Source organism: Rhineura floridana, chromosome 4 (genome assembly GCF_030035675.1).
Source record: "Rhineura floridana isolate rRhiFlo1 chromosome 4, rRhiFlo1.hap2, whole genome shotgun sequence".
Taxonomy (NCBI): Eukaryota; Metazoa; Chordata; class Lepidosauria; order Squamata; family Rhineuridae; genus Rhineura; species Rhineura floridana.
The window spans coordinates 92,848,988-93,345,987 of NC_084483.1; the positions used below are offsets into that span (position 1 = coordinate 92,848,988).

The 497,000-nt window shown below is 41.7% G+C and overlaps 6 protein-coding genes across 6 annotated transcripts; 5 read left to right on the forward strand and 1 right to left on the reverse strand.

Moving 5' to 3' along the window:
* The first annotated feature begins 387 nt into the window (after positions 1-387).
* LOC133384159 (nephrocan-like) lies at positions 388-13,128 on the forward strand. The gene is made up of 4 exons (XM_061626080.1): positions 388-449; positions 1,456-1,600; positions 11,089-11,990; positions 12,681-13,128. The coding sequence occupies exons 1-4, from the start codon at positions 388-390 to the stop codon at positions 13,126-13,128; spliced, it is 1,557 nt and encodes a 518-aa protein (XP_061482064.1).
* Positions 13,129-16,027: 2,899 nt separating this feature from the next.
* LOC133384160 (nephrocan-like) lies at positions 16,028-19,654 on the forward strand. The gene is made up of 3 exons (XM_061626081.1): positions 16,028-16,090; positions 17,615-18,516; positions 19,207-19,654. The coding sequence occupies exons 1-3, from the start codon at positions 16,028-16,030 to the stop codon at positions 19,652-19,654; spliced, it is 1,413 nt and encodes a 470-aa protein (XP_061482065.1).
* A 2,899-nt stretch (positions 19,655-22,553) lies between these two features.
* LOC133384161 (nephrocan-like) lies at positions 22,554-26,180 on the forward strand. The gene is made up of 3 exons (XM_061626082.1): positions 22,554-22,616; positions 24,141-25,042; positions 25,733-26,180. Exons 1-3 carry the CDS (start codon positions 22,554-22,556, stop codon positions 26,178-26,180), a joined length of 1,413 nt encoding a protein of 470 aa, XP_061482066.1.
* A 1,219-nt stretch (positions 26,181-27,399) lies between these two features.
* NUS1 (NUS1 dehydrodolichyl diphosphate synthase subunit) lies at positions 27,400-53,305 on the forward strand. The gene is made up of 5 exons (XM_061623696.1): positions 27,400-28,078; positions 44,894-45,016; positions 45,489-45,641; positions 48,230-48,329; positions 50,967-53,305. The coding sequence occupies exons 1-5, from the start codon at positions 27,679-27,681 to the stop codon at positions 51,055-51,057; spliced, it is 867 nt and encodes a 288-aa protein (XP_061479680.1). The 5' UTR covers positions 27,400-27,678; the 3' UTR covers positions 51,058-53,305.
* Positions 53,306-127,032: 73,727 nt separating this feature from the next.
* Positions 127,033-468,781, forward strand: SLC35F1 (solute carrier family 35 member F1). The gene is made up of 8 exons (XM_061623697.1): positions 127,033-127,813; positions 290,840-291,015; positions 381,636-381,763; positions 434,567-434,726; positions 437,639-437,795; positions 447,416-447,468; positions 451,053-451,207; positions 466,651-468,781. The coding sequence occupies exons 1-8, from the start codon at positions 127,656-127,658 to the stop codon at positions 466,873-466,875; spliced, it is 1,212 nt and encodes a 403-aa protein (XP_061479681.1). The 5' UTR covers positions 127,033-127,655; the 3' UTR covers positions 466,876-468,781.
* Positions 386,196-387,760, reverse strand: LOC133384390 (uncharacterized). Its single transcript, XM_061626308.1, has 2 exons — positions 386,949-387,760; positions 386,196-386,918 (listed from the first exon to the last, which is right to left on the reverse strand). The coding sequence occupies exons 1-2, from the start codon at positions 387,144-387,146 to the stop codon at positions 386,310-386,312; spliced, it is 807 nt and encodes a 268-aa protein (XP_061482292.1). The 5' UTR covers positions 387,147-387,760; the 3' UTR covers positions 386,196-386,309.
* Positions 468,782-497,000: the final 28,219 nt, after the last annotated feature.

Here is a 497,000-nt window from a genome sequence, read left to right on the forward strand (position 1 = left end):
TCCCAGGCTTTGGTGGAGATCACACTCTGCAAATTCAAGTGCAATAAAGTTAATCCTAATGTTATGTGTGATCTTTAAATAACATATTAATGATTAGAAACTTTAATTCTTTAATTCCAATTAAATAATTAAATAAAAACATAAGTGCCTGCTGATTCAGGCCAATGGCCCATTTAGTCCAGCACCCTGTTCTGACAGTGGCCAACCAGATGCCTATGGGAAGACCACAAGCAGGACCCAAAAGCACTCTCTCCCTCCTGTGGTTTCCAGTAAGTGGCATTCAGAGACATACTGCCTCCAACTGTGAAGGCAGAGCATAGCTGTCATGGATAGTAGCCATTGATAGCCTTATCCTCTATGAAAATAATTAATTACAGATTAAAGTCCATGCTCTTGATTAATCAGCGGGCTGCCAACAAGGATATGCAGCCCAATCATATGCATCAGAAGTAAATCCTACTGGACTCAGTTGGAATTATTCCAAATTAAGGGTGCACCTGTAGGTATTTTGTGTTTGTTTGTTTGCTTGCTTACTTGCTTGCAGAACTGGTATGCTCTGAGTATTTTATCCCTGTATCTGATTTATAATACGAAATACTTACATATTCATAAATATGTAGATATGTTCATGAGGAAAGATTCACCAGCTGATTTTTTACCTAAAGCAGCTGCAAGGGGGGGGGGGAAGAATGGCAACTCAATTCACAGATTAAGACCAGAGGACAGCAAATCAGCCTTCTAGCGTTACCGATTTTCAGTTCTTATGTCCTATGAAACCAAAATGTACACAACTTCTTCAAGTGACTGATTTTTGCACAGAACAATGCTATGCATCAACCCTCAAAACACCTTTAGTCAATACAAAGCATTACTTAACTATGTACAATATAGTAGTCTATGTGAAATATAGTGTCTTTTTAACAAAATAACCTGGCTTGTTTCTTCTGGATTATGCAATGGGGTGGTAGTGTAGGGATGAAAGAGAAGCTTCAGAGTCTTTTTCCTGACATTTTTAATCCAGGGTTATTGAAAATCCAAATATTTTATAGCCTACTATAAAACAGCTCTTTATCTTTTCTCCCAACTCATTTAACCAAACTAGGAAACTGCAGATAACAGAAGTGCTTGCGGATTAGACATTGGGCAATAAATAAGATCAATTTTGCATGCCAGCCAAAATAAAGATTCCTTATCATTGTTCAAACCTTTTACTCTTTGTGATGCCTATGAATATTTTAACCCAAGGAAGTTAAGAGTATTTTTAAAAACTTTTTTGTAACGAAAGTAAAACACACATCTGTATCTTTTTATCAGGCGTTAATGGTATAAAAGAGCACATGGTGTCTAAATTCATTTTGTGGGCTTGTGGCTCACAATTAGTGTACTGTTCAGGAAGATGCTATTTAGGAAAATGCAGCTGTTTTACATTTTACTCATTTTGTTTCATCTTTGCAGAGCTGTAACCTCCATATGCCCACGGAAATGCAGCTGTGACCTGGCAGGGAGAGTGCATTGCTATAGAGTTGGAGAAATGCCTAAAGAGATCGCTCCTACTACCAGGAGAATTTATATCAGCCACAGTAAGATCAAACAGCTCCAGGTAGGGTGGTTTCTTTATTCTTCATCATCAACTAACCAATATTTTCAAATTAGAGGAGCCAGATGCAAAAGAGGACAGAGCTATTATATATTTAATCACTGCATAGAAAAGAGATTTTTGGCAGGGGAGGCTTTATTTGTGGGTAGGGGGAGAAGTGCTTATTAATAGATGTTCCCTCTTCCACACAGCTGTTAAAAGATCAGGACCCCTTTCCTCCTATGTATCCTCACAACAGCAAGTCCCATGGATGGAACTCAATACAGGCTTACTTCTTCCAAGTACATAGGACTGGATCACAATGTTCAGTTTAACAAATTGAAACAAGGATATACTAGCTTTTATTTGATCTAACTAAAAATCACCATGCAGTGTTAGCTTTTCAGTTTTACAGAACACTTCTTCACGCTCTATGTTCAACTCACACACTCAGAGGGAGGAAAAGTGGGGGAGGGATGCATACTTCTGGCAGAACAGAAGGCATGGTAGAAGCTTAGTTTGAAAACAGGAGAACCATTTGTGTAGTCCAGTACTATACATGCTTATGTAGATGTAATTTTCATTGCCTTCAGTGAAACACTGCATGTGTGTATTGCTTTTGCTTTCAAATATGGGAGTTGTGGGCAAAAATTTTCTATGGATACTTTTCAGCTTGTAAAGCCTGAGGATGTGGACAGGATTCTGGGAGAATCGAGGGCCACTACTTGCTCCCTTGACCCTTGCCCATCCTGGTTAATCAAATCTGCCAGAGGGGGAGTGGCTGACTGGTTGGCATATTTAATTAACACCTCCCTAAGGGAAGGTTCTATGCTAACATTGTTGAAGGAGGCTGTGATAAGACCTTTTTTTAAAAAGTCTTCATTAGATCCTGCAGATCTTAACCACTTCCATCCAGTTTCTAATCTCCCCTTTCTGGGCAAGGTGATAGAAAGGGTAGTGGCTGCTCAGCTCCAAGTTTTCCTGGATGAATCGGACTATCTAGACCCTTTTCAATCAGGCTTCAGGCCTGGTCATGGGACAGAGACTGCCTTGGTCGCCCTGCATGATGACCTATGCCGTGCATCAGACGGGGGAGTGCATCCCTGTTGGTGCTGCTGGACCTCTTTGCAGCCTTCGATATGATCAACCATGGTATCCTTCTGGGCCATCTAGCTGGGATGGGATTGGGATTGGGAGGCACTGTTTTATGGTGGCTCCAGTCCTCCCTGACGGACATGACCCAGAAAATGGTGCTGCCATTGGCCTGTGGTGTACCGCAAGGTTCCATTTTTGTCTCCCATGCTCTTCAACATTTATATGAAACCGCTGGGAGAGGTCATCAGGAGAATTGGACTACAATGTCATCAGTATGCTGATGACACTCAGCTCTATCTCTCCCTACCACCTGATTGCAGGGAGGGAGTGCTCATCCTAAACCAGTGCCTGGAGGCTGTGAAGGGCTGGATGTGGGCTAACAAACTGAAGCTTAATCCAGGCAAGATGGACGTGCTGCTGGTCAAGGGAAAAACTGCACCAGGGACAGGGTTGCAACCTGTTCTGGATGGGGTTGCACTCCCCTTGAAGGAGCAGGTCCGCAGTTTGGGAGTCCTCCTGGATCCTGCCCTGAAGTCTGAATATCAGCGGTAGCCAAGAGTGCTTTTCGCCAACTCAAACTGGTCTACCAGCTGCGCCCGTTTCTGGAGGCAATTGACTTGGCCACAGTGACAAATGTATTGGTGACATCGAGGCTTGATTATTGTAATGCACTCTATGTGGGGCTCCCTTTGAAAACGGTTGGGAAATTACAGTTGGTTCAAAATGCAGCAGCCACAATGTTAACTGGAGCACGGTGCAGGGAGCATATCACCCCTGTGCTTTATCGACTCCACTGGCTCCCAATTTGTTTCCAGGCCCAATTCAAAGTGCTGGTTCTGACCTTTAAAGCCCTAAATGGCCTTGGACCAATGTATCTGAGGGACCGCTTATGCCCATATGTAACTGCCCGGGATTTAAGATCATCTGCCTCTGGTCTCCCCTGTGTGCCTAGAGTGAAAGATGTTAGACTGACAGGCACACGGGAGAGAGCTTTTTTAGCTGTGGCCCCCAAGCTTTGGAACACCCTACCCCAAGAAGTCCACTCTGCTCCCTCCCTGATGGTTTTCCGGAGACTTCTGAAAACGATCTTGTTCCGGAGAGCCTTTGGGAGAGACTGAAGGTAGAGCCTGACAATGATTTTATGATTTTATGCCTTCTATGTTAAATTTTACCCTTGTAGTCCCCATTAGTACCACTCCCTGTATATATATAGGAGAGAGGGAGAGAGAGTATTTTATGTATTTAATTGTATTTTATATATTTTAATGTTTTTGTGATTTTATTGTTTACAATTTTATTATGTATGTGTTTGATTTTATTTTTGTAAGCCGCCCTGAGTGCCCTATTATAGGGTAGAAGGGCGGGATATAAATATTTTAAATAATAAATAAATAAATAAATAAAATTCACAGGGAGGTAATCAGGCAAATCTTTTGTCATGCTTGCTAACCCTCAATTTTCTTATGAGCTAGATTCTACATCTGTTGCAGGTTTATTTTATATAATGTGTATATGTGTGATGAAATGTGTTCATTACATTTATATCCTGCCTTCCCACTCAGGAGTTCAAGATGGAGTATATGTCCCCCTCCCATTTTATACTCACAACAACCCTGTGACTTAGGTTAGTCTTAGAGTTGGTAACTGAGCTATGGTCACTCAGGGAACTTCATGGCTGAATGGAGATTTGGGGGGAAAAAAAGGAGGGGTGTAAACCCAGAATGCCAAACAAGGGAGTTTCAAAATGTTTATTATATATCTTTTTGTGTGAATTGGCCGACATAGCCATGTGCAAAAATTATTTTAGATTCGATCATTCATACTATTGGCAGATAAAGGGGGTGGCCATGGGGTGCCCCATGGCTCCAGAAGTAGCCAACCCGTAAATGTCTTTTTCAAATGTCTTTTTCAAAAAGCTCCATAAAGAGGTTGGCTACTTCTGGAGCCATGTGTAGGAGGATGAGTGATGTGACGTCTGTCGAGGGTGGAATGGATAATTTCGAGGTCTTCCAATGAATTTGCACAGTATTTGCTATGTTGGTGGAGGTACATTGATGATATTTTCTGCATTTGGAGGGGTCCACTTGAATTACTAGAAGAATTTGTGGGATGGGTGAACAGTAAGGATACTAACATCCAGTTAGATCACCAGTACGATAAGACAGAGATTAATTTCCTAGATCTAATGATCGGGAAAGAAGGCAACCATCTTTATACCACTATTTATAAAAAACCGACAGACAGAAATACTTATCTCTGTTTTGATAGTTCTCATCCCTTACCACTCACACGTAACTTACCTCATGGACAATTCCTGAGGATTAAAAGGAACTGTACCCTGGAAAAAGATTTTCTTTTTCATTCAGAGGCTCTGAAGCAGCAACTCATCCACAGAGGATACCCCCCCCAAGTTATAGAATATAATTTTGAGAGGTCTTTACACAGACAACGGTCAGATTTATTACAAAAAACCACAAGAGCATCATCTCCTAGAATACATTGTAATTTAACCTACAACCATGTGTCCAATAAACTACAGAATAGTATTAAGAGAAACTGACACATAGTACAACACATTCCAGGTTGTCAGAACTTGCCACTTTTTTCATACAAAAGAACTAGGAACTTGAAGGATATTCTAGTCAGCAGTGATTTTAGAGAACATACACCTCCTCCCACTCGCATCTTTCTGGGCACATGCCCACCAGTGGGTCATCATCCCTGTGGACATTGTACACTGTCTTCAATGTTCCCAATATGCTAATGTGGGGCTGAAGTTCTGGGTTTTGCAGAAGATACAAGGATCAGGTTCAAATTTTCTTCTCCATAAAAAAGAAATAGGTTGGATTTTGAGGCTTAAGACAGTGACACCCAGTGGATTGAATGAAGATTATTCGTTTCTTCCTCTTTTATAATAGTTTTTTTAGATTATATCAGAGTTTTTTGCAAGAATTTTTTCTACCCCTACAAAAAAGTTTTTTCCAGGTGTACTCAATTTTACATCTAAAGGTCAAATCAATTATCCTCCTGGTTTTCGTGATTGGTGTAAATAGTCCAGCATAAGGCTACATATATGTTTCCTTTTGCCTGTAAAAATCATTCAAGAATTTATTTGTGGTTTGGGACAGATCAGCGTGTAAACAGCAGAGATGCCATTTGTTTCAGTCTGGTGGCCTGATTTCTAAAAACAGGCACTAGGACTCATGCCTCCAGGGAAACCATTCATTCTAATCCACCCTGTTCCAAATAGGAATCCTAATGAGCCCTTGCTCAAATTACACCCTAGTCTAGTTTATGTGCAAGAAATCAGCTTCAAATCACTGTTCTATTATCAAGCTGAGTGGGTGGCCATTGAGTAAGTCACTATTTCTCATCTTAATGACAGGCTTCTTGTGAGGCTAAAGGCGATAGGTATTGTAAAATATTTGTCATGTGTAAAGATGCTATAGGAAACATAAAACAATATGATTTGTTTTACTTCAGACTCCCACATACCCTAGCCAGATTGGATCTGAAAGGAAACAGCATAAAAAGAATTAAAGAGGAAGAACTGACTAATTTAAGGCTCCTACAGGTTTTAAATCTACGGAACAACAAGGTCTCCACCCTAGATCATAGTCTCTTCAAATATTTGCCTCGTCTCAGATACCTGTATCTAGATGGCAACCCATGGAACTGTACATGTGAATTCCTCCAAACCAGAAAGGTGCTCATGGCCAAAGGCATAGATGTTAAAGGGGGACAGTGTACAGCACCAGCAGAAAGCCAGGGGGAAAGCTGGATGTCTTCAAAAAGGATCCTGCATTTGTGTGTACACAACCATCTGTATTCGACAGAAGTGGGGAAAGAAACAGGAAAGAACATAAATGTTGATGATCCCTCAAGTCTCAGAGTAAACATGGATGATTATTATGATTATGAAATATATTGAGCACAAGTCTCTGCTAAATTTCTATGAGTGCTTTTCCATGTACCCCAGATTAATTCAATCCTCTCCAAAGAAATCTGAGATATTTCCACTTTAGCTAAAAATCATATGTATTCAGCTGCTTCTAAACCTGCTACAATCAATAGGCTTTGGTGCATCTAGGATTTACCTGATAAGCTTAGGTATATAATAAAATTGGACTGTTGCGGTCTTTCTTCCTTCATCCAAATGTTTTTTGGGGGGAGGAAGGGACAAACCTTGTGCAGTACTAATGTTATTGAGTCAACAATACTATAGGCTCCTCCATACGTACTTTTTTATTGTGCATTGATGATTTGTGTGCATGGTGGTACTGGGGCAGTTCCACAGTGTTTGCACCTAGAAAGGTATTGGGGCAAACACACTGTTTCGTTTCCAATAAGTGCATGTCCTGTAGCCCCCACTGAAATAAGGTGTACTCAATTTTACATCTAAAGGTCAAATCAATTATCCTCCTGGTTTTCGTGATTGGTGTAAATAGTCCAGCATAAGGCTATATATATGTTTCCTTTTGCCTGTAAAAATCATTCAAGAATTTATTTGATTGCTGCAGCATTGAAATTTTACACTTTTGGCGCATATAGAGTTTTTAGCAACTATAATGTGAGTAATTCTGCTGTTTTGCAGCTTTTAGATGATTTTCATAGAATCACATGTATTATGTGGGTTTATATTTATATTTATACATCCATGTATCTACATTTTTATTGCTGTGTATATATGGGTCAATTGCATGTGTATTTCCTAACAGGATTTTTTATTAAAAAAGCATGAGTTCCAACAATATAATGTAAGGGATTTTAATAGTTATTATGAACCTAATATACGTCTGTCCTAAGATATGTTTGTCCTGATGATGTTTTTCTGTTGGATTGTAGCCCCTGATGAAAGCCCTTGATGGGCTGAAACGCCTTGGGCATTTTATACTACAAGCCATTTCTTCATAGAAGATATATAATAAACATTTTGAAACTCCCTTCTTTGGCATTCTGGGTTTACACCCCTCCTTTTTTTTGTATTTCATTGTATGCCTTCCACCTTTTTTTCTATTTGAATGGAGATTTGAACCTGGATCTCCTCAACATTAAACAAGATAAGTAAATGCACATGAACAAACAGAGAGGTAAAACACAAACAATAACCACAATACCCAGACAATCTCTCAAGGTTTGTCATCAGTAACCCACAAATACCTGGGCAAATAAGGAATTAAAAATAATGCATTCAACTCATAACACTTCAGTTCTAGCATCAGAAAGTCATATACTATCATTCATAATATTATGAAATGTATGATGACATCACAGTTTTCCATTACCATTGAGAGAAACAAATCCAGTTTATCTGAGCATGTGTAAAGAAAACCTTTTTTTTGTACAAGGTCAATGAATGGTATTGGTGGTTTGCTGTGACATTGTTGCCAAATTCCCAGGAAAAAGAACTGCTTGGCCTACTCTTGTGTCTTTAACAGTTTTGATATGCAGATCTAGCTTTTACAGAGTGAAAGCTCTGCTATGACTTTCTTCTTCCGACAAGGCTTTTAGGTTGAGACCTATCCCAGTCTGCGTCTGTGTTAGAATTGCTTAATATGTTTTTTAATAAAGTTTTTAACCCTTTTTAAAAGTTGTTTTTTAAAACGTTTTTAACACTGTTTTGTTTTAATTTATTTTAAGATACGTTTTTATGATGTTTTAATGTGTTTTTAGCATTTTGTTTGCCGCCCTGGGCTCCTGCTGGGAGGAAGGGCGGGATACAAATTAAATAATAAATAAATATCACCAACAGCTACTTGCTGTAGTTTGCAGATCAAACCATTGTTGAAGGGACCGCTGTAAGAACAACCTTATTGTATGGTCAATTGCCCTTACTTTTATGCAGCCCTCTGTGTGTTGAGTCTAGTATTGTCTTTATCTTATTGGGACTACACCTGAGTAGGCAGTTTCTTGATGCCAGTATTTCTTATTTATACAGCCTGGTTATAAATATATTTGTTCAGAGGTGAAACCCATTGAGATCAGTGTAATTTGAGCCCTAGTAAATGTGTTTAGGATTGCAGTTTGAACTATGCCATTGAATTATCCAGCTTAGACAGAATGGTTTGGAGCAATATACATGGTCCCTGCAATAATATGTACTATTTTGGAAGTATAATATCTTTTTTGTGGGGGATGTTACCATATTGAGCCAGAGTTTGTAAGAGCTAGTGATGGGAAAATGTAAGGTAACAATCAAACCAATACTACCTTTAACATGCACAGATTTCCCTTCTTCCATCACAACTGGCATCTAAGGATATAGGCTTAACAGAACAGAGCTTATGATAATTTGGCAGGTCTGAGCCTCTAGGATTGCTCAAAATTATCTAGAGCTTCAGTTTCTTTTTTAAAATACCTCCAGACAGCAGATAATATGCTGTCACTATACCACCCACTGAAGAGTTGTGCTGCCCAGAGTAAATCTGGAATATGAAGCACTGATTAGCTTTGCCTTGTCAGCCATCCTCTTTGGGCCCATGCAGGCTAAAAAATAAAATAAAATAAAAATTAGCTCAGTAATTGCTGTTGCTTGGTAGTTCCCAGTATTAACCATTACTGCATGTGTGTTGTATGTGCTCATTCATACAGAACATTAGCCACAATTAAGGCTTATTACATAGCAACAAACCTTGGGTTTGCCACCAAATGTACCCTTGATAGGAAGCCATGACTGACTCCAGGTGTCTGACAAGTGTAGTTCTGGTATGTCTAGACAGATTTGTTGATTGCAGCCAAAATTTACTTGTAGTTCTTGTACATTAGACAGACCAATAAATGTTCTTGTACAAATAGATCTGCTCATCAGTATAAAATATAACCACAATAACATGGGCAAGAAAATAGTGTTTGCATGTCATGACCAGAAAAGAAAACTGAAGGTTCTTGTCAGTGTAATTGACTATTTTGCCAAATACTCACCTGATAGCCACTAGACAACACAAACGTGGAGAGTGCCTTTACATAAAAAGAGAAAGAAGCTCCTTTGATCTGTCTGCTTAAAAATCTGTTAATATAATGAGATGGTGCTAACATTTTATTGTGTGCTCTAAAAAACAGAAACTATCTCTGAAATAACTTATGAAGGTACTTCAAATAAAGCACACAATCTAGCCAAAATTAAGTAAAGTAATTTTAAAAAGAATGGTTTTACAACTCAAAACAGGTCACTACTATCAACAGAACAGTATTGTCATATATTAGATATCATCCACAATATTATAAAAGCATCAGTAATTCCATTTTTAGTGATTCAGTTCAGTAATTTCTTACTGCTAGATCATGAATAGACGTTTCTAAGTTCAACAGAGACACTCATTGCTAACTAAAGACACACAGTAATTTTAATTTTCATAACATATCCTAGTCTTTACCATGCAATCTTATACTCAGAAGTAAGTCCCATTTACTCCCAGGTAAATGGACATGGGATTGCAGCCGTATTGATGGTTCCGTACCATCTTACTAGATGGGAAGCTTAACCATATAGGAAGTGTGCCAAGGTCTTTTTAACTGGTAGTCTAAGCAAGGACCAGCTCCATCATTCCACTTGCCAACCAATGCAATTCTTTGTTGCTGTTAACCTGATAACCATTACATTTATAATTCATTATTACCTTTCTGCACCAAGTCCTCTGCTTAAAAAAATCACAACCACACTGAAACATAGATACTAGAAGTGGGATCTGTGAGAACTGTCCTTTTTTCATTCACCAATTCTTTGTCACAGCTGTAACTTCATTTAGTTTTTAGTCTGAGTTTTTTCTCTTCCAAATATTTCTTTTTTAAAAAGTTGTATTACAAATACCATCTTCAGTACAAATCAAATAGGTACAAATATATGAAATAGACAAATACAGGACTGCCATCTTGCCCACTTATTCCTTACTAATATTTACTTCACAGTAAACATTATTATATAATTGTGCTGTCCCACTAATGTCACCAATGTAATCATATGCGTGTTTACTAAGAAGTAAATTTAATTGAGTTCAATGATTCTTACTCTCAGGTGTGCCCAGGACTGCATTAAAAGTGTTGTGTTTGTTTCAGGCCAAACCTCTAGAGCAGCCTTTCTCAACCAGTGTGCCTCCAGATGTTGTTGGACCACAACTCCCATCAGCCTCAGCCAGCATTGCCAAAGGCTGAGGCTGATGTGAGTTGTGGTCCAACAACATCTGGAGGCACACCGGTTGGGAAAGGCTGCTGTAGAGAGCTCCAGCTTGCCATGGAACATGTGCAAAATCCAGTTTGGCAGGATTGTGCTTACATATATTGTTGCTCTTGCATGATTCCTATTCATTAAATGAGATTTCAATATATGATATTCCTGATAATGTGTGACCATTCTATGGAACTAGATGCATTATTGAATTAGTTTTGCCAGAAATAATTTTGGTGTGGCTTTCGTCCCTTAGATCACTGATATCAGCAGAATGTCTGCCCTTGAAGAATTTGTCCTGACCTGCAGTAGGACAGAATCAGTGGAGAATAACACTTTCAAAACCCTGGGTGCCTTGAGGACCCTGGAACTTTGGAAAAATAAACTAAGCCACATACCTACCTCGCTCCCAGCAAGCCTTGAAGTACTGAAGCTTGGTGACAATTTAATAAGTGTTGTCCATGAATCTGATTTTGAAGGTTTACAAAAATTAAGGGTACTTGAAATACAAAGCAATTTGATATTGGCTCTTTCTTTTAGTACTCTTTCCTCTCTTAGCAACTTGCAAAGTTTGACTTTGGATGGAAATAATATGGAATCCGCATCCGGAGCCCCCTCCCTTCCCAACCTAAAATATCTTAGCATGGAGAATAATAAGCTGCACTCTTTCTCAGGAAGCTTTTTTACATCTCTTCACAATTTGCTGTTTCTCAATTTAAATGGCAATTTCCTGACAAGCACCCCCTCAGATCTGCCGAAATCTTTGCTGTCACTGAAGTTAGAGAGAAACCAGCTTACAATGCTAACATTTGGAGATATGACACAATTGGCAAACTTGTCAGAGCTTTTCCTGTCTGAAAATCAGCTTTCATCACTTGATGGTGCACAGTTTCTTTTGAGTTTAACTAGGCTGGAGCTGTCTGGGAACAAACTCCGAACAATACCTCTCAGATTACCAGCCACACTACAGAAAGTTGACTGCAGCAATAACCTGATTGAGATGATAAAAGCACAAGAATTCCAGGCTCTACAGGACCTCAAGCATTTGTTCCTTGACAATAATATTGTTACTACATTTGAAGAAGGGGCACTTCAGAACTGCAGGCTACTGTCTAATCTAGCACTTGAACAAAATCTACTTAGTTCTATACCATTAAGGTAAGTGATTGTAGTAGACTCCCCTTCTCCATACCTGCAACAATCATAAGACAACTCTAGTTGGGCCACTGCAAAATACTGAAATGGCTGGGATAAGTGAAAGAGAGTGTGGTATAACAGGTAGAGGGTCAGCATAAGACTGTAGAAACCCAAGTTCAGATCCCCACTCAGCCATGACGTTCACTGGCATTCTGAAATTCTCAGATTCACCTGCCTCCCAGGCCTGTTGCAAGAATAACATTGTAGGTGGGGAAAGGACTAATGAGCTCAGTGATGGAATGGTGGGATATGAATCCAGTAAGGAATGAATAGTAATTTATAGTGGTTTGGGACAGATCAGCGTGTAAACAGCAGAGATGCCATTTGTTTCAGTCTGGTGGCCTGATTTCTAAAAACAGGCACTAGGACTCATGCCTCCAGGGAAACCATTCATTCTAATCCACCCTGTTCCAAATAGGAATCCTAATGAGCCCTTGCTCAAATTACACCCTAGTCTAGTTTATGTGCAAGAAATCAGCTTCAAATCACTGTTCTATTATCAAGCTGAGTGGGTGGCCATTGAGTAAGTCACTATTTCTCATCTTAATGACAGGCTTCTTGTGAGGCTAAAGGCGATAGGTATTGTAAAATATTTGTCATGTGTAAAGATGCTATAGGAAACATAAAACAATATGATTTGTTTTACTTCAGACTCCCACATACCCTAGCCAGATTGGATCTGAAAGGAAACAGCATAAAAAGAATTAAAGAGGAAGAACTGACTAATTTAAGGCTCCTACAGGTTTTAAATCTACGGAACAACAAGGTCTCCACCCTAGATCATAGTCTCTTCAAATATTTGCCTCGTCTCAGATACCTGTATCTAGATGGCAACCCATGGAACTGTACATGTGAATTCCTCCAAACCAGAAAGGTGCTCATGGCCAAAGGCATAGATGTTAAAGGGGGACAGTGTACAGCACCAGCAGAAAGCCAGGGGGAAAGCTGGATGTCTTCAAAAAGGATCCTGCATTTGTGTGTACACAACCATCTGTATTCGACAGAAGTGGGGAAAGAAACAGGAAAGAACATAAATGTTGATGATCCCTCAAGTCTCAGAGTAAACATGGATGATTATTATGATTATGAAATATATTGAGCACAAGTCTCTGCTAAATTTCTATGAGTGCTTTTCCATGTACCCCAGATTAATTCAATCCTCTCCAAAGAAATCTGAGATATTTCCACTTTAGCTAAAAATCATATGTATTCAGCTGCTTCTAAACCTGCTACAATCAATAGGCTTTGGTGCATCTAGGATTGACCTGATAAGCTTAGGTATATAATAAAATTGGACTGTTGCGGTCTTTCTTCCTTCATCCAAATGTTTTTTGGGGGGAGGAAGGGACAAACCTTGTGCAGTACTAATGTTATTGAGTCAACAATACTATAGGCTCCTCCATACGTACTTTTTTATTGTGCATTGATGATTTGTGTGCATGGTGGTACTGGGGCAGTTCCACAGTGTTTGCACCTAGAAAGGTATTGGGGCAAACACACTGTTTCGTTTCCAATAAGTGCATGTCCTGTAGCCCCCACTGAAATAAGGTGTACTCAATTTTACATCTAAAGGTCAAATCAATTATCCTCCTGGTTTTCGTGATTGGTGTAAATAGTCCAGCATAAGGCTATATATATGTTTCCTTTTGCCTGTAAAAATCATTCAAGAATTTATTTGATTGCTGCAGCATTGAAATTTTACACTTTTGGCGCATATAGAGTTTTTAGCAACTATAATGTGAGTAATTCTGCTGTTTTGCAGCTTTTAGATGATTTTCATAGAATCACATGTATTATGTGGGTTTATATTTATATTTATACATCCATGTATCTACATTTTTATTGCTGTGTATATATGGGTCAATTGCATGTGTATTTCCTAACAGGATTTTTTATTAAAAAAGCATGAGTTCCAACAATATAATGTAAGGGATTTTAACAGTTATTATGAACCTAATATACGTCTGTCCTAAGATATGTTTGTCCTGATGATGTTTTTCTGTTGGATTGTAGCCCCTGATGAAAGCCCTTGATGGGCTGAAACGCCTTGGGCATTTTATACTACAAGCCATTTCTTCATAGAAGATATATAATAAACATTTTGAAACTCCCTTCTTTGGCATTCTGGGTTTACACCCCTCCTTTTTTTTGTATTTCATTGTATGCCTTCCACCTTTTTTTCTATTTGAATGGAGATTTGAACCTGGATCTCCTCAACATTAAACAAGATAAGTAAATGCACATGAACAAACAGAGAGGTAAAACACAAACAATAACTGCAATACCCAGACAATCTCTCAAGGTTTGTCATCAGTAACCCACAAATACCTGGGCAAATAAGGAATTAAAAATAATGCATTCAACTCATAACACTTCAGTTCTAGCATCAGAAAGTCATATACTATCATTCATAATATTATGAAATGTATGATGACATCACAGTTTTCCATTACCATTGAGAGAAACAAATCCAGTTTATCTGAGCATGTGTAAAGAAAACCTTTTTTTTGTACAAGGTCAATGAATGGTATTGGTGGTTTGCTGTGACATTGTTGCCAAATTCCCAGGAAAAAGAACTGCTTGGCCTACTCTTGTGTCTTTAACAGTTTTGATATGCAGATCTAGCTTTTACAGAGTGAAAGCTCTGCTATGACTTTCTTCTTCCGACAAGGCTTTTAGGTTGAGACCTATCCCAGTCTGCGTCTGTGTTAGAATTGCTTAATATGTTTTTTAATAAAGTTTTTAACCCTTTTTAAAAGTTGTTTTTTAAAACGTTTTTAACACTGTTTTGTTTTAATTTATTTTAAGATACGTTTTTATGATGTTTTAATGTGTTTTTAGCATTTTGTTTGCCGCCCTGGGCTCCTGCTGGGAGGAAGGGCGGGATACAAATTAAATAATAAATAAATATCACCAACAGCTACTTGCTGTAGTTTGCAGATCAAACCATTGTTGAAGGGACCGCTGTAAGAACAACCTTATTGTATGGTCAATTGCCCTTACTTTTATGCAGCCCTCTGTGTGTTGAGTCTAGTATTGTCTTTATCTTATTGGGACTACACCTGAGTAGGCAGTTTCTTGATGCCAGTATTTCTTATTTATACAGCCTGGTTATAAATATATTTGTTCAGAGGTGAAACCCATTGAGATCAGTGTAATTTGAGCCCTAGTAAATGTGTTTAGGATTGCAGTTTGAACTATGCCATTGAATTATCCAGCTTAGACAGAATGCTTTGGAGCAATATACATGGTCCCTGCAATAATATCTACTATTTTGGAAGTATAATATCTTTTTTGTGGGGGATGTTACCATATTGAGCCAGAGTTTGTAAGAGCTAGTGATGGGAAAATGTAAGGTAACAATCAAACCAATACTACCTTTAACATGCACAGATTTCCCTTCTTCCATCACAACCGGCATCTAAGGATATAGGCTTAACAGAACAGAGCTTATGATAATTTGGCAGGTCTGAGCCTCTAGGATTGCTCAAAATTATCTAGAGCTTCAGTTTCTTTTTTAAAATACCTTCAGACAGCAGATAATATGCTGTCACTATACCACCCACTGAAGAGTTGTGCTGCCCAGAGTAAATCTGGAATATGAAGCACTGATTAGCTTTGCCTTGTCAGCCATCCTCTTTGGGCCCATGCAGGCTAAAAAATAAAATAAAATAAAAATTAGCTCAGTAATTGCTGTTGCTTGGTAGTTCCCAGTATTAACCATTACTGCATGTGTGTTGTATGTGCTCATTCATACAGAACATTAGCCACAATTAAGGCTTATTACATAGCAACAAACCTTGGGTTTGCCACCAAATGTACCCTTGATAGGAAGCCATGACTGACTCCAGGTGTCTGACAAGTGTAGTTCTGGTATGTCTAGACAGATTTGTTGATTGCAGCCAAAATTTACTTGTAGTTCTTGTACATTAGACAGACCAATAAATGTTCTTGTACAAATAGATCTGCTCATCAGTATAAAATATAACCACAATAACATGGGCAAGAAAATAGTGTTTGCATGTCATGACCAGAAAAGAAAACTGAAGGTTCTTGTCAGTGTAATTAACTATTTTGCCAAATACTCACCTGATAGCCACTAGACAACACAAACGTGGAGAGTGCCTTTACATAAAAAGAGAAAGAAGCTCCTTTGATCTGTCTGCTTAAAAATCTGTTAATATAATGAGATGGTGCTAACATTTTATTGTGTGCTCTAAAAAACAGAAACTATCTCTGAAATAACTTATGAAGGTACTTCAAATAAAGCACACAATCTAGCCAAAATTAAGTAAAGTAATTTTAAAAAGAATGGTTTTACAACTCAAAACAGGTCACTACTATCAACAGAACAGTATTGTCATATATTAGATATCATCCACAATATTATAAAAGCATCAGTAATTCCATTTTTAGTGATTCAGTTCAGTAATTTCTTACTGCTAGATCATGAATAGACGTTTCTAAGTTCAACAGAGACATTCATTGCTAACTAAAGACACACAGTAATTTTAATTTTCATAACATATCCTAGTCTTTACCATGCAATCTTATACTCAGAAGTAAGTCCCATTTACTCCCAGGTAAATGGACATGGGATTGCAGCCGTATTGATGGTTCCATACCATCTTACTAGATGGGAAGCTTAACCATATAGGAAGTGTGCCAAGGTCTTTTTAACTGGTAGTCTAAGCAAGGACCAGCTCCATCTTTCCACTTGCCAACCAATGCAATTCTTTGTTGCTGTTAACCTGATAACCATTACATTTATAATTCATTATTACCTTTCTGCACCAAGTCCTCTGCATAAAAAAATCACAACCACACTGAAACATAGATACTAGAAGTGGGATCTGTGAGAACTGTCCTTTTTTCATTCACCAATTCTTTGTCACAGCTGTAACTTCATTTAGTTTTTAGTCTGAGTTTTTTCTCTTCCAAATATTTCTTTTTTAAAAAGTTGTATTACAAATACCATCTTCAGTACAAATCAAATAGGTACAAATATATGAAATAGACAAATACAGGACTGCCATCTTGCCCACTTATTCCTTACTAATATTTACTTCACAGTAAACATTATTATATAATTGTGCTGTCCCACTAATGTCACCAATGTAATCATATGCGTGTTTACTAAGAAGTAAATTTAATTGAGTTCAATGATTCTTACTCTCAGGTGTGCCCAGGACTGCATTAAAAGTGTTGTGTTTGTTTCAGGCCAAACCTCTAGAGCAGCCTTTCTCAACCAGTGTGCCTCCAGATGTTGTTGGACCACAACTCCCATCAGCCTCAGCCAGCATTGCCAAAGGCTGAGGCTGATGTGAGTTGTGGTCCAACAACATCTGGAGGCACACCGGTTGGGAAAGGCTGCTGTAGAGAGCTCCAGCTTGCCATGGAACATGTGCAAAATCCAGTTTGGCAGGATTGTGCTTACATATATTGTTGCTCTTGCATGATTCCTATTCATTAAATGAGATTTCAATATATGATATTCCTGATAATGTGTGACCATTCTATGGAACTAGATGCATTATTGAATTAGTTTTGCCAGAAATAATTTTGGTGTGGCTTTCGTCCCTTAGATCACTGATATCAGCAGAATGTCTGCCCTTGAAGAATTTGTCCTGACCTGCAGTAGGACAGAATCAGTGGAGAATAACACTTTCAAAACCCTGGGTGCCTTGAGGACCCTGGAACTTTGGAAAAATAAACTAAGCCACATACCTACCTCGCTCCCAGCAAGCCTTGAAGTACTGAAGCTTGGTGACAATTTAATAAGTGTTGTCCATGAATCTGATTTTGAAGGTTTACAAAAATTAAGGGTACTTGAAATACAAAGCAATTTGATTTTGGCTCTTTCTTTTAGTACTCTTTCCTCTCTTAGCAACTTGCAAAGTTTGACTTTGGATGGAAATAATATGGAATCCGCATCCGGAGCCCCCTCCCTTTCCAACCTAAAATATCTTAGCATGGAGAATAATAAGCTGCACTCTTTCTCAGGAAGCTTTTTTACATCTCTTCACAATTTGCTGTTTCTCAATTTAAATGGCAATTTCCTGACAAGCACCCCCTCAGATCTGCCGAAATCTTTGCTGTCACTGAAGTTAGAGAGAAACCAGCTTACAATGCTAACATTTGGAGATATGACACAATTGGCAAACTTGTCAGAGCTTTTCCTGTCTGAAAATCAGCTTTCATCACTTGATGGTGCACAGTTTCTTTTGAGTTTAACTAGGCTGGAGCTGTCTGGGAACAAACTCCGAACAATACCTCTCAGATTACCAGCCACACTACAGAAAGTTGACTGCAGCAATAACCTGATTGAGATGATAAAAGCACAAGAATTCCAGGCTCTACAGGACCTCAAGCATTTGTTCCTTGACAATAATATTGTTACTACATTTGAAGAAGGGGCACTTCAGAACTGCAGGCTACTGTCTAATCTAGCACTTGAACAAAATCTACTTAGTTCTATACCATTAAGGTAAGTGATTGTAGTAGACTCCCCTTCTCCATACCTGCAACAATCATAAGACAACTCTAGTTGGGCCACTGCAAAATACTGAAATGGCTGGGATAAGTGAAAGAGAGTGTGGTATAACAGGTAGAGGGTCAGCATAAGACTGTAGAAACCCAAGTTCAGATCCCCACTCAGCCATGACGTTCACTGGCATTCTGAAACTCTCAGATTCACCTGCCTCCCAGGCCTGTTGCAAGAATAACATTGTAGGTGGGGAAAGGACTAATGAGCTCAGTGATGGAATGGTGGGATATGAATCCAGTAAGGAATGAATAGTAATTTATAGTGGTTTGGGACAGATCAGCGTGTAAACAGCAGAGATGCCATTTGTTTCAGTCTGGTGGCCTGATTTCTAAAAACAGGCACTAGAACTCATGCCTCCAGGGAAACCATTCATTCTAATCCACCCTGTTCCAAATAGGAATCCTAATGAGCCCTTGCTCAAATTACACCCTAGTCTAGTTTATGTGCAAGAAATCAGCTTCAAATCACTGTTCTATTATCAAGCTGAGTGGGTGGCCATTGAGTAAGTCACTATTTCTCATCTTAATGACAGGCTTCTTGTGAGGCTAAAGGCGATAGGTATTGTAAAATATTTGTCATGTGTAAAGATGCTATAGGAAACATAAAACAATATGATTTGTTTTACTTCAGACTCCCACATACCCTAGCCAGATTGGATCTGAAAGGAAACAGCATAAAAAGAATTAAAGAGGAAGAACTGACTAATTTAAGGCTCCTACAGGTTTTAAATCTACGGAACAACAAGGTCTCCACCCTAGATCATAGTCTCTTCAAATATTTGCCTCGTCTCAGATACCTGTATCTGGATGGCAACCTATGGAACTGTACATGTGAATTCCTCCAAACCAGAAAGGTGCTCATGGCCAAAGGCATAGATGTTAAAGGGGGACAGTGTACAGCACCAGCAGAAAGTCAGGGGGAAAGCTGGATGTCTTCAAAAAGGATCCTGCATTTGTGTGTACACAACCATCTGTATTCGACAGAAGTGGGGAAAGAAACAGGAAAGAACATAAATGTTGATGATCCCTCAAGTCTCAGAGTAAACATGGATGATTATTATGATTATGAAATATATTGAGCACAAGTCTCTGCTAAATTTCTATGAGTGCTTTTCCATGTACCCCAGATTAATTCAATCCTCTCCAAAGAAATCTGAGATATTTCCACTTTAGCTAAAAATCATATGTATTCAGCTGCTTCTAAACCTGCTACAATCAATAGGCTTTGGTGCATCTAGGATTGACCTGATAAGCTTAGGTATATAATAAAATTGGACTGTTGCGGTCTTTCTTCCTTCATCCAAATGTTTTTTGGGGGGAGGAAGGGACAAACCTTGTGCAGTACTAATGTTATTGAGTCAACAATACTATAGGCTCCTCCATACGTACTTTTTTATTGTGCATTGATGATTTGTGTGCATGGTGGTACTGGGGCAGTTCCACAGTGTTTGCACCTAGAAAGGTATTGGGGCAAACACACTGTTTCGTTTCCAATAAGTGCATGTCCTGTAGCCCCCACTGAAATAAGGTGTACTCAATTTTACATCTAAAGGTCAAATCAATTATCCTCCTGGTTTTCGTGATTGGTGTAAATAGTCCAGCATAAGGCTATATATATGTTTCCTTTTGCCTGTAAAAATCATTCAAGAATTTATTTGATTGCTGCAGCATTGAAATTTTACACTTTTGGCGCATATAGAGTTTTTAGCAACTATAATGTGAGTAATTCTGCTGTTTTGCAGCTTTTAGATGATTTTCATAGAATCACATGTATTATGTGGGTTTATATTTATATTTATACATCCATGTATCTACATTTTTATTGCTGTGTATATATGGGTCAATTGCATGTGTATTTCCTAACAGGATTTTTTATTAAAAAAGCATGAGTTCCAACAATATAATGTAAGGGATTTTAATAGTTATTATGAACCTAATATACGTCTGTCCTAAGATATGTTTGTCCTGATGATGTTTTTCTGTTGGATTGTAGCCCCTGATGAAAGCCCTTGATGGGCTGAAACGCCTTGGGCATTTTATACTACAAGCCATTTCTTCATAGAAGATATATAATAAACATTTTGAAACTCCCTTCTTTGGCATTCTGGGTTTACACCCCTCCTTTTTTTTGTATTTCATTGTATGCCTTCCACCTTTTTTTCTATTTGAATGGAGATTTGAACCTGGATCTCCTCAACATTAAACAAGATAAGTAAATGCACATGAACAAACAGAGAGGTAAAACACAAACAATAACCACAATACCCAGACAATCTCTCAAGGTTTGTCATCAGTAACCCACAAATACCTGGGCAAATAAGGAATTAAAAATAATGCATTCAACTCATAACACTTCAGTTCTAGCATCAGAAAGTCATATACTATCATTCATAATATTATGAAATGTATGATGACATCACAGTTTTCCATTACCATTGAGAGAAACAAATCCAGTTTATCTGAGCATGTGTAAAGAAAACCTTTTTTTTGTACAAGGTCAATGAATGGTATTGGTGGTTTGCTGTGACATTGTTGCCAAATTCCCAGGAAAAAGAACTGCTTGGCCTACTCTTGTGTCTTTAACAGTTTTGATATGCAGATCTAGCTTTTACAGAGTGAAAGCTCTGCTATGACTTTCTTCTTCCGACAAGGCTTTTAGGTTGAGACCTATCCCAGTCTGCGTCTGTGTTAGAATTGCTTAATATGTTTTTTAATAAAGTTTTTAACCCTTTTTAAAAGTTGTTTTTTAAAACGTTTTTAACACTGTTTTGTTTTAATTTATTTTAAGATACGTTTTTATGATGTTTTAATGTGTTTTTAGCATTTTGTTTGCCGCCCTGGGCTCCTGCTGGGAGGAAGGGCGGGATACAAATTAAATAATAAATAAATATCACCAACAGCTACTTGCTGTAGTTTGCAGATCAAACCATTGTTGAAGGGACCACTGTAAGAACAACCTTATTGTATGGTCAATTGCCCTTACTTTTATGCAGCCCTCTGTGTGTTGAGTCTAGTATTGTCTTTATCTTATTGGGACTACACCTGAGTAGGCAGTTTCTTGATGCCAGTATTTCTTATTTATACAGCCTGGTTATAAATATATTTGTTCAGAGGTGAAACCCATTGAGATCAGTGTAATTTGAGCCCTAGTAAATGTGTTTAGGATTGCAGTTTGAACTATGCCATTGAATTATCCAGCTTAGACAGAATGCTTTGGAGCAATATACATGGTCCCTGCAATAATATGTACTATTTTGGAAGTATAATATCTTTTTTGTGGGGGATGTTACCATATTGAGCCAGAGTTTGTAAGAGCTAGTGATGGGAAAATGTAAGGTAACAATCAAACCAATACTACCTTTAACATGCACAGATTTCCCTTCTTCCATCACAACCGGCATCTAAGGATATAGGCTTAACAGAACAGAGCTTATGATAATTTGGCAGGTCTGAGCCTCTAGGATTGCTCAAAATTATCTAGAGCTTCAGTTTCTTTTTTAAAATACCTCCAGACAGCAGATAATATGCTGTCACTATACCTCCCACTGAAGAGTTGTGCTGCCCAGAGTAAATCTGGAATATGAAGCACTGATTAGCTTTGCCTTGTCAGCCATCCTCTTTGGGCCCATGCAGGCTAAAAAATAAAATAAAATAAAAATTAGCTCAGTAATTGCTGTTGCTTGGTAGTTCCCAGTATTAACCATTACTGCATGTGTGTTGTATGTGCTCATTCATACAGAACATTAGCCACAATTAAGGCTTATTACATAGCAACAAACCTTGGGTTTGCCACCAAATGTACCCTTGATAGGAAGCCATAACTGACTCCAGGTGTCTGACAAGTGTAGTTCTGGTATGTCTAGACAGATTTGTTGATTGCAGCCAAAATTTACTTGTAGTTCTTGTACATTAGACAGACCAATAAATGTTCTTGTACAAATAGATCTGCTCATCAGTATAAAATATAACCACAATAACATGGGCAAGAAAATAGTGTTTGCATGTCATGACCAGAAAAGAAAACTGAAGGTTCTTGTCAGTGTAATTGACTATTTTGCCAAATACTCACCTGATAGCCACTAGACAACACAAACGTGGAGAGTGCCTTTACATAAAAAGAGAAAGAAGCTCCTTTGATCTGTCTGCTTAAAAATCTGTTAATATAATGAGATGGTGCTAACATTTTATTGTGTGCTCTAAAAAACAGAAACTATCTCTGAAATAACTTATGAAGGTACTTCAAATAAAGCACACAATCTAGCCAAAATTAAGTAAAGTAATTTTAAAAAGAATGGTTTTACAACTCAAAACAGGTCACTACTATCAACAGAACAGTATTGTCATATATTAGATATCATCCACAATATTATAAAAGCATCAGTAATTCCATTTTTAGTGATTCAGTTCAGTAATTTCTTACTGCTAGATCATGAATAGACGTTTCTAAGTTCAACAGAGACACTCATTGCTAACTAAAGACACACAGTAATTTTAATTTTCATAACATATCCTAGCCTTTACCATGCAATCTTATACTCAGAAGTAAGTCCCATTTACTCCCAGGTAAATGGACATGGGATTGCAGCCGTATTGATGGTTCCGTACCATCTTACTAGATGGGAAGCTTAACCATATAGGAAGTGTGCCAAGGTCTTTTTAACTGGTAGTCTAAGCAAGGACCAGCTCCATCTTTCCACTTGCCAACCAATGCAATTCTTTGTTGCTGTTAACCTGATAACCATTACATTTATAATTCATTATTACCTTTCTGCACCAAGTCCTCTGCATAAAAAAATCACAACCACACTGAAACATAGATACTAGAAGTGGGATCTGTGAGAACTGTCCTTTTTTCATTCACCAATTCTTTGTCACAGCTGTAACTTCATTTAGTTTTTAGTCTGAGTTTTTTCTCTTCCAAATATTTCTTTTTTAAAAAGTTGTATTACAAATACCATCTTCAGTACAAATCAAATAGGTACAAATATATGAAATAGACAAATACAGGACTGCCATCTTGCCCACTTATTCTTTACTAATATTTACTTCACAGTAAACATTATTATATAATTGTGCTGTCCCACTAATGTCACCAATGTAATCATATGCGTGTTTACTAAGAAGTAAATTTAATTGAGTTCAATGATTCTTACTCTCAGGTGTGCCCAGGACTGCATTAAAAGTGTTGTGTTTGTTTCAGGCCAAACCTCTAGAGCAGCCTTTCTCAACCAGTGTGCCTCCAGATGTTGTTGGACCACAACTCCCATCAGCCTCAGCCAGCATTGCCAAAGGCTGAGGCTGATGGGAGTTGTGGTCCAACAACATCTGGAGGCACACCGGTTGGGAAAGGCTGCTGTAGAGAGCTCCAGCTTGCCATGGAACATGTGCAAAATCCAGTTTGGCAGGATTGTGCTTACATATATTGTTGCTCTTGCATGATTCCTATTCATTAAATGAGATTTCAATATATGATATTCCTGATAATGTGTGACCATTCTATGGAACTAGATGCATTATTGAATTAGTTTTGCCAGAAATAATTTTGGTGTGGCTTTCGTCCCTTAGATCACTGATATCAGCAGAATGTCTGCCCTTGAAGAATTTGTCCTGACCTGCAGTAGGACAGAATCAGTGGAGAATAACACTTTCAAAACCCTGGGTGCCTTGAGGACCCTGGAACTTTGGAAAAATAAACTAAGCCACATACCTACCTCGCTCCCAGCAAGCCTTGAAGTACTGAAGCTTGGTGACAATTTAGTAAGTGTTGTCCATGAATCTGATTTTGAAGGTTTACAAAAATTAAGGGTACTTGAAATACAAAGCAATTTGATTTTGGCTCTTTCTTTTAGTACTCTTTCCTCTCTTAGCAACTTGCAAAGATTGACTTTGGATGGAAATAATATGGAATCCGCGTCCGGAGCCCCCTCCCTTCCCAACCTAAAATATCTTAGCATGGAGAATAATAAGCTGCACTCTTTCTCAGGAAGCTTTTTTACATCTCTTCACAATTTGCTGTTTCTCAATTTAAATGGCAATTTCCTGACAAGCACCCCCTCAGATCTGCCGAAATCTTTGCTGTCACTGAAGTTAGAGAGAAACCAGCTTACAATGCTAACATTTGGAGATATGACACAATTGGCAAACTTGTCAGAGCTTTTCCTGTCTGAAAATCAGCTTTCATCACTTGATGGTGCACAGTTTCTTTTGAGTTTAACTAGGCTGGAGCTGTCTGGGAACAAACTCCGAACAATACCTCTCAGATTACCAGCCACACTACAGAAAGTTGACTGCAGCAATAACCTGATTGAGATGATAAAAGCACAAGAATTCCAGGCTCTACAGGACCTCAAGCATTTGTTCCTTGACAATAATATTGTTACTACATTTGAAGAAGGGGCACTTCAGAACTGCAGGCTACTGTCTAATCTAGCACTTGAACAAAATCTACTTAGTTCTATACCATTAAGGTAAGTGATTGTAGTAGACTCCCCTTCTCCATACCTGCAACAATCATAAGACAACTCTAGTTGGGCCACTGCAAAATACTGAAATGGCTGGGATAAGTGAAAGAGAGTGTGGTATAACAGGTAGAGGGTCAGCATAAGACTGTAGAAACCCAAGTTCAGATCCCCACTCAGCCATGACGTTCACTGGCATTCTGAAATTCTCAGATTCACCTGCCTCCCAGGCCTGTTGCAAGAATAACATTGTAGGTGGGGAAAGGACTAATGAGCTCAGTGATGGAATGGTGGGATATGAATCCAGTAAGGAATGAATAGTAATTTATAGTGGTTTGGGACAGATCAGCGTGTAAACAGCAGAGATGCCATTTGTTTCAGTCTGGTGGCCTGATTTCTAAAAACAGGCACTAGGACTCATGCCTCCAGGGAAACCATTCATTCTAATCCACCCTGTTCCAAATAGGAATCCTAATGAGCCCTTGCTCAAATTACACCCTAGTCTAGTTTATGTGCAAGAAATCAGCTTCAAATCACTGTTCTATTATCAAGCTGAGTGGGTGGCCATTGAGTAAGTCACTATTTCTCATCTTAATGACAGGCTTCTTGTGAGGCTAAAGGCGATAGGTATTGTAAAATATTTGTCATGTGTAAAGATGCTATAGGAAACATAAAACAATATGATTTGTTTTACTTCAGACTCCCACATACCCTAGTCAGATTGGATCTGAAAGGAAACAGCATAAAAAGAATTAAAGAGGAAGAACTGACTAATTTAAGGCTCCTACAGGTTTTAAATCTACAGAACAACAAGGTCTCCACCCTAGATCATAGTCTCTTCAAATATTTGCCTCGTCTCAGATACCTGTATCTAGATGGCAACCCATGGAACTGTACATGTGAATTCCTCCAAACCAGAAAGGTGCTCATGGCCAAAGGCATAGATGTTAAAGGGGGACAGTGTACAGCACCAGCAGAAAGCCAGGGGGAAAGCTGGATGTCTTCAAAAAGGATCCTGCATTTGTGTGTACACAACCATCTGTATTCGACAGAAGTGGGGAAAGAAACAGGAAAGAACATAAATGTTGATGATCCCTCAAGTCTCAGAGTAAACATGGATGATTATTATGATTATGAAATATATTGAGCACAAGTCTCTGCTAAATTTCTATGAGTGCTTTTCCATGTACCCCAGATTAATTCAATCCTCTCCAAAGAAATCTGAGATATTTCCACTTTAGCTAAAAATCATATGTATTCAGCTGCTTCTAAACCTACTACAATCAATAGGCTTTGGTGCATCTAGGATTGACCTGATAAGCTTAGGTATATAATAAAATTGGACTGTTGCGGTCTTTCTTCCTTCATCCAAATGTTTTTTGGGGGGAGGAAGGGACAAACCTTGTGCAGTACTAATGTTATTGAGTCAACAATACTATAGGCTCCTCCATACGTACTTTTTTATTGTGCATTGATGATTTGTGTGCATGGTGGTACTGGGGCAGTTCCACAGTGTTTGCACCTAGAAAGGTATTGGGGCAAACACACTGTTTCGTTTCCAATAAGTGCATGTCCTGTAGCCCCCACTGAAATCCTGTAACTTTTCATATGTTCCGGCGTGTTTTATTCCTGCACTCTGGCACAAGAGTGCCACATGCCAATAGCATGGTAACATTGGGGTAGCACTGTAGAATAACTGATAAAACAGAATAATATGTGGAGGTCCATTATAAATCCATGAATAATGCTCTATTATTGTGTCAACAGCATGTTGCTGAGTGCACCCGCAAAAAACAAAACAAACAAAAAGACATTAGTCTGTGGGGCCCTATAGAGGGTCACAATGTGGATAGATATTACAATTTACTACCTATACCAATAAATTGTATATAAACAAGATATTAATATTTGAGAGTGTGGGTAGGTGGCGGTATAGTGCTTTGAAATCACACTTTCATATGTATTTGATATGAGATGCCATTGGATAAACAAGAATGCAAAAACCTAGAAATTAATGAAGTACCAATGAAATTGACTGCACTAAATCTATGGTCATTTCCGCAGTGCATGTTTGTTCGCTCATAGTGAAAATACATAGTTATAGAATTTTTGTGTATGATGATCCACTAACCAAAGTTTACACCTCAGTGACTGGAAAAGAGAAGATAAGGCATGTAGGTTTGATCAGTGAATACGTATGCCAAGTTAATCCAAGCCAACATGACGTTCAGCGTCTGACTCACACTCCCATCGCTAGATGTCACTGTGCCTATTAGTAAAACACGTGCTAAATCTGAAAGCCACTGGCAAAGAGCTTCACTTCCCTTTTTTCCTAGGCATTTAGCTAGAGACACCACCCTTTTCTTCAGGGGGCCACGTCATTTGCTCCATCAACCCGGAAATGACTCTTATTGCCGGCGCCTCGGCCAATGGGCGGCTCGTGAGTAGGGAAGAGGGAAAAGGTCAAGACAGGTATGGAGATGGCGGAGCTAACGGAGGTTGCCGGGCAAATAAAACCGTCTCCGTGAGGGGAAGGAAGGCGAGATGGTGTGCGCCTCGCGCTATAGCTGAGCCTTCCTCGAGACCATCTCAGTAGTCGCTGCACGCCTCCTCTATTTCCGTCGCGCCGTCCTCCGTCCAGACCAATGAGCGTCGCGTACGAGCTGCTGTGGCGTCTGCTGCACCTCATCCTAAGTGTCCAGCGCGCGCTCTTCGCCTGGTTCCGAGGGTGGTTCCGAGGACGCGGCTCGTGGCTCAGCCGTTGGCGGTGGCGCGCGGCTTCAACCGCTGCCGCCGCCTCGCGGGCTCTTTTGGCCCCAGCGGCGGCCACGGGGGCTTTCGCCTTCCATAGGCCGGCGGCGGCGGGACGGAAGGTAGCCGGTGGCGGCGGCCGGTGGCGGCGGGACGGGAAGTCTCTCCAAAAGCTGCCGGGCCATGTGGGGCTGGTGGTGGTTGAGGAGGAGCAGAGCTATGCGGACATGGCCAGCCTGGTGGTGTGGTGCATGGCGGTGGGCATCTCTTATGTCACCGTCTACGACCACGATGGTGAGTTGCCTTCGGAGCGCCTCTTCTTCGCCCGCCTGTAACACGTTTCGTGTCGTCCTCTTGCCTTTCCCTGCCCGCTTCGCCTCTCCCCCCCCTCCGCCCCGCCTGTGGAGTACATGACCTTGTACTAGCTAATCCGTTGTTTATAGTCAATAAATGCTACGCACTTTTCTTAGATGACAAATTCTGTTGAATTCTGAGAAGAGTAAGATGGAGCTGAAAGAGCCTCATGGCACTTGAAAGATTTAATAGAGATGCAGTTAAATATGGTGCCTGGATTTATTTTTAAAGGCTGCAAAGACCCCTGTTTTACGAGGGGCTTACTACCAGGTAACTTTGTGCATAGGATCGTACCCTTGTCGTAGCAAAAGGTTTGAGATACACAGACCACTTCCTCAGATGCATTGCCGTAAAAATTAAAGGGCAACAAACAAGTCTCCGTGGGTTGCATCTGACTAAGTCGTACTCAAAGTAGATCCATTGAAATGAATGGAGATAAGTTACTCATGATAAGTCCCTTGATTTCAATGGGTATACTGTGTCTATTAGTCAAGTACAACACCTTATTTTTCTGCAACTGACTAAAACACTGCTGTCACTCAGGAATTGCACTGGGTTAGCATCCATTGAATGTAGGAAGAAAAAAGATTGCTCTTGCACTTAAGTCTTGCTTGCAGGCTTCCCATAGGCATCTGGTTGGCCACTGTGAAAATAGGCTTCTGGAATAAATGGGTTATTGGCCTGATCCAGCTGGCTGTCATTTTGCTCCCTGTTTTCCTTTACTGTACTCTTGCAAGTGTAACAGGAGAGTAATAAGATGTGAAGTAGTTAAAGGTGCAGAAGCACTTGCATAAGTACAACATGGTAGCTACTATATCCAGGCTCCCAGTTCCATCTCGTTATTTACTGATGCACAATCTCTGCTTTTAATATACATTGTGGTCTATAAAAGGATGTAGTTGGGCAAATCTAAAAATGGGGATGGGGAAAGCTGTCTCTCAGTTATACCTAGTACTTAGAGTATCACAGTATGAATGGTCTTTAGGGGAGAGTCATCTTAAAAATGTGAACTGTCACAAACTAAGGTTGGAAGGTAAAAGTTGGAACATAATTTTAAATGGTGCCTATCTAGCTTGAAACTTATTTTGATTTGTATACCTTATCTCGTAGTGTCTAACCACAGATTTATTAATAGTATCTTTAGTATGTATCAGTGTTCCTAAAAGAGGTTGTCTTTCTCAGCTACCTTCTTGGACACTCTTAACTCACACTGACCATCTGTTTGGCAAGTAAATATGCATAATTATTATGTGTAAAGCAGCATACATCCTTTTGTCTACAGATTGGGGCAAATGGAAGATTATTTTAGCAAGAATGAGATTCCCTCCTCATATGCAAACCCCCCTGTACTTGGGAATAGGTATTTACTGCTTACTCTAGATATTAACCCAAAGGGCCAGAACTGAGCAATTCTTTCCAGAGCCAAAGGATCACTGCCAAAATCTCAGAGGTTGTGCCTCATCGCATTCTTAAATTAATTGGTGTTTCCATTAGAAACAGGTTTATCAATATACAGAGCTCTCATTCTGTCAGGACTGGGTCCTGACTTCTGGAATATGAGACGTTCCCTTATCAGTTGATAAATTCCAAACTAGAAACCTGTTTGTGTGTCATGCACATACATGGTTCAGAAGTACTACAACCTGGAGTGAAAGATCCTCCTACATTAAACTTACAACATTTTAGAGTTGTGACCCATGTATGATGCAGATGTGATTACAGTAGGTGGTTGCTCAACCTATCTTCTATTGGTCTGGACTCTTTGCCACCCTTCTTTCCATCCTGTTCCATCTCATCTGGCATCCTTCTCAGTCACAGTCCCATCCATACATGATATGCTGATACTGAGGTAGTTGGGCTGTTTTAGCCACGGAGCTGCTCTTGTTCCCACTATACAGTGCCTTCTCCCTCTGGAAATCATGAAGGTCCAGGAGAACTCTGGTTCTGTGAAGCTTTTCATACCTCCAATAATAAATTGAGAGATTTGGAATATTGCAGAATGTTTCTATAAAACACTAAACTCAGGATTATGTTACATAATTGAGTTATTTTGAATGTTTTGTATCTCTGATTGATTATATATATTTGAACAGACCAAACATCCAGATTATATATATTTGAACAGACCCAACATCCACATTAGGATGTTTTCTAATCTTGGTAGCCAAGCCAAATTTGCTGTTTGCCAGGAATTTGCCCCCCCATTGCAATTCTGTGCACATCTACTATGAAGTAATCCATACTGTATTTGGGAGTAAACTTCTTCTGAACACAGTAGGACGTGCTTTTGAATAGACATGCATAGGCTTGGGCTGTTGCTCTCTAGACTTGCACTGCATTGCTTTCTGAGGTCAGAGACACTCCCTTACTGTCCTCTTCCAGCCCCAAGTTTGGAGATGGGGAAGAGATGGATGGTTCCCAGCAATTGTGCCAGTCATCAGAGGGCCTCAGACGCCCAGTGTAATTGCTTGGACTCTGTGAGCACTCTTTCTAGTTTCAGTACTAGGCTACCGCATCAGCACCCCTGCCACCCAAAAAAGTTCTAGCCTTTCTCTCTAGAGCAGTGGTTCTTAACCTGGGGTGCACGCACCCCCGGGGGTGCGAGATACTTTTTCTAGGGGTGCAAGGCCCAACCAAAGATTTTGGAAAATTGTCATTTATCTTAGCTAAGTTAGGCTAAAACACACATTAAAATAAAATAAAATAATTTTAAAATAAAAAATGAACGGTATTTTTTCAGGGGGTGCGAGAGCATGTATTGGAAATCCAAGTAGTGCTGGCAGTGGAAAAGATTAAGAACCACTGCTCTAGAGAGAAAGCTGGAGCTTATCTGCGCAGTGGATGGAAGTACACCATGGTGCCACCACCTTTCACTGTGAACACTAGCCAAGGCTGGGACTTGATTGGATAGAGGCTACTGGAGACACACCTCAGAGTGCCGCAGCTTGTCAGCCACCCAGCTCCAACCTTACACAGCTGGAGGGAAAAGCTGAGGCTCATTTTTGCAGTGGGGTAATAGACACTTCTTGGAACACCTCTGCCACCCACTGTGCAAATAGCCAGCTCCCAACTTGGTGCTGGAGAAGTGGGGAAGGATCTTTCCCATAGCTCTGTTGAGCTTCAGAAAGTTCCAGAGCTCAACACAAAAGAGGGATGTTTCTGCCCCTCTCAACTCTAAACAGGAAAGAAGCAGATGGAGCTCTGCTTGCATTGCTTACCATGGCAAAGGTAAAATTTATTAAATGCTGATCAGTATACACATATCAAAGTCATCTCATGGAAAACCAGTGTTGGTTTCATACTCCTCCCTATTTCTGGTATCACAGCACTGAATCTATCTGAATCTCATCCCTGGCTAGTAATGAAGAATACAAATCCAGATCCTATTATGCAAACTGTCTTCATGTGTAGTGGTGTGATGTAACGGTGTTGTAGGGAAATGGAAAGTAGTGGTAGTAGTTAGGATTTGAACCAAAATGATTAAACTGTACCCCAATTGCTTAAGAGATAATCTGACATTGTGAGCATTTTATTTTGGATTTTAAAAAACATTTTTTCTGTCTTGAAGAAACAAGCCTTAGGCACCTGCAAATGATGCAATTCTGTGTAGGTTTAATTTAATTTGTTAATAAATACAAGCATGTTATTTGAAATTCATATGATCACTTAGTGCCAAGTTAACAAGGTAATGCTTGTCATATTTTAAAGTAAGTCACTTCAGGCGCTTTTTTCCATGTTGAATACATTAGATAATACACAGAGGCAAACTGTTGTTGGAACTGGTTATGGGGGAAAAACAAATTAAAAGGGCAAAATCAAAATACAGCTCAATCCTATATACAGTGTTTTGCAAAAGTATTCAGACCCCTGACCCATGCTCTCATATTACTGAATTACAAATAGTACATTGTAATTTCATTTTATAAGATATTTTATTTTGAAACACTGAAACTCAAAATCAATTATTTAAGGTGACATTGGTTTTATGTTGGGGAATCTTTGTAAGAAATATAAAAAACTGAAACATGTTGCTTGCATAAGTATTTAACCCCCCAAAATTAATATTTGGTAGAGCCACCTTTCGCTGCAGTAACAGCTTTAAGTCTTTTGGGGTAGTATGTCCGAGCTTTGGACACAGTTTCAGAGGATTTGGCCCATTCTTCTTGGCAGATTCACTCCAGGTCATTCAGGTTGCTTGGACATTTCTTGTGGACCACAATTTTCAAAGAGCGCCACAGATTCTCAATGGGATTGAGATCAGGACTTTGAGTGGGCCACTGTAGGACATTCACCTTTTTGTTCTTGAAACACTCCAACGTTGCTTTGGCCTTGTGCTTGGGATCATTGTCCTGCTGAAAAGTGAATTTCCTCCCAAGCTTCAGTTTTTTAGTAGACTGAAGCAGGTTCTCTTACAGTATTTTGCTCCATCCATTCTTCCTTCAATTTTAACAAGACAACCAGTCCCTGCTGATGAGAAACATCCCCACAGCATGAAGCTGCCACCACCATACTTCACTGTAGGGATGGTGTGTCTTGAGGCAAGGGCAGTGTTAGGTTTGTGCCATGCATTGCGCTTTGAGTTTTGGCCAAAAAGCTCTATCTTGGTCTCATCTGACCACAAAACCTTTTCCCACATCACAGCTGGGGCACTCTCATGCTTTCTTGCAAACTCCAGATGGGCTTTCAGATGGTACTTTTTAAGTAACTGCTTCTTTCTTGCCACCCTCCCATACAGGCCAGTGTTATGCAGAGCTCTTGATATGGTTGACAGGTCCACCATTACTCAACTCCCAGCCACTGAACTCTGTAGCTCCTTCAGAGTGATTGTTGGTCTCTCTATGGCTTCTCTCACAAGTCTCCTTCTTGTTTGAGTGCTGAGTTTTGAGGGACGGCCTTTTCTTGGCAGTGCCTGGGTGGTGTGATGCAGCTTCCACTTCCTGATTATTGATCCAACTGTGCTCACTGGGATATCAAAACATTTGGATATTATTTTGTATCCTTTTCCTAATCTATGCATTTGTATTACATTATCTTTCACTTCTGCAGAATGCTCTTTGGTCTTCATTTTCCTTCAGATCCACAGCCTCACCAATGATCCTTCAACAGTTGGGTTTTTATCCTGACAATGTGATAGTAACTTTAATGGTTCACAGGTGGAGGCCAATGTCATGGTAACTGTGTCCTCCATAGGGCAATTTCTTTCATCTGTGTAAACTGGGAGCTTCCACAGCACAGGGGTTGATTACTTATGCAAGCAACATGTTTCAGTCTTTTATGTTTCTTATAAACACTTCCCAACATGAAACCGATGTCACCTTAAATAATTGGTTTTGAGTTTCAGTGTTTCAAAATAAAATATCATACAGAACGAAATTACAATGTACCATTTGTAATTCAGTAATATGACAGTGTTGGCAAGGGGTCTGATTACTTTCACAAGACACTGTATTCATATTCTGTTTACAGTTCTTTGTATGAGAACCAAGGAGGGGTTGGCTGGCTATGTTGCAGACCCTTCCTTCCTTTCTGGAATGTTTTGAATAGGAATTCCATCTAATTGGATGAGGGCTGATAAACTGAGTCTGAATCCTAGCAAGACGGAGCCACTATGGGTTGGTGGTTCTTGAGTTCGGATAATTAGTCAGTTGCCTGCTTTGGATGGGGTTGTACTTCCTCTGAAAGAGCAGGTCCGTAGTCTGGGGGTGTTCCTGGATCCATCGTTGTCGCTAGAGGCCCAGGTGACCTCTGTGGCTAGGAGTGCCTTTTACCAGCTTCGGCATGTAAGACAGCTGCGGCCGTTTCTGGATCGGGATAGCCTGACCACTGTTGTCCATGCACTGGTAACCTCCAGGCTGGATTACTGTAATGTGCTCTGTGTGGGGCTGCCCTTGAGGTTGGTCCGGAAGCTGCAGCTGGTGTAAAATGCGGTGGCGAGACTGCTCACTGGGGCAGGGTATCACCAACATGTCACCCCACTTCTAAAAGAATTGCACTGGCTGCCCATTTGCTACCGGGCCAAGTTCAAGGTTCTAGTTTTGGTATACAAAGCCCTATACAACTTAGGACCGGGATACCTGAAAGACCATCTTACCCCTTATATACCCAGTCGATCACTGCGCTCTGCAGGTGAGGGCCTCCTGCAGATACCATCTTATCAGGAGGTCCTTTCTGCACAACATAGGAAACTGACCTTTAGTGTGGCAGCACCTACCCTGTGGAATTCTCTCCCCTTAAATATTAGACAGGCACCATCTCTGTTATCTGTTCGGTGCCTTTTGAAGACTTTACTCTTTCAACAAGCCTTTTAAGTTGAGACCTATCCCAGTCTGTGCCTGTGTTGGAATTGCTTTTCAGTATTTTTTTTTAAACAATATGTTTTTAACCCTTTTTTAAAAGATGTTTTTAAAGCTGTCTTTAAAAATGTTTTTAAAGTTGTTTTGTTTTAATGTATTTTAAGGTCTGTTTTTATGATGTTCTGATGTGTTTTTAGCGCTTTTGTTTGCCACCCTGGACTCCTGCTGGGAGGAAGGGCGGCATATAAATCAAATAATAAATAAATAGATAATTTCTATGGGGTTGAAAATCCTTCGGAGGTCAAGTTGTAAAGTTGTCAGCACTTTGGTCTCTTTGCTCCAATGTGGCATAAGTGCCTTTCTTAAGATTTTATGCAATTTTAGACTGCTAATGGGTAGTTGTACTCCAGCTACCCATTAGCCCCAGCCGGCATGGATAATAGTTAGGAATGTTGGGTAATCTAATCCAAAATGTCAGGAGGGCATCATCTTAGGGAAGGCTGAGTTATAGCATTGATTCATGGACACCTATTGCTGTTCTGGATCATAGAGCAAACATATTAATCTCTTGTATTTGTTGAAATCTAATTTTAAGAGGAACTATATTATACAGCCACGGATTTTTTGCATTCCACAATGTTAAAATGAAAATACCCCCATGCCATTCTGATGCTTCCCATAAGCTCATTTCAAAACAAAACCTTACAAAACGTATAGTCCTGAACTCAGAAACGCTTGCTTAACAACCCTGTCAATTTTCACGGCAATACACAAAACAATCAGAGAGAATCGAGAGTTCAAAGTGTAAAAAGAAAGAAAAAACCAGACCCCTTTTGGACTTTTTTCTGTCAGAGTTCTCATAATTTGTTGAAATTCATTAAAAATCAGCCATGTTCACAGAGTACCTATTACACACCTTGCCCCATACTCTGCAGGTTAAAAGTAAAAAAAATAATAATGCCTGGCTGATTTTTAATTAATTTAAGAAATTTTGGCTTGAACCCAATTATAATGTTGGGCATGCTCAGTAAGAACCAACTGTCAGTGGTCTAAAAGCCAGACTCACAGCTGCAGGGCTTGGCTAATCGGGGCCACACCTACACCAGACAGATTTCACTTTAGACAGTCATGGCTTTCCCCAGAGAATCCTGGGAAGTGCAGTTTGTGAAGGGTGCTGAGAGGAGACTCCTATTCCCCTGACAGAGCTCCAGTGGCCAGAGTGGTTTAACAGTCAGCTGCTCTGATTGAAGCTCTGTGAGGGGAACAGGGCCTCTCCTAGCAACTCTCAGCACCCTTCACTAACTACACTTCCCAGGATTCTTTGGGGGAAGCCATGACTGTTAAAGTGAAATAAATGTCTGGTGTGGATGTGGCCAGTGACAGCTTTGGTTTAAATTTGGATGGGAGACTACATGTGCCTGCTATAGAATAAAAAGGTGGAGGAAATGCTGAAAAACAATGATAGTGCTCACAATTTTTTACTTTTGAAAAGGAAAGGGGCTTCCCCTCTGTCCAGTGCCCACCCAATCTCCTCTCCTCCCCCGTCCCCTCCTCCTGTACCTCCCTCTTCCCCCCTCCCTGCCCCTCTCCTGGGTCAATTTCACCTATCCTAAGCATATTGCAGGGGAGTAAATCTCATTGAACTCAATAAGCATGCAAATGATCAAACAATTCTCAGCAAACTTGAACAGGATCCCATTTCTTACCTCCCAGATTAAAAAGCAGAGAAATTCACTAAGAGGCTAAAAAACCTCTTGAGGTCTAAGAATGTACCTATAGCCAACAGGTATTTCAATCAAACTCGAAAATGCAGGGAAATTAGGCAGCTATAGTGAATGTACCAAGGGAGCAGGAGACCTGACCTCTCTGAGATATTGTACTGCCCTACAAATTTGCCAAAAATGCAATCACAATTTGGGTTGGTCTTTCACAGTCCAATCTCTTCCTGTGCAGCTTGGAAGAATTTGGTAACATGTCCCTCTGAGTATTTGGTGAGTGGTGGCAACACCTGCAATCAGCCCAAATAACAGAAACAAGACGTGTGCTATATTGATCTTGGTTTAGCAGGGAGGAAGCAACAATATTAAGACATTTGATATAGTTCAGACAGTCACTTTAAAACAGGGCTGTGGAGTCGGTATGTCAAACCTTCAACTCCGACTCATCTATTTTTCTGCTGTCCAACTCCTTCATAAATGGCAAATGTATATTATTTTTTCTACTGTCTGACTCCAACTCTTGACTCCTTCATAAATGGCTAATGTATTAATATTAATATTAAAATATTGATTTTATTTTGAAGTCGGAGTCGGTACATTTCTACCGACTCCAACTCCACCCAAAATTGCTTCCAACTCCACCCAAAATTGCTTCCGACTCCACCCAAAATTGCTTCCGACTCCACGACTCCAACTCCACAGCCCTGCTTTAAATATGTTTGATTTACTTTGCAATTTTAGGGAAGTTTCCTACAGTGAATAATTTTATTTTGCTTCTGTTTCTGTGAATATGTGAAGTACAGCAACACTTTGCAACACTAAAAAAACTCCAGAAACAATTGTGGAATAATGGCACTGACTCCAATGGACACAAGGAGTGTCTCAGTTTGCACAAGATAAAACAGTTGGAGGTGAAACATATTCTAGCAAAATTCTAGGTGTGCTCTCTGTTTTTAATTAACCATGCCCACCTTTTCTTAAGTGGAGTTGTTTAAGCATAGGAGGCTGAAAATAGGCATCTTGGGCAGGCCGAGTTTGTTTTTTCCAACAGCTAGAGTCATTACTTAAGTAGCAACATATTGGAATCAGTCTGATTTTACATCAAACTGCAGTTTCAGATTCAACTGTTAATGCACCCAAAACAGAAATAGAATATAACCTCCAGTTTAAAAGGCTGTCTCACCATCATATGACATTGACCAATAAAAAGTCTTTGAAATTAATAAAAATAAATGTGACTCAGATTTCTAGGATGAATAATGAGAGAAATATAATTTTCTAAGTTAGATTCTCTGTAGAAACAGTAGTAACACAGGAAAGAAGCAAAGTAAGAACAACACCAACATACAAAAATATAATTCTCCATCTTTGGAGATGGCAGGTGTTGCCACCACTCACCATATGCTCAGAGGCACATGTTACCAAATTCTTCCAAGCTACTGTGAAAGACCAACCCAAATTTGTATGGCAGTACAATATCTCACAGAGGAGGTCAGGTCTCCTGCTCCCCTGGTGCATTCACTATAACTGCTCAATTTCCCTGCTTTTTAAAAGTTTGATAGAAATATCTGTTGGCTATAGGTACGTTCATAAACCGCAAGGTTTGTTTGCCTATTAGTGAATAATATATATAATCATGTTGTCTGGTATTGGATAGGAGATGTTGGAAGCATTAGTTGGGTCAGCTGATTGCTCCATTTTTCAGCTGTTAGGGCTAAAACTAGAGTACAATGTGGGAAGAAATCAAAATGTCTCCTTTCATATAAAGCGGTGATTCCCAACGTGGGCGGTAGTGCCCCCTTGGGGGGCGTTACAGCCTTTCAGGGGGGCATTGGTGTGACTACAAACTTTAGGGGGGTGTTTGGGTTCATTGGGGGTGTTGACATTTGACGATCTGATGTGACAGTTGAAGCATTTAAGTTTAATTTTATTTAATACACAAATCATTAATTTTTAAACTGTTTTGTCTCCAGTTAGAATGTGTTTAATAGTCTCAATTCATGGAAATAACACTATAAATAGTGTATGCTCTTTAATAAAGAAATTCTGAATAGCGGCCAGTGTCATATCAAGGAATGGGGATATTAGCCACGCCCTGGCACTAGGTAATGTTCCGATGCTATCTTGAGGGATGTTGGAACCAGTCACGAGAGAGTGTTTGATAAGCTGGGTGTATTGGTGGAGGGCGCATTCTTCCAATGGATGAGTGCTGTGTGCAAACGGGTGACGCAGACAGTCAGTTATTTGCTGGTTTTCTTCAGAAATGGGACACACTCGCTACCCGTTGTTTCTGTGGTGTTTAAATGAACTTGTTTAATGAAACAATGCTGGTAAACTGAATGAGTTTGTTGTTAAGGAACTCAGTGTATTCTGTTGGTTCATACTCTGTGGACTTAATTAGTTTTTGCTTATGTTTTTAGGATTTGTGAAATAAGAAACAACTCCTATATCTGCAATTTGTTTCTTGCATGTAACTATGTATGTATAATAATAAATCATACTAAGAATTCAATGTGTAATCTAAGTGCAATAAAAAGGCATGATAAAAACTATCAGTAATAATCATTGAGAATACCTTTTATGCATTTCTCATATTTTAAGGGAAGAATAGGAAGCATTGACATATACTTAATCTGAGGGGGGCGTTTGGCACAAAAAGATTTTGCAAAGGGGCGTTGGGTTGAAAAAGGTTAGGTAACACTGATATAAAGGGTGCAGCCCAACTGACACTGCGCTTCTGCCATTGCACCACATGCATTTGTCAAATGTCCTCTTTAAGAATGGCCTTTTTAGAAAGCACCGAGGAGGTTTGCTTTGTGTTTTCTAATCAGTCAGAAAGTAAATTAGGTGTTAAGATCTGAACTGCAGAAAACTAAAGTAATGAATTGAACAACTGTGGTGAGTCCACCCCCAGCCCCAACATTCCCAATGAGTCATCTTACAAATTAGCTAGTTTTTCTGAGCAGCAATTTCTAAGTATTTTCTTCTTGGGTGTTTTATACATATGAGCATAGGAAGCTGGATAAAGGCAAGACACATCAACTATATAAAAAAAGTTCAACTCATTGCAATTTTTTTGAACACGACATTACCACTTTGTATTTGCACCATTTTGTAGGATCTCCCTACCCCACCTTGCCAACACTCTCACAACTGAACAGCTGCCATTAACACAGTAATGGGGAATCTTTTTGGTTCCATGGGCCAGATTCTTATCAGGATCAGCCTTGTGGGCCAAATTTGAGAGTTGGACATCACAATAACGTCAGGTGCTTTGAAGTTCTGTAAGGCGTTACTAAAATGAATTGTTTTTATTCTGTTTTAGTAGGGGATTCTATGCAAATCCCTGTCCTGAATCAGAAAGGGTTTTGCATGGAATCCTGTTGAACTAAGTAGGATTTAACCCCATTCTCATCAGCATGGGATGAGTATGGGATTCAATCACGTTGCTTTGCTTTTATGCCCCATTTCTTGCTGAGAACGAGACATGTGAAGTCAACATCAGTTTCAACTTCACTGTCCAGGCCATCAGATGACTCCCTGGCAGGGCAAGATTGGCATGCAGGCTAGCAATTCCCCATTTCTACTCTAACAAAGGAAGGAATGGGGTGGGACTGAGAATAAATAATTCGCCTTACTTCCCCCCCCCTAAGATTGCTTGTTCTAGTGTCATTTGAAATAAGACTCCTAATCTTACTTTCACACAATTTTAAAATAGTTCCTAGATTGACGATATTAAGTAGAAGTTTTAGAATGCAAAAATATTCTATTCATTGTTTGGAAGCACAATTATGAGTTTCATAATACATTGCTAAGGTGCAAAGGAGAGTGCAGTATTTATTGAACTATGATGATTTCAGCTGGTTGTACAGTTCTTGACGCCTTGTTCAACACTGAATTGCCTATTTGAGCAGATTTTTTGATAACATCTTAATGGGAGCAGCATACTGGGTAAAGATGATGGGAAGTAGGAAGAACCTTGAGTTATACTTGAACTCTAATGATACAGGCATGCATGCTGATTAAGAAAATCCTGACTTCAGGGCAGGTGGTCTAGATATGTCCAGTTTTTTAAAAAAATTGTATCTCTATAAACTGTTGTCTTTTTTAGGTGGAGTTAAATTCCATACAGAGAAACTCACTAAAATAGCAAATACAGTACATATGGGAATTCCCCATTTTCAAGTATCTTTAAGATATAACTGGAAAGTTTGACTACTGGAAGCAAGGAGGAAACTGAGAACATCAGACAGATCCTGAAAATATCCTAGTAGAAGTGGAAAATGGAAGCCTCACAGAATAGTTTAAATATGGAAAAAATGTTAAATTATAGGATGATATATGCATAATGATACTAGTCTATATTGTGATTTTTTTCTTAAATATTGATGAACCAATAGAGTTCAAAACTCTAAACACTGAATATTAAGAAGACTGCTTAATTTTAAAAAGTTGTAATTAATTTTCTGACTGAAATACATCTTAAAATGAAGCATGATGATATTGAACAGGTCTACAATTGAACCAGATACTTTAATCTTGTGCTCAATCTAAGCCTAAACATGTCACATTATGGAGTGGAGAATAAGAATAGATCTGATGGATGAAGCATAATTAAGTGAATGGTATCTTCTTTGAAAGTAACTTTAGCTTGCATGTATGAGTTGAACCAAAGTTCTGTGGCATTTTTACTCCATCTTCTTGAATAGTACACATTTTTTGAACTAGGTGAGCAAAATAAAAAGATGGGAAGGTTTTAATGGATAACAATACCCACATACAACAAGGTTTCTATAAAATAATCTACCGTTGAAAAACTGTTGGGCAGTTCTCTGCCTAATGTAGAAATGGCAGTTAGTTTATTCTGCTGAAAGCAAGATAAAGTTTTATTTCAGGACAAAGATGTGGTACAAAAATAAACAATACCATTTTCATATTAACTTTATGTCTTAGGCCTCATAGTGTTCAAAGGAAAACTTTTGTAAGGGTAACTCTAAGGATAAGTAGGAATTGATTGAATAAAGTAATTTGAGTATTAAAAATTTAAAAGAAATTCTATAGAAATAGCTGGAATCAGTAAATATTGAGGAAGAAGCATGAATCATAAACTTTTTATTAGGGGTCATGAAGTTGGCCAACTGATACAAATGAAGAAATCTTGACTCCTCCTGTTTTCAGATAGCTGAGGAACAGTAACCCTAATAGCAATGAATAGCTCATCAGGTGCTCAAACTAGAAAACCTGCACCTGCTCTTGCCTTACTTGGGCCCATTTTTCTCACGCAGCAGCAGTTGGCATTTGTTGAAATATTGTGCCATGCCTGTCTAGGCACATACTTACAGCTATGCTTAGTGTTGGGAACTATTTATGTTTGACAGGATGTTGGAATATTTGGGACAGAGAAAAGGAGGTACGTCAAACAGAATATAGTTAAACTATGCTATCAAGACATCGTGGTAGCCACCAACTTGGATCACTTTAAAAGACTGTCAGTCACTACTAGCCATGGTGGCTATGTACTGCCTTCCATGTTAGAGGCAGTATGCCTCTGAATACCAGTTACTGGGAATTGCAAGAGGTGAGAATGCTGTTCCGTTCAGGTCTTGCTTTCATGTGAAATCTGTGAGCAAAGGATGCTGGACTGGATGAGCCTTTGATCTGATCCAGTAGGGCTGTTCTTACAACAAGGACTTGAAATGTGTTTGCCAAGTTTAGCTGAAAGATTTATGGGAATCATAACACTTTGTTTTGCAAAGTCACCTTTGCAGCTACCACTACTGGTTCAGACAGGCATAGTTTGGGAAACTGTAATTCTGGCCTGTGCCCAAAAGCATGTGTCTGTTCTTTGTTTTCCTTTAAAACAAAGGTCAAGACTTAGCTAGCCTTATTACCCCTTGGCTTAATTTATATGGCAACTCAATCCGATTTAAGGTAGACAAAATAACCTGTAGCTTCCTATGCTGCAAAGTTAGACCCTGGGAAATCATTCAGATTAAAAGTGTTGCAGCTATTGGCCAGACTCCAAAGAACCATGCAACTCTGTGCACTCATGGAAGCTTCAGGCTTGTATGTATCAAGCAGCATCTCTGCTGTCTGACATGCTCCTTGTGAAGCTGAGGAGCTTCAGTAGTAGTTTAATATAGCTTGAGGCTTTGTCTTTTGGGGAGCAGAGGGAGAAGAGTCAAAAACTGTGCCAAAAGCCTTAGGGGTTCCCTTCAGTAGACTTTGAGGCTCATGGGACCCTCCTGAACAGCTAGGGGTTGCAGTGAGAGGGGGCAGCTGCTCCAAATCAAGTTGAGACAACTTGTGCAAGGAGACTGTTCCAGATGCCTCTACCCAGCCTTTAGAGAGGTTTCTCTGGGGCTAAAGGGGAGAGAAGCCCACAGTGGCCTTGTGCTTGTCCCACATTTGGCTCCAATACCAAGTTTGGATTGACTTTGCTTGGAGTACTTATTCATACCACTACTACTCTGTGGCCTTAACCCAGAGAACATGGAACAAAATCCATATTTTCAGTAGTCTGTTATTAAAAAATGTAACCCAACTGAGGCACATAAGCTACTTTTGAACCAGAGTTTCAGAAGTACTTTGCAGCATCATAGTGGGGTGTTGCTATTATTCAAGGAAGCACTTGCTGTATATATAATTTTTGAGTGCATTTAAATAAGCTCGCTGTATTATGACTGGTACTATCTACAAGATATTCTGTTTCTTGTGTCTTATCCACCATATTTAGATTTCTCATATTTTTTATTTTGGAAGCCTAGTGTGGTATAAAGTTTACGTTAAAAGCTTTATGGGATGCAAAAAGATTGAAATAACAGCATTGTAAAACATACTGCACTAGGAATATGTCAGCCATAGAAATCTTCCGTTCAAACTATATGCATTTTAGAGGACATACTTCTCAGTGCTGTTTCATGTTATGTTTCTCCTAACAAAATGACTCGTAAAGAAAAGTACAGCTACTACATATTCATAGCTACACATACAAGGCTATAAGATAGTGATCTGTGGGGTTCACACACCACATATGGTGTTATTATGATGTCTGATATTCAGCAATTTCTAAGTTAAACCTGGAAGACCAAAAGTTATAGACAGAGAAGTCCAATCAGGTCAGAAGAGAGAGGTAGTGGGGTGGCCAAACTTCCAAAGCGAATGCTGTGCTGTGCTCATACTAGTAGGGCAGAAGCAGGGGCAAAGAACATAATTTTCCCCTCCCCTTCCTTTTTAAGTCTGTTTTTTAGAAAGAGATTTTTCCCGTTGATCCCACTGAGAGAGAAAATTAATACAGCAGTTCCAGTGCTGTGTAATTCTCCTTGCGCCCAATTGCAGGGGCATGCCAAGGGTGTAGAGAAGTGCTGATCCACCCTTGGTATGCCTCTCTTTTTTGCCATTGGAGTTCTAATAGCAGGAGAGCACCAACAATGGGAGGGCCACGTGGAAATTCACCTCAGTGTTGGTGGCGGTTTGGTAAATCTCCAAAATGTCACCCATCTGCCACTTTTAGCACAAGGGGTGGTATTCAACTAAATAGTTGTGATAGCACAAGGATTCATGCTAGCACAATGAGACTTCCCCCCCTCTTGTCCCTACACTGTCCCCAAATCAGCTCTGGAAGATAGGGGGAACCCCAGTAACAGATTGTGGGGTTGTCTGGGGGAGGGGAAGAAGAATGTTTCATTACACAAGGAGAAATCCTTGTGCTGACAGAAATAGCAACTTACTGCTAAATTGAATACAACCCAATGTATTTTGCAAACTGGGCAAATTATGAACTTAACATGCGTTAGTGATGCATTCAGATTCTTCTGTCTACCGTTAATATTAAAGATGGCCGACAATCAAGTAGCTATACCAAATAAATGCAGAATAAAATAACAAATGAAAGTAAAACTGCAAGACTAGGGATATATATTAAGTAAAGTGGCAAATAGTAGGTAATACTCCCACTTTGGACCTTTTATCTCATTTCTTACTTCTGTTAATTTTTTATTCTGTCCCTCCTTCAAAGAGCTCAGGGTAGCAAGTTCTCTTAGAACTTCTGTTAGAATTAGGCTGTACCATCTGATCACTGGTTAAAAGATGAGCTGTTTTTAATCTTTAAATCAATTAAGGTAGAGTAATTGAACATGATTAGTACTGTTGAAATCAGCTGGACATTGTGGTTGAGTTCAGAAGGATTAATAATTTCAAATCAGTTTTCTGATTTGTTCAAAAGGCTAGTTGGTGTGCCAGACAAAGATCAGTGGTATCTGATGCCAAACTGTAGATGGCTTTTCTCAAATTTGGATTGCTGGAAACAATGGTTAAGGAATCTTAACTATTGTTTGGCATGATACCTGAATTAACAATCCATAATTGCAGGGGCTGCTGCACCCTGAAGACAGGAAGTCAGAAAACAAAAGTAGGCAAGCAGCTATAAACCATGGCATGCCTTAAGTGTATATTGAAGCACAAATCATGGTTTGTGAGATCTGAACTTCAACCTTAGTATTAGATCTGAAACTGCAAATTTGTACAAGTTTCCTTAAGATGGCTGATCTCTGCATTCTGCTTTTCTTCAAGGAATGAATGAAGCCCAGAGTGCCTTGGATTGTTTTTTAAGAAAAGTAATTACATTGGTTGCCATCAAGCCATTTATTTAATTCCAGAAGTATATAAAAACATTTGCATAGGTTTCCTGAGAAAGGGTTATGAATTAACCAGTATATCTTTCTTTTGTCTCCTCCCTCTGCAAGGTATTTTCAAGAGGAATAATTCAAGGCTGATGGATGAAATCCTAAAGCAGCAGCAGGAATTGTTAAACCTTGACTGTTTCAAATATACAGTGAAATTTGCAGATCAAGAGAAAACCAATCAAGGTAAAATTGCTTCTTTTAAAAATAGAGGGCTTGAAAATTCTTGGACACCCAAACCTGATTCACAAATATTAACTCCCTTCATGGGAATTAATGGAAATCTCCATGAGTACATGAAATCCCATGAACATCTGGGCACATGCAGATAGCCAGAATGGGGTGTGAATACATGAATTTACAGAAATGAGAGGGCAGAGTTTTAGATAAATGTTTGACTTTTGATATTAAACTTGTACTGAGCTATTAACAGTTTAGCAAACATACTTTTAAATTCTTTACAGAACATTTACTTTCGTAAGTTGCATTTAAAATTACCTTGCTGCCGAGAGCCTTCTGTGTAAGGGATTTCCTTGGCTTTGAGAGTAGAGAATGATGTTCTTTATTATTTGAGATTGCAAAAGAGGTGGACTTTAAGTACTGGGACTTTTTTTTCATCTACAGTTCAGTTGCTTTGAGTTGTTGTTTTTTATTGCAGTTTTAAATTGCCAATCTACACTGAACGTGCTATCTTCAGAGGATGGAAAGACAGATATAGTAAAAGCAGCTCAGAAATTTTGCCACTTAGTAGCACAAAAGCAAAAAAAAAGCACAGATATGGACATGAATGTCTTGGAGAACTTACTAAGTAGTAAGTATGATGGATGAAGTTGTTTACCTCATATGAAGAGCAGGTGAAGGGGGGATGATTAACCCAGTGGCAGTAATATTTCCAAACCAAATACACTGGTGTCTAGATTTCATACCTATTGTTAAATCCACAATCTTAATCTTGGCAAAATCTAAGGGCTGCTTCACAGAAGACTTGTTTCCCACATATGTTTTGGTGTATCATTCATGTCTATTACCCTTCTGGCAAAATAGGCTTATGTGCACTTCATGTGATTTATTATGTGCAAAGTACACAAACTCTCCTACATATGATTGCTTAAACTGGCTTGCATCTCACATGTAACGATAGTAAAAATAAATATATCCTCCTGCTGCCAGGAAACAAGTCATAGTCTGGCTTCTCATGTTATCTGAACCCAGGCTCATGCGTGTTTCTCTCCAAATCAACGAAGAATGGAAGTCAGACAACACATCAAGACAGACCATGGCTTTTCCCAGCAGAAGTCGGGGAGGAACAAATCTGCAATTTCAGCAGTGTGCACCAGCATGTTCTTGTTTACATTAACTCATAGCCTTCCATCGCAAGTAGCATGCTTGTGCACAGTGTTGAAATTGCAGGAGAGCTGCTAACCTTGGTTTAATGTGATGTGTAAATCAGTTCATGGTGTAGAAAATTCATTTCCTGTGGCTTGTGGTATTACCATATTTGCCTAGAAGCTTATATGTAATGTTCATTGAAGTCATTCTGGGATCACTGAGCCCTAGTGCTGTATATTTCAAAGAAACAGTTGTTTGTGGGACTTGAGTAATTCTGTAATTGTTATATTTATTTATTTATTTATTACATTTATATACCGCCCCATAGCCAAAGCTCTCTGGGCGGTTTACAGCAATTAAGAACATTAAAAACAAATATACAAATTTTAAAACACAAAAAACAATTTAAAAACACAATTTAAATTTTTTAAAAACAATTTAAAAACACAAGCTAAAAATATAGCTACAGTTTTTTTTGTAAAAATAAAATAAAATGAGGTGCCAGTTCTTATATCTTGATAAAAGTGCTGAGTGCCAGCACAAAATGGTTATCATGGGTAGCAAAAAAAGGTACTCTGTGCCAGTGAGTTGAGTCACACAAAAAAAGCACTGGCTATAGCACACACAGTAACTTGGAGACTTTAATCAGTCTGAATTAAAATTTATTCATTGCGCATATATATATATATATATATATATATATGCGCCTTCAAGTCGATTATGACATGAATCAGCAACCTCCAGTAGCATCTGTTATAAACCACCCCTTTCAGATCTTGTAAGTTCAATTCTGTGGCTTCCTTTATGGAATCGATCCATCTCTTCTTTGGTCTTCCTCTTTTTCTACTCCCTTCTGTTTTTCCCAGCATTATTGTCTTTTCTAATGAATCATGTATAAAGTCTAGCTATATCTTAGGGCTTGAAGAGGAAAGGTTCAAGTTCACTGTGGATATGTGCACAGATTTCTACAAATTTGTGTTTCTGGTTTCTATTAACTACTTTGTCAGGTTAAAAGATAAACTCCTGCTATATCACAGAGTGAAATATAGGTAGGGGCTAACATTGGTCCTTACTGGGCTTTGGAGGCAGCAAGACTTCTTACTGCTCTGAAGGGCTTCTGAAGTTCATTTTGATGACAGAGAAAAGATCCCCACTTCCTCAGTTGAAGGGGGGGGGGGCAAGGTCCATGGCAATAACAAATTCTGGCTGTTTTGGATGCCTCTCTATTCAGGTTAGTCTGAAGGGACATGTTAATTATGGCTTCCAGTACAATCGCACCCTTTTTAAATCTCTAGAGCTGCAATCCAATACATGTCTACTCAGAAGTAAGCTCCATTGGGTTTAATGGAACTCCCAGGTAAGTGTGTATTGGATTGCAGCCTAAGGCTGTGGTTGTGATTGAAAGAAGGCATGTGTGTAATGTGAAAAAGAACTGAGTAAAAGCTAAACAATTCCTTGATGTTTTTGAAGCAGTTCTTCCTTGCCGCTGAAGTGACATGCCTTCTTCTTTAAACTGAAATTGGTTCTTGCTTGCTTTAGCCATGGGCAGTACTTGAAAAAAAAATTAATTGCACTTTCTTATATGTGTTTGGCTCTCAAAGCAGCTTTAATGTGTGCACTTTGAAATACAGCCACTGAATAGTGGGTCTGAAAATACAACTGTTTAATCAGTTCTTAAACTTCCAATCTTTTACTTTAAAGTATGTGCAAGAAATATTTCCTTGCCTCACTTAAACTGTAGTAGTAAACATACTTGCTTAGACTAAGTCGCTTTCAGTAGGCACAGCAGGGTCAGTATAACAACCATAAAGAGCAAAATAACTAACGTTCTTAGCACTATGTTGGAACTAGACAAATGTTACCATCATAGCTTTGATTACCTTTATACCAGCTAATTGGAACAGAGCAGTTAGCTGTGAAATTGCTTGGTATCTTGGGGACTGTATTTGGTATTGCTTTATTGAAAATAATCTGCAAGAAATGCATACTGCATGTGATAGTGAAGATGTGCTAAACCTCTAATTATCAAATGGTCTTGATTCTACAAACTCAGACTATTGTTCTCTCTAGGTACTAATGGCTTTCCTGACCCAGACTTGATATTAAAGTTTGGTCCTGTGGACAGCATTTTAGGATTTCTTCCCTGGCAGATCAGATTGACAGAGATCGTGTAAGTTGAATGTACATAATAGTGTGCACCTTGAACATTCTATTTGCTTTACCAGCAGCTTTGACCCAACCTTTGTGTCTGTGTGAATTTCAGTAGTTAAGCAAAAAATACTACCCTTGCCATCATGCCCCAGACAATAAAAATTCTCAAAAGCCTCCATTAAAAATGTGTTGACAAGTTTCTTTTCCCTCAGCTCAAGTTGAAGGGGAAATTTCCCACATTTTTTCATAAATGTGCAAAAAACATTTAATTTTTGAAAGGAAAAAATTAATGGAATAATTTTATTAAGAGTATATATTGGTATTAAGAGAAAGAAATTATCATTTTGTTACTTCGTAAGAAGACAATTGAAATATGTTAAGGGGCATTGTGGCCCTAAATATAAGCCCTATTACACATAAATATTACATCCTTGTCTTCCATCTTAATAGATATAGAATAATTATCCTCACATGCATTTGAAATTGCTTACAAAGATTGGTATCCCTACATTCACCCTTAAGCATGAATTTAAATAGGTGGAAAATCTAGATTCTTAGTCCGTGGTAAGGGAATTGAAGCCTGTTGCCACTGCAAAAATGGGGTCAGCAGCAGGATTAGCTATACCAAGTATCTCTACCAAGTATCCTTTCTATAGCATTCCAGTGTGGAAAAAATTAAATACAGCACTTTAGGCCTGGCTGTGTGGTGGTGATGGTGGAAGGAGCAGAGTGCCCCTGCCCAGGGGTCACTTGGCTATATGGACTCTCTCTGCACTCCGTATCTATCATAATGATAGGTATTTTGCTACTAGATATTGAAAAACAGAGGGAACTTAAGACCTTTATTATATACCACAAGACAGATCCCCGTTCAACAAAGTAGAATAGACTGCATCTAAAGCAAAAACCTCTCTATTATATGGTCTGTTGTATTAAAAGCTGCAGAAAGGTCTATGACAGGAGAAGGGAATGCTTTTTTTTCCCAGCCCAAGTGCCACATTATCTCTTGGCCAACCTTTCAGAGGCTGCATTCCAGCAGTGGACATGGCCAAGACAAAACTGGGTGTAGCACCACATGTGCATTGGAGACTCATTCCCCCTAAAAGCATTTTAACTTTTCTCAAGATTAATTGCCATAGGGGACGATCTTCCTTCCCCAGACTTGATCTGTCCGAAAAACATGTGTTCTTCATGCCACAATTAGGCTTGAACAAAGGCTTCCTTTTTTAGTCTAAGAGTTGAGAAGGGGAAGCTGTGGGCCAGTCTGTGGATTCCCTACCCCTAGAAAGACATTATCTGTGGCCATCTTTAGATGTTGCCTTCCAGAGCAACTAAACCTATTCATTTAATTTGTTTCTATATAAGTGTGACTTAACCTGAAGAAATAACACTTAGCATTTTTATTTCCAGATCTAATGTCTCTGGGCATATACAGGTAGTTACCTAGCAAATTCCCTCAGTCATGCATGTGCTTATTCATCAGAGTTTAGGCTCTGGGGTTTTCTGGCAGGCTTCAGTGCCAACTACATTCTGTAAACTTAACACTACATATGTTGTGCTTTGTAAATATCCTTGAAATCTACCCTGTTGGTGTGCTTCTGAAAGGGTCAAGTTGATAAACGCACAGCACTGCTGTCCTGGAAAGGCCAAGTAGAAAATGTATTGCTTCGTGTGGAATGCACAACAAACTTACTGTACAAGTGTTCCTCAGTGACTAATTCTGTGATACTAGAAAGCTTCCTGTGTAAGTTAAATCACGTCTTCATCTAGTTTGAAGACCTGGGCTCCTACTGGAAGGAAGGGCAGGATATAAATCAAATAATAAATAAATAAATAGTATCGTGTGACTGCAGTCTGTACAATCCACGATTGCCTCTCCCTGAAGAATCTCAAGTATCTTAAATGTTAGTCTAATAGACAGAGATTGGAAGCCAGTCTGTTGCCATAGAAATCTTTAGAATTAAGGTCAATGGTTGAAACTGCAGTGTGTCTTGGAAATGAAGACGTGTAGATTGGATTTTTGAATTGCTCTAATAATGGAGTTTGGATTTCTGCTCTGGATATGGAATTATACTGTAACTATCTTTGAAGATAGAAATTAGTTGGAGCTATTAATGTACTCAGACAGTACCAATATCAAGGTAGCATTTATTAGCTTAAGTCAAGCTATCCAGTAAAGGATTACAAAAGCTTGACCAGGGAAGCTGTGATAGTATTTGCGGACTGTTGTACTTGACTGTCATATCAACAGAAAAACTATATTAAAGTGAACCTGTGAAGACTGCCAACTTGGATAGCATTAAACCTGTTGCTGGAGCAGTAATGTCCCCTGTCACTTCTTCACCTTTTCTTGTCTGTTGAGTAATCACAGCAGTGTGCAAACCTGGTCACATATAGGTCATCTTCTCTAATGTTCATAGTCATTTAAGTTAGCAGACCCACTCAGTAACCATCAGTAACATTTTAATTGATTTCAGTTAGATTGCTCTGACTTCATGGTTTGGTCAAAGTTATATGTGTAATATGCTGTGCATCAACTTTTGAATAAACCAGTGAAATTGTTGAAAGACGGGTTAGGATGATGGTACCAGGATTTATCTAGTGCACACATTATCTGTGATATTTAGTTGTCCTCTTTCCAATTATGTTTTTCCAGTTCTTTGCCTTCACATGTGAACATCAGCTATGAAGAATTCTTCTCTGCCCTCCGTCACTATTCAGACTGTGAACAGCGTGTGGGAAAATAACTTCTTGATGAACATTATCAGGATTTCCATGGAAAGGACCCAGTGTCTCTGTTTACAAGTTCCTGTGATACATAAAAGTCCAGTACATAGTCTCTTAATTTATCAAATTCAATAAAGTGTCTTACCTTTTTAGAATTTGTATGCGTGTGCACTCATAGTCTGTGAAGGTGTGGGAAAGCAGTGGGTCACTGCTGTGGCATATGTCATACCATAAATGTTGTAAACAGCTGTTTAAAAGCTTCAGGCCTCTCTTCCTTCCAGTGACCAAATCCTTAATACAAGGAATACTAACTATGAGGGAACAATTCAAGGTAGCACTGGACTTTATAAAATCCTTCCTAGAATTTTCTGCTGTCACAATCTTGTTGTCTCATTTTCATCAGACTTCAGTAACTCACTCAACATCTAGGAGCTTAGTTATCCTCAAAGGCTTCCTGAAAAGCATAGTAGGCTTTTTTTTAAAGGAGGGGGATGTTTAAAATGGAACTGAAGTTGTAGTTGGAAAAGATTATAAGCATAAAAAGATCACAGGGTTTCTCGAACGTGCTTTTACATCACATGTTTTAAATACATTATGAAATAACCATGTGAAATACTGACAGCTGCAAAACTTATAGCCACAGTCTTCTCTTTCTCTGTTGGGAAGATGAAGGTTTACACCACTCGTCAAGCACCAATTAAAGATTTCAGTAGAAATCAATAGATGTTTGGTTGGATCATCCTCATATAATCCTATAAGCTGAATTTTTCCAAATATAATATGAACTATAAGACTTATGTGGCAGTGTTTGTTTTAAAGTGGTAGATTTTCAAATTCTAAGGTAAGTGAAGAAATAAGACTTGTACTTCCTTTTTTTAAAAAAATGGCTTGATTCCATTTTGATAATTATATGCTTATGTTCATGCTGTCTGCATTTTAAAATAAGCAAATTTGTCAGTTTACATTCTTGGGGAAATGTAAAAGGATTGTGTTTGGCTGTGTATAGCAGCACAGGGAGGGCAAGTATTAAATATGCACTGATGAATTTTTAAAATTTTGAGATCGTCTATTAACTATGACATAACTGCATAAATGACTGTGACAATTGTATGGCAGTATGATAATACAATCCAATTACAATCTTGATCCTGCATCTATTTAGGTGCTGCTTAATGTATACAGTGTACTGTTTCTTCAACTTCTCCTAATTTTGACCCTAAACTTTGATTGGCAAACCATCTTTAAGTGACCAGGTGTTCCTTTTCCAAAGTGTATTTTCTTAAGGATGGAAAAGCCAGTTTATTGTGCCTTTGGTTTAAAATGGCACCAAACTTAAGATATATTTGCAAATGGCTTTTTATAATGCCATAAATTAGTGGAATAACTATTCAGATCATGCTGCTATTAAACAGTATTTTTCTCCTTTTTTACATCAAATGTGTAGTGGGTTCAAAAAGCCTGTAACAAGAGTGTAAACTAATTGATTTCATATTGCGTGTTTCTGAGAAAAGGATGCTCTCTCCTATGAGCTGAAGAAGTAAAAGGACATCAAGATTATACTCGCATTAATTGGAATGCCAGAAGCCTTTTTCTGCTGGGATTGTGTCCTTCAGTTTCTACCATGAAGATCACGAACGTGTGCAGTATATTTGAGGAATGCTATTGACTAGCACTCATAGTCCCAAAAAGTCATTTGGACGTTTCTCCTAGAGGATATAGAGCATAGCCTGAAAGAGATCCCAAGTACTAAACTTATGTGTGATTGGAAGCATCTAGAGAGCTGTCAAATGAAATTCAGAACCATGAGCTTACCGAAGCAAATCTGGTACAGTAAATGACAATTTTATTAGTAAGGGTGAGGGATTATGTTCCGTTTTTTGACTTAATTACTTTCCCTGCTTATATCAGTCTGCTGCAGATTGCCAAAGAATATTTATACTGTCCACCCTGGTTCTGGTCAACCCTTGTGACATGACACAAGTTCTTTTTCTAATTAGGGGCAGAATTTAACATTGAATTAGCTGTGCCAAAAACACTGTGCATATCCACAATTTACTTTTTTTGAATGTATGTCATTGCAGCAAGTTTCCCCTTTCCTGTGTTGTCTTGTGACAGGTGTAGTCTTCAGCAGTGACATTCTGTATATCTTTGGATACCTGTAAATAATATGTAAAGCAAGTTTTTATGATGAAGAAATTGACTTCTTGGATTTCTTTACTGAGAGTAAAATCAACCTGTGAAACAAATAAATTTATCTTTTTACAGGCAGTGATGGTGTATGGATATATGTATTGGTTCTTCATACAAAGTGCTCCCTATTGTTTATGCTTGCTTATTAGTATACAGTAGGGCCCCGCTTTACAGCGTTCTGCTAATACAGCGGTTGTGAATTGTAGAAAGGCCCCGCTTTACAGCGTTTGTTCCGCTTTTACGGCGTTTTTTTGCCGCCGGGCACCATTTTGGTCAATGTAGGTCAATGGGATCCGCTTTACAGCGGTTTTTGCTTTACAGCAGGGGTCCGGAACGTAACCCACTGTATGAGCGGGGCCCTACTGTATAAGGCAAAGGGGAAAAGGTGTTGGCCTGTTCAAATAAGCCTTCAGAAATAGTCTTTTAGATGGATGGTGAGTCTGAAAAATCTTGGCTCAAAACTTCTGGAATGTATATGTATCGCAGTGTGCATAGTTTGTGTGAGAGAAATAGAGAATCAGGATTCTCTCTGGGAGAGCATTGGCTGAAAGTTAGTGAGTGCATACATGCTTAATATCAGGATGTATTAACTTTGGGTAGATTCTTCAGTTTTTGATTGATGTAGTACCTCAGTCCCACTTTGCTGCTGTCAGCTCAGATGTAAACCGATGTCCTGTAGAATTGAGATAGGATTCCCGTCAGTGCCATAAGGCTGCTGGTTTTGGTCTCCAACCAGGCTTCTGGTTTTGTCTGACTGTCATGTTTGCTTCTTGGAATTCTTTGTCTGAATTGCTTAGAACAGGGGTTCCCAAACTGGTCCATGGACCATAAGTGGTCTGAAAGCTTCATTCCAGTGGTCCATGGCATATTTGTGAAGAACACAAATTGTGGAATTCAAATTGTAATACAGTAAAAAAATAAAATAAACAATAAAAATACAATTAGAAATCATACAGCATCTAGCACAGCACACTTCAATTGCATTCATAGGGTCGCCATAAGTCGTAATCGACTTGAAGGCACATAACAACAGAAAAATCATTAAGTGGTCCACTAAGACCCTCAGCAATTTTCAAATGGTGTGTGTGGAGATTGGGAACCACTGGCTTAGAATGCGTCCCTTCTTGTTTGGCTTCCTCAAAACCTGGAAATGTTGCTCTTGGGTAACTAATCTGGGGCTACTCTTGCATAACGTGTACAGTGCCTTGTTATTGAGCCCTAATCTTCCTGTCTATATCCATTGCCTATCAGCCTCTAGTACATTTTTTTGCTTTCCTTCAATGTACTACTTTGAAGTACAAATTATTTCATAGTTTTAATCTTGTTGCAGAAGTACAGACAATATTTTTTAAAAAAATCAGAACCAACCTCTGACCTTGTTGAGTCAGGAATGGAGGGTTTCTGATGTGAGCTGAATTGTGAATCTTCTTCTGTGTCCAAATTCAACACCTCATCCAGTGATCCTTCTGAACATTCAAGTGGTTCTGTTTAGTTAATTTTATCCGAATGATATATTTCCATATTTACTATTTAAGGGGCCTTTTTTTTTTTGTAAAATTCAGCTCACATTTTAATTGGGATCTGATACAAGCTTACTATGTACTATAGTATTGACAGTTTCCAACCTCTGTTTCTTTTGGGTATAAAGTGCTTGAGCAGGGTGGTGGCAATACTGTACAACTCCAAATGATCTTGGATGAGACTGATTACCTAGATCTGTTTGAGTCAGCATTTGGGCTCAGTTTTAGGAATTAAGCTGTTCTGATAGACTACCTATGCGTGTGTGTGTGTGCGCGCGCCCCCATAATTTCTAACGTTTATATGAAACTGCTGGGAATTGTAAATGTGGAGTGTGGTATTGTCAATATGTGAATGGCGCCTGGATAGATTAGGAAGTGAAAACCCTTAACCACTGTCTAGAGGCTGTGATGAGCTAAATGTGTTGTAACAAACAGACAAGCCAGAGAGCCTCTTTTTCAGTAGAGAAACAGATTTAAGGAGGGGTGAATTACCTGTTTTGGATGGGGTGGCACTGTCCCTGAAGGATTAAATGCACACTTTGAGGTTGGGTTGAACACTGTCTTTGCTCAATCAGAATAGATTTCTCTCAGTGTCACTTCTCAATTTCTAGAATGAAAAGAGTGTCCTAGATTCCAGGCTGATGGTTAGGGCAAGCCATAAAATAGAAGCAATTTGCAAATTTTAAAATTATACACAGTAAGTTTTAATCCTGCAATTAAAGCAACTATCAGGTGGCGGCTTGGGTCCCGACCCTCAGGGAGCTAATGCGAGTGAGGGAGAGAGGGTAACTCCATTTACCGCTATGCCGCTGCTTGGGGCCCCGGTAAACAACTTCCATGGACCTGTCTCAATCACTGCTGAAATTAATATTCCATCTCTGAATACAGCTGAAATTCAGAGCCCTTTAAATATGGGAAACCCTTTCTTTGGGTCTATGAGAAAGCAAGTGAATGTACCTCAGAAAGCTCCTTTTTCTAATGCACAATCTATCCCCCCTTCTAGGCCTCACATATCTAATGTTAGTCGAATGGACCCAAATTTAGATTTAATAGACACCTTATGGACTGAATGCCCTCCTTCCGCTGATACTCATAAAAATCGAAATCCTTTAGTTATAGGCCAGCCCTCCTCCAACCCTTGACTAGAATCTTTAGGTGGGATATCTCAGTTGAGATTCCTTTCCTGGAACATTGCTGGTTGGAGAGCAAAGGAATCAGACCCTTCATTTAAGAAGTATTTGAACAATTACAATATTATTCTCCTCCAGGAAACCTGGAGTCGGGATAATTTGGAATTAGACGGATTTTCAGCCCATTCGATGGCCGCTATCCCAAGTGCTAAAGGGGGGCACCCTAAGGGCGGCCTGGCGATAATGATTGCTCTAAACCTAGGAATTTGTACCACTGCTTTGGCCATTCTTCCTGGTCTAGCCATGTCCCTCGCCCTTAAGTTCCCGAGATTTTCTATGATACTAATAAATGTGTATCTCCCCCCTCTACGACAAAAAAAAAAGCTCATAGGCAAAATGTTTGGCGAGCTAGAGGAATACATAGACAAACAAACCCTGCTATACCCTGAGGCAAAAGTTGTTATAGCAGGGGATTTTAATGCAAGACTTAGATCAAATGATAATGCCCTATATGCCCATTTTCATGAAGCTCCTCCTCTCTTAGAAGCATCTAGATTTTCCCTCCCGCTGCTCTAAAGATACAGGTATTAATTTTGCTGGTTTATGCCTTATGCAATCCCTTTTTAAATTGAATCTTATTTTACTGAATGGTTCTGCTAATGGAGATCTTAAAGGTGAATATACTTATCTCTCTGGGATGGGTGCATCCACAATAGATTTCTTTATCATCTCTCCTGACCAAATTAGCAACCTTGTTTCCTGTTCAGTAGATCATCGCCTTGATAGCGACCATTTGGCGCTGCTACTTCTTCTGAATTGTGACCACTCTTTTTATCTGGAACGTCCTGTTTTAGTGCAACTAGATCCTGGCTCCAGTAGTACTTGTACTAGGTGGTCACTTAAATTAGAAACGGATTTGAAGATATCTCTCTGTTCCAAACGGCTTCTTAGCCGTCGTGATCTCCTTTTAGAGTCGGTAGAGGGTGAACCTATGTTGGTAGCTTTTCAAAATCTGATCTATGAAGTCCAGTCATGCCTAGTGTCCCATCTACCGGTAAAGCAATTTGCCCGACCGAATTTATCAAAAACTTGGTATGACAAGGAGTGTGTCACCTTAAAAAAACAGCTAATTCAGAAATACAAGGAATATAGAGATCTACCAGCTGTGCTTTCCGAATGCCTCACATTAAAAAGAAATTACAAGCAACTGATTAAAAAAAAAAAAAAAGAATTGCTCAGACCCAACTCTGGCACGCATTGATAGTTGCCTCTAAGTCGACTTCCGGGAAGGGTGACTTCGCTTGTGCCTGCTTTTGAGACGGGCTCCCGCCTCAAAAGAAGCTTATTCAGATATAAATCAGTCAGAACATTTTTTTTTTTGACTGATGAAATTTCTCCCGGGCAGGGAGAAACGTAGAGATCAACCTCAAAAGCCTGTTTTTGTTGGGAGGACTGGATTTCATTAATTTATGAGAAAAGGTCCAGCCAGCAATGCCGGACGGACTTCCGAACAAGCTCTATCTGATTAATGCGATACGTTTATCTTTTCTTCAAAGAGAAAACGGACTAACAGGCAAGCACCCTTTCTATTATTTTTTTTACTTGGTTTAAATTGTTGCAGCAAAAAGAGAGTTGTCAAATGAATCAGCTTTAAAGAACTTCTGGGTGAGCTATAACTCCTCTCTGTTATTCACGAAATTAACAGCTTATCTCTGTTTCTATTGCAAAAAGCTGTCCTGGAAGTGCATTCTAAAGATATAAACAGAAGAGGGATTTCTATTCCGAGGAACATTATATTGTCTGGGACTATTCTCTTTTTGGTCTATTTTATTTTGACGAATCTGCTTCTTCACGATGCCACTAACTGTTTTGATGCTGGGAACTAAATTTGTTTTGTGTTCTTGAACATAGAGAGATAAGGCAGGCTGCTCTGTTTATACTGTGATGTCATCAAGCCTGGAATATTAACCCAATTGTTGCTGAAATAAGAAGTGGTTCTTTATTTTTGTTTTGTTTTGTTTTTGTGGTTTTAAAAATGGCAATCAAGAAAGTGGCTGAGAATCTGGAAGTAATTATGTTTCAGAAAATAATGGATGAGATTGAGATAACGAAACAAACCCTGCGACAGGGCAGTAAGGAGCTGAAAATTGAACTGAGCAAAATGACGCAGGAGCTTAAAGAAATAGGGGATCCTGTGAGAGAGGAGAATGAGATCAGAGATGAGAAAAGAAAAAATAAAGGGAAGATACAAGCCCTGGAGATTGGAACAAATGTGGAATTGGAAAAAGATCTGGAGTTTATGGATATTAGAAATAAAATCTACTGTTTGGAATTTAACGTTATCTCTGAAGAAATTAATGAAGATATTAGAGATAAAGTTATCAATGGCTTGGATAATCTTCTGGACTGGAATGACATGATGGAGCTTGATATAGAGAAAATCTATGGAATTAACTGCAGCCATGTGACAATGGAAAAACTCAAGAGATGAGCCAGTGCATTTTGTAAAAAAGAACACAGATATGACTTTACAACAATATTTCAGCAACTTATTCAGAATTGATGGCAAGAAAATATTTGGGATAGAGGAAATTCCCATCAGACTCTTATTATATGAGTATGGCTATGACAGCAAGATTATTATGGAATACTGATAATGGAAGATTGGACACTGAAATGACTGGACTTAACAGGACTATTGAAGATGGAAGATGGAATTAATATGGATAATGGAATAATGGCTATTGAAATTATTGGACCTAACAGATTTTGATGAGATGGATTAATCGATATGTTTATTTGGACTATGGTTATGACAATAAGATTATTATTATTATTAACGAGATGGATTAATCGACATGTTTATTTGGAGAAAAATTGATAGATATATTTCTTAAAGAATTGAAACCTCTCTTTGACTTTTTGTGGAAAGAATAAAGTAATGTTTATGAGATTTGATGATTAATTAAGATTACTGGAGGAAAGTGATTTTATAATATAATTTAAGAGACAGGATTGTTATATATTGTAGACCTACAACTGATTTGATCTGCGACAAATGGGAAGTCAACATTTTATTTTTTTGTTTAATCATTTTTGTTTTGTTTTGTTTTTTGTCTTTGAATGTTTTATGATTTTGTTTTGTATGTTTTATGAAAATTTGAATAAAAATTATTGTAAAAAAAAAAAGATAGTTGCCTCTAAGTCAAATGACGTATCTGCCTTTTGGAAGCTTGTGGCCGGGGGTTGGCCAGCTACTCCAAATGTAGTGGATCATCATATTCCGGTCCATACATGGGAAACCTATTTCCATAATATCTTTAATTTAGGGCAAACCAATTTAATTAGGATTCACCCTCCTATAGAAAACCTCCCTCCTTGGCCGCCCGTACCTGTAAAGGAGATGAAATCCCTTATAGCTGGATTAAAACCGCATAAAGCACCCGGGCTGGATAACATTCCCGAAGTTCTTAAAGCTAATCCAGAATGGTGGGCCCCGGTCCTGGCTGCTTTATTTACTAGTATAGATCAATCCCTGTGTATCCCAGAAGATTTGGGTTGTGCCATCATTATTCCAATCTTTAAAAAGGGCTCGCGAAAGGATTCCGCTAATTATAGGCCTATTTCTCTTTTAAACATTATAAGCAAATTATATGCAGGGCCCTTATTGTCCAGGCTACAAGATTGGATGGAACAGGAGTCTATCCTAGAAGAGGAACAGGCTGGATTTAGGGCATTGCGCTCCTCCTTGGATCATATTGTTGTACTTCAACATCTAGTAGATAAATACATGGTTAGGCCGGGCGGTGCTCTTTTTGCCGCCTTCATTGATTTCAAGGCGGCTTTTGATTCAATCTCAAGAGATATCCTTTGGTCTAAGTTGGAGGCTTCCACTATTGATAGATGTCTGCTTGCCCTGATCCGTGGGTTGCACCATAACACATACATTCAAATTAGATGCAACCGCGAGGGGATCCTTACCAAACCCATCCCCACGTATAAGGGAGTCAAACAGGGTTGTATATTGGCCCCATCCCTATTTAACCTATATATCAACTCCTTGACTCAGAAGTTGAGACAATGCCCTGCTCACCCTCCTACCTTAGCTAATAAACCTATATCAGTATTATTATACGCCGATGATGTGGTCTTGCTATAGCTATCGCTCGTTGGATTGAAACGTCTGTTAAGAGTCCTTGCTTGCAACTGTATAGAAGACCAGCTAGTGATTAACCATAGCAAATCTAAGGTTATAGTGTTTTCTAGAAAGAGAAGGAAATATCGTTGGCAAGTTAATGGCATCTCCATCGACCAAGTTCCATCCTACCGATACTTGGGAATACTATTTCATAAGTCAGGTCTCTGGCACTCGGAGCGATTGCCTTAAGATCATCAAAAGCCCTTTTATCCTTTTTTTGCTCAAAAGGTGGCCACTATGTACCGTCTGCGATTAGGGTTTTCACAGCCAAGGTAATCTCAAAATTATTGTATGGTGCCCAAGTGAGTAACTACAATTCACACTTACCCTTTGAGATTATTCAAACTAAATTTCTTAGAAGTATTTTAGCCTTCCACCCCTTGCATTTCAAATGCCAAACTGAGATATATAACAGCTATGCCATCCATAGAATCGCAGATCTGGATTCTTAAATTTCGCTACTGGATGAAACTGATTTTTGAGCCAGTTGGTCTTTCCCCCCTTATATTAATTGACAACTTTCAATCCAAATGGAAAAAATCCCTTTCCTTGCAGCTTACTTCTCTTGGATTTTCTATCCCTTATGTTATATCATTGGGATGCTCGAAAGCGCTGTTAGCCATCACCCAGAGGATTCTGGATGTGGATTTCCAAAATGTACTATCCTGTCTCGGCCCTAGGTTCGCAAGCTCGCCATCCCTAAAACCATTCACTTCTGCTCAATTTCTTTGTCACCTATCTATTCCTAGGTTAAGGAAGGCCTTTACGATGGCCAAATTTGACGTTTTGCCCTCAGCTCTACTAGAGGGAAGGTTTAATAGAATCCTTCGGACCGAACGTTACTGTCCTTGCGACAGTGGTGCCATTGAGACAGTGGAACACGTATTACTGGAGTGCAGGTTTTATACAAGCCTTCGCAGCCATTTTATTATTCCTCTCTTCCAGAAATTTCCAGGCAGAGATAAATTTTTTTTGCACAATATCTATTAGTGGATATTAATTCCCCCATAACCCATAAAGTCGCGAATTTTTTTGCAGCAGCCATTGATACACGTAGAGACCTGATGAGTAAGGAACCTTTGACCTAATCGATCCATTGCCTCATGAAATAATTAACTTACCTGTACTATTTTGTACTGTTTTTGAACATGTTTTCGTGTATTTTTTGTACTGAATTTCTCTGGCTGGTCAATTGACTGTAATAAATCTAATGAATACACAGTAAGTTACCACATAATACAAGCTGTTCCTGGTCTTGTTAAGCTCCCTTTTTGCCAAATTTCATTGACTGTAATAGCGTTGAGTTACACAGTTACATTGTATCTGGAGCTGGCAGCTGTTGCCACAGGACTGATGATAACACAACTTGCAAAGTTAATGCACCATATCTTCCAATATCTTCTCACCAAATCAGGTTACTACTTATTATAATGCTCCCCTTATTTATTATTATCTTTTCACTCTCCTAAATTTAATTACTAGATATTAAGTTTTGTTGGATGTTCATGTGCAGTGCTGCAATACAAATGATAACATGCATTTTTTGTGGTTTATATGACTTCTCAGGCTTGATATGGGATTTTTAGTGCTAACTTTGCCGATGCTTGCAATTCAAGGGGAAAATACCAATTTTCTAAAAGCATACAAACATTCCAATTGTGCTGAAAGGTGAACCAACTTCTGGTTCTAAACTTAGGCTAAACATGATTTGCAGAATCAAAGCCAACACCCTTTTGCTGCAAAGCACAAGAGTATCAAAATTAAAAGGATGAAAAGTCGCACAAGAACCATTTCTATGTATTGTTGCCCTTAGGGATCCGTAGGTATGTAGTAACAAAGAACAAAAGATCAAAGAATTGTGAGTGTTGCTAAGACTGGAAGTCAGGCAGAACAGAGCCAAGTGTGTATCCTCATCCTCTGTGGATCCATGCTACAGATTCCAGTGAATGACCACTATACTAGCAAATGATTTTTCAAAACATGAAAGTGAGCTAATACAATTTAAAAAAAATATTTCCATTCTTTAAAAAAGATAATGGGGTTCCGATGCAAGAACCTTTTAAAAATCCTATCCCTCCAATTTTCATTTTTTAAAGCCAAGCATGCATCAAAATAAGTTAGGTGCTGTATCCATCTACCCTAATATTCATAGCGTAGACCCACTGAAATCAGTGGAGCTACTCTAGTATGACTAAGGTGGATACAACCTAGGATGCCTGACACTCATGCATGAAACATTTTCTGAAATAAAGGCACAGGGTTAGTAGAAATTAGGTAGTAAAATGACAGGTGTCCTTTACTTATCAAGTCAGATATAATTGAAATGACAGCTAAAGGAAAGATAACTGATGTTGCCTTGTCTCCTGTAAAGAAAGACTTACTGGTTATCTTTCTGCTCCTTCTGTTGTGTTGGAGGCAGCAAGACTACTGTTAGGTGACTAGTGGAATCTTCGTATGTATACATTCTCTCCCCCCCCCCAGTTATATAATCAAGGGAAATGTAATTCATGAACAAATGAAGGGTACAGATTTTCAGTCATTCATCAGTTGTTGCCTTTAATACAAGGTTTGCTTTTTATGATTAATGGAAATGGACTGCCCTCAAGTTGATCCTGACTTATGGCTACCCTATGAATAGGATTTTAATGGTAAGTGGTATTCAGAGGGGGTTTACCATTGCCTCCCTCTAAGGCTAGTCCTCCCCAGCTGGCTAGGGCCTGCTCAGCTTGCCACAGCTGCACAAGCCAGCTCCTTCCTTGTCCGCAACTGCCAGCTGGGGGGCAACTGGGCTCCTTGGGACTATGCAGCTTGCCCACAGCTTCACAGGTGGCAGGGCACGTAACCCCTGAGCCACTTACTGTGGGGGTGATCTTTTAGCTGGCCCTTTACACCCAGGAGACACAAGCAGGAATTTGAACTCACAGACTTTGGACTCCCAACCAGGCTCTCCTCCTCACTGTGTTATACCAGCTATTTCATGATTAATAGCAACACACACAATTGCAGACTTAAAGGGATAAGAGTAGGACTTTCTTCATTTTTGGTAATTGAAGGATTTGATACAGAATTGTTCTGTTCGTTATGAACTGGCCAGGTTAAGCACTTGAGTCCTACTGACTTCAATAGATGAAAATTAATTGTGTGCTTAAATGTCCTATTTGAAAACAATGGCACTAAAGTGCTTTAGTTTGACCAGACCATGTCCCATCATATGAGCAACTTTTCAGAAAGAAATATATGAGTAATCAATGCAATATACCAAGCATTTATATCCATTTTTATTATAGTTTTATATATTTTTTGCAAAGCAGCTCTCCAACAAGCACAAGAAAAAAATTCAATAGAAACAAGAATTGCATACTTAAAGCTAGATGAAATTGAAACATATTTACAGCTTGCCTAAAAGAAATGGAGTCAATCGAAATTCCCTAGGGGAAAGTTTTACATGACCAGTGTGCTGCAATGGAAAGGCCCCATCTTACATCCAAACCAGCCATATGTCTGAATGAGCAAGGGGTTTGATGCTAAACATGGTGGGTGAGATTGTATGTAAGGAGGCAATTTTTCAAATAAACTAGGGCTCACTCTTATATTTAGGATGCCACCAATCTCTGCCCCCTTAATTCATATTTAATTTCTTAATATGCCAACATTGATGTTATTGCAACAAAAACAGACCTTGTTTTTGCAAGGATATGTCTGGGCTCAGCCCTGAAAATACAAAGTAAGAATAGATGAAGGCTAGCCTAAGCCACTGTGTTACAATGATGGAAATAATTTTTTAAACCTGTACCCAGTTTCACCAGGGCTAACCTACCTTTTCTATATGTTCATACATATAAATGAAGCACAGGTATGGGGAATCCTTATAACCAATTTGTTTGTGTTTTATTGTTTTATATATATATATATGCGTAGGTCAGTTGCAGTTTTTCCCTGCATACTGGATATGACATCCTGGTCCTTTGCATTCAATGACATAAATTATATTGCAGGCCCTGCAGGTGATGTTCTGTTTGATGTAATATGTTCTGCCTGTCCTGGTGCTTTTGAAAGTGGCTGTCTCCCTGAGATACACACAGGTGATACAGTATTGCTGATAGGTGGCTTAAGCACAGCTCTCACTAACAGTCTGCGCAAATTAGGAGGCTGGTGAAATGCTACAACAGGAAGCTTGTTGATGGCTCTAGCAAGATGTTCAGAGTTTGCTAGCAATGGGCTCTCCGATTGCTTGGTGATAGGAGATGCTAGATGGAAATCTACCACAAATGGAATCCTTTGTTCTTTGACACCTTATTATGATGGAGGAGGTTTTCTCTGGACAGAATGGAGGCTTGGTGGATGTTGCAATCAATAATATGTGCGGGATAGCCTGTCAGAAGAAGGTGTTCTTTAAGTTCACTGATCCTTCTCTGGTATTTACCCTCATTGTTGCAAATAAGTTTGATTCTCAGAGCTAAGCTATACACAATTGTTTTTCTTTATATGCTTTATATGTTTACACACACACACACACACACTGAACATGAAAACATACAAATACACAAAACCAAATACAAAAGAACAAGCTATAGGGATACTGTCATGACCCCCAGACCCTCAAGGTACTGGGTTCATGCATCAGACTCAGACCCCCACCCTTAGGGAAATGAGACTGGAACCAAAAAGCTATTACTTCACCCTTGCCAAGGCTGTGTACGCTCACAACAACCCTGCAAGGTAGAAGGTAGGCTGCCACCACCCCTGTATACTGGTCCACTCAGAGCCAGGGGATCTCTGAGCCCAGAAGATATATAAAACCAAGGTCCTAAAAGGCAAGAGTCACAGTTACACTCCTTGCCAGGCACCTCTGGTTTAACACTTAAAATCCAAGCCTTTAACTTCTTAACCCTCTTTGGTAGTTAGTGACTGAGATTGGTCAAGGTACGGAATCCAGAACCACCCCTTCTCTCAATTGAACACACCAGGTTAAATAGAAGTAGCTTTATTAAGATATATAAGTGCACATAACATATAGCAGCAAGTAATCCTTTAAGACCATTCACCCAACAGGGGTTTAGGTTCTTACAAGAGAATTCATACACACAACAAGAAAATAACAAACTAACTCACCTAACTACTTACACACGAGGTAGTTGGTTGCGTGGCACCTCTCCTAAGAGAGATGGATGTTCAACATAAAGCAATGGAACCAGACATAGGTTGCCTTCCCATAAGCAACCCCTGGAACCATAAGGCAGAAAGGTTTGGAACTCTGGTGCCAGTCAGCATAGGCAGAGAACAGAGAACAAAGGCTATGGGTCTCTAGCCCTATACTTAAGGGAAAAGGATCCTAACGGTCCAAGATTAATTGACCAATCAGGAATTGGCTGATGTAACTTTCTTCTCGATGTTTCTCACATTTTCGCGCCTTCAGGCCCCCCTCCCAACTGTGTTTTCCAACTGTACAAGCCAAGGATGACCTTGGGTACCAGGCACTTGCTAATCAGCAAAGATAAACAGGCGCAGCTTGTTAAGGCTTCTCTAACCATCTTCAGCTGGGAAGTGAAACTCAGATTTGCAAATTGGCAAAGGCTTGTCTTTTCCAACTGTAACCGTCTCCCAGAGTCCCTTACTGGAGCCAAAGTATTGCTATTAGATTTTTAATAACTCATGACCATTACAGGTTCATGACAGGTACAATAACAGATTACAGACAAAATGTGAATAGGGAAACCTCTTGTCCCCAACCAAAATCAAACCATCCAAAGCTCATGCATTGGTGCTGGGAGTGAGCTGAGAATATTGGTCATAGTAACAGAAGATATAAAGTCTCACCAAACAGCATAGAAACCTTTAGGGTCTGCCTTACTCTTGGAAACCTTCAAATCATAAGTTATTTTGTCAGAAATAGCCAGGTTCCACAAATTCTTATACTGAAGTTCTGTATTTAGATCTTGTAGACTCTTCCACTTTTGCACTATAGAAATCCTGGCAGCCACCAGCATGCATGCGAGAAGTTCTTTAGAGTGAAATTGTTCCACATGCACATCCCAAAGATTCAAAAAAGAGAATTGAGGTGATATTACAATATTATAATAAATAATTCTCAGAATTTCTGCAAAAACCTTCAACCAAAAATAATATACAACAGGGCATTACCACAATAAATGAAAAAAGTTCCTTTACCCCGAATGCACACCAGCAATTTGGGCTTGAGGATGACGTATGTGAAAGTTGTACAGGTGCATGATACAAACAACCCATTTCTGAAACCCTTTGTCATGCAATCCTGCAGAGAGGCACTGATTATTTATTATTAAATTTATATCCCACCCTTCCTCCTAGAAGGAGCCCTGATGCCTAAGGAGTATATGTAGTCTTCATGGCTCATGTGTGTACAGGGGGAAAGTTGACTAGTTCTTACATGCTGTGAGGGCTGGTGGGAGAGGCGCACTACTGAGGCTTAATTTCTACCAAGGATAACCTATCTCGGTCCCACAGTTACTCTGGCATCAACCCTGTAACTTACAAAGAGAATGAAAGTACTCCTAATGTTGCTTTGTCCAGTACTTAAGCCATTTTGATTTCCTTAGGAATAGTTGGGCTTGGTAATTATGCTTTTGGGATTTCTAAGATGAAGGCAGTCATGTGTGTCAGGCAGCTGGCTGAGAAATGACCTTCAGTGCACTTCCAGAAGACCAAACCATGTACCCGCAAAGGAAGTCGTCATTTTGGATATTGAAATTGATACTTCAACAATGCTGGTGGAACACTAGGTTGTAGGTAGGAAAGGGGTGGTTTGGGTGTGTGAGATGACAAAGTGCCAATTATGCAGGCTGGATTATGTTTGTGGTGCAAGTTGATTTTGCAAGTTCAAACTAATAAACAAGTTTTGGGGAAGCCAGGTGTGTACACTACTCTTTACTCACGGGGATTCCAGTTTTGCTTTCCTATGGTTCATAACACCAAGGCACAAAAGAGCATAAAAGTTGCCAAGTGACTGAAAAGTGTACACCTTGCATTTATTAATCCACAGATTACTCTTTTTCTTAAGTAATAATCTGGGAGATAAAGATTCCAGTAGATATCTAATAGTAGCCTTGCCTCAGTAGGACTCAGAAAGTCAGACTGAGCTGAGGCAAGTGCTAAGTCTTTCTTTTCATAAGACAAGGCAGCATCAACTTTCTCTGTGTTAAAAGGTGAGTGCCAACACCTTAAATTGGACTTGAAAGCAAACAGGCAGCCAGTGTTGACCTTTCACAATGTAATACTGTCTTCTTTCCAGCAAAGCATGGCATTTTTTTTCAGTTAAGATGTTATGCTTTCTCGTATGAGGAAGCTGCCTTACATTGAGTCGGACCAGTGGTCCATCTTGCTCAGTATCATCTGCACTGACTGGTAGCAGCTCTCCAGCATTTCAGGCAGGAGGGTCTCCCAGCCCTCCCTGAAGATGCTGGGTCCTACTGAAAGGCAGAGGCTCTACCACTAAGCTACAGCCCTGCCACATAATATCTTACAGTCAAGTTATGCTTTGATGTACGCTTGATTTTAAAACCAGGCTGGGGAACCCTTTCCTCCCTGAAGGCCAAATTCCCTTGGGTGAAAGAGCTAGAGGAGACACATAGCAGGGGCTCATGCACACATAACATGACAAACATAACACAACAAACAGGTTGCTTGCTAAGGGGCTCTTTTCCTGCATCGCTAGCTCACTTGGCTTTCTTGCTGTGCATTGAGAAATGGGATCTCCTTTCTCAGCATACAATGAGGAAGGTGTGACGCTAAGTGCTGAATCAATGTAATACTAAAGGTTGATACAATGTAATACTAAAGGTTGATACAATCAGAGATGGCGATGCAATCATAGGTGCTGATACAATCATAAGTGTTGCAACAAGGACACAGCCCTTGAACAAATATGCAGTGTTAATTACTTACCTTAAGCAATCTCCATGCCTGAAATGGAACAGATAAGCCCTCATCCGAAAGAAAAACAAATAAACATGTATCATACAAACCTTTAAAAGCATGACATGTAAAGAGAAACGTCAGAGTTAGCCCGTGCTTGCTGCTCTCCGTTTGCAAACGTGCAATAAATCTATTGGCATATTTTCTATCCTCGTCTCGTCTCCAAGTTTATTGACTCGAACTTGGGGAGCACGAACCTAGCCCCTCGTTGGGCGTAACAATTGGCGAGCCAGCCAGGAGCCGCTTAGCGACCCCTCGCTCCCCCTTGGGGGAATCCGCAGAGAGTCGGGAAGAGCGCTCCGGACCAGATTTGTCCGCCCCGAGGCCGCAAGGATTCGGAAGCAGGAGAGAGGGTATCGCAACAGTGGCTCCGTAAGAGAGACGACAAAGGGTGGGGAGGCCGGTGTCCACCCGGTAAGTATAGTCCTTCCTGGCATGTGCGAAAGAACGAGTGCAACTGGAGTGGATGAGACGGGACTTGTCCCGAAGTGAGTGTGGAGCTGCAGTACCGCGTTTCCCTACTCCCGCAAGGGACTGGGCCGGGAACCCAGCGAAGCGTGTGGCTTTGACCCTTATCCGTGTCCAAAGAAGCAGACCCTACCATCCGCATAGACAAGGAACCCTGTGCAGGGATGGGGAAGGGGGCTTCAAAGGAGAGAAGGAGAAGCAATGGGGAAAAGCTGGGGAAAAAGCACGCTGGGAAAGACACTCCTCTCCAGTGCGCGCTCAGGGTCTTTCTGACCATCCAGGACAAACCACTTACCCCCTCGAACAAGGGAAACTGATTTTTTATTGTGAAAAGCTGTGGCCTTCCCTGGAGGTGGGATGCCCCCCCCCAGGGGACGTTTGAATTAGCCAAAATTGAGACAGTACTTAGAGTATTGCGGGATCAATACTAATGGGACTCTATCCAATATGCCCTGATGTGGAGGGAATTGGACAAAAAAACCCAGAATGTGCGCTGGCCATGGCCTTGTAACATACACCAATCAAGGAGCACATTCTTCCATGGTACCTACTACTAATTGTGGAGTGCCCAGCAGAAGAAATTACCAGCCATTGGGGAATAGTGGTCCCAACTGGGGTAATTTCACACCAATGGGAAATGCCAGAGGAGCACCTGGCAACTTTGGGAATAGAACTGGAAGAACTGGTGCCCCACGGGCTGCTTTTAATCAAAGTACAGCTAATCCTAGGGAGGACAGAATAGATTTTAGTGACCCAGTAAGGATTCAGATTTGGCAAGCACTTAGAGACACGGGAGAGGATATGAATGTACTGCACCTCCAACCTACATTAGCCCCTTTGGCTATACTAATAGGAAAGGTGAAGGTTCAATAGCAGATGTTCACAGAGGGGGATATTTGTCTAGAATAAGTTTTGCTTTTCATTTCTTGTCAGTTATTTCTTATCTTGTAAATGTTAAATTTCTTTTTGACGTGGTTCTGGTTTTTGTTACTGCATGTTGAGCCAGAATTGCAGAAAAGGGAAAGAGATTGGTTCCCCCCCCTTGTTCTCTAGATCTAGCACAAACGTATTAAGCATACATCTTGAAATCAGGAGAAGATACTAGAGTTCCTTTTGTTTAGATTAGACCTGAACCTTTGGCTGTTGCTTGTAGATAAAAGCCTGGCACAGTTAGTTTTTCTGTCAGTGGCCAAAGGGGCAAAATAAACAAAATTACTTTTGGAACTACTCTACCCATTTACTTGTATATAAAGGGAGGCAATTGTAAGTGCCAACTAAATTTGTATGTAGTGCCTTGTGGGTAGAAATGTTTTCCTCCCCCCTCCATACACTTTGATAGGGAAAAGATACCCATGAATTAGAAAGGTTGTAAATAAAATGAAGGACTGAAAAGTTGTAGGAAAGCAAAGGTAGGAATGCAATATGAAGGATTCTAGGAAATAAGTTATTTTCATGGTAGAGGAAGGATAGTTTGAGAAATATTGATTGATGGTAATAAGAAAGGGGAAAAATGACAGGAAATAACAAAATGTTGTATGTGGTTCCTTTTTTTCATCATTGTTGCCAGGTTGTGGATTAGAACCTATACCTGTTTAAACTTTTGAACTTGGGTAAGAGAGGGAAAAATATTTGGAAGTCAACAACAAAACTTCTTGAAGGTTCTTTCTTTCATAAGGAGAATAAAACCTCTTCTTCAGGTGCTCCATCCCAGGTAATTGTTTTAAATTTGTCTGTGAAATGTATGATTTGCCCATTTTCTAGATAGGCAAAACTGAGGCCACCTTGCTGTTTAAACCTAATGTGATGCCCTCTTGTGACTAGGTAAAGTCGTTATCAAAAAGGGGACCAAAATGCAGAGCTTCCAGCCACAATAATTGTCTACCTCATATTAGAATTCACATTGGGAATTAATATTACTTTGCTTCCAAAACAGAAACTCATCCCCAGTTGCTCTTTGAATGAAGATGGACAAGGACTTCCAACAGGGAAATGCTTTCCTCATTGTCATACCTTGTGCATATAAATCACACTATTACTAATGAACTTTTTTCTTTTAAAATGATGTTCATAATTCTAACACATGTTAGCGCATTTATTCCTTGACAGGCACTTACAGCAACTGCTCTACATACAGGATGAGCACCATTGGAACTCCCTGCTGATTTGGAACAGAACTTAATCTATTTGTGCCACTAACATTTCTTTGTTTTGCATTCATAGCAAGAGGTATAAATCCTTTTTCTCCAAGCACAGCACTAACAAAAGTCTTTGTTCAGACAGGAGAGCCCAATGGTTATAGGCATTGGACCAGTGGTAAAGACTCAGGAAACATGCATTCATAGAGTGCACATAGAAAAGGAAAAGGCTAAGACAACCCTCCCCTTTTGAAGTTTGTTGTCTCAGGAAGATTCAGGAACAACAAATCAGCACTCTTAGGATAGCATAGTGAACTTTAGCCCTGGAAAACAAAGGGGAAAGCTTCAAAGGTCTCTGTGGTTTGATTTAAGAGCACATATGCCCCCCACCTGAAAGCAATCCAACCAAATTGCAAGTATGTTGGAATTGGGTGGGTTTCTTTTTGTGGTAGGTTCATGGGCCATCTTATTATGAAGGGGGGGTGTCCATAATGTAAGACACCCTGCTTTGCTTCCTCAAGATGGGTTGGAAGTCTGATCAGGTTCTGGGGGAAACAATGCCCAAACAGATTGATCCAAGGTTTAAGTTCAATGGTGGTGTAAAAGTGCAAAAGCAGTGCAGGGCTACTTTTCTTTTTAAATGAAAACGAAGCAAATGAGGATGCTGGAATTCTGGTGTCTCAGCATTAAACTGCTCAACTGTTGGGAAGTCAGAGTGGATTCAGATGCCTGATGGCAGTTCTAAATTGGGGGCTTTTTGGAGGCATTTGTAAGATGCAGAACTCTACATATGGCCAACAACGAAGTAGAAAGTTTTCCAATTCCTAAATTGCCATCCAAACCAAAGTATAGATCACAGCAAAACCAAACTACTGTGTTCTTGGATCAACAGAACAACCTGCATTTTTGTTATGTTCCTGTCTACTTGGTACCATGATATCCTGTGCTCCTGATTCAACTTTCTGCTTGATGTGTTTAACAGCTTTAGATATGAGGCAAGATGAAGCTTGCAGTGCTTCAATGTCACACGGGGGTTGATTTTTTGTTGTTGCTGCATTTCCAACATTCTCAACTACTAAACAATCTACAGACTTAAGTCAGTGTTCACCTAACAGAAGCATTCAACTTTCTGAGGATGAACTTTGTGTTAAAAGGCAACTTCATTCCAAGCTCGAAAGGACTGCTCTTGTCATAATCAATGTATAATGTAAACATTGAAGAAAGCAGATTTGTATAAGTTTGTGTTGGGTCTTATAATGTTTAATGTTCTGACTATTCAACCTTTCCTATTAATTGTGAATGCTATGATGAAGGGTAATTTACTGTTTATCTCTACTGCTTTCTCTAAAATACCAAGGAATGGTTTGCTCTGGTCTGTGTGGAGAAAGAATGTGTGTGTGTGAGACAACCGGTTGTCCAGTTAATGTGTGTCAAGCCAATGGATGTATGAGAATGTGTGTAATAATGAGCAATAGTATTTGTGCATCTTCATCAATTCTTCTTTAATTGATGTATTTGCAATGTTTTAATTAGGAAGTGACTTTTCTTTTCAAGTCCCTCTTTGGACACTTCAAAAGATCCAATTCTGCCCAGAGTTTCATAATAGAATCATTCCAGTATCTCTAGGATATGGCCTCAAAGATTTACAGGGGTTGTTTTCACACACTACATTTCAGACACAATTGGGAACAGCTAAAAAGATGGAGGAACAAGCTGCTTTACAGGTAAAGTATGAAAATCAAGCTATTACTGGAATTGCAGCCAAAATTAAAGATATAGGAGTACACATGGTAGGATGCATTGTTTGGATGGAGCCAAGATTCTTCTGGGGCTTTTGACTATTATGATGCATCCAATTGGGGTCATATTAATTGGACAGTGTATGGCAATAATTGGAAAGCAAGTTTTGATCAAATGGATGATATCCCAGGCTTGAAATCTGAGGAAGTTGGAGGAATGCATCAAGTTCCGGAACAACTTAAGGAAGCGTTAATTACGCGTGATTGCTCACGCTAATCAACAAGGAGGGAGGACTGTTATGAGGTATCAAATATTGGGAATTTTTAATATTTGATTCATCTCAGTGAACCAGAGTTTGAAAAGGCCTGCAACAGCAAAGATTCCTGGGCAACAGCCCCTCTGTGACCTCTGAGTACATATATTGCAATGCCTGAAGGTATAGACTTCCTGACTCATGGAAATTTGGTATTTGTCACCCAGTAAGAATAGGCGCTCCTTTCAAACAAAGGAAATGTTTATGATAATCTAGGCCATCACAAGGAAACAGAATAGCTCCTTTCAAACCAGGAGGTGTGCATTTCTAAGCCTTTGGAGAAGACAGGATAAACTCCTGTCAAACAAAGAAACAAGATCACATTTACTTTGGGTTTACTTTGGGGTCAGTTTAGTTAGGAAAAGGTATAAAACATGAAGAAATGAATAACAGAAGGGGGTTGGATATCGTCTTTCTACATATAGGGGGGCTCTGCGCGGCCCTAAATGCGACCCCCGGGACTTGCTGTATGCAGATAGATGATAGCAGTAATGTCATTCATCAATTAGTGGAAGAGGCAGAGAAAGTGGCACATGTACAGGTACAGGAATGGAAAGGTTTGAATTGGGACTGGCTCACAGATTGGCTACCCAATTGGACATGGTTAAGACACTTATTCATCGTAGGCTGTATCTTTTTGCTCACTCTACCCACCATGCCATGCATTATTCCGTGTGTAATGAAGATATTCTCCCAAATATTGATAAAACAACAAATCAGGTATGAAAGGATCCTGTACCAACATATTATACAAAATGCCGAACCATATGAAAGAGTGTAGAAGACCTCAGAAAGGACCAAAAGTCTTTCTGAGGCTTCTGAGAGGGTATTGTGACGCTAAGTGCTGAATCAATGTAATATTAACGGTTGATACAATGTAATACTAAAGGTTGATACAATGTAATATTAAAGGTTGATACAATGTAATACTAAAGGTTGATACAATGTAATACTAAGGGCTAATACAATCAGAGATGGCGATGCAATCATAGGTGCTGATACAATCATAAGTGTTACAACAAGGACACAGCCCTTGAACAAATATGCAGTGTTAATTACTTACCTTAAGCAATCTCCATGCCCGAAATGGAACAGATAAGCCCTCATCCGAAAGAAAAACAAATAAACATGTATCATACAAACCTTTAAAAGCATGACATGTAAAGAGAAACGTCAGAGTTAGCCCGTGCTTGCTGCTCTCCGTTTGCAAACGTGCAATAAATCTATTGGCATATTTTCTATCCTCGTCTCGTCTCCAAGTTTATTGACTCGAACTTGGGGAGCACGAACCTAGCCCCTCGTTGGGCGTAACAAAGGCAAGCTGAGAAAGGGGAACACAGCAAGCTTGTGCAGGCAAGATGTCAGACTGGCAAAGTAGAGATTAGCTTCCATACTGATGGACAAAGTGTCTTCAGTCCCTCTGCAGTCAACAAGGAAGTCTATCAGGCTGGTGAAGCAGGGATACTGCACTCCGCTTTGTCAGCTAGCCCTGGAGGAAGAGATCACTCTCTTTCTCCACAGCCAACTTGCTGAAATCATGGAGGGAGTAGAACTGGACAGGTGAGAGAGACAGTGACAGTGTGGACACTAGGAAGTGGGCCACACTTGGCCCATTATATAGACATTGGTGTTCTTTTGTGGCTTTGTCCTCTAATTTTGATGCTTGCGTGGTTTGCAGCGGAAAAAGGTTCGCTTTCTTGGACGTGCAATTCTACATTAAAAAGATTTTTCTGCATGTTCAATGGCAATTTGATAACCAGCAGAAATTTGCCCATCTTTTCATCCACAAGAGAACACCCAAGGCAGCCAGCAATAATAAATGCGTTGAAATAAACTCAAAATGAAGGGAACAATAAAATAGCACAAGCAGCCGAAAACAAACATTAATAAAAGTAGTTTATAATAGGAAGGTTCAGTGGACATCCTGTCCAAATACATACCAAAATGGCAGTATTATAGCCAGGGATTGAAGTAAACAAACCTCCTAGGGCAGGGAATTTAAAAACGTAGATACCACCAAGAAGGCCCTGCTGTCTATAATCCATTTGCTGTGTCAGCAAAGAGATGGCTTCCTTTTCAGCCCTTTCAAGTAACAACCAAAAACAACAATACCCACATTTGCATAGAGAGACAAACATTGCTACTTTTACTATGCTGTTTCTTAAGGTAATCTGATTCTCCTACGGGGAGGAAGGGCGGGATATAAATCTAATTAATTAATTAAAATAGATTCTTTCACAATTGTTTTAAAGTTCAACCTTTATTTTAACTAGACTAATATAATCTAAAATCAGGCTCCTTGTGCACTACTGATATCGCATAGGAAAGATCATGCAATGATGAGTTCAGACACACCTGAGCTAATGGGGAAGGCATCTTTACAGGCATTGTTGGAGAAAGGAACAAATTACTCGGCGGCAGCCACTTGCATGTCATGACATCTACTTCTAGTCTCAGGCTTGCAACAGTTACTGGGGAGGAGCAACTGGAAGCAAGGACTGAAAAGTTGTTGGCGATATTAATAGCAACGCTGATTCATTGTATTCTGCATGCAAACATGCTCACACACTTGACATGTTCCAAATTAAAGAGATTAATGGATTTCAGTTAGCTATGACTAATACTGTAAGTCTATTAATTTAATTGGGTCTCCTCTAAGTATGATTTTGGAGCTACAACCCAATTGTGGAGGTTTAGTGAGATTAACCAAATATTAACTCACATGTGGCTCAAGACACCCAAGTAAAAGTTATTTGATACTGTTATATCTCTGCTTCCATTTGGGTTTAAGAGGCTTTCTTCCCCATTTCTGTTCTTTTTTGAAATTAGCTTTTAAAACACTTAATAGGGTCATTTCTGGTATCAGCACAGTCATGAAAAACAAAGCCTCTAATGCTCCTGAAGTGAACTGTGTAAATTTCCTTTCTTGTATATCATTGTCAAGCTTGACACGTCTAATAGCCAATGTGGGCAGAATTTGATAAGGAATAGCACCTCATAATAAGCTTTGGGTGACCCTAAATGCTTGACAAGGTCTTTCTCCCAAAACAAGTGGTGAACAAGATAACAATTCTCTACTGTCTTGTGGAACACCGTCTTCCTGGAAGTGATTTGATTGTCCCAAAGTTAACCCCGATTTTCTGTTAACTTCCATATACTTTGGCTTTTATTAGCAGGAGGACATCATGCTTGACCATGTCTTGTGCTATCAGCAGATCACTTCCCATTGGGTTGTAGCCTGGGAAGAGGCCTCACCCATCACATGGGGCCTTTGAAGGATCCCACAACAGCATGGTCTGCCATCCCACATCAGATTTTAAGCCAGATTTCCAAGGCTCAAGGATGCATTTGCAGAATCCCAGTTAAACTGAGGGGTAAACTTTGCTTGATTTTTTTAAATGAGTAATGAAAATGGAACAATTGTACAGTATTCTAATAAAATCAGTGCTAAGCACGATAGAGGAAGTGTTGAATTTGGGTATGAAAGAGGAAACCTTCCCGCTCCCATAAGAAATTATCTGTCCCTGACTCAGCATCAATACAAAGATAATAAACAGTGAAACAATGCATACTCCAATGCAATATTGAAAAGCCAAGCTGAATTTACTGCTGGAGGCCGGATAGGCAGGAAACTGTAGTCTGACATTTCTCATATTATGCGAAAGCAACCTAGATTTGCCACCCGCTAGCAACATACCCAGCTTTCAAGGAAGTCCAAACCAACAGGGAAGCATTCTGCGCAAACTAGACAAAATTTCAAGAAGCAAGCATAATAGTTAAATGATATTCCTGGCTGGAGATCAAAACCAGCACCTTTATGGCACTAGCATCATGCACTACTGATGGGAATCTTGCCTGGATTTCACAGGGCATTAATGACAGCTAACCTATCTGGTTGACAATAATAGCAAACAGGGCTGAGCTACTCAACCAGTCAGGAAAGAAGAATCAAGTCCAAGTAGTCAATTCTGATATTTCACATGAATGCATTCACTTCTGTCATAGTAGTTGACACTGATAAGCATAGTTCTGTGCGCTAAAGGATCATTTGGTTCTCTAATAGCAGCCCTGTACGCCACATGGCAAACCCCTTTGGGGAGACTTTCCAGCACAATTTTCAACATGGCTTAGGGTTCTGCTCTTCTAATAAAAAGTGGAAGAAAAACATCACAGATCATGCCTGATGACTGAACTAACTCTTTGGATCCTAGCCATCCTTAGTCTCTCTAGTTTGGAAAGATTGTGATTTCCTAACAGTGCTTGCAGATCTCGTTCCTGAGTAGAAATGGATCTATTCTGCCAGAAATGGCTGGCCCAAGCCAAGACATTTTGCTGCCTGAGGTGAAGGCCAAAATGATGCCTCCCCCATTTTTTGTATGGAATCTTATTCCAATGTTGGAAATAGCATAGCACCCTCTGCACTACTTAGTGCAATAAACTAGTTGAGAGTGGGCTGGAGAGGCTGTATGGTACACATAGCTCTGTTCTCCAACAGAGGGGAGTGGCCGGGGTCTCAGGAGAAACAGCCAACGGGCTGCCACCACTGTCCCCCAGCATGTGGTGCCTGAGGCAGTTGCCTCACCTTGCTCAGTGGTAGGGCTGACACTGCCATAGCACATTCATTCTCAGTTCTTACATTTTTTAGTCACTTGTTACCCAAAGGTCTGCAAGCAACTTACAACACTGTTAAAAACAAACATAAATATACCATACCATAAAAACAACATAATAAAACAGCCATCCCCATACAGCCATAGAAAGCTTTGGCAACACACAAATATAAACAACAATCTATCGAATGCCACTGCAAAAAGATAATTCTTTACCTGGCGCCAAAAAGATGTCAATGAAGGTGTCAGCCAGACCTCACTTGGGAGTGCATTCCATAGATAGGGATCACAAGTGAAAAGGCCCTCTCTCTCTCACCAGCAGACACCCAGTGTGGACAGCCTAATAATATGTAACACTGTGTGCTCTCCAATTATTTCTGAACAAGATCAACTTTCAGACTTGTCATCTATCTTCAAAAGCCAATTCCTAGAGGATTCTTTGATGCAGCCAACATTCCTCCTTCTCATCTGTACTAATAGCACAAATAATACTCAGAGTGCCAGTGCTCGTGTATCCTAAATGGCACCATCCACCTATAAGAGGGAGATATCAGGAGACTTAGGGACCTCCAAGTTTTGCAGAATTAAAAAAGAAAAAACCTTAAAAGGGAGGGGGTGGCTCAAAACATTCCAAAGAGCATGCTCAGGGGCCATGGAATGCTTACAGACTGTTGCATGGGGAAACAGAAGGCTGAGAAGGATGGTAGAACACAACAGGAATAGATTATCATCATCAATTGAATGTATATCCTGCCCTTCCTTCTGAAGAAGCCCAGGGCAGCTGCAAATATAGTGTTCTCCGGAGGTTGTTGGACTACAACTCCTATCATCCCTGACCATTATCCATGCTGGTTGGGGCTAATGGATGTTGTAGTCCAACAACCTCTTGAGGGTATCCTGAACTGCTCTGTACTGCAACATTTTGTTGCAAGTCCCCCTTGTTATATGCTAATAAGCAAGCATGAACAACCTTTGTATACAGAACAAATACACATGCCCATACATGGACCATAGAAAGATATATTTGTTATACAGACTCAGAAGTTACTCTCACTAACGAAATACAAGGCGTCCATTTCTTCATCATAAAAACATGTTTTCCATATCATCTACAGCTATCCAAAATTTGGGGATGGGGGAGAAATTTGATTCAGTTCACATTTAAAGGTGAACCTACCTAAGTCACACTTTTCAAAACAATATGTGAACTGAAATGCAGCCATGCTTTGAAATTCACATGCCTCTGACTTTTGCAATGCAGTTCTCCAGTCTGTAACGTGTACCAAAATATGTATATTAGGAGACATTTGCAATTTGCAAACTGATGTGGAAATGTGGAGAACCAAAGTGGAAAAACGAGAACCTGAAACTGACAGCTAAACCCATCCCCAAACGATATCCAGAATATTTAGAATTTAGCATCCTCTTTGAAGATATACTCCAACTCTCCCCACCCCCCAAATTCCAATTGTGAGAGCACCTGCTAAGTCAAGAGCATTCCTGAAATAGACAAAAGTCCTGATTTTGTCCAAAAGCACAAACCAGGGCTGGAAATGAGGGAGAAATTCATCTGCAGATTGAACCTAAGGCTGTAGTCCTCTATATGCCTATGAAATAAATTGCATCAGGTGAAAAAGAGGGCAAGGTTTCTGCACACAGAAGACGGAATTTCAGCAGCTTGCATTAAATTCCCTCTTCTACACAATTATTCAAGATGCAGGAGGAGCCCTGTCCCCTCTTTTTCATACATGGCCACCCTACCTATTGAGTCTTACTTTTCAAGAAATTACATACAGAATAGGGTTGCAAAGAGTCTTAACAGCTGACAGCCTGTCGATCTCTAGGCAGTGTTCAATTTGATTCCTCAAGTTAGGCACAAAACAGCAAGCTTCCCTGGGCTTTTTTAATTTGGGTGTCTCAGGTTTGCCACCTAGTTTCTCTGACATTTCATCCTTCTTGCTGTCACTAACACAAAAGCACAAAGGGAATACCTAGTCTGTTTAACAAGGCTCCTTGTGAAGCATCTGGGAGCTGTCAGTAGCTCCTTCCCCAGCTGGAGCAGCTGCTTCCCTCATTAGCCAGAAGCTGCTCTTGATCAAGCAACAAGAGAAGCAACATTACCGAAGCAACATGGGGAGTTGATTTATTGTAGCATTATATGGGACTTTATTTATAATCCAACTTTTAAAAAATACATAAGACTTACAACGTGGGTGGTGAGAATAGGGCTTGAGTATGGGATGTTCTCCTTCACAAACACACATACACATGGTTTATGTGCATTGTGGCAATGGTTCCCAAACCGTTGTCCCCCCCAAGGACCTCTTGAAAATTATAATTGTACATGCTATGCTCGATGATTTTTAATTGTGTTTTTACAGACATGCTCTGGACCACCTGAAGGAAGTTCACAGGCCACTGGTGGTCCATGGACCACAGTTCAGGAACCTCTGCATTATGGATTTAAGCATGTGAAGATTCTTTGCACACAGTTTCTGGATCCAAAGGGCCTCGTGCATAAGCTTTAAATGCTTCCATAGAATGTCCGGTTCCCTTTCTGGCTGCACCTTCTTGCATTGGATTGAATGCTGCATCAAAGGGTTCTCCAACCTCCAGAATCAACAAGGAACTACAGTGGTTCAAGACTGCCCCAGAAAAGCTCATGCACAGCCAAAACATTGCATGCAGCCTTTGGGATCTCAGCAAATATTAATATGTTTATGTATGGCAAGGATAGGAAACTTGATGGACTGCAACTCCCATCATCCCTGACTATTGGCCTTGCTGCCTGGGATGGATGGGAGTCCCGCAGCACCTGGAGGACTACAGGTTCCCCTTCTTTGACCTATGGGGATTTCCCAGTGTTAAAAGTAACAGAAGCAGGTTGGGATGACAATCCAAAATAAAATAGCCCATTTGTTCAGTGCTAATAAAAGGTTCAAATCTATGACATCTAGAGTCAATCTGTGGTTTTAGGGAAGACCCTCTTTGCCATATGCTACAATCCTATGTGGATTTACATGGAAGTAAACTGCATTGGACATAGCGAGACTCATGCAACAGAGGCTGGTTCAAGTCTACCAGAGCACAGCCCTGCTAAGGAAAAATGTAAGCAGAAATGAAAAGTTATCCCAAAAAATCTCAAAGCCACATTCTTTCCTGTCTCACAGACACTCACCTCTTTCCACTAGAACTTAGAGAGACTCCTGGAGACAATTCTGGCCATCTCTTATGCTCTGGCCAATAGCTCTCTGCACCGCTCAGCCAATCCCAATCCAAAACTATTGCTATGGCCAGGAGGTCCCTCCCACCTGTCTCCAGGCAGAAATTTAAAATGCTGTTTAAACAAGTAGGGTGGTGTAGGGCAGCCTTTCCCAACTAGTGGGCCTCCAGATGTTGTTGGACCACAATTCCCATCTTTCCTGACCATTGGCAATGCTGGCTGAGGCTGATGGGAGTTGTGGTCCAACAACATCTGGTGGCCCACTAGTTGGGAAAGGCTGGTGTAGGGAATAGTTCAAATGAAATCTCAGCATGCAGAGCCTCTGTGTAACATGGCAGCATGGATTGCATCCTGCCTGCACACCCTATCCAGGCAAGCCTGTCCCACTAGTCAGCTACAAACTAGATTTCAACCACACATTGGATTTCAAACTTCATCTGTGGAGAGAGAGCCAGTTGCCATCGATAGCCTTATCCTCCATGAATTTGTCTAGTCCTTCTTTAAAGCTGTCCAAGTTGATGGCCATCACTGCCTTCTGTGGGAGTGAATTCCATAGTTCAATTACACGTTGTGTGAAGAAGTAAAATGCATTATTTGTAAGCCACCCTGAGTTCTAGTTTGGAAAAAGGGTGGGGTAAAAATAAAGTTTCATTCATTCATTCATTCATTCTGACCACCAATGAACATAATTCAAAACCTATGATGTGCTATCGTAACTCAAAGGCAATGCACCCAAATCCTAATTTTACTGGAAACATGAAGCAATACCAAAATTGATGTAAGTGTGCCTCATACAGTAGGGCCCCACTCATATGGCGGGTTACATTCCAGACCCCTGCTGAAAAGCGAAACCTGCTGAAAAGCATAACTCCTTCAATAAAATGGTGCCCAATGCCCAAAAAATGCTGTAAAAGCAGAACAAGCGCTGTATGAGTGGGGCCTTACTCTAACTTAGCTGACATATTAGCGGAATGCCCAAAAGCAGGCCGCCGAAAAGCAGGGCCCTACTGTATTGCACCTATGCAGAACTGTAGGTTGCAATTACATTACAAAATGTTAAGTGTGAAAGCTACTCGCATCTTTTCATTACGAGCGTTTGATGTAAAAGATTTGCAGTGCTGAGGGATCCTAGAAAATGCAAAACATGGGTGGTATCCAATGCCAGTCCTACTCAGAGTAGATCCATTGAAGTTAATAGACCACCCAGGAAGCATTGTGGTTGAGTGGACATTTAAGCATGGGTCTCCCCCAACCCTAGTCTAGGATGCTAACCACTACATCACACTGGCTCCGTTCAGTTTGGTGTTTATTTTTCCCTGCATGGTGATTTCCCCCAGAACTCTGTTCAGGTGTTCCAAATCCCTCATGTGATGAGGAAAAGCAGGGACAAGTGTGCTCGCTCCATGGCCATCCCCATTATCTTTATTGTGTACAATTTTATTATGTATGTGTTCAATTTTACTGTAAGCCACCCTGAGTGCCCTATTATAGGGTAGAAGGACGGGATAGAAAGAAAGAAAGAAAGAAAGAAAGAAAGAAAGAAAGAAAGAAAGAAAGAAAGAAAGAAAGAAAGAAAGAAAGAAAGAAAGAAAGAAAGAAAGAAAGAAAGAAAGAAAGAAAGAAAGAAAGAAAGAAAGAACGCATCATGAGTTGGAGGGATAACATCTGCAGTAGGGAGCTGCTCTACACATGTAGGTTCTCCATGCGTTTTAGAATTCTGACCCTTCATGGTTCTAAATAGCACAGGGAAATGACCCATGGAGGGTGAAAAGGATGGTGATAAGGATGGTGATAGGGGTAGAGCTAGTATGCTTCTTCCCTTTTCCCTCCAGCGATTCTAATTGTACTGGAGATTAGAACACCCACAGGATTCAGGGTTAGTGTTCAATCTGACGTTTCATTGACACCTGAAATCCAACATTGATATCGGTGGAGCTTATCCATGCCCAAATCATCTTCAATTGGTGGTGGCAGGGTGCATGTGTCACCTATCGCCCTTCAGATCTGGCTGGACACCAACTCCCATCCACCCCAGCCAATGATCAGGGATGATGGGGAGCTGTAGTCCGCAAAGACCTGGAGGGAGACACATTCTCCGTGCCTATTCTACTAGTATCTGCATAAGGGAGAACCAAGTTTATAACCCAGGGCAGAAGTCATTATGTTCTTTAGTTTCTTTTATTCTAGCCAAAAGCAGTTTTGAAGAGACAATACAGAGGAGAAGAAGGAGTGGTTGTCTTGTGTCCTTGGTTTTAAAGGACAAAATGGTTGCTGTGATTCAAACTCGATAGATGATCGTGTATTTTTATTTTACAGTTCACCTGTACAACAATTTAAACATTGCAACCATCAGTTTTGACCTGAAAACCTGAAGCAAGAAAGGAATACATATAAACAGGTTAATTGCATAGTGTGGAAGTGGCAACATATCATATCCCATCAATTATCCAATTATCTGATGAATACTCCCTTCCCAAACAGGGACATCACCTGCTGTTTGTCACAAGGCAGTAGCACTTAATTCAACGTGGAAAAGTAATTGCAATGCAGCTTAACTCTGATGCATTCTGAGTGTTTTACATACCATTATTAAAAATTATATCTACAAGTATATAAAATATATAATGTAAAATTTCCAAAAAAAGATTTTATCTTTGTCACGAAGTAATGTTGGTAAAAATGTTTTTAAAATGTTATTATAGGATAGACACCTTTTTACCTGGCCCTGTTCCTGTGCCATTTTCATTCTGACACAGAAATTAAGCCAGTGTAGCTCTTCTCACTACCTTCTCTCATTGACAAGAATCTTTTTTTCCCCAGCATTTGCATACCGTGGGGGGGGGCAAACTGTGACCCTCCAGATGTTGGACTACAGCTCCCATCATTCTTGACCATTGAACATGCTGGCTGGATCTCCTACAATATCTGGAGGGCCCTGGGTTCCTCATCCCTGCCATATATGATCATGGGTGGGGGACTGAACAACACAGAAACCACATTCATATACTAATATCTCAGTTTAATAAACCAATATGAATGGGCCTTCTGGTCAGAATGACAGATCAGGAAGTCTTCCATCAACTACAGTTCTGCGTTTATTCCTAGGAAATTGTGGTTAATAGCTTCAGAATGAGCCAGGATATTAAACCATGGTTTGAAGTTGGCTTAATACCTTGGCTTCATCTGAAGCAGTTAACCATAGTTTCCTCGTTTTGACAAAATGGGAAACTACAGTTAATGGAAGCCTTCCTGATGTGTTTGTCAGTTCATGTGAAGGAAGGAGAGAAGCCTTAGTGTGCACAGCCTAAGGGTTATTTATATCTGAGCTTATTAACCTGAGACCTGATTATCTAAAATCTCCCAATGTCTAGTTATTGGACTCCAGTTCCCATCAGCCCCAACCAGCATGGTCAATGATCACGGCTGATAGGAAATGGAGTCCAGCAACATTTGGAGGACCACAGGTTGCACCTGGTCTACAGACATCTTAGAGCTGAAAAGGTTTGCTTGTTTATCTTAGAAAAGAATTTCTATACTACTCTTCAACTGAAAAAAAAAAACCCACCTTGGTGGTTTACAGCATTTCAAAAACCATCTCAAGGCACTCTAATTTAACTAGTGACTCAGGGTTCATATATGAAGCTTCCATACACCCTTAATATATATGCAAAAAGGGGAAGGGAGGGACAAACTATGTAAGAGTGAAATGTGTCTCATTTCCAGGCGGAGTACAAATGAAAATGGGACTGGGGCAAAAGAATGAGAGATCCATTCCCAACGGATGACAAATTGGCTAAGCAAGATAAGCAGGATGCCAATAAACACCGGAAGAGTGAGCATTACTTTCTCGAGTGAGCTAGCCACTCCCAGTTTCTGCTGAGCCCAAATCTGAGTTAGAGTTACAAATTCATTCAGTAGCTCCATGAGAGAGGGCTCATCCAGATGACTGTATAATGTGTGTTGGGTTCAAATTTAAACCCCCTCCCCTCCCAGGAAGAGTGAGCTAGCGCACACCTCGGCCCTGAATAGGAGCGCACGCTTAGCAATTCAATTTACCTGTTAATGGTCCAGCCAGATACCAAACATAAAGAGACACACACACAATTTTACTTCTTGATCAAGAGGGGGTCCCTGCTCTGACCAGACAGAAGTCTTGTCAGGGCAAAGAGCAACGTTTATTAATTAAAGCATCCTTTATATAGGGTTTCATAAAGCAAACAAGATACAATATTATTAAAATCATAAGGCGGGAATACAATATTACAGAGATAAGTAAGCGCATTTGTTCATTGTTGTATTTCTTTTGATTCTAAGAAAGCGAGAGTTTTGATACACTTGTCAGTCTAAAGAAAACTTGTCAGAGATAAGGGCTGAGAAAATGCGAGGAAAAGGAGCAGATTGACACCACTCAGCAATATGACGTAGAGCTTATGGATACAATTGTAGCTAGATATTTTGGGAACTTCATGTTTGTGCTGAGTTAGCTACCATGTTACAGGATGTGTTACAGTGATTCTAAGACAGAGAGAAATATCAACATCTAGAGTTGATACATTTTATCTCATTTTTACAGAGATGTTTGCAGTCTGAGAGGCACCTTAAGCATTTGGTTCTCACAAAGAAAAACTAGGCTTAGAGTTGTTGTCCTTCCCATTCTTTCCAAATCCCATAATTCACTGTAACACTGGTTCTGACAATAATGTAGGTTTTTGACAACTCTTGGGGTCTAGGGAATGACTTTTACCTAACATGTGCAATATGATTACTTTGTGTATTCATTAATTTTCAGTGGGCCATATGACGTTGTCCGTTTTTGCATATTTTTGCGCAGTTAAAGCCGCTTTTGCAGTACCACAAAAAATGCGATATGCTTTTTAAAATCGGGAATATCCGCTGTACCTTAAGGCGCTTGGATGCAATACCGCAGACTTTAGAGCTGTGGGCGGTCCATGGGCATTTCCCCATACCCCTTCCCTCGTTCCCAGCCAATCATGTATTTCCACTTTTGCGCATGTGTGTGAATGTCTGGGGAAAGCCCAGGAAAAGTGAACCAATCAGAGCAATGGTGTGGTGTGTGTGGGGGGGCTCTGCAACTTCTATTGTGCAGCTACAGCCATTTATTTTTAGCCAGCCTCCGAACTGGGTGGCCGCTCCAGATGAGATCTGCAATAGTGGTTGTTTGTAAAGCCCCCCCTTTTCCTGGCTGGTCGGTGCAGGGAGCTCACTTTGCTCTTTTCTCCTCGTTTGGAGGCAGACAGACACGCACAGGCACACACAGCGGAGAAAAGCGAGAGCCTGGAGCTTTGCCAACGGCCATGGAAAGGAAAGGGAGAAGGAGGGGGGTGAAGGCAACGGAGCATCAAGTTTCGCCCGAAGTGGTTGGGAAGCTGCTGGGAAGCCTCTCTCAGTGGCTCTTCCCTGATGCCGACGCTGCCTCCACCTACCTAGAGAGCGAGAGGCAGGCAGAGCAAGAGCAAGAGAATGGAGAGGAGCTGGGAGCCGCCACCAAGCGCTGCACTCTAGAAAAGCTTGGGGGTCAGGAACCTTGCAGTGGAGCCAGAGGTCCCAGCTGGCATTCCTGCGTGGTATTTTAGTTATTGGACATTTGGGGGGGAAGGAAAGGTACAAGGACAACTTGAATCGAGAACATGCCTGGGCAGGTGTGCACAAATATGCAGAGTCACAAAGCTGCCATGCCACCCCTGGAAAAGTTGGTTCTGTAAGAAGGGGGGTGCTCCCCATTAAACGCTCAGCTTTCCTGCCATTCTTTACAAAAGAAGCAAGTAGTAGCAGCTCCTCAGTGCGCCAATACCTCCCCTTTCTAGGGTTGCCAGGTCAGAAGCATCCCAAAACCTGAGATTTGAGGGGCGGGCCCGAGTGATGTCACAGGGCGGGCCCGAGTGATGTCATTAAGCATGATACATTAAGCATCATTCACAGTTGCTTGGAGCATACAATTAAAAAAAATATCTGATTGGAAATTAAGATAGAAATCTTAGCTAAAAGGTGGAGCCTGGGTAGGAAACATTTAATCTAGCCTACTTGCTTTCAGCAAGAAGGGTTAAGTGCCTTCAGGCTAGGCCAGTCACCAGAAGGTCACTGTAGGAAGAAAGGAGCCTAGTGTTGTGGAGATGTTAGATGGGAGCTTTGGGGAGTAAAGATGGAGGCTCCTGAAGGCTGCAATTCTGAACACACTTACTAAGGGATTAAGCCCCATAGAACTCAACAGGACTGACTTCTAAGTAGATATAGTTTGGACTGTGCTGTTGGTAAACCTTGACTAGGGTTCTTCTGCAAAGACATCCATATCCAAGCAGGGTTGGCAACCCCCTGCCTGGAATACCCTGCCCTTATCTTTTAACGTGGCTGCTCCAAATGTTTTTACAGATTTGACCCTTTACTTCAGAAAGAGGTCTGAAAAATGAGTAAGAGTAAGAAGTATCTTTTAAAATTGTTCTTTTCAATTCACTCTTGAATGAACATCATACCTAGGGCAAATTCACACCATTCATTTAAAGCACATTCAACACCCATTTGAAGCACATGAATCCCACCACAGAATCATGGGAACTGCAGTTTGTTAAGAGTGGTGAGAACTATAACTGTGAGGGGGAAACGACACTTCCCAGGATTCTTTAGGGGAAGTCATGCGCTTTAAATACGAGTTGGATGTGCTTTACACATATTGTGTGAATCCACTTAATAAATTTTGCCTGCATGTAAATTGTTTTAATTAATTTTTCAAAATGGAAATAAGCTATAAAGTGTAGTGGGTGACCATGGGCTACTCACCATTTCTCAGCCTATCTGCCCCTCAGGATGAAAACAATGGAGAACCATGACTACCCCAAGGCATACTTAAAATGTAAAGGAAGTATTGTACAACCATAGTATGAAATTGGATACTTATAGGGACACAGCATGACAAAACTGGGTGGAAGTAACGAGTGGGGTACCACAGGGCTCGGTCCTGGGCCCAGTGCTCTTCAACATTTTTATTAACTACTTGGATGAGGAGGTACAGAGCATGCTTATCAAATTTGCAGATGATACAAAATTGGGGGGCATAGCTAATATCGTGGAAGACAGAAAGAAAATTCAAAGGGACCTTGATAGACTGGAGCATTGGGCTGAAAACAACAGAATGAAATTCAACAGGGATAAATGCAAAGTTCTACACTTAGGAAAAAGAAACCAAATGCACAGTTATAAGATGGGGAATACTTGGCTCAGCAGTATGACATGCGAGAAGGATCTTGGAATTGTTGTTGATCACAAGCTGAATATGAGCCAACAGTGTGATGTGGCTGCAAAAAAGGCAAATGCTATATCAGGCTGCATTAACAGAAGTATAGTTTCCAAATCATGTGAAGTATTAGTTCCCCTCTATTCAGCACTGGTTAGGCCTCATCTTGAGTGCTGTGTCCAGTTCTGGTCTCTGCACTTCAAGAAGGATGCAGACAAACTGGAACAGGTTCAGAAGAGGGCAACAAGGATGATCAGGGGACTGGAAACAACGCCCTATGAGGAGAGACTGAAGGAACTGGGCATATTTAACCTGGAGAAGAGAAGACTGAGGGGAGATATGATAGCACTCTTCCAGTACTTGAAAGGTTGCCACACAGAGGAGGGCCGGGATCTCTTCTCAGTGATCCCAGAGTGCAGGACACAGAATAATGGGCTCAAGTTGCAAGAACCCAGATTTCGACTGGACATCAGGAAAAGCTTCCTCACTGTTAGAGCCATACAACAATGGAACCAATTACTAGAGAGGTAGTGGGCTCTCCGACACTGGAGGCATTCAAGAGGCAGCTGGACAGCCATCTGTCGGGAATGCTTTGATTTGGATTCCTGCATTGAGCAGGGGGTTGGACTTGATGGCCTTATAGGCCCCTTCCAACTCTACTATTCTATGATTCTATGAAAATATTTATATAAGCATGACTATCAAATATGTTTATTTATATAACCTGTAAAGATATTTATAGTGCAATCCTATGTTTGTTTACTCAGAAGCAAGTCCCAATGTATTCAATGGGGCTTACTCAACCAGGGAAAACTGCAGCCTCAAGTGATAAGGAACTTGTTCTTTTAACAAGTCCTTTAAGTTGAGACCTTATCCCAGTCAGTGTCTGTGTTGGAATTGCTTTTTAATATGTTTTTAAACCTTTTCTTTTAAAAAAAATGTTTTGTTTTAATATATTTTAAAATCTGTTTTTATGATTTTTAAAGTGTTTTTAGTGCTTTTGTTTGCCGCCCTGGACTCCTACTGGGAGGAAGGGCGGGATATAAATCAAATAATAAATAAATAAAAATAAATAAATAAACTTCATTCATTTTTTAAAAAAAACACAAGTATGCGCTATGTTTACTCACAAGTCCCATTAATTTACAGCACAATCCTAACCATGTCTACTCAAAAGTAAGTCCTAATGGAGTTCAATGGGGTTTACTCCAGGTACATGCTTTACTCCCAGAAATTGCTTTACTCCCAGAAAAGCAGATATTGGATTAAATACTTTCATATTTCATAGCCCAGGGTCTGACTCTTGGACAGAAGAGAGGGGGGGGGAAATTAAGCCATATTACTTACGCAAACTGCAAAAATCTCAAAGCCACCATTTTCTGACGTTCAGCCTAGGCATGCCTGGATCAACAAGTCACAACTCTGGCGTCATTGGCTACAATCATGAAAGGACGGGGTTACAGCCAGAGCTTTGAAAAGTTACTTTTTTAAACTACAACTCCCATCAGCCCCAGCCAGCATGGCCACTGGATTGGGCTGATGGGAGTTGTAGCTAGAGCATGGATCTGTTAAAAAAAAGTCACGCAGGGGGGGCGGTTGACGTTTTGGTGTATATCTCGGGAATTAGACCACCTAGAAACTTACTTTTTTTAAAATTGAAGCTGAGACTCCGGAGAGTAAGGGGTGCTAGCCAGAGAGCCGGAGCCCCCCCCCAAAACCGGAGACTCCAGTCAAAAACCAGAGATTATTTAACATGGAAGCAATTCTGGCTGGAGGTGAGAAAGGCAAGGGCAGGGCTGGAGTCTCGGCTGTTTGCCGGAGATCTGGCAACCCTACCCCTTTCCGTTCTGGACAAATAAGTGGAATTGCCAGCTGTGTGTATCTCCAGAAATGGCAATATGCATAAAGGCAGAAAAGCATACAGTCGGTTTTGCGAAATATTGCAAACACAAGCAAACAAAAACACAGGAATTATTGGCATATAAGTGGTTTGCTAGAGCATCCCGGATGACTGCAACCATAGAGACTGGTGGTCTACCTTCCTAGACATGACATGTCGTTACTTGCTTGCAGTTCCATGAGAAATAAGTGGAATTGCCAGGCGTGTTTACCCCCAGAAAATTTAATATGCAAAAAGGCAAAACCATTCGGTTTAGCGATATATCGCAAATACAAGCAAACAACAATACTGTACTGGAAGTAATATCATATAAGTGGTTTGCTAGAGTGTCCCTGCCACCCACAACCATAGTGACTGGTGGTCTAGGTTCCTAGACATGACACCTCTTTACTTGCAGTTCTGGAGAAATAAGTGGAATTGCCAGCAGTGTGTATCTCCAGAAAGTTTAATATGCAAAAAGGCAAAAATACATACATTTGGTTTAGCGAAATATTGCAAATGCAAGCAAACAACAATACAGCAATTATTGTCAGATAAGTGGTTTGCAGTTCTCTTTTATCAGAGGGAACACTTCAAAGCGGAGAAAGAGGAAAGGATGTTTAGCAGCTCTAACCTCATTCCCCTGCATGCCTTCCTATTACAAATTGTTCCTGGAGAATATGTCCAGCGTGCGCGTGTGTGTGCAAAAGGGGGGAGGGGAGGCCCTGGACTCAGCACCACCACCAGCAGCCCCCAAGAATTGAGGGATCCAGCAGCTGCGTGGGGTTTCTTAGCTAGGAAAGGCAGCTGGGGGCTGGGTGGGAGGGGGTGCAAGGGGGGGAGATGGAGATCCCCCTCCCCCAAGCCCTGGCTTGTGAGCAACATTGCCAGAAGGAAGGAAAATGTAGCCTCTGCCACCTCCCGCCACACTGAGCTCGCTACATCGCGGCGCTTTAGGGTTGCCAGGTCTCCGGTTTTCTGCCGGAGTCTCCGGCAAAAGGGGACCGTCTCCAGCCTCCGGCCATAGTTGCGTTGAAGACGTTGATCTCCGGCTTTTTAGTGTCTGTCTGAGGCACACATGCGTGATTGACACACGCATGCGAGACGGCGGCCGCTCCTCCCACCTAGAGGCAGTCTGTGCTTGCGGTGTGCATCGTTGCCGCTAGAGGGCCTTGTTTGGAATGAATTTGGAATGAGTTTGCCATTGGGAGGGAGGAGCTCGTCATGTTGAATGAGACGGCTGTGGAGGCAGGAGCAGGTTGGCTGGGGCAGGCATAGATTGAATGAGACAGCTGTGGAGCGTGGAGGAGGTTGCAGGCTGGCTGGGGCAGAGAGAGAGAGAGAGAGAGGCATTGACAACGCACATATTGCATTTTAATTTAATATCTTTGTATGCTACCTTAAAAGAAATAATCAGGGCAGTTCACAAGATATTAAAACTACACTAAAACCAACAAAAATATATAAAAACAGCAGCATAACAAAAGGCAAATATAAAAGCCTGGGATGAATTAAAAAAAAAAAACTTTACCTGGCACTGGCAAAACTTTTAATGTAGGCACCAAGTCAGCCCTAAGAATAGTGGAAGAGCCTTGCTGGATCAGGCCAAAGAGCCATGTAGTCAGCATCCTGTTTAAGCAGTGGTCAACCAGGCTGCTTGGATGTGTTGTGTGTGTATTTTTGATATATCTTAAAGCCAACAATGGCATACATACACATTGCTGCCAGGGAAAGAAAATGGCTTCAATGACACTTATTAAATGAGCCATTGAAGCAATTCCCTTTTACTGGCAACAAGGCAAGGCATGCTGTGTCTGTTATACTTCCTGAAACTGTTTCCTGTTAAGGCCTACATTCAATAGAAGTTTTGGTAGAAAGGGGGTAGTTTTACTCTTCATTTTTCCTGCATATTGTTAAGTTTTTTAAATCAAAACACCAACTTTTTAAAAGAAAATACCAACTTGTAACTATCATAATTATAGTTATTAAAATATTGCATGTTTCACTGCCTGTTATTAGAATATGTATGGTTTTTGATGTAGGCTTTCATGGAACAATCCTATACATGTCTATACAGCCCTATAGAGATCAATAGGCCTTATAGATAAATCTGTGAAAGTTCAGACCTAAATATATTGAATATTAATATATGAAGGATGGGCTGAGGAACCCCAGGGAGAGGGCTGAATAACCTTAGAGGGGGGGGCAGAGAGAGCAATGGGCTGCATAACCTCAGAGAGAGGGGGCAGAGAGAGCGATGGGCTGCATATCCTCAGAGAGAGGGGGCGGTGGCTGTGGGCTGAACAATTCTCAGAGCTGATGTGCCTGTCCCTCCACCTTTATCTTGCTGTAGATAGCTGGGATGAGGTCCAGAACATCCAAGAAGCACGCACAGCAGGATCTTGGTAGGCATGCCTTTATGGAATTATATGGCTTCCTTTATGGAATCAATCCATGTCTTGTTTTGCCTTCCTCTTTTTCTACTCCCTGCTATTTTCCCAAGCATTATTATCTTTTATAAAAGATTATTCTTATGTTGGATAATCTTTTATAAGACGTTTCATCTTGATGCAATTAAAAAACATTCAATTGCTTCAGCAGGCAAAAAAGTCATTAAGTGGTCTGCCAAGACCCTCAGTAATGTTCAAGTAGTGGTGGTGGTGAGTTTGCAAATCCCTGGTCTATCGCCTTGCTGTCTGGTTGTGAACTTACAGGATGCATTTGACTGGCCAGGGTTGGATGCTGGGTTTGAAGAACATAAGGACAGCCCTGCTGGATCAGCCAAAGGCCCATTTAGTCCAGCGTCTTGTTTGCACAGTGACCACCTAGATGCCTGTGGGAAGCCCACAAGCAGGACCCGAGTGCAGCAGCGCTGTCCCCACTTGTGATTCCCAGCAAATGGTACACAGAGCCATATAGCTTGTCATATGAAGAGCCTTTACTCTGATCCAACAGGGCTGCTCCAGCAGCATTGTGGCATACTTGTGTGCAGGGCTGGATTTCCCACTAGGCCCCTGCATTAGTGCCTATGAAACTCCTACAGGTCTACAAGAAAGTTTGGGTTCTACAAAATAAGTTAATTAATGCAAATTATTGTGTGATGTAGCAGTTTAATAGTGAATTAAATGTGTGGTGTGAATGTGGCATAGTGTGCACTCTGCTGTCCTGATTTTAAACAACAAACACTGTCCTTAATTTGCCTGTGAGGAACATGTTGAGGAATACTGCCTTATTTTTTTTTTTGTTAGTGTGCAGACAGGTGCTAAAATGTTCTATTTTGCAGCCTATTTTGCATACTTAGCTATTAAACCTCCCGAGAGGGTTGTGTGGCTGCATCGTGATGTAAATTTGCACACAGAGACAAAAAAAAACACCACACCTCCAGACACGGCTTTCATCACTGTATCTCCTTTGCCAGGTTGTAAATGTGCTTGGCTGTGCATCAGTTCTGTAATAACTACAGTCAGCTCACAACTCTCATCAGGCCTACAGATAATTGAGGGCGATGGGAGTTTGGGGTCCAGCAACATCTGGAGAAACACAGGTTCCCCCATCCTCACCGTAGAGCCAATCTGAGCCCAAGGGCCGCATTCCTTTCTGGGCAGTCTTCTGAGGGCCATGTCCCAGTAGTGAATGTGGCCACTGGCCAGAGGCAATGAATTTTACCTTCTATGTTGTTGTTATGTGCCTTCGAGTCGATTACGACTTATGGCGACCCTATCAATCAGCGACCTCCAAGAGCATCTCCCATGAACCACCCTGTTCAGATCTTGTAAGTTCAGGGTTGTGGCTTCCTTTATGGAATCAATCCATCTCTTCTTTGGACTTTCTCTTTTTCTACTCCCTTCTGTTTTTCCCAGCATTACTGTCTTTTCTAGTGAATCATGTCTTCTCATTACATGCCCAAAGTATGGTAACCTCAGTTTCATCATTTTAGCTTCTAGTGATAGTTCTGGTTTAATTTGTTTAACATGGCTGCAACCGTATCTACTCAGAAGTAAGTCCTATTGAGTTCTATGGGGCTTAGTTCCTTAATAAGCATGTTTACAGTTGCTGCCTTCAGGGGCATCCATCTGTGCTCCCATCTAACATCTCTGCAACACTAAGCTCCTTTCTTCCAATAATGGCCTGGCCTGAGGACACGTAAACCCTTCTTGCCAGAAGCAAGTAAGCTAGATTAAATGTTCCCTAAAGGTGTTGGACTACGACCTGGGAGACCAGGGTTCGAATCCCCACACAGCCATGAAGCTCACTGGGTGACCTTGGGCCAGTCACTGCCTCTCAGACTCAGAGGAAGGCAATAGGAAACCACCTCTGTCTGAATACTGCTTACCATGAAGACCCTATCTGGGATCAACTTGAAGGCAGTCCATTTCCATTTTGCATCACCCTAAGCTTGTAAGAATGACCTTGTCACTTCAGATGGACCTAGGAACACCCTATTTTAGGTAAGATTTCTATTTTAATCTCCAGAGAATTTTTTTTTGAATGGTATGCTCCAAGCAACTGTGGTTGATACAATGTATCATGTTTAATGATGTCACTAGGGCCTGCCCCATGATGTCACTAGGGCCCGCCCCGTGACATCACTAGGGCCCGCCCCGTGACGTCACTAGGGCCCACCCCCATTTTCTCAGGTTTTTGGATGGTTCCGACCTGGCAACCCTATGGCGCTTCCTATCCCGAAGCTTCGCCGGTGCAGCTGCTGTGAAGTAGCCTCCTCCACCCCCACCCCCGCATGAGCCGAGGAAACTCAGTTTCGGTGCTGCTGGGGCTCCTGCTGTTCCTGGGCTCTGGGGTGGCACACGACCCTGTCCAGGCGCCCGTTGGTCTCCGGCTGCCCTCAACTACACAAGGCAGACATTTAATAGCTGTAAGTGGAGCTGTACAAGAGCCAGAAACTCGGTCAACTCCATTACAGCCACTACTTCCAAACCAACAGGAAATTCAAACTTTTGCGCTCTTACGTTCAAGCACATGCGTGTTATTGTGCTTCGGTGCAAAGGGGGAGAGGAGCATACGTCATATTTTGTGGACCAATTGGCTGATAGGGGGTGGTGTTACAGGCGGAGCTAGGAAAAAGCGAAAAGAATGTATGGGTCTTCCCGCTGCATGTGTGGGCGCAAAAAAAGCATATTTTTCAGATCGGAAAAGAGCGAATTTCAGGCAAAGTGGGGACTGTCAGATGACAAAGCAAATATGGAAAACGTGGATTATCTGGGTCAGTTTGGACAAGCCCAGAGTTTCCTTTGAACCTTGCTGCTGCTGCTACTGCTCTTGAAATATAATTTTCAGGTCTATGGCAGAATGTCAGGCAGACTGAAATGCTCTCCTGTTGGTGCCCGAGTGCTATCATTTTTAGTAATGTGGTAATCCATGCAGCAGCCCTGCAAATTAGGTCAGTCCAATTGTCTGCAGATTACAGATTGGGGAGGGGAGGGATGTAGGACAGGCTGCCTAAAGCCACTTAATAAACTTTGCTCATTCATTTTCTCTTTAGGAAGGAACAGTCAAGGGTAGAGTGTTTAAGATGGAACTCCTTACAGAGGTGCCAGCAGTTGCTCATGCTTACCCATTTCCAGGAGTAGTCAAATTGCTTTTTTAAAAAAGACTGTAGCAGCAGATCATAATTCTTTAAAGTTAGTAACATGTACAGTATATTAAAAAAGAGTAAAATTAATCACATTTGCCAGCAGGTGGTGCTCAAATATTTCAAATATATTATTAGTCTGCTCCCACCCTCGCCCTCCCAACAAAGTTTGCTAGCAAGCAATTTGGTCGTTCAGGAAATGGTCCCTTCTGTGTATCTGCTCACAAGGGTAAGGTTTAACCATTTTTAAAAAAATGATTTGGCTACTATTTAGCAGCCGAATGCAAGAAAATATATGATCAAAATAATCAAACAAAACAGAAACCAGAAGGGTACGATTTTTCCTAATTGCAAGTGACAGGTGCATCAAATGAATAAATTGCTGGTTTCCACAATGTTGAAAGCACAGAAAAGGCAAAACAAAAACAGACAGCAAATTTTCTATGTAAATGCATTATGGGCTTAAGAAGGTTGCCATGCATCTAGTTTTAACTGATCTAACTTCTTTAAAAAGAAAAGAAAATCGATACCACCTACTCGGTAATAAAGGCTGTGAGCACACTAGTCACCTATAGCCAAGTGTTTCCATTGGCCACACCTGGAGGAGGAATGAGTTGATCTGCCAATCAGTTGTGAAATCTCTTTGAAGCAATTTTTTTAAAAATGCACTCAAGCTATCCCAGCAGGTTTTACAGTAAAAAGGGGTGAGTTTGACTACCATCGCATGCCCCCATTTTCAGAAATGAGAGGTGGAGATGCTCTGGAACTGGCAGAACACTAAGTGTGTCTTTACCCATATATGCTGAATGCATCCCACTAAAGAGAGATTCCATTGTGTGGGTCATTACAGACAGTCCTCATCTCCGTGCAAGATGGGATATGGAACAGATTTCTCCTGCACAGATCTAAGTGTGGTGCAGTAGACAGACTGTTGGATTAGAACCTGAGAGACCAGGGTTCAAATCCCTATCCATCCATAAAGCTCATGGGTGACCTTGGTCTGGTGACTGTCTCTCAGACTAACCTACCTCACAAGGTTGTTGTGAGAACAAAATGAGGGGCACTATGTACTGTACATAACTACCTTGAGCTCCTTGGAGAAAAGGTAGAGTATCAATGGGTTCATGTTAATGAATTAACCAATTGGCTGTCTATTTGCTTCCAGGCCAAGTTTAAGGTGCAGCCAGAAGCAACAGCTGGCAGAGCAACACATTTGACTTAAAAAAAAGCCTGTGTGACTGTAGACTACATTCCAGCCACATAAAAGCCAGACGTTTCTCCCCGCTACTCCCTGCCCAATCTCCCCCACATCTCTCTATCCAGGCAAGCAACAGGCATTATCAAAGTTTTACCAGGACACATTCAGACTGGCCAAAGCACTCAAAGAGGGCACAGAGCAGAGGAGGTGCAGAGTGTGGCCTGGAAAGAGGAGTTGTGGCAGGGGAGAGGAGTGTGGCTTGGGGCAGGTCCCAAGAGCTAGACAGTAGTAGCAAGTGGAGGCTGGTGGCTCTGATGTCAGCGGGGCAGTGAATCCACTCTGGATTTTAGTCTGACATTTGAAGAAGCTGAGCAAGGGGCTGCTCCTTGAAAGGAGACTAAAACCCGGAGGACATTAACTGCCCCGCTGACATCAGAGCCACCAGCCTCCACTGGTGGTAGCACATCCCGTCAAACTGCCTTGTCTCTGTTATCTATCTGGCAATGGTTAACAGGTTAACAAAATTTGTGGAGCCAAGGCTTCGATTCTCTGTTTACTAGGTTGTAGACCAGGGATAGCCAACATGGTGCCCTCCAGAAGTTTTGGACTAGAACTTCCATCAACCCCAGCCAGCATGGTAATGGCCAGGGATGATGGGACGTGTAGTCCAAAACATCTGAAAGGCACCACATTGGCCAGGGATGCCAACAGGATTTCCTGGGCCTGGTACACTGTATGTGGATTGGGTTCCCTAAGCCCACTATCCATTGGCAAGAAGTGCTACTTATGTACGTATATTAATGTAGCATAGACTACCTCACAGGGCAGTTGCAAAGATAAGAGAGGGAGGGCAGATTAATGTACACAACCTTGAGCTGCTGGGTGGAAAAGCAAGATATAAATATATAATGTCATTCACATATCATGTAAAGAAAGCCAGAAAAACATCCTCCTTGCTTTCACTGCAACATTCACAGTCCTGATATTTACAGCAAAATACAAAAAAATGAAAGTTTGCCAGCCCTGATAAATAACAAGGAAAAAAAAGTATGTGCAGTTTCACAACTATAGTATCTGAACTACCACTTCTCAGTCTTGCCTACCCCATAGGGCTGGTGTGAAGATAAAAATGGGGAAGGAGAAGACAACGTACACAGCCTTGATCTCCTGGGACAAAAATCAAGATACAACAACAAGCAACAATTACGTGCAGTTTCAGAATTCTCAGCAAAACACACACACGCTATTTTGCCAAATTTGATTAACCAAAAATTATCCTTGTGTTAAAGTACAGTCTATAGGCATTTTCACTTGCCACAGCTGTAAGGTGTTTATGTTTACATTAGAGTTGCTGATTCATTTTGTATTTTTGTTTTTGTGGTCATTGTATATGAATAAATAACAGTCCAGTGATGATAAGCAGGCCAATAGTGGCTGTGTGGAGGACATGGAAAATGAGGATGATAACACTACAATATCAACATCTTTTCTCAGTAAGAAGGAAACCTTATTTATTTCAAAGCAGGTACTTCCAGGTCAAACATACCAAAGACAGTCCATTGGATTTTATTCTGTAAAGGCAGTACACTTGCAGAGTGAATGAAATACTATGGACACAGAGGGATTTTACCAGCACTACTGGTTGTTTCCCTATCAACGTTTCCTCTAATTTCCCTGGGGACCACAGACATTGTTTTTGCCCCGGTGTTCCCCCTTGAACCCCAGGCTGGATAGTTTAACTGTTTGTTGCCCTGCCGTGCCATATGTCATGCCTGTTTACATCACCTACAAATGGGTTGCCCATCTTCATCCCATTCATAATCAGATGGAAACCTTTCTTCCAAAACCTGCCCTATATTCACCTCCTCTTTGCTGTTGGATCTCCTCCTGTAGCTTTACTGCCATTTCCTTGAATTTCTTTTCAACTAACTCCATCACATCTGAAATCCTCATTTCAGTCTTTTCTCTCCTTTCTCTACTCTGAGTCTGAGCACAAGTCCCCAATGATGGACCTCCAATTTCCCAACCTGCTATACTGTGCCTGGATTCTTGGTTCCATAGCCGTAAAGCCAACAGCCTCAGCTCCCAAAAGCTTTCCTTGGATGTTGATTCCGATGGAACCATAATTCCCTGCTAAGAGTACTAGCTCTCATTTCTTCGATGACCATGTCTTTTAATTTTTCCTCTACATTCCTTCCATTGCCAGGTTCCAGTTTTTCAATGGCTTGAGCTTGCCCCGCCAGCCTATGAGTGGTGATGCAGAGATGCATCCAATTCCTGCTTAGAAGAGAAAAACTGGCTTTGCTATTGAATGAGAGTTTTATGAGCAAACAGATTTCTCACATTTTTAAAAATCAGTGCTGCTGTTGTCTTCTGCTCTGGTGTCCAAACCCTTGCCTCTATTTTGGCTGATCCCTCTAGTGGCCCCAAGACAATTTCCATTTTATGTTCTTCTGCTATTTGATAGAGTGTTAGCATCTTGTCCATTTTCTTCTGAAAATCCTCCAAAGTGTTGGGTTCTGCAATGGCTGTAGACTAATTAGAGATTTAGTAAATTAGCAGAGTTTATCTTAGTGCTCAGCGCTCTGTGCTGCATGGGTGTGATTTTTATCTGAGAGAAAGCGAGCTTTTACCTTGCTTTAAATCACTCAGACTTGTTGACCATTGAGCAGTACTGTCTGTAGTTTTTCCATCAAGACTATGGCAGAGCAAAGCAGAGCACGGGTTAATCTGCTTACAGAGGCTTGCCAGGCTGCCAAGGCCAACACTTGGTGTTGGCAAGGGCAACCATCTCGATAAAGGCTGGAAAGCGAAACCAGCAAGTGTTGGGGGAAAAGTCTATGGAGAGGAATGTGAAGCTGGATTGTCTGTGTCTGAGGCTTGTGCCTATACCAAGTAAAGGACTCTTAAAACTTTCAGAAGTCTGCACTTGTTTCTGTTCTCTGGTTCCTCACTGCCGGGTAACACCGGAACCGGGCACTCGCTTTTTCACACGACCACAGGGGTTATGGGCCCAGATTGCCCAGTGAAAACCAGTGAAAACCAGTAGAACCAGTGCAGTTGTGAAGGCTGCAGCCCAGGCTTAGGGGCTGAAAGATGAAAGCAAGCTAGAAGCAGAAGAACGTGGCCGAGTGTTGGAGAGGTGAGCAGACGTGCTGAACATGGCTGCAATGTTGACAGCAGGCATGCCTCTTGAGCAGCTCACGGAAAAGAATTATTCCAGCTGGAGACTTCACATGCAGGCTCTCCTAATAAAAGGAGACCTCTGGGAGGTAATTGAGAGGACCCCACCAGCAGCTCCGCAACTGGCATGGACGCGGAGAGATGAGAAGGCAAGAGCATTGATTATTCTTGCGTTATCTGACTCACAGTTATTGTATGCAAAGGACCAGCCTACAGCGAAAGACGTGTGGGAGACTTTGAACAGAATTCATATACGCCAGACAGCGAGCAGTAAAATATATCTGGCGTGCCAATTATACCAGATGAGACTAGTTGAAGGCAGAACTATGTCTGAGCACCTCATGGAATTTAAGAGGCTGTTTGCAGAATTGGAAGAGAGAGAAATCATTCATACTCAACTACAAAAGGTATACATCATCCTGTCATCTCTAGACGACACCTGGAATCCTCTCGTGACTTCAATGGAAGCTATGCCTGACACGGGTTTGTCAGAGGAATATATTGGCGGCAAGCTGCTTCAGGAATATGAGAGACTCCAAGAAAGCAGAGAAAAGAACAGGACGGAGCACAGAGAAAGCAAACAGAAGTTGTTCAAAAGAGCGAATGGACTAAAAGCGTGTTTCTATTGCAACTCTAAAGAACACTTACTAAGAGACTGTGCAGCCAAGCAGCGAGATAAGGGCTGGAGGAAGTCAAGTGTGAAAATGGTGAGTGTGGACACTCATAAATCAAAGGACTGTGTTAAAGGTGAAGATTGGGTCCTTGATTCGGGGGCGTCCCACAGCATGATCACAGACCCTAAACTATTTCACACTTCGAAAGCTGTGCAAGAGACTGTGATTTTGGCTGATGGCTCCAGAAGAAACATTTTGGGGCGTGGCTCCGTTAAGATAAGTATGTTAAATACAATTATGACAGACGTTTTGTTAGTGCCGGAGTTAGAGAGCAACATTCTGTCAGTTAAGAAACTTAATGAAATGAATTACACTGTAATATTTGAAAAAGGGAGATGTAACATTGTAAAGGGACGTGAGGTCTGTATGCAAGGGTTTCTGAAAGACTCTCTTTTCTATGTACAATGCAGACACGCAGGGTGTGCTACACTGAAAGCTAATAGCAAGCCACATGAGAACTGCGTACATGACTGGCACAGAAAGCTAGGGCACGTTCATTACGATACAACAGAGAAAACCCCAAAGCATAGTGAAGACATGAAACTAAAGGAATGTGGAGAATATTATGAATGTAATGCATGTAGCCAGGCAAAAGCCACAATAGCAAACATTAACAAAGAAGCAGAAAGCACTACAGATGCACCATATCAATTGATTCATGTAGACCTGGCAGGACCATTTGAAAAGTCACAAGGGGGTGCTAAGTATTTTATGGTCATTGTAGACGATTACTCCAGGTTTTGCCATGTGTATCTGCTTAAAAGGAAAAATGAAGCAGAAGGGAAACTAAAGATGTTCATCAAGAAGATAGAGACGCAACACGGTGTTACAATTAAGCACATACGGTCTGATCAGGGGGGAGAATTTACAAGCAAAGCCTTGAGAGATTTCTTGGAAGGTAAAGGCATAGAACAAAACTTTACTGCCCCGTTTTCCCCATGCCAGAATGGGACAGGTGAACAAATAAACCAGACAATGCAGAAGGCCACGAAAGCCATGCTGACAGATTCTGTGTTGCCAAATGCATTTTGGGGAGAATGCATAATGTATGCAGCATATATTCAAAATAGGATGCTGCATAGAGTCATTGGTATGTCACCGTATGAAAAGTTGACAGGCAGAAAGCCAAGGCTGAATCACATAGTGAGATTTGGAGCTAGGTGCTGGGTGCACATTCCAAAAAGTAAAAGACGAGGGAAGTTGGCTCCAAATGCCCAAAAGGGAAATGTGATTGGATTTCAGAATGCATATTATAGAGTGTGGGTTCCCAATCAAGGACAGGTGGTCTTGAGTCAGAATATAACTGTGTCAGAACAAGAGTGGGAACAGGATACATATGTGGAACTGAACGGTTCCCCAAACGCACTCACATCACATGAAATAGCACAGGAGGTAAAAATGGAAGAAGCACATCCTGGTACTAGTCAAACAAATGAAACTATACCATTAAAAGACGCTCTGAATGAGCTAATCTGGGGAAAAAGCAAGCAGAAAAGCAAGAAAAGAAAGGTGATTGACTAATGATGATGGTATAAGTGTTTGTAAAACCTCTGTGAAATAAAGAAAAAAAATTTAACTGTACACTGAACTGAATAATGTAACTGAAAATGTATTGATGCATTGTTGAAAGTGTAACATGTAGTTACTGTTTGTAACATGTTTGTAAAAATGGAGACAGATGTGTAAAATTGATAGTCTTTATGGAAAAAGGTGGGGGCTGTTGACCATTGAGCAGTACTGTCTGTAGTTTTTCCATCAAGACTATGGCAGAGCAAAGCAGAGCACGGGTTAATCTGCTTACAGAGGCTTGCCAGGCTGCCAAGGCCAACACTTGGTGTTGGCAAGGGCAACCATCTCGATAAAGGCTGGAAAGTGAAACCAGCAAGTGTTGGGGGAAAAGTCTATGGAGAGGAATGTGAAGCTGGATTGTCTGTGTCTGAGGCTTGTGTCTATACCAAGTAAAGGACTCTTAAAACTTTCAGAAATCTGCACTTGTCTCTGTTCTCTGGTTCCTCACTGCCGGGTAACACCGGAACTGGGCACTCGCTTTTTCACACGACCACAAGACTTAGACTTGGTTTCAAAATAAGTGAAGACTGCTTTATTAATAGAAATGCATGCTGGATAGGAAAGGTGCTACTTCTATCTAGCTAAATAAGTTGGAGGCTGCAATCGCCATGCCTGGACATTGCCCCTCATGCTAGAGTCAGCAGAGAAGAGAGAAACAGGAAGGTGAGTCAGAAGTGTGAATACTTCCCTGAGACATATCAGTTTACATGGGAGGAAAGCAGGCAGAAAAGAAGAGCACGGGGCAGTGGCAGGTTAACCTAGCCAACTCTGAGGACTATTGCTCACTCGCTCTCTCCCCATAACACAGTGTACCACCTTGTCCTGGCTCTCCTGAATATGAAAGAAACCAGGGAGTCCCAGCAGAATAAGGTGGCATGGGAAATGCCATGTAATTCTGCCTTGGGGGGGTGTTGTGTGTCCCCTGTTTCCATGCTGGATCCTATCCAGCCTCTCTCAGATCCTGTTCGTGAAGCCAGAAAAAAATACAGATGTAGAAGATTTTAAGGACAATCTGAGATGGATAATTGAGGGATTCCAGCACACAATCGGAAGAAATAACCAAATTTATGTATATTAACATAGAAGCAAACAAAAACAACCCACAACCCAATGTCCCATGTCAGCACTCATCAGGATAACACCGTATGCATATTCAAGTGATTGTTCTCAGTTAGTATTAACTTGCAATATTTTCTAGGCAGCTGCTGTTCAGTGCCTTGGCTTCTCTGATGCAGGTCTCCCAATTTACCTGCTCCTGATTGCCATTCTGTCCAGTACAGGCCACCCTCCTATACTGTCCTTTTACTCTCTCCTTAGGCGACTGTTGCATAGCAACTCCTACCCCAACATTCCAAGTTCCCAGCGTTCCATTAACTTGGTACTGGCTACGTTAGCAATGGTGCTGCCTGCCAAGTGCTGAAGCCATGGAGCTGCCTCCCATTTGTTTTTTTTTAACATTCTTCAGAAATGTCCAATTAACTTAGTTTTAAAAATAATGAAAGCTAAGAGTTTGGGACCCCTGCTGACTCAGGGCCAGGTACATGTGTAGCCCCTGTACCTAGCCCTGTACCCAGCCTTCCTTGTTAGGTGGGCAGCCACATTTCTAGGTGGGACATTTGGGGGAGAGAGGCCTAACCAATCTCCCCACCAGTAGTGGAGAGGAAGTGAGGGCCAGGTCAGGGGAAGGGAAAGGCAGTGACCTTCCCCATCACTACTCCTCTATCCAAAGAGTGTGTTGACTCACATGAATGAAGTTTAATCTGTTGAATTGTCTTATCCTTTTTTGAGAGATCCCCAGGAATACCAGACTCAAAAGCTTTACTTTGCCTATAGCTACAGTCCCCTTTACCTATGGTCTGTCCCTGTGTTCTGATTCTTCAAGAACTGAACTACTTTGGTAAAGACAGTGAGCTCCTGAGCTGTGATGCTGCATTAGGTATCTCAGTTTAGATTCTACCTGAAAAACAAACTTGTACGTACTCCAAGTTTAGGGAAGGGCACAGAATATATACTATCAGGTGTGTTTGTTAACTCCTCCTTGAGAGTCCCTCCTCCTAGTCTTGTTCCTGATTTTTAGATTTTTCTTCCTGTTAGACAATGAAGGGAATTTTTAAAAATTGGTTGCTATATAAAAGACTAGCTAAGAAATTGGAACTAATTGTGGAAAGCAATTGGAATTTTTTTTTTTACTGTTGCTGTGTTGATTTTTTTTTTTTTTGTCCAGAAACCGAGACTCATGCTGAGCTGCACATATTGGGAAAATCAGAAATTAGGCCTGAGTTACAGGTGTCCAACCAACCAGCTAACTGTACTTGTACACAGCAATATTTCTATTCCTCTAGGGTTGTTTTTGTATTGCCATAAAGTAATCAAGAAAAAGAAGAAAAAAATAGCCACTGGTGATTGTGAGTATAGTGACTGCTTTAAAAGAGTCAAGGGTACCTGTTTTTCCATATCACGTTGTTATTTCTTTATCTTACGATTAAGCAACAAGCACCCAATCCTGCTCTAATTATAATAACTGCAAAATAAACAAACTCTTACATCTTACTGCAGGCAAGCAACCATGCTTCTTTATTTCTGGCTAGGTAGAGAACATAGCGGAAAATGAAAAGCAGAGCAAAGGAAAGTCCAAGGGGTGCAGTCTAACTCTAGCCCATAATACAATGTTCTCATATTTAACTCTTTAAGGGACATGTTACTATACAGGCTGTTACTATACAGGATCACTTGAGTAATTATAGGGTGATTGTGATCATAAAAAATCCACCCTCAGTCAGGGAAAGTCTTGAGTGAGCAGACTTTTGTTGGCACTTCCAGGTGAGTCTTTTGTTGTGCACGCACCCTGCCTTATTCACTGAATTTTTCAGAGGGTCCTATTCTTAAATTGCTCCTGTTCTTAAAACAAGCTCTCATTCTTTAAATGGAGGCTGTCATTGTCTGTCATATCACAAATTGAAAAGAAGACAATTGCCAAAAAAATGCCAGGGGGGTAGCACCCTCATCCCCCTGGCTACAAGCCTGCCTGTACCCCTGTTGGTGGCCCTGACATTGGCTACCCGCTTTAGACAGCGAGTGGACTATGTAAGGTCAGGTAAATCATGGTTCTGATCCAGTTCTGGCTCCTCACAACAGCTAAGGGTGTCCCCATCCACATCAACAAGATTTACAGCAACTTGATTCACACAGATGATAATCCCTGATGTCCTTTTATACTTGACCAGTGTTTGGCACTAGAAACAAAGGGTGGCATTCAATCCGTTGAAGTTAGTAGACATTGCTAACTTCGGTTCATTAATTCTACTCTACTCTACTCTGAGTAGTGCTTAGCTGATAACAACCTGAAATATTCCCTTCAAACATCTTTCTACAGTATAATAAAACCTAAGCCATAAAGCAAAAAATGTGGAAAATGACACACCAAACAAGGGTTTCAGTAGAATGTCAGAAAATGGGTATGTTTCTAGAACTTTGGTTTCCTTTGATCATGCATAAGAAAAGATGACCAGGTGGTTCTGAGCCTCAACAATAAAATAATCCTACGCTATGATATTAAATGGCCCCCATAGTGCCAGTGGTAGTGTTAGAAATGGTTTAATGAATATTGTTTTATCTGTTCCTGTTGGGATAAGTAAATCCTGTACAATAAAAAAAGTATGATGAACAGTCTATGGAAGTCATTAGAAGGAAGGGGAATGTGGCATCTTTGTGGTAGGAAGTGCTGTTAAGTACACTCTGACATTTACTTGTTTGTTTTGAAATCCAAATGCCGCAAACGTATGCAGAATTTTTGCGGGCACTTAATGTCTTATTAGTGATCGTGCTGATAAGCTGCATACATTCTTGAAAAGATGTTGCTAAGCAATACAACTTCAGGCATGTAATGAGGCTTTATAGAGAACTGAAGATGAAGGAAATTATCTCAGCTTCACAGGTTGTCTGATCATCAGCCACGGTATAATGCTTGTGTGATAAAAAAATGTTTTCAGCTAGTACCCTCTCTCTTTACAAATAATTTTGTTGTTGCTCAGCAATTGTGTATGAGTTGCATGGACATCGGAAGGAAAGCTGTTTGTTTTTTAGTATGTAAGAACTTTATTTTAAAATGTCTATATACTGCCTCATTAAAATAATACCCAAGCTGTGTGCAGTAAAACAATTCAGTACAAAACAATAATTCAATATACAACAAAAAAACAACAGAGTATTTCCTCTACTGTGCTTTCTGCAGCTGCAGAGGGGGCCTCCATGGTGGTGGAGGTATCCCTGAGGTGGACGCCAGTGAACAGGAACATCCACTCAATCCTAACTGGGGATGGAGGAAAAAATTGATTCAATTTGCACTTAAGGTGAATCTACCTAATTTGCTCTTTCCCAAACAATATGAGAACCAAAACACAGCCATCCTTCAAAATTCACACTTTTCCTAATTCTGCAGTGCAGTTCTCCAGGCAGGTAATGTGTACAAAAATGCATACAATGGGGTAAAGTGGGCATAAAATGTATAAGTGAAAATAACACACACAAGTGCACTATATTAGGAAAAATTGCTTTGCAAAAATGTGTCAATTAGGCAAAATTCGCATAAAGACACTGATGAATTTTCATGAGGACTTTTTTTTAAATCACAATATGATGTGGAAAAGAAGAGAACCAAACTTCAGGTTGGAAAATGAAGAAATTGAAAGAAACCTAACCCTAAACTGACACATTCACCCATCCCTAATTCTAACCCTCTTTAGCAACACAGATCAGGGGTTAGAACTGCAGTTTTAGTCCTACTTAGAGTAGTTGCATATACCCTCCCTGTCAACTTCCCCATCCACAACATAATATCACAGAGGAAATTACATTAGCCAGTCTGGTTTTAAGCAGCATTTCCCAACCACACTCTCCTGTCTTTATTTTACATAAATAATCTTTCTCCAGTGGGCATCAGGATACCCCCAAGTGGGTATTGTCTTCCTTGCTAGTGCTTGAGGCATGATTAAAGTCTGGACTATCTTGTTTCCATTGGTTTCAATCAAACTTATTCAAAATCACCTTTAGCTGAGTTTAACTATAGACTAAAAAAAAGTGCCGATTCTACACTATTGCACGTGGTCCACACACTTTATCCTGAAGTTGCAGTTCTGTTCTGGGAATGTCACATTTTATTGAAACAGGATGCACCATATTCAGTGTGGAGGATATGCAATATCTGTGCATCCTCTGAATATGTGTGCATGCTCTGAAATGTCTCCACATTACTGGAAGCTTCTCAATTAATTAGGTGGCCACTTGTGCATAGCCCAAAGACAGTAAATGTACCACCAAAACAGAGGAAAAAAGAGGACACAGATTTGCATACAATTTGCAACTGCTTATTCATTTATGTATGACATTTATATACCACTTAATCATTAGCATTTCTAAGTGATGTACATAAAAATAAACCATACAGAAGATAAAACAATATAACAATATAAATTTATCATAAAACTGAGTACTACCTTAAAACACCTCCTGGAACAAGAAAGTCTTAGTCATGGACCTGAAGTTCAGCAATGACGGTGCCTATGTAATGTCAGTTGAGACGGAGTTCCATGGGCTTGGGCCCACAGCACTGAATGGATGGCTTCTAGTAGTTACAAGCTGTGCGTCTGAGCCATGGGGCACCACCAACGAAGACTCCCCCAAAGATATCAGTGATGTGACCAGGCAGTCCTTATAATATCCTGGACCAAAGTCATTAAGGTAAAATAATAAACAAACCTTGAACCGGACCTGGTATCATAATACACATGTATAGATGCACATTTAAAAATTATTACTGTATTTTAGAAAAAAATACACTTGCATATATGCCCGAGAAATATTCTGTCATTTTCTTAAGATTTTAAGTGCACTTCAAACATTATTGTAATAATACCGAGTGTCTAAATAGAGGGTTTCATCCACACACCACGAACGATCTTACAAAATATTATTATTTTCTAGTTTTGTTGAATATTAGAATAAAATTGCTAAGAGTGCCTCTTAACTCTGTCATGGGGAAATGTAACTTTGGAAAATGAAAAGAAAGCAACAGTTAAGGCTCCCATGAATGAAAAGGCTGCACTGAGATTGGTGTTGCACGGCACAAGTTAGCTGGTTCAGAGGAAAACACAAATATACAAACATTAAGAATCCTATTCTCAATGTACACCTAAAAATAAACCTCTTGCCAAATACATAATAAATTACATATATGATTTTTTTTTTGCATTCAAAGCTGTTTCACATAGTGTTTTTAAGTAATCTTTATAACAATCCCCCAAGGTAGGTTGGCGTTATTCCTTTCATATTGCAGATGGGTGCGAGACCGGCTTCAGCTTATATATTTATGGCAGAGGTAACATTTGAACTAGGAACCTCCTCATGCACAGTGCTGTCTACGCATCCTTACACAAAAGTGTTCAGTGGGGTGTACACATAGGTAAGCATCTTTAGGGTTGCAGCTTTCACTGTGTATTCTACACCACAGGAGCAGCAGTGTAGTGGCAAATTCAGAAGTGTAGGGTTCCTCATGATAGTCACAGTCATGCTCCCTTCTAAGATTATACAACCTTCTAAGATTATAGAATAATCTGGCCAGGCTTGATTACTGCTTTCTGCTTCTCTGTCACTGCCACCATTTGATTGTCTTTTCTCATGGACAGCGATATTTCTTGAATTACTGGTTACAGAGTCTCCTGCTGCTACCAAACTGCTTAATGATGTAAGATGGGGTGCTATCAGCAGGATTTCAGGGTCTCTTCTTTTGCACTTTTCAGAAATCTCACTCTCCACAACTTGGCTTTTTGAAATAGGAACTAATAGCAACTCCTTTCACTCTGATTGGCTCCAATCAGCAGGAAACAACAAGGAAACAAGTTAGCGAGTGGCTAACACACTCCTCTTTCATGCTGATTGGATCATAGGATGCTGGAGGCATAGGGACCCTGCTAGGACCTGGGTCCCAAAAGTTTATGGAGTCTAAGACCTCCTGGGAGCCTGGATGATTAAACCCTTGCACAGGAGTGTTGTAGTTAAGGGCTCTTTCACACATTCCACAGCACAAATGCAAGAGCTACAACAGAATTGTTCGGATGTTGTACTACAGAAAGAAACAGAGATTCTGCTCATTGGACCCACCCTTTCCTGTTCTTTGTGATCTCACTTCTCTAGCTGTGCCCGCTCAGAATGTCTGAATATTCTTAATCCATGATTCCAACTTGGGTACATATTGGATTCACGATATGCTCTTAAGTGTACGCCAAAAAACATGGTGTGTGAAGTGGCCCTTAAGGAGCTTTTGCCCCAGACCCTCAGATCAGGTATCACCCTTCCTCCTAGTGATACCCCCAAGAGTATACCTTTACCATCTCCCATGCAGTGAATGGCCGCTGCTAATTTATACAGGGAAGAACAAAGCACAGCGGTTGAGGACAGTATGGCAGTTGGGCAAAACTTGCACATTCACCCTAGACCAGGGGTTGGGCACCTCAGGCCCACTCCAGGCCTCTGGTGTCTGGCGCTTGGAACTCTCCCCTCCCTCCCACTGCTTCGCATCCTGGTTTTTCCCAGGATGGAATGTGGCCTTGAACCAGAGCTTGGAAATAACTAGTTACAAGTAACGAATTACTTGTAATTTATTACTTTTTTGAGTAATGAGTGGGTAACTTCATTACATTTTGCTGGTAACAGATATTGTAGTAACTTCATTACTTTTGAGGAGTAATTGTAATGTTTCCAGCATTACTTTTGTGCATTACTTGGGGGGGAGCAGGGGAAGTCTTCTGCTCCTCTGATTTGTGAATAAAAACCATGTGCTTCAAATTGGGCTTCTGTGCAGCATTGTTCTTCCTTCATGCTCTATGGGTGCTTAAGAGGCAACGAGGGAGGAGGTGGAGAGCAAGACAGGGTGGAGAAAACAATTGTTCAAAAATTGACAGGAGTGGAAGGAGAAAAGAGCTGGAGGCAATATATATATATATACAAAAATATGTGTGTTGGGGTATCATCATTGCTGGGGGTGGGGTGATGTGAGATTCTGTTATGCCATTCTGTTAATCTTATGGATAAAAAATTATTCTACTACCCTTTCTCTGTGTGTGCTTATTTTTAATGTTGTTTTAGGCTACTTAGATGTGCAGCAGCCAAGGGCAGCACCTTGTAGGCAATTTTTTAAAAAAAAGTAACTAAAATGTAATTGTAGCAATTACTTTTGAGTAAAAGTAAAGTAATCAGTTACTTTCAGAGCAATTGCAATTGTAATGGTAATTACTACTTTTTTGGGGCCATGTAGCTGTAACTGTAATTTATTACTTTTTAAAAGTAATATTCCAAGCTCTGCCTTGAACTGTGATAATGCCTCTTCCTCATCTGGATGGAGCACAGCATGGGGGTGTGAGTGGGTGTAGAAACTAGCCTATTTAACAAAGGTATACATTTGTTGCTTCTGGCCCTGCCCACTTCTGGCATGTGGCCTTCTTCAGAGGGTTGCCCAGAAGGAATGTAGTCCTGGGGCTGAAAATGATTCCCCACCCCTGCCCTAGACAGTGAATGGCTTCTACCAATACAGGGTAAAACTTGTTTCTTTGTGCACAGCCTGGGCACAGAAATACATTGCATGCACACGCACACACACAGGGCCAAAGCACAGTGGAGTCTGGTCCTTTAGGGTGAATGAGGCACTGTCCCACCAACCTCAGCTTGCCTCAGTCAGCCCCCACCTGCCTGCCTCCATATTTAAAACCAGGCCAAGGAGTGGCACTGGCAGCCAGCCTCCTCTTCCTTAGTTCTCAGTTTTGCCCTTGTAGAACCCAGCAGGGAAGAGGAAGGGAGCAAAACTAGAATTAGTTGGCTCCATCTGACGTTGGGCCTGGCTCTACCTAGGGTTGGTCTCTCTGTCTTCTGCCCTACCAGTCCCACTGGGCACCAGCCACCACTGCCATGACGTATGCAAGTCCTCCCTCCATACACATCTTGTTGGTGATAAAAGATAGAAGAGGGAGCATAGCTCTGTACTAGGGCACACACTGTCTGTGCAGAAGGTCCCAGCTTCATTCCTTGACATCTTCAATTAGAAGGATCAGGTAATGCAAAATTGTCCTCTGCTGGAGACCATGAAGAGCCACTGTGAGTCTGAGTAGGTGACACTGTGGTGGATGGAACAATGGTCTGATTTAGCCTAATGCAGCTTCCTCATAATGCACACTTCTCTAGTAGAGGATACAATTCTAACAAATATGAATTCAAAGGAAGGAATTAAAACAGACCTGTAGTAAGATCAAGCATTGTAATCCTTTTTAGCTATACATACACAGTTATCGTGAGTCATAAAATAAAATGCCAACTGTAGGAAATGTTTTCAGACACTTTGAGAAGAATAGTCACACCAACATATATTGCTTGTCTTCTGAAAGTAAATGCTTTGAAAGAATTGCTGTATTACTATAAATACTTGTAGTGGTGCTTACATTGCATTTTCATTTTCTTCTCCAGACAGCATGAAAGCCGCTTAGTCAATGTTTTTGTTGTAGATACACAGCGTCAGATGCAAGTTTATAGTCCTTCTCTCCATGGCTCTCCAAAGCGTTATTATTAATGTTATATGTCAAGGAAATACTCAGCCAGTGCAACAATGCCCTCTAGAAACAACTTGCTGAAATAAAGTATAATCAAGGGAATTATTATTTATAGAAAGGATGACTGGTGTTTAATTGTTGATAATGTCTATAGAACAGGAATAATAAACCTTTGGCTCCCCGGTGGTTGATGGACTGCAACTCCCATTATCCCAGAACATTGCCCACACTGGCTGGGGCTGATGGGAATTGCAGTCCAACAACATCTTGTTTGCTGGTTTGTGCCATTTGTATGGTTAAAGTGTTGGACTAGGACCTGGGAGACCCAAGGTTCAAATCCTCACTCAGCCATGAAGCTCCTTGGGTAACCTCAGATCAGTCACTATCTCTTAGCTTGTTGTTGTAAGGATGAAACGGGGAGGCACAAACCCATGTATGCCACCTTGAGCTCCTTGGAGGAAAAGTGGGTTATAAATCAATCAGTCAAACAAACAAATAAAAAGTGTGCTAGGCAGCTTACAGTAAACATGTAAAAAAACAACTACTGAAACACAAAGCAAAACAGATCAGTTGGTGGGGAATTGGTGGCAACACAAATATGAAAAACAGATTTGAGAAACAGAGGTCCAGATTACTTACATTATATAAAAGGTCTGGTGAACAGAGAGGTCTTTACCTAGCACTGAAATGACTACAGAGATAGTGCCAGGTGAGCCTCCCTGGGAAGGCTATTCCATAACCAGATTGCAGCCACTGCAAAGTCTTTCTCTCTGGTGATTGCCCACCTCACTTCATTTGGCGGGAGTAGCCAAAGCATGGCCTCTGCAGAGAGATACAAGAGAAGACAATCTTTCGGGTAGACTGCTTCCAAGCCATTTGGGGTTTCAAAAGTTAAAAGCATTACTTTAAAATGGGCCCGGAAACAGTGCAGCTATTTTACACACAGGAACACCAGAAGTTGCCTTATACCAAGCTAGGCCTTTGGTGCATCTTGCTCAGTATTGTCTGTACTGACTCGCTGTGGCTCTCCAAAGTTTTAGACAGGGTTTTCTCACAGCCCTACCTGGAGATGCCAGGGATTGAACCTCGAACCTTCCACATGCAATGGAGATGCTCTACTTCTGAGCTATGGCCTATCTCCAGCAAAGCATATGTGCTGACAAAGCATAGGGATAATATGGCTAAACTGCCCAGTCCTAGATAAGAATTTTGCAGCACGATATCTGGGCCCCACACACAGTGCCTTGCAATAGTAAAACAGGAAGTTACCAGAGTGTGAGCAACTGTGGTCAAGCTAGTTCATCCAATGATACGCAGCTGACATATCCGTCAAAGCTGATAAAAGGCACTTTGAGCCGGAGTCACTGAAGAACAGAAGAGCCCTGCTGCATCAGGTCAAAAGCCCATCTAGCATCCTGTTCTAGCAGTGGCCAAGCAGATACCTATATAGCAAGCCTGCCAGCAGGACCTGAGGGCAAGAGCACGCTCCCCAGCAACTGGTATTTGGAGGCATACTGCCTCCAACAATGGAGGTAGAAACATGGCCATTGTGGCTGGTAGCCATCAATAGCCTCATTGCCATGAATTTATCTAATCATCTTTTAAAGCCATCTAAGTTGGTGGCCAATGCTACCTCTCGCAGGGGTGAATTCCATAGATCAGCTATGTGCTGCATGAAGAAAGACTTTCTTTTGTCTACCCTGAATCTTCCTAACATTCAGCTTCATTGGATGGCCCTGAGTTCTAATATTCTGAGAGACAGAGAAAAAAAATCTCTCTCTACTTTCCCCACACCATACATCTTATGTACTTCTATCCCTTCCCCCTTTGCTCTCCTTTTCTCTAAGCTAAAATGCCCCAGTTGTTGCAGCCTTTCTTTATAGGGGAGTTGCTCCAACCCCTTAATTTACCTGCCCTGTTCTGAACCCTGGGTTCTCAAGATTGCACCCTATGGGTATCATGAATATCATGTTGAACCAATAAAATCTCCCCAGCATGAGTTTCTGCTGTTATAACACTGGGTGCAGGCAGAAGTGAGAAGGATCAGTGCATCCACTCAGTAAGAAGAATTCCTGAATAAACATACTGACTGAAAGCAGCAATATTGTTCATGCTGCTGCTTTCAGTGTGGAAGAAATCACAGAAGGTTATGTCGGGAGTGACCATAGAAAGGGCTGGCACTCAGCTAGGGCCAAGGTCCTAGTAACTTCCTTAGAAAGCATACATAGGATAAAAGTAATTCATATATTTCATCTGTTGTGTGAACCAATGTGGAAGTCCCCTTCTGACCTGAGGAATTTAAAGCAATTAATAGGGTTATTATCAGAGCTACTCCCAGACCCAATATTGTATGCATTCAGACATGGGATTTATATTATTTTTCCTGATTATAATGTAGTGCTTCTGTCCCAATTTCTAATGCTCCTTTCACACTGCAACAGCTGTTGTGTTACAGAACTGTGGGTTTTTCATCAATATACTACTATGGCATGCTAAATTTCAGTCACACCAGGGGCGTGGTGTGACACAATAACAGTGGACATAACCAGACAAGTCACCTCCCCTTTATTTATTTATTTATTTATTTTATTTATTTAAACATTTTATATCCCGCCCTAGTTCTTAGAATTCAGAGCGGCGAACAAATAAGACAATGTCTAATACAAAACAATATACAATTAAAAGATAAAATTAAGAAAATCAATAATACAATAGTTATAACAATTTAAATGTTAACATTAAAAGCTTGAAGAAACAAAAATGTTTTTAACTAACGGCGAAAGACCGTGAGTGAGGAGGAACATCGGATCTCTGGTGGCAGGTTATTCCATAAGATGGGAGCTATGCATGAAAAAGCTTTGTTCCTAGTATTGGAGCGGCGGATTATAAAGGTAGATGGAATGATAAGAGAATGTTCGAAGGGTACTCTTGTCGGTCGTTGAGATTTAAATTCCAGAATACGATTTGATAGATATATTGGTGCTAATCCATGTAGGGCCTTGAAAGCTAATACCAAAATTTTAAACTGGTGTCGAAATAAAATCGGTAGCCAATGAAGTTGATAAAGAAGAGGTGTAGTATGCATTTGTGGACCAGCTCCGGTCAGCATTCTGGCCGCCGCTCTCTGAACCAACTTAAGCGGACGAAGCGATCTAGCAGATAGTCCTATATAAAGAGCGTTACAATAGTCCAATCTTGAGGTCACAAGAGCCTGTGTCACTTGCCTCAAGTCCGACGTTCCTAAAAACGGACGAAGTTGGCGGACTAGCTTTAATTGGGTGAAAGCACTTCTGGATACTGTTGCAATTTGGGGTTCAAGGGTCAAAGCAGAATCTAAAAGAATACCCAAACTCCGAACTTGGGACTTCAGAGGGAGTGGAACCCCATCTAAAATAAGTACGTTTTTAAATTCATGAGAGGGTTTATGTCCAATTAGTAGAACCTCCATCTTCTCTGGGTTAAGTTTCAGTTTGTTCTTGTTAGTCCATTGCTGTATTGCAGCCAAGCATTGGTTTAAGGGACGAACCGCATCTGAAACATCTGGCGGGAAAGAATAATAAAGTTGGGTATCATCTGCATATTGATGGTAGTGTATTCCGAATTCATGGATGATCCTTCCTAAGGGCTCCATATAAATATTGAATAACATTGGAGATAATACGGAGCCTTGGGGAACACCACATCGTAATGGCCAAACCTTAGATGAAAAGTTCTCAAGGACAACTCTCTGGAGTCTGCCCTCCAAAAAGGAGCGAAGCCATTGTAGTACCGTTCCACGGAATCCCAAATTAGAGAGGCGGTGCAGAAGGATGGTATGGTCGATAGTGTCGAATGCGGCTGACAAGTCTAACAACACTAAATAAGTTAGATTTCCTCTATCTAATTCAAGTCGCAGATCATCCACCAGTGCTGTTAACACTGTTTCGGTCCCATGTTTGGGCCTAAAGCCAGATTGAAAGGGATCATAACAGTTATTTGAATCTATAAATGTTTGAAGTTGTGTGACTACAGCTCGTTCGATGACCTTACTGATGAAGGATAAGTTAGATACTGGACGAAAGTTACTGAGAAGTGTAGGGTCAAGATAGGGCTTCTTCAATAATGGAATTACAATTGCTTCTTTCAGAGTTTCGGGAACATGACCTTGTTGGAGTGAAGCATTGATTATCACAGTGAGCCAATTCGCAAGTTCAGCTTTAGACATTTTTATGAGCCATGAAGGGCAGGGATCAAGTAAGCAGTTAGTAGGTTTCATTCTAGAGAGAAGTTGAAGAATGTCATCTGGTTGGATAGGTTGAAAAAACGAAAATTGGGATAACAGGCTGATTTCTGATAGAGTGTCTTTAGATTCTGGTGATTTAGCTACATCAAAATCTGATGGACTATCATTATATTCTACCGTTTTAGCAGAGTCAAAGGAGGAGCGAATCTGATCCACCTTACCTTCAAAGAATGCAGCAAATTCTTGGCAGCGGGTTTGAGAATATACTGTATCTGAATCCGGGTGTTTGGGACGGAGGAGACTGTTAACTATCTGAAAGAGTTGTTTAGGTTGATTTCCGGCTGAAGTAATTGCAGCAGAATAATATGCTTTTTGGGCAGCATGTCTAGCCAAGGAATAGACTTTCACAGATTTCTTGGTTTGAGCGCGGTCAAATGGGCTCCTAGTTTTTTGCCATTGGCGTTCCAGCTTACGATAGGTACGCTTCATTTCTAGCAGTTCTTTAGAGAACCAGGGGGCAGATTTGAGTCTTGTAATTTTTAACGGACGAAGGGGGGCCATTGAATCCATAATTTCGGCCATGGTGTTATTCCAAGAGGAGATCAGAGTATCAATTGGAGTTCCGGTAGGGGGGCATGGGTATTCCTTAAACTTTGATAGGAATACGTCAGGGTCTAATAATCTCTTAGGACGGTATAACTTAATGGGGGTTCTAATTTTGAGAGGTACAGAAGACACAAGGAGGTTAAAACTAATTAAATAATGATCCGACCAAGATAATGGGGTAGAAGTTATATTCTCTATTCGAAGGTCTGAGGTATCTGCTTCTGGTTGGAAGACAAGATCTAGGGTATGGCCTGCAGTGTGAGTTGGGACTGAGATTAACTGTTGTAGCCCTAAGGTGGACATTAAAGATAAAAAATCAAGAGCATCATTTGAGGTGGGGGATTCTATATGAATATTGAAATCTCCCAACACTAAAAGTCTAGGAGAATCCAAAAGTAAACCTGCAATTAGGTTAGACAGGTCGGACAAGGAACGGCTTAGTGGATTGGGGGGGCGATAGATGACAAGAAACACAATGCAATTTTGGTGACCAAGCTTCAGGCAGAGAGATTCAAAACCAGGGGAAGATTGAAGGAAAATTCTAGATAAGGGAATAGATTTACGGTATACTAGAGCTACTCCACCACCACGATGGTCCAATCTAGGTTGGTGGTAGACAGCGTAACTAGGGGGGCAGATCCCAATCAAATTGGCTCCACCTAAATTGGTAAGCCAGGTTTCCGTTATACAGACAATATCAGCCTGTTCATCTAGAATAAGATCATAGATTATTGTCGTCTTATTATTGACTGATCTGGCGTTAAAAAGTAATATTAAATAGTCAATACGTGTCTTTCCTTCTGGGGTAAATTGTCCCTTGTGCTGGTTAACTCGAGTGGGGGTTACTAGGTAACGTGCACATGCCCACTTCTGTATGCCAAAACACCACCCCAAATTTGGTTATGCAAGTGGCAGTGGCATGATCCCTGCTCCATGGGCTCCTGCTGGGAGGAAGGGTGGGATATAAATCAAATAATAAATAAATAAATGATCCCAAGAAAACCGTGGGAAAAATCAAAACATCAAACTCCTGTGATTTTCTGGGTTAATGGGGCTGTAAATGTTGTTTTTTTCTGGAAGCAATTAATACTGAAATGAGCACTTCCTCTTGATTCCTCTAGATTTCCAGAAGTGGTTTTTATGTCGTGTGAAAGATCACCTAAATGCAAAAATTAACAGGTAAGGAAATATCAGGAAAACAGAAGAAAGGCTGTCTGAATGCAGCCTAGAGGATGGGTAGGGACCTCAGTTCCAGGGGCCAAAGGTGGCCCTTCAAGCCTCTCTATGTGGCCCTCAAGACTTTCCAGACATCACACCCTCTCCCCAGACCTTCTTGTGTATTTTGCCCGGCTGAAGTGCATCCTTGACCTCTGATGCTGCCTCTTGCTTGCTCGATGGAGAATAGAGAGGGTGTGTGACTATGTGTAGAAGCAATCCTTTTGTATAAAGGTACATTTTACATTTGTTGCTCTGCCCACTTTTACCTCTTGCTTCACTCACCATTGGCAAGTGGCCCCTAGAAAGTTGCCCCAAAAGGCATGCAGCCCTGGGCTGAAAGGGGTTCCACATCCTTGGACTAAAATAACATTAAATAGACTTAGACTACACTTCATTCTGTTTTCCAGACATTTCCTTACCTGTCAGCGTTTGTGTTTTATGTGATCTTTTGGTGATGTGATATTTGATTTCCTTTGGAGGAGGAAGCACAGGAGACTGATGATGCTTTTGTAATGTTTATTTATAAGTGTACAGGTGGAGCATGAGCGGAAGCACACAGTGCGCACAAGCCATCACTGCTCAGTGCTAGAGCATTTGCTGAAGGTCCCTCCTTCAGTCCCCAGCATCTCCAGGTAGGGCTAGGGAGATTCGCTGCCTAAAACCCTGGAGAGCTGCTGCCAGTCAGTGTAGACAATACTGACCTTGATAGACCAAAAGTTTGGCTCAATGTAAGGCAGCTTCCTATGCTTGTACCAGAGAGCAGATGGGCTGTCCCACATGAGATTTCAAGAAAGAGGCATCCAGCCTTGACGTCTCTGCCTCTGTCTATAGCCCCTTGACACATTATGCACGTTACTGGCCCTGCCTCTGACATCCACATGTTGACCATGGACATCTGAGCAGGGGAGGAGGCATGTGTAAATATACATAGGCTCCCCCAACTAAGACATTCATGCTCAATGAATGCATAGATGTTGTGGGGCAGGGCCAGCAGTGCAGTTTCACTTCACCTGTCAATGCATGGACCTTTCAATGCCTGTTTTTCAACTGATTATTTTGTTCCTTCATTTCACACTGACACACAAATGTCATATCAGCCGCCTCCCCTTAACTAGAGATGGATATAGGACATTATTATTATTTATTATTGTTTTACAGATTTATAAACCGCTTCACAGTGGGAAGCTTTCAAAGTAGTGCGCAATAAAGTAAAATGGGATAAAATACCAAAGATATGAACTCTAAAAGCAATAAATCCATTTCTACAATTACAATTAATATTCTGGAAAATGACTGGGTCATACCAGGGAAAGGTTTCTTAAACAAAACAAAGCAACATATTCAGTGCTGCCTAAACATCAAGATGCTAGATGTGTGTCTAATTTCAGTTGGTAATTGATTCCAGAGGGCTGGAGCTACAACACTAAAAGCCCAGTTCTAGTAGAAACTCAGTGCAACTTTGGGGCATGCAGTAGCCTTACCAGGTAGGGCTATAGGGGGTGAGACGGTCCCTTAGGTAACTTGGTCCCAACTTCTTGTCATCTTTCAAACACTAATTGATTTCCCATTCAAAACATGCAGAGGAATTGTCAACTGGCTCCTAATAATCAGTTCCCATTTCCATCAAGACACATCAGCTGACTATCCTTGGCTATTAAGAAACAACTTCTGTTGCTGGAGTACCAGACATTGATGATGCAATCCTGTCAGGCAAATCCATAGTGTTGGCCCTGTTTTCACAGGACTCCAGCAGCAAACCAACATATAAAGTCCTGACATCCCAGAAGACCTAAGGAGTTTACAGCAGTGATGTTTCTTCACGAAATTCTTTTCCATTCTCTTGAAATATTTGCACCTTTGGCCAATATCTGGTGGGAAAAGCCTTTTACCTTCTCCAGTGATGAATCTCAGCTGGTATAATTGCTGCTGAAGAACACAAATAGTTATACTCCAGCCTGAAATGACTCAAGGCCTTTTGCTGCAAAGATTAATCCACATTATCAACGTGGGACAAAGTGCCAAGGTAATTTATAATATTGTCCTGGGCTAGATTTCTGCAATTAGATAAACTCAGACAAAGCTTTGCATACCTTCTGACCATGGTCTCTGCATGCATGCAAATGCTGGTGGTTTCTTCCAAGGCACAAAGCTAACTAACCCTTATTTCCAGCTTTTAAAGAGAGCCACAACCACTGAGAGAGATCCCTTGCTGACAATAAATAAGCACAGCTCCAGAGAAGTTGTCATTCATTTGTACCGGCTGAAAGCCCAGCCAAATATTTTTATGCTGTGAGTTAACACAAACACTGAAGCTGGTTTTGTGGCCAAAACTCTGACTGGATCGTAGAAACAGATGACCCACAGAAAACATGCTATGCTGCTCCTGTCCTTTAGCAATGTATACATTCTCTATGCAATGGGCTGAAGGCTTTTGCAGTGCAACCAACAAGACCAGGAAGGCAATCTACCAACATTAAGCTCAGAAAATGTATGGTTATGCTGCTAAGGGAGAATCATTTGAGCCTTCAAGTGAGGCAGAAATTGCCGTTCACTGCTGTGTGTGGTCAGCTTAGAGTGGCCACTTGTTTATTGCCAAAACAGAGGGCAAATTGTCTATAATCATTTATATGTATCGATGGAAGCTTAAAATAATTACAATAATTTAAATGGAAGGAAACGATACATGTCACCATAGCGGGGAAAACGGTAACAAATAGCATAACTCTCTTGAGAGGGGAGTGCCTCTGATTCTCCCTACCACAGGCTCTGCCCCTGCCCACTGCCCACTCTGGCATATACTCCCTCCCTGACAAATTCCCTCCAAGACAACGTGGCCCTCAAGGGGGAGAAGCTACCAACTCTATCTCTTTCTCTCCCTCCCCAGTGGTGACCTATCCATTAGGGCAAATGGGGTACCGCTCACCAACTTCACTCTGTACTCAGCCAGCCTGCCTTTGCCTGCCTTCTTCTTTCCAACCAGTCCAGAGGGTGACACTGGCTCCAGCTGCTCTGCTCTAGTTCCATGTATTGTTGACTTCCCTGCCTTCCACCCCACCAGTCCCAGTGGGCACCAGCCTCCACAGACATATAGGTTCTCTAGATAGATGGATGGTTCCCCACTCCTGAACTAAGCTATGGCTGTGCCTAGTACTGCCAAATGGCCATGAAAAGCCAGCTTGGTCTGCTCTTGTGCTCTTAATAGCTGTTGCTATACGGAAATCAGCAGGTGAAGCTTTTCATGCCATGGAGTCATCTTCTAATTGCTGTGGGTCAGCTGGCATTGAAAGCAGAGCTATGGGGCCAACCGAAAAGATCCATCGCCAGTTCCAAGAAAGTGCTCTTGCACCCAAGCCAACATCACTCTGTTGACATCAATGGGACCAAATTGGCTTTCAGTACAAGTAGTCTAGCTTCAGTGGCTTGAGGGTTACACTGCAGGCCCAAATGAGTGTTAATTTGGAAGGCTCTCTTCTTATCAGAGTTGTCCTGTTTGTTGCAAAGCAGCCAGAGACCTGTGACAGAATCTGAACATGGGGGGTTGCTTTTGGTGAGCTGGGAAAAAAAGATTTTCGAGCTCAGCGTGAAGAAAAAACCGCAATGTCTGAGCAGGTTCACTGCATGACAGCAGGTGGTGGTGTATACATAATTAATACATCACAGCTGGTAAGAATCAGGCTAACATTGTAGTCTGTACAATGAAACGTTGAGCATGTGCAGGCTGTTACTGCTCCACTCTCTCAAGCAACCTTTGGAGTCCTGATTCTGAGCACTGAAGTATTGAGAGCATGTAGAATCCTACCCCCAGTAATAAAGAGCTGAAGACCAAACTTATTCTGCAAGCATGGGTCCTTGTGGGACCAAAATGACACTATCCACACACAAGAGGGGAGTACCAGCAGGTTTTTGAGAACTCCAAGATTTACAGAAGTACACAAAAATCTTTATAAAAAAAACCTTAGGTGGGTAGGGAGGGTACCCAAAATCAACTCACTGACAGCTGAATATGTGCAATACAAACAGAATGCTGACTGACTGTTGATGGAAAAAAACAGAAAAGGGGGAAATGGAACAGTCTTCTGGAACAGAACACAGGATGGCTGGTTGGCTGCCACCCTAAAAAGGAGCTCTCCACATTGCAACATTTAATTACAGGTCTCACTTGTCACACTTCTGACATTGCTGGTAAAGTCAACCAAATTAGGAAGCAGAGAAATTGAGCATTGAGATAAGGTGTCCAAGAAAGAGCCAAAATGGTGCATGGTTTCCCCCCCCTCCCATGCAGCAGCACCACCAAAATAGGTTGATTGATAGTGCCATTTTGATGGCAGTTCAGAATTGTAGTCAGTCAGTCGGGAAAAATAAAGTGTTCAGGCTGTTGGAAGGGTGTGTTGACATCCTCAGTTACTACTGAGTGCTAAAGTCTATGGTCCTTGTAGTCTTAATCTGAAGTTGCCACATTTTTGCTCAGAGGGATGCTTGTAGCATTAAATGATCCAGGGCATTTAGGACCAAACTGGACATCACGTGAAATATTTCATGGTCTCCTCATGGGTTTTTTTTTAAAATGTGAAGCAGCTGTGGATTTATGGGCAAAAGCAGGGAAATCTGTTTAACCCTTTCTTCTACTAGAAGGGTAGCTCTTTTATAAAAAAAGGTTGGTAATCAGGATAAATGCTAAGATGATCTCTGAGTGAGTTATGGATGAGTGTATATCTTGTTTGTGTTATGTCTCACACTATAGCTAACATTCCATGTTATTTAGGGTCTGATATTCCAATTGTATTTTATAATGGGGTCTATGACTGTATATTCAACTCATATGAAATGTGGTGTTGGAGGAGAGCTTTGCGCATAGCATGGACTGCGAAAAAAATAAATAATTGGGTGTTAGAACAAATTAAACCAGAACTGTCACTAGAAGCTAAAATGATGAAACTGAAGTTATCGTACTTCGGACGCATAATGAGAAGACATGATTCACTAGAAAATACAATAATGCTGGGAAAACAGAAGGAAGTAGAAAAAGAAGAAGGCCAAACAAGAGATGGATTGATTCCATAAAGGAAGCCACAGACCTGAACTTACAAGATCTGAACAGGGTGTGCTCTTGGAGGTCACTGATTCATAGGGTCGCCATAAGTTGTAATTGACTTGAAGGCACATAACGACAACAAAATGATTGTATAAAGAAATGCAAAACTTTTTCCCTCTAGCTGTTTTCCCACTCAACTTCCCCTCCTCTCCTATATTTGATTTATATCCCAGCAGGAGCCCAGAGCAGCTTTTTTATTTTTATTTATATTATTTATTTTTATTTTTGTTATATAATGTCTCATTTGACCATTGGCCGAAATTGCACTGAGGAGGGAAAATGTACAGAAATCCCTAATGCCGCAGTCCTATAACCGATTGGGAGTAAACCCTATTGTACTCAATTGGACTCTTTTTTGAATAGATATGCCCATGATGGCTATGTTTTACCTTCACTGTCAGAGGTAGTGTGACTCTGAATAGTGGATCGCCTTTTCAGTTGAGACCTTATCCCAGTCTGCATCTGTGTTGGAATTGCTTTTTAATGTTTTTAAACCTTCTTTTTTAAAAAGATTTTTAAAGCTTTAAAAAATGTTTTTAAAGATGTTTTGTTTTAATATATTTTAAAGTCTGTTTTTAGGATGTTTTAAAGTGTTTTAGTGCTTTTGTTTGCCGCCCTGGGCTCCTACTGGGAGGAAGGGCAGGATATAAATCAAATAATAAATTCATAAATAAATACCAGTAGCTGGGAATCACAAGTGGGGTGCATGCTGTTGCACTCAGGTCCTGCTTGCGAGCTTCCTATAAGCATCTGGTTGACCACTGTGGACTAGATGGACCTATGGCCTGATCCAGCAGGGCCTTCTTATGTTCCCATAGCTGGATTTGCCTGTGTCACTTTCTTATTCCAATTAAACAATCATAATGCCATTGGGGGAATGGGTTGGAGGGGACAATGTGGCCCTATCTAAATTAGATTAATTTATGTATTTATTGCAATCATCTATATATTTCCCAATATATTTCCAGGTAACATCATAATACAATTTAAAAGCCACAATAAATAATATCAACATATAAAAAGTAATCAGGATCCTTCCCATAGGATAGATATATGCAGTTACCATCTGATGAATGTAATACATGAACCCACCCTTACCGTCTAAATACCATATGGACTTAGAGATGTGCCTTATGCTTCCTTGGTATAGTTTGAAAGAGAAACTCTATTTTCTCTTCCTGATTTGCTTCCAGAATGATTTATTGTGCAGCTTGAATCTTACCAGCATAGCTTAGCTTTTAATCGACTTGCTGCTGCATTAACTAATTTCTGATTTTGTTATCTTGAGAGATGTGACTGGAATAGTATCAGCCTAACAAGATAAGGTCCGTTTCCCCATTATTTTCTTTTTTGTCTCTGAACATCTAATCTTGGGGAAGAGTGTTGTGTGACTCAAAAGTTTGCATCTTGCTTTTAAAATGCTAGATAGTAAAAATAAAACTATTGTATAATTCACTCTGTTACTTGTGTGTGTGTGCAACCAAAAGAACTGCCACAGGGAATTTAAACATGCAGACTATTCATCCAGTGACTGCAACATCAAGTGTTTAACTTGCAGGTGTGAAGCAGACATCGTTGATCAAACATTCTAGACAGGAATGTTTTAGATTGCATTATCTCAAGCTGCAGTGAGGAGGCAATGAGTGATGGAAATACGATGTGATGTGATGCCAAGTCAGTGTGAACCAGCTTTTCAGCAGGGATCTACAATGGTACACATGCAGGAATATAGGAAGCTGCCGTATACTGAGTCATCTAGCCTACTATTGTCTACACTGAGAGGCAGCAGCTCTCCACGGTTTCAGGCAGGAGTCTCTCCCAGCCCTACCTGAAGATGTCGAGGGTTGAATTTGGGACCTTCTGCATGCAAGACAAGATGCTCTACCACTGAGCTATGATCCTTCCCCTTATGCAGCACAATCCTATACACCAGATGTGGGGAACCATTGGCTCTCCAGATGTGCTGAACTACAACTCCCCTCATCCCTGGTCCTTGGCTGCACTTGCTGGGGCTGACGGGAGTTGTAGTCAAAGGGCCAAATTTCCCCACACCTGCCATACATGTTTACTCAGAAGTAAGTTCTATTGAGTCCTATAAGGCTTAGTTCTGGGTGTGTTCAGGATTCCTTAGTTGGTCTAATTGTGCATGGAAGAGGTGCAGTGTGGACATTAGCATAAGAATGTATACTTTTTGTTTATTTAGCATTAAATTCTAAAGAATTAAAAAATAATATCCTCTGTATGTATTTCTTTAATTCCTCACTGGCATGTTTTAGGATTGTTCCCATTTGTCTGTGATTGCCGAACACTGATAAACTGAGAAGAGTTAGTACTGCCTGATTATTTTTGTTAAAAAATAACAACCCACCTTACTATTACTGAGCCAAGTACAGACAAAATCATGATTAACTCAAGAGGTACTTCAGACTGACATTTAATTACGTGATGAAGGAAGATAAAGAGATGTGGGGTATAATACAGCTATTACCTCATTGTGGCTTGCTGGAGAGGAGACAGTGGCCAAGGTCAGAACACAAAAATCTTGCTCACTTAAGTAGACTTACTTTTGGGTCTTGGGCTGTAGGTCAAGGCCCTGTGGCTGCTTTTGCGAGGTGTAGTATGGCACTGGCCTTTGTGTGTGTGTATTACTGCAAAAGACATCCTCACATGTGTGTGGTATATAGAACACATATGCTTGCTTTCAGGGATGACACCAAGGAGTAGTGGGCGCTACCCTCCCCCTATCCACCAGTATATACAGGAAGGGACATAGCTCAGTGGCAGAGCACCTGCTTGGTATGCAGAAGGTCCCAGTTTCATTCCCTGGTTATCTCCAGGCAGGGCTGGAAAATACTCTCATCTGAAATGCTGGAGAGCCACTGCCAGTCAGTGTAAACCAGGGGAAGGGCGGACTTCAACCTTGTGGGATCTGCTTTGTGTTTTACTAGGTCCCCCTGAAGGCAGATGCATACAAGACAAGAGCATGATCATAAGGCCATGGTGCTTCGGAGCAGGTGCGGAGGGAGCACAGGGATCAGTTTTGAATACCAATGGAGCCTAGCTCACGGGCCTTCCACATAAAACTTCATTCCTGGTTACCCCAGACTTTCTTGATTTCCGCAGTCTAATTCAGGCAGGGGAGAAGACATCTTCCTGTTCTGCAGAACAGCATTGCTGTTGTGATATCTGCACTTTCTGGAAATGACTGAAGACATCCTTGTTCCCATCAGCTTTCCCAGCTGCCATGGGGGTTCATTTGGTATTGCTTTGAAATTTATCTTTTTAAAATTGTTTTAAATTTTTTAAACTGTTTTAAATTGTTTTTAAAAGATATGTTTTAAATTTGTATGTTTGTTTTTGATCTTTTTAGTTGCTGTAAACCGCCCAGAGAGCTTCGGCTATGGGGGGGTATACAAATACAATAAATAAATAAATAAATCTTCCATTCCGTTGCTGTGGTGGTGCAGTTCTTATTACATTTTGTACATCACCTTGAGATACGTGTGGAAGATTAAATACTGCTACTACTCATTGTTACCATTATCTTTGCTATTGTTAAACAACTGGGAGACAGAAATTCTTTCTGATCTACTGAGAAAATTGCCCTGAAATCTACCAGTAAATCCCTTTTGCTTGTCCCTGCTGTTGATACTAATCCTCTGACAGTATAAGGCAGTTTCTTAAAATCACTCTCCTCCAGCTTTCAGTCACAGCATATTTAAACTGTTGCTCCTTTAATAATGGTCTTTGCCATGCCTTTGCTTCCTCCAGCTAGTTGTCCTGGTAGCTTTTAAAATCAGCATTTGAGTAATGTGGCTGCTTGTTGTGCCAGATGGTGTGGGGGTGCCAGTGTGGTGCAGTTTTGGTCTAGGAAACGAGTGGGGAACATTTAGCCTTCCAGCTAGTGCTGAACTACAATTCCCATCAGTCGAGGAAGTATAGCCAATGGTGAGGAATGATGGGAGTTGTAGTTCAGCAACATCTAGTGAGTCAAAAGTTCCCCATACCTAGTCTAGGACCTGGGAGACCAGGGCTCCAGTCCCTATTCAGCTATGAAGCTCACTAGGTGACCTTGGGCCAGTCACTGTTTCTCAGCCTAACCCACTTCATAGGGTTGTTTGGGGGATAAAATGGGGAGAGGGAGAGCCATGCATGCCACCTTGATATCCCTGGAGGAAAGGTAGGATGGATATAAATGTGATAAATAAAATGTGAGTGTAGACCACTTGATGCATCTGACTGAACAGACACTGAGTCCATAAAAGCTTATGCCAAAATCAACTCTTTAAGGTACAGCAACAATATATAATTTAAAAAGAAAAAATGGCACAAGTCATTGTGTCTGCCCAACCTGATCTGCAAGCTAGTCTTGGGTGCTTGCCTCTGTCCAAGGTCGGGTGGTTCTGAAGCTAATCAGGCTTCTGAATGGAAACACCTGAGAGACGGAGAACTACAACTCCCGGCAGACAATTCAGAGAGTGAAGCGAAAACGGGGTGAGTGGGATGGATAGACCGGGGAGGATTACCACCACGTGCTCCCTCTGGGGGGCGCAATTAGAGCTGGAGGCCGGGACTGGCTGTGGGCGTGTGATCGCTTCGGCTCGCTCGCTCCTGTACTCCTGCGTTGATCACCGTGCGTAGAGACAGCTCCCCTCGCCAGGACTGTGCGGCCCGCTCTGCACCTGAGCGCAGCACTGAGGAGGGACGTCAGGCTGGGCTGCGGAGAGACAAAAGAAGAGCAAGGACACCTCCGCGAGGGAGCGGCTTCTTGTGGCTGCCTCAGACGGACGCTCAGCCGCCACCCGCTGTTTGGGAACGCTTGCTGCTGCCGGAGGAGAAGGAGAGGGAGAGGAGGAGAGGAGGAGTCCGCCCCTCGCTCCATGGCTGAGCAGCACTGAGGCGTGCGGCGGCGGCGGCGGCGGCTGTGGAGCTGGAGCCCCGAGAAGCAGCGCTCGAGCCCCCGCAGCCTCTTTCGCGGGTGCCTCCTCTGGACCTTCCGCGGGATTCTTGCTTAAGCAGCCGGGCGGCGCACGATGCGCCCTGCTGCTCGCTTCTGATCGCCAGCCCCACCGCGATGATTTCCCCGGAGCAGCAGCAGCAGCAGCCCAACCATGTTGTGGCGACCATCGAGAACCTGCCGCCCGAGGGCAGCGGTGTTGGCGGCGGCAGGAGCAGCATCTCCGCCCCCTCTTCTGCCAGCGTGCGCCAGAGGCTCAGGAAAGTGTTTAACAGGTGAGCTGGGTTGGGAGGCGCTGCCCACGCCCGTCCTTGCCTCCTCTTCCCCAAGTCGCCTGGCATTGAAGAGAGTAGAGCTAGCCCTATAGACCAGGATTATCTCTCTACTAGGAGAGAAAATACAAACGCAAACATCTTCTGGCTTAAAATTCCTTCTCTTGACCTAGAAGTGGAGGGCGAGGCTGAATACTGTATACCGTGGCAGTAGGAAGACCCTCTGCACATGCTCCGCGTGGCTCGTTTTAGTCTAAGGTTAACCTCTGACCTGAGAGAGAGAAAAATGGGATTCAGGCAGGGCTTTTCAGTCCTGGCCCTGCGTTGTATTAAGACCTCTAATACACCCCTCCCCGGTCGTTTTCACCCTGGAAAAGACGGGCTCTATGTGCTGTCGGCCAGAGTTTCTGCGGGGCGGGGAGGGTAGGAAGAAAGGGTCATCCATTTTGTTCAATGGAGTCGTTTTGGAGAAGGGGGATCCTCTCCATATATGGAGCGCTGGTTTCTCAGGGGGGGGGGAGGACTTCTGAAAATCTGGCGGAAAGGGGCGAAATGGAAACCTTATGCTTGTAGCAGCGGCAGCAGCAGGTAGATTAATGTGGTGGGTAGATGATCATTGCCCCCAAATGAGAGAGGACTGCAGCCTCGTGTGTGTGAGAGAAAGGAGAGACAGAAAATCCTGATTGGGGGATCTCTGGCATTTCTCATCTTTCCGACACTTCACCCAAGTAAACCGAGGGGAGAGGTGCAAAAGGCCGGGCTATGTGAAGTGCATCTTCCAAAAACTAAACTATTGTCTCTTCTTGCCATCAGCTACTGCCCCCCCCCCATCCGGGGGAGCTCAGTCATTCTGTTAAGGGGCTGGGGCAGAAGGGAATGTCACTGTGCCGATCCAGGGAGCAGGACAGCAAACCGCCCCTTGGAGTTGATATCCAAGTGGACCCATCCTTATGGAGTGGAAGGAAAAGGAGAGGAGTGAGGAAGGCAGGCAAAGGCAGCCTTTACATCAAAGGACCACACTTGCGCTGCAATCCAACGCAAGTCTGCTCAGAAGTAAGCTCCATTGGGCTCAATGGGACTTACTCCCACACACTTGCCTGGGAGTAAGTCCCATTGAGCCCAGTGAAGCTTACTTCTGAGTAGGTGTGTGTTGGATTGCACGGTTAGCATCTGAATACTGTTGTGAGGTTTGATTGAAGAAAGATGGTGTTTGTGTATAAGAAAGGTTCTTTTAAGCAGAGCTTTGTATAGAGCCATGAGTCTTTCCTGCTGCTCTTGCCCAGCGGATCACGAATAATCTAGTTTGGTTTACATCTTTTCCTATGGAAATCATCAGCAAAGAGAAATCATTTTTATTGTGCCATTTCCAGTCTTAATGGTGAATTCTCCAAGGGGCTCATGCCCACTTTGGATTTCTTGAATGATGGGTATGAAGTGGGGAGGATTTAGAAATGCAACTGAGGAGATTAATCTGTTCTTTATTTGCATGAGGATGTATTTTGTGTGTGTGTGTACTTGGAATATTCCAAACAAACAAAGCCCAATGTTTCCTGAGGCTTTTGTTTGCTTTGGATTAGCTAAAGCCTGCCTGATGGTGATAGGGAAACTTCTCATTGTAAAGATGCTATGGCTTCTTAACACAAGGGGTTGAATTACCTTGGTGGAGCAAAACTAGCATTGCCTTTACAGGAGGTCTATGATAAAAAGATTCAGAAATGATAAGTTGAAGCTTGTAGGAAAATCCTGTGCCTCGAGATCAGTTTATTTCAGAACTGTATTCCTTTTAAAGGGCAAATCCCTTGTTTCTTTTTTTCCAGATTTGATTAGCTGGAATGCTCCCCTAAATGTGTTGGTGAACCAGCCTCCTGTTGTGTGAGAAGTTAACGTCCATGTGGGTTTCTTCATGAAAGACCAACTGTAACATATTGCTATTGAGCACGTCTACAACCTTGCCTATCTAATACAGAGTAGTTGCAGCATTTCTCACACCTGAAACAAAAAGAGAAGGATCTACCTATAAGTGTTCCTAGACCAGAGTGTAACTGTGCCCGTTGAGGCTAAGAGTGGTCTGTGAAGAGAGATGCAAGCTGTAGTTCAGTGGTTAATTTAGAAAAGTTCTGGAACTCAGGTTTGTCTGGGAATTACACCTTTTGGCCTAAATCCATGCTGCTTAATCCTTGGTGCTGTGGGGATATTCTTGCCCAGGAGTCACCAGCATGGCAACTGTGGTCACACATGTGCCCACACAGGCCTTTCTTGGCATCTACAGCCCCCTGCATTGAAATTAGGCTTGAAAGAAGTGTTCTGTTGTAGCCAGTAGAACAGGTTGTAATGTGTGCTTTGTTAAGGGGTGTGTATGGTAGGGCTCACAACAGTTTTCCAGTTTGCAAATGTTCTCATGGGCTCCAAAAAGGTTGATGATCCCTGTGCATAGTTTGGCTGTTGGAAACTTACTGTGGGCCTGTGAGTTATGTCAATCTCCTCCCCTCATGTGCATCAATTCCTTCGCAATTCTTGACTTGTACTAACCGTAGTTTGCTTTGCTGTCTGAAATAGGTGGGCCTGTGGTTACCACTAACCATGGCTTGTTTCCATTAGAAATCATGGTTTGAAACGTTTTTTAAAAAACTGGTTTGGAGACAAGGGGCTCATCCAAACGGAGTGGGATAATCCAGGTTTTCCATATCCGCTTTGTCATCCGAGAGTCCTCACTTGCCCCTTTTCCCGCTCCTTTCCCGCTCTTTCCCATATGCAAAAATAATCGCATCTTCCGCGGTTCTGCCAAAGTGGATTTAACCGCACAAAAACGCGCTTTTGCGCGCGACGTCATCAGGACGACCGAAAAATAATGAGATCACAAAGCGGTCATGTCACACATTATACAGTCATCTGGATGAGCCCAAGGTATGGCTAATAGTACTCATGGGATGCACAACTTGGATGTTGTGGTTAGTGATGGTTGCCATATTACAAGGAAGAGGAAGGAGTAGGCATAGGAGGATGCCCATAAGCCTGCAGTGGAATCCCAGTAGCCAAGCCTCTCCGTGGGAAGGGGAAGGATGCTCTTACAGATGCTTTTCTTGATGATTTCTTTGCACATTCCAAACCTCATCCGTGGAATTGATTTCAAGGTAGAGCCCCAATTAAGCTCTGCTTCTAGATGAAAGGTGATGAGATATGGGAGCAAGTGTTAATTTTTTTAAACCTTTCAGAATTTGGGACCGATGATTGTAACCACCAACCCTGATCATGTTTTCTGTAATTCCTCGAGCAATGTCACTGCCGTTCCTTGAGTGATATTGCTGCCTTAATTTTAATGAGCTCTTTTCACTTCAGGAACAACTTGAAAGCCTGTCAAAAGTGAAGAATAAATTTTACTTAATTGGACACAGATACAGATAACCTTGAAACAAATATAACATTATGTGAGCTAACAATGGAACTCTTGTTTGTGCATTGTTTGAAGGTGGTGTTATGCTGAATGCTGTCCAGGATCTTGGCCCCCAGAGGGACCTTTTCCCTTCTTTGTCTTGGTAGATTTGGGGGTTGGATCTACTCTGAGTGGCATCCAGTGTTATGGATTGCTTTCTGATTCCGGTCCATCACCTCTCTTTAAGTTTTGGAACACCATAAGCTGCTCCCATCTCAGAGAGAGAAACACTATAGAGGGACAGCATGAAGGACCTGACTAGAGAAATGGTCAATGAGCATGGAGCCAGCTTCAGTGCAAGGGCACTGATTGATGGAGGGGTGTGTGTTGGGTGTGTGGAGAGAGTCGGAAAGGAGCTTCCAGGATGATGTTGCCTGTTGGTTCTTGGGTGTGATGCTAGCCTTCCAAAGGAGATGTGGACTTTGGCTGCAGCAAGTTCAGGTTCCAGGAGACTGAGTGCCATATGTATTTTGTCTTTGATAAATCAGTGAAAAACAGGAAACTAGATGTTCACCTCTTGCACATTCTTAACTTTGGATCAATGCAGGTTAAGGCAGCTGAACTGAACCTCCATATCCAGAGGTTGTACAAATGGAATCAACAAGACACATTACACTGTGGAGTGCTTCTGCTTCAGGGTTCCAGCCAGTACATTCCATCCCCCCCTCACACTGGGTATTCAGCTTCCCCCCTCTCATCAGTCAGTCACCATTCTGTGGAAACTTGCGCTCTCAGTCTTCGTTGGGCTGTTTTTTGGGGGGTTCCCCCACCCTTTACTTGTTTATTTAAAAATTGTATTTTCCCTCAAACCTCAGGGTTCTCCTGAGTCTGCTGATACCTCTCTCTGTGCATCCCTACTTCCTCAAGTTTGCTTAGCAAGACATTTAAGTTAGTGCCACTGAGATGCTGAAGATGAACGCAGAGAAATCCCTTCCCCCTTTATTAACTTAAATCTTGAATGCCCAGAATCCAACACACTATCTTGCATTTAAACAACTGATGAATCAATGTTTTTGGCTCCAAAAGCTCTCTGTTTCCTTGTTGGGGCCATCATTTAAAAACCAAAACTAATGACAAATAATTTAAGGATGCAACCCAAACGTCTCCCTTCTGTCTTTGCAGAAGACTTTGCAGAGCAAAGGGGCCACCGTAACATCCACAGATTTGCTGCTCACATGGGCCTGCAGAAGGGGTGTGTGTGTGTGTGTGGACAGGACAATTGGCCCCGGATTGGGACCAATGCCATCACATGATGGCAGTGAGACTGGCTCGGGATCCAGCAGATCCTGGGCCAGTTCAGTCCCATCCCTTCCCACCCCCAAACATCCGTTTTGGGGCTTTCTGACGGCTGCCACCAGTGGAGATTCAGCCAGCTGGCCTCCTGCCTGCCCACATTTTCAGTGGGAGGAAAGGCGAGGTTGACACTGATGGTGGGGAGCTAGTTTAGCCAGGACTGCTGGGCAGGACACCTTTGCCTGTTCCAACCCCCTTCCTGCCTGGTATAAAGGGGTGGGGTTGGATTGCTCCATGAATAGGTTTGTAGAAGAACATATACTGTGAGTCTTCTACACATGAAACTTCCCAAATCTCTCCCGTAATTTTATTACATTTCATATGTTTGCTAGCTATTTTTCAAAATACATTATTTTCCTAAGGCAACATATGGTGTCTGGTAAAATCCAGTTTAAGACATATATACTGTTCAAATAATAAATATGATAACAATAAGCAGAAAAGAATAATGTTGTGCCATCTCTTTTAGCCAGCAATACTAATCCAGGCCAGTTAAGAAAACTTAATCTACCCCTCAGTAATCTAAAATAGAGTCATTTTTAGGCCCTGCCTAAAAGACAGCAAGGAGGGAGCTGATTGTATTTCCCTAAGGAATAAGTTCCATCATTGTGAGGCCACCACTAAAAAGGCCCTATATCCTGCCATCAACCCCTAACCTCCCTTCTTGGTAGGCATACAAGCAGGGCCTCTCTAGCTGATCTTAATGTTCTGGAATACTTGTATGAGGATAAGTGGTCCTTTAAGTAACATGGTTTAAAATCATTAAGTCACTAAAGGTCACTACTAGCCCTTTGAATTGGGGCCAGAAATGAATAGGTACCGAATGCTGCTGTTGCAGAACTGACATAACGTGGTCTGAGTGTTTATTCCCTATCAGCACCTGGGCTGTTGCATTAACATTAGCTGAAGCTTCTAAATTATCTTTAAAGGCAGCCACACACAGAGTTCATTGCAATAGTCCAGTTCAGGGTGTTAACGTATTAAATCCCACCACAACTCTCAAGATTATAAATGGAATAAATATGGGATAAGAGAGCCCCAAAATGGGGGGGGGGAGGGGAGAGGAGGGCTAGTGGATGCAAACGCAAAGCAGTCCTGTCAAGATCTGCGAGCTCCTCATTAAGTGCACTCAAAGAAACAGTTTGAATAAGATCATAATGGAACTAGAAGATTTTCACAACTATTATAAGAATAAGTCAAGTGTTATTCTTAAGGGAGCATTTTTATGATGCATTTTATTGTATACCTAGGTCTGATAATGGACTGGTTTTTTTAAGGCATTTTGTAAATATGAGTTACCTTCAAAAACGGTATTCTGTCTTTGTAAACAGACAAAAACAGTCATGGGGCTGCAGTTCCTTCAAGGTGGGAGAAATATAAGATGGTATATATAGTTTCCATGTCCCATTGTCCTTCACTTTGGTTAGCCTTAATGTTGGTGTCAATGATCTAATCAGCCATGGTTAATAGGGAGTTTGCTAGGAGGTGATGGTTTGAGGGTGAGGAATGCATTATCCAGTGGCTGACTCTGATCTTGCTAAGCGTAGTTATCAAAAAGCCACCATTACGTCTGTACCAGGCCTCATACACATTGCAGTTTCCCGGTCCTTGCTGAAATAATAGAGAAAATACACAATCTGCTCTCAGAAAAAACACTGCCTCAGAAGACACAAAGCAAAACCAACCACTTTTTTAATGGCTGTGAGTGCATCTTCACTGAGGTCAAGGGTTCTCATATAATTAGTCCCAGCATGGCCAATTTCATATCTGGATTGTGTGCCAGAAATATGACTTCAAAACAAGTCATCAATTTTAGGGCTCTAAAATTTTGTATTTGAAACCATCAAATGATGCAACCTTGTTTTTTTAAAAAAAAATAAATGTGGATCATTTTGCAGTAAGGCCAATTAATTAATAATGATAATAATTAAAATTAAAAATGGAACAGGAGTCGTACAGCCTTGGAAATATCCTCCTAGCCCAAATCAGCAAGATCATCTGAATTGCATGATTACTGAGCAAACAATCTGAATTAATTATGGCATTTCTTCTGTTAATTAAAAGAAACCTGAAGATCAAATGTTTTTGTCTTGGGAAGGCCTACAGAATGAATACTCATAACCTTGAACACTTGAGCTTTTTTGTGCTGAACAAAAGAATTATCTTCCTGTGGGATTTTGTATAAAGAGAGAACAAAGGACTATTTAATTTCTCTTAGCATAAGGGCAGTGGGAAAAGGATGAATTTGAAGGTTCTTTTTCATTGCATTACCTCCCCTTCTCCTTTGGGAAGAAAAAGGTTATGTTTATACTTAAAATTATTCCATACAGGATCATTGAGACTTAGTGATGGGTAAAGGGTTGTGCCCACAATAGCTGCATTGGTGAGTTGTGGAGAGCCATAGTGCATGCTGGACGAGTGAGCCATAATTCCTGACTTAGCTTTACATCTGAACAGGAGATCATGGTTTGTTTCCCTCCAAACAAACCATGATGTGAAGCTAAAGTTTGTCCTTGGCTCCCTGATCATGGATTGTTTGAGTGGAACAAACCACAATCTTCAGTTAAGACATAAAGCTAAGACAGGGATTGTGGTTTGTCATTTCTTCTCATGCTAGGGGATGAGCAAAGCAGGAACCATCTGCATGTTCACAATAAACATTACCACAGGTTTACTGAGGTTCACCTCAAGGGTGGGGAACCTCAGGCATAAGGGCCACATGTTGTCCTCTAGGCCTTTCTGTCAGGATCCCAGGACTCTATTTAGGATGCCCCCCTCTCCCCAGGAAACACCTCTCCCCAGTCTTGCCCTGCACCCTCTGAAGACTTTTTCCTGCCTCAGATGTGTCCTTGAACTGCGACAATGCCTTTTTATGTGCCTGGAGATATGTGGGTGCAGAACTTCTGACTTTTGTGTAGCTAGGATATAGGTAAAAAGTACATCCATTACTCTGCCCACTTTTGCCTCTGGCTCTGCCAATAACTGGAATGTGCTGGTTGAGAGAATGTGGCCCTGAGCTGAAAAAGATTCTCCACCGCTGGTTTACCTTGTGAATGCCCGGTTAGTTGTCTGTGACCTGAACTCAGCAAATGGAGAACTTCCTTGTAGCTTGATTCCCACCGCCTCTAGAGATGTCAGGTGTGATGACAGGTAAGTTTGGGTTGTATGTAAGTTAATATAGAATTAATTAGCTATGGTTACAGTCTTAATAGATTAATGTTAAGATATTTAAAATCCTGGTAATTGGTTCATGGGCGTTCAGTGTAATCCATCTTCCTAGTTACTATTATTAAAATGTATATCCTGCTGGTCCTCCCAAAGGGAGCCCAGGAAGGGGAAACAGACAATAAAACATCTTAACAACATCTTTAAAAAAACAATTCCAATGCAGACTGGGATAAGGTATCTGCTTAAAAGGTTTGCTGAAAGAGGAAAGTCTTCAGTAGGCACCAGAGCACAGAGATGATGTAACTACTTAGCTCTGGTATTGTTTACTGAGTTACCAATATCAAGGTTTAACCTAAAGTTTTGGGGTTTACTCTGAAGTCAGTCCCACTACATTTATTTATTTATTACATTTATATACCGCCCCATAGCCAAAGCTCTCTGGGCGGTTTACCGCAATTACAAACAATAAAGACAAATATACAAATTTTAAAACACAAAAAACAATTTCAATGGGATGCACTCCCAGTGGAGTGAGCATTATGATTACAGCCCTAGCCACCTTCTCATGGCCAAGGACCAGAATCAAGCATGCTGGAGAACCTCAGCTGTTTGTTGCTGTTTTTCTGTTGCTCTTTGTTTTTTCTGCCCTTGTTTTTATATTTTGATGAAATTGTGTTTGTTACAAAATAGTTTATTCTACTATTCCGCCAGCCTGGGATCGCTTGGTGGTGATGAAGGGCAGGCTAAAAATATTTTGACTGGCCTGGTGCTGCCCTCTGGCCTTTCCAGGCATCAATAGGCTCTGCCCCATACCACAAGTCTCCGCTTTCTGACATGCCAGACATTCCCACTTACGTACGTCCACTGTCAGAGGCAGTATGCATAGCAGTGAGCATGCAACACAGCTTTCGTGATGCTGCTGTGGCAAAGAGAGAAAGGTCTGACATATTTTGTCCAGGTTGCTTCAAACATTTTAGAGCGCCCCTCCCGTAGTTGGTGTGTGAAAGACAGAAATGTAGTTCTTAATTATGCATATGTTGGGTATTTAATTTGATTAGCTATGTATGGAGGTGCATGAATAATTTGCATTCTGGCCTTCTCTCTGTTATTGAGAACAGATGCATTCTGTTGCAGTGTTCCTTAACCTTGGGTCCCTAGATGCTGTTGGACTACAACTCCTATTATCCCTGACCATTGGCTAAGCTGGCTGGGGATGATGGGAGCTGTAATCGAACAATCTCCGGAGACCCAAGTTATTTACCTTTAGGCTTCTCATTACATTTGAATCCCTATAGCAGCCTTTCCCAACCAGTGTGCCTCCAGATGTTGTTGGACCACAACTCCCATCAGCCTCAGCCAGCATTGCCAATGGCTGAGGCTGATGGGAGTTGTGGTCCAACAACATCTGGAGGCACACTGGTTGGGAAAGGCTGCCCTATAGGAACACAGGATGCTGCTTGATACTGAGTCAGTCCCTTGGTGCATGCCCACTGGCCATGCTCTCCAGAACTTTACAGGCTTCTCTCCCAGTCCTACCTGGGATTGCCATTGGGGACTGAACCAGGGACCTTTTGCATGCAAAGCGGATGCTCTGCCCCCGAGCTGCACCCCATCCTCTATCTTGCCTGCTTCCAGTATACTTTGATGAGCTGCTTCTCCTCTATAAATTTCACCCCACCTCCCCAAGTACATTTGAGAAAGGCCTTGCTCCAGGTGCCATCGGTTCTTTGAGAATTGGGGATGGGGGGGGGAAGAGATCCTAAGAACATAAGCTCTGTTGGATCAAGCCTTTTCAGCGCCAGGTCAAGACTTTCCTCTTCTCCCAGGCATTTTAGCATGTGTTTTTAAATTGCTTTTTAAAAAAATTGTTTTTAAATTTGTATATTTGTTTTTAATGTTTTTAATTGTAAACTGCCCAGAGAGCTTTAGCTGTGGGGTGCTATACAAATGCAATCAATCAATCAATCAGGCTATATAGTTCTGTCCAGGTACCATAGCTCCTGCATGATAGCTGGGAGTTGGGGTGCGCAGAGTAGCCTTGCCCCTGGCTGGCATTGATACAAAGAGCATGAACTTCTGCAGTGACAGAGCCTCTGTGTGTTCAGCTGCATGCGTGTCTGAAGTATATTTTAGTTCTCTACCGCTTTTCCCCATAGCATTATACACATCTGTTCACTGTTACCGGGTACCTGCCGCAGATGAGTAAGAATTGCCATTAGCTACCCTTCTCATCAGTGTGCTAGATTTCTGTGTACTGATATATCGGTATGGAGGATCTTTTAGTCATGTGAACCCCCATTACACACACACATTGCAGTCTGAAGTGGTACAGCCCAGGGAAAAAAGTTTACCTTCTCAGTAAGAACTAGACCTTTTCTTGCCTTTTTAAGCTTCCATACTTCACAGGAATCGGTAGCAGAGGTAAGATATCAACCCCCTGGCTGTGGATGCTGTTTGAGGTAAGCAGTCTTTCTCAATTAAAAGCAAAGAACTCTTCCCCCTCTGAAACACACTCTAGTTCTTTTTCTGCTACTGCTCCCCCCCCTTCAGAATGCCTTGTATGCATACCAACACTGCACACACATGGGCAGGGCCGGTGCCAGGCACGACTGGGCCCTTAGGCACCAGCCTACCCTGGGCCCGGGACACTGTACAGTCCAATAGACTCTCCTGGTACAGGCAGTGCAGGGCTAATAAGCCTGCCTGTGTGCCCCACCTACCTTTTGCGTCAGTGTGCACAACCCCTTTAGAGACACCGCGGCTTCTTTCTTGGGTGATGGCAGCCATGGGCACACAGCGCATGGTAGCTTCTTATTGAAGCCCACGCTGCCTATATGGGGGGGTGCCTGGGAGCTCCTCCAGTGATTGAATCAATAATGCAGAAGTCCTGAAATTTTTTTGAAAAAGAACACAACAGAAACTAATCCTGAACTGTAGTGTCTGCTTCCTGAGAGCTGCTCCCTTCTCCTCCCAGTATTAGCTGTGATGATGGTTCAGAAGCAGTATTCCTCTGAATGCCAGTTGCTGGGGTAATAACAGGAAAAGGCAATTATCTTCATATCCTTCTTATGGGCTTCCCATAGGCATCTGGGTTGTCACTGTGGGGAACAGGATGTTGGACAAGATCAGCTTTCTCCAATCAGGTGCCCCCCAGATGTTGTTGGATTCCAGCTCCCATGGCCAGTGATCAGAGATGAAGGGAGGTGTGGTGTAAAACAACTTGAGGGCATCAGGTGGGGGAAAGCTGGATTAGATGGACCTTTGGTTTCTTCTGACTTTTTTTTAATGAAATGTGCTTCACTGTGAGCTGTCGTGGAAGATCCAGTCAGTGGGTGTAACAGGTAGATGAAGAAAAAGGGTTAAAAGTGCAAAAAAGACTTTCCCTAGTCAGTGTCCCACCCAACAGAAGGCAAAAATGGAGCAGAAATCCATGCATGTTTAAATTGCTCCACTTCCTTGAAGGATTCTAAAGGGATGTTATGGGATTGCATCCAACTCTAGTCACAGGATAGGATGGACCAGCATCTGGGATAGGGAAATGGAAAAGTTTTTTTCCCACACTTGTTGGAGTGGATGAGGTGACATTTTAAAGTGTGTGTGTGGGGAGGGAGCAAAAGAATAATTTCTGAGTTGTGATGATGAACATCAAGTGGAGGAAGATTTGTGGGTGATCATTAAAGCACTTTAAAATGCACCTGCACTTTTGGCCATAGACTTAATTCACTAAACCAGTGGTTTCCAACCTGGGGGCTGTGAAGTAATCCAGAGAGGGCAGCGAACAGTAAATAAATTAATTATTAATTTTTTTTTAAAAAAAGTCTTCACTTCCTGGATGCTGTTCCCCATTGCTGCTGCAGATGACCCCTCCCCCTTGCTCCAAATGAGAGGGGAGGACTTTGCCACAGCATCTTTCGGGCGCGCCAAGGGCAGGCATCTGCCTATACCACATATGGCAGATGCCAAAGGAGGCTGAGGGAGGTGCTACCAGGAAGAAGAGATGATTACTATCCCATCTCCCATCTCCTCGCGCTGCTGCTGATGACACCCTTGCTCGGAATAAGAGGAGACGGCTTTTTGTGAAGCAAAAAGAAGTGAGGCTGCAAAGAAAAGCTGCTTTCCCCCTTCGTTCCTGGTAGGCAGGCAGCTTTGCTGCCACCTCCTTTTAAAAATTACTCTTATTTGCGAGGCCGCCCAGATCTCGCCTTTGGCCCAGACAGAACCAAGGAGCAGTGAGGAAGCTCAGGACTTGCTCACACCTATTTCTGAGGCTATGTGTGCCAGTGCCCCCCTTTCTTCCACCTACATTCTGCCCCCCAACCTTTCTCTCCAAGATGCATTTGAGAGCTTCCCCCATCCCATGTGCCCAAATGTATACCTGCCTGCAGATGCTTGCAGGAGGGACAGGTGTGTTTGTGTGTGTGCATGCACTGATCTGCTCCACTCATTCCCCAAGTACATGCTAACGAAGTCATCAGTTCTGATGGCCATCCCAAGGCCTAAAAACACTAACCCTCCTCCTCAATCTATTTACCCTTTTGTCTTCACAATCTAGCATCCCCCACCACTACCACATTGCCGCTTCTTGATGATGATGATGATTTTTAAAAAGCTCAATACGTTGGCTGAAGCTGGGGTCCATGTACTGCAGCTGAAATGTATTTATTTATTTATTACTGCATTCCCCCCACCTTTCCTCCAAATTGCTCAAGGTGGTGCACATGGTTTCCCCCCTTTCCATTTTATCCTTACACCAACCATGTGAGGTCAGGCTGAGAGACTGTGTGTGGCTCAAGGTCACCCAGTGGGCTTCATGGTTGGGTGGGGATTTGAACCTGGATCTTAGTCCAACACTGTCACCCACTGGTATTTGGAGGCAGGACTGTACATCTTCAGCCTGGGGGGAGTGGGATCCCAATTTGATTGGACCTTTGCATTAAGAAAAGAAAGCAACAGCTCCCTGTCTGCAGGGAGCTTGTTATGGGAAGGGATATTTGGAGATGTGATTTTGCCACAACATTTTTTCAATTAACAGAGACTAAAATTACAATTCACGTGGGGGGTGTGTGTCATGACTTTTTTTGAGCTTACAGAGGGGGTCCCATACTCATAAAGGTTGGGAACCACTGCTCTAAACCTCAGATGCTCTTTCCTCCCTGCTGCTTAACAGTATACTTAGTATGCACTTTACTGAGCTTGTGTGGAAAGGGACTTTTCCTTACAGCACAGCAATTTTATAATGCAAGAGACTATGTAATGTACTGCATTCTAAATATGAAAAATCTCACATAGTGAAATGGGTGAAGGAGAAGTCAAGGGGGTTTCTCATGAAGTATCATTTGGCCAGACATCCCATGTCCATGTATACTGCTTAAACTCTGACATTTGAAGATCTGAGCTTACTGGGTACCTGTTGAACGCAGCAGATTTTTTAAAATGACTCACACGCACAGATTGTAACTTCGGCTTGGGAAAGGGGTTAGTTAGTGCCTCTTGAACTGAGGAGGTTTCCAAAGAGCAAAAGCATAAATGGCTCCATAGACGACTCTGGAGAATGGACAGAGTAGCTCTGATAGAATGGACAGAGCAGCTTTAATGTGCTAATGAGGGGAAGACCAGATGCCACAAGTGATCAGAGGAGCTCTTTGTGATTCTGTCTCTTTTGAGATGGCTGAAGCCTCTGTCCTTATTGCTGCCGCTGCTGCTGCTCACAGGCAAGGGAGAGACAGTGAGGCTCTCAGGGAGGTGTTCCTTTCTTTTAGATCGGCAAATAACCTTAAAAAATCAACACCCGAATGCTGATTAGGGTGAATCGCCCAGAGAGATTAGGGGAGAAAAAGGCCTGGCCAGGACACTCTTTTCTTTTTCGGTTTGCGAGTTCATCTCTAGTGTTGAATTTGCTAGGTTCCTGGGTGTGGCTGCCTAGGCCTCATAAACCTCCTAGGATGATTAATATGGGAAATGATGTGTTTGCGGGCAGTATAATCCTTGGATTCTTAAATGTCATATTGAGCTCCCCAAAATAAAGAGGAAGTATTGGGGTGAGGAAGAAAATTATAATGTTGATTTATTACCCGCCCTTCACGCAGAGGTCCCAGGGTGGGTTACAGCTTTAAATTGCATAATTAAAACAGTGAAAATCAACCTAAACAAATAGAGTTGATCTTTCCCAGCTCTCCTAACCCAGAAGCTCCATCTGTCCCCTTCAGTAAGGGAGGCTTTCAGAAGCCGACAGTTGCCCACATGTTTGTTTAATTGAGACAGGCAAGCTGCTTTATAACCCTTTGGCAAGATACTCTGCAAAATTGTGTTGGAAAGGCCAGGGAGGAGGTTACACTTCCCTTAGCAGCAGCATTCCATGCTTTATCCAGGAAGCTTGCCTTGGGTTTTTAAATCCAAGCTTTCATGAGCCTTTGGGGCCAATTCTCATGTTTGTTAGTGGTGGTACTCTTTTCTTTTTTCTTGTCTTGGTTTAGATTACTTGTGATTAGTGTTGTGAGGAGAGATTGAGGGCTTATCCACGCGGGAGCATTACTTTGTACTAAAGACACTGTTCTTACCTCCGTTTTCACTGTCCACAGTAAGGACTCAATGCCAGCTGCAAACATGTTGTTTTCTATTCACACTGAGGGGGAGGATTAATCATGCAGTTTCCTAATGACCACGCCCTCTAATTTAACATTTCCACTCCCTCTGGTTACCTGGCAACCGAGTATGCTCAGTTCTACCAGTAGTTTCATTTACAAAAACAACCCAGAAGTGTGATTATTTGTATTTTCATTGGTACAATACAGCTGAAATACAGATATTTGTTTGAGAGGTGTTATGCTTTTGCGCACAAGGTAGGGGGTAAAGAAAAATAATGGCACCATTTGCAGCAACATAAAAAAGGCTTGCAGAATGGGGGAGAGCAGCTGGAAGTTGTTTGTCAGCCCACAGGAAATGAAATGAAAGAAGGGAAGAGGAGGGACTAGGCGTGGGGAACAATTAACACACCCACCTGAAAGCATTGAAGCAAAGCATCTGCAAGCACTAGAGATAAGGAGTGGAGATGTTTTTTCCTTCTCTTTTCGTATTATCAGAGGATTGGGTTGCTACGAATTTACAGGGGAAAACCAGCGTGATAGCTTCTGTTTGCCAGTAACATCATGTGAACCATGCGAATTAAAAGGGGATGCGAGTAGCACCAAACACACTAAATCACCATATAGATGAGCCCTGTAAGAACTGGACATGTTTAGCCTTGAGACGGGGAAATATGATTGTACTCTTCAGGTTCTTGAAAGGTTGCCACACGGAGAAGGGCCAGGATCTCCTCTCAATCATCCCAGAGAGCAGGACACGGAATAATGGGCTCAATATACAGCAAGCTAGATTTCAGCTGAAAAATTACCTAGGGAGGTGGTGGGCTGTCCCTCATTGGAGGCATTCAGGAGGCACCTGGACAACTGCTTGTTGGGTATGCTTTAAGTTGGATTCTTGCATTGAGCAGGGGGTTGGACTTGATGGCCTTATAGGCCTCTTCCAACTCTACTATTCTATGATTCTGTGAGACATTTCCTATTGTGGGCTCAGTTTGTCTGTGGTAGATCTTTAGAGCCTTTCAAAAAGTGGTGCAGACAATGGCACCTGTCCTTTATGGTTTTGGACAGAGTGTGCCTTATTTTTGTGTGTGGGTGCTGTATTACCTCCAGTATCAGGCAGTGAATACCAGTTGCTGAGGATCATAACTAGGAGAGGGCTATTGCCCTCATATCCTGCTTGTGGGCTTCTATAGACATTTGTCTGGCCTCTGTGAGAACAGAATGCTGGACTATGATGTCCTCAGAGATTCATTTTGCAGCCACGTGGAGGAGAGCTTTCATGGTGGTGGCATCCACCATGTGGAATGGCTTCTCTCTGAAATAAGGCATGCATCAAAATATTATCTTTTTGGCAGATGCTTTACATGTACTCTTTCACATAGGCATTTTCTAGCCACTAAATTTGGTTGCACAGGCTGTCGATTACTTTGGCTGCTGTTCTATTGCTTTGGGACTTTCTAAAATGTAACAGTGTTTTTAACAAATAAATAAATAGATGAGTCTGTGGTCTGATCCAGCATGGCTGCTCTTACATTATGATGAGCCCAATGGCATCATCTCCTGCAAACCAATTAAACAGCACATAGCTACTTAAAACCACACTTAGTTATTCTGAAAGCAACAGTGTATTTTAAGTGGTTTATCAGTCATTGCCTCATCCGGCATCTTAAATATTATTAAATATGTATTAGAGGGGAGGGGAAAACAAATTGATGGTATTAGAACTTTCTCGATTTACTCCTTGGACTGAGATCATGATAGCACCTTGATTTAAATGGACATTTTTCTCTTTGTCATCTTTTGTCTCCCAAATGTGTATCAAGTCAGGGACGTTCACCGACCAGACACTCCTGAGCAGCTTTTAGTTGTGTCCTCTTTTTCACTTCTAATATGCTTTTTCCTTTCTTCATCTGATATAGGTGCGACCATTTTCTTTGACACTGTCTACTGGAAAAGCCAAGCATAGGTTTTAATTTTGGAGCCTGAACTAATTTTGTGTGTATGTGGACTTCCTAAAGTCTATAAACCCATCCGAATACTACTAAAGCATGATCACAGTCTTGGTGACATTCTTCACGTTGCTAGATATGTTCACACATCCAGAAGAGGACATACAGAATTCTTTTTATTGGCTTGGTTTAGCAGCCACATGGAGGGGAGCTTTCATAGTGGTGGCACCCACTATGTGAAATGGATTCCCCTCTGAAATAAGGCATACACCAAAGATATTATCTTTTTGGCAGATGCTTAAGATGTTCTTGTTCTTGGCTAAGAACCACCTTTCCTACAGATTGTGATTAAGGAGGATAGAACTTAACCATGATTCCACGTTCAGGCTATATGCTAATCCAAACCTTGGCTTAGGTGCCATGCCACCCTTAACTAATAGGACTGGGAGAACATCGTGGCTGTGATCTCCTCCCTGGGAGCCAGTACATTTATGATAAGCCATGGTTTGGCTTAGTTTTATGTGTGAACGTGATCAGAGGGTTCTAACATGATCTGGTTTGCAGGAATAAGACTGCCATCACTGGAATATTTCCAGAGATAACTGTGGAGACATCTTGTGGACATTTTATTTGTTAATTGTATCTCTATCCCACCTTTCCTCTAAGGGGCTCCAAGTGGCATGCATAGTTCTCCCTCTCTCCATTTTATTCTCACAACAACCCTGTGAGAAGTAGGTTAGGCTGAGAGACAGTGACTGGCCCACAATCATCCGGTGAACTTCATAGCTAAATGGGGATTTGAACTCCCATCTCCTAGATCATAGACTCCAACCACTGCACCAGTTTTCATATTCTCATGTAGTAGGCAAGAGAACAGAGTGTTAAGACCTGCCTTAATTAAGCAGTGCTAGTTATATGTATGGGTTGTAATCCAAAAAGTTTCGTGTATGAAAGTAAAGCACCTCCACATATGCCATCCAGCCTCCCATGATGCCTCATTGTGCGCAGCTGTGGGAGGCCCCCAAACACCAGGGTAGCTTTTGGGGGGCTGCAATACGAACGGGGGGGTTAGGATGTGTGCCTTGGTATGTGTGCAGACCCTCAGGATCCTGGCTGTAGTATGTATATGTTCCTTTGCCACCAATGTGTGTGCATTTTCATAATGAAAACAATCTTAAAATTTACTATATAGCCTCAGACATAGCACTAGTTCTCTGGGTTATTGTAAAGATAAGAACAGCCTTCTGGATCAGGCCAAAGGTCCATCTAGTCCAGCATCCTGTTCTCATAGCAACCAATCAGATGCCTATCAGAAGCCCACAAGTAGAAGCTGAGTGCAATAGCATTCTCCCCATCTGCAATTCCCAGCAACTGGTTTAAAGAGGCATACCACCTCCAATGGGTCGATAATCCCATATATACCATTCTGGGTGGATTATAGCTATGATAAAATACATACTACACAACATTTATCGAAAAGACAGGATACTTTCTACACTCCTCATCCACCCATTCATGTCCAGAAATGTACCCATTTGGACCTTGTCTCTTCGGTATCCAGCAACATTCAGTCTGCAAGCAGGTTACTCTGGAGTTATTTGACAATGTTCCACTGAAGTTATGGTCCTATTCCAGGTCTGCTTAATGGTCACGTTGAACTCAACATAAAGCATCAACCTTGGTGAGTGAGTGCCAATAGGTTTGCAAGGCATGTCAGGGTTTAAGGATTTCATTTACAAAACTGCTCTAATATGGCAACCAGATAGCTGCAGCTTTAATGCTGATAAATAGGCTCATTTGTGTCCAATACCAAGACCCTAATTATTGCCTCCCCAGCATCCATATTAATTGCAATCTGTAAGCCAATATTAGCCGGTGACAGAAGGAAAGCATATTTCAAGCCATTTATACCAGTGGTCATTAGACAGCACAGCCAAGATGTTCATATGTCAATGGAAGCTGTGCATTCAGCTGATCTGAAAACCTGCTCAGTCATGTTTTATATCATACTGCAAGGATTTTCTTTTTAAAAAGATAATCTAATTGGAATCAAATTTTGCATTACTTTCCTGAACCTTCAGCAAAGTGACTCTCATGAAGACCCCCATGGTATGGAAAAACATATAATCACAGTAACTTTTCTCTGAAGTGACATGAAGTTGAGCGCACAGTCAGGGGTGAGGATACTGAGAACTACATGAGCTGGTTGCCAGAATATTGCAGCATTTTGCCACTTCCTGTATGATTTGAAACATGCGAAGTGTGTGTGTTTGTAGGGGGTTTCTTTGCATATAAAAATAATAAACCCTGAAGCTCTGGAAGGGGTTCATGGCATCAGTAGCATCTGTATGGAAGAAACCATACAGTTTATTTAGAATGTTATTACCATACAGTTACGGCAATACATTAACTCCTTTTTATGACTTATGCAGGCAGACATATGCGTGTTTCCCCACCACCTGAGATTGGAGAGTGCTCAACAGTTTGTTGAGACAATGTTGCACAAAGGGATATTCCAAAAGGTGGAACTATGAGGTAACAAAACTGCAATGATAATTTGCCAGATTTCACAAGGAGACTGTTTTTATGCCAACTTGACTAAACTGGGAATGAAAATGATGCTGAAAGTACAAGCAGTGATATCCTCTGTGGCTTATAGGCTCCTGGTATGAGAGGCCCAAATCCCTTTGGGATGTGTGGCTTGTGATGATTTGGTGTCTGTGGACAGTGAATGTTGTATGAAGAGAAGGTATATGACGGTTGAATCATGTCCTTCTTCCCTCCCTCCCTCTCTGCACAAAAGTCGCACAAATTCCTTTTCAAGAGGGCAGGAACTCTTTCCCTTTTCGGAGAAAAGCCTTGTGTGTCTGTGTATTTCCCCTTCTCTCCTCGCCCCCCCCCTAGAAACCCCTACTATTTTGTGTTATTCTTTTGAACCTTGGCTCCATCTGTTGGCACGGCAACACTTCTGCATGGATCTGCGAAATCTTGTGAATAAGCCAGTCATCAGCAGTTCATTAACACAACTTCTGGATAGTTTTTTTTTAAAAACAACAACACATGGGCACATTAAAGGATCATGCAATTCAGATTAAGGTTCCCTGTGGCGTTTCCCATAGTACGTTCTGCATCAGCTTTTGATTGGAATTGCAGCACACAGAGCCTCCTTGCAAACTATTCCGGACAATTCAACTCCTGCCTATAGAACCTAAAAGATAATTGGCCTTTGAAAATACTTAGATGTGCAAAATCTGTATGCCACTCTTCTGTATTGTCTGCTATACCTATTCAACAGAGATGTGTACTCTCATACTTTGTGTACCAGCTGATGTGTACTTTATTTGTATTGAGTACTGCGGCATATCTTTAAATGCTACCTGTTTGACTGCTGCCTGTTCTAACAAATGTTGCAGGTGTGCACTAAGTGTGTAATGTAAAAACTGCAATACCTAAGAGCCACATTTGTTTGACAGCAGTGCAATTTTTTATGTGATAAGAAAATACAGAGTGCTTTTTTTTGTATTTTCACAATGGTGGCCGTAAGTATGCTTACATATATGGATATTTGAAAATCTGATGTTCTAATCTGCAAAAAGCCACAATCACATAATGATGTCACAGTCATGGAGTACTAAATCTAGTCCTAAGTAACTTGTGTTTAGATCACAGCTTTAGCTTGCAATTTATTGGGAAACCAAAGAAAAGTAATATGGGGATCAAAGTCAAGCCTAATATCGTTGAAGTGCACCACTGCACCAAAATTCATAGTTAAGAACCATACATAAAATAAAGTGTACTAGTGTAATACAGATATGGGGAATGTTTTTTCTATTGAGTGGCACATGGGGGTAATCCATCAGGAGTGCCAGTGGTGCGTGGGGCTGAAGCCAATAATGGGGTCAGAGCCGGAAGTGGACACGCTCCTTTTCTCTCTTTGCCAGGTGTCCATTTCCCCAGGGGAGGAAGGCTGGAACGTAGAAGAGATTTGTTATTTCAGAAGTAAAGCAATGCTGACGGGAAGCTTACATTGGAGCTGGAGGCTCCATCCTTTCCTGGTTCTCATCCAGGCCCCAATCTGGGCTAGTGCTTCCCCCTCCTCCTCAGTAACCTCATGAGCAGCTAGTGGGGCTCTCGGGCAGTGGCCCTGAAGCTCCTGCTTGGCTTGCCACCTTCTCTGTTCCCAGTGGTGGCTGCTGCCTCTTGAATAGTGTGAAAGGCTGGGTGACTAAGAGTAGGCAGAGCCTTAGCGTAGACAGGCAAAGCCAACTAATTCTAGTTTTGGCCCCTCCCTCCTCCAGGTTCTTCAAAGGCAGCACTAAGACTAAGGAGCTGGTAGCCAGTGCTCTGGACTGGTTAGAAGTAAGAAGGCGGGCAGGTGGGGGCTGGTGGGGCAGTGCCCTAATGGACCAGCCTCCAATGAGTGCTCCTCTGGTCCTGAGCGAGATGAGGGAGGGTCTGGGAGGCAGCCAGCAACTCAGGCAGCTGGTGTTGGGCCCTGGGATAGGCATGTCCAGATGCAACCTGTCTTCAGGGTCACTAATGGCGTGGTGATCTTCTGGAGGGGTGTCCTGTTCCCCCTGCTTCTCCTCTAAGGAGACTTCAGGCCCAAGGTTCTGGGTAGGGATAAACCCTGACATTGGGGGAGGAATAGGCTTGTAGAGGTCCCCCCTGCCCCTTTCCTTTTCTCTGTTTGTTTTTGGCTCTTCTCCCCAACCCCCACTTTTTTCACCTCTCATGTCTTTTTTTTCCTCCTAGCTCCTCCCTCCATATGAAATTAATCCAGTGTTCACAGGTTTCCCAACTCTGCTATAAGAAGGCAGAAACATACGTCTTCTATAATAAATATTCTTCAGTGCTCTAAGTAGTGAAACAATTGTATAACATGGGCTCCTATTGGGAGGTAGGGCAGAATAGAAATCTAATAAACAAATAACGTAAGTATTTTAGACCTGGCAGTCAATTCTGTTTTTCCAGACCAAAGGGTATTGCAGTGCAATGTCAGAAGTAACTAATATAACTGACGGTCCAAACCACAACCACCACACGGACATCCAGCAACAAAGTCAGATCCTGCTTCTTGAAGAGTAGTGTGATGCTGTTCAGAGTAAATTGACCTGAACCTTGGGTGTGGCTGACTGGGGCTCCTTTTGTCTTGCCTAGATTTAATTTTTCTCTGTTAATTCTGCCCAGCCTGTAATAGTGTCTAGGCACATGTTCCAGGATTTTACTGGAGCTGCATATCTTTCTCAAAAACCCATCAGGATACCTTCCAGATCCAGGCTGTCTCTACCAGTGGCTACATGTGCATAGTATGTTGGGGTCAAGATATTCAACAAACTAAGTCTAGGAAGCCACCCAGTACCACTTTTTGAGTAGCTGACTCCCAGTTCCTCACAAATACTGTAAGGATTGGTTTGATGGTTCTCTATGGATGGCTGTGAAAGCATAACTGATGTTCCCAGGGTCCCTCACAAGAGCCTACCCCTGAGTGATCATTTAAGGTCAGTTCTTCAGTTACTCTGCTGAGTCAAGGTTTCCCTTAAAATATCTGCTGCTATCATCTATTGATATAGAGAAAGCTGTAGGACATAATAGTTTTTATAACAGCTATAAATATATACTTTAATATCTCATGTTTTTCCCCTCTGTCCCTCACAGCTACAGTCTCCACTCTGTCATTCCCTAACCAATGCTCTCTACAAGTCACATACTCTATCTCCATCCAAAACTCCATTCCACTCCCCTGCTGTCTCATACCACAGAGAGGCTTAGAAGGTCATAGAACTTAATAAATTAAAAGTCTTGCATGATTTATTTAGTCACAGAGTCAATCCTCTTCTAATTATATAATTGTTTTTAAGAGGTTATAAGTAGGCTAATCCTTGCAAATGTCTCTCTCTCATTTGTATTGTAGTCACAAGAACAAAATACCTGAATGCATTAGATCTTCATTTAAGATTTGTTGGAATCTACAATGACCTTAGGAAAAGGATGGGAGCAAATTAACCTTAGAACTGCTTTTAAATCGGCCAATGAAAGAGCACACTGTGGATTTTCTGAAGGGAGTCTGGAGAGGCAAAAAAGTGCCAGGAGGATAGACCTTTATTCTGTGGGCCTTTTGAGGAAAGATGAAAATGCTTTTATCCTTCCTTCTCTTCTCCTCACCTCTTCTACCTTTTGCTATATTTCTTTTCTTTTCCTTTTCTAGTGAAAGTTGTATCTATTCAGCACAGGGCACTACAAGCCCAAGTAAAGTGCAATTTGTGCAATTGTTATACTAATTGTAGTTGCTGCTTGGGGTTGGAAGTACCACATTTTTATAATTGATTTTGTTCTTAGCTAGACTTCTATATATCCTCAGAAATCTTGAGTAGAAAATATGTTGATGCAATAAAACATAACTTGATTGCCTCAATATATGTAGCAACAAGGAATTCAAGGATCTAGGAAGTCCTGGTTTGGTTTCCTTGGACAAAGCCAAACCCCTTCTTTTGTCTTGGTAGTATGCAAAATGTGTCAGTCATACTGGTACAGTTTCTGATTGGATGTTTTGAAATGAATGAAATTCAAGCAAGCCTAACTGGGTTCAGCAGGGGTGGCTGGCCCATGGTATGTGGGTCACATGTGGTGCCCCCAAGTCTCCCCTACCTCCACCACCAAAGTTGTCATTTTAAAAAAAATTAAAAATGTTTTGACTGCACTACGGCATTCATAGGGTAGCCCACTTGGATGCCAAAATATTTTTGTGTGTCCTCTCCCCCCGTATTTTCCATTTAAAAATATAAACATACAAAGACCACAAAGACCTCTCAGGTTCTCTAAGTGCAAAGGGGAAGGACCATAGGTCAGTGGTAGAGGATCTGCTTTACATGCAGAAGGTCTCCAGCTCGGTCTCCAGCAGCGTCAGGTAAGGCTGAGAATGTCCCGTCTGGAATTCTGGAGACTCCCTGCAAGTCAGTGATGGCAGTACTGAACTAGATGGACCAATGGTCTGACTTGGTATAAGGCAGCTTCCTATCTTCCTCAGCTGAATTGGAGAAAGAAATTCTGAATTTTCAACTGTGATGGAAAGGTGGTGCCCCCTCCAAGGCCAACCTGGTAGTGAAGTGTATCCTGTCCTGTTTCTGTCTCTCTGCTGTCACTACCCACTTTAATGTTGCAGGATTCACACTGCCTTGTGGTGGTGGTGTGCTCAGGAGTAAGGAAACCGCCTCAAGTGGTCTTAGCCAGTCGTCTTCAACTGGTCCAGACCCGAGATCTACCTCTGATTGGGGGTGTAGTCGTCCAGGGACTCAGGGGGTCTTAGACCCCTTACCTTTTTGGGAGCAGGGTCCCAGTAGGGTCCCTGTGTTTCCAGCATCCTATGACCCAATCAGCATGAAAGGAGAGTGGGTTAACCACTGAGAATAGTCTTCTAGCATGCTGCCTTGTACTTTCCTGCTGATTTGGAGCCAGTCGGAATGAAAGGAGGCAAGTTAGCCACTGAGAAGACTCTTCTCGGCAGCCAACACTCCTTTCATGCTTATTGGCTGCTAGGGATGTCTGCATTAACAAGAATCTCATTCTCAACCCAGCAACAACAACAGGATGGGAGAGGGCATGGCCGTGACTATCATGAAGGGACCCTTCACTGCTGAATTTGCCACTACACTACTGCCTCTGACCTCTAACCTGCAAGATGGGATCCACTTTCACATTTTCACTTTTGATTGATACTTAATATGATGATGATGATGAACATTTATTACCTGCCCTTCACCCAAAGGTCCCAGCGCAGGTACAACATCTTTAAAATTCAGCACTAAAAACAACATACAAGCACAAAATTGGGTGGGTCCTAAAAATATATGCCTCAGGTGTTAAAGGTCAGGGTAAAGAGGTGCATCTTCAGCATTCATCTAAAACTGTACAGGGAAGTTGCTAGATGCACCTCTGTGGGGAGGGAGCTCCACAACTTAGGGGACGCCTCAGAAAATACCCTCTCCCAGGCCTAAAATTATTAATCATAAAATGGCAGTTCAAAGGAATATGCATAGTGCTACTGTGACATTACTACTATATTTGAAAAAGTGAAATTTGAAAAAGATCCACTCACAATTTCAGTGGGACACCTTGGCATATTTCTTCTTCCAGATTTCATTCCAGTGAGGGATGATGTTAGAAAGGCTCGCTCACAAATCATTTCCTACAACGAATCTGTTTCTCTCTTTTTGCTTTGTTTTGAAGGTCACCATTATTGAGAAGCCTTGCTCACAAAGATAGTTGGTACAAAATGGAAGGAGACGGATGATAGATTGATTTGCCTGATTGGATTTAGTGGGACTAGTTTCCATGTCTGTTGGGTACATCTAGAGAGAGAAAGCCCAGTCCTATGCAGGTTTACCTAAGCCTGAATTGCTCTATATTCAGTGGGGCTTACTCCCTAGCAAATGTATGTATCATTGCAGTCATTTACTCATGTCCAAGGAGGATTCAAGTCCCAAGTGAGCACGCAAAGGGTTGCAGCTATCCATGCGCACTTACTACTTCGTATTATTTATTACATTTGTATACTGCCCCATAGCCGAAGCTCTCTGGGCGGTTTACAACAATTAAAAATATTAAAAACAAATATACACATTTAAAAACACTTTTTAACAAATAATTTAAAACACATGCTAAAATGCCTGGGAGGAAAGTCTTGACCTGGCGCCGAAAAGATAACAGTGTTGGCGCCAGGTGTACCTTGTCAGGGAGATCATTCCATAATTTGGGGGCCACTACTGAGAAGGCCCTTTCCCTTGTGATCACACTCCCAGCTTCCCTCAGAGTAGGCACCCGGAGGAGGACCTTGGATGTTGAGCGTAGTGTTTGGGTGGGTTCGTGTCAGGAGAGGCGTTCCATCAGGCATTGTGGTCCCAAGCTGTGTAAGGCTTTATAGGTTAAAACCAACACTTTGGATCAAGCTCTGAAACATACAGGCATACTTGGGGGGAATGAAGAGTTCCATTCAATTCTAGTGGGATTTTACTTCCAAGTATACATGCATAGGACTTGCACCACAGCACACCTGTGTGGAAGCCTGTACACTTACCCAGGAGTAAGTCCCATCAAACTCAATGGGCCTTGCTTCTGAGTAGACATGCCTAGCAGTAGGAGGCATTGCACTGCAAGGTTGCAAAAAGTGAGGCTTGGGCATCCTCAGAGTAACCCCGGGTGGGCAGGCAGCAATTGTGGGCAGGCAGCAATTGTAGGCATGCAGGAGGTGAACCCTTTAGGCTACTTGGGAGTAAGATAGGATAGCTATCTAGGATTTGAGATAGATAGGATTTTTTCATATGGGCGTTCCTCATAACAAGACATTGAAGTAGGAGGGTATAGGTGCCTCACTGGGTAGGTAGGAAGGCAAGCAGTCAGTGGTGCCAGCAGCATCAGGACCGGTGATTAATAATGGGGCAAATAGGGGGGCTGGGATCTGCCAATTTGCCATTGCCCCACACCCACCACCTAAGACAGTTGTTGTCTTCTGCTTCTTGATTGGACCAGCCCTGGGAAAGCTACACTAGATAAAAGGGGCATGCAGATTGTATTTGCTGGGAAGATGCTGATTTGAATTTTAGCTCAAGCTATTACTGCCCTAGCAGTGCCAAAGCTGTCCTACCTTACCAGGCTGTTGCAAGGATTCCTGGCATAATCTGTGTGGAGCATCAGTGAAAAAACTGGGATAGCAAGACTCTGTTCTGCTAGGATATAAGGAAAGGCTGATGGATAGTTGTAATGTGATCCTTGTTGTAACCTAATCTTCTTGGAGCAAGGAAATTGCATAGCTAATTGCATAGCTGGATCACCAGCCATGGTGTATGTTACAAAGAGGATCTTTAAAAAAAAGTAAGATAGACAACTGAAGCATGCACATTTTGTTCTTCCCATCTGCTCATGTGGAGCCATGGTTATCTTACTGTCTGGGTCCTTCACCTGCTGTTCAAAAAAGCAGATAGATTGTCTTTAGGCAGAAGGATTGCAACAACTAATGTTCATAGCTATGTAGCTATCACTGGGTTTTCCTTACCCCCCCCCTTGCTCTTCCTCTCCCCACTCCCCAGCAGTGCTTCACAGTTGCATAACTCTTTACAGATGACGATGAAACAAGCTTGATGAGTTGTGCTGTATTTGCCATGCGCCTCTCAGCCAAACTGTAAATACTCTGTATTGATCAGTTCATCCTTGCATAACAAGTTGTTCCATATTGCTGTAGACGGAAGCTGTACAAATTTTCTGTGGTTCTCTTTGTTGCTTGTTTGTGGATATGATGCAACATCCCACCCTAACTGGCTGGGGGGGAGTTATCTACACAAAACAACCATTAATTTCACAGTTTTATGTAATATTGCGAGCATCCAACCGAAGTTCAGCATTTTATGAAAACCCATTGATTTCTATATTAATGTTGCAATCCTAAACCCATTTACCTGGGAGTAAGACCCATTGAATTCAGTAGGACTTCTGATCAGACATAGTTAGGATTGCAGTGTGTGTGTTTAATTCTTCAGTTGAAGTCAATGAGACTTCGCTGGCTTGTATCATAACTAAATAGATTTGGATAAACAGATGAAAAGTAATTCCAGGGGATTTCTTACCACATCCATGAGGCCAAACAGCACTGTATGTGTCACTATCTTAACTGGTAATAAGGATAATGTGTATGGCCATCATCCATCTCAAATCTTGTTCTTGCACAAGTCGTCTGAAGGCTGCAAAGACAATTATTTCCATTCTTGTCTCTCAGTTCTTGTTATGGTGGGAAGTCACAATACATAAAAGTAAGAAGCTAAAATATCATCTTACAATTTTATGGCAGGTTTTAGCCATTCCTAGCAGACATTATGCCATTTCAAAGTGAGATGCGTTATTTACTGAATGTGTGAAGTCATATTCATAAAATGACTGTGATTGATAGTTAGGGAAAGGTGCAAGACTTGGTTGCCAAAACTGGGCTACAATGTGGCTGGTCAATTAGAGTGAGTGGAGCACTGCCCCACCAATGTAAAGTGTGTTCCAGCCAGCTCTCACCTGCCTACCTTCTTGCTGACATCCAGTTCAGGGAGTGGCACTGGCTGTTAGCTTCCTTCTCAATCTGAAGTGTTGCTCTTGTCCAACTCAGCAGGGAAGTGGATCTATAATGAGTTGTCCCTGCCTGTCATAGTCTCTGGCTCCACTTCCTGTTGGCCTCCCTGCCTTCTGCCTCCCTGTCCCAATGGTCCCTCCTAACTGCCCAGATAGTAAGCTGTACTTCTTCCCATAGTGCCATGATAATGTTTGGAATTACATAGGCAGGGCCTTCCCACCTGACCGTTGCCTTCCTACAATCTGGCAGGAAGGGTCTATATGAAAGGCGCCACCCACCGGTTCAAGGCTTCCCAATATTACAACATGGGAAGAAGCGATAAGGAAGCAAAGGGGCCCTGGGAAATGGCAGTTAGATGATAAATATGTTGAAGGAAAACCAATGATTATGATCATGTGTTTGAAGTTGTTCATTTGTTCAGTGGCTTGATATCTCTAGCTGTTGGGTTCATTTTTTTAAGTCATAGACCATAAAGACTAGTTTTCCTTTTTTTAAAAAAAAAAGCTAACAGATGAGCATCCAGTTTCTTAAAGCACTTTGAATAAGAGTTCTGGAGGTGGACTCCGCTTCACTTAGGTGAACACAAGGAAGCCACATACTCGGAGTTCCACCAGCATGTCACTGTGCAATTATATACCCCTGCAATTTCTTTCAATCTGTTCCATTTCAGTCACAGTAATCCTGCAGTTTTTGTAACTGGCTCCACAGTTCTATGTGTCAGTTTATACAGCCCTGTGCTGCCACGTGCATAAGCTTGACCAGGCTTGTAAACACCTCTGGGAGCATACAAAGTTCCCCGGAGCCCAGCCTTCTGTTTGGGATGTACAGAGACTCCTTTCCTCATTCCATTTGAATGTAGAAAATCTATAGAAAAGCTTTGTGGGAGGGAATATGGTCATGTTTCTCCTGCTATTACCCTCCCCACACACACACCAAGGAGCTTCCTTTCTGTTAAAGATAGAGGTGGTGATAGTGGGATGACTTGCCGAATGGACCGTCCCTAAATTGGTCCATTAAATGTGAGGGGGATCCCCTGCTAAGTGGCGCTTTTCAGGAATGTGGGCAGATTGAATGGAACAGTAAAAGTGCAGCTGCGACTGAATGCTGCCTGTGCGGTTGCTGCCAGCTGGTGGCCCTGCGTCATGCTGCTCCCTGTCTGCCACGCGGCCATCTGCTGTTGCTCTAATGAATGAATCCTTCCCTTCTCTTTTTTTGGGCCAAACAATGGCTTTGGAATTGTGATCTGCATTCCAATGGGCATGTGCGCGTGTGCGCGCACACACACACAGTCTCAGGGCAGGGTGATGGGGGTTGGGTTGGAGTTTAGGACCAACTTTTCTTCTAATGCCCCATTTTGTTAAGTAATGGTAAGCTACCCTTTTCTCTCTGTTTGTCATAAATGGAGAAGGCTGCCATTCCTTTCTGCCCTTTAGGTGGTATTTTGATGGGTTTTGTTTATTAAATCCTCTCCTTTGATAGGTCACTCTTCGTCCCCCCCCCCCTTTCAAAATGAGCACTACCCTCCCAAGGAACAATGTGTGTAAACCTCTTTAGTAAAGCTGTTCATGTCTTTGTCAAAAACCACCCAACTGCTATTTGGTTTTGGCTGTTCTGGGAGATCTCGGCTGTCCCACATAATCAATGCTGAAGCATCTTTGCCTGCTGTAGATGCAAAGCAGGGATTATGGCGTGCCAAGTTGAGGGACCTTTAGGGAAAATTTTCCAGAAAGTGTTGCTTTCTGGTGGGATTTTCAACACTTTTGTTTGTTTTATTGACAGATCTCATTCAAGAGAAATAATTGACAAAAGTAATCCAATCTATTTTAAGGTAATGTTAGCATGATTCTGCTGGGGAGCAAACTTAATGGTTATATGCTTTCCTGGTGCCTTGTTCTCTGTCAGCATGCAGTGTTTTGCTCTAATTCTTGTGGTTTTTTTCCCTTTCATAATTGGGGTGAGATGGAGCCATATGCAGCACAGCACTGGATTTCAAAATTTCTTTTGGTTTAATTAAATACCCTTCCTGATGAGCTACATTGAGAGGCTTCCAAAAAAAGTTAGTTTGTTATAAAAAGTGCATAGCGATGTTACACAGTTAAAGCGAAAGCAGGCCCCAACCCTGCAGACTGTAAGCATCTCTGAGCTTCCCAAAGGAAGAGCAGGATATTAGTGTAATTGAAGGGTTTATTCACCAATAGGCACAAACTGTTTATAGCTTGCTTACACCTGTGTGACACCTTGGTACTTTTAAATTGTATTTTTAGGTGGGAGAGTCCATCTTTATATTATCTCAAAATAGGATCCCCACCGCTTAACACCATATATATGTGTGTGTGTATATCTATTTTGAAGGTACCTGCATTTTGTGTTCCTTTTCATTTCCACTGGCACCGTTTTAATTCTAAACATTCTCTTATGTGCTTTGAGAACACAGTAGATGGGATGAGACTAGTATGGGACAAGCAGACCAGGAGATGTAAATTTAGAAATCAATCCATTCATTCATTGTCCTATCATAGGATTATTTGAAAGTGAGATGTTAAGTGATATTTGCTTTCAAATGTTAGTTACTTTTTATTTCTTTGCCTTCGTGTTCTGCCCTTTCCTTACCCCTGATCTTCTGTCCTGAGCCCTGATCATCTCCTCCCCAGTTAACGCACAGGCTCTATAGACAACTTAACCTGAAGTGTTCCATCTGGCCAGGGACTCACTGGCTCTTTTGTACAGCTGCTAATAGCTGACAGTGTGGCCTCAGGTGTTCTGGAAGTCTGCTGCTAGGGTCTTCCTCTCCATGCAGACCTTCTCAGCTTCAGCCTTCTGTGATTTCCATCATAGTGCTGCCATCTGCTGCCACTAGGGCCCTTCAGCCCTGCTGTTGCTTCAGCTTCCTCATCTGGAAGACTCCACACTTTTCCTTTCCAATGTTGTCTTTGCCTTTTTATTCTCTTCAGTCAGAACCCTTTAACCAATCAAAAATTGCACTCTCGTTGTTTTTAAGGACCAACAAGTTCAAATGGAATGCCTGTTAAAGGACCTGTTGCAGTCTGATCTTTTTTATTCTCCTGTCCCCTGTTAAAAAAAAAAGATCTCTAATATCTGCATCAGCCTTTCCCAACTTTTGGGTCTCCAGATGTTGCTGGACTACAACACCCAATAGCCACAGCCAGCATGGCCAATGGTCTGGGATTCTGGGAACTCTGGTCCAGCAACATCTGGAGACCCAAAGGTTGGGAAAGGCTGATATGAAGCCATTGGGAGTGGCCATTAGGTGTTTGGGAGAAGGTGCCATCAGTATGGTGATGTCATTCAGCTTTATTTTTTCCATATCATATGAATTGGGAGAGGCTGTGCAGATTCTAGACCAATGCCTGAATGCAGTGGTGGTCTGGATGAAGGCAAACTAACTGAGCTTAAATCCCGCCAAGAGGGAGGCTCTGTGGGTGAGTGGTTCTCATGTCTCAGAAACTGGCCAGTTGCCTGCCCTAGATTTGGAGTTGCACTCCCTCTGAAGGAGCTGATACAGAGTTTGAGGGTGCTCCTGGATTGAGCTTTGTTACTAGACCCCTAGTTGTGACCCCTCAACTACCATTGTCTTCTTACTGCTCCCAGCGCACAGATTTATATCCTGTTTGGTGTGTGTAGTGTAGCGGTAAGAGTATTTGACCTGGGAGACCAGGGTTCAAATTCCCACTCAGCCATGAAGCTTGCAGTTGTCCTTGGGCCAATCACAGTCTCTTAGCATAACCTACTTCATGGGATTGTTGTGAGGATAAAATGGAGATGGAGGGAGAGAACCATGTATGCTACCTTGAGCTCTTTGGAGGAAATGTGAGATCTAAATCTAATAATTAAGAAGAATTGTAATTATATTTATAAATATTTATTTGTTATGTTCTTATGTACAGGTGACTTACACTTTTGGGACATTATCTGTCCTGAAATACATGTAGTTGCTTACATGAAGTTTTCATGCACTCAGTTTTTATGCATTAAAATAATGGCAGTGGGAGAGAAAATACAGGTGTCAAGGAACAGCATCAATCTGTCCAAATATCAACACTTCGACACCCCCCCCAAAGGATATTTGGCTGTGGGGATCTGATAATCTGAATCAGACTAATGTGAGCTTTTATGAAGTAACACAGATCCTCTTGATTCTCATTCATTCTCTCCCTCTTTCTCTTTCTCTGACAATTTAGATTTTAGAGGAAAGAAAGATAGCAGATCACACAGAAATCCCACTTCTTCATCCCTTACTGTATCTTTAAGCGAAACTCACAGAATGTTAATCACATGTAATTTACTCATGAAAAACAATGAGTCATGTGGACTCATTGGTAAATTGTGGAATACAAGATTGTAAAGTTGCTGCAGGGTCACAGTTAGATTTGAAATACATTAAATAAGCTTTTTATTGGCTTTCAGAATACTTTCAGAATACCAAAGGCTAATTTGGTTCATGCTGGTCTTCAAGCCTAAATAATTGAAAACAGCCCACAAAACAAATGTCTTATCAGCCTACACTTTTCAATAGGTGAACAAATTAAACTTTGTGCCAAAATAGCTGTCTTTAGTTCCTTGTGGATGTCAATTTGACTTAATGTATCTGATATTTGCCGTAATGCAATGGGAAATAATAGAAGCAGCATGGAAAATAAGGTGACCTTTTTGTAGTAGATAATAGAAGGCTGTCTCCCAAACCCTTGATATCTGGGGCATAGTGCTCTGTTGGATTAAAACTCGCAGAGCGTGTCTCTCTCTACTTTCCAAAAGAGATGAACGTTCTTGATTAGCTGCCTGATTTATGACAAGGATATTTCTTGCTGCTGCAGGGATAGCCCATTTATATTGGCTTCTACTTTCTCATTCTCCTCTTTGACCTGTCAGTCAAGGCTCTTGGATGGGGAAAGTGCATCGTCGGGGGTGAGGAACCTGTGGCTCCTCAGATGTGGCTGGACTACAACTTCCATTGTCTCTGACCATTGGCAATGCAACCAACAGCCATCTCTGGAGGGCCACAGGTTACCCAATCCTGTGCTCAGTGGTACTTGCTTCATGCGTTACCCTGTGCCTGATAACTGTACTCACAGGCTGTATTGGGGAATATGGTATTCCCCTTTCTGCCTTGCTGTGAACATATTGGCAAGAGACAGAAGGGGACTTGGTTTTGCACACAACGCCCCTTTGCTGAGGGCCATAGTGTGCACAGTGCACATTTGCTTGGGGATCACAGTAGTTGAGACTATGGGCAAGACATGGAATGGAAATGGACTGCCTTCAAGTCGATTCTGACTCATGGCGACCCTAGGAATAGGGTTTTCATGGTAAGTGGTATTCAGAGGTGGTTTACCATTGCCTCCCTCTGGGGCTGAGAGGCAGTGACTGGTCCAAGGTCACCCAGTGAGCTTCATGGCTGTGTGGGGATTTGAACCCTGGTCTCCCAGGTCGTAGTCCAACACTCTAACCAGTACACCACACTGGCCCTCAAGACATGGAATATAAGTGGTGAAATAACGTAGTGCAAAACTGCAAACGGGTATTTAAAAAAAAAAACACAAGAGAAAAGTTGTCACCTGTCAATGACCTTTGTGAAAGAGAGAAATGAGAGAGAGGTGTAAACCTTTCCCCACTTTGAATTCTACAGTTTTAATAAATCCTCTATCAAAAGGGTTTCTTGGCTATTAAAGCTGTGGCTGAAGCATTTAAAATCGGGCTCCTGGCTTGTTAACATCATTACACCACGCTACTTTCTAATTGTTTTATTCAATAAAGAGCCATAATTTATCCCATCCTTCATCCTTCTTCACAAATGAGGTATTAGATTATGAACTGCCTGGGGTTCAGTATGGGTCAAGGCAACCCCCTCCCTCCAGCTCTTTATTTCCAATCAATGACTGGAATGAGCACTAGAATGCCTGCTAGTTGTGTCCATGAGTGGGGAGGATCTGGATTTCCCATGAGGAGAGCTGCTCTGATAGTTCAAGAAAATGAACAGATATGAATTCTGGGCCTTGTTTTCTTTGATGTGATGCTAAGTTGCACTGTGCAGGGAAGCATTCCAGCACCTTCCTTTGTAATGTGCTTGCTGTGATTAAATCCTCAGGGAGTGCTCGTTTACTAGGCAACGGGGACAGAGCCTGGAATCTGGTCGCTTCATTGATAAAAACATGAGGATGAAAGCACAGCTATTCCTTTGTGTTTGAGCAAACCCAGCCCCTTTTTAATGGGCACTACAGCCAGTCTCTGGCCATCTGAGTCTGGTGTTACCTAATCAGAAGCTTTGGAGGCTTGCCTTTGAAAGCCCGCTATTTATTTATTTATTTATTTAAGTGCATTAGCCACCATGCAGTCCAGTGGAAGGAAACTTGGACTTGGGAGATCGGAGATCAGATTCCACCTATGCTACAGGCTCATTATGCGATCTTAAGCAAGAAATGTTCTCCCACCCATTGTGACCACAGTGGCCTGCCTCACAGGACTGTTGTGAGATTAATCATAGTACATACTGTAAATGTTGCAAATTAAGAGTGCAGTATTATAGAACCACAAGAGTGGCTGTATACTATAGACAACATGGATTTTTCACATTCCGCCATGTTAAATTGAAAATACCGTTTCCATGCCATTCTGCTGCTTCCCATAAGGTCACTTCAAAATAAAGTCTTACAAAACTTATAGACTGAACTCAGAAATGCTTGCTTAACAACCTTTACGTTTTCATGGCGATACACAAAACACTCAGAGATAATTTAGAATTCAAAGTGTAAAACAAGAGGAAAAATCCAGACCCCTGTTGGACTTTTTCTGTCAGTGGTCTTGTAATTTGTTGAAATTAATTAAAAATCAGCCATGTTCACAGAGTACCTGTAATCCTATTACTGACCCTGCCCCATACTCTGATCTTCATCTTCTGCAGTTTAAAAGTTTAAAAATACATGCCTTATTTTTAATTAATTTAAGAAATTTAACATTGGAGTCTATGATAGCGCAGGCATGCTCAGTAAGAACCAATTGCCAGTGTTCTAAAAGCCAGACTCACAGATGTCTGGCTTGGCTAATCAGGGGGCTACATCCACACCAGACATTTATTTCACTTTAGACAGTCATGGCTTCCCCCAAAGTATCCTGGAAAGTGTAGTTTGTGAAGGGTGCTGAGAATTGCTAAGAGACGCCCTATTCACCTCACAGAGCTACAAGCACCAGAAGAGAGGCTGACTGTTAAACCACTCTGGCCACTGGGGCTCTGTTAGCTTTGGTTTAAATTTGGGTGTGAGGCTACATGTGTCTGCTGTAGAATAAAAAGGTGGGGAAACTCCTGAAAAATAATGATACTGTTTTCCTTTTGGAAAGGAAAGGGACTTTCCCTCTGCCCAGTGCCCACCCATCCAATCTCCCCATCCCCTTCCAATCCCCTCCACCCACCCTCCACCCTCCCCCGCATTCCCCCATGGTCAGTTTACCTATCCTAAGCATGATTGCACAGCAGGGCCTGCCAGACATGCCGGGGCCCTTGGGCACCAGCTTGCCCCAGGCCCTGGTGTGCTGCATGTGTGCTCTCCCACACGTGCATGCTCAGACGCTTACACATGCACACACACCCCTACCTGTCTCTCACAGGGAGGGAGCTTCTTCTGCCTGCCCGTTGGCTGGCTCTGTCTCTCCTGTCTTTTGCGGCAGTGTGGGTTGCTATGCGTGCACAGCGCTGCCATCAATCAAGATGGCACCAGAGGCTTCAGCCCCTTGGGGAAACCTCAGCTGCCATCTTGGTTAATGGCATTCCTGCATGTGCAGCCCATGCAGCCTCAAAAGATAGGAGAGATGGGTGGGTGGAAGAAGCTCCCTCTCTGCGATCCATGCAGCTACTCTGCTGTGGATTGTGGAAAAGGAGCACTACTCCCCCATCCTATTGAGAGGCCCTCAGGGCCCTCAGCAAGGGCCCAACCTGGCCGCCCTTTGGGACCAGCCCTGTTGCACAGGAATAAATTCCACGGAACTCAAAAAGCATGCAAATGATCAAACCTACCCTATCCTCCTGCTGCTTCCTATTCTCTCTCTCTCCTTCCCCTTTCCACTCCCTCTCCCCTCCCTTCCTCTCTCCGCACCTCTCCTCCCTTCCTCCACCTCCTCCTCTCCTGTGGTCAACTTTACCTATCCTAAGCATGATTGCATGGGAGTAAATCCCATTGAACTCAGTAAACATACAAATAATAAAATCTGCCTGTTCCCCCTCTCTCCTCCCCTCCCCTCTTCTTCCTCCCCTCCCCTCTTCCTTCTTCCCCTCCCCTCTTCCTTCTTCCCACTCCATCCTTCCGTTCCCCTTCTTCTCCTCCCCCTAGTCAGTTTCACTTATTCTAATCATGATTGCAAGTGAATAAATCCCTCTGAACTCAATGAGCATGCAAATGATGAAATCTGCCCCCTCCTCTCCTCCCCCTCTCCCCCCTCCCATGCTCAGTTGCGCTGTTCTAAGCATGATTGAGGGGAGTAAATCCTATTGCACTCAACAAGCATGCAAATGATCAATTCATTCTCAGCAAACCTGCACAGGATCCCATTTCTTACCTCCCAGATTAAAAAGCACAAAAATTCTCTATTAGACAAAAAACCTTTGTGGTTTAAGACTGTACCTGTAGCTAACAGATATTTCTATCTAAAAAGCAGGGAAATTGGGCAGCTATAGTGAATGCACCGGGGAGCAGGAGACCTGACCATTCTCTGAGATATTATTCTGCCATACAAATTTGTAAAAATGCAACCACAATTTGGGTTGGTCTTTCACAGTCCAATCTACTTCCTGTGTAGCTTGAAAGAATTTGGTAACATGCCTCTGAGCATATGGTGAGTGCTGGCAATACCTGCAATTTGCCCAAATAACAGAAATAAGACACGTGCTGTGTTGATTTTTTTTTAGCAGGGAGGAAGCAATAATATTAAGACAGTTGATATAGTTCAGATAGTCACTTTAAATATGTTTGATTTACTTTGCAATTTTAGGAAAGTTTCCTATAGTAAATTATTTTCTTTTGCTTTCTTAAGGTACTTGCTTTGTCTTGTTGATGCCAGCAACTGAATTCAGGAAATAATTTTCTAAATGCTGTAAATTTGTGTTGTACATTTTCCTGAAGTGTTTGATCTTGACCCCATTATGATAGAATTATCTCCTAGAATTAGTTGCACTGTCAATTTGATCCCTAAATGTGTGATCTGCTAACACCTATGCAGCCAATTGGCTGAAGAACAAGAAGAAGATTGGTGCTTTTGTATATGACTATTAGCTGCCTTGAATATGTTGTTTTAAATCTGCTTTTTAGAGCCTCCTAATTATCACTTTGCTGCTAGCAATTATATGAAAGAGACAGCTGTTCAAAAAGGCTTTTAAATAGCAGCGATGCATGTTATGGCTATATTGGATACATGGGATGTGTGTGTTTTAAATAGTTGTCAGTTTTCCTCCTGGCCTTAATTCCCTCTTACTACAAGTACATTCTTGCCAATTTCTGGTAACTTGTTTATCCTTGCTGAGTTAAACATTACAAAATGCAGCTAAGGCAGAACCAAAGACAGAGCTCAGGTCATAGCTATCGTAAAACCTGGCAAAATGTGACAGGCCACAAATATTGTCTGGCAAAATATGGAGTGTCATTAGCAGAAACTGGCAAATAGCAAAACAGCAACAGCCCCTTTGTTAAGCAAGCTCTTAAGTTTACTAACTTTTCAGATTTCAAGGCAGTTGGTATCCCTAAATATAGGAGGCCTCCATGCATATGCTAAACTGTGAGGAAGTGTTGAATGAGCGTCTGACCTGCCCCAACATCTGTGCACTGACTTAGAAAATGTGGAAAGGAGCACCTAAGCATACATACTATACTTATACAGGTGCAATGCAATTGGGATCCCTGCATGATTAGATATTATGCAGGTGTCCATGTGCATGCAACTATACGCATGTGTATACTCCTTTTAAAACATCCTGCTCAATATCAATATCTGGGTTAGGCAAGAGAGCCTGCAAGGCCCATTGCTTACCCTCTCACGTATTTAGTTGTGTGTGTTGTGGAGTTTCATTTCAACAGTAGAAGGTTCTTCTCTGTTCAGTTATTCTATGATGACATCATAGAGTGATGTAGAAAAATAAGCACAGCCTACAACAGTCTTTCATTGTTAAATGTGCTTCATGGTCTCCTTTGTGCGTGATTTTTTTGAGGGAAATAAAATTGATAATAATTTCTTGGCGCTTGTTTAATATTTTCTGTTCTTTGGTCCAATCCTGTTACTAATTGGTAACATTTTTATTTCCTGCCTTCCTTCTTGTCCTTTCTTTAAACTTCTTCAAATGCCTTCATATTCTTGCTCCTCTCCCCTCCCCCGCTTTCTCTTCTTTCTCTTTTTTGCTCCTCCCAGGACCCTTTGTTCTATAGCAGGGCTGGGGAACTTGTGGCCCTCCATATGTTGTTGGACTACAGCTCACATCATCCCTGAACACTTTCCATGCTGATGGGGGCTAATGGGAGTTGGAGGCCAACAACACCTGGAGATCCACAGGTTCATCATTGCTGCTCTGCAGGAACAAAGTTTTGTGGTCTTCAGCCTTTTCAGACCTACCGTTAACCAAACATGCATTTGGAGACCTATTTCTTTCTTTCTTTTGTTACCATATATGTACATGGTGATAGAGCAGCTATTGTGAACCAGGTTAGATCAGACCATGGCCTGGTAGCGGGTTCCAGCCCACAGTTGAAGGCCAGTTGTCTCTTCTCTGCCTTCATCCCTTTCCCCTTGCAATTCCCTGTGAATAGAATGTTCCGCCATCTGACTTTCTTCCTGTTTCTGCAGTCAAGTGCTTCATTAAAACATGAGTTCACCCTGGTTTAACCTGAGTTGACCTCTGTTCTTCTTACTTTACTTTCCCTTCCTCCCTAATGTGTCTCATCTCTATCTCTGTAGACTGTCAGCCTTCAAGCAGGGCCTAGGTTTTTAATTTATATTCACTAATTGGCAAAAAACCTTGTGGTTTAAGAATGTACCTATAGCCCACAGCTATTTCTATCAAACATTAAAAAGCATGGAAATTGGGCAGCTATAGTGAATGCACCAGGAGAGCAGGAGACCTGAACTCCTCTCTGAGATATTGGACTGCCCTACAAATTGGACAAAATGCAAACACCATTTGGGTTGGTCTTTCACAGTCCAATCCACTTCCTGTGTAGCTTGGAAGAATTTGGTAACATGTTCCTCTGAGCGTATGGTGAGTGGTGGCAACACCTGCAATCTCCAAAGATAGAGAATTATATTTTTGTATGTTGGTGTTCTTCTTACTTTGCTTCTTTTCTGTGTTACTACTGTTTCTACAGAGAATCTAAACTAGAACATTTTATTTTCCTCATTATTCATCCCAGAAATCTGTGTCAAATTTATTTTTATTAATTTCAAAGCCTTTTTAGTGGTCAGTGTCATATGATGGTGAAGACAGCCTTTGGTGTTTCAAATTGGAGATTATGTTCTATTTCTATTTTGGGTGCTTTAACAGTTGAATCTGAAACTGTAGTTTGATGTAAAATCAGGCTGATTCCAATATGTTGCTACTTCAGCAGTGACTCTAGCTGTTGGGAAAAAGAGGATGCATGTTTTCAGCCTGCTATGTTTAAACCACTTCATTTAAGGCAAGGTAGGCACGGTCAATTAAAAATATAGAGCACACCTAGCATTTTGTTAGAATATATTTCACCTCCCACTGTTTTATCTTGTGCAAATTGACACACTCCTGAGGTCCACTGGAGACTATTCTGCAGAAGTCAGTGCCATTATTCCACAATTATGTTTGGAGTTTTTTTAGTGTAAATTTTGCAAAGTGTTGCTGTACTACACATATTCGCAGAAATAGAAACAAAAGAAAATGATTTCCTATAGGAAACTTCACTAAAATTGCAAAGGAAATCAGACATATTCAAAGTGCCCATCTCAACGATATCAACTGTCTGAATAATGTTGCTTCCTCCCTGCTAAAACAAGATCAGCACAGCACGTCTTGTTTCTGTTATTTGGGCTGATTGCAGGTGTTGCCACCACTCACCATATGCTCAGAGGCACATGTTACCAAATTCTTCCAAGCTACACAGGAAGTGGATTGGACTGTGAAAGACCAACCCAAATGGTGTTTGCATTTTGACCAATTTGTAGGGCAGTCCAATATCTCAGAGGAGTTCAGGTCTCCTGCTCCCCTGGTGCATTCACTATAGCTGCCCAATTTCCCTGCTTTTTAAAGTTTGATAGAAATAGCTGTGGGCTATAGGTACATTCTTAAACCGCAAGGTATTTTGCCAATTAGTGAATTTCCCTGCTTTTTAATCCGGGAGGTAAGAGATGGGATCCTGTGCAAATTAGCACCAGCAGTAACAGAAATAGTTCAGCAGTGTATTTTAAATGTTATATTACCATCAAGAATGCCTCTATCTTTACAAGAGGGTCATGGCTTAGTGGCAGAGAACATGCTTTGCATGCAAAAGTCCCCACATTCAATACCCAGCATCTCCAATTAGGGCTGGGAGAGATCCTTATCTGAAATTTTGTCAGTCGATACTGAGCTAGTGATGTCTATTGTTATAGGAGAAGGCATTAAAAAGGATCTTATTCTCAACTCAGCAGCAAAAAAAAGGAGGGGCATGGCTGTGACTATCATGAAGAGACCCTGCACTTTTCAATTTGCTACTGCACTGCTGGTCACAAACAGAAAAACCACTTGGCCACCTCATTAGTGTAATATGGTATTACACTAACTGCAAATATTTGATGCCCCTGCATCATCAATGGGTTTAAGGGGGTTGTCCTGAGCACATGGAACCACTGCTGTTGCTTCTATGGCTGTAACAGAGTGAGGTTAAAGATAAGTGAAATGAAAATAGAAAAAACAACACAAAAGCCAGTAACACTTTCCTAAATGCAATACCATACCAACCACAACAAGATTCCTATGAATAAGGCAGAAAACTCCGCATCCCACAACCAGTCAGGATTCATAACCAAAAACCCAAACTAAAAAAATCCTAGCAGCCAGTAAGCCAAGGTCACAGAAATCCCCATGCAGCACAACCTGACCTGGGGACTGCAGTTAACGCAGAATGCTGCAGCACAATTGCTGACATGAGTGAGATCCTAACAGCACATTACACCTCTGCTCTGAAATCGGCATTGGTTGCTGATTTGCTACCAGGCCAAGTTCAAGCTGTGCTTTCCATGTTATGGGTGCCACATAGTACTTGTTCTGCCCTTGTAAGAAATCATTTCTGTAAAGTGGCAGCACCTATGCTTTGGAACTCCTTGGCTATTGACATTAGGCAGATGCCTCTTTTCAGCACCTGCTAAAATCAGTTTTCTTGAGGCAAGCCTCTCCAGGCATGTAGAAGCTATTGTGTTTTTAAAACTGTTTTTAACTCATTGTTGGTTTTATTATTTTGAACTTTTTAAAATATCTGTCCTTAACGCTTTTGCCAATAATTGTATTGTTTTAAGTCTTTCTGTAAACACCTTTGAGATTTATTACACTAAAGCGGTATATAAATGTTGTAAATAAAAATACATCAATAAATGTTGGAGTCACTGTGGCCCTTGAGTCTCTTCCAAATGTTAGGAACCAAGGAATCTGCCTTATACTGACTCAGGCCACTTTGTACCATCTAACTCAGTACTCATGACATGGACTAGCATTGGCTGTCCAGGATTCCAGGCAATAGTCTTTTCCAGGAATTGAATTTTGGACCTTGTATGCAAAGCATATGCCCTAACTATGAGCTACAACCCTCCCCGTTTAAAAAAGTATATTTTAAAATTTTTCTTTGCAATTCACTCTTGAATGCACATCATACCTACAACATTTAGACTATAGTATACAGCCACTCTCGTGGCTGTATAATTTATAGCACATTCAACACCCATTTGAAGCACATGAATCCCACCACAGAATCATGGGAATTTTCATTTGTTAGGGGTGGTGAGAACTATAACTGTGAGGGGGAAACTACACTTCCCAGGATTCTTTAGGCGAAGTCATGGGCTTTAAATGTGAGTTGGATGTGCTTTAAATGTGTTGATCTACTTAATCAACTTTGCCTGCATGTAAATCGTTTTGATTAATTTTTCAAAATGGAAATGAGCTATAAAGTATACTGGGTGGCCATGTGCTACTCACCATCTCTCAGCCTGACCTCCCGTCAAGATGAAAACAACAGAGTACCATGACCACCCCAAGGAAGAAGGGCACACTTAAAATGTAGAGAAAAAATCATCTACAACCATAGTGTGAAATCAAATACTCATTGGGACGCAGTATGAAGAAATATTTATATAAACATGACTATCAAATATGTTTATTAATTACACAGTCTGTAATTGATATTTATAGTGCAATCCAATGTTTGTTTACTCAGAAGCAAGTCCCAATGTATTCAATGGGGCTTACTAAACTGGGAAGTGTGCAGAGAACTACAGCCTCAAGTGATAAGGAACTTGTTCTTTCAACAAGCCTTTTAAGCTGAGACCTTATCCCAGTCTGAGTCTGTGTTGGAATTGCTTTTTAATATGTTTTAAGCCTTTTCTTTTTAAAAAAAAATGTTTTCTAAAGCTTTAAAAAATGTTTTCAAAGATGTTTTAATAGATTTTAAAGTCTGTTTTTTATGATGTTTTAAAGTGCTTTTAGTACTTTTGTTTCCTGTCCTGAGCTCCTACTGGGAGGAAGGGCAGGATATAAATCAATAAATAAACTTCATTCACCCAACCCAAAATTCAGAATCATGCCTCTTTAGGCTGTTTTCCAACTGTTTATTCTTGCTTTATGGTTACTGGATTTTAAGGGGATTTATTTCTTGTTGTGAGTTGCCTTGGTTTCCAATCACCAACCCAATCACAGAGTTGTTGGAAAGACTCCATACACACACTGCAGATGTATAAATACATACAGCCCATATAATACTTTATTGTCAAACCAGTTGGTCATTGCAGAAAAATCAGTATTAGTTTTTAAAAAATCAGTATTTGTTTCCTACAGAATAAAAACTGTAATACCTAAGTAAGCCCTGCCTAATTGCTTTAAAACAGGACTGGAGAAGAACAGAAATAAAGTCTCCCCCCCCATTTTTTAACTCTGTTCCACTCACCTCCCATCTGCTGCTGCTTTCTCCCTCCATTTGCAGCCATTTTCTCTCTCTCTCGGTTCCTCACACAGATTCAAGCTCAGCAGAAGGCCAGTATGAGTCACATGTCTGTTGCCCACCAATCACAGGAGCAGACTTCCTCTGTCTCTCTCTCTCTCTCTCTCTCTCTTGGTTCCTCACACAGATTCAAGCTCAGCAGAAGGCCAGTGTGAGTCACATGCCTGTTGCCCACCAATCACAGGAGCAGACTTCCCCTGCTTCTTCCAAGTAACTGGAAGGGGAGGGGGAGAAAGAGTGAAACGAAAGAAGTCTTTCTTCTGCGCATGCGGTACGTTATAACCCACTATAAGGCATTTTTAATCACTTAATTAAAAATAAACCATGCCCTTTTTTAAATTTAAACCTACTTCAGATGAAGTACTGTGTTTGGGGCAAGCTCGGGCAATTGATTAGGGATACCTTAGAGTCATCTCTGAGTTGTAATCAAGGACAACAGATTATGTCAATTTCAAGAAAAAAAAGTCCAAACGGCTTCTAGTTTTTTTTCCTCCCGTTTTTCACTTTAACCTGTGGATTCTCCGTGGGTGGTGGTGGTTGTGTATCGCCAAGAAAACTTCCAGAGTTGTAGAGCAAGTGATTCTGAATCCAACAGTATAAGCCTTGTAAGTTTTTGTTTTGAATTGGAACTACAGAAAGCACCAGAAAGGGGTGGGGGGGGTATTTTCATTTAACATGCTAGAACGTGAAAAATCCCTACTGACTATAGTATACAGCCACTCTCGTGGCTGTATAATTACTAAGTAAATACATTTCTACACTACATAAATAAATAATAGATAGATACTTGTATAGGAAAGTTGCCATGTGCAAAGCCATTCAAATAATTTCATCAAATCTGGGAATGATTGGTTGGGTCACATTGTCTAAAACAGGGGTAGCCAATGTGGTGGCCTCTGGATGTTGCTGGACTCCAACCCATCAGCCAACTAGTGATCAAGGATTTTTATTTTATTTATTTATTATTTTATTTATATCCTGTCCTTCCTTCCAGTAGGACCCCAGGGCGGCAGGATGATGGGAGTTGTAGTCCAATGACATCTGGAGGGCATCATGTTGGCTATCTTTGATCTAACGTTGCCACTCTGCATGGCAGATTTTTTTTCTTGGGTAAACGATGTGCATAAATCTCTGGAGTAATGCAGTATTCGGAAGCTGACTGGAAGAGCTGGGTAAATAGTATGAGGCCTGCAAGAAGCAGCTGAAATACACCTTCAAAACATTGAATTAAATTCTGCTATAGAGTAGTTTTTGTATCTGGGTTCTCACCTGGAATCTTTCACATTTTGGGTCCCAAATTTGTTAGTTTATCAAAACAATTACTTTGTTCATATGAGTAATTTAAAGGAGCCAAGGGAGCTTTCTGGACATCACAGTAGTAAAAGAGAAATCTGTTCTATGCTCATTTTCCATCTGTTACTTTGGGGTATGATACAGATGAAGCAAATCGCTTGCTGGGTAACAGTTACCTTAAAACGAGTAAGCACTTCTGTAGCTATCAGGGTGCGTATCTTTACACTCCAGTAGCTTTGCTGGCTGTGTCTTGGATAAATCTTAATGTAACCAATTATAAGGCTATACCTTGAGGTGCACACGTATTCTCCTTAGCCAGTCATAATACAGCTAATTCTTGTCAGGGGTTGTGAACTTCCCTAATCCATTTAGCAAAGAATTTCCACAGCATATTAAATTTCCTCAATCTAATTAACTATAGTCATCAATTTGAGAGTAAGATGGTTGGATGGTTTAGCGTGATGAAAATGAGCCTAGTCTCTCTGTACTCCCTCTTCCCTTTCTCCTGCATGCCTGTGAGGGAGTTTGGAGGCTTTTGCTTCTCTTATTTACTAACTACAGCTTGCTGTGTTGTCTGGACTGGCACACATTGTGGTTTAATCTTAACAGTTGACCGTGGAAACAAACTAACTTCAAATTATGAAACTGACTTGCTTCCACTAACCATAAATGAAGATTAACAACAGTTTAGAATTTGGATGACAAGCTAAACTGTGGTTAATCTAAATGGCAGGAGAAGCTTCTGATCTCATCCTTAAGGCCACACTAGAGAAGGGAAAAGGATGGAGGAAGCCTTGGGGAGGCCAGGTTCATTTTCATAATGCCCAGACATGGATTAGCATTGTGTCCAAAAACTGGCAATATTTTTCTGTTGTCATCTGCTTTTCTGCTTGAACAACTTTAAATCTTCCAGACAAGAATTGTTGTTCCCCGACCTGATAGAAAACAAAAATAGATGGTGCAAATATATACAAAGAGAAAATATACACAAAGGTGGGGGCAAATTATGTATATAAAATCTGCTTCAGATATATTTACAATGTATTCACTAGAGTGCAAAGATTTCTATATTGTATGCAGCATGTGGTTCTACACTGTTAACATTTGCATTTATGGAGCCATTAGCCCAAAGTTTTTGAGGCACAGTTCACATTCTCTGCATTTGTGTTTATAGTCTCTTTGAGGGAAAAGAATATCCTTGCTGTGGCCAATGTTGTGAGAGTAAAAACAGAAGAAGCTTCCTTATATTCAGCTGGATTATATGTCTCCAGTATTGTCTACTCCACTCTTGACAGGCAAGGGATCTCCAGGGTATCAGAAAGGGGTCTTCCCTGGTTCTACGTGGAGATGCCTACGACTGAAACTTCCACCTGAAAGCACTGGAGCAGCAGGTGTTTGTTTGTTTGTGTGTGTGTGTAGAATAATGGCTTCTAACATTTTTCCTTTGTGCTGTTGTTCTTGGCTGTTATGCTATCCAGCAACTTTTACCCACTACAAGATTATCGGTACTCATCTCCAGGAGTGGCTCACCTGGTGGGGCGGAGCCACAACAATATCCTCCCACCAGTAGTGTCACTGCTGCTTACTAGGAGGGGGTGAGGTCAGGGCTGGGTGGCACAGTGAATTCACCAGTCTTGTCCCTTCCCCCTCTTGGTAAGCAGCAGCAATGCTGTTTCTGGGAGACTATTGCTATGTCTTGACCCCACTGGGTGAGCTGCTCCTGGTATTTTCCCTGCCAGGTGTAAAAGGGGCTTGGGATGGATAAGAACATAAGAAGAGCCCTGCTGGATCAGCCCAGTGGCCCATCTAGTCCAACATCTTGTTTACACAGTGGCCAGCCAGATGCCTGTGGGAAGCTGGCAAGCAGGACCTCAGCACAACAGCACTGTCCCCTCTTGTGCTTTCTAGCAGCTGGTATTCAGAAGCATATACTGTCTGTGACAGTGGAACATATCCATCAGGGTTGGTAGCCATCGATAGCCTTGTCTTCCATGAATTTGTCTAATCCTCTTTTAAAGCCATCCAATGATCTTCAGCTGAAAAATAGTACAAGAGGGAAAGGTTAAGAAGCACCTATTTCTTTCCCCTACCCTCTCCCCACTGGTCTCACATTTCAAAGTTCCTTCTCAGGACCAAACTCTGCATGACATGGAGATCCATGATCTGATCATGGACATTTAAAAAGAATTTGTCAGGCTCTAACTATGGAGGGGGACAAACATGCTGAGAGTGCACTCTCCACCCCAACCTTCCTTTGTTGAGTGGGAAGGTCTTATAGGAGGTTTGTACCAGCGAAGGCTGGGAGTGGATGTGCACCCCCGGCATGCACACAGACATTTGGGATGGGGCCACTGGGCACATGCACTCCTCGCAGTTTGAACCCTTGCATGTTCTACTTGAATGCCTAAAGCGGGCTTTTTTCTTTGCTTGAAAGCAGCTGGGGGTGTGGTGAATGGGCATGACTCAGATCAGCAACAGTTGTTCAATTTTAACTCTCTCTCCCTCTCTCACTCTCTGCCTCTGCCTCCCTCTGCCTCTGCCTCCCTCTGCCTCTGCCTCCCTCCCTCTCTGCTGCTACACACTGAAGGGGGGAGGAAATCAGGTACATAGCAATCAGGATGAGAAGAATTGAATTGGGGAGATGATGATGATGATGATAATGATTATTAATGTGCTGTATTCAACTAAAAAGTTGCACTACCACAAGGATGAGCACTAGAACAACAGAATCTCCCCCTCCTCCCCCTGCGCCATCCCCAAATCAGCTCTGGAGGGTTGGGAAAAAACCCAGAACAGATTTAGGGGGTGCACAGGGGGAGAAGAGAGGGAATTTGTTCTGTTGCAGAGGGAGAAATTCTTGTGCTCTGCTGAATGCTACATGGAATATAACCTATTATTGTTATTAATTTTGTGTGCTCCCATTTATTATCAAATTCCGGGGCAGTTTACAAAATGTATTAAAACAGTGTCTTCTCAGCAACAGAGCCCTGACCAAATCCAGCCTCAGATCATGGATCTCCAACATGGTATACATACATCTTCCAAATCCTGAGAAGCTACAGCCTCCACAAATGCACAGGTAGTACCTAAAAATCATGGGCTCCTACTGGGAGGAAGGGCAGGATATAAATTTAATTAATTAATTAATTAATTAATTAATTATAATAATTGTCAAAGACTTGTGCCCCTGGGGTCCCTTGTCCTTGGTTCTCCAAGGGGTGTGTGTCTTTGCTTCTGAGAACAGTCCCACTCCTTTGGGCCGCTGCTTTCCAGGCAAACTCTCCCTCTTCCAGGAGTAATTACTTCCGTAGTAACTGCCACCACCCTTCTGGCTAGGTTCCTTTCTCTGAGGGAAGGGACCTCAGAGCCCAATGTGAATTCCAAGGGATTAACCCTAATTAACTAACAGTAATGGTAGCATTCAGTAGCCAAGGACTAGATTTAGAATCCGCAGTTCAAGCCAACACACAACACTTATAAAAGGATATTTTATTTAAACGTAAATGAGTTGGTATTTACAAAAGAGAGCAGTGGTTTGTTTCCTTAAAGATAATCACCCACAGATGGGTTACACGAGGCACATTGGCATGACAAAAGGGGAGAGGTTCAATACAGACAACAGAATAAAACAAAGGACTTTCTAGCTGGGTCCTATACTTAAACAGATCAGCCCGGTTCCCGCAAAAGGCTTTCTCGAACGCATTTCAGTCAGGTCGAGTAGATGGAACATAGGGAACTCTTTTTGGAAGTTTATCCTTCCTTTTTTATGGAGTTTAACAGTCACCAAAGAGGGGGGAAAGCAAACAGTCATCTCCCACCTCTGCAGGGGTCTACTCCTTTGAAGCCTTTGAAGATAAGGGGACTAGCAGGCCTCACCCAGGGGTTCTGATCTACACACCCCTTCTTCCTGACTTCTAATCCCAGGAAGCTGATAAGGAATAATAGCTAGGGATCAGTTACATCCCCCTGCCCAGGTTGCAAATTGCTTGTCTAACCCTGAGCTGTGGATCTTCCCCCTTAGGGAGTCCTAGGTAATAATGGGCTCCCAGAATCCTCTCTGGTGGCCCATTTCAGCTTGACCAAAGTTAGCTATTCTTGACAATAATAATAATAATAATAATAATAATAATAATAAAACCCAAGTACAGCTTTCTGAGATGCTGCCACAGCCAGCTTGTAAACCTTAAACTGTGTTATTACTCAGATTGTCACTTGGTTCAGCCAAGCTATTCAGAGATGTTCAAGATTTAAACCCTCTTCAGGCATTCTTTGGAGTTGGTAAGCTTGTGAAAAGGGGGCCCAGTGGAGACAAAGGTGCTAGCTCAGCCTTCCCATTTTAGGCATGATCATCCAGAGGCTCTAAGTGGAGAAGGCAATTTATTTTTTATTTTCCTCTTCTCCCTTCCCCATGCCTCTCAAAGTAGTTTTACTCTTTTCCTATTATTTCTGCTCCCCACTCCTTCACACTTCTTGTACCCTTCCCATCCACCCACTGGCCAAACTGCAGTTTTATCCATCTTCCTCTTATGTCCACAACTTCTTCCAAAAGCTTTCTTTCTTAGTTGCTTTATTACTATTCTGAATTTTATTTATTCATTTAAAACGACCTCTGTGATTGCCTTCAAAATCTCTTCTGGCCCTCCCACTTCTGGCTCTTTCCCCTCAGAGGAGGGAGATCTCCTTTCTTCCCCCTCCCAAACTTGTCAGTCTTCTGGCCACATTTACTCGTCAGTCCAACCCAAAGGCTACAGTGTGGTCAGGATGGCCAAGTAAGGAGGCACTCCAAAGAACAGCACCTGAAGAGGGCTTTAGAGACAAGTGACTGAATACCTTGAACTAGATGCTTCAACACTGCTGATTTCATTTAATTGTTCCTTTATGAAAGGAGGGTTGTTTTTTGTGTGTGGATAGTAATAATAATAATAATAAACATTTATTTTTGAGTCGCCTATCTGGCCAAATTAACGGCCACTCTAGGCGACGTACATTGACATAATAAAATAAAATACAATATAAAACCAGTACAAACCACACTCAATATTCAACTAATCACCCCTCTTACATTAATCAACAGCATTAAAAACTAACCCACCCCAGAGAACCCATAGGCCTGCCTGAACAGCCAGGTCTTCAAGGCTCGGCGGAAACCTATCAAGGAGGGGGCATGGCGAAGATCGAAAGGAAGGGAGTTCCAGAGGGTGGGGGCCACAATCGAAAATGCCCTCTCTCTAGTCCGCACCAGCCTAGCTGTTTTAACTGGTGGGACCGAGAGAAGGTCTTGTGAGGCTGATCTTGTCAGGCGGCATAATTGGTGATGCTGGAGGCGCTCCTTCAGATAAACTGGGCCGAAATCGTATAGGGCTTTAAAGGTCAACACCAGCACCTTGAATTGGGCCCGGTAAACAACTGGTAACCAGTGTAGATCTACTAACACCGGAGTGATATGATCCCGGCGACGGCCGTTCTTAATCAAATGTGCCGCCGCATTCTGTATCAGCTGTAATTTCCAGACCGTTTTCAAGGGCAACCCCATGTAGAGCGCATTACAGTAGTCTAGGCGAGAGGAGACCAGGGCATGTGTCACCCGTGGGAGAAGATGGGCAGGAAGGTAAGGTTGCAGCCTCCGTATCAGATGGAGTTGATACCAAGCTGCCCGGCTCACTGCCGAGACCTGAGCCTCCATGGACAGCTGGGAGTCAAGAACGACCCCGAGGCTGCGGACCTGGTCCTTCAGGGGCAATCTTACCCCATTAAACACCAGGTCTATATCTCCCAACCTTTTCCTATCTCCCACGAGCAACACCTCGGTCTTGTTGGGATTCAGTTTCAGCCTATTCCTTCCTATCCATCCACTTACGGATTCCAGGCACTTGGACATGGTATCCACAGCCAACTCTGGTGAGGACTTGAATGAGAGATAGTATCATTGTAGGGTTGATCATTGGTTGGCACTGGACTTGATTGTGTCTGGGTGTAGTCACAAGTTGTCTAACTGCCTGACTGGTGTGTCCTCTAAGTCTGCCATAACACCTAGAAACTGCTATGGGTTGTGCCCTGAAAAGGGGGGACTGTTTAGGAGGTAGGTGAGAGAGCTGTGGTGGCAATAATAACATTCCTCTGTTGCTCCCCTTTCCATAAAATTTGTGTTTTGCCTAGGCATATATCCACATTTACTCCTAAGGCAGCTAGATAATTATAACATTCCCTGTACTTAAGTTTTATAGCTTGGTGAATTTGTCAAAACCCTTTATTCCTAATGTTTTGAGGTCCAAAATCAAATTCCTTCATCTTCAATGGCCTCTGTAAAGACTGAAAACTGCTCGTTTTATTTATTTATTGTATTTATATACTGCCCCATAGCCGAAGCTCTCTGGGCGGTTTACAATAACTAAAAACATTAAAAACAAATATACAAATTTAAAAACACATCTTTTTAAAAAAAAAAATTAAAACACAATTTAAAACAATTTAAAAGACATGCTAAAATGCCTGGGAGAAGAAGAAAGTCTTGACCTGGCTCCGAAAAGATAGTGTGAGCTCCAGGCTCACCTCCTCAGGGAAATCATTCCATAATTTGGGGGCCACCACTGAGAAGGCCCTCTCCCTTGTTGCCAGACTCCCAGATTCCCTCGAAGTAGGCACCTGGAGGAGGGCCTTGCATGCTGAGCGTAGTGTATGGGTGGGTTCGTATCGGGAGAGGTGTTCCATCAGGTATTGTGGTCCCAAGCTGTGTAAGGCTTTATAGGTTAAAACCAGCACCTTGAATCGAGCTCGGAAACATACAGGTAGCCAATGCAAGTGGGCCAGAATCGGTTTTATATGTTCGGACCGTCTGGTCCCTGTTACCAATCTGACCCTGCATTTTGCACAAGCTGCAGTCTCTGCATCATCTTCAAAGGCAGCCCCACGTAGAGCGCATTGCAGTAATCTAGCTTGGAGGTTACCAAAGCATGGACAACTGAAGCCAGGTTATCCCTGTCCAGATAGGGGTGTAGCTGGGCCACCCACTGGAGTTAGTAGAAGGCACTCCATGCCACCGAGGCTACCTGAGCCCCAAGTGACAGATATGGTTCTAGGAGGATCCCCAAGCTACGAACCTGCTCCTTTAGGGGGAGTGCAACCCCATCCAGGACAGGTTGGACATCCACCATCCGGTCAGAAGAACCACCCACTAGCAGCATCTCAGTCTTGTCTGGATTGAGCCTCAGTTTATTAGCCCTCATCCAGTCCATTGTCACAGCCAAGCACCAGTTCAGCACATTAACAGCCTCACCTGAAGAAGATGAAAAGGAGAAATAGAGCTGCGTGTCATCAGCATACTGATGGCAACGCACTCCAAAGCTCCGGATGACTGCACCCTATGGTTTCATGTAGATGTTGAACAGCATGGGGGACAGAACTGACCCCTGCGGAACCCCATACAGGAGAGTCCAGGGTGCCGAGCATTGTTCTCCAAGCAGCACCTTCTGGAGCTGACCCGCCAAGTAGGAGCAGAACCACCGCCATGCACTCCCACTCCCAACGCAGCCAGTCTTTCCGGAAGGATACCATGGTTGATGGTATCGAAAGCCGCTGAAAGATCAAGAAGAATCAACACTCCCCCTGTCTCTTCCCCAACAAAGGTCATCATACAGGGCGACCAAGGCTGTTTCTGTGCCAAAACCAGGCCTGAAACCCGACTGAAATGGATCCAGATAATCGGTCTCATCCAAGAGTGTCTGGAGCTGGCCTGCCACCACTCGTTCAAGGACCTTGCCCAGGAATGGAACATTTGCCACCGGCCTATAGTTATTAAGATTTTCTGGGTCCAGGGAGAGTCTCTTCAGGAGTGGTCTCACTACCACCTCTTTCAGGCAGCCAGGGACCACCCTCTCTTGCAGAGAGGCATTAATCACTTCCCTGGACCAGCTGGCTATTCCATCCCTGCTAGCTTTTATTAGCCAAGAAGGGCAAGGATCCAGCACAGAAGTGGTTGCACAAACCTGTCCAAGCACCTTGTCAACACCCTCAAGGTGTACCAACTGAAACTCATTCAAGAAATCAGGACAAGGCTGTGCTCTGGATACCTCGCTTGATTCACCTGCTATAACACTGGAGTCTAAGTCCTGACGGATGCTAGAGATTTTATCCTGGAAGTGCCTAGCAAATTCATTACAGTGGGCCTCGGATGGTTCTACCATGTTCTTGGGGCCAGTGTCTAATAGCCCCTGGACAATTCTGAAGAGCTCTGCTGGGTGGCAGATTGATGATTTGATAGTGGCAGCAAAATATTGTTTTTTTGCTGCCCTCACTGCCCCTAAATACAGCTTACCATAGGCACTTACCAGTGTATAATTGCATCCACTAGGAGTTTGTCTCCATCTGCACTCAAGCTGTCTCCTATATTGTTTCATCGCTCTCAGCTCTGGGGTAGTTTTCATAAATAAAGAGGTAGATCAAGCACACAGTTTCTCATTGGCCAGCTTATTTAATTGATTTATTTACAGTATTTATGTCCTGCAGGGTTAGAGAACCTGATGCTGTCCAGAGCCTGTTGGACTCCAACGCCCATTGGCCCCAGCTAGCATGGCCAATGGTGAGAGATAATGGAAGCTGTAGTTCAAAACAGCTGGAGGGCACCAGGTTGGTGGAAAACTCAGACAAAAATTCCAAAATTGAGGATGCTCTCAGACTTAAGTATTTGTTGAAAGAAGGATGCTCATTAATAGTGTTGTTATGGTCTAAGTCAGGTATGGAGGACCTTAGACGCTCCAGATATTGATGAACTACAACTCCCAACAGCCCCAGCAAACATGACCAATGGCCAAAGATGATAGGAGTTGCAGTCCAACATCTGGAGAGCCAAAGGTTCTCCATACCTGATGTCAGTTATGCTCAGAAATAGTGACCAGTCATTTAAAATAAAGCAAACCCCTCAAGATGGGAATTGAGATTTTTTCCTCCCTGTCAAGGACCACGTTCTCTCTGGGTAATCTATCGGGCTGCATGCCATCACTGCATGCCAGGGGAAAAAAAACAGGGGGTACACCTTCTCTCCTTTTCTCCCACCCCCTTTCTGGTGTCCCTTCTTGAAACTGCATGAAATGAGACCGAGGGTCACATGAAATTAACACTGGCCTTCAAGCCAAAGGTTGCCCAAGGGTTATTTGATCACGCTCTTCTGTCCTGTAGCCCAAGTGCACAGAAAATAAGAGTTTGAAGACCGAGCATGGATCGATGGTTTAAGTATTCTTCCTTTAGGCTTAAACATGTTGGATTTTCCTCTATTGTTATGCACCTGACAACAGGGCCGGATTAAGCTGAGGAGGGCCCCTAGGCTGATTGGTGTTTGGGGGGCCCTATCACCACGCTTCACCTACCTTTCAGTTTTTTGCAGCACACGCAGGTTTGCCATCAATCAAGATGGTGGCCGAGGTTTCTTTAAGGAGCTGAAGCCTCTGCTGCCATCTTTGTTGATGGCAGCAACGCGCGCGTGTAGCACGCATGCGTGCCATCAGCCAAGATGGCGGCAGAGGCTTCAGCCCCTTAAGGAAACCTCAGCCACGATCTTTATTGATGGCAAATCTGCGCACCACAAAAAACAACAGAAAGGTAGGTAAAGCGGGGGGATGGCGGTCCACGGATGCTTCTGTGGATCGTGTAAGGAGAGCAGAGGGGCCCCTGTAGCTCCAGGGGCCCTCGGGCCAGTGCTCCACAGGCCCCCAAGAGCTCTGGGCCCCTAGGCTTCAGCCTACTAAGCCTAATGGATAATCCAGCCCTGCCTGACAAAGGGTGCTCCAGCCCACAAAAGCTTATACTACAATAAATTTGTTGTTCCTTAAGCTGCTGCAGGAGTCTAACTCTCTGCTGTGTTTGCAGCAGCAGACTACCATGGCTATCTTTCTAGAAGAGGTTTCTGCGATGGCATTTCAACAGGGTACTAGATTAATTTCAAGCTGTTTGACAGCAGCTGTTGGGGAAATATTAGTAATGGATTTTTGAGGGGATAAAATAACACCTGTCTTTTTGTTTCTTCTTTCATTTTGCAGTGTTATGTGTTAGTTCAGTGTCCTGTATTTCATTGCACATTTTATAGCCATGATTGGATGAGGACAAGTTTTTGAGAAAGGCGGGATATATGGAGAGATATGTAAAGTCAGTATTTACTAAAGATCAGATCCATAGAGATCTTATTTCTCTAAGGGAAAATTATCTTCATTGTACCATTTCATTGCCATTCAATCAATTTGATTTGGAAAGTTGTATGTTGGGTGTGGGGGGACCAACACAGCCTTTGGTTATTAGATTCAATCTAAATGTTTTAAAGGGAGCCTTCCTGCCCAATTTTTTAACCAGTGCCTAGATGCAGTGGTGGGATGGATGAAAATAAGCTGAGCTTCAGCCCTGGCAAGATGGAGGCACTGTGGTTGAATTGTTTCCATGTCCAAGAGATTGGTAAATTGCCTACCCTCGGTGGGGTTGCACTGCTGCTGGAGGAGCAAGCACACAGCTTAGGAGTGCTTCTGGATTGAGTGTTGCCTCCGGAGGCTCAGGTAGCTGCAATGACTAGAAGCACCTTTAACCAGCTGTAACTGGTACGACAGCTACTGCCATTCCTGAACCAGGAAAGCTTGAGTACAGTAGTTCAGGCATTGGTGACTTCAGGTTTTGATTACTGCAGTGCACACTCTGTGGGGCTTCCCTTGTGCTTGATTCAGAAGCTGCAGTTCGTGCATATGCATTTGTTCTATGCTTTTGTAAACTGCTTTGGGTTTTTGTACAATATCAGTATATACATGTGTGTGTGTGTGTGTGTGTGTGTGTGTGTGTGTGTGTGTGTGTGTGTAATTTATGATTTGAATTTCTGTCATGCATGGCAGATCAGCACTTTACTCTTCACACTGATCAACCAGTTTTAAAACTGTCTGAACATTTGACTTCCCATCAGTCCGCATTCCTTCCATGTGGAGTCTCGCTGACTCTCAGCCTCAAAGAGTACTGATCTATTTTTAATTTCACTTTCCTCTGGAAAGCTGCATGCTTTCACAACATAATATACACATTGCTAAGAAGGTCTCCTATAGAACAAAATTTAATTGTTTTGTCTTGGCCATGTCCTGGAGATCCACAATGTGACCACAGCTTGGACTTGAATACACAAGAGTCTTCAGGCAGAAAAGACTCGATTTTCATTTTAATTGGGGGAAAAAAGAATGGTGTAAGTCCTAAAAGGTTTTTATTAGGTACATTTTAGCATCTATGTTGTTTATAACTGCAGCTTAGTTTGCCCATTCCTCTTAAAATGTCACCGTATCATAATTTTTAAATGAAGACTTTTATGCTAGGATACTAATCGTGTTTCTTTAAATAACTTATCAAACTCTGTATTGTGGGGTCGGTAGGCACTGAACAGCAACAAAAAAGGGAATAGATGGTTTCTTCCTAGAGGAAAAACAAAATATTTTATGCTGACATCAAAATAACGTGTGCTTCATAAATATGTTACAACTGGAGGTGGCCCATCTTGTCTGGTCTGTGATTGTCTTGAAGCTTGGTTTAAAGAAGGGGCAGGGATCCCCCCCCCATACCTAGTGGCCCTTTTGCTCATGACTAACCTTCCAGGGCCCACAGGACAGCGATGGATGGGGCCACTAAAAATGTTTCTACATAAATACTTATAGCCCCTCCCCACCGACACATGCACTTCCACACAACACACCTGTACATCCATTCTCACACATAACAGGCAACCATTCATTACTTTTCTCTCTGCGTTTCTCTGTCTCTCACACTGCCTTCACCCTCCTCCCTTGCAGAAATTAGGCTTGGGGGAACAACAGAACTGCAGCATTTTTCAAGCCTGATCACCAGAGGTTGGGCTTGATCATTGTTGAGATCCCAGGACATGGGGAGGGCTTGGTTAACTCTTCTCTGTCTGTCTGCAATCTTCACAAAGATATCTCCCCTTTCCTTCCCTTCCCTTCCACCATGGAGCAGGGATGGAATCCGTTGGCTGGTGCCAGTTTGAAAGCATTCTGTTAACCTAACAGACTGGTGTCAATTGGAGGGTTTTTTTGTCCGCTAGCTGCTGCTTTTACCAATCCAGCTTTTTTCTTCCAAAATATTAATATTGATATTTCAAAAGGAAATATCAGTAAAATTCTTGTTCTTGATATCAATATTTTCTAGGCGGGTTTTGAAAATAGCTATAGAAAATTGCTACATAAAACTCAAATCTGTAATGATAGAAAATAAGCAAATTAATGGAAAATTTGGTGCCAAATCCAAATTGGGTGGAATTCCAGCACATCCCTAGCATGGAATCAATGACTGCTTTTAAAAAAAGTTGACTAGGTGATTTATAGTTTGTGTGGGGGCACAGGGAGGGGACATAAGAACATAAGAAGAGCCTGCTGGATCAGGCCAGTGACCCATCTAGTCCAGCATCCTGTTCTCACAGTGGCCAACCAGGTGCCTGGGGGAAGCCCGCAAGCAGGACCCGAGTGCAAGAACACTCTCCCCTCCTGAGGCTTCCGGCAACTGGTTTTCAGAAGCATGCTGCCTCTGACTAGGGTGGCACAGCACAGCCATCATGGCTAGTAGCCATTGATAGCCCTGTCCTCCATGAATTTGTCTAATCTTCTTTTAAAGCCATCCAAGCTGGTGGCCATTACTGCATCTTGTGGGAGCAAATTCCATAGTTTAACTATGCGCTGAGTAAAGAAGTACTTCCTTTTGTCTGTCCTGAATCTTCCAACATTCAGCTTCTTTGAATGTCCACGAGTTCTAGTATTATGAGAGAGGGAGAAGAACTTTTCTCTATCCACTTTCTCAATGCCATGCATAATTTTATACACTTCTATCATGTCTCCTCTGACCCGCCTTTTCTCTAAACTAAAAATCCCAAAATGCTGCAACCTTTCCTCGTAAGGGAGTCGCTCCATCCCCTTGATCATTCTGGTTGCCCTCTTCTGAACCTTTTCCAACTCTATAATATCCTTTTTGAGATGAGGTGACCAGAACTGTACACAGTATTCCAAATGCGGCCGCACCATAGATTTATACAACGGCAGAGGGTTAATCTGTCCCACCCTAGCTGGACCCACCCTAGCAATGCCCTCCACAACAATTAGGCCTTTAAAAAAGTTCCTTTAGGCATCAGTGGAAGTTTTTTTTAAAACGGAAAAGCCATTTTAAAAAACAAACCAAGCCCAATTGCTGCATGAGGGAAGGAGCACATTTGGCAAGAAACAAATCTGGCATCTTGTTACTATCCATCATTTTTTTAAAAAGCCAGTAGTCATTGGGGAGTAAGATAGAAATGAGCCTGGGATGCTGAACATAGCTGCAGCTTCATAAATCTGATTTAAGCTGGTAGTTTTGACAACATTTTATATTAACATTTATATCAAAATTATTTAAATGTTTGGTCCAGCAAAAGGGTTGTAATAGAATGAAAGACATGTCTGTGGTCAGATTCACCTGTTTCAGAATTAATTTTAATAAATGTGCCTATGGAGGAGATGTGTGTTTATCACATCTTCAGAACTGGCAAGCAAAAGTGCCCAAAGCACTTTGACTTGGAAGTAAACATGTTTTAGATTGGTGGTGAAATTAACACTCACCTTAAACTGAAAATTATAGAAACATGTTCCCAGTATGAAAATACTTGAGCAATGAAGGCTTGACAGCAATGTGCCATGAGCAATTGTACGGAAGGAAAAGACCACAACAAATGATAGAGAAAAACAGTGATGTGGGCAGAAGGATCCCTGCATCTTCCACTGAAAAACAAGAGAGTGGTTTAGGTATGTGTCCTGCTATTGAGCCACTTGGAATCTCCAGCAGCAGAGGCTGGCACGCAAGCTCTAAGCCTCACCTTCTCAGAGTAGGGGTAGGGGGAATAAGAGCTACTACTAGGTTTCAAAGGGTGGCTAAGTTCTCTCTTCACCATTGAAGTGACTTCAGAAGGAGAAGGAACTAGACTCAGAGAAACGGCACATTGTGTCTGTGGCTGGTTCCTTTCCCTAAATGGAAGACTGTTGTCTCCCTGCAGTTATTTCTCTGCCTCAGCTGGTAAGAGGGAAAGAAGGAAGGATCCTTTTCCTCTGAAGGAGCCCTGTGTGTGTTTGGGGGTGCAGGGTGGGGCCAGAGAAGAAAACGAGTCCTCTGCATCCCTTGCAATTCGTTGTGGGGTCCCATTCATGTTAGCTATTTCATTTATGCAAGTCTGCTTTTCTTTCTTTTCTACATTTATATCCCGCCTTTCCTCCAATTTGATTAAAGTAGTGTACATTATACTCCCCCCCCTCCAATTTTATCCTCACAACAACTCTGTGGGGTAGGTTAAGCTGAGAGACTGTGATTGGCCCAGTGTCACTCAGTGAGTGGGGAATGGAACCCTTGTCTCCTAGTCCTAATCCTGCATGCTAACCATGACACCACACTGGCTCTTTTTGTGCGTGTGTGTATCCATCTGCCCCATCCTGTGTATCCTACTAAAACTATCCCTCGGTGAGAGAGAGTCCTGTTCAGAAGCCTCGGCTGGTATAGAATGAGATTGTGGCCTGTATCCTGAGATAGGCAAGTTACTGGTACTACATTACCCTACTCTGCTGTTCCAGCACCTGTGATGCCTCCCAAAAAAACCTTCCAGGCAGAATTTGAGCTTTTTGACTGCTGGTGCAGTTCTAAACCGCTTTGGTCCTACAGTTCTTAAGGTCTGCCAAGGACATTGCTGAAAGCTGTTGATCTCTGTACAACCCTGCTGGAGAAGAAAGGGGAAAGGGGTGCTCGTGAGGCTAGGGCTTGTTCAGGCAACACTAAACTGTAGCTTAGTATTACGTCTGTGCATGGCCACTTTTTAAAAAAGTAAATATTCCATTTTGCTGAGTTTGTTGGGTTTGTTTAGAGGCTGCTTACGCTCCCTGAGGGGAAGGAGGGCTGCATCTAAAAAATAAAGATCAGAACTGTATATCATATCTAGTTCTGATGGGGAAAGTCTTTCCTGTCTTGTCCTGATCACAATCAGCTGGAAAAGAATAAAGGCATAGATACTTTCCATCATCTTTAGCAACTGCACCCAGGTCAGATGTTTGCCGCTAGTGTAGTATGATGAATTGACATTGAACTTGAACAGAACTCATGGGGAGCCGAAGACAATAAGAAGCTCTGAGGAAATAATTATTTTGCTGCCAGGAGTTCACGCTTCTCAAATTGTTGGAGCAGCCAGCCAGACGTTCTCTTCTTGGATGTGGTTCAGAGCTGGCACTGCTGGTTGCACGAGAGCGTAATCAGTGAGATTTTCTCGGAGGACTTCACAAAAAGAACAGAGAGTGGCAGAGGTCAAATTCAGACCCTTCCTGTTTGCGTGCAAGAAGCGACAGTAAAGGCTGAAAACCAGAGTTAAGTGATGACATTGCTTCCTTTTAGATACAACCGAACAGCTGATGCAGGCTCAGTTCCAACTTTTTCTTGCCTTGCAAAGGAGAACACCTACGTGTTGCAACACTTTCTATAAGCTGATGAGCAGCTTAACAGAAGCTACATTTTGTTTCAGGGGTGGGGAACAGGCCCAGGGGACCAAATATGGCCCCCCAGGCCTCTGCATCTGGCCCTTGGGGCTCTCCCTAGACTATACACCCTCTTGAGCCTCACCCCTCCCTGGCACAGCACTGCTTCCTCCTCAAATGTTTTAGCCTGGCTGGAAAGTGTCCTTGAATTCTGATAATGCTTCTTGCTTGCTTGGATGGAGGACTGAGTGTGAGTCTGAAGAAACTAATCTTCTATACAAAAGGTAGCATTCACATTTGTTGCTATGCCCATGTTTGCCTCTGGCTCCACTCACTACAGGCGTGTGGCCCCCGGAAGGTTGCCCAGAAAGGAACGTGGCTCTTGGGCAGAAAAAAGTTTCCTACTCCTATAGTATTTGTCTATTAGAATCTAGCTTGAACCAATTATAGCCATCTTAGCCTGTGCTAGCAACTCCAAAAAAAGAGAGCATTGAATTTGTGGCACCTTAAAATGTCTGATGATGACATGAACTCTGATCCACAACAGCTGTTGCCACAATACATTTGTTAGCCTTTACAGTGCTGTTGTTGTTGTTGTTGTTGTGTTTGCTGGATTGTCACCTTGTAGTGGTGAGTGGGCTTGTGTATTCCAGTGAACCCTATGACCGATGCTGTTGGGAGTCATGTACTCCCAGCAGGGTCACCCATGGCGGTAAGGTCAAGGGAGAGGAACCAGACAAAGAACGATCCAAGAAAGTCCTCAATGGCAGAACAGACAGAGGATAACAATGTGTATGTTACAACGGCTGTGAAGGCAGATGAAGGCTGCAGCAGATAAAAGACTTCCAATCGTCGCGGTATCCATGCCATTGGATCAAAGCCTTTTTCTGTCAAGATTGTGTGTTGATCATTGTGCGCTGATCTCCTCACATAAAACAAATTCACGCACAGGCTTCTTCCAACCAAACCAAAAGTCCCATGGTGATCGGCAAATAGTGACGGGGGGCAGGACTATGAAATCCAGAAGCCCCTAGTTGTGGACCAGCACATGGGCGGTGGATAAGACCTTATCTTGGAAAACAATCTTACTTGGCCATGAGTGATCGCCAATGCATGAATGTTTGCTGTAAAATACTAACATGGGTAGTACTCTGAAATTTGTTTGGTTGAGTTCCCACCCCTTCTCTCACCTTCATAATCATGGCAAGGGGATAAAAGGATTTCCCTACAAATTTGGGGAAATGTGTATCAGATTGTGTAGGAAAGTGTTTGTGTGTCTGTCCACTCAGATGGCCAGTTAAAATGGCTTCATGCACATCGCAGTTCAGCACTAGTAAACAAAGTGTGAGCACAAGAAATTTCTCCTACTGACATGTGACACCTCCTAGCCTAGAGAGAACACTATGAATACTTAACTGATTTAGCTATGCCAAGAAGTATTAAAAAACAGCTGGGTTGAAAGAGTGTTTAGGCTGGTTGAGTGTCGACCAGAGAGCCGGCTCCTTGTATTTGCTAGCCACTGTAGTGGCAAAGCTCCGTATCAGCCATTGTTCTCCTCAATGACTTTAAAAGCCTTTTCGGTGGTGGCCCCTGAATTATGGAATGCCCTCCCAGATGAGATACGCCTGGCGCCTTCTCTGTCATCTTTTCGGCGCCAGGTAAAAACCCACCTCTTCACCCAGGCATTTTAAGCTTTTTATTTTTTAATTTAATCTTATGTTTATTTTCTTTTACTCTGTTTTTAAATATGTTTTATAATTGTATGCGCAATACACACTTGCTTGTATTTTAAATATTGTGGTTTTATCGTGTTGTACACCGCCCTGGGAGCTGTTAGCTATAGGGCGGTTTAGAAATGCAATTAAATAATAATAAAAATAAAATAATAATAATAAAAGCCAGCTGACTACATACTAAGCTATCCTTTATATGTTAAGTGCCATGGAAACATCCTGGTGTGTATTCAAGATTTGGAGACGTCTCAAGTCACAGCAAGAAAATAAGCAGAGTGAAAATAAGGGCTTTGTGTAATGTGTGTGTTCAGCCTGGGCTTTTAAAATAAGCAATAATTAAAATAAGCCATTTAGCTTCCTCTTTCCTTTTAGCAGTTGCTCACATTGTGCCTAAACCAAACAATGGACAATTTGCATAGGAGTGTCTGCAAAAACAGCAGCAGCAGTGGGCAGATTGTTTGCATTCAGCCTCATTTGTGCCTCAGTACACCCTTTGGTGTTTTCTGTTTATGAACTGCTCCTATTTGTCGTGTTGATGGGGGAGAAGAATTGATGCCCCCCATTCTCCTCCCATCCATTTGAGCTGAGTTTTCCTCCCTCTTGATGCTTCTGTAAAGAAATTAAATTTTAGTTAAGATTTGCTAAACATTTTCATAACATGATATCCAACTAAGACATACTTGGACTGGACACATTAAACTCAGTCAGCTTGTTTCCTAGGTCCATTGATTTCAGTGGATCTATTTGGAATATGACCAATAATGAATATCACCCATAATAAGCAAGTGTTGCTTATTATTTGCTGCCTGTCTGTTGTCCCTTGGCATTGTGTAAATCTCTGGACTTGGAATTCGAAAGACAGCAGTATAATATGCAAACTCTCCACCATAGTGACCTAGAATACATTAGGGGCTGGGTAGTTCAGAGAATGGCAGATGGTTGATAAAAAGCAGAGTGTACCATTCGACATGTCATTGTGTCTGAGAGGGTATTAACATGAATACATTGTAATTTTTAAATAGCATTCAAGTAAAATGTATTATTAATGCGATCTGATCCCCCCCAGATGGTTTGCCAGATGTGGTCATTGAATTGGGATCTTTGGGGTCTTAAAAATAACATCAGCTGCTATTCTTTCTTTTCTACAACTGTGAGCATGAAATGGAGAGTTGTTAAGCATTTTGTGGCATGTTAGCATTTATATTTACATTTTTCACTTGTTACTTACAGAGCTAAGTGTATTTGTGTATGCTTATATTTCCTGTGGGTTATATCAAAGTTATGCCAAAGATAGAGGGAGTAGACAAAGCACTGCTTATCTAAAAGATGTTATAAAAGCAAGTGGCATCTGAAAACACACGCCATTAAGATTGCATTTGTTTATAGGAACAGGCAACCAAAATAATTTCTGATCATTCAAATTAAATAGTAACATTTTCAAGGGCTGTCATTCAAATTTTAATCTGTGCCAGTGATTGTAAACATGGAATGGGCACAGAAGGGGACTTAGAGGGGGAGTTGAAATATGTGGTCCTACAGGATGTTTATATCACTACTGATTTTATTGTGATTTTGTGGCTTGGCTTTATTAATGGTTTACTTTTCTATGGTTGCTTATTTATTTGCATTGTTAGCCACCCTGTGCTCCAGACTGGAGAAAGAATGGGGTATAAAATGATTGATTGATTGATTGATTGATTGAATGAATGAACTAGGGTTAGCCAACATGGTGCCCTCCAGATGTTGTGGACTACAACTCCCATCATCCCTGACCATTGGCCATACTCACTGGGCCTGATGGGTGTGGTCCAAAACATCTAGAGGACCCCGCGTTGACTATTCCTGAAATAATCAAACAAAAACACATCACATGACCTCTTGCATCAAGCATGTTCACAAGATACATGCAATTTTTGGAAGGAGACCTGAATTAGTGGTGGCGGTGGTAGGGATGCTGCTGCCACCACCAGTTTATAAGACATTTTTCAGATAAGTTACTCATATCCATTTCGGTGTTGAGTAAAGAAACATTGGATATATCTTCAGCTGCTGATTGTTGGATACCTTATCAATTTGTACTATCCGAGGATGCAAAGAGCATCCATGGAGAACTGAGGACAACCATCTGTGCACTTCACCTTTCCTTTAACCCTAGTGGCTACAGGGTAGACTGGCCAAATGAATGTCTCCTTGAGGATGCTTTTCCATTAAGCCAGAGTGATAACCCTTGATTTAAGGAACAAAACCCATCTTGAAACCACACTGTGTTGGATAATTTTCAGCTTGTCTTTAATACTCTATTTTTGTGCAAGATGTTTTGAGAGAGAGAGAGTTTGTGTGTTAGTTCTAGGATATTTTTTAAATGATACTGGTTTTCTATATCATTCCAGTCTGGCTTCTGTCCCAGTTTTGGGGAAGCAGACAGCCTTGGTTGTTCTGGTAGATGACCTATGCTGGGAATTGGGCAGAGGGAGTATATCCCTGTTGGATCTTTCAGCAGCTTTTGATATCCAGGTATCCTTTTGGATCATCTGGCTGGTACGGGATTTGGGGACACAGTTTTCCAATGGTTCAGGTCCTTCATTGAGGGCCATTACCAGAAGATGACTACTGCTCAGTGCCTTGGCCATTATGGTGTCCTTCTGGGTTCCATCTTGTTCCCTATGCTGTTTAATGGTAAAACTGTTCAGAAAGGTCATCTGTAGATGTGAAGCATGATGCAGTATGTGGATGACACCCAGCTCTTCTCTCTCTCTTTTTTACATTGCAATCCAGCCAGACAGTGGAAGACCTGAAGTGAAGTCTGAGGTCAGGAAAGGATTCTATATTAGCTTAATCCGAACGAGATGGAAGCACTTCTGATTTGTAGGATTGCTGAGGCAGGAGTAGAATTGCAGCCTTTTTTGGATATGCTTCCTTTGAAAAATCAGATTTTTATTCTCGAGGTACATAATTTTTTTATGTTCAGACTGTTAAAGCCATCTGTCATTGCCAGATAAATATTGTTTTTTACTTGTATGTTGTAGTCCTGAAGTTCTAACTTTAAAAATGACATGAAATGTTGAAGATGTTTCGAGTCCATGCTTCATTTCCTTAATTTCAGTAAGGGAATGACATGTGTATTCTGAAAAATGTACAGACATTCAAGAGCAGCCATACATGGTGATTGTAGAGTAAGCCTTGTTTGATCACCCTGTCTTTACAGGAGCATCTTTTTCTACAGTAATTAGAAAATATTGCATCTGAAACAAGGCAAAAGTCCACATCCTGTTAGTCTGATGAGCTGGCATATACACTTGTTGCACATGTGATTGACTGGCTTGATTCCAGTGTAGCAAGATGACAACCTTAATGGTAGTGTGATGATAAGTCTATGCACCATATCATATCTACAATAGCTAAAACAGTTTTAACTTATTAATATTCCAGAATTGCTTGAAATCTGCTGCTGAAATGTAGCTTGTCCAGATTTCTTCTTTTTCATTTGATTTATTACCTGCTCTTCACCATAAGGTCCCAGGGTGGGTTGTACCCAACAAAGTTGTTGCATGAGTGGAACCCCTTCCTCTCCTCCCTGCTCCAAATCTGCTCCAGGAGTTCTCTGAACCCACTGGAACAAATTTGCGGGGGTGTACAGGGGCAGGAGAGGGAGGGGAAGTTCAGTTGCATGAGTAGAAGCTGTTCTGCTCGCAGTGACTTTGTTGGATACAACCCAGTGTTCTTGCTGTCTTAACCATGGAGCATGGAACCAGCTAATGCACTCCTCTCCCCTTCCTCCTCCTTCCTGCTCCTCCTTCTCCTCCATGAATTCCTCTTTTGGTTTACTTTAATCATGATGTAGCACTATGTTTCCATTGGTGCTAACCTTGGTCAGTGCTGACCAGATTCCCATGTAACCCTTTAAATCCTGATTTCATATTCTGGTTATAAGGCAATTCTGGTTGGGATTAACTATGGTTAGTGCTGATGCAGATGTGATGCTGTAGTATGGTTTAAGCAAACTGTGGCAAAGAGGAATTTGTGTGGAGAAGATGAGGAAGTCTCCATCCACCCACAGCATGGTCCATAATCTTTTAACTGTGGTTAGGAGATTTGAAATATTACATCTGCACCAAGCCAGTGGCTTTACATCTGGTCTAAGTAACCATAAATTATGTACATGCAAGCCTTACTTCAGTTTATTTTTCATGTAAGCAGATAAGCAAACAGATAATCACTTGTGGTTCTTATGGTCCAATTTTATTGGTTTTGGGGGCGAGGATGGGGATTTGATTTATTTAAAATGGATCTTTCAGATTATGTGTTTGTTTATTTATGAGACAGGAACTTTAAGCATCTGAGGCTCCACTCTCTGGTCTACTGGTGAGAGCTGTGAAATTGGAGAATATTAGGGACAGGGCCTTTTCTGCATGTTATTTATTGTTTTTATGGTTTATTATTCTGTGATTTGAAACACATTGTAATCTGTGTAAAAAGCAGGCTAGAAAACTGTTTAATAAACAGATAAAGATAAAAATATCTATTGACTCCAGGGAAAATGCCCTTTGTCTCTCCCATGTGCAGTTATTTTTCTGTTTGTGTGCTGCCTCTCTTGTGTTTCCGCATTGTTTTACATCCATGGAGTGTGTTTTTAATTGGCTGCGCACAATTTCATTTCTTTACCTGCAAATGGCAATTTTTATCTGCCTCTTTTTAAAAAAAAACAAATCAGTGCATCAGGCTTTATTAAACCATTTTTATTTTTTTTTATTTTTTTTACTTCTGCCTTCAAAGTTCCTTCCTGTCATACCTGCTGGATGGCCACAAAGTTGTTTGCTGCCTTTGAGGATTTGTGTGTGTGTTTGCGTCAATCTTCTGCAGTAGTTCAGCATTAATTTATAGTGGTTTCCCGGAAATCTGTATAGTTTGGTTTGATTTCTGAGAATTCTACTACTCTGTTGTGGCTGGCTGGCTTGTTTTAAGACAAGTGTTTGGGAAACAGGTGGTGGGTCATCATTACTGTTTTAGATTTTAAAAACCTTGTCCAGGGATCTAGAGAGCTGCTTAGGTGAACCCAAGAGAATTAGGCATGCTAGTAGGATTCCTAATAATCTTCCCCACCTCCTCCCCTTAAATACCAGACCTCTTTCCACCAGTCACAACCTACTTTTTGAAAAAGTACGTCCTGCAATTGCAGGAGCAGAATGTCCTGTGGCATGAAGGGGGAGGGGGCTGCTCTTTGAGAAGCACAAGACCAATGTTCTTTGGCCATGTAATATGGTCAAGGTGTTTCTTTGGATTCTGGCTATTATGCCAATGGTGGAAGAGGAGGCTCATTCATTCTTATCCTGTTTGTGGTACACAATCTGCAGGACCGTGGGTTGATCTGTAAGAAGGCATATCTGGAGAACACATATGGGCTGCAGGGATGAGACTGTGCTGGGACCATCAAGGGGCAAGCATTTCCACCTGTCTTGCCCCACCCCTCTGCCTGGGCCTTATCAGGAGGAGCTGCAGGCTGAGTCGTGCTGCTGCAGGGATGGGACTGTGCTGGGACCATCAAGGGGCAAGCATTTCCACCTGCCTTGCCCCCCACCCCTGCTCTTAGTGACATTTTTCTGGGGACTGTCCTTTACCAGGAAGATGAATGCTTTTGGTTTGCTGTTCCTGTTTTTTTAGCTTTTACGTTATTGTTAGTTTTTATTGTTAGTCTTTTAATGTTTTGATGTTTACATGTTCTGCTTTGTACGTCGCTTAGAGTGGCTGACAATTCAGGCAGATAAGCGACTAATAAGTCGAATAAATAAATAAATAAATAAGTAAATGTGGAGAACAAAGGTGGGCTGGTGTACATGGAATCTTAGGATATATGTAGGAATAGGTTGACCTTTTGCTCTCTATAAATCTGTAGATTAATTGAGGGAAAGGCATGTAGTGTCTCAGTTTGAAAATATTTTTTTCAGAACTATACCTTTGAATCACTTGCAGAGGTGTGGCATTTTAAGTTATTGCTAAGAACATAAGAACAGACTTACTGGATCAGACCAAAGGTCCATCAAGTCGAGCACCCCGTTCTCAGAGTTGCCACCCAGATGCCCATAAGAAGCCCACAAGCAAGCAGAACCTGAATGCAATAGCATTCTTCCCACTTGTGCTCCCTAGCAACTGGTATTTAAAGGCATACCACCTCTGATGCTGGAGCTGATGCAGGGCTCTCATGGCTAGTAGCCATTGTCTTGTTCTTTGTGAGTTTGTCTAAATCCTTTTAAAAGCCATCCAAGTTGGTGGCCATTACTACATCTTATAAATAATGCTGTATTCTAAAATTCATTGTCTGTTGGTATAAATTATTAATAGGGTTTGCCTGGATGCCTAGCAAGCAGACCAATCCGACAAAGAAATTTGACCTGCTCGCCAGTCTACCCTATATATACCCTTGTGTTGGAGGGTAGCTAGTAGGCTCAGCAAAAAAGTCTTTCAGACTTGGAGGAGTTGCTACTTGCCCTTAAACTGCATATCCATCTTGATGCTGTGTGTCTGCCTGATTTGTGCAACAATGAAAAATCAAGTTAAATGTGAAAACGTTTTGAGAATCATTTAGCTTCTAGGATATTTGATTTGCTTACCCTTTTGAACTGAAGAATACTTAATATGCCCAAGGTCAGAAAATTTTTACAGGCAGAGGGGTACAGATGGCTAATTAAACTGAAAATAGCAAACAAGATGGCTGAAAGCATAATTGCAAAACATTTACAAATCCATGATCCTCTGGGGATAATCAAGTAGTTGATGAAGGTTTCAGCTTCTCTCAAGAGAAGGGAAAATTTATAGATGAACTAACATTCTAACTTTATCAAAATTTGACTAACAGGTATAAAGCAGATTATCACTATAGCAAGCCTGTAGCTTTCAAAAAGCTGTTTTGAAAGACATCAGGCACTAGAGTGACTTGTATGTCATATCTAATACATGGTCTAAGTCTCTGACACAGATCAATGTTTCTGCTGTTTCAAAAGCAATTTGCTCTGTGGCAGGAGGCAGAGTACTGCTCTTTGAAAAGTGGAAGCTTCCAGAAATTAAAAAAACCTAGATTTCCTTTCCCTTTTAAAAATTGAAAAGTTGGAAGAAACTACAGAGAAGAGGAGAGGGGAAGAGCTGATTCATGCATGCTGGTTCATCACTGTTTTTTTATTGAGTAAACAGAATAAATAGATGAGTAAGTAAACAGAGTAACTAAACAGATTTAAACAAAGAAAAACAATAAATAATAAAAAAGAGATGGATACAATTGATTACATTAAAAACAGAAAAGATTTTGCTATTTTAATGTCTACTTTCTTGGAAGTTTCAATGTCTTGTAAGTCACAATATCTTAATAATTCACATGATCAGAAGATCATTGGATGTTAAATCTGCTGCCATCTATCTATTACAGAATTGCAAATTTAGGGTGGTATCCAGCAAAGTCATAGAATAGACCCATTGAAATCAATAAGAAACCATATTCCACTGATTTCAGTGGATCTACTCTGAATATGACTAACGTTGGATATCATTCACTCATATTGTCCAGGTCTTCTGAGAATTTTACATTGATCTGTCTGTTCTCCCCACAAGTGTTTATAAGCCATTACAAACATAAGCATAGCTTTCCACATCTCCTCCTCCACCATTGGACCAGAGTTGGTAAGATGACTGATGCATGCCTTTTCATCCTTAGATGACTTACTTGTGCAAATGGCCTATTGTAGTATAAAGCCAACAAACATAACTTCATATTCGCTTCTCAAGAAGTTTTCCTGTTACAAAGTAGCTACTGTGTATGCATAAAAGGGGGGGGAACCATATTCTTGACAGGAAACCCACGTATTCACATCTATAGACAAGTGTCTAAAAAAGAGCAGGTTTCCTAACACTACGTTGTATTCATTGTAGCGCTAAGCAGATCATTCTGTCAGTGTAAGGATTTCCCCTTGTGCAGTGGAAAGATTTCCCCTTCTCCTCCTGCTGTGCCTCCCTAAATTTTGGGGATGGCACAGGGGAAGGATGAGGGAAGAATCCTGTTACACCAGTGCTAATCCTTGCCCTAGTGCAACTTTTGGGTTGAGTAACACCCAATGATTGCGGTACAGGGGATAACAAGAAATGAGGAGCAAGCCAGACAACTCTTCAGTGGAAAGCCAGGATAAGCACTAATCTCAGAAGCCGGTTAGCTCTTTGAAGGGGAGTTCACTTATGCCAAGATGGTAAGTAACATGCAAACTAACCATTTTGAAAATGATATCTTTGCACAAATTACATACACATTTTTGTATTCTGTAAATACAATGTCACTTTTCAATAAGGTGGTAGCATCTGTGGGAATGGGAAGATTTTCCTTTTGAGGGACTTCTTCCCATACATCTGTTTTGAAGCTCAAGCCAATTTACCAAATCAGAAGCCTTATGATGAGATCTCTTAGTTACTAATGTAATAGTATAAAGATACTTTGGAGTAAATGGGAAATTGAGCCTAGCTGTTTGTCATATTTTATGAGTTGGATCAGACGATTTTCAGCTTTGCTTTTATTTATTTATTTTTTGCTAATGACTAAGTCGAGTAAGCATTTGTGCAAATGAGAATGTAATGTTTTAAACTCTTTGCTAATCAGCATATTTGTCTCATGTTAAATTATTTATGGATGTTGTGCGCATGTGTGTGTCTGCTCAGGTTGGAATGAAGTCTTAGACTGTCAAGGAAAGGAAATTGTGAAGGACCTGCCTGGTTTTGTAATGTGGTACTCCTGTTCGTTCTGTTGCTCTGCCATTCTGTGACCATGCATTGTGAAACACAACACTGCAGCCATGGAGCTGATTACAGATTTAGGATTGCCAGGTACTGTCCCTGGATGCCAAAATGACATTGGATGCCAATTGTGTCAGCCTTTGAGTACGAACTGTTTGATGAAGCCAGAGCTGGCGATACAGTTTGATGTTAGGAGGGAGGGGAAGGCAATGTGTTCTCTTATTGTAAGCCAGCAACCAGGTGGGGAGGAGTTATAGAATCATAGAATAGTAGCGTTGGAAGGGGCCGATAAGGCCATCAAGTCCCACCCCTGCTCAGTATGTTAAAGGTAAAGGTGTCCCCGCACTTGTAGTGCGAGTCATTTCCTACTCTTAGGGTGACGTTTACAAGGCAGACCATATATATGGGGTGGGATTGCCAATTCCATCCCAAGCCTTTCTTTACCCCCCAGCATATGCCGGGTACTCATTTTACCGACCACGGATGGATGGAAGGCTGAGTGGACCTCGACCCCTTTTACCGGAGATTCGACTTCCTCCTTTCGTTGGAATTGAACTCTGGCCATGAGCAGCACTTTGGCTGTGTTGCCGCTGCTTACCACTCTGCGCCACGGAGGTTTTTATTCTTGGTTTTATACCTGCTTTAATGTTGTAAGTAGCTTTGATCTTTTTTTGGGGGGGGGAGCGACTAATAAGTATAATAAATCAATGTCCGCAAAATAGCATACTGCAGTTCTTGCCCTGTTAAAATATTTCAGCTTGTTTATAGACACTTGATGAAGAGCAACCTGGCTTTCTTTGTACAGCTTCCCCTTTCCCACTTTAGCTCAGTTCTTTCTTTGTTTGATGTGAATTTGCCCCGAACGGTATGCACACTGTCTCAGAAATAAAGTTAGCAAGAATCTTTATCTGCGATATAAATCATGGAGGCTATTAGCTGACTGCACCTATACTTTGTCATTGCTCTGCATTGCCAAGGCATACTGTGTTACTGCTCCTTCAAACTTACCAATGTTTCAAATTTGTATGTCGCCATTGTCTTAGAAAAAAGAACAAAAAGCTGCATTTTGTCATCAGTTCCTATCTTCCCATCCTGAATTTATTCCCACTCTTTAGAAAAGGAATTTGCTATCTCTTTAAGTTCCTTCTCATTTCCAGAGGCATATTTGTGTACCGACTTCAGCAGAACAGGGCAAAGCATTATAAATATCTGCTCATGTCGATCTCTCCCTCTGTTGGCTGGTGCATGCTGCCTAGATAAAATGAATATCAATGGGAAAGAAACATATTTCCTGAAGTTTGCAGGGACTCAAGTTTGGTCATAATGAAGCATTTTAAGAGCAGAAAATAAAACAGTTTGAGTTTATGATGACGCTTTTGCTGCCTGCAGTAGTTCAAGAGACAATGCCTGCCCTTCATTCTGCAAGATGGCCTTTAGACCCCGCATCAAACTTGTACTCAGACCTGGTGCTTGCACACTTGTGATTTAAGGAAAAAGACACATTTAGACCACTCCAAATCACTGTGTATTTTAGGCTTCCTAAGTGAGAGTTTCCAGAGAATGAAAGAGTTCATGTTAGAGTCCTGGCTGCATCTGAGGCAAAGGTGAGCCTGTGAGTCTTCCTCTGGTGGCTTTGCTGGAACCTACTGCCATTTGGCTCTTCCTTTCCCAAAACTGTTTCCATCAGCATCTGGTCACTGTGATATATAAATAAAATAAATAAAATACCAGCCTAGTGCAGCCAGTTGACCTATTACAAACTTGGTGCACATGAGGCAAGTCACCCACAACCTGGACTTTGAAGACTAAGGGTCTGGGGCTAGAGGTCTGTCGTAGAGCTGAAGGGCCCAGACTACAATTTCAGATCTACTTGCGGGGTCTACATTTTTCCTTCTGTGTGTATCTGGTTTTATTTCTGAGAGAATCCTTATGACTGAATGCCTCCAGCTAGCTATTCCCTGGCGTGGCTCACAAGTCCAGACACATGGATGTATGTATAAGCTTGCATTGTTCCCAATTTTGTTACAGTAGCTAACTGTCTGTACAAGAAATTTTGGCATATCTAACTCTCCCTTCACAGCCTTTATCTCCTTGGAATTTTCATGGCACATTCTTTTGGAAACAATTTATTCATTAGCCCAGCAGTAATCATGGAAATGGGTCACAGCCTTTCGGAGTTAAGCTGTTCCAGTCCCCACAGAGAACAACACTTAAATAGCAATCATGTAACTGGGAAACTTCGTTATTTCCCTGTTTTTCTGCAGTTCAGTGAGCAGGATTTTTCTTTAAAAATAATTTAAATGCAGACCGTAATGCATTTCAGATGAATGGTGGTGATTGTGAGAAAATGATCTCCTTTTAACACATAGTGCCCTACTCAGAACAAAGACTAGTTTTTACTATGATTTGATGAGCTCATCCAATGCCCCACTTTTGGAAGACTTTTGATGCTTATCCAGGTTCCACCTCTTATAAGTAGTGTGTGTGTGAGTGTGTGTGAGTGTGTGTGTGTGTGTGTGTGAGAGAGAGAGAGAGAGAGAGAGAGAGAGAGACCCCTTCTCTCTCTCTCTCTCTACCTATTACGTATGCATCTTTACTATGCAATCTTCTACTTCCGCCCCAGGCCATCTTTAACTAACTCAAGGTGATATATCCACTTTGAGAACTTTTTTTTTTGTATGAAAAGTGGTATATATTGCTGAAACCTCCCATTTCCACCACTTTATGCATTATGTAACCTACAGAAGAAAATGAGGCTTCTTTAAAATGACACTGCACTGTTGGCTTATAGATGCAAACAAATGGATGAAGTGTCATTATCTTTTTGGATGGTTAAAAAATGAATAAACGAACATGACTTTCTCTGGAATTCTCCTTCTCGACCTCTATTTAGTCCTTTCCCTCCAATGTTTTAAAGAGGAAAGTGGGCAATGTTACCATGTTTTGTTATGGGGATCATTCTTCATTCTATATGGTAAAATGGAAGGAGTGAAAAGCATAAGGAAGGAAGTTGGAGTGGCAGGTGTTAGATTGGGACAGGGAAGAATTCATTTGGGTTGGTGGAGTCACACTGCAGTGCGGATAAGGCCTTACTGTCCTTTTGTCAGCCAGTTTGTTTTAACGTAGAGATGAATGTGAAGTGGTGTGAGTGCTTTTAGCATGGTCCTTACCATTTAGTCTTCTTTTCCCATAATCATCGATTAACAATATATCACCTTCTCCGACTTCTGCGCTGTAGAAACTCATGTCTATGGAAAGCGACACTTGGCAGTGATGGATGTTCTTAGCCAACTCAACTGCTGTGCTGATAACAGTGTTCAAAGTTATGTTGGGGCAATTCAACAGATCGTGACATTCTGCCAGTATGTAGTGGTTGTGGGGGACCGCCCTTTTTTGGTGAGTCTTTAGTTAGAGATATTTAGATAGGAAAAATGCACACAGAGAAAATTCAGTATTGCATCTACTTGGCTGTTTCCCCATTTAAGTGTCAGGGTTGTTTTTTTAAGTGTTGTAAGCTTGCCTGCAAGGTTTTTTTTTTGTAACAAAAACATGTGGTTGAGTGGCACAAGCCCTGAAATGGTTCTGTCCATCTTTCCTAGATAATATCCTTATTATGGGTCTTGAGGTACACGTTAAACCGAAAGAGGTGATAGCTGCTCAAAAAGAAGCCTCTTGACTGAATAGTGGGTCCTTAAAGAAGAGAGAGAGAAATAAAAAATTGCTCAGAGATTATTCTTTGCCAGGGTCTGCATATACATAAAAAAATGGGTGATGTTATCAAAGGCAGCTGACAGATCAGAAAGAAACTGCATGGACACCTGGATTTTGTCAGCTCCCAATAGGGAATCATTGTTATGATCTTTCATGTTCCAAAGTAAAAAGACTCTAGAGAGAATAGAAAATGCAACTCTGTGAAGCACAAAGAGATAAAAATGTTCAGTGTATATTTTAAGCGTTAGGAAGCCAAGACAAAACAGAATAGGCAATACTGTGCATATACACTTAAAAAATCTTCAAGTGTGTGTTGCATTTAAATTACTCCTGAGGTTTTTTTAAAGTTTCTCCAATGTACATCATCACTACCATTATATTCTGTTTACTCCATCCCAGTAAATAATACAGTGTTGCAAAATATGAGCATAACTTATTTCTGTAATTTGAATTGCTGTCTGAAGGATCCATAACTTATGACTCGAAACATGGACCATCTTGGTTTTCAGAAAATGGTTCTTTTCATGGAAATGTTCCAAGCTACTCAACATTTTTACACATTTGTTCCTTGTTTTTATGTATTTTGGGGCATTCATTTAATTTTTTACTTGATGGAGAAGAATCTGAGACTAGAGAACAACAGTTGGAGAGGGGTGCTTATTGATCCAGCACAGTCATCAGGGACTCAAGTGGCCTCTGTGGCTTGCAGCGCCTTTTATCAGCATTGGCTGATTCACGAGATGCAACCTTACCTGGATCCAGATAGCTTGGCCACAATTACCCATGCTTTAGCACAGTGGTCTCTAAACTTTTTCCCCCAAGGACTGCTTGAAAATTGCGGAGGCTCTTGTTGGATCACTCAATATTTTTTCTGCCTCTTGTAGCAATTGTAATGTGCTATACTAGATGATTTAAAACTGTAATGCCATGGACCGCCAGAATGAAGGTTGTAGACCATTGGTGATCCATGGACCACAGTTTGGAACCCTTGCTCTTGCATTTAGACCATTGCAATGTGGGACTGCCTTTTTAAAATGGTCCAAAAACTGTAGTTGATCTAGAACAGGACAGCAAGATTGTTAACTGGGACTGGGTGATTTGACTATATTACACCTCTAGTTTTCCAGCTGCACTGGTGCCCAGTCAGTTTCTCAGCCCATTTTAAAGATTTGGTTTATACTTTAGCACTCTAAATGGCTTGGGACTAGGTTACCTAGAAGGCCTTTTCTCATATGTACCTTCCCAAACCTTAAGGCCCTTTTCAGGGCCCTGCTCTGGTTGCCTCTATCAAATGAATCAAGGTGGGTAATAACTGAGGAGAAGGCCTCTTCAGTAGTGGTACCCAGATTATTGATTTTATTTTTATTTATAAAAATACTTTTATACAGCTGTTCATACAAAAGATCAAAGTGGTTTACAACAGTCATATATCATACACAATAAAAACCATGTAAAAATTTAAAATTGGAGAGCATTGACTATTACAGAAATATATTTTCTTAATTGGCTGCATAAACTAGGCAGCATAGAAAAGTTTTCAGCAGACATTTAAAGGTTAAAAGAGAAGGTGCCTAGGTAGTCTTCCCAGGCAGACTTGCCTGATGCCATCTTTGTGGTCTCAGCACTAAGTGAACCCCTTTCAGGCCATCTGGGCTCTTCAGTAATTTATAGGGCCTGGGCCTCTCAGTTTTTATCTCAGTTTTTAAATATGTGTTTTAAGTTTTAGCAGTGTGGTGAGTTTTGTTTCTATGATGTTAATGTACTTTTTGATTTTATTTATTTATTTATTTATTTATTAAATTTATTAGTTGCCCATCTGGCTGGTTGTCCAGCCACTCTGGGCGACGTACAAGATAAAACAATACATTAAAACATTAAAATTTAAAACCATAACAGTAAAAAACCTAACCCACCCCAAAAGCCTGCCTGAAGAGCCAGGTCTTCAAGGCCCGGCGGAAGCTTATCATAGAAGGGGCATGGCGGAGATCATTTGGGAGAGAGTTCCACAGGGTGGGGGCCACTATTGAAAAAGCCCTCTCTCTAGTCCTCACCAGTCTAGCTGTTTTAACCGGTGGGATCGAGAGAAGGTCTTCTGAGGCTGATCTTGTTGAGCGGCATCCCTGACGATGCTGGAGGCGCTCCTTCAGATAGACTGGGCTAAAACCGTATAGGGTTTTAAAGGTCAAAACCAACACCTTGAATTGGGCCCGGTAAACAACCGGTAGCCAGTGCAACTCCTTCAGCACTGGAGTGATGTGATCTTGCCGGCGGCTGCCTTTCATCAGACGAGCCGCCGCATTCTGTACCAGTTGCAGCTTCCAGACCGTTTTCAAGGGTAACCCCACGTAGAGTGCATTACAGTAGTCTAGGCGAGAGGTGACCAGGGCATGTACTACCGGTGGGAGCAGATGGTTGGGAAGGTAGGGGCGCAGCCTCCGTATCAGATGGAGTTGATACAGCGCCGCCCGGCTCACAGCCGAGACTTGAGCCTCCATGGTCAGCTGGGAGTCAAGAATGACCCGCAGGCTGCGGACCTGGTCTTTCAGGGGCAATCATACCCCATTGAGCACCAGGTCCACATCCCCCAGCCTTCCCTTGTCTCCCACAAACAGTACCTCGGTTTTGTCAGGGTTCAGCTTCAGCTTATTCAGAGGCAGCATGCTTCTGAAAACCTTTGTTGATGGCACGCTACGCTGTGTGCATGCACATGCCTGTCATCAATCAAGATGGAGGTAGGTGCATCAACCGCTTAGAGAAGCCTCTGCAGTGCGCAGGGCACTCACAAAAAGGAAGGAGAGGTAGGTGGAGTGGGTGGGTGCTGTGGGCCCACATGGTCTGTTGGGGGGACTGGGAGCTCCATCTCTGCGATCTGCGGCAAGGCCGGGAGTCAACCCTGCCAAGGATTGCGGAAGGGGAGCTCTACCCCTACACCCTAAGGGGCCCTCTAGCCTGCAGGGGCCCTCAGCCAGGGCCTGACCTGGCCACTCTTTGGCGCTGGCCCTGCTGGTTAGTACTTGGATGGGAAACCGCCTGGGAATACCAGGTGCCCTAGGCTTAGAGGAAGGCAATGGTAAACCACCTCTGAATACCTCTTACCATGACGACCCTGTGAATATATCCAAAAAGATTCATAGGGTTGCCATAAGTCATAATCGACCTGAAGGCATATAACAACAACAATCATCTTGGATATTACTCATTCCACAGTCCCAGCACCAATCATCCAAGAGCTGAAAGGAGTTGGGGAACTGTCTTGTGATTTGTCAAGCTGCCTGTTGAAAGAGAGAGAACTAACTGTGTTACCAGGCCTAGTGAAGAGCTAAGCAGGAAGGAGACATTTCAAGGCCCGAGGAGAACTGATTTTAAACCACAGGCTGCTGAACCCTAAATGACACCATTTTGCCTTTGGAAAGAATTTCTTGCTGGCTAGGACAAAAACAACGTAGGGATGTTTAGATAGGGGCAGGGGGGGAAATGGTTTTACTGCTTTCTTTTAACCCCTATGTTCCAATCAGCCACTTTAGTTGCTAATCTTTTGTATATCCTTTGAACCTAAAAGTTCCTTTTGTCAGGTCTGTTGTTGTACCACTTTGTACCAGAATGAAAAAAAAAATCATTCCAAGACTGCTGGTGCAAAACCAACTCTCCTGCAGCACTAGCTAACAGCATCCAACAGTTCACCACATCCACCACCTACAGCGGCTGTGCTAGCCGATATGCCTCACGTACCACCTGCCAATACAATATTTGCACCTATATTCTCATCTGCATCTGATGATGAGCATGAAGAATCTGCTGATACAGCATCTACTGCTGTACCACTAACACTCAAATATGTGCCTGCCCCCATCAACAGTTAAGAGGAAGTTGGGGAATCTCACACTGCCAGAGATGCTGAAAACACTAAGTCAACCACATCTGGTAGAACATCTGGTCATCAGGGTGTTGTAAAATCAGTTTCCAAGATCATCAAGCATGGTCCAAAAGACACTGACTTTTAATGTTTTTTTGAAGTGTGGAGCATGTTTCAAGTTCCCAGAAACAGTAAAAATATTTTCATTGATTGCTAAAGTAGCCTCCATAGAAAAAGAATGTGGAACTATTTACGGGAAGGAGACAACTGAGAAGAATGTGGAGCAACCCTACCACAGTGGAAGTGTTACAGCACTCTGAATGTAAACCTGGACACCTATGGAAACTGCTAACTTCTATGGGAAAAACAATATCCAATGAAATGAAAAACTAGCAGACACAGTTGGCACTCTCCTGCTGCACGCATATGCAGATACAAAGAAACTGACTTGGGGTGTGTACTTGTTTCCTGCAAGAGTGGTTGAGAGTAAACTAGCACTTGCTTTTTCCTTTAACAGCACATAAGTGGTATGTGGGCCCAAGATGGACTTTCAGTGCTTGACTCCAGCTGCCCACAAAGAATTTCTGCAGTGTGTTGTAGAAAATGACAGAGAGAGTCTTACCAAGGAATTGATTACTGACACATTGGCACTATTCCTGAGGTGTGATGGCACTGTGGATCAGAATTGCCAAAATTTATGTAATGTCAAAAGTCATTACAAAATCTGATGACAAGGAGTTGTACTTTCTACGTGCCACGGAGCCCTGCAGCCATGGTAGTAAAAGGAGTACTGGATGTAGTCAATGATGCATGCAGCAAGACAGTTAGATCTGTGGTAGCTAGGCAGATTTTCATGCATGCATCCTCCTTGGTCACAGATGAAGCATCCATCAATATTGGCAAAAAGTCTGGTGTGTGGGCTTCCTTCCAATCCAAAATGAGGAGCGATGGTGAAATGTTCTGTCCCTTTTTTGAAGATCTGGTATGGAGTCCACAGGTCTAATCTGACATGGAGGTCAACAGATGATTCAATCAGCTAAGTTGGGCACATGTTCCAACAGCTTGTAGAGCTGAACACATATTTCCATACATCAGGCCTCAGATCCAGAGAACTTCAGGATATTGTAAAAGCCAACAACTGCCATCTTGTTGCACTCCCCAAGCTTTTTGAGCTCAGGTGGACAGAGTTTTCCTTCTCGAGCGAATTCAGTATTAGTGTCCTGGCATTTTCTAGTCCTCTTAAAGAAGTAAATAAATTAAAATGAGTTGAGAAGAAAGAGCAAGCCCTAAGAATTAATGCGATGATGGTAGGTTCAGTCAGACCAGAAGCTGCATGATACCATTTTCCTCCAGCTGAAAACTCAGTGCTGCATCTTGTTCACCAGTTGTTTTGAATTCAGCAAGTCCCATCCAATTGCAAATCTTGCTGATTCACAGCATCAGGTTTCCTATTGCAGGAGTGGTGGCTATTGCTAAACTGAGCTGTGTGTCATTTATGGCTTTGTTTACATTGTCTAGTCAGTGGCAATAATTTAATTCCCTGTGGTTAATTCCATATGCAGTGTTTTGTGCCTACCATATGGAGTACAGTTCTCTTGGGTTCATCACTTTGCAGTGTGCATTTCTGAGTGTTACTTATCATTGTATTTTGAAGTCCTGTGCTTAAAAAAAGAGAAGATGGCCTTTTCGTGCATGATCTGTTCATTTGTTGAAGTCTAGTTTTATGGTGGCACAACTGCCGGCTCTCCTTTAGCTCTAGACGATGCAGTGGAGCCACTATTGTCAGAAAAAGTTTTCAACACTGTCTGTGGAAAAACTGTACCCTAGCAGATTTCCTTTACTCTTGTGACTTTAACAACATAAGAAGAGCCTGCTGGATCAGGCTAGAGGCCCATCTAATCCAGCATCCTCTTTACACAGTAGCCAGGCAGATGCCCATGGGGAGCCTGCAAACAGGACCTGATCCCAAGACCACTCCCTCCCGTTGTTTCCAGAAACTGGTATTCAAAAGCATACTGCCTCCTAGTATGGAGGCAGAGCATAACCATCATGGCTAGTAGCCATTGATAGCCTTATCCTCTATGAATTTGTCTAATCCTCTTTTAAATCCATCCAAGTTGGTGGCCATCACTGCCCCTTGTGGGAGCAACTTCCAGCAATGCATTGTTTTTATTCACTAATAGGCAAAAAACCTTGTGGTTTAAGAATGTACCAAATCCAAATCTTTATTAATACGGTCAAAGACCAGCAGTAAAACAATATCCAATAATACATACATTTAACTAAAATGAACAAAATTTTGTTCGATTTAAGATATTTTAAAACTATCAAATTATAAAACACCATGTGGGACCAGCAAGGTGCGTTGCTTTATTACTGCAGCACAATATTTTGCAACTGGGAATGTAACAGAAGGGTCCACATCTGCTAAAAGGTATTTTGTATATAATGCAGAGTCTCGGCCTGGGATTCGTTGGAGAAGAGGAGTAATAAATCGCTGTCTTAACTCATTGTAAAACTCACAATTTAACAGGACATGGTCGATGTTTTCTAAAGAGCCACTGCCACATGGGCAGACACGCTCTAGGAGTGGTATTTTTTGATACCTACCGTTTAATAAGGTAGAGGGTAGAACATTGTATTTGGCCTTCATGAATGCCTTTCTTATTCTATAGTCCACTAAGATCCTCAAGTGATTCGCAGGTATATAGGGCGAGCTACGTGGTTCCCCAATTGTATTAATATGTCTAAAAGAATGTTGATTTTGTATTTCCGTATCCAAAATTCTTTTGGTAATTAATAAATTAGCTTGTTGGAATCCCATAGAAAGGAGAAAGGGCGGGGATAGGCCTAAAGATGTAAGTTTTAGTACTAGGGAATTTCTCCACTCCGAATGGAAGGAGTCAGTAAGTACTAAAGGAGCCAATCCCACCAGAAAAAACACTAATTTTAACCAAAATTTTAATTTAAGGATCCATATACGTGAATCCAGTGTTGGAAGACCAGCTTCCAGGCGTAAGATGTTATTTGATACACAGGATGGAACTCCTAAAATGGACCTAAGAAATTTTGTTTGTACTATTTCTAATAAGGAAAAGTTTGTACATGCGCTAGCCTGGGTACCATATAGTAGTTGTGGGACAATTTTGGAGGTAAATACTTTTAAGACTGATGGAATATGTTGGCCACCCTTAGTATAGTAGAAAGAAAAAAGGGCATTTACACTTCTTTGGGCAGTTATCCGCGCACATTTGGCCTGAGCTTGCCAGGTACCTGATGAGTGTAATATTATGCCAAGATATTTATAGATAGTTACTTGGTCTATAGCATTACCCTCCAGATTCCATCGGTGTTTTGTGCATTTTTTGGTAAAAACCATCACCTCTGTCTTTTCATAGTTGATTACCAATGCCTCAGTCTTACAGTGATTACTAAGAGCTGAAAGGAGACGCCGAAGACCGACTGGTGAAAGAGAAACTAACACAGCGTCATCAGCATATAACAATGTTGAAATTGGCCTATTTGAGAGCGTAGGATGGTGGGAAGGAATTTTTGCAAGGCTTTTAATTAAGGCATTCACATAAAAATTGAATAGCGTTGGAGCTAATATGCAGCCTTGTTTTACTCCATTTGTCGTTGGAATGTGCCCTGTTAAATTGCCAACACTATTATATCTGATGCGAACGTAAGTATTTGAATAAAGGGTACGTATAAGCAATAACAGTCTCTTATCAATATTTGCAGATTCTAATTTAGCCCACAGTTTGTCTCTGGGGATAAGGTCAAATGCAGATTTAAAATCTATGAAAGCTGCATATAACCCCCCCCCCCGGGCGCTTTGAGTATTTGTCTATTAGATGTTTTAGAACAAGTAGGTGGTCAAGTGTAGAACGATTTACCCTAAACCCAGCTTGTTCATCTTCGAGTATATTTTCCTGCTCAAGCCAGAATTGGAGTTTTGCTAGCAGATGTTTAGCATATAATTTGCTGATCACACTCAACAGACTTATGGGTCTGTAATTCGATGGATCAGCTCTATTTCCTCTCTTAAATATTGGAACAATAATAGCTAAACCCCAGTCTTCAGGGATGATGGTCGTCTGATCTATACTCGTAAAGAGTGTAGCTAATATAGGTGCCCACCACTTGGGATCAGTTTTGATCATTTCAGCCGTGATATTATCAGCACCGGGGGCTTTTCCTAATTTCAGGGAAGTAATTAGTGTGATCACTTCACTCTCAGTCACTGGGGGCCAGGTAGGAAGATCTTTTAACGGTATTTCAACATTACTGGTCTTAGTCTGATCACTTACATAGATCTTTTGAAAGTGACTTTCCCATAGGTTTACTGAAATATGGGAGTCCAATTTTGATATTGAATTTGGCCATGCTCTAGCACCTAACTTCCAGAATAGTGTAGTGTTCTTAATCCTAGAGGCCATGATCAGCTTTTGCCAGTATGATTTCTGGATTTCTAACTTTTTCCGTTTAATTAGATTTTTATAACTCTGTTTTAATTCTCTATATTCCGCCGGTATTTCTGTCAGATTTTGAAACCTATATTCTCTATATTTACAGATCAGAAGATTCTTATGGGCCTGGCACTCCTGGTCAAACCATTGTTTATGACAATTAGAACCTTTATTCCCTCTGGGAGTAGATTTCATGGTCAGATTTGTTTGGACCTCAGAAAGCATCTTCTGATAAGCTTGTATTGTAGGCTCTCCCTGTATTGCTGATAGTAATGTTTCTCTGAGCCGGACCATGGATGGAGAGTATATTATCTCTCTAAAGTGTTTTTCTACTTTAATTGTCCAACGTACCCTAGAGATGGACTCAACAGGTTCCCAGTTTAAAGTTGGGGTATTTACGGGGCGAATCTCTTGTGATCCCCATATAAGTGACAATATAAGGGGTAAATGGTCACTTTCTGTTCGGATATCAACAGAACAGGAAGCTACCATATTGAACCAGTCCCTATGAATAATAAAGTAGTCGATAGTGGATGATCCCGCGTTTGACAGATATGTATATTCACCAGACCAATCACCCTCAACAGTTCCATTTACCAGGGTAAAGTTCAGTCTATAAGTCATCTGTATAAGAGAAAAACCTGCATAATTTACCCCTTTATCTTTCGAGGAGCGGGAAGGAACTTTGTAATTCTCGTATGACATAGGGGGAATTTGACGGAAATGCTTATACAGTTTCTCATCACTAGGGCCAGTTCTGGCGTTAAAATCGCCGGCTATTAATATTATGGCCTCTGGATGAGATGCTAATAGTTTAAGTATGTATTCCTCTAATAATTGGTATCTAGATTCAATTTGTTTCTTCTGTCTAATGGGGGGAAAGTAGACATTTATCAGTAACAGACTTGACTCCTTCGTTTTAAGAACTAGAGCCATGGCCAGTCCTGGCAAACATGGTAGATTTTTCAATTGTAGTCTTAGTTTGGTGGTAACCATTATACAGAGGCCGCCTTTAGGGCGACCTCCTTTATCGCTATGTGTTGCTGGCATGGTATAAGTCATAAATCCATCAATATCTATTGGATCTATAGCCCAGGTCTCTTGTAACAAAATCACATCAAACTTTTTAAGATAAATCAAAAGGGATGGATCAGTCATTTTAGATTTTGCTCCCGCAATGTTCCAGGAAAGGAGGGAAAGATTTGTAGGGAGTTGAGTACTACTCCATCATGGTTTCAAAGACTGTAACGTTGCTGTTGGTGCCGTCATTAAGCTTTCTTCAACTGATTCCGTTAGTCTGTCTGATCCCGACAAGGAGGTTTCTGATGGAGACTTTCCTTCTAAGGGTTGGTTAGGATGTACGTCGTTTAAAGATTTGTTAGTAAGTAGCGATGTCAAGTTTTGCAATCTTTGAACTATGTATGTCAAATTGCGCCTCACTTGAGAGATCTATATAAGCTTCCAACAGTCTTACTTCCTACTCGATATATGGGCCACTTTCTTCCTCGGTCGCAGGTATTTGAGTCAATTTGGATCGTTGAGGCTCAGTTGTAAAGACGCTAAGATGAACTTGTTGGTCCGGATGTGTGGAAACATCCTGGCTCGAGTTTAACTCTGCGTGTTTTGCTAAATGCTTCACGTCAAAGTTTTCTGTCAGGTTTTTAGTTGGAATTTTTAGGCAAAGGGGTTGTGGCACTGCTACGTTCATAAAAAATCTCTTTATTTCAATGCCATGGTGCCATAGACTGAATTTATGTTGCAGCAGAAGATCCGCATGCTCCCAGGAGTCAAACTTCACCACTGCTCACGCCATGTAGCTATTGTAGTATAGATATTCCACTGAAGATATATTTGCTGGTGAGAACCAGTTGGGCAAAACGCTGTTGAGTAGATGCAACAGATGAATTCTGCGCTCCCTTTGAGTTAGATATCCAGACGGTTTTGGGTAGTTTGTCAGTACTAATTTCCTACGGATAAGTTTTAATTGCCATTTTGAGGTGGGACTCTGCATCTTGACCTCCCTAGTATTGGAATAAGGGCACATACGTTTTCAAGTATTCTGATTATATTTAGGAGATTTTGAATCCTTTAGATGAGCAGACACCATTAGAATCTCGGGTTCAGCGGTTCCTTTAAGTTGGTCACTAGTTATGGACTGCTTTGGATGATTTACATGTTGTTTTCTTTTGGAGTCAGTGAGTGACTCTAGAATTTTAAAGAGTTTGGAGAAATTCATTTTAACATATTGACGGAATTTAGGGCGCTTGATGTTTTTACTCAATTTAGATGGTCTGGCCATTTTACCATGGCGTCTTCTTAAATTGGTCACCTGTTTTCCCTTGTCCTTTTGTTTAGCGTTTGCTTGGGACATTTGTTGCGGTTGAGCCATGTTAGATCGAGATAAAGGGTCAGAATGGAGGGGGAGTTTACTATACGCCTCCACAAGTGTAGTTAACAGCTTATTTGGCTCACAAATAAAGTTTTTGATGTGTTCAATGTCCTTAGTCAATGTAAAGAGCCAACAATCTAAGGGTAAATAGCTGGTTGTACTCAGTACACTTTTCCCCTCCAATAGTTTGGTGGGACTTGATGTAATAATCGGAGATTGTGCCATGAGGTGTAGGCTATCAGAGCCAGCCCCAGGTGATCCCTTTTCCATATCCCTCAAATCTGTAGTTACCACCTGTAATTTGTTTGTTATCAAGGAGCTTGCCGAATTTTCTGCTTGCGCAATCTCCTGGGCCAAAGAGGGAGTTAAAAAAGCAGGACTTTCCAGTTGGATTGCTCCATTTAAATCCAGAGACCAATCCATAGGTGTATCCAAGAGAAGGCCCTTTACAGTCTCTTTCCTTGTATTGCTGCTTTCAACATTAGTCCAAGTTTTAGCAGACTCAGGGCCCTTTTCCTCCAAAGTAAGCTCTTGGCCTTTTTCTTTCATCGTACCAGATAAATTTGTCTGCTCTTTGGGAGAGAAATACTGGGTGATTTTCAACTGTTTGGGCTTTTTTTCTACTGTTGATAGTTCCAGAATATCAAGCCCCTGAGTCAGGTAATCTCTTCTCGTGTATACCATGTTAGAGTGTTTGGGTATCACCCCAGTCTAGAACTGAGTTTTTGGCCAATTCTAGTTAAAAAAGGTTTAACTTCTACTCACTTTCTGGTGTCTCCAAACCTTCTCAGAGCCGGGAATTTTCTTTATTTTCCTTTTCTGTTCGTCTGTTGGTTAAGTCCAGATTTTTATTTTCACAGTCTCATTATTTTCTAAAAGAGCAGCTATCTTTGTTTCTCCCAGACAGCCGGTTATAGGAAGCAAACAAACACCAAAGGAGATAACGGGAGGCAGACCTGCAGAATCTAAACGCCCAGCCAACAAAAACATCCCATAGAAAAAAGCAACAAAATGAGTGGGACAGAGATTATTCCCCTAATTTAGTTTGGTTTAGCTTGATGTTTTATATCAGAGTTGAGAGCGACCAAACTTGCTGTTATCTGCCGGACGCCATCTTCGCTGCCACTATCAAATCATCAATATCAAGAATGTACCTATAGCTAACAGATATTTCTATCAAACTTTAAAAAGCAGGGAAATTGGGCAGCTATAGTGAATGTACCAGGGGAGCAGGAGACCTGACCTCTTCTCTGAGATATTGTACTGCCCTACAAATTGGTCAAAATGCAAACACAATTTGGGTTGGTCTTTCACAGTCCAATCCACTTCCTGTGTAGCTTCCTGGTGCATTCACTATAGCTGCCCAATTTCCCTGCTTTTTAAAATTTGATAGAAATATCTGTGTGCTATAGGTACATTCTTAAACCGCAAGGTTTTTTGCCTGTTAGTGAATTTCCCTGCTTTTTATTCCAGGAGGTGAGAAATGGGATCCTGTGCAAGTTTGCTGAGAATGGATTGATCATTTGCGTGCTTATTGAGTTCAGTGGGATTTACTCCTCTGCAATCATGCTTAGGATAGGTGAAACTGACCACAGGGGATGTGGAGGGGAGGAGGGGGATGGGCGCAGGCAGGCAGGCAGGGGGGAGGAGGGGAGGTTTGATCATTTGCATGTTTATTGAGTTCAGTGGGATTTACTCCTATGCAATCATGCTTAGGATAGGTAAAACTGACCATGGGGAGGGAAGCCTGGAGTGGGCAGGGGAGGAGGAAGAAGGAAGAGGGGAGGAGAGGAAGAAGGGAGGAGGAAGGGAGAGGAGAGGGGAAGGAGGAGAAAGGCAGGTCTGATCATTTGCATGCTTATTGAGTTTGGGATTTACTGCCATGCAATCATGCTTGAAAATGAAATGGACTGCTTTCAAGTCAATCCCGACTTATGGCGACCCTATGAATAGGGTTTTCATGGTAAGCAGTATTCAGAGATGGTTTACCATTTCCTTCCTCTGAGGCTGAGAGGCAGTGACTGGTCCAAGATCACCCAGTGAGCTTCATGGCAGTGTGTGGATTTGAACACTGGTCTCCCAGGTTGTAGTCCTAGGATAGCTAAAACTGACCATGGGGAGGGGATAGGAGGCAGGAGGGGGAGAGAGCAGGTTTGATCATTTGCATGCTTTTTGAGTTCTGTGGGATTTACTCCTGTGCAATCATGCTTAGGATAGGTGAAACTGACCTGAGGGAGGGGCAGGGGGTGGAGGAGGGCAGCAAGGGGAGGGGATTGGATGCATGGGCACTGGGCAGAGGGGAAGCCCCTTTCCTTTCCAAAAGGAAGACAATGTGAACAGCACCATTCTTTCTCATGGTTTCCCCCACCTTTTTATACTACAGCAGGCACGTGTAGCCTCCCACCCAAATTTAAACCAAAGCTGTCCCTGGCCACATCCACCCCAGACCGTTATTTCACTTGGGACAGTAATGGCTTCCCTGCCAAAATCCTGGGAAGTGTAGTTAGTGAAGGGTGCTGAGAGTTGCTAGGAGACACCCTGTTTCCCTCACAGAGCTTCAATCAGAGCAGCTGACTGTTAAACCATTCTGGCCACTGGAGCTCTGTCAGGAGAATAGGAGTCTCTTCTCAGCACCCTTCACATACTACACTTCCCAGGATTCTTTGAGGGAAGCCATGACTGTCTAAAGTGAAATCAAAGTCTGGTGTGGGTGTGGCCCCCTGATTAGGTAAGCCCAGCAGCTGTGAGTCTGGCTTTTAGAACAGTGACAGTTGGTTCTTACTGAGCATACCCAACATTATCATTCAGTTCAGTGCAAAATTTCTTAAATTAATTAAAAATCAGCCAGGCATTTTTTAAACTTTTGAACTGCAGAAGATGAAGGTCCGAGTATGGGGCAAGGTCATGGATTACATGGCTGATTTTTAATTAATTTCAACAAATTATGAGAACTCTGATAGAAAAAGTCCAAAAGGGGTCTGGTTTTTTCCTCTCTTTTTAGACTTTGAACTCTCAATTCTCTCTGACTGTTTTGTGTATCGCCATGAAAATTTAGAGGGTTGTTAAGCAAGCGTTTCTGAGTTCAGGACTATAAGTTTTGTAAGGTTTTGTTTTGAAATGAGCTTATGGGAAGGATCAGAATGACATGGGGGTATTTTCAATTTAACATTGCGGAATGCGAAAAACCAATGATGACTATAGTGTACAGCCACTCTTGTTGCTGTATAATTCTTTTATCACAATCTCTGGAATAGCTTTTAAGCCAGGTTCTCTCCTCCCCGCAATTCTGAATTGTTCACTCCACCCCCATATTTTTAACCTGTTCCATTATGTGCACAAGATGTAATTTCTTCTGTTTCACCTGGAGTCTGTATAGGAATGGAGACAGTTGCAGTTGATGGATGAGAAGTGAATTCTCTTGATTGCATGATATGAAAAGACAAAACATCAGTACACTTACTACAGTGTGAATACAATATGAAAATGAAATGGACTGCCTTCAAGTCAATCCCGACTTCTGACTACCCTATGAATAGGGATTTCATGGTAAGCGGTATTCAGAGGTGGTTTACCATTGCCTCCCTCTGAGGCTAGTCCTCCCCAGCTGGCTAGGGCCTGCTCAGCTTGCCACAGCTGTACAATCCAGCCCCTTCCTTGTCCACAACTGCTGGCTGGGGGGCAACTGGGCTCCTTGGGACTATGCAGCTTGCCCATGGCTGCACAGTTGGCAGGGCACATAACCCCTGAGCCACTCACTGTGGGGGTGATCTTTAGCTGGCCCTTTACACCCAGGAGACACAAGCGGGGATTTGAACTCGCAGACTCTGGACTCCCAGCCAGGCTGTCCTCCCCATTGTGCTATACCAGATGTTTGAAGACAACCAGACAATTTTTAATATATATATATATAGAAAATTTTATATATTAAAAATTGTCTGGTTGTCTTGATGTTTTTTTAAAAAAGTCAGTTGCATGAGATGTCCCTTAAAATAACCTGGTTTAAAGTGATGCCTGAATTTAATACAAACAGTCATATTCATAATCTCTTCAATCTGAATCCATAACCCCTTTTATCAATCCTACTAGATCCTCACAGAATTTGGCTGTAAAACCTTTCAACACAGAATATGGTGTTTTATTATCTTTCCTGTGTGGTCTCTGGGAAACGAAAACATCGACCAGTGGTAGCTCCACGTTTGTTTATAAGTGAGATTTCCTGAAGCTTGAATACATACTCCTATCACTAAAACAGTAATGTTGTTCAAAATTACTCTTTGTAGTAAAGTCAATGAAGCGATGCCATATCATATAAAAGGTATCTGGTTTATCCTGACCTTGTTGAAGCCTCAGTTGGTGTGTGACCTTTTCCATAATTGCAATGTACCAGTGGTCTAGTGATTAATCAGAGCTGATTTCCAGTTCACAGCAATAACTAGTCTTGCTGCTAAAGCCATATAAATTCTTTTGATATTACATTTGAGTGTTTATCTTCAAATTTAGGAACAAATAATAAATTTTGTAGCAAGATGAGTAACATTTCTTCATAAACCAGAACCCAAAAATCCTCCCAGTTTTATTACAACCTCTCCAACATAATGGTGAAATGGATGAAAACATATGAGCGAGTTGTACTGGGATATAGTACCAACGACGGGTTAGTTTCAGTGAGTTCTCTGTCATAAAACTAGAAACAGATCAAAATGGATGAGCATCACAGAACTTAAGAGGCTATCTGTACAAGCTTGGCAGATTTGGCAACAAGGTGAGCAAGACATTAATAGGCCATTTCTCTGTATTCTCTATTACTTATTTCTCTATTTTCATTCTTAGATCATCCTCCACAGTCTTTGAGTTATTAATTATTATGTTTTCTCCTCCAGAAGTGAAGTGCATGCCAAACGTTTGGTTGTTTATTTTTGCTATTCACGTTTACCTTTTTCTTCTTATCCTTCTGCAATGGTGTTATGATGATTATGCAAAGCCATTCCTCTTATTGGATGGAAGATGAATATTTTAAAACAATTAAAAAAACTTTTCAAAAAACTACTCTTTGTAGTAATCATGCGTTGAACAGACGGAAAAACAGACCTTAAAATGTGATAAAAGTCACATGAACTGAAGGGCACAAGAAGTCTTCATACACTGGCAGTAGTTGCATGGGAAGTGGTGGGACAGCAAAGGCATCCTGCCAGTTGTGATGCTGTGTTCACCAGGATGAGGTGTGGTGCAGTGGCAGCGAGGTATGTGTGTGTGGGAGGGAGCTCCAGTTTGGCAGCATTGGTGTCCCACAGGTGCAAGGATGCCAACACTATGGACTGGATGAGAACTAACAAACTGAGGCTCAGTCCTGACAAGACTGAGATGCTGCTGGTGGATGGTTTCTCTGATCGGATGGTGGATACATACCCTGTCCTGGATGGGGTTACACTCCCCCTAAAGGAGCAGGTCCGTAGTTTGGGAGTCCTCTTAGACTCTTCCCTCTCACTTGAGGCTCATGTAGCCTCGGTGGCACGGAATGCGTTCTACCAACTTCGGTTGGTAGCCCAGCTACGTCCCTATTTGAGTAAGGAGGACCTCACATCAGTTGTACATGCTCTGGTAACCTCGTGTTTGGACTACTGCAACGCGCTCTACGTAGGGCTACCTTTGAAGACAATTTGGAAGCTACAGCTAGTGCAAAATGCGGCGGCCAGATTGCTAACAAGGACCAAGCGGTCCGAGCATATAACACCTGTTCTGGCTCGCCTGCACTGGCTCCCAATATGCTTCCCGGCCAGATTCAAAGTGTTGGTATTGACCTATAAAGCCTTATACGTGTTGCGTGTGCGTGTATAGATCATACAAGGATGGAATCCAAGAGTTGTATAGAACAGGAATAAGCCAGGCCAGGCAACATTTTCTTGTAAGAGTCTTTACTAGGCAAAGACATTAGACACAGTTCTCTTCACAGACAGCTTTTCCCCCACACTGAGTTTTTCCAAGCATCCCACCTTATCAGGCTTCCCAGCCAGCTACTGACCTTGGCAAACCTGGCGCTCTGTTCTCACAGCTTAACACTTCTGCTTCAGGTTTCACTCTCTTTGCTAAAAACTGTCTGTGAGTCTCACAGCATGCTTCACTGACCAACAGCCCCCACCTGAGACTCACAGATTACAAAACTTCACCGTTCATTATTACATTTCTACAATATTAACTTTTTCATTACAATACATATCAGTACATGGTTTGTTTTCTTACAGTTTCTATTTACATTTTCAGTTCAGTTCTTGTTTCTTTATTTCTTTATTCACACAGGTTTTACAGAGTCATTTATTTCACTTTTATTTGATAATACATTTATATTTCATTCCTCAACACAAAACTTCCACATGAGATCCATTGTTTCTTTATCTATTGGTCCTTCTTTTTCCCATTCTACTGGATATTTATCTGTTTCATTATTCTGTTGTGTAACACTAAATGTGAATCTCTGAGGTGGTTGACCTTTCGTTTTTCTTTCTGATCTCCTAACATTATCTATTTCCATTTCTTCCTCACTCTCTATTTTACTTGGACCTGCACCTGTTCCTGCACTGGTACTTGGCATTTCTATATCTTGCATTGCCATGTCTTCACTTCTCAGTCTTTTTACAGTACGTTTGCCACCGTGTATTAGATCAGTCAATGCAGTTCTTAATGGAATTTGCTGCCCAAAAGGAACATCTGCTGCTTCCTGCTTGCTTGCACTATCTAGGATAACTGTTTGACTGTCTCTCCAAGGTTTATCTATCACCTTTATGCTTCTGCTTAACACTACTTGTTGTTTCTCAGGCAACCAAACTCTATAATATGAATTCTGAAATCCCAAAATGCGTCCTGCCTGAGCTCTTGAGCCTAATTTACCATGTCTTTTCTGTTTTGCAATGTGTACCCAGCATTTTGCCCCAAAACGTTCTATGTGTTTCACCCTGGGCTTTCTTCCAGTCAACTTCTCATAGGGAGACATGCCTATTGTTCTGTGCATGAGACGGTTCTGAATATAAACAGTGTACAGAATACATTCACCCCAATAAGTGTTATTCATATCAGCATCTGCTAGCATGGCTCTCATTGAATCCTGCAATGACCGGTTCCTCCTCTCTGCAGTTCCGTTGGAGGATGGGCTGAAGGGAGCAGTGAGACACTCTGTATTATTCCCTTCTTTTCCAAATATGTTTTAAATGAATTACTGGTAAATTCCCCACCTTGATCTGATTTGATATTTTTGATAACAACCCCATATTGTGTCTCTGTCCTCTGTATAAATGCCTTCAATTTCTCTTCTGCTTCACTTTTCTTTTTCAATAAGAACACATGTGTAAATCTGGAGAAATCATCCACAATCACTAAATAAAACCTTGCTCCACCTTTTGAGCACTGGAAAGGTCCAGCCAAATCCACATGTATGAGCTGATAGGGTTCAGTGGTCGTGCTTTCACAGCTCTTATTTACCGGAGTCACAGTCATTTTTGTTTTATAGCATACTTCACACTCATCCACATGCTCACAATGTGTTAATTTCAAATCTTGACTATGCTTTGGGGTGTTTTGTACCTTTTCGAAATGTGCGTGTGCTAATTTTCTGTGCCATTCATGTAAACAATTATCATGTTTATCTTTATTAACTCCTATCCAGGCACACGTGGGTTTATCAAGATTGCACTCAACCATAAACATTTGGTTCTGTAATTTCCCTTGCATGCATATTTCACCATCCTTTCTCACAAAACATCTATCCCCTTCAAATGTAACTTTACAACCTATTTGAGCCAATTTTCTTACTGATAGAATGTTATATTTTAAACCAGAAACCAATAACACATCTGTTAATATAGTTCCCAAATTACGTAACCTGAGCGTGCCTTTTGCAATCGCGTCCTGAGTCGATCCGTCAGCCAGATAAATCTTCTCCTGCGCCGGCTTTGAAGTGTAAAATAAACTAGAGTCTGTGATTAGGCAATTAGATGCTCCGCTGTCGAGAAGCCACTTAGAGTTAATGAGTTTATTGTCCTCCTTAGTAACAAAGTTCACGCTTGTTCTCTGACTTCCAAAGTCCCTGTTATTTCTCTTCTTTAAACAATGTCTCTGTATATGTCCACGGGACCCACAAAAATAACATATTTTATTCTCTTGCCTGCTTCTTTGATTTTGTTGTTGTTGTACAGCCACAGTCTCTTTTAACTCTGTTTTCTTATTCTCTTGTCTTCTATTCCACTCTTGTTGAAGTTTCTGTTCTACAAAGTCCAAATTCAGATGTCCGTCGGGTAAAGTTTCCAGACTTGAGACCAGTACATCCCATTTTTGATCAAATGAAGATAACAGTATATAGACCATCTGAATGTCACTATGATGCACTCCTCTATCTTGCAGCTCAGCATTTAATCTACGAAATTCAGCCAGATGCTCTGTCATAGTCACTTCATCTGTAAAACGTATCTGATAAAGTTTCCGTGCTAAACACAGCCTGCTCCCAGCAGTTTGCTGCACATGAGCGGCTCTTAGCTTCTCCCACATCTGATTAGCTGTCGGCTCATTACTCACCAGCAACAGTTGAGAATCAGACAGCCCCAGAGTAATAAAAGCCTTTGCTTTCTCATCTTTCTTCAACCACGCTGCTGAAGGAGCTGCCGGAGGGGGTTTTTCTACAACATCATTCAAATCTTCTTTAATCAGAACTGCTCTCATTCTTCATTTCCAGCTGGAGTAGTTTACAGCATTCAGCCTCTCCATCGGCATCCCGGATAATAGGTTTCCAGCCATGTTGCCCACTCTTAGTTGCCTCTTTCTTGCACTTTGGTTTCTCTCCGCACCAACGTCACGTCAACTGCTCTCGAACCCGCTACCTTGTATGATAAGCTGGGCCCATAACCCCTGTTGCGTGTGCGTGTATAGATCATACAAGGATGGAATCCAAGAGTTGTATAGAACAGGAATAAGCCAGGCCAGGCAACATTTTCTTGTAAGAGTCTTTACTAGGCAAAGACATTAGACACAGTTCTCTTCACAGACAGCTTTTCCCCCACACTGAGTTTTTCCAAGCATCCCACCTTATCAGGCTTCCCAGCCAGCTACTGACCTTGGCAAACCTGGCGCTCTGTTCTCACAGCTTAACCCTTCTGCTTCAGGTTTCACTCTCTTTGCTAAAAACTGTCTGTGAGTCTCACAGCATGCTTCACTGACCAACAATACGGCGCGGGACCACGATATCTGTCGGAACGCCTCTCCCGATATGAACCGGCCCGTACACTACGGTCTACTATGAAGGCCCTCCTCTGGGTTCCATCTCATAAGGTGGCCCAGAGGGTGGTGACAAGATCTAGGGCCTTCTCAGTGGTGGCCCCCAAATAGTGGAACAGTCTCCCCGAGGAGGTGCGCTTGGCGCCGACACTATTATCCTTTCGGCGCCAAGTTAAAACCTTCCTGTTTTCCGAGGCATTTTAATTTAAGTTAACTTAATTTTAAATGTGTTGTAATTGATTTTAGATTATGTTGTTTTTATATGCTCTATTTTATTATATTGTGTGATTTTATTGTACTCTTGTGTTCACAGCCCAGAGAGCTATTGCTAGTCAGGCGGTATAAAAGTGTAATAAATAATAATAATAATAAATAATACTATGAACCCAGGGCTCCCCTGAAATTGTCTCACCCTGTCCCTTGCTGTCAAATGCAGTCCCACTGCCAGGAGGGCATTCCTTCCTACCACGTCCCATTCACCACCATTTTCTGGCATATTTGCAATGCAACACATTGTCTCTACTAAATGACAGATCGAATCATATATTGTATTGTTGCCCAAGTGGCATTTATTTTTCATGACACAGCAAATAAAAAACTGCTTTCAATGCAGACCAATGCACACAACTTCTACAGGCTTGTTTACACAATTTTAGTTACCTTTTCAATGAATGTGTAACACGAATAAAAATGACAATAAAACAACTTTGGTACTATCTTTATTTATTTATTTATTATTTTATTTATACTCCGCCCTTCCTCCCAGCAGGAGCCCAGGGCGGCAAACAGAAACACTAAAAACACTTCAAAACATCATAAAAAGACCTTAAAATACATTTAAACAAAACAATGTTAAAAAACATTAAAAAAAACTTTAAAAACATCTTTAAAGAAAAAAAGGGTTAAAGATATTAAAAGGCATATTAAAAGCAATTCTAACACAGATGCAGATTGGGATAGGCCTCAACTTAAAAGGCCTGTTGGAAGAGGAAAGTCTTCAAAAGGCGCCGAAAAGATAGCAGAGATGGTGCCTGCCTAATATTTAAGGGGAGGGAATACCACATATATAAAATGAACTTACAAAGGATACAAATAATTAATTTATTCTCCCCAGCAGTTTCCCCCCCACTACAGAGCTCTTTTTGAGCAACATTTTCATGAAAAAAAACTTTTGATCAGAAACTATTTTTATTCTCCTTGATTACAAATCTGGATGGAAAATAAGCATAAATACATGTATATATGCATACATATATTTACATTAAAAAACAACCTATTTTCTTGCAAGCAAGACCCATGGTACTTTCAAAGAATACTGAATGTACCGTAGATCTAAGGAACCACTTGACTAGTTCTGTATGCTGGGGGTGGGATGGGGATAACTGGAATTGTTTTTCTTGAACTGCACGCCCCTTGGGCGCAATGCGTCTTGGCAAAATTGGCTTTGTGAAAATGAGGAATATTCCAAGAGCAGTTTGTGATACTGCTTGTGGGGGAAGAGAATGGTCTGCTCACAGGAAAATATTCAAAAATCCCCAGAGGACCATGAAAACTGTTCCGTTTGCTTAAAGTAGCATGTATTACAATACAAAGCTGAGCTAGGCATAACATGGTACTTAACGGACATAGTATAAACAATTCTGCTATGAAAATGTACTCAACCTAAGAGACTCTGAATAAGGTCATCACTGCACTCTAGGGTTTTGGTGTTGCTTTGGAACAAAATTAATGGAAAACAGAATAGGGCATTGTGAAGTGCTGTGAATGCAAGAATAAATTAGAAGTGCATTCCATTTAATTGCTTGACTTAGACATCCATGTTGAACTTCAAATAATGTGTATACGTTCAGGGAAGAAAGTTGCACCTGCAAGGTTGTAGATATGCTGCAGCAGGAAAGATATTAAAGCAATTGCGACCTTCATAAGATTTTGAGTTTAAGATTTTGAGTTTAAGCATTCTTTATGCCAACCAGGGATTCTGGGCAATTGGGGCTACCATTTCCCTTCAGTATTTCTAATGGCTAATTATCTGACATTACATTGTCCTGTGCTGAATACCAGTCGGTTGGACTCAAATGATAGACCTTGTGGTCAGTTCTTTGTCTAAAGAGGAAGGTATTTATTGGTAAAATCCAAAATAAACAAACACTTCAGCAACACCTGCTCAAGTCAGAGAGGTAATTCTAGGGGCAGTGACGTCATTGTCACTTTGATTTCCATGCTCCCCTGTCCCTCCAGCATTAAACAGGCAAATTTGTATTATCTGAACAACAGCAACAAAACACTCTGAATCCCTCCAAAAATAGAAAACAAAGAAGAAAGAATAAGGCTCTAGTCCCCCAAAAGGACAGAGTAGATGAGAACTTAAGGGAAGTGAAAGCAGATCAAGATGCTGTGAGGGAACAGACTGCAAGCTGATTAATTCCTTTGAAGGAACACTTCACCTCTTTGACAAAGAGAGTTGGAGTGTGTGAAGCATATGGTCAATGTTCACGACATCATGTGGCAGGTGAAGCTCAGAGACAGGTGAAATTGCCTGAAAGACAGGGAGAAGACTTACTATTAAAGCTGGATGACTGTGGCTGTTAAACTAACCTGCCCTTCAGAGGATTATAGGAGCATGTGGAAGAACCTAATGTAGAATTATTCTTACAAGCCTGATTAGCTGAAATGTCTCCTAATAGATCCCAAAATACCAGCTACTGTGCTTCCCATCAAAATTAAAATGGAACCTTGCAAGAGAGATTGAGATCCAAATGCGTATTCTCAAAACCTGAGATCTTAAAGGGGAACACACAGATGTTTATATTCCAGGGAATTCAAATACACATTTTTCATTTGATTTATCATTTGCACACTGAGGCAAAGGACTTAGTTCTGTCCAGTAGTAGAGGCTTTGCAAACAATTGTTATTAAATACTTCTAGGGATTCCTTTCTAAACTATTGTCACTGAGGACAGAAAAACATTAAAAGTTACGTCCTGGAGACCAGGCTTCTAGCTTTTTGAGGAACTGAATACAGCTACAGCAAGCATGGTGGAAGATGATTTAAAGGGATGTGACTCAGATTCAGAAAATGGATTGGAAGGATGGCAGCTCAGCACCCAGTGGAGAAGTCACAGCAGAAACTGCAATTCCAAAGAGCAACATGATCTTTGTAGCCTGATCCAACATTGAAGAGAACGTGGAGGAGTGTATTTACACTTGTGTGGATAATTGGAGGTTTACATTTGGAATGTACCTGTTGATGAGTCACGATTGCAGTAATGGCTTTTCATTCTCACATTGCCTTAAGGGGAAGCTTGCAGGATGTTTGCATATTATAAAAATGAAATGCTGTAGGGAAATGGAGAAAAACCAGAGATTGGCATAGCTTATGTACTGGGGTTTCTGCAGCTAATTTTTTTTAAAAAAAGGAAATGAGGAAGCTCATTTCTCTGACCTTAAAGGAGGTTAGACTGTAATTTCTCACACACACCAGTTTTTATCTTATCTTCCTGGTCCCACTGTCTTGGGTGATAAGCAATCACCAGGGCAGTACTAGTGGATTCTGGGAAACTCTTGATGTAGAATGTTGTTACATGTGTATGTCTGAAACCACAATGAATGCCCACCCCGGACGAGACTTAAATGTATGGGTTGGGGTTGTTGTTCAGTTAAAAGGATTATTTCTTAGGTAAATGTTCAATGTGGAACCTTTCTGTTTACTCACTAACTAGTCTATACGTGCCTTCCTGATGTCAGGAAACCAGTTCTGACCATCCTGAAGTTGGGGTCATCGTGAGGACTGTATCTCACAATCATATGCTATATATAAAGGTCAAGGCGGGGTGACTGCTGTCTTCTCTGCTTTCTTGGTGATGATAGCACTCTGTAATAACACTCAAAATAAAAAGGGTCTTTGGAGGAAGGAGTGCAAGGTGACTTGTATGCAGATGATGTTGACCTGTATGTTACTAACTGTAGTCTGGCTTTCCCATCTTTAGTTTTAGAATTTACAAGCTTTTGAGAAAACCTGGATGATAAAGTGAAATCTCAACAAAACTGAGGTAAACAAAAATTTCCAGGATTTTATATTTTAAAGGCATCTAATTTGCAACACACCTTTCCATTTTGCTGCTTTGACAAGCCTTGACTGTACCTTGGTTTACTGATGTCAGACGATAATTGAGCTGTGAACAGAATTAATTGCGGCAAATTTTCTGTAATCGAAAAAGGATCTAAATGGCTGGTCTCTGAAAAAAAATTGTCCTGCTTAGCAAGGATAGCAGGGAGTTGAAAAAACATCTTACTGAGAGCACTGTTTCTTTTCCATGTACTCTCTAGACCTTTTCTGACTGTGAATTATTACAATGATAGAAAATGCTGTCTTTTGTGTGAATCCAAAAGAAGCTGTATTGCAGAATTCATGGGTGAAAGGAGGATTGGCCATTCCTGATTTGAAAAGCTATTATCTGTCTGCATGACATAGGCAGATACACACATGTACCTTGGAAGCAAAGTGAGCAGGCTGAATTATGCCCAGCACCACTGGGGATTTTTGTAGCTAAGATATGCAGCTAAGTTCAGACCATAATTGACTGTGCAACATGCTGTGGTTCCTGATACTTTAAAAATATGAGAGAAATGGGGAGGACAAAAATAGCTTCTTAGTCCTATGCTCCAGTTAAGTATAACCTTGAATTTAAGGCTCATAATACTTTGGAGGATTTACAGACTGAATATTTCATGTCATCTAATAAAGAGCAAACCAGTGTTGTCATTCAAGGGTATCCCCAAAGGGCAAGCAGAATTAATGTTCCACTGTATCAATAACTGTGGCTAAAACCCTTCCTCTTGCAGGGTATACTGCAAAATAACTATCAAAGTATCTCACACAGATAGAATGTGTATTCCAGCAGGACATAGCTAATGGCAAAGGGCTTTTGTCATCAACATATAAGATTTTACTTACCAGAAATTCTTTTCTTAATGACCAAATAGAAACTGAATCACAGGAGGGGGGTGGGCAAAATATTTTCAGGTTAACAGTTGTACTCATTTTCAGGAGACTCAAAATTAAATTACTATCCAGATGGTACATCACACCAGCTAAAACACACAGAATTAACACAACATATTCCTCAAAAGCTGGAAAGGTTGCGGAGAGGTTGTGGAAATGCTTGAAGGTACAGGAACTATGGTTCATGATTTGTTTTTTATAATCCAGTGATATATGTCTTAGAAAAAAAAACCCAAACTCTGGCCTATTTCATACAGTGAAGATACACAATCTCATCTCTTAGCATAGAGACTTCCTCTGTCTTTTCCTTGCTGCTAGAATTGTGGGGGTGAGTTAGTAGAAAAACACCAAGATCCCATCCTGCAGATTTTGGGTTCAAAACCATGGGAGCTTGCAGTCAAGCCTAAATCTGTGGATACAGCCACTCAAATGGCTCTGATTGTTTCTGCAGTCCACGGTTTCCCACCTTGTCTCTTGTAGAATCTCTTGGGGTGGAAGGGTTGTGCCCAGAGCAGTTTAAATGCTGGCCCTTACATAGAACATGGTGAACTATTCTGTTTTGTTGTGGATTGTGATTATGAAACTTATCTTTGCATTCTGATATCACTCTCTTTGTGTGTGTCTGTTGCAGTTGTTATTTCTAAAACAGAATAAACCTAATGTTGACATATTGTTTAGTCATAAAATTGTGAGTCATCCTCAAACTGAGATACATGACAAGGATGCAAGCTAGTCTGCGGGAATGCCCTGCTCCTGCACTGGGCAATTTTGACCTTCTGTTCTAAGAAAGTGTTCCTTCACTTTCCCCACCCCCACCAGCGCTTCTCAGACATGCTTTGCCAAAAAGAGAGCAATTCATTACGGATAGAGTTCTTCTGACCTCATTAGTTAGCAAGCCATGGGTGCCTTCGAAACATGGATGCCACAATACAGTGGGGCTATTGTTCTACTGTAGTGCAGAACCAGAAGTCTGACTAAGAGGGGTTTGACCTTCAGTGCCCTTGGGATACTGTTGCATTGCACGTGCCAAGAAGATGCTGTATAAAGTCATTTTAGAGGGCAGCAAGGATGGTTGCTTCCCAAACGACTCTTTTAAAAAGTTTTCTTCATTTTGCTATTCCAACGTGGCTTTGCTTTTATTCTTTCAACAAGACATTTTTCTGCAGTCAAGTGTTGGAATTATTTGCCTGTGTTTACCTTAGAATAATTTTCAGTCATTTCAGTACTGTCTGAATATTGGGGGAGGAAGGATGACATGAAACATCTCGATGACAGTGCCTGAAATGACTATTCCCCACCCCCTCCATAAGGCTGTATGTGTTGATACTAAAAACAACACATAAATTGACAAATCTCTATGGTAGAAACGTTGGGAATATTCAACAAATCTGTCCTTAAGCAGTGCAAACACAGTTATGACAGGACAGGGGACAGTTTTGAAATTCCTGGTCAGTTGTGAACTCATCAGGTGTCTATAGTCAAGTTGCTAAACCTGACTTCAATTTCCCATCTGTAAAATGAAAGACTAGTAATATACCTCATAGGCTTCTAGTGGGAATGAATGCCACGCATGATTGGGAGGGTTTCAATGCATTGGTATTCCATCTCCTGGCCAAATGCAAGCACCCACCAGAGAAGGGGTTAGGAGAAGGTGTCAGTGGCCCACTTCATGCAATAACCTTTTCCGTGAACCGACTTTGGGTGGTAGAAGAGCCGATATCCCCAAACTCCCATGTCAGTTCTTTAACACAAAGGAGCATTGGCTGGATGGGATGGAGAGGACTGGGCCAAATGACAGGCAAGCTCAGTTATATCTCATAACAAGCCTGCTCCAAATGTTTCTACCAAGTGGAAACTTAGAAAATAGGCTGTGGATTATGGTGGATCCCAGTGAGTATGGCATATACATGGCTAACATGCTGTCAGTCCAGGCACTGGAATCTCTTCTTACATACCAAATTCCATAAGACTCTGCTGTCTGTATACTAGAAATAGACATCTAAAGAAGAGTGTTTGAAAGTTGATTGTTTTCAGAACCAGAAAAAAGTACCTCTAATGAAACTGCCCATTAAGTTTTCATTTGTCTCTAGCCCTCCAGATATTGCTGGACTCCAGTTCCCATCAGCCCCGGCCAGCATGGTCAATGGTCAGGGAAGATAGGAACTATAGTCCAATAACATCTGAAGAGTCACAGGTTAGCCAACCCTGATTTAGGACAATTCAGTGTCTTCTGCACCCTGTGACCATTTTATAGATTTGGTGCTATATGAATTTAATAATTAAAAAAAGGAATGGAGTCCCCATTAACAGAATCATGAAGTGTGAACAGTGGAAGACTATCCTTGTGATTAAAATTGTACCTAATTTCTTGGAGACTGTTTTGGTAGTTCATTGGTTGGATCTGTTTGGAGAGAAGCCAAAGGGAATAGCAAGGAAAGGAGTTATGGGGGTGAGGGAGAAACATTCAATGGGACATTCCCTTCATTTATTTATTTATGAAATTTATGTAAAGCACTCACTCAAAGCAGCTTAGAAACAGCAACACAGCGAAACAAAAAGTTTCAAAAAATGGGAATGGTAGTTTTAAAAATTGACTTAAACATTCAGAAAGCACAAAACATCTAACAACCTGGCAAGCTGAGCATAAAAAGGTGTTCACACTGTGCTGGAAAACAAGTGCTGGAAAACAATCAAGGAGTGGGCAAGCACACTTCTCTAAGCAGGGAATTCCACAGCCAAGGTGCAGGCATACGGAAGGCTCCTCCTGTATCCCAGCCAAAAGCGTCTCCGATGATGGGGCACGGAGGAGAGTCTCTTCTGCAGATCTTAGTGAGTGGGCAGGCTCATATGTATGGCTAATGTGAAGCACAGCTTGGTGATTAGTGGGTGGCAGTGGAGTTGCCAAGGACACTGTGGAAGTGACTGTTGGTGTTGCTGTGTTAGCCCTTGTTTCAACAGCTATTCCTATGCTGTCTGATGCTCTCCTTTTAAGTGCAAATGATTGCATCCATATTGTGTTAGTGCTGGTGCTGGTGTAACAACTGCCTGGAATAGTGAGACCATGGGACCACCTGTCCACAAGCATCATAGCTAAGCTTCAAAATGTACAATTTTTCTTTCCACAGTGATGCTTCCCTTTCTGATTAAGCTCTTGCTTTGCTATTTTTCTGCCAGCCTCTGCTAATGTTTCTATTTTGCTCCTAGTGCAAGGGCGGTATCTTAAAATAGAAAGTAATCCTTAGCTAACATTTTGATCAGTTTTAATTTAATTTTCAGTGCGATGAAAATGTCTGAACTCCAGAAGAACATTGTTTTTAATAGAACCTGAATGTTGATGTACAGAAGCTGGGGTTAAGTCTGCTGGAGGTAAAACCAGCAGAAAGCACCTGGTACATTGTGATTCCTTATGCCCATCCTAGGTAAGACCTTTGCTTATGCTTGGCGTTTATCTTGGTGGGCCTCCAAATGCCATTCACAGGGAAATTAGAAAGCTAGTGAGCTTCCGACCTTTTAAGATATAAAGTAGGTATATTCATTTATTTACATAATCTATGTTGAATTTGCCCTCAACGTAGAGGCCCAGGTTGAACATAACACTAAGTCAGACCATGTCTTACTGTGGATGAGTAAACCTGTGGGTTCCTGGAGAGACTTTTGTGGCCACTTTGCTCCACTCCAGCCAAACCCGTGTGCCATTGTGCCATTAGAGAGTCAGTGTGGTGTAATAGTTAGGGCATTGGACTGGCTTGGAAGACTTAATATTCAGTCGATTTAATGCATTTTACATTAATATTTTAGTACTGAGTTTTGTAGTTGTTTATATGTTTAATTATGTTTAGGTATTTTTGGTATAATTATTTTAAGTTTAATATATGTTTTTAAATTGTATATTGGATGTTATATGTTGTGAACCGCCCTGAGAGCTTCGGCTATGGGGCGGTATAGAAATATAATTAATAAATAATAATAATAATAGGGTTCGAATCCCCGCTCAACCATGAAGTTCCCTGGGAGCCCTTGGGCCAGACACTGTCTCTCGGCCTAACCCACCTCACAGCATTGCTGTGAGGATAAAATGGGGAGGGGAGAATCATGTACACCACCTTGAGCTCCTTGGAAGAAAGGTGGGGTATAAATGTAAAATACCTTAATAAACCTTAATTGATAAGCCATAGAACAAAACCTGGTGGCAACTCGTTGTTTGTCTGGAGTGAGATTTAGTGTTCTGTATGAACCATGTCAAGGAAACAACCAAGTACAATAATAACAATAAAATGCATATAAACATAGAGCGGGGTAAGAGCAAACCTAACCTGGAGTCACCTGGCTCAGAAGATAATTGGAGCAGCAGAATCACCACCACATCTGAAGCTCTGCCTAGCTCCTGCCAGTCAAGTGGAAGCCCCCCCCATTTCTTTTTCTCCTTTATCTGTGCTAGGTCCAGTCTCATGCTGCAGAGAGGCCTGAATTAGGGTCCTCATTTAGCAGTGGGCTGGTTTACTTGGCTGGCACTGCTCAACCTTTGCAATATCCCATTAGGGGCTTTGAACCAGCTGCCAACAGTGGGAAGTCCACCGACAGTAGCTCCCAAACAGACTGTGGCTTTAGTGGGCACAATGTGGGCTTCTACAACAGTGGAGCCTCCCCCTGACAGACTCCAGTGGAATCCAATGGAGTGACACCTCTGCTCAATCCTACGTCCCATAGTGCAGATCAGACATTTTGATTGCTCCCTAATATCACAATTGAAAATAAGCTCAAATAGCAACCATTCATTCACTCAGACAGTATCATCAAACTGCTCTTAAGTTAAATGCTTACCTTAACTGTTCTGAAAAGATAGAAACGTAGGAGGCTGCCTTGTACTGAGTCAGACCATTGGTCCAGCTAGCTCAATATTGTCTACACTGACTGCCAGCAGCTCTCTCCAGGGTTTCAGGCAGGGTTCTCTCCTAGCCCTACCCTGGGATGCTGAGGATTGAACCTGGGACCTTCTGCATGCAGGGCAGATGCTCTACCACTGAGCTACAGCCCTTCCCAAAAGGTGTGCCATTTTAGCTATATGTACAATCTACAAAGCTTAGAATACCCCCCAAACCTGCTGATATCTCCCTCTTGTGCATGGATGGTGCTATTTTGGATGCGTTAGGATCCACTTGCAGAGAATGAGTTTGCATTGTTGTGCCCACTGTAGATATCTGATGAGCAAGGAAAGGTTCTAGGGGCGCAGCACTTAACCAGGTTTAGTTTCCTTTGGAAGGGGGTCATTGGACGCTTATGGTGTTTGCAGTATTTAAGTTAATTTACAAATAAGTAGAAGCACACAACTTGGACACTCTGACAGCCAGATCCACTGTCTCATATCAGTTCTTCAGAGAGAGGCAGCACCTTAAAATACAAGCAGTCTATAGGAGGAAAATTTGACTCTGCTTCTTTCCTAATCTTTCCTCCTCTCTCTCTCTCTCTCTCTCTCTCTCTCTCTCTCACGCACGCACGCACGCACACACGCACGCACGCACGCACATCTTGTATCTCCTTTGAGGGGGATGTCTGTTTTTGCCCCATTCTGAAGACTTAAGGAAGATCATCTAACAATTAATTCCCATGTAAACACATCACTTGTAGTTTCCCTAAAAAGAGAAACACTTGGCCAGGGCCATTAAGACCATTTTAAGCAGTTTCAACAAACCATTTCCTGTACAAATTCCCTTTTTACAACACTGTATAAAATGCTAAACTTTTAACTTATGTTCAACAAGCTTCTGTGGATGCTTCAGCTGCATTCAGTCCAAGGTTCCTACTGCATTCCAAACCCCCTGGCTGGTCTTTGACCGTAATAAAGACTGATTGATTGCATTCCAAACCTGAGAGTTATTCGGGGGTAAAGCTATTCATTTAACAAAACTTTCGTAAGTCCGTTCAATAGAATTTTCTCATGCATCGTAGATTTTCCACTGAAGAACTTACATTTGCTTTATAGGTATTTAACATTTTCTACATCAGGGTGTTGAAGTTATTGTTAATGAAAGTTTCTTGTTGAAACCTTTTTAAAAATACCTGTGTCTGCTGTAAACTGTGGTGTGCTCTGCAGGCTGTTCTTAATTTTGTTTATTTATTTTATTGCATTTACATCTTTCCTCTAAGAAGCCCGAGGACCCCATGCTATCCTCACAACAATCATGTGAGGTAGGTTAGATTGAGAGACAGTGACTGGCCCAAGGTCACCAAGTGAGCTTCATGGCTGAGTGGGGATTTGAATTTTAATCTCTCTATGGTGCCTGGCTGTTGTGTCAGACATTGGGATGGATTCATAGCAGGGGTAAGCAGAGGTAGACTCAGTCATCTCCTCTGTGGGATCTCCTTAAGGGATCTTTGGGCATCATCCCAAGGCTCAATAACTGACATGCCCACTACACACCTAGGTTGCAGGAACAGCCCACAGAATCTGCAGCATAGTAAGATGGGGATTCCTGCAACCTCCATCAGCCTTATCCTAGCATGTAGGCTAGGGTGATACTGGAAAGCAGCCAGGCTGCCTGGTTTCTGGATTCTTGCCTTATGCCTATAAGTCTAGACATCTGGAGAAGTCAATGTGCTGCCCTCTGGATGTTGTGGGACTACAACTCCCATCATCCCTGACCATTAGTCCTGCTGGGTGGAGCTGATGGGAGTTGAAGTCTAACTGTTGGATCGCCTAGGGGGATTAGGAATAGGGGGCACTGTTTTACAGTGGTTCCATTCCTATCTCTCAGATAGGCACCAACGGGTAGCTTTGGGAGATGAGGTATCAGACCCTTGGCCTCTTAATTGTGGGATGCCACAGGGCTCTATCCTCTCTCCCATGCTGTTTAACATCTATGTGAAACCGCTGGGGGCCATCATCAGGAGTTTTGGGCTGAAGTGTCACCAATATGCGGATGACACTCAGCTCTATCTCTCATTTAAGTCCTCACCAGAGTTGGCTGTGGATACCATGTCCAAGTGCCTGGAATCCGTAAGTGGATGGATGGGAGAGAACAGGCTGAAGCTGAATCCCGACAAGACCGAGGAAGGCTGGGTATTACGGACCTGATGCTTAATGGGGTGAGATTACCCCTGAAGGACCAGGTCCGCAGCCTCGGGGTCATTCTTGACTCCAGGCTGTCCATGGAGGCTCAGGTCTCGGCGGTGAGTCGGGCAGCTTGGTATCAGTTACATCTGATACGGAGGCTGCGACCCTACCTTCCTGTTCATCTGCTCCCACGGGTGATACATGCCCTGGTCTCCTCTCGCTTAGACTACTGTAATGCGGTCTACGTGGGGTTACCCTTGAACACGGTCCGGAAGTTACAGCTGGTACAGAATGCGGCGGCACGCTTGATTAAGCACAGCCGTCGCCATGACCATATCATGCCAGTGTTAATAGATCTTCACTGGTTACCAGTTGTTTACCGGGCCCAATTCAAGGTGTTGGTGCTGACCTTTAAAACCCTATACGGTTTCGGCCCAGTCTATCTGAAGGAGCGCCTACAGAATCACCAATTATGCCGCCTGACAAGATCAGCCTCACAAGACCTTCTCTCGGTCCCACCGGTTAAAACAGCTAGGCTGGTGCGGACCAGAGAGAGGGCATTTTCGATTGTGGCCCCCACCCTCTGGAACTCCCTTCCTTTTGGTCTCCAACATGCTCCCTCCCTGATGGGTTTTCACCAAGCCTTAAAAACCTGGCTATTCAGGCGGGCCTATGGGATTGGGGAGGATTAATTTTATAAGGTTTTAAATAGAAATTGGTTTTAAATTGATTATGATTGTGTTTGCTTGTATTTTATTTTGTATTATGTACTGCTCTCTATTATTGTAAGTCGCCTAGAGTGTCCACTAACCTGGACAGATAGGCGACCAACAAATAAAATTTATTATTATTATTATTATTATTATTATAACAACATCTGGAGGGCACCACTCTTGCTACATGTAGATTTTTCCATCCTCAACTCCTAGCTGCTGGCAGAAGTCATAGTTTCTGCTTATGTGGGTGGGTCGGGGGCTCTTGTTCCTGTTATATGGGGATAGGAGGTGAAAGCCACCAGTGGCTTACTGATTCTGTGTACCATCTGCCTGCTCCGTAGTCAAAGTCCATTGGCTGAGTTGAGTGGCTTCTGGGGGGTGGGAATCTTTTCCCTCTAGTCTTGCTCCAGTGGTAGTTCATGTATCCTGCTGTTTGAATGCTTATGTTTGAGGTGTGTGTGTATGTGTGTTGTTCATGCAGCATCCTATGATCTTTCACTGTTTGCATTCTACTTTCTTGGTGCCCTGTGTGAAATCCTGTATTTCAGGGTTGCCAACCCTTTGGGACACATTTCCAATTGGGAGGAAGTGTCATGGGCACCACACAGACACACACTGCAACTATCCTCTCCTCAACTGAAGCCCCCCAGTCACCCCCACACTTAGACTTAAAATAAGCTTTCTGTTTGCTAAGGAAGGCTTCTTTCAAGCATGATTCAGCAGCAGACAGGCATGGGATGGGACCCTGTGAGTGCCAGGCAGGTCTGTGCAGGTGCAGGGGCACCCATAGGTGCCACATTGGTGACCCTTGGTGATGTACCTTGTTGAAGATGGACAGATACAAATGGCATAACTTGAACCTTGTATTGTCCACCTTCCTGGCCATTGTTCTATTTCTTCTCTTTCCCTATTGAAGTTCCGTTTTTCAAATGGCAAATTTGCACCATTGCACCCCTTCACCACCCTGAGCTCCTTTGGAGGAAGGAGCGGGATATTAATTATAATGATGAAGGTGATGATGATATCAGCTAGCAGAAGCTACAAACCAGGCGACCTCACAATACCAGAAACTGGCTGCTTCTCAGTCCTTGAAAGCAGTCTCATTAGGATCTATCAGAGATCTGTGCCATTTCTTGTTCAACTCATTGCATAAAACCTAATAAGTGAATTTACAGAAGCAGCCAACATGGTGCTCTCCACATGTTGTTGGACTATAACGCCATTATCTCTGACCATTGGCTACACTGAGTGGGGCTGATGGGACAAGTTGTTCAAAGCATCTGGAGGGCAACTGTTGGGCTAGCCCAATGTGTTAGGTACACACAAATTCAGCATTTATTAATTCACTTAAACAGGCAGTTCTATGAGGGGGAATGCACATATATGGGAAATGTTGGATGGGTTACATCCTTTGGGCATGGTGTGAGATGTAAAAATGATTTGAAAAATGTGAGATGAGCATGGATGCAGGATTTTTGTCCAGCAGGCCCTGTTGTGTGTCTCTCTCTTGAGATGGGCTTAGGTCACTAAAACCCAATTTAATTACATTCTGAAAGATGGAATTTTCTCATTCACTCACTAACTTGATGATTTGCTATGCAAAAGATGTTGTTCATTTAGCTCTTGGCATGATGAACTTCATTGATTTAATTTTGTTCATTTTGTCTAATTTTAGCTTGCCTATTACTCAGTCTTTTGAACCCGAACAGATTTTTTTTTTAAGTCTCACAGGATTTAATCACAAAAGCTTTCAAAATCTTAATATACTGTTTCTACATGAGATGGTTATTAAGATTTGGGGGGAAATAACTTTTTGGCATTGCTTCTCTCTGTCTCTTTAAGGCTCATAGTTGCTAGGGGAATTCTTGTTGGGATCACAGTTGTGCTTTTGATGAAAATTGCCCCCTCTGCCTATTATTAAACTAAAAATGCTGATGCAGCTCATAATGATACATTTAATATCAAGTGTAGTTTGGCCCTAGGTCAGAGAGAGAGACAGAGACAGAGACAGAGACAAACACACACACACACACACACACACACGGCTTGACTTCTGAGAAGCTCTGGCAGAAGGGATTATACTGAAGGTGACTCCCCTGTCCTCTTCTCCCCATACCCAGCTCCCAATAATCCTGTCCTGTGGGTTGGGCAACCCTCCTGAATGGAGTGGGCCACTGGGGACTGAGAATAAAAGAGGAGCCTCCCAAAGTCAGAGAGAGGCACCTTCTGTGAGGGAGCTTTTCAGGCAGCTGCTGGGGTGAGGAGAAGGTAGAGAAATCATCCACCGTTAACCTCTTTCCACTGGTGCTGCTCAGAATCTGAGCTGATGAATAAAAAATGAACAACTGGTACTGGAACCCAGTTGATTGTGTCAGTGCTTCAGGGAACCCTCAGTATGATACCATTGATGGACTCCCACCCACCCCATGGCCACAACCATGGAATATTTTGTCTTCTGCCACCACAGCAGCAATGCCATCACCCTCTGCGGTGACATTTTAGTGTTGGGTGAAACCCCCCAGATGGTGTTTTAGGGTTGTGTAAGTGGCAGTGCCATGTTTAAATGGGTGCCAACTTGCCTTCTTCATTTACCCATAATGCAGTGCACTGACCTGTAGATCTATGAAAGTTATAGACCTATTAATTTTATATATCTGTAGGCTGGGGCATTTCATTTTGGATAAATTAAGATGGCAACTGAGCTTTGCTGCCATTCATAAATGGCACTTTAACCCTCCCACAACTAAAATGACTATCCAGGGATCCAGCGGGGAGGATGGTGAGGTGTGGCATGAATGGGTGAGGCTCTTAAGGGGCCCTTTGAGCCCCTCATCCAGTGCCCAACCTGGCTGATCACTGGCTCTAGCCCTGGATTGTGTATACAGCAGTAAAAGGGAAAAAAATCCTTCAGACAGTACCATTAAACTTCTAGGCATTTGCAGCTAGTATGGAGTTTAAAAGGGAAGTTACCGTACTGTAGATTATTTTCCAAAGCAGAGCATAGAGAGATGAAAGGGAATCGGCCCTGTATTCTACAGTGGCTGGAGGCTTGTATAATTTACATGGAATTGCTTTTTCCCCATGTATCATCTGAAATTGCCATTGCATAGCAATTAGATTTAATGGAATGGAGCTAGTGATAGCTCAGGCATGCCAACAGCCCTTCAGATTATTATTTTTAAGGGAATAAATTACACAACCTGGGTGGGTCTTTTTTTAATACTTTGTTCATGTTTGTTTGCAGGCTTTCAGAAATAATATGAATAATTTCTAACACTTGCTGGTTTTCAGACAAACAAAGCCATGCAGAGAAAACAAAATTGTTTCCTTCTTGATCTTGTGGTTATTTTAATTCTGTTACAGTTTCAAGGCTACAGTCATTACCACCAATCTAAAAAAAATCTGCTGAAAGTTGAAGTTGAAATACGCAGTTTGCATAAGCTTCTTCTCATTTTAAGTTTTATTTTTAAAAAACTCATCTTTATACAAGTGAAGCTACTGTTGAAAACAAAGGCGGAGGGAATCAATGTTCCTCACAGTTCAAATGTTTGAATTCATTAGGCTGCTTAATGGTTTATATTTAGTGTCTGAGGGGGGTATTTTTGCAGTTATTTTTGGAAATCCACAACAATATGTTGTAGCAGATTCAAGCAAAATTGAATTCTGACGTTGTGTAAGGAAGGAAACTCAAGACTGCAAGGCTAGCAACCTAAACTCTTGTATATACTGTTAGAAACTGTATAATTTTCTCCATTATTTCATTTGAATGAGAGTACCAAGGTACATCTCTAGGTCAAGGTCCATGTCTTAACAGCCTGTTTATATGCACACAATATAAAACAAGTAGTGAAGTTTTTCCTGATCTGTGCCACTTTACTTAGTAGATGGGGTGCTGCGTGAGTGAATGCTCCTTCACACATATCCCTCTCTATATTACTATAATAATAGTGGAGAAGGCTCTGAACCTTCCTTCCTTGTGTGCATACATGCAGTAGGAAGTTGCTTAGTATTCAGTCATGCAACCACTGTCCTACAACCTAAAATACTGTTCAGGAAAAGCTTTACAGCTTGGCCCTTGTTCAAGCATTAAAGGGCACATGTGATGAGTGAGCAGGGGTGTGCTAGCTCCATTGCTCAGCCCATCTGTCCTCCACATGTTTACCTTTTTTTCTTCATGTAGGTTGCCACATGATCTAGAATCAGGCTCTAAACTGTGTGGGGAGCCTGCATGAGTAAAGCTGCTTCCCTGCTGCCGACTTCTTCCTTCTCACATAATTCTGAACACATGAAGGCTTTGATGCTTGAGAAGGGTTCTTGAGCCTACTGAAAAAGTATAAATTGCCCAATACACCCTTTGGCAGGTGAGACAATGTATAAATGATATAGCAGAGAAAAGGATGGACCATGGTGTTCTGTGCACAAGATTCTAAAGTGTTTCAGTAATTATCACTTTTTTTGAAAACTCAAAACAGGTTGTATGGACTACTTGGTGGTCTCCCATTTGGATGCTGATTGGGTTTACACCCACTTGGCATCAACAGTACTGTGTCATTTTTAAGTGGATTCAGGAAATTACAGGCTGGTTAGCTTAACGTCTGTTCCTGGAAAGCTGGTGGAGAGAATGATTAAAGATGGAATGACTAAGCTTATAGAAGAAGAGGTCTTGCTAAAGCAGAGCCAGCGTAGCTTGCATAAGGGTTGGTCCTATCTCTCTAACCTTTTAGAGCTCCTAGAGAGTGTTAATAAGGATATGGAGAGAAGTAGTCCAGTAAACATTGCATACTTAGGGTGGTATTCAGTGCAAGTCCCACTCCAAGTAGACCCACTGAAGTTAATAGACATGACTAACTTAGGTTCATTAATTTCTGTGGGTCTACTCTGAGTAGGACTCACTTGAATACAACTCTTAGATTTTCAAAAATTTTTAGAAAAAGTTCCTCACCAAAGATTCTTAAGCAAGCTTAGCAATCATAGGATAAGAGGAGAGATCCTCTTCTAGATCAGTAACTGGTTAGAGAGTTGGAACAAGTGGACGTTTCTCACAATGGAGGGATATTAGAAATGGAGGTTTCCCAAGGGATCACTATTGGGAGGAACCTGTGCTTTTAAACTTGTTCATTAATAACATGCAGTTAGCGCTGAACAGTGAGATGGCCAGGTTCTCAGATGACACACACAAAAATGACACATTCCATTTAGGGAACATTAGGAAAGGAATCAAAAGTAAATCTGCCAATATCATAATGGTGTAATGCAAATCTATTGTGTGACCACATTTGGAATGCTGTGTTCAGCTATGGTCAGCACACGTCAAAAAGGATATTGTAGAGCTGGAAAAGGGTCAGCAAAGGCAACCAAAATGATCAGGGGGCTGGAGCAACTCCCATATGAGGAAAGGGTACAACATTTGGGGCTTTACACTTCCGAAACAAGATGAAATGGAGGGACATAATAGAGGGATAGGGATGGAAAGATCTGTCAGTTTCGTTTCTCTCAGTTTCTCATTTTTCCAATCTTAAATTGTTCTCCACATTTCTGCAGCAATTTGATTTTTTTAAAAAAATGCTCATAGAAATTCTCCAGCATTTTAGTGTGAATTTCTCCTAGCAAACACATTTTTTGTAGGCAGTTTTGACTAATGTACATGTTTTTGCAAGCCATTTCTCATCATACAACGCATGTTTGCATGTTATTTTCATGCATATATTCATTTTTATGCACACATTCCCCCAATATGTGCATTTTTGTAAACATTGGTTGGTTGGCAAACTGCATCACAAAATTCAATTAAGTGTGAATTTTGGAGGACGGCTATGTTCCAGTTCTCATACTGTTTCAGAAATTATGAATTTGATAGATGCTTTGGATCACATTCTCATCATCCCAACCACTGATCATTCTGATTGGGGCTGAGAGAAGTAGTAGTCCAAAACATCTGAGCACAGCAAACTGGGGGTGGCTATTCTAGCCTATTTCATTTCAGGCCATGGCCTAGCAGTTATTACAGAACGTGCTCCTTATCATTGTTGCCTTAGAAAAGACACAAAGCTATGACTCATTAGATTTTCTTCATAGCTATGATAGCAGTCTTGGTCCTCATGCTAGAGGTATGAGATAACAGGTCTGAGTGGGTTCTACAGTTTGCTGCTTCTGAGATCTCTGGTTTGTGTTGAAGTTGAGGCAAGCTCTTTATTGTAGAGATTGTCACTTCTGTATTATTATTTTTTAGCAATACCTCTAAAGAACAAATGGGAAGCCTGGTAACGGCCAGCATAAGGATCTACTATGAGGTTGCACAGTTAAATTGGCTGAGGTTATGGAGGTTATCCTGTTAAGAGGAGGAAGATCTTGAACAACTATTTATTGAATCTCCTCTAGAAAATCTTATGTAAACAGGGAAACCTGTGAAACAAAACTTATTACCATCCCACTTATTGAAAACATGGGATAGATATACAATTAATCTGAGTCTGGGTACGTCTCAGTTAGCTTCTGTAATAAGACACCACAGCTTTGGCAGGAGAATTCAGATAGCTGGGGAAAGTATGGGATCTCAAGATTTTGTGATTTAATTGAGAATGGGTGGATGCTCTCAAGACAAGGCATTTCTCAGAAAATGGTGTAATGGCAACCTCCATGGTATCAGTATTTTCAAGTGTGATATCTTTTGCTAGAAATACTTGCTCACATTAAGACAGGAGACGATGTGGGGAGAAATGATAATAAAGAAAACAAAGGGGATTTATTTATTTATTTATTGAATTTATTAGTCGCCCATCTGGTGGTTATCCAGCCACTCTGGGCGACGTACAAAATAGACATACAAATACGTTAGACATTAAAAATCTGAAAACAATGATAATAAAATCTGATGGATTGATATTGATGGATTTGAGAAAGAAAAATATAATTAGTAGAAGGAGATGGGAAAGAGATCTGAGGTGATCCATTTTGGATCAACAGTTTAATAAGATCTGGAGTCAGGTGGAAAGATCTTCATTTAAGTTTAGCAATTTAGGAGGAACAATATAAATTTCTACTGAGGTGATATTTGACACCTGCATGAATTTATTTGACGAACCATTATAAATATTAGAAATGTAGAGCAGGGGATGTACATCTATTGCATATGTGGTGGCAATGCCCAGTTGCAACAAATTGCTGGAGGCTTATAGTGCAGGCTGTGTCTGACATAATAGGGACTACACTGAGACCCACTCCAATGTTGTTTTCATTTAGTGTAATCAAGGATGATGTGGCATTGAATTGGAAACCACTAGCATATATCCTGCTGATAGTTGCTAAGATAGTGTGGTCTAGAAAACGGAAGTATCAACAAGTACCAACAGAGTGGAAATGGTTAATTAAATGTTTGGAATTGGCAGAAATGAATAAATGAACCGAGTTGGTTCAAAGGAGAGAGGGAAGACTACGGTATGCTCAATATACTGAAAGATGGAGTTGCTTCGCTGAATATTGGAATATATGGAAATATGAGGCAGGATAGAAACTTGTTTCTGTAAATAATATAATATTGAAAAAAATGAAGAACTTGTTTTATGAAATGGCTGGGATGCCTTGAATTGACTGTATAGTTCTCTTTCTTTTTAAAATCTGATAAAGCAGCAAGCGTTTAATTTGCCCAGAAGTGCGGGAGTTCTGTGAACTTGACATAGAAAAATGTTAGATTCTAAATGAAGATATTAAGGTATGAATGCAGCATTGAGTAAATTATATAAATCCAGTTGAAGGGCTGTCTGCTTTCCTTGTGTCCTATGGGAAATAGGTAAATTGTAAGATGACTTACATTGACTTAAACACATTTGGAGGTGAAGTTGCAAATGGTAGTGCTCCTCACAATATCCACACTTTATTTAGGGATGGATCCAGGCAAGATCAAGCGGAACTCCATTCATGCAATAGGGCTTCCCCAGCTTCCCCCATCCACTATAGCCCCTCTGCTCTCCCCACAAGCCACTTTTGAAGGTCAAGCAACACTCAGGAACAGCATGGGATGGGGCACGGGGGTGGGCGTCTGCAGCAGGACAGAAATCAAACGAATTTGGATGAGCTGCCTTGCACAAGCTGAAATTGGACTATCTCTTTTTAGATTCCCTCCACCAATACTTTATCTCACCTTAGCCTTATGCTGAGCTTTTTGCAAGTTGTTGCTGAAATAGCTTGAGCACTGCAGCAGCTATGGCTTGAATCCAGAGGTGTCTTGTGTGAGCAGAAAGGCATTTTTTACTACTATATTTTTTAAAATAGGATGGAATGAATGAATAAATACTTTCAGGAAAAGCAGCCTAAGAATCTTAAGTGTCTAACCAAGTGAATGAAAGGTAAACAAAAGCATTGGAATAGAGGAGGAAGGACAAAGGAAAGAGTAGCTGAAGAAAACAATTATGTTACTTAATGAAAGGAAACGTTTCAGTTTTAGAGGTGAGCATTATGTGAGAGGTTGGGGCAGAATGGCTAAATTGCTTTTGTCTGCTCAGTGCAGTCATTAGAGAAGATTGTACAGCTAGAAATTTTTGGAATAAAATGGAGATTGGTTTTATAAGACTTGGGAAGAAAAAGAAAACGACTGAAATACAGGATGTGATTGGAAGTAAAGGTAGCTAGAATTGTGCATATTTCCTCCACAGCTTTCAAGACTAGGTGGCAAGGGGAGAGGGAAATCTGGAGCATCCTGTTCCCTAGATTTCCTGATGGTGGGAGAGATGCAACTGGCAGGCCCATAAAAAGTCTAGGCCTGATTGTGAGCACAGAGGCAAGCCGTGTTCAGAAGAATGATGAGATATACCCCTTCTAGGATTGTACTAGGTCAGAATGTTGTCTCATGTTTGCCCCATGTTCTTTCTTTCTGTCTTTCTTTAAAAACCGTCATCCTCCCTGTATGTAGAAAATATATAAATATAAGGCACAAGTCTAGTCTAGAACATCTAATTCTTACAGGCTACTTTTCTATAGGTTGAGAGGCTTTTTTTACATGAAAGAATTGGTCAATCCTTACATCCTATCCTTACATGAAAGGGCTGTACAGTCCCAGAAACATTATACCATGCGATTTCCCTCCTTATAGCATGTTGATCAGTCCTCTGTGTATGTATGAATGTGTGTGTGTTTTTACTGTTTCAAAGCAGGATGAGCTGTCTTGTCTCCATGTTATCATTATTATTGATAGTTTAAGTTTCACATTTTTCACAGTTCAGAGCTGTCATACCCTCCCTCAGTCCCCATCTTAATCTACCCAAAATGCAACGCCCTGACCTCTAGACCTATGAAATATTTAGATCTATATAGGACTTGTTTGGTGACAGTACTCACTGGTACAGAGTACTGGCACCTCTTTTTTTCCTGCCCTTGGCAGCCATTTTGTACTGTCACCCACAACAGTAAGAGTACTGGCACCTCATTTTTATCAAAAAGCACTGGATCTGTAACATTTATAGGCTAGGGCATTGCATTTGGAATATATTAATATATATATTAACCTCTTTCCACAGTAATGTCTTCCTTTCTGTCATTAATCACATATCAGATGGTATAATAATTGAGTGTATGTTAGTTAATCAAGTAATGGTTAGAGTGACCAAGTAGGAACACTGAAATGTGCAGTCAGGTGAGTAAAATGTGAGTTGAAAAGGTTCCAGTTTCTGTGCTGTGTCTTCCATCTCTCTTGGTATTTGGAAGACACTTGGTCCAACAATACATGGAAGGCCAGAGGTTAGCCACCCCTGCTGTAAGAACATTAGAAGGGCCTGGCTGCACCAGGCCAAAGGCTGTCTAGCAGAAGTGGCGTTAAAGAAAAATGTCTTTTTGTTTTAGACTCAGTATTACTGTCAAGTATCTTGAACAGCTATGGGCTGCTAATTTGCCTCACAACTGGCAAATTTATATATGGATTAGTTTGAGCAAATGCATATTTTGAATGCTAATAAATTCTTTGAACATGTAAGTACATACAAAAATATTTGGATGTTGTTTTTCTGATTTGGGAGGTATCAGTAGAAAGTCTTGAAATTTAAGGATAACAAGCACAATTTCATTAAATTTGACTTGAACTATGATACATCAAGGATACTTTTTTTAGATGTAACAGTAATTATAAATAAAACATTAATATATACAGACCCCTTTAGGAAACCAACTGATGCAAATTATTTTTTGATATATGACAGTTTCCATCCCAAATATATTAAAAGAAACATGGATATTCACAAATGATCAGATTAAGAAGAAACTGTAGTACTTTGGAAGATTTTGAAAAGCAAGCCGATATATTGATGAAGCAGCTTCAGGAAAGGGGATATCCCAAGAAGATCCTTAAGATGCAAAGCTAGGAAGATAGAAACAAAGGAGTTCTTTAAAGAAAACAATAGGAGTGAAACAAGGATGATAGTATCTTTAACTTTTGATGAGTACAATGGACAAATCCAACAAATTATACTCATTATATACTTCAATTTTTATTTAAGTGTGCTTCTAATTTGAAATTTTTTTGAGTTCATACTGACATGAGGAAAAGGATTGACGTAATCAAGTGTATAGTTCCATTTAATAAACTACTGGAAATTTCCCATGTAATCAGTGTAATAACTATGCTATGTTAAGCTTAAAGAGTTTATTAATCAGGTGGATAGTAAGAGGTATGTCCTCAGAGGGTTCTACAATTGTAACACCAGCAGAGCTATATATGAAAAACAATACCCATGTAATTTTATGTATACAGGTATGACAAGGGGCTGCCCTTGAGGTTGGTCCGGAAGCTGCAGCTGGTGCAAAATGTAATGGTGTGACTGCTCACTGGAGCAAGGTATTGCCATCATGTTACCGCTGCTGAAAGAATTGCACTGGCTCCCCATTAGCTACTGGGCCAAGTTCAAGGTTCTGGCTTTGTTGTACAAAGTCCTATGTAGCTTGGGACCAGAATACCTGAAAGATCGTTTTACCCCTTATATAAAAGTAAAGGTGTCCCCACACTTGTAGTACGAGTCGTTTCCGACTCTCAGGGTGACATCTTGCAACGTTTACTAGGCAGACCGTATATATGGGGTGGGATTGCCAGTTCCTTCCCCGGCCTTTCTTTACCCCCCAGCATATGCCGGGTACTCATTTTACCGACCACGGATGGATGGAAGGCTGAGTGGACCTCGACCACTTTTACCGGAGATTCGACTTCCTCCTTCCGTTGGAATCGAACTCCGGCCGTGAGCAGGGCTTCGGCTGCGTTACCGCCGCTTACCACTCTGCGCCATGGAGGATCTTGTATACCCAGTATACAAGGACCCCTTATATACCCAGTCAGTTATTGCACTCTGCAGGTGAGGGCATCCTGCAGACACCATACTTATCAGGAGGTCTGTTCTGCACCACATAGGAAGCAGACTTTGGTGGCGTCAACACTCTGGAATTCCCTCCCCTTAAATATTAGGCAGGTACCATCTCTGTTGTCTTTTTGGAGCCTACTGAAGACCTTTTGCTTTCAACAAGCCTTTTAAGTAGAGACCTTATCCCAGTCTGTGTCTGTGCTGGAATTGATTTTTAAGACATTTTTAAAGTTTGTTTTTTAAAGATGTTTTAAAGATGTTTTGTTTTAATATGTTTTTAAGATGTTTTGTTTTAATATGTTTTTAAGTCTTTTGTTTTTAAGTTGTTTTTAAGCGCTTTTAGTGTTTTTGTTTGCCACACTGGACTACCTCTGGGAGGAAGGGAGGGATAGAAATTTAATAAATAAATAAACTAGAAGATTTACAGTGAGAATTAGTGAGCATAAAAGTTGCATTAAAAATAAAAGACCGCATGCTCCTATAGTGAACCATAATATGAATTGTGGACATACTGAAAAGGATGTAAAATTGTGGACTCTTGAGAAGGTTACAGGAGTAGGAAGACAACTGGAAGCAAGACTGAAAAGAAGGGAATTATTCTGGATATATTCTCTGAAGAGTATGGTGCTCAGTGGACTAAATGAAAAATTAAATTGGATCCCTGTGATTTTTGGGGTCTCACTTTATCTGTTCTTTGTAGAGTATGATCTATGAACTTGAACTTATATATTGATTTATTGCTTTAAAAAAATTAATTGGCTCATATGTGACTCACAAATTCTAATGCCATTTTCTCTATGGTGAAGTGCCTCTGTTGGACTACTAAGGGTTAATCCAAACTATCTAGCAATCTCAGCTGTGGGAGGTTATTTCTTTATCAGTTGAAAGAGTAAATTCCACAGCTGTTTTTGATCTCTAGGCTTAGTAGTCAATATGCCTGCATTAATCTAACCGAAAAGGCATTGAAAATGTAGCAGTATGCCTATGAGAACCATCTAGTCCATCATCCTATTCCCACAGTGGCCAACCATATACCTGTGGGAAGCCCACAAGCAGGACCTGACTACAACAGCACTCTCCCCACTTCTGATACCCAGCAAGTGGTATTCAGACACCTATTGCCTCCAATAGTGGAGTTAGAACAAAACCATTGCAGATAGCAGCCATTAATTATCCTCCATGAATTTGACTAATCCTCCTTTAGAGCCATCCAAGTTGGTGGCCATCACTACAACTTGTGGAAGTGCACATTTCATAGTTAAACTATGCAGTGTGAAGAAGTGCTTTCTTTTGTCTGTCCTGAGTCTTCCAACATTCAGCTTTATTGGATGGCCCAAGGGCTAATATTCTGAGAGGGAGAAAAACAGTGATTGTAGTGCCACAAGTTTCCTTTGGCCACACATACAACGGAAAGTGAACCCAGACATATTCTTTTTGCTTTCTAGTATGAAGAGATGCTTCATTATGCTTATAGTAATGCAAATAGTTGAAAAATTGGAACTGGCACATTTTCAAATTGATTTTGACTTTAAAGAGACTATCTATCAATTGTTAATAGTTGTAATCAGTCCTAAAAAGGGCTTCTGTATATTAGCTTTAGCAATGCAGCAATTGTTATGAAGCAAGTACTTCATCCTGATTGCATGGAGAAATGGAACATTACTCAGTGAAGAATTCACTCATTGTATACAGTACAATAGATAATATTGCTGAGAGCTATGCTCTTAGGAGCTGGTATATAATTATATCCATGAATATGAACAATTAGCATACAAGTCCCCAGTTCAAATTTCAGATTGGTCATTAATTAATGGGTTGAATATGGGCTTGGCCATTATCTCTGAACCTCAGTCCTCTGTCTGTAACATGGGACTAATAATAATGCTCTACCTTACAGGGTGATTGTAAGGATTACTGGATGTCTCTATGTGAAGCTTTTGGGGGCCTTAAGGGAAGCACTGTATACATATTAAGCACTAGCATTATTGATTTCCATATAGGAAACTAAATTGAAAGTTTAATGACTGCAGCAAAAAAGTATTAGAAATTCTAATAAAAGTATTAAAGTAGCTGCTATTACAACTAAATGTGCAAATACTGCGAGCAGCAAATGGCATATATGTATGTGTGTATATAAGCTCTATTTATTTTCATGTCTGACTCCAGGAGGTCGCAGACGGCTACTTGAAGGGTACTTTTACAAAACAGTATCTTGATTTTGCCATATGGCATCTGTTGATTGGACACACTGCATCCCTAGGATGTTGTAAAGTGTGACAGAACTGTTTTATAAACTGGGGCATTAATTTATATTTCTGAAAGTTAGGGCCCACTCCCTGACCAATGAGGCTCTCATTTGAACATCTGCTTATAGAGAGGGCAAAGAATGCTAGTTGGGTGTTAGGGAGCTGTCCAGGGTGCTGACTCCTCATACTTGGTGACTATCAAAAGCTTCAACCAAGCCCCCACTACATCCATGTTTCTGAGGCTTCATCCACAACTGTTAGGACTGTAAACCTGATTTGTTCATTTTTTTTAACCAGCCTCTTCCTTCCTTCCTTCCTTCCTTCCTTCCTTCCTTCCTTCCTTCCTTCCTTCCTTCCTTCCTTCCTTCCTTCCTTCCTTCCAAGTGTGTACTTGATTAACTCACCCATCAGACCCTCTCAAAGGCTCTCCAGAACAGGATAGTTTTTACAAGTTTCCAGAAAACCATCAGGGAGGGAGCAGAAGGGGCTTCTTGAGGCAGGGAATTCCAAAGCCTAGGAGCCACAACTGAAAAGGCACTATCTCGTGTGCCTGTCAGTCTGACATCTTTAATTCCAGGCATGCAGAGGAGACCAGAGGCAGATGATCTTAAATCCAGAGCAGGAGCATATGGGCACAAGCTATTGTCTGCTAGCCTCAATTGCAGTGGTCCCGTGATCTGCAGCAGCTGACTCAGAGCCCTTAACTTTATCTGGCTCTTTAGTTGATGCTTCTGCAGCCTCCAACTCTATGTCTGAATTGCTGCTGGATTCAGGGGTCATGACAGGTGATGCCTTGTAGATCTTTATTTCTTTCTCTCTGCTTTGACACTTGATAGTCTACAAGCGAATCCACCTGTTTTTGACATAGTTCCAAACAATTTGCCTTATTCCTCCCTATTCGATAACCAGTTTTTAATTGATTTGTAGTGTGTCTAAAAATTGGTGTAAATATATTTATAACATATTCAACTTTTATCTAGTTGGTGGCATTGATCATAAATTACTGAACAAATTGGTCATAAGGGGACTCCATCCTAAGGGTGCTTCATTTTTTTCTGAGTGTAGAATCCCCCCCACACACATACACTATCTACTCTTTCTGCTTAGCTTCTACAAAGATTTTGAAGTAGAGCTACAGTTCAAAGTGTTTTCTGGGAAGAGGGACTGACTGTTAAACCACTCTGTGAACTGTCGCTCTGTGAGAATAGGAGTCTCCTAACAACTCTCAGCACCCTTCACAAACTACACATCCCAGGATTCTTTGGGGGGAAGCCATGACTGTTTAAAGTGGAATAATAATAGTATGAATGTGGCTGCAATGAATGTATGCATGATGGTAGGGGTTGACTATAAAATTGATCTCTCAAAAGTTCTACAGCCCTTTAGGGTTTTTTTAGGGTTAATATGGTTAGCATCTGGGATTTCCTTCAAGCTTAGTGATGAACAATTTAAAGTTAGCATATTTCTCAAGGCCAGTCTGCCGTTTAGCCATACTGAGGCACCTTTGCCTCAGTTGCTGGATTGGGAAGGGTGGTGGATTGTCTCCTGGTCCAGCCAGTCACCTGCAACCGTTTAGCATAGAAAAGCAGTCAGCAATGCTCCTGTAGGATTCTTTGATGGCGCTAGGTTGCTCTCACCTTTCTCTGGGGAAAGGTCCTTCCTCAGAGTGAGGCATTGTAAGTAATGTGGGCCCGGAGATCCCCTGCACTGCCGCTACTTTGCTATGGCAAATATTTCTTGAAGTTTTTACTTATGGTAAACTGTTAAATTTTGGTGAACTATTAGATCTTTAACAGTTTACCACTCTTAAACATTGAATACTATTTGTTGCTGCCACAGTAAAGCGGCAGTAACCCAGGCATTCTCTGAAGGCACCCTTCCTACCGTGCCTTGCTGTGGATGGACTTATGTTCCCTAAAGTCCTTTGTCAGAGTGAGGCATTATTGAGAGGGAAACCTGTGTGCGTATCTGCATATGTCCTTGTGTGAATGAATGTGGGTATGAGTGTGCATCTGCATGTGTGAGAGAAGGAGAGAGTACTGTGTGACTGCATGCCTGACAATATGCATGCGCTGTTTCCGAGTTTGTGTGCTGTATGCATATATGTGGTTGTGCACATAGAGTGGGCATGCCCGTCACTGGTATGTGGTCTTTGGAGTGGTGGCTGCCTGGCAATGCAACCCTTGGACCGACAACTGTGACCTTCCCCCACCATCTGGCGCAAACAACTCATGTACACTCCTGCCCTTTGTTGTAATGTTCAAAATTATTCTGAAGTCACATCAATTCATTAGTTGATTTAGCTTTCAAAGAAGACCAGATTCTGAAGACAGAGGCTGTTTAGAAAGAAAATTTGCTTCTGTGACTTTTTAGCTTTTTTCCCTTGTCAGCAAAATCGGCTGAACGGACAGAAAATTAGCTTAGCTGGCAGAGGATACATAACACCTTTGTGATGAAACCTGATGTGATGAATTGATTCAACAATCATAGATTTCAAATATGAACCTTTATTGGATTTTAGGCATAGTCTGACTCTAAAAACATTTTCACTCCCTACACACCCCTTGATTTATATTTCTAGTTGATCTGACAAACAATTAATCATTTGTCTTCACTATTTATTTAATGGACTCTCAGAATATTTACATGTGTTGAGACAACATAATAGCCATTGAACTGATAATCTGTTAAAAAGACAGTGAATCAATTTAAGCTATTTGTCTGCAGCAGAACTGCAACATTTTGTGCATTCTGTCACATTTCACTAGAGAATCTGTACCACTGCTAACTCATACAGCATTGCTTCATAGGGGGCATTAGCACAACATGAACTGATAAAACGGTGCTGTCTTGTGGCTTCTGTCATGAGTGTAACTGCAGATTGCCAAGCTCATGGAACCAGTGATTATCAAGTGATAGAACTCAGGTGCCTAATCTTTTCCCATTTTTTAATCACAATAAAGCCGATAGAAAAGGGCCCGCATTAGCTTCCTGCAAATTTCCTTTGTGTATGTTAAATTTCCAAATTGTAGGTACTTAATTTAGAAACTGTACACTTCTCTGTTTAATAATTCTAGCTATAAGAGGTGTATGCTTAAAGCCCTAAATAGCTTAGGACCTAAATACTTGAAGGAGCCAGCCTGTCTGTGCCTTAAGTTCCTCAAAGGGCCCTCTTCTCTTTTTTTTTTATAATAATTTTTTTTATTATTCAAATTTTATAAAACAAATACAAATACAACAAAAACAATACAACAGAAAAAAATAAAAAGAAAAAGAAAAACTTGACTTCCAATTTGTTACAGATCAGCTATAAGTATATAATATATATCAAACCTGTCTCCTAAAACATACGAAATTCACTTTTTTCCAAAGTCTATCTTAATTAATCGTCAAATCCCATTATCATCATTTCATTTTTTTCTTTCAACAAAAAGTCCAAAAGAGGCTTCCATTCCTTAAGAAATGTATCTGTCGTTTTTTCTCTAATAAGACATGTCAGTTTGTCCATCTCAACTAAGTCCATTAATTTCAATAGCCATTCTTCCATTGTTGGTATCGAATCCATTTTCCACTTTTGTGCATATAATAATCTTGCTGCCGTGATCATATATAATATTATTCTTCCATATTTCTTTTCCTTTTGTTTATCCATAAAACCCAATAAAAAAAAATCTGGTTTTGACTGAATATTTATCTTTAAGATTTTTTGCATCATCCTACCTATCTGTGCCCAAAATAATTTTGCCTGTTTACACAACCACCACATATGATAAAAAGATCCTTCTTGTTGTTTACATTTCCAACATACATTAGAAACATTACTATACATTTTTGACAACTTTTCTGGAGTCATATACCAACGATACATCATTTTATAAAAATTTTCTTTAAGATTATAGCATAATGTAAATTTCAAACCTTTTTTCCACATATTTTCCCATTGATCCATTTGTATATTATAACCAAAATCTTTTGCCCACTTAACCATACATTCTTTTACTTGTTCTTCTTCCATGTCCATTTTCAATAAAAATTTATACATTTTTGCAATTATACATTCATCATTTGTACACAAACCTATTTCAAAATCAGATTTATTTATTTCAAACCCATACATTTTCTTGTCCATTTTGAATCTTTCTAACAATTGTAAATAGGCAAACCATTGTGAACTATATCCTTCCTTTATTAGTTGTTCTCTCTCTTTCATTATATATTCACCATGCACATTTTCTAATAGTTCTTGGTAAGTTAACCATTTCTCTTTTCCAGCCATTTCTCTTCTATAAAATGCTTCTTGACTTGAAACACATAGTGGTATTTTCGAAAAAAACCTTGTTTTATATTTATTCCATATATTCAACAAAGGACGTCTTATAAAATGATTATTAAAATCCACATTAACTTTTACTTTATCATACCATAGATATCCATGCCATCCCCACTTCAGGTTGTGACCCTCCAAATCCAATAATCTTTTATTCCTCAATAGAATCCATTCCTTTATCCAGACTAAGCAACAAGCAGCAAAATAAAGTCTCAAATTTGGTAATCCCAGCCCTCCTCTTTCTTTGGCGTCTTGTAATAATTTGAATTTAACTCTTGGTTTTTTCCCCTGCCAAACAAATTTAGAAATATCTTTTTGCCATTGTTTGAAAGGTAGATCAGAGGATATGACAGGTATTGTTTGAAATAGAAACATCATTCTCGGCAATACATTCATTTTTATTACAGATATTCTACCCATTAATGACAACTGTAATTTATCCCATTTTAACAAATGTTTCTTAATCTCTGTCCATAGTTTTTCATAGTTATTATGAAACAACTTTGAATTTTTATTTGTCATAATGATACCTAAATATTTCACCTTTTCTTCTATTTTAAAATCTATCTTCTCCATTAACTCTTTTTGATCTCTTAAAGATAAATTTTTCACCAACATCTTCATTTTTTGATTATTAATCTTAAATCCTGCTAATGGTCCAAATTCTTCTAGTTTATCCATCAATACTTTGATTCCTTCCAAGGGATTTTCTAATACAATTATCAAGTCATCAGCAAATGCTCTCAATTTATATTCCTCTTTTTTTATCTTTATTCCCGAAATCCTTTTGTCTTGCCTTATGTCTCTAAGCAGCACTTCTAAAACCAGAATAAAAAGAAGGGGGGACAATGGACATCCCTGTCTTGTACCCTTTTGTATTTCACATGGGTCCATTAAATCCCCATTGACAATTATCTGTGCCTTCTGTGATGTATAAATCGATCTGATCCATTTTATAAAATTATCTCCAAAATCCATTTGCTCTAGAACTTTAAACATAAATTTCCAATTCAAATTATCAAATGCTTTCTCAGCATCCAAGAAAATCAAAGCAGCTTGTATGTCATTTCGTTGTTCTAGATATTCCAACACATTCAAAACATTCCTGACGTTATCACGTAATTGTCTTTTAGGTAAAAACCCCACTTGATCTTCCTGAATAAATTGTTGCAATATTATTTTCATTCTTTCAGCCAAAATCATTGTAAAAACTTTATAGTCATTATTCAATAAAGATATTGGCCGATAATTTTTTGTTGCTGATAGTCCATCCGGTCCTGACGCCTTTCCTAATTTAATTTTACTTATAGCCTCAGATATTTCTCTTGACGTAATAGGACCATTAATAGCTTGTCTCTGAAGATCTGTAATTTTAGGCAAATTCTGTTTGGATATATACTCTTCTATTTTTTCTGAGGGAATTTCCTGACACTTGTACAAAGTTGAATAATATTGATGGAAAACCCTTTGGATTTTTAAATTGTCTGTCAACATCTCATCTCCTTCTTGTATCTTTAAAATAAGATTTTTTTGTCGTTCTTTTCTTAATTTATATGCTAGCAATTTCCCCGGTTTATTTGCAAATTCAAAAGTCCTTTGTTTAGCAAAATTTAATTTCCTTTCAATTTCTCTGTCAACATTGACACTTGTTTCTGTAACATTTTAATTTGATTTACAGTAGAAGCTTTAGTTGGATTCTTTTTCAATTCTTCCTCTTTTTGTTTTATTTCTTCCAAGATTAATTGCATTTTCTGTTGTTTCTTCTTTTTTAGTTCAGAATTACATTTAATAAAATATCCCCTCATAAATGCTTTACTTGTATCCCAAACAATATTTTCATCTGTTCCTTTATGTAAATTGTGTTCAAAAAACTCTTTTAATTTCTTCTTACATTCCTGCACTATTTTATCATTCTGTAATAAAGATTCATTTAGTCTCCATCTAAATCCAAGATTTTTTTTTTTAAGTCAATATCACTGGATTATGATCCAAAAAGGTTTTTGGTAACACATCCATCTTGGAAATATCTTTCACTAAATTTTTAGATATCCAAATCATATCAATCCTCGAAAATGTTTTATGTCTTTCTGAAAAGTAAGTAAATTCCTTTGCATTGTCATTTATATATCTCCAAGCATCCACCAATTCTAAATTTTCCATCAATTCGAAACAGATCTTCGGCAATTTGCCCTGTGTCTCTTTAATATTTTTCTCAGAAAGTCTATCCATTTTTGGTGAGATTACCCCATTCCAGTCACCCATGACACACCAATGATCATATGCAAACTCTGATAATTTTTCCATAAGTCCAGTATAAAACCTTGTTTTATCTTCATTAGGAGCATAAATGCCCACTATCAAAATTTTTGTACCCTGAATGGTGATTTCAACTCCCACAAATCTGCCACTATCATCCAATAATATCAATTTAGGAGACAATTGTGAATTAATATAAAGAACCACACCATTTTTTTTGAATCCTGCCGAAATAAATTCTTCACCCAAATTTTTACAAATTAAATATTTAGAATCTTTCTTCTTAATATGAGTTTCTTGTAAACAAATTATATCCAATTTTAATTTTTTCAAGTAATGAAATACTTTCTTTCTCTTCTGCGACGAATTAACTCCATTTATATTCCAAGTTAGATATTTGTAATCCATTTTTAAGCATGTATTTTAGAAAAGTCTGTGCCTGTTGCTCCCTTTGATCCATCATCATCCTTTTCTTCCTCTACCTGTTTCTGTTGACTTTGTTTCCCAGGAATTATGTCCATATCTTTGAGTTTATCTTCTTCCATGTCTTTTGAAGCTTTTCTCAAGAAATCCCTTGCTTTTTGAACAGTATTTAATTGATACTTCTGTTGTCTAAATGTAAAAATCACTCCCTCTGGAACATCCCATCTAAATTGAATTTTACATTGTTTAAGTTTTTCTGTAAAGAAAGCGTAATCTTTTCTCTTACGTAGAAGCCTAACAGGAATTTCCTTCATCACCTGTATTTCTTTACCGTCAATTTTGAAGACATTGTTAAAATGATGTTGCAAAACCATATCTCTGGTCCTCTTTTTTAAAAAATAAACAAGCACATCTCTTGGGATTTTTTTTTATTGTTGCATATCTGGAATTAATTCTATAAACTTTATCTATTTCAAATTCCATCCGATCTTCATTCCTGTCAAAGGATTTTGCCAAGGCATTAACAATTTTCTCTCTGATATCTTCACCTTCCTCAGGAATTGCACGGAATCTCAAGCAATGTTCTTTATCTCTAAGTTCCATAACAGCAATATAGTCCAATTTTTTTTCCAATTCCATATTTATAATATCAATTCTATTCTCTAAGGTTTGCACCTTATCTTTAACATTTTTTACATCCTGTGTTAATTGCCCAATGTTATTTTTAATCTCACCCACTTCTGTTTTAAGGGCCCTCTTCTCTATGTCCATCAGGAGAGAAAGTGTGTCATAGGATGGTTCTAAAGGTAGCCTTTTCTGTGGAAGTGCCTCATCTGCAGTGCTTTCCCCTTAGTAGTGTGATTGATGCCCATATTGTTATCATTTTGGCAACAGGTAAAGGCTTATTTATTTGCCCAGACATTTTAAGGGTTTTACTAATTGAGCCATGACACTGCTATTTTTTTTTAGCTGTCTCTCTGTATTCTGATGTGGGGTTTAATTGTATTATTTTACTGTATGGCTTGTTTAGATTATACATTGTATCCTTTCCTGGTGTCTATATAAGTGTCTCCGGTGGACGTCAATTTTGTGATTTTTGTATGTGCTATTTTTAACTCTTTTTAGTTGTTTTTATTACATTTTTACAACACCTTGAGATATAGGCAGGCAATTAATTAAGTAGTAGTAATAATAACACAGCTGAAGGACAAGTTATCTGTTATTTTTAATAAATATTAACGAATAAATGTTTTCTGAGAATAAAGACAAAAGCTAGAATGAATCCTATATACCTGAACAGCCACAGACAAGCTGACATGTCTCTGTCAAGCATGAACTTTGATTAATTTTCCACCAATTCCCTCTTTGGAAGGCTGCAGTGTCAGTGGCACACCATCGTCCTTTCACAGCAAGCTACATGCAGCACCACATGCCCGTTGGGAAGCACTATAGCTGTAAAATCTTGCCTCCCACTCTCCTGTGTTTGCTAATGAGCACTGGATGCAAGTGACGTGGGGAAGGAGAGTGGTGGGGAGGGAGCTGCCTCTCTGCTGAGTTTTCCCAGCCTCTAAAACAGGGTAGATTTGCTTAAAATGAGCTGCAAATGGGGAGTCTGAAATGTAAATTGTCGATAGGTTGTGAATTGTTATGCCTTGAATATGAGGCAAAGCTAACATGATCAAGTGATCCTTGGTGATATCATGGTGTGCTTACCCATGTAGGGAGCTCACATAATTAATTTTAATCAGAACACTACTGAGTAAATACGAACTTTGTGTGCCAGTATTTGCATATTATGTTAAAAGCATATCGTGTCATATTATTATCTAGTGCTGTATTTTCCTGTGTTGTTTTTTCCCCCTAGTTTGTTCAAATATTAACATATTTACTCAGCATTTATTTATTTTATTTAGTTTAATTTATATACCACCCTAAGCCCGAAGGCTCTCTGGGCGGTGTACAAAAAGATAAAAACAAGCACAATATATAAATACAATAAATAATAATAAAAAAACAAACAAACAATAACGAACCAAACAACATCCAAAATACGGAAATGCTGTAATGCCAAATATGAATACAGAAACTGTAGACCGGCACACATTCAAATATTGAAATGTGTGTAAATCCACAGCAGGCTTGATAAACAGTAGACATGTCCCTGTCAGCTTCTGTGAGAATAGGGAATAGTGAAACATCCACTCTCCTAGATGTATCTTGGAGCCAGATGATGATGTTTAGGCAAGGCAGAAACAGTGATCAGAGGGGTTACATCATTCCTCCTGACTTCTTGCTGGGGTGCTAGGGCTTAAGATCTCCAGGATTCATTGTGTAGCCAGCAGGGCCAAAAACATTTCATTTGTTCAGCTTTTATATCCCCCCACCCACTTCATCTCTTCAGGATCCCAAGGCAGTCTTACAAATAATGTTTCTATAAATGGTACCCTTCTCCAAGTCAAGATGCACAGTACCATCCAAGTTATTTTGGCACTTGAGCAGAACATCCTGCATGTGCTGCTTCCCCTCCCTGGCGGTAAAACTATAGTAATAATAAATTAAATGACTCTCAGTTTGCTGCTTTTTCATTACACCCAAAATCTGCCTATTGGTTGTGTCGGTTCTGTTGCCTTGTTAGTGTTCTTCAGCCTCAGTTCCCTTTGCGTAAAATGAAAGGATAGAACAATGATGATTTGCCTTGTGGTGTGAGAGCTAAGAACAAAGGTAATTCAAAACTTTACAGGCTGGAAGTGCTAGATCCATCAGTAGTAATGGTGGGTGAGCAAGAGATAGGATCAGGATATGGTAAATAGCAGGCAAGATGGCGGAAGGAGAAAAGGCACAATATTAATCAGGAAGAGGCCCATTAGACTTTCCCAAGAGCATTGCCAGGTTTTACCATTCTTCTCAATCCAAGGTTGCTGCTTCTGCTGCCGATTGATTTTAAATTAAAGTGCTACGGCAGCAGCTGCATGACATTCTAGCCAAGTTTATGCCCGGTAAGCTCACAAGCTTTACGGTGGAAAGGAAAAAGGGAGCACATGAGGTTCTCAGAGTGCTTCCCATTAATCTCGAAATAATGGAGGATGATTACATGTTTGTCTATCAACTACACGCATGGTTTTCCCTATTGTATGTCTGTCCTTCCATTCTAGCTTAACCCTTAGGAGCCCGGCCAACATTAACCTGGTTGGAAAGCTATGCAGCTAGCATCTGTCCTTACTTTCAATTAGCAGTGGTTGTAGTGGGAAAAGCTCCTCCTTCTATCTAGAGATATGTGAGATACGTATATGAACAGGACATAATGAAAGTCCTGACTAATGGAAGCCAGCTTTTTGTACATTTCAGCACATTTTGATATGGGTGCGCCAGATAATCAAGTAGAATGGGAAGCCTTCCTTATGTAAAACAAAGCAAGGGGATCTATTTCTATCTAGACAGCTTTCAGACATGGGGCTTATTGCACTAGTTTAACGGATTAGAATGGTAGCGCTTCTGTCCCAATTTTGAAAATTCCTTTCACACTGCAGTACCTGTTGCGTTAAGGAACAGTAGCTTTTTCAGCCGATATACCGGCATTTCGCACAAATGTCTTTCACATGGTTGCAGTGTCTTGTTTTAGTCCCTCACCTGTTATACACACTGTAGTTCCCCACTGTGTAGGTCTAAGATTTTGTCCTGTCGCCTCTCCCTTTTTCATCACGCATGCACGCACGGACACATGCACACACATGCTATATAGACACAGGAGAGTGTGTGGGGAATGCTGGTGCTACCCGCACCTATACCTGACTACCGTACAATTTTCATCAGGCAAAAAACGACGACACACCTAAAGGATGGAAACACACAGCATGCTGGGATGCCTGTCATGTGAGCGGCTGCAGCTAGCGAAAAACTCCCATGATGTTCTGGGTTCCCAAGCTTGCAGATGCATATTTCTGGTATGGTTTATCACAAAAATTTGCACTGAACTTGCATTATATTCCACTAGAATTCCAGAACTAGCTTGTACTTTGTGTGAAAGATGAAATATGATGTGCAAATTATCAGGCAAGAAATCGTCAGAATAATGGAATAAAGTGCAATGTGAAAGCAGCCCTAGTAAATATTGGAATTAAGGTCCAGCTGCCATATTCCCTCTGAAGTCATACATTTATTTTAATTTTAGTCTTTTGCATGGCTAGATGAGAAAGTAGTATTATTATGACCACCATTGTCATCATCATTTATTACCTGCCCTTCACCCAAAGGTCCCAGGGCATGTTATAACAATTTTAAAACACAACATTAAACACAATTTAAAAACAAATCTAAATGAGATATCCAACCACCTCACAAAGGTTTAGGACAGGGGTAAGGAACCTTTTTCAGCCCAAGGGGGCCACACTCCCTTCTGGGCAATTTTCTGGGGGCCACATGCCAGTGGTGGATGTGCCCAGACACAAAAGTGGGCAGAGCAATGTATGTTTATTTTACCTTTGTATAGTAGGCGAGCTTCACTCCTCTCTGTCCTCCATCCAGGCAAGCAAGGGGCATTCTTAGACTGCAAGGACATCTCTCAGCCAGGCAAAAGCACTTTGAAGGGGCGTGTCAGGAGCCCTATCAAGAACTCCTGGCAGAGTGGGTTGAAGGAGGAGGAAGGGCTGCAAAGAGGGAATGGATCTGGAGAAAATTTCAGTAGTCCAGCCAGCGACAGCCCTCTCCCGCAGGCGCAGGCTGCGATAGATGAGACAGCGCCAGACAGTAAACTTCCCACCACCACGCCTTCTGACCCAGCCTTGCCTTCCAAGCTGCCTCCTTCTCCACCCCTGGGGCTAGAGGAGTAGGAGACACAGGAGAAGGAGGAGACTGGAGAAGAACTGGTCAATGCGTCTCCTCCCCTGTTGTAAAGGATGCTCCGCTATCTGTTCAGGTGTGAACAGATTGAGCCTGCTCATCAACCCATCCATAGGAGTGTCTGCTTGTTGGCCCAGTCCCGATCCAGGAGACAGTTCCTGTGCAAGTAGTATGCCCTCCCTGAGTCTGCTTAAGCGGTCCCAGGTGTGGGTGTGTCAAATTGTTGTGTCAGTGTCTTCACTTGAGTAGCCATGCCTAGAGATGCTGGGTTGAAAACCAGAGACCTACGTAATCTGTAATCTGATCTATGTGCAGCTCTGGAGTTAAATTTTGCATTGAAGATGATGGAGAAAACATGTTAAGTGATTCTGAGTCTGATTCCAGCAGGGTGAGCCAGGATAAGGGCAGTGAAGGAGGGTCAGTAAGGCTGTGGCCTGGGGAGAAGAGTTCCAATGAGCAGAGAGAGAGGGCTGGATGGCCACATCCCCACCCCTAGTTTAAGAGAATAGTTTAGGCATCTTTGCATCCTTTTTCAGGGTTGGGTCCCCCCCCCAATCATGATAGTTAATCTGAGAGCAGATGCAGATATCTTTATACATGGTACTAGAAGTCCTGTGATCAGTTCAGATAAATCTCTATTCCTTCTCATTGCTGAGCTCTGAAAAAACAGTTTTTGCACTTTCTAAGCAGAAACGGGCTAGGCACAGCCATTTGTCTAACATGCCTCCTAGTCTGTTTCTATTATTTCTTTGTAATATTTTTCTGTGGTGGGAAAATGATATAGGTGGTTGTATATTCAATGCATGGAAAAAAGCTGTTGTAGAAATCCACTAAAATCATTAGTAGTTTACATACCCAGATTACATACAGGTTTTATGCCTGACTGTGTGCGTTTTACTTTACAACAGGTGTGGGGAATCTTTGGCCCTTCAGCAAGCATGGACAACAGCTAGGGATGATGGGAATTGTAGTTCAGCAACATCTGGAAAGCCAAAAGTTCCCCAAACCCGCTTTACATCCTACAATAATTTTCCACTTTAGTTTATCTGCCAGTAGTATTCTGTGTAAGCTTGGCAAACCAATACTAACCTTGGAAAGATGAGATTTTGCTACTTGGAGTAGAGGCGATTCTTTGTACTTTTTTCACACTGTGAAAATGACACGCATCTTGTTTGCTTATTTCATTTTGCTTGGTCATGCTTTTTTAATGTTTCAAGATACGCACTTTGAAATGGAAACTGCTGTCATGCCTGCTGGGAAATGCTGGAGAGAAATAGCACTTGATTTTTCAGTATAGTATGAAGCACACATAATATAAAGCCATGCTTACACTGCAGCTTGAGAATTTGCTGTGGCATATTTCTTTTCTCTTAGTGTTCTCATGCCCAAATGCAGCACTGAGTGAGGCTTGTCTCTTAAGAGGGACAAAAGCGATTTCCCATGTTCTTGCAGATTTTTCTCTTGGCATACTCTGACATATGGACAAATGGCAGTTTCAGGCAGAGGTTTTCCCCAGCCCTCCTATTTTGAGATCTTTGTAACTGGAGATGTAACTGAAACTGAAAATATCCCATGAGACTATTTCCCCTAAGCCATGCCCACTTGCCCTACACCTGGTGTCATACATGTCTGCAGCTATCACACTGTTGGAAGTTAGGATTCTCAGTCTTGGTCCCTATCATCTCTCTCCCCCCCCCATCATTTCCTTTGCCATTTCCAAAAACAGATGGAGAGTATTCTTATAGGCATATATAATACCTATTAGTATAATGGACGTACTGAGAAGGGCAAATTTGAATTTTGTTTCAGGTTTTTGTTTTTGCATATTTATGTAGTATTTAATCTGGTTGGAAACATGGGGTCATCTGGCAAAAAAAATCTATATACATCTTTAACGGCCCAAGTTAGTTCATTGAGATTTAGGTGTGCCCACTGTCCGCTTGATTATTCCCAAGGTGTGGAATAATCAGTTGGCTAAAAGAAATATACAGTTATCCTGGAATACTCTAAAAGTTCACATAAGATATTTAATTTTAGATATCCAGTACTTTGGCAATTCAGCACAGGCAAGAGCTAAAATGAGTTTCCCCTATTTTTGCTATTCGGAGGAGAAAATAAAAAGAGAAAAGGATAATTGTTCTTTAAAATTGCTAGTTTGGCTTGAGTGAAGTGGAAGCCAAGCACCATGCATTGATTTTTTTCTTTCTTAGACTCTGCTGATCTGTGCCTAGCCTTTAATTTTGCTTCCATTGTGCCAAGTGTGTCAACTGAAGTGCTATAATTAAGAAATAAGACATGTCAAGCATCATATTTCTGGGTATTGCAGGGCACCCTGGGTGGCATTATAAAGATTTAGATTTTAACCTCTCAAGATAATTCATCATAATTGTTATGGTGTACTGCCCTAAATGTCTTTGATGGTTTTTATGAAATGGAATTTTGCAGTCAGCTAAAAACAGCTTGTGGAAAGTCTCAAAGCAATGTCAGGCATGAGCCCACATATTGCATGGGGGGGGCAGAGGAGAAATACTAATGGATGTTGAGTTCCCAGTTTGAGGCTGTTTGGAGAAATCCTGAGAAAATGTAAGAACAGAAGAATGGGGAAAATCCAGACTCTTCTGCTCACGAGTGGAAAGTGGTTGTTCATAGGGAGAGGGGCAACCACTCCATCCAATGGCTGTGCCTCTTGCTTGCGGAGGCCATCCTGATTTTGGGAAGACGTTTTTCATTTGGCATATAAGAGACATAAAAGGCCCTGTGCTGCTCATGCAGGTTTGGATCCTGACCAGTGACTGGTTCTGTACCCTGACACCCAAGAGGAAGCAGCTCTGAATGCCAAGAAGGACATACACGCAGCATGCTAAGACAGATAATCCAGCACGTGGTTAGGTGCATGCAAGCCTATTTGGAACACCTTAATCAGATGGATTATGTCAAAGTGTACAATGGCACCAGTCAACAATGCAGGGAAGGGAGCCTGCATTCCTCCGGGTGTTGTTGGACTTGAACTCCCATAATTCCTGAGCACTGGTCATGGTGGCAGGGGCAGATGGGTATTGGAGTCTAACAGCATCTGGAAGGTCACAGCAGGTACCCCATTGCTACAGTAATGGAACATCTCATTTCATTACATCAGTGCTACTTTCAGGACTCTGGTTTACTACATCAGGCCAGTTAAACTTGTGTGGCTGGAGGGAGGCAAAATTCAGAATTTGGACAGGAAAATTGGTAAACCTTAAAAAAATGTTTGGAATTAGAAATAACGATATAAAAACGTATTTCCTGAGCCATTCATGCTGGTCAGGCATGAAATATCTAGGCTTATGAAGCACATTGGATATGCCACAGAGCGTCAGCCTAACTTGTTTCAAGGGGTTGTTTGCAAAGCTCATTGTGAAACTTAGCACCCTATAGAAATGGTCAGGAATTCTGTTTAATTTGCACTTCAGTGGCATGTTTTGTGGATGCTGCCTATTTTCATAGTTCACTGAACTTCCATTGTTTGATGGGATTTAACTCCAAAGAAGTTTTGTAGGGACTGCACCTGCCGTGCAGGGATGGAGTTCTGTGTGGCTCTAAGTTCTTTCCCTATTCTCTTCTATGTGACAGTGAATAGTCCATACTGGCAAAGAGGAATTTTTGTGCATATGCATTTCCATGACTAGAGAAAATGAGTTGTCTCTGCATCTATAGGATAGTTGAATATGTCCTTTAGCTTTTTTTTTGTTTATTGTCATTTGCGCTGCTTCTAGGCAACATAATATTTGTGCAAAAATGTGAGGTGCTGGGTATCGTGGGCACCTGGGATGATTCAGAATGTGCATACAACTCAACATTGCCCTGCAGAATATGGCTGCCAGATCATGTGTGTGTGTGTGTGTGTGTGTGTGCAGTTTAGAAATGCACTTTCACTGTGTATTAAACTTTGTATCTAGCACGTTTAAAGTTGAAAAGTGTCATGCTTTGTTAATGACTTATGAGTGCCAGCACCATGTTTTGATAAAATATTTTGATAAAATATTACGTATCCAGACTAGTTTAAAGGGAGTGAGCTGGATCAAGTTGGTCTCACAAATGACATTTGGACAATTATCCTCTCCTGCTGAGGAGTCACCTCCAAGAAAAGGTAGATCTTGGTAGTGGGAGATTCCATAATTAGGAAAACAGAGAGATGGTTTTGTGACAATCTGTTGATACACGATGACATAAGAACATAAAAAGAGCCTGCTGGATCAGGCCAGTGGCACATCTACTTCAGAATCGTGTTCTCACAATGGACAATCAGATGCCTGTGGGAAGCCCTAAAATGACTTGTTGGCCTGGTTAAAAGGTTGTGAACACCACACACCATGTAATTAGTAGATGGTTTCGGGGAGGAGTCAGCATGTTGCTAAAAACATTGAGACAATAAAAGCAATTATTTAAACACAGCATAAGCACAAACCAGGGAGGTGCGTAGACTACCTTATTATTATTATTATTATTGTTGTTGTTGTTGTTGTTGTTGTTGTTATTATTATTATTTTATTTATACCCCGCCTTTCGGCCAAAGGCCCTCAAGGTGGCTTACAAAGAAAAATAAACACAGGTATAAAAATACAATAAAAATACAATAAAAACAATACAATTTACAAAAATTAAATTAAATAACAAATAACATTATCATAATATTATTAATTAAAAGCACGGGAGAGCCCAGGGTTCCAGTCTGAAGAAGTTATTAGTTAAATTGAAAGTACTGGGAGCCCCAGGTTTAAGTCCCCACTCAGCTCCCTAGGTGACCTTGGGACCATCATCTTCCCTCCAGCTAACCGACACTGCAGGGCTGCTTTCTTGCGTGGTGCTTCATGCTGCTGGCGCTGGCCTTGGGCTCATGTTTGAGCTCTTGCAGGGGAGCCTTCTGCTGCAGCTGGGCCTTGCCGGGCCCACCGCCCTCGGCCAAGTACTGCTGCTGCTGGTGGTGGTTGTAATAGTAGTAGTGGTGGTGGTGGTGATGCAGTGGCGGTGACGGTTGCTGCTGCTGCTGCTGCAAGCCAGTCTGCTTCTCCACTGAAAAGCCATGGGGCCTCTGGATGGCGGTGGCAGCCCGCGGTCCTCTTGCCTCCTCCTCGGAGTCACCCTGTTGCTCCACCCATCGGCGAGCTTCAGCAAAAAGTTGAATCTGAGCCTTTGTGCTCCTGTTTTTACATGAGCATGGTGACAATGCCTAGCCTGCCCTACTGTTCCAGAGCAAGGAATATTCTGATCATTTTCACTTAGTTTCTTGCTGCTTCCCAACATGTTGAGTCCAACTGGGTTTCCTTTTAAGATACTAGGTTCAGTTTTGCTTCGTTTAGTGTATGTTCTTAAAGAATCACCTCTGGCATCAGTAGTTACAAAGAAGTGAAAGGACTGGTAAAGGAGGGTAGGGAGACCACAGAAAAGCTGAATTACTTGTGTTGGTCTTCACTGCAGAAGATATTAGGCAGATACGAAAACCTACACTGTTCTCAGTGTCTGAAAAGTCACATAGAGGCGACAAAATAAATTCTAGAACAGGAGGTGCCAAGGTGCCCTCCAGATGTTATTTTAAAGGATAGCTGTATCTTGGTTCATGTGTTGTTTTGGAAAGTGCGAATTAGGTAAGTTCACATGCAAATAATCTCCCAAATTTCTTCTTCATCCCTACTCTTCCTACTCCCCCTGGTGTTACATTTTCCCCTCTCCAGCACACTGTCAGCATTTTGTGGCCATTGGGCATGCCTGCTCCTCACTAAGCTGTATTTGTGGTGTCCCTGCCCCATTTTTTCTAAGATGCTTTTGTATTTCTGCTTGCCCTGGGGTTCCCGTGAGCTTGCTCGTGCCTCCCTTTTGTTTATGGATACTACCATTTTGTTTACATAATTTCTCTATTAATATATTGAATGAAGACAGAGGAAGTGGGATATGACTGTGGCTTATCAAATAATGCTTCAAATAGAGAGATAATATTTTCTCCCTCTTCCTCTAAACTTGTGGATGCTCTATGACATTAATTGGCAGTCGGTTCAGGATGGATGAACATTTTTCCCCTTTGGTCTACAGCAGTGTTACCCAACCTTTTTTGACCAAACGCCTCTTTGCAAAAATTTTTTGTGCCCAACGCCCCTCTCAGATTAAGTATATGCCATTGCTTCCTATTCTTCCCTTAAAATATGAGTAATGCATAAAATATATTTTCAATTATTATTACTGATCGCTTTTATAATGCCTTTTTATTGCACTTAGATTACACATTGAATTCTTAGTATGATTTATTAATATACATACAAGATGGAAAGGCAATATAAAGAACTAATTAAGTCCACACAGTATGAACCAATAGAATACACGGTGTTACTTAACAACAAACTCATTCAGTTTACCAGCATTGTTTCGTTAAACAAGTTCATTTAAACATCACAGAAACAACGGGTAGCGAGTGTGTCCCATTCCTGAAGAAAACCAGCGAATAACTGACTGTCTGCGTCACCCGTTTGCACACGGCACTCATCCGTTGGAAGAATGCGCCCTCCACCAATACACCCAGCTTATCACTCTCTCGTGATTGGTTCCAGCATTCCTCAAGACAGCATCAGAACATTACCTAGTGCCGGGGCGTGGCTAATATCCCCATTCCTTGATATGACACTAGCCGCTATTCAGAATTTCTTTACTAAAGAGCACACACTATTTATAGTGTTATTTCCATGAATTGAGACTATTAAACACATTCTAACTGGGGACAAAACAGTTTAAAAATTAATGCTTTGTGTATTAAATAAAATTAAACTTAAATGCTTCAACTGTCGCATGAGACCGCCAAATGTCAACGCTCCTCTAATGAACCCAAACGCCCCCCCAAAGTTTGTAGTCACGCCAATGCCCCCCTGAAAGGCTGTAATGCCCCCCGGGGGTGCTACCGTCCATGTTGGGAATTGCTGGTCTACAGTGTGTAACTAATTGATAGATTTCACTGCCAGGAGGTGTGATGATGGCCCTTTGAGATGTTCTGAGAAGATTAAATGAGAGTCTGGAGCAGCATCATGGTGGCAGCCTTCTCCTGTAATCTATGTGCATTTATTAGAAAGCACCTAGCATGTGAGACCCCACTATATTTGGTTGGGAGGGAAGCTTGCCCCCGTGATTCCTCTCCCCTGCATGCACATTTATTTAAAACCCCATTCAGTTAGATGTCAAAAAGGGGCTTAGATAAATTCCTGGCAGACAAATCAATTAGTGGCAATTAGCCTTGACAGCTAAGTGGAACCTCTATCGTTAAAGTCAGTATTTGTCTGAATGTCGGTTGCTGAGGAATGGAGACACCAAGAGTGCCCTTCATGCCTTGCTTGTGAGTTTCCTGGAGGCATCTTGTTCGCTGCTGTTCAGTCTAGACAGCCAATCTAGACAGCAGGGCTCTCTTGCATTCTTAAAACTCTTGTAACTGATGCACCCAGGTGGGACAACTAACTTGTATAATCAGGGCAGGTGCCAGGCATGATTGGGCCCTTGGGCACCAGCCTGCCCCGGGTGTGTGGCTCCTGCCTGTTCCACCTACCTCTCTCCTGTCTTCTGCTGCTGCATGCACTATGTGCGCAGGGCTGCCATCAACCAAGATAGTGTCAGAGGCTCTAGGGGCTGATGCCCCTGCCGCCATCTTGGTTTATGGCATGCATGTGCATGCCTTAAAGAAGCCTTCACAGCCATCTTGGTTGATGGCAGTCCTGCATGCGCAGCAGCAGAAGACAGGAGAGAGATAGGTGGAGCGAGCAAACGGGTCGGCAGCCTGGAAGCTCCCTCCCTGCAATCCGCGGCAGGGACCCTGCCATGTATCACGGAAGGGGAATGCTACTGTTCCACCCTAATGAGAGGCCCTTCAGGGGCTCCTCTGTGCTACAGGGGCCCTCGGCCACGGCCTGACCTGGCTGCCCTTTGGCGCCGACTTTGTATATAATTATAGCTTGGGAAAAATGAATCCACATATCTTGGCCAGGATACAAAGTACCATTTCTAGAAACCAGTGGGCTTGAAAACTTACTCTCTTTTTTTCTCTAACACCAGGTTCATATTCAATATATTTGGCTTCTTTTATAATTTAGGGGGCTCTCGAAAGCAGTTTAGGATATGGAATTGGAGGTGGTGGCGGCAGAAAGGGTCAACTGCTCAGAGGGGAAAAATATCCGTGTTTGTGCAGCACAAGCCCTTTTTGTGAGCTTTAAGCAACACTATGGGTTTCCAATTCCTGTTTATAGCTTAACAAGGGATTCATACCCAGCCAGTAAACTATAGCCACTAGTCAGTGCAGAGGCTGATTTATAACAAAACATCATTGTGAGCAAAATGTGCATTCTAATTGGGGGACATATAAACCCAAAGGGATCAGATTCATACAAATGAAACTCTCCATCTCAGTGTGAGGTCAGGCTGCTGTAGTTAAGTGGAAGTAATGTGTGTCATTCTCATTTGGGGAAATGAGTACATATTAACTATATACATATCTTGCTTGTACTACTTTTTTAAAAAATTTAATGCTCCCATTAATAATACCTTAATCAGCCACCCTATCAAGATGATTTCTACCAGTGCCTTCCATTTATCTTGATCTGAAATGGCAGAAAACCATTGTGGTCTCATTCAAGATTGCAATCTGCATAGTTGCCTTAATTATGTCAATATTCTTTTAATTTAGGGTTGTGACTGTGATATTTGCCAGAGTTTTCTGCTTTCCCTTCAGGTCCCAGATGATACCACACCATGCCCATTGCCTTCTGCTTCAGTCATAGAAGCGAGCTTCAAAGCGTCTGGCAACCTTTTCAGCTTTAGCCACTCTTCTTTAATGGTTTGGTGGTCCAAAATGGGAAAAAGAGTGAGGAATGGAATCCATGTAGAAGTGCATGCCTCTACCATGATAGTAGTGTAGAAGAAAAATATTCTGATAATTTTTGGTTTGCATACTAAGAAGTAAAGTTAGAATAAAATGAAGGTAATCTCCACTGACACTGTACTTCTGCCAAGCATGGAAATGTGCCATTTTGGATAATAAACACACTGAAAATGTTAAAGGTCAAGCTGTTGTCTGATGATAAACTCCAAAACAATGTTTCTCTACAAGGAGCTGATATCAGAAGTGAATTTGCTTCCTGGATAGAATAAAAAAGGACTTAATCTCCTCTTCTGTAGCAAGATATGAGAGTGATCTGGCTGTGAGCTCTGTCCTCCCATTGATCAAGGTTGTGTTGGCTGCTATGGCTGGCTAGGCAGGAGTCCCCTTTCTCCCTTGCTGCTCCATGTGCATCCTCCCACAACCTGTAGGGAGGGCCCATAGCTTAATGGTAGAACACATACTTTGCATACTGTCGGTTCCAGATTCAATCCCTGGCATCTCCAGTGAAAAGAATCAGATAGTAGGTGATCTGAAAGTCTTCTGCCTGGAGAACCACTGCCAGTCAGAGTAGGCAACACAGGATTAGATGGGCAAATAACCTGCTTTGGTATAAAGCAGCTTCCTTTGTGTGTGTTAAGTTGTTAGCCAAGAGTATGCAGTGCTCCCCTGCTAGGACCTTGTTCTCCTATAAAGTAGAGATTGAATTAAAATCCACCTGTATGGGGTTGCATAATCCCCTGTCATGCACATAAATGTCCATTGTTTAGGGAAACATCACATCTGTACCTGCCCCTTCTCCAAGTCTATGGCAACCATAACTAGGAACAATTCCTATTTATTTCCTAGTCCCTTTCATCCCCAGTGGCAGATCTGTTCTGAACTTGATTGCTACCACCACTGTTCCACTTCTGTGGCAAGATATGAGTAAACTTTAAATTCCACGAGGAAAGTGTGTTGTGGAGCTGTAAGATTCAAATTAAGGGAACTTACATACTTTCCTTATTTGCCTGAAATATTTTGCATAGGAACATAGGAAGCTGCCTTATACTGAGTCAGACCATTGGTCTATCTAGCTGAGCACTGGCCACAATGATTGGTAGTGTCTCTCCAGGGTTTCGGTCAGGGAGCCTTTCCCAGCCCTGCCTGGAGATGCTGGGAACTGAACCTGGGACCTTCTGCATACCAAGCAGATGCTCTGCAGCTGAGCTACGGCCCCTTCCCTAGTAGTAGCATTCCGAAATATTTGGCCATCCAAAGCATGTTACTAGGCCTTTGCTACAAAATCTGTATTCTAAATGTGCAATAATTACAGGATGTGGGCATTTTAGGTTGTTTTTAAAATGGTTTTTAATGTCATCTTTTCAAATGGTTGTAACCCACCCTGGGACCTCTGGGTAAAGGGCAGGTAATAGATGATGATGATAATGAATGTATTGTCGTAGGGCAAGATTTTACAACAAAATGCCACATGGCATTTGTCTCAGGGCCTTTTCACACATGGTCTTCCTATACAGAGACAATCTCCAGGTAGGAATAAGTATTTATTCCCATTACTTGTAAATTATGGTGTGAGGGTGGGATGCCAACCACAACCAGCTCTTCAGATATAATTTTTATATATATATTACTACTCTGCCCCTCTGGCTATATTCTGAACCAGTTGTAAGGCCTTTGGGAATTAAGTTTATACTTCTGTGAAACTGATTTACTGTTCCCATCAGAGCCTGTGGAAAAGAGAAACATTTTGTTTCAAAGTAGGAAATAGCAAAAGCTGATAAACGTGCTCCTTTAAAAAATGCTGAAGGATGACATTTTGCGTTGGCTTCACACTTGAGGGAAAGTTGTGCTGCTGCAATACACCAGTGTAAAAAGAAAAAAAAAGAGGTTAACATGGCAAATTTGCTCTCTTGGTTACATTTTAATTTTTTTAAAGTCCTTTTCCTCACCCCACTGTACACAAATATGAAATGCATAGCTATTAAAGGCTGCAGTCCTAACTGCACTTAACCTGGGAGTAAATCCCATTTAATTACTTATGAGCAGACATGGTCAGGATTGCATTGTTAGGTGATGCTATTATTACTCTTTGTTTTAGAACTGATTCCCACCACAACTACCATCACCTTTTCCTGGAAAATGGTATGAATAGTTCATTAGCAGGGGAGCAGATTGGTCACTAGAGAAGTTTAGCAACTTTTAGGCTAATTATCTCTCATAGTTTTTACTGATCTTTGCAGGAGCCAAATCATCCCTTTGGATCCCAGCAACACTTCTTATGATACCTTTTATCATCTATTTTTAAGGTGTGTGTCAGTCCTTTCTCACCTGATTGATTGCTTCTGGGTAACTTTCTACTAATTTCGAGGGTGCGAGGGAGGTATCAGAAGAACCTGTTCTGAAAATGTGCAAGATGCAGCAGCAGGATGGTTATTCAAGAAAGCAAGCGAGATGTGACCCTGGGCAGTCAAGCAGCATTATGCCACATAGGTGTCTTCCACAATTCTGTGTGGGCAACACCAGGAAGGAAAATGCATCATCTGGATGTGTTAAATAAGAATGTGAATGTTATCTAATTACTTCCTAGTGAAGCACACTAGATGATATGCATATGGGTCAATAACATGATTGTGTTCCTTCCTTCTGACTGCTGTGCTTTTACAGCCTTACTGCAAATGCAGTTTGTGAGGTGTTCACTGATAAAGTGAAAAATTAGATACTTATCAAAGACTTTTCCTCATGACAACGAAGTGGCTCCTGTGGAATGTCTGAGTTTTGAATTTCCTAAATTTGTCCTAGGGACCTTTCCTAAGTCAGGGAATGCCAGAGGAGCGGGGAACACTCCATGGAGAGAATGGGGCAAAATCTGTTGGATGTCCTGGTAGGTAAAGTAAGAAAAATGCATTGTGAGTGAGTGGTGAGATAAGAGAAGACTATCACATGGATGCCAGGGATATTTAGGACTGAAGATGGAGCTCAAAGAAGCAGAAATGATGTGGAGAAAATAAGAGCTTGCACCACTACTGCCATCATCTGGCAGCATAAGTGCAGTGCAGAAAGCATAACTGCCAATAATGCATTGGTTAGGAATAGATTGGGTGGGTGGGGATCTGCACTTGGCTTGGTCAGTTAAAAGCACATTCATTTAAAGCTGAGAGAAAAGAGTCATAGTGTAGATCATGCTCTGAAGGCTAGCATAGCCTAATACAAGACATAGGCATTGAAGATCTGGGTTGAAATCCCCACTTTGACATAAGCTCACCAGATATCTTTAAGAAAATTTATTTATTGAATTAATTTATTATTTGATTTATATCCTGCCCTTCCCCCAGCAGGAGCCCAGATGACCATCCACCTCAGTTCCCCTGTTTGTTAAATGGGAATAATGACTATTTTTCTCTGAAGTCTAAAGGGAAGATAAATGAGAAGTGCTCTAACAACTTTTAAATTGACAAAGTGCTATATAAATTATCATGACAAAATTATTTGTCCAGTGTCTGCCATTTACTTCCTGACAATGAATCTTGAGGCATTTGGGTGTGTCCACCTGTATAAGTGGCTCAAATAATAAATAAATAAATAAGTGTGTAAAACCTCTAATGTGGATTGAGTAATTTTGGGAAAAGTTGCCATCTAATGTTTTCATGCCAACACAACTTAAAAGCAACAGAAGAGTATTAGGAGTATCAGTGATTGTTCGCATGGGAATATGTAATACTCAGTCGGGAATTGGGCTCCATCACATTAAAAGGCATGAACATGAAAAAGACAGTAAGGCTGCAGTCATAAACTTGACTTGACTATTACAAGGGAGATAAGGACTCCAGCAACAACAACAACTAAGCAAGATAAAAGCAGCTGGTGGAAAGCTAGACATTCCTCTAGAACATCACAGTGGAAGAGATCTGCTTAAGAGTGAATTGGGCAGACTTAACATAACAGAGCCAAGTAAAGCACTGGCATGGATACAGAACGGGCGTGAAGAGAAGGAGACGCCGAGTATCCAATAACAACAACAATAATTAACAACAACAGTAACATCAGCCGCTGCCATCACCATAGGAGAGGAAGTGGACCAATATAATTCTACAAGAAAGACGACGCCAAACATCAGGCGAGTGTATCATTTTGTGATGCCAGACGCCAGACTCTCCCTGATAATGAGTTACAGATAACATCTGGAGGCTGTAGAGAAGAAGAGGTTGATGGTGGCTGTTGCAGTTGTGGCTGCGACCTTGGACCTTGCCTGCCTTGGACCTTGCTTGCCTTGGACTTCGGCTGCCTTGGTCCTTGGCCTCGCCACTGGGACTCCCTGCTCTTTGCAGGACCATGACCAAGGCCCTGACTTAGGAACAAGATCTAGGTCCTGACTCAGCAGTTTTTATTACCCACCCAGCTGAACTGCCTGGCCTATCTAGGCCATAAAAACAGGATTCTTGCGGGCCTGCTACCAAAGGGAGCGACGCCAAAGGGGGATCACCCATGGGAAGAGTCAATTCAGGGGCGCTCAAGGGCGTGACTTTTTCTTTGTAAGCCAGTGGGTTTCTATTTGTTTATATTGGCCTGTTGGCAGTGTGTTTGTTTTTTAAGAGCAAGTCTTTGTTTGCCTATAGCAGAAGGATGTGTTTTCAACATAAGAGGGTAGGGAGGGGGATCCAGGGGGCTGCCATTAGTGTTGTAGAGGGCAGAGGGAGATACGGAATGGGGAGGCAGTTATGTTATCAGGGGAGAGGGGAATGCAACAGGGTGCTGGTTGCCCCCAAACTGTCTCCCCTTGCAAATAGCCTGGATAGCCTTGGTGACAGTCCCCCGGGGTTGAAATTGCTGCTTGTGAATGCCAGGTCGGTGAATTGTAAAACAATGGCCATTCAAGACTTGATCCTGGATGACCATGCCGACCTGGCTTGTATTACAGAGACCTGGTTGGATGAAGCTGGGGGGGTTAATCTCTCTCAGCTGTGCCCACCAGGTTTCTCTCTGCAGCACCAAGCGAGACCTGGGGAGCGGGGAGGTGGAGTTGCAGTGGTCTATCGTGATACCATTTTCCTGAGCAGGTGCCCTATCCCACAGTATCCAGGGTTCAAGTGTGTGTATCTGAAGTTGAGTGGTCGGGACAGAATAGGGATTCTGTTGGTGTACCGCCCACCCCGCTGCTCAACAGTCTCCCTTCCTGAGCTAGCCGGGGTGGTCTCGGGGTTGATGTTGCGGTCCCCTCTGCTTGTGGTGCTAGGGGACTTCAACATCCATGCCGAGGCCGCCCTGTCTGGAGTGGCTCAGGACTTTATGGCCTCCATGACAGCCATGGGTCTGTCCCAAGTAATATCTGGCCCCACTCATGTTGCTGGCCACACCCTGGACCTTGTTTTCTATGTGGAGGGGGATTATGGTGATCATGTTGTGGAGGAACTTTCTGTAGTTCCGTTGTCATGGACAGACCACTACCTGGTTGGGTTTAGACTCACTGGGACTCAGAACCTCTGCAGGGGTGGGGGACCGATTAGGATGGTCCACCCCAGGAGGCTGATGGATCCGGATGGTTTCCTGATGGCTCTTGGGGATTTTCCTGTCAGCTCAGCAGGCGATTCTGTCGAAGCTCTGGTTGACCTCTGGAATGGGGAAATGGCCAGGGTGGTGGACACGATCGCTCCTGAGCATCCCCTCTCACAAAGTGGAGCCAGACCAGCCCCCTGGTTTACCAAGGAGCTGGCGGTGATGAAACGAATGAGACAGAGACTAGAGCGATGTTGGCAGAAGACTTGGAGCGAGTCTGATCGAACACGGGCTAGAGCCTATTTGAAGGCCTACTCTGTGGCAGTACGGGCAGCAAAGAAAGCATTCTTTTCTGCCACTATTGTGTCTGCAGGGAGCCATCCAGTGGAGCTGTTTCGAGTGGTCAGAGGCCTTTTACATCTTGCCCCCCGTAGGGATAATATAGACCATTCAACAGACCGCTGCCAAGAATTTGCACGGCACTTTGCAGATAAAATCACTCAGATTCGTTCCGACTTGGATGCTATAGTTGATACAATCTCAGTGGATGTAACTTTGGCTCCTGCCTGTCCAATAATAATGGATTCTTTTCAATTTGTACAGCCTGAGGATGTGGACAGGATCCTTGGAGACGTGAGAGCCACCACATGTCTTCTAGACCCCTGCCCTTCCTGGCTCAATAAATGCGCCAGAGAGGGACTGGCTGAGTGGGTGAAGGGAATGATCAATGCCTCCTTACAACAAGGCAGAGTTCCAGTGTGCCTAAAGGAGGCAGTTTTAAGGCCTTTGTTGAAAAGGCCCTCCCTGGATCCCTCCATAATGGACAATTATTGGCCAGTGTCCAATATCCCATTTTTGGGCAAGGTAATAGAGCGTGTGGTGGCCTCCCAGCTCCAGGGATTCCTGGATGAAATGGAGTATCTAGATCCATTTCAGTCTGGTTTCAGCCCTGTTTATGGGATGGAGACGGCTTTGGTCGCCTTGGTGGACGACCTACGCAGAGAACTGGACAGGGGGAGTGTGTCCTTGTTGGTTCTGCTGGACCTCTCAGCGGCTTTCGATACCATTGACCATGGTATCCTTCTGGGCTGCCTTGCTGGGATGGGACTTGGGGGCACTGTTTTACAGTGGCTCCGTTCCTTCCTGGAGGGACGAACCCAGAAAGTGGTGCTGGGGGATTCCTGTTCGACTCCTTGGCTGTTGGCCTGTGGGGTCCCTCAGGGTTCAGTTTTGTCCCCCATGTTATTTAACATTTACATGAAACCGCTGGGAGAGGTTGTCCGGGGGTTTGGGGTTCGGTGCCATCAGTATGCTGATGACACCCAACTCTACTTCTCCTTTCCACCTAACTCCAAGGAAGCTGTCTTGGTTTCAAACCGGTGTCTGTCATCAGTGATGGACTGGATGAGGGCGAACAAATTGAGGCTTAATCCAGACAAGACAGAGGTGCTCCTGGTCAGTCGAAAGGCAAATCAGGGAATAGGGATTCAGCCTGTGCAGGATGGGGTTACACTCCCCCTGAAGACGCAGTTTCGCAGTTTGGGTGTGCTCCTGGACTCAGCTTTAAATTTGGAGGCCCAGGTTTCTGCGGTGGCCAGGAGTGCTTTTGCACAATTAAGATTAGTGCGCCAACTGCGCCCATTCCTTGAGCCGTCTGATCTGCCCACGGTGACACGTGCCTTAGTTGCATCCCACTTAGATTACTGTAACGCGCTCTACGTGGGGCTGCCTCTGAAGACTGTTCGGAAACTTCAGTTGGTGCAACGTGCTGCAGCCAGAATGTTAGCTGGGACTGGTTACAGGGACCATACGACTCCGCTGTTACAAAAGCTCCACTGGTTGCCACTCTGTTTCCGGACAAAATTCAAAGTGCTGGTGATGACCTATAAAGCCCTATATGGTTTAGGTCTAGGCTATCTGTCAGACCGTATCTCCCTATATGAGCCTCCCCGGGCCCTGAGATCCTCAGGAGAGGCCCTTCTCTCGATACCTACGTCCTCACAAGCACGACTAGTGGGGACGTGAGATAGGGCCTTTTCAGTGGCTGCCCCGAGGCTTTGGAACTCCCTTCCTAGGGAAGCAAGAATGGCCCCCTCCTTGCAGTCCTTCCATCGGCAAGCAAAGACTTTTTTATTTCAACAAGCCTTTGGAACTGAAAGCTGTTAAGGACAGGTCTTGAAGGGTGCTGCGTTGCTGTTGCCTAACTGTATTATTTTAAACTGAGTTTGAATTATTTTAGCTGTGTGTATGAATGGTTTTAATACTGTAAATTGTTTGATTTGATTTTAATCTAGACTTTTGTATGTTTTTAATTATATGTTTGCTTTTATCTGGAAGCCGCTGTGAGTTCCAGTTTTGGAAAAAGGGCGGGGTAAAAATAATGATAATAAATAAATAAATAAATAAATAAACACACTTAACACTTAATAAACCCAACTGAACACAGTGAGATTTACTTCCAAGAAAACATGTATAAGTTGGGACAGGACATAATGGGAGAAGACAGAACTTAGTAAAGAAGTAGCAACAAAGTACACAAAATGCATTGCTGTTCTGACTGGGGCTGATTGGAGTTGCAATCCAAAATATCTGGAAGATACCAGGTGGGCAAATACTGTTTTAAGGAGAGAACAGTGGCAACACATAGACATGGGGTGACTAATATGGTGCCTTCAGATGTTGTTGGACTCAAACTCCCGACCAGCCAGTGGTCAAGGATGATGGGAGTTGTAGTCCAGTAACATCTAGAGGGCTCCACACTGGCTATCCCTGATATAGACGGTGAGAGGCTATTCAGAGCAGGGGACAATACAACAGAAGACTTGAAAGCAAGGTGCCCACCATCAGGTGAGCTTGTGAAAGGGAATAATGAAAAGTGATCAAGAAATACAGTTAGGCACCTTTACATTCAGGAATACAAGCATTTAAGGAGGAAGATAGCAAGATTATAGGGAGAATGGAAAAGTGTTTTAAAAGAGGCATTTCCTAAGGAAGGAGTTTAGCAAAAAACGCAGAGAGAAAAATAGCACATCTCGGGGTCATTTGGCAACAAATGGTAGCATCTAAAATGGATACATTGCTGCAGGAAGCCAGGATGTGGCAGTCCGTGCTCCAAGTTGAACACCAAGGTTGAACTTTCACTGAGATGATAGCCCAAGTTTGGCTCTTCACAAAACCTGTGTGTCAGGGTGGTGGCTCCATCATGCCTTTTCTGGGCCTTCCCTCCCCTGTCCACAGACACACATCCACACCAGTCCCATTGTGAGCTGTTGCTATGCAGCCATTTCAGGCATGGGAGGAGCTGGGCCAGCCTCTGCTTTCACTTTTACCATTCTCCCCCTTTGCCAAGGTGCACTCTGCTACTGACAGCTTCTTTCCTGCTGCACTGTGCACTGCAGCCCCAGCTGCCACAGGTTGTGGTCAAGGCCCTCACTTGAGTGGTGATCCACAGGTAGATGCACCTGACTGTTGGGGTAGGAAGGAGTGCTTTTCCACATGCAGGGGAAAATGGGCAGCTTTGGACTGGATGAACATAGGAAGCTGCCTTATACCAAGGTAGACCATTTGTTGATCTAGGTCAGCATTATTTACACTGGCTGTCAGCGGCTCTCCAGGATTTTACACAGGAGTCTTTCCTGGCCCTACCTGGAGATGCCAGAGATTGAACCTGAGGTGTTTTGCATGCAAAGCAGATACTCTTCCCATAGGAGAGTAGCTGTAGGTTGGATTAAAATCAGCGACAGGCTGCCCACCCCAGATCTAACCTAATTAACCAGTTAAACACTGCATCCGTATTTGTCAAGTGTGCAGCAGGCCACAACATGTGGCTTATGGTTTGCATTTAGCTTGATGGGGTCACACGTTCTTCTGGCCTCCCTTCTGTATTTCAAAAAATTCTAATTATTTGATTTTATTAGCATGTCAAAGTTGATTATGTTAAAAAAAAAAGATCATTATTTGGATTCCATACAGAGCACACACAGCAGAAGATGAGCAGAGGCTTTAATTAAAGGGCAGTTTCAGGAACAGCAATAATAAGACCTTACATTTCAAAGCTATCTAGCTACTTAACTTTTATTGCATTTCTTAAAAAAAAATCAAAGGCAGAATTGCCTCCTTTAAAGAAAGAAATCCCAACTGATGTTGAGTCCATTTCATTACCTTTAAGAGGAATGTGGGGTGGGGGACACATTTAACTCTAACATAATTTTATTCTTTTATCCTGAGACACAGATTACTTGACAGAGTAAGAGAATCAGTCCACTTGATTGGAAATAGACTAATAGAGAAGAGGGGTAGAATGCTGAAAGCCACCCTTTTGCTTGTTGACTCAAGGCCCAAATTTCATTTTAATCTCCTTGGACGTATTTAATAAGACTTGAAGCATTCTACAGGATGCATGCTGGTCTCCTGTCAGGGTTGACTCTCCATGTAACAGATTATCCCATGGAAGGAGGCATATAGAACAGCTCAAGTAATCCTAAGCTTCTCTTCAGATGCAATTGTTTCCTTCTTTGTTCCAGCTCACAGCACTGATGTGTTAAAATGTGGTTTTACAAACTCATTTGTTTCATTAAAATAATGGCTTTAAGAAACAATGAAATCCGGAGTTCCTAGACTTTATGACCAAACAGAAAAACTTCAGATACAATGACAGTGAACCCAGAGAACCCCCCTGTTCCCCCCACACATGTGCCCTGTGCCCTCCCCAAATCTGCTCCACATTTAGGGGGTGCATGGGGGGTGGAGAGGGGGAGAACGTTCCATTGTGCAATCCTTGTGCTGATGGAATGAGAGCACTACTTGGAATCCCACCCATGATTTCCACCCCATCTTGTGAAGAAACTAGTTTTTGTTTTTGTTTTAAAACAGCTAACAACCCCAAAGATCTGTGTTAAGCCTCATTGAACACTGTGGGACTTCTCAAATGGTGTTTGACTCATTCCACAGACAGATGTAGTTCAAGGCAAGTAAATTAACGCTTTACAATATAATCGTACTCATGTCTACGTGGCAGTAAGTCCCTTTGAGTTCCATGGTCCCAGGTAAGTGAGTACTGGATTATAACTATAGAGACCTCCTCTTCCACATAGCACTTTTAAAAACTTAAAATCATGATCTGTTGTTGACACCACTGAGATTTCCCCTGTCTAAGTTTTAAGCATCTGCATGATGATTTCATCTTTTTGGAAATAATATTTTATCTCTGCATCTGAACAGTAAGTAGCAAAATCAGCATTTCAGTGACGTTCAGTAAAAATAGAGGTTTTTTGAGGTTGGAAATCTATTGATTTCTTTTGGAGGTCAACAATGAATGCTGTGTCTCAGCATTTTTTCAGCATGAATGCAATTCACTGCATGGACTTTTAATTCCTGGTATAGACTTTTCTCTGCCTGTCCCAAAGGTTTAATTTCTGAGACCTTGAGGAGTAAAGTTTTGAAGGAGTGTTGATTTGGGGGGGGGCTGGTTTGCATGTCACAGTAAATCAAACTGTGGTCTACCAGGCCCTTGCAAACATGCCAGCTTCCAGACGGGAGCTCACAACCACTTTGTTACTCTTGCGCCACGCTGAGTTAAGCCTTGGTTTGGCTTAGCATGTCATCCAAACTGGGGCTTGTGTTTAATCTCTCTTCCCCTAGCCACACGCTGTAACCAATGTTTATTCTTCACAACAGCTTGAGGCTAGCAAGGTAAGAATGCCACAGTTATCCTGGGTTCACATGATGCCCTAAGCCAAAAGTTGCCTTAGCTTAGCACGACAATAGAAAAGCCAGGGAGGAGAAAAGTGGATGTGAGCTCCTCTCTGGGAGCACATTTGAGTGGTTCTGGTAAGCCATAGTTTGGTTATCCATGACATGTGAACCAGAAGAGAGAGAGAGACAATGAATACTCTTAATAGCATACCTTCAAGATCTCTTGCCTTGAAGTGCACAATATTGGAAGGATGCTGTGCAAGTCTTTCTATTCCTAGATGTAACGGAGTCTGGCCCAACTATACCACAACTTCTCATCCCCCTCTACTTCAGGCACTGATGTATATACATCAGTTCATTTCCATTGTCATTCCCTGTATATATTTTTAGTATATATTGAATATATTTTGGAACTGTGATATTTAATTAGATTAATAAAATGTTTCTGCTTTTATACCAGAATTACCTGCTGTTTTGATGTTAGGGTCAGCCATTGAGCTTTAAAAAAAAAAAATCATTGCCAGCATCTTGTGACTTTAAACTTTTTTACTTGGGCTTGCTTGGAGACTCATTGCTTTTTGGGTTTCATTTCCAAAGTTTCAGACAGCTCAGCTAGAGCAGGATCCAGTCAGCCCTGGCATCCAACCCAGCCAGCCCCCCTGCCCATAATGCATGATCAGTGCCTATTTCTGGGGCGTAGCTGACTTTTATGAACTTGAAAATTCCCAGGCCAATTGATTTGCTCAGGATCTGAACTCATAGTCATGTTCAGTCAACCACAGTTTCATTATCAGCATCTGAGCATGCACCAATAAAAGGCGACTAGCTTTCAGTGCTTAGGATGATGAATGCAAGAATGTTCAAGTGTTTTCATCATGTAGAAATGCAGGAGGCAGCTTCCTTGGGTGGCAGCCTTTAATTGCTTAAATAATGTAGTGCGGTGTATTGCTTAAAAGTTGAACTAGTACTGAGGAGACCTGATTCACATCCTTGCTCAGCCATGAAGCTCATAGAAAGTCCTAGGCCAGTCACGGTCTCTCAGCCTAACCTATTTCAAAGGGTTATTGTAATGATAAAGTGGTGACTGTGAATACTGGATTGAGTTTGTTGCAGGAAATGTGGGATATAAATGATACCATTCCACCAAGAGGAAGGTAATGGCAAACTTGAAGAATCATGTGGAGCTGAACAGATTCATAGCTGAGGTTATATTCTTCAGAAATATAGTAAAGGTACAGATTCTTCTAGCTAGACTTCACCAGCTGCGATGAGCACAGGAATGCAGTTTGGGAGCAGTTGCCCTCATAATCACACACCCACAGTCCTTCATTCTATGGGCCATACGGAAACAGTTCTAGATAAACAGGACAAAATGGTACTGTGAAATTTGAATTGTTCTACTAGCAGACCTTAAATGAATTTCTGAACCATTTTTATCTGCAAATAAGTGGCAAATTTGAAACTGCAAATAAGTCTTGCAGGTAAGTGTGTGTTGAGTGCAGAGTGCCAGTGTAGAGTAGTGATTAAACGGAGGACAGGGAGTCTGGGTTCAAATCTCAACTCGGTCCTGAAATTCATGGAGTAACCTTGAACCAGTCACCAGCTAACTGTCCCGTTCAGAGCCGAAAGAATGAGGCTGGAGTGTGTGTGCAAGTAAATCTCATTTTATTAAAGTAATGGATACATCAAAGGCATTGCGCTTCATAGGAAACCCTACACTAACTCACTAAAGTCCCTAACTATACTCTAGACATGCTCTGCAGCGTGTGAAGGAAGTTGACTCAACGACCCCCCACTGGGAGCAGCAGGCTTATATAGGAAATGTTTTTGAACGTAAACTCTGACTCCTTCGTAATTCCTGTCTTTGCCCCGTCCGTTTCTCGCGGCGACGGGAACGAGGAGACAGGGGACGCGCATCCAACAGCTCATCTGAAGACACCTGCTCCCGAGCAACAGGCTCGAGGTCAGGGGGCGGTGCCACGCTGGAATCCTCCCGGGAACTGCTTGGAAAAGGAGGAGCTGGCACTGACTCTGAAGCTCACTCCCCCAAGTCCTCTGCATCAACTGGGGGCGGTGCGCTCGGCTCCTCAGAAAGGGCATTACTCGTGGGAACTGGCTGGAGAGCAGGCTGCCCCCCTCCCGCACAATCCTGCTCAGACACAACAATCCCTAACTCGGCTTCTTCTGGCTGAGGAGGTGCCTGAAACTCATGCCTCCCCCCTTCCTGTCCCTTCTGAGTTGGCTGCAGCGCAACACTAACAGTCTAACCGATTTCACAAGGTTGCTGTGGGGATAAATGGGGGAGGGGCTTGAGAAAAAGCATGTACACCTCCCTAAGCTCCCTGGAGGAAGTAGGGAGGAATAACAATGTAATAAACAAACAGTTGGTAATCATATGAGCTATTCGCTGCTAGTACCTTTGCACAATTTGCAGTATAATTGCATAACAATATGTCTGTTGTCATTGAAATGTGTTGAATGATGTCCTGAATGAGTCTGGGATCTTTTCCTCTTAGATTTCACAATGAAAAAATTGACTGGCTCTTGCCTACTTGATTTAGAAATTGCTGCCATCTATAGCAACTCCTGCCAGCTATAGCACACTGGTTGGGAAAGGCTGGTCTAGGGTATTAGAAATTTTTCTGATGCAAATTATCCTATGCAAATAAACCTAATTTGCATAAAAAGTGTGTCCAGAATTTTTTTGGGAAAGCCTACAACACTGGATTGAGAACCTGTGGCCTTCCAGATGTTGTTGGACTACAACTCCATCATCCCTGACCATGAGCCATGCCGATGAATGGGGCTGATGGGAGTTGGAGTCCAACAACATATGGGTAGCCACAGGCTCCCTATTCCTACTGTATCAGTTCCTGTTGTGGGCCACATACAAAAAAGTTCACTGTGATATCCAGCATATATGAAGTTCTGTGGGGAGAGTGGGGTGCCAACAGAGAGAAGACTTGCTCTCTGTCCTTTGCTCTCTGCCATAGCCACCCAATTCACTTGAAATGGCAGGGTCACCTGCAGGAAGCCCTCCAGTGAAGATCTTAATCTATAGGTAAGCAGTAGCAAATGGTGGGGTGATATGGTGGTTCTTGCCTGACCTCTGGACAGCTGAGTCACTGCTGCTGACAGGGAGGGAGAATGGCAAGATCAGCATGGTGCAAACAGACCAGGAGGGGCACTGGCTTGGCTCCACTGGTGCATTTGCACTGTGCCAACCTCCCTGCCCACCTTGCTCCTCCCCCCTCTCTCCACTGCCTGCTTCCTCCACATAGCTACATATGGAAACAGGCAATCCTAAGCTATGCTGGGCTTTAAAGGTCAAAACAGCACTTTGAAAATGCCAGACAACCTCTGCATTAGAGGACAGATGGATGAACAAACTAGAAAGCAGTGAATTGTTACATGTCCTCCATATGAAAGATCATATGGACTGAATATTCTATATAAAAGACAGGGTCTGATTTTTCTTCATTAAGATAAACCATTCTGAATTTACTTCTTAAAAGGCTTCATTTTGCGGCAGTTCAGTTAGCTTTTACATCTCTTGATAAATTTGAGGCCTTTGAATATGTAGCGCTGGAGCATTGTTCCCGAGACGAGCTACTTTCCACTAATGCTTGAAATCGACGGCACTCTCCCTTTTGAACTTCTTATTTCCACTAAGCATAAACTCATCCAGACACCTTGCAATTTAAAACTCTATTAAAAGCAGGAAAATGAGATCAGTGCCCTTAATTTTTTTCTCCTTTTACCTACTCTATTCCATCAACATGTGTCAAGCCCGTAATAAATTTGCCAGGCTGTCAAAAGCTGTCACACTGTCTCATTGCACTCAAAGTGAGTGAGCAAGGCAAATATTTATCTTGGAGCCTCAGGGAAAACCAATAAACTGGAACCATCACATTCTAACTTGTATCTAAAACTGAAAGGCTTTACTTACTGGGAGATCTAAGCTTATCTTTACGGGCACTAAAGGATCTTGTAGGTTCACACTGGCAATTGTTTTGAAGTAGTTCACAGGTTTAATTTTGGTCTTGTCTGTACACTGCATGTCTTGACACACTATGCACACCTGCCTAATCAATTATGTATTCATCCTCTGAAATGCATGCTGGGTTCTGGGCTTGCAAGGAAGGATACCAACTGGTATAATGCAAGAGTAGAACAAGCCATCAGTAATAGCAAATGCCAGTTTTGAAAACTTTATTTGCGTGCTGTGATCAGAAATAGGAGATCCTTTGGGTTGCATCCCACCAGTCGTTACAATTACATGGGACATCACCTAGCATAATCACAGTGAGTGAATGGTATGGGAATAGTTGGCTCATATCATAACAGTGACTGAGTCTTGATCCTGAACAATGTTTAATGATACTTCTGTGTGCAGAAGCATGTTGTGCTTCTCTCACTGCTTTAAATGATGTATTCCCTCTGTCCTGATTGCTTATGCAAATTGTACAAATATTTTAATTTATATTAAGCTGAGCAAAACTTTCTCTTGATAGGAAGAAGATGGAGACTTGGGAATCGATAAGTAAAACATTACACTCCATTTCCCTGCCCCAGCTTAGCATAGAATCTGGCATAGTACGCGCTTGAAGTCCTAGACCTAGGTGTAACCCTAGATGGAGTAATAACGATGGAGAAAGCGGGGGTGCCGATGAAGTGTCGAGAGCAACAGCCACAAGTTGGGAATGGCCTTTCAACAAACAACTTTTGGCAGTTGCCCGAGTTTCCTTGTTGGCCATGCTGGGCTTCTAGATGGACAGTGTTACATAACAGCAACGTGAATTATGCGTGTTGTGATTTATTGTTTATTAAATTGAATTGCAGGGCCGGAGGCCAACGCAAGTAATACAGTAAAAATACAATACAAACACGATATAAATACAATAATTTCAAATCAAACAGGGAGAGATTAAGAACAATCGTGTGTGGGGGGGAAATACCGGGGGAAAAGTATTACCTAGATGATATTTGATAAGGCAATGTGATTTGCCCGAAGTTTTCTGGCCGCTATTATGAAAAGGGATACATTATGAGTTACTTCTCGGATATGATCAGCCATTAAGAAAATAATTTTTTCATCGGATGAGATAAGCCAGGGAATGTCTAGCCATTTCTTAAGGAATCTAGATCTAGGTTGGATATATATTGGACAATAGAGCAATACGTGAGGGAGGTCCTCCAGTGTAGGAGAACCACAGACGCAAATCCTTTGATCCTTAGGAACACTAGCTAATCGGCCTTCCCTGTCGGCATTTGGAAGGGAAAAAAAGCGTACGGCTGTGAATGCCTGTCTAAGAGCAGAGGGTGTAGGTTGTGTGAGATAAGTAGCGCATTGAGGAATGAATTTAAAATGCCAGAACCAGGGAGAAACCTTTGAGTTGGTAATAGTTAGCATATCTAATTTCAGGGAGTGATGGAATATATGTTCACGTAGAGATTTGTTGTTTAAGTCTAAATTAAACTCCAATGCTGAGAGATGGTATGTTGATAACAAGTTATTTAGCTTAGAGCCCCATAGGGCAAAGGCAGAAGAGTGGTTAAGGCATAACTGGAGTAGTACCCTAGTCTGAGACTCTTTGGGAGATCTTAAAAACTTCAAAAGAGTAAAATGTATATGTGCTATAAGGGGAGGGGAACCAGTCTCAGCTCGCATCATTGCTGCTGAGGTTCCCATCGGGAGAGATAGTAAGCGTCTTAGAAAGCTGTTTTGTATTGTTTCTAGGGCTTTTACAGTGTGGTTATCCCAACCCCAAACAGAGACTCCATATAAGATCTGAGGGATCACCTTGGCATTATAAATTTTTAATGCTGGTTGGATCTGATTGCCACCCATAGTGCGGAAAAATTTTAGTATTGCCCCTACTGTCTTAGATGCGAGCAGTTTAGTATATTGTCGATGGTATTGCCAGGAGAGGGTGTCCGAGAAATAAATGCCTAAATATTTGAATTCCCGGGGTTGCTCTAGCTGATGTTCAGCTATATACCAACGATGGCCTTGGAATTTCTTTCCAAATACTAAAACTTTAGTTTTAGCATAGTTTATATTCAGATTTTCCTTTGTACAATAGGTCTGTAGAGATCTCAACAACTTTCTGAGGCCGATAGGGACTATGGAAAGAAGGACCATGTCATCGGCGTAAAGAAGTGTTGAGACTTTCCTTTGGCCAATTGAGGGGGGGGGGAAATTGAGGTCCTGATAAAAAAGGGATAATGTCATTTAAAAATAGGTTAAAAAGCAGGGGGGCTAACAGGCATCCTTGCTTAACGCCTCTCTCTACCTCGATCGGGTCGGAGAGGGCTCCAGAAAAGGGAATTCTTACCAGAGCAAATGTATCAGCATATAAAGTGCGAATTAAATGTAGAAGGTGTAGATCAATATTCAGTTTGTGCAACTTATGCCACAGAGCGTTCCTGTCTATCGAATCAAACGCCGCAGCCAGGTCAACAAATGCTGCGTATAAATGTCGGGTGGGACCGGCGATGGACTGTTTTGCCAAAAAATGGAGAGTTAGGCAATGATCGGTTGGGGAGGAACCTTTACAAAAACCTACTTGCTCTGGATGAATGATCTGTTGTGCCAGAACCCAGTCTTCTAGTTTAATTAAAAGAAATTTGGCGTAGAGTTTGGAAACTACGTTCAGCAGGCTGATTGGCCGGAAGTTGGCAGGGTTAGAGGGATCTCCCTTTTTATAAATAGGGATGATGATGTTACATCTCCAGGCCTCAGGGATTACGCCTGTGTCATTTATTTTGGTAAATAAGCGGGCCAGAAATGGGGCCCACCAGTCAGAGAATTGTTTAATGGCCTCTGGTAAGAGAAAGTCTTCACCCGGGGCTTTTCCATTTTTTAATGAATTCTTGAATAGGGCTAAAGACAAATAGAAAGTGGAACCAAACTGAAAAGTGTAAAGTTTAAGTAGTGTAAGATTTAAAGGAACAGTACATCATAAATGGTAAGTCATGCCTCTGGTGCATCACAGGACCCAAATTACACAGGACAAGAGGAATTGTGTAGCAGTAGTTATATCCAAGGTGCAAATGAGCCAGGGCTTTTCAGGTTTGAGAATCATGTGGGACTTTTTCAGCACACTCCATAGGAGAAAGAAAAAACCCACATTAGACCCTGTTCTTTCATTTTGCTTATTTGATCATTTTCATTCCCTGATTGGCACTGACACACAACACTTGGAGGCTTGTTCATGAGAAAGGTAAAAACATGATTACTAACAAAGCTGTTCTTTCAGCCATGTATCTTCCCAGCTGCAATACAATGATCAGTGGAAGGGTTTGTAGTGACAACAGTCTGTGTAAAGAAGATCCGTTTTTTAAAAAAGTTTTATGATATATTAATAAGTAAATAAAAATCTCAGGTGGATTACTCTGTTCACTTCATTACTTCTTAAGCCACGTAGTCACTCTTTTAAAGAAAAATGGCAAGGTCTCTGTCTCTGTCTCTATCTGCAGCATGTGCAATGGTGCCTTGTGAGCAAGGGAAGCGGGCTAATTGGCAGCAAGAGAAGAAGAGAATAGGGATGAAGGGAGACCAGGGACAAAGGGAGAGGGCAAGTGCTGAAAGACAAGAATAACCCAAGATAAAAATGAACAACAGGTTCTTTGGCATCAAGAGATTTTTTTTTTTAAAGGGCAGGACAATTAAAATTAGTACATCTTATTGAAGTTGAAGAAAGAAAAAGAAAAAGATGAAAAAGTAATACAATGTATGAATGAGACATGGGAGAATAGAGTTAGGAAAAGTGGTGTGTGACATCTAGAAGGACTTAAGTGCGCTTGAGCTTCATTTCTTATATTTGGGCAGAGATATGAGAATACAAAAGAAAGAAGCATTGCATCAGTCATCCTCATAAAAATGTATGTGCCTCCTCTTCATATCCAGGCTGTTTCTATCACGTTTTCAAACTTATCACTAGAACCCAGGAATGTGGTAGAAACAGAGAATGCAGATTTATGATACATCTTCATTATTTGGTTTCTGGAACTAGTTATTGACATACCTCTTCACCCAGGCATTTGGAGGCGAGACCTGTGGATTGATATTTAGCTGCTTACAGCATAATTTTAATGTTGGTTTTAAATGGTCATTGGAATGTCATTGTTTCGATGTTTGGGCTGTAAATTGCCCAGGTATCATAAACTGATGAAGGGTGGTTTAGAAATTGAACAAATGAATAAAAAGTCAGACCACTGGTCCATCTAGCTCAGTACTGTCTACATCGAAGTGAGGAACTCAATCTGGCTGGATGGCCGGATCCAACAGCTATAGGCTACTGTGATGCCCCTGTAAATTTAATTACTGTAAATATGGTAAGTGCGGATATATTAGAGTATATGTGGTAAGTAGACTGAGTGAGGGGGGGGAGTACATGGGTTGGAATGTTGATGTTGTATGATGATTGGCTGAGCGTCTGGGTGTCTGAAGGTATAAATGGGAGGATGACAGTTGTGAGGGGGTTGAGTGCAGAGGGGTTTTTGGAGAGGGTGGTGGTTGGTTCTGGGTTTTGGAGGGGTGGATTGGATTTAGGTGGGTAGTGAGGCAGGTTATTATGACTAAGAAAGATAAAGAGTAACACATCTTATGAAACCACATGCATGTTGACTGAACCTTTAAGTAACCTTGTTATTCCCTGTGTAAATAAATTGTTCTTGGTTTACCAAAACTCCTGATCTTTGGCTGGGTTTCACAGACCAGAAGGGTGGGCAGGGCATATACCAAGGTTGGGAAACAGTATCAATGGTGGCAGCAGTGAAGAGGTAGTGTAACATCAGCAGGTATCCAAAACAACGCAGGGCTGTAATCTTTATAGGCACAAAGATACAGGGGGGTTGTGGCCTGTAAGTGCACCCAGACACAACATAGCAATAGGCCAGGAGGAGACTAAGGAACGGTCTCAAGGCAATATTGTTTACAGAGAGTGTCAGGTGGTGGTGCCTAGCAGTGCGATCTTGAGAGATCTGTGCTAGGGCCGGTGAGAGAACCGTTAAGAGACCAGGACCCTGAGGTGGGACCGTGACAGGGTGGTGACCACAGGAGGGGGCCTGACAGCTACCTCTGATAGGTAGCTAAGGTGCCCTCCTAACTTCATATGATGCAAATGGATCTGACCCCCGGATGAAGCAGCACAGCTTGCATCTGGCACCAAATGTGAACAGCACTGAATAGAAGCTACACTTGCAATGGAACAATCAGGAGCCAAGCTGGATGCAAGCTGCACTGCTCCAAGTTGATCTGAACCCAACTGACAGCAGCACAGATTGCATTTGCTGCTAAATTTAAACAGTGCTCATGTTTAAAGCCCTAAATGACTTAGGTTCCAAATATCTGAAAGACCGCCTCCTTCCCAACAAGACCCTCTTGGGTGTAGAGATCAGTCGAGGGGGCCCTTTTGGTAATTCCATCACCCGTAGATGTTCAGGTGGGGTTGGCCTGGGAGAGGGCATTCTCTGTGGCTGGCAGCCCCTAAGCTATGGGACTCCCTCCCCACTGAGGTGCATCTGGCAACTTCATTGTACAACTTTTGGTGAATGCTGAAGACACACCTCTTTACCCTGGCCTTCAACACCTGATATGTATATTTTTAGGACCCACCCTTTTTTCTGTGAGGTTGGGTTGTTTTCAGCTGTTTTTAATTATATGACCTTTGGGTGAAGGGGAGGTAATAATAACAATATTAATAATAATAACAACAATAATGATGATGATGATGAAAAATTGATACTGAAGCAAGTGGCATGGCTTTATCAAGATCCGCCTGATGTCATCTGGCGCCAAATTTAAACAGTGCCAAGTACAAGTGCACTTTAGCTGCAGCTTCACCTGTCTCACACTTGACATTATGTGAGTAACAAATGTTCATGGCTGGAGGGGAACAGCCTCATGGGCCCAGACAGGAGGCTGGTGATCCTGATTAGGCCTGCAGGCTGGAGGTTCCCCAAATGTGGTCTACACTGACTAGTGCTGGTTCCCTAGGGTTTCAGACCTAGGTTTTTCCTAACTTTACCTGGAGATGCCAGGGACTGAACATAGGTGTGAAGCATGCCCTTTACAAATACTGAAAGCATTTACTAGGGTTTCTACCTGCTCCATCCATCGAGGTAATTTGGAAGTTGTGTGTGGCTTTTGAATTCTTCTACAGCCAAAGTTGAGTAGATCTGACCCTGCACACTACTTGTGTGAGAGACTGCTTGGGAATCCTGAGCAAGCATCTCTGAGCCCATTGGAAAAACAGTGAGATACAAATGTCACAGACATTTCTCTGTGACAGATCCACTGTTCACCTCTAACACTGCAGTGAACAACAAGCTTGCAGGGTGCTCAGAATTCCACCAGAATTGTGCATTGAGCTGTACAGGGCTGGCACCAAATGATGGCCAGGTTGGGTCCTGGCTGAGAGCCCCTGTGACCCAGAGGAGCCCCTGAAGGCCCTCTCCTTAGGATGGGAGGGTAGCACTCCAGTTCCGTGATCCACAGCAGCATCCCAACCCTGCCACAGATTGTGGAGAGGAAGCTCCCAGACACCCCCACAATACAGTTAGAGCCTTAACCCAACACCCCCCCATATAGGTGGCACGAGACTAATAAGCCAGCCTGCATGTCCCACCCTCTCCTGTCCCTGTGAATGACGTGTGTGCTAAAGTGAGCATTCCTATCATCAACCAAGATGGTGGTGGAGGTTTCCCTAAGGGGCTCATGCCCTGGTAGGCATGCGCACATAGCGCACATGTCATTCACGGGGACAGGAGAGTTAGGTGGGACATGCGGGTGGGCTTATTAGCTCTGCACTGCCTGTATATGGGGGTTGAACTAAGACACCACAGGCCCAAGGCAGGCTAGTGCCCAAGGGCTCAATCATGCCTGGTGTTGGTCCTGGGGCTGTATATTTAGAAAATATTGCTTTTTGATTGCTAAGGGCTGTGGGGTCAATTGTGGCCTGCGTATCATGGAGTCATCTTGAACATTTTCAGAATTGGCCTTAGCCTGTTTGTGGGTTGGAGGAATTTCTTGGCTCTCTAGTAATTCTGATTATGTTGTATCTATATCTTCTTTGTTTCCTTTTAGGGAACTCCTGCTATCTATAGCTCTTGGGCAGGTTCTTTCCCTGCTTATCTGCGGTATTAGCCTGACCAGCAAGTATTTGTCAGATGATTTTCACGCCAACACTCCAGTCTTTCAGAGTTTCCTGAACTACATTCTCCTATTTTTGGTCTATACCACAACCTTAGCTGTTAGACAAGGTAAGTAGCATTCTCTGGATGTGGAATTATTATTGCATACCCCCCTGGACATTTAGAGGTGCACTCTGTTTCCTATCATCGTGAATATTTTGAAACCTATTGTGAATCCAGTCTACGTGTGTAGGTTTTTTGTAAAAAAGAAAACAGGAAACCTGTGCAGAGTTTACCACGTTCTTTGCAGAGAAATCATTCTTAGTGTGGTTCTCTGCTGATGAGAATATGCTGTTGCATAAAGTAGTTTTTATATTTTTGTGTTCTATTTTTCTTTCATAGTGAAATCCAACATTTTATTTATCCAATGATTCTTAGACTGCATACAATTATAGGTTTGGGCTAATAGCTAAGTGTTTCTGCTCACACAAGGCAAGGCACTGGATTTTTGCCAACTCTCCCAACCTACTACAGTCCTCTGTGCCATATCCCTTACTATTCTGGATGGTCCCCCAAGCCCCAGGAGCACCTTTTCGGGGTGCATAAGGAGAGGCAGTGGATAGGAGAAAATAGAGAGCCCTGCCTAGTGCAAGTAGAAGTGCAAAGCCTGCACTGGATATAACCTTTAGTATACCATAGGTTCTCTAGTCCTCTTGATGTAAACCTGTGTAAAAAGTGCCACCATTTACAGAGGTTCCCAATTATCCAAATGTTTTGGATGATTCTGCAGAGCCATTTAGAAGTTCACTTACCACTTCAGAACAGGAAGAGAAAATTTGAGTGCATTAGCAAAATGTTGCCTGACTGTTACTTTGAACTCCTCTAATGTATGTCTTCAGTTCGACGCTTGGCTTTACACATTATTGATGTTTTGCTTTCAAGTATTTGCAGATGCTTCTGTCTCTGTGCTGTCTTCAGGCAATTAACACCTCCTTCCTTACTGTGGTTAATTTCCTGTGAGTAAATTAGTTTTAATTTCCACTCTGCTCTTTTTGCATGGCTCTATTACACCAATAGGATGGATCATTACGATTTTTTAAAAAATTGGTTTGCAATGCGCTTTAACTCAGATAAGTAGCTGAAACATTGGGTTTAGTGTTTAAACATCCTTTGCAGTTGAGATGTGCTTCTTACATTGAGTCCCACTAATTTTAATAGTTTTCTTTTTATTGAGTAAAGACTGAAGGACTAACAATATTGACTGTGCTTACTGATTGACTTCCATACTCCCAGAGAAATGGGCAAAGGGCTCTTTTAATCCCTTTTGCCTGAGGGTACATAGCAACAGAAATTCTGTCTAAATTCTCTCTTTGGACACCTCAATGTCCCCCACTCCTGCACAAGTCAAACTGTAGGCACACAGGATTACATAGTTTGCACACAAAAAATGGAGTATGCAGCTGATTGGAGGAAGCTGCAAACCCCACTTCCTTTGCCCTGGTGATTTGATTTCAATCCACGTGGTCAAAAGCAGTATAAAGGGAAAGGTTTCCTTTGCCTCTCTGGTTTGAAATCAAGCCATGTGGGCAAAGGAATTTGAAAGGATGTGGGCAAAGGAAAATATTTCACCTGATATCCCAGTGACATCGGGTGATTGACAAGTGGTCAGCCCTGTCTACCTGCCAAAGTGACCTGTAAGAGTTAGATGCGTCTCCCCAAGGATTTATTTATATGTATCCCCATTTTTCATGCAGAGATTCCCTGGAGTCTTGAAAATCCATCTCAAAGAGATTTTATACAGTTGATTCCAAGGTAGATTGATGTCAAGGACTTGGACGAAAAGCACAGAAGCGCTTTTGATTTTCAGGCTAATTGCTTAGCTGTTTGACAAAAAGTCCTTGCTGTTGAAGATGCAAATTTCAACATAGTGAATTGAAATTCATGAAAATGTAGCCCATTTCTACTCATACCGACTTCAAGAAGGGTGTCACTAATATTTGCTTGGGCCATTGAAAATATAGCTGAAGGAAATCAAAGGAACAGAAGTGGCCTAACTTTAGGATGAGATCATGATGTGGCAGGCCTTCAGTTAAGACCTTTCTGCAGCAGAGCTTGAAGCGAGCCTTCAAAAGTTAACGGAAGTCCTAATACTAGACAACAGCCTAGAAAAAATCCAGATATTATTTGACTGGTATTTTTAAAAAACTTTCCATTGGCACATGATGGTCTCATAACAAACTTTTGTCTAAAAATGTAGGTGCATGTGATACTTCAGTTTTTTACAATGCACAATGGGTATTATAAAACTATTTTTAGTTAGAATTGTATGATGGAAATTTGAGCAGCATAAGAGAGATATAGTAGCTTCTCAGCCAACATGTTATTTCAAGGTTGCTATCTATTATTCACACATATGGCTGTGTTACCTTTAATTCCCAAATAGGTGAAGCACATTTGTCCAGTGTGTCATGGCAGTTTTACACTTCATACAGGAATAAACATAGATTTGCCAATAACAGGATTTTTCTTCTGGGTCCATCCAATATCTCTACCAGCAGTGGCAGAGTAGCACCTTTAGCACACACTGGCCTGGTTTGCACATCATGTTAAGCCAAGCCATTGCTTACTGTGAATGTTTGAGTGTACAAGCTCCTGAGGAGGAGATCATAGTTGCTTAGTCTAGACTAACTATGAGCTGCAAACAAAGGCTTGTCTGATGGTTTGTGCTCATGGTTTGTCCAGGGGAGGATATGGCGTAGCTCAGGACAGCACAGCAAGAGAATAATCGGGGAGGAGCAAAAGAGTCAAGATCTCCTCTCCCAGAACCTGAACCCTTATGTGTTTGTGCCAAGCCATGGTTTGGCTTAGCACAACATGCAAACCAGGCCACTGTAGCTGGGTGGTGAAGGTCAACTGACAAAAACCTTCTTTGGAGTTGTCCTCAGAGGAGGGTGATAGAGGACTGTCCTGTTTTTGCTTTTTTGCTTACAGATAATATTTTTCTCATGTAAGTACAAAGGTGTACAAGCAACACTGAAAACTGGTAAACAAAATATTGCAGCGAAGGATATATATTGTTTCACTTTGGACTTCAGTACTCTAGATTCATCATAATATGGAACTGATTTAGGGTTCTATTCTATATGTTAGATTATAAAACATCTGATAATTTTTTACATCATGTGATTATGAATTATTTCAAATGAAAAGGATGAATAACTTGCATCTGTGCAAGTTAGGTTTTTCTGTAATTTGAGTACAGATTTGGGACTGTGTAATTTTGAGGCCTGCTCAACTTTGGGTTGTGTAATCTCAGGGTTTATGTAATGCTGAAGTTTGCACATTTGGAGTTCTACAGCTTTTACACAGCTTCATAGATATGTGTTTTAAATTGTTTTTAAAATATGTGTTTTAAATTGTATATTTGTTTTAATGTTTTTGATTGCTGTAAACCGCCCAGAGAGCTTCGGCTATGGGGTGGTATACAAGTGCAATAAATAAATAAACAAACAAATAAATAAACAAATAAACAAACAAATAAATAATAGATATATTTACAGTACAAAAAGAGCATGCTTTAAAGTCAAGTTATATTTTAAGTCAATGTTCTGTTTGATATGTAGGGCATGTGTAACTTTCAGTTACGTAATACATGATGCATACTTTTCTCAAAGTTTTTAACTCCAACTTTATGTACAGAAAGAAAGCATTCTGGTTTAAACAACAAGGAACAAAAAGTGTAAGCAGACATTTAAAATTAGGAACATTTGTGCAACTCTAGAAGATACAAAAGAGGATTTAGTATACAACCACGAGAGTGGCTGTGTACTACAGTCGGCATGGATTTTTCACATTCCTCAGTGTTACTGAAAATACCCGCATGCCATTCTGAGGCTTCCCATAAGCTCATTTCAAAACAAAACCTTACAAAACTTATAGTCCTGAACTCAGAAACTCTTGCTTAACAACCCTCTAAATTTTCATGGCGATACACAAAACCGTCAGAAAGAATTGAGAGTTGAAGTGTAAAAAGAGAAAAAAAACCAGACCCCTTTTGGACTTTTTTCTGTCAGAGATCTCATAATTTGTTGAAATTCATTAAAAACCAGCCATGTTCGCAGAGTACCTGTAATCCTATTACCGACCTTACCTCATACTCTGACTATCATCTTCTGCAGTTTAAAAGTTAAAAAAATGCCTGGCCGATTTTTAATTAATTTAAGAAATTTTAATAATTGAACTCAGTGATAACGTCAGGCATGCTGAGTAAGAACCAACTGTCAGTGTTCTAAAAGCCAAACTCACAGCTGCTTGGCTTGCCTAATCGGGGCCATACCCACACCAGACCTTTATTTCACTTTAGACTGTCGTGGCTTCCCCCAAAGAATCCTGGGAAGTGTAGTTTGTGAAAGTGCTGAGAGGAAACTCCTATTCCCCTGACAGAGGTCCAGTGGCCAGTGTGGGTTAATAGGCAGCCGCTCTGATTAAAGCTCTGTGAGGGGAACAGGGCCTCTCCTAGCAACTCTCAGCACCCTTCACTAACTACACTTCCCAGGATTCTTTGCGAGAAGCCATGACTGTCTAAAGTGGAAGAAAGGTCTGTTGTGGAAGTAGCCAGGGACAGCTTTGGTTTAAATTTGGGTGGGAGGCTACATGTGCCTGCTGTAGAATAAAAAGGTGGGGGAACCCCTGAAAAAGAATGATACTGTTCACAATGTTTTCCTTTTGGAAAGGAAAGGGGCTTCCCCTCTGCCCAGTGCCCACCCACCCAATCTCCTCTCCTCCCCCTCCCCTCCCTGCCTCTCCCACAGTCAGTTTTACCTATCCTAACCATGACTGTAGAGAGCCAGTGTGGTGTAGTAGTTAGAGTGTTGGACTACGACCTGGGAGACCAGGGTTCGAATCCCCACACAGCCATGAAGCTTCATAGGAAGGCAATGGTAAACCACCTCTGAATACCGCTTACCATGAAAATCCTATTCATAGGGTTGCTATAAGTCAGAATCGACTTGAAGACAGTCCATTTCCATTTCAAGCATGATTGCACAGGAGTAAATCCCACTGAACTTAAAAAGCATGCAAATAATCAAACCTGCCATCTCCCTCCCAGTACCTCCCTTTTGCCCCTTCCCTCCTCTTCCTTAATCCTCCCTTCCCCTCCCCATCCCCCTCCAATCCCCTCCTTTCCCTCCCCCTGCCCCCTCCCTCCTACATTCCCCCATGATCAGTTTACCTATCCTAAGCATGATTGCATGGGAATAAACCCCATTGAACTCAATAAGCATGCAAATGATCAAACCTGCCTCCCCTCCTCCTTCCTCCCATCACCTGCCTTTTGCCCCTTCCTTCCCCCTTCTTTCCCCCTCCCACTCCCCTTCCAATCCCCTTCTTCCCCCTCCTTCTGCTCCCCTCTCCCCCCTTCCTCCTTCCCTCTACTCTCCCCTCCCCCTGCTCCTCCCCCATGGTCAGTTTTACCTAGTTTTAGGAGTAAATCCCATTGAACTCAGTAAGCATGCAAATGATCAGACCTGGCTTTCTCCTCCTTCCCTTCATCTCCCCTCCCCCTCCCCTCTTCCTCTCCTCCTCTCTTCCTTCTTCTACAGCTACACTGGAAGTGGATTGGACTGTGAAAGATCAACCCAAATTGTGTTTACATTTTGACAGATTTGTAGGGCAGTCCAATATCTCAGAGAGGTGGTCAGGTCTCCTGCTTCCCTAGTGCATTCACTATAGCTGCCCAATTTCCCTGCTTCTAAAAGTTTGATAGAAATATCTGTTGGCTATAGTAGCCAACCTACCTATAGATGCCGCTGCATCTTCTTTGCCGCCACCCTCCCTGCTGTGCTTTTTGTTGTCCAGTTTGGTGCAGGGACAGCTGTACCACCTTCACCTTTGAAAGCCCCAGAGCCACGAAGCGCTGCTTGCCTGTCTTCACCACCGTGTCTTTTTGCTGCCGCCCTCCCCACTGTGCCTCTCATTGTCCAACCCAGCCATGATGGCGGACCCATACCAACTCTCTGAAGATATGAGCTTCAGCTCCGGGGCCTCCCCTGTGGGCAGATCCATCTATGCCGAGCAGGCCTCCACCCCTTTCCTTTCTTTCCGAGCCCATCATTTCCACCTTTGCAAGGACCTACGAGAGCCGGAACGTCCACCGCTTCATCCCCGTGATCAAGTTGAAGTACTGCTTACCTATGTTAGCAAAGAGCTGGACTGCTCCTGCTCCTTTTCCTATATTAGAACTGGCAGATGCTGTAGCAGCCGGACACCTCAGTGGTATCATGTTTTGATGTCAACATACTGATGTAAGAACTAGTAGACATTGTCTAATTGTTAGGAATTTATTTGGAAAGTGTTAGGAAAGTGTGATTTGTTATTGTATTTTCATTGCAAGTTCCTATTGTTGGTTTTTGATAATGTTATTACTTTGTTATTTAATGTTTGTAAATTGTTCTGTTTTTATTGATATGTATTTCTATATTTGTGTTTATTTTTTGTAAGCCGCCTTTAGGGCCTTTTGGCCAACAGGCGGGATAGAAATAAATCATAATAATAATAATAAAGTTACCTTCTTAAACTGCAAGTTTTTTTGCCTATCAGTAAATAAATATATCTAAAGGTTTTGAAGAAAAAATGATTCAGGACTGATAGTGTTTTAACATTTGAAAGAATAATGATTTTATGACTGAGGCTAATTAAAGAGATGAGGCTGAAATCCTATGCACACCTATCTGGTAGGAAGTTTTATTGAACTCACTGTGATTACTTTTGAGTGGAGATGTTTAGGATTACACCATAAATTGGGAGGGGGGGAGGTTTGATTTTTCATACTATAATACCTCTTATACCTTGTGCTATTGCATCAATCAGAAGACTTGCTAATTATAAATAAAGTAGTGTGTAAAGTATGAGGACAGAGTATTTATCCTTGAGGATAAAAGAAGTCGATGACTTGCAGCACAGTCCTAACCATGTCTATTCAGAAGCAAGTCCCATTGAATTCAATGAAGTTTACTCCCAGTTAAGTGGGGTTAGCATTGCAGCCTCAGGCAACAAATATAGAAAAGCTCATTTAAAAATAAGCCAGTTAAAAGGAAACTCTGACAAAAACAATCTATTTGCTTTATTGGAAGAATAAAGAATATTGGATTTTAAGAAAAGATGTATTTGCGATCTCATCTTAACCACAGCTTGAAGAAACCCGGTCCTGATCGCCGGCACAAAAGCAATACACCTTTTTTCTTGATTCCTCTGACGTCATGCTATAAAACAGGGTTAGAGGAATAGCAGGCCTAGGAGCCAAGTGTGGTCCTCTTGACTTCCTTATCTGTGCCTTGGGACTCTCTACAGGCCACACCTTGTCCCTGGAGCGACATTCCTTGTTGGCCCTACCCTGTGCCCTTCGGAGTGATTTTGATTGGCTAGGATGTATCCTGGAATAGTGGTAATGCCTCTTGGTTGTCTGGATGGAGGTGTGGAAACCTCTAGTTTTTGTGTGGCTGCATCCTAGCATGCTGTGAAAGGTAAGAATCACATCCATTGCTCTGCACATTTTTGCTGTTGATTATACCCACAGCTGGCATGTGCCCCCCTGAAGGTTTTCCATGAGGAAATGATATAAGGAAAGAAGATGTTTAAATGTCTTGAGATTTAATTTTTTTTAGTGTATCATGCAAAAGAAATGATGTTTCCCTTTTATGTCAATTGCTTGTCAAGAGGGGAATGTTTGCAGTAACATACATAAAAAAATGAGAAATCTAATTAAAATACCAGATGACAAAGTAGTAAGAGGACAAAGACAAATTGTTCACAGAAACAGCATGGTCAATTCAGAGAAGAACATCACTGACAGAGGAGGTACTTTAAGAGAGGTAACACAAGGTTTAGAAGCTATGTACATAGTAACACTGAGATTTTACCAGTCCTGCAGTTCTACTTCTCCCCCCAAAATTTACATTTACATTAGAATATAGACATAAATAAATATGTATCAATAACAGTGAGAGAGCAAAACAGGAAAGTTGGAGGCCTCAAAATGGTGCTATGATGTATAAAAACTTTAACCAGAGATATCAGATGTTCAACACATTTTTAGATGAAACTTAAGCATTGTTATAAGATTGCAAGGGGGCCACAGGATCCTCTACTCTATCCCCTGGTCCTTCCCTCCTCTCATGAGAATCCTCCTGCCCTGCCTTAACTGTGCTGTTGTGTTTCACCAGAACTAATAGTAATCAGTTACTGCTAATGAGCTTCCCTCTTAACTATGGAAGCAACCTATCCCAGTTAAAAATCTTGGTTAAGAGAGAACCCTAGTTAAGGCTGGCAAAAAAATTGGGAGCCAGAGGAGGGGAGGGGGAGTACAATCCCATGGCTCACAATATTCTATTGTATTATCTGCTTTTAAAATTTGTGCTTGTTTTTTTTAATTGCTTGTTAAGCAATTAAGCTTGTTGCTTTGTTTTTGTTTCTAACATGCGTTTTGTAGTAATATTTTGTACCGTGTCAATTTTGTGTAAGCAGCCTTACATATTAATCAATATTCACTAGTAGGCAAAACACCCTTGCAGTTTAAGAATGTACCTATAGATAACAGATATTTCTATCAAACTTTACAAAGCAGGGGCAGCTATAGTGAATGCACCAGAGGAGTGGGGGACATGACCTCCTGTCTGAGATATTGTACTACCCTACAAATTTGTAAAAATGCAAACACAATTTGGGTTGGTCTTTCACAGTCCAATCCATTTCCTGTGTAGCTTGGAAGAATTTGGTAACATGTGCCTCTGAGCATATGGTGAGTGGTGACAATACCTGCAATCAGCCCAAATAACAGAAAGAAGGCATGTGCTGTGCTGATGTTGTTTTAGCAGGGAGGAAGCAACAACATTAAGACAGTTGATGTAGTTCAGATAGTCACTTTAAATATGTTTGATTTACTTTGCAATTTTAGTGAAGTTTCCTATAGTAAATTATGTTCTTTTGCTTCTGTTTCTGTGAATATGTGAAGTACAGCAACACTTTATATAATTTACATGAAAAAAATCCAAAAGCAATTGTGGAATATTGGCACTGGCTATTCTGCATAATAGTCTCCAATGGACATGAAGAGTGTCTCAGTTTCACAATATAAAACAGTGGAAAGTAAAATATATTCTAGGTGTGCTCTATGTCTAATTGACTATGCCCACCTTTCCTTAAGTGAAGTGGTTTAAGCATAGCAGGCTGAACATATGCATCTTGGTCAGGCCAAGTATGTTTTTTCCAACAGCTAGATTCATTGCTTAAGTAGCAGCTTGAGTTACCAGGTCTCTGTTTTTTGGCCAGATTCTCTGGGTTTTTGGGGGGCCCTCTGGCTCTCCGGCTAGCACCCCTTAATCTCCAGACTCTCAGCTTCAGTTTAAAAAAAAAGTAAGTTTCTAGGTGGTCTGGTTCCCGAGATATACACCAAAATGTCAGCCGCCGCCCCATGACTGTTTAATCTATTTAACTGATACAACGCTGAAGTTGGTTCCTAGTTCCCAGTTCCTTATTTGCTTGAAAGTTCAAAACACTAAAAAAGAAGAAGAGTTGACCACTACAGCAACTTCAAACCAAACTTAACATGTCTCTGAACCCCAAAATATATGTTGGGGTACCCTGTATGATATATCACTGTGATTGGGGGACTCCCCCCATCAAGAATAACAATACATTTATGCAATTAAAATATCAGACTTCTGATATTATCATAAATATATAATGATGTCATAAAATCATAAAAAATAAGTAACTGGGGGTGCCCACCCCAAAATCTGCTCTGGGACAGGACAAATCATATACCCCAGGAAAGAGGAGGGTGTCCTCTATGAGATGCCACTGCGTCCCACCTGGCCTAGAGCTTCTGCTGGGCGCAGGGCATGGAGGAGGGCATCTATGCAAAATCAAAGCAGACCAAAACATACAGGAAAAAATAAGTAACTGGGGGTGCCCACCCCAAAATCTGCTCTGGGACAGCACAAATCATATACCCCAGGAAAGGGGAGTGTGTATTCTACAAGATGCCACTGCGTCCCGCCTGGCCCAGAGCTTCTGCTGGGTGCAGGGCAGAGAAAAGGGCATCTATACAAAATAAAAGCAGAAAAAGACATACAGGAAAAAATGAGTAATTGGGGGTGCACTTAAACCTTTCTTGCCGAAAGCAAGTAGGCTAGATTAAATGTTCCCTACCCAGGCTCCATCTTTTAGCTAAGATGTCTAGCTTAATTTCCAGTCAGATATTTTTTTAATTGTATGCTCCAAGCAACTGTGGTTGATGCTTAATGTATCATGCTTAATGACATCACTCGGGCCCACCCCGTGACATCACTTGGGCCCGCCCCTAAAATCTCAGGTTTTGGGATGCTTCTGACCTGGCAACCCTAGTAGCAGCGTATTTAGTCAGTCTAATTTTATGCAGTTTCAGATTCAACTGTTCATGCACCCAAAATAGAATATAACCTCCAGTGTGAAACACAAAAAGCTGTCTTCACATGACACTAAGCAATAAAAAGGTTTTAAAATTAATACAAATAAATTTGACACTGATTTCTAGGGTGAATGATGAGATAAATATAATTTTCTAACTTACATTCTCTGTAGAAACAGTAGTAACACAGGGAAGAAGCAAAGTAAGAAGAAAACCAACATACAAAAAATGTAATTCTCCATCTTTGGAGATGCAGTCCTGAATAAATGTATGGTGTGGGTGTGGCCCCTTGATTAGCCAAGCCAAACAGCTGTTAGTCTGGCTTTTACAACACTGAAAATTGGTTCTTACTGTGTGTGCCTGTGCTATCATAAACTCCAATGTTAAATTTCTTAAATAAATTAAAAATCAGTCATACTTTTTTAAAAACTTTTCAACTGCAGAAGATGAAGGTCAGAGTATGGGGCCAAGTCAGCAATAGGATTACAGACACTCAGCAATAGGATTACAGACACTCTGTAATAGGATTACAGACAATAGCATTATAGGTTCACTGTTTCAACAAATTATGAGACCACTGACAAAATAAGTCCAACAGAGGAATTTGTTTCTCTTGTTTTACACTTTCAATTCTAGATTCTCTCTAAGTGTTTTGTGTATCACCATGAAAACTTAGATGGTTGTTAAGTAAGCGTTTCTGAGTTCAGGACTATAAGCTTTGTAAGATTTTGTGTTGAAATGAGTTGATGGGAAGCAGCAGAATGGCATGGGGGTATTTTCAATTTAACATGGCGGAATGCGAAAAATCCATGCTGGTTATAGTATTCAGCCACTGTTGTGGCTGTATAATAAAATGTAATAAAACAATGCTAGTTTCACTGGACTTTGGAGAAGATAAGCAATTCCTTTGAAATAGAAATGGCAAAATTATATTTATAATATTAAATGAAGTTTGGAGTTCAGTTACAACACATCCTTGACAAACAACAGTTTTGCCTAGTTGTATCTTGGTTAAAAATCTGGAATGTATGTGTTCTGTATTTTGAGCTCAAACCCAAAAGAAGGGTACCCTCAAGATGCCACACCAGCAAACGGCAGGAGGTTAAGAATAGGAAAAATTATTTATTAAAGCCCTACACGCTTTGGGTGATAACATGACCCTTTGTCAAGGGCAATCTGCAAATATATATATATCTGATATATATATATCAAAATCAGTAACAGTGAGTTCTAAAGTATAAAAAAAGCTTGATACATGTATCTGCTCAAAGTAAGTATGAATAATTTATAACATAACACTCTGCATAATGCTGGCCAAATGTTAAAATTAGTAAGAAAAGGACAAGAAAAATGAAACATGATTTAAACATTAACACAGAGAACCTTCCAAAAGCTAAAACTGGTTACTCATAAGCTTAACAAACAAAATTTAAAGAGCACTATTAACACAGGTGGGATAAACAATCACACATAAAACAGAAAATAAAAAATGATTAAAATAGATGGCTCAAAATACCTTGTACAAGTATCAAACTGGTTTCTCATAAGATTAGCGATCTGAATTCAAAAGAGCAGCTGGCTCTTAATAGATAGACTTAGTATGTTCTTTATTACAGAAGGTTCATTGCCATTACCTGTGCTTGTTACCCCAAAGCATTCATGCGTGTAGAGGCCTGCACATTGAGGCACATTTTCACCTGATTCTAACACATCTGTGGGACTAAACATTACACAATGCAGGTCAGTTTTAATTTTCTTCAGTGCCCCCCCTTTTCCAGCTGTTTAGTATTTTGTAAACATATCTTTGCAGCACTAGCCTTAAATTTGATGCACAGCATTTGACAGGTGAAATAACTAAAATCCCTTTGTAACACTCTGATTAGTAAGCTCTCTCTCTCTCCCTAAGAGTTCCTTTGCTTGTTTTTTAAAATAAATTACCTGCTGTCCAGACCTTTGAAAAATATTCACTGTATTTTATATACTTTGCTCCGACAGATGGTGTCAACATTTGTATAATTTTTCCTTTCCTGTATTGGATGAGAAGAATAAATTGCTCACATCCTGCTGGTTAGATTGAATTCTAAACTATGGCTGAACAGGCAAGGCTCCTTTGCAGTTGAGGTGCCGTAAGATCAGCATGAATGCTGTGGTATTGCGCAGGTATAGTGCAAATTAAAAAGATGAACGATGCTAGCAAAGTAATAAAATCCGAGGAGACAGAGCAAGAGATAGATGGATAGCCTGTCATCTTCCTTAGTGAGGCTTCCAAATCTATGTTAAGATTGTGAGAAAGGCCAAAGGTTTCTGCTACTTCCACACAAGAGGCTACTTCTGTAACTCACTAGATTAAGAGCCAGATTACATTGATCACAGGGATCAGCAACCCTGTAGCAAACTTCTCGCCACATTTAATGTGATTTTACTGTTTACAATTTTATTATGTACGTGTTTGATTTTACTTTTGTAAGCTGCCCTGAGTGCCCTATTATAGGGTAGAAGAGCGGGATAGAAATATTTTAAATAAATAAATAAAATAATAGAACTCCTCTCATCAGTTGTGTTGTGAATGTCTCCACCTTTGATTGACACCAATGGTGCTTCTGGGTGCAGACTGAGAAACTCTCTCATGTGATTAGTCTACTCTCACTGGGGATGGGGATGGGAAATTTACTCTGGGGTTGCCAGCTCGAGAATTGTAATTGACTCAGAGTGTAGGAAGGCAAATGGCCTGCTGGAAGAGGTTTAGGGAAAGGTCATAGTAGAGCATCTGTTTTGCATGTGGGAGGTCCCAGATTCAATCCTCGGCATCTCCAGGGAGGGCTGTCTAAAACCCCAGAGGGCTGCTGCCAGTCAGTGTTCACAATGCTGATCTATTTTCCTGTGTTTGCAGAATGTCCACTTATCAAAACACAAAACATGGGGTAGTGGTGGTGGAGAGAAACCCGTTTATAAAACATATCAATAAATGCACAAAGGAAAAACAACAATTCATCAAACATAGAATAAATTTGATATTACAAAAAAGAAAAAGTAGACTTAAATACATAAGTACAGAGCAAAAAGAAAACCAACAGACAGTAAAAAGTTCCAAGTGGTGGTCTTGCTGCACACTGTGGAGCTTCAGCAGCCTTGCTTAAACACAGTTCAGAATGAAAGGGGTGTTTTGTGAGCAGTTCCACAAATTTACCTGTGAACCTCATTCCATAAATCCACCTGCTTCTCACCAGTGGCAGTAGCCCCTCCCCTTTCTGGGGAGTGTTCCTGCTTGACTTCTACAGGTCCAACACAAAGTTCCACTTCACTGCTGGTGGTGCCTTCTCCAGCCCAAGGGAGAGAGAAACCGCCCCTCCTTTTCTGCATGGACAGTTTGGGGAATGGTAGAAGGAGCAGTTCTCTCTTTTTGACTGCAGCAAAGGTGGAAGCAGCAGTAAGTCAAGACAAGATTGTTTGGAGCCAGACAAACCACAACCCCCAGTACAGGTGTAATGGCTTAGCTCTCCATAGCAGGAATGTGGGAGGAGCAAAACAGCCACAGTTTTCTCCTTGAGCAGCAGCACGCTTGCCTGTTTATGGTAAGCCATAGTTTGGTTTAGTACCACATGCAAGCCAGTGCAGCAGACAGTATGGAACTGGGTAGACCAATGGTCTGTTTTTATACAAGGCAGCTTCCTACATTTCTATGACCACACTATAGGGAAAACGTAAAAGCAGCACTTAAGTGAACAGCAAGATTTTTATATTAGTAACAGGTTGTTGTCTGAGGTTCTTGTTTACAGTAGGCTGCAAATATTATTGGCTTCTATGAATGAGAGTAGATGTTATTTTTTTCTCTCCTCCTTTCACTCCAATCATGATATTGGAGAAAGGGGTTATGTCAGCTTCTCTGGGTTGCAGTGTGAGAAACTGGTCTCGTTTGCAGCAAAGTATCTCTCAAGACTCTCTCTAGGTGATGCATTCTCCTAATCTCTTCCTGGGCATAACAGCAGGCAATGTCTGGGAAGATGCCAGAGGAGTTCCAGTGTGCTAACTGAGGAACCTTCTTCCATCCTATTCATATTTACTTTGGGAGTAAGTGCCACTGAATTTGGTAGGATTTATTTTGCGTAAGCATGCATAGGGTCTTGCTGTTAAGACTTGCGGTAGAGAAATACACTAGGTGAGGAGGAAGGGGAGCTAGAAAAAAAGAAGGGGAAGGGGAGCTAGGAAAAAAGAGAAGGGGAAAATATTGTAATAGTTTTTGAGATGATCCAGCTGACAATGTCACAAGAAACAGGGCTAGGACCAGACTGCAGTGGGCTCTCGAAGGCAGCGGCAACAACACTGCCACTGCCAAGGGCTTAAATAGCCCCTGCTGTGTCGGTGAGTGCATGAATGCCTCCTGTCACCAAAGACAGTAAGCATGTGCATGCAGCGCACTGAGACAGCGAAGTGTGAAATGGAGCAGCCAGCCCCTGTCGTTGGGGTGGTGGTATTGCCTGGGAGGGTGGCTGTCGCTCTGCAATCTGCACCAGCATCAAGTCACAGGGTGCATGCTCTGTGATGTGCTCCTAGTGCAGCTCATAGAATGGGAGCTACATCCACCTGGGCCCAGCAGCAAGGGCCCCTCTCAGCCACAGAACCCGTCGGCCAGTGCCCAGTCTGGCCGCCCACTTGGTGTTGGGCCTAACAAGATAGTTACTGAATTACATTTAGCACAAAACAATTGCTCAACTTATGATGAAGCTATAGACCAAGCGTAACCAACATGCTGCCCTCCAAATGTTGCAGGACTGCAGTTCCACCATCCCTGTTCATTGGCTATGCTGGCTAAAGCAGATGTGAATTGGAGTCCAACAACTTCTGGAGGACACTGTATTGGTTACTCCTTTAGAATGCTTTTTAAATTGAGCAGATGCAGAGCACCTTTTCATCACTACTGAGTGATGACAACCAGCCACCTGATTACACCTCCCCCCAATTTTCAATTTCCTGAAAAACTTCATTGTCAGAATTTTTTGTCAGCAGCTGATGCTGGATATATTGTGCTAAGATGGAGCTCAATGCTGACTACTTGGAAACAATGGGTGGAAACCAATCCAGCCATAATTCGTGGACATCTGCTTGTGAATAACCTAGGAGACAGAAAGAGGTGAAACGCTCTAGAGTTCCGTGTCATGTAGTGATTGTTACCTCAGGATGACAATGCTGCAATGACCTCTATATTTTTAGTTTTGTAGATAAGCCCCAATTTAACAAGGGATTATGCCAGTGATGTGTGAAGTTATGTTAACTTATATACTGTCTATTCTGATTGGCAGCAGATCTCCTATTCCTGTTAAATGTGATCCTTTGATTGGAGATGCTAGGGCTTGAATCTGGGGCTGTATGCATGTGCTTTGCCGCCAAACAGTGGACCCATTCCCAAGAATATGGAGACTCACATTGACATAATGGCCTTGAGCCAATCACTTCCATCAGTAAAGATGCAAAGGCAGCTCAGAAGACTACTTATCAGCCACCATCTAGGATTTATCATGCATGCACATGACTAACAATGTGCCTATGCAAGTGGCAGTAGTCTGTTCTGAGTAAATCCGTTCAGTTTGGGACGCAGATAAGAACATAAGAACATAAGAAGAGCCTGCTGGATCAGGCCAGTGGCCCATCTAGTCCAGCATCCTGTTCTCACAGTGGCCAACCAGGTGCCTGGGGGAAGCCGTTAGCAGGACCCGAGTGCAAGAACACTCTCCCCTCCTGAGGCTTCCGGCAACTGGTTTTCAGAAGCATGCTGCCTCTGACTAGGGTGGCACAGCACAGCCATCATGGCTAGTAGCCATTGATAGCCCTGTCCTCCATGAATTTGTCTAATCTTCTTTTAAAGCCGTCCAAGCTGGTGGCCATTACTGCATCTTGTGGGAGCAAATTCCATAGTTTAACTATGCACTGAGTAAAGAAGTACTTCCTTTTGTCTGTCCTGAATCTTCCAAGAATCTAATTTCCAAGATTAGGAAAGTGAACTGAAAATTATGAGAACATTGGATCTGTGCACAGATGCTAACAACAATAGTAGTCCCAATAGATGCTAGCTGTGTTACTACTCGCTGTTGTGTAGGGATAATGTTGTTGATACCCACATCTTTTGTTGCATCCTGAAGCACAAGCAAGCAGAATGCTTAAAAAGGTGAGGAATATCTTTTCAGAGTGGTATTAACATTTCATTCCATTTCTCTCTCATGCATTTCATAAGTATCTCAAGGTGTTTCTGTTTAATAAACAGATGCCCCTATTCTACCTAGAGGGCAGGTGATGGATAAAAAAAAATAGTAAAGTGCTGCAATTTGAATCCTGCTATAAGCAGAATTCATATCCAAGGCTGCCTCCCATTTTACCCACCAGCAGCCTTCACCTTTTGTTTATGGAATCTTTAAACATTTGTCAATTCAAGCTTCTAGGAAGCGTAGAGGACTACACATTCCCTTCACGTAGCCACAGCGTTTATATGGCAGGTTTTTGCAGTGTGGTTACAAGATGATAAGTGTATTGCCTGAAAGCGATAAGTCATGCTTTGCCAGAATTGTGCTTTGTATGCAATTAATGTAAAAATTCAAAGGAATAGCGTTTATCCTCACCATTGTCTCTCTCATTATAACTGGATTGTAATGGAGGGAGAAAGCAGTCTCTGCAGTGCCTTCCTGAAATGTTCATTAAATACCCGACACCATTCTGTTGTGGCAGAGCCAATAGGAGGCTGAACTAGGGATGTGGAATGTGATCTGCGGGAATTCTGGTATGAAGTGACCTGATCTACACCTCTTGCACTAAGATGTGGATCAGAAGCCAGCAGTCCATAGAATTTTGCAGTTCTCCAAAAATTGCAGCAGAATTTTTAGCTCAAAAATGGTATCAATATGGTTTAAAAATGCATATTTTGAGCTAAAATACATTGAGAAATATATATTGTGAGCTAAAATACAGTTAGAAATGCATATTTTGAGCATTTAAGTACATTAAAATGTATAATTAAATGCAAATTTTTGTGAGGATTTTTTTTTTAATCACAAATTAATGTGGAAACATGACAGAGTAGACATGAGTGAACACATTTGAAGCCTACATGGACTAAAAATAGGCTTGTTTTACTCATTCCTAGGGAAAACAATGGGCCTGCCACAGAGACCATCCTTTTCCTGTCTTGGAAGTAGTACTGGCACAGTCTTTGCCTATGTAAACACCATGCCCACATGTGCACCGGGCATAAGAGAGTCCTTTGTTCTGCCTCCCCCCATGGCATGTGTGCACAGACACTTAGCACATCAGATCATTACACTGAATGGGAGGTCTATGTGCATATCACTTTCCTTCATCTCCCCCCATGAAAGAGTACAATCCCAGGTCGTATATTCCCTGAAATGGTCCTACTGCACTGGCTGGATCAGGCCAGTGGCCCATCTAGTCCAGCATCCTGTTTTCACAGTGGCCAACCAGATGCCTATGGGAAGCCCCCAAGCATTCAGATCAATGATGGGAAACTAGTCTGATGCAATATCAGCAAGTTTTGAACTCTTCTCTTAGGCAAAAAACCCTTGGACTGAAATTAACAATGCAACGTTTTGATTTATATATAAGCTGTGTATAAGAAAATCCAAAAGCTTGAGGGAGATATATACCTATTTTGCTTTGTAGAATTAATTTAATGTAGAAGGTTCTTTGTAATCAGATGGGAATTCTATCTCATCCTTGTGGTTAATAAAACAGTGGGAAGAAATAATAATTTATGTAACAGTTTGTTACACATTTCTTCTTGAACAAAGATGTAGCTACTCCAGGTAAGATAACCTTTTTGTAGCTGCTGCCATGTAAACCAAGCTGCTACTTTCTTGTTGAAATAATAGCCCTTTGTGAATAAAGGATCACAGTACAAAATTTCAAGATCTTTGGGATTCCATGTGGAAGAGTTTTGGCTTTTTAAAAGACACCAGATCTGCACAGTCCAATAGCAGTTGACATCCAGTTTGCATGGTTCACCTTCGTACTAACTTTTTCATTTTATTTATCTGAAAGGCTTACTCATTATTCAGCTCTCATTTGGGATGACAAAAGTACACCAAATCAGTGGTTAAAACCTGACCCCATGCTGTGCTAAGGATATTGTTTTATACATCTTCCTGTTGGTTTCTGGTTTGATATTCTCTTGTGACGTGGTTGTGAAGAAAAAAAGTTAAGGTTAAGGACTATATTACATTTATATGACAAAAGTTTTATTCCACTCATAAAATGTAAGAGTAGAAATATGAAAACAGCACCCTTACACCCTTGATGAAGGCCAAATGCACATACAGTAGCTGTGGTGTAATAATGGAAGGACTTGGTAAGAGCTTCACACGCAAACTAAACTGGGAGTCATGATATATGTACATGAACAGAATTTGTTTTTTCCAAGTTCTTTGATCAAGTCAGAATCTAATGTGAAATTATTTGGTAATCTTAAAAGCGCATCTTGAAGGGAATTCCTTCTCTCTTTATTCTCCTTCCATGTCATCAAATGCCTCCTTTTCCAAAATACTAGAAAAAGAGCAGATTTTGGCCCCTTAAACACATATATTCACACTTTTCTCCTCTTCACAATTTAAGATCTTTGCACTCAGGGAACAGTGCATCATGGGAAACTGAGACCAAGAACTTTTAAGTAAGGAGTTCTATTGCCTTGCTGCATAAAAGGTCTAGTGAATTTCTAAGAGAGCTGAAATACTAAAAGGTAGAGAACTCCTCTTTCTAGCTAGGCCTGGGTGGGTAACTTTTGGAGTCTCACACTAACTGGTGTGCACTTCCATGTTTGTCATTTGTTAATCATAGTACAGTGCTCTATTTTATATTGTTCGAATATATTCTTAGTGAGCTAAGGAACTTGCATTAAGTATATTTGTGATTCATATGATTGCATACTGTATTGCATTTACTTTGAAACAGAATGTTTCCTCCACCCATTTGTAATCAATGAACGTGTTATTGTTTCAATTCTAAATCCTTGTGGATATTATTTATTATTATTTATTAATTATATTTCTATACCGCCCCATAGCCGAAGCTCTCAGGGCGGTTCACAACATATAACATCCAATATACAATTTAAAAACATATATTAAACTTAAAATAATTATACCAAAAATACCTAAACATAATTAAACATATAAACAACTACAAAACTCAGTACTAAAATATTAATGTAAAATGCATTAAATCGATTGAATATTAAGTCTTCCAAGCCAGTCCAACGCCCTAACTATTACACCACACTGACTCTCTAATGGCACAATGGCACACGGGTTTGGCTGGAGTGGAGCAAAGTGGCCACAAAAGTCTCTCCAGGAACCCACAGGTTTACTCATTCACAGTAAGACATGGTCTGACTTAGTGTTATGTTCAACCTGGGCCTCTACGTTGAGGGCAAATTCAACATAGATTATGTAAATAAATGAATATACCTACTTTATATCTTAAAAGGTCGGAAGCTCACTAGCTTTCTAATTTCCCTGTGAATGGCATTTGGAGGCCCACCAAGATAAACGCCAAGCATAAGCAAAGGTCTTACCTAGGATGGGCATAAGGAATCACAATGTACCAGGTGCTTTCTGCTGGTTTTACCTCCAGCAGACTTAACCCCAGCTTCTGTACATCAACATTCAGGTTCTATTAAAAACAATGTTCTTCTGGAGTTCAGACATTTTCATCGCACTGAAAATTAAATTAAAACTGATCAAAATGTTAGCTAAGGATTACTTTCTATTTTAAGATACCGCCCTTGCACTAGGAGCAAAATAGAAACATTAGCAGAGGCTGGCAGAAAAATAGCAAAGCAAGAGCTTAATCAGAAAGGGAAGCATCACTGTGGAAAGAAAAATTGTACATTTTGAAGCTTAGCTATGATGCTTGTGGACAGGTGGTCCCATGGTCTCACTATTCCAGGCAGTTGTTACACCAGCACCAGCACTAACACAATATGGATGCAATCATTTGCACTTAAAAGGAGAGCATCAGACAGCATAGGAATAGCTGTTGAAACAAGGGCTAACACAGCAACACCAACAGTCACTTCCACAGTGTCCTTGGCAACTCCACTGCCACCCACTAATCACCAAGCTGTGCTTCACATTAGCCATACATATGAGCCTGCCCACTCACTAAGATCTGCAGAAGAGACTCTCCTCCGTGCCCCATCATCGGAGACGCTTTTGGCTGGGATACAGGAGGAGCCTTCCGTATGCCTGCACCTTGGCTGTGGAATTCCCTGCTTAGAGAAGTGTGCTTGCCCACTCCTTGATTGTTTTCCAGCACTTGTTTTCCAGCACAGTGTGAACACCTTTTTATGCTCAGCTTGCCAGGTTGTTAGATGTTAATTTCTGGGATTTAACAACAGATGCATTTTCAGGACAGTGTGCATCTAGGTCATGCAAAAGAGCACACCTCTATAGTGACATGTTTTAAGGGCTATGTGTGAATGCATGCACACGCAAGTTCTTAGAGACACGTGTGTTAGTACCTCAGAGTGGTGGTTCTGTGTTTATTTTATATTTAAATAGAAATATCAAGCCACTGAAGAAGATTCTGTCGAAATGTGTTTGGCTGAATGGTTTTTAGGGAGCACTCATTTCTACAAGTTTTAACGGGCATTTGGCCTTCCTCAAGAATATAAGAGGACTGTTTAAATATTTTTTCTCTTTTTATGAGTGGAATAAAATTACTTCTTTTGTTATATAAACGTAACTTAGTTCTTAACCTTAACTCTTTTTCTGTATAAGTTGACCCCAAGCTAAAACCTTTTAAGTTTTTTGCTTCTGTGACCTGAGGCATAGGGAACTGCCTTAAAACCAAGTTAGCCTATTTGTTTCTCTCTAGTCCAGGACTGAGACATCTCCACTTGACTGGTTGTGGTTCTCCCGGACCTCAGGCTGAAGTCTTTTTTATCACCTGCTTCCTGCTTTTTTATTCTTCTTTTTTTTTTACTGAAGATGCCAGAGATAGAACCTGGGATCTTCTGTATGCAAAGTGGGGCCGGCCCAGTCCATGAAGCAAAGGACAAGACAGCGGGAACTGCACCAGCAGGCAAATCTTACTTCAGCTCCAGTGCTCCTGAGGGCAGCAGGCTAGTTTAGTGGGTTATGTCAAGCCTGTGATCTCCAACAGTGGAGAATGGCTCAGGAGGAGGTGCTGAGGGAGGAGGCTGCTGCCACCTACCCACCCCCAGCATCTGCTGCCTGATTTCCTCATTCTACCTAATAGTAAAAGATCCTCCGTGGTGCAGAGTGGTAAGTGGCGGTAATGCAGCCGAAGCTCTGCTCATGGCCGGAGTTCGATTCCAACGGAAGGAGGAAGTTGAATCTCCGGTAAAAGGGGTCGAGGTCCACTCAGCCTTCCATCCATCCGTGGTCGGTAAAATGAGTACCCAGCATATGCTGGGGGGTAAAGAAAGGCCGGGGAAGGAACTGGCAATTCCACCCCATATATACGGTCTGCCTAGTAAACGTCGCAAGACGTCACCCTAAGAGTCGGAAACAACTCGCACTACAAGTGCGGGGATACCTTTACCTAATAGTAAAGCTGGCCTGATGAAAATGCACACAAAGGGTGATTATGATTAGTTTATTGTTTATTAAATTGAATTGCAGGGCCGGAGGCCAACGCAAGTAATACAGTAAAAATACAATACAAACACAATATAAATACAATAATTTAAAATCAAACAAGGAGAGATTAAGAACAATCGTGGGGAAAAAATACCGGGGGAAAAGTATTACCTAGATGATATTTGATAAGGCAATGTAATTTGCCCGAAGTTTTCTGGCCGCTATTATGAAAAGGGATACATTATGAGTTACTTCTTGGATATGATCAGCCATTAAGAAAATAATTTTTTCATCGGATGAGATAAGCCAGGGAATGTCTAGCCATTTCTTAAGGAATCTAGATCTAGGTTGGATATATATTGGACAATAGAGCAATACGTGAGGGAGGTCCTCCAGTGTAGGAGAACCACAGACGCAAATCCTTTGATCCTTAGGAACACTAGCTAATCGGCCTTCCCTGTCGGCATTTGGAAGGGAAAAAAAGCGTACGGCTGTAAATGCCTGTCTGAGAGCAGAGGGTGTAGGTTGTGTGAGATAAGTAGCGCATTGAGGAATGAATTTAAAATGCCAGAACCAGGGAGAAACCTTTGAGTTGGTAATAGTTAGCATATCTAATTTCAGGGAGTGATGGAATATATGTTCACGTAGAGATTTGTTGTTTAAGTCTGAATTAAACTCCAATGCTGAGAGATGGTATGTAGATAACAGGTTATTTAGCTTAGAGCCCCATAGGGCAAAGACAGAAGAGTGGTTAAGGCATAACTGGAGTAGTACCCTAGTCTGAGACTCTTTGGGAGATCTTAAAAACTTCAAAAGAGTAAAATGTATATGTGCTATAAGGGGAGGGGAACCAGTCAGCTCGCATCATTGCTGCTGAGGTTCCCATCGGGAGAAATAGTAAGCGTCTAAGAAAGCTGTTTTGTATTGTTTCTAGGGCTTTTACAGTGTGGTTATCCCAACCCCAAACAGAGACTCCATATAAGATCTGTGGGATCACCTTAGCATTATAAATTTTTAATGCTGGTTGGATCTGATTGCCACCCATAGTGCGGAAAAATTTTAGTATTGCCCCTACTGTCTTAGATGCGAGCAGTTTAGTATATTGTCGATGGTATTGCCAGGAGAGGGTGTCCGAGAAATAAATGCCTAAATATTTGAATTCCCGGGGTTGCTCTAGCTGATGTTCAGCTATATACCAACGATGGCCTTGGAATTTCTTTCCAAATACTAAAACTTTAGTTTTAGCATAGTTTATATTCAGATTTTCCTTTGTACAATAGGTCTGTAGAGATCTCAACAACTTTCTGAGGCCGATAGGGACTATGGAAAGAAGGACCATGTCATCGGCGTAAAGAAGTGTCGAGACTTTCCTTTGGCCAGTTGAGAGGGGGAAAATTGAGGTCCTGATAAAAAAGGGATAATGTCATTTAAAAATAGGTTAAAAAGCAGGGGGGCTAACAGGCATCCTTGCTTAACGCCTCTCTCTACCTCGATCGGGTCGGAGAGGGCTCCAGAAAAGGGAATTCTTACCAGAGCAAATGTATCAGCATATAAAGTGCGAATTAAATGTAGAAGGCGTAGATCAATATTCAGTTTGTGCAACTTATGCCACAGAGCGTTCCTGTCTATCGAATCGACCGCCGCAGCCAGGTCAACAAATGCTGCGTATAAATGACGGGTGGGACCGTCGATGGACTGTTTTGCCAAAAAATGGAGAGTTAGGCAATGATCGGTCGGGGAGGAACCTTTACAAAAACCTACTTGTTCTGGGTGAATGATCTGTTGTGCCAGAACCCAGTCTTCTAGTTTAATTAAAAGAAATTTGGCGTAGAGTTTGGAAACTACGTTCAGCAGGCTGATTGGCCGGAAGTTGGCAGGGTTAGAAGGATCTCCCTTTTTATAAATAGGGATGATGATGTTACATCTCCAAGCCTCAGGGATTACACCTGTGTCATTTATTTTGGTAAATAAGCGGGCCAGAAATGGGGCCCACCAGTCAGAGAATTGTTTAATGGCCTCTGGTAAGAGAAAGTCTTCACCCGGGGCTTTTTCATTTTTTAATGAGTCGATCAGTGATTTTATTTCTTGGATTGAAACAGGGGGCCATGACGGCAAATTCATGATATCTGACATTGGGAGAATATTGTATGGAGACAAAATTGAGGAATAAAGATTTTGAAAATGAGCTTGCCAGGTTGAAATCGAGATCAGGCCTGGCTTAAGAATATTACTCAGCCCTTGTCCCGATTTTACTAAAGACCAGAACTGACGTTCTTGGTTCTCGTTTATCGTCTTTGTTAGAAGATTCCAACGAGATTCGGCAAAGGCTATTTTTTTTTCCTTCAAAAGGGTTCTGTAAAAGGCCTTCTGTGATTTGAAGGCCATGAGAGATTGGGGGGATGGGGACTTGATTGACCACTGAAGAAATTTTTTTAGGATTTTTTTTGCCTCTCTACAGTCTTGGTCGAACCATTGGCTCTTTTGAAATTTACTGGAAGGACAGTTATTTTTATTAATCATATAAGGCCTGAGTAAAGATAGAACGGATTGAAGTGCCAATAAGGGGTCTTGAATTTCGTTCAGAACCTCATACCGAATTAATTGGAATGTGTCACTCTCCAGTAGTTGAGCGACTAATTTGCACCTCCTGTCTGACCAAAAGACTCTTTTTTCAGGGGCAGCCGGGTTTGTAGGTAAAGGATATATCGGGCTACTCTTAGGTGCCTTAATTATTTATTTATTTATTTATTTTTATTTATTTTATTCAGCTTATATCCCGCCCGACTAGCAAACAGCTCTCTGGGCGGCAAACATAGAAACATATACAATAATAAAATTACAAGATCAATATAACAAATATAAAAGTACGTCATCTAAAATACCAATTACAACATTTACATAAATAACTTAGATTAAAATGCCTCAGAGAAGAGAAAGGTTTTAACCTGGTGCCAAAAAGATAATAGTGTTGGCGCCAGGCGTACCTCCTCGGGGAGACTATTCCACAATTCGGGGGCCACCACTGAGAAGGCCCTAGATCTTGTTACTACCCTCCGGGCCTCCGTATGGGTCGGGACCCGGAGGAGGACCTTCGTAGTAGACCGTAGTGTACGAGCCAGTTCATAACGGGAGAGGCGTTCCTGCAGGTATCGTGGTCCCGCGCCGTATAAGGCTTTATAGGTTAATACCAACACTTTGAATCTGGCCCGGTAGCATATTGGAAGCCAGTGCAGGCGAGCCAGAACAGGTGTTATATGCTCAGACCGCTTAGTTCTTGTTAGCAGTCTGGCTGCCGTATTTTGCACTAGCTGTAGCTTCCGAACCGTCTTCAGAGGTAGCCCTACGTAGAGCGCGTTGCAGTAGTCCAAACGTGAGGTTACCAGAGCATGAACCACTGATGTAAGGTCCTCCTTACTCAGATAGGGACGTAGCTGGGCTACCAACCAAAGTTGGTAAAACGCATTCCGTGCCACCGAGGCTACATGGGCCTCGAGTGATAGGGAAGAGTCTAAAATGACTCCCAAACTACGAACCTGATCCTTTAGGAGGAGTGTAACCCCGTCCAGGACAGGGTATGTATCCACCATCTGACCAGAGAAACCATCCACCAGCAGCATCTCAGTCTTATCCGGATTGAGTCTCAGTTTGTTAGTTCTCATCCAGTCCATTGTCGCGTCCAGACAATGGTTCAGCACATCGACCGCCTCACCTGAAGAAGATGAAAAGGAGAAGTAGAGCTGCGTGTCATCAGCGTACTGATGACAACGCACTCCAAAACTCCGGATGACTGCACCCAACGGCTTCATATAGATATTAAAGAGCATGGGAGACAAGACCGAACCCTGCGGGACCCCATATTGGAGAACCCACGGGGTCGAGCAATGTTCCCCAAGTATTATCTTCTGGAGACGGCCCGCCAAGTAGGAGCGGAACCACTGCCAAGCAGTGCCTCCAATACCCAACTCCGCAAGTCTCTCCAGAAGGATACCATGGTCGATGGTATCAAAAGCCGCTGAGAGATCAAGGAGAATCAACAGAGTTACACTCCCTCTGTCTCTCTCCCGATATAGGTCATCACACAGGGCGACCAAGGCCGTCTCAGTGCCAAAACCAGGTCTGAAACCCGACTGAAATGGATCTAGATAATCAGTTTCATCCAATAGCGCCTGGAACTGGTCAGCAACCACTCGTTCCAAGACCTTGCCCACGAATGGAACATTTGCCACTGGTCTATAGTTGTTAAAGTCTTCTGGGTCCAAGGAAGGTTTTTTCAGGAGTGGTCTCACCGCCGCTTCTTTCAGACAGCCAGGGACCACTCCCTCTCGTAAAGAGGCATTTATCACTTCCTTGGCCCAGCCAGCTGTTCCATCCTTGCTAGTTTTTATAAGCCAAGAGGGGCAAGGATCAAGTACCAAAGTGGTTGCACGTACCTGTCCAAGCACCTTGTCCACGTCCTCGAACTGAACCGACTGAAACTCATCCAACAAAACTTGACTAGACTGTGTTTCAGACACCTCATTAGGACTAACTGTCGTACAATGGGAATCTAGGTCCCGACGAATGCATAAGATCTTATGCTGGAAGTGCTTAGCAAACTCATTACAGCGGGCTACCGATGTATCTACCATGTCCTGTGGGCCAGGGTGAAGTAGCCCTCGGACAACTCTAAAAAGCTCCGCTGGGTGGGAGAGAGATGACTTAATAGTGGCGGGGAAATGTTGTTTCTTCGCCGCCCTCACCGCACCTACATACCGCTTGGTAGAAGCACAAACCAGCGCATAATTGCATTCGTCGGGAGTTCGTCTCCAACTCCGCTCAAGCCGCCTCCTATCTTGCTTCATCGCTCTTAGCTCCGGAGTATACCAAGGAGCTGTATGAGCTCTACAAACGAGAGGGCACGCAGGAGCGATCGTAAGACTAAGTGAAAGCGGGAAGTGGTCGCTCTCAGTCCTTAGGTTGACTTTGAAGTCTATGATATCCTTCAGCATCAACTGAGAGACCAGTATATAGTCAATCACACTTGAGCCACTTGATTAGGGTGATACTAGGTTCTTCCAGTAACTCAGCTTCGATCATGCATGTGAGTGCCTTATGAAATTCTTGATCAAGGCAAGTTATGTCTAAATATATAGTCTCCTGGCTAATTTAGAACCTAGCTGAAACTCTTCTTACCATGACAAGGAGCCTTAGAGATGTTAGACCTTTTCTTATTTCTCTGCCACCATCCATTCTTATAGAATATGCTAAAGTATATAGGAGGGACCCAAAGAATCCACACATATCAATATGTTTTCAGTTTGTGCTTTTCAAACAGCATTTTCCCATACCAAACCATTTTTGAAGCTATTCAAAGGAAATGTTTCTTTTTTAAAAAAAAACCCAATGGGTACACCTAGGCCTATGGACGCACCTAACTCAATGCGTAAAATATAAAGTCTCTGCTGTTCACTCTGAAATGTGTAGAATCGTAGAACTGCTCCATAAAGAACTTGATGGTGAATTAGAATTTTGAGAGCTCCCTTTTCTTAAACAGGAGCTCATATCAAACCATTGTTCTCAGAAGAAGCCACATTTGTTGAAATACAGTTGGCATTTGCATCGTTTAATACATTCTCTGTCTGAAATGTATTATCTTAACCATTTTGGTGCTTCCCTCTTGCTGATGAACAGTAGACTCAACCAGTCTGTCTACTGAACATCTGGAAGATCTCCACGTAGAGAGCTTTTCAATACTGGAAATGGACTGCCTTCAAGTCGATCCGGACTTATGGTGACCCTATGAACAGGGTTTTCATGGTAAGCAGTATTCAGAGGTGGTTTACCATTGCCTTCCTCTGAGGCTGAGAGGCAGTGACTGGCCCAGGGTCACCCAGTGAGCTTCATGGCTGCGGGGGGATTTGAACCCTGGTCTCCCAGGGTGTAGTCCAACACCTTAACCACTACACCACACTGGCTATACTATATTTGCATTATTCACTTTTGGAGCCTTACATTTGGGTGCCTTTTTAGCAGCAGGGTGGAGTTCTTGGGAGTCCTTTATTTTTTTCATTTGATCACTTTTGGAGTACACGTTCTCTTTCGTCAGATTTGTGTATTGTTGCAAATAAAAACCAGGGTTCCACAATGTCCTTGAGATAAAATCTGGAGCATATTTTACTGAATTATAAATAATCTATATAATTAACAGGGTGAATGATCTTATGCAATATTATCCTTATTTGATTATATCAAGCAGCACTTATCAATCAATCTGTACCAGCAGCAGTGCTTTAGGGGAAGTGTAATCCAGACCAGTTCAGTTAATGCAACTAACTGAAGTAATTCACTAAGGAGAAAATTGGAGACCTAAACAGTTGCATTTCATTTCCAGTGAATGAATCACAGTTGTTCCTTTTAGAGTTTTGATACCTTGAGGAGGTGCTGTGGGCTTCACTTTTTTCGTTTGCTCCATCTGTTTTAAGTATTCAAGTGCAGGCCCTGCTAATTCAGTTACTGTTTAAAAGAGAAGAAAAGATGAGATTTCAGAGTTATGATCATCCTCTATAGCAAGGGTGAGAAACCTCAGGCACAGGAGCCAAGTACTGCCCTCCCGGCCTCTCTCGTTGGCCCTCAGGACACTCCTCAGGCCATGCCCTGCTCCCTCCCAAGACCATATCTTCCTTGAGTGATTTTGCTTGGCTAGAATGTGTCCTTGAATTAGGAGAAAGCCACTTGCTTGCCTGGAAGGAGGATGGAGAGATGTGGTGTGTGTGGAAACCTCAAATTTTTGCATGGCTAGAATGTAAAGTACTTGACAAAGGTAAGAGCCATGTCTGTTGCTCTGTCCACTTTTGTATCTGGCCCAGCCCACCACTGGTATGCGGCCCCTGGATGGTTGGCCATGAGGCAATGTGGCCCTCAGATTGAAAAAAGTTTCCAAGTCCTGCACTATAACTACCTGGCATTTTCTTTGTGGAGCGTTTCATTAATTTTGTTGGCTCCTGTTTCCCTGCTGTTTTATGCAAAGTTTTTTAAAAAAATTTAATCTGTAAACACTGAGCCAGGATTGAGGAGACGAAGATGTTCTTGTTATTTAAATGGCCTCATTGTCTGAAAAAGATTTACACAGCAGTACCGTGTGTGTCTGCTCAGAAGTAAGACCAACTGAGTCCAGTGGGACTTGAAGGTAAGGGTGTGTAGGATTACAGCCATATTAAGGCAGTCTTTACATGTTAAAGGACCATTTGGGGGCCTATTCATACTTAAATGTATGCTCTTACATCATCTGTAGGATGGGGAGGTTGCATGCCTTCCTAACTTTATAGAGGCCTCGCTGCTTTGAAGCCACATTTCCCAATTTTGCACCCATCTGCCGTTTGCTGTTTGTGTATGACTGCCTGCAAAAAGAAAAATCATAAAGAGGAAAGATAACTTTACAATGGGACCCACAATTGGATTGAGCTGAGGTATTTTGTTTGGCGTTTAAGCCTATGATAATTAAATCCCACTTAGAAGCTGGAACAGTGTTTTGTTGTTATGCACCTTCAAATCGATTATGTTGACCCTATGAATCAGTGACCTCCAACAGCATCTGTCATGAACCACGCTGTTCAGATCTTGTAAGTTCAGGTCTCTGGCTTCCTTTATGGAATCAATCCATCTCTTGTTTGGCCTTCCTCTTTTTCTACTTCCTTCTGTTTTTCCCAGCATTATTGTCTTTTCTAGTGAATCATGTCTTCTCATGATGTGTCCAAAGTATGATAACTTCAGTTTCATCATTTTAGCTTCTAGTGATAGTTCTGGTTTAATTTGTTCTAACATCCAATTATTTGTCCTTCACGCAGTCCATGGTATGTGCAAAGCTCTCCTCCAACACCACATTTCAAATAAGTTGATGTTTCTCTTATGTGCTTTTTTCACTGTCCAACTTTCACATCCATACATAGAGATCGGGAATACCATGGTCTGAATGATCCTGACTTTAGTGTTCAGTGATACATCTTTGCATTTGAGGACCTTTTCTAGTTCTCTTATAGCTGCCCTCCCCAGTCCTAGACTTCTTCTGATTTCTTCACTATTGTCTCCCTTTTGGTTAATAACTGTGCCAAGGTATTGATAATCCTTGACAAGTTCAATGTCCTTGTTGTCAACTTTAAAGTTACATGTAATGTAATGTAATGTTTTATTTCTAGGCCGCCTTTCGGCCAAATAGGCCCCCAAGGCGGCTTACATACAAAAAAAATACAAATACAAAATACAAATAAAAACAATACAATTTACAAAAAAAAAAAATCAAACTAACGAAGTCCTAACATCTCTAAAAAAACAGGAACAGCAAACCAAAAGCATTCATCTTCCTGGTAAAGGGCAGTCCCCAGAAAAATGTCACTAAGAGCAGGGGTGGGGGGCAAGGCAGGTGGAAATGCTTGCCCCTTGATGGTCCCAGCACAGTCTCATCCCTGCAGCAGCACGACTCAGCCTGCAGCTCCTCCTGATAAGGCCCAGGCATAGGGGTGGGGCAAGGCAGGTGGAAATGCTTGCCCCTTGATGGTCCCAGCACAGTCTCATCCCTGCAGCATAAATTTTCTGTTGTCATTACTTTAGTCTTCTTGACTTTCAGCTGTAGTCTTGCTTTTGTGCTTTCCTCTTGAACTTTCATCAGCATTTGTTTCAAATCATTACTGGTTTCTGCTAGTAGCATGGTATCGTCTGCATATCTTACATTATTGATATTTCTCCTTCCAGTTTTTACACCTCCTTCATCTTGGTCCAATCCCACTTTCTGTATGATATGTTCTGCTAATAGATTAAACAAGTAGGGTGGCAAAATACACCCCTGCCTCACACCCATTCCGATTGGGAACCACTCGGTTTCTCCATATTCTGTCCTTACAGTAGCCTCTTGTCCAGAGTATAGGTTGCTCATCAGGACAATCAGATGCTGTGGCACCCCCATTTATTTTAAAGCATTCCATAGTTTTTCATGATCTACACAATCAAAGGCTTTGCTGTAATCTATAAAGCACAGGGTGATATTTTTCTGAAATTTCTTGCTCCGTTCCATTATCCAATGTATGCTTGCTATATGATCTCTGGTGACTCTTCCCTTTCAAAATCCAGCTTGGATGTCTGGCATTTCTCACTCCATATATGGTAAGAGCCTTTGTTATAGAATCATGAGCATTACTTTACTTACATGAGATATTAAGGCAATAGTTTGATAATTACTACATTCCCTGGGATCTCGTTTCCTTGGAATTGGGATGTATATTGAACACTTCTAGTCTGTGGGCCATTGTTTAATTTTCCATATTTCTTGACAAATTTTTGCCAAAAGATTCAGTCTCAGTAGCTTGTAGCAACTCTATTGGTATGCCATCTGTTCCTGGTGATTTGTTTCTTCCAAGTATTTTAAGAGCAGCTTTCACCTCACATTTTAAAATTTCTGGTTCTTCATCATACGGTTCCTCTGTGAATGAATCTGACATCCTTGCATCTCTTTTATAGTTCTTCAGTGTATTGCTTGCATCTTCCTTTTGTTTCATCTCAGTCAGTGTGTTCACCTGTTGATTATTCAGCATCCCTAGTTGTGGTTTAAATTTCCCTTTATTTTCTCTAATCTTTTGGAATAGGGCTCTTGTTCTACTCTTTTTGTTGTCCTCTTCTATTTCAATACAATAACCATTGTAATATTCTCTTTGTCCCTACTAGTCGCTGTATTGTTTCATTTAGGGTTCTAACCATGTTTCTATCTCCTTTTGCTTTCGTTTTCCTTCTCTCTTTAACAATTTTAAGAGCTTCTTCAGTCATCCAATGAGGTCTTTCTCTCTTTTTAACTAGAGGTATTGTCTTTTTGCGTTCTTCCCTGATAATGTCTCTTGACTTCATTCCATAGTTCTTCTGGTTCTCTGTCAACTAAGTTTGAAGCCTCAAATCTGTTCTTTATTCCATCTTTATATTCTTCTGGCATTTTGGCATTATGATTGCTTTGATGTTCTTTTTTAGCTTTACTCTGATTTTTGATATGACCAGTTCATGATCTGTACCGCAGTCTGCTCCTGGTCTTGTTTTCACAGAAAGTATGGAACTTCTTCATCTTCTGCTTCCGATTATATAATCGACTTGATTCCTATATTGCCCATTTGGTGAGGTCCATGTGTACAGTTGTCTTTTCGGTTGCTCAAAAATGTGTTTGTGAGAAACAATTATTGGCTTCAATAAGCCAATGAATAAGAATAAGAATTCAATAAGCCTTTCTCCTGCTTCATTTCTATATCCTAAGCCCCATTACCCCACAATTCCTAGTTCTTCTCTGTTCCCTACCTTTGCATTCTAGTCCCCCATGATTATCAGCACATCTTGTTTTGGTGTGTGATCAATTTCTTCCTGTGCTTCTGCATAAAATCTCTCCAATTCCTCTTCTTCTGCATTTGCTGTTGGAGCATAGATTTGGATGATGATTATGTTAATAGGTTCCCCATTAAATCTCATTGATATAACTCACTCAGACCTTGCGTTATAGCTCTTAATTGTTTTTGCTACATCACTTCTCACTATTAAAGCAACACTGTTTCTTCTTAATTTCTCATTTCCTGCATAAAAGATTTTGTAGTTGCCTGATTGAAAATGTCCCATTCCCGTCCATTTTAATTCACTGATGCCAAGTATTGTAATGTTGATACGTTCCATTTCTTTCTTGATAATTTCTAACTTTCCCTGGTTCATGCTTCTCACATTCCATGTTCTTATTGTGTGCATCATACAACTCCAGACTCTCCTTTCGCGCCTGTGTGCATCAGCCTCTGGGCTTCCTTTCAGCTTTGACCCAGCTGCATCATTACTCTCAGCGCTACTCATCCTTTGTTCTTCCTCAGTAGCTTGTTGAGTGCCTTCTTACCTGGGGGTCTCATCTTCCAGCACTATCTTGTGTTGCATTTTGGATACTCTGTTCATAGGGTTTTCGTAGTAAGAGGTGGTTTACCATTGCCTTCCGTTGAGTTTGGATGCATCTTAGTCTGGTGTCTCAGCTTTTCCGCCTTGGGTGCCCCTGCTAGGAGTCTAGCCTCTTGGTCTAGACTCATGACGGCATTGCTCTCAGCTTCTTCAACACTCTCAAACCCCCTCACCACGTTAAGGTGTGCATCCTAGAGAGGGTGAAGCACCATTTATTCTAACATAGTGTCTAAATGGCAGGATGGCCCCATTTAGCCATCAGCCCTCTACAGAATAACTTTCACATTTCTGACCAAGATTGACCCTACTGTTAGTCAGGGTGAGGCAGATGCCGGGGTGGGGAATGGCAATTAGGTATTGGAGAATGGCCTGCCCTGTGCCCCCTAACCTAGCCTGTTGCCCTCAGGAAGAAGGTGTCAAGAATCACTTACCAATCCAGTCAGCTTCTGTACCTGAAATGGGGGCACTATCTAGTCCTTTGCCTCAGGGAGCAAAATGTCTTGGCCTGGCCCTGATTCTGATCACAGCACGTTTCCATCTGTGAGCAGATGCATTGTCTCCCAATAGACGAAGCAAGGAAAAGCTGTATCAGATCTCAGAGAGGAGAGCCTGGATCCCCAGCCAGTTGATCATCTATGAAAAATACTTAACAGTCGGACTCTGGACTTGAGGAAAATTTTCCCACCAGTCACCCAAAATGATTATTTTGGGAGGGGAGGGGGAAGTACGATTTCATACTGTAAGCTAGTAGGCAGTCTCAGATGGAAGTCTCTGGTAGTAAAACACACATGAAGGCACATTGTATGCTACTGGGAAGGGGATTGATTGTTAAACCACTCTGGGAATTGTAGCTGTGTGATGGAATTAGGGGGTCTCCTAACACCTCTCAACACCCTTAACAAGCTACAGTTCCCAGGATTCTTTGTGAGAAGCCATGACTGTTAAAGGGGTTGTTATTGTTGTTATTATTATTTATTACATTTACATTCCGCTGTTCCTCCCAGTAGTTCCATAGTGCTTTATATGTATAGTGCAGATACAGGTTCCCTAGCCCTGCTTTATCACATTCAGGTGGCACTTTCTCATGCTGAGTTGTATCATGCTGTGCAACTAAATACATAGCTTGACCCTTACCTAGCTATGTGGTGACTCTTGTATGAATGTTTATATTCACCTCACACTGTTTCTGAAGTTTAAGCCTATTTTGCTTGACATGTACAAAATGTTGAGTAGCAATAATTTCTCCATTGTATGCCTACCAAGTATTCATCACAGAAAATGTAAACTTTCATTTTTTTCAAAACACAGTATAATATCAGTGTGCGTCTGTGTATTTTTTTAAAAATATAACCATTAGTTGCTTTAGCACTGTTTAAAAACACATGCAATCAGTGTGAGATACTGCATTCAAAATGTAAGTTTATTCAGCAAATCAAGTGAAAAACTTGATTTAATCTCACTGTTTGGTGAGTTTACTGCGATAAGAAACTGAGCAGTCCTTAATGGGGTTTTTTTTTGGTACAGATTCTATTTAAAGCGAAGTGTCTGTGAAAATCATCACGAAGCAGCATGGTTGTCTTACTAGATTTACTGGAAAATGCTGAGGCAAAAATTCTCCCAGGCTGAAATCCTGTACATACTTGGGATATAGCTCTAACCGTACTTCCCTGGAAGTAAGCCTCAATGAATTCAGTAGGACTTACTTCTGAGTAGACATTGTTAGGATTGCCTGGGAGTAAGTCCCATTGAACTCAGTACATGAGGCAGCCCTTGAAGATTATTCCGTAGCTGTGAAGTGAATGCAAAATGCTATGTCCTATGTTCTGATGGGTGCCAATTGATAAGGCATTCTCTGTGTGATTCTTTTCAAGCTCCTACAGGACTGCTTTCACTAGTGAGAGGATTGTCTATAAAACAAAGGGAGTTAACCGTAGTTCTGTATGGGAAAACAGAAAAGACAAATGAGGAAACACATTCAAACAAAAGAGAGTTTTAACATTTTGACTGGGGCCTGAGTAACTATTAGTTACGTTCCAGTTGTTGTAGCTTTATCCATTCTGCTAGCACTTTTGCCAGTCATTAGCAACTGGCATGTCTAAATAATAATCATCATTAAAACAAAGTGTCTTGATGCCACCGAAGTGACTTCTGCCACACAAGTGGCAACGTGAAGACTTTAAGGTGATGGTTACAGTGGCGGTTGGAGGGAGGGTGAGGCAAGGATCTCAGCAAGCCCAAATTTTCATCAGTTGGCTATAATCCTGTTGAGATCTGGAGCATGGAGTGGGGGTGTCCAATATGGACAGCTTCAGTCCAATTATCTCCATCCCCCCCCGATTTTTTCTCCCAGTAATCATGAGACCCTCCGTGGCGCAGAGTGGTAAGCGGCGGTAACGCAGCTGAAGCTCTGCTCACGGCCAGAGTTCGATTCCAATGGAAGGAGGAAGTTGAATCTCCAGGAAAAGGGATCGAGGTCCACTCAGCCTTCCATCCATCCGTGGTCGGTAAAATGAGTACCCAGCATATGCTGGGGGGTAAAGAAAGGCTGGGGAAGGAACTGGCAATCCCACCCCATATATACGGTCTGCCTAGTAAATGTCGCAAGACGTCACCCTAAGAGTTGGAAACGACTCGCACTACAAGTGTGGGGACACCTTTACCTTTTAATCATGAGAATTGCTGACAACAATTATATCAGGAGAATTACTGATCCCGTCTTGGCTGAGGCTGATGGGAGTTGTAGCCCAAAACATCTGGAAGGAGCCAGGTTGATGAAGGCTGCTTTAAGATTTATGATTTGATAAGCCCATTTGCTCTTGAAAGAAACCTATTCTTTTTCTAGTGCAGCATGATCCTGATTTAGATTCCTCTTCTCTGGTTTTCATGGCTTTTTGAGAAGCTTTAAGGTGATTTATTTTGGAGAAGGAAAGGCTATTTTGGAAAAAAATACATCTTGGGCAAGTTGTGAAGGCTTCTTGAAAGATAATTTATGGCTGATTTCCTTGCAAAGTAAGGCAAATCTCTCCCATGATGTCTTCCATGTATTTATAGTAGTCATTCAGATCTCTCTGTCTTATGGTAGGAATATCACAGCAGATGCTAACACATGGATATATGCATCATTCTTCTACACATTCTGAGTAGTTATCCAGTGTTAAGAGAATAGAGGGGAAGGAAGGAGAATAAATGCTGCTTATTTTTTCAAACATCTATGCACTTCCCTATGTTAAAGACTAGGAATGTCAGAAAATTCCAACAGAAATTAAAATGGGAGCAGATATAGCTGATCTTCATGTATTCATCCCATGTTCAGAAGGGAAATCAATCCCCCAAATACCATTCATATTTGTTGTTGTTTTCAGTCTGCAAACAATATGTAATTGATCCTCCTCTCTGCATTAGGTTTCCTTTGCATTGCAATGAATAGTGTAGAATTGCATAATTCATTGCATAACTCATTACACAGTGGAAAACGAGACAAATAATGTTATTTTGTCAGAAGCTGAACTGCAAAGGAACAGAAACAGCATTGCATATGATGAACTCAGGACAGAATGGAAATTGAAGTCATCTTATGACCCAATTAAAGACAGAAATAGTTGGTAAGCATCCAGTGATATGGAAGAGGAGGCAAGTTGTCACCATTGGAACTACCTTTGCAAGTCCAGGTCCTGCACCTGGGAGAAAACGATTTGGACAAGATTTTTAGACTGGAGTTTGTTAGGGTGATAGTGGGGAGTCAGAGCCATATCAAAATGGTCTTTCCTGGGATGAAGTTTTTGTGGATGGAAATATTGCCTAGCCAAGCACAGCAGGAACTAGGAACCTTGCTGCTGTTGACCTGGGCTAGGAGGAAGTCTAACCAGGTCATTTCAAAAATCATTGGCTGGAAGGATGGAATAATGAGTAGTCCATTAGCATCAGTCAGACAAGTCTAGGTGGGTTTCTTTTTAAGAGTAGATGGGGTCCATTTATCTGATCCTGGGTGCGAGTTATATTTTATTCATTTAACCAAGGAAATAAGGTGTTTATTGAAAAGCTTGCATTGGAAAGGAATGTGCTCAAACTAGGCTGATGATCCCTTCCTATGTGGATATGCAAAAGATCTCTAGATTGTGGAATGTGAGAAGGCGGCCGGTGGCTTCATTTCATCCCTGTCAAAGGGTAGGCTAACACTCACAGGGCTGGAGTGGGCATGATGAAGTTATGTGACACCCAGCAGAACTGGGCAGCTCCTGTGTTGAGACCCACTTATCACCTGCCTCTGACTGTTGAGGAATAGGGCTACCAGCTCACCAGGAGTGGTTTAAGATTAAGTCGGGGGGGGGTAGCGCTGACTAGCCAGGCTACTTTTATCAGCATGATGAAAATTCTCACAAAGTGCTTGAACTACATTACACAAATGTCTTCCCACATAGTTTAGACTCTAAGCAGCTATGCCACCATTATTATGTAAAAACAATAGCGGGTGTGAATGCCTTTCTTCCCTCTTTACCAAAGCACTGTTGAAACCAGACTACTCTCCCAACCCCACAGCCAGCAGAACATTAGGAGATCTCACATGGTAGTATCTGACAAACTTATCAATTTCTATTTTTTACTAATCTCTCTCCCCCGCCCTTTGTTTTTACCAGTTCCGGAATGGCAAATTAATGCCAATCATCCCGACTCTTTGTACTGCACAAATAGGCATAGGTCTCGATAAGATGACATCATTAAATAGCATTTTCTGTTTTTCGGTCCAGTGGTTCATTTGATTTATTCATTCCAGCTGGTCATAATAAGATTTCCCAACATGATTTACCGTCAAAGCTGACTGCTCCTTGAATCAGTCAATTAACCAGACAGACTACATGCACACTTTGGATGGACATTATGATGATGGATTACAAATTGCTAAGGAAAATTATGACTCTTGATGGGTCATCAGAATGGACTTCAGGTTGATGTCTAAGCTTTGAGTTTCCTCTCTTGCTCTCTCTGTTTTCTGCCTTTGACAGGGATCCACAGGGGAGTGCAGTGTGTGTTTGTGTGCAGGGACTTGCTACACTCCTAGTATTCCTAAGGAATCCCCCCCTCCCATCATAACGGCAGCTGTTTCCCTATTAATATACAACTTAATCTGGATTTTCATCTTATTTTTTGTTTTGAGGTATCAACTGAAAACAAAAATCAGAGATTCTATTTCCAATAAAATGTTTTATAAATAAAACTTTTACACAGCGATCCCAATCGGTCATATGGATGTAATATCCTACAACATTAGTGCATCCATGTGGGCTGTTACTTTGTTTGTGTTGGCTGTTGAAGTGTGCCATTCTTCCCCCTCCCCCCAGTGTGGCATAGTAGTGGGCATATCTGCAATATGAATAGGTCTTTGAAAAATACTAGGTTGCAACTCAATGCCTTCATATTGTGTATGTGTTTTGACATCCCTCACCCTTCCATTGTTATGCCGAAGAGTGCGCTGAGGTTTGAATTATTTCATTCTCTTTCACATCTCATGGATTCGTTGGGAAACTTAGCAGAAGAAAAAACAGTGCCACTACAAAGCAAAATCCATATGGAGCATGACTGCAATGTCACAACATTTCTCAGCTAGTAGTAATTATGAGACTTAAAATATACTGAAGTATTCTCATCAAAGCTGTATTTTGGGTGTGAGTTTTTAGTACCTTCTGTGTTGAGTCAGTATTGTTGGGCTTTCGGCAAGCAGATTTAAAAGTAATCTATTTTCTTGCTCACCTCCCTGCAGCTTTCAGAAATAGCTTCTTGCATTGATTTTTGATAGTTGCGAGTTTTATGTTGGCAGCAAGTAACCATCTCATTTTGTAAGCAAGCTTCCAGGCACGGCTTCTGTGTAAACTCTGTGCACTTAAATCCTTTTTAAAGGAACAGGACCATGAACACCACCACCCCCGGTATGACTCAATACACTGTAGGGGCCAGGAGCAAGCTATGAACCTGTGTGCATCACAACCCAGATTATAAGTGTGATTATCCCCCACCCTTTTTATGGTGTGTGGAACTTGTCTGTGGATGCCACGTCAAACATGATGCCATGTCAAATGCAACAAGTGGTGGATGGATCACAGTGGTAGAAACAAGCTAGAGAAAATGTGGAATGCAGGATAGTATTTCACATAGCTTGCCTTTTGTGGTTGTGGTTAAATAGTAGCGTTAGGGTCCCCGATCAGAATCAGGACCACTGCACAGTAGAGTCCCATACTGCAGCCTCAACAATAAAATCCCCTCTCCAAAGCTACTGTCTGCAATAGGAGGAAAACTTTTATTGGCACCAGTAACTGTTTTCCTATTGGGCAATCAGTCTGTGCTCCCCCCAGCTGTTATTTAACAACCAAGCAACATGTGAGATGTGATCACGCTTTTCACATGACTTGAACTTGTCCTTATATGCAGAATCTTCACCAAAGATGGTGGGAAAGCTTTTTTTCAGGCTGAGGGCCTCCCCCTCCCCCAAGCAACCTTCCCAGTGCTACATGCCAGTGATGGGCAGGGCCAGAGGCAACCGTGGCTGGCACAATGGATGTACATGTTACCTTGGTACAGTAGGCTAGTTTCTACATGTATGCAGCCTTCCCATCCCATTCTCCATCCAGGGAAACAAGAGGCCCTATCAGGGTTCAAGGACACATTTCAGCCAGGCAAAAATACTCAGGGAGGGTGCTTGTCTGTAATTCAAACAGTGTTTTTACTGACTTAGTTTTAAACATATCATTATTTGCATGACATTAGTTCCATCCTCTTCCTTGGGTCTTTTATCTATTTTTAGATGGTAAACCGCTTTTTGGTAAGGAACGGTGTGTTTTTTATCTTAATTTTATCTTTCTGTACAAATAAATATAAATAAAACCACTTGCTCTGCTAATTGATACTGCATTGTGCCATTAAAACCACTTGCTCTGCTAATTGCTTTTCATTTTGTCATGCCTTCATGACTAGAAAAGAAAAAAGTTGTTTCAACAACCAAGATATTACTGAAATATTGATTTTGGGGGTCCCCCTTCCCCTGCAAGTACGTTGCAGACTTGTATTGTGTGCATCTTTTTTGATGAACTGTCTGCTGTCGTTGTATGAGGTTATGAGGCCATTGTTATTTATGGTTTTTAAAGCAGATGCTTGGCTGGTATTCACTAGCAATCCATTTATGGACCTGAGCCAGCTAGTCAGGGAGTATTTCCTAAGATGGTTTGATGTTATGTTCGAACCAAATTATATTGTGCTTGACATCTGTTTTCTGCCCTTTTAAAGGTACAACAGGTAGGATTGCTGTTTTAAGAGGTAATGGCATACATTAAAAACAATACAAATTTCCTGTTAAGTGCTTTAGAGTATCGTCCTGTGCCTGTCTACTCAAAAGTCAGCCCTAATGAGCTCAGTCACACCTCAGTTATTTTTGTTTCATGCATATGCAGCTCAGGTACTGAGAGATACAAACCAATGAAGTGGGCCTGGTTCAAAACTAGGGTTGCGAGGTGTCCAGCTTTTGCCTGGAGACTCTGGTTTTTGGGGGTCCTCTCTGGGTGACTCTTTGCTTTTATTTTTAAAACAATTATGTTTCTAGGTTGTCTGGTTCAAAAGATACAAACCAAAATGTCAGCAGCCCCCCCCCGCAATATCTGTTAGTACATGTTGCTCTAATTCCTGCCCTTTCAGGTTTTTAATCTTTCAAATAATTATTGAACAGACGTTTTTAAAAGTGTATATGCTGAAATATTAAACTTTTCTAATTAAGGAGTCAAACAAGTTTACATTTTACTGGACTGTTGAAGAGGGCAGTTTGTCTTATTCATAACCTGTTTTGAAAACCTTCCCAATATGAAGCTTTTCTGGGAATAAAGCTGCAATGCTAATTCCACATACCTGGGAGTTAATCCCATTGAATTCAGTAGGACTTACTTTTGAGTAGACATGGTTAGGATTGTGCTGAAAATCAATGGGACTTTTGAGTGAACATAGAAAAGGATTGTGTTGCAAATCTTTCTCTCTCCCTCCAATCCTTTTTTAAAGCAGTTAGGCAGGGCTTACTTAGGTGCCACTGCTTTTATTTGGCAGGAAACTAGTACTTACTTTTTAAAAAAAAATGTTCTGCAGTGGCCAACTGGTTTTGACAATAAACTATTATATGGGATCTATATATTTTTACATCTCCAGTGTGTGTGTGTGTGTATGGAATATTTCCAACAACCCTGTGAGGTACGTTTGGAAAACAAGGCAGCTCAAAATAAGAAATAAAGCCATTTAAAATCCAATAATCATAAAACAAGTATAAAACAGTTGCAAAACAGCTTAACGTGGCATGATTCTGAATGCTATATTGGGTGAGTGAAGTTCCTTATCACTGAATTGCAGTCCTGTGCATGCTTCCCTGTTTGAATAAGCTCCATTGAATACATTGGGACTTGCGTCTGAGTAAACATGCATAGGATTGCACTATAAATATATTCACAGGTTGTGTAAATAATAAACATCTTTGATATTAATGCTTATATAAATATTTCTTCATACTATGTCTTGATATATATCTAATTTCACACTATGGTTGTAAATTATTATTTACAAATTATTATTTTCTCTACATATCAAGTGTGCCCTGCTTGCTTGGGGTGGTCATGGTCCCCCTCTTTTCACTCTGAGGGGCAGATGCTGAGAGATGGTGCATAGCCTGTGGTCACCCAGTAAACCTTGGAGCTTGTTTCCATTTTAAAATTTAATTAAAATTATTTATATGCAGGCAAAGTTTATGAAGTAATGCAGATCCACATAATACATTTAAAGCACATCCAACTCGCATTTAAAGCACATGACTTACCCAAAAGAATCCTGGGAAGTATAGTTTCCCCCTCACAGTTATAGTTCCCATCACCCTTAACAAAATACAGCTCCTATGATTCTGTGGTGGGATTCATGTCCTCTAAATGTATGTTGAATGTGCTTTAAATGAATAGTGTGGATCTGCTCTAGTATGCTGTGCATTTGTTAGTGAAATGAAAAGAACAATATTTAAAGATACCTTTTTAAACAAGGCTGTAGCTCAGTGGTAGGGCACTTGCTTTGCATTCAAAGGTACAAAATTCAATCTCTGGAGCAGACTATTGCTTGGAATCCTGGACAGTCAATGCTAGTCCATGTCATCAGTACTGAGCTACCAAATGGCTTGACTTGGTATAAAAGAGGAAAGAGACCCAAGGGCCACAGTGACTCTGAAATTTATTCATGTATTTTATTTACAACATTTATATATCCCTTTATTGTAAAAAAAAAGTCAAAGTGGTTTATAGAAGAAATTAAAACATACAATTGTTGGCAAAAACAGTTAAAGACAGGTATTTAAAAACATTCAAAATAATAAAGCCAACAATGAGTTAAAAACATATAAAAACACAATAGCTTCTACATGCCTGGGCAGGCTTGCCTAAACAAAAATGTTTTTAGCAGGTGCTGAAAAGAATACAATGAAGGTGTCTGCCTAATGTCAATAGGCAGGGAATTCCAAAATGTAGGTGCTGCCACACTAAAGGATTGATTTCTTATAAGAGCCGAACAAGTACAATGCGGTACCTGTAACTTGGCCTGGTAGCAAATCGGCAACCAGTGCAGATTTCACAGCAGAGATATTATGTGTTGATAACTAACTGCAGCCCCCAGGTCAGGTTGTGCTGCATGGGGATTTCTGTGACCTTGGCTGACTGGATGCCAGGATTCTTTTGGGTTTTGGTTAGGAACCCTGAGTAGTTGCGGGATGCTGAGTTTTCTGCCTTACTCATTGGAATCTTCTTGTGGTTGGTATGGTATTGCATTTAGGAAATCATCACTGTCTTTTTCTTTTTTGCATTTTATTTACCTCTGGCCTTACTCCTTTACATCTATAGAAGCAACAACGGTGGTTCCAGGCAGGGGATTGCCAACCCTGCTTTGATATGGATATCATTGGAAGAGGACCCTAGTCAAGCCTTAGCAATAGCACAATCCTAACAATATCTACTCAGAAGTAAGTCCTATTGAGTTCTATGGGGCTTAGTAAGTGTGTTTAGAATTGCAGCCTTCAGGGGCATCCATCTTTACTCCTGAGTGCTGCCATCTAACAACTCCACAAACCTAGGCTCCTTTCTTCCTACAATGGCAGCAAAAAGCAAAGAGGGAGGCACCTAATGACGCTCCAGCCAAAGAGAGGGAGACCCTCAAGGTGCCTATACTGATGAGATACCAGCTTGCTACCTGCCCAAGATTGCCCTTGAGAAAGGGTTGTTTCAACACCCGAAATGCATTGGCTGCAATAAATTTTTTTCACTCTCTGCTGTTTGCTGTTTTGGCACCTTAAGGGTCTCCCTCTGTTTGACTGGAGTTTCTTCCTACAATGGCCTTCTGGTGACTGTCCTGTCCAGAGGGCACTTAAACCCTTCTTGCCAGAAGCAAGTAGACTAGATTAGATGTTCCTTACCCATTATCTCTAAGCAGGTGAGAAGGAATGATCCTGTCACTTCAGCTAGACCTGGAACCACCCTCATTTAGCTAAGATTTCTATCTTAATTTCCAGTCAGAAATTTTGTTTGTTTGAGTGGTATGCTCCAAGCAACTGTGGTTGATACTTAATGTATCAATTTAAATAACATCACTAGGGCCTGCCCCCATGACATCACTAGGGCCCGCACCTGAAATCTCAAGGTTTGGGATGTTTCTGACCTGGCAACCCTATTCAAAACAGGGCTTTTAAATGGGTCTCCAGCCCCCCCCCCCAATGTAAAGAGCTTTGGCTTTAATTCACACACTTAAGATGGGGTGGAGGGTGGAGAATGGAAAATTGTATAAAGTTAATTGACAGGGCAGACAAAAGAAATCATTTGGACTTATTATTAGTGTTAATGTATGCCCACACTCTTGAGGATTTATAGGAGCTCCATATGTCAGGAAGGAAGAGTAATCCAAATAAGGTGTCCCGTAAATATGAAGAGCCTAAATCCAAAATGGACTGTGAAAAGATTGTTTGATAATCACCACTACTAAGCATGTATAATCTACATGAAGGGATGCGGCGACATTTATTCTTTTCCAAGTGTTGACCCAGTTTGGTAGCCATGTTTACAACCAACTGTTGTGCATTCCAACCCATATAGGTCACATCCAAGCAGCTAAAAGCTTTCTACTTGGTGTTCAGTTTTCCCCTGAGAATTATTGGATGTGAGCAGAGGGCCTGAAAGCTCCAGAGATGGGATCAATTCTGCTTTTTCATTTGAAAACCTGTCTACCCCAGGAGATAGGCTGAGGGTTTTCCTCAGCCTTCAGAGAATCTCAGGGAAAATTACCTCATGCAGTTCAATGATCAGCAATTCCAGACTTTTTGCTGCTCCGCTTACACAGATCCTGCTCTGGCTGCTTAAAGAGTCTTTAACATAGAACTTGGAAATAATGTATATGTAATTTCTGAGAGCCATTAATTTGCTTCATAGTGTAAAATGAAGGTGTGCCAAATAACTCCCTCCCCCTTTCATAGCAGCCTGTGTCCTCTGGGAATGTTTAAGATTATACATCCACGAGAGACAGGAAGTGGATTGGACTGTGAAAGGCCAATCCGAATTGTGTTCGCATTTTTACGAATTTGTAGGGCAGTACAATATCTCAGAGAGGAGGTCAGGTTTCCTGTTCTCCTGGTACATTCACTATTTTCTACTAAATTCCCTGCTTTCCCCTAATTTCCTTGCTTTTTAAAGTTTGATAAAAATATCTGTTGGCTATAGATATGTTCTTAACCCACAAGGTTTTTTTGCCTATTAGTGAATATTCTTTGGCTTGGGAATGAATTTTAAGGATTTGGCAAGGGGGATAACAAAAGAGTTTTTCTTTTTTTAAAAAAAAAGTCTTGCTACCATTTCAAGCAGTGGTTTGGCTCCACCCTGTACCTGGAACAGAATGCCCCAAGGATTTATGCTATATCATGATATAATGTCATTCCTAGAGGGTGGGGAGCAATGGCTATGTCTGTTGTTCACAATCAAGTCAGTAGGAAAGAAATTTCCTGCAGTAGGTCTGGGACTAGTATAAAGTTGCACATTGATTGGGGGGCATGAATTAAAGGGGTACAGCAGCTGCCCCCAATGTCCTCCAGATGTTTTGGCCTGCAAACTCTCATTACCGCTGACCATTGGCTGTGTTGGCTGGGGCTGATGGAAGTAAGAGTCCAAAATACCTGAAGAGCACAAGGCTGGAGGTGTAAGATACAGGAAAAAATGTGCTCCTTCCCTGTGTCACCCACATCCTGCCCACAGCTCCAGTCCATTTCAGCCATTCCACTGGTGTCTTTTTGGTGGCACAGCTCCAGTGGCAGCATGTTGTGCCAACGTATCTGAGGTGTTCAAAGAGACATATCTGGCATTTGGCCAGCGTAGTGGGGCTTTTATCTATTCCTGTAGCCAGCAAATCCTCAATAAATATTCCACCCTTAACTCCTTTTCTGTTTACCCTGGCTTCAGATCCATTTACAAATAAATAGCACCTGTCCCAACATAGGCTCCTTAAGCATGACTTACTCCCATTCATCTTTGCTATTCATATTCCTTCCCTCTGCTCCCTATTTCCATCATACAACTGTTGTTTTATAAGAAGGCAAATTAATTAAGCAAAGCTAAGTGCAGATGGCTTGTTGCTAGTATGTATGAATTCTCCAATGTTAATGAAGCAATTAATAAAGATACGATGTAAAGAGAAATTTGGGGAGCTGTAAAAGAAAGCAGAATGTGATCCTCAACTCTCAGAAGTCTGTGCTGCTCAGCTGTATTTAAGTGAAGTGTTACTAATATTTGTTCTTTCTCTATTTATGCCAGGGCTAGGGATCCTGTGGCCCTCCAAATGTTGTTGAACTCTTGATTCAATCAGCATCTGCCAACCTGCTGATAGCCAGGGATGTTGGGAGTTGGAGGCCAGCAACATCTAGAGGGCCACAGGTTCCCCAATCCCTGATTCATACTTGTACTCTAAGACAAACTTAAAACCATACATTGTGCAGTAGATTCTCTGCATATCAAGTGTCACAGAACCATGATATTACAGCAGAGCAGGTTGATTATTAAGCCATTCCATTCATGCATTTCTTCAGAATTGGATTTTTTTAAAAAAAAAAAAAATCAGGCTTAGCCTCAATGCTGAGTTACAATCCATTTCAAATCTGCACGTGTTTAAATGGATTAACATATGCAAGGAGCATATTGCCATCCCCAATGGAATGGCAAGTAACTCTAAACTGCATCACATTGTTTGTTACACACTTAGAGGCACTATGTAACAATATTTTGCACATTTAAGCTGATTGTCACCATTGGAAAAACATTGGTGGACCTATGTGGAAGCAGCAGTTCACTGGAAGGTTATCTTCATTGGAAGTAAACCATCCCAGCAAACACTTATGGCCCAGAGAACCCAAATATATATGCCAGCCTTCCCCAATCTGGTGCACTCCAGAGGTTTTGAAATATAACCACCATCATCCTTCACCATTAGCCATGCTGCCTGGGATTGATGGGAGTTGGAATCCAAAATGTTCGGAGGGTTCCAGGTTGGGGAAAGCTGATATATGCTCTGTACATTGTACAAGCTGCATGCATAGGACATCTGTGAGCATTTAAGCTGTCTTATTTTCCTCTTATCCAGACACATTCCTTGGGAGTATATAGTGAACTAGATTTCTCAATATTACCGGGTTCATTCTTTTCATATCACAGTAATAAAGAATTGAAATCACCTGCCAGAGAGGGCTAAATTTAATTAAAATAATTCAGTAAAATTAAATATCTTTCCCCATGACATATAATTATTTTACATAATTTTTATGCTGTGTTTTAAAACGTAATTTGTATGTTAACTTCTTTGTCTGTTTGTGGATTGACAGTGTACTAATTTTATAAATCCATGCATTTTGAGTATAGCGCTGCATGTTGAGTTGGAAGGTGATCATTATCTCATGCTAAGAGCAGGTGCACCCAGTTTGAAAAGAGCCTTCTCATTAGTTTTAATTCTCTCTGCTAGCAAACACTCTTTGGTGACTAAATATGTCAGTTCTACCTCCAACAGTGTCACAAGTTACCCATCTGTGCGATCATCATTTACTAGCCTGTGCCATCTTTGATGAACAAGATTCTTATAGTGGCTTTCCAGAAACCTCAGAACAACAGCAACAACTCCCCCCCCCAGCAACAACTCTGAGCTTTTCTGCAAGTTCAGAGTTCCATAAATCTCCTGCATAAATCTCTCTCTGTGATGGATAGATTGTTTTGCACTGGATAAAGGACAGAAACCCTGAGTTGTACTATAGGAAAGGCAGGGAGGAAGAGAAGATTAGATAGATAGATAGATAGATAGATAGATAGATAGATAGATAGATAGATAGATAGATAGATAGATAGATAGATAGATAGATAGATAGATAGATAGATAGATAGATAGACAGACACCCAAGAGGGAGTAATAAGGACTGCTGAAGGCCTCTCTCCTTCTGTGAGATGTTGTACTATGTGAATGCCAATCAGACCCCCGCCTGGTTGGTCAAAAGGGCGGGGGGGGAGTATCCCTTTGCATCCTAAATGTCTAGTTGATTGAGACCATTGTTCATTAGGTTTATTCCACTTTGTGGTTCACTCAAAGGAGAGACTTGAGTTAATGTTGATAGAACTGGCATTTTTAGTGCTAGAAAAACGCCATCAGAAAAAATCAACAGCATACCCAATTGAATATTAATCCACGGCTGTGATGCTCCATCCCTGCGCTCCTTTTGTATTGAATTCCATTGCATTATCATTATGCCCAGAAACAAGGAAGCAGTGGGCCTCTTGGAGAAGATATGAAAAGTCATTTATTCCAAATGCACCTCTGATTCTGAACATGATTCTGCAGATGCAATTTGATTATAAGCTTGTACTGCCTTACAGTGGTTCTACACGAATGTATTCTCAATTCATTCCGGTGGATTTATTCCACGAGTGTGTCCACCAAGACAACATGGATTCATGCATACCACCGAACAGCACAACAATAACTTCTGGTATATTTCCTTATTCACTTCCTTGAATGTTTTCCTTACACAAGTGAAATATGCAACAAAATATTGCAGTGTGGCGAGCTCCTGTTCAGGGTGCCAGCTAGCTACTCATGTCCTTTTCCAGGATTCTCCATTCCATTTCACTTTAACCCCCCCCAGTTCTGTGTTCCCTCTCAATAGTCAATTAGCTTGGTTTTTTTTTTAGTGGAGTCCCTCGTGGGTGGTGTCCTTCCCCCACCATTGTTTTTCTAAAGATGCTGTGTACTTCTGCAAACCTTGGGGTTTCTCTAAACCTGCGGATGCCTCCCTCTATTTATTTATTTATTGCATTTGTATACTGCCCCATAGCGGAAGCTCTCTGGGTGGTTTACTACAATTAAATCCATTAAAAACAAATATACAAATTTAAAACCACATTTTTTAAAAAGCAATTTAAAAACACATGCTAAAATGCCTGGGAGAAGAGGAAAGTTGACCTGGCACCGAAAAGATAACAGTGTTGGTGCCAGGCATACCTCATCAGAGAGATCATTCTATAATTTGGGGGCCACCACTGAGTAGGCCCTCTCCCTTGTTGCCAGACTCCCAGATTCCCTCAGAGTAGGCACCCGGAGAAGGGCCTTGGATGTTGAGCGTAGTGTATGGGTGGGTTCATGTCGGGAGAGGTGTTCCATCAGCTATTGTGGTCCTAAGCCATGTAAGGCTTTATAGGTTAAAACCAGCAGCTTGAATTGAGCTCGGAAACATACAGGCAGCCAATGCAAGCGGGCCAGAATTGGTTTTATATGTTTGAACAGTCTGGTCCCTGTTACCAGTCTGGCCACTGCATTTTGCACAAGCTGCAGTTTCTGAACCATCTTCAAAAGCAGCCCCACGTAGAGTGCATTGCAGTAATCTAACTTGGAGGTTACCAGAGCATGGACAACTGAAGCCCTTCTGATTTTATCCTAGCATCAACCCAGTGAGGTAGGCTGAGAGACAGTGATTGGCCCAAGATCACCATGTGAGCTTCGTGGCTGAGTGGGGATTTGAACCCTGGTCTCCCAGGTTCCAGTCCAATACTCCAATCACTACACTCCAATCTCATACTGGCTAGCAGGATCCTGAGGAGAAGCAAGAAAGTAGTGTGTGTGAATGTCTGTATGCATGCACGTAAATCAGCTTGAGTCCTGTGTGCGTCGTCTCCATCTCTAATTTGGGGAAGGAAGGGGAGAGGGGACACTGTGATGTTCCTGTATTAGTGTAAATAGGGTAAGTGCTGTTTGTATAGGAGATACATGGTAAGTAGAATGAAAGAGGAAGGGGGAGTGAATGGGCAGTAGAATGTTGGATGATTGGCTGAATGTTTAAAATGGCTGACAGTATAAAAGGAAGAATGACAGTGGAATCTGGGTGGTGGTGAATGTTAGTGGGTTGTTTTGGTGGGTTTTGAGAGGAGATTGTGTGGAGAGTTGGTGGATGTGAGGAGAGGGTGGAGTTTGGATTAATACTAAGACCAGTACCTCAGGAATAGATGTAACCATATGCTTAAGTGCCTTTTAAAGAAATCTTGTTATCTTTGTTATTCAATAAATACTTTTGGTTTACCAAAGGCCTGATCCTTGGCTGGGGTTTCACAGACCAGAAGGGAGGGTAAGGTAAATACCAAGGCTGAAGGATAACAAATGGTGGCAGCGGGGAAGGGAAGAATAACACCACAAGTATTCAGAGCAAACCAGGATTATCTGCATTGATACAAAGGGATTGGGACAGCTTAAGCATGCAGTCACAGAGGTAACCTGATAGAGAGACTCAGGCAGAGTCTCTGGGAATACGGGTTATAGGACGTGACTGGTGGTGCTGCCTAGCAGGGGGATCTGGTGAGGTCTATGCTAGAGCGGGGAGAGAAACCATTAAAAAGGACAGTCCGGACTGGTGGAGTCCCTGGTGGTGCCTAGAGACAGGCAGTAACCACGAGCAGGTAGGAACCTGACAGGGAGAGCCAGGGAAGGGCGTCACAGACACACACCACAGTTAAAAGGGGGGGGGGGAAACGCCTCACTTTTATAAGCAGCATGGACCTGGACTGGGAACAGGCCCCAGAAGCCAAGCTTCAATTTAGATTTCTTGAAATATAAAGCAGAATACAAGATCCATAAATAATATTAACAACTTTACTACTTCTGCTTGCAGGGAAGCATTGCATGTTTGAAGCACACTCCTGCTATTAAAAACTACCTGCGGACAGAAAGCCAGCAATTTGGGAAGAGGTGTTGTAGCTTAGTATCTCTGAAACATATAAAGAGTTCAATCCAGACTTTGTCACATTCAGAGTAAACCCACCAAGAACACTGGGATGCAAGTTAATCACAAATAACTTAAGCCACATTGGTTTAACTGGGTCTATGCTGAGTATGTCAAGCCTGTATCCAACTAAGGGAGTTTTGGGATTGTTGTTTTTAAGCACTGTACCCACATGCATAGTATATATTCTGCACACTCAAGTCAGCCCTAATTGGTTTTACCAATATAATACAAATGCAATATAGGCAAAAACCTTGAGGTTTAAGAATGTACCTATAGCCAATAGATATTTCTATAAAACATTAAAAAGCAGGGAAATTGGGCAGATATAGTAAATGCACCAGGGGAGCAGGAGACCTGACCTCCTCTCTGAGATATTGGACTGCCCTACAAATTTGTCAAAATGCAAACACAATTTGGGTTGGTCTTTCATAGTCCAATCCAGTTGCTGTGTAGCTTGGAAGAATTTGGTAATGTGCCTCTCAGCATATGGGGAGTGGTGGCAACACCTGCCATCTCCAAAGATGGAGAATTACATTTTTGTATGTTTGTTGGTATTCTTCTTACTTTGCTTCTTTTCTGTTACTAGCTGTTGTATCCAGGTTGGGACTCAGGAACCAGACCAGTTGGTGAAAGCAATTCAGTTTTTATTAAAGTAATATCCAGACAAAGACTACGCCTTCTCATGAAGTTTCACTACGAAACATAACCTGCAACTTGAAAGAGAGTTGACAGAACAAGGAATCACTATGCCCCCTGTCCCTTAAGAAGGGGACAATCGAGCGCGAATTCTCTCACTCTGCCTCAAAGTGCTCTCATCCACCCCCTCCTCTCCCCCTTTCTTTGCTGCCTCTTTTGCTGTCTCCTAGTACGTGATGAAGGGGGAGCCACTGCCCCCTCCCCTTCCGAGGACTCTGATTCAGGTATGGGGGAAAGCGGGGGGGGCAAGGCCTAAACCATCTGGCTGCTTCTCCTTGCTTTTCCCTGGATCAGGAGGAGGTTGGAATCCCCCTTGCCCTCCCTCCTTCTCCAACTGCTCTAAGCTCAAAAGGGGGGGGAAGCTTGGGAAGCTCACGGGAAGGATCTGTGTCTGTTGGACGTTCAAGGTCCTGGCTGCCAGACAGTTCTATCTCTGAAATTCCCTCCCCCTCCTCTGCTTCTTCTTCACACGGCTCTGGCCAAATGACCCCCTCCCTCTCCTCATCTTCTGAAACATCCGGGCCCCAATCCTGCATCCTGACACTACTGTTTCTACAGAGAATCTAACCTAGAAAATTACATTTCTGTCATTATTCATCCCAGAAATCTGTGTCAATTATTAATTTCAAAGTCGTTTCATTGGTCAATGTCATATGATGGTGAAGACAGCCTTTTATGTTTCAAATTGAAGACTATGCTCTATTTCTATTTTGGGCGCATTAACAGTTAAATCTGAAACTGCAGTTTAATGTAAAATCAGACTGATTACAATATGTTGCTACTTAATTTTTATTTATTTTTATTTATTTATTTATTGAATTTTTATACCGCCCCACTAGCATAGCTCTCTGGGCAGTGTACAACAAATACAATAAATACAATAGAATCACACAGAACAATACAAAAAATATAAATGCAAATCCACAATCTAAAACCAATTAAAACATATTTAAGAAAAGCTAAAATGCCTGATGAAATAGGAAGGTTTTGACTTGGCGTCGAAAGGATAGCAATGTCAGCGCCAAGCGCACTTCTTCGGGAAGACTATTCCACAGTTCGGGGGCCACCACTGAGAAGGCCCTAGTTCTTGTTACCATCCTCCGAGCCTCTCTATGAGTCGGAACTCGGAGGAGGGCCTTCGATGTCGAGCGTAGTGTACGGGCAGGTTCATATCGGGAAAGGCGTTCCAAAAGGTATTGTGGTCCCGCGCCGTATAAGGCTTTATAGGTTAAAACTAACACTTTGAATCTGGCCCAGAAGCATATAGGTAGCCAGTGCAAGCGGGCCAGAACAGGTGTTATGTGTTCAGACCGCCTGGTCCTCGTTATTAGTCTGGCCACCGCATTTTGCACCAGCTGTAGCTTCCGAACCGTCTTCAAAGGCAGCCCTACGTAGAGCGCATTGCAGTAGTCCAATCGAGAGGTTACCAGAGCATGAACAACTGAGGTGAGATCTTCTCTGTCCAGATAGGGACGTAGCTGGGCCACCAACCGAAGTTGGTAGAACGCATTCCGTGCCACCGAGGCTACTTGAGCCTCGAGTGACAGAGAAGGATCTAAAAGTATTCCCAGACTACGAACCTGCTCTTTCAGGGGGAGTGTAACCCCATCGAGAACAGGATGAGTATCCACCATCTGATCAGAGAGACCACCCACCATCAGCACCTCAGTCTTGTCTGGATTGAGTCTCAGTTTATTAGCTCTCATCCAGTCCATTATCGCAGCCAGGCAACGGTTCAGCACATTGACAGCCTCACCTGAAGAAGATGAAAAGAAGTAGAGCTGCGTGTTGCTACTTAAGCAATGACTCTAGTTGTTGGAAAAACAAACTTGGCCTGCCCAAGATGCAGCCTGCTATGCTTAAACTACTCCACTTAAGGGAAGGTGGGCATGGTCAATTAAAAACACAGAGCACACCTAGAATTTTGCTACAATATATTTCACCTCCCAGTGTTTTATCTTGTGCAAACTGAGACACTCCTCATGTGTACTGGAAACTATTCTGCAGAACAGTCAATGCCATTATTCCACAATTGTTTTTGGAGTTTTTTTAGTGTTCCAAAGTGTTGCTGTACATCACATATTCACAGAAACAGAAGCAAAAAAGAATGATTTATTATAGAAAACTTCACTGTGAAGAAGAACTTGAAGACATCTTTAAACCTCTTTTTCTGTCCACCGATATTCTGTTTTCCATCCTTAAGTTGGGAGTAAAGTAGCTGCTTTGGAAGACGGTGATCAGGCATTCGAACAACATGGCCGGTCCAGCAAAGTTGATGTTGGAGGATCATTGTTTCAACACTGGTGGTCTTTGCTTCTTCCAATACGCTAACATTAGTTTGCCTATCTTCCCAAGTAATTTGCAGAATTTTCTGGAGGCAGCGTAGGTGCAATCTTTCAAGAAGTTGGGAGTGGCGTTTATAGATGGTCCATGTTTCACAGGCGTACAGTAAGGTCGGTAGTACAATGGCTTTATAAATAAGCATTTTGGTCTCCCTGCAAATATCCCGATCCTGGAACATTCTACGCTTCATTTGGGAGAATGCAGCACTCGCAGAGCTCAGACGATGCTGAATTTCAGCATTGATGTCAGCTTTTACAGAGAGATGGCTGCCAAGATAAGAAAAGTGATCAACATTCTCCAGCGTCGCACCATTAAGCTGGATTGATGGTGCTACAGAGGGATTGGTTCACACTTGCTGATGAAGCACTTTGGTTTTTTTGATGTTAAGTGAGAGGCCAAGCTTTTCATATGCTTCTGCAAAGACAATTAGGATAGTTTGAAGATCTTCCTCTGAATGTGCGGAGACTACATTATCATCGGCATATTGAAGTTCTATGACAGAGGTTGTAATTACCTTACTTTTTGCTTTCAGCCTACTGAGATTAAAAAGCTTTCCATCTCTTCGATATATGATTTCCACGCCAATGGGAAGTTTCCCCTCAACAAGGTGTAGAATCATGGCGATAAAAATAGCAAATAAGGTCAGAGCAATGACACATCCCTGTTTGACGCCTGATCCCACTTTGAATGGATCATTTTGAGAGCCATTGTTATCCAAAATTGTCGCCGTCATGTTGTCATGGAGGAGTCGCAAAACATTCACAAATTTATCAGGGCATCCAATTTTCAGAAGGATGGTCCAGAGAGCAGTTTGATTTACAGTATCAAAGGCCTTAGTCAGATCAATAAATGCCATATACAGAGGTTGGTTTTGCTCCCTGCATTTTTCTTGAAGCTGTCGTGCAGTGAAGATCATGTCCACTGTCCCCCTGGAAGGGCAGAAACCATTTTGGGATTCAGGGAGGATGTCTTCTGAGATAGGTAGGAGGCGATTTGCGAGGATCCTTGCAAGGATTTTACCTGTGGTAGCAAGAAGAGAGATGCCTCGGTAGTTCCCACAACCTGTTCTATCACCCTTCTTGAAAAGAGTGATAATTATGGCATCCCTAAAGTCTTCCAGGATCCCTCATCCAGATTTTTTTGATGAGCTTATGAAGTTGTTGTGTAAGTTCAGGCCCACCTTCTTTAAAGACTTCAGTAGGAATCCCATCAGGTCCACTAGCTTTGTTATTCTTTGTTTGATTAATGGCTTTACTGACTTCATCCAAATTAGGGGATACTGCAAGCTCATCTCTAATTTGCTGTTGCGGGATTTGCGAGAAGACCTCATCAGCCACAATAGAGTTACGATTAAGGAGGTCGTGGTAATGCTCTTTCCAACGCAGTGCAATAGACTCTTTGTTCTTTAGAAGTTTGGTACCATCTATTGAACATAAGGGATTTGTACCATAATTTGTTGGTCCGTAGATTGCCTTTGTGGCATTAAAAAAGCCCCGTGCATCATGAGCATCTGCAAAATGCTGGATTTCTTAGCTGTCTTTATCCACCAGGCGTTCTTAATTTCTCTAGTTCTTCTTTGGACCTCAGCCTTTGCACTGGCATAGATTTTTTTCTTAGCAGCACAGTTAATGTCTTTTTGCCATACCTGGAAGGCTTTCCTTTTCTTGTCAAGGATATGTTCAATCTCACTATCATTCTCATCAAACCAGTCCTGATGTTTCTTAGTTTGGTATCCAATCGTTTGTTCACATGCTGCAATAATGGAAGTCTTCAGTTTAATCAAGTGTTCCTCAGCGTTTTCAGGAAGTTCCGTAGGTAGATGTTTCTTGAGAGTTGTTTGAAAGCAAGCTCGCTTAATAGGATCTTGAAGGGTGTGGATGTTCATTTTATGCCTTGGTTTTCTTCCTTGGAACCTACGTTGAGGAACAATATTAATGGCCATAGTGGATAGAATTAATCGGTGATATGTCCTGCAGTCATCGGCGCTCGTCATGGCCCTGGTGAGGAGTACATCACGACGATCTCTGGCATGGACAATTACATAATCCAGGAGATGCCAGTGCTTCGACCAAGGGTGCTTCCATGATGTTTTAAATTTATCTTTCTGGCGAAAGAGTGTGTTTGTGATAACAAGATTATGCTCTGCACATTTAGTCAGAAGTAGAATTCCATTCAGGTTGCTATTGCCAACTCCTTCTTTCCCAATGGTTTCTGGCCATAAATCAAAATCACGCCCAACTCTTGCATTGAAATCGCCGAGGAGGATAATTTTATCCTCCTTAGGTATCTCTGATAGGATGGTGTCCAGCTGGGTATAAAAATTTTCCTTGATGTCTTCATCAGCATCTAATGTTGGTGCATAAGCACTTACAATAGTTGCCTGCTGGTTTTGGGAGAGTTTTAATCGGAGAGTTGAGAGTCATTCATTAATGCCAGTAGGAACTTCTGACAAGAGCTTCACGAGATCATTTTTAATAGCAAAGCCTACTCTATGTATTCGTCATTCTTGTTCAGGCAGTCCTTTCCAGAAGAAGGTGTAACCTCCTTTTTCTTCCTTCAATTGTCCCTCTCCTGCTCTTCGAGTTTCTTGGAGTGCTCCTATCTCAATATTAAAACGTCTCAACTCCCTCGCGATGATGGCAGTCCTGCGTTCAGGATGTCCACTATCTGTATTGTCCAGCAATGTCCGTATATTCCACATTCCAAAGTTCATTTGTCTTTTGCAACCGCTAAGTGGTGACCCCACTGGACGCGGTGATCCAGTCAGGGAGAGAGATGAGGCAGACTATGTTTAGGGCACCTTTTCTAGCCCCCTCCCCATATGGGGTGAGCAGAGGGGATCCTGAATAGGACTGCTCAGTCGTGAATACAGCTGGTGAACTACTCAACTGCCTCGGTCCTTGAGCCAGGACGACTGAGTCTATATCCACCACCCATGTGCCAGTCCATGACTAGGGGCTTCCAGACTTCACAGTCCTGCCCCTGTTGCCATTTGCCGATCGCCATGGGACTTTTGGTTTGGTTTGGTTGGAAGATGCCTGTGCGTGAATTTGTTTTATGTGGGGAGATCGGTGCACAACAATCAACACACTATCTTGACAGAAAAAGGCTTTGATCCAATGGCATGGATACCACGACAATTGGAAGTCTTTTATCTGCTGCAGCCTTCATCCGCCTTCACAGCTGTTGTAACATACACATTGTTATCCTCCGCCTGTTCTGCCATTGAGGACTTTCTTGGATCGTTCTTTGTCTGGTTCCTCTCCCTTGACCTTACCGCCATGGGTGACCCTGCTGGGAGTACATGACTCCCGACGGCATCTCTCACAGGGTTCATTGGAACACGCAAGCCCACTCACCACTACAAGGTGACGATCCAGCGAGGGGCCCTCTGTCCCAGTGTCTTCACCAGTACAGATCAGTTGTGTTAACTGTATCCATGAATCCATGAGCATGCATTGCAAGGATGAGAAGAAAAATCCTACCCTTTTTAACCTTGGATTACCTACCCTGACTGTGAATGCACATTGGTTACAGATAATGAAAACTTCATTAACTAGAGTCTTCTTGATGTGTTACCTACCTGTAGAGGGCAGGCAGTGAAAAAGGGACCGTCTTGCCACGCAGTTAGCACCACCACCAACATTGTGGTGATGCTTCTCCTCCTGCCCTCACTCCCACAATGGTGAGCATAACCTCTCCAGCAGGGAGCCATTTCTCTGGGTGGAGAGTCCCCATGGGATTTAGAGCCCTGTGCAACCGGGATGCTAAATGGCACAGAGCCTTCATGCACTGAGGTAGTTCATTGCTGCAGAAGTTACACACAACATAGTGACAACGGGGCAGGAGGAAGAGCACAGCTTTGGGGTGGGGCTAAGTCCATACACGTGCCCTCTAAAGTATGTAACATGTGCAGAATGCTTAGGAGAAGCAATAGTGGCAACTGAATTCAGTGGGTTGTGGTAGGATTCTCTCTCTCCCTCTGTCTCCTTTTGCAAAGGACCTTTCCCAAAAGGGTATTTTGCCAGTGAACAAGAAAACGGATTGCTGTGGGAGTAGCTGCTTGTCAGAAAATGGTCCCTTTAATAATAATAATAATAATAATAATAATAATAATAATAATAATAATAATAATAATAATAATAATAATAATAATAATAATAATTTAGGACCCACCCTATTCTTTTGGTGGTAAATTGTTTTAACTGATTTTAGTATTGTGCTATTACATTGTTGTAACCCGCCCTAGGACCTTATGGCAAAGAGTGGGTTAGAAATCTAGTAATAATAACCATTATCATCATCATCATCTAGGGGAGCCCATTTGAAGGGTAAAAGAAATGTATATTGCAAGTGATGGCAGTTTTTCCCCTTCAAGGAGTGAGTGAAATATAATTTTCTAGGTTAGATTCTCTGTAGAAACAGTAGTAACACAGGAAAGAAGCAAAGTAAGAACACCAGCAAATACAAAAATGTAATTCTCCATCTTTGGAGATGGCAGGTGCTGCCACCACTCACCATATGCTCAGAGGCACACATTACCAAATTATTCCAAGCTACACAGGAAGTGGATTGGACTATGAAAGAAAAACCCAATTTTTATTTATTATTATTTAATTTGTATCCCACCCTTTCTCCCAGCAGGAGCCCAGGGTGGCAAACAAAGTGCTAAAAACACTTTAAAACATCATAAAAACAGATTTTAAAATACATTAAAGCAAAACAGTGTTAAAAACATTTTAAAAAAACATTAAAAAAACAACTTTAAAAAAGGGTTAAAAACATTATTAATATATTAAGCAAATAATAGAAGGGGGTAGCACCCTTGCCCTCGGGACTCCCCAAGGGGTTCCCTTTTGTGTTTGTATTTTGACCAATTTGTAGGGCAGTCCAATATCTCAGAGAGGAGATCAGGTCTCCTGCTCCCCTGGTGCATTCACTATAGCTGCCCAATTTCCCTGCTTTTAGAAGTTTGATAGAAATATTTGTTGGCTATAGTTACGTTCTTAAATTATAAGCATCTTTTTGCCGTGTGTGTGCGTGCATGTGCATGTGTGTGTGCGTGTGTGTAAAATCAGAGAACCACTAGGCTGATGGACTTATTTTTATGTTGCTCTAGAGAAATGTAGTTGATGGGATGTTCCTGCAGTTCTTTGGAAGCTGGGAGATTTTGTGCTGATAGTTTCTGTGGCACTCTTTGAAAATTGCTGTCCTAAAGTGACGTCCAACCAACCTGAACGACCTGGAGCAAATCTGTCAAAAAGAATTAGTCAAAATCCCTCCAACACTGTGTGCAAAGCTGGTACATACCTATTTCAAAAGACTTAAAAGCTGTTATTGCAGCGAAAGGTGGCTCTACCAAATATTAATGTGTGAGAGTTGAATACTTATGGAAGCAACATGTTTCAGTTTCTTATATTTCTTACAAACATTTCCTAACATAAAACCAATGTCACCTTACAATAATTTTGAGTTTCAGTGTTTCAAAATAAAATATCATATAGAACAAAATTACAGTGTACTATTTGTAATTCAGTAAGATGAGAGCATTGGTCAGGGGTCTGAGTACTTTTGCAAGGCACTGTATGTAAAGGGAGGGAGGAGGGAAAAAGCAAACTCAGTTCTTAGTTCTTAGTTACAAAGTGTTGCTGCTTTTTCCCAGCAGGCAGGGAGGGACAAGCTTCCTGCAGCTTCTGCTTCTATTTCTGATGGATGAGGTGTGGCACTGTGTGTAGTTGTGTTGCTTAATTTCGTTTAAAAGCAGCACTACAGCAGCAGAGAGTAACAGCAGATGTTGAAATGTGAGTGTGCCAGCGTGTGTGTGCGTTTGCCTAAGAAAGCAGGCTTTTACCCTGCATCAGCATCACTGAGACTTGAGACTTTGTAAAAGTCTTAGTAAAAGAAAAGCTACTTTATTTATAGAAATACATAGTAGATAGAAAAGGCATACCTAGTTCTAACTAATTAGCTAAGTTGGAGGCATAACGTCCAGGTGCGGGAGTTAGCCCCATGCTAGGAGAGAGCAGAGACAAAGGAATGTCTCCTCTCTCCCGGACAGCCAGAGAAGAAAGGAGTGGAAAGGGCAGAAGGAGGAAGGGCAGGTAAGCTTCCCTAAAGGCATCACAGAGTCGAGACAGAAGGAAGTCAGTCACAGCATCACAGGTAAAAGGTAAACAAAGCCTATCCATCTGGAGGACCCTAGCTCTATCTTCCTTCTGGAGCTTAAACAAAACAGGAGTGGCTCTTGCCCCACTTCCAACATGAGGCCAGGTTGGTCTCCTCCTTGCCAGAATGTTCTTCCTGAGGGGCAGGGGAGTAGCCTTCCAGTGACTCTTGGTCCCCTGGCCAATGGCAAGACCAGAGTGTGCTGCCCTCCCAGGGGCAAGTGGCATTGGTGCTTTCTGGTATGGAGGGAAGAAGAAGAGCCCCCAGTGGCTCCTTCTCTGGCGGATGGATGGGGCCAGGTCGGTCTCCCCTTGTATTTCACAGCAGTTTAGTGTCCCTGTTGCCCAGTGTGTATTAGTTGCAGAAGTGTAATATGTATTGGGGTGAGTGATGAAAGAAATTAAACAGCAGCCCCTCAAGCAGAGAAGTCTTAGGGCTATAAACACACTAGTCTGCAGATCAAAGCCTTTCCAGTAGCCACACCGGGAGAGGAATGGGTTGATGATCTTCTGCAAAATCTCTTTGAAGCTGAATTTTTAAAAAATGTACTCGAGCTGATCCCACCAGGTTTTACAGTAAAAAAGGCTGGGGTTTGACTAGCATTGTGTGCCTCCATTTTCAGAAGAGAGAGGTAGAGACGCACTGGAACTGGCAGAACAGTGATGTGTTTTCTGCCCTTAGAGAACATGGGTGTTGTTTCCACAGCTTAACCCTGCAATGTGGAAGCTTGGTGGTACTGAGTAAGGAGTACAAAGAAGCATTTGGGGGAAAGCTGTACGGTAAATATATTGATTCTAAAGAAAAGGTGAAATGAAGCTCGCTGGGTGACCTTGGGCCCGTAACTGCCTCTCAGCATAACCTACCTCACAGGATTGTTGTGGGGATTAAATGAGGAGGAGAGAGAATCATCTACACCACATTGAGCTCCTTGAAGAAAAGGTGGGATATAAATAAATAAATAAATAAATAAATAAATAAATAAATAAATAAAACATTTTTATGCTAGTCTTAAAAAGAGAAAAGGTATCACAACGCCATATGAAAATAGTTTTGAAAAAAACCACAGTTTAAAACAGAAAGCAGAAACAAAGCAGCATAATAAAGCACAATATAAAAATGCAACACCATGGATAAATTCTCAAAAAAGCCAGCTCACCCAGCATGCTGCAATGTCTGGGCAAATAAATGAAAGGGTAAAGTTATTAACCGAGCCTTAATAATAATTATAATCATAATCATCATTATGATTATTCCTCAGATTCAGGGCAAGTAGCAACCATTTTAAAATGCAGAGATATAAAAATAAGCATATAGCTCCAGGGCTCCTATGAACAGAACGTTACTTAAAGGATGCAGCTGCTGGAGTAAGCAGAGGAGATTTTTGCTGATTCCTCCTTCCCCCTGCAACTCAGTGATCCCCTTAAAAATCAGCTCTGGTCAACAACTTCATAGCTGTGCCTTGTCTTTCCATGAATTCTGCCTATTCATCTTTGGTTTTCTCCCTGATCCAGCTACACCACCTGTGTCCTGGCTTGCTCAGTGGTAGAGCTGCATGCTCTGCATGCAAAAGGTCCCAGATTCAAACCTCAGCATCTCCAAACAGGGCTGGGAAAGAACTCTGTCTTGAAATCCTGGAGGGTTGCTGGCAGTGGGTGTAGACAAGGGATGGGGAATCTGTGGCCCTACAAATGTTATTGGACTCCAGCTCCCATCATCCCTGACCAATGGCCAGATTGGCCGGAACTAATAGGAACTGGAGTCCAACAACAGCTGGAGGGCCACAGCGTCTCTGCCTCTGTTGTAAGCACATGTCATAAGAATGACTTATGGTTCTTCCAGGCGGAGACAATAATAACTACTTACACGGGTATTTCGAGTCCAAGGCACTCTGAGTTTATTGCAATAAAGGTACACCATGCCTCACACAAGGGGTGAGGTAACAAGGAGCACACCCACCCCTTCAAGCAGAAGGTTTTTTATACCTTTCACAGTTACACAAGTTAATTTCGTTAGAGCCCCCTTTCTTTCTCATTACTTCACTATCTCTGCTTTTGTTTATTTGTTCCCCTTTTTCCCAACGGTTAACATTTCTACTTCTTAGCACAACATTTGATTCTTTTGCCTCGCTGACCACACTGTTTCTATTTCATAAACACATCGTGGTTTTGCATCACAAGCTTTAAGACAACCAAGTTCCAGGCAGTTAGCAAATATCTTAAGCAAGTTCCCTTAAGTCATTAGTACTTTGTACAATCCTAAGGCATTTGACTTTTATTCTTGCAAATAATATTCATAAGCAGGTACTTTGGACTACCAAGGGCTAATTTTTTTTTAACACACACAATAATGAGCTAATTGGACCAATGGTCTGTCTTGGTACAAGGCAGATTCCTCTGCCACCCCGCATAGATGAAATGTATGTCGGTTCAACGGACCATGGTAACAGAACACTCTGTCCTCTCTTTTGGTGCTCCCGGATGCCCTGTTTATTGAGCATTCATTCCAAATTGTTTGTGGAGAGGTTAGATGACATTGGATCAAAGCAAGTGTTATGTACACACTTTTCAATGCATTTCCCTGTCACTTCGCTTATTGCAAAAAGTCCAGTCTTTTAGGGAAGTGAGTTTGTTGCACGAGAGCTCCCAATCAATGGTAAATGTACAACCTGAATTTGCCAGTATGCGACTGGATCCCATGGGAAAATAGCAACAGTCCAGAAGTACCCATTGTTTCATACATTGTCCCTGGAGCCCAAGAACACCTGTTCTGCTTACCTTGAGGGCTGGGTTTTGCACAAGGCAAAAGTTTAGGCACATGTTTGCCTAGTACCAGGTAAAGAATGAGCTTTACAGCAGTCCGCTACACATATGCTTATACTCATTTCCTTTGCCTGCCCAAGGCTTTTGCAATTTTGCAGACCTCAGAGTGAGAATAATTCAGATGGGTAGAGGTGTTTTGGAGCAAAATTTCCTTAGCTATTTTTTAACCCAGATCCAGTTATGTTGGAGACATGTACCTTTTCCGTTCCACACCTATTTTTTTATATAATCATAAATTTCCTTTATAGACAAACTACTTTTGTATGTACTAATGCCACCTAGAAGATGGAAATGTTTAGCAATGGGAAGTTTACTTTAGTAAAAACTTTGGCAGGACCTCTGTGATTGACTGATGGAAATTCTGAGACAAGAAAACTGATACAATGGTGCTTGAAATGTAATTTCATGCACAGCAGGAGATAGGAGACTTTACCAAGCATGCACAGCTCCAGGCATTTTTATATATCTTGTGCTATCCTTCACTTTCAATCACTCCCACCTAAGCAAAATTCAGACATGAAACTATCCTGTTTTCAAAGTAGACATGCACAGGTTTGAATCAGAGAGCCAAGTGAAAGAAAAATACCTTTTCACGTCCCTCAAGGGGCATGGGGAAATGTGGATGGGGGGAATTAAAGATAGTTCATTGGGTTCAAATTTGAACTTAATGTAGTTGGAACTTTTTAGTCTCTTGATTAGCATATTTCTAGGCAAGTTTTTTCTTTTTCTTTTTTTTAAGAATTCCTTATCAGACATTATATAAAGAACTCTGCTCTTTGCTAATGAATCAAGTTGGCATAGGCCCAGTTTGCACATAACACTAAGCCTAACTATAGTTTAGCACAAATGTGTAGGTTCCCGGCGGAGGAGACTGAGGGCACGTTCCTCCAGCATGTTGCTGCTGCAGTACTATGAGCTAAGTCGTGGGTTGCCTTAGTGTTGCCTCTGAAGCTGGACTCATGGATTATCTTGCTCCAGACAAGCCCACTGCTGTAGCCAGGGTTTGTTCTATGGCTTAACAATCTTCCTTTATCTGGAGAAGATACACCATGAGCCCTCAGTTCAGATGACACGCTAAGGTAAAGGATGGCTTCACTCACAGTAGTGCAACAGCATGACCAAAGGAGGAGGAAAGCACCTGCTATTTGCTTTCTGTGAGCGCACTTACTTATGCGTTCAGGCTTAGTTGTGGTTTGGGTTAGCATTACATGTGAACTGAGCCATTCCCTGCAGTTTATCTCTGAAAAAAATAATCTTGGAATAAATGTGTATATATATATATATATATATATATATATATATATATATATATATATATATATATATATATATATCATGTGTACCCTAAAATGTCTATTCTGGTTTAAAATGTTTATTTCAACAAAATAATATAAATTTGTACTAGAGCCAAGGGTACATGACTTTTGCTTGCTTTCCTTCTTCCCATGGCAGAGAAGATAAAACAGTGAGGCTTCTATAACCATGTGAGATGAAGGAACTGCATAATTGCACATTTTTGGTTTCCAATTTAATTGTGGTTTTAACTAGCCACCATTTTTTATCTTCTCTCTGATTTTATTGTCCTGTTGGTTGCTTGTCTGTGGGTCAGTTAGTTTTCTAGTGTAGATTTTATTGCTATCTGCCTTGGGCATTTTTTTAAATGGCAAGGTGAGGCATAAATGCAACAAATAAACTCTCCATAAAGTTAAAACCCCCCCTCTTAATTTTGAAAACAGGCAACCTATGTGAGTGGCAGACAAACTGAGTCCCTTCCTAGGTATCCCCAGGTACAGTGTGGGAAGCAAACCATAGTGTAGAAGGTTGCCGACAGTTGCTTGGTAAACATAGGTTGCTAGAGGTGTTTCAGCTGTGCTGAGAGGTTGTACGTTTGTGCCCTAATGCAGTTTGAAGAACAAATGAATATAGTACAGTTGCCAAGACTAGTCTATTCAATTGTTGTTGATGATGATGTTGTTGTTTCTTCAAAGGAACTCAAGGCGGCATACAGCATTGTCTCCTCCCTATTCTGCCCTCACAACAATCCTTGGAGGTTGGTTAAGCTGAGAGACAATGCTTCATTACTCTGTTTAGCAACGGGATATGGGTGCTTTGAAGAACTGAAGCTGTAGATTCTTATACAAAATGACTGCACCTGTCAGACTAGTGTGTAGATTGGAATTTAGTGTTTATATGAACCGTATGTGGTCTACATATGGCAGGCAGATGAAAAGTGGATGCACAGACTAGAGCCATGGTGAAGCCATGATGAACCAAGAAGGATGGCACTTTTGTGCTGTGTGTGTCATTTTGGCTGGAAAACTGCTTGGATGTCTGCAAATCATTATCACTTTCTGCTGCTGTCCTGAAAAGGCTTCGGATAAGAACCTGGTATGTATTCCCTGTTGAAGTTTTTTCAGTTATAATTTTTGAGTTTGTGGTTTTGAGTCATGGTTTGTGTTTTCCTCCCTGTTCCACTGGGTTGCTGCTGAGCAAATCGAACCAGGGAAGAACCCAATGAAGGTTGATACATAGGCCAGAATTTTGGCGTGTTATGCATGGGCCCTGATTGGATCCACTAATTAACATTTAGCAAGGCTCTGAATGTCGCAGTGCAGTTTTCAGCTTTTTGAATGTATCAAAGTACTTGTTGAATGCATGTTTTGAGAGGGGATTGATGCAGAAATGGAATGAATTATGGGTAAAAACATGTGAAACTGACCAGGACCAACAATAGACAGATTTGCCCATCTCTGCCATGAAGCAAATGAGCTACCAGTGCTCAAGCCTTTTCTCCTTCACCTTTCTGCACCAAGTACCCACTGATGACCCTTTTCTGCACAGCAGCCTGTTTTTCTTTCCTGCTGAATGTCATCAAGTGATTAATGGGAATACTATTAGCTGCATCCTTAATAGCTCACCACCAGCTCTTCCCACAGATTATAGGGCAGCTTTATCCCCCTTAGCAAGCATAGTTTCCTGCTTATCCATCACTCTGCACGCTGTAACATCTGATTCCTCAGCAATGAACTTCTTATGCTTCCTCTGTGCAAGGCAAGGGGCAGCTGCACTGTTTAAACTGTTTGATCTAGCAAAATGTACATGGATTAAGTTGATTTTGTTGAGAGAAGGATTGATCAGATTGAATTGATTTAGTTTTCCTTTTCTGTGTGCACAAATTGCAAGCAAACAGTAGTTTGGGGCTCAATACATCAGCCTAGTTATCTACCTCTTACGCTGTGGAAGTCCCTTTCTTTAGCAATTAGTGAGACTCCTCCTTGGAACAGGAGCCCGTAAAATGGAAGGTGCATTGCTGACCGGTTTTTCAAGTACTAAGTAATTGTTGCAGCACTGAACTGATTACAGGCTTTTGTCATAGCATAGGCAGGTAAGCGGGTGGAGAAAAACCGTTGTATCCAAATGAACTATATCAGTTGTATGCAAATGAAGTGTGTCAGTAATTAATGTAAACTGATTCGCCTTGAACATTTTTAAAGTATGTGATTGACTGAACCAAATGATGGATGATTTGGTTTGCTGAACCCATCAGGCTAGTCTCTCCCACCCAAATGCTTATGAGGGCAACGAGTGATGGTGGGTGGCTTATAATTCAGTAATGAGTGCCTGATTTCCTTTGCTGGTTGACTGAATTCAAATATGATGTGAGCTCAGATTCTTTAAGCATCCACTGTATCACACAACATGAGAGGCTGGCAGACTGGTAAGCCTGAGATCTGTCATTTACTCATTTAGCATGTGGAACAGCTTGAGCCATCTGGGTTTATTACACTAAACTGCTTCTGTATCATACAAACACTTCTGACATGAGACACTTCAGGCTCTGTTGCTCTCTGGGGCTGTGCAGGGTGATAAACTCAGTGACTCTCAGGCCTTTCCTCCAATCAGGAAGTTCCTAATTTATTTTTTAAAATGTTCATTAAGAACTAATAACTCATTTGCAAGGGTCCAATGGCCATGGGATGCTGATTGACTCTTGGAAAGTGGAAAATGGAAAACTGGGAAGTGGTGGGAGAATGGAATGGAGTATCTCATAAAGTGACATGGCTGGCTGGCTCAAGTCCTGAACAGGAGCACTCCATGCTGAAACCTTTTGTTGCAAGTCCTGCTTGTGCCTTCAATAATATTGATGAATGCTTACCTGTGTTCATCTATTGGTTAAAGGAGTATAGATTACCAGTGACCAGGTAAGCAAATGAATTGAACAGAAACCTCCATCAGTACATAATGCATGAGGAATTCAAATTATCACAGAGAACAACAAACACAACTGGTTTACAAGATCAATACAAATGCTGTATGGAACATTTTAAAGCAACAGGCATATGAGGAAGGACCGCAACTCAGTGGTAGTTCACATGTTTTACATGCAGAAGTTATTTATTTATTTAGATTCTTACCCAGCTTCACCACAAGGTCCCAGGGCAGGTTAATGTAAATTACTGCCTTCAAGTCGATTCCAACTTATGGTGACCATGTGAATAGAATTTTCATGGTAAGCGGTATTCAGAGGGGGGTTACCACTGCCTTCCTCTGAGGCTAAGAAGCAGTAACTGGCCGAAGGTCACCCAGTGAGCTTTGTGGGGATTCAAACCCTGGTCTCCCAGGTAGTAGTACAACACCATAACCACTACACCACACTGGCAGGTTACAACAATAAAATATACAATCATAAAACATATAAAACTAGTGTAAAAACAATGCCATCTATAAAAACAATACAAACATTGAAAAACAACTCCACATATAGAAACAGTTAAAAATAGTTCCAATACATGTGGACACTGGGATAAATATCTCCACTTGTAAGGCTTGTTGAAAGAGGAAGGTATTCAGTTGGCACCAAAAAGACAACAGTGTTAGTGCCTGTCTCATAGGCAATGGGAGGGCATTCCAAAGGATAAGTGCCACCACACTAAAGGCCCGATTGCTACATCATATGAAACAGACCTCCTGTTAAGACGCTGTCTGCTGTCCTCCAATGTGCAGTGCTTGTTTGGGAACATAAGGGGTGAAATGATCTTTTAGGTATTGAGTTCAGTCCCTGACATCTTCAGTTAAAAAGGATCAGAAAGCTTTTCATGGAGCTTTGTTCTCCATTTGGTGTGACATAGTGTAGAACCAGTATTAGCATCATAATCATTTTCAAGGCTTCTTGTTTCTGAGTGCCTTTGGTCATGGAACCGACCAGAGGGACGGCAACCCTGGACTTAATCCTCAGTGGGGACCGGGACCTGGTGCGAGATGTAAGTGTTGTTGAACCAATTGGGAGCAGTGACCACAGTGCTATTAAATTAAACATACATGTAACTGGCCAATTGCCAAGAAAATCCAACACGGTCACATTTGACTTCAAAAGAGGAAACTTCACAAAAATGAGGGGATTGGTAAAAAGAAAGCTGAAAAACAAAGTCCAGAGGGTCACATCACTCGAAAATGCTTGGAAGTTGTTTAAAAACACTATATTAGAAGCTCAACTGGAGTGCATACCGCAGATCAGAAAAGGTACCGCCAGGGCCAAGAAGATGCCAGCATGGTTAACGAGCAAAGTCAAGGAAGCTCTTAGAGGCAAAAAGTCTTCCTTCAAAAAATGGAAGTCTTGTCCGAATGAAGAAAATAAAAAAAAACACAAACTCTGGCAAAAGAAATGCAAGAAGACAATAAGGGATGCTAAAAAAGAATTTGAGGAGCACATTGCTAAGAACATAAAAACCAACAACAAAAAATTCTATAAATACATTCAAAGCAGGAGACCATCTAGGGAGACGATTGGACCCTTGGATGATAAGGGAGTCAAAGGTGTACTAAAGAACGATAAGGAGATTGCAGAGAAGCTAAATGAATTCTTTGCATCTGTCTTCACAGTGGAAGATATAGGGCAGATCCCTGAACCTGAACTAACATTTGCAGGAAGGGATTCTGAGGAACTGAGACAAATAGTGGTAACGAGAGAGGAAGTTCTAAGCTTAATGGACAATATAAAAACTGACAAATCACCGGGCCCGGATGGCATCCACCCGAGAGTTCTCAAAGAACTCAAAGGTGAAATTGCTGATCTGCTAACTAAAATATGTAACTTGTCCCTTGGGTCCTCCTCCGTGCCTGAGGACTGGAAAGTGGCAAATGTAACGCCAATCTTCAAAAAGGGATCCAGAGGGGATCCCGGAAATTACAGGCCAGTTAGCTTAACTTCTGTCCCTGGAAAACTGGTAGAAAGTATGATTAAAGCTAGATTAACTAAGCACATAGAAGAACAAGCCTTGCTGAAGCAGAGCCAGCATGGCTTCTGCAAGGGAAAGTCCTGTCTCAGTAACCTATTAGAATTCTTTGAGAGTGTCAACAAGCATATAGATAGAGGTGATCCAGTGGACATAGTGTACTTAGACTTTCAAAAAGCGTTTGACAAGGTACCTCACCAAAGGCTTCTGAGGAAGCTTAGCAGTCATGGAATAAGAGGAGAGGTCCTCTTGTGGATAAGGAATTGGTTAAGAAGCAGAAAGCAGAGAGTAGGAATAAACGGACAGTTCTCCCAATGGAGGGCTGTAGAAAGTGGAGTCCCTCAAGGATCGGTATTGGGACCTGTACTTTTCAACTTGTTCATTAATGACCTAGAATTAGGAGTGAGCAGTGAAGTGGCCAAGTTTGCTGACGACACTAAATTGTTCAGGGTTGTTAAAACAAAAAGGGATTGCGAAGAGCTCCAAAAAGACCTCTCCAAACTGAGTGAATGGGCGGAAAAATGGCAAATGCAATTCAATATAAACAAGTGTAAAATTATGCATATTGGAGCAAAAAATCTGAATTTCACATATACGCTCATGGGGTCTGAACTGGCGGTGACCGACCAGGAGAGAGACCTCGGGGTTGTAGTGGACAGCACAATGAAAATGTCGACCCAGTGTGCGGCAGCTGTGAAAAAGGCAAATTCCATGCTAGCGATAATTAGGAAAGGTATTGAAAATAAAACAGCCGATATCATAATGCCGTTGTATAAATTTCTGGTGCGGCCGCATTTGGAATACTGTGTACAGTTCTGGTCGCCTCATCTCAAAAAGGATATTCTAGAGTTGGAAAAGGTTCAGAAGAGGGCAACCAGAATGATCAAGGGGATGGAGCGACTCCCTTACGAGGAAAGGTTGCAGCATTTGGGGCTTTTTAGTTTAGAGAAAAGGCGGGTCAGAGGAGACATGATAGAAGTGTATAAAATTATGCATGGCATTGAGAAAGTGGATAGAGAAAAGTTCTTCTCCCTCTCTCATAATACTAGAACTCGTGGACATTCAAAGAAGCTGAATGTTGGAAGATTCAGGACAGACAAAAGGAAGTACTTCTTTACTCAGCGCATAGTTAAACTATGGAATTTGCTCCCACAAGATGCAGTAATGGCCACCAGCTTGGATGGCTTTAAAAGAAGATTAGACAAATTCATGGAGGACAGGGCTATCAATGGCTACTAGCTGTGATGGCTGTGCTCTGCCACCCTAGTCAGAGGCAGCATGCTTCTGAAAACCAGTTGCTGGAAGCCTCAGGAGGGGAGAGTGTTCTTGCACTCGGGTCCTGTTTGCGGGCTTCCCCCAGGCACCTGGTTGGCCACTGTGAGAACAGGATGCTGGACTAGATGGGCCACTGGCCTGATCCAGCAGGCTCTTCTTATGTTCTTATGTTCTTATGTTCTTATGTTCTTTTGATTTCAAGAACAACTTTATTTCTTCCTTCTTCACTTTTCATTGTCAACCATACTTTTTGTTTCTTTTTATGCTTTCTATTGTCAGACGGGCAAAAAGTTGTTGCAGTTTCACTTAGGCTTATGCTGCATAAAAACGTATCCTTCTCTATACAAACTGCTGGCGTCAATAAACTCTCTGCTATTAGGAGCTTGGGGGGAGCAGGATTCACACAGCACGATTAGTTTATGCGTGCCATCATCCAGATTTGGTTTACTGCACCCATATTTCATAGGTTTTTATGTGCCTTCAAGTCAATTACGACGTATGGCGACCCTATGAATCAGTGACCTCCAAGAACATCTGTCATGAACCACCTTGTTCAGATCTTGTAAGTTCAAGTCTGTGGCTTCCTTTATGGAATCAATCCATCTCTTGTTTGGCCTTCCTCTTTTTCTACTCCCTTCTGTTTTCCCCAGCATTATTGCCTTTTCTAGTGAATCAGGTCTTCTCATGATGTGTCCAAAATATGATAATCTCAGGTTCATTATTTTAGCTTCTAGTGACAGTTATGGTTTTATTTATTCTAACACCCAATTATTTGTCTTTTTTGCAGTCCATGGAATGCACAAAGCTCTCCTCCAAAACCACATTTCAAATGAGTGGATTTTTCTCTTATCTGCTGTTTTCATTCTCCATCTTTCAGATCCATACGTGGAGATCAGGAATACCATGGTCTGAATGATCCTGATTTTGGTGTTCAGTGATACATTTTTACATTTGAGGACCTTTTCTAGTTCTCTCGTAGCTGCCCTTCCCAGTCCTAGCCTTCTTCTGATTTCTTGACTATTGTCTCCATTTTGGTTAATGACTGTGCCGAGGTATTGATAATCCTTGACAAGTTCAATGTCCTCATTGTCAACTTTAAAGCTACATAAATCTTCTGTTGTCATTACTTTAGTCTTCCTGACATTCAGCTGTAGTCCTGCTTTTGTGCTTTCCTCTTTAACTTTCATCAGCATTTGTTTCAAATCATTACTGGTTTCTGCTACGAGTATGGTATTGTTTGCATAGGGTGATAAAATTCACCCGTCTCACACCCATTCCGATTTGGTACCACTTGGTTTCTCCATATTCTGTCCTTACAGTAGCCTCTTGTCTAGAGTAAAGCTTGCGCATCAGGACAATCAGATGCTGTGGCACCCCTATTTCTTTTAAAGCATTCCATAGTTTTTCATGAGCTTCACAGTCAAAGGCTTTGCTGTAATCTATAAAGCACAGGGTGATTTTCTTCTGAAATTCCTTGGTCCATTCCATTATCCAACGTATGTTTGTGATATGATCTCTGCTGCCTCTTTGCTTGCTAAATCCAGCTTGGACGTCTGGCATTTCTCGCTCCATATATGGTAAGAGCCTTTGTTGTAGAATCTTGAGCATTACTTTACTTACATGAGATATTAAGGCAATAGTTTGCATTCCCTGGGATACCTTTTGTTTAGAATTGGGATATATACTGAACGCTTCCAGTCTGTGGGCCATTGTTTAATTTTCCATATTTCTTGACAAATGTTTGTCAAAATTTGGACAGATTCAGTCTCAATAGCTTGTAGCAACTCTATTGGTATGCCATCTGTTCCTGGTGATTTGTTTCTTCCAAGTATTATAAGAGCAGCTTTCACCTCACATTCTAAAATTTCTGGTTCATCATATGGTTCCTCCATGAATGAATCTGTCATCCTGGCATCTCTTTTATAGAGTTCTTCAGTGTATTGCTTCCATCTTCCTTTTATTTCATCTCGGTCAGTCAGTGTGTTCCCTTGTTGATTATTCAACATCCCTACTCGTGGTTAAAATTTCCCTTTCATTTCTCTTATCTTTTGGAATAGGGCTCTTGTTCTACCCTTTTTGTTTTCCTCTTCTATTTCTATACAATAACTATTGTAATAGTTATCTTTGTCCCTACGTACTAGTCACTGTATTGTTGCATTTAGGGTTCTGACCATGTTTCTATCTCCTCTTGCTTTTGCTTTCCTTCTCTCTTTAACCATTTTAAGAGTTTCGTCAGTCATCCATTGAGGTCTTTCTCTCTTTTTAACAAGAGGTATTGTCTTTTTGCATTCTTCCCTGATAATGTCTCTGACTTCACTCCACAGTTCTTCTGGTTCTCTGTCCACTAAGTTTAAAACCTCAAATCTGTTCCTTATTTGATCTTTATATTCTTCTGGGATGTTATTTAAATTGTATTTTGGCATTATGAGTGCTTTGTTTTTGTTCTTTAGCTTTACTCTGATTTTCGATACGACCAGTTCATGATCTGTACCGCAGTCTGCACCTGGTCTTGTTTTTGCAGAAAGTATGGAACTTCTCCATCTTCTGTTTCCAATTATATAATCAATTTGATTCCTATATTGCCCATTTGGTGATGTCCACGTGTACAGTCGTCTTTTCGGTTGCTCAAAAAATGTGTTTGCAAGATTCACAGAATTCAATAAGTCTCCTGTTTCATTTCTATTTCCTAAGCCCCATTTCCCAACAATTCCTAGTTCTTCTCTGTTCCCTACTTTTGCATTCCAGTCCCCCATGATTATCAGCACATCTTGTTTTGGTGTGTGATCAATTTCCTCCTGTACTTCTGCATAAAATCTCTCCAATTCCTCTTCTGCTTTTACTGTTGGAGCATAGATTTGGATGATGGTTATGTTAATAGGTTTCCCATTTAATCTCATTGATATCGAATTGAATTGAATTTATTACGGTCACAGACCAATAAGACATTGACATACAAATGAGGAAAACTCAAAACCATAAAAATACCTATATAATTCCTAGAAGTTTTAACTGAGTGAAGTTAAAATTTTTCTGATATTAATAATTGTAGCACAATATTTAGCTACCGATTCAGTTACATATACTAGTTGGTCAGCAAGAAGATATTTAACATAAAAGGTTTCATTTCTTCCAGGAAGGTGAGTAATTAACGGGGTAATCAGCCGAGATCTAGCCTCACTATAATATTGGCAATGAAGTAGGACGTGTATTAGTGACTCAATCTCTCCATCCCCGCAAGGACATTTTCTATCAGTATAAGATATTTTTTTATATCTACCTTCCAAAATCGCAGATGGCAAGCAATTTAGTTTAGCCAACGTAAACGCCTTACAATATTTGGGTAGAGATAGCTTAGATAGATATGGCATGGGATACTGAGGATTGCTGTTATACATATGTTTTTTGACCTGCATCAGATGTTGTTGGAAGTCAACATCTTTAACTCTTTGAATAATATGCTCTTTGGCTTTTACAAAACCCATTGAAAGAATTAAAGGGATTGAAAATCCCATTTTTACTATTTTGTCAATAATCTTCATTTCCCACGTGGAATGGACGATATGTGAAGCCAATCCTACTGAATTAAATATCAACTTAAGCCATGTATTAATTCTAAGGCACCAAACACGGGCTTCTATGGACAATAATCCCGTTTCCAGTCTTAAAATAAAACTAGGGACACAAGTGGGAACTGCAAGAACAGACCTAAGAAAAATATTTTGAACTGCTTCCAAAGGCTCAAACTTCTCATAAGTTGTTACTTGAGAGCCGTATAATAATTGTGGGATTGTTTTTGCTCTAAAAACTTTTATAGCTGCAGAGGGAATTTGACCCCCTTTGTTATAGTAAAAAGCTAATAGAGCCTTCATAGTTCTTTTTGCATTCATAACAGCCGATTTCGTATGTAGAGACCATGAACCAGTTGCTTGAAAAGTCATCCCCAAATATTTAAATACCTTAACTTGATCAATCAGGTGCCCATTAATCCTCCATATATGTTTAATTCTTTTGTTAGTGAAAATCATTACTTTTGTTTTTTCATAATTTATTGTTAGCGATTCTTCCGAACAGAACAGGGCTAACGCAGACAACAGGCGTCTCAAACCTACAGGCGTTCTTGAAATTAGAACGATATCGTCAGCATATAACAAAATAGGTCTCGGTATTTCTACTAATCTTGGAGAATGTGATATAATTGATGACAACCTTTGAACAATAGGATTTATATAAATGTTAAATAATAGCGGAGCCAGTATACAACCTTGCTTAACCCCTTTAAAGGTGTGAATGGGGTTTGTTAACTGGCCGTTATTATTGCATCTAACACGAAGGTATGTGTTGTCATATAGACCCCATATTAATGCCAACAAACGGGTATCAATATTAGTATGACCAAGCTTAATCCAAAGCTTCTCTCTTGATACAGAATCGAAAGCTGTTTTTAGGTCTATAAAAGCGGTAAACAACACACTACCAGATCCATTATATTTATTGACAAAATGATGAAGCACAAGAGCATGGTCCGTGGTTGAATGACCAGTCCTAAAGTCTGCTTGCTCTGGAGCCAATATTTCATTTTGGTCCATCCATGCGACTAATTTTTCATAAAGATGGGCTGAGTAAAGTTTACTTACTATATTTAGAAGACTTATAGGTCTAAAATTAGCCGGAACATAGAGCGAGCCTTTTTTATATATTGGCACAACTATGGCCGTTCCCCAATCACTGGGTATTTGCATCGATTGATCTATATGCGTAAATAGAGCTGCCAACAGTGGGGCCCACCACTCCGCGTTTGTTTTAAATACTTCCGCCGGAATGTTATCAGAACCCAGAGCTTTATTGGCTTTTAATTTAGTTATAAGCTCTATAATTTCAGTGGGACTAACTGGGGCCCATTCCGGAAATACATAAGATGCATCTTTAAATCTGACAAAATCAGCGTCCTGTTCGTATATTTTAGTAAAATAATTTCCCCACACATTAGGGGGAACATAACAACCCATACTGGGATATGTCTTTGGCCACTCATTGATATCACTCACTCAGACCCTGTGTTGTAGCTCCTAATTGCTTTTGCTACATCACTTCTCACTATTAATGCAACCCCATTTCTTCTTAATTTTTCATTTTGTGCATAAAATATTTTGTAGTTGCCTGATTGAAAATGTCCCATTTCTGTCCATTTTAATTCACTCACTCCAAGTATTGTAATGTTGATGCATTCCATTTCTTGCTTGACTATTTCTAACTTCCCCTGGTTCACGCTTCTCACATTCCATGTTCCTATTGTGTGCATTGTGCAACTCCAAACTCTCCTTTCACATTGTGCGCATCAGCATCTGGGCCTTCTTTCAGCTTTGACCCAGTTCCGTCATTAATCACAGCGCTACTCATACTTGTCCTTTGTTCTTCCCTAGTAGCTCGGTGAGTGCCTTCTCATCTGGGGGTCTCATCTTCCAGCACTATCTCATGTTGCATTTTAGATACTCTGTTCACAGGGTTTTCGTGGTAAGAGGTATTCAGAGGTAGTTTACCATTGCCTTCCTCTGAGTTTGGATGCATCTTAGTCTGGTGTCTCAGCTTTGTCCATTCCGCCTTGGATGCCCCTGCTAGGAGTCTAGCCTCTCGGTCTAGACTCCTGAGGACATTGCTCTCAGCTTCTTCAATACTCTCAACCCCCTTCACCACATTAAGGTGTGCATCCTAAAGGGGGTAGGTTTTTATAGATTGTCAAAATAGCTTATAATTTGGCCTTTACTCTGTGTCAAGTACATTCACTCCCTCTGTTACAATAACTGTAAAATAAAATAGGAAAAGGGCCAGAAAACAGGGCCTGCCCTTGCCTAGCAGAGCTGGGAAGAAGGTAATGCTCACCATCAGTGAACTCATTAGATTTATTTAATTGCCCGATAGTCCTACAAATGGTAGTAGAAGAAAAAAATATTAAAACAACAGCAGTTTGTTCTTTTCCTGTGTGTTGGCACAATCCCTTAAGCAACAGAAGAAAGAGCAATAGTCCCAAATGTTATCCAGGCACATAACAGCCAAATGCTCCCATGCCTGATTGGGAGATAAAGCACTGTCTCTTATTTGGTGATCACTTTATGCCCTGATCAGGTCAGGAAATAAAGTTGCAGAGGCTGGTGAGACACTTCCTCTGGGTTAGTGGGCCAGATTCAGCACACGGAGTAGGCATGCCTGCCCTAATATCAAAATCCTTGGGGAAGTGAGACTGGTGCAAGAATATTCCATCCACTTTTAAGGTCATATACCTACCATTGTCAACGCTGTGCATAGGGCTTCCCCAGTGGCAACAATCAGGAAAGTGCTTGGCATGTTTGCCTGCGCAGTTTGATTTCAAATCACACCGGCAAAAACGGATCACTTGACATCATTATGACATCAGGTCATTGCCAGGTGGATGGCTCCACCCACTCGTCAAACTTGGCCCATAGGTTATATGTGGAGATAAAGATCTGGCCCACTGATATGCCACCATATCCATGTTGCTTTATCAAGGCTAGTTATGGTCTACATAAATTGAACATTGCTGTTTTTAGAATATTTAATACCTGCAGTTCAGTAGGAATCACCTTGATGCTAAATACAGTTGTATTTCAAAGTATTAGATTACGATTCATCTCTAGTTAATAAGCAAAGACTGTATGGAGCAAGGCAAGCTTGGTAACTGCAATGTAGAACGTAACAGGGTGTGGGATCCATAAGAAGGCAGTGGTTGTATCTCCACATACTTTTTCAAGGCCTACCTATGTCCATGACCTGTGCATAAGTCTATCATTTTAAAATATATTTCTAATGAATGGATGTCTGTTTCTCAATTTGTATACTCCAAAATGATTTCCTCAGTATTGCCATCTGTTGGAGAATGCAATGTTAGCTATTACCTTGGGGGCAGGGAGTGGGGAGGTGAGAGAGAACAAAGCTCTGCTGTAACATGCAGTCTGTAACCAAGAAGTTTTATCAAATTACAAGAGGCTAGAAGACAAAAGCCATGAAAGGAAAGCCAGTGCCTGCTTTTGAAGTTGCTGGATAAATTGTGATTCTGTTTGTTCAGTTTTCTTTACTTTTGCAAGTGGTGCAAGCAAAATATGATGCAGTCTAACAGTAGCACAGCATTAAAAAGTAATGAATGCATAAAGTAGAATATACAGAAGTGTTTGGGAAAGCAGAAGAGAATAGCCATAGGGGGATTTTTTATTCATTTATCAACAGAAATCAGTAGAAGCTTTGCGTTTTCCTCTCTTCAGTAAAACAAATGGCACTTATTTGTGTCATGCCAGCTTGCCAGCTTTACTCTGGCCTGCATTTAAAATGGCTAACTCCCAAAGCCTTATGGGGAATTCTTCCCCTTGACATCTCCCTTGTTAGCTTGCTAGCAAGCAGTTATATCTTGGATGTTCTTTCATCACTGTGACTTGGTAATTTTTACAACACAGCTGTACCAGCTTACAGTAATTTTGCACCTTCTTATCAGTGGAAGGGGCCTGGTTTCGTCAAGGCCGTAAAACTCCTTGCTTTGTTATGGGAAACCAAGAGGAGGCGCCAGGTGCTGTGGGAACATCGTTTTTTCATCCCTTTGATGAAATTGTTAATTGGTTAATTGTCTCCGGCGGGGAGGGAATTTTCCCCCATAAGAGGAGGCTCAGAACTCTGGGTTTGTGTCCCACTTCGGAGCACCACCTTGCCTATGGTGATGTTCTGTTGTGGCTCCATTTACATCTTGACTTGCAACTCCCTAAGGGGAAGAAGGCTATCCATTGAGAGATCCTATGCTCTTGTAAGTATAGCTAGGCAAACAGCTTTGTTATTCTGATTTGTGCCAAGAAACTTTCCTTTACCTTTTTTACTAAATACCTTACCCGTTTGGGTGTATGGTTTTAGGATTCAATTTGCTGCTACAAATTATTTGTGTGTACCTTTTTGCTTTTTGTAACCTTTTTATGCTTTTCTTATTTTCTTTTTAATAAACTTTAATTACTTTAAACCAACGTGTGTTTATTCCAGAGAGAGGGGTCAGTTCCTAAATTCAGTCCTTGCCATTTGACCACAACTACCGTGTAACAGAGAAACGTTTTTACCTAAGACTTCAGAAGGGGCCAGGAGTGTATCTAGACTCTGGTCCTGAGAGGCTCAGGTGTTTAAGTGGGCTCTGGGGTTCCCTTCGCCCCAGAGTAGCTAACCAGTTGAAGGGTGGTGGCAGTACTACCTTGCAGGGTTGGTGTTGATGTGCACAACCTTGGCAAACCAGGATTTGCTGGGATCAATTGCCCAAGGCTGGGGATTGACTCCTAGGACAGTGAGAGCAGACGGGGAAGGGTTCCCCGCTTTCACTACAATTTGTTGTTGCACCATTGTTAAAGCTTGAGCTGAAGCCTTCTCATGCTTAAATCAGAGTTCAGATGACACTGGAGCTTGGAATAAAGCATCCCCAAAACTCATTCTGGGCACTTGTCCATTTTTCATTAATACTCCTCACAAAGCATTGTTCAGGTTCAAACATTCACCTGAACACACACACAGAGCTGGGGGAGTGGGATCACTGCTAGCTCTGACTCTAGCCAGTACAAACATTCAGTGGACTATTCAAAGAGCCTGCACTAATAACAGTCGCTCTATGCGCAGGCTCTCTCTGTACAATGGCAGACTTTGCCTGTGCCAGGGTTTTGATATCTCAAGACCCCTCCAGACTGGCTTCTTGCTTTGTTTTTTGCAGGTTTATTCTGCAACATGTCACTGATGCAGTAATAATGCATTAATGGTGGGTTTTTAATTGGCTTGTCCGCACACCATTCCACTTCATTAGTTGTTCTGCGATGCTTTCCAAAAGTTTCTGCATTCTTGCCATCTGAAGGGGCACGCTTGTGCTGTAGCACAACAAAAGCAGGACCAAAAAACACATAACATTAGTAGTATGAAAAGTTACAGGATTTCATCAGGAAGCTATAGGACATGAATAGAGCAGTATGTCTGCCCTGAAACTTTCAGGCACCAACAGTATTGAAAGCAGGATTGTGTATAACCACTCCAATATCATCAGGTACAAGCATTTCCACTTGCAAAATGGGGCTTTCCCCCTCTCCTCCCCCCATGCGCATCCTGTGTCATCCCCAAGAATAAGAGAATAAGAATAATAAGAAATAAGAGGAGAGGTCCTCTTGTGGATCAGAAACAGATTAAGCACCATGAAGCAGAGAGTAAGAATAAATGGACAGTTTTCCCAGTGGAGGGATGTAGAAAATGTATTCCCCCAAGGATTGGTATTGGGATCTGTGCTTTTTAACTTGTTCATAAATGATCTAGAGTTAGGGGTGAGCAGGGAGGTGGCAAAGGTTGCAGACAATACTAAATTGTTCAGGGTCATTAAAACAAAAAGAGACTGTGAAGAGTTTCAGAAGGACCTCTCCAAACTGAGTGAATAGGCGATAAAATAGCAAATACAATTTATGTGAGCAAGGGTAAAGTGATGCATGTCAGGACAAAAAATCCTAATTTCACATATTCATTCATGGGATCTGAACTGGCAGTGACTGACCAGAAATGAGACCTTGGAGTTGTAGTGGATACCTAGATGAAGATGTCGACCCAACATGTGGCAGCTGTGAAAAAGGCAAATTCCATGCTAGGGATCATTAGGAAAGGCATTGGAAACAAACCTGCTGATATCATAATGCTGTTATAGAAATCTATGGAGCAACTGCATTTGGAATACTGTGTACAGTTCACCTCAAAAAGGATACTGTAGAGTTGGAAAAAGTTCAAGAAAGGGAAACCATGATGATCAAGGGGATATAGCAACTCCCCTATAAGGAAAGGCAGCATTTTAGGGTTTTTAGTTTAGAGAAAAGGCAAGTAAGAGGTGACATGACAGAAGTTTATAAAATTATGCATGGCTTGGGGAGAGTGACGTTTTTCTCCATCTCTTGTAACACTAGAACTCGTGGACATCCAGTGAGACTGAATGCTGGAAGATTCAGGATAGATAAAAGAAAGTACTTCTTCACACAGTGCGTAGTGAAGCTATGGAACATGGTTCCAGAAGAGGCAGTAATGGCCACCAATTTGGACTGCTTTAAAAAATGATTGGACACATAGAAGATAATAGTATCAATGGCTACTATCCATGATCCAGCAGACTCTTCTTATGTTCTTAAATCTTCTCGGGGGGGGCAGGACTAGAAGATATTTATGGGGTGTGCAGGCGGAGGAGAGGAGGAGAATGTTCTGTTGCACAATGAGAAATTCTTGTGCTGACAGAACATTCACCTTAGCACTACCTTGAAAGGAACTCTTAAATGTTTTTAAAGATGCTTTGTTTTAATATGTTTTTAATGGTTGTGTTTTAATATATTTAGAAGACTGTTTTTATGATGTTTTAAAGTGTTTTTAGTGCTTATGTTTGCCGCCCTGGGCTCCTACTGGGATAAAGGGTGGGATATAAATAAAGTAAATAAAGTAAATAAAATATGCTGAAACATACTTTTAAGGATTTATCATTGGAGGGTTTAGTTGTATGATAATTATATTTTAATAAAGAATTATTTTTGAAAATACATTATTTTTCCTTTAACGCTGATTTTGCATGCTAGCTGCTTCTCTTTTTTTTATAGGACCTCACTTGCTTTGCAAGATGCTACTTTGTTGACAGAATTGCCAAACCCAATCTTTAGCATCCACCACTTCTCTGAATAGCTTGTCCACACAACTTTCTTTATCATGACTTCTTGTTGTTGTTCTGCAGAGCCTTACTAAATTGACTCCTTGTGGTTTGCAAACGTGAGTAGTCTGAATGCGACGTCAGTTTCCCACTTGGCATTCCGCAAATAACTGCTTTGAATGAAGTACAGTATTATTTCAGAAGAGCAGATCAAAGAGAGAGGAAGAGAAGGACAGACACAGAGCAGCTGACATGTAAATGCCAGATAAATGTGTCACTGATTTAATTTCCATCATGGCCTTGGTTCCATCTATGCACTTAAGGCAGGCAGATGTCACGACCATAGATTCATTTTTAACACTAATGTACTTCAGCTTGGTTTGATTGTATAGCACTGAAACAGAGTGATTTATGCTTGGAAAAAGTATCTGGTGGTGATTAATCCTATCACAGCAAAACTGGCAGAGGATTCCCTCAGAGATATTCCTGACCTGTTCATAAAGTATTTCTCATGATGGAAGGAGCTGCTTTTGTCTCTGCGCGCGCACACACACACACACAAACCTGGGGAAAACCTATAGTAATTTATCCTAGATATCCATAAAATTTCAGGAATATGTCTTGAGCTGTTGGCACTGTGATTTTCATAAATAACTATTCCTGCGGTTGTCAGCGGGTGTTTATAAGTACTTGTGTAATGAAGCTGTGTTTGGAGTTTGGTTTTGGAGGGGAGAGAGGAAGCTGGGGCTTTGTCTATTTCTCTTTTATATCAGCCAGTGCAGCCGAAGATAGGAGTAGGGGACCTGTAGCCAGTGGTCCTAATTAGGCCTAGCAGGCTTTGCCATGAGGCCATTCTGGCCAAGACATAGTGCACAGAGCTATGCAAATCCTGACTATCCACTGATCATTGGGACTTGCATCACTCCATGCATAGCATTTTGCAAGCCCAAACAATTAGCTGACCATCGGAGCCTGCATACTAGTGCTGTGCAAGTCCCAACAATCAACTGAGGCTTCATTTTGGACTTGACCCCATAGCAGCATGAACTGTTTTTTTCCTGGGTCTGTCAACAGACTGCCTCCACCTATGCTGGCTGCAGCTCAGGGTTTTCAAGCTAACCAGGAATCATGTACTTGTACAACATCTGAACACTATTGGAAATAATTCAAACAATTATGGAAAAATAAACTCCACAGATTGCCAGTCTCTTTTCAATTTTATAAGCAGATGTATTCATATCTTAACATGACTTTCCATGTACCATACATATTAAGTAATATATTTCACCCTGACATTTGGAGTGGCAAGTAAGAAAACTAATAGAAATGAAGAATGTTAGAATCTCTATATCCTAATGGGCTACATAAATGGTTATACTAGTTTGATTCCCTTGTAACATATTTGGTAATCTTTTGAGTTATGAAATGAATAGATAATGATTTTGTATTTTTGTGGTTATTTTAAATACAAAACCCCCACAAATAAATATTCATATTGATTTAAATTCAAAAAATTCACAAATAAACATTAATTTTCACATCCACACACAGAGATTGGGAATACCATAGTCTGAATGATCCTGACCAGAGTTTGGAAGATTACTTTTAAAAAGTAATAAATTACAGTTACAGTTACATGGCCCAAAAAGTAGTAATTATCATTACAATTACAATTGGTCTGAAAGTAACTGATTACTTTACTTCTCCACCAAAGTAAAGTTACTTTAAAAAACATGCCTACAAGGTGCTGGCCTTGGCTGCTGCACATCTAAGTAGCCTAAAACAACATTAAAAATAAACAAACACATACAGAGGTAGTAGAATAATTATTTTTATTCATAAGATTGCAATGGTAGTCTCTCCACTGGTAAGGGTGGTGGGGAGGGAGGCTGAGGCCACTACTCAGATCTTTGCACGCCAAACCAAGTGCAACCCCACCCTCCACTCAGCCAGCCAGCATAATCTCTCTCACTTAACCACCTCCCAGACCCTGCCTTGCCCCCAACTAAGGGACACTCACTCAAGCAAACATTTTCCCCTGAGATGCAAAAAAGTTAAAATACTGCAAATGCAGCACAGTAGCCAGAGAGGGTGGTGGAGACCACTTTGTGTGCCAAGTGCAAACACACACAGAGACACATTGTCATCTTTCACATCCACAGTTCTTTATCTCCATTCTGCTGCTGCCACCTTCTCCTCCTTTATCCATGTTCTTGACCTCCGGATCTTTTTTCCCTCTACTCCATTCTTCACCACCACTATCCGTTTTTTAAAATAATTGTTTTCTCCACTCCACCCCATCTCACTCTCCATCTTCTCCATTGTTGCCTCCTACCCATCCACAGAGCATGAGGAAAGAGTGATACTGCATAGAAGCCCAGTTTGAGGCACATGATTTTCATCCACAAATCAGAGGAGCAGAAGACTTCCCTGCTCACCCCACCCAAGTAATGCCCAAAAGTAATCCTGGAAATGTTACAATTACTCCACAAAAGTAGTGAAATTACTCCTAGTTCTATTACAGTCAAAATATAAGGGAATTACCCACTCGTTACTCAAAAAAGTAATGAATTACAAGTAATTCATTACTTGTAACTAGTTACTTCCAAGCTCTGATCCTGACTTTAGTGTTCAGTGATACATCTTTGCATTTGAGGATCTTTTCTTATTCTCTCATAGCTGCCCTCCCCAGTCCTAGCCTTCTTCTGATTTCTTGACTATTGTCTCCATTTTGGTTAATGACTGTGCCGAGGTACTGATAATTCTTGACAAGTTCAATGTCCTCATTATCAACTTTAAAGTTACATAAATCTTCTGTTGTCGTAGTCTTTTTGACGTTCAGCTGTAGTCCTGCTTTTGTGCTTGCCTCTTTAATTTTCATCAGCATTCGTTTCAAATCATTACTGGTTTCTGCTAGCAGTATGGTATCGTCTGCATATCTTAATATTATTGATATTAATATTATTATTATTGATATTTCTCCCTCCAATTTTCACACCTCCTTCATCTTGGTCCAAACCCGCTTTCCATGTGTTATGTTCTGCACATAGGTTAAACAAGTAAGGTCATAAAATTCACCCCTGTCTCATACCCTTTCCAATTGGAAACCACTTGGTTTCTCCATATTCTGTCATTACAGTAACCTCTTGTCCAGAATATATAGTCGGTTAGGGCTGAAATATTACTCAGTTAATATGATCCCTCTGTTTATAGAGTTTAGTTGGAGCTAACTTCACTACACAAGTTCAGCATTTAGTGCTATTCGCACTATAAACAGTCCATGTACATCACCAGTCTTAGACAATGCTGCTTAAGATTATCACCCCTTTTATAGCAAATAAATTCTAATGCTGTAATTTCTTTCTTATAATAAAAGCTAATTAGAAAGTATGTATCAGTGTTTGGCACTCTATCAGAGCTATTCAAAATACTGTGGTTGCAACAGAGCATCCATTCCGCACCATCATGTGACATCACTTTTCATACAATCCATTGAAATCACAGCTACAAATTCATCTCAGTTGGTTCGCTATGGCCAATGTCTTAAGAGGCATTGTTTTATTGTAGGGCATTGTTAATTTGCCATAAGGGTCCACACACACACTTGAACCTTTAAAAGGTACCTACCTATTCACCAGGCATGCTTTGCAGTACTTCATCAGTAAATATAGTCGCTTTGGCATTGTAACTCTCTTGAGGATATATTTTGAAGCTACCAGAAAGTGATTTGCCTGCAGATTGTGTCTCACTTTAAATAGGCCTTCCCAGCTGAATCCTCAAGTGCTTTTTGGAAATGCATCCCTTAATGACCCTCAATAAACAAATTCACCAACCTTGTCTCTTACAGTCTATGAATACTTTCATAGAAATAATCCCCATTGAACTCAGTGGAACTGACTATGAAGTAGCCATGCCTAAGTTTGACTGTTTCTTCCTAACTCTACAGAAAAGACCAAATGTATTGTACATTCCAAATATATATACAAGGAAACGGTGCTTTTAAGCTCATTATTTTCTTAGGGCATAAAGCGTATGACAATATAGCAAAAAAGATTGCCTCCATCCAATGCCAATTTTTAAATTATCCATTCAATAATTTTGACAGAGTGATCTGGCCAGAGTACTTAACGTAATCAGTGGAGTGGATCCCACTGTTTCTTCTCATTCCGGGATGAAAGAGTGTCTGCTTTTAATTTCCCGATCTCATTGTAGTTAACAGAACAGGAGATTAATTAGGATGCAACCTTTACACTTCTAATTGTAAACATGTCCAATCATATTAAGTAATGGGAAGGTGGGTCATATTAGCTAATGAACATATCATATTTGAATAACTGATTTAGGCAATCAAGTTGTGAAAGGGCACTGTATCAGGGAAATGTACCCCAGCTGCTATTTGGTGTTTGCACCATATTTCACTTGTTATTCCGTAAGTCTAGATGTTGCTCCAGTAGTGGAGAGGGGAAATAAGTACACACTTAATACTCTATTATACAGCCATGAGAGTGGCTGTATACTATAGTCAGCATGGATTTTTCGCATTCCACAATGTTAAATTGAAAATATCCCCCATGCCATTCTGATGCTTTCCATAAGCTCATTTCAAAACAAAACCATACAAAACGTACAGTCCTGAACTCAGAAACGCTTGCTTAACAACCCTCTAAATTTTCATGGCAATACACAAAATACTCAGAATCGAGAGTTCAAATTGTAAAAAGAGAGAGAGAGAGAGAGAAACCAGACCCCTTTTGGACTTTTTTTCTCTCAGAATTCTCATAATTTGTTGAAATTAATTAAAAATCAGCCATGTTCACAGAGTACCTGTAATCTTGTTACTGACCTTGCCCCATACTCTGACCTTCATCTTCTGCAGGTTAAAAGCTTAAAAAATGCCTGGCTGATCTTTAATTAATTTAAAAATCAACATTGAACTCAATGATAAGATCGGGCATGCTCAGTAAGAACCGTCGGTGTTCTAAAAGCCAAACTCACAGCTGCTGGGCTTGCCTAATCAGGGGCCGCACCCACGCCAGAACTTTATTTCACTGTAGACAGTCATGGCTTCCCCCAAGAATCCTGGGAAGTATAGTTTGTGAAGGATGCTGAGAGGAGACTCCTATTCTCCTGACAGAGCTCCAGTGGCCATACTGGTTTAACAGTCAGCCACTCTGATTGAAGCTCTGTGAGGGGAACAGGGCCTCTCTTAGCAACTCTCAGCAACCTTCATTAACTACACTTACCAGGCTTCTTTGGGAGATGCCATAGCTGTCTAAAGTGAAATAAAGTTCTGGTGTGGATGTGGCCAGGGAGAGCTTTGGTTTAAATTTGGGTGGGAGGCTACATGTGCCTGCTGTAGAATAAAAAGGTGGGGAACCCTGAAAAAGAATGATACTGTTCACAGTGTTTTCCTTTTGGAAAGGAAAGGGGCTTCCCCTCTACCCAGTGACCACCCATCCAATCTCCTCCCCTTCCTGAGTTCCTCCCCTCCCTGTCCCTCACCGAGGTCAGTTTCATCTATCTCTCTTCCTTCACCCCTCCTTTCCCCCTTCTCCGCCTCCCCTCCCTCTTGCCCCTTCCCTCCCCCTTCCTTCCAATCCCCTCCTTCCACCCTCTCCATTTCCCCTCCTTCCCCTCTTCCCCCATGGTCAGTTTTACCTATCCTAAGCATGATTGCACAGGAGTAGATCCCACTGAACTCAATAAGCATGCAAATGATCAAACCCACCCTCCCCTCCTCCTCCCTCCATCACCTCTGTTTTGCCCCTTCCTTCACCCTCCCCCTCCCCTTCCAATCCTCCCCTTCCCCCTCCTCCTCTTCCTCCCCCATGGTCACTTTTACCTCTCCTAAGCATGATTGCACAGGAGTAAATCCCATTGAACTTAATAAGCATGTAAATGATCAAACCTGCCCTCCCCTCCTCCTCCTTCCTATCCCTCCCCTCTTGCCCCTCCCCTCTTGCCCCTCCCCTCTTGCCCCTCCCCTCCCCCTTCCTTCACCCCTTCCTTCCCCTCCCCAATCCCCTTCCAATTGCCTCCTTCCCCGTCCTCCTCTTTCCCCTCCCTTTTTCCTTCTCCCCTCCCCCTCCTCCTCCCCCATGGTCAGTTTTACCTATCCTAAGCATGATTGCACAGGAGTAAATCCCACTGAACTCAATAAGCATGCAAATGATCAAACCTGCCCTCCCCGCCTCCTCCCTCCATCACCTCCCTTTTGCCCCTTCACCCCTCCCTCTCCTTTCAATCCCCTCCTTCCCCCTCCCCCTCCTTCTGCTCCACTCTCCCTCCTTCCCTCTACTCTTCCCTCCCCATGGTCAGTTTCACCTATCCTAAGCATGATTGCAGGGGAGTAAATCCCACAGAACTCAGTAAGCATGCAAATGATCAATCCATTCTCAGTAAACTTGCACAGGATCCCATTTCTAACCTCCCGGATTAAAAAGCAGAAAAATTCACTAATAGGCAAAAAACCCCTTGCGGTTTAAGAACATACCTATAGCCCACAGATATTTCTATCAAACTTTGAAAAGCAGGGAAATTTGGCAGCTATAGTGAATGCACCAGGGGAGCAGGAGACCTGACTTCCTCTCTGAGATATTGCACTGCCCTACAAATTTGTCAAAATGTTGGCTATAGATACGTTCTTAAACCTCTTAATTGAGGTTTATGCAAGAATTCAAGTGAGCCATGTGGATTCATCAAAGGTAGATAGTGTGGTTCCTCATTGTGTGATTTCCCTGAATCTTTTGCTGTAGATGAGGACACTATTAACAATGAGCCTTCTCTTCACAGATTAAGCCTTTCTGTTAATGAAATAACCTTTGATCCAGCAGGGCCACGGATGCTACTTGAGCTTCTAGTGACAATGTTGGATCAAACTGAACTCGATCTTTTGAGTGGAATTCAACAGATTAAATATCATTCACCTGGGTGAACAAATCACTTGCTAACAGTAACTGAGTCTCAGTTTATCCAGTCTTATGCAGTCAATTACTGTTCTCAGGCCCTGATTCAGTCTCACCTGCCTCTGATGGAATAGAGATGCAACATTTGCATACTGATGACATAGCCAAAATCTTGACAACTGCTCCCCAAGAGACCCTAAAGCACATCTGCAAACTGGTTGAGCAATAATCTTCTATCCCCAACATCTAAAATAACCCCCTCCCAAATGGGTGCACTTACAGCCAAGCAGGGCCTCCAATACCAAAGTCATACGCTGCCCAGGATCAAATGTCCATAGCTACGGCTCCTTTCTCAAAGTGGTTCCCAGGTTTTAAATTTAACCATTTTATGACGAATTATTTAGACTACCTAGATAGAGCTCCCATAAGAAGAGCTTTTACAGCCTTACCTTTTCAAATCATGCCCTCGGCCTACCTAGACGGCAGGTTCCGTGGCATTCCGGTGGGCCAAGGCCAATGCATTAATGGCTGTAAGGCAATAGAGGAGATTGATCACTACCTCCTTCACTGTCCTCTTTATGATGATCCCAGGAGTAAATTTTTATCCCCTTTTCTAGACTCCCTTGCTCCCTATTCGGATAGAGAAAAGGTAAATGCGCTTTTAAATGACAATTTTAAGCCAATGACTCTAGCGGTCGCCAATTTTGCTTTGGCCACTCAAAAATTGAGAGTCCTTTGTTAAAGGGCTAGCCACCTAGATGTAATCTATCTATTTTAATATTGTTAACAGAATGTCACTTTTATTAATGTATTTACGTTTTATGCACATGGCCTATGGCTAAGTTTGCAATAAAGTTTATACTACTACCAAAGTCATAGAGCCTATCCAGAAGGATACCGTGACTGATGGTATCAGAAGCTGCTGAGACGTCAAAAAGAATCAACACTCTCCCTGTCTGTCTCCCAGCAAAGGCCATCTCATAGAGTGAACAAGGCAGTTTTCATCCCAAACCCGGGTCTGAAGCTCAGTTGAAGTAGATCTAGACAATCTGTTTCATCCAAGAGTCACTAGTGTTGAATGACCACCATTCTCTTGAGCACCAATATAGACCTGCCTTATTGGGTTGTTGTATGGATTACTTGGATAATATATGTGAAGAGCTAAATCATCATATAATAGTGAGTATTATTCTTAATTATTTACTTTAGTTCAGATTTTCTCAAACATTCAGTTTGGTTTAAGAATATTAATTTGCAGCAATATATTATTTTCCATACCGCAACCCTGAAGTACTGTTGCTAGAGAAATAAATCAGAAGGACAAGGAGGGAGCTTGATAGCCCTTCTTGCTGGCTGCATGTTCATTTTCTTTTGTATCAGGCATAGTAATGATCCCTGGCCTTGGCATTAAGACTATTTAACTCTGGGAAACTGTCAATTTGATCACTAGCCCTTGTTATGCTGGCAGTCTTCACAAAGTGGAAATTGAGGATTGTGTGATTGACAGGATTCCCCTGCAAGGGCACTGAAGAACAATTCTGGCTTTGCCCAAAATTGATTCTTGGAAGCTGAGTTACTAATTATGCAAAAAGAAGAAGGGAAATCCACCTCATTGTGAGTACGTAACCTTCCTCCTGGGCAAGTCCAATATATTGACTCAAGTCAATCGACTGAAGCTAAGGAACATAGCATGAGGCCTCTAAAGTTTGTAAAGGTTATTGTATCACTGACTCTCTCTTTGTTTATTCTGGTGCCTATGCATACTTACTGTCCTATTTCATCCAAGACCTTTTACATCCTTTAGTGCAGAGTATAACCCTGTGCAAGTAATGATCAAGTGTGAATGATGTTTACAAGGGGGAGCAGGTCCACACATTTATGGGCTTTTCTGCACACAGCCTACAAGCTGTACAGTTATAGGGTTACAAGCAAGTAAGTCACACTCAGAGCAGACCCGCTAAAATCAACGGACTTGAGTGCTTTCATTGGGTCCACTCTGAGTGTAACTAATATTGGATATCACCTGTAGAATCTCTTCATACAATCTGATGAAATGGAAAGAACCTGCACACAGATAGAGTTCATATGACATAGGCTCTATGCAGAAGAGCCCATCAATATATGGAGGTCAGGACAGGGCCTGCCATGCGTTGATTCACTCCGAGATTGTCATCAGCACAGAGGCATATGTGTTGTTGATTAAAGAGAAAACTTTCTAGTAATAGAAGGGTTTCATATATAAAAAAATATAATAGGGTGATATCCAATCTTAGTTGCAGACCCATTGAAATCAATATATTCAGTTAAGACCATTGGTTTCAATAAATAACTTGACACCATTGATTTCAATGGTTGACTCTGAGTGTGACTATCGCTGGATATCATCTTGTATGTTGGGGTAATGTGGGTCAAATGCCTAATGTACATAATACTTCATGGAGAATGTGCACATGATTTCTCTGTGAGCAGCCCTGCTTGTAAAGGCTGCTTGAGTGAACCTGGCTGGGATGTGTCCTTGAGTTCCATTAATGCTTCTTGCTTGCTTGGATGAAGGATAGAGCAGGTGTGCGAGAGTGTGTAGAAACTGTACACTTCTGTTGTACAGAAGTGGAATAGTACAGAAGTGCTTTTTGTCATGGAGAAGCTCTTTAAGCTGAAGTTATCTGAGTACTGCACTAGGCAATGAGAGTTTGTTCTACTGGCTTTTTGCTGCTTGCAGGACAAGTAAGTTCACGCACATGAGGACCTACAAACAGCTGACATGTGTGAAGAAAGGCAAGGCACAGAGAGGATGGAGGTAGCTGGAGGAGATCCAGTTGCTCTTTTGATCCGAGAGTTTGGTCAGCTGAGCATAGAGCAGCTTTGCCATCCTGGTGCCCCCCAGATGCTTTTGGACTGCAACTCCCATCAGTCCCAGCCAGCGGAGGTTGGTAATGCTGGTATAGGGAATTGTTTTGGGGGAAGGGCAGCACAAACAGCTCTCTCCTTCTCACCTTAATTCATCCACTCCCTTTTAAGCATCTGACCTTCCTTAATATTGTACACATGTTAGCCTAGCTACAGGATTAATGGGAGGGGATGGTTGTGGTGTGAACTAGCGACTGGATCGCCTTCTTTTTTAGCATGGCTTTGGTGGTATTCAGTAAGCAGTTTGCATGTATGTAAATGAGCAGGTGCATCTTCCACCCTCCCCAGTCATTTGTAAACCTACGTAGGACTCTCGGCTCTAGTGCTTTCGTGTGAATACAATGGATGATTGTCATGGCTGTAATTCTAATCCTTCTTAAACCTCTTTTCCCCTCCTCTCTCCCCATCCCAATGCAGGCGAAGAAAACTTACTGGCTATCTTAAAACGAAGATGGTGGAAGTACATGATCCTGGGGATAATAGATATAGAAGCCAATTACCTGGTAGTTAAAGCTTATCAGTATACCACTTTTACTAGCGTACAGGTAAGACCTCCAATAACAGCTGCTTTGCTTTCTTTCTGTTACACTGCTTCTCAGGCTTCCCTCCACACATTCAGTCAATACGTGAAGGGGAGAAGGACTGGGGCTTTTAGATCTGCAGTTGCTCTGCTTGTGGTTGCCAACCATGCTCCTTTGCATCCTGGGGGAAAATTAGGCCCTATGTGCATGCGATTGGGAATATGGTTGTGCAGGAGTTCCTAACTGTATGGACAAGCCCTCTGTAAATAAAACTGTAAGCATGTAGCTGTAAGTCCATTCTCACCCAGTATGTGGTTGAGAATGGGGGCTGGCCACACATAGATTGGGGTAGAGGGAACAGCATTATGTTCCCCTCAATACATTCATTGAACACATGAAGGCGAGCGTTTCTTTTTGCCCCCGCTGCTGTCGCTGTGTTTTTGTTGTGATTTCTGTCGTCGCTGCTGCTGTGCCGGGCTCTGTCGTCTCTCTCGTGTGCCTTGGGCCGCTCTTCTGCGCGTTGGAGCTGTGGCTGGTCGCTGCCAGGCGGTTCATTTCTTCTCTTCTGCCGTCGTTGCGGCCACGGCGCTTCTCGCCGCGGTTTGTGTTCCACCATCGCTGCCGTGACTGTGCCCTTTGCTGTTACTGCTGTTGCTGCGCTTTGTCGTGGCCTGGGCTCCGATGTCGCTGTGGCCCTTTGTGCTTTGTACCTTCTTGTCATCATTGCCATCTGGATCCTTCGGAGGTAGCGTTTTCCGTGGGAAGGAGAGAGATCCAGAGTTGGCACCTACGCGCACAGAGTGCAGGACTATGTTTGCTGTGTTGGTTTGATTTGGATGAGTGGGTGTGTGTATGACTGTGTGTTGAGAGTGAGTGTGTATGTTTGTGTGTATAAGTGTTTTGTACTTATATTTTTATTATGTGCCTCAGGAAGAGGACTTTCCATCAAGCGGGGAGACTTGAGGGGGCCCCAGTTGCCGTAGTGACGGGCAGAGGGAGGTATGGCGGTATGAGTAGGACATGCCAGGTAAGGGGAACACGGCCCAGACATGTTGTGGCTGTGCCTTGTTCCGGTCCTTCTCATACCCGCAGGGTTGTTGGTTGTCCTTCCAGCCAACTCTCAGATCTCCAGTTGCTGCTCTTAAATGCCAGATCGGTACATAATAAAACCTCCCTCGTCCACGACTTGATTGTGGATGAGGCAGCCGATCTGGCATTCATAACCGAGACCTGGGTGGCCGAGCAGGGAGGAGTTAGTCTCTCCCAGCTCTGCCCACCGGGGTACTTGGTCCAGCATCATGGTAGATCTGAGGGTCGGGGAGGTGGGGTTGCTGTGGTCTATAAGAGTTCCATCTCACTCACCAAGCACCATGTCCATGCAGCTACCGGTTTGGAGTGTTTGCACCTTGTGCTGGGCCAGGCAGACAGTTTGCCTCAAAAGTTTATCCATAAGGTTGACTATGCCATCCAGCAGAGACGATGGCCCCATTTGTGTGAACTGCCTTTAGTTAGTGTGTCATCTAGGATTATAGAGGGAATAGGTGTGTTGCAATGGATATGTTTTTCGCAGATGGCAATGAAATTTCAATAAATGAGAAATCTCATTTACAATATTTTAATGATCGGTAGTATATGAACCATTTTAGCAGATAATCAGCTTTACCACATTTATCCTTTTTCACATGAAGTTCCTGCTTCGTGATGCAAAACCTCATATGCAAATGTAGCAAGCTTGTGGTAGAAAGAAACATTAGGCAGCTCTCTGCAAATGCCTAAATTTAATTATCAAAATAATCTTTAGTGGAATTCAATGTACTATTTAGTTTTTAATTTAAAATAGCTCTAAGCTTCTTTTGAAGATGTGTTGCAAGATACCATACACGCTACCTTTACCAATGTCAGTTGGAAGTTTTCTGCTTGCACATATTTTCTAGAAGTAGCATACAAAAAGAAAGTGCTTTTTGTCTAGGGCAGCCTTTCCCAACCAGTGTGCGTCCAGATGTTGTTGGACCACAACTCCCATCAGCCTCAGCCAGCATTGCCAATGGTCAGGAAAGATGGGAGTTGTGGTCCAACAACATCTGGAGGCACACTGGTTGGGAAAGGCTGGTCTAGGGACTACTACACATATGACATTTTTGACTGTATACATTGAAGGTGGACCTTAAGTTGTGAATTTGGCGGGCATATATATCATAGTATTTAGATTACAGTTAGAGAAACCTAGATTTGCCTCTGCAAAATGGGTCTACCTTCCACAGTTTCGTATCAATTCACAGCCTGCATATGTGGCACCATTTTCCTTTTTTGCAGTGAAACAGAAAATGTTTCATTTGTTCTGTACTTTTTTAATCTCCATGTCCTCAGAAAATACTTGTAACCAAATTTTGTTATGTTTGGCTTTTGAGACAAGATAGGGAGTTTAATTTTTATTTGAATAACTATTTTTCTCTAAATGCCTATCAACATTTATGGATTTTCAAGCACTCATTGTTTGCAAGTGGCCTGAATAATGATTATTTTAAATAGTTTTTTTAAATGGCTGCAAGCACTTGGGTGCCATTATTAAAAGGACAGTAGACCTCTAGTGTTAGACAGTCTAAGGGCAGACCCACACCATACATCTAAAACACATTGGGTTGTATTGGATGCAGAGTAGATCCATTGAAATTAATGAACCCAAGTTAGTCATGTCTGTTAACTTCACTGGGTCTACTCTGACTAGCATTGAATACCGCACATTTAAAGAACAGGGCTTTAAAATCTGTGTTTTTTAGGATACTGGGAGCTGTAGCTTTGTGATGGAAAAACTACAGTTCCCAGGATTCTTTGGGTGAAGTCAGGTGCTTTAAATGTATGGTGTGTATCTCCTCAAAAGGCTTTTCTCCAGAATCCCCTGGCCCTTTGTCTGAATTGTGACAAACTTGACATTCATCCAAGTCTATTAATCTGGGTTCTTGCTTTGTGAACTTGAACCTTTCTTATCATGGTGTTTGAACAGTAGGTGTAAACTCTCCAATCCCCTGTTTTGTTGATTATCTAATAATACATAATGGCATTGAACCAGATTATACCAGAAGGTATTCTTGAGAGGCAAAATGCCTCGCAAAAGTACTCAGACCCCTGACCAATGCTCTCATATTACTGAATTACAAATGATACATTGTAATTACATTCTGTATGATATTTTATTTTGAAACACTGAAACTCAAAATCAATTATTCTAAGGTGACATTGGTTTTATGTTGGGAAATGTTTGTAAGAAACATAAAAAACTGAAACATGTTGCTTGCATAAGTATCCCTGTACTGCAGAAGCTCCCAGTTTACACAGATGAAAGAAACTGCCCTGTCAAGGACACAGTTACCTTACCATTGGCCTCCACCTGTGAACCATTACAGTTGATGTCACATTGTCAGGATAAAACCCCCACTGTTGAAGGATCATTGGTCAGGCTGTGGATCTGAATGAAAATGAAGACCAAAGAGCATTCTGCAGAAGTGAGAGATAATGTAATTCAAATGCATAGATTAGGAAAAGGGTACAAAATAATGTCCAAGTGTTTGGATATCCCAGCAAGAACAGTTGGTTCAATAATCAGGAAGTGGGAGCTGCATCACAGTACCTAGGCATTGCCAAGAAAAGGCTGTCCCTCAAAACTCAGCACTCGAACAAGGAGGTGAGAGAAGCCACAGGGAGGCCAACAATCACTTTGAAGGAGCTACAGAGTTCAGTGGCGGAGAGTGGAGTAATGGTGCACCAGTAAACCATATCAACAGTTCCACATAAGACTGGCCTGTATGGTGGCAAGAAAGAAGCTGTTACTTAAAAAGTACCATCTAAAAGCACGTCTGGAGTTTGCCAGAAAGCATGAGAGTGCCCCAGCTGCAATGTGGAAAAAGGTTTTGCGGTCAGACGAGACCAAGATAGAGCTTTTGGGGCAAAACTCAAAGCTCTATGTGTGGCACAAACCTAACACTGCCCATGTCTCTTTTTTTTTCAATAATTTTTATTCAGATTTTCATAAAACATACAAGACGAAATCATAAAACATTCAAAGACAAAAAACAAAATCAAAAATAGTTAAACAAAAAAAAAAAAAGAAAAGAAAAAAACAAAAATAAAAAATAAAGAGTAAAATATTGACTTCCCATTTGTCAAAGATCAAATCAGTTATAAGTCTATAATATATAACAATCCTGTCTCTTAAGTCATATTATAAAATCACTTTCCTCCAGTAGTTATCTTACTTTATCATCAAATCTCATAAACATTACTTTATTCTTTCCACAAAAAGTCAAAGAGAGGTTTCAATTCTTTAAGAAATATATCTATCAATTTTTTTTTCCAGATAAGCATATCGATTAATCCATCTCATTACTAATTATGATAATCTTATTGTCATAACCATAGTCAAAATAAACATTTCAATTAATCCATCACATCAGAATCTGTTAGGTTCAGTAATTTCAGTAGCCATTGTTCTATTATCCCTATTAGTTCCATTTTCCATCTTCCATCTTCAGTAGTCTTGTTAAGTCCAGTAATTTCAGTATCCAATCTTCCATTATCAGTATTCCATAATAATCTTGCTGTCAAAGCCATAGTCATATAGTAAGAGTCTGATGGGAATTACCTCTATCCCAAATATTTTCTTGCCATCCATTCTAAATAGGTTGCTGAAATACTGCTGTAAAATCATATCTCTGTTCTTTTTTTCAAAATACACTGGGTCATCTCTTGAAAGTTTTTCCATTGTCACATGGCTGCAGTTAATTCCATAGATTTTCTCTATATTGGGCTCCATCACATCATTCCAGTCCAGAAGATTATCCATGCCATTGATGACTTTATCTCTAGAATCTTCATTAATTTCTTCAGAGATAACATTGAGTTCCAAACAATAGATTTTATTTCTAAAGTCCATAGACTCCAAATCTTGTTCCTGTTCTACGTTTGTTCCAATCTCCGGGATCTCCTCTCTCACAGGGACCCCTGTTCCAGTCTCCAGGGTCTCCTCTCTCACAGGGACCCCTGTTCCAGTCTCCAGGGTCTCCTCTCTCACAAGGACCCCTATGTCTTTAATCTCCTGTGTCTCCAAACAATAGATTTTGTTTCTAAAGTCCATAGACTCCAAATCTTTTTCCTGTTCCACGTTTGTTCCAATCTCCGGGGTCTCCTCTCTCACAGGGACCCCTTCCAGGGTCACCTCTCTCACAGGGACCCCTTCCAGGGTCACCTCTCTCACAGGGACCCCTATATCTTTAATCTCCTGCTTCATTTTACTCAATTCAATTTTCAGCTCCTTACAACCCTGTCGCAGGTTTTGTTTCGTTATCTCAATCTCGTCCATTATTTTCTGAAACATAGTTATTTCCAGATTCTCAGCCACTTTCTTAATTGCCATTTTAAAAGAAAAATATAGGAAAACCACTTCTTATTTCAGCAACAATTGGGTTAATACTCCAAACTTGGTGACATCACAGTATAAACAGAGCAGACAGCCTTATCTCTCCATGCTTAAGTAAACAAAATGCAGTTCCCAGGATCGAAACAATTAATGGCGGTCGTCAGGAAACAGATTCGTCAAAATAAAATAGACCAAAAAGAGAGTAGTCTCAGACAATATAATATTCTTCAAAATAAAAATCTGGAATAGAAATCCCTCTTCTGTGTATATCTTTAGAATGCAAATCCAGGACAGCTTTTTGCAACAAAAACAGAGATAAGCTATTAATTAGTGAGTAGCAGAGAGAAGTTATGGCTCCCCAGTGAGATATCAAAAACCGATCAATCTGGCAAATCTCTTTTAAACAGCAACAATTTAAGTCAAGTAAAAGAAAAATATAGAAAGAAGGGTGCTTGCCTGTTAGTGCGTTCTCTCTTAGAAGATAAGATGAACGTTCGCTTTATCAGATAGAGCTTGTTGTTGAAAATCCGTCCCACCTTCGTCGGCTGGACCTCGTCCCATAAATTAATGAGATCTGGTCGTCCCAACAAAAATAGGCTTTGAGGTTAATCTCTTCGTTTCTCCCTACCCGGGAGAAGTTTAATCAGTCAAAAAAAAAAAAATCTGACTGATATATCTGAATAAGCTTCTTTTGAGGCAGGAGCCCGTCTCAAAAGCAGGCACAGGCTAAGTCACCCTTCCCGGAAGTCAACACTGCCCATGTCTCAAGACACACCATCCCTACAGTGAAGTATGGTGGTGGCAGCATCATGCTGTGGGAATCAGCAGGGACTGTGCCTCTTGTTAAAATGCAAGGAAGAATGGATATACAGGGAAATACTGCAAGAGAACCTGCTTCATGCTGTGGGGATGCTTCTCATCAGCAAGGACTGGGCATCTTGTTAAAACAGAAGGAAGAATGGATGGAGCAAAATACTGTAAGAGAACCTGCTTCAGTCTACTAAAAAACTGAAGCTTGGGAGGAAATTCACTTTTCAGCAGGACAATGATCCCAAGCACAAGGCCAAAGCAACGCTGGAGTGTTTCAAGAACAAAAAGGTGAATGTCCTACAGTGGCCCAGTCAAAGTCCTGATCTCAGTCCCATTGAGAATCTGGACAACAGCTACAGACATCCTTGACCATTAGCCACGCTGACTGGGGCTGATGGTCCAACAGCATCTGGAGGGCCACAGGGTCACCACCACCTGCTTACATAGAGAAAGCTCTAGTGTAAATTAGGCCTAATTCTTACTGAGATTATAATTCTGTGCCTAGGTTATACTATGTCAGGTTTCAGTTGAGGGCTTACATGTTTAAATGCTTATCTTCCCTACGTGTGTGCGTTATGTCCCTTCAAATTGATTATGACCCTATGAATCAGCAACATCCAAGAGCATCTGTTGTAAACAGATGTTGCAAGTTCAGGTCTGTGGCTTCCTTTATGGAAACAATCCATCTCTTCTTTGGCTGTCCTCTTTTTCTACTCCCCTCTGTTTTTTCCAGCGTTATGGTCTTTTCTAGTGAATCATGTCTTCTCATTATGTGTCCAAACTATGATAATCTCAGTTTCATCATTTTTGCTTCCAGTGATAGTTCTGGTTTAATTTGTTCTAACACCCAGTTATTTGTCTTTCTTGCGGTCCATGGTATGCCCAAAACTCTCCTCCAACACCACATTTCAAATGAGTTGATTTTTCTCTTACCCACTTTTTTCACTGTCCAACGTTCACATCCATACATAGAGATTGGGAATACCATGGTCTGAATGATCCTGACGTTAGTGTTCAGTGATACATCTTTGCATTTGAGGATCTTTTCTAGTTCTCTCATAGCTTCCCTCCCCAGTCCTAGCCTTCTTCTAATTTCTTGACTATTGTCTCTATTTTGGTTAATGATTGCATCAAGGTATTGATAATCCTTGACAGTTCAATGTCCTCATTATCAACTTTGAAGTTACATAATCTTGTGTTGCCATTACTGTAGTCTTTTTGACGTTCAGCTGTAGTCCTGCATTTCTGCTTTCCTCTTTAATTTTTATCAGCATTCATTCCAAATCATTACTGTTTTCTGCTAGTAGTATGGTATCATCTGCATATCTTAAATTATTGATATTTCTCCCTCCAATTTTCACACCTCCTTTATCTTGGTCCAATCCCGCTTTCCGTATGATATGTTCTGCGTATAGATTAAACAAGTAAGGTCATAAAATACACCCCTCTCTCATACCCTTTCCGATGGGGAACCAGTTGGTTTCTCCATATTCTGTCCTTACAGTAGCTGCTTGTCCAGAGTATAGGTTGCACATCAGAGCAATCAGATGCTGTGGCACCCCCATTTCTTTTAAAGCATTCCATAGTTTTTCATGATCTACACAATCAAAGGTTTTGCTGTAATCTATAAAACACAGGATGATTTTCTTCTGAAATTTCTTGGTCCACTCCATTATCCAACATAATGTTTTTAATTGTTGTAAACCACCCAGAGAGCTTCGGCTATGGGGTGGCATACAAATGCTATCTATCTATCTGTCTGTCTGTCTGTCTGTCTGTCTGTCTGTCTGTCTGTCTGTCTGTCTGTCTGTCTGTCTGTCTGTCTGTCTGTCTGTCTGTCTGTCTGTCTGTCTGTCTGTCTGTCTGTCTGTCTGTCTGTCAATAAACGTTTGCTTGCAATATGATTTCTGTTGCCTCTTCCCTTTCTAAATCCAGCTTGGACATCTGGCATTTCTCGCTCCATATATGGTAAGAGCCTATGTTGTAGAAACTTGAGCATTATTTTTCTTGCGTGGGATATTAATTTATTTTATTTATTTATTTATTTATTTTATTTATATACCGCCCGAAGCCCGAAGGCTCTCTGGGCGGTGTACATAAAAGGTAAAAGCAAGGACAATATATAAATACAATAAATACCATAACTCAAAAAACAAAAACATACAAACAATACAAGAACCAAACAACATCCTGAATACAACATAGTAATAAAATACTATAAAAATACACTTTAAAATGCCTGGGAGTATAAAAAGGTTTTCACCTGGCGCCGAAAAGATAGCAGCGTCGGCGCCAGGCACACCTCATCAGGGAGACCATTCCACAGTTCGGGAGCCACAACCGAAAAGGCCCTATTTCTAGTCACCATCCTCCGAGCTTCTTGATGGGATGGTACTCGGAGGAGGGCCTTAGATGTTGAGCTCAGTATACGGGTAGTTTCATATTGGGAGAGGCGCTCCACCAGGTATTGCGGCCCCATGCCGTGTAAGGCTTTATAGGTCAAAACCAGCACTTTGAATTTAGCCCGGAAACAAATAGGAAGCCAGTGCAGACGGGCCAAAACAGGTGTTATATGAGCGGACCTTTTGGTCCGCGTCAACAATCTGGCCGCTGCATTCTGGACTAACTGTAGTTTCCGAACTATCTTCAAGGGCAGCCCAACGTAGAGCGCATTGCAGTAGTCCAATCTAGAAGTTACCAGAGCATGAACGACTGAGGCGAGGTCGTCACTGTCCAGATAGGGACGTAGCTGGGCTACCAATCGGAGATGGTAGAAAGCATTCCGTGCCACTGAGGCTACCTGAGCCTCAAGAGACAGGGAAGGGTCGAAAAGAACTCCCAAGCTACGAACCTGTTCTTTCAAGGGGAGTGTAACCCCATCCAGAACAGGGTAAACATCCACCATCTGGGCAGAGAAGGCACTCACTAACAGCGTCTCGGTCTTGTCTGGATTAAGCTTCAGTCTGTTAGCTCCCATCCAATCCATTATCGCGGCCAGGCAACGGTTTAGTACGTTAACAGCCTCACCTGAGGAAGATGCAAAGGAGAAGTAGAGTTGTGTGTCATCAGCGTACTGGTGACAACGCACTCCAAAACTCCTGATGACCGCACCCAGCGGCTTCATATAGATGTTGAAAAGCATGGGGGACAGTACCGATCCCTGTGGGACTCCACAATAGAGAGTCCAGGGTGTCGAGCAGTGTTCCCCAAGCACTACCTTCTGTTGACGACCCACCAAATAGGAGCGGAGCCACCGCCAAGCAGCACCCCCAACTCCCAACTCCGTGAGCCGTCCCAGAAGGATACCATGGTCGATGGTATCAAAAGCAGCTGAGAGATCAAGGAGAATCAACAGGGTCACACTCCCCCTGTCCCTCTCCCGACAAAGGTCATCATACAGGGCGAAAAAGGCTGTTTCGGTACCAAACCCAGGCCTAAAACCGGATTGAAACGGATCAAGATAATCAGTGTCATCCAAGAGTCCCTGGAGCTGGCCGGCCACCCCCCGTTCCAGAACCTTGCCCAGGAATGGAACATTCACCACAGGTCTATAGTTGTTCAAGTTATCTGGGTCCAAGGAGGGTTTCTTCAGGAGCGGTCTCACTACCGCCGCTTTTAGGCAGTCAGGGACCACACCCTCTCGCAAAGAGGCATTGATGACCTCCTTGGCCCAGCCGGCAGTTCCGGTCCTGCCAGCTTTCACCAGCCAAGAGGGGCAAGGATCCAGCACAGACGTGGTCGCCCGCACCAGTCCAAGGATCTTGTCAACATCCTCAAGCTGCACCAACTGAAACTCATCCAATAAATGAGGACAAGACCGTGGTCTGGATGCTTCATTGAATCCAACTGCTATAATATTGGAGTCTAAGTCCCAAAGAATGCAAGCGATCTTAGTTTGGAAGTGTCCGGCGAACTCATCACAACGGGCTACAGATGGATCTATAGTATCCCGAGGGCCAAGATGTAAAAGCCCTTGTACAGTTTTAAAAAGCTCTGCTGGGCGGAAGAGTGATGCCTTAATACTGACAGCAAAGTAACTCTTTTTTGCTGTCCTCACCGCTGCTGTATATCGCTTAGAGCAGGCACTTACCAAAGCATAATTGCATTTGTCAGGAGTCCGCCTCCATCTGCACTCAAGCCTCCTCCTCTCTTGCTTCATCGCTCTCAGCTCCGAGGTATACCATGGAGCTGTATGAGCTGTACATAGAAGGGGGCGCATGGGAGCGATCGTGTCAACCACCCGGGTCATCTCCGTATTCCACAGTTCAACCAGGGCTTCAACAGGAGCGCCAGTCTTCTCAGTCGGAAAATCCCCTAGAGCCCTTTGGAAACCCTCAGGATCCATTAGTCTCCGGGGGCGGACCAATTTAATAGGTCCCCCACCCTTGCAGAGGGAAAGGGTTGCCGTAAGCCTAAACCTCAGCAAGCGGTGATCTGTCCATGACAATGGGGTAGATGAAATATCCCCAACCTCCAGATCACCATCTCCCTGCCCAGTGGCGAAGATCAAATCAAGGGTATGTCCCGACACATGCGTCAGGCCAGTAACAAACTGAGACAGCTCCATGGTTGTCATGGACGCCATGAAGTCCTGAGCCGCCCCAGATAAAGCAGTCTCGGCATGAACGTTGAAGTCCCCCAGTACCAACAGTCTAGGGGACTGCAACAATATCTCCGAGACTACCTCTGTCAGCTCAGTTAGGGAATTTGTTGAGCAGCAGGGCGGGCGGTACACCAACAAAATTCCCAACCTGTCTCTCTGGCCCAGCGCAAGGTGGAGACACTCCAAACCAGTCGTCACCTGTACAGGGTGCTTGGAGAGTGAGAAAGAACTCCTATAGACCACAGCGACCCCACCTCCCCGACCTTCGGTTCTACCATAATGCTGAACCATGTACCCAGGTGGGCAAAGCTGGGAAAGAGCAACTCCTCCCATATCACCCACCCAGGTCTCGGTTATGGACGCCAGGTCAGCCTCCTCCTCCACAATTAAATCATAAACAAGGGAGATCTTATGTTGTACCGACCTGGCGTTTAACAACAGCATATGGAGATCCGAAGGCTGACTGATAGGACAACCAGCAGTCCTGGGGATGTGAGGAGAACCGGAACAGGTCACAGACACTACTTGTCTGGGACGAGTTCCCCTTACCTGGCATGTTCTCCTCACAACACCATACCTCCCATTACCCGTCACTACGCTAATTGGGGCCCCCGAAGGTCTCCCCGGTTGATGTATAATACACTCTCCCAGGCACATATTAAAACAGATAAAAGCACCAATACACACACACCTGATCACATTCATACCAAATAGTAACAAATAATACCAAAAATTTATATCAAAATACACAAAAATTCACACACATACACACACACTTAATCAATAATACAATACAATAAATATACACTCAATACACTCAAACAATATTAAACTACAACACAATTCCAACTAAAGACTCACATAAGGTAACAATTCAATCATTCACAAAACATAAACACATTCAAAGCTATTTATTACATCCAGGTGGCAGTAATGAGTTAAAAATGTTGCAATCTCAGAGCCGCAACTATATTAACAACACTGGCCGTTCTTAAAAGGACGCAATAGCAGCAACAATCATACAGTCATTCACACCACACTAATCCATACACACACACACAAAATATTAAGGCAATAGTTCGATAATTACTTCATTCCCTGGGATCCCCTTTCTTTGGAATTGGGATGTATATTGAATGCTTCCAGTCTGTGAGCCATTGTTTTCTTTTCCATATTTGTTGACAAATGTTTGTCAAAATTTGAACAGATTCCATCTCAGGAGCTTGTAGCAACTGAATTGGTATGCCATCTCTTCATGGTGATTTGTTGCTGGTGATCTATTCATGGTTATCTTCCCTATGTGTAACAGAAAACTAGATGTCAAGAGAAACATTCTAGATCAGCATTCTCTCATACATGCCAGGATGTGTTTGTTTGCTTGTTTTGTATATAAAGAAATATTCAGTCATGTGAATATCTGCAGTCTGAAGTGGCATAGCCCAGAAATGATTTACTGCATCAGTGAGGATGAGGCCTAGGTAACTTTTGACACTCTACAACCCCAGTGAGATCTCAAATTCAGGAACAATGGATCATTTAAATAGTCTGTTTAGGACTCAGAAACAACATGTACTACTTTTTGACGCAAGACATCCACCTAAGCAAATATGCACACACATGGATTGACTCCTTAGTATTTCTTGCATGAAATGAAAGAATTTCTAAACTAGATGTTCTTGATGAATTAAGCTATGTTGCATTAGACAGAGAATCCTCTGGCATTTAATTAGTACTCTTAATGTAGAGTACATCCTAATCTCCTTGTCTGCATAAAAACATTGCTGCTTTTTTGGAGAGTTCCTGCATGGTATTACTTACATTTATCCCAGAAGTTGTGACCCTTGTGTAGGTTCACACAAAGTTCAAACAGAGTTTTAGTACATTTTAAACTCTTCCTTCTCAACAGAACAGACTGTTCTCATCCATACCACCCCCTCTTCCACAAGGTATTCAGATGCACATTCTGCCATTCCACATTATAGGTTTTCTCTTTAAAATGTCATGCATTATACATCAACTTTTCTAGCTGGGGTTTCTTTTCCATGTTGAATAGCATTATGGCCCACATTCTGCCATTGGCACTTGTAATAAGCAGTGATTTAGTCTCTGGGTTGAGTTGTGAATGACAGCTTTGCAGAGAGAAGATGCAGGATTTTTTTCACTCCAAGTAATGACTTGAAATAGCTTTGCAATTCAAGCCAAGTCTCTGGACAAGCCTTGGTAGTTAATTTCTTTATGTGCTCCATGAAGCTACTTGCAGGAACAAAATGTTAACATATGTTTGGCCCTTCTCTACTCTACTCCTCTATCAAATAGTTTTTGTTGGTTGATTAGAGTGCTAGAGTTCCCAGGCGGTAGGTTTCCCATACAAAGTCCCGGTCTGGTCCAGCCCTCTTACATCTCGTTCCAGCAAGAATCCACAGATACACAGGAACAGGTATTTAGGAAGAGCTTTACTTCGTTGCATAAAGTTCTTGGTAACAAAACAGTACACACATACGCCATACACTTACTCCGATTCCTAACTCCGTCTCTCACCCCCACACACGCTGTTCCCTGTTCCCATGCTTTATTGCCCTTGGGCTGATTAGGGCTCATTATGTCCAGCTGTGTGGCTGGTGTAATCCTTCTCTAATCTGTTACATAGTTAACCCTTTCATTCCCTGTTTAATTCTTTGGGAAGCAACATAGCCCAACAGTTTTTGCCATAACAGCCTTTAAAAGACCATACCAGCATTTTGCATTGTAATCCCAGCCAGATCTGACTTATTTACATCCTGCCTTTCCTCCACAGAGCTCAAGGGGTCATATACGGTCCCCTTGCCATTTTGATCTCACATCAAGCCTGCGAAGTATGTTAGGCTGAGACAAAGAGGGAGTGATTGGTCCAAGGTCACCCATTTGATGTTTATTTTTGTTTTTAAATGGTTGTTTACAAATCCAAACGACATATTTATAAAGAGCTGTAAGTGCCAACAACATAGATGAATGCCCACATTTTCAGCCTACTCCTAGGCACAAGTGACAGCTGGTTCCCTATGATGTGATCTCACATATCTATCATATGCATGTGAAGGAAACAACCACATGGGTAGAGCCAGTCATGTGGCTCATTCCCAGATAACAGAGACCTTTCCCCATGGCCAGGTGCCTCTTGGGTGAGGAAAATGTAAAATGCCATGTGACTGTATGGCTGCAACATTCACAGACAGACAGCAGTCATGGGAAATTACACCATGGGATAGTGGTTCAAACACCACTCGAATTATGAAGGGAGGGCATTATGGGTATTGCAAATTAATGATCCCCCTGTCGTGGATATTTCATGTAGTCCATCCATGCAGTATAAATGCTTCATGTGATTTCAGGGCAAGAATGTGAAGCATGTCACCAAAGCATGGGCAAGTCTAAGGACACGTATTAATATAATTTATTCCATTTGTGAATTTCATCTCATAAATATCTTCACAGTAAAAACATGAACAGTAAAAACAATTCCATATGTAAGTTTAAAAAAAGATTTCCATATATAGAAACGATTAAAAAGAATTCCATATATAAAAACAATACACACAAAAACAGACTTGTACTTATCAAAAGGGTAGAATTTTATGAATAGTTATATGAATATGTAGTTTCATGTCCTACAGGGCTGTGGAGTCGGTATGCCAAACCTTCGACTCCGACTCCTCTATGTTTCTACTGTCTGACTTCAACTCCTTTATAAATGGCAAATGTATATTAACTAGTAATAACAAATTTACTGTAGTAAAATGGTAGCACAAGGCATTTCATCATCACCACGTGAATCATCAGGCTAGATTGATAGAACATAAAATATATTTATTTGATTAAAATTTCTGAACAAGAAAACTTCCCTAAATTCCTATGAAAGTTTTTATTTTGAAGCCGGAGTCAGAGTTGGTACATTTCTACCGACTCCAACTCCAACTCCACCCAAAATTGCTTCTGACTCCACAGCCCTGATGTCCTACCTAATGCAAATATGATTATCTGCTTGCTATTATGTATATTGACAGACTAATACTTTGAGCATTCCCTGTTCAACTAGCTGATCACCTCACTATTTCATGTTGGGTCAGGCTTTGTTGATTCAGCCCATCCTCTGTAATTGTGAAATATCTGAACAGTGAAGATTATAGCATCCCTAGTGATAACCTAACAACAAATACTCAGGTACTAACATATTACCCAGTAGTTTTTTCCTTGCTTTCTTTTGAATCCCTTCCCCCATGTCCTCTCTGTGGTGAAACATATTGGCACTTTCAGTGATTATTTGTGAAATAGGAAATGTGAGCATATGTCTTCTCAATGAAGCTTGCATGTGATAATGTTGTTCACAAAAAGCAAAGCAAGATTTTTGCCACTTAAAAGAGCAAAATAAATATGACTGATGCCATGTTCCTCGCTTCCATAGCACATGCCATTTTCACAGTGGGAGTTCTTCCGTATTTATGTATTTATTTATATCTTGTAGAATTTGTTCTCTCAAAGTGAAGACCATTACTCATAGTTGCAGTTAGAAACGTTTTTGCAAATCATTTCAGATATTCTTAGCCTCCAAAGGTCTAATTTCAAACTAGAGCTCAAATGGATGCTATGGTAGTTTTCTGAGCACTGTTTTGTAGTGAAAGCCTCGAGTCATATAGAGAATAGGCAGTTCCCAGATCTGTCACGTTAGACAAGAAGACCAAAGGGGAAATTGCCAATTAGAAGAGGTGAGGGTAGCGGATGATAAATCCTTCTCAGGAGTAAATCTTAATCCCTCTTGCAACTGCTGCTACTGTTCCTCAGGGCTAGTCACTGACAAGTGGCAGCTGTGTGTGCAGGGGTCTTCTTCACACAGTTTGCTTGGGGACAGCACTAATGAGCTGCCCAAATGTGGTGACAGAAAATTGTAATTGGAGGGAAGTAAATCAACGGCAGAGAATCTGCTCAGCTGTTCTTTGCTAAATTCCAGCTGGAGTTCACTGACCAGCACTTTGCTTTGATAGTAGATAAAATCAACATTTCTCCCCTAGTGTTCTTTTGATCTCAAAGTGGTTCTTTCCCAAACGGTTGAACTATATGAATGCGTGCACCATGCATTTGGGAGAATACATGTACACCGCAACTGATATTTCTAGACTCACAAATCTACTAAAATAAGTTACCTATTTGTTTCCATTTACAAACGGTTACATTGCCATCATGATGTATCCCATAATGAGCATTTATACACATCACAGGGTGGAAAAGAAACCCAGAGAAAATAATTAGGGCAATCTGCATCTCAAAAGAGAATATTGTAAAAGGGGCTAGAAAATGATCAAGGGGTTGGAGCAACTCCCCTGAGGAAAAGTTACAATATCTGGGGCCCCTTAGCTTAGAAAAAAGATCAGGGGGGCGGGGACAGACATGCTAGAGATGTATAAAATTATGCATAAAATTCTCCCTGCTGTGCTTCTCATGCCCTGCATACAGATATGTCTGTGTCGATTCTCTTTTTCAGTGCTATGTGTAAAAAGAAAAATGGGAAGGGGGTTCTGTAATGAAATTGCTGTGCAGAATTTTCTGACCCAGATGCTGTGATTGACTTGGGCTGGGCTCAGGGATCTCTGGCTGTAAAATAAAACCATCTTCTAGGATGTCCTTTGAATAGTGTGACTGCTTAACTCCTTAGCAGCGCAGCACATGAGTATCATCTGTTTGACTTGCCCTGTAGGTAGAGTTACCATGTCAGATGCATGCGAAACCCTGAGATTTTGGGGGCAGGCCCTAGTGGTGTCGTAGGGGTATGCCTGAGTAATATAATGGAGCAGGCCCAAGTGGTGTCATTAAGCATGATACATTAAGCATCAACCACAGTTGGTTGATGCATACAATTCAAACAAAAACATTTCTCTGATTGGAAATTAAGGTAGAAATCTTAGCTAAAAGATGGATCCTGGTTAAGGAACATTTAATCTAGCCAACTTGCTTCTGGCAAAAAGGGTTTTAAATGCCCTCAGGCCAGGCCAGTCACCCGAAGTCCATTGTAGGAAGAAAGGAGCCTAGTGTTGTGGAGATGTTAGATGGAAGCACTCAGGAGTAAAGATGGATGCCCCTGAAGGCTGCAATTCTAAACACACTTACTAAGCCCCATAGAACTCAATAGGACTTACTTCTCAGTAGATATGGTTTGGATTGTGTTGTTGGTAAAGCTTGACCAAGGATCCTCTGCAAAGATATCCATATCCAAGCAGGGTTGGCAACCCCCTGCCTGGAATGCCGTGCCCCTACCTTTTAACATGGCTGCTCCAAATTTCTATACAGATTTGACCCTTCATTTCAGAAAGAGGTCTGAGAAATGTGTAAGAGTAGGAAGATTCTCTACCCTTTCTGTCTCCCCTGTGGGCTGCTATAAACTCACTTTGACAGCCAACTCAATTCCAGTGAATAATAATTGACAGAGAGAAAACACACATGGTTTGGTCTACTTTCTGTTGAGCCCCATTTCCCCCAGGTGGATAAGGGAGAGGTGTCGGAGGAGGAGGTTTTCGAGGACATAGAGGGAGGGGGAGATGCTGACAGCCCACAAGTTCCCACGGACAGCCCTCCCTTTACTGCGGCTCCCGCTCTGACTGCAAACACTCTAGCAGAGCTGTTGGCAAGCGATCTGGCGTGCGTGCCAACTCCACCCCTGCAGGATTCCCCGCCTGGTGCTTCAAACGGTTCCCCACCAACCTGCACCCCTCCCCCCGAGATTGAGCTGGCACCTAGAGAGCCTTTGCTGTCAGATGAGCAGACGGAGGCTCGCCCCCTTTTGCCCTGCGCAAGATGATGTGAGAAGCGGGATGGTCAGAAGGTGGTCCTTCACAGAAGTCAGAGATTAAGGGCTAAGACCTTTCCTATTTAAGGTGGCGCCCCCCTGATTGGGGTGCTGAGTCAACTTACTCCATACGCTGCAGAGAATGTCTAGTTAACCTAGTTAGGCTCATCAGTGAGTCAGCATAGTTAGGTCTATGAAGCACACTGCTTTTGATATAACCATTACTTTAATAAAGCAAGAATTGCTTCCATTCTCGCCTCCGTCTTGTGTCTCACACTCTGGGCAGGATAGCTTGACTCAACCATCATCTCTCTTCCCTGATGCTCCCATGATGGATAACATGGAGGCTAGCGGGGCACCGAAGGAGGACTCCCAGTGACCATCGAAGCCTTGTACGCCGAGCTCCAGAACCTCCAAGCTGTGACCCAAAACTTACAACTCGAGAACCAGAACCTTCAAGCCCTGATTGCCCAGGGAGGCGTGGCACCAGTGCCTGTGGCACCTGTTAGAATCAAGTCTCCCATGGGGCTACCCTCCCGTTATGGTGGCCAGAGTGACCAGTTTGCCACATTCCTTGCCCAGTGTGATTTATACATACGCTTTCGTCAAGCTGAATTCCCGACTGATGACTCCAAGGTGGCCTTTATCATTAGTTTATCACCAGAGTTGGCTGTGGAGACCTTGTCCAAGTGCCTGGAATCCGTGAGTGGATGGATGGGAAGGAACAAGCTGAAGCTGAACCCCGATAAGACCGAGGTGCTACTTGTGGGGGACAAAAGAAGGTTGGGAGATGTTGACCTGAAGTTCAATGGGGTGAGTTTACCCCTGAAGGACCAGGTCCACAGCCTTGGGGTTGTACTTGACTCCAGGCTGTCCATGGAGGCTCAGATTTCGGCGGTGAGCTGGGCAGCCTGGTATCAACTACACCTCGTACGAAGGCTGCAACCCTACCTTCCTGCTCATCAGCTCCCCCTGGTAGTACACGCCCTGGTCACCTCTCGTTTGGACTACTGTAATGCGCTCTACGTGGGGTTACCCTTGAAAATGGTCCGGAAATTACAACTTATACAAAATGCGGCGGCTCGACTACTTACGAATAGTCGCCGCCGGGATCACATCACACCAGTGTTGTTCGATCTACACTGGCTTCCAGTTGTTTTCCGGGCCCAATTCAAGGTGTTGGTATTAACCTTTAAATCCCTATACGGTCTCGGCCCAGTTTATCTTACGGAGCGCCTTCAACGCCACCAATTATGGTGCCCGACAAGATCAGCCACTCAAGGCCTTCTCTCAATCCCACCGACAAAAACAGCTAGATTGGCGGGTACAAGAGAGAGGGCATTCTCAGTGGCGGCCCCCACTCTCTGGAACTCCCTCCCACAAGATCTCCGGCACGCCTCTTCCCTAAATGTATTCCGTAAAGCCTTAAAGACCTGGCTCTTTCAACAGGCCTTTGGGATCTCCGGGGAGGGTTAATTACTGTGACTGAAATGCCTCCTACCCTGTTTTAATATTGTTGCTGCTGTATTATTCTCATGCTGTTTTTTATTGTATTATTGTATTTTATCTCATTGTGTTTTAACTGTTTTGTACGTTGCCTAGAGTGGCCTTTGGCCAGATAGGCGACACATAAATTAAATTTATTTATTTATTATTATTTAGTCTTCTGGAAGGAGAAGCTGCCAAATGGGCCACCCCATACCTGATCAGAAATGACCCCGTCCTGGGTCAATACACCACCTTTGTTGCTGCCATGAATGAGATGTTTTGGGATCCCCAGCGGAAGGAGACAGTTGCCCGCCAGCTAGGGACTCTGAAACAGGGAAAGGGATCCATGGGGGTCTACACTAATACGTTCTGTGTCTTAGCCCAAGAGACTGACTACAATGACCCAGCCTTGATGTACTTCTATGGGATTGGAATGAGCCTGGAGGTGTTGGATGAGTTGGCATGCACCTCCCCATCTGGTACTTTGTTGGAGTTGTGTTTGCAAATTGACAGCCATCTTGAAGGCCGTCGTTTGGAGTGCAGAACGGAGCTGCTCCGTTCCCAGGCACCTTTACCTCTCCCCCGCGTCCATTATCCTCCTAGCGTGGGAACCTCAACCTCTTCGGGGGTGGAGCCCATGCAAATTGGCAGCACTCGACCACGCTTGTCAGAGGAGGAGAAGGAGAAGTGCAGGAGGGAGGGGCTATGCCTATACTGTGGAAAAAGGGGACACCTGGCCCGAGGGTGCCCTTCCAAGATCGAAAAGGCCCCGGTGCCGGAAAACTCCAAATCCCAGCTCTCGTAGAGGCCGAAGAGTTAGGAGCCAAGCCAAGCCAAAGAAGTGGCCTCAGCAGCAGCCCTCCCATCGCAAGCTGCCCTACTCATGCTGGTGTGACTGACTTTACCCTTGGGACAGAGCTTCCAAGCCAAGGCCATAATTGACAGTGGAGCTTTGTTGAGTTTCATGGACTGGGACTTTGCCCGCGAGCATGGTATACCCCTTCAGACGCTTGAACAGCCCTTGTCCATCAAGACCATTGATGGGCAACCCCTAAAGTCAGGGCCAGAGCAACAGAAACATTAGGGATGGAGATCCTGGGGCACATGGAGGAACTGTCATTCTGTGTGGGGTCCTTACCCGTTTCCCCATGGTGTTGGGAATGCCATGGCTGGTGCAGCACAATCCAACAATTTTCTGGGACGAGGTAGTGGTGGTGTTCACCTCGAAGTATTGCCCTGTTTAAAAAAATCTTTTAAAATTGTTCTTTTCAATTCACTAATGAATGCACATCATACCTAGTGCAGATCCACACAATCCATGTAAAGCACATTCAACACATATTTGAAGCACATGAATCACACCACAGAATTATGGGAACTGTAGTTTGTTAAGGGTGGTGGGAACTATAACTATGAGGGGGAAACTATACTTCCCAGGATTCTTTAGGGGATGTCATGTGCTTTAAATGCAAGTTGGATGTGCTTTAAATGTATTGTATGGGTCTACTTAATAAACTTTGCCTGCATGTAAATCATTTAATTAATTTTTTTAAATGGAAATAAGGCACAAAGTTTACTGGGTGACAATGGGCTACTCACCATCTCTCAGCCTAATCTGCCCCTCAGAGTGAAAACAACGGAGGGGAATCATGAGCACCCCAAGGAAAATGTGGAGGAAGTAATGCTGTACAACCACAGTGTGAAATCAGATACTTATCAGGACATAGTATGAAGAAATATTGATATAAGCATGACTGTCAAATATGTTTATTATTTGCACAACCTGTAAAGTTATTTATAGTGCAATCCTATGTTTGTTTACTCAGAAGCAAGTACCAATGTATTCAGTGGGGCTTACTCAAACAGGGAAGCTTGCAGAGAACTGCAACCTCAAGTAATAAGGAACTTCATTCACTCAACCGAAAATTCAGAATCATGCCAGTTTAAGCTATTTTGCAACTGTTTATACTTGTTTTTATGGTTATTGGATTTTAAAGGGATTTATTTCTTAATGTGAGCTGCCTTGTTTCCAGTCTACAACCCTACCTCACAGGGTTGTTGGAAAGACTCCATACACACACACACACACACACACACACACAGAAGATGTAAAAATACATACCCTCCATATAATAGTTTATTGTCAAAACCAGTTGGTCATTGCACAACATTTTTAAAAATTAAAATCAGTATTAATATCCTACATAATAAAAGCCATAATACCTATGTAAGCCCTGCCTAATTGCTTTAGAAAACAGGATTGGAGGGGGAAAGAAAGATTTACAACACAAACACAGTTCTTTGCTATGTTCACTCAAAAGTCCCATTAATTTACAGCACAATCCTAACCATGTCTACTCAAAAGTAAGTCCTATTGGATTCAGTGGGGTATGTAGGATTAGCATTGCAGCTTTACTCCCAGAAAAGCATGTACTGGATTAAAGCTTCATAATGGGAAGGTTTTCAAAACAGTGCCCTCTTCAACAGCCAAGGAAAATTTAAACTTGTTTGACTCTTGCACACAAAAGAGAAAAAGACTGAAAGCTATATAATTAGTCAATTGATGAGAAAAAGCAGGGAAAAAAAAGTTTTCTGAGTTGCAAAGGGCTCTAGTTACTGCCTTGTCAATCACAACCGTGACTTTACTTATTGGCTACAAACCTGAAAGTGCGGAATTAGAGCAGCCAGCTACAAACTCATTTAACTGAAGTTGCAGGGGAGGAGCTGACATTTTGGTGTATATCTTGGGAACCAGACCACCTAGAAACTTCAAATATTTTTTTTTAATGAAAGCTCAAAGTCGGGAGATTAAGGTGACTCACTTGGAGACCCAGAGAGCATCCCAACAATCCAGAGTCTCCGGGTAAAAACCAGACACCGGGCAATCCTACCTGTAAGCTATAGTTTGGCTCACCCAGTTTTGCCATGTGAAGTTTTATTCTGGATGCATTGCGAATAGGTCCAGTTTCCTTTTTTATGGCTCATTTATAATGTGGCTTATATGATGCCACCTACCTCTTCTGGGCCTGTCCAGTAATACCCCTGTTTTTGTCTGTGGAAGCTTAAAGGGTATATAGAATAATCTGGGATAGTGCTGGGCACAATCTTGGTTGTGGACATACATTTTGTGAATAGAGAGAATATTACTTTGAACTGGAGAGCCAAAAATAAGGCATAAGGATAAGAGGGTGACTAGGCATTGCTAGGCACGTGAACTGAGTAGCTAATTCCATCCAGTTTCAGGTTTGCTAGCACTGTATTATAGGTCCGTTCCACTCCATCCAGTGACATGACATTGTGTCCCATTACATTCCATTGTACATATTTTGTATATATTTTTTCTGTAAAATACACGCTTTTCAATGCATTCACCAGTAAAATACTTATTCTGAACACAACTTCCACTGTGAAAAGCAGACCAAACTAATTCCTCCCCTATCTCTACTTATTACCACCTTGTCTGACAAGGAAGTAGTGCTATCAGAAGTTTTAAGCTGCTGACAACACTGACCCCTTGTGGTGGGGAGTAAGATGGCATTATAAATAATTAAAACAAGCAAAGGCCTACTAGAATCTCATTGGGGGAAGATCAAGATAGCATAGAGAGGAAGGTGCTCTCTCTCTCTCTCTCCTTCTACCCTGTAGGAATGTGACCTGGACTCAAGGGATGAAGCTTAAGGGAACCTAAATCAACTGTTTCCCACTCTCTGCATCTGCATGGCAAACTGAAGTCACAAATGGTATTATGATAGGAATACTAAATAAAATAGATCAATAGTTCTGCTGTCCATGGCAGGTTTTCCATCAGTCTCTGGTGAATGAGACTGAATCTTAGCCATCCTCCCAACCATAGAGCTTGATAGAGGGCAGGACTCATTTCTGCATTTGTGCTGCACTTGGTTTGTGCTCAGAGCGGACAAGACCCCATCCTTTGAAAGAGGGAGAGACAGGGTGCAAACAACCACAAATATCTTAGGATAGCCCAAATTACTGGATCCCTAAACGTAATGCTATAAAACACCCTCTTTGCATGTATACTGTAAAAATAAACACTATTCAATGCATCCACCAGTAAAATACTTATTTTGAACATGAGTTCTGGAACACCTGAAGAGGGCTATTGTCTGTAAGGAATGTTCAGTAACATCCCAGGCAGAAAAATTTTAGCCGGTGTGCATCTAGCACAAGATTGAGCTTGGAGGAGAGAACAAACAATTCCTCAGGCAAATGAAGACAAAGGCATGCTCCATAGGCATGCTCCATAATGTTGTGTTCCAAGGATCAGTGTCAGGGAGCAGGGGAGGTGAGCAGTTGGAAAGGTTTCAGAAGGACAATACTTATGGCTTCCCAGAGAAGAAGCTTTATAAAGTGTAACAAGATCATCTCTCTTGTGTGTTTAGGGGAGGAGGGTTCTTCTGGATACAGATAGGGTTTTTAAAAAGCGACAGAAGTGTTGAAGCTGTGGCATTCATCACAACTGCTATCACTGGAGAGAAACTTGGCAACATCATTTCCCTCTTATTGTCCCAGAAGCTTCATTCCAAAGGTACTGATAGTATTGATCTGCTTTTGGGAGGACAATGAGAGACCTACCCCTCCTGCTGCACAATCTAGAACTATTATGCATAGGAGTGACAGATAATCATAGAAGTGAGAGAGCCCCCCTCCCCCTCCAGTCTGGTTCTTACACAGTGGCTGATCTGCGCAAAGAAAAATGTCCCTGGAAAGGGGTGAGAATGGTCAGCCAGATTGCTGTATAACAGTTTGGCTCTATTAAGTAGCCACATGTGAACACTGTTAATAAGATAGAAAGCAGCCACAAGGCCTTTAGAATAGCTTTATATGCAGCATTATGCACAAACCTAATCAATACAATAGGAGCTCTATTGCTTTAAATGAGCTATTTTGTAATGGGTAGACAGAATGGCCTTTCCACTATGGAAAGCAATTGTATCACCCTTATTTTAATCATATTAAATTTAGCTGTTGAAGAGGAGGACTGTATTAGGCAGGACAGGCAGTGACATATGGTGGATAGAGGTTAATATAATTTGCCAATTCCCTTTCTCCATAATGGTTAATGGAAAAGCAAAGTGACATGGCCAGCCTTTTATTTTGCATAGTTAGGGTGCGTTCCACATCTTACTGAAGTTAATGGGAAAATATCCCATTAATGTTACTGGTTACAGATGGCAGTCTTCTGCAAATATATATATATATGACAGCAAAAGAGACGAACAAATTAATGTGTGTTGCTTGCTATCCTTTGAGAGAATAAATGGTACAAACAATGTTTCTATCATCTTAGGCTTAGCAATGCATGCTGAATTATGTTAATGGACATTTTGTGTCTCAGACCCACAATTAAGTTACAGATCTAAAAGCAACAGCATTTCATGTAAAATTATAAAAATTCAAGCTATAGAGAATTTGCAGGTATGTGAACTTTTTTCCCTAGTTTGGTATCGCCACTGTATTTTAGACATATATCTTTAATAGAGGGTTTGTCAGGAATGGATGCAACGTTTTCATTTACTGGAGCAAATGCCTAAAGCAGGAGTTGTCAGTGAAGTGTCCGTGGGCACCAGTGCACTCGCCTACCCCTCCGATGGCACCCACAAAGGTTTCAGTAAATATCCCCTCAAAAATCCAGACTGCATGACAAGTAGAGGCTAGTCCATTAGAGCAAATGAGGCATTGCCCCACCAACTGCAATCTGCCCTCAGCCTGCCCGCATTTATCTGCCATCTCACAACCAATCAGGGAGAGGCTCTGACTGTCATTGGCTCTGGCTCTCTCTGAACGAGTACATCAGTAACTGATGTAGGTGCTTTAGTCCTGCCTCTTTCTGCTCTTTTAGGTATGGCAACCATTGGCAACCAAATGGCTACCATTTTGTGTTATGCCACACTACCCACAGCAACCATTTTGTGATTGGTACCCATGGCACTTTCATAGAATCATGGCGACTCATAGAGTTGGAATGGCCCTATAAGACCATTGAGTCCAACCTCCTGCTCAATGCAGGACAGGTAGCTGTCCAGCTGCCTCTTGAATGCTCCAGTTTCTCAAAATTTCAAATGTGTGCACTGGCCCCAAAAGGTTGAATCCCAGGTCTAAAGCATTTGTTCTAACCTTTTTTGTTTCTGTAATTGTAATTCTAGATTGCATAGAATCAGACTTCAGCTTCCTAGCACTGTAGAAGACAGTTGGAGCCTGGCATTGGAGGGACTCAGACCCAGATCCACCAAGCCCTGGAGTCTTGTCTCATCCCTGCATTGTTTGTTTTACTTAAAACACTAGATGTTTTTGTTGCCACTGAAGGAGACTTATTAGAACATGCCACACTTACTATCCACAAGCTTGCATTGATTAAATAAGTCAGTCAATCAATTTGTATATCATCATTTCATGTATATCATTTCAGGGCTCCTCACAGAAATGTGAGAAATACAATGGGAAACAGAACAGTAAGACAATAACAATCAAAAGGCTTAGACAAGATAAATTTGTTGTTGTTGTTATATGCCCAAGTTGATTATGACTGATGGCGACCCTATGAATCAGCGACTCCCAATAGCATCTGTTGTAAACCACCTGTTCGGATGTTGTAAGGTCTGTGGCTTCCTTTATGGAATCAATCTATCTCTTGTTTGGTCTTCTTCTTTTTCTACTCCCTTCTGTTTTTCCCAGCATTGTCTTTTCTAGTGAATCATGTCTTCTTATTATATGTCCAAAGTATGATAATCTCAGTTTCATCATTTTAGCTTCTAGTGACAGTTCTTGTTTAATTGGAACAAGTTATTGTTCTAATTATACAAACACCCAATTATTTGATTTTTTCGCAGTCCATGGTATCTGCAAACCTCTCCCCCAACACCACATTTCAAATGAGTTGATTTTTCTCTTATCCCCTTTTTTCACTCTCCAACTTTCACATCCATACATAGAAATCGAGAATACCATGGTCTGAATGATCCTGACTTTAGTGGTCAGTGATACATCTTTGCATCTGAGGACCTTTCCTAGTTATCTCATAGCTGCCCTCCCCAGTCCTAGCCTTCTTCTGATTTCTTGACTATTGTCTCCATTTTGGTTAATGACTGTGCCAAGGTATTGATAATCCTTGACAAGTTCAATGTCCTCGTTTTCAACTGTAAAGTTACATAAATCTTCTGTTGTCATTACTGTAGTCTTCTTGACGTTCAGCTGTAGTCCTGCTTTTGTGCTTTCCGCTTTAACTTTCATCAGCATTCATTTCAAATCATTACTGGGATGGTATCACATAGTACCATAGTAGGTTGTGCATCAGGACAAAGGTGCTGTGGCACCCCCATTTCTTTTAAAGCATTCCATAGTTTTTCATGAGCTTCACAGTCAAAGGCTTTGCTGTAATATATAAAGCACAGGGTGATTATCCTGCATAAGTTTGCAATATGATCTCTGGTACCTCTTCCTTTTCTAAATCCAGCCTGGACATCTGGCATTTCTCGCTGCCTATACAGTATGGTAAGAGCCTTTGTTGTAGAATCTTGGGCATTACTTTACTTGCTTGGGATATTAAGGCAAGATAAACGTAACAGAAGTAAAATATCATTATAATGTTAATATGTGGGAGAATAAAAATGTGTTTGATTAGCCCTCAAAAGGTAGAAAAGTAGGTGCCAACAATGTCTCTTTGGGGGAGAAGGTTTAATGGACTGGGCACCTCAACTGAAGTGCTTTTATTCAACACTTACAAAAGAAGGCACTAATTTGTGTCCTATCCCAAACCTCTTGCTGAAACTTTAATTTTCACAAGAATCAACATTTTCTGGTGTCTGTTCATAGAAAAATAAGTATTTCATACAGCTGTTCAATTTTCCCTGGAAAAAACAAGAGCAGTTTCTATAGACTGCTAAATTATCCATGTGATTCTAGTCTTCATACCTGAGTAATAGATATGGATGGCCTAAGGAATGAGGCCCTGTTGACAAATAATTGTAATTGTGAGTGACTACTGGGCTTTACAAAGCATATATAAATAACCCTGGCTGGAGCATGCATACCAATTATTCTTAATAATCCCATTGAAATCGGTGGGTCTTAAAATGGTTTGGTTACGTTGTGCCATGTGTATATTAGAGAAGAAATGAGGAGAACAACCTAAGACATCATTTTGCCACCCTGGGCTCCTGGGAGGAAGGGGGGGGTATAAATTTAATAAATAAATATTAATAAAATAAATCTATTTTTCTTCTATAGGAAGAGAGCTTCTGAGCCCTGTTTGAATCTCATTTAGAGTATGTGTAGCTTTTCTTAATTTTTATCATCATAGAAAATTTGTTACAAAATACCTTAGAACAAATACATAGAGCCAAGTTGTTGTTGATGATGTTGTTGTTTAGATTTCTTACCCACCATAAGATCCCATGGTGGGTTTTTTTCCACAGCTGGGGTTGCCATATTGCTCAGTTAACCAGGTTTTACCCAGATTCTAGCCATGCTTACCCAGTGCCTGCTTAGCCTATTAGGGGTCCCGGATTCCGAGCTATCCTTGTGGATCCAGAAGGCAAAATGTAGAGGCAATTTCCGGGACGGTGTAAAAGCCGGAACGGAACAGGCCGGAACGGGCCCTTTATAAAAGAAATTGATGCCAAAAACACTGGGATGTGTTAGAAACACTTGAGAATAACATTTAGGAACAAAAACCATTCCAATAGGATTTTTATTAACCCTTTAACAACCAAAATGCCCTCCGAAATGGAATGAAACAGCCCGGAACGGTGACTTCCCAGCGAGCCAGACCCACCAAATTCACCAGTCCAACATGACTACATGGGATGCATGCAATAAGACACAAAACCTCCATGCAAACCATGTTCTGATACCCGTTCCAGGCTGTAATACACTTTTACGTAAAACAGCCCGGAACAGCGACTTCCCAATCAGCCAGACCCACCAAATTCACCAGTCCAACATGACTGCATGGGATGCATGCAATAAGACAAAAAACTTCCACGCAAACCACGTTCCGATACCCGTTCCGGGCTATAATACGCATTTACGTAAAACAGCCCGGAATGGTGACTTCCCAGTGAGCCAGACCTACCAAAATTCACCAACCACACATGTTGCTGCCTCTCCTTTTGTTGGGAAATGGGAGATAACACAGGATGACCCAGGAACCTCTGGGGTGATCAGCAATACCCTTTCTTGCTGTTTGTATGTCCACTAAGCAGCACTATTGGTGCTGCTACCAGGTTGCAAATGGCTGGTGAATTGGGGAGAGAGAGAGTAAGAGAGATTGGAGGAGCAAGTCGGCTGGCAGAAGGGAGAGAGAAATTGAGTTTGCCTTCTGTGAAATAGATCTGCTATCACAGGAAAAAAACGGGTCCCAAGAAGTGCTCTTGTGTGCTTGGGCTCAGACTCCACCTCTGCCTTGTATTCAAGCTGGGCCAAACCTCACCAGTTTGCTTTCTGTGAAATGAGTTTCTGAGACAACTACTTTCAAAATCAAGGTTAGTAAAGTCTGGAACCTGTGGGAGGGACTCCTACTCATTGGGCAGAGTGCATGAGGTGGAGGCAGAAGAACTTTCCAGTCAAAAGGCTCTCAGGCAAGAAGGCTGGAGAACAGGACCTTGGACAGCCACTTCCAGTCTGAGGGCCAAACTAGATGAGATACCAATCATGCAATAAACAATTGCATGATGAGTTTTGCAACACTAAATTGAAGGTGCAGGGCAGCTGATCCCTAGTGGGGTCCTGACATGGGGGCTTTAGTTCCTGCACCTGCTATTTACATTGGGGATTATTATTATTATTATTATTGTTGTTGTTGTTGTTGTTGTACCACCTCCTTTGCTGAAAATGCCACACCACTGTACCAGTGTATATCAACAAAATCACAAAACAAAGCAATCAGGTGTCAGGGTTGAGGTCAGTCCCTCTGACATTATCTGGCCTACAAAGCAGTGGGGCAAGCATCCATTCCTCCACCCAGAAAAGGTTTAGCACACCTGTTCTATGTACGGCTACGATGACACAAATAAATAAATGTAACTATAAAGAGTAATTCTGAAATACTGTAATGATTTGTCATTGTTCTAAAGATATTTTAACATGTAGCATCATTAGCTATATTCTTTGGAAAAATATGAATCCAGTAAAAAATAAACACACATAGCAAGAAGTAAAACAATGTATACAAATATGTGTATATATATATATATATTCTAAAACAACATTAGGATATAAATGTAACATAATATAAATAGCAGCAACTGAACCAATATTTTTGTAAATATTTTGCAAAATAAATAGAACACAAATGTACTCTTTTGTGCAGGTAGGCGTGCAAGATTATTTCAAGTAGAGAACAGTATTTATCAACGCTGAAAATAATCATATAACATTAGACAAGATCATGTTATAGAGGAAAACATTTTTGCCTGTGGCATGGATTCATCATTTGTCACAACACTTTGGACATTTGAATATGCCACGAGGAGCTTGATTTATCTCAAGGCAGGACAGATGGTACCAGTCCTGACAGACTCCCTGGCAGAGAATCATTTTGTCCTCCTTGGGTTTCTTGCACAGATTACCCATTAAACACAATGACCAAGATGAATTATAATACTGTTGTACTGCTGAAGATAAGAATGCAATTGTAGACAATTTATTTATTTATTTATTTATTTATTTATTTATTTATTTATTTATTTATTTATTTATTTATTTATTTTATTTCTTAGTCGCTCATCTGTCTGGCTACCCAGCCACTCTGAGTGACGTACAAAGCAAAACGAGCTAGAGGGAGCCCCAGCTGATGAAGCGTCAAGGCCCCAGCTGACAAAGCGTCAAGGCGAGTTCGGCAGCAGGGCGAGGAGGCCAGGGCCCCCCACTCTGCCCGTCTGTTCCCTGACCTCAACTAAACCGCAGTTTCCAACCCACTGACGTAATAAACCTTAAACAAAACTATGCAGGTAAGAAGCCAGCAGGGGTGTGGGGGCTTTCCAGTGTTTTGCACCGCCTGCAGCATGTACGACTATCTGCCTGTTGGACAGAAGTCGTGGGTGTGCTCTCGGTGCAATGAGCTCCTGGCTCTCCGGGAACGACTTCATTTCCTTGAGGCCAAGGTGGCGGACCTGGAAAAGCTGAGAGAGGCAGAGAGGTGTGTGGAGGAGGCCTTCAGGGACGTTATAGCTGTGTCCCACTCCAATGATGATAGCTCTCCTGCTATCATGGAGAACGATGGTCTCGGGGAAGGAGAGCATCCAGCTGAGGAAGAGGGAAACGATCCCTTAGAAGGGACCCATTCCTTGGGGGATGAGCAGCTATCCTCTTGTGCCGAGGATATATCTCCAGGGGGTGGAGGGATCCTTGTAGTGGGTGATTCGATCATTAGGAACATAGACAGTGGGGTGTGTGATGGGCGTGTAGACCGCAAGGTGTTTTGCCTGCCTGGTGCGAAGGTTGCGGATATCGCCCGTCGTTTAGATAGTTTGGTAGACAGTGCTGGGAAGGAGTCAGTGGTCGTGGTGCACGTTGGCACCAATGACATGGGGAAATGCAGCCGTGAGGTCCTGGAAGCAAAATTTAGGTTGCTAGGTAGGATGCTGAAAGCCAGGACCTCCAAGGTGGCTTTCTCTGAAATGCTACCGGTTCCACGCGCAGGACCAGCCAGACAGGCCCAGCTTCGCAGTCTCAATGCGTGGATGAGACGATGGTGTCGGGTGGCAGGGTTCGGATTTGTTAGGCACTGGGGAACATTTTGGGACAAGCCGGGCCTGTACAAAAGGGACGGGCTCCACTTGAACCAGAATGGAACCAGACTGCTGGCACTTAAAATTAAAAAGGTAGCAGAGCAGCTTTTAAACTGACTGAGGGGGGAAACCCGACAGGAGCTGAGAAAGGTCCGGTTCGGAATAAACCTCCCCCCTGGGATAAAAACCAAAGAAATGATGAAATTTTAAAAGGGGTAGGCCTAGAAGTAGGCATTGTGAGAGCAGGGGCACAGGATATAAATTCAGAAGAGCAAAATTACCACAGGCCTAACCACAAGTGCCAAAGACACTTGAAGAGAGACACTGCTTACAAGTGCCTGTACGCTAATGCTAGGAGCCTCCGAACCAAGATGGGAGAACTGGAGTGCTTGGTCTTAGAGAAGAGCATTGGTATAGTGAGCATAACGGAGACCTGGTGGAATGGAGAAAACCAGTGGGATACGGTTATTCCTGGATATAAACTATATCGGAAGGACAGGGAAGGACGTATTGGTGGCGGAGTCGCTCTATACGTGAAAGAAGGCATTGAATCCAGCAAGCTTGAAACCCCAAAAGAGGCAGACTCCTCCACAGAATCGTTGTGGGTGGTGATACCGTGCCCCAGGAGGGACTTAATACTGGGAACGATCTATCGTCCCCCTGATCAAAATGCTCAGGGAGACCTTGAGATGAGATATGAAATTGAGGAAGCATCCAAACTAGGAAATGTGGTAGTAATGGGTGACTTCAACTACCCAGACATAGACTGGCTGCATATGTGTTCCAGTCATGACAAAGAAGCAAAGTTTCTAGATATTCTAAATGACTATTCCCTAGACCAGTTGGTCATGGAACCGACCAGAGGGACGGCAACCCTGGACTTAATCCTCAGTGGGGACCGGGACCTGGTGCGAGATGTAAGTGTTGTTGAACCGATTGGGAGCAGTGACCACAGTGCTATTAAATTAAACATACATGTAACTGGCCAATTGCCAAGAAAATCCAACACGGTCACATTTGACTTCAAAAGAGGAAACTTCACAAAAATGAGGGGATTGGTAAAAAGAAAGCTGAAAAACAAAGTCCAGAGGGTCACATCACTCGAAAATGTTTGGAAGTTGTTTAAAAACACTATATTAGAAGCTCAACTGGAGTGCATACCGCAGATCAGAAAAGGTACCGCCAGGGCCAAGAAGATGCCAGCATGGTTAACGAGCAAAGTCAAGGAAGCTCTTAGAGGCAAAAAGTCTTCCTTCAAAAAATGGAAGTCTTGTCCAAATGAAGAAAATAAAAAAGAACACAAACTCTGGCAAAAGAAATGCAAGAAGACAATAAGGGATGCTAAAAAAGAATTTGAGGAGCACATTGCTAAGAACATAAAAACCAACAACAAAAAATTCTATAAATACATTCAAAGCAGGAGACCATCTAGGGAGACAATTGGACCCTTGGATGATAAGGGAGTCAAAGGTGTACTAAAGAACGATAAGGAGATTGCAGAGAAGCTTAATGAATTCTTTGCATCTGTCTTCACAGTGGAAGATATAGGGCAGATCCCTGAACCTGAACTAACATTTGCAGGAAGGGATTCTGAGGAACTGAGACAAATAGTGGTAACGAGAGAGGAAGTTCTAAGCTTAATGGACAATATAAAAACTGACAAATCACCGGGCCCGGATGGCATCCACCCGAGAGTTCTCAAAGAACTCAAAGGTGAAATTGCTGATCTGCTAACTAAAATATGTAACTTGTCCCTCGGGTCCTCCTCCGTGCCTGAGGACTGGAAAGTGGCAAATGTAACGCCAATCTTCAAAAAGGGATCCAGAGGGGATCCTGGAAATTACAGGCCAGTTAGCTTAACTTCTGTCCCTGGAAAACTGGTAGAAAGTATTATTAAAGCTAGATTAACTAAGCACATAGAAGAACAAGCCTTGCTGAAGCAGAGCCAGCATGGCTTCTGCAAGGGAAAGTCCTGTCTCAGTAACCTATTAGAATTCTTTGAGAGTGTCAACAAGCATATAGATAGAGGTGATCCAGTGGACATAGTGTACTTAGACTTTCAAAAAGCGTTTGACAAGGTACCTCACCAAAGGCTTCTGAGGAAGCTTAGCAGTCATGGAATAAGAGGAGAGGTCCTCTTGTGGATAAGGAATTGGTTAAGAAGCAGAAAGCAGAGAGTAGGAATAAACGGACAGTTCTCCCAATGGAGGGCTGTAGAAAGTGGAGTCCCTCAAGGATCGGTATTGGGACCTGTACTTTTCAACTTGTTCATTAATGACCTAGAATTAGGAGTGAGCAGTGAAGTGGCCAAGTTTGCTGACGACACTAAATTGTTCAGGGTTGTTAAAACAAAAAGGGATTGCGAAGAGCTCCAAAAAGATCTCTCCAAACTGAGTGAATGGGCAGAAAAATGGCAAATGCAATTCAATATAAACAAGTGTAAAATTATGCATATTGGAGCAAAAAATCTGAATTTCACATATACGCTCATGGGGTCTGAACTGGCGGTGACCGACCAGGAGAGAGACCTCGGGGTTGTAGTGGACAGCACGATGAAAATGTCGACCCAGTGTGCGGCAGCTGTGAAAAAGGCAAATTCCATGCTAGCGATAATTAGGAAAGGTATTGAAAATAAAACAGCCGATATCATAATGCCGTTGTATAAATCTATGGTGCGGCCGCATTTGGAATACTGTGTACAGTTCTGGTTGCCTCATCTCAAAAAGGATATTCTAGAGTTGGAAAAGGTTCAGAAGAGGGCAACCAGAATGATCAAGGGGATGGAGCGACTCCCTTACGAGGAAAGGTTGCAGCATTTGGGGCTTTTTAGTTTAGAGAAAAGGCGGGTCAGAGGAGACATGATAGAAGTGTATAAAATTATGCATGGCATTGAGAAAGTGGATAGAGAAAAGTTCTTCTCCCTCTCTCATAATACTAGAACTCGTGGACATTCAAAGAAGCTGAATGTAGGAAGATTCAGGACAGACAAAAGGAAGTACTTCTTTACTCAGCGCATAGTTAAACTATGGCATTTGCTCCCACAAGATGCAGTAATGGCCACCAGCTTGGATGGCTTTAAAAGAAGATTAGACAAATTCATGGAGGACAGGGCTATCAATGGCTACTAGCCATGATGGCTGTGCTCTGCCACCCTAGTCAGAGGCAGCATGCTTCTGAAAACCAGTTGCCGGAAGCCTCAGGAGGGGAGAGTGTTCTTGCACTCGGGTCCTGCTTGCGGGCTTCCCCCAGGCACCTGGTAGGCCACTGTGAGAACAGGATGCTGGACTAGATGGGCCACTGGCCTGATCCAGCAGGCTCTTCTTATGTTCTTATGTTCTTAACATCAAAAACACCAAACACTAAGCAAGAAAGCTAAACAATAACATAGAGACTAACTCAGTTACAATAAGGCTTCTCATCTGTATAGTCCAAAAAGTGCGCCTTCAGATGGAAACTCGTGATATGAGTCTTCCCACCCTTGCACAAAGACCGGTGTGAGTGATAGTCCATATGCAAGACCGGAAAACAACACCCCCTCTTGATTTCAGCATCCAACATCCAGTACATTCAGCGGGGGTGGGGGGGGTGGGGCGCGGCAAACAAACCCCTTCAAGTCGCGACTAACAGGGAAGTTCTCTTCAGAAGCCAACAACAAAGGCATTAAGATGTAAATACTGCTGATGATCCTTTAGGCACATTTCTTGAGACAGGAGTGTTGAAATTGTTCATGACTTTCTGATTTATTTGTTTCTTTGTTCTCTGCTGCTGTCTCTGAGTTGCACTTGGTTGTGGAAGTAATGCATTCTTGCTGAGCAGTTCCGTAGCAATCCACTGCCGTACAGGGTCCATGTCTACTGGGAAGGGGATTGGAGAGCCACTGCACAACACATGTGCAAACAGACATGCAAACACCCCACAGTTGGAAGAGTCCTTTTGAACTGGTATGTCAAGAGGTGCATGAATGATCCACTCGGACTTCCGGGAAGGGTGACTTCGCTTGTGCCTGCTTTTGAGACGGACTCCCGCCTCAAAAGAAGCTTATTCAGATATAAATCAGTCAGAACATTTTTTTTTGACTGATGAAATTTCTCCCGGGCAGGGAGAAACGTAGAGATCAACCTCAAAAGCCTGTTTTTGTTGGGAGGACTGGATTTCATTAATTTATGAGAAAAGGTCCAGCCAGCAATGCCGGACGGACTTCCGAACAAGCTCTATCTGATTAATGCGATACGTTTATCTTTTCTTCAAAGAGAAAACGGACTAACAGGCAAGCACCCTTCTTTCTATTATTTTTTTTACTTGGTTTAAATTGTTGCAGCAAAAAGAGATTTGTCAAATGAATCAGCTTTAAAGAACTTCTGGGTGAGCTATAACTCTTCTCTGTTATTCATGAAATTAACAGCTTATCTCTGTTTCTATTGCAAAAAGCTGTCCTGGAAGTGCATTCTAAAGATATAAACAGAAGAGGGATTTCTATTCCGAGGAACATTATATTGTCTGGGACTATTCTCTTTTTGGTCTATTTTATTTTGACGAATCTACTTCTTCACGACACCACTAACTGTTTTGATGCTGGGAACTAAATTTGTTTTGTATTCTTGAACATAGAGAGATAAGGCAGGCTGCTCTGTTTATACTGTGATGTCATCAAGCCTGGAATATTAACCCAATTGTTGCTGAAATAAGAAGTGGTTCTTCTTTATTTTTGTTTTGTTTTGTTTTCGTGGTTTTAAAAATGGCAATCAAGAAAGTGGCTGAGAATCTGGAAGTAATTATGTTTCAGAAAATAATGGATGAGATTGAGATAACGAAACAAACCCTGCGACAGGGCAGTAAGGAGCTGAAAATTGAACTGAGCAAAATGACGCAGGAGCTTAAAGAAATAGGGGATCCTGTGAGAGAGGAGAATGAGATCAGAGATGAGAAAAGAAAAAATAAAGGGAAGATACAAGCCCTGGAGATTGGAACAAATGTGGAATTGGAAAAAGATCTGGAGTTTATGGATATTAGAAATAAAATCTACTGTTTGGAATTTAACGTTATCTCTGAAGAAATTAATGAAGATATTAGAGATAAAGTTATCAATGGCTTGGATAATCTTCTGGACTGGAATGACATGATGGAGCTTGATATAGAGAAAATCTATGGAATTAACTGCAGCCATGTGACAATGGAAAAACTCTCAAGAGATGAGCCAGTGCATTTTGTAAAAAAGAAGAACACAGATATGACTTTACAACAATATTTCAGCAACTTATTCAGAATTGATGGCAAGAAAATATTTGGGATAGAGGAAATTCCCATCAGACTCTTATTATATGACTATGGCTATGACAGCAAGATTATTATGGAATACTGATAATGGAAGATTGGACACTGAAATTACTGGACTTAACAGGACTATTGAAGATGGAAGATGGAATTAATATGGATAATGGAATAATGGCTATTGAAATTATTGGACCTAACAGATTTTGATGAGATGGATTAATCGATATGTTTATTTGGACTATGGTTATGACAATAAGATTATTATTATTATTAACGAGATGGATTAATCGACATGTTTATTTGGAGAAAAATTGATAGATATATTTCTTAAAGAATTGAAACCTCTCTTTGACTTTTTGTGGAAAGAATAAAGTAATGTTTATGCGATTTGATGATTAATTAAGATAACTACTGGAGGAAAGTGATTTTATAATATAATTTAAGAGACAGGATTGTTATATATTGTAGACCTACAACTGATTTGATCTGCGACAAATGGGAAGTCAACATTTTATTTTTTTGTTTAATCATTTTTGTTTTGTTTTGTTTTTTGTCTTTGAATGTTTTATGATTTTGTTTTGTATGTTTTATGAAAATTTGAATAAAAATTATTGTAAAAAAAAAAATGAATGATCCACTCTGACCAATTCATTGCTGAAGCTGACTGCATCTCTATAAATGTTTGCAGCATGTTGGTGTACTTGGTGGAGATGCCATGTCTGGAATCAAGATACAGAATAATTTTCCACTTGAAGAACATAATCATTAGTACCCAATGAGAACTGTGTACATTGGTGGGGATGAGCCAGATGTCCTTCATCACAACATCCAAGTTTGTGCCAAAGTTATGAACACTTGTTGTGTATCCCTGTAATTCCATGAAATGCATAATAAATGGGCTGAAGACACACACGTCAACATCTGCACTTATCACAGTCTCTAGATTTGTTCTAGTAATTAGGAATCCCTCAATTACAGTGTCAACTAGCCAGTTTTGATTCAGAAGAGACTTCATGTCATCTGCATTGATGTAGACCCTTTGTATGGTTGAATTTCTCATGTGTGGATAGCATGTTATAGGTTCCCATGGAACATGTTCTTTTTTCCCCATCAGCTTTCCTTGAGTAGGTTTTTGAGGGGTACTTGAAAAATAGGGGGCTTCCTGCTCAAGATCAAAGGCAAAGGATGATAATTGCCTTTCCTTGCTAGCAGCTTGATTTTCATTTTTCTCTTGGGAGGCATCAGTTGTAGTATAACCGTGCATCAGAAGGGAATCTGATGCAGCCAATATGGTTAACTCATCTTTTTGTCTAGGTTTCTTTCTTCCAGATTTTCCTTTTCGTCCACTCATCCTCAATTTCTTCAGAGAATACATTAACTTTTTCCGATGAAGATTTTTTCCTACAGACATCTGTGCTGCCATAATACGGTAGCATGTCCTGGAACTGTTGCAAGAACATGTTTCTTTTGGAAATAATTTCACCACATACTCCTTCTCACGTAATCCTCTGATAAGGAAACAGCCAGACTGTGCTTGTAAGAATATGCGGTTTTGCTTATTGCATGCATCCCATGTAGTCATGTTGGACTGGTGAATTTGGTGGGTCTGGCTCGCTGGGAAGTCACCGTTCCGGGCTGTTTCATTCCATTTCGGAGGGCATTTTGGTTGTTAAAGGGTTAATAAAAATCCTTTCTGAATGGTTTTTGTTCCTAAATGTTATTCTCAAGTGTCTCTAACACATCCCAGTGTTTTTGGCATCAATTTCTTTTATAAAGGGCCCGTTCCGGCCTGTTCCATTCCGTTCCGGCTTTTACACCGTCCTGGAAATTGCCTCTACATTTTGCCTTCTGGATCCACAAGGATAGCTCGGAATCCATTCCGTTCTGACTTTTACACCATCCCACAATTTCCTGCCCATTTTGTGAGAAATCAGCCTGCTCCCTCCTTCCATTGTTCTTAGCCAATGAGGGACACCACACCTACCCTGGGAAAATGGAGATTTTTTGCCTGCCTGCCTGCTACTTATGCAGAATCTAGGCAGTTTAGAAAACTGCACATGCTCACTTGATCAACATGTGCAGCTGCACCCCTTATCTGTAGACTTTCTGATTGAGTCAGCAAGGAGAAGCAACCTCCATCTCAATTGCCTCTGTGTCCCAGGGTATGTGTCTTAAGTGGTGAATGCAGTGGGAGTGCGTGCCTGCCATCCTGGAGGATGAGAAAAAAGTGGTTTGAATCAACCAAACACTCCCTCCCTTGAACAAATACAAGCTATAAAAGCAAACCTCTCTGTAGAAAAGGCTGAGATATTAATATTTGCTTTTTTTAGCCCTGCACCCAACCTGTTAATTGGTGCTTACTCCCAAGTAAAGTTGCATTGGAATGTAGCCTCACTTACCCTGTTGCCCAATAGAGCCTCTGTTCAGCAATTAAGAAAAGGCTAAAAAGTATTTTTAATACATATTCTCCTTCAAAATGACTAGCATGCTATATATATTCATTCAATGCAGTGTGTATGTGTGTGGGGTAACCTTTCCCTCCCTTAAGACCAATAGAAATGGATCCCTCCCCCTTATGACTAAGAGGAATGGGACAAGTGTCCTGTCTAATGCTAGCACAGTTTGCCAGGTCTCTAGAATTCACTGCATTTTTTTATTTTATTTGTTTAAAAAGAGGTGTCATTACTCAAGTCTCCATCAAGTTCCAGCCTTTATCATAGAAGGTTGTGTTTCCCCTCTCCCTGATGTGGTATGTGAGGATGAGTGTGCTAAAGACACTTCTCACATGTTCAGACACTACTGTCTTTAGATAAGATGACTGACTGAACTGATAATATTGAAAACTTGATTTCTATGTGTGTTACAATTTGTAGTGGTGTATTCATTTCACATTTCCTAACTGTTGGTACAGGCAACCTCTCCGTCCCAATATTGCTTTTAATTGATGCTTTGCTGGCTTTTTGTTTTATGCTGGAGTTTTATACCACTGCATTGACTTGTTTTATGTTTGTTTCTGTTTTGTGTTTTATTACATTTTTACATTGATTGTGTATTTTTATTGTTTTTATTATATCTGTAAGTTGCCCTGAGCTCTGTTTTTAACAGTGAAAGGGCAGAATAGAAATCCTCTTAATAAATAAATATTCCATAGTGTTGGAAACTAGAGTCTAGGCATTTAACACTGAAAATGTGTTTCTTTTTTTTTAATTCCTCACATCCTCCCCCAGTTTTTGGTGGTCATTACTAGGCACAGAAACAAAACAACTGAACAATGCAACCTTTGATATGCTTAATCTGCACAATCAGCAAATAATGTGCATGATATGCAAATGGCATGCCTGTCCGGATTTGTGGAACTGGAATATGGCAACCCTATCCACTGCTGTTGTCCTTGGGTTGTGGAATAGCAGCTGACCAGAAGTGGCTAACCAAGTGGGGAGGAGCCACATTAGCTTCCCAGCTGTGATGTCGCTACCACTTACCGGTGGTGCTGGGCGAAACCATAGCAACCTTCCTCCAACCTTGCCCCTCCCCCTCCAAGTGAACGGTAGTGATGCTACTTCCAGGAAGATAGTATTGCAGTTCCACCCCACCAGCTTCTACAGCTGAGTTCACTCCCAAGTGCCACTGATTCATAGGTTGCCTAAATGGCATGGAGGAAGGTTACTTCCCATGACATTCCAGAACATTTCATGGAAGTGATCACATGTGGAGTGACAGATGTGGTTACTTCCCATGCCAGTGATGCCTCATCTACTGTTCAGGTAGGCATTGGGCCTTACAATAATTAGATTCCAATCTGAGGAAGGGCTACACAGATCAAAGAGTGAAAATTCAGGTTTGACCACCAGTTATGGGGAGTGGTTTCTTGCTTCTCATTACTGCTCTCCTGGGTCTTAAAGTCAGTAGGATCCTGAGCCTGACTCTATCCCTGTCGGCTGGAAGAAAGAAACAGCTAGTTGTCAACAAATACCTGACCTAGTGTGGTATTCAACTTACTCAGAGTAGATCCATTTAAATTAATTAGCCTAAGTTAATCATGTCCATTAACTTCATTGGGTCTCCTCTGAGTAGGACTAGGGTTGAATACCCTGCTATTCCAATTACCTGAAGAAAGAATATGGAAACTGTCATCATCCCATTAAGTTTTGTTGAGTGAGAAGTGAGAGGCCTACACTACCATCTCAGATGAGAAATCCCCAGCCAGGGAGTACATAACCACCAGCTCCAGAAAGAACCATCAACAACCTAAGAGAACTGTGGCTACTTAAGGGCTGTTTGCCCTAAGGGAACACGGAATCTGGGAGGCCCCAGGCCAGGAAGCTAGTGCCATCAGCTCTTGAAGTTGGCCAGAGAAAATTTTGTACAATTTGTTTATCCCAATATTTTGAATTATAAACCACTTTGGAGGCTAGACTGAAAGTCATATATAAATGCAGTACATAAATAAATCTTTCTGACTCTCATTTAGCAGACAGACTAGACCAGTGATTCTCCTCTCACACTTGGTCCAGCAATTCTCCTCTCACACTTGGTCCAGCGAGTGTCTTTATATGAAAGAAACTATTTGCCCCTCCCTAAAGAAGGTGCGTATTCAATGCCATCCTCATCTGTCCTGCTAGCCTGGGATAGGCAAACTAGTAAAGAAACATCCACATGGCTATAATTTTGTTAGATTGGCTGTGTTATTTCAGCACTTTTGATATAGCCAGATGCCACACCCGAAATGGCTGTTTATTGACACCTGTAACCTTCAGGATATGAAGGGCTTATCGAAATATGAGTATGTCCCATCAGCCCCCAGTACAGGCAGAGAAATACAGGTCATACAGCAAATAGGTCACAAATGGCATAGACAACAAGAAATTGTTGCGCTCCAAAAGGGCCTGTGAGCCTTACTATGGCATGGTCAAGTCTACTGTCCTTCCTCTCCCATGCTGCTCTGCTGCCTGCTTCCAGGCTGCAGTGATTCAAGCCAAAAACCTCTGTGTGGCATGAATTGCTGCATATGTGCTGTAGTGTGCAGCAGAGTGAGATTTGACTTGTGGCTTACTTACCACAAAGTGTAGCCATCTCGGCCACATATCCGCCACATCCCTTTGTTTTGACCTTTCTGGAGATTGTAGTTTTACAGATCTGTCCTTTCGGTAACCCAAAGCAGAATCCAGTTAAAACTTCAATGCAAATAATTAGTTAAGAGGGGCACAAGATGTACATGCAGACTACCCCTCCCACCACATACACGCAGCTGAAGAAAACACTTCTACATTTTGCTAAAAACTTACATGAGATCAATATATTTTTCTTTCTCTTCACATATAATACTGCAGTGTTGTTCATGCAGCATTAATATACTTCTCTTGTTTATATCTCTTGAGGCTTGGGATGTGAAGCGGGTCATTTCTTTGAAAAATGAAATTGCTGTACTTTGGACTGAAGACATAACTTCCCACATAATGTGGCCATTCTAGAAAAATGACAGTTTGCTGATTGTGCCTTATATGCTCTTTTTTTTTTTTACTTTAAAAGCTTTTTTTTAAAAAAAGAGATGCGGAAATGTAAGACAGTTTCTGCTCCAGGTCTATCAGTGGTTACTGTTTACTTTTTTTCTCATTTTCCAAGAACTGCACTGTGAGGGATGCTTGAGGTCATTTTATTTATTTATTATTTGCCTCAAGAGTGGCCTAGGACTGCCTCTTTGAATCAAGACTCTTATTTTAGATGCAGAAGCTGCTTGCAACCCAGAGCTCCTCTATTAATAATTCTCTTCTTCTCTCCTGTGTTTCTGGGGACTGCTGGAGCCCTCAGATCTTTGGCATATCCTGTGCCATTTTTTAAATTCAAAATGCTTCTTCCATTCATTCCATGGTAGTTCCCTCTATACTTTTTATTCTGTCAGAAGCTGACACTGTTTCATATAGTCTGATGGCTTACGGCGCAAATGGAAGGGAAAGGAGCTGGCTTTACATCTGTATAGATTATATCTCCATCCCTATAGAAATGAAAACTCCAGATTTTTCTCTGTAAATTTTAACCTGTACTTCTCTGTTCATTTTTTCTGTTATGCTGAGCAAAGGTATAAATAGCTTAGTAGCAGCAGCAGCAGTAGAAGTAGTAATATGGGTTGTAGATCACTGTTACTCTCAGTGTAGACCCACTGAAATTAATGGTCCTAAGTTAATTGTGTTTATTAATTTCAGTGGAGCCACTGCAAGTAGGAATAACATTGGATACAACCCTGTGTATGCAGAACTAAGTGCTCAAACACAACACATACTTATTTCAGGTATTTTACAACAACCCCATAAAGTATGCAATATTTTTGTCCCTGTATTATCATATCACAAACATACGTTGGATAATGGAACGGAGCAAGGAATTTCAGAAGGAAATCACCCTGTGCTTTATAGATTACAGCAAAGCCTTTGACTGTGTAGATCATGAAAAACTATGGAATGCTTTAAAAGAAATGGGGGTGCCACAGCATCTGATTGTCCTGATGCGCAACCTATACTCTGGACAAGAGACTGCTGTAAGGACAGAATATGGAGAAACCGATTGGTTCCCCATCGGAAAGGGTGTGAGACGGGTGTATTTTATCACCCTATTTGTTTAATCTGTACACAGAACATATCATACGGAAAGCAGGATTGGACCAAGATGAAGGAGGTGTGAAAACTGGAGGGAGAAATATCAATAATTTAAGATATACAGACGATACCATACTATTAGCAGAAAACAGTAATGATTTGAAAAGAATGCTAAAGAAAATTAAAGAGGAAAGCAGAAATGCAGGACTACAGCTGAACGTCAAAAAGACTAAAGTAATGACAACAGAAGATTTATGTAACTTTAAAGTTGACAATGAAGACATTGAACTTGTCAAGGATTATCAATACCTCATCAACCAAAATGGAGACAATAGTCAAGAAATCAGAAGAAGGGTAGGACTGGAGAGGGTAGCTATGTGAGAACTAGAAAAGGTCCTCAACTGCAAAGATGTATCACTGAACACCAAAGTCAGGATCATTCAGACCATGATATTCCCGATCTCTAGGTATGGATGTGAACGTTGGACAGTGAAAAAAGCGGATAAGAGAAAAATCAACTCATTTGAAATGTGGTGTTGGAGGAGAGCTTTGCACATACCATGGACTGCAAAAAAGACAAATAATTGGATGTTAGAACATATTAAACCAGAACTATCACTAGAAGTTAAAATGATGAAACTAAGATTGAAACTGAGATTATCATACTTTGGACACATCATGAGACTACCTGATTCACTAGAAAAGACAATAATGCTGGGAAAAACAGAAGGGAGTAGAAAAAGAGAAAGGCCAAACAAGAGATGGATTTATTCCATAAAGGAAGCCACAGACCTGAACTTACAAGATCTGAACAGGGTGGTTCATGACAGATGCTCTTGGAGGTCACTGATTCATAGGGTCGCCATAAGTCGTAATCAACTTGAAGGCACATAAAAACAACAATGAAAGACAGAAGGCTGATGATCACTTGATTAAAAAATGACCAAAGCTAGTCCATGGTCTTAACTGCTATGCTATATTAACAATTAAGTTTTACTCATGGAAATGTGAAGTGCGTTGTCAAAGGGTTCTGGCTGAAGCCATTTTTAACAAAGTAATTAAACTACTGAAGGGGAAGAAACCCCAGTAATCATTACAAGCGTACACAGAGCCATCTACTGCTGACATCTCTAACTAGGCTCCTTATTCTACAGCGTGGTCTTGATGAAGTGTCAGTGATCTGTTCTCAGGAGCTCCAGTTTTTTTGGCTTTTTAATCATTTCCGTGGAGCCCATAAAATTTCATTGAGGCTAATTTGTTGAATAGGTTTTGTATGGTTGATCAGTGTATAGAGCAGCCTTTCCCAACCAGTGTGCCTCCAGATGTTGTTGGACCACAACTCCCATCAGCCTCAGCCAGCATTGCCAATGGTCAGGAAAGATGGGAATTGTGGTCCAACAACATCTGGAGGCACACTGGTTGGGAAAGGCTGGTATAGAGTATGGAAAGAATCCCAGCTGCGACCATCTTCATCGGGCTGACTAGTGACCACAAGGACGACTTGTGGCAATTTGTTTCTCTAACTGGACCTTTCTTCCATGTATTTGGTCTTGGCACAGTATGGTTTGAATTGCATGGTAGGTTGTGCTTTGGGAGGATGATAGATCCATGTCCTTGCCCTGGGGAAGGAGCTTTTTGTTCCTTATCAACTTGACCTTACTATCCAGAGCCTCATTTGCACTCCTGTTTTTGTTTGTTTTGTCCTTTCCTATTTTTCCTCCTGTGACTTCAGTCATTTTTCTCCTGCCTTTTCTGTTGATGCAACCTCTTGCAGGGCATCACATGCTTGCTTTTTGGTGCTGTGTTATGAGAAATGACTCTTACCTTTTTATTTCTGTCTGAGATATTGTCAGGCCCAGGATGTGACTCAGGAACCAGACCAACGATTGTAGTTAATTCGTGTTTTATTAGGGTAATGTCCAAACAAAGACTGCGTTTTCTCATGAAGCAATACAGGGATACAGGTCCTGCGGCATTGGGAGAAAGTTGACAGAGCAAGGGACTTCTTCCCGCCTGTTCTTTAAGAAGGGGCCAAACGGGCGCGCAATCTTTCGCTCCTCCTTAACTGCCCCTCAGGTACTGCCCGCCTTCCCCCCCTTCTCTCCTGTCTTTTCAGCTGTCTGCGTGTGCGCGGTGAGGGGGGAAGCATCACCCCCTCCTCTTCTGAAGTTTCCGATTCCAGGATGGGGGATAGGGGAGGGGCTGATGGTAAACTGCCTCCCCGCTTTTCGGCTGTGAGCAGCCCTCCCTCTTCCCCCTCTTGCTCTGAGCCTGAAAGAGGGGGAGGCGTGAGAATGTCCAGGGAGGGCTCAGGCTCCCCATTGCTAAGCGACCTTATCACTGGCAGTTCCTCTATTTCGTCTTCGCTCCAAAGGGGGGAAGTTCCTCCCCCTTCCCTCTGCCATCCATCCGAATACTCTTCTCCCAACTCTCCGGGATCCAGCTCCCCGGGATTGGGACCCCAGCTCTGCCTTCCGACACCATCCCCCCTCCCAGGCTGTGCCCCCCTCCCCTTGTCTGGCTTGGGACGTTGGGGAAAACATTGATGGAAAAGTTTTACCAATTCTGGAGCATGCACATCAGCTGCATCTTCCCATGATCTGTCAGCCACCCCATAGCCTTTCCAGTGAATCAAGTACTGCAGCTTGTGGCGTCTGATCCTGGAATCTAAGATCTCCTCAACTTCAAACTCAAGCTGCTCATTTAGCAGGAGTGGAGCTCCGGGAGGTTCCTCCGGCCGTAACTCACTGGGAGGGGCGGCTTTCGTTAAGAGGGATCGATGGAACACAGGATGTATTTTAAACGTGTCAGGCAGCTTCAGTCAGTACGCCACGGGATTGATTTGAGTTTCTATTTCGAAAGGACCCACCCTCTTGTCTTGTAATTTTCTACATTTGCCCGGCATCTGGAGGAAGCGGGTGGACAGCCATACCTGGTCTCCCGGTTGAAGGGGGGGGGCCTCCTTCCTGTGCAGGTCAGCAACTCGCTTGTACTCTGTTTTGGCTTCGTTTAACTGCTGTTTCAGTGTCTGTTGCGCCGCTTGCAATTCCTTAAGGAAGTTCTCAGCTGCCGGTACCAGCATTCCTTCTGAGCTGCTTGGAAAGACTTTAGGATGGAATCCATAATTAGCGAAGAACGGGGTTTGTTGAGTGCTGGAGTGCAGAGAATTGTTGTAGGCAAACTCTGCAAAATGCAAATATGATACCCAGTCAGTCTGTTGATAGGACACATAACTTCGTAAATATCTTTCCAAAACGGCGTTCAAGCGTTCCGTCTGCCCATCTGTCTGGGGGTGATGGGTGGAGGAGAGTTTTAATTCCGTCTGCAACTGTTTCCACATTGCTCTCCAAAATTTGGCTGTGAACTGAGTTCCTCGGTCTGAGACTACGCTGTTTGGCAATCCATGCAGCCGGTAGACTTCTTTGATGAATAACTTGGCCGTTTCTTTAGCCTCTAAGGCCCCTGCACAAGGAAGAAAGTGTGCCATTTTGGTAAGTAGATCCACCACTACTAAGATGGCTGTCATTCCTTGGGACTTGGGTAGATCAGTTATAAAATCCATGGAGAGGTCCTTCCAGGGTTCGTGTGGGACAGGCAACGGTTGTAACAGTCCTGCTGGTGTCCCTGTTTGTGTTTTTGTCCGCAGACAGACAGAGCAGGACTTTACATAACTCTCAATATCCCGACGCATTTTAGGCCACCAGAAGTCCTTGGCCATGTTCTGAATGGTCTTGTAAATCCCAAAGTGTCCTGCTGTGATGGAATCATGACACTGGCGTAGGATTCTGAGCCTTAATTCCCCTTCTGGCACATATCTGGCGGTTTTGAACCATAACAGTCCATTTGTCCAGTGAAAGGTTACTTCTGAGTCTTGACCTTGTCCTGTCTCCTGCTGATATTTTAGCATGTCTGCATCTTCTTGTTGTGCCTTTTTGAGTTCCTCTTCCCATGAAGGCTGGCATACTCCCAACGTTAATTTCTGTGGCGGGATTACGTACTGAGGCTGGTCCTCGGATTCACTTTCTTTGTATTGTGGCTGTCTGGATAAGGCATCCGCTCTCTGGTTTTTGGCTTGGGCATGGTAAGTAATCTGGAAGTTAAACCTAGTGAAGAACTGGGACCATCTTATCTGTCTCTGGTTCAGCTTTCTGGCTGTTTGGAGGCTTTCAAGATTCTTGTGGTCGGAGCGCACTTCAATTCGATGAGAGGTCCCCTCTAGGTATTGTCTCCAGTTTTCAAAAGAGTCCTTGATGGCCAGCAGCTCCTTCTCCCAAACTGTGTAGTTCTTCTCTGCAGGCTTTAACTTCCGAGAGAAGTACGCACAGGGGTGCAGCTCCTTCCCTTCTTGGTCTAATTGTAGCAGGACCCCCCCGATGGCAAAATCTGAAGCATCTGCTTCCACTACGAAAGGGTGGTTCAGATCAGCAAAGCGCAGAATGGGCTCAGTAGCAAACCTTCTCTTCAGCTCCTCAAAGGCCTCGGTGGCGTTCTCTGTCCATTGAAACTTCTTCTTCCCCCTTAAACAGTCAGTCAGAGGAGCTGTTAATTTGGAAAACCCTGGAATGAACTTTCTGTAATAATTGGCAAACCCCAAAAACCGTTGTACATCCTTTTTGGTGACAGGTTGGCCCCAGTCCAATATGCAGCTTACTTTCCCTGGGTCCATCTCCACACCTTCCGCTGAGATTCGATATCCAAGGAAGTCTAGAGACTTGAGGTCAAATCCACATTTCTCTAATTTAGCATACAGGTGATTTTCTCTCAGTCTCTTCAACACCGTCTTCACATGCTGGTCGTGGTCTTCCTGGTTCTTTGAGAACACCAGGATATCATCTAAGTAACAGATTACATACGTGTCCAACAAGTCTCTAAACACGTCGTTCATGAATTTTTGAAAAATTCCTGGCCTTCCACAAAGCCCGAACGGCATGACCAGGTATTCATACTGTCCGTAAGCGGTCAAGAATCCTGTTTTCCATTCATCTCCCTCCTTCATTCTGATCAGATTGTACGCTCCTCTCAAATCCAACTTCGTGAAGATTTTTGGAGAGCGCAGTCGGTCCAGCAACTCTGAGATCAGGGGCAGCGGGTAGCTGTTGGGGATGGTGATCTGGTTCAATGCACGATAGTCGTTACAGGGTCTGAGTTCCCCCCCTTCTTTTTCACAAACAATAGTGGCGCTCCAGCAGGGGATTGTGAGGGGCGTATGAATCCTCGCCTCAGGTTTTTATCCAGGAATTCCTTCAGGGCCTCCCTCTCATTCTCTGTGAGAGAGTAGATTCTCCCTGATGGGATGCTGGCTCCTGGCACTAGATCAATCGCACAGTCGTAAGGGCGGTGGGGGGGTAAAGTCTCTGCCTCTTTTTCATCAAACACATCTTTGAATTCTTCATACTTTGGCGGCAGGGTCACTTGCTCGATCTCTTGCACTGCCCCCGCTAAGGTGTTCTTGATTCCTTCAGGTTGACAGTTCTCCTGGCAATACTGTGAGGTGAACCACACCACCGCCTCCTTCCAACTTATTTTGGGTTCATGCTTTGCTAGCCAGGGCATTCCCAGAATCACCTCAAAGTTCGAGAGATCTGACACGTATAGCGAAATGAACTCTTCGTGCCCAGGGATTTGAAGTTTCACTTCCTCCGTGGCTTGTGTCACCCCTCCTGACTTCAGGGGTCTCCCATCGATAGTCTCCACAGCTAGGGGAGCGTTCAGTTTCCACTGGGAAATTCCATGATGCTTGACTAACTTTGCATCAATAAAATTTGTGGAGGCTCCACTGTCAATTAAGGCAGTGGAATTAAACACCACTCCTCTGGAAGTTGTAATCCGAATAGGCAAGACCAACACCCCCTTTGAGGGAGGTTGGATCGTTGGGGGGCCTTTATACAACGCTGCCCCCAGTCCACCAGCCTGCACGTGGACTGGGTGTTCTAGTTTCCCGACGGCTTGGCTTTCCCCCCTTTCAGTCCACAGTCTCTGGCCACATGGCCCAGCTTTGAACAATAAAAGCATAAACGTTCCCGGCGTCGCCTTTCCTTTTCTTCTTCCGACAGTCTTGGCCTAGCCCCTCCCTGTCCCTCAGTTGCATTACCTGCCATCCCTGTAGTGGGAAGGGTCTTGCTGCGGGATGCCGAGGCTGAGTATCTCGGGACCTCCTGCTTCCTTTCCAGGTGCCTTCCTTCCATCCGGTGATCTATCTGTAGGCATAGCCGGATGAGCCCTGGTAGGTCAGCGGGGGGGAGGTCCTGGCCAACTCATCCAGGATTTCAGCATTTAATCCACTCCGGTACATAAACATCAGGGCGGCGTCATTGTAACCAGTTTCCTGGGACAGAATTTTAAAAGCGTTAGTGTACTCGGAAACAGTCCCTTTAGCTTGCTTCAGAGCGCCTAGTTGCCGCGCTACTGTTTCAGCCCTTTGCGGGTCTTGAAACATCTCGGTCATCTCCTGTATAAATCCTCTGTACCTTCCTAAGACAGTATCCTTTCTCACGAGATACGGAGTCACCCATTTTGCAGCTTCTCCCTCCAGGAGGCTAATCACGAAAGCTACTTTAGCCCCATCGTCTGGAAATTCCATGTGCCTGACATCCAGATATAACTCACATTGAGCCATGAAGGTTGCCAACTGATCACTTTGTCCCACGTATTTTGGGGGCAATCCAATGGGAACCTTTACTACGGCAGCTGGAGGGGCTGTTCGCATCTGGTCTATCGTGGCCTTCAAGGTTTGATTATCCGTCTTCAGCGCCTTGACTGCTGCTAGCAGGGCTTGAACATCCGTCTGCAAATCAGCTACCTTAGTCCTCAGAAGTTCCACTTCTTCCGTCTCAGAAGTGGGGTTCGTCCCCCCCGCTGCTCCCTTTGACATCTTGTCCCAGTCAAGTGAAGAGAGCGTTGAGGGTGATTTAGGTGGCTCTGTCAAGCTGTCAGGCCCAGGATGTGACTCAGGAACCAGACCAACGATTGTAGTTAATTCGTGTTTTATTAGGGTAATGTCCAAACAAAGACTGCGTTTTCTCATGAAGCAATACAGGGATACAGGTCCTGCGGCATTGGGAGAAAGTTGACAGAGCAAGGGACTTCTTCCCGCCTGTTCTTTAAGAAGGGGCCAAACGGGCGCGCAATCTTTCGCTCCTCCTTAACTGCCCCTCAGGTACTGCCCACCTTCCCCCCCTTCTCTCCTGTCTTTTCAGCTGTCTGCGTGTGCGCGGTGAGGGGGGAAGCATCACCCCCTCCTCTTCTGAAGTTTCCGATTCCAGGATGGGGGATAGGGGAGGGGCTGATGGTAAACTGCCTCCCCACTTTTTGGCTGTGAGCAGCCCTCCCTCTTCCCCCTCTTGCTCTGAGCCTGAAAGAGGGGGAGGCGTGAGAATGTCCAGGGAGGGCTCAGGCTCCCTGTTGCTAAGCGACCTTATCACTGGCAGTTCCTCTATTTCGTCTTCGCTCCAAAGGGGGGAAGTTCCTCCCCCTTCCCTCTGCCATCCATCTGAATACTCTTCTCCCAACTCTCCGGGATCCAGCTCCCCGGGATTGGGACCCCAGCTCTGCCTTCCGACAGATATGGCATCTAACCTGATGAATAGCCAAAAACAAATGAACATTTATTATTTCCATTCTCTGTTACAGGGCAAATTATTTTTCAAGAAATATAACAATTAGGATAGCCTTGGATCCAAATCTCTGTTTTTAGGATAGCTTCGTCACTTCCAGATATGAATGGAAGGATCTGTCATTTTCAGTTCTCTCAGTTCCTCATTTTTCCAATCTTAAATTAAGTTCTCCACATTTCTGCAGCAATTTGTAATCTTTTTATTTTAAGAACTCATGAAAATTGTTCAGCTGTTTTGTATGCAGTTTTGACTAATGTCCGCACGCTTGCAAGCTATTTCTCCTAATATAATGCATTTTGTATGTTATTTTCACTAATTATTCATTTTTATGCGCAGGTTTCCCTAATATATGAATTTTTGTAAGTATTGTTTGGTTGAGGAACTGCATCACACAATTCGGATAAGTGTGAGTTTTGAAGGATAGCTGTGCTTCGTTCTCATATTGTTTTGGACAGTGCAGATTTGATAGACTTGGTTTTAAATGCAAATGGAATCAAATTTTCCCCATCCCTATTCTCAGATGATCTGTTTGGTGAGCATTCATTCTGGTTTGTTTGAGGGGAGGTTCAAGCAATTGCTGTCCCACACTTTCCAGTGCATTTCCTTGATACTTTCCTCACCACTTTTTTTAAAAAGAAGAAGAAGCAGGTTTGTGGGGCAAGAGCTACAAATTCACTTTAATTGCACAATCTAAATTTGCCAGGATGTGATTGAATCCCACCTGGAAAATAATAACAGTCTGGAAATAGTCCCAATCCCTTATCCAGAGAAAAATGGAAAATGGAAATGGACTGCCTTCAAGTCGATTCCGACTTATGGCGACCCTATGAATAGGGTTTTCATGGTAAGCGGTATCTTGAAGATACAGATTGCCTGCATCTCTCAAAGTCTACGTTCACTTTTATGCTACTTGGCTGCATGAAGCTAGCATCTGTTGGCTATCATCCATAAATTGCTTCTATCTTGGGGTTCATCTGGACATCCAGATTCATAGTGAAATAGCTGATGTAAGACTTGAATAGGTTACAAATAGGTCTGCACAAAAGCTCCTACTTTCTAAGGGCCAGACTTCAAAATAGTTATCATAGAACACAAGAAGACCAGAGGTTGATGTGTGTGTATCTGTGGGTTGTATCCAATGGGTCGTCAGTTTCTTCTCCATCCCCAGCCCTCCAGAGATGATTTTGGGGTACATGGGGCGGGTTGGAGAGGATGTGTACAGGCGTCTATTGCTCGAGCAGAACTACAGTGTTGGATACAGCCCTGTATCAGGGAAACAACACAGACAGGGTGAATAGATTCAAGATGGGTTCCATCTTGCTAATGCTTCACTTCTTAATTTAATTTGTTGCCTGCTACCATTCAACTTCCTAGGGAGATTCTTAGGTTACAATTTTCACAGTAGTACTAATAGTAGTAGTAGTAGTATATTGTTGTTGTTGTTGTTGTCCTTTCTTGGTTATATTTGAAGACCTTCCTCTTTCAACAAGCCTTTTAAGTTGAGACCTTATCCCAGTCTGCACCTGTGTTGGAACTGCTTTTTAGTATGTTTTTAAACCTTCTTTATATATATATATATATATATATATATATATATATATGTTTTTAACCTTTTTTTAAAAAAGATGCTTTGAAAGCTTTTTTTAAAGGAATGTTTTTAAAGATGTTTAATTTTAATTTTAAAGTATTTTAAAGTCTGTTTTTATGATGTTTGTGTTTTTAGTGCTTTTGTTTGCTGCCCTGTGCTCCTGCTGGGAGGAACGGTGGGATATAAAGCAAATAATAAATAAATAAAATAAATATTTGCAGTCAAAATTCACATGCTGTATCTTCACCTGACTATCCACATTACATATTGGATAAAAGTACAAAAGAAAACCCACAAATATTTCAGTCCCATCATGTACATACTACTTCCTGTGGCTTACAAAACTGTTCTTAATCTCTTCTACTCCTGTGTTCCTCTAGCTCTGTGTACACACATACTCACACAGTGCTGTTATCCAGACATGATCTCAGTCCTAAAATTATGCTTCCAGAACTTTTTTTTTTAAACACTCCTGAGTTCTTGTTGAAGCAGGAGGAGGAATAACCCTGTGTTGTCATTTGCTCCACGATTGAAATTGTCAGAATCTTCTTAATGGTGATAATACTGATAAAAGCGGTGCTATTATTAAGAAGCAGACACTTTTCCAAAGGTCCTGACCACATTTACAAGTAGTCATTGGAGGGCCAGTTTTAACAGCATTGTTACACCCAGCAAATTCAGTTGTGGCGCTTCTGCTGGCTTAAGGAGGAGACTTGCCTGTGCTGCAATCTTGCCCTTGGGCATATTCACCATATCTCTTCTAGTGTAAGTATTTCTATCAGTTTCCTTCTGTTCTGGCTCTTTATGCGTTGAGATAAAGCCTACATTCAGAGTGATATGGACCTCAGTGCTTTTCTAAAGTTGTTCTTCTCTCTCTGTCTTTTTCTTTCTTGCAGCTCCTAGATTGTTTTGTGATTCCAGTTGTGATATTACTGTCTTGGTTCTTCCTGCTGGTACGGTACAAGGCAGTGCACTTCATTGGCATTGTGGTCTGCATACTGGGGATGGGCTGCATGGCAGGAGCAGATGTCCTTGTTGGAAGGCAGCAAGGAGCAGGTGAGGATTTGCATACATGTTTCCATGCAGGAGAAAATGCAGTGACTGTGGTTGTTCTCCAGTGATCAGAAAAATTCAGAATATCCCCCCCCCCGAAAGCAGCAGACTTGAGAAAATAATGGATTTCCTTGTGACCACAGAACTACTTTGGGAAGGGGATTTCATAAAGGGAGAGCCGATATGAGCCCTATCCATTTTGATTTTAATTCAGCTCCTTGTCTGGTGTATGTATGTGTCTGCACATGTACAGGGAAAGGAATCCAACCCAAATGGAGCACTGAGGCTGTTAAAAGGATGTATTAAGTAAGGTCTCAACAAAGCCCTTATGTACGCCTATGCAACATATGAGGAGAATAACGCTTGGTTTTTAAAAATTACAATATTTATTTATTTTAATTCAGAAAATGTTACAATAGTACATATAGTCAACAGCATATTAATTTCCATGAAAACATAAACATAGAAATCTCAGCAAAATTAAATAATAAGAACAACCAGCCAAGTGTAGACATACCGGAGAACTAGGGAAGGAGGAGTCCATGGACAGTACATTGCATAATAGAGTCATATAACAATTAGCTCAATATCCCTTTACTATTAAGAAAAGAAATGAGGAAGAAAGAAAGGAGGGAGTGTATGTGGCCAGAGGGCCCCTGTGAGAACCTGAAGAATAATTTTAAAGTAACCAGATCCATTTAAACCGCTGCTGGCGGTGATTGCCTATGTTCTTTTTCATTTACAAAAGTAACAAAATCATACCAAATGGAAATAAATTTATGTCTCTTGTTTTGGCCTCTCAAAACTTTCAATTTGGAGGTTAATGTCTCCAAGGTAGCTGTCTCCAATACTAATTTATACAAATACATCAGATCCGCACCTGCTAGATCCCTCCAAAACCTTGCCAATAGTAAACCTCACTGCCATAATATGACTGGTTAATTTTTTGGGGAGAATATCCTTTTGAAAATTCCTTGGTCCATGTATAGCCCCCACACAGATAGCATGTGCTTGCCAATATGCAGTGGCTACATACTGGTCTGCGCATGTGGTAGTGAGCATTTAAACTGTATGCTCCATGTACAGTGCATGTAAGGGCTTCCTGCAACCTGTGCAGCAGATAAGTAATGATTAAATTTCTAAGTAAATTGGCAAGAAATCAGGAATCATTGCTCTTTTTAATTGATTGGGGTATGTCCTAGTCGTATTTATGTGAAAGGATCATAGCAAACATTTTGAATTCTTAAGGAGAAAGAATGTTGCCAATTCTTAACAAGAAAGAATGTTGCCAAAAGATTTTCCATCTTTTTTTTAAGGTAACACAAACAACTCCTTTAAAGTCCTGTTTAACGTAACATAATAAAAACGGTAGTATTGTAACTAGATAACTGCTGAGTACAATATATGGAAAAGTTCTATACTTGTGTTATTTCAGCTGCCAGTGGGAGACTGATATTTGAATGGTACCCCATACTTTAGAAGGCCCTCCCTATTGATAGAAATTTAGCACACCATCCTTGTCTCTGGTGCATATGCTCAGTGAGTGCTTGGGGGGGAAGCAGATTGTTTTATTGTGTGATTGTGGACTGATGTAGTGATATATACTCTAGGGACTGATCACATTCTAAAACTGTTCATGGACCATACCACTTCAGATTGGGGACTGCATGATTGAATACTCTCCAGTGCAAGAAAATCCTACACAGAGAAAAATAGTATGCTAGAGAGAAAAATAGAGTTTTTGTTCTAACATCTTTTTTAAAAAAAATGTACAGAAGGTTTGTTTTTGTTTTTTATGTGGTGGAGCATTCAACCATGTGATCATGCATCTGCAATCTGAAGTGGGCAGTCAAGCCGTCATTTTACACATCAGCATTCTGGTCTCACACAGTGATGAGAGACTGAATACGCACTTGCAGGCCCTGACTCCTGCTTTCCACATGTTGAAGGGTGAAGGTCTGCAGCAGTGAGCCCCCATGATTTAGAACTCTGATCATGGAGGGTTCTAAATTGCGTAGAGGGCAATTGCCCCTCAACATATGGAGGGTGGTGGAACCGGACAATGGGAACACCACAGTGGGGGTGGGGCCAGCAAGTGTGTCACTACTCTCCCCTCACATGATTCTAATCATGTGATGACCAGAAGTCCAAACATGGCTTTCGTAAGCTGCTTCTCAAATCCACACATGCCTTTTAATTACTTGATGACTTGTTCCAGGTTACAATAGGAACAAAAGAAGCTGAGCGAGGCCATTGGCCCATCTAGCTCACTATTGTCTGCACTGGCTAGCAGCAGTTCTCCAGGGTTTCAGATGGGGGTGTCTCCTAGCACCAGTTGAAGAAGCTGGGGGTTGAATCTGGGACCTTCTGCATGCAACACAGATGCTCTACCATTGAGGCATAGCATTATTTCTCAAATAAGTGAACAAAGGAAGTTCATGGTTACTCTGCCTCTTCTCCCCCGTAGACAGCAGTGGCCCTCTAAAAGCCTTTTCTGTACAATGTGGGATGAGGTAGTACAGGGACTTCAGGTGGGGGGAGAAATTGGCCAAAACTGGGCAGAGGTTTGGGCAAATTCCCCTTCCTTAGCAGCCCCCACATCCCATCCAACATTGTTCAGAAGGGCCACCTAATACTCGAGAGACTTTTCAAGGGACAAAGTCAGCTGCAGGGGAGAGGAGGGGATGGGAAACTGTCCTTCTGTGAACTTCCTTCTGTTCACTTATCTTAACAGCCATTGTGTTGGAAGATGTTACAATAGTTCTGTCTCTTATGTTGAATTGGAGGTATCTTTCCTACATGTGCAATCAGCATGTATGCAGAGGACAGGTGTAAAAGTATTTCCAAAAGTGTAAAGAGAGTTCGTAAAGGAGAACTTCTGGACTGTTTTACATATGTAATCTTTGTGCTCCTAGGAGAAAATAAACTTATAGGGGACCTTCTAGTACTAGGCGGAGCCACTCTCTATGGCATCTCCAATGTTTGCGAAGAGTACATCGTACGGAACCTGAGTCGGGTGGAGTTCCTAGGCATGATTGGACTCTTTGGTTCCTTCTTCAGTGGAATTCAGCTGTGAGTAAGGAAAGGCAGTAGCCTGCTACTATTAAAACAAAACCAGCAAGCCCCATGGCTGCCCCTGCCCCTGCTTCTCTTTGTTTCATTATCTCTCAGACATGTGTGCCTTAATCTGAATTGCAGAGGTTGAATGGCCAAACCCCCCTACCACTTCATCCTTTCATCTGCCACTATCTATGCATTCTCAATAAAATACTCACTGATGAAAAAGAAACGCTTAAAATTTGCAGCTGCCAAGGTATGATTTGAATGTGTGCCACCACACTCCGTTGTAAAAACCCAGGGGCAAATGAGCTGTTATATTCAGTCATTCCATTTTTACCCTGCCTGTCCTCCAGGGTGCTCATCGTCATGACAGCAGCCCTGTGAGATCATTTAAGCTGAGAGACACTGACTGGCCCAAAATCACTTAGGGAGCTCCATGGCTGATGAGTGGGTATTTGAACCAGGCTCTCCCATTCACACCATACATTTAAAGCACATTTATACCATTTTTTAAGAGTCGTGGCTTTCCCTGAAAAATCCTGAGAACTGTAGTGTTCCCTTCACACAGCTACAATTCCCAGCACCCTTAACCTACAGTTCCTAGGATTCTTTGGAGAAAAACCATGTGCTTTAAATAAATGGTGTGGATGTCTGACACTCTCACACAACACCATGCTAGCTTGTCCTGTTCTTTTGCTGACTGGTTTGGGTTGGTTGGTTGGTTGGTTTAAATGACAAGCAATCTTTGGATACTGTGAAAGGGAGCAGAAGAATGGAGGAGAGTTGTGATTTACCCTTTTTCATATGATCATTTTTCAAAATAATCTTCTGGCTGCCCCCTTCCCCTCTGATGGACAATATACAGGCAACCATGTGTAACATCTAGTTTAGCCCTTTAGAAATAAAGGATAACCAAATAATATTCTAAACTGTGTATACTGATTTTTAAAGCCTTTTTTGAGTATTAAGGATGTTATTGGTAATGAACAGAGTATCCAAAATGTAATACAAGATAGTGCTGGGGGCCCCAGGTCAGAAGGCACTCACTGAGCTACTGAGGAAGAACAAAGGACAAGTACGAGTAGCGCTGTGACTAATGACACAGCTGGGTCAAAACTAAAAGGAAGCCCAGAGGCTGATGTGCACAGATGCGAAAGGAGAGTCCGGAGTTGGAATGTGAGAAGCATGAACCAGGGGAATTTAGAAATTGTCAAGCAAGAAATGGAATGTATCAACATTACAATACTTGGCGTGAGTGAATTAAAATGGACGGGAATGGGACATTTTCAATCAGGCAGCTACAAAATATTTTATGCAGGAAATGAGCAATTAAGAAGAAATGGGGTTGCTTTAATAGTGAGAAGTGATGCAGCAAAAACAATTAAGAGCTATAACACAAGGTCTGAGCGAGTTACATCAATGAGATTTAATAGGAAACCTATTAACATAACCATTATCCAAGTCTGCGCTCCAACGGCAAATGCAGAAGAAGAGGAATTGGGGAGGATTTACGCAGAAGTACAGGAAGAAATTGATCACACACCAAAACAAGATGTGCTGATAATCATGGGGGACTGGAATGCAAAAGTAGAGAACAGAGAAGAACTAGGAATTGTGGGGAAATGGGGCTTAGGAGATAGAAATGAAGCAGGAGAAAGACTTATCGAATTCTGTGAAGCCAATAATTTTTTTCTCGCAAACACATTTTTTGAGCAACCGAAAAGATGACTGTACAATATAGGAATCAAATTGATTATATAATTGGTAACAGAAGATGGAGAATTTCCATACTTTCTGCAAAAACAAGACCAGGAGCAGACTGTGGTACAGATGACGAACTGGTCATATCGAAAAGCTAAAGAAGAACAAAGTCATCATAATGACAAAATGAAATTTAAATAACATCCAAGAAGAAGATAAAGATCAAATAAGGAACATATTTGAGGTTTTAAACTTAGTTGACAGAGAACCAGAAGACCTATGGAGTGAAGTCAGAGACATTATCATTTTTGTTATGTTCCTTCAAGTCAATTACGATTTGTGGGGACCCTATGAATCAGTGACTTCCAATAGCATCTGTTGTGAACCACCCTGTCCAGATCTTGTAAGTTCAGCTCTGTGGCTTCCTTTATGGAATAAATCCATCTCTTGTTTGGCCTTCCTCTTTTTCTACTTCCTTCTGTTTTTCCCAGCATTATTGTCTTTTCTAGTGAATCATGTCTTCTCATGATGTGTCCAAAGTATGATAACCTCAGTTTCATCATTAGCTTCTAGTGACAGTTCTGGTTTAATTTGTTCTAACACAGTCTTTTTCGCAGTCCATGGTATGTGCAAAGCTCTCCTCCAACACCACATTTCAAATGAGTTGATTTTTCTCTTATCCCCTTTTTTCACTCTCCAACGTTCACATCCATACCTAGAGATCGGGAATATCATGGTCTGAATGATCCTGACTTTAGTGTTCAGTGATACATCTTTGCATTTGAGGACCTTTTCTAGTTCTCTCATAGCTGCCCTCCCCAGTCCTAGCCTTCTTCTGATTTCTTGACTATTGTCTCCATTTTGGTTAACAACTGTGCCAAGGTGTTGATAATCCATACCTCTTGTTAAAAAGAGAGAAAGACCTCAATGGATGACTGAAGAAACTCTTAAAATGGTTAAAGAGAACAAAAGCAAAAGGAGACAGAAACACGGTTAGAACCCTAAATGCAACAATTCAGCAACTAATACATTGGGACAAAGAGAGCTATTACAATGGTTATTGTATAGTAATAGAAGAGGACAACAAAACAGGTAGAACAAGAGCCCTATTCCAAAATATTAGAGAAATTAAAGGGAAATTTAAACCAAGGGTAGAGATGTTGAATAATCATCAGGGTAACACACTGACTGACCGAGAGGAAATAAAAGGAAGATGGTAGCAATACTCTGAAGAACTCTATAAAAGAGATGCAAGGATGACGGATTCATTCATGGAGGAACCGTATGATGAAGAACCAGAAATTTTAGAATGTGAGGTGAAAGCTGCTCTTAAAATACCTGCAAGAAACAAATCACGAGGAACAGATGGCATACTAGTGGAGTTGCTATAAGCAACTGAGATGGAATCTGTCCAAATTGTCAACAAATATGGAAAACTAAACAGTGGCCCACAGACTGGAAGAGCTCAATATACATCCCAGCTCCAAACAAAGGGGATCCCAGGGAATGCAGTAATTATCAAACTATTGCCTTAACATCCCATGCAAGTAAAGTAATGCTCAAGATTCTACAACAAAGGCTCTTACCATATATGGAGCGAGAAATGCCAGACATCCAAGCTGGATTTAGAAAGCGAAGAGGCAGCAGAGATCATATCGCAAACATACGTTGAATAATGGAACGGAGCAAGGAATTTCAGAAGGAAATCACCCTGTGCTTTATAGATTACAGCAAAGCCTTTGATTTTGTAGATCATGAAAAACTATGGAATGCCTTAAAAGAAATGGGGGTGCCATAGCATTTGATTGTTCTGATGTGCAACCTATATCTGGACAAGAGCTACAGCAAGGACAGAATATGGAGAAACCAATTTGTTCCCAATTGGAAAGGGTGTGAGACAGAGGTGAATTTTATCACCCTACTTGTTTAATCTATACCCAGAACATATCATATGAAAGCGGGATTGGACCAAGATGAAGGAGGTGTGAAAATTGGAGGGAGAAATATCAATAATTTAAGATATGTAGACGATACCATACTACTAGCAGAAACCAGTAATGATTTGAAATGAATGCTGATAAAAGTTAAAGAGGAAAGCACAAAAGCAGGACTACAGCTGAATGTCAAGATGACTAAAGTAATGACAACAGAACATTTATGTAACTTTAAAGCTGACAATGAGGACATTGAACTTGTCAAGGATTGTCAATACCTTGGCACAATCATTAACCAAAATGGAGACAATAGTCAAGAAATCAGTAGAAGCCTAGGACTAGAGAGGGCAGCTATGCGAGAACTAGAAAAGGTCCTCAACTGCAAAGATGTATCACTGAACACTAAAGTCAGGATCATTCAGACCATGGTATTCCCGATCTCTATGTATGGATGTGAACGTTGGAGAGTGAAAAAAGGGGATAAGAGAAAAATCAACTCATTTGAAATGTGGTGTTGGAGGAGAGGTTTGCAGATACCATGGACTGTGAAAAAAATAAATAATTGGATGTTAGAACAAATTAAACCAGAACTGTCACTAGAAGCTAAAATGATGAAACTGAGGTTATCATACTTTGGACACATCATGAGAAGACATGATTCACTAGAAAAGACAATAATGCTGGGAAAAACAGAAGGAAGTAGAAAAAGAGGAAGGCCAAACAAGAGATGGATTGATTCCATAAAGGAAGCCACAGAGCTGAACTTACAAGATCTGGACAGGGTGGTTCACGACAGATGCTATTGGAGGTCGCTGATTCATAGGGTCCCCATAAGTCGTAATTGACTTGAAGGCACGTAACAACAATAACAACTGGTAATTTATTTTTATTTTTATTTAAAAAAAACATTTTGGACTGCCAGACACAAGCTTCTGTATTATCTACACATTTGCAACATCAGTTCTTTTGTTTTCTAAGGCTGGACAGGTTTTACACACAGTATGACTCTCGATTGCCAGTGTTTCTTTTGCTCGCTCTCAAGCCTCTGTTGGTCAGTGCTAATATTTCAGCTTAACGGATTTCAGTCATGCTGTAAATCAGCACTCTGCAAATCTCAGCTGGCTCACAAGCAGCAGTACTGTGCATGTACAGCCCCAAAGGGGATGTCATGCTGTGCTTTTCCTGTCAAGCTGAAGAAATAACATTTTCTGTGGAAAACAAAATTGGGCCCAAGTTTTGGAAAATAAAATACACAAAGGAGCAATCCCCAACCTTGGAACTGATTCAGACATGCAGAAAAGCAATTTGGTATATAGACATTAGTGAGCTGTGCCACGTAAGAGTCAGGCAGGAGAGGCACATTGTAGAATGCTTCTTCACATTAAGAGAAATTCCCTCTGTAGGAAAAGCTAGCACACTAGACTTGTTCTGAAGGAGTTGTACTGGCTGCCCACCAGGCCAAGGTGCTTGTACTACCACAGACTAGTAGAAGCAAATGCTAAATACTAGGGCTGTACACTGGATTCAGCAGAGGCCAGAGTCAAATCAGGCCTTTTAGGAGGGTTTGAACCTCAGCCGTATTGGCTTGAGAGAGCCATGGATTGTTACGGGTTGAATTGGATGGTCCAGAATGATCTGGGGCTGTCAGGGGATAGAACATCAGGCAGGAAGAAGAGGCTGCCATCAGCCAAGAAAACATATGCAAATGCCAAGACCTACCTGCTGCATCTTCCCCCAGAAGGTAAGACCAATGCTGCAGCCCTCCTTTCTGCCTGTGTGCCACCCCACAGGGTCAGTGCCTCCGCTCAACACAGCTATTGAGTGGAGTCATAGATTGTGTGGGGTGCAGGTGCTGCTTTGCAAGGAGCATCGCACAGGATTGCTCCCTCCATTCATCAGCTATTCAGCAGAGGGAGCATTCTGTGGGGTGTGGGTGCTCACTCGAAGTGGCTTTCCCGCAGGAACATTGTTCACAAAACAGCATCTTGCAGAATTGACCCCCTCCCAGCCTTTGGTTTAATTGGATTTTTTAATCCTAATTAAACATTAGCCCTGCCCCTAAACTTATTCAGCACTGGCCCCGAGACAGGACAGGTGATTGCCATGTCCCCTAATGTGTTCCCATATCGGAGCCACAGGGCACATTGGGGGGGCTGTGCACAGCCCTACTAAATACATGATGGGAATGCCTTATGCCATAGTACCTGCCCAATGTTAAGATCAAGTGGGGATGCTCTCTTGATGGTGTCACATATACAGCAACCCAAGAGAGAGCATTCTCAGTACATGCACCCTGATTATGGAACACCCTTTCCCCTCAGATTAGATCAACATCAACACTTTTTAGTTTATATTTTAGTTCACTTTTTTTTAACCAGGCTTTTGTTTGATGTTTGAAATTCTGTGTCTGCTACACTTTCCATTAATAAGGATAGCGCATTTATAGACCTTTTATTTAAATGTTTAGAGGTTTTAGTATGTATGTATGTATTTGACAACTTAATTGTTTATTTTTGTTGTATACCATTTTGGGAGGTGTAATGTCTGGGAAGTGGATACGTTTTTATAAATAAAATTTAAAAAATACCAGAAAGAAGACTGTTACAGTCTTTCCCTGTCATACTAGCATGCTGTGTGCACAAAGGGTTTTTTTAAAACATGAGGAAGTGTTGAAAGTCATCTGTTGATTTTTATTTCAGCAAGCCTTACCATGAAAACCCTATTCATAGGGTAGCCATAAGACGGGATCGACTTGAAGGCAGTCCATTTCCATTTTTCATCCATACATAATTTTTTGTTACCAATATTTGTTTTAAAGGTTTTACTGATTTTATCTGTTTTAATGATAATTATTTTATGTATATTTGTTCTTTTAATTTTTTTGTGGATTTTAGCTATGTTTTATCTACAATTTTATTGTGTACACTGCTTAGAGAACTCTTTGATTAAGTGTTCAATAAATCTTTCTTAATTGAAAATTATAAATAAATAAATAAATGTGTAGCTTATTAGCACAGTTTTCAAGATATCTAACAATCATAAAAAGAATTAATTCAATAAAACCAAAAAACAGTAACAGCATAGAAGATAAAACATTTAAACTTCACCTGAAAACAAAACCATACTCAGTTAACATTTATAAAGACCTGCAAAAACAAAAAGGTCTTTAGAATCACCAGGTAAGTTTCTGTGAAGAGAGACAGAGGGTAGGGATCCAATGATTAGCTTAATGCACATGCAGGGTATATGTGGAGAAGGTGGTGCTTCATGTGAAAAAAGGGCAGAAACCAAGATGCTAGAAAAATAGGAATTTATTGTTTGTAAAAACCCAGCGCGTTTCAGCCTGTTGATTTTCAGCCCTTCGTCAGGGGATTATAGGCTGGTGAGAAATTCAAATGAGCAGACCACTTCCAACAATATAACGGTATAAACGCCGTTGGTTTCTGCCATTCTTTTTTCCTGGTTTGGATGCTAGCCACTTTTCGTTGGTACTTCATGTGCACAGGTCCTGCCCCAGACAGGACTTTGAAGATAAGCACCAGTAATTTGAAATGTGCTTAAAACAGACCATTAGCCAGTGGAATCGCTTCATCAGTAGTAAAAGTTGTTCCTTAGAACTGGTCCCTTAAAATATATCACAACCCCTCCCACATGCATCTACAAATGGAAATGATACTCTCCTGGGAATGGGAATGTGCCATATATTTTATATTATTTTTTTTTTCTGCATGGTTGACTCAGCATGCCAGGAGAAACCTATTTTCAAAGTAAGATGCAAGTTAATCTTGAGGGCAAGCCACATCAGCAGGACTGAAACTCTACATATTGCCCATAAACTACAAGTTGGAAGAGCTGTGAACAGAGCCTAAATTATGCAATATAAGCACTACAATAATTTGGTAAAGCAGATGCAAGAGTTCCTTACATTCTAAACCACTCACTTCTGATAAACAAATCTGAAATAAGACTATGTGGGACCTACAACAAATTGTTGCAGTGTGGAGTGCTTCTTTTCACATTGCCCAAGTCAGTCAGCCGTACCCTTCTGCATAATGTTCAGTTTCATTTCTGCCTCCCCCCACCCCCCGCAACAGTCAGCATTCCATTAAACACACACAATCCTGACTATGTCTTTTGGGGGTTCCCTTGCCCCTTACTAGGTTTTTTTTCCCTAAAACTTTTTTTGTACTTGTGTGAAAAAGTCTCCTGAACCCACCAATAGCTCCCTCTTGTGTAATGTGGTGCCGTTTTTGGTTCATAAGCATCAGCCCTCAACTCACAGCCTGAACATCAGGAATAGAGAGATGCCCACATCCATGCTTGGTCATCAAAACAGCCTGCAGAAGAAAATATGAGGACTTTGTATGCAAGTAAAATACAATGGATGAAGAGCACCATAGGTGAGGCTGGAATTTTAAAAGAGATCCTTCAAACATTGCCATCATATCTGCTCTGTCCACACCAATGTGTATAAGCAGTTATCAGGCTTGTCCTGGCATACGTATTGTTTGCTTCACTTCCAGTAGGGATTAGAATCAAATTGAATCTAGTCTAGGCACTGTCCCGAGATAATTCTGCATGATAATAACAGATTGGGAAAATTTAAATTTTTCCATAGACTAGTGTGAGAAAGACAAACTTTATTGGTAAATCCAAGCAATTTTGTTGCCTTAATCTTCTTCATCCTGAGAAGCAGGAAAAAATTATAATGTATTTGTTGCTGACGTATTGTCAATCTAATGCTTTACAGAAAATGATGAGATTATCCTGTGTATATAAATATGTATGAGACATACATCTGTTTGCCTCTTTTCTCCCAGCATCTGTAGGAAAACAATATGGATTTTTGCTGCTGAGCAAATTTAACGTAGCAGGGCTAGTATGAAACTTGGGTTTCTAGATCAGTCTTCTCCAACATATTTAGCTATTAAATTTATATTCCACCCTTCCTCCCAGTAGGAGCCCAGGGCAGTAAACAAAAACGCTAAAAACAGTTTAAAACATCATCAAAACATCTTTAAAATGTCTGTTTTAAAAAGCTTTAAAAACATCTTAAAAAGCAATTCCAACACAGACACAAACTGGGATAAGGTCTCTATTTAAAAGGCTTGTTGAAAGAGGAAGATCTTCAGTAGGCACCAAAAAGATAACAGAGATGGTGCCTAACTTATATTTAAGGGCAGGGAATTACAAAAGGTAGGTGCCACTACACTAAAGTTCTATTTCTTATGTTGTGTGGAATGGACTTCCTGATAAGATGGTATCTGCAGGAGGCCCTCATCTGCAGAGCATAGTGAATGACTGGGTATATAAGGGATAAGACCATCTTTCAGGTATCTTGGTCCCAAGCTATATAGGGCTTTATACACCAAAACCAGAACCTTGAACTTAGCCTGGGAGCTAATGGGCAGCCAGTGCAATTCCTTCAGCAGCAGGATGACAAGTTGGCAATACCCTGCCCCAGTGTGCAGTTGCGCTGCTGCATTTTGCACCAGCTGTAGCTTCCGGACCAACTTCAAGGGCAGTCCTACATAGAGCGCATTACAGTAATCCAGTAATCATTTCTGTGTGATCTGTCAGTTTTCGCCTGTTATTTATTTGAATTTTCTTTGCTATGGAGAAACTTAAAAGAGAATATAATTTGCACAAATGCATCATTAATATTTTAGTTTGCAAACTTCCAAAAATATTCACACACATAATAGATGGCCGTATATCATACAGAATGGATATGCACCTTTCGGCAGAGAGCCCGTTTTCATTAAACCAGCTCAAATCTGTATACTAGTGACTTTTATTACTGTGCCAATTACCAGAGAGATATGCAGGAATAAAGACAGAGCTGATTGAACAGATCTGACAGCATTTAACCTGCACAAGAGTTCTCCCAAATCTATTTCTAAACCTTAATTATTTATCTTTGTTTTGGGAGCTAATTGGAAATAACATGAGTTTCCATAATCAAACATTATCTTTACTCTTTGTCTTTTCCTTCAGTGCCATCATGGAGCATAAGGAGTTGTTAAAAGTTCCCTGGGATTGGCAAATAGGTAAGAGCACAGCTCACTGTATTAATGGTTACTGCTGAAAGGGGAAATGCTGTTTTGGATGAGTGCTTGATTGTTGAATAGGCAGTGTTTGTAACATTCTTGTGGTGTAGCACTGTCCAGGATTGGGTACAATGTACCTCGTAACATTCTCTACCCAGGGAGTCTTGTTTTGAATTGAAGGACTGGAAAACACTGAATTGTCCTCATATGAGCTGTAAAATGAGCAAAAGGCAATTTAACTCCCCCCTCACCACCCCTGAATAGTAGCAGAAACTTTGGCAGTGTTCTTGCGTAATGCACTTCAGCTGCTCACTCCTGCCAGTGAATTCAATGGAAGCGAGTGACAGATACATAGGAGGAAAAGGGCTTTTCCAGATCCAATGCTCCTGTTCATGCCAAGAAAACTGATCCCATGGACTCCTACTTCCTTTTGCCTATTATCTATTATCTACCCATTTGCGCATAATGAACCACGTGGTGTAGTGGTTATAGTGCTGGGCTAGGACCATAGAGACCAGGATTCAAATTCCATTCAGCCATGAAGCTCATTGGGTGACCTTGGGCCAGTCACAGTCTCTCAGTTTAAACTACCTCACAGGATTGTTGTGAGACTAAAATGGAGAGAGGAGAACCATGTGTGCCATCTTGAGCTCCTTGGAGGAAAGTGGGATATAAATTTAGCAGCGGTAGTAACATCCTTGTGATGTAGCACAACATCCTTGTGGTACTGCAGTAGTAGTAATTGCATCTTTGTGATGTAGTTATTATTTAGATACAGTATAACCACAAGAATTCCATTAAAGACTTTATGGCATCACAGTGCAGAAAACCAGTAAGAGTGAATAGATTTAATTTTCCAGTGGAGTGTTCCAAAAACTGATATTAAAAAAGCAGAGTTTTACAGCCACTGTCAAAGAACAAAAGGAGAACAAAGCCAGCTTTAGGTGATCCAGCTGCCCAGAACCTTTACTGGGGGGGGGGAGCTTCTGAATGCAAATGGCTAATTGCCTTGAAAGAAACAAAGTGTCAGATGAGCAATGCGTCTTTATTGAAAGTGCCATGCACAATGGAATTCCTACTGAATTTCACTTTTGTGTTAAACTGAATGTTCCTTTTTCAAGTTGAGAAACTAATTTATAGGCAAAGGCACTGCTCTACTAAGCAAATAATTGCCTACATAAGAATCGACATTTAGGTACAATGCCTGCAATAAAGATGTGATCTGATATTTGTAACAGAATAATCTAAGAGCAAGATATGAATGCTGTGTAGCATCAAATGGCAAGTTGAGCACCTCTGGCTCTTATGAGATAATGTGTTGATAATGCACCAACAGCTCCCTGTTTGACCTACTTTCAGAATGAACATCAAAAGCAGCAGGTTAAAAAGCTCTCCGAGTCAACTAGCAACAGAGGGAATCTCTCAGCAGTGGAATGATAATCTATCTGGTAGATTGTCACCCCTGTGGGCTTTTACTCATCATTTCCTCTAATTATCCCAAAACCTTAATAGAGAGAGGCACATCTGCCATGAAGCTCTGCCACAAGAAGTCTTAGTAGTTTTTACAGTGTGGCTCCAAAACTAAACAACGAATCAATATAAAGGATGGTTGCTCTTTTTCTTCAAGCAGTGGAACGTTTTAAGAGCCTTCTGGGGCTCATTTCCCTTTTAGGGAGATGGGGGGGGAAACAGTGTTTTGTGGTGTAAATTTACAAATTTACTGGTGATGCTGACAGCTAGAATAATCAGGTGTCTCAGAAGCGCTGTGGCTCCAACAATCCCTCAAATAGTTTTCTTATCAAGCAGCTTCTGTCAAGATCTCTTTTTCTTTAGCAAAAGCATATGCTTCACTAAAACAGATGCCGGATCAGGTTTGTTCATACCATTATTCTCTGGCAGGGATGGAGAACCTCAGACCAAGGGGCCTAATGAGGTCCCTTGAAGCCTCCCTATCTGGTCCTTGGGACTCTGTCCAGGCCACAGTCCTTCTCCCCAGACCTTACTCATCCTTGAGTGTTTTTACCTGGTTGGAATGAATCCTTGACTCTGAGAATACTTCTTGCTTCCTTGCTTGGATGGATGGATGGAAGATGATGCCCAAGACAAGCGTGTGTAGAAACTAGCCTTGGGTAAAAAAAAGTAAAGTTTACAGTAGTTGCTCTTTTGCCTCAAGCCCTGCCCACCACTAGCATGAGACACCCCCTCTCCTCTCCACAGAAGGTTGCCCAGAAGGGAATGCAACCCTCAGGCTGAAAAAGGTTTTCCAACCCTGCTTTATGGCTAGACAAGGAGATGAAGAAACCTGTTTGTATACTCAGATGTAGCCAGCGTGGTTCACTCCAAATCCCTGAAGCCCTGAGCAAAGGAGGTGGAATATTAAGATGACAGTTACAAAAGGAACACTACTTAACATCTTAATATTCAATCGATTTAATGCATTTTACATTTAATATTTTAGTACTGAGTTTTGTAGTTGTTTATATGTTTAATTATGTTTAGGTATTTTTGGTATAATTTTTAAGTTTAATATATGTTTTTAAATGGTATATTGGATGTTATATGTTGTGAACCGCCCAGAGAGCTTCGGCTATGGGGCGGTATAGAAATATAATTAATAAATAATAAATAAAATAAATAAAAATGTTACTGGACTACAGCTCCCATCATCCCTGACTATTGGCCATGCTGGTTAGGTCTGGTGGGAGTTGGAGTCCAGCAACCTCTGGAGAGCAACATGTTGGCTACCTCCATGTACCTTCATGTGTCCAAGTTCCTTAATGAAACTGTATCATGAAGTAAATCTCACATTGAAAGACCAAGTGATTATTTTGTAATGTGCATTGCTTATTTTACAGATATTGTTCACTGGGATTCTGTGATAGTTGATTGGCTGTAAAATGTGGCATGGTAGCAAAGGTGCTTGCAATGCCTCCTCAAGAATACTCAAGGATAATGACACAGTTCTGGATAAAGATAGAACTGTACTTTGGTTATTGCAATAACTGGAAGATTTTAATTTACCAGAGAATGTGACAACAGTTATAGTCTCTCAGATTTTAAATTCAGCAGGTTTTTTTCATAACCATGTAGATATCTGAACGCAAGAAGCTGTCTTATACTAAGCTGGTTTCTGCCCAGTATTATCTTCTCTTGATGGTAAGGAGCTCTTGAAGGTCTCGATCAGATGCCTTTCCCAAATAAGCTACCTGAGATCATTTTAACTGGAGAATGCCATCGATTGAATTTGAAACTTGCTTCATGAATCACATGTGATCTATCACAGCTATGTCCCCTCCTTTGAAGTAGTGGATGAGAAGATTGAGGCCTTGCTGTTTTTGAATGGTAACAGCAGGGGACCTATGTCCCTAACATAATTAAATCTTCTCCACTTTTAGTGGAAGGAATAAAGTCATATTCATTTTATAACCACACAGATTGGTATGGCTAGCCCTCATCCCACCTCACATTCCATCATTTTCCTAAGATCTTAAAGAAGTCTTAATCCTCTTCTAAATAGTGCAGGATTTCAAACAAGGATAGTACTAACTGTTGTTTTTTTTCCCTCTTGTCCTTTGTTCTCCTAGGATTGCTGTATATTGGCTTCAGTGCCTGTATGTTTGGCCTTTACAGCTTCATGCCTGTGGTCATTAAGAAAACTAGCGCTACAGCAGTCAACCTCTCCCTGCTTACAGCAGACTTGTACAGCCTTTTCTGTGGATTTTTTCTCTTCTACTACAAGGTAAATAGAGCAGACTGTGCATTTGAATAATTGATTGCTGTCTTGCCGACAGGTTGGTGATGCAGAAAAATCAATGCCACAAAAACAGTGACAATATCTCCATATTGCTTTCATTCCAGAATTTATATACTTCACATTTCATTGGAGAGCATTAGCCGATCACACATAAAATTCTCTAGCGGCTGTGTCCCATTTGGAGGTACTGTATAACACTATCCTGGCTGTCACTGCTGAGTTGTGACCAATAGATGAGAGAGAATCTATATCGTTACTGGAGGTGGGGAAAAACTCTGCCTGACTCTAGGAGTGGGCCGGGGGCACAACTGAGGAGCTAGAATAAAAAGTACACCTGTGCCAAATATTGTCCAGTTTGAATTTTCAGTGGGTCTGAAAAATATATACATTTTTCTTTTTTTAAAAAAACTGTTTGGTGTCATTTCCCCGTTTGATGCCGCCTTAGTCCCATTTTTCCTCCATCTGAAGCTTCTTTCTCCTTCATGGATTTGTCACATGAGTAATTTTAGCCAGTCAGGGATCACATAGTGAATCGGCTTCAGTTGTAAGTGACACCTAAGGGCTATATTCAAGTCCTACTCAGAGTAGATCCAAAAAAAGTAATAAACCTAAGTTAGACATGTCTATTAACTTCAATGGGTCTGCTATGAGTAGAAATAGCATTGAATACCACCAATTTAATGCACATTTGAAGCACAGGGCTTCCCCCAAAGAACCCTAGGAACTATAGTTCACTGAGGGCACTGGGAATTATAGCTCTGTGAGGGGAACACTATAGTTTCCAGAATTCTTTGGGTGAAATCAGATGCTTTAAATGGATCTACCCAAAAAGCTTTTCTCCAGAATCCCCTGAGCCTTTTTCTCTGTACTGTGACAAACTTAACATTCACCTGAATCTACTAATCTGGGTCTTTGCCTTGTGAATTTCATGCCGACCTCTCTTACCCATGATGTAGTGGGCAGCAGATTGAAACTACACAATCCTTAGTGAGATTCTTGGCTTTGTTGATTGTCTGAGAACACATAATGCAATTGAACCAGATTTTACCAGAAGATATTCTTGAGAGGTAATTCCCATTGCCTCTTGACAGTAATATAGCCATTGATTGCATTATGGTGTCATTGAGGGCAAATGAAGGTGATTAAGAGTTAGAGCAAGAAATGTCTGTATATATAAATGAGTGGGCAGATATTTTCTCAGGAATGCCACTCCCCCCCCCCAAAAAACCCCACAAAAAACAACTGCAAATTATACAGGTCATTGGAGCTCTTTTTGCTTAAAAAAAACAAATAATGTTCCCAAACATTGTGAACAAAAAAGTGAATAATTTTGGCTTACTCCTAATAAAAATAATAAAATAGCCCTTATGTATTTATTTAACTCTATCTTAAAAGTAGTGAGACTTTCCAGTTATGTCTTTATTTTAAAATTTAATCCAAATATTCAGTTAGAAAACTAAAACACATCAATGTCAATATCAGTTTTAGATCAGTATAAAACTTTACATACATTCCAGTGAAGCTAGGAAACAAGAACATTCAAAATCACTATCTTAGATAACATGCTCACAATATTTGTTATGTATGGTTGAAATATAAAAGCTTTTATTTACCTAAAAAGTTTATTGTTACAACAATTAGGCTGCAATCCTACAGTCAGCATTTGACCAGTGAAAGGAAGCAGCATTCTGGGAACAAAAGTCATTATTTGCATAATAAGGAATACCAGGATGTGTCTCCCTTGACGGTTAACCATGGTTAGCACTATCCATGGTTTGTCACTTTCACCTTGATTAAGGTCCCAAATGTATAACAGGACCATGGCATATGGCAAGCTAAGCCTTTCTTTCAAAGGCTGTATGTAGGGCAAGACTAATACAATCTGTTTGTCACATGTAAGCAGAGTGTCTAGAAAGGTGGATAAATTACCTCATTTGTTTGCTCTGAGCAGATATAATTCTTAACCATGTTTAACACGAATCTTGGTTTTCAACCAATTTCAAACCAAGCTTCCACAGCCTGGTTTTCAGGAAACTATGGTTCAGATTTAATGCTTTAAGGAAAAGAAACCATTGTTAGGCCACTATGTCAGCATAGATTACTACAGCTGGCCATAAAAAGCTAAAGTTACCTCATCCAGACTAAAAATCTTATGTTGTGGATTGCAGCTAAACTAACATGACATTTACAAGTTATATGTATTGAATATTATGATCTCCTATGGTTTGACTTCAGTTTCTTGTTAATAAGAATTTATAATTCTTGCTGCAAGACTATAAATGCAGCCGTGTAATTTTTGTTTGGGTATTCCATAGCATTATTTTTATAGGAGGAAGGCAAGTTTTTAAGCTCCCCCCAGCCGTGAAGCATAAAACAGCAAATGTAGTAAATGACCTAGATTAATTATCCTTCTAAGGTCTGTATGCTCCGCATGTTTTCCACCTGTTCTGTTTTTAGCCCAGCTGCAACCCTTCTTACCTACACTAAAATCCCTTTTGTTTTATAGCAGATTGACCAATTGGCAAAAGCCTCTCTTCAGTGCAAAGTAAATGTCTTTATGCTGAATTAGAATTATCTGGGCATTTTAGCACTTCTTGGGGAGCATAATTTTATGAGGCTTTCAGGTAACTGTTGTGATTTCCCCCTCCCTCTGTGTGGCTGCTTTTATCATCCGGCAGCTTTATTGCACCTACAGCAGTAAAGCTCTGGAAATCAAAGGGAATGCAGAAAACTAGCTTTACTGAGCTTTAGAGCTTTGGAAACTAAATGGGGGGCATCCTGAAGTGTTGTGTTAGGATTTCACCTTCCAATATTGGTGATTTGTATCATCCTGATAACATCTGGAATGGAGTTGTTTGGGTTTTTTTGTGTGTGTGATGTTTCCCTCGCATGCCATTGCCATAATAGGCTATATTGGTTCAGATGTGATTGCCTCTCATTAAATCAGAAATGTAGCAACTCCAGTAGACTATTTATAACGTGGGGAGTTTATTTCTTTTTATTATTAAAATATAATACCTTGTGGTTAGCTCTTTAAAACAGACTGGGGTAGCCAATGCAGTGTCCTCCAGATATGGTTGGACTCCAGCTCCCATCAGCCCCAGCCAGCATGGCCAATGGTCAGAGATGATGAGAGTTGTCTGGAGGGCACCACATTGGCTATCCCTGACCTAGACTGTGTATATGCACGTGTTTTTTTAATGCTTATAATTGATAGGGTGCAGTGAACTTCCATGTAGTGGAAGTTTAAATCCATAATAATTGAACTTGAAAGTACAGTTATAACGACCAACGGCAGCCTATTATCAATCTTCTTCCCGCATGACAAGATCACACCAGAAAGTTATACCTTCACTCTAGCAACTTATTGATTTTGCTAGAACTACCATCAGAAAAGCCTGTACCATTGAGGGATTATCACTTCACCAGCTGTAATTAGGTGTTTGATTGCCATTACAAGAACCAACAGTAATTCTCAGGATCCACTGAGAAAACCTGAAACGTTGACAGTGCAGAGACTGTTCAGAGTAATTATCTTCTGTCCTTTTGGACACAAAGAGGTAGGTAAGGTGATGTTTTCAAATGCCGATGCTTTCATTTTTCTTTCCTCAAGTCAAAAGGGTGTGGAGTAGCTGCTACTTCCTTCTTGGCATGGGGAACTACGAAAATGTTGTTCCCACTGAAGTAGTAGCACATGCAGAAGTGAAGAACTTTGTTGCTGAAATTAAACTACAGCTGTTTGAAAAGGCCAGTGTGGACCTAGTTTCCATTTTCTCTCATAGCCCTTCACATGTTAGCCTTTAAGCCATTCATTATTCCTAATGGACTAAATACTGGCATGCCCTGATTTTAACTGATCTCCTGTTGTTTACAGTCTTCAAATAGGTGTGTCTCATTAGTGTAACACATGGAGTTTTTCAGTTCACACAGGACTAGGGTTGCCAGGTCGGAACCATCCAAAAACCTGAGAAAATGGGGCGGGCCCTAGTGATGTCACGGGGCGGGCCCTAGTGATGTCACGGGGCGGGCCCTAGTGATGTCACGGGGCGGGCCCTAGTGATGTCACGGGGCGGGCCCTAGTGATGTCACGGGGCGGGCCCTAGTGATGTCACGGGGCGGGCCCTAGTGATGTCACGGGGTGGGCCCTAGTGATGTCACGGGGTGGGCCCTAGTGATGTCACGGGGTGGGCCCTAGTGATGTCATGGGGCTGGCCCTAGTGACATCACAGGGCGGGCCCTAGTGATGTCACGGGGCGGGCCCTAGTGACATCATTAAACATGATACATTGTATCAACCACAGTTGCTTGGAGCATACCATTCAAAAAAAAATTCTCTGGAGATTAAAATAGAAATCTTATCTAAAATAGGGTGTTCCTAGGTCCATCTGAAGTGACAAGGTCATTCTTTCTCACAAGCTTAGGGTGATGCAAAATGGAAATGGACTGCCTTCAAGTTGATCCCAGATAGGATCTTCATGGTAAGCAGTATTCAGACAGAGGTGGTTTACTATTGCCTTCCTCTGAGTCTGAGAGGCAGTGACTGGCCCAAGGTCACCCAGGGAGCTTCATGGCTGGGTGGGGATTCAAACCCTGGTCTCCCAGGTCACAGTCCAACACTTTTAGGGAACATTTAATCTAGCTTACTTGCTTCTGGCTTTACAAAGTACACAATGTCACCTATATATATTTTCAGGGGACTATTTATATACCATTTCATTGTTCTAAAATAATGCAGAGGTGTGTGTTCTCTCTCCCCCACCCCCCATTTAGGACTTGCCTCCTTAAAAGATAAAGAATATGCATATATGTGTATCACTTATGTTTCCTGCCAGTAGCATACTATTGTCATTATCTGTGGGCTCGTGCTGACTGGCCAACAAAGAGGAGTATCCACTGTCCTCCTTTCCATTGTCCATTTCACTAGCATTCCCAACATGCCTCCACAAAATTTGTTGTTTTTCTTTGTTATTATGTAGAGGTTTTCCTTCACTTTTGATGTCAACACTCTTGGGGCTTCCATAGTGCTGGTCACTATACAATAGCTTCTCTGATACTCTTTAGTGCAGTCTTTACAAAACTCCTTATTATAATTAGCAATACAGAGCTCTTCTGATCTTTTTTCTGTTCCAAATGGTTTTAACGGTGAAAGTCCACAGTGAACAGTGTGTCCTTCCCTGTCCACTTTGGAACCTGTTTCCTCGCTTTCGTGTTATGTCTGGCCCCGAGATCTCCCTCCCCTCCCCCTTCGCTTCTCCCTTTCTCTCTCCGCCCGCCCCCTTTCCCTGGTAATAACGACATGTATGCCCTCCTGCCCACATTCTAGCAACCGGGAATGTGCCAAGCGCCGCAGCAGGCAGCTGCTGCCACCCACTCGCCTTGCCTTGCCTTGCCCTGCCCCCTCGCGCAATGCAACGGACCCCCACCCCGGAATCCTGTGCCCCCTCCTCTTTCCCTTGGGAAAAAGGGGTGAGCCGGCAAGGAAGGGGGCTCTCTTTCAGCCTCCCCCCCTCAATTCAGGGCTCCCAAAGGCTCCCGGTCTCCTCTCCCCACCCACCAAGCCCCTGATCGGGAGGGGCAAGGCTGGCATCGGCTGGCCAGCCAGCAAGCTACCCACGCCACCCTCCCAGAGCATGCTGCTCAGAGAAGCTGCAGCTGCAGCTCCCGCTCGGACTATAGCAGCAGCTCGGGCTGCCTCGCTCGGTGTGTGGGCACGCACGCACGCGCGGTGGCGACTCCAGGCGTGAGTGTTCACCCGCCAGCTTCGCCGAGTCCGGCTCCGCCTGTCTGACTGTGCCGCCGCGCTCCCTCCCGGCACCGTGTGTGTGAGAGCGGGTGCGTGTGAGTGTGTGAGAGCTGCAGTCGGCAGGGAGGGGCTGAGCGAGAGGTTGACAGCCGCAAGTGGCTGCATCGCAGCAGCAGAGGCGCGCACCCCAGGCACCGCACGGGCCGGCCGGGGACCAGCAGGCAAGGGGAAGGGAAGGGAGGCCGGCCGATGCCAGCCTTGCCCCCCCGATCGGGGGCTTGGCGGGCGGGGAGAGGAGACCGGGAGCCTTTGGGAGCCCTGACTGTGCCGCCGCGCTCCCTCCCAGCACCGTGTGTGTGAGAGCGGGTGCGTGTGAGTGTGTGAGAGCTGCAATCGGCAGGGAGGGGCTGAGCGAGAGGTTGACAGCCGCAAGTGGCTGCATCGCAGCGGCGGAGGTGCGCACCCCAGGCACCGCATGGGCCGGCCGGGGACCAGCAGGCAAGGGGAAGGGAAGGGAGGCCGGCTGATGCCAGCCTTGCCCCCCCGATCGGGGGCTTGGCGGGCGGGGAGAGGAGACCGGGAGCCTTTGGGAGCCCTGATTGTGCCGCTGCGCTCCCTCCCGGCACCGTGTGTGTGAGAGCGGGTGCGTGTGAGTGTGTGAGAGCTGCAATCGGCAGGGAGGGGCTGAGTGAGAGGTTGACAGCCACAAGTGGCTGCATCGCAGCGGCGGAGGCGTGCACCCCAGGCACCGCACGGGCCAGCCGGGGACCAGCAGGCGAGGGGAAGGGAAGGGAGGCCGGCCGATGCCAGCCTTACCCCCCCGATCGGGGGCTTGGCGGGCAGGGAGAGGAGACCGGGAGCCTTTGGGAGCCCTGAATTGAGGGGGGGAGGCTGAAAGAGAGCCCCCTTCCTCGCTGGCTCACCCCTTTTTCCCAAGGGAAAGAGGAGGGGTGCAGGATTCCGGGGTGGGGGTCCGTTGCATTGCGCGAGGGGGCAGGGCAAGACAAGGCAAGGCGAGTGGGTGGCAGCAGCTGCCTGCTGCGGCACTTGGCACATTCCCAGTTGCTAGAATGTGGGCAGGAGGGCATACATGTCGTTATTATTAGGGAAAGGGGGCGGGCGGAGAGAGAAAGGGAGAAGCGAAAGGGGAGGGGAGGGAGATCTCGGGGCCAGACATAACACGAAAGTGAGGAAACGGGTTCCAAAGTGGACAGGGCTAAATCAAGGCAGCCTCACCTTGAACAGTTTCCTGTGCATTTGGGCTCCGCTAGCCGAAGCAATTGGGGTGTCTGAATCCAGGCGAGAGTCGCTGCCTTCTCTCCACCGGGCGAGCCAGCTCTGCGGGTCTGCTAAGCTTGAGCTGCCACCGGAAAGAGTTCTTTTCCTTTCCGGAGCAGGGGAACTGCCTAAGGAGGAGCCAGCCCAGCCTGGCCTCCACAGCCACCGCCTCTTCACGCATGTGTGGTTGAGGGGGCCGCTACAAAGCCGGAGATCCACCAGTTTGACTGACACATGGCTGGAGGCCGGAGATGGCCCCATTTTCCCTGAGACTCCGGCAGAAAACCGGAGACCTGGCAACCCTACACAGGACCTTACATTCACATTTCTGTGGGGCCTTCCAGTTTGGGAGTTTTCCTCTCCCCACAGTGAGAAGAGCAAGGGAGGAGCTATGAAAGAGTTGGGAAGGGAAATAGCATACAGACAAGCCCACTGCCTCATCGTAAGACAAATTAAGGACATATGTCACCAGTCCACATTGAGCCCAGGGAGCCCACCCTCATATCTTGATTAATATTTGTTCCTACCTGGAAATGGCCCTGAGACAAATGCTGTGTAGCATTTTATTGTAAAATCTTGCCCTACAACAATAGACTGGATAATGCACTATAATGCTCCTATCCTGTAATTATTGCGCAAATACAGAATACAGATTTTGTAGCAAAGGCCTAGTAACATGCTTTGGATGGCCAAATATTTCTGACTAGTACTACTAGAGAAAGAAGTGTAGCTCAGTGCTGGTGCATCTGCTCTGTGTGCAGCAGTCCCAGGTTCAGCCCCCAGCATCTTCAGGTAGAGACTTTTGCGTGAAACTCAGGAGAGCTGCTGCTAGTTAGTGTAGATAATGCTAAGCTACATGGGCCAACGGTCTGACTCACTATAAGGCAGCTTCCTATGTTCCACTGACTCTACCATGCTATATATTATCTTTTACTGCACTCCTCCTGCTGGCAAAGTTAATGTACAGTCTTCATCAGCTTAGAGTTAGCAGCAGTTTTTCTCGGTGTTAATGTTAATTTAGGCTTCTTAGATTCTTATGCTTTTCATTAGCAAGCCATATGCTGAATTTTAATGTTTTAAAGAAAACAATATTCCCACTAGATTATATAAGCAGTTTATCTCTCATTCTCTGCTAGTAAAGCCATGCATACTGAATGGGTTCTGCACCAGCAGGTTCAGTCACATTGTACTATTATGTCATTAAACCAGCAAGCCAAATGACAATAAATCATATTCTGTCCTGGCAAGATCACTCATTCTGTTTAATCTTAGAGGAAGCTGTTAGTTTGAATACAGCATTTTAGCAATTTGTACAATTTGGGTGGCATATAGTGCTGGAAAAAGCATCAGTTTATAATTTGAGGCAAGGAGCTAAAATAGTTGGAAGAACAACTATTGAAATACACAGGTGAAATATAGACACCCCAAAGTATTATAGCACCATAAATGTTTCAAATGCTGCTCAGTGGGTACGAGATGTTACAAAGTGCATGAGATTATGAATGGAAACAGCATCTCTGTGTCTTATTTCTACCCCTACCTCCCATAACCTTTGGAGATATGGAACTCGTATCATGATGTCATCATAATGTGGTTTACTCATGCACAGTAGGTGAAGGAAACTTGTAATATGACATGGGCTAAAGAGGAGATGTTTTGGGCAGCAGCCCCATGTCTATATCTATCTACCCTCATTAAACATTAAAAGGAGGAAAACCCCAGCAAGTGTAAAAGTATCAGGCTTTCTCCTCTTTCAAAATGTACCAGAGAACAAAAATCATGTACTGATCACAAAAGGATGTAGCGTTCACATGTGGTATTGGTCCCACTGAAACCAATGGAAGAAATTAGTCACAACTGCCGTGCTGGGCCCTTTTGGGGAGGAAGGGTGGGATATAAATTTTAACAACAATAACCTTAAGTCCCGTTTATTTCAATGGAACTAAAGGATGACTAACTTAGTCTGGATCCAAGTCACTATGTGAATTGAACTGTGAGAGGATCAGGCATATAGATGCTCATGTTTGATTATTTTGTTGGCCCTTTGGTCCTTAAAATGTCAAAAATGTTTTCAACGTGATGCCTCATTTATTCTTTGGCATGACTGTGAAATTGTGCTGTGTATGTTCTTGCTCAGATATGAATGCAAAGTAGGCCTTGGAATGGCTTCAGTCAGAGTCCAATTGGGAATAAGGAAGGAATCCAGTCAAACTTCTTTGTGTCATGTCTTGAAGAAAATAGTTTGCAAGCCAGGAGAATTAGATGCACTTTTCAGCCAAGACCATCTTTTCTCGTTTCTTTAGGAAACAGAGATGGCAGCTAAAAGAGTAATCCAATTCATGCAAAACAGGTGGGAGGGAGACGGTGGCAGAGGAGCGAAGCTCTGTGGCATCCACTACCCATTCGGGAACCGCTGGGCCACCAGACCGCTGGCTCAGTCAGGAGCCATGCGCAGGGGCCAGAAAAGCAAAAGCTGGCTCCCTCGAATATTCCTCCAGGGAGTAAGCACTCCCCATTGAGCACCATTGAAATTATTTTATTCCGCTGGCCTATTGCCTGGTGAAATTTTGCATGGATTGGGACCTGAGGGAACACCCCGAATGTGGGGAGGATGACGCATAAGTCCCCCCCTCAACTCCTCCTCCACCACACCCCTGGAATGTCCTGTCTTCTGGTCTTCCACTGGCTCTCCATCCGCTGGGCTTGCCAGCCCCAGTGGACCCCCAGCTGAGCTGGCAGGGTCCCAGTGGCGCCACAGCTCAGCTGGGACAAGGAGCTTCTGCTGGAGGTGCTCGGAAGCACTGGGAGCCTGCCAACTGAGCCGGGGGTTCGCCACATCCAACTCCCCCCAGCCCGGTGCAAATGCAAGTTGGATTGTGCCCTAAGACTATATCAGGATGTCCTTTTGATGACTATGTAGAAACCCAGAGTAAACCTTAGAGGAGAACTGGAGCTGATAAATAAAATGCTTTTAAAGAAGGCATTCACAATCTTACAGGGAAACCAATATTGAGAGACATCTATATTACCAAAGGACAGCTTATATTTCTCCAGAACTGTGTTGTTTTTAATTAATGCTGCTTTTCACTTCAATTTGCTATTTATACATCATCAGCCAGTGAATTCTAAAATAATTTATAAACATCATTTCCAGTCCATTATTAAAATGTACTGTTTTAATAGACTGCAACTGGAATGCAAAAGAGTAACATAGTGTACTCATCTCCTAGACATCTCTCTTCTTTTCCAGATGCTAATACTTCATAACATGAACTGCTCAGAACATTAAAATACTGGCTAAGGTCATGCCATTACAATGGGTAGCAAGTATAAAAAAGTATTAAAAAGTTATATTAAAAAAATCACCAATGGGTAGCAAATGTTGTCAAGTCTTCCTCTCAGGGTAGAAAAACAATTGCTGTTCTGCCAGTTCCAGTCTGTTTCCACCTATCTCTTCTGAAAACGGGGATATACAACACTCATCAAAACCCCACCTCTTTTTACTGTAAAATCTGGTGAGAGTAGCTCGAGTGCTCTTTTTAAAATTCAGCTTCAAAGAGTTTTTTCAACTGATCAGCAGATCAACCTGTTCCTCCTCCATGTGTGGTTAAAGGAAACAGATTGCTGTAGGTGACGAGTGTGTTCCTATCATACAACCTATCCTGTCCTCATACTGAACTGAATCCAATTTAAGGCAGAATTGTAATTTCAGTTACTTAGTTACTAACTACTCTTGTAACTATTTGAACCTTGTGGGTCTCTTACATGCGTCACCTTTCTTAATGCCGTTGCCTGATCCTCCTCTGATTTCACAGCGTGTATATTACTCTTGCAAGAGGAGCTGCCATTGGATCAGCTGCTTCGATTTTAAATATTGACCCAAGTTGCTGAGTGCTCAGGGGAAATTGGGATATCTTAGGACAAAGGTGGCTAACATGTAGTCCTCCAGATATTGTTGAACTCTAGCTTTTTCTGTTAAATTGTTCTCTCTCTCTCTCTCTCTCTCTCTCTCTCTCTCTCTCTCTCTCTCTCTCTCTCTCTCTCTCTCCTTTAACTTTTTGTGGCAAGCATATTATTTATAAGAATGAATTAATAATAACATGAAATTCAGTGGCTGTAGAATATTTTGAGGCAGAACAAAGTCCAAGCATGGCAGACCCTCAGAGAAAACCTCAGCACTGCGTTCTTCCCAGGTGACTTATACAATAACTCATACTGAAGTTAATGAGCTTGCAGTTGCAAATGACTTGTTTCTCTCTGTATGACATTGAGATACATTTGTATGGGGCAGATAAAGAATAAATTACCTGGCAGTCATACTGTATGAACACATTGTAACACTTGGTGGAAAAGGGATAAACATCAGGTTCAATCAATTAGGGTAAGTTTGCTTTTGAACACCATTAGCCTTATATATAGCAATACCAAATCAGTTACTACAGGGAGCTTGCACTTTATTACATTTACAAAACAAAACAAAGAAGACTGCTGGCAACTCTCATCTGATAAATTGATTCACTAGAAAATATTAAAAAGTTAATAAATGTGAAGAAAGAAGAGGCTTTATTTATATTTCTGAATTGCCAACTCCAGCACCTTTATGAAACTTCAAGACAACTTATAAACTACTGTAGCACTGACTTTCCTTAGGTTAGCACTGCCAATATGTATGACACATACAAGAACTTTGATCTTTGTCCAATAGAGCCATGGACAGCAGGAGGAGGTTCTGGGATGCTACAATAATCCAACTTTTTACATCTGAATCAGGAGAGGCCGTGCAAGCCCTGGCCCTGTGCCTTGACTCGGTGGTGGGGTGGATGAGGGCCAATAAACTGAGACTCAATCCTAGCAAGACGGAGGCACTGTGGGTTGGTGGTTCCTGAGTTTGGATAATTGGTCAGTTGCCTGGTTTGGATGGGGTCATACTCCATCTGAAAGAGCAGATTCGTAGTCTGTGGGTGCTCTTGCATCCATCTTTGTCACTAGAGGCCCAGGAGACCTCTGTGGCTAGAAGTGCCTTTTACCAGCTTCCGCTGATAAGACAGCTGCGGCCTTTTCTGAACTGGAATAGCCTGACCACTGTTGTCAATGCACTGCTAACCTCCAGGCTGGATTGCTGTAATGTGCTCTATGTGGGGCTGCCCTTGAGGTTGATCCGGAAGTTGCAGCTGGTGCAAAATGCAGCGGCAAGACTACTCACTGGGGCAGAGTATCGCCAACATGTCACCCCACTGCTGAAAGAATTGCACTGGCTGCCCATTTGCCACCGGGCCAAGTTCAAGGTTCTAGTTTTGGTGTACAAGGCCCTATACAGCTCCGGACCAGGATACCTGAAAGACCGTCTTACCCCTTATATACCCAACCGATCACTGCGCTCTGCAGGTGAGGGCCTCCTTATCAGGAGGTTCATTCTGCACAATATAGGAAATGGACCTTTAGTGTGGCGGCACCTACCCTGTGGAATTCCCTCCCCTGAAATATTAGACTGGTACCATCTCCGTTATCTTTTTGGCGCCTATTGAAAACTTTCCTCTTTCAACAAGCCTTTTCAGTTGACACCTATGCCACTCTGTGTCTGTGTGGGAATTGCTTTTTAATATGTGTTTTTTTTTAAAAAACCCACAAACCTTTTTTTCCAAACAATATGTTTTTAAACCCTTTTTATTTAAGATGTTTTTAATGCTTTTTTAAAAAAATGTTTTTAAAGTTGTTTGTTTTAATGCATTTTAAGGTATGTTTTTATGATATTTTAAAGTGTTTTTGGTGCTTCTGTTTGCCGCTCTGGGCTCCTGCTGGAAGGAAGGGTGGGATATAAGTCAAATACTAAATAATTCACCAATAGGCAGAAAACCTTGCAGTTTAAGAACATACCTATAGCCCACAGAGATTTCTATCAACCTTTAAAAAGCAGGGAAATTGGGCAGCTATAGTGAATGCACCAGGGGAACAGGAGACCTGATCTCCTCTCTGAGATATAGTACTGCCCTACAAATTTGTCAAAATGCCAACACAGTTTGAGTTGGTCTTTCACAGTCATGAAGCTCACTGGGTGACCTTGGGCCAGTCACTGCCTCTCAGCCTCAGAGGAAGGCCATGGTAAACCACCTCTGAATACCTCTTACCATGAAAACCCTATTCGTAGGATCACCATAAGTCGGGATCGACTTGAAGGCAGTCCATTTCCATTTCAATAGGGGACATTGGAACCCATTTTGCAAAAACTGGTTCTAGTTGGTGCTGATTTCAATTGGAGAAACACAATATTGTTCCTGGTAAATCTTCCTTGCTTCCAGTAGTCTTCTGGTTTACCTGATTTATCTGCATAGATTGTTTAATTATTTGATAGCTAAAACTACGTTATAAGAATTGTGGTGTTATTCTATCAAAATCCATGTTATCTTTTCATTGAGTCTGAATAGGTGTCTATGTTCAGACGATAGTGCAATCCCCTTGTTGTTGTTGTTGCAATTTGTATAACACATTTCACACAATGCTCCATGTTGGGAACTTATCCAGTTGCCAAGAATATTCAGGGTTAATCTAATTCCTTCTGATATTTTATCTTGCTGCATACCTCTGCCCATTATTTTGTATGACAGAGACCATCAGGTACACTTTGTGGCATCTCAAAGGGAAAAAATATCCAATTTCTGTTTTCACTGGAGATATTCAATAGGATGCAGAAGATGAATCTTAATTTTGACTTTATAGTGTTGTGTTTTTCCAAATCAAGGGTTTGATTAGCCAGTATTTGAATATATCCTCCTTGAAGCTTCTGTTCAGGCAGATAAATAGGAATGCACATATTTGATTGAATGCTGAAGAGATCACAAATGTGGCTTGAGAGACCATTATGAAGCTGTTCATTTATTATGTTGGGGAGCACCAAGAACCTCTCCTGTAAAATCACCTTTTTGAACTGAATGAGAATTTCATCAGCATGCATAGATTGTATTCACAATCTCTGGGACAACTGCAATAACTATGTTTCTTTTCATTTTCTGTGAAGTTGTTCTCTATTTCCTCATTTATAGAATGATATTTCCATTTTTTGTTTGCTTTATATTTGAAGCCCATTTCTGAGATCAGTCTTAAACTCAGTGGTGCCAATATTCACATAGGAAGTGAAGAGGGAAAAGGAAATTTAACAGAAGGAACAGTCAGTCATATAAAAAGGAAAATATAACATCATTGAGCTTACTTTCAGTCTTGCATGAAGAGCAGAGGTCATGACCCAACAAGCCTCCAATCACTTTAAATCTACCAGGGGCAAACTACACAAATCCATCAGGTAGTGCTTGAAGGTTTCATCTCGGACCATCTCATTGAGATCAATGCCACATGAAAGCTACCCTTCAACATCGCTGCTCTTTGACATCATATTGTCAACTGTCAAGGCAACAGGGCATTTGTACTAAGTCATCCTGTGAGGTTAATATTATAGCTCAGGAATGTTGCTTGCAACCAAAAGAGGAAATGTTACTTACCCCAGATAAGTGGTTGGTTTAAATGTCTTTTGAATTTGGCTGTTTTCTTATAGGATTAAATAAGCATACCAGGATTATCAAACCATATCTCTCCTAATAATTTAACTCCATGCTTCTAACATTTTCCTAAAATGAAAGAAAAGAAAAGCATTCTTTGTGCAAAACCAAGTCCCATAGCCAGATAAGGAGTACAAATCTATGGGTGATCTTTCTCAAATAAGTACACAAGGACCCCTTGAAATTGCTTTTAAATTGCAATAGTCAATAACTAGTGTGTGTTCTTGAAAACATGTTTTGTGCTGTCTCTCCAAAAGTTTTTTTCCCTGAAGCTGAAGAAGTTTTCCTTTCAGTTTATCTTTGGTTATTTTGGTTGGTCATATTTTGGTTATATATGTAGACTTTTTATTTACCTAATACAGGAGAGGATAGATGTGAGACCCATGGTCTGGTTAAATTAACCAGTTTCTGGTAGAATACTTAGTGTGTCCTGGCAAAGAATGCTGGCCAAAATGGGCCTTTATCTAAAGAAGGCACTATTTATGTTGTTGTTGTTTTTAACAAGAATCCATAGTTAGGAGCGTTTAACATAGGCTAGTTATACCTTAAAGAGTTTCAACACTCTTGCTCTGTTAAATTAAAATACCTTGGACCATGAGGTTTCTAGTTAATTTTTTAAAAAGGCATGGAAGGCTGAAATCACCCCACTCCTAACCTAAAGTATTGGGGAAAGATTAAAATCTCAGTTTTCTTTTAAATACTTCCTACAACAGCCTCAGTTTTACTGTAAGTAAAAACTATTTTGGATAGAAAAGATTTCCTGGATACAGCTCATTTCTGCATACTGTTTTCCATAATCTTTCATGTTGTGTTGCTTAACCAGGACTCTTCTTACCAACTTTGTTCTTGTTTCTGTTTAGTTTTCAGGACTATATCTTCTGTCATTCTTCACAATCCTTGTTGGGCTGGTGCTGTATTCCTCCACATCCACGTACGTTGCCCAAGACCCACGGGTGTACAAGCAGTTCCGGAACCCTTCAGGTCCTGTTGTAGACTTGCCAGCCTCTGGGCAGCTGGAACCTTCAGTAACGTACACCAGCCTAGGCCAGGAAACGGAAGAAGAACCCCACATCCGAGTTGCCTAATCTCAGGCCCTTGCCACCCTTGGTGGAGTTTGTATCTCCATTATCTCTGTATCATTCATAGAGAAAGGTATTTACCGGATGCAGTTACTTAGGTGTGCTGCAAGGTAGCAAACAGGGAAGGTTTATAAGAATACAAACTAAATTGTTTCTAAGTGTATATAGGCAAGAGCAGTAACTCACAGTCTTTTACTTAGGGCAGCGCTTTTCAAGCTGGGGTTCCCCAGAAACTTATCAGGGGCTCCTTAATGAAAAGTTCAGAAATGGTGGGCGAGCTTTCCTAAAGAATGGCTTGCCTACCATCAAGCTACCCTTGGAGTGTCCACAATAGGCATGTTCAATGGTGCACACTCAGGTCACGTGCAGTAAAAGTGAGGTCCGACTGTCCTGGCCAGTTTCATACCGGAACTAAGTGTCCACCCTAGAACATGCCCCAAGCATCTTCTGTAGTATGCTGGAGTTTCATGGCAAGGGGTTCCTCAGCAGATGAGCTGATGTGAATAGTAGGGTGGGAACAAGAATTCAAAACAGGCTGGGTGTGACTTTGGGAGCTCCCCAGCTCAAATGGTAGACAGCCTGCCATGAACAGACCCTCTACCTCAATTCTACTAATACCCCTGGTGTTCCCGTCTTTACCACCTCCCCTTTCTTCCCCCAGGTCAAACAAACAAACTCTACTTTGAGGAAGAAAGAGGGAGTAGGAGGTGGGAGTGGTGGGTGTTCCTATCGATGTGCAGAGAACTTGACTACAAGTCCCACGATCCCTGGCAGAAAAAAACACTATACATGTCACCTCCTGCTGAGGATGGCTCCTTCTCAGTGGTAAATGTTATATGGGGCAGCAGCTCCACCAAGGGTGTTGTAAACAAGACCCAGGTCTCTGGCAGGAAAAGGCAGTGTTTTGTGTATCAAAGGGAATGGCCACTACTTTCCTACCCCCTCTTTCTTTCTCAGGGAAGGAGCAGAGAGATTGCCTTGGAAAAGGTGGAGAGGAGAAGGAGACAGGTGCTCTGCTGGGCTTTTTGTGTGTGTTTGATTGGAACATTTTGGGGGGGAAACCCGAGCACTTCCAGGGCAAGTGGGAGATCAATCTCCCAAGTGGAAAGGGTTCATAGGGCTAGGGAGCATTAAAACTGCTGGCGTTAGTAATTCGCAGTTAGTGCAAGAAGTGAAAACTCTTAAGTCACTCAAAATCATTGTTGCTCAGAACCCAAGCTGAAGTTCCGTAACAAACAAAAGGGATATTTCTTCACCTCTTGGAGGATGCTTTGCCAGTGGTTATACAGTGCTTCAGTAAAGCCACATTTGCACAGTAGGTCCACATGCACACAAACACTCTTAACTATTGTCAAGGAATGTTTGTTTTGTGCAGGAAAGGACAGGTGAATCACAGCGCCTACACCCCAGTGCCGTTGTGTTCATTCAGCTGTCTTAGCTACCTGGTTGCCCAGCCTCGAAGGCATAATGTGTTCTGGGAAGCCAGAGGATGGACAACTACCAATATTCATCTCTATTCTAGGAATAGGTTGAAAACAAACATTTTAGCCCTTTTAGAAGAAACATTTACAATTGTGAAATAGTCAAAGAACCTTTTTAAATTTTTTACAATCGTCTTGCTGGTGGCTGAGGTTCTCCATTTAGTGACAGGGAGATTATATTTCCAGTTCAGTGTCTTAATCTTGCAGGTTCAAAAAAGCCCTATTTCTTACTCTTTTAAAATGGAAACCATCCTAAGAAAGTACATTTTCTATTTTTTTTAATTATTTATTGTGGGTTTTCTGACTAAGGAGAGAAAGAATGGAGCACAGTTTGATAGACTTCTCTGTATTCAAGGCGAACTCGAGAACAGCTGCCCTGCGTCCGGCCAGCTCAGCATGGTACAGAGGCTAGATGCAGATGGTGCAGGAAGTGCTGAAAACTTGGCGTGTTCATAGTCTTTGTACTTCACTCCGCATTTCTAATGGAGGCTATTAATATTTCTTCCTCAAAATCTTTTCCTGTTATTTGTGCATTTTAAAATCATTGCTAATCAATTGCCGCACGGGACCTTTTTAAAAAAAAGTTATTAGAGGTGGGCTACCTGTTATACTTGCCACAGGGAATAGCATCCATCTGTTGACTTATCCCCCTCACACACATACCATTTAGCACCACGTGCTGTTTGAATCTTCACCACCACCATGTAACAAATGTCTTCACTTCCTCCCTGCCACTGGCAGCTTCTGGTAAGAGTAGGAATAGGAAGCTCACTCTGGGTTAGTCAGGATTGCACTGTGAGCAGCGCAAAGTCAGGAGTGGGGAACCCCAGGCCTGTGGGGCCAAATGGAGCCCTTCAGGCCTCTCTGTCCGGCCCTTGGGACTCTCCCAGGCCCCACCCCTCACTGGCCCCACACCACACCCTCCTCCAGTTCTTTTGCCTGGCTAGAGGGTCTCCTTGGACTGTCATGATGTCTCCTGCTTGCCTGGATGGAGAGCTGTACCTGTAAAAGCCTCTGACTATTGCCTGGCTGGACTGTGCCTGACTGTAGAACGATAAGGGTCACATTCATTGCCCCACTCACCATTGGTATGTGACCCCTGGAAGACTGCCTTGGAAGGAATGTGGCCCTTGGGCTGAAAATGGTGCTAAGTGATATCAACTAGGTGAAAGATGTGAGGGTGGGAAATGTGTCACAGTGGTGCCAATCCGTTTCTGGATGCAGGTGTTACATGCAGCTTGCTCCTTAGTGTGAAACTGGAGGTTACAAATTCTTTTGTTAACCAGTCCCCTTCTCCGATTTTCGCTGTGGTGTGTTGCACCCATGATAATCAACTAACCTGGCTAATTCAAAGAACACAAGCTGTGGGGGAGGGAAGCACATAACCGTTTTGCCCCTTGCTCAGAATCAATGTAACATCTCATCAGTAGATTTGCTTCTCTCAAGAACTTGGGTGAAATCCCTTCTCTAATAATTATGTGCTCAAAGCAGACTTTTTAAAAGATCCTCATAAGATCCTAAAGACATTTACCTGGATTTCAGTGTGACTTACAATTAAATATTTTTATGTTTGCAAGGTGAAAATATTTACCATTTTAAGGTAGTTGCCATGGTGGTGTGGGAACAGCTGCTTCCCACAACGCTCTGGTGGTATAGCAACTCCAGAGTCACAGCAGTGTAGCACCAGTTCCCAGGGATGGTGCTGCTTCCAGGCCAGCACAGAGTTAGACATATAGACTTTAGTTACTTGGAAAGGCATGCTGTATTGGGGCGACTGTTTTTATAAGGCAAAGGGGCAATAAGATCCAGAGAGTTGTGCAGTGTCATAGGCAAAGCCAGAATAATCTCCCACCGTTCTCCATGAAGCCAAAAGCGCTGCACATTTCATTTGGTCGTCTTGATTTGTCTGCTTGTGTAGAAGCTCAACTGAAAACAAAAGAGTCGTTGATTTCTCTAGAGATTTCCTTGCGATGGAAGAGTCAAATAACTTCATTTATAGCTTAGTCTCCTCACTGCTGATCGTGAGAAAATGTTTTACCTATCTCAAGGGAATGAGAGTAAAGATACGAGACTTCAAAGCAATTGGGTATTTCCCAAATGAACTTGGGAGTGCCAGGGAAACACTTTCTTATATTCTCAGCCAGAGCTTGGAAGATTACTTTTAAAAAGTAATAAATTACAGTTACAGTTACACGGCCCCAAAAAGTAGTAGTTACCATTACAATTACAATTGCCCTGAAAGTAACTGATTACTTTACTTTTACTCAAAAGTAATTGCCACAATTACATTTTAGTTACTTTTTTAAAAAAATGCCTACAAGGTCCTGGCCTTGGCTGCTGCACATCTGAGTAGCCTAACACAGAGGGTAATAGAATATTTTTTTTTATCCATAAGATTAACAGAATGGCATAACAGAATCTCCCCTCACCCCACCCCCAGCAATGATACCCCAACACACATATTTTTGTATATATATATTGCCTCCAGCTCTTTTCTCCTTCCACTCCTGTCAATTTTTAAACAATTGTTTTCTCCACCCCGTCTCGCTCTCCACCTCCTCCCTCGTCGCTTCCTAAGCACCCATAGAGCATGAAGGAAGAACAACGCTGCCCAGAAGCCCAATTTGAAGCACATGATTTTTACTCACAAATCAGAGGAGCAGAAGATTTCCCCTGCTCCTCCCCCCAAGTAATGCCCAAAGATAATGCTGGAAACATTACAATTACTCCTCAAAAGTAATGAAGTTACTACTCATTCTATTACCAGCAAAATGTAATGAAGTTACCCACTCGTTACTCAAAAAAGTAATAAATTACAAATAATTCCAAGCTCTGTTCTCAGCAGGGTTTGCAGTGCATTCAAGGTAAACTGCTGCATTTTGTATGTGAAAACTGTGTTAGCTGAAATCTATTTGCCTGACAAAACTGGTGAATAGATTAGACTGGCATTTTGGGAGGGGTGTTGTGTGTCCTGAAAAGCATTATTCCTGTGAGAAAAATAAAAAGTGCCACCTAAACAATGAAATAGGAAGGATTTCTGCTAAGGAAATTATTATCTAAACTCAAGGATGCTTGAGTGCAAGAAGGCATTGAGTGCAAGAAGGCATTGTGTGCACAGAAAATGGATGTGGCACAGCATCAGCATGTGGGTATGCATTCATAACCTCAGTGACATTGGAATAGGAAGGTGGGCACTCCTCCTGCTTAGGAGTGATGGGATTCTATTGTGTATAGTTCACATGGATTGCTATGATTTACCTGCACATGGAAGAATCCACAGCGAGTGATATCTGGATTAGGACAATTGTCTTTTGGATTACTAGTAGGCAACCAGTGCTACAGTGAGGCCTTTTCCTACAGCTTAAATAGCAAATTTTGCATGCCAGAAAAATGCAGCAGTATGAAAATAGGGTTTCTGCAGGTCAAACCAAGAAGTCAGTCATTTTTATAGCTTGCTCCTTCTGTGACAAAACCAATAATTTCTGCCTTGCATCCACCAGCAATCTTCTTCATCAGAAGAGACACACACCCCCCGGCAAACTGTTAATAAGTTGTGGAATTCATTGTAGTGCAGAGGGCTGTCCAAGTCATATTTAAAAGAACTAGCCTCCCATTTATAAAACAATTATGTGAAGTTAATATTCTCATCATTTGCTTAGAATTGGGATTTTATACTAGGTGATCATTTCCAAATTTGGCACGCCTTTCCTGAGGCCTGGACACTGCTTAAATATTGCTTGTATCCTTAACTTAGTGCTTCATTTATGCTTAAATATTGGATTGTCTCCTCTACTCAAGCCAGTCTTTGCAGATATAGGCTTCCCTTCTAAACACATTCAGTGTGTCTAAGAGGGGGGCTTACACGCATGCAAGTGTGCTCAGGAGTGGGGCCTTAATCGTTCTCTCAGGTTCCAAATCAGAAGTCTACATCCCCCAGTTATTTTTGCTACCTTTTATACCAATTAAATACCTTTCTCTGAATCTGTTGTACCATGTTTGACATAGCAACTTCTTGAAGAATGTATGTGTTTGTTTCCTGCTTAAACGTTCATTTTGCATCATTGTTTCTGAGGACTTTTATTTTTAGTATTTATTTTGTAAGCCAAATGTTCCTGTAGTTGTTTCTTTAAAAAAAAGTTCATTTTTATGACACTAATTTGTAGATTAAGACTCAATAGAAACAAACCACATGGAAGGTATCTACCAGTCAGTTCACTGACAAGAGTTTTTACTAAAACTAGGGGTACAGTCTATAGATGGCTTAGAAACTTGCCATCTAAAGCTATTTTTCTAGGATAATACAAATTATTCCACTATCTGGGGGAGGGAAGTTGGAATACTCAGAAATGCACTGTTCACTTAACCAAACTGTGTTCATGCACATGGCACTGGAACATAATAACCTATGAAACTGCCTTATATTGAATCAGATCATTATACCAATATTGTCTACTTTGGCTGGCAGCCACTCTCCAAGGTCTCAGGCAAAGGTCTACCAGCCCTGCTGACTAAGGCTGCAATCCAATGCATGTCTCCTCAAAAGAAAGCTCCATTGGGTTCAATGGGACTTCCTCCTAGGTAAATGTGTGTTGGATTGCAGCCTTACTTTATCTGGAGATGCTATGGTTTGAACTCAGCACCTTCTGCATGCAATTTATGTGTACTAAGACTGACCAATAGGCCTTCTCCAACACATACTGTCCAATATTAGAACAGTTAATTTTTATATCTCTGATTATGTGGAACTAAAAGGAAACACTAGTATCGATTAATAAACATTATATAATTAAAAATGAGGCCCATCAGATAAAGTAACTTTTCTTGCCATTCCAAGTTGCGGTGGACACCAGCAAAGATCCTTCTGTCCAGCAAGTAGCTTAACCACCAGCTAAAAACAATGACTTCACACGTACTGTATAGGCTGATTCCTGGAATACAAACGTGTTCAGCTATCCTGTTGGTGCTGAATGAGTATTAACAAGATATGGAATGAAAACTGAAGTGGACAGCTTGGTTTTTCTTCCAATTAAAGACTTAAGAATACAGTCACCAAGCAATTGACATTTTGCACCACTGTGTCAGATAAAGATGTTTCAATGTATAGTTTAGATATTGCTAACTTGTGCCATTAACATTTTTGACAAGTGTGTAGTATTTTCTCTTTTTTTAAAATCATTTTAGTATTCTCGAGCTAGCTATAAATACAAATTTTACCCCATGGGTAGGATTTTAATTGTTAAATGCCATAATAAAGCACACTAATTTTGACACTTAAAAATGGAAGTAAGAACCAAAAAACAAAATGACAACAACAATGTCCAACAATGTTCACGGAGAAGCTGAACAAATTCTCTTCTGTTTTGATATTTGCATGCTCCAACATGGACTGGCTGTGGCAATGTAATGCCTGTATAATGTTTTCAAATAAATAAATAAAAATACATCCTTTATGTAAGCCAAGTTTATTTTTGTTCTTAATCAGGATCAAGAGGGCATCCTGAATCAATGGGATGTGCTGTTTTTCCAGGATGAGTGGGACAAAGTTATGGCCTGTTCCCAGGGAAGGGTTTCCTCCAAATCAGTCTGTTCTGCTTCTGGAGATGGAGAGTTCGACAATGCATCATCGCTCATTGCTTTTTGTTTCTCTGTCTTTCATCTCACATGTGTTTCCCTGGTAGCTGTTAGCAATTTTTCACATTGGTTAGGCTCTTAGAATCTTTAGGGTTTCTAATTAAATTTACTTAGATGCAAGATACATTCATGGCAATTAGGGGGAGCTGTTGATTTTGCTACTCAACACTTAGTCGCTGGGAGCCACTCTGCTCATGCAGGCGATATAGGAGGAGTTGTATCCTTTTGTCTCCAAACCAGGAATGCAAAAGACCAGGCATCTACTGTGGAAAAGACCTGTATATGTAAAGATAACATCAAAGAAAACTGGCCAAAATGTTCTGCCATTTTGTTTAGTAGCTGACATCTCCAGGGTTTACTGGAAAAGCTCATAATAATTTTGTTTCTTCCTCCAAACCCTACACGATTTTTACAGCTTCAATAATTTTCTCCTGCCACTCTGTAGCTGAAACTTGCCTCTCTCAATCCAGGTAACTAAAAATATTGGTTATCAGGCCAGTATTTGTGGGCCTCTCCATGAAAGCCATAAGCAAGAAAAGACTCTTCTAAATTTTCCATATCTGTTATATATAGTTTACAACAGATGGAAGACTAAACCATATGGAAAAAATACTGTGCTACTATTTAAAAACGTTTTAGACTTTTAGGATTTACAATCAGGCTGCTGGGTGTAGTTATACAGATGAAGATGTATCTCTTGGACTTTCGTTTGGAAGGGGACTCTGAGATCTTCCTTACGTAAAGCTTTCATCTGTTAAAAAAATGTAAAGCAAAGGCTATTTCAAAGTCTGATAGAACTGAAATCTCTCAAAAATAACCACTGGACATTGCCACTTCAAATAATCTGCGATAAAAGAAAGCAGCAGGAGTTATTTCTATTAAATTCCATCCATTTATTTCCTGGTGAGAGGCAGGGGTGTAAATGAACATTCCCCTGGCAAAGCATTTAAAGATAATTTTCCTTTCACATCCATTCTAAACTACACCCTCACAGCAAGGTTTAGTGAGAGCGAATACAGAAAGCAACAATCCACTTCTATACTTTTCAAATATCTACACACCAGTCCAGTGTGCACATGCAGAATATACCGAAAGTCTTCCATAGGATCTCACTGTTTCTGCTTGCCAGAAAGGAAAATGGATGACTCAACCCTGTATAGCTTTTAAATGCGAATCAGTTTCAGCATAACAGGTTTTGTGCTGACAGAAATGGTCACAATGGCATTATATTGTTGATGGTCATGCTGTCCTTTTAGATTTCTCTCCTCATCTGTCCTTCGATAGAAAGCCATTCATATTCCACCTGAATCTTCATATGGAACACATCATCTCACAGCCCTTTTTCTTCTCCCAAAGAGAGTTTTTGAACAGCATGCCTCTGGGTCATAATAATCTGTTAGCTATGGGTTGTGTCACTCAATAGATAATAAGGCAGGGGAGGGAAACCATTTTTTTTTTATCCTCCTCCCAGTTGCAGCCCCCCCCCACATCTGCTTCAGGGGGTTTATGGTCCCTCCAGAGCAGATTTAGGGCACATAAGGATGCAACTGGTAGGGAGACCTATAAGAATTATTCAGTTTTTCAGCTGGAGGAGAAGTCTATCTTTATAGCACCATTAGTACTCTCCTGCCACTTCTAGCTACAATTTACCTGGCTGCCTTTGTCAGCCTAAAATTAGAGGTTCTCTGGAAATAATCTATAAATATATATTTTCTCAGAATAATTTAAACATTAATAGCTTCGGACAGAACAATGTTGGCATCTTTTCGTCTGCTATTTGAAAAATCAAAAGTTGTTCAGTTATTAAATATTTTAATGAGGTTTTTTTTCTGGCAGTGAAAAGAATCTGTGCTTAAATTACAGATGCCCGCATCTAAAATTAGCCCTTGTAAACAAGCAGTGCGCTAGCCAGTGACTGAGAAGAGCACTTAAATGCATTCTGGAAGTCTGTACATGACTCACTTAAAGACACTGAATAACAATCTGTAGTCCATTGAATTGTAAATGGTGACCTAAACCATTGGATTAATTAATGCCTGTACAAGCCCCTTAACAGGCACAAAATTGGCATTATCTTATCAACATCAGTCAGCTAGCATGGATATATATCATTGTGATGAAGATCAGTGATGGTAGCCCATTGGGATTGGTAGGGCAGAAGTTCAAGAGGCCAACCGTAGGTGGAGCCAGGGCCAATGACAAGCAGAGCCAACTAATTCTAGTTTTCTCCCCATCCTCTCTGCTGAGTTCTACAAGAGCAACACTGAGACTAAGGAGGAGAAGCTGACAGCCAGGGCCACCCCTGGGCTGCTTGTAAGTAAGAAGGCTGGTAAGTGGAGGCTGACTGGGGGAAGACTGAGGCACTGCCCCATTCACGCAAATGGACCAGCCTCCACTGATGGAGAAGATAACCTAATAATTATCCTTTTTTTAAAAAACACTTTTAATTACTATTGTATTTCTTATGTATTTGTTGCCAGGGCAAAGTTAAGCTACAGTTGTTAATTTTCTTTTTCTTTTCAGGTATATGCCTTTGAGTTAGTATGGTCTCCATTTTATTGAGTATTGGCCAATGAGGAATTAAGGACTTGGGAGTCTTGTTGTATCATCATCTAGGGCCCCACATCTCTTGACACTCTAGAAATGCTCCTTCCACCGATTCCATGTGCATGCAGAAGAAGCCATGCAGACAGATATAGAGACTTTTTAAAACCTTCTCTCCTGCTAAAACAAGCAATCATTCTGTTCCTAAGGATAGTACATGTTGTTTTTCTGTGAAGATGGAGCCGCCGTTGTTGTTTCAGATGTAAGGAATTATAGATGGTGTAAGGTATGCCCAAACTTGACACAAAGAACCTCAAGGTCATTTACCTTGGTGGTGAACTTTGGTGGTGAGGCCCTTCTGAGTACGACATTTCAGCATTTGTTTAATCCAGTTGTGCTACTCTGGGATGGGCAGGAGAAAATAGATCTGAATTTATTGGTAGATCTATGGGTGACTTAGGGTTGATCAGCAGTATCTGACTCCCAACTGTTTCAACAATAGCAGTGACAAAATGACCCATTCACCCCAAATTATACTGCTGAAATGAAGAAAGCCTGGGTGTAACCAGGAGTGAATTTTTGTCTTGAAGGACAAAGAGCTAGGTTCAGTTCTGGTCCTCAGAACAAGTGCCTAGGCTCAGCAGCTGCTCAGAGGCACCAAGACCTTTAATTTTAAGAGTATGTCTTTTGCATCAGGCTCTGGTTGGTAGATTTTGTGGTTCTAGTGTAAAATTAAATATGATCCTACAAGCCTGAACTTTGCCTACCCACTCTGTATTGGTGGTTGGTGCATCTCATCAAGAGTCTCCTTGGTCCTTGATAAAGGCCCACATTGGCATCAAAAACACTACTGAAGAGGAAGAAAGTCAGTCTAATTGGAAGACCTTCCCAAAAGGTAGAACTACCCATCCTATGCACAAACATATAGTTCCCAATCAGCCTATATGATCCAGACCCCAATATGCCACCAGCAGACAAGAGATACTGCAGAGCCAATCGTTCCAGATTTCTTGCTATTTTTCAGGAACAAAATATGAGAGGCCCCATTCTGTATTAGTATTCTGCCAGCTCTTGAAGACACACTTGTTTAGGCAAGCACTCCTCTGAATTGGAACTTTCTCAGCCAACTGTTTTGATTGCTCTTTTAACTGTTCTAATTGTTATGCTTTTTAATTGACATTTTATTGTACCTTTTAAATATGGATGGTTTTTAACATTTTGATGGAATTGTTTTACTGTCTATTTTAATTATGTATGAATTTTATAATTGATTTTATGCTTGTAAACCGCTTAGAAACCATTGTGGTATGGAAGCAGTATATTTGTTGTTGTTGTTATGTGCCTTCAAGTCGATTACGACTTATGGCGACCCTATGAATCAGTGACCTCCAACAGCATGGAAGCAGTATATGCATTTAATAACAACAACAACAACAATAATACAAGAAGCTCATGCAACTCTTGCATAGCAGCAGTGAGTCCACATCCTACCCTTCATATATTTTTGTGAAGAACAAAATAATAGTGCGTTCTCCAAATCAGGTATTGCTGCTTAAGGTGTTACCAAAAATGGAAGTGGATTATAAGTGTCTAGTGAGTTTCTATAAGCATGATAATGACTCAGTTCCCTTTGAGAAATGTGTAATCAGGGCTGGTGCCAGGCATGCCCGGGCCCTTGGGCACCAGCCTGCCCTATAAATTTCAAGGTTCTAGTTTTGGTGTTCAAAGCCCTATACAGCTTGGGACCAGGATACCTGAAAGACCATCTTATCCCTTATATACCCAGTCGATCACTGCGCTCTGCAGGTGAGGACTTCCTGTAGATGTGATATTATCAGGAGGTCCATTCTGCCCAACGTAGGAAATGGACCTTTATTGTAGTGGCACCTACCTTTTGGAATTCCCTCCCCTTAAATATTAGACTGGTACCATCTCTGTTATCTTTTTGGCACCTACTTGAAGACCTTCCTCTTTCAACAAGCCTTTTAAGTAGAGACCTTATCCCAGTCTGTGTCTGTATTGGAACTGCTTTTTAATATGTTTTTAAACCTTTTTTTTTAAAAAAATATGTTTTTAAAGCTTTGTAAAAATGTCTTTAAAGATGTCTTGTTTTAATATATTTTAAAGTCTGTTTTTATGATGTGTTAAAGTATTTTTAGTGCTTTTGTTTGCCGCCCTGAGCTCCTACTGGGAGAAAGGGTGGGATATAAATCTAATAAATAAATGACATGTGGGCTGTGTGCGCATGCCTGCCAACAACCAGCCCCTTAGGGAAACCTCCACTGTCATCTTACTTGGTGGCAGGCATGTGTGTGCTGCACATGCATGCCTGCCCTCAACCAAGATGGTGGTGAAGGTATCAGCCCCTTAAGGAACCTGCTGCCATCTTGGTTGATGGCAGGTGTGCACGCTGCATTCACAGGGATAAGAGAGGTAGGAGGGGTATGCGTGCAGTCTTACTGAAGCTTACACTGACTGTATGGGGGAGGTGCCTGGGAGCTCCCTTTCCACGATCCGCAGCAGGGTCAGGAGCTGACGCTGCTGCGGATTGCAAAACAGGAGCACTTCCCTTCTACCCTAAGGATCTGGGCTGCAGGACCCCTCAGCCAGGGCCCGCCCTGCCACCCTCTGGCCCTGGCCCTGGGTGAAATGTTCAGAATAATGCACCTGCTAGGCTGTGGAGTTGAGATTTACAGGTGTGGGATGCTAACAAATCTCATATGCGACAGTGGATCATTTCCTATGGATTTTGCATGTTTAACTCAGCTTGCTGTTACTTCCAATACCATCCAGTTTCACAGAAGCCCGATTCCTTGTTGATTTAAAAAAAAAAACAGTAATCAAATTTGCATGCTCTTTAAAAGATACTTTCCTAAATGAAATTATCATGGGGCTAAAAAGTTGAGACTAATCAAGAGAATAATCAAAACTGTCTTATTATGCAGCTCATGGTAAGTTTTTGTTTCAATAGTCTAATGTAGCTTTTGGGCATTAAATAGATTTTTAGAAGCAAAAATAGGTCACACGTGCACTGACTAATTCTGCGTCTGTTTTATGTCTCAGACCTACACGTTTTGTCTACATTAATTAAAAAGCAAAGGGAGAACAAGAAATGACAACTTATGAAAAAGGGTGGCAACTTGATTCTATTAAGGCTAGTCAGATTCTGATTAGCTTCATTTTCCCTTATGTTTGTATTCAATTAAGCAGGCCAAAGAAAATCTTTCAAGGAAGAAATACACATTGTACTCCCCTCCTATACATGTTTACTGTGACGTAAGTGCCACTTAGTTCAGGAGGCTTATTCCCAAGTCAGTGTGTATGGACTAGGGGTGGTATTCGACTAAATAGTTGTGCTAGCACAAAGATTAGCACTAGTGCAACAGAACTTTCTCCCCCTCTCCTTTCCTCCACTTGTCCCCTAAATCTGTTCTTGGTTTCCCCCAACCCTCTGGAACTGATTTGGGGATAACACAGTATGTGTACAGGGGAAGGAGAGAGGGAATGTCCCATTGTGCTAATCTTTGCACCAGCACTATTGTTTAGTTAAATACTGCCCTAGATCAGCAGTAGGGAACCTGAGGCCCCCCAGATGTAGATGGATTCCAACTCCCATCAGCTCCAGCCAGTATGGCTGATAGTCAAGGAATGATGGGAACTGTAGTCCAACAACAAATGGAGGGCCACAGGTTTCCTACCCCTGAACCCTAAACAGCTTGACTTCTGACCTTATGTGATTTTGAAGGACTGCTGTGCGCGAGATCCAGCTGTATGTCCACGCTAATAACAGGATGTCAGTGCAAGCATGTAATGAAGAATGGAAGCCTTACATTGTGGTAGATCAATCCTGGTGGGATTTGATTCAGATTCAGACCCAGCAGCCCTCTTTCATGTTTTAATAATCTTGATTGCTATAATGCACTCTGTGAGAGACTGTCCTTGATCCTCATTTGAAAGCAAAACATTGCGGCTGGTGTTCTGACAGGTGTAGGTGCCCATGATTGCCCTGCAAAGTGTTTATGCAACAGAACTAGCTACATTAGGCTTTCCATAGACATAATGCTGGTTTTGATTTTGAATTTTTGCCCATAAAGCCACAAATGGCTTTTGGATTACATATCCAAGAAACTGGCGTTTCAGTTTGCTGAGCAACATTTTCGTGAGAAAACATGCTGTCAACCGGTATTTACAAAGAACAGTGCTGCACTTTTTTTACCTGTTTGCAGGGGTGTAGTTGTCTGGGGGCTTGGTGGGGGTCTTAGATCACTTACCTTTTTGGGAGCAGGGTCCCAGCAAGGTCCCTGTGTCTCTGGCATCCTATGAGCCAATCAGCATGAAAGGGGAGTGTGTTAGCCACTGAAAAGAGTCTTCTAACATGCTTCCTTTTCTTTCCTGCTGATTGGAGCCAATCAGAATGAAAGGAGGTGACTCAGCCACTGAGAAGACTCTTTCTGTAGCTAACTCTTTCATGTTTATTGGCTCCCAGGGATGTCTGTTGTTGTGGAAGAAAGCATTAACAAGGATCTCATTCTCAACCGTGCAGCAAAAAAGGGGTGTGTGGCTGTGGCTATCATGAAGGGACCCGGCACTTCTGAATTTGCCTCTACGCTACTGCCTGTTTGTTGACTGTGTGTGCTTTGATTGATTTTTCTCTTTTTTTGTCCCTTGCATCTAGAAAAAAGTGAGTCCATTTCAGCTGTTGTTGCAAATACGTGCTGCTAGACCTAATCCGTTTATAAAAAGCCATCTAAACAAGTGACAATCCCCACATATTGTGGCTGTGAATTCTACAAGTTACTTTTGGGGTCATGCAAAATATTTTTCTTTTGACTGTCATGAATCTAACGTCACCCGGTGCTCCTCAGTGCTACTGAGCTCTGCTCTTATGCGTGAGTGAAAGTATATTCTCCATCCACACTCTTCATGTCTCTCCTGCTCACTCCTGCTCAAAATCATCATTTCTTCTATCAGCTAAAAAGCTCATTCATAGGGAAGTGCTCCAACCCAATCATTGTTTTCGTTTTCCTTTTTCAGCTTGGACATCCTTTTGAAATGGGGCAAATTGGAGTGTCCCTAACGTTCTCCATGTGTCTACAACAAAAATTTCTATAATGGCATTATGATCTCATGGCATTTTATTTTTAACTCCTTTCCTAATCATTCCTAACACTGAATGGCCTTTTGTACTGCTAGAATCTATTGAGCTGATGTCTTCAGTGAATTTTCCACAATGAGCCCAAGTTCTGTTTCCTGGGTTGTCACAGCCCATATAAACTCTATCAATATATATGCTAGAAGTTTAAGTCCCAGTGTGCCTTGCTCTGCCCTACATTGAAGCTCTGCCATTCTGGGGCCCATTTGTCAACCTTAGAGAGATGCTTCTGGAGCCTTTCACCATCTGCTTAGGGTTTCACCACTATGAACCAGAGGCTGTTATTTGCAAAGAGAGCTGCACCACTGTTTACTACTCCTTTATGGGTGCAGTGCAGGTCTTCCCTTACTTCTCTCCATTGTGTAAACAGCCAGACTTCGGACTGGTTTCTTTATTTTACTTACAGTTGTAGTATTTTAATTAATACAAGTACTTTCCAATGTCTAATGAGAATGTTAACTAGACACACATAATAGCATATCAAGTTTGGTCTCTTTTTTTTTTTTTTTGTACAACCCAATAAAATCACAATTAGGCAATACTGGTATGACTCCAGTTAAGTCTCCATTCTCAAGCCATGTATTTTGGAGGATAGTCTTTGACTTCCTTATGGTTTGAGAACCACACGTGGCCTGTAGGAGTGCGGTCCCAGCATATAAATGAGAATCTGTTTTGCAAATGACAAGCTCACAGCAAGTACTAATTTCTCCCGAAAGATAACCAAGGGAAAGCATCAGTGCTCTTAGCCCTCTATGGTTTGTGATTCTAGGACAGCTATCATATGGTGCCAGTTTTTTGTGACTGAAAGTTAAAACTTTTTTTTAGCTGCATATGTTTCAACAAAACATTGCTTTTTCTATATAGAAAAAAGTTTTGAAAGGATATGCTTTAGTCTATCAATGGGGAGCAAATCTTTTGTTCTGTCCACTTTCAGAGAGGCTTACCATATTTAAAACAAATTTGAGTACAATTCTTTGCAGGTGCTTGTGGGTTTTTTTATTGTTATTGATAATGACATCCTCTGAAAAACACAGGACAAAATCAAGTAGACTTAACATTTAAATGGAAAACAACCCTACCCAGCATCCATATAGAAAAACAGATTATTTGGTTGTATTGCAGTTCTTTTCTGCCCACTGGATAGTCCCCTTCAACAGTTTATTACAAAGGCGAGATTTTAATATCTTTCTTTTGCCTTTCCTGTCATTCCCAAATAATCTTTGTGGTCCTTTTAAATACAGTACAGGTGAATAGCATAAAATGTAAGCTCTATAGTTGACAAATTCTATAGTGATTCACCGCAATCCTTCTGAGTTGTGTCCAGTTTCCTCATCATCAAAGGATTTTCTTCATGGCGCTGTTAAACTATATCATTTCACATATTTATTCATCAGGGATCAAAAGTAATCATTTTAGATATTTCTGCAGCCAACTGCTTGTAGATGATTTCATTACAGATTTTGTCTTTCTGCTCAAAAACTAGGGGTGTTGGTCTTTATTTGTTTTCTTGATAGGTTCAGAATGCATTAGTATTTTATATGTTTAATTTTTAGACTTTTATTGACAAAACAGGAAAATCCTAGATTCTTGCCCTTCCCACGTTGAGTTCCATTTCTTGGGATCAAGACGTGGGAAGTAAATAGATAGTTGGCCCTGGCTCTGTGATCACCACCCTTTGAATGTTACCAGCAATAGCTTGGGAGCGGCCATGTAACAGAGACTTGTGCAGGTAACATATGCAGCTGATTTGACTCTACAGTCAGACAGAATTCTGGAACTTGATATATATATATATATATATGTCCTGTAAACGCAACTTGTTCAGAAGAGGCAGCTTTTCTTGCCACAGGACCAGCTAAAACTTTCCATACCATTTACGTCTTGTTTATAAAGATTGGGTTTTTCCCCTGCTCCCCCACCCCTCACAATATTTTGTATGCGATGAATACATATTGCAAATGCATTTTCATTCTGTCAATTCTTCTCGTCTCTGTGTGAAGTTATAATTGCCTCCTTAGAATTTCAACAAAAGAACATTTAATTGTTTAAGGAAATAGATTTGCATCAGAAATGTTCTCTTTCTCTGTGGATTACATATCTGGGTAAGGTTGTGTGTTTCATTTTTCTAATGGTGAGCTCATTAGCACATGTCCTTCAATAAAAATGTAGAATGCCAACAAATGTAGGACTTAGTTTTTCATTTGAGATTATTCAGGCAAAAGTTTTATCTCTTAAGAAGCTTGTGAATAGAATGACTGGTTGCCCAGTAGCCATTGCTGCTTTTTGTGGAAATTCAGATGAAGGCTTAAATATGTCTCAAGCCTTTTCTTAATCAAATGAATAGTGAGGAATGTCATTGTTGAACTATTGCAGCGAGTGAACAGAAAACTATTATAAGCATTCAGCTGAATGTTTACATGTGATTTGTCACAACCGGTTTCAGAAGTTAATTTATTATGTTGTGTCTGAGTAGTCTGGGCCCATCTAATTGTGTCTGAAAATATCACTCAGCCTCTTTGATGCAAAGTTTTAAAATGTAGGAGTAATGGTATTAATGCAGCAGATGGAAGTAAATGTGAGATTGCTTTCTGGCTTTTATTGCTAGGTTGAAACATCTGTTGGCATGCTAATGAAAATCTGACCTGTCTGAATTTCAGAATTCCTACTGTTTTTTTTTATTGTAGGAATGGCCACATTTTGGAGAGTAGTTGGCAAAAAGCAGAGCTGGGTTGTATCCAATGCTGTAGGAGCAGAGGTTCTGTTACGGTGGGTTCTCCAACCCTCTGGAGCAGATTTTGAGGGTTCACGCTGGGGGGGGCAGAGAAGGGGGGTTCTGTTGCCCAAGCAGAAATCTATGTGAGTAAAATGGCAGTGTTGGATACAATCCATTGCATGCAACAGAACAGTAATATAATGTCCTTCTTTCAAGATGGACATAATCCCCATTTGGGTATTATCCTCCATATAATCTTAATCAGTTGAGGAGAAGAGTGAGGCCATGGCTGTTGGCCTCACCCCCAGGGTCATGCCCTTGCTAGCCCTGCTGCTCCCTCACTGTCCATGCATTGGAGGAAGCTCTGAAGAGGGGAGTCTGCTTTGCCCACCTAGGCTTCCCCTCTGCTTTAGAACACTGATTGTGCAGGGTTCTAAATCACACCTTTTTCCCAACATGTAGAGAGCTGGTGGGTGGCAGGGTACTTGACTGCAGCATGTGGCCAGCAGATGCAGCCTTAGAGGTTCTCTTCTCGGAGTGGGGAATCTCTGCCCTGTAGGCCAATCTTGGCCCACCAGGGGGTCCAATTTGGTCTTGGGAGGCCTAATGTCAATCAGCTGACATTACTCTGGCGGGCAGGTGTCGTCGGCTGATGGGCAGGGTTCAATACTGCATTGGGAACTGGTGAGTGCAGCCAAAGTAGCTCAGCAGAAGATTAAATACTGTTCAGACCCCTGCAGAAAGCAAGATTGAAGTCTCTGCTTAGCAGCTGATCTGCTTGGTGCTGCTTTGCTGTTTCCTTCCCTCCACCTACCACTGTGGGCCAACTTTGACAGGTGGGTGGGACCACCTACATATCACTCACCCAAAGTCATTATGAAAGCAGATGATTGGCAGGTGGGGATAAAGAACTGGCCCAAAAGGTGTTCCACCTAAGAGATAAAATCACATGGAGGATAATATCCATTATGGCTCTAAATGTAACCAATGTATCTAATATGTGTTGTGTCTAGGCCTAGTGAGACATTCCTGGGTATCCTTTTTGCAGGTCCAAGAGAGATTCCGATCGTTCTTTATTAATATTACTCAGGATGTAGGACATGATTATGTGTTTCTTAAAAGAATTTATGCTAATGCTCAAATTACAGGAGGCAGAGGGGGCCTAGGAGCCTTGGTTTTTGTGATGGCCCTTCAGCTTCTGTATGTTCAGAAGGATGTGGTATGCATAATTTGGTTGAAACTGGGAGGAGACAGAAGAGCAGCTTGTATATTTCATTAAGAGATCCTCTACTCTACCGCTATAATGAGGCACCCATTTGTACCCTGTGTTTTCTGAAGTCCAATGGCACAGAGAGGGAGAGAGGCTGTCATAGACAACTGATATAAACACAAAGATGGACACCTACTTTGAGCGTTGGGGGGTCCCTCTTGAAATAAATGTATGTCAATATACTTAAGAAGTCCATGAAACTTTCATTCTATGATCACAATCAATGAAACTACAATGAAAGCATGCTTTTGTTGTTGCTACAGTCCTGGGCAAAACATTCCATCAGCCAATGACAGGGGACAAGCTCTTAAGTCAGCCAGATGAATCAGGTCTATTCAATGTTTAGGCATCGATCCATTGTTCAATGCTATTTCTCTGCACGGATATTTTAAGTGATTTTTAATTTCTTTTTAACGGCACATTAGAAATGATTCAGTCATTTCTAATCATGTTATAGCAGATGAGAATTTGAATTTCAGTGCGTTAACCGTCTTTGATGGATTCTGGTTGAAAGAGCAAAGAAGTTGAGAAAGACACCTTTCCCCCTCTCCCAAAAAAGTCATGAAACGTGGAGAAATACAAATAAGGCTAGTCATTCATATGCAATGGACTAAGAGTTTTATGTGCCATGGCTTTATTTAACCTTCTATGAATCGTATATATGATGTGCAATTAATGAATGGTTCATAGGACTGGCAAAGAGATCTCAGGTTCTCTTACGAAGTGACGCAGACTTAAAGAAACCATGCTGACTTTGGAGAGCAAGGATGCCATATGTTTTGTCCTTTAAATGATCCTTGCTGGATGTGTTTCCATTTCACTCCGGGGCTTTTTTTCTACTGGGCCTTCTTAGGACAGCCTTTTCAGTACTGAAGATACGTCACATCTCTCCTGATTTGTCTGCTCTGTAGACAGCCTGCTGTGTCTGTCTTTTCCTCCAGTCCAGCAGAAGGATGTGTGTGTGTGTGCATAGTACATGTATCCATTCCTAAATCAGCACTGGGCCTCTGCATCGGCACATGAGGACCTACCAATGGCTCAGCATGGTGGGAACCACCAAAGTTAAAAGAAGGTTGACTTTAAATAGAAACACAGAAACACAGGAAGCTGGTTTTAGGCAGGGACTGTTTCCCACCCTACCTGGAGAGGCCAGGAATTGAATCTGGGGCCTTCTGCATGCAAAGCAGGTGCTCTACCACTGAGCTATGGCCCTTCCCTAAATACCAATCCCTTCTTTAATCCAGGTAAAGGGAGAGTCCAAATTTAGGCTCCTCATAGGTCTGAATAAAATGTTTGAGGGAATGGTCATTAGTCAGTGGCAGAGCAGCTGCTTTGCATGTAGAAGAAACCAGGTTCAATCCCCAGCCTCTCCGGGTAGGGCTGGGAATGTCCCCCATCACAAATGGTGGAGAGCTGCTGTGAGGCATTTTGTTACCTCTGCTTGCTGGAATGTACAGATTTTGTTGTTTCATTGCAGAATTTACACAATTGTTTTAAATAATCGGAGCCAATGTTTCATTTGTGTGTATCTTTGAACCAGGGTCCCAATGCTTTTATTTTCTAAACTAATTACCATTTTTCTTTATTTGGGGTTGAAGCTCATGTTTATGAAGACTCAAAAATGCCAAATGCAAAGCAAACTTTTCCAAGAATTTCCCTGTCAAAATTGTTTATTTATCCCTAATAGTAACTAATAAAGGTCTTGAAATCCATCCTCTTCCAAAGACATCATGTGGCATTCTTTTTCTTCTCTCAATGTTGGGGGTCATCATGATAAGTGTGTACCTACAGAAAATAGCTGATGAAGTATTGTTAACCTCAGAGACTCTAAATTAATAATTGAAATGGCTCCCTGCCCCTGTCTTGGGTATTGATGAATTATAGAATTATTACGCCAATAAGACTTCATCAGCTCATTTTGCCAGTAATGTGCCTGAGTAATCAGTCTCGTGACTTGCTTGCTGGGAAACCTAACCAATTGCGCAAATGTTCAGCTTTTACAAGATAACAAAGCATCAAAAGATATGGGGCATGAAGCCAGATAACTAAGCCGTTTGAAGAGGGAGGTGATAGTGCTTGGAAACCTCTGCTCAGCTGGAGAGAGTGGTGGTGGAGGTGTGTAGGCATCAACCACAGTGGCGGAGAATCTTTTTTCAGCATGATACATGAGGGCAGCTGGCTAATTTAGGGGGTGGATGGCAGGCCACATGGCACACATATTTGTTCTCCAGCACCTTCCTGCCATTCCAGACACTCCAGCAACTACAGGCAGTCACATCATTCCACCTAACGTTAGGGCCTGCCCTGGATCCACAGAATGAAGTAGGAATGAGACAATGTAATTCTGAGGTACTGTTTTGTTTGTTTGTTTGTTTGTTACAGTTTTACGCTGCCCTTCCTTCTAAAAGGGCAGGGCAGTGTATTTATAATCCAGAATAAAAATGGAAATGGACTGCCTTCAAGTCGATCCCGACTTGTGTCGACCCTGTTAATAGGGTTTTCATGGTAAGCGGTATTCAGAGGTGGTTTACCATTGCCTTCCTCTGCAATCCAGCATAAATGACAGTATAATAACAGAATAAAGTATTTAAAACATTTACATTTTAATAACTTTAAATTTAAATCAGCTGATTGTTGATGCAGGTAGAGAGCCCTGTGCAGTGTTAGTCTATTAGACCAGCTGTTACTCAGGGCTTCAAACCTGTGTCACTGCTCACTGCAAGCACTGACCACCAGCTGATCTTTAGGTCTCACAAAGAGCCATAGGACTTTGCAGGCACTGCCGATGAGTTGATTCGCAGTTTCTGCAAACCCAGCTGCAACTTTACATGCCCAAACCTAACATCCCAAGGGTCCCTGGGGCTCAGAGGGGTCCCTGGAATGGTGGAGCTCCCTCTCTACGATAGTGTCAGGTTGCAGGCTGTGATTTGTAGCATATGTCAACCCCTTACCCCAGGCCGCAAATCATGCCCCATGACCTGATGCTGGTGCAGATCACAGAACTCCACCCTCTCATACTCCCCTGCTATGCAGCTGGTGCAGGCTTAAATAGACTCAGCCACTAGTGTCTGACATGATGACTGGACAACATGGGAGGCAGGGTGGCCTGGCCTATTTAAGCCCATGTTGGCTATATGGGGTGTGTGTGTTGGTGCCCAAGGGCCCCCTTATGCCTGGTGCCGGCCCTGCTGGCAAATATTTTAAAAAACTAACAAAAAGAAAAAAAATATTAAAAACAGTTAAAAATATGCCAAAACAATGTATGGCCAAAACAATTACAGTTAAAAACATTCTAAAACAGTTAAAATATTATAAACTTAAATGTTTTCTAACCCCCTCTAGGATGCACACCTTAACTTGGTGAGGAGGTTTGAGAGCAATGCTGTCAGGAGTCTAGATTCCTAGCAGGGGTACCCAAGGTGGAATGGTTAAAGCTGAGATACCAGACTAAGATTCATCCAAACTCAGAGGAATGCAATGGTAAACCACCTCTGAATACCTCTGACCACGAAAACACTATGAACAGAATATCCAAAATGCAACATGAGATGGTGCTGGAAGATGAGACCCCCAGGTCAGAAGGCACTCACTGAGCTACTAGGGAAGAACAAAGGACAAGTACGAGTAGCGCTGTGACTAATGACGCAGCTGGGTCAAAACTGAAAGGAAGCCCAGAGACTGATGCGCACAGATGCGAAAGGAGAGTCCGGAGTTGTACGACGCACACAATAGGAACATGGAATGTGAGAAGCATGAAGCAGGGAAAGTTAGAAATTGTCAAGCAAGAAATGGAACGTATCAACATTACAATACTTGGCGTGAGTGAATTAAAATGGACGGGAATGGGACATTTTCAATCATGCAACTACAAAATATTTTATGCAGGAAATGAGCAATTAAGAAGAAATGGGGTTGCTTTAATAGTGAGAAGTGATGTAGCAAAAACAATTAAGAGCTATAACACAAGGTCTGAGTGAGTTACATCAATGAGATTTAACGGGAAACCTATTAACATAACCTATCAACATATTTATTATCAATTGTACCAAATGTGATGGTATATTGCTTTTATGTTGTAAACCGCCCAGTGAGCTTCGGCTATGGGGCGGTATAAAAGTGTAGCAAATAACTAACTAACTAAATAAACATAACCATCAACCAAGTCTACGCTCCAACGGCAAATGCAGAAGAGGAATTGGAGCGATATTAAGCAGAAGTACAGGAAGAAATTGATCATACACCAGTGGCGTCACTAGGGTTGGTGTCACCCAGTGCGGTAACTCATGGTGTCACCCCCATGGACCTCCTCCCGTATCAGACCATACAGAATCCTTAGTAATGTTTTTTGTACTAATGTTACTCGTAAATCGTAATTCTCATATATCACTGAATGTAATGGCAATAGTAGTGACATAAACAACTAGCAAAATTAAAATTACACCTTTGAATTACAATATCATACGCACAGCTCAAATTCTTGCTCTTATTACTAATGGGACTTAATTATCTTGCATATGCCCATAGTAAATTTTCAGATACTTTCAGACCCTCAGCAATTTTCAAGTGGTCTATGTAGAAGAAAGGTTTGGGAACCCCTGGAATAAGACACCTGCTTATGTCCCTATGCTGCTCTCTCCCCTCATTTAGGGGCCTGGGATGCTTGCGTGTGGACACACCTCCTTACAATTATGGAAAGTGATTCTAAATAATAAGTCTCCAGACACAAAGTTACATAGGTATTTATCAGTTGTTTAGTAGAAAATTCAGAAGTGCAGAGTCCCTTCACGATAGTTACAGCCACATACACCCTTTTTTGCTCCTGGATTAAGAATGAGATCTTTGTTAATGCATTCTCTCACAACAACAAACATCTCTAGGAGCCAATCAGCATGAAAGTGGAGAGCGTTAGCAACTGAGAAGAGTCTTCTCAGTGGCTGACTCACCTCCTTTCACTCTGATTGGCTCCAATCTGCAGAAAAGGCAAGGAAGCATATTAGAAGACTCTTCTCAGTGACTAACACACTCCCTTTTCATGCTGACTGTAGGATGCTTGGAGTCATAGGGACCCTGCTCCCAAAAAAGCAGAGGGACTAATCCCCTGGGCGACTACCCTCCTGGTGCTTATGGACATGACCGTAATATATTTTGTAAAGTACAAGTTCAATATTATTTATTAAGTGTGTTTAGGATTACACTGATGGCATTCCCAAATATGTACTTTCACACAGACTTTGGTCTTCCATAAAACAATGTTTGTCCAAGCCTCCACACTTGGGGGGGGGCACTACTTGCACACCCCTTCCATAAGCACATCAAAGTTGGATACACACCTGAACCAAGACCCAGACAAAAGGGCACTCAAAACAAAAAGGTAATTACAGTGGCTGAGTAGATCTTGTACAATGGTTATACTGACTGGGCAGCCACTGTCCTTCACATTTTACAAAATACTTTTTCCTATACAAAGATTAAATTTCTGTGTATGAAAAAGTAATATATGAAGTGGTCTCAATAGTGAAAAAAGTAAATAAGTGAATGGTGATCCAAATGTTTTTCATTCTCCCGTTATGAAGCTAGCTGCCAGATGATGTATCACCTTCCCCACGCATGCAGCGTAGACTGAAAAAACTGCACCCAAGCCACCATTCAATACGTGCACATGTTCTTTCCAACATGAATCTACAGGTCTCAAAAAGTAATGTGTGACAAAGTCCTCAAACACCTTATAACATGCCTCAGACATGGTCTCTTGTTCTACCAGCATGCCTCCATACCATCACTTTGCCAAAACATAAGGATAGGTAAATTGCTTTTAGGGAGGTTCACAATTATGATTTCCTATTTATTTAATCTAAAAATATTTAAAATACATAAAAACAGCCAGGGGAAGATATTGGAGAAATATAAAATAAATACAAATAAAAAAGGGGGGGAGGTGAAGAGACCTTAAATGTGCTACTCACCATCTCTCAGCCTATCCTCCCCTCAGGATGAAAACAACAGAGAACCAAGACCACCCCCAGGAAGAAGGGCACACTTAAAATGTAGAGGAAAAAATCATCTACAATCATAGTGTGAAATCAAATACTTATTGGAACACAGTATGAACAAATATTTATATAAACATGACTATCAAATATGTTTATGAATTGCACAATCTGTAAATATATTTATAGTGCAATCCGACGTTTGTTTACTCAGAAGCAAGTCCCAATGTATTCAATGGGGCTTACTCAAACTGGGAAGTGTGCAGAGAACTACAGCCTCAAGTGATAAGGAACTTGTTCTTTCAACTTGTTCTTTTAAGTTGAGACCTTATCCCAGTCTGAGTCTGTGTTGGAATTGCTTTTTAATATGTTTTTAAGCCTTTTCTTTTTTTAAAAAAAGATGTTTTTTTAAAGCTTTTAAAAATATTTTCAAGGATGTTTTAATATATTTTAAAGTCTGTTTTTTATGATATTTTAAAGTGCTTTTAGTGCTTTTGTTTGCCGCCCTGGGCTCCTACTGGGAGGAAAGGCGGCATATAAATCAAATAATAAATAAATAAACTTCATTCACCCAACCCAAAATTCAGAATCATGCCTCTTTAGGCTGTTTTCCAACTGTTTATTCTTGCTTTATGGTTATTGGATTTTAAATGGCTTTATTTCTTGTTGTGAGCTGCCTTGGTTTCCAACCCTACCTCACAGGGTTGTTGGAAAGACTACACACACACACACTGCAGATGTATAAATAAATACAGCCCATATAATAGTTTATTGTCAAACCAGTTGGTCATTGCAGAAAAATCAGTATTAGTTTTTAAAAAATCGGTATTCGTTTCCTACAGAATAAAAACTGTAATACCTAAGTAAGCCCTGCCTACTTGCTTTAAAATAGGACTGGAGGAGGGAGGGACAGAAAGAGAACACAAACACAATTCTTTTTTACATTCACTCCAAAGTCCCATTGATTTTCAGCACATTCATAACCATGTCTACTCAAAAGTAAATCCTATTGAATTCAATGGGATTTACTCTGGACATATGGGATTAGCAATGCTTTTACCCCCACAAAAGCAAGTATTGGGAAGGTTTTGAAAACACTCCCCAGGATCTGACTCCTACACACAAGAGGGGAAAAAACTGAAATGTATATACTTACCCAATTTATGAGATTTTCAGATAAACAGGAGGGGGGGACCACCATTTTCTGGCCTTGCAATGAGGTTTACTAGACACTGCCACAGGTCAAGCAAACACTTCACTGATTGGCTGCAATCCTGAACGGACGGGGATAAAGCTATGAAGTGCTATACAGTAGTTTAAAAAAATATTTAAAGGGGGCGGCTGACGTTTTTATGTATATCTCGAGAACCGGTCCACCTAGAAACTTAATTTTTTTTAAATTAAAGTTGAGACTCACCCCCCTCTGATGGTGTCACCTGGTGCACTCCGCACCCCCCGCGTAATGCCACTAGGGAGCGGCTGACGTTTTTATGTATATCTCGAGAACTGGACCACCTAGAAACTTTTTGTAAAAAAAATTAAAGCTGAGAGTCACCCCCCTATGATGGTGTCACCCGGTGCGGTCTGCACCCCCCGCACCCCCTAGTGACGCCCCTGATCACAATATAGTGAATTGCCTAAGATTCACTCAGGGGTTCCATGGCTTGAACTTGGCTGTCCCAAATCAACTACTCTGGCCAGATTTATAAAGTGCTCAAAGCCAACATATGAAGAACTCTGATGGATCAAACCACAGGTGTATCTAACCCAGCATTCAGTTTCCACCAGTGTCTAGTCAGATGTACACTCATATTTTGTGTGTGCATCATATTCTCCCCCCATTATTTCTTACTAATTTGCAAATAATTTCTTTTTGTAACTGATTCAGAATTAGTTCATTTATTTTCATAAATTCCATTCTGTTTCATTTCCCATTGCTTTCAGTAGGAGACCCAACCACTCTTCAGCTGCCTGTAACTTCAGTGTTTTCTGTACAAATGGCATATTTTCAGGCACTCTCTTGCTCTTTCACAACAATAAACCTGTGCAGTTCCAGACAGATTGAGAAAACTTTCTGCACAGGTGTTCTGGATTATTTTTAGTTTTCATCTGAATAGAAATAAATGAGGAATGTACAAGCAATGAGGCATGTTTTTCACATTTGTTTTGTTTCCATTCCCATTCATTTTTATAACCAACAGAATGAATGCAAGGGGGGGCATTCATTTATGTTTTAAAAGTATATGCAAACCCCTATTTCTTTCCTGAGTTCCTCTATCAGCTCTTGTTAAATAGGTTTTTAAAAATGGTTTTTAATCATAGATGAGGATAGAAAGAAATTAGTACGAGTATGGCAATGAAACTTCCATCAAACCAAAATCAAATCTAAAAAAACACACACTAAACAACAAACCCCAAAACTATTGGATGTGTCCAGATTGGGTGGTCAAGAGGTTGACATTACTCCCAGCTGCACAAGCAAAGGTTCGTTCTGAAATGTGTCTTTTCAGAGAATTTTTCTCCAGTCGTTCTCCACCAATACATTCGATGATGAAAAGCTTGTGTAATCTTAACCAATGTTTCTCTATGTTCCAGATGACAAATCTGCTATTCAAGCAGAAAACCTTTAGCCATTTGGGATGAGAAAAGATAATGGGGTAGAAATAATTGTGCTAGTTTGGTTACAGAGGGTTGGGAAAATTCTGACCTATTAGAATCCTGTTTGGTGCTTATTTGAAATATTCAGTCCATTTCAAAGCTAGTTTCATGTGTTCATTCATTTATAGGTTTAGTTAAAGAATTTGTATACAGCTCCTTTCACATTTACAACACAATGTTGAAAACAATATAAATTATTCAATAAAAATATTACAACATTGAAAGGAAGAAAAGAAATAGCCAACCAGCTAAAAATACAGCAATTTAAAATGCCAACTAGCATTAAAAATAATGTAAGGATACTTCCTTTGGGTGGGCATTCCAGAGCTGGGTGTCATCACAGAGGAGGCTCTCTCTATTGTGCATAACTGTGTTTTTTTCTATAGATGGAAAGATTTGATAGTGGCTACTAGGAACCCAAAGGCTAAGGGTACACTCTCATCTTTGAGTAAGCCCTAATGAACACAGGAGGACATACTGTAAGCATACATAGATGTGCTGAAAGTGTGTTTTTCAGTCCTGCTGGTAGGGATATAATAGTCCAATTGTACATGTTTGATTTGAGAAATAGAAGTGGCTTTGATAAAAAAAGAAGGAATTATTGCTATCTTCTCTTTGAAGGCAATTATTGCCAAAATCTAAATGAGGGGCTAGAACATTTGGGCACAGCAAGTATCCCGAGTCTGCTCACAGATATGTTTAACCCCTCATCCCCAAAATAATTAGCTTGCCTTGCTACTTTAGAAACACCATGTTTCTAGTGTAATTTAGCAGCAATTCAGCAGAGTGTTATTTTCTAGGTGTGGAGAGCCACTAGCAGCAAGCTTTAAAAATCCCTGTTGAAAGCTGTTCAATAGTCACATCACACAAAGGCTACTCTATAGCAGGGAAATCACAGCTGCTATCATAACCATATTTTATATGGTTATATTTATTTGCCTTGGGAAGTTGTATTCCAATAACATTAAACTTTGTGTGATCATTTGTAGATGCATTTGTAGAGAAGATAATGTTCAGGTGGAAGGACAGACCATCAATTTCTGCAAATGCTTCCTACCCCGTTGTTGTTGATGCAGTTGCAGTGCTAGATAAAATGGCATGCTGTTGGGCATATAAATCATGTCCCTAGTAAGAAAAGATTAAGAAGCGCTCTTGTACTTGTAGGCGTTTGTGAATGTAATTAATGTCTGGGGTTGTGCTGCTTAAATGTCAATTCAGTATTCATACCACGTAAGGGTCCCTTCCCTTTTGCCTATTCTTACAAGAACTAAGAATCCATTATACAGGGCACATTAACGTACCATGGTATACCTGTTGCAGGTATCATTCACTTTTATCAAACCTGTGACACATCACATTTGATGCTACCAAAACTTGAATTTACTAAAATCTGAAGATCACTTAAGATGTGTGGCCCTAATCCAGTTCTGTCAGGTGCCCACTAGCACCCAAACATGTATCCTGTCGGTTCAATGGAGCTCAGATGCTCACAGTGTGAATATACATACAGTATTGCTTCCCTGTTCGCTATGTGTGCGTACAGTAATATTTTTTCCACCACATGAAACTTCCTTACTGGAACAGAAAATATGTCCAGAATGTGCTGGTGCTTTATTTATGATGATGATGATGATGATGTAATTTCTTTTTCGCTCTTCCTCCCAGGAGGAGCCCAGGGTGGCAAACAGGAGACAAAACACAAAAAACATCTTACAACATCTTAAAAACATTTTAAAAATAAAAAATCTTTAAAAACGCATAGTTAAACTATGGAATTTGCTCCCACAAGATGCAGTAATGGCCACCAGCTTGGACGGCTTTAAAAGAAGATTAGACAAATTCATGGAGGACAGGGCTATCAATGGCTACTAGCCATGATGGCTGTGCTGTGCCACCCTAGTCAGAGGCAGCATGCTTCTGAAAACCAGTTGCCGGAAGCCTCAGGAGGGGAGAGTGTTCTTGCACTCGGGTCCTGCTTGCGGGCTTCCCCCAGGCACCTGGTTGGCCACTGTGAGAACAGGATGCTGGACTAGATGGGCCACTGGCCTGATCCAGCAGGCTCTTCTTATGTTCTTATGTTCTTAAAACATCTTAAAAAGCAATTCCAACACAGACTAGGATAACGTCTCTATTTAAAAGTCGTTGAAAGAGGAAGGTCTTCAGTAGGCACCGAAGAGATAACAGAGATGGCACCTATCTAATATTTAAGGGGTGGGAATTCCCAAGGATAGGTGCCACTACACTAAAGGTCCACTCCCTATGTTGTGTGGAAAGGACCTCCTGATAAGATGGTATCTGCACGAGGCCCTGATCTGCCCTCACAGTGATCAAGCACAGTGATCGACTGGGTATATAAGCAGTAAGAAGATCTTTCATCTGGGGCACATTTGTTTTTTCATTCTTTCAGAAGATGAAGTGGCAGCTCAAATATACTGACTGAGAATATACGATCAGGGACAATAATATTCTTGATTAATTCAATATAGAAAATATGATTGAAATGCTAATGGTTATAATAATCAGTTATTTTCTTTATTCCCTTAGAGATCTTGCTGTATTGTTGTGTGTGGGTCTTTTGCTGCCTGTATTTTTATCTTTATTTCTAAATAAAATTCCATGGTGTAGAAAAAGTAATCTTTGACATATGGTGCAATATAACCATCTGTGTAATATAATACAACATAAGTGATGATGA

Excerpts from the sequence above, each read along its gene's own strand:
- NUS1 (XM_061623696.1), top strand. The coding sequence starts at position 27,679 with ATGAGCGTCGCGTACGAGCTGCTGTGGCGTCTGCTGCACCTCATCCTA. Across the intron at positions 45,642-48,229 it reads CTTGGAGAACTTACTAAGTA|GTACTAATGGCTTTCCTGAC; the intron begins GTAAGTATGATG and ends TGTTCTCTCTAG. Across the intron at positions 48,330-50,966 it reads ATCAGATTGACAGAGATCGT|TTCTTTGCCTTCACATGTGA; the intron begins GTAAGTTGAATG and ends ATGTTTTTCCAG.
- LOC133384159 (XM_061626080.1), top strand. The coding sequence starts at position 388 with ATGCTCTTGATTAATCAGCGGGCTGCCAACAAGGATATGCAGCCCAAT. Across the intron at positions 450-1,455 it reads CCCAATCATATGCATCAGAA|AGCTGTAACCTCCATATGCC; the intron begins GTAAATCCTACT and ends TCATCTTTGCAG. Across the intron at positions 1,601-11,088 it reads GTAAGATCAAACAGCTCCAG|ATCACTGATATCAGCAGAAT; the intron begins GTAGGGTGGTTT and ends TTCGTCCCTTAG.
- LOC133384390 (XM_061626308.1), bottom strand. The coding sequence starts at position 387,146 with ATGGCAATTAAGAAAGTGGCTGAGAATCTGGAAATAACTATGTTTCAG. Across the intron at positions 386,919-386,948 it reads AAGGGGTCCCTGTGAGAGAG|GAGACCCCGGAGATTGGAAC; the intron begins GTGACCCTGGAA and ends CCTGTGAGAGAG.
- LOC133384161 (XM_061626082.1), top strand. The coding sequence starts at position 22,554 with ATGGGCAAGAAAATAGTGTTTGCATGTCATGACCAGAAAAGAAAACTG. Across the intron at positions 22,617-24,140 it reads AACTGAAGGTTCTTGTCAGT|ATCACTGATATCAGCAGAAT; the intron begins GTAATTGACTAT and ends TTCGTCCCTTAG. Across the intron at positions 25,043-25,732 it reads CTTAGTTCTATACCATTAAG|ACTCCCACATACCCTAGTCA; the intron begins GTAAGTGATTGT and ends GTTTTACTTCAG.
- LOC133384160 (XM_061626081.1), top strand. The coding sequence starts at position 16,028 with ATGGGCAAGAAAATAGTGTTTGCATGTCATGACCAGAAAAGAAAACTG. Across the intron at positions 16,091-17,614 it reads AACTGAAGGTTCTTGTCAGT|ATCACTGATATCAGCAGAAT; the intron begins GTAATTAACTAT and ends TTCGTCCCTTAG. Across the intron at positions 18,517-19,206 it reads CTTAGTTCTATACCATTAAG|ACTCCCACATACCCTAGCCA; the intron begins GTAAGTGATTGT and ends GTTTTACTTCAG.
- SLC35F1 (XM_061623697.1), top strand. The coding sequence starts at position 127,656 with ATGATTTCCCCGGAGCAGCAGCAGCAGCAGCCCAACCATGTTGTGGCG. Across the intron at positions 434,727-437,638 it reads TGGAAGGCAGCAAGGAGCAG|GAGAAAATAAACTTATAGGG; the intron begins GTGAGGATTTGC and ends TTGTGCTCCTAG. Across the intron at positions 437,796-447,415 it reads TTCTTCAGTGGAATTCAGCT|TGCCATCATGGAGCATAAGG; the intron begins GTGAGTAAGGAA and ends CTTTTCCTTCAG.